This window comes from Bufo gargarizans, chromosome 3, assembly GCF_014858855.1.
Source record: "Bufo gargarizans isolate SCDJY-AF-19 chromosome 3, ASM1485885v1, whole genome shotgun sequence".
Lineage (NCBI taxonomy): Eukaryota > Metazoa > Chordata > Amphibia > Anura > Bufonidae > Bufo > Bufo gargarizans.
In genome coordinates this window covers 477,696,062-478,272,777 of record NC_058082.1, presented here as the reverse complement: position 1 = coordinate 478,272,777, position 576,716 = coordinate 477,696,062, and the positions used below count along the sequence as shown (strand labels likewise).

Here is a 576,716-nt window from a genome sequence, read left to right as displayed (position 1 = left end):
GGCGCATTATCGACTGCTGTCAATTCAATCTTCTCCTGAGTGAGGTTGGGCATTGAGGAGGATCAGGGAGCTCGGAAGCCCCGTTCTTGCGATCGGATGATCCAGGTTCCAGTGATATCACAGAACAATTATGAATTGATATTTGTAATAAGTCAAGAAAGCATGCTAGGTGGCCAGAGAGCAGACCACAAGCATTATTATATGCCTACATGTGCCATCTTAACAAATATGAGTAACGTGAAAGCCAGGTCTATCCTTTGGTGTATGCTCAGCAGATGCTTCTAGCTGATTTAGAAGAAGGCCAGCACGGTTATTCTCTGCCTTAGTTTTTGTATTTTGATATTTGCCTGGTATCAGCAATATAATTTGCTAAATGCTGCAGAATGCTGGCGTGTTCTTCCTAATGTAATATGACTCCGGTCTAAATCAGGTCTGGATAGTGTAAGATGTTTTCAAGTCTTGCAGTAGGAAACGGTTTTTAATTTCGCCGGTATAGTCAATACTTGCAGAGACTCTGAGAGATTAAAGGTCAGGACTTAAATGTCCAATTTTGAAAAGTAATACATTTTGTTTGAGGCCTCCTTGTAACTTAATAGCTGCCATCATCTGACTGTGACCCCAACGCAGGAACTTTCTTCGCTATTAGTCTTGGTATTCTGTACCACTTAAAGAACTTCACGGTTGGATTTGTTGAGCTTTCTGTGCATATCTTCTCCATGATATTAAAGGGATTCTGTCACCTCTTTTTACGCTATAGAGATGCGGACATGCACGGCTAGATCGCCGCTAGCATGTCCGCAATATACCTGTCCCATATCTCTGAGTGGTTTTATTGAGTGTAAAAAAATGATTTTATATACATGTAAATCAGCCTGGTAAGGAGCCCAAGGGGCTGCACTAACCGTTCTGGAGCCCAGCCATGCCCCCTGTGAAGGAGCCCAGCACCGCCTGTATCCAGCAATCTCCTCCTTGCTCACGAAGTCAGATCACCGTAATCTCACGATATGCCAGCTCGCGCATGCACAGTTCCTTCCCTGAGGCTGATGCCAGCACAGGGAGGGAACACTATGCCGGCACTGCGCATGCGCGAGCTGGCGTATGGTGAGATTACGGCGATCTGACTTTGTGAGCAAGGAGGAGATTTGTGGATACAGGCGGTGCTGGGCTCCTTCACAGGGGTGTGGCTGGGCTCCGGAACGGTTAGTACAGCCCCTTGGGCTCCTTCACAGGGGGGCATATATATAAAATCATTTTTTACACTCAATAAAACCACTCAGAGATATGGGACAAGTATGGTATATTGCGGACATGCTAACGGCGATCCGCATCTCTATAGGGTAAAAAGAGGTGACACAATCCCTTTAAGATATTATACCTCTTATTTTCAGAATTCCTCAAAGTTTCTCCGCTGCTCTTCCGGTCCACCGCCGAGTCTGTTTACCCCTTAACATGCTGGCATGCCATGTAAGGCTACTTTTACATCTACGGTGTTTATTCTGGCAGAGAACAACCGGCATGCACACCAGCCCCATTAAGTATAATGGGGTCCGGAGGAGATCTGGCCGCATTCTGGCAGTGTGCAGTGTTTTGTGTCCGGCCGATTCCCGGCATTCTCTGCTGGAACAGGCGGCTGGATCGCAGTGCCACACATGTGAAATTAGCCTAAATGGGCTTGATAACCATGGTCTGCTATACTGATGCCAACCATAGTAGTTTCATTTTAGCAAACAGTTAATGACTAGCGTAACAGGAATGTATATACTGAAATGCATTAGCATTAGCTTCAGGCTGCATGACTGCTGCTCCATGTAGCATAACCATAAGGGTAGGTTCACATCTGCAGCAGGTAGAGCCAGTAGTCTGTTCCAACAGAGGAGAAAACTACCCAAGTTACCATATCTGGCACAGACGGGCACTGCCAGATCCCCATTCAGTATAATGGGATCCAGTGGGTTTCTGGCATAAATGCTAGCATTCTGCAGAAAAAATACTGCTGCCTGCAGTGGTATTTTTCTGGTAGAAAGCTGACATTTATGCCAGATCTCATTATACTGAATGGGGATCAAGAGATGCGTGACTTTGCCGAGTACAGTAACTCTGGTAGTCTCCTCCTCTGCCGGCACAGCCTTCTGTATTTATCTGCCGCAAATGTGATCCTATCCTAGGGGTACGGCCACACGTTCAGGTGTCCTAATGCAGCTTCGCAAATAAAATCATCAGTGGATCATAAATGAGGGGCACAAATAGGCCTTTTTAATATATATATTGACTCAGTTTTGGCTTCCAAAACTGCATAAAGAGCCCTGACCGTGTGGTCGTACCAAAGTGTGAGCTTGTTGAAACTTCTACTTTAGTCTGATGTAGGGAAATCAAATGTAGTCTGCATTAGGGCTCATGCACATGAACATATTTTCTTTCTGTGTCAGTTCGGGATTTTTTTGCGGACTGTATGCAGAACCATTCATTACAATGGATCCGCAAAAAAAATGGAAGTTACTCTGTGTGCATTCAGTTTCCGTATGTCTGCATGTCCGTTCTGCAAAAAAATAGAACATGTCCTATTATTGTCCGCATTACGGACAAGGATAGTACTGTTCCATTAGCGGCCAGCTGTTCCGTTCTGCATAAGACGGGATGCACACGGATGTCATCAGTGTTTTGCAGACCTCAAAATACATATGGTCGTGTGCATGAGGCCTTAATGTTACTATTTTCTTATCAGGTTGTCACCCAATTTTTTCATATTTGTTGGCCACCACAAAAAAAAAAGAGGGATTGTATTAGATTTTTAAATTGTGAAAGAAAGATGTAATTGTGACCATGCACCGCCGGCACTGCACCCATTCACGTGAGTCTTGCAGACCAGATCGGACCTAAATGGTGTACGCTGTGATTTTCTTTACATGGCGCGATGGTCAGTGTGGAAATTTGCCCATGTGAGATGGCCCATTGGTTATAATGATTCTGTGTTCATTGTGGACGCTGATCGCTTCTGGATGTGAACATCACTCGTGTGAATGAGCCCTTACATTTAGAGACTTATCAGATGACTGCCCAGGGACTGGTTTTAGGCTGCAGAGCTGTAATTCCATGACTGTCGGTGTGAGATTATGTTTTGGCCCGTTTGACCCTGTTCTAGTTATCAAATAACCTTTGTGTTTGTTGCTCACAGGTTTAGGATTAGTGTCCATTCCCCGGAGTGGTATCCAAATGGTTAAGACATAAGGGGGAGAGCCTGGGCGAATGGGAGGAGTGCAGAGGGAGAAGGGGGCCGCCTTTGCATCCCCTTGCCTGTAAGACTGTGCACAGTTGTAGGAAGGCTTCAGGCTGCCTTGTGTTCCCGGCAGGTCTCTGAGCCTTTTCTGTTTGCAGCTGTGATTCCAGTACAGGCTGACCGAAATCCCTGATCACTGAAGTGTTCTTGTGCAAGAAAGGCTTACTGGGACTGTGCAGGAGGAATGAGGAGTGACGGTCACCTGGTGGGTGGGGGGCAGGAAGCTCTTCCCTTGTACAGGTGTCTGGGAGCCTGAAGAAAGGTGATAGTCAGCTCGGGATTCACAAGAGCAAGCCATGACGGAGGTGATCATGCACACGGACTGCAACCTCAACTCTGTGTGTGAGCACCTGGAGCACTGCTGCCTGGAGAGGCTACAGGACACAGGGGCCAAACGCCCATCCAACACAGGGGCCCGACTCTGGGGCCGAGTGCGTAACAAGCTGCTTAGACAAAAGGTAATCGACTTTGCGTAACATTTGACCGCTTTTAATCTGGCATCCCAGGTTTGTTTTGGAAATGATGAGGATACTTTCCATCAGTATTGATCCAGGTGCTGAAATGCACATAACTCGGGAGCTAAGCCATTGCGCTGTTTCCCAGTATAAACTATGGTTACCAGTATCTCGCCAATTCCTGCCTGTCTGGGATTTTACAGTTGTGGTTTGGAATCTCCTTCTCTCAGGAAGTTCAGACCAAAACATTAGACCTCATGTATGTATATACTGTGTACAGATGTTCCCGCTGCTCCGGTAGATTAAATAACGTGCGAGCCGCAGGCAGATGGCACGCTCAATGCTGTCCATTGTACAGTCTGATCAACCAGGCTGGGATTTATTCCTAGTCAGGCCGACCTCCCTAAATTGCATCGGTAAGTTGTTTTCTTAAAAAACATGGTCATTGTGCGTAATATATGGTGGAACTGAAATCTGAGGTCTGGATAAGACAGTGGTCTTCTCAGTTAGGTGTTTGGAGAGGTTTCACTGTGCAACACATGAAATAATTATGTATTTTGGCACATGGAGAACTTAAACATCAGTTCTGTTCTTGCATGGAGGCGGTAGAAGTCCCTGCACGTGTTGTATGGGGGTACCGGCAGTGCTGAGATCTTCCTTTCCTGCCCTGGTTGGTAACATCACATTCCTTATGGTGACATTGACCCTTCTGAGAAGTCTGTTTTCTGTTGCGCAGATTGCTACCATCTGCGTCCTGTGAGAGGGACTCGTACATCAAAGCACGAAAACCATGTTTAATGTACACAGACTTTAGTATCAGATCTCCGTGGTAGGGTCGGGGGGGGGGGGGGGGGTTCTGGGTTGGAGTTGTGTGGCATTAGCCGGTTCCCAGGTTTCATAAGAATACTTGGATGGAACGGCTTGACGTGACTAAATGGGAGCTTTATGCAATTCGGAAAATAAAATGATTTGTAAAACGCATTCGACATTTTACATGCGTCTCTAGATTTCAATGCCGGTAGTATGAGGGCTTTGTATGGGGACTCTGGTATCAGGCGTATATTCTGTAGCTCAACAGAGCAGAATCTGTGGCGTATACAGTGGTATCACATTGCATTCAGCCTGCAGTCAGATGGAAGAACAGAGCTGCACCATTGATGGACTGGCCAGAAGTAATCCTGGATCACTACGTGACTGTGGCCTTTGTGTCTGGAGATAAGTCAGCTCATTGCTGATGGTGGTAGCCACCAGCTGGGGCACCAGGCAGCTGCTACGAGAATGTGCGCTATGATCTGCTATGCGTGTCACCCCAGTGCCATAGACGCCAGGCGTGCACGGCATAGTTAGTGTTAGCACACGTTCGCTGTGGATAGCAGCTGGATATTGTAGCCTCCGCATATGACTTACATGAGCAAACTCAGGATGCCAGGTCAGACTGATGGCACAGGTAGGGTATCATAATAACATTATAATCAATGCACCTATGGACTGTTTTATCATGTCTAGTCCATCTGATCATATCTCACATTATCCGAACGTTTTCTTGTACGACTTCAATTCCGCTGCCGCCAGTGATTGTGAGTGTCGAGGGGAATAGGAAACGGAGAACAGTGGAGAGCAACAGGGCATCATTGGGGTCAATGATTTATTTTCTTCATGCTGTTCTGAGCCTTAAAGGGTTTGTGCAACAATAGGGGGGTGAAATGGACAAGTGCCCCCACCACCCAGCCTTGGCGAGACCTGTAAAGGGAAGCTTACTTACCTGATTCCTGGCACTGTCTTTTTCCCCGGAAGGAGAAGGGGCAGGGAGATGGCACCGGGAAGCAGGTAAGTAAGCTTCCCTTCACAGGTCCTGCCAAGTCTGATAGGGGGATTGCCAAAAACTCCCCCATTCTTGCTCAACCCCTTTAAAATAAAATGTTGGCCAGTGAACCCCTTTAAAAAGCAAATGTCCCAATTGCAATAAGAGCGCCTGCTTTTGCTGAAGGTAAAGCCTCATGCACATGACTGTATCCGTATTTCAGTCCGCAATCCACAAAATACGGACACCTTACATGTGCATTTATCTCTCTCCCATTAATAGAAATGGCTTATTTCGTCCACAATGCAATGTTCTATAATTTGCGGAATTGGGATATGGATGCACACAGCACATGGTTGACAATGAGAGTGTCCATGTGCTACCTGCAAGAAATGCGGATCAGACATGGATGCCTAATGCAGTCATGTGCGTGAAACCTGCCAGGGTTCGGAGGTTCCACCCTAGGGCTAGGTTCACACAGGAAGTGTTTGAGCCAAACACTGGAGTAACTTCTGGCTTTGGCTACATAAAGTACATCAAAAACCACCTAAAGGTCACTTTCAACAGCGGAGTAATGTAAAAATGTTTTCGCACGACTCATGCCACAAAAGTGGCGTATGTTTATGATAAATCTGACCAAAAACATAATTTAAAGAATTGATCATTTTCAGATGACACACTCCCTTCTTATTTCTACAGTTCCGGTAAACCATTATCTAATTATCTGTGTTTGTCATTGTCAGGATTCATTGAAACCCAGGGTCGATATACCTACCTTCCAGGCGTTTATGACCTGTTCAGATAATGACTGATGAACTCGGAGACGTCTGAGAGTCCCCACACACGTAGTGAGTCAGGACGCGGGTACACACAGGGAAAGTGATGCTATTAATGACCTTGCAGCGTCAAGGACTGGCCAGACTGGAGTGAATCACTGCCGCATTGAGTCGCACAACAGTCCAGGGACAGTCCATGGCCGTTCTTTAACCATCTGCTGGTTATTTGAGAAGTGGGATGACCTGGGGGAGCTGTCAGGAGACATGTCAGAATCGCCTGGGGTGTTTGCTGTGCTTTAATTGGTGTAATATGCATTGTATTTCCATTTGACTTCCTGACATCCTGAACTCAGTGAATACTGATTAACCCCTTATCTGGTGGTAATATGTTTGACTCATTGCTTCTTAAATAGCAGATGACAATAAGCATCCATCCTTGCTATGTACGGATTGCGGGGATATTATACCTTCGTAGCTCTAGGCAAGCTCTGCCTCTCAGGCCACCAGATGTAAGTAAGCTACTCTATAAGGGCTCATGCACACGAACATGTGTGCCCCATGCCTGTGCCGTGGACCGCAAATTGTGGTCCGACATGCACAGCCACCGTCCATGTGCAGACTATTTGCGGAGTGAATGTGTCCGCGATCCGCAGGAGACGGTCGGCACTGCAAAAAAATCCAGGTGGTAGGAGGATCCAGGTGGTAGGTTTAACCTACTGAGCATGTGTGACCACCAGCAGCATATTAGGTGGACATTCTGAGAGGGAATTAAAAAAAACAGCATGGGGCACAATGAAATTGAAAAAAAATAAACTTGCCTGAGCTAACTGTAAATTAGATGTACAACCCAATTAAGGCTGATTTATCACATAGTATATTTTTGCATATTTTTATATGAGGTATCTGCACCAACAATCCAGTGAAGTACTGTGCAAGTGAATGGGGTTTTACAGAAGCCTTTTCCTTGCCATGAAGAAAATCCACATTATTTTTTAGGTATTCTGCAAATGTATTCTCCATTTTAATAAAAAAAAATCACAGATGGGGGTTATCTGAGATGCTGCGTGGTCTTGTGCGTTCGGCACTTCTGAGATCACATGCTGTACATTCGGCACGTGATCCCAGCCTGGGATTAGAATCGGCAGTGCGTGCATGAGTGTGAGTCTCTCACTAGCACCTCCGCAAGAGACACGCATGCACTGTAGGTTGTAATCCCAGGCTGGGATCATGTGCGGAATGTACAGCATGTACATGTACAGCATGCCACATGGGATTGTGAGGCATCTCAGATAATGAACACTTGCATGGTGCCCTCCTTTTCAGTTGCCGATCTGTCAATTCCAGGGCTCCTCTTCTGCCATCCAAGATGGCCTCATTGCTTCTTAGACTGCCTGAAGCACACTGAGCATCGGTAGTCCAACCGGAGGGTTGCTTTAATCTTTCACCATATGGCACATGGATTATTTTGGAACCACATAACTAACAAGGACTAGGCCCATTTATTTTTTATTTTTTTATCAATCCATTTTTATTGATATGTTTGCAATTAAATTAAAACGTACAGTACAATGACCCCCACAAAATCCCCTCCACCCTGCCTCCATTTTCCGTTCAGTGTCCTCATCTCCCTCAGCAAACCTCTACACCTCTATAGCTGTGGTGAAACTACGACTCCCAGCAGACTCTATTCATTTCTATAAGGTTCTGAGAGCAGCCAAGCAAGTGTACATCTTGGGAGTTGTAGTTTTACCACACCTGGAGTGCCAGAGGTTACCATCACAGACTTAGAAGGTATCCACTCTACTCTCGCCCATTACACCCAACAGTCATCTACTGGTGTTCCTTCCTCTCTGAGCAGAACTAGATATTCTCATAGTATCTACCAGCCATGTTCTCGTCAATTCATAGGAGGCTAAACCAGAATGAAGAATACAAGTCTCCCATTGCTTCTGGAGTTTAGTGAGTCTTCACCTTTTCAAATAGACCCCCTTTCTAACCGTACCATCTGATTTATAACCCCTATCAGTTCCTGCTTATTCGGACCAACAGGCTGAATCCAGTACTTTGCCAACCTTTGCCCCTCTGCAACTTAAGTATGACCTAACAAACGACTAGGCTCCTTTTAGGAGAATATTGTATGTGGCTCCTAGTGAGAAAGCATCATAGTCTATATATTCGGGGGTGGGCAGCCCGCGGCACTCCAGCTGTTGTGACACTACAACTCCCAGCATGGATACTTGCTCTGCTCCTCTCAGAACTGTCATAGAAATAAATGGTGCATGCTCAGAATTGTAGTTTCACAACAGCTGGAGTGCTGCAGGTTGCTCGCCCCTGCCTCTATTATCTCAAATCCTACCTCAAAGGAGCAAACTCTCCTCTCCTTCCAGTCATCTGTAAGAGAGCATGGTCTTCTCTAGCTGCCAGTCCGTAATGCTGCTATTTCCTGCACCTATAGATGTGGTTACGGTAATGGGCCTCTTCCACGGCCTGCTTGATATCTTATTAGAAGATGTGTGCGCCTTCACAATTACATTTAAATATCCAGTGTCGACTCATTTCCCCATATTTCCTTCATTGTGCTGACGACTGGCGTGGATAATTAGAAACATGCAGAGGGCACCAGCTTCCCGCTCAGGTTTCTGGTTGTAACGGTTTCCATGGATGGGACTTTATGACTATCATAACATTCGAGATTCAACAGCAAGGTCAATGGAAAATGAGCCGGTGCACCGTCCTGCAACACGTCACCCTTTCCTTTCCTGTTCAGTGTCGGTTTTTTTAGCACGTTTTTTCTCCAGAACAGACCATATACATTTTAATTGTTATTTTTGGTGTATTTGCACCCTGTGATTGTCTTCTTATAGTCTGGTAGAATTGTAGTAGAATACGGTGTTGTGTATGATCTTGGACATGGCCTCCAATTGGAACACTCTTGTCAGTTGACTTCTACGTAGTATGGACTGTTGCTAATGAATAGCACAATGGTCGTGGTGTTTTATGGATTCCATGAATGAAACACATTTCTTCAAGGTGACCATTAACATGTAACACTAGTACCAGATGACAAGGATTACATCCAGGCTCCGGCCTCCAGCTGACTGCACAATAGGGAATGTGTTTGCCAGGTGTAGTGCACCATGACGCCAGGATGTTCCTTGCACTATTACAGCTGCTGGTTAGCTATCTGATAAATGAATGGATGTCATCAGCTGGTCATAATCTTTGCCTCCCGTCTCCTGCACTTGAATGTCCTCATTGTGCTGCACGGTCTTGGAGATGGGGAGTCTGCTTGCGGTGCATTAAAAAATGGCTACCTGCTGCCTCGTGAGCGCTGCTCAGCTGAATTGCACTTACTTAGGCTTGTTAGTGGTGCCTGCATAATATTCTCTATCCAGTATCTTGCAAGCATCCCTTTGAAGTTGCTTTGGATGGGGGACTCTGGGCTATGTGCATTCACTGGATGGGCCCTGGAGAATACAGAGGAAATGTGAGAGGGGATAATCTTACTCAGGTCCGTTACTCCTTGTAATTACACCAGTAGGATGATGGGATCTCATCATTTTTGCTTGCAAAGAAAACTATTTGGTAATTTTACATCAAAAAGTTTTAGATATTGGCTCCAGTGAGCCAGGGTTCACACAGGGATATCGAGTAGGGCGAAAAAACTTCACAGGTCAGTGCGCAAGAAAGCCACAAAACCCGATGTGATCAGTATAGCACACAGTACTACTACTTGTATTCACAGACAACAGGCTCGATGTAATCTGCACATTACACAAAGATCCATAGCGCGCTCTCCAGTTTGTAAGTGTAAGGACTGCGGTATAATTCTGCATCCACTCATATATTTACATCTGGATATTACCTGTGTGAGTTCAGCTTAGGGCTCATTTGCGGACCGCGAATTGCGGATCCACAAAACACTGATACCGGCTGCCTATGATAGCAATGCCTATTCTTGTCCGCAAAAGCGGACAAGAATAGGACATGTCATATCTTCTTTGCGGCGCCATTGAAATGAATAGATCCGTATCCGATCAGCACAATTGCAGAATGGATGCAGACAAAAATACAGTTGTGTGAATGGGGCCTAACAGTGTTACTAGGGTTGCCTGGCCCATCTCGTTTTACGATGCTGTTGTAAAAGTGGAGAAAACACGTTTTTTCCTGAAGGTTTTTGCAAAGCCCTAAGCTGGCGGTGGTTCCGCCGAAGTTATGAAGAGGTGCCAGCTTCCTAGCTCTCTTACCTTTTAGACCGTTTTCTTCTCCTGAAACAGGCGTAGAAAATAATAAATGAGACGGGCCTACTGGCTTGTCCCCTTCCCTGCCTGCTCTAAGCCTACTTATTTAGAAGTTGCAGACTGCGGCGCCACTAACTGTTGCACCGCAATATGCGCCTGAAGTAAACCTAATATGTCTATTTAAAAAAATATATATAAATGCTACGTTGTTTTCCAACACTCAATCTTCAACAAGATTTTCCTACATTTGCCACTTGGCACATTCTGGTTGAATATGGCTCCAAATGACCAGATCATTGATTCTCATCTGCTCATTGGGAATTATGGGGAAACTACATGTTTAATATGAGAATCAGTGACCCGTGACTTCACCTAGTGCGGGCACACACCGCTTTAGATCCTGCAGCTAGTAGTAGTGAACAGTGTGAATTCAGGAACCTGAAGGCTCTAGAACAATGTTCCCAGCTCCCTGATGGGAGTTGTCATTTTGCAATAGCTAGCGAGCCACAGGTTGGAGATCACTTCTCTAGAAGTACACACTCAATTTATGGGTAGAATGGTTCCTTAAAAGTGTATCAAATATATGATTTGAAATATTTTTTAAAATTATTTTTTTGGGCGGGGGGGCGGCGGCTCGGAGATAATCTGTAGTACCAAGCACAGCTGCAAATATGGAGCCTCTGTTGGCGCAATGGAGGTAATTTTCCCTTCACTTTGCTGACTCGTGGGGGTACATGGGGACAGTTACTCCCTGAACCCACCCTGATGACCACTCTAGGATAGGGCATCCCTGTATGTTCGTACCTTAAAATAATTGTATTTTTCTATTGCCCATTTTAATGCTGTGTGTTTGGTCAAAATATAATGCATCTAGAAATCTGACTGTGACAGGTGGCTCCCAGGGTTTTTAGTACTTGCATGTCGGAATAGCAGTACTAAAGTAAGTGTCTGCCTGGGGTATGATGCCATTATCGTCCGTGTGGTCCTTGTATGAGGCCTCTGTTTTCCTGCGGCCACCCTTATATCTGCACAGACATCTGAAATCAGCTGCCCCATACATTGCACTGGACAGATGGATATACAGCAGAGTATATTCTCACATAGTGACATGAATTATGACTACATGCAGGGATTTTTTTTTTTTACTTAGAACCTTGGGCAAAATAAGTCAAGCAGGAAATGGCCGGCCGCCTTTCCCAGGGCTTATAAATAGATGAGAAATGTTTGGTAGACCCTGTTGAAATGGAAACTTGAACTTTCAGATCCTCGCCTGTTTATCCCATGGCTAATTGGATAGAAATAGATTTTCTCTTGAGTCGTTGGGAAATACTTGTGGTTTTCTGACAGGTGTAGAAATAGATCTGAGGCCATACAAGGTGCTTTGTCCTACCTTTTATTAAAGGGTTGTGGTTTCTGCCATTGTATTGTCGGCCTAAATGTCATTGTACGGTTGAGAAATGTCAAGGTATTGACAGCGCTAACGAGAGAGGAAGCTGTTGTGTTACGGTATTCTGCTTATTGCTGTATACCCGCACAGTGGGGCAGGGTGTAATGGAAGCTTTGGGCTCCTGAGTTTTGCATCTGACTAGGGGCAGCACAGGCATGGAGTATTTACAGTGTTCCTTCTTTCCCAGTACCCCTAAGTCCACCTCCATCTATCTACTGCCCCTTCCATTGAAATAAGTTAGCGTTATATAAATAATAGGAAATTAATGCCTACTAGATGAGTCTCTCTTGGTCTGAAGTTATTACGTATATCTGTGCTGCATAACGGGAATCTACTTGATGGAATATAGAACACCGTGTCTTACCTGGTTTCTTTTTTCTTTTTAATAGCTGGATCCTCAAGCCGTGCAAAGCAAGAACTGGCACGTGGATGTGATCGAGATGAATGGGGTACGTAACACATACAGTGAAATTCACATGCTTAATTGGTTGCAGGAGGATGGGAGAGCATCTACTGTTATCATGCATGGTGCAGAGACACCTAGGTCCAACATCAGGTGTCATGGTGTGGGGTGACATTAGCTACCATGGCTGTTCCCATCTGGTATTTGTGGAGGCAATATTGACCAGCCTTTGGTATGTCCAGGACATTGTGGAACCTGTGGTACTGCCTTCTTTGACTTAGGACATGTGGTGTTCCAACAAGATAACCCAGGGCCACACACTGTCCACGCTACACAATGCGCTCTTCAGGTTATCCAGCAGCTCCTCTGGCCAGCTCGATCACCAGATCTCTCCCCCATAGAGAATGTCTGGGACTGGATGGGGCGACGGATCTCCCATACACTGCAGCCAACAACCACCTTGGCTGAACTACAGATCTTAAATTGAAAGAGCTTGGAATGACAAACCACAGGAGGATATCCAGCATCTGTATGACCGTTACCAGAGGGGCAGTCTGTATCGTAGGAAGAGGAGATGCCACCCAGTATTAATGTGTTCCTGCCTCATACACCCTGCTAAAGAACCCAAAATAAAGGGTGCACCACCTTGGTTGTGTGATCATTCACAAAACACTACTAACAGTTTATACTTCATCAATCTGAGCTCAATCACAATAACTGGTACAGTATTTCTGTAGTATTTCTCCTGCATACATTGGGGAGCGCTGCACCAGTTTTCTGGCATGTGGAGGGTCAGAGATGTGCCACATTTATTTAGACCCTCTGCATATTCATATATTTTGCACACTTATTCGTCGTGACGTAGATCAAGACTGACATATATAACACCCGTCTTGATAAACTGACACCATTGTAAACTGCAAAACCTGCACGTTCCTTTTAGTTTTGCAATCCAGAGAACTTGTCACATTGTGTCAATAATTCACTAAACCATAATGCTATCAAGTATTTGTCTTAAAAATCCCCTTGACTTGATGAGTTTTTTTGCTTTAAAAACGATGTCAGAGTTTCATTTGGCTGCTGTCAGTCAAGTCTCTGGCAAATGGTGAAAATGTTCAGGTCCTCAAGTACACAGATGTCAATGAGACACCATCAAAAATACGTCCATCCTAAAACCAGTAGCGTTATATTTTGGCCATGTATCCCATTAATAAACCACAGTAATTGGGCTCAGTGACTTGTTCTGGTTGATATGCAAAGCTTTACCTACAAAGAGATTCATCATTAGTCTGCAATGTTTGGTTCTCTTTACATCTGCATTGGGGGGGTTAAGGAGGGTCCCAACAGGGTGTCCTATCGGGTTTTCATCAAGCGTTCTGGTATTTTCTGATGAGTTGTCTGTAGCGTCATTCTTGCCATCAATAATGGAACTTTAATGGACCCCATTAAAGTTGATGGGTTTAGTCTGTGCTGGGTCTATCGAGAAACTGATCTATTATGGTGTTACCGCGTCTTGGCTTCCATCATAAGCAGAAGACATGACGCTGGTGAGAACAGAGCCTTATCTGAATACCTGACATCTCCCTACATCAGTTCATTTTCATTCATGTTGTAGATTATGATCCATTTGCAGTACAACTCGTAAAACGATTTAGATGCATCAATTTCTGTGGAGATATTTATTATTATTTTTATTAGTTTTGTTTTAACTTTTTTTTTTATCACCAGATTAAAGTGGAGTTTTCCATGAAGTTTAGCAGCCGGGATATGAGCTTGAAAAGGACGCCCTCCAAAAAGCAGACTGGTGTTTTTGGAGTTAAAATCAGCGTGGTAACAAAGTAAGTAGACCCCGAACAACATCCTCCCCTCTCAGATTTGTGGAGCTCCCGTTAAATCTAAATGTGTCCATTTACTGTGACTTCACCAATTACTAGAACTGGTGTCGGAGTATGAGCTTCATCTTCTCCTGTACAGCTAGTAAGTAGTATTGAGCGAACTTGTGTTTTAAGTTCGGCGTCTAAAGTTCGAGTTCAGGTTATCGAAGTATCCCGTTATGGATTCTAAATTCCGTTATGGTCCGTGGTAGCGGAATCCATAACGGGATACTTCAATAACCCAAACCCAAACCCAAACTTTAGACGCCAAACTTAAAACACAAGTTCGCTCAACACTACTGGTAAGCCAAGCTTATTACCGGTCCTTTAATGAGCACATTCCTGTCTCTTCACCAGGCGGGAAAGATCCAAGGTGCCATATATAGTCCGTCAATGTATAGAGGAGGTGGAGAAACGTGGCATTGAGGAGGTTGGGATTTACAGAATATCTGGAGTGGCCACAGATATCCAGGCCTTGAAGGCTGCATTTGATGCCAGTAAGTTGAATTCATATGTAACATGTGGTAAAGTAGTTGTTTGTGACTTTTTATCTGATGGGTCTTCTCTTGGGTCTCTCTTAGATAATAAAGACATTCTGATGATGCTTAGTGACATGGACATCAATGCCATCGCTGGAACATTAAAACTTTACTTCCGGGAGCTCCCAGAACCTCTCCTTACAGACAAGCTGTATCTGGCATTTATGGAAGGGATCGGTATGTCCCTATTCTCAGTTGTAATAATTATTTTCTCTATAGCAAGTATTATAGGAAAGTCAGTTCCATTATATTTTTGTAGTTTTTCGTGAACTATTTAGTGGCTGCGACACAAGATCTATAGAAGTCGTTCAGCAACTGAGCCTGATGCAAAAATGTCATTTAATGTCATCTACTGCAGATACAGTATGTTAGACGAGTGTGGCATGAGCATAATACGAGTTCGTATTATGGCCGCAGATCTCGTCCTAACCATGGATCTGAACGTTCCAACAAATTGTTGCAGTGATCAGACCTGTGCTCAGTCTGGTATTGGTCTTATATGTGTAGTTTTTCTATATGGTCAAACAATGGAGGGCACTCAGATGGATGGGTATATATATATATATATATAAGGAGTCAGGTGTGGTGTATAACCATAAAATTTATTACATAATACACAGCCTTCAGCAAATCACTGAATGACTCAAACGTGCTAATTGGTCACAATTATATATGTCCTCCTATAGTTGGGAGGAGATACAAACTTGCACAGAGATTATAAAATAAAATGAAATAAGAACCTACTGTTGCAGGTGATCAGTCTGCATGTAGGTGCTGCATAAGTGTACACTGGGTGAACTTGAATTAAAAAAGATAAAGTTTGCACTGATGTGCAGTTGGTTATTTATCCCAAGGATCGGTGATTTTAAGAGGAGGTGGAGAAATCAAAATAGTCTTACCACGGGGTAAGACTATTTTGATTTTGATTTCTCCACCCCCTCTTAAAATCACCGATCCTTGGGATAAATAACCAACTGCACATCAGTGCAAACTTTATCTTTTATCTCCTCCCAACTATAGGAGGACATATATAATTGTGACCAATTAGCACGTTTGAGTCATTCAGTGATTTGCTGAAGGCTGTGTATTGTGTAATAAATTTTATGGTTATACACCACACCTGACTCCTTATATATATTTGGTATCCTATTGGTATGATGTATATTTATTGCTAATTACTGTTATGTATTTTATGAATTGTTGAACACACCCACTGGGTTGTGACCACATGTTCTGTATCTTCTATATAATCACTGTCATTTGAGTTGTTTCTTTGCTTGAGGAAGGCTCGTGATTAGAGCCGAAACGTTGCACCACCGGTGTGAATAAAGGGTTCACTGCTTTTATTCTTGGAGTGCCGCTCATTTTTCCTAGAATATTCATCAGGGAAACCAGTCCATTCCCTTTGGAACGTGCACCCGCCTTCTCCCTCGGGAGCCAGTGCCGCCATTTTTCTTTCTATATATATACCCATCCATCTGAGTGCCCTCCATTGTTTGACCATATATAATATACCCAATTTTTGGCAATTGGTACTGCCATATTGGAGAGAGCACCTATCCGTGATTTGCTGACAGTAGAGCCTCTGAAATTTGCTTCTCTTATATGTGTAGTAATGACAGAAAATTACTTAAATCTAATGGTTTACACTGGAGCTCTTCATTTCAACCATGACTGCCCCTTTGAGATTCTAGGTTTAGGGGGGTGGAAGCCACGCTATAGGCACGTTTAAAGGCTCAGGTGAGCAGCAGACTTCCAGGAAGGAATTGTTCTTCCCGACAGTCGGCTGCTCATTCAGTGGAGGTGAAGCACTGCATTTGCATGCAGTGGTCACCTCCACAGTATGAAAATGAGCAATGGCCATTGTGATCGCTCGTCCTTATACAGCTGCTTTGTTTCTGGGCAGCAGGTGGCTGAACAGAAACCAACATTTAGGTGCCTGCAAAAACGGCAGGATGTGCTGCACCTTTACATGGGCAGATTATCTGGACCAAGCGTTCAGGTGTCTCCCCGATTATCTACTCGTGTAGCTGGTTATCGTTGCAGTGAAGGGTCCACTATAATGAGTCGCCCTTTGTGGATCCAGGAGCTTCTCTGTACGGTTATCAATGTGCCTACTTACCATAATGTCTGTAGCATTTCCAGCTGGTGCCACCTTCCCAAATGCAGGGTGGAAACGTGCTAGTGGCAGTTCTACAGTATGGAGAGCAGTTCTTTGTAGTGGTTTATCATCTTTATTGTGGAGCTTCTATGTCAGATAGCAGCTGAGGGTGCTTTATACAGTTGTAGCTATGAGCAGCCATTCCTAGGCCAGGACCTAGACATGTATGCATCTTGATAGGCTCTGGTGCAGCTGTTTACAAAGCCCCATTGTGGATTTATCCTCTTTTTAATTGTGCGCCGCTTGTGACTTCTAATCCTCTTGAGTTTCCATGGTTACAGCTCTGTCTGATCCAGCTGCCAAGGAAAACTGCATGATGCACCTTCTGCGATCCCTGCCCGAGCCTAATCTTATGACCTTCCTCTTCTCGCTTCAGCACTTAAAAAGGTAAAAAGCAGAGTCTCTGGTAACCTGAAATGACAGTTCAATAATTGTGGGCTCCTACGTCAGACTGTTTTTAACGTCATCTGAGTGTTGTTTTTGTTGATTTGCTTCCTAAATACAAAATTAAGCAACTTTTTAAATAGTAGTCATTAAAACTTCCCTACCATTTTGTTGCTGTAGTGTGTGTGTAACGCTTTCACATAGCTGTTCATGCAGCTGCTTCATGGATTAGCACAGTGCTCCTGGATATGTTGTCTCTGCTCCCACCCTCCCTTCTCTGTGTTAGGGCTCATGCACACGACCAAATGTATTTTGCGGTCTGCAAAAAACGGATCCGCAAAAACCATGGCTGGTTGTCCATAATGTGGAAAATAGGACTTTTTATTCTTTTTGCGGAACGGACTTACGGAGACAGAATGCACACGGAGTAACTTCCATTCTTTATGTGGACCCATTGAAATAAATGGTTCCATCTACGGTCTGCAAAAAAACGGAATGGACACGGAAATCAAATACGTTTGTGTGCATGAGCCCTTAGGTAGATCTAAAACCAGAAAAACCTGGCTGGCTATGCACTGTCCGCATCTGTAGTTCCGTTCCGCAGTCCGAGAAATAATATAGAGCATGTCCTATTCTTGTCCGCAATCGCAGACAAAAATAGGCATTTCTATATAGCGCTGGCCCTGCGGACCGCAAAACACTTATGGCCGTCTGAATGAGCCCTTAGAGAGAGCAGCAAGAAGGGATGGATTCATAAACAAAAGATCAGTCTGGGGAGTGGGGAGCATGTGTGTTTTCAGGGAGGGCAGATAACGCAGAGTCTACATAGGGTTATATATCACATAGTCTATGTATCCGTGTACAGAGAAAGGGAAGAGCGCCTGGTAGACCTCTTGAGGGGAGATGGGGAAATTACACACTCCTCAGTCATCATCAGAGTTTGTCAGTACAATTGATAGGAGATCAGTACAGAAATGAAGTTGTGATGATACATGAGACCTAGTGACGGAAACAGCATCCTGGACAGACAGACCCCACATCTAGCATGCATCACTAGGAGGGACACATGTACATGGAGAAAGTCTGAAACTAGGAATCAGTTGTAAACTGAATATGTGGTTCGTCTGAACGTGCAGGTGCAACTTTTTAACTTAAGGTAACCACTAACGTATGTAAAAATATTTTTTTCCACGTCAAAGGTGTCCATAGTTTAAGTCAGTCAATTCATTTAGCATACCATTATGTAATCTACATTTCAGCAGTTTTCTGCTTTTCATCAGGCAGTTTTAGTTGTGGAACATGGAAGAGTCTCTGATTACTTTCTAGTACTTATGTGTTAGGCCTCATGCACGCGGCCGAGAGCGGACTGTGGAAAACCGGCCGGGATTCCTCCTGACAGCATGAGCGCACGGCGTCATTGGTTGCTATGATGCCGTACGCTTCATGCAGCCGTTCCTGTACAGTAATACACTATATAATATTTTTATTTTATTTTTTTAATTTGTGGGAAAAGATTCAGTAAAACATGTAATTTTTACATTTTAAATCTCTTATTTTATGACTTTATTGTACATGGGGGAGGTGTTATCGGTGATTGATGGTATTCTCTGTGTAAGTGTATATACAGGGATAGCTGTCAGTCACTGATACCTGTACATGGGGGAGGTGTTATCGGTGATGGTATTCTCTGTGTAAGTGTATATACAAGGATAGCTGTCAGTCACTGATGGGGAGGTGTTATCAGTGATTGATAGTATTCTCTACGTAATTGTGTATACAGACGTAGCTGTCAGTCACTGTTAGCTGTACATGGGAGAAGTGTAATTAGTGAGTGATAGCATTATCTGTGTAAATGTGTATACAGATAGCTGTCAGTCACTGATGGTTGTACACAGGGGAGGTGTTATTAGGGATTGATAGTATTCTCAGTGCAAGTGTGTATACAGACGTAGCGGTCACTTCAGAATTTCATCTGCCTTTGATAAATTGACTTTAGATTAAAATTAGCTGACACTCCGTCCAGGTAATGATCGTGACTAGAACACAGAACATTTGTTTCTTGGTTACAAATCTTCTTTAAGTTGCTCTTTCATGAGAACCAGGCCATGAGTTTAGAGAGAAAGTCAAGTTTTCCATCCAAGAGACGGGTACTCGCCAGCTCCCACATCTGCTGCCTTGGAGGGTGACCAGCTCAGGAGGGAACATGAGAGGAGGGGGAATTCAGCAGCTGTTTTTCTCATAGCAGCAGATCATGTGTGGCAGAACCTTAAGATGGGACAGTGCATTGGTGGGAAAGTGCAATGTGCTCTCTTGGCAGAACACAATTTTTTTATATCTGCAATATGCGTTAGTCATCCCAGAACACAGCACTAGCTGTACATCATACTGTAACTGTGCTGATGGTTTATAGCTCATAAATGATCAATGTCCATTTCCTCCAAACAAAATGGCATTGTGGTGCCAAGTCATACCAAATGCAAGTCTGATCCCTCCCATCCATGAGAGAAACGTTCATCCAGTGACATCACATTCTGTCTAGAAAGCAGGGTAGACTGCTATTTTTCACATTAGACCAACATCTAGTGTTGTCCACAGCACACCTGCTAGGAGATATGATACAATACTGGACGCTGCATAAGAGTTCCTGCTCTACAGTAGATGGCAATGATTGTATCCTGCCTGCAATAAGCTGACCGTCTGAGCAGCCTGAAGATGAAGGCAGGCTCCAGAGTATAGTGTGTAGTGAGGGCCCAACCCAAAACAGTTCTGCAATGGGTCGCAACCTGTCCTTTTTACGTTCCAGGATGGATTGCTGGCAGCCATTGTGAAGAATTCCTGGAGATCCCCTTTAAGATTGCAAAAAAATATTACTACTGTGCTACATGTATAATAGAATCATATTGACAGAAAATAGGGATGGGCAAGAAGGTACAGAGATGTGATAAAAAAGGGTGGATTTGGGGGAATTTCATACTATTATTTATTACCCGTTTATGAGAGCCTTGTTAACTGAGCAAACGTGTTGGTGGAGATCCCCAACCAACAGTGCCAGAGCCAGCCTGGAGTAAGCGGGAGGAAGGATCATTTGTGCCAATATTAAGCATTGATAAAGGGGCATGCACACAACTTCATCCGTTTTGCAGTTCGCAAATCACGGATCCTCAAAATATTAATGCAGCCTGTGTGCATCACACACTTTTTTGTGGGCCCAATTGAAAAAATGCCTATTTCAGAATAGGACATGTTCTGTCAATCGCGGCACGGATGCTGACAGCACACAAATAATATCCATGTGCTATCCATATTTTTTGCGACACCATAGAAATTGAAAGATCTGCATGCGATTGATGGTTATAGCAAAGAGAATATACAAACCACTGGTTGGACAATAAGTCATCTTCTGCTTACCTCATCTACATGTGCTTCCAAGAAAAAAGTATTGAACTGCCAGTATGGACACGTAGGAGAATAACTGGGTTTCATATTTTACTTTTGCGACCAGACACTTACCGCGCCAACCTCTTTCTTTTCTTGCAGAGTTGCAGAGAAAGAGCCAATTAACAAGATGTCACTCCATAACTTGGCCACTGTCTTTGGCCCCACATTGCTTAGACCCTCTGAGGTGGAAATTAAAGGTCATCCAAACCTGGCATCCGATATCTGGTCACATGATGTTATGGCACAGGTAAGTATCCACTCATCTGCCTCTTGATTGTTTCCTTTGGACCTGCTCACTTCTGACACAGCACCATAGATGTGGCCTTAGCACTTGTACCAGTCCATAGCTGAAACCTTCTGCTTCTTGCCTTGAAATATGACTATTAGGCCTCTTTCACACTTGCGTTGTCCGGATCCGACGTGTACTCCACTTGCCGGAATTACACGCCGGATCCGGAAAAACGCAAGTGTACTGAAAGCATTTGAAGACGGATCCGTCTTCAAAATGCTTTCAGTGTTACTATGGCACCCAGGACGCTATTAAAGTCCTGGTTGCCATAGTAGTAGTGGGGAGCGGGGGAGCGGCATACTTACCATCCGTGCGGCTCCCGGGGCGCTCCAGAGTGACGTCAGAGCGCCCCATGCGCATGGATCATGTGATCCATGCGATCACGTGATCCATGCGCTTGGGGCGCCCTGACATCACTCTGGAGCGCCCCGGGAGCCGCACGGACGGTAAGTATACTGCTCCCCGCTCCCCACTACACTTTACCATGGCTGCCAGGACTTTAGCGTCCCGGCAGCCATGGTAACCATTGAGAAAAAGCTAAACGTCGCATCCGGCAATGCGCCGAAACGACGTTTAGCTTAAGGCCGGATCTGGATCAATGCCTTTCAATGGGCATTCATTCCGGATCCGGCCTTGCGGCAAGTGTTCCGAATTTTTGGCCGGAGCAAAAAGCGCAGCATGCTGCGCTATTTGCTGCGGCCAAAAAACGTTCCGTTCCAGAACGTAAGACATCCTGATGCATCCTGAAGGACGGACTGTCCATTCAGAATGCATTAGGATAATCCTGATCAGTATTCTTCCGGCATAGAGCCCCGACGACGGAACTCTATGCCGGAAGAAAAGAACGCAGGTGTGAAAGAGCCCTAAGTTATTCTCCATGTAAATGTGATCATTGCAGAAAATATGATTTCAGTCCTGAAGACTGTAGAATTATGGATTTTAGCTCTGGAGGAGTACAGCCTAAAAATTACAATTATATTTACAAAGTTACTTAATGTTTTATGTAGATGAATTCTATATGTATACTATAAGATGATTAAAGGGCAGATTTGTCCCTATGACACTGGCTGACCTGTTACATGTGCACTTGGCAGCTGAAGGCATCTGTGTTGGTCCCATGTTCATATGTGTCCGCATTGCTGGGAAATATGATGTTTTAATATATGCAAATGAGCTTCTAGGGGCAACGGGGGCGTTGCCATTACACCTAGAGGCTCTGCTCTCTCTGTACCTGCCGCGTCCTCTCTACTTTGATTGTCAGGATCAGGTGTGATGATGTTTACACTGCCTGGCCCTGTCAATCAAAGTGCAGAGGGGGCATCAGTTTCAGAGAGAGCTGAGCCTCTAGGAGTAACAGCAACGCTCCCATTGCTCCTAGGGGTTCATTTGCATATATTTAAATATTTTTCTCAGCAATGCGGGCACATATGAACATGGGACCAGTACAGAGGCCTTCAGCTGAGGCGCACATGCTACAGGTCAGCCAGTTTCGTAGGTACAAATCCGCTGATAGATGCCCTTTAAAGTTTACATTTCCCAACCGTATTGATCCATTGCTGTTGTGTTTCTTCCCTAGGTCCAGGTTCTCCTTTATTACTTGCAGCATCCTCCAATTAGTTTTTCGGAGCTGAAGAGGAACACTCTGTACTATTCTACAGACGTGTGAGCCTGAACCTTCACCTTACAGGAGAAGAGCAAGCAAGCAAAAGACGTTCGGAGGAAAGAGTAGGATCCCACAACCCAGAGCACCCCCCAACTTGCTCCTGTGCATTTCTCTAATCCTTTTGTACAGAAAAGTGGAAACAAAAAAGTAAACGAGCCAGCACTGTGCTCCCCTTGTTACAAGCTGTATTTTGTATATTGGTTTTCAGGCATTATTCTCTGTAGGAGCACATGGCCCAGGCGGAGCAGAGCTTTGGAGAACTTTGTCTTCTTGTTATCCACATTCCTTGATGTGAGTGAATGGTTTGAGAAATTCTTTACAACTCTGCTGACCCAAAGGGTCTTTTAACCTGCCCTATTTCCCAATACCTTGTGCCGGAGACTGCAAACTGCACTGTAACCTCCCTCCCCTTGGGGACCACAGGGGCCCAAAATGGATTGTTTGATGAGTGCCCACCCCCCCTCCACATGGAGAGTGGAGGTTGAGAAACATTTGGATGCTCAGTTCTGCGGTATTTTCCTTCATAGACTTGGCAGAATATGAGCAGACTGTCTGTCCTAACATTTTTAAACCTAAACCGTTGTCATGAAGTTCTCTTCTACGCTCGTCTTCTATCGTGAATGAAAAGTGCTTTTGGTCCTTTTAAATTTTCTTTTCCTGGTGGATACGTCACTTGTGATTTTGCTGCTTTCAGAAGGTGGTACGTTTCTTGTTACTCCACTGGGCATGAGGAACTATACAGCAACCGGCGAGGTGGCACATCTGACCTGGAATCATATACATTAGATGCAGAGAAGTCATCTGTCCCACAATAAAGCCAAGCACACATGGTCCCTGCAAAAATTAGATTTAACTATTGAGAAATGTTGTGTTTTCCATCCTTTCTTACTCCACTATACAAACAAATCTATACTGCCAGTATACTGCACGCCCAGTGTGGTCTTCACAATCTCCACTTGGGCATCATATTGTCCTGGGGCATGAAGGTCTCAATACTCTTCATGCTTGAAATGATTACAAACTCTACTCTAAGGTACATGAAAACCTTTCTAAGGTGTAGATTGGAGACAGTGGAGGGGGTAAATACATTCAAGTGTGATGGTAAATCTGTATACTAGGACTGGATAATTGTGATATAAAAAATGAATATTCCATTTTTGAGTCCATATAACACAAGCCCTTCTCTGCTTTGGACAAGAGCTTCTGTTAGGTTCCTCAACAATAGGCTGATCAGAGGGTGTCCTGCTGTAAGGACCTCCAGCAAGGGATCTTAGCAGTAAGTGTTCAGTTCTCCTGTAGCGCCAGGGGTTGTCTAGAATTGGAAAAACACGCCTGCGCCATATCTGTCCATGCGTTGTGTCTCATATTAACAGCTCAGCTCCATTGCAGTAATAGAGGCTGAGCTGCAGTATCATCCAAAACGTGTGGGTAGATGTGGTGCTGATTCTTCAAGAAAGCGGTCATGTTTTTCTAGTCCTGGACAACCCCATGTCCGTGTAAATGCTTAAACAGAGCGTGTTCTCCTCCATTCAGACGTTCATGTGATAATCTATGGCAGCTTGTTGTGCAGTACATTGGTTTCATGATTGTTTCCTCTTTTGCTATTTATTTGTATCACAGGTTTAAAAAATAAAAGTCAAGCAGAAAACTATATTTAAAGAAAAAGCAGTGTGGGTTTGAGGTAAAATACATTGAGCTCTGCTTCTCCATCCATTGCAAGGAGATTGAAGTGTTCCACTGACAGTATATACTGTATCTGCTCTCCTCTTTTTCCATTGAGGGAACCTTACATGACCCTTAACACATCAGGGATCTCTTCTGTCCACGGACTATTTTTTCCTGTGGGTTAGTGGATAACTAGTCCATATCTTTAGAGGAAAGCATGTGTGACTGCAGGTGAGAGGATCCAGAGCTGCAGGAATCATGAGGATCATTTGCTCCCTCCCTTAGAATGCAATTCACCTTTTGTATAATGAGACCAAGTGAGCGTCAACTCTCAGCATGTTCCGTTCACTTCTGTGGGTATTTTAAGTACAGTCAAGCAGGTATGCATAATGGGAGTCGTAGTTTCACCACAGCCAGAGGTTGCTGATCCCTGCACAAAGAGGCTGTAACCACTATCCTACGGTTTATATCACTGTTAGGGTGCATTCACACGACCGTATTTTCGGTCGGCATCCAATCCCCATTTTTTGCACATTGCACGCACACCCATTAATTTTCTATGGGGCCACAAAAATGTACATGGATGTCATCTGTGTGCTGTCCACATCTGTGCGGGCCCAGCCGCAACTGATAGAACATGTCCTATTCTTGTCCGTTTTGCAGTTAAGAATACGCACTTTTTTCAATAGGGCCCACGAAAGGTGTGGGATGCACACAGACCGCATCTGTATTTTGCAGATCTGCAATACGTGGACCACAAAACAGATACGGTCGTATGAATGTCCCCTTCGTCCAGTGTCAAACATAATATTGAACGAAATCCCGGATCGATCCCGGGTCCAGTATCGCATCCATATGATACCGTTAGTATGGCTCAGTATACCTGCAATTGGATTGGGATTTGTGCCCATATTACACTTGAGTGATAACAGCCTCAGGCCTGGTTCACATGATCAGTGTTTTGTCAGTGATCTCCATCAGTGATTTTGAGCAAAAACATGGAAATCACTGACCAACATGTGCATTAGGCTTTTGGCTGGTAAACTCAGCCTATCCATACTGTAGTGGTTACTCCCTCCTTTAATGTGGCGGAAAGGTTTCCAAATGCACAAGATCAAAATGGTCCAAATCATGGAACCTCAGACTAGAACCCCGCAGGTAATGTTTTCTGCACTCTGGATGTTCTGATCAGACACTGCTCAGAGTTTAGCGGCGCTTTCTCTGTTCTGGACTAATGGAATTTTTTTGGCTAAATATTGTGAATTTCTTCCTTAAATCACTTCCACCACCAGTTGTGTGTTGTATATTTTTGGCAGATTACATAGAATATATACTTTTGTACTTCGGCTCTAAATCCTCCCTCCACTAATACCAGGGGAGTGTTACTGTCTCTGATGAGGGCCACAAATACAGTTTAGTTTTTTTTAGAAAGTTCTGTAACCGCAGGATAAAATCCTAGTCCTCGTTCCAACACTATTAGGGTATGTTTTTTGCAGGCTAGAAAAAAAAAACGGAGGCAGAATCTGCTTCAGGAATCAGCACTTTTTTTTGCTACTACACTAGCGTTAAAGTTTTCCGGTATTGAGTTTTATCCTAGAGGCTCAATACTGGAAAAAAAAAAAAGCATCAGTTTTGTCCTAATACATTCTAAATGGAGAGCAATCCATTCAGTATGCATCAGGATGTCTTCCGTTCCGTCTCTTTTACAGTATTTGGCCGGAAATAATACCGCAGCATGCTGCAGTATTTTCTCCAGCCAAAATTCCGGAACACTTGCCGGCATTAATTTCGGCATTAATTTCCATTGAAATGTATTAATTCCGGATCTGGTACCAAGTGTTCAGGAAATTGCCGCATTGACGAATCCGGTTTTCCGGTCTGCGCATTCCTTGTGAAAAGATTAAATATTGGATCCTTTTTTCTGGATGGCACTGGAGAGACGGATCCGGTATTTCAATGCATTTGTCAGACGGATCCGGAAACAAATGATATCCGTTTGCACACTGATTTCCGGTTCCGGCAACGACTGCCTGCCGGATTCTTCTAACGCTAGTGTGAAAGTACCCTAACCTGATGTGGTTTTTGATGCAGTTTTTCATGCTGCCCATTTTTTTATGCTGCCCATGGGAATTCTGGACGCGGACTACATACAACATCGGCATCGTGAATGGACAGGTCCCTTATTTCCACTGTGCAGTTTTATAAACCCGCACAGTGGAAAAAAGCACTGTATGAATTAACATGTTGATTTCCCATTGTAATCCATGTGGAAGATCAGTGTGTCTTTAGCACGTTTTTTTTTTTTTTAACATAGCCTTAAGCTCAACAACATTGCACTTAGGCAGCATTTACACTAATGTTTGTCTACAGCCATGCTTTATTACTGCATCCTGAAAACCAGACCTATAAAACAGATATTTTATGCATCTCGACCCTCAGGTGAGTTTCGGATGACTGCAATAGGGCAACATTTTAGTATCTATTTTACAACCCTTCCCTCCCAGTTATACAACACTACGGTGATCCAAGTTCTGTTCAGTAGAAGTGGAGGTCCGGATATTGCATGAAGAAAAACATATCCTCCAAAAACTTCATGGAAAGTCTTGTCTTTATTTTAGGATGTTACACTTAGGCTAGGGTTAAAAAAAAATTGTAATGATAGACATTTGTGTCGCACTGCGGCAGTCACAAAAAATCCATCCAAGTTGGATTTTTGTGTGACTGTCTTGTTGCAGCATATCGCAGTGCGACACCATTGACTATGAAAAATGTTACACGACATGTTGCAGTGTAGTTGTACCCGGCATGTCCCCGTGTAACCCTAACCTTACAGTATATGTGGTGGATATGCTGTCTGTTTACCGCAGCAGAATTGCAAAGCAGAAAAACGGCAGCGTATACAGTAGAAGCAAAGTGGGTGTTAAAAAAAAAAAATAATAATAATAAATTCTCATTCACGCTGCAGAAAATGTCCACAACGGGGTCTGCACATAACTCGACCTGTGGTGTGGCTTCTAAATCTTCATCATGTCAACTCATTTCGGACATGGATGTCACACTTTGCAATGCAGAGGGTGAAAGCCAACGCCAAACCTGCATGTAACATGTATGGATTTTCCACATCAAAATGCGTCCCGTGTGGTTGTATCCATATAAATCCCACCTGAAGTAAGCCCTAAAACCTAACTTTTAGCAAGTCGTAGTGTATAGAGAGATCAAAAGGTGAAGTTATAAAGCTCCATTCCAGTCGTGCATAGACCTAAAAATGACATGTGCTGGACCTTGCAAGATCCGTAGAAAGCTGGCTGAGAAGACTGGTCCATCTTCCCCTGGTCCCATACTCTCCTTCCTGGGGGATAGTATTTATTTCAGAGATAGAGCAGGGATCAGCAACCTTCGGCACTCCAGCTGTTGTGAAACTACAACTCCCAGCATGCTCTTTCCACTTGTGTGGGAGTTCAGAGAGCAGCCAAGCAAGGCTGCATGATGGGAGATGTAGTTTCACAACACCTGGAGTGCCGGAGGTTGCTGACCCCTGGCATAGAGATTGGCTTGCCTGGTTTCTATTGGAGCAGGGCAGTGTACCAGTCCCAAACCCTTCCGTTTTCACAAACTTTCAGATCCACTAGCACGGAAGGGGGGGGGGAGAAAAGAATATGGAACATGTTTTACTCTAAATACTTATCACATTATGAGACAGAACATGATCAGTTATTAATGTAAAAATGAAAATCAGACATCATATAGTACATGACAATCTATATCTAACAAATCTAGAACCAGCCCTGTACCTCACATGGATCCAGAGCTCTCCCCATTCATTGCTCTGCTAGATTTATATCAGGCTGGCAGCTCAGGGGGAGTGTCTTTTCTGCTGCAGCTCAGGAGGTGTGTCTCAGCTCTGCCTATCACAGCTCAGGAGGCGTGTCTCAGCGCTGCCTATCACAGCTCAGGAGGCTGTTGAAGGATGAAACTGAGCATGTGCGTCCACCCCAGCGAGGTGGACAGAGAATTAAGATTAACAACAAACAGCAGGTGGCGCCATACAGATAATTTAATTGAATAACTCAGTAGCTATAATACATTTTTAATGACACTCAATTATAAAAAAGTATTTAGATCCTGGGGCTGGTTTAAAAACTGCAGACTATTTTCTGTGGGACAACCCCTTTAAAAAGAATATCAAGTGCTGCTTTGATCCCCTTTGTAACTTTATTTTTATGTTAGTGTCCCTTTAAATGTAATGTTATTTGCCTGTGTATGAGGGTGGTTGTTGGATTTGCTGTCTCACACTCCAGTACAGATGAAGGTTTGGGTGTAAGGGAATATGTCTTGATTTAGCAGTGTTTCTTCCAATAAGCAGTGGTTCTGTGCTTTGATCAGTTCCTTTACTTCTACAGTCCTTTTCCGTTTTCCCATGGTGCCGCGCAGTCTTAGAAGTCTGTTAATGACCTTCATAAATGTTAACGTCGTCTTGAGAACATAATGAACTGCAAACAATTCTGGGTCATCTGGCAGAACTAAAATGTGTCCTGTTACTGGTTCTAATGCTTTATGTATTCTGGTAAATTCATCAGCCGTTCCAGCTGTAGCCTTCAGCTGAAATTATGGGTAGTATTGAGTTTACCATTTACAGTGTCTGTGTAGTCATTCAGGTCCCATACATGGAGGGTCTCCTACATTTACAGTCCTCGTTCCACACATTCTAGTTTACCTATAATATTACACTACTTATACTGCTGAAAGATAGGTGGTGGACCTGGTAATTATCTTATACAGATCTGGACTTCTGTAGATCTCAGAGCTCAAATTAGTTAGCATCCCTTGCTGGCCCCGTGTCTGCACAGAACTTGCTCTGGTGATTTTATATTCTAGGTTGTATCATCTTTACATTATGCTCTCTGTTAATTTGATCGACCCCAGGGTTAGATCAGCTCAGATGTTTGGGATATGTCAGACACCAACCTTGTCGACTGTTTCCAATGACAACCAGCAAACTGCACCATAATAATAATACAGGTTATGAGTTAGGATCAGTGCAAGATAAGTTACTGTATGTAAATTATCTCTGTAAAAAGAAACCGTAAAATTGTGTGCAAGTGGATATACTCTTATTGACATATACCCCATGTATAAGGAAAGGTACCGCAACCTATGGTCACCACTAAGGGTAGTTTAATTGGGGGGTGTTTTTTTTTTGCAACTTTTGCTGTGGTCGACTCCTCCAGGAGTTGGCTGGAAGTCTATAGGAATTATGAAACAGTGCAAACATGCCTTTTTGTGCTATTCTTTACCTGTGTTTTTCGGTCAATGGCATGTTTTATTTCAAGCATGCTGTGTGTATGGTAGTTTGTGCCATAAACATCCACAGTTTTGTTTTGTTTTTGGCCCTGCTCGAAAAAAATGCAAGTGGCGATATCAGTTTTTTATGCCATTTTTGCAGTTACGAATTTTGCAATAACTTTTTTTTTTTAATACTGATTTGTGTGAATGGAACTGATTTTAGGTCCCAGAAATTTTGTGCAACACAATCTGCTGTGTGTGAATGTACCCCTAACACAGCTCAATGGGATAATAGGAGATCACATGCTGCAGGATTCTGAACTGGCCACATGAGCGATCAATAAATCCTCTGTGGTTCACATACATTGAAACACATTTCCAGAAGCTCCTGTGTGATGTGGCTAAAATAAAGACCCCTCCTCGCAGGTAGAGCCCTACAAAGTAGTAGACTCTAGACGTCATGGGGAACCCCACTAACTATATCGAAGCAGTTCAGTGTGGGGACAGGAAAATCATTCAGTGCAGATTTGTTGTCCGCGTTTTCCGCCTTCACACTGAGCACGCTCATACTACTTCTAGTGAGGTTCCAACACATTATTCCACAGAACCCGGCTTGGGAAACACTTGTTTAAAGGGACATCTGTTTTTGTATCTTACATTATCTACTGTAAAATCTAATTTGTGTCTGATCTTGCTTTTGTCTTTGCTTGTGTCTGTGTTTTTTTTAGAACTGTGCAAAAGATCTCACAACTGTATCTGTTCTGTACAAACATGCTGTATGTCCACCTGCAGTATCCCATACATCCTGATACAACCCGGTCATCCATCCATGTGACTTGGTCACTGAAACTGCACAATGAACTTTATCATTTTCTAGGGGACAAAGAGAAACAAGAACATGTGCCCCTTGCACTCCACATTTCACATAGCAGCAGCTGCTGCTGAAAGAAAATACATAGATTTTTTTTTTTTAAAGATTTGTCAAGGTTTTTTTGCATCATTATTGTATTTATAAAGCCCAAGTAAAAAAAAAAAAATCTCAAGGGTTGAAAAGAAAGATGCCTTGTATATTTTTATTTGTGTCCGTACTGTTGCCTTGTATGTATATTATTATGATGCTAGAATCGGAACAGAAATAGTAATGATAACATTAGTTAATAAAAGATTTACAAAGCAGAATTTTGCTTTCGTCTTTAATAAAGGTCAATTCCTACAGCAAACATGGAGGCGAGCTCAGACCTGCACTCAAGCGGTTCGTGTACAGATGTAGCAGGGGTATTACACAGGCTAATTGAGCAAGCGATTGTCGGGAGGGAAGTGTTCCTTCCCGACAATCGCTAGCTATTATTACATGCAGAGGTCTCCACCGCAGCACGGGGAGGAGCAATTGTTCTGCCATCACTCGTCCCCATACTGTCTAGTGCAGGCATCCTCAAACTGCGGCCCTCCAGCTGTTGTAAAACTACAACTCCCACAAGGCCTTGCTGTAGGCTGATACCCGTAGGCTGTTCGGGCATGCTGGGAGTTGTAGTTTTGCAACAGCTGGAGGGCCGCCGTTTGAGGATGCCTGGTCTAGTGGTTTACCGCTGGCAGATCACTGTTAGACAGCACGATCTGCTGCCAGCAAGCATTGATTTTTTTTTTAAGCATGCTTAAAAATCTGAATTGTCCAATGAACTTCTGGCTTTAACAGAAAAAAAAAATACCACAAAAGGCTGTGTGTGATACCACCCTATAAAAAGAAAGTATGATGTTGCATGGAATCGCATGAGCCTTTCAATGGGCACCTTTGTGCATTTTGCCAGGTGAACATACCCGCCGCTTACGGTATATCTGACAGCTTGTAGGTTGCTTGTACATAGAAGCAGTTCTCCGTGATGCCTCTGGCCGGCTGCAGGTGTTCCCTGTAATATGTGGTTATTGGAGCCTGGTTTGTGTCCAGTGTAAGCTGAAGCTTTCAGAACCCACACAATTTACTCTGAGGTTAGAGAACATGTGGTTAAAGAGATTCACTATTTGGAGAAACATTCCTAAAGTGCATCTATAATACAAACAGGAACTCTACGGCTGGAGGCACATTACAGGCAAGACCCTCTCCAGAGGACATTCATGGTCTGAGAAATGGGACAATTGTGCGTCATTTGCACAAAGCGGCTTAGAACGTGTTGTAAGATCTAATCTTATCTATGAACAGAATAGGTGATAAGTGTCTGACTGCTGGGACCCCCAAGAATCACCAAAATGGGGAGTTCTCCATCTCCCACCCTCATAAATTGAATGGAGTCTGCGCACTGCCACTCCATTCAACTGTACAGTCCCACTGAGATTCAGTGCTCTTTTCATACAGTGTACACTGTACCCGGTGATGGGTGAGGGCCCCAGCAATAAGACCCCACCAATCCGATTCGGCTGTTCTGGAGTACAGCGCACAGTATTGGTTGGCAGCATGAAATGCTTTAGTAGACACAGTTCGGAAAGGGGGGGAGGGATAGGGTTTTTCACTGAAGAGAGACAGCGGTATAAGGCCTCTTGCACACAAACATTGTGCATCCGTTCCGTGCATTGGGGACCGCAATTTGCGGTCCCCAATGCACAGGCACCGTCCGTGCAGCGGCCGGGACAGATCGAGACCCATTCAACTTGAATGGGTTCATGATTTGTCCACACCGCAAAAAAATAGAGCAAAGTTCTTTTTTTTGCAGTACAAAGGCACAGACAGAAACACCATGGAAGCACTCCGTAGTGTATTCTGTGGGGTTCCGATCTGTGCTTCCGTTCCACATCTCCATGATTGCAGACCCATTCAAGTGAATGGGTCCGCATTTGAGATGCGGAGTGCACACGGGCTGGTGCCTGTGTATTGTGGACCCGCCGGGCACACAATGTTCATGTGCAAAAGGCCTAAGGCTGGTTTCACACAAACGAGTTCAATGCGTTATGTCAGTGTTATCCAATACATTCCAGAACGCTAAGGCCCCTTTCACACGGGCGAGATTTCCGCGCGGGTGCAATGCGTGAAGTGAACGCATTGCACCCACACTGAATCCGGACTTATTCATTTCTATGGGGCTGTGCACATGAGCGGTGATTTTCACGCATCACTTGTGCGTTGCGTGAAAATCGCAGTAAGCTCTATATTGTGCATTTTCCACGCAACGCAGACCCCACAGAAGTGAATGGGGCTGCGTGAAAATCGCAAGCATCCGCAAGCAAGTGCGGATGCGGTGCGATTTTCATGCACGGTTGCTAGGAGACGATCGGGATGGAGACCCGATCATTATTATTTTCCCTTATAACATGGTTATAAGGGAAAATAATAGCATTCTGAATACAGAATGCATAGTACAATAGCGCTGGAGGGGTTAAAAAACTAAATAAATAAATAATTTAACTCGCCTTAATCCACTTGCTCGCACAGCCGGCATCTCTTCTGTCTTCTTCTTTGCAGTGTACAGGAAAAGGACCTGTGGTGACATCACTCCGGTCATCACATGATCCATCACCATGGTAAAAGATCATGTGATGGACCATGTGATGACCGGAGAGACGTCACCACAGGTCCTTTTCCTGCACACAGCACAGAAGACATGCCGGGCTGAGCGAGCAAGTGGATTAAGGTGAGTTAAATTATTTTTTATTTTTTTTAACCCCTTCGGCATTCAGAATGCTATTATTTTCCCTTATAACCATGTTACAAGGGAAAATAATAGAATCTACAGAACACAGATCCTAAGCCCGAACTTCTGTGAAGAAGTTCGGGTACCAAACATGCGGATTTTTCTCACGCTCGTGCAAAACGCATGACAATGTTTTGCACTCGCACGGAAAAATCGCGCATGTTCCCGCAACGCACCCGCACCTTTTCCCGCAACACGCCCGTCTAAAAGAGGCCTAAGGCCTCATTCACACAGAAATGGATTTTCACGGACCACTGTCCGTGAAAACCCATCCTGCTAAGTGCACGGGCGGAAACTGGACTGGTCTGTTTAGCAGCCCATAGACTTCTATTATGACGGAATGCCTTTAGAGGCATTCAGTTATGCATTCCATCACAGAATTGAATTATGGTCTGTGGTAACGGAACCCATAATGCAATTTACCTTTTACCAGTAAACGAAGCGTGAACGAATTTCATAACCTGAAATTCGCTCATCTCTAATCCTAACAGTGCTAGGTAGGTCAGGACTGGAGCACTCGCAGACATACGCTGCGAGTTCAACGCATTGAACTTGCTTATGTGAAAGCAGCCTAAGAATCACTTTTTCAGGCAGCACTACATAAGAGCATGCTTTTTGCCATGGAGGGCTCATGCACACAACCGTATGTATTTTGCGGTCCGCAAAAAAATACGGACGACGTCCATGTGCTATTTTGCGGAACGGAACAGCTGACCCCTAATAGAACAGTACTATCCTTGTCAGTAATGCAGACAATAATAGGACATGTTCTATTTTTTTGCGGAAGGGAAATACGGAAACTGAATGCACATGGAGCAATTTCTGTTTTTTTAGCAGAGCCATTGAAGTGATGGTTCCGCATACGGTTCCGCAAAAAAACGGAATGGACACGGTAAGAAAATACATTTGTGTGCATGAGCCCTAAGGCGGAGTTCACATCAGCGTTCAGCCTTTCCGTTCTCCAACTCCGTTATAGGCTTTCCACTGGCAGAGATCAGTTAAATATATAAATGCAAAAAAACCAAGGTCAGAGCAGGTAGGTTCCCTATATAATGAAAAAAAGGGGGGTGGTCACTAAAGATAAGGAAAAGTTACTGTATGGGTTTTTTAGCTCTGTATATACAAAAGAAGAGAAAGGAGCGGATATCGATGGTACCAGGGCTGTTAGTACATCCAGTAATTGGCTAACTGTAGATATGGTCCAAGCCAAATTCAGGCTACTTTCACACTAGCGTTTCTATTTTTTTCTATTACCCTATGACGGATCACAATACCGGAGAAAAACGCTTCCGTTTTTTCCCCATTCACTGTCAATGGGGACATAACTGAACAGAACGAAATGCTCCAAAAAGCATTCTGTTCCGTTTGTTTGCGTTCCCATACCGGAGAGCAAGCTGCAGTTTTCTTTCCGTCATGACTAGGGATGACCAAATCGACTTCGGATGAAACATCAGAAGTCGATTCGCATTCGCAGTTAAAATACTGTACGGAGCGAGCTCCAATGAGCCGAAGTTACCACTTGGAACCGAACCAGAGTTCGGGAAATGTTTTTTTACAGTATAAATCGATTTCTGAAGTCTTGCGATACTTCGCGAAGCAATAATTTCGGCCATCAGAGCCAATACATTCTAATACTGTGCGCAGCGCTCGCTCCGTACAGTATTGAAACAAAGTTTTACGCTAATCGACCGGATGTTTCATCCCTAGTCATGACCAACAATGCAAGTCAATGGGACGGATCTGTTTAACTATGACACAATAGAAAACTTCTGTCTCCTATTGACTTTCAGTGAAGTTCATGACGGATCCGTCTTGGGTATGTTAAAGGGAACCTGTCACCAGGATTTTGTGTATAGAGCTGAGGACATGGGTTGCTAGATGGCTACTAGCACATCCGCAATATCCAGTCCCCATAGCTCTGTGTGCTTTTATTGTGTAAAAAAAAAACCAATTTGATACATATGCAAATTAACCCAAGATGAGTCCTGTACAGGACTCATCTCACGTACAGGACTCATCTCAGGTTAATTTGCATATGTATCAAATCGTTTTTTTTACACAATAAAAGCACACAGAGCTATAGGGGCTGGATATTGCGGATGTGCTAGCAGCTATCTAGCAACCCATGTCCTCAGCTCTATACACAAAATCCCGGTGACAGGTTCCCTTTAAAGATAATACAACCGGATCCGTTCATAACGGATGTAGAGGGTTGTATTATCAGTAATGGAAGTGTTTTTGCTGAACCCTGACTGATCCAGCAAAAACACTAGTGTGAAAGTAGCCTCAATAAGGTAGATGTGAACAAGGCTCTGGGTCCAGATGGATTACACCCAAGAGTTCTTAAAGGGAACCTGTCACCGGGATTTTGTGTATAGAGCTGAGGACATGGGTTGCTAGATGGCCGCTAGCACATCCGCAATACCCAGTCCCCATAGCTCTGTGTGCTTTTATTGTGTAAAAAAAGATTTGATACATATGCAAATTAACCTGAGATGAGTCCTGTAGTGAGATGAGTCAGGGACAGGACTCATCTCAGGTTAATTTGCATATGTATCAAATCAGTTTTTTTACACAATAAAAGCACACAGAGCTATAGGGACTGGGTATTGCGGATGTGCTAGCGGCCATCTAGCAACCCATGTCCTCAGCTCTATACCCCAAATCCCGGGGACAGGTTCCCTTTAAAGAGCTCAGTTCAGTCATTGCTGTGCCCTTGTTTATAATTTTTAGATATTCTTTAGGGACTAGTACAGTGGCAAGTGACTGGCGCAAGGCAAATGTGGTGCCCGTATTCAAAAAAGAATCTAGGTCCCCTACATGTAATTATAGACCTATAGGCTTGGAAAGTAGTTTGCAATTGGATTGAAAACTGGCTGAAGGGCAGTGTCCAGAGAGTTGTGGTCAATGATTTCTTTGCTATCAGTTGTGTACACCACGGTTCAGTGCTGGGTCCCCTAATATTTATTTAGTAATGATATTGAGGATGGAATTAATAGCATTGTTTCTATTTTTGCAGATGGCACTAAGCTGTGTAGTACAGTGCAGTCTATGGAACATGTCCATAAACTACAAGGTGACTTGGACTCTGAGTGTTTGGGCATTACATGGCAAATGAGGCTCAATGTGGAAAAATGTAAAGTTATGCATCTCGGTAGTAATAATCTCTGTGCTTCTTATGTCCTAGGGCTGTGATGGTTAACCTCCGGCCCTTCAACTGTGGTAAGAACTACAACTCCCAAGAACTACACTTGCTTGGCTGTTCTTACAACTCCGCAGAAATGAATAGTGCATGCTGGGAGTCAGTTTTACAACAGCTGGAGTGCCAGAGGTTAGCCATCACTGTCCTAGGGGAGGTAACACTGGGATAATCACTTGTAGAGAAGGATTTGGGTGTCCTTGTAGATCGTAGGCTAAGGCTACCAGGATATTGTCATGCATTAAACGAGGCATGGACTGGGGGGCAGGGGTGTAATATTACCACTTTATAAAGCTTTGGTGAGGCCTCATCTGGAATATGCAGTTCAGTTATGGGCACCAGTCCATAGAAAGGATGCTCTGCAGCTGGAAAAAGTACAGAGGAGAGCGACTAAACTGATAAGGGGCATGGAGGGTCTTAGTTATGAAAAAATACTAAATTGATTTAGTCTTGAGAAGAGACGTCTAAGGGGGGGACATGATTAACCTATACAAATATATGAATGGGCCGTACAGAAAATATGGTGAAAAGCTGTTCCATGTAAAATGCCCTCAAAAGACAAGGGGGCACTGCCTCCGACTAGAGAAGAAAAAGTTCAGTCTACAGAAGCGTCAAAGCTTCTTTAGGCCTCATGCACATGACCGTTGATTTGGTCCGCATCCGAGCTGCAGTTTTTGCGGCTTGGATGCGGACCTATTCACTTCAATGGGGCCGCAAAAGATGCAGATAGCACTTCGTGTGCTGTCCGCATCCGTTGCTCCGTTCCATGGTCTGCAAAAAAAATATAACCTGTCCTATTCTTGCCCATTTTGCGGACAAGAATAGGCAGTTATATCAATGGCTGTCCGTGCCGTTCGGCAAATTGCGGAACGCACACGGATGCCATCCGGACTGCAAAACACACAACGGTCGTGTGCATGAGGCCTTACTGTAAGAACTGAATCTGTGGAATAGACCTACTCTGGACATGGTCACAGCAGGAAGAGTGGACAGTTTTAAAAAGGGTTTAGATGAATTTTTAAAAGTATATGACATTAATGCTTATGAAAATGTGTAGAAATCTCTCCCCTTTTTCTAAATTTTGAGTCCCCTCTTTTGGTTGAACTTGATGGACTTATGTCTCTTTCAACCGCATTAATAAATTTTGAAAGACACTGGGCCAGATTTATCATGACTCTGACAGCTCACTCCACTTTCACATATGGCTAAAGTCAGTTTTAGCCAAGTCAGATTTATGATCAGCCCTTTAAGACTGTAATAAATGTGGTTTGACGGTAGCAGTTTATCCGTCAGTAAGCAGCTTTTACAAAAGTCGCACGTCTTTACGAAAAAGTCGCATGTTCTATTAAAAAGTCTCATAAGATAAGCATGGTCCTCACTAAAGTGAAATTGCGACTTTTTAAATAGTCCCAATAGTAAATCTGTCTAGAGATTCATTTACATAAGAAAACACGCCCACTTTCAGAAAACTGGCGAGCATAGTGCAGAGCAGAAAAAAGTTGCAAATTTGTGCGCAGTTTTAGCGTTTGCGCATTTTTGGAGAAGAAAGGAAGACCCTCTTCTTTACTATTAACCAGGATTTATGTGACAAACATCCACTGTATAGATATTATTGTTGCAACCTTATCCATGTGAGATGATCCTTAGACCTGAGCTTTTTTTATTCTGCGAAAATTGGACGAGTTGGTCACTTCCTGAATGCATTTCTGAAATGGTCCATGGTTACCGTGTGTAGATACTGGGCTGGGGCCATAGCTCTCAACATGGTGGTTTACACACGTGACCACCTCCCAGGCAGCACACTCTTCTGGCAGAATTGCAGTTTTTTTTTTCTTCCAATTCCACCCAATTAAAGGGGTTTTATCATCTGAGACATTGGTGGCATATTGCTAGAATATGCCACCAATGTCATATACGTGCAGATCCCAGAGGTGGAACCCACACCTAACTCCAGAACAGAATCACTACTATGGGAGTTCCGAAACTAGCTAAAGGGGGTGTGTGCTAGGCTCACTGTGCAAGTGCGGCCACCACTTCATTCACTGCTATGAGATTGCTGGAAACAGCAAAAAAAAAAAAAAAAAAAGCCTATGTGAACAAAAAAGTTATGGCCTCTGGGAGGCCAGGAGGAAAAGATAAGTACATGAAAATGAGCTGCTTCTGTAACATTCCCTGAAGCGGCAAAGCACGACACAATAGATTTCCTGCATCGCTCTGTGCATGCTTTTTTTCCTGCAGCGTTCCTTTAATTCCACTGCAATATGTACAGATGAATAAATAAGTATCCAAGTAAAACCTACAATAATAGATCTCTTTACAGAAGAAGTAGACACATTGTTTCCTTCAAGGATTTCTGTCCAGCTCACGGAGACTCTTGATGTGTAAAAGAACATACTTCAAGTCAAGTACAAAATCAGGAGAGACAGACGTGCCGACGTCCTCAGCCCCATGTGTTTCTATTACATAATGATGTCCATGGTGAAGCAGCGCCACCTGGCTGCAGAGAGTTCCTACCGCAGGTAATAGTCTATGACTGCAGAAAAAGCGGCAAATCCTCCACAGCCAATCACTCCAGCTTTAAGTCCGGCTGCAAGAGAACACAAACTGGATTACGGAGAGCCAAATCAATGATCCTACATGGGCAAGTATAACGGAAAGTCATCTGGACTGGGTTTTATCTTCACCGTGTCCACCCACCTCTCAGGGTACAGTAAGTGAGAGGACCGGAGAATTACATGACCTAATCTCTACAACTACACCCATATAGTAATGGAGCAACATGGGCATGTCATCCTTAGGCCTCATGCACACAACTGTGGTGTGTTTTGTGTATCCAGAAAACACGGATTGCGTCGGCGCGCGTTCCTCAGTTTGCGGAGTGGCACGGACAGCCTTCAATATAAATGCCTATTCTTCTCTGCAAAGCGCGGACAAGAATAGGACAGGTTATATATTTTTTTTTTTTGCGGGGCCACGGAACATTGAAGTGAATGGGTCCGCAGCCGTGTGCATGAGGCCTTACAAGAATGATTCTGTGTCACACAGTGTTAGGCCAGTTTCACATTACAGTATTCAGTGCAGGAAATGCAAGCCTTGCAACAGCTGTGTTTCCCGGATTGTACTGTACTCACACAACGCGGTCAGTACAATTCAGTATGACCGAGGCCAGGCAGGAACGCTCAGCAAGTTTATGTGACAGGAGCACAGTTCAGTCTGGGAGATACTGCTGTTACACTAGGCATATTTCCCACACTGAAAACGTTTATGTGAAAGTGTCCTTAAAGGGGTTATCCAAGACTATAAAATGCACCCCCATATACCAGGCCCCTCACAATGAATATACTTACCTGGCTCCCCACACCGCCGCTTCTTCCCGTGCACGAGTGACGCTAGAGAGGCTCGTTCCCGTCCCGCCTGCCATTGGCTGCTCTCCCCCGACACCGGATGTTTTCCTCCGCGCACGGGGAAAAGCAGCAGAGGAGCTGTGGGGAGCCAGGTAAGTATATTCATTGTGAGGGGCCCAGCATATGTGGGGGCATTTTGTAGTCTTGTATAACCCATTTTAAGGTAGATAGAGGTCTACAACCTGCTGTTGTGGAACTATAACTCCCAACATTGTCTCACAGCCTGCACTACTCATCTATTTTCTGCTTCATTCCATGGACTTGAATACGGATGCTGCCACACATTCAGGTTTCCTGCTGCACAAGTGAATTCAAAAAAAGAGGAGACGTATCTGTCCTTAATACTTTCTCTCCTTTTCTGACCCACTCCTGATTTTTAACTTCAAAAACTGCATCAGGAAACCCAATTGTGTGGCTGAAAAGAAAAAAATATGAAAAATAAGTCACGTAATTACCAATTATCTACTTACCTCGGAATCCAATAGCGCCCCCTGTAATACATCCGCTCATTACACTGTTCTTCCAGTCTGACTTTCCTCGATACTAAAAATACAAAAGACAGAAAGTAGTGTTAGAAATAGGTGTCTATTACCAATCTGGGGTGTAGCAGGAGGCCTTTATACTGGGCGCACGCTCTAGATTGGAGTATGACACCCATCATTCCCAGTTATTGAGCAGGATTATGAGATTCATGCTCTTCTGCAGAATAATTAGACAAGTCTTGCTAAAGTGCAGCGTTACATACAGTAGATCAGGGGATTACGAGCCATTTAAGAGGGAGCATGTCTGACAACAGCCAATATGGGAGGCCTCTGACCACACTGTTGGTGTCGGCAGAACAATGCATCATGCCACAAATCTAATAATCTAGAATATCACCGCTGCTTCGCCTCTGGCACACGGACCCTCTCTAGATTAGGCTCTAATTTGTAGTTCAGGGAGCACATTGGAAAACGCTCCCGTTACCGCATGTTCTCAGAGGCCTGGTACACGGAACACACTTTCATCTGTGAGATTGTCACCTGTGTGTAGGCAGAGCACAGAACATTTCTATGCACAAACCATGGATCTCATGGCGTTCTTCTCTGCAATTTAACAATTACTTGCTAAAAATAACGGTAACACAAAAAGCAGCCCCCACACTGCAGCAGGATGAAACCTGTGAATGTACGGCTGTATTCAGCCAGCAGGGAACGTTCCCTAGACTTTGCTGGAATTCATATCCCCTGCAGCCTGACCCGCGACGCCAAATCTGACGACAGAGTACTAAGGGCCCTCTTACACCAGCCTGGACTGATTGCTGACAACTGCCCTGTGTATAAAGTCCACCGATCGCCCAACAAATGAGCAGAATAATCTGTGGGGTGATCTCATCTTTCATGCGGTACGAGTGGCAGTTGGCGCTCATCATTGGCCTGACATCGGCCCAAGTAACAGAATTACTTGGCTCAGTGGTTAGCACTGGTGCCGTGCAGCTCTGGGGTCCTAGGTTCAAATCCAACTCAAGGACATCTGCATGGGATTAGTATGTCCTCCCTGTGTTTGCGCGGGTTTCCCCGGGTACTCCGGTTTCCTCCCACACTTCAAAGCCCTACTGATAGGGAACTCATATTGTGTGGAAAGCGCCGTGGAATATGTCAGCGCTATAAAAGTGCATAAAATAAATGTACTCCAACCATTACTGCATGGCCTCACGTAGTATAAAATGTTGGACCTCTGCCCTTTGCTGTATTTTATCTTCTTGTTGACAACTAATACGCTTGCCCATTACAGTTCCCTTATTATATGTTATTTATGATGGGTTAGAAACCACTGGTTATTAACAAATGGATCCAGCTTAGGCCTCTTTCACACTTGCGTTGTCCGGATCCGGCGTGTACTCCACTTGCCAGAGGTACACGCCGGATCCGGAAAAACACAAGTGTACTAAAAGGAATTTGAAGACGGATCCGTCTTCAAAATGCTTTCAGTGTTACTATGGCAGCCAGGACGCTATTAAAGTCCTGGTTGCCATAGTAGGAGCGGGGAGCGGCATACTTACAGTCCGCGCGGCTCCCGGGGAGCTCCAGACTGACGTCAGAGCGCCCCATGCACATGGATGACGTGCCATGCGATCACGTCATCCATGCGCTTGGGGCGCCCTGACGTCACTCTGGAGCTCCCCGGGAGCCGCACGGACGGTAAGTATGCTGCTCCCCCGCTCCCCACTACACTTTACTATGGCTGCCAGGACTTTAGCGTCCCGGCAGCCATGGTAACCATTCAGAAAAAGCTAAACGTCGTATCCAGCAATGCGCCGAAACGACGTTTAGCTTTTAAGGCCGGATCCGGATCAATGCCTTTCAATGGGCATTAATTCCGGATGCGGCCTTGCGGCAAGTGTTCAGGATTTTTGGCCGGAGCAAAAAGCGCAGCATGCTGCGGTATTTTCTCCGGCCAAAAAACATTCCGTTCCGGAACTGAAGACATCCTGATGCATCCTGAACGGATTTCACTCCATTCAGAATGCATTAGGATAAAACTGATCAGGATTCTTCCGGCATAGAGCCCCGACGACGGAACTCTATGCCGGAAGAAAAGAACGCAAGTGTGAAAGAGCCCTTAGAAATGAATAGCTTTTCTGAAAGGTCACAAGGCAGTTGCCAACGTATTATTCATGACTATAGGCCAAGTTGACACTAGAGGAGCGTCTGCTACAGGCTCCGAGAGCACAGGTCATGCCAACAACTGGGCATTATTATTTACAATGCCATTCAAGAGCTGCGGACAGAGAGGTAAGAGATCAACAGTCTTAGGCCTCATGCACACAACCGTTTTTCGGGTCCGCATCGGAGACGCAGTTTTTGCCGCTCAGGTGCAGACCCATTCACCACAATGGGCCACAAAAGAAGCGGTCCGCATCCGTTGCTCCATTCCGTGACCCCGCCAAAAAAAATAACATGTCCTATTTTTGTCCGTTTTGCGGACAAGAATAGGCATTTCTGCAATGGCCCGCCCGTTCCGTTCATTGAGGACCGCAAAAAACGGAACGGTCGTGTGCATTAAGCCTTAGGCTACATGCACACGGCAGTGATTTTTTGCAGATCGAATGGTTTCCCATTTATTTCTATGGATCTGTTAAAAATGCGGTTGACTCATTCATTTCTTGTCCGCGTCCGCTGTCCGTGTTTCCCATCCGCAAAAAAAGTATTACATGTCCTATTCTTGTCCGCAATAAAAGTTTTGCGGACCTATTAAAGTCAATGGGTCCGCAAAAAAACAACTGTCGTGTGCATGACGTTCCTTATGGCATCTGATTTTTTTGCGGATCCATTGTAATAATGCCTATCCTTGTCCGCAAACTAGAAAAAAATAAATTACACTTTTTGTGAGGCAAGGTAACAAGAAATAGCAGTTTTTTTTTATTTTTTGTTATTTACAATATTATTGATCCGACAGGTTAGACTAGGGCTGCAACAATTAATCGATAATAATCGATAACTGGATTCGTTGCCGACGAATACAGTTATCGAATAATCGTCTGATTCGTTGCTATGCGGGCGGTTTACTTTAAGTCACTGCCTCTTTATTTTACCTTACAATCGTGACGCTCCAGTAACAGGCAGAGCGGACGGCAGCGTAACGTCACTTACTCATGTGACGCGCCTGCTCCGCCTCCTTCATTCATAAAGTGGGCGGAGCAGGTGCGTCACGTGAGTAAGTGACGTTACGCTGCCGTCCGCTCTGCCTGTTACTGGAGCGTCACGATTGTAAGGTAAAATAAAGAGGCAGTGAGTGATTAGTCTGCTGTGAGCAGCAGGGCCGGGGCTGTTATGGGGAGAGGGGAGGATCTGTCTATGGCACTGCTATGGGGAGGGGGGGGGGGGTCTGTGTATGGAACTGTTATGGGGAAAGGGATCTGTGTACTGTTATGCCCATAACAATGCACATATGCCCCTCCCCACAACGGCGCCACCCACAGATCCCCCCTCCCCACAACGGCGCCACCCACAGATCCCCCCTCCCCACAACGGCGCCACCCACAGATGCCCCTCCCCACAACGGTGCCACCCACAGATGCCCCTCCCCACAACGGCGCCACCCACAGATCCCCCCTCCCCACAACGGCGCCACCCACAGATCCCCCCTCCCCACAACGGCGCCACCCACAGATCCCCCCTCCCCACAACGACGCCACCCACAGATCCCCCCTCCCCACAACGGCGCCACCCACAGATCCCCCTCCCCACAACGGCGCCACCCACAGATCCCCCTCTCCACAACGGCGCCACCCACAGATCCCCCCCTCCCCACAACGGCGCCACCCACAGATCTCCCCATAATAGTGTCGTCCACAGATCCCCCCCCATAACAGTGCCATCCACAATTTGTTTTAATATGGCCTTTGAACATAATTTTTCAAGTAAAATCATATAAGCCGCTTTGTTTTGTAATTTTGTTGTTTTTCCCGATTAATCGGTTTGATTGGCAACATTTTGGGGTGCATATGACTTTTTGATCGCTTGCTATAACACTTTTTGTGATGTAAGGTGCCAAATTATTATTTTTCTTACACCGTTTTTATTTTATTTTTTTACGGTGTTCACCTGAGGGGTTAGGTCATGTGACATTTTTTATAGAGCAGGTTCTTACGGACGCGGCGATACCCAATATGTCTACCTTTTTGTTTTATTTATGTAAGTTTTACACAATGATTTAATTTTTGAAACAAAAAAAAATAATCATGTTTTAGTGTCTCCATAGTCTGAGAGCCATTGTTTTTTCAGTTTTTGGGCGATTATCTTAGGTAGGGTACCATTTTTGCGGGATGAGATGACGTTTTGATTGGCACTATTTTGGGGTGCATATGACTTTTTGATCACTTGCTATTACACTTTTTCTTTTCTTTTTGTCCCTATTTTTTTCTTTATTTGGGGAAACTTTTTTTTTTTTTTTCTTGAAACTTTTTTTTTCTTTATTCATTTTTTGTCCCACTATGGGACAGGGTCTGATCCCCGTTTTAGTACAGCACAATACATCTGTATTCTGCTGTATTGAACTGTCAGTGTCTTACACTGTAAGACCTTAACAGTTGCCTTGGAGACCCAGCCCTGGGGCTGGATCTCCTGGGCTTCCGTAGCTGGCAGTCCTGATGCCTGCACGGGGACTCGATGGGGATGTACAAGCTGTCGCAAACCTCCTGTATGCTGCGGTCAGCGTGACCGCGGCATACAGGGGGTTAATCCACCGGCATCAGTGTTTTCACCAATGCTGGAGGATACAGCAGGAGCCTGGCTGTCAGTACCTGCAAGTTAGGACGAGCATTCTCGTCCAAGGTCCTGAACGTGTTAAAGATCCAAGTATCCCTGCTCTAGGAGACGTACCATGACCATGCATTACATGAATGGCCGCCATGCAATGCCACATTTCCAAATGCACCATCTCCTGACAATGGTAGCTGATCGCAGGGAGTGAGGAACGACGACCAATTAATCAGCTAATTATTTTTAAAAAAGGGGTTGACTTTGTGAGATAATGATGGTCATTTATTATGAACTCCAGTTTCTGGCATTAAAAAAAAGGCACAAACCCCCAGTCTGTGACTTTTTGAACGCCCATACACCTAAATTTAGGTACATACGGCGTTTCTACACTGCCCTCGCCACTGGGGAATGGGGGGCTGGCATAAATGACAATGGAAATCTACTCCAGCTACCCCTAAAAATAGGGGCACAGACTGCCAGAGGAAGTGCCTTACTTGTAACGAGGTCTGCGCCTCATCAGGAATTAAAGGGAACCTGTCACCTGGATTTTGGGTATAGAGCTGAGGACATGGGTTGCTAGATGGCCGCTAGCACATCTGCAATACCCAGTCCCCATAGCTCTGTGTGCTTTTATTGTGTCAAAAAATCGATTTGATACATATGCAAATTACCCTGAGATGAGTCCTGTGTGTGAGATGAGTCAGGGACAGGACTCATCTCTGGGTAATTTGCATATGTATCAAATCGATTTTTTGATACAATAAAAGCACACAGAGTTATGGGGACTGGGTATTGCGGATGTGCTAGCGGCCATCTAGCAGCCCATGTCCTCAGCTCTGCAAAGAAAAAGGGGGTCAGTCAGCACATCCCAATGCGCAGGGGCACGGTGCTATGGCTGAGAACAACACTGTAAAACAAAACATGCAATGCAACAGCTCTCTGCAAACCAAATAAAGTACAAAATTGCATAATAATTGCAAGTGCTATACTAATAAATTAGAGATGCTTGACAAATCATTTTGTACAAAATTATTTGAGCCCGTCTTCCGCACGTCAAGGCGCTCTCTAGTTAGACGGGTTCCTAACACTAAATTCTACCTGTTATGTGCCATGACGGCTACCATATAATTCAGGGAGTGTAGGTTCCACATGCATGCTGGGCCTGCTTTGATTTCTGTCATTTTTGGTGCCAAAATGGCCTCCATTATTTCCAAGGAATGCAGGTTCCAACATGCATGCCGGGCCCACTCCACACCACTTCCATTTTATTTGGTTTGCAGTGAGCTGTTGCATTGCATGCGTTGTTTTACAATGTCCTCAGCTCTATACCCAAAATCCAGGTGACAGGTTCCCTTTAAGAGCATATAAGAGACGGCATAAAATAAATGATAAGTGATAAATAACCCCAATCTCTTAAAAAAAAAAAAAAGGGGAAGTTATTTTCCTCTCTGTAAAACAGTAGATCAGACAAGCCAAACCCTGCTCTGCTCTACCCAACCCCCCATCAACCATCTGATGACCTAATAACAGAAGAGATCAGGATAAAAAAATTAAAGGGGTATTCTAGCCCAAAACATTTCCACTAGTTGAATGATAGATAGTGGAACGGTGGATATCTGACTGCTGGGACCCCAACGACTGCTAAAATGTGGGTCGGGGCAAAAAAACCTGAGGCAAGCTGGAGTCCTGCCAAGTCTGTGGGACTGATGGAAAGCATTTCTTTAACTCTTGCCTCAATGCATCTTTATTTGCCCCCCACCCCCACCCCTTTAACCCTTTCAGGACCAAGCCATTTTTCACGTTAAGGACCAGGCTATTTCTTGCAAATCTGACCAGTGTCAGTTTATGTGTGAATAACTTTATAACGCTTTTACTTATCCAGGCCGTTCTGAGATAGTTTTTTCGTCCCAAAAATTAATATTTTTGCACAAAAAAATACCTAATTTACCAAAAATCTGGAAAAATTAGCAAATTTCAAAGTTTCAGTTTCTCTACTGCTGTAATACATAGTAATACCCCCAAAAATTGTGATGACTTTACATTCCCCATATGTCTACTTCATGTTTGGATCATTTTGGGAATTACATTTTATTTTTTGGGGACGTTACAAGGCTTAGAAGTTTAGAAGCATTTTTCGGAAAATTTCCAAAACCCATGTTTTAAAGGACCAGTTCAGGTCTGAAGTCACTTTGTGAGGCTTACATAATTGAAACCACCCAAAAATGACCCCATTTTGGAAACTACACCCCTCAAGGTATTCAACACTGTGGTCGTAAACTGCTGTACGGGCACACGGCAGGGCACAGAAAGAAAAGGTGCGCCATATGGTTTCTGGAAGGCAGATTTTGCTGGACTGGTTTTTAGACACCATGTCCCATTTGAAGCCCCTGATGCACCCCTAGAGTAGAAACTCCATAAAAGTGACCCCATCTAAGAAACTACACCCCTCAAGGTATTCAAAACTGATTTTACAAACGTCGTTAACCCTTTAGGTGTTCCACAAGAGTTATTGGCAAATAGAGATGAAATGTCAGAATTTCAATTTTTTGGCAAATTTTCCATTTTACAATTTTATTTTTCCAGTTACAAAGCAAAGGTTAACAGCCAAACAAAACTCATTATTTATGGCCCCGATTCTGTAGTTTACAGAAACACCCCATATGTGGTCGCAAACTGCTGTACGGGCACACGGCAGGGCGCAGAAGGAAAGGAATGCCATACGGTTTTTGAAAGGCAGATTTTGCTAGACAGTTTTTTTGGACACCATGTCCCATTTGAAGCCCCCCTGATGCACCCCTAGGTTAGAAATTCCAAAAGAGTGACCCCATTTTGAAAACTACGGGATAAGGTGGCAGTTTTGTTGGTACTATGTTAGGGTGCATATGATTTTTGGTTGCTCTATATTACACTTTTTGTGAGGCAAAGTAACAAAAAATAGAAATTCTGAAATTTCATCTCCATTTGCAACTAACTCTTGTGGAACACTTAAAGGGTTAACAAAGTTAGTAAAATCAGTTTTGAATACCTTGAGGGGTGTAGTTTCCAAAATGGGGTCACCGCCCGCAACACCCCCCCTGCACCTCCCACCGCCATGAAATCATTCAGGGGTGCAGGGGGTAAAAAAAACTTTATTTTGGTCATTTTAAAGTTTCTGATCCCCGCGGTCAGGGACCGCAGGGATCAGAAACTACAGAAAGCGCTGCGAACCGCAGGTCTGAATTGACCTGCGGTTTGCAGCGATCACCGATACGGGGGGGGGGGGGGTGTCACAGGACCCCCCCTCGGCATTGACCCTGGGTGCCTGGCTGTGTGTAACAGCCGGCACTCAGCGCTGTCACCATAGCCGTATTTTCAGTGCCCCCTGGAGCACCCCAAGCCGCAGGTCGCTGCTCAGGACCAATACAGCAACAGATGAGTATTGATTTAATTCATCTTATCCTTATTTTGGACCTGTTGTGATTTATTATAGTGCACCATTGTTGTGAAATCCGTGGCAGCTATATACTGCCATGGGGGTGCTCCAGTTATTTTCTTTGTTTTGATTTTGGTTTATGTCTGTTAAACCGTTGGTGTGTGGCCACTAAGCATTGATCGTGGCTTACTGTATTATCTTCTTTGTCGAGACCAGAACTATATTACCAACAGTATTATATCTAGCGCATTGAATGACCCAGGCATCCATATGGGCCAACCTGTGTGGTAAGGGCACTTCAATGACAGATAGCTTTAGGCACGGGGACAGAGTGCCTCTACCATCTGGGGGCATCTCTGGGCAGAGAATAGACCAGGGATATCCTAGGGATATACCAGGGACCCTATATGGTTGCTCAGTACCCATTGCCAGTACTGCAACATCTATACCTGATCCTTGTTGGCTACTTACGGTTTTTGTTTGTCTGTGTTGTACGTGTATCAGTCCCCAAGTGGGGGACCTCTTGATTTTATTGTATTGAGAATAAAAGCTATGTTTTAGGTAGTTGGTTTCTGTGACAGTGACCATGTCTGTAGACATGGTGACAGTTTAATGCCATGACGTGTATACTCGTCATAGGTCGGGAAGGGGTTAACCAATACTGACATAACATTAGGGTTGGGAATGCGGCTGGGTTTAGGCTGCTTTGGTTTTGGTTGGGAGGAAAGGAAAACCTTTTTCTCCAACATACACTTGCTTCTCCTCATCTCTGGCCTTCCATACGACTACAACCTCTCAGACGTCCAAGGCGTGCTAGCAGTCACAGCGAACATGCACACCGTATATTGGAGAAGGGACATGGTGGATAGAACTACTTACAGATTCCACTAAACACTCTGTACAGGAGAACATGGCACCGACGATGGCAAAGTTTTTGGCGTAAGACATTCCTCTCTGACCCATATCCTTCAGTACTTCTTTGGCAGTGGGGGTACGATACGGATCTTTAGGGTCAAAGCCGACATTGCTATCAATACCTGCCGTAAAAACACCAAAGGCTCCACCGAGGACAAAACCTGAAAGAGAACGCAGAGACCATTAGATGGAACAACTATGCCACATCTGGCTGTCAGGACATGCTGGGAGTTGTACTTCTAGACCTGAAGAGGTCTGCTGTAGTCATTGCTGCCCAAGTGTCTCTGGGCGGCTAAGCTGTGCCACTATAAGGACTGTAGTAGTGCCCACCATGCTACACAGGAGCACCTAATTCAGATCAGGGGCTCCCATGTAGCCAGTAACACACAATACAGAAGACATGCCTAAGAAATGTGGTAACCCTAACCCCCCCCCCCATGCTGTGGAGGAACTGCAGATGGTGGCATTCACCGGCCTCGGGGGGTCTTTGATGTTTGATTGGTTTTGACTGTACAGGATCGGGTTACCAGACTAATAAATGAATGAAAATGACACATAATAGAGGATCATTAATGCTGGCCCCACGTGAAATAACATACCGATACTTCAAACAATGCAGCTCAATGGGTGAAGTATGAGGTTGAGGGATACAGAGCTGGTCGCGGGTGACTTGGCATGTAATGATAGCAGACATGGTGTCCTGGGGTTCTATACTGCTGGGTACATATAGGGCATGTCTGATGGTCGGTGGGATCCTGCACAGGGCTCTTTTGATCATACGGTCGTATGAATCAGCCCCACAGTCTTCAGTCTACCCCGTACATTGCAGAAATCAGTTTACAGAAACCTATTATTGATCTGGGCCAAAAAGAACAGATGTCTACGCCTCACTAGACACTTCTGTAAAGCATCAGACACGGGGCCAGGGGCAGATTCGCAAAATACACCAGATTTATTAATGGCGTGCGGCAGTAACATTAGACCAGCTGTAAACAGCTGATCGGAGGAGTGCGGGGAATCAGACCCCACCGACATTATATTGATGACCTATCCTAAGGATTAAGCCACTGCACAACCTCTTCATGGGGCTCAGCTCTGAACCCAGGACATACCCACATTTTCACCCAGGCAGTCCCCCTGATATGAGCCATTTCATGCTCCGATGCTCTCCACGGCTTCTTTATGTTTTTACGCTGCTATGTGGAGGCTTCCCGCCTAGCAGAGAACACGGTGACGTCACTGGCTCTGATGGGTGGGCTTTAGTGCTGCCCCAGCAGTTTTGCAGGCTAGGGCAGCGCTAAAGCCCGCCCATTAGTGCCGATGACATCACCAGGCTCACTGCTGGGCGGAAGCCTCCAACTAGCAGTCCCTATGGAGAGCCCAGTACGTCACCAGAACTCCAAAAAATGACTTTTTATTGCGCGATTCAGCACGGGGCAAAGGAGAACATCGGAGCATGAACTGGCTCATATTAGGGGGTATGTCTGGGTCCTTTAATTACTATTCACAGGACAGGGTTAAGTGTCTAATTGGTGGGAGTCCAACCGCGTTGGCCCCTGTCAATCACAAGAATGGGGGCCCATGCTCCCCAGTTTAAATTAAGTGGTGGTCACTAAGCATTATGTGTCTGCTGGACAGTCAAGCCGTTATCTCCAGCAGGTCCATAGAGTTGAATTAAGGCCTCTTTCACACTTGCGTTGTCCGGATCCGGCGTGTACTCCACTTGCCAGAATTACACGCCGGATCCGGAAAAACGCAAGTGTACTGAAAGCATTTGAAGACGGATCCGTCTTCAAAATGCTTTTAGTGTTACTATGGCAGCCAGGACGCTATTAAAGTCCTGGTTGCCATAGTAGGAGCGGGGAAGCGGTATACTTACAGTCCGCGCGGCTCCCGGGGCGCTTCAGAATGACGTCAGAGCGCCCCATGCGCATGGATGACGTGCTATGCGATCAAGTCATCCATGCACGTGGGGCGCCCTGACGTCACTCTGGAGCGTCCCGGGAGCCGCACGGACGGCAAGTATGGTGCTCCCCCGCTCCCCACTACACTTTACCATGGCTGCCAGGACTTTAGCGTCCCGGCAGCCATGGTAACCATTCAGAAAAAGCTAAACGTCGGATCCGGCAATGCGCCGAAACGACGTTTAGCTTAAGGCCGGATCCGGATCAATGCCTTTCAATGGGCATTAATTCCGGATCCGGCCTTGTGGCAAGTCTTCAGGATTTTTGGCCGGAGCAAAAAGTGCAGCATGCTGCGGTATTTTCTCCAGCCAAAAAACGTTCCATTCCGGAACTGAAGACATCCTGAACGGATTTCACTCCATTCAGAATGCATTAGGATAAAACTGGATTCTTCCGGCATAGAGCCCCGACGACGGAACTCTATGCTGGAACAAAAGAACGCAAGTGTGAAAGAGCCCTAAGGCTACTTTCACATTAGCGTTTTTTCTTTTCCAGCACTGAGTTCCGTCACAGGGGCTCAATACCAGAAAAGAACTGATCAGGCATATCCCCATGCAGCATGCTACGGTTTTATCTCCGGTGAAAAAAACTGAAGACTTGTCGAAATGCCGGATCCGGCATTTTTCCCCATAGGAATGTATTAGTGCCGGGTCCGGCATTGCAGACCGGTAAGGCCTCTTTCACACTTGCGTTCTCCGGATCCGGCGTGTACTCCACTTGCCGGAATTACACGTCGGATCCGGAAAAACGCAAGTGTACTGAAAGCATTTGAAGACGGACCCGTCTTCAAAATGCTTTCAGTGTTACTATGGCAGCCAGGACGCTATTAAAGTGTAGTAGTAGTAGTGGGGAGCGGGTGAGCGGTATACTTACAGTCCATGCGGCTCCCGGGGCGCTCCAGAGTGACGCCAGAGCGCCCCATGCGCATGGATGACGTGCCATGCGAGCACGTCATCCATGTGCGTGGGGCGCCCTGACATCACTCTGGAGCCGCACGGACGGAAAGTATGCTGCTCCCCCGCTACACTTTACCATGGCTGCCAGGACTTTAGCGTCCCGGCAGCCATGGTAACCACTCTAAAAAAGCTAAACGTCGGATCCGGCAATGCGCCGAAACGACGTTTAGCTTAAGGCCGGATCCGGATCAATGCCTTTCAATGGGCATTAATTCCGGATCCGGCCTTGCGGCAAGTGTTCAGGATTTTTGGCCGGAGCAAAAAGCGCAGCATGCTGCGGTATTTTCTCCGGCCAAAAAACGTTCCGTTCCGAAACTAAAGACATCCTGATGCATCCTGAACGGATTTCACTCCATTCAGAATGCATTAGGATAAAACTGATCAGGATTCTTCCGGCATAGAGCCCCGACGACGGAACTCTATGCCGGAAGACAAGAACGCAGGTGTGAAAGAGCCCTTAAAATGTGAAAAAAAGATACAAGACAGATCCAGATGCGTCTCACAAATGCTTTCAGTCACATCCAGATTGGCGGATCCGGCGGGCAGTTCCGCAAGTGTGAAAGTAGCCTAAGCGTCAACCACTCCATTCATACAGGGAGCACTGGCCCCAGTGCTCGTGATCAGCAGGGTAATAGGACAACCCCTTTATATAGTCCCTGGAGGTCGGGGGGCCCAGCATGCACGTCAGATCGGACAAGACTGTATGAATGGGAGATAATGAAAATACCAAGCAGCACCTTTGGGCCTTCTATTAACCATTTAGCCGCCAGTGACCTGTGACGTCCAATGGCCGCAGCACTGTCTGACCAGAGACTGGAGCCATTTTGGATGACAGGGTGCTGCTGACCAGTGTGAGGCGCCCTCCCTCCATCCCTGGTGACCGGGCACTTACCGCCCACACAGGCTAGGGCCGCCTTGAAGCCGCAGCTCTCCATCACCCGCTCCATCGTCTTCTGCTCCTCGGATTTTAGGGGTGTGGGGATCCCCCCGAGCCCCCCTGGAATCACATCCTTCGGTCTCCTCTTATCTCCAACCAAGTGTTCCAGAATCAGGCTGTACTGCAGCGTGCCGTCCCCGGGAGAGGACGGAGCCCCGGGGGTCATCACTGCGCTTCCACCGGGCGCCGCCATGACAGTCAGGCACGTGATAGATTCCGCGGCGCACTTTCCACACGGGACATAAAAATAAGTTTAGCATAAATAAAACGTTAGTGATAAGCTGCGACACTGCCTTATTACTACAGCATATATTCTGTGATTAATGAGAAAAAGGAGAGCAGCCGGGACACCAGAGCCACCGCAGCGGCAGATTCGTCACAAGGCCAGGGAATCACGTGACCGCCGCGTCCTCCCACTGCTGTCAAACCTCCCCGGAGAGTAGAGCAGTGTATGGCGGAGGCCAGCCTGCAGGGGGCGCTCATAGGTGGGCGGGGATTCAGCAAATGGCATTTATCATTTAGATAGTAAATACAAGGCACTTACTAATGTATTGTGATTGTCCATATTGATTTATTTGCTGGCTTGATCTGTTTTAGCATCACATTATACACTGCTTGTTTCCATGGTTACGACCATCCTACAATCCACCAGCGGTGGTCGAAGCTTTAGCTTCTATAGTGGCCAAGACCGTGGGAGCTCACATAGGCTGGAGCATTTTCCTATAATCTACAAGCACGGCCACCAGTGCAGGATTGCGGAGTGATCTGTAACCATGGAAACGAGCAGTGTATAATGTGATGGAAAAATGAATCCAGCCAGCAAAGGAGGCAACATGGACAATCACAATACATTAGTAAGTGCCCTGTATTAACTTTCTCTACAGGATAAATGCTATTTGCTGAAGTGAGACAACCCCTTTAAGGGATCATGCACACAAATTTATTTTTTGTTTTTTTACAGGTCAGTATTCGGTACCATTCACTTCAATGGGTCCGCAAAAAAACTGCGGACCCATTTACTCCATGTGTATTCCCCTTCCGTATGTCCATTCTGCCCAAAAAAAATAGAAGATGCCCTATTCTTGTCCGTTTTGCGGAAAAGGACAGGCATTGTTACAATGGATCTGCAAACAAAAAACGGATGCAATACGGATCGGATGTCACACTGATGTCATCCTTTTTTTTGCTGATCTGTGTTTTGCGGATGGCGAAATACGTCCAGTCGTATGCATGAGCCCTAAGGAGGACCTGTCACCTCTCTTCTTTTAGTGAGTATCTACTGTACATTCCCCATGTAATAACAATTCTGGAGCCTCTGTTCTTATGACTCCATGTTGTGCCATTACTCTATTATTCCTAGTAGAAAACTATGAATGAATTGCCATCAGTTGCCAATAGAGGTCCAGATGGGTGTCACCAGTAGGATCTGTGTCCGTGTACAGTCAGACATTATCCAATCAGCGTTCCCTGTGACAGGGACGCACAGTTTGGCCATTATTGCAAACTGCTAGCAAGTCATTAATAAACTTCTAGATGGAATAATAGAGGAATGGCACAACAGAGTTATATGACAACATGCTATAGAATTGTTAGCACATGGGGAATGCAAATAGTTACTAAAAAGTCCTGTCAGGGGAGGTGAGGGGCCCTCTTTAACCTAGTTTTCCGTTTCAGATACAGCGCCAGTATACTCAGGGATGGTCATCAGTCCATGTGGCTCACAATCTAATTTCCTTCTCTCTGACCCACTTTCTTACGTATTCTTAAAGGTTATTCCCATCTGGGACATTTATGGTGTTCTCGTAACACCTCTGGGACCCGCTCATACAGTATCCCAAGAACAGGATCCCGCAGTGAAGGAGAGCACACAGCGCTTGCTCAGCGTCCTCTCCATTCACTGCTATAGCAGGCACACAGCTATTTTCGGAACTCCCATAGCAATGAATGAAAAGCAGGCCACGTAAGCGCAGCCACCCCTCCATTCACCACTATGGGACTTCCTGAAACAGCCAGCACTTGTCAATTTACGGAAGTCCCATGGTGGTGAATGGAACGTGGCTGCACATACAAGGCTTGCTCTCTGTTCACTTGAAGGACCCATTCTGGAGGTGAGACCTGCACCTCACCTCTGCAGCCAGTCATTGGCTGCAGCAGAGCATGTGACCATGTCCATGCTGCACTAGATGTTAACTCTAAAACATGGACACAGCAGAGGTAAGTATAAATCTATTAAGAGGCAGGCTGCGGGTGCTTGCTGAAAACGGATTGTTCCCATCTGAGAAAATGGGGGCATAACGCTAGGATATGTCCCCATTGTCTGATAGGTGCGGGTCCCAGAGAACGGAGCAGGGAAGGTGGTGGCCGGAAACATGTTCTATTTTTTTTGTGGTGCGGAGGCACAGAGAGAAACCCCGCAGAAGCACTCCGCAGTGATTCCTTGGGGTTCCGTGGCTCTGTTCCACACCGCAGCTCCGGATTGCGGACCCATTCAAGTGAATGAGTCCACATCCGTGATGCGGGGAGCACACGGGCACCAGCACACGTCCAGTGCCCGCATATTGCGGACCCTTAGGGATTCTCTTTTACTGTACAAAGCATGGTGGAATAATAGAGCATGGCACTGCTATTTGGGCACATACAAAGGTATTGTTTTTTATGTATTAGCACTCTGCACCAGTGAACCATAACATCAAAGCCTAATACCGACTGTCCTGCTCAGCCAATTGGCAGCGCATAACCACGTAACCACATCCACGACACCATATAAAGTAGGCCGGGAATTAGGGGGCTATGTGACAACATGGCATGATCATAGATCTGCTAGAACAGAAGTTTGCTGAATCAGTTCTGGGCTCCTGACGGCTTGTACTTTTTAAGGCATCTAGTAAATTAAAGGGATATCCCCATCTCAGACAATGGAGAAATATCACTAGGATATGCTCCCATTGTCTGATGGTCCGAGTGGTGGGACCTACACCGAGAGCAGGGCCACGAAAGTTGTGGAGGGCGCACTGACCATGCGCAGCCGCCCTCCATTCCTTTTATGGGGCTGCCAAAAATAGCTGTGCGCTGGCTCGGCTATTTCCATCGGTCCCATAGAAATGAATGGGAGCTGTGGCCGTGAAAGCATGGTGCGCTCCTATGGGGAGAGCGCTTGGTGGTGATATGCCCCCATTGTCTCAAATGGGAATACCCCTTTCAAGGTCTGTCCTGGTGACAGATTTTCTTCAAATTGTTACAAGCATCTGCATCCAATGCCGGGTGAGACCAGACCATAGGGGTTATTTAGTTTCTGTTCAGTTTCCATGCCTGCCTGTCATGGGCATTTCTCGGGGGTGGACTACTGGGGTCCGGTTCTTCTTTCTCCTTGAACCTGGCTGTTCCATCATTGGGATCCAAAACCTACTTTGACCTCCAGGGGTGCTGAGAGGCACCCAGCACAGGAGGCCCTAGGCTTCATCAAGGGGAGGCCACTTTCTCATGATTTCTCGAGGGCGTTGGGGAACAAGTTTGGGGTCTGTAGTCTGTCCCCCCATTTTTCATGGTATCAGCACACCTCCTATTCAACCCAGGAGATTATAATTAGCAGCAGACTGCCCAAACCTGGTGTCAGTCTGGTTTCTGAGACCACATAGAGAGGTGAGCTTTTGAGATCTGTCCGTACGGTGCAGTGCTGTGGGGGCTTAGCCTGACAGCAGGGTGGGGCTGCCATACGGCACTGTGCCAGTTCATAGCAGGGAGGCCACCTTGACGTGGTGAGTGGGCCTATGCGTTCTGATTGAAGTGTATGGTAAGTGCCTCCTGTACAGCAATGGCCAGTGGATGTGCGATCCACAGCTTCTTCTACACCATCCAGAATAGACCCACGGGTCATAGCTAGGTCAGGCGGGGAATATCCAGGGGGACACATTTATTATGACCGGCGTTTTAGACGCCGGTCCTAATACCCCCTATAGCTGGCGGAGGATCCGCCGCAGTTATGAAGAGGTGCCGGCCTCTCCATAACTTTTGCGCTTCCAGCGCAAGTTCTAAATATAGGACAGCTTCCTTGCTGTCTTACATTTAGACCAGGGATGCTCAACCTGCGGCCCTCCAGCTGTTGTAAAACTACAACTCCCACCATGCCCTTCTGTAAGATGATAGCTGTTGTAGTTTTGCAACAGCTGGAGGGCCGCAGGTTGAGCATGCCTCATTTAGACCATTTTCTACGCCTAAGGTTACTTTCACACCTGTGTGTGTCTGGATCCGTCATGATAATACAACCGTCTGCATCCGTTATGAACAGATCCGGTTGTATTATCTCTAAAAACGCCATGATGGATCCATCTCTAAAACCATTGTAAGTCATAAGGGGACGGATCCGTTTTCTTTTGTGTCAGAGAAAACGGATCCGTCTCCATTGACTTACATTGCGAGTTTCGACGGATCCGTCTTACTCCGTATACCAGGACGCACAAAAAAACGCTGCTAGCTGCGCCTTTGTGTCTGGCATGGCAACGTAATGAAACTGAACAGAATGCATTCTGGTGCACTCCGTTTCGTTCAGTTTTGTTACCGCTGACAATGAATGAGGACAAAACGGAAGTGTTTTCCTCCAGTATTGAGATCCTGTGACGGATCTCAATAGCGGAAAGGGAAAGCGCAGATGTGAAAGTAGCCTAAACCAGGCATAGAGGATGGCGAATGAGACAAGGCTGCCGGCAGTGGCGTACATACAGGGGTCGCAGTTGCGACCCGGCCCGGCACTCCAGGGGGGATGCATCGCATCGCTGCTAAGGAGGTAAGTATAAGGCCTCGTTCACACTTCAGTGTTTGGTCAGTGATTTCCATCAGTGATTTGTGAGACAAAACCAGGTGCAGCTCTAAACATAGAACAGGAGCAGATCTTTCCCTTCTACCTAATGTCTATGGAGGCTCCACTTCTGGTTTTGGCTCACAAATCACTGATGGAAATCACTGACCAAACACTGAAGTGTGAACTAGGCCTTAGGGTTTATTTTTTTATACCGGACTTTACTGGGACATGAGGAGGCACTTCATATTGGCAAATGAGGGGGAGGGGGTTGGCACTTCTTACTGGCAAATAGGGGGGTTGGCACTTCTTACTGGCAAATGGGGGGGTTGGCAACTTGGCACTTACTGGCAAATAGAGGGGGGTTGGCACTTCATACTGGCAAATGAGGGGGGGTTTGGCACTTGATACTGGTAAATGAAGGGGGGGTTGGCACTTGATACTGGTAAATGAAGGGGGGGTTGGCACTTGATACTGGCACATGGGGGGGTTTGGCACTTGATACTGGCACATGGGAGGTTTGGCACTTGATACTGGCACATGGGAGGTTTGGCACTTGATACTGGCACACGGGGGTTTTGGCACTTGATACTGGCACACGGGGGTTTTGGCACTTGATACTGTCACTACCAGAGCTTTGAGACGTTCTCACAGCTCTGTGTCTCCACCCCTGTGATGATGTCACTTAGAGTTTGGAGGTGTTCTCACTGTTCTGTTTCTCCGCCCCTGTGATGAGGTCTTTACTCCCAGCTGTTCCTCCTGCCTTTGATTTCCCTGCCTTTAAATCACCCCTCCTCCTATTGCAGGGCGTGGATTATATTTCTCTTTTCAGTTGTAGCTCTGCCTTGAGTATCTTCACTTGTTAAGCTATTAGCTCTCTGGACCTGTGTTCTGTTGCTGCAAGCACTCCGGATATTGCCAGCGGCCCTTGGATCCGTCTTCTCTGCGGCTGCAGCTCCATCAGCTAAGTGTGCAGACATTGTTGTGTACCTGGTGATTTTCTGACTGGATCTGAGGTGGCCACGGTTCCCTCCATATTCTGAGCAGGGCATCGGTGGCCGTGCCCCTTCCACTAGTGTAGGGGTTACAGGGCTCATCAGTCTTAGGCACGCGGGCATGCCTCGTTCCACCACATGGATCCGGGCATGTGCTTTAGCAGCATAGGGAGAGTGTTGAGGGTCTGACAGGGGTCACCCTTTCTCTTACCTAGTTTGGGTCCGGTCAGTAGCTCTTTTTACTGTGTATGCTCTTGTTACCCTTAAACAGCCGTGACAGATACTGGCACACGGGGGTTTTGGCACTTGATACTGGCACACGGGGGTTTTGGCACTTGATACTGGCCCACGGGGGTTTTGGCACTTGATACTGGCACACGGGGGTTTTGGCACTTGATACTGGCACACGGGGGTTTTGGCACTTGATACTGGCACATGGGGGGGGGGGGAGAGAGGCACTTGTTACTGGCACACAATTGGGGGCACTATTAGGGACCACAGGGCACAGTATTGGGGTAGTAGGATGTTTTGTCCAGAAGATGGTAGGATGATGGAAAAGTAGTAAACTAAGATTTTATTTTTTTGTCAAACTGCAGAGATTAAAAAACGGTGGTCTGGTCTGAAAGGAGAAGACGAGGACAGAGAACATCTACATCGAAGGAGACATCACTGGATGTAAGAGGTACGGGCGCGATTTATGTGTGGGGCTGTGGTTTGAGGGCGGTTGGGGACACAGGTGCCCCATAATCTCCTATTGCCCGGGGAAATGCCCCTCCCGAGACCGGGGGGGCCATGGATCAGTTTCGCACCGGGGCCCCATGGATTGTGTGTACGCCACTGCCTGCCGGCCTGTCCACTTCTCCACCCACAACTGTACACCTAGCGTGAGCGGGGAGAAGTCGCAGAAATCGGCACAGCTAACCGTTGCACCTGAAATACGCCTAATTTAGACACATTTTAGATTAGTAAATAAGCCCCTTTATATTCTGCCATTGGATTAGATACATCGCTGGGGCAGAAAACGTAATCTTTGTCCCGATGGACTCACTGCACTTCCGCACAGACCGCCTCCTCCTGCACTTTTTAGCAGCACTGGGGTGACCGAAAACACTAAAAAAGGGGAAAAAAAATTGGGAGGGGAGCTATCTAAAAAGTACAAAGATGGCGGCGTCTACCCGAATAACAATACAGTAACCAGGGGTGATTACTAAGGCGTCCCATCAGATCAGCCGTAGACGGCGCAGTGATTACTAAGGCGTCCCATCAGATCAGCCGTAGACGGCGCAGGGATTACTAAGGCGTCCCATCAGATCAGCCGTAGACGGCGCAGGGATTACTAAGGCGTCCCATCAGATCAGCCGTAGACGGCGCAGGGATTACTAAGGCATCCCATCAGATCAGCCGTAGACGGCGCAGGGATTACTAAGGCATCCCATCAGATCAGCCGTAGACGGCGCAGTGATTACTAAGGCGTCCCATCAGATCAGCCGTAGACGGCGCAGGGATTACTAAGGCGTCCCATCAGATCAGCCGTAGACGGCGCAGGGATTACTAAGGCGTCCCATCAGATCAGCCGTAGACGGCGCAGGGATTGCCCATCTGGGCTCAGTATTACAGCACAGCGGTCAGCAGCTGTATGAGCCCACATTACAATGGCTGATCCATTACACCTCCCACACATTCCAGTCTATCCCTTCTGCCTCCATCTCCCTGCACATCTTAGTGACACTGACATCTGCTATGATCAGGCTGCACATCACAGGGCCACCACGAAGGAGTTAAAGCTGCATTGTAGCTCTGCAAGGACATGTGGGGGCGCAGGTCGTCGTCATGGAAAAGACTACAGCCCCCAAAATAAGCTTCTGCTGATCCAAAAGACTCTTGGGTAATGTAGTTCTTAGAGCGGCTAACGGCTTGTCCCGCGTACGCCGACGAAACCACGTTTCCCAGGATGCTGTGCGGCGCCGTGTGCGGAGGAGGGGGAGGAGGCTCGGGACGTGTCCCTGACGCCCTCTAGTGCTCGCCTGTGAGTATTACAACTGGTACCTGTCAGCTGCAGTAGAGATCGGGGCAGAGAGAGAGAGGTAAGAGCCAGCAATTAGTGGGCGCTGGAGTTGGGAAGACACATCAGTGAGGAAGCAGGGGTTATTAGGGGGGAGCTTAAATAGAGTGGGGGGCAAAGCTTTTCGTTACCTCCCTATAGGTCCTGTAATTATCACCTGTTAATTACCATGGCATGAGTCATAGTGTGTGTCCAGCCTGGATGCTGCAGTGTCTTCATGTGCAGGCTCCCCAGGCTGACCCCAGTGCTGACTACTGCTGCACCTACTGGATGGGCTGCACAATGGGACATGTTGCTGGTGACTACCACATATGTGCACTGTGTACAGTCATGATATAAGGAAATGTAAAATGTAGCAGAAATAACCTACAATCGGGTACGGCATTATCTACAAAAGTTGCACCGTGGATGGCTTTAGTTACATTTATCCTACTGCTCAAAATGTAATTCCAGCTTTACACAGAGCCATGGGCTGTATACAGTACCTGGGCCCTGCTGTGGGGTCCATAAAGAAGTGGTCCCAGAATTTGCTGCATCCTCCAGTGTGTCCCATAGGCTAGTTTCCGAGAGTGTTCAGTGCGTGAAACGCGTTTCGTGTGGGAGCGTGAATTCCTGTCCTGAACCTGCTCCTTTGATCGGACTGCACAATGTTATAATGACCTAATGCAGTGTGTCTCTGCCCGACATCATATGTAACGATTTATAATGCTTCGTGTCTTTGCCCATCGTCACCCGTCATGATTTATAATTCTGTGTGTCCCTGTCTGACGTCATCTGTAATGATTTATAATGCTGTGTGTCTCTGCTGTAGGTCAACTGTAATGATTTACAATGCTGTGTGTCTCTGCCCGAGGTCATCTGTAATGATTTATAATGCTGTGTGTCTCTGCCCATCGTCACCCGTCATGATTTATAATTCTGTGTGTCCCTGTCTGACGTCATCCGTAATGATTTATAATGCTGTGTGTCTCTGCTTGAGGTCATCCGTCATGATTTATAATTCTGTGTGTCCCTGTCTGAGGTCATCCGTAATGATTTATAATGCTGTGCGTGTCGGCTCGACGTCATTCGTAATGATTTATACTGCTGTGTGTCTCTGCCCGAGTTCATCTGTAATGATTTATAATGCTGTGTCTCTGCCTTATTATAGATCGTTATAATTGAGGTTAGGCAGAGACACACAGCATTATAAATCATTATAAAGAAGGTCAGATGAGCAGCGTTCACTACGAGAATGAGAGACAAAACAGCGGCCTGAAATGAGACAGGAGGTGGGCATCAGACTAAGGCCTCTTGCACAGGAACGTATTTTCTTTCCGTGTATGTTCCATTTTTTTTTTTGTGGACTCTATATGGAACTATTCATTTCAATGGGTCCGCAAAAAACAAACAAAAAATAGACAGAAGTTTCTGTGCATTCCGTTTCCGTATGTCCGTATTTCTATTCCACAAAAAAATAGAACATGTCCTATTATTGTCCGCATTACAGACAAGGATAGGACTGTTCTATTAGGGGCCAGCTGTTCCGTTCCGCAAAATACGGAATGCACACGGACGTCATCCGTCTTTTTTTCAGATCTGTTTTTTGCGGACCGCAAAATACATACGTTCGTGTTCATGAGGCCTAAGGCCTCATATGGATTTTGTTGCAGAAAATTCCGTAACTGAAAATCCGTTCCATTCACCTGAATGGGTCTTGCAGAAATCCATGTGCTCACCGCCCTATTGAAATAAATGGAACTGATTTTCAGTCAGAAAATTTTTACCACAAAATCCGCAGCGTGTGAATGTGACCTAAGGGCTGATGCAAACAAACAATATATTTTTTTTCCTGTTCCATTTTTTTTTACAGGTCCGTATACGGAACCATTTACTTCAATGGGACTTGGGGGAAAAAAAAACGGAAATGACTTTGTGTGGATTCCATGTCCGCATATGCATTCCGCAAAAAATAGAACATGTCCTATTCTTGTCCGTTTTGCGGACAAGGACAGGCATTGTTATAATGGATCCGCCCAAAAAAAATATGCGATACAGATGTCACATGGATGTCATCCGTTTTTTTGCGGACCGCAGAATACATGCGGTCGTGTGCATGAGCCCTAACTGAGAATTTGTTCAGGGTATGTTCGTTCAATGGACTTTGCCCGTGTCCACATCTGGCCCGTATCTCACAGCAGAAACCGCAACCGTTTCTGCTGTGGTTTTTCATTATGAATGCTGCTGTCCTGCTCTAGTTTCAGCTCCATTGAATGGGACTAAGGCTCCTTTCACACCTGCGTTCAGGTGTCCGCTCGTGAGCTCCGTTTGAAGGGGCTCACAAGCGGCCCTGAACGCAGCCGTCTGGCTCTAATGCATTCTCAGTGGAGGCGGATCCACTGAGAATGCATCCGCCTGCCAGCGCTCAGCCTCCGCTCAGTGAGCGGACACCTGAATGCTGCAAGCAGCGTTCGGGTGTCCGCCTGGCCGTGCGGAGGCGAGCGGATCCGTTCCAACTTACAATGTAAGTCAATGGGGACGGATCCGCTTGAAGATGACACCATATGGCTCAATCTTCAAGCGGATCCGTCCCCCATTGACTTTCAATGTAAAGTCTGAACGGATCCGCTCAGGCTACTTTCACACTTAGAACATTTTTCTAAGTTATAATGCAGACGGATCCGTTCTGAACAGAGCCACCATCTGCATTAATATGAGCGGATCCGTTCAGAACGGATCCGATCGAACGCGGGTGTGAAAGTAGCCTTAACCGCGAGCAGGTTCCCATCATGGCTTTCCGAGGTGTCCGTGCGGTAACCGCCTCAAGAATGGACATGAAGATTCTTGACGTGGCCTGGAAAACTGCTCCTGAAAAATCCTCAGCTGCATGACATGCGGCACAGGTTCCCATTAAAACCAATGGGAGGCGCTTTCAGCACAGTTTTTGGCACCGAATCTGCAAAGCGCAGGACACTGGGTCAGTGGGGTTGCTATGCAGTGGGTCAGTTTTATATGTATATAAGTTCGTGACGCCAGTTGCAGCTTGCGCAGGTACTGTAGCAGGGCCCTTTAAGATGGTATAGCTCACATACCAGGTGAGGAATGCCAGAGGGGGATAATGTCTCTGTGTAATGTCAACGGTGTATCCTACCTTGGTACGGCTGGACTCCTGTATCCCGGCTCACAGGCAACAAGTGCTGTTTATAGGAGTTCTGATGGAATAATTAAGATCCAGACAGGGAATATCGTCCAACTCGTCTTTACTTAATGCAGCTTTGAATCCATACAAGTTACAGCTTTAGTCTTGGGTCCCAGCAGGTTTTGGCAATATGTGGCAGGAATTTATATCTATTCTGCTTCTGGTACATACGCCTATAGATCTGGCAGGTATTAGTCTTCTGCTCTGTCTGTATTCTGCTTGGTATGGGCCTGACTAGCTGAGGAGGTACTTATCTTCTCCTGGTCTAGGGATTTGTACTCACAGGACAGCTCGCAGGGTATGGTGTCTTCTTCCTGGAGATCTATCGTTCTGTGGATGCTGCTTCTCTGGTCGTCCAGCTGAGGTAGATGACTCAGGCTGGGAAGATGGATCTTGAACCTCAGCCGAGGTTGGATCCAGGGTTGGGATCCCTGTAACTGGGAGCTCCTACCAACACAACCTACCCCAACAGGTGTGGTTGGTACACTACCTAGACTTCCTGCTCCTCCTCATGATACAGGACTTGGGAACGTCCCACTTCTGTTCATACAGGGGAGCCTAGACTGGAATGGACTATTCCAGCCTAGATACTGTCCTATAGACTATCCATATATTGCCGCCTACTGGTGTACATAAATAATTACAGCAATTCACATGAATCAGTCATAGAAAATCCATATAATACAATTGTAATGTCAGATTACACCAGATGATAACACATTTACACTTTAACATAATGTAGCAGGGTGACAGAGTTCTAGTTACATACTCTGGGATGTTACAAATCCGCAGTGCCAAAAATCCGATGTGTGAACATGTCCTTACGCCTTTGACTTCACTGCCCCCCCCCCCCTTTGTTTAACCCTGAGGGGGTGAACACATGCCAGACAGTGTATCCGGGACAGGGCATCCACGTTTCCCTGTAACCGGCCTGCCCTGTGTTTCACCGAAAACTTAAAGTTTTGTAGGGAGAGAAACCATCAGGTGACCCGGGCATTTCTGTCCTTGGCCTGGCTCATCCACTTGAGAGGGGAGTGGTCGGTCACCAAGTGGAATTTTCTCCCCAATAAATAATAGCGGAGAGATTCTAGTGCCCACTTGATAGCCGGGAACTCTCTCTCCACCATACTATACCGGGTCTCGGCTGGGGTGAGCTTATGGCTGAGGAATACAGCGGTATGCTCCTCCCCGTTGACTTCCTGGGGCAGTACAGCACTGAGGCCTACTTCGGAGGCATCGGTCTGTACTATAAACTCCCTTTTGAAGTTTGGCGTCACCAAAATCGGTGACCCGCACAGGGCCATCTTCAAACCCGAGAAAGCCTCTTCCGCCCAATCATCCCAGCGAACCATCATTGACTTGTGTCCGTTCAAGAGTCCTGTCAATGGCGCGGCTAGAGTAGCAAAGTGGGGAACAAACCTCATGTAATAGCCCACCATTCCCAGGAATGACTTTATTTGCCTAGTGGTGACAGGTCGGGGCCAATTCCGTATCGCCTCTATTTTGTTCACTTGGGATTTGATGACTCCGCGCCCAATGACATAGCCCAGGTACTTAGTCTCTTCTAACCCTATCGCACATTTTTTTGATTTAGCAGTTAGGCCAGCTTTCTGAAGGGAGTCCAGCCTGCACTTTGGGTAGGTTACTTACCCAGTTGGTACTGTGGATTACAATATCGTCCAGGTAAGCCGAAGCGTACCGACGATGTGGACAAAGCACAATGTCCATTAGTCACTGAAAATTGGAGGGGGCACCATGCAGACCAAAGGGTAAGAACTTATATTGATACAGCCCCTCAGGTGTAATGAAGCCAGTTTTCTCTTTGGCAGCCTCCGTTAAGGGCACCTGCCAGTACCCTTTCGTGAAGTCCAAAACAGAAGAATACCGGGCTTGTCCTAACCTCTCGATGAGCTCATCCACCCGGGGCAGGGGATACACATCAAATTTGTAAACCTCGTTAAGTTTTCGAAAGTCATTACAAAACCGCAACGTCCCGTCCAGCTTGGGTATCAATACTGTAGGACTGGCCTACTCACTTTTTGACTCCTCAATGACATCTAGCTGCAACATTAGCTGCACCTCCTCTGATATGGCTTGTCGCCGATCCTTGCGTACCCGGTATGGTTTTAGACTTTTGCCTAAGGCTCAGTGACAATGTCATGCTGGATTACTGTAGTACGTCCAGGGACGTCCGAGAACACATCCGTGTTCCGACTAACAAACTCCCTTGCCTCCTGAGTCTGTTTAGAGGAGAGGCTGTCGGCAATTTTTACTGTGGCAGCCGCCTGTCTTGCATCAGACAGAGGGGCTGATACCTCTTCTAGAAAACCCAGCCGCAGGCTGTTTTCTGTACAGGTTTCCCTATCTTTCCACGGTTTGAGTAAATTCACATGGTAAACCTACTCCGGCTTTCGCCGCCCTGGCTGGTGTACCTTGTAGTTTACATCTCCAATTTTCTCAAGTACCAACTTACTGTCCACAGTCGGCACCAGAACCAAAACCCGATCACCCGGGTTAAAGATCCGGACCCGAGCCTGCCAATTATAGACCCGACTCTGGGCTCGCTGAGCTGCCTCCATATGCTCCCTAACAAGAGGCAACACTTTCTCTATCCAATTTTGCATCTGGGTAGCGTACTCAATGACACTTTTATGTGAAGTGGGTTGTTGTTCCCACGCCTCTTTGGCCACGTCAAAGAGACCGCGAGGGTGTCTGCCATATAGCAGTTCGAAGGGCGTGAACTCAGTAGAGGCCTGGTACCTCCTTCACTGCGAACATGAGATAGGGCAGAAGGAGGTCCCAGTCCTTCCCATCTTCAGACACCTACCTTTTTCAACATTTTTTAATGTTTGGTTAAACCGGTTTTACCAGACCGTCCGTTTGCGGATGGTAAACGGATCTCCGTAGTTTTATGTGCAGCAACTTACAGAGTTACCTCATCACCTTGGACATAAAAGGGGTCCCTTGGTCGGTCAGAACCTCTTTAGGTAGTCCTACTCGGGAAAGCATCTCCATTAACTCCTTAGCTATGAGTTTGGCCGAGGTATATCACAGTGGCACCGCCTCCAGGTACCGAGTGGCGTAGTCTAGAATGACTAAGATGTGTTTATGCCCTCTGGTGTATTTCGGTACTGGGCCTATCAGGTCCATAGCTAACGGTACTTCGATAATCGGGAGAGGTACTAGGGGACTACGGAAATGTGGCTGGGGGCTAGTTATTTGGCAGGTGGAGCAAGACTTACAAAACTCCTCCACTTCTTTGAATATGCTGGGCCAGTAAAACCGCTGTAGAATACGATCCTGAGTTTTCTGCAGCCCCAGGTGAACCCCGAGAACGTGTTGGTGGGCTAGATCTAACACAAGCTTGCGATAAGCCTTGGGGACCACCAACTGTTCAATAGGCTCACCCAGTAGTTGGTTTACCCGATACAACATATCCTGAGGAACCACAAAACGAGGAAACACTGACTCTGCCCCAGGTTGTTGTGGTTCACCAGCTACTATTAACACATTTTCCCAGGTGCAGGATAGGGTTGGGTTCCGACATTTGGCGGTACCAAAATTATCCCCGAAGACATTGAGGTCTGCCAATTCAGGACCCGTCGGCAAGTCCTCCACATCTCCCACCATCACACTTAGCGGGGTTGTCTCCCCCTCTTCCACCGAAGTGGCGGTCACCCCTACCGCTGGCCCTTCGGTCTCAGGTTCTGGTCTCCCCCCTGAGCCGGGCCACTCTGCTAGGGTTACCCCTGTCTCATGGGTATCAGTCACTCTTATAGCAGGCCACAGTGCCAGAAAGTCTTTCCCTATTATAAGTTCATAATGTAGATTTGTGGCGACAGCGACCTTGTGGGTCCATCTACCGGCCATCGTGGTTAGAGACATCAGCGCGGTGGGGTAGTCTTTTAAGTCTCCGTAGATGCACATCACCCCGACTTTCCGGCCAGTATACTCGGTGGGCCGCACCAGGGTAGCCCTTACTAGGGTCACCAGACTCCCTGAGTCCAGCAAAGCCTCCGCCGGAGTGTCTCTCACTTCCACCTGGCACAAGTGATCTAGAGACTCTGGGGTACCTGTTGCACACAGCCTCCTGGCATATAGCGACTGACGATAGCCATAGTTAGTGTCCATGGGCTTTACCCAATGGGGACAGTCAGCCCTTACATGGCCAGGCTCCTGACACCGCCAGCAGACTATCGGAGCCAGGTCCGCCGTGGGTACATCCCGGGCGGGTTTTATCGGCTCAAATCTCCGGACCTGGGGTGGAGATTTCTGGGGTTTGCCACCCGCCCTTCCAACAGAACCCTCCTTTAGATTCCTTGTAGCTTCATAGCGTTCCACCAGGTCCACCATCTCAAGGGCATTGCCAGGAGACACCTGACCGATCCAGTGCTGGATAGGGTATGGCAAAGCCTTCCAGAACATATCGGCTAATAGTCTATGCAACATAGCCGGGGCACATCAGGCTGTAGCCACTTTTGCAAGAGGTGGAGTAAGTCATAATACTGCGTCCTCGCAGGCTCAGATGACTTAAACCCCCACTGATGTACCAGCTGGGCCCGGACCAACACATTCACCCCCAGTCTTGCTAAAATCTCACCCTTTACTTTTTGGTAGTCGGCTGCTTGATCGTCTGAAAAGTCGAAATACACCCACTGGGAATCGGATGCCAGGAACGGAGCTACGACCTCAACCCACTGGTCACGGGGTAGCTTTTCCCTGATGGACACTTTATCGTACATCGCCAGGTAGGTTTTGATGTGGTCTGTGGGGGTCATCTTAGGAATCGCGGCACGGACTGCTTTCCGGGCATCGTGGACGCTTGGGGTTGCTCCTGCTGTCTGCAAAGCCATCATGTGTTGTAGCAGAAACTGCTAACGTTGCTGCAGGTTTGTGTCTCGCTGCTGCAGATTAGCCTTCATGAGGGCCTTCACAACAGCCTCCATTTTGTCGTGGGGCACTGTAATACAGCTAGTTTAATGTACGACATACAACCGTGCCTGAAACAATGCAGAAACCAAAAATATCGGCGTTCACTCCAGCCTCACTGCTCTTGCCCGCATTCTACACCAATTGTGGGGACTCGCTCTGGTAGACAGGATTAGCGGACGCAGTATAGAGGCAACAACAAGTTCTTTGGATCAAACAGTTCAGTGTTTTATTCACACTTTAGGCAAGTGACAAAACAAGCAGTCATATTCAAACGAAAAGTCACCTTGCGGTGTTGGTGGTAATTCACACCATGTGGCAATTCTGCTCATAGCAGCACCAACCTGTTTTCACGCCAAACATGTAGCAAGCCTTCATCCAGACACAAGGCTCCCAGATCCCAACACAGAGACATGGCTTCTGAGCCCAGCTGCCTATTTAAGGACAGCCAGGTGCTGCCAAAACCCAGACCGCCATTTAAAATCCGGTCCGGTATTTGACCTCACCTGGCTGTAAATCAGCCCAGCAGCACATGCTGGGAGGAAAATACCTGTTTTCCCAGACCAAACCTCTCACTGTGTCACTACGGACAGCAACTCCAGTAGTACAAATAAAAGATTATTTATTGGGCCACAGTGGCACAGTGAGGCGACGTTTCGGCTCAAAATCCAGAGCCTTTCTCGCTTGAGAAAGGCTCTGGATTTTGAGCCGAAACGTTGCCTCACTGTGCCACTGTGGCCCAATAAATAATCTTTTATTTGTACTACTAGAGTTGCTGTCCGTTTTCGTCTGTATACAAGGGTAAGCAGTGAATTCCCTGGACCTAGCACCCTCTCCTTTTTTTGGTGTGAATTGGTGCTGCCATACGTTTTTTCTTTATATATATATATATATATATATATATATATATATATATATATTGTATTTATTTTTTGCAAAAAAAAATCTTAGCAAACCCCTTTTAACCATTGATAACATATTTTCCGGTTGTCTTCAGCATATGATTGTTGTGATTTCCACCACCACTAAGGGACTTTGGCTCTTTTACAATTCATTGCCATCAGAGTTATTCTAAGCTATTAAAAGCAGTCTGTCAGCAATTTTGACCATGCTAAACTTCTGACAGGATGAGGATGGGTCTGGGGAGAGCAGAACTAACATACCATTTGTGGGTATTTTATTAACAGGAGTAGTTTGAATATGCGCTTCTATTCTGTTCCTACTTTGGAGGTGGCGCTTTACTATGAAGTGCTCTCTGCATTGAGCTGCTTCATAGCCCCCCCCCCCCCCTTTGTCCTGAGTGACAGCTGTACCATCCATCCCTAAGATCACTATACTTGCTGGTGCAGAAATTGGAAGAATAAAACTTCATATTCACACTATTCCTGATAATAAAAGCTCCATAATAGGTGTGTGTATCCTGCTCTCCATGGCTCCTACCTAGTGTTGTCAGTTTAGCATAGTCAGAACCACTGATAGACTCTTTTTAAAGACCTAGGGGGGTCATTTACTAATTGAAAATATATGCCTAAATTAGGCGTATTTCAGGTGCAGATGACGCTCCTATCTGAGGGAGGGGCGGGGAAGGGGACGAGACGGTAGGCCCGTCTCATTCATCATTTTTTCCGCCTTTTCATAGCTTCAGCGGCTCAACCACCAGCTATGGGCCTGCATCTAAAACACCGGTCTTAAAAAAAAAAAAAGTGCCCCCCTAGTGTATATGAAGAGGAAAACGTGCCATATTTGTAGCAGTGCTGTGTACCATGTTAAATATTTTTTGAAGGCCTCAACAACTGTATCAATAAATGTTTTCTAATATATCTAGTTTGTGTGAATTTTTAGTTTATTTTATGCAGTAGGTAATTCTGCTTTTCCAAACCACTGGGGGTTTCTATGTTAAGCCCCAGCACGCTGTGACAATAACATGTTGCAGTTACAGCCTTTACCTAAGACAGATTTTGCAGGATGCAAAGCTGCGATGGCGGTATTTTATCTGCATGATCCCCAACAGTTCTGAGCGGGGAGCACTTTATGCCAGTGAGCAATCCTCCCACTTCTTCTCCACAATCACATTTCTTCCCTAGCTGAAACACGTTTGTTCTTGTATAAGTGAATCTTACATGGGGACCTCTTACGAGACGTTCTAGCTATATACCCTTATATTATTCCAAGTTAGAAATGATGAAGCACATAATCCAAGAATATAGCGTTATTCCCATAAAGTCTTAGGCGGTGAGCAGGCCACATTTATTAACGGTTAGTGCCTCATGGGATACGTTGGTAAAGGGCCTAGAAAAGGAGAATTCAAAATATACGCAAGGTTTATTATTGGCATGTGCCAGTTTACGGACTCATGTACACAACCGTATGGTTCCCAAATTGTGGATCTGCAAAATACGGATACTGTATTGCATCTGCATTTTTTGCAGACCCATTGACTCCAGTGGGTCCGGGGTCTGCATAGGACATGTATCTTTTTGTGGAACATACATGGATCATCTGTGTACTTTCTGCATCCGTGTGTCCGTGTTTTGCAGAAAGGTAGAATACATCTTCAAATTGCAGACCACAGGCCCTTTTAAGTGAATGGATCTGCAAAAAAAAATACGGATGGCGTACCTTGGAACCGAACCTGAATTCGGAAAAAAAAATTACAGTAGAAATTGATAACTTTGGCTCATAGGAGCCAATAGAATTCTAAAGCTGTACGGAGCGCTCGCTCTGTACAGTATTCAAACGAAGTATTATACGAATCGACTTCGGATGTTTCATCTGAAGTCGATTCGCTCATCCCTAGTCTGGATCCGTCTGCGGAATCCGCACAGATGTTGCCCGTTCATTGGAGACTGATCAACAGCCGTGTGCATGACCCCTAAGACTGATAGAACGCCAAGAGGCACCAAAATGTTTGGCCTGGTATACAGGGGTTAAAGATTTTTTATAAATCCGAGAAAAAAAACAAAAAACTTTATAAGAAATGTAAATCTTGAAACTCCAGGTCTTCAGCATGAGGTACTGCCTGACCACATGAGGGAAATGGATATACTGATGGGTTTTGCTGGAATAGATGACATCTATAATTCTGCCGCAGGTTTACGAGCCATGCAGCGCTACAAACCTTCCTCTAAGTTTTCCTCTTATTTGAGGTCTAATTTTAGTAAATAAATGACTAATCTTACGCAGGGCTGTTTCTAGAGCCGGACCAGGGGTGCCACCGCACGGGGGGCATCACATCAACAAGCAAAAGGGGGTGCTGGTCACTGGTGTTTACAGCTGATCGGCAGCAGGGCCAGGACGCAACTAATGAGCGCTTCCATTGTGGAAGTGCTCAGAACAGTGAGTACAGCGCTCCCACACTATCTGTACTCACCGCTGGCCCTCTTCTCTATGGCTGTAGTATTTTCGGGGATAGAGCAGCCTGTGCGGTGTGTGTGTGAGGGAGGAGGCGGGGCCTGTGAGTGTGTCAGGCAAGGAGGCGGGGCCAGTGTGAGAAGAGGAAAAGGCACTGAGGGCTGTGTGGAGCTGCATGAGGGAGGAGGAGCTTATCTGGGGAGGAGTCAGGTGGCACTGACCTGTGAGGAACTTCACAGGGAGTACAAAGTATAATGTAAATGTGCTGGAGCCTGTGCAGGAGGGATATACAGTGTATGGGGGGGGGGGCTCAGTACATGAGGGGAAATCCGGGGGGTGCTCAGTACATGAGGGGAGATGCTGTGGAGGATGGGGGTGCTCAGTGTATGAGGGGAGATGCTGTGAAGGATGGGGGTGCTCAGTGTATGAGGGGAGATGCTGTGGAGGATGGGGGTGCTCAGTACATGAGGGGAGATACTGTGGAGGATGGGGGTGCTCAGTACATGAGGTGAGATACTGTGGAAGATGGGGGTGCTCAGTGTATGAGGGGAGATGCTGCGGAGGATGGGGGTGCTCAGTACATGAGGGGAGATGCTGCGGAGGATGGGGGTGCTCAGTACATGAGGGGAGATACTGTGGAGGATGGGGGTGCTCAGTGTATGAGGGGAGATGCTGCGGAGGATGGGGGTGCTCAGTGTACATGAGGGGAGATGCTGCGGAGGATGGGGGTGCTCAGTACATGAGGGGAGATACTGTGGAGGATGGGGGTGCTCAGTGTATGAGGGGAGATGCTGTGAAGGATGGGGTGCTCAGTACATGAGGGGAGATGCTGTGGAGGATGGGGGTGCTCAGTACATGAGGGGAGATACTGTGGAGGATGGGAGTGCTCAGTACATGAGGTGAGATACTGTGGAGGATGGGGGTGCTCAGTGTATGAGGGGAGATGCTGCTGGAGGATGGGGGTGCTCAGTACATGAGGGGAGATGCTGTGGAGGATGGGGGTGCTCAGTGTATGAGGGGAGATGCTGTGGAGGATGGGGGTGCTCAGTGTATGAGGGGAGATGCTGTGGAGGATGGGGGTGCTCAGTACATGAGGGGAGATGCTGTGGAGAATGGGGGTGCTCAGTGTATGAGGGGAGATGCTGTGGAGGATGGGGGTGCTCAGTACATGAGGGGAGATGCTGTGGAGGATGGGGGTGCTCAGTACATGAGGGGAGATGCTGTGGAGGATGGGGGTGCTCAGTGTATGAGGGGAGATGCTGTGGAGGATGGGGGTGCTCAGTAATGAGGGGAGCTGCTGTGGAGGATGGGGGTGCTCAGTTACATGAGGGGAGATGCTGTGGAGGATGGGGGTGCTCAGTGTATGAGGGGAGCTGCTGTGGAGGATGGGGGTGCTCAGTACATGAGGGGAGATACTGTGGAGGATGGGAGTGCTCAGTACATGAGGTGAGATACTGTGGAGGATGGGGGTGCTCAGTACATGAGGGGAGATGCTGTGGAGGATGGGGGTGCTCAGGTATGAGGGGAGATGCTGTGGAGGATGGGGGTGCTCAGTACATGAGGGGAGATACTGTGGAGGATGGGGGTGCTCAGTACATGAGGGGAGCTGCTGTGGAGGATGGGGGTGCTCAGTACATGAGGGGAGATGCTGTGGAGAATGGGGGTGCTCAGTGTATGAGGGGTGATGCTGTGGAGGATGGGGGTGCTCAGTACATGAGGGGAGCTGCTGTGGAGGATGGGGGTGCTCAGTACATGAGGGGAGATGCTGCGGAGAATGGGGGTGCTCAGTGTATGAGGGGAGATGCTGTGGAGGATGGGGGTGCTCAGTACATTAGGTGAGATGCTGTGGAGGATGGGGGTGGGTGCTCAGTGTATGAGGGGAGATGCTGTGGAGGATGGGGGTGCTCAGTGTATGAGGGGAGATACTGTGGAGGATGGGGGTGCTCAGTGTATGAGGGGAGATGCTGTGGAGGATGGGGAGTGCTCTGTGTATGAGGGGGAGAGGCTATGGAGGATGTGAGTGCTCTGTGTATGAGGGGAGATGCTGCGGAGGATGGGGGTGCTCAGTGTATGAGGGGAGATGCTGTGGAGGATGGGGGTGCTCAGTGTATGAGGGGAGATGCTGCGGAGGATGGGGGTGCTCAGTGTATGAGGGGAGATGCTGTGGAGGATGGGGGTGCTCAGTGTATGAGGGGGAGATGCTGCAGTGTATGAGGGGAGATGCTGGGAGGATGGGGGTGCTCAGTGTATGAGGGGAGATGCTGTGGAGGATGGGGGTGCTCAGTGTATGAGGGGAGATGCTGTGGTGGCACTACGTGCTGCACAGGACGTATTGCACATAGTAGCACACTAGGACCTGGCGCTGTGTGTTGTCAGGACATAGTGCAGCACTGACGCCAGGACACAGCGCTAAACCAAGAGCAGAGAGGGGAGTAAAGACCATATATATATATTTTCTAGTCTGATAGCTGCATTTAATGTACCAAGGAGTGAGGTGGAGGTTATAGGGGGCGACAGGGGTCTGAATACATTTTAGGCCTGTATACATTTGTGTGCTGATCTGTATGAATTTGGGGGTTGTTCTGGGGTCTGAATGGATTTGGGGCTGACTTGGGGTCTAATCTGGGGCCTGTATGAATTTGGGGGCTGATCTGGAATCTGGATACATTTTGAGATCTGGTCAGGAGGTCTGCATCATTAATTTTGGGATCTCATGTGGGCTCTGTGTTAAGAAGGGTTTATCCAGCCATGTAATATTCATTTTATAAAACTGATTTGAATGTGATAATAAAAGTAGTGATCCATCTCTGATCCCTGCCGCACTCCTTCCACTACTTCCCGTGTCTTCGCTGGTCTATGTACTTCTATGTCCCCCTCCACGGAGACATGACACCACTGCAGCCAGTGATTGAGAAGTGAGCGGTGGGATCAAAAAAGTTTCACTACTTTTATTATTTTATCATGTTCTCAGCAGTGTTAAAGTAAACTAATGTAGGTACATGGGGCAGCACCGGGCATAGCATTGGTGGACACTACAGGGTGGCAGTGTTAAAAGGGGCAACTATATAGAGAGGTTATTTGCTATAGAGGGTCGGGGTGGACTGCAGGGTGGGGGGGCGCTTTTGTATTGTTCGCCCTGTTGGCAAAATTCCCTAGAAACTGCCCTGATCTTACGTCCTCCATGCAGAATATTATTTCTGTAAGTAACAATAGGTGAGCGTAGAAGAAACATTCAGGGTTATCTGGACAAACAAGGGGAGCAGCAAATGACATTGTGTTCCTCTGTAGACTTCAGCACAGAATATATCAGCTGACAAAGCCTCAGGTCCTGGCCACAGCTGACATCTAAATGATCTCCTTGTGATCTTGGATGAGTCACCTTCATGCGTTTCAGTGGTGTGGATGTATTTTCTTAAAATGATGGGGTTAAGGCTGAATGCACACGGCCGTGTTACGCGGCCGAGAGCGGTCCGTGGTATGCCGGGCTGGATTCCTGTTCAGAGCAGGAACGCACGGCGTCATTGGTTGCTATGACGCCATGCGCTTCATGCCGCCACTGCACTACAGTAATACACTCGTATAGTGTATTACTGTAGTGCAGCGGCGGCATGAAGTGCACGGCGTCATAGCAACCAATGACGCCGTGCGCTCCTGCTCTGAACAGGAATCCAGCCCGGCATACACGGACCGCTCTCGGCCGCGTAACACGGCCGTGTGCATTCGGCCTAATGATGAAGCAGTATCAAGGTCCATCTCAATAAATTAGAAAAGTTACCGTAATATTATTTCATTAGAGATTCATTGCACACAGAGTGATTGATTTCAAGCGTTTATTTCTTTTAATGTTGATTATTATGGTTCACAGCTAATGAAAACCCCAAAATTAAATATTGGAGACTTATGATGTGACACTCTAATCAGGTAATAAACACAAAGCACCTGCAAAGGTTTCCTAGGCTTTTAAGTTATTGTCCTGCCATATATATTGAGGACCTATCTATCGTGAGGATAGGGCATCAATACAGCTGTTTAAAGAGGAGACAGCGTCGCGTATGGAGCGGGCCGCTGCAGTAAGCCCGTACAGGTAGGTCACAGTGGCTGACGGGGTTAAATGGTCCCTCATTCTGGTTCAGTATGCTACACAATCATGGGGAAGACTGCTGACTTGACAGTTGTCCAGAAGACATTGACACCCTCCACAAGGAGGGAAAGCCACAAAAAGGTCATTGCTAAAGGAGCTGGCTGTTCACAGAGTGCTGTATCCAAGCATATTAATTGAAAGTTGAGTGGAAGGAAAAAGTGTGGTGTGGGTAAAGGTAGCCTAGTGTGGATTGTCAAGAAAATCCCATTCAAGAATTTGGATGAGATTCACATGGAGTGGACTGCGGCCCGAGTCAGCTTTATGGAGATGGTGATTTAATTTTCCACTAGGACTTTTCACCTGCCCACACTGCCAAAAGTACCAATGCCTGGTTTAATGACCACAGTATCGCTGTGTTTGAATGGCCAGCAAACGCACCTGACCTAAGCCTCATAGATCAGGGATCAGCAACATTCGGCACTCCAGCTGCTGTAAAACTACAACTCCGAGCATGCACACTTACACAGGTGTTTTTGTAACTCTCAGAGAAGTGAAAGGAGGATTCTGGGAGTTGTAGTTTCAGAACAGCTGGAGTGCCGGAGGTTGCTGATCTCTGCCATAGAGAATTTATGAGAGATTGTCGAGGAAGATGAGACGCCAGACCCATTATAGCAGACGAGCTGAAACAAAGCAACCTGGCCTTCTATAACACCTCAGCAGGACCCCCGACCAAGTATTGAGTGCATACACAGTACATACTTTTACAGTAGGCCAACATTTCTATATTAACATTTTTTTAATTGGTCCTATACAATATTCAAATTTTCCGATGCTGACTTTTGGGTTTTTATTAGCAGTAAGCCATAATCATCAACATTAAAAGAAATAAACACTTGAAATAGATCACTCTGTGTGTAATAAATCTATAGAATGAGTTTCATTATTTGAGTTGAATTACTGAAATTAACTTTTCAATGATATTCTAATTCATTGAGATGCACCTGTAAGTCATATGTTAAAAGAACATAATGAACACAACGTCATTGCTGCATGATCATTGGGGACCACTGAAGTGGAAACGCTGCACCAGCAGGGAATTGAGTGGGACAGTAATGGTTATTTGCTTATTTTATACCATAAAAGAACTGCTAAAATTCTCTGCTGCAGCCAATCGCTGGACTTATTGGTGATGCCACTAATTACAGCACATGATCTGTGAGGCCAGTGTTTGGCTGAAGCAGTCACCTGCCAGTATGAAACATCACTGCTGCCAAGTAACTAAAGGACGCTGGGAGAACACAGAATCATCGGTGGTGCTGGTAGGGGTTGCCCCATTAAGACAACTTATCTCTTATCCACTGGGCCTCCTCCTTTCATGAGAATTATACTTTAGATTAAAGGGGTTATCTTATTCTAAAAATGGCCCCCACAATGCCCGGGCCCCTCCCATACATCATACTTGCCCCACTACCTAGTGCCCGCTTCACTCCTGATCCAGCCAATAGCAGGCCATGACGGTGAGCAGCCCCCTATTGGCTGCATAACCCCCAACCACCTGCCGGGGAGCTGCAGCGGCTGCCATTTAGGGTTCCGGAGTGGCACGGTGCCAGGGAGTGGGGTAAGTATGATCTATAGGAGGGGCCAGGGCATTATGCGGGCCATTTTTAGAATTGGATAACCTCTTTAAGACTGGCAATCTTATGATCCATCAGTCGTGCATAGGACGGCTTCTACAAACAATCCAACCACAACATGGCGACTGAACTGACAGGGAACAACTTTTTTAAAAAATTTTTTTAAGTATGGTGATCTACCCATGGTAATAATCACGTCATGCCACATAAGTGAAGCCCATGACTGCCCAAAATCCCAAGCATGACCTACCACCTTTTTTGAGAGATGTTGGTGGTCTGTCACTGGCCATCACAAAGATCCTTTGTATAAAAGTGTTTAAAAACATGTTTAATAGCACCATTTCTGCCAACTTTCCTCTGATGTGTGTGACTGACGTAGGGATGTTCTGCAGGCTGTGGTACTAGACTTGGTGTTCTTATATGGCAACCAACATTTCATTGCTTGTATTAATACTGTCTATTGAAAAATTACAGTGTCATTATTGAGGAAATATTTTAATGTATTTATAGCGTTCGGGCCAATCCCTGTATATATGAAGCCCCTGCTGTACTTTGTCCAACACATAAGAATGTGCCAGAAACAAGTCATTTACCAAGGTTTTGGACTATGCACACAAACATTATTATTTTTTTCCGTGTTCATTAAATTTTTTTGCGTCCCGTATGCAGAACCATTCACTTCAATGGGTCCGCAAAAAGAACAGAAATGACTCCATGTGCATTCCATTTCAGTATGTCCACATGTCCGTTCCGCAGAAAAGATAAAACATGTCCTATTCTTTTCCGTTTTGCGGTCAAGGATAGACATTATTACAATGGATCCACACAAAAAAAAAACTATGCAATACAGATGTCACACGGACATCATCCATATTTTTTGTGGATCCGTGTTTTGCGGACCGCAAAATACATACGGTCATGTGCATCAGCCCTGGGCATGTGCCCTGCTGAGGAATTTGCATGCTCTCTACACTGGGGGAGAGACTAGCACTCTGCTGGCACCATGCACCAGTATTACGCATAACACTTCTCCCCAATGTATATTTAAAAGGATTTTATTCTTAATGATTTGTGGATATAATTTTTTTATATATACATTTTTAGTTATTTTATAACTTTTTGTCTATTTTTTAATACTTGTACCCATATAAAATGTTTATTGTGGCTTCCGTGTAAAAGCATGACTATGTCCAAAGCTCCAGGAATTTATGTTTTCCAGCCTGAGTCATGTACTGATTGTTTTTATGGCAGTTTGGCCTCAGAGGACCTTTATCACAAGGCTTCTAAGATCATCGCTTGAGGAGCTGGCATTGTTGTTGCCATAAGCCGAATAACATTGTAAGAGATGCAGGATCCAGAGATGCCTCCTCACCTTGGAGAACACCAGGAGGGCAGGAACGCTAATTCAGTTTGTCCAGAGAATTATTTTTATTTTTCATTACATAACTTTTTTTTAGTAATGAAGTTAATACTCTACAACCTGACATTTGAGTCTGACTGCTTACTGAAAATTGCAGGAAGGATCGAAGACTTGCCTGCCTAGAGAGCAAAGTGCTTGACATATTGATTTCTAAGGAGAATCAGGCTCTATAGGAATCTTATTGCTTAAAGGGAATGTGTCTCTAAACTATTCGTCCTATATCCTTTTTTCTAATCTGATTGTATGAATGGTGGATCCTGTGTTATCTGTACACATAGGTGATATCTGTCAGTCTAATCCTGCCTGTAATGATAAGAAAATAACTGCTGGAGATCACCATATCTGACATAGTTAGATAGAGCTGTGCTCTGACAGATCCCCATTGACTATAAGTGCCGGGTTTCTGCCAGACAAAAAAAGGTGCATCCTAGTGATATGCCACCAATGCTTGAGATGAGTCAACCCCTTTTAATGTCCTGTATTCAGACCAGGTACAGTATAACAGGGGATATGTGAAGGGAAGCCTCTAAATGGTATGTATAGTTATTGCTTGGATGCAAATGAAATGAAAAATAAAGCAACTTTTCAAACCATTATTAAAAACCTCTACAATGTCTACAGTTCCTTTGCAGATATGTACGTTTTGGTGGTTGTAGACTACAAACAAACTCTGTGTAGTCTCATTTTACAGTTAAACTCATCTGGCCTGTAATGTCTGTCCATGTAAGGGCTCTTTCACACTTGCGTTCTTTTCTTCCGGCATAGAGTTCCGTCGTCAGGGCTCTATGCCGGAAGAATCCTGATCAGTTTTATCCTAATGCATTCTGAATGGAGTGAAATCCGTTCAGGATGCATCAGGATGTCTTCAGTTCCGGAACGGAACGTTTTTTGGCCGGAGAAAATACCGCAGCATGCTGCGCTTTTTGCTCCAGCCAAAAATCCTGAAGACTTGCCGCAAGGCCGGATCCGGAATAAATGCCCATTGAAAGGCATTGATCCGGATCCAGCCTTAAGCTAAACGTCGTTTCGGCGCATTGCCGGATCCGACGTTTAGCTTTTTCTGAATGGTTACCATGGCTGCCAAGACGCTAAAGTCCTGGCAGCCATTGTAAAGTGTAGTGGGGAGTGGGGGAGCAGTATACTTACCGTCCGTGCGGCTCCCGGGGCGCTCCAGAGTGACGTCAGGGCGCCCCACGCGCATGGATGACGTGATCGCATGGCACGTCTTCCATGCGCATGGGGCGCTCTGACGTCATTCTGGAGCGCCCCGGGAGCCGCGCGGACTGTAAGTATACCGCTCCCCGCTCCTACTATGGCAACCAGGACTTTAATAGCGTCCTGGCTGCCATAGTAACACTGAACGCATTTTGAAGACTGATCCGTCTTCAAATGCTTTCAGTACACTTGCGTTTTTCCGGATCCGGCGTGTAATTCCGGCAAGTGGAGTACACGCCGGATCCGGACAACGCAAGTGTGAAAGAGGCCTAAGGCTACTTTCACACTTGCTCTTTCCCTTTCTGCTATTAAGATCAGTCATAGGATCTCAATAGCGGGAAAAAACGCTTCAGTTTTGTCCCCATTCATTGTCAATGAGGGGCAAAACTGAACTGAATGAAACTGAGTGCGCTAGAATGCATTCCGTTCTATTTGGTTGCGTCCCCATCGCGGACCGAATAAAGCTTCAAGCAGTGTTTTTCTGTCCAAAATGTGGTGTGGAGCAAGACAGATCCGTCCTGACACACAATGTAAGTCAATGGGGACGGATCAGTTTTCTCTTCTTGCTCCCGTCTTGCTCCGCACCACATTGGGGACAGAAAAACACTGACACAATAGAAAACGGATCTGTCCCTCGTTGACTTTAAATGGAGTTCATAACGGATCCGTCTTGACTACATTAAAGATAATACAACCGGATCCGTTTATAACGGATGCAGGCAGTTGGGAACAGAAGCGTTTTTGCTGATCCATGAAGGATCCAGCAAAAATGCTGGTGTGAAAGTAGCCTAAGCAAAAAAATATGGATTCAATGGATGAGAGTATTAGTGCACATGGTTTGTTGGTAGTCCGTAAACCTGAAGACACAATGGTCTGTATAGGAGAGGTAGAGACAGAATGGTAGGATATTTTTAATGAAGACTGTTTGCAAAGTTGCTTCATTTGTCAATTTACATACATTTGACCAGTATAATAGCTATTTGGGATGGTTCACGTACCCTTTAAAAAGCAAACATACCATATACATATCTAAGACTTCGTTCACATCACCGTTCAGCTTTTCCATTCTGCTCCGTTTAGGAGCAGGAGATCGGAAAGGACGGAGAAGGCGCATAACTGTCACGATCTGTGTGTGTGTGTGTGTGTGTGTGGGGGGGGGAGTCCACACTGAACACAGGAGGGAAGGGGAACAGTAACGGGGCCTGGAAACTAGGGAAGAAACAGTTCACCTCCTAGACAACCCTAATCCGGGCCCTGACTACCTATCAATATGAATAGACCTTGAAGGTAAGAATATTCATAAGCAGTATACCTAGGCCCTGATTTCCCTATAAGGCCCTGGAATAAGTATAGGACCAGAGACCACCCAATCCTACCCAGATGGACTAATGGAAGTCTCTGTCTCAGGCCCAGATACAACAACAGGGAATATAACAAATACAAAACAAACGCAACACTTCTGTAGAGATGGAAGAACAGGAACACCAGAGAGGATCTCACACCAGCTCAGCCAAACCCAAATGAAGCTATCAACCGCATAGTCAGAAGGGTGGGGTGAGACTATAAAGGGTAGAAGCGATGGTGATTCAGCAACAGCTGAGAAAAGGGAAGTGGTCATTAACCCTATCAACACTGAATCAAGAGAAATCAAGGAGGCTGTTAGATTCCTCCATGCTCAGCCAATCTCCTTGATTTCCTGACATCAGTCACCTGAGTAACTGTGACTATAACGGAGCCCTTAGGACCCCATAGACTATAATGGGGTCCGTTATGTTTCCGCTCAGAAGATTTTGAAGCGGAGACAAAAGTCCTGCATGCACAACTTTTGTCTCCGCTCCAGAATCATCTTCTGAGCAGAAACATAACGGACCCCATTATAGTCTATGGGGTCTGTAGGCTCCGTTCGGCGCTGAATCCGTCCTTTCCATTCTCCTGCTCCTAAACAGAGCAGGAGAACGGAAAGGCTGAACGGTGATGTGAACGAAGCCTAAGCTAAATATGGTATCAAATATCTATTTTTCACACCAGTAGAGAATACTGAGGTACTGATTACTATATGATATTCTTCTGCATGGCATGGACAGAAGGTTAGCTAAGCAAACTCCATAATTGTTAGATTCACCTTTTTAGTCATAGGAGGCATTAATGAAACTGTAATTTGAAAGGGGAGCACAGACTGAGCTGTCTGCAAAAAACTGAACCAACATCTGAAACCAATTTCCGTTTCCTCACAATTTAGAATCAGGACTGTTTTGTCTAGAATAAGTGATTTTTCTGCATAGTACTGTAGTTTATGTTGTGGTATTATTCAGCAAGTTCTTCACCTTGAAATAATCAGCTTGCTTGGCTTTCATATAAATGCTGTAGTATCTATCTGTGGGCATCACCTACCCTTCAGGCTTTAGGAATCTCCTCTCTTAAAAGATTCAGCAGATTTGAGTTCAAATGGTCACCAAGGCTTTCGTTAGTAAGTAAAATGCAAACCCCCCCCCCCCCCCCCCCCGGCCCCTAGAAATGAATTTCCTGCTTACTCAGCTAGATAACTGCATAAGCAATGAAAAAGGCTGCCCTCAATGTATAGGAAGTCAAGAGATCTCTTTCTTGATATACGATAAATAATAAATTTACACCTATCTTGGCAGACCACCATGACAAGTTTCTGGACCCCTGGACTACTGGTTTTTTTTTGTCCTCTTCTCCCAGCAAAGGCCCCTTTCACACGGGCAAGTTTTCCGTGCGGGTGCAATGCATTGAAGTGAATGCATTGCACCCACACTGAATCCGGACCCATTTATTTCTATGGAGCTGTGCACATGAGCAGTGATTTTTAACGCATCTCTTGCGCATTGCGTGAAAATTGCAGCAAGCTCTATTTTGTGCGTTTTTCACACAACACAGGCCCCATAGAAGGAAATTGGGCTGCGTGAAAATCGCAAGCAAGTGCGGATGCGTTGCGATTTTCACGCACGGTTGCTAGAAGATGATCAGGATGGGGACCCGATCATTATTATTTTCCCTTATAATATGGTTATAAGGGAAAATAATACCATTCTGAATACAGAATGCATAGTACAATAGGGCTGGAGGGGTTAAAAAAATATAAAAAATGATTTAACTCACCTTAATCCACTTGTTCGCGCAGCCGGCATCTCTTCTGTCTTCTTCTGTGAGGAAAAGGACCTTTGATGACGTCACTGTGCTCATCACATGGTCCATCACACGATCCATCACCATGGTGATGAGCGTAGTGACCTCATCAAAGGTCATTTTCCTTTTTCCTCACAGATGAAGACAGAAAAGATGCCGGCTGCGCAAACAAGTGGATTAAGGTGAGTTACATTTTTTTATTTATTTTTTAACCCCTCCAACCCTATTGTACTATGCATTCTGTATTCAGAATGCTAATATTTTCCCATATAACCATGTTATAAGGGGAAATAATACAATCTACACAACCTTGAACCCAAACCTGAACTTCTGTGAAGAAGTTCGGGTCTGGGTACCACATTCAGTTTTTTTATCATGCGCGTGCAAAACACATTGCACCCCCGCTATAAAAACTGAACAAACGGAACGCAATCGCAGTCAAAACTGACTGCAATTGGGTACCTACTCGCGCGGGTTTGCCGCAACGCATCTGGACCTTATCCAGACACGCTCGTGTGAAAGAGGCCAAAGAGTCTAATTTCTTCAGTTTGCCCTTTTTCTCTGTTTGACCTGCCAGAGGTTTCTACCTAATTTAAACCACTCTACATTTTTGAGACCTCCTGCTTTAGGCCTCATGCACACAACCGTTGTTGTGGTCCGCATACGAGCCACATTTTTTGCGGCTCGGTTGCGGACCCATTCACTTTAATGGGGCCACAAAAGATGCGGACAGCACTCTGTGTGCTGTCCGCATCCGTTGCTCCGTTCCGTGACCCCGCAAAAAAAATATAGCATCTCCTATTCTTGTCTGTTTTGCGGACAAGAATCGTTAATTTCTAACGATAATTTGTTTTCCCTTAGTCCTAACAGCAGCACAGATGGGGTTAACTGCCCCTGTGGACTGGTAGGACCGGCGGAATTTTAATGAGCCCAAGAACCAATAAACGATCTTCAGCTCCCTGAAAGGGAGGAGATCACCCCCCAGCCCACCGTGTTTTTAACAAGCATAATGTATTTAGGGTGGGATATTTGTGTGCTGCTGTTAGGACTAAGGGAAAACAAATTATCGTTAGAAATTAACGATTCCCTTACGTCCTCAACAGCAGCACAGATGGGGAGATAGCAAGAAGAATCCCCTAGGGAGGGTCCTCATGCCTGGCAGAACTAAGAACAGTCTGCCCAAAAGCCGAAAACTCTGCCATCCTAGCATCTATCCTATAATGGGAGATGAAGGTTGACTCAGAGCTCCAGGAGGCCGCCTTACAGATCAACTCTAAGGGGAGGAGTCTTCTCTCCGCAACCGAGGTGGAGACCGCCCTAGTAGAATGGGCCCTCACAAACTCGGGAGGATCTAAGGATTGGGAGACGAAAGCTTCCAAAATGGCCTCCTTGATCCAGCGACTAATGGTGGCTTTAGACGCTTTACGGCCTTTAGACTTACCGGCAAACAGGATAAGAAGATTCTCATCTTTCCTGAACTCACTAGATCTATCCACATAGATCTGGAGGCATCTTGAAATATCCAGCGGGTCTCTAGCTGGAGTATCAGAGGAGGAGGCTGTAAACAAAACTGGTAAAGATATTACCTGATTGATGTTCTGGAAAGTAGGCACCTTAGGCCTGAAGTAAGGTAAAAACTTCAGGAGTACTCTATCCTGTAGAAAAATAATGTACGGGTGATTTGCGGAAAAAGCCTGCAATTCAGAAACTCTTTTGGCTGAAGCTATAGCCAGAAGAAAGACCATCTTTAAAGTCAGAAATTTAAAATTTACCTCCTCCAAGGGCTCGAAGGGGGGAGATGCTAGCCCCCTGAGCACTACTGAAAGATCCCACTGGGGGATAGGTTTCAGTATAGTAGGCTTTAGTCTTTCAGCTCCCTTCAGGAAGCGTTTGATGAGTGGGTCCCGAGAATGTGGCCTGTTGAGACAGGCCGAGATGGCATAAACCTGTACCTTCAAGGTAGCTGGAGATAGGCCTCTATCTAATCCATCCTGAAGAAATTGAAGTATCGCAGGAAGGGGCGGATCTGCAGACGCCACCTGTCTGGAATCACACCATGCCTCGAAGATTCTCATGATCCTGGAGTAGGCCTTCTTTGTAGACTCTGCTCGGGAATGCGACAAAGTTCTCAGGACCGACTCGGAAAGCCCTTCTATGTTGGGAAGGGACTGATCAACCTCCAGGCTGTCAGGTTGAACCTGTGCAGATCTGGGCAGAGGTGAGTGTCCCACGACACCAGGGTCTGCTCCGGGGGGAGTCTCCAGTATTGTCCCCGACTCATCTGAATGAGCTGGGTAAACCAGGATCTTCTGGGCCAAAACGGTATGATGGCTATTACCGAGGCCTGATCCTGACGGATTTTCTTCAATACCCTCGGTATCATGGAAAAGGGAGGGAAGATGTAAGCCAGCCTGAACCTCCACGGTATTGACAGAGCATCTATCGCCAGGGGGTTGTCTTCCCTGTAGAGGGAACAGAACCTCATCACCTTGGCGTTGAACCTGGTTGCCATGAGATCCACTTCTGGCATACCCCATCTGTGAACTAGCTGCCTGAAGATCTCCGGATGCAGAGACCACTCCATGGTCGGTAATCCTCGACTTAAGCGGTCCGCTATCATATTGAGGGAGCCTCGAATATGAACGGCAGATAGATGGGAAAGGTTCAGCTCTGCCCACCGAAGAATTACCCCGATCTCTGACAGAAGGGGCAATGATCTTGTGCCTCCCTGTTTGTTTATATAGAGGACAGCAGTCATATTGTCTGACTGGACTTTCACTGCTTTGCCCCGGATCTGAGGCGCAAAGTGAAGGAGGGCTAGCCGGATAGCTCGCATCTCGCGAAGATTGGAGGAAAGATGCCGCTCCAGAGGAGACCAAGATCCCTGAATTGGGGATCCGTCCAGGTGAGCGCCCCAGCCTACAAGGGACGCGTCTGTAGTCAATATGACCCAAGCTGGTTGGGTCATAGACTTCCCTGCTGGTAGCTGAAACCACCATCTGAGGGAATTTCGGGTTTGACCGGACAGGGAGCACAGGGAATCTAGCCCCGCAGGGCTGCCGTTCCATAGGTGTAAGACCTCCGACTGAAGAGGACGGAGGTGCCATAACGCCCAAGGGACCGCATCCGCAGCCGCTGACATGAGCCCCAGCATCTTCATGAGAGTCCGGATAGAGACTCGACGAGGGACATAAAGGACCTTTGCCAGGTCCTGAATCCGCTCTCTCCTTTCTGGAGTCAACCGGAGGGACATCTCCACAGAGTCGACCACGAATCCTAAGTAATGGATTGAAGTCGATGGGCTCACATTCGACTTCTGCCAGTTGATAATCCAGCCTAGGCGGAAGAGAAAGGAGACTGCGACCTGAAGATGGTGGGTAAGGATCGGAACTGAAGAGGCTATGAAAAGCCAATCGTCCAGATAAGGAATAATAGTCAGTCCTTGGAGTCTCAAAGCTGCCACCACCGAAACCACCACCTTGGTGAAGATGAGGGGGGCAGAAGAGATTCCGAAGGGAAGCACGGCGAACTGAAAGTGCCTGCAAACCCCTGAGATCTGGACCGCGATCCTGAGGAGTTTCCGGGAAGCGGAATGGATCGGAATGTGAAGGTACGCATCCTTGAGGTCCAGAGTAGCCATGACGTCCCCAGAATTGAGGATATGGCTGACTGACCTTATGGTTTCCATGCGAAACCTTGTTTTCCTTATAAATCGATTGAGGAATCTCAAATCGATGATCATCCGGAGATCTCCTGTCTTCTTGGGAACCAGGAACACTGGTGAATAAATCCCTAGGCCCCTCTCCCCTGCCGGTACCTCCTCCAGGGCTCCCTTGGAAATATAGTCCTGAATGTAAGATTCTAGGACCACCTGTTTGGCAGACCCGAAGCTTCGTGTGGCGATGAATCTCTCTGGGGGGAGAGAGATAAGATCTACCCGGTACCCGGCGGAAACTATGTCCTGGACCCAGGGGTCTGCAATCAACCGGCTCCAAGAGTCTTTGAAATGGGTAAGACGGCCCCCCACGGGAATCTGGGGGAGGGGTACGGGAAAATCTAGAGGAGACACTGCAGGGGCAGCAGGGCTTATCCAAGAGCCTCGAGGAGGCCCATAGTCAGGAGGGTTTTGCCTCCCTGGTGGGTTTGCGGGGGCGTCTCGGATATTTACGAGATGGCCCCCCCCAATCTCTGCGCCTAGACTGCTGCCCAGAACGACCTCCACCCTTCTTTTCCTGTCTGGGGCGTCCCCGAAAGGGCTGCTGGGGGAGGCTCTTCCCTTTTTTATCGGAGAGCCCCTCCATTATTTTGTCCAATTCGGACCCGAATAACCTATCTGGTTCGAAGGGGAGCCCACAAAGGTTAAACTTGGATGCGTTATCCGCAATCCACGGTTTCAGCCAGAGTGGTCTGCGGGCAGCTGGAACTAGGGCCATAGTTTTGGCGGCCAGCTTTAGCTGCATCTGGGAGGAATCAACTAAAAAGTCCATAGCCAGGTTGGCTGACTTGAAGGCTGCCAGGATGTCGTCTCTTGATACGCTCTGGTCCACATCCGTCTGGATTTGATTAAGCCTAGAGCGTAGATAGGTGGCTACCTCAGTGGCCGCAATGGAAGTAGATGCGGAGGCGGCGGCCGCCGCGTAACCCCTCCTAAGGGTGCACTCTGCCCTCCGGTCTAGGGGGTCCTGCAGGCTAGACCCATCGTCTGCAGGGACTAGAGTGCGCCGGGACAACTTGGCTATAGCCATGTCCACCTTGGGAACGGAACCCCACGATTCCACCAAGGGTTTAGCCATCGGGTACATGAGTCTGAATTTTCTGGTAAGCACTGGACCCTTCTCAGGCTTCTTCCACTCTGTGCGCATCACAGAGAGGAGGGTCTCATCCGCTCTAAAGACACGCTGTGTCCGACCGGCGGGATCGGAGGACTCCCCCATGTCAACATCCTGGTCCCCCGACCTGATGGACTTGAGTAACTTCTGCGTCTTTTCTGGAGGAAAAAAGCAAGAAGTAGATTCTTCTTCCTCAGAAGAAGAAGACCCCACTGAACAGGGGGTAGGTCTTTCGACCGGTGCGACCACCTCCATGGGAGTCTGAGAGGGACCTGGTAGCCTCTCATTAAGTAGCTGAACTACTCCCTTGATGGAATCATCCACGTATGTCTTGGTCCATTGGAACATCTCCTGCATCGTGGGTTCCGTGGATGCCGTGCGACAACTCTCACATCTGGAGTAAGGACAGCTGTCAACTAGGGGTGTGTTACATTCGTAACATGCCAAATGCTTCCTCTTGGCCCCAGCCTTCCGCTGATCCTCCTTAGGGGAAGCCATAGTCTGTAATGGAAGAAACAAAACAGGTCATAACACCTACAACATCAGGAGGTGGAGAAAACCAGACCTTAAGGGGGCCCACCAGCACTAGAAGAAATAGAGCTGAAAGAAGAGGAAGTACAAAACCCAAGCAAAGCAATACTGCAGGAATATCACAAAGCACAGGAGAGCTCTGGAGCTAACTTGTGAAAGCAACGCAACCAGAGCACTGACTGATGGGCTCTGGGCGCTTAAAAGGAGGAAACCCCGCCCAATGGGCGGGTTCCTGAAACGAGATCAGCACCACTCCCTTTTTTTTTTTTTGTATATGTGCTGCCAAAGCAAGCACTCAGAAAAACCAGAGCCTATACTGGCTCTACCTAAACGAAAAATTGTCTCCCCAGACTAATCCTAAGTCCAGGATGTCATTCTAGGGAGCCAGTTTAAGAAAAGGTGAGTTTTATACATCACCGCATCGCTTCGGAAAACCGGAAGTGACGTAGCGCACCTAAGGCGCGTCACTTCCGGGAAATGGCGGCGCCCATAGCGCCGCACACATGCGGTAACAGAGGAACGGAGCACCGTCTACAGATGATGAAAGAAGAGGGGAGGGGACGCCCCCCTCCCCAACGGTACCCCAGACCGAAATCGCCATGATCAGGCCTAAAATAAAGGCACTGAGATGCATAGAAAGCGAGCTAAGCTTTAAGGAGGGAAAAAAGAACCCCTAAGCAATCTTCAGCTCCCAAAGAGGGAGCGACACGCCAGTCCACCTGTCCAGAGGACAGAAAAAAACACGGTGGGCTGGGGGGTGATCTCCTCCCTTTCAGGGAGCTGAAGATCGTTTATTGGTTCTTGGGCTCATTAAAATTCCGCCGGTCCTACCAGTCCACAGGGGCAGTTAACCCCATCTGTGCTGCTGTTGAGGACGTAAGGGAATAGGCATTTCTACAATGGGCTTCCGTATTTGCGGACCGCAAAAAACTGAACGTTTATGTGCATGAGGCCTTAGGCTGAGTGGAGGAGTTCACGTACTTTAGACACTAGTTGCTGCTGATGGTGAAAACGGCGTTCCAGCATAGCAGGCAGCAGCTTCTTAATTGTTGCATACTTAATTGGTGCCTAGCTGTTACTTTCTAAGGGCTTGTTCACCGCGGATCGGCAAAACATGGATGCCGCCCATGTTACTTCCGCAATTTGCAGAACAGAACAGGAGTCCCATTATAGAAATACCTATTCTTGTCCGCAAAACCGACAAGAATAGGACATGCCTCATAATTTTTGCGGGGCCAAGAAACGGAGTGCTGCTCCGTTCAGTACGGATCCGTCTGCATTAATAACTTAGAAAAATTTCTAAGTGCGAAAGTAGCCTGAGCGGATCCGTTCAGACTTTCAATGTAAAGTCAATGGGGGACGGATCCGCTTGAAGATTGAGCCATATGGTGTCATCTTCAAGCGGATCCGTTCCCATTGACTTACATTGTAAGTCTGGACGGATCCGCACGCCTCCGCACGGCCAGGCGGACAGCTGAACGCTGCAAGCAGCGTTCAGCTGTCCGCCTGGCCGTGCGGAGGCGAGCGGAGCGGAGGCTGAATGCCGCCAGACTGATGCAGTCTGAGCGGATCCGCATCCATTCAGACTGCATCAGGGCTGGACGGAAGCGTTCTGCTCCGCTCGTGAGCTCCTTCAAACGGAGCTCACGAGCGGACAGCAGAACGCTAGTGGGAAAGTAGCCTAAAAGTCCTGCATGTCCGACTTTTTAGTCTGGCGGCCTCTGACCGCGAACTGCTGTACTGCACCGGAGCGCCGCCCCATCCCCATTATAGTCAATGGGGACGGAGCAGCGGTCCGGCGGCACGGCGAAACAGCGGAAGGACAGATCCGACAGGGTGAACAGCCTGTCGGATCCGTCCTGCCGCAAGTGTGAAAGTAGCCTTAGTTGAGATGTAGCCACTGATGTATTAACCATTCACATGTGTTTTTAAAAATTTTTTTTTTTTTTTTTTTACTGCTGCATTATTATATTAATACAATATCATTACCAGGGAAGAGAGGTCACCCATAACCCGGGATTGATTTTAAAGTTAAAAAAACTTAAGTTACAGCAGTAAGCGGCCTCCCAAGAAACACAATATTAAAGGGTTAAATGATGAAGGGAACCTGCTGGGTCGGGACCAGTGTAACCCGGCTTGGGAGAGGAGGCATATCACTTCCTTCTATTCCATTTCCTGCTCTGTGTATACACCAGACCCCCCATGTAATAACGCCACATGAAAAGAGCAAAATGTCTCCTGATGTACACTGAGGATGTGGTTACAGGGTTACTGTCAGTGTATGTTTGGATAAAGAGAGGAACAGGCTCCATGTGGTGCACACTGACAGCAAGGGGAACCGTGACGTCAGCGAACTGATAAAACCACTGGCTTCATGTAACTGTGTTCTGTATATTGTGAAACATATGGAAAGGAACTCGAAGGGGAAGTCTGTGTGTATATATATAGATTGATACTTTTAGTTTTAAAAATTTATACACGTTTTGTATACTTTTACATTTATACTAGACACACTTTTAAATACTTCTATACTTTTAATACTTTTTTTTATATTTTAAAGTGTTTGATTAGGGTACTTTCACACTTGTTTGATTCCGGTAGGCAGTTCTATTGCCTGAACTTGCCCGGCAAACTGTATGCAAACGCATGTCATTTTTTCAGACTGATCAGGATCCTGATCAGTCTGAAAAATACCCGATCAGTCAGAAAAATGCATTGCAATACCGGATCAGTTTTTCCGGTGTCATCAGGCAAAACGGATCCAGTATTTATTTTTTTCTAATTTTTAAAGGTCTGCGCATTCAGGCAAGTCTTCAGTTTTTTTCACCAAAGATAAAACTGTAGCATGCTGCGGTTTTATCTTTTGCCTGATCAGTCAAAATGACTGAACTGAAGACATCCTGATGCATCCTGAACGGATTTCTCTCCATTCAGAATGCATGGGGATATGCCTGATCAGTTCTTTTCCGGTATAGAGCCCCTGTGACGGAACTCTATGCCGGAAAAGAAAAACGCTAGTGTGAAAGTACCCTTAGGCCAAATGCACACGGCCGTGTTCCGCGGCCCGTGGTATGCCGGGCTGGATTCCTGTTCAGAGCAGGAGCGCACAGCGTCATTGGTTGCTATGACGCCGTGCGCTTCATGCCGCCGCTGCTGTACAGTAATACACTATACGAGTATTACTGTACAGCGGGTCGGCGGCATGAAGCGTACGGCGTCATAGCAACCAATGACGCCGTGCGCTCCTGCTCTGAACAGGAATCCAGCCCGGCATACCACGGACCGGTCTTGGCCGCGGAACACGGCCGTGTGCATTCGGCCTTAGGACTCATGCACACGACAGTATTTTTTCTGCGGTCCGCAAAAAGGGGTTCAGTTGTTCCGTGATCCGTGTCCGTTTTTGTTTCCGTGTGGAGGATCTCCAGACATGAAGGAAAGTAAAAAAAAAATCTAAGTCACGTTTGCGATGCAAATGATAGGAAAAAAACGGATGTGGACGCGCGGACGCGGATGACAATCTTGTGTGCCTCCGTGTTTTTAACGGACCCATTGACTTGAATGGGTTCTATTTTTTTTCATGGACTGGAAACACGGATCACGGACACGGATGACAAACGGTGCATTAGCCGAGTTTTCCACTGACCCATTGAAAGTCAATGGGTCCGCAGAAAATCACGGAAAACGGAACAACGGACACGGGACACAACAACGGTCGTGTGCATGAGGCCTTAGTCAGATGGAGGACAAAATTATTTACTTGGTTTTTTTTTTGCGAATTTCATACCACTAAAAACAAGAGGATGAAATTTCATAGAAGGCTATGTTAATCCTTTTTCTAATATGTTACCATATTGGTGATGAACGACAGTATATGGCATCTGTTTTTTTGTTTCTTTCTATGGCTTCCATTAACTATACATTAAACAGATGCCATTATAGCTATGGGTGATGGATGCGCTAAACATGTCAAACAGTGGCATCCGCCACCCATAATCTATTACTGTATCTGTTTAATGGATACGTCATGCAAAGGTGTTGAAAAGCTCATGATCTATAAGTTAAACCGATGCCATTATAGCCTGAGGGAAATTTATTAAGGTGACTTGCATCCCTATTTTCCTGGTAAAAAAAAATGCAAATGATGGCACACACCATATCTGCATTAAAATTCATAATCTTTCGTGCCACTCTTGGCTTCTGCAAAGTGCCAAGAACACTGGGTAGTGTTATACAGACAAAGCCAGAATCTTTCCAAAAGGTTTTACCAACCCTAAAAACAGCAACTGGCACAAAGTTTAACACAAACTTAGTTTTTATTTTTGTCTTTAGGACAGTCATGGATGCACCAAGGCTATTAAGAGGCATGCATCTCTTAAAAAATTTGGCATATTTTACTCCAACGTATTTCAGTATAAAGCCTCATTCACACGTCAGTGTTTGGTCAGTGATTTCCATCAGTGATTCTGAGCCAAAACCAGGAGTGGAGCTACACAGACATCAGGTATAAGGGAAAGATCTGCTCCTGTTCTGTGGTTAGAGACGCACCTGGTTTTGGCTCAAAATCACTGATGGAAATCACTGACCAAACACTGACTGTGTGAATGAGGCATAAGACTGACATGAAACGCCAGTCTTGGGGTGTGTTCACAATGGCAGTCGAGGTTCTGTTTTGTCCAGTAAAATGACACACCATGACAGAACTCGACAGACCCAATTATAGTCCAGTAGCCAGAAAGTGGACAACCCCTTTAACATGTCAGTCTTTTAAAGGAGTTGTCCAGGCTTTTGATATTGATGGCCCATCTGTGGCTTCTTCAAACAGCTGACTGGTGGGGTTACCTGGAGTCAGACCCCCACAGAACAGATATTGATCACCTATCCTGAGGATAGGCAATTCATATGGAACTACTGAAAAAACCCTTTGATGAGGTCATTTTGGGCTCCATCTGACTAACGGACATATCTAGGGGACATGTCATGATCTTTCCAGACACACATTAAATTTAGGGCAACAATGAACCCATCCCTACACTATTCTACCCAGTAAAGAAGATGGAAACTTGACGGACCCCGAACACTTCAGTGGGATCCTTTAAAAATAGATGCTTCACAGCTTTCGGTTCCTCTAACTATGGAACATGTATGATGACAGTGTGAACTGACCTTAAAGGGGTTGTCCCACAAGAAATATTCTACAGTTTCCAAACTAGCACCTGGATCTGAATCCTTTTTGTAATTGCACGTAATTAAAAATGTTTTATAGCCACTAAGCTATTCAATAAAATGTTTCTGTATAGCGCCACCTGCTGTTAGCTTTTCTTTTTCTTATTTCTTTGTCCTGCTCACTGAGATGGCCACACATGCTCAGTTCCATCCTTCAACTGCCTCCTGAGCTGTGATAGGGAGAGCTGAGACACGCCTCCTGAGCTGTGATAGGGAGAGCTGAGACACACCTCCTGAGCTGTGATAGGGAGAGCTGAAACACACCCCTTTAGCTGCAGCAGAAAGGACACTCCCCTTGAGCTGTTGGCTTGATTTAAATCTAGCAGAGCAATGAAGGAGAAGATCTCTGGATCCATGTGAGGTACAGGGCTGGTTCTAGCTTTGTTAGAAAGATGTTGTCATGTACTATATGATGTCTGATTTTCAGTTTTTACATTAGTCATGGGATAACCACTTTAAAAAAATGTTTCTTTGTATCGGTGAATATATCATAGAAGCTCTTGATCCCTGGTGCAAAGCTATAGGATCTATATACATTATAATAAAATTAGGTATTCATTTGTACAGGGGGATTGATGCTTTATATAGTGTGATTACTTTGTACATTGTACAGTTAGAATGATGTATTGGTAATTATAACTGGTGCTCGCTACCTCTGCTACCCTATAGCTACTGACGATAACCATTTATTTTGCTGGAAAAAAATGATAAAAATAATAATATAATCATATAGTTTTCATTTCCACTTTCTGATGGTCCAGTTTCGGAAGGGGTCTTCTGTGTGGGTGTCTTATAAAACATGTGCAATATTGTTTTGAAACATTTCCTTCTAAAACCATGAAGAAGCACACGTTCACCATGTGGAACAGCTGCTGGTCTGTGGGCCTCTTCCTGTTATCATTGGGGCTGGAAAACTGTAAATGGAGTTGGCCAGAACAGAAGCGGTGAACTAGGCGTGCCTCTGGTATTTCATCCTTGCTTTTGGATGTAATGCCTGTGTTGAAGTGCAGAACATAGAAGGCTAGGCTTGGGAAATAAGGCTGGGTGACATCTAGCAATTGTTGCTGCAGCCTGACCACGTATTGATGATTGCTTGCAGCACCTTCAGGGAAGACTAATGCTTCTAGATGTTATATGCATGTCATTAGGCTACTTTTACACTGGCGTTTTGGCTTTCCGTTTCTGAGAACCGTCATGGGCTCTCAGAAGCGGTCCAAAACGGATCAGTTTTGCCCTAATGCATTCTGAATAGATAAGGATCCGCTCAGAATGCATCAGTTTGCCTCCGTTCCGTCACCATTCCGCTCTGGAGGCGGACACCAAAACGCTGCCTGCAGCATTTTTCTGTCCGCCATGTGGTGCGGAGCAAGACAGATCCGTTCTGACACACAATGTAAGTAAATGGGGACGGATCCGTTTTCTCTGACGCTATAGAAGACATAATACAACCGGATCCGTTCATGACGGATGCATTTGGTTGTATTATTGTAACGGAAGCGATTTTGCAGATCCATGACGGATCCGCAAAAAACGCTAATGTGAAAGTTACTTAAACAATCAGCTACAAAAGATGGACGCTTGTCTATTTGGTTGTAACTAGTGTTGAGCAAATCAAAGTTAACAGAGTGGAATTCGATTCGAATTCCGGGAAAAATTTGATTTGCCACAAATCCAAATTTCTTGGTGCTTCGTGGTAATGAACCAATTTTTCCTGAAATGGCGGTTACACCAAAAAATAAAAAACACACTCACCCCATCTGTTTGATTGAGGAGAGGCCATTGCGCCCATCTTGATTGACGAAAATGCACGTGCTGATCTGTGACATTTATCAGTGATGATGTCACCACGCTTGCTCAGCGTGGTGACGTGATCACGTCTGTGCGTACGAGAATTGGCGGGTTTTCTTCAAGATGGCCACGACGGCTCCCCGCGATCAAATGGATCAGGTGAGTAGGCTTTTTTTTTTTTTAACCCCGATAGGCTGAATGTGACTTTCAGATGCTGAGATCAGCGTTGAACATGGTACCTGAGGGGTTAAATGACAGAGGATGACAAAATTACCGTTCCCAATCATTGCGCCCTCCCCATACAATGGAGTGCGATTCGTTACGAAGTAATTCGTAACAAATTAAATTTCTTGACGAAGTTTGGCAAAGCAGCCGAATCGAATTTTTGAAAACTTTGCTTATCACTAGTTGTGCGGGAGCCAGCTGTAAAAGATACAAGCCAGCAAAGTTCACATATGTGATGTGATGTGCGCTCTGGAAGCCTGCTGCAGCATAGGAACAGACTGCCGGAGTTCACCGTATAGGGCCGCGCATCGCCGGATCCTCATTGACTTTCATGGGATCCGGCTGCTTTCCAGCATAAATGCTGAACAAAGGCCTCATGCACACGACCGTTGTGTGTTTTGCGGAACGGCGCGGACAGCCATTGATATAACTGCCTATTCTTGTCCGCAAAACAGGCAAGAATAGGACAGGTTATTTATTTATTTATTTTGCGGACCACGGAACATGGAGTGCCGTCCGCATCTTTTGCGGCCCCATTGAAGTGAATGGGTCCGCATCCGAGCCGCAAAAACTGCAGTTCGGATGTGGACCAAAACAACGGTCGTGTGCATAAAGCCAAAAAGCCATGCTTACAGGACGTCGTACAACTGATAGCCATTATTTATGCTGGAAAGCAGCTGGATCCCTGTTGGATCCCTTTGTAGTCATTCGGGATCCAGTGGTGCACGGCCCTAAACAGGGATTGCACATATCAGCATTTAAATTAGGCTTCCCCTTGGTAGTTACTAGCAAATCTGCTGTTTACACCAGTCTTAAAGGGGTTGTCTCACTTCAGCAAATGGCATTTATCATGTAGATGCAGTTAATACAAGGCACTTACTAATGTATTGTGGTTTTCCTTATTGCTTCCTTTGCTGGCTAGATTCATTTTTCCATCACATGATACACTGCTAGTTTCCATGGTTACAAACTACCCTGCAGTCCAGCAGTGGTGGTCGTGCTTGTACATTATAGGAAAAAGCACCAACCTATGTGTGCTCCCACGGTCCCAGCCACCAAATAGACTGGTGCTTTTTCCTATAGTGTGCAAGCACGACCACCACTGATGGATTGCAGGGTGGTTGTAACCATGGAAATGAGCTGTGTATCATGTGATGGAAAAATGAAGTGATTTATCTTTTCGCCTGTGCACCAGAACTGAAATCTACTCCAGTCAAGAGATTGAGTAGATTTGTGGTGCAATGTGCACCAGCTTTCTGGCGTACATGTTGTTAATTGAGTCACCCACTGTTTGGAAAAGTGTTATAGGACGCGTTCTAACGTTTTGCGGAATGAACATACGGATGCGGGAAGAACATAGATCATCCGTGTGCTTTCCACATGCATATGTCCGTTCTGCAAAAAGATAGTGTATGTCCACAAAATGCAAACTCAGTGCTTAATAAGTTGCGAGAAGGCAGCTGATCAGAGGGGGTCCCGGGTGTTGGACCCCCACCGATCAGATACTGATGACCTATCCAGAGGATAGTTCATCAGTATAAAGATCCTGGAAAACCCTTTAAATGCATGCATAGACAAAGTGTGGCCCTGGGCAAAATTTTAAGTGGGGCCCCAAAAGAAATATTGCACAGACAGCACATTCACACATAGCCTGCCTGCACTGATTGCGGATTACACATGGTTTTTCCACGCAGATTCTCGTGCAGAGAAACTGCAGTGTAATACAGTACCAGCAAGGTGTATAAGATTATCTTTAGGATAGGTCATCAATATCTGATCGGCTGGCGTCCTTCTCCCGGGACACCTGCCGATCAACTGTTGGGAGGCCAGTGATGTCACTGTATATCAGTCACATGGCCTAGTTGCAGTTCAGTCCCATTCAAGTGAAGGGAGATGAGCTGCAATACCAAGCATCGCTGCTGTCTAATGTGCGGCGCTGTGCTTGGTAAACTATAAAGAGACCGCACTGCTCACCGGAGCTCTTGTGAGCGTCGTGGCCTCTTCAAACAGCTGATCAGCAGGGGTGTCAGGAGTCGGATCTCCACTGATCTGATACTGATGATCTATCCTGAGGATAGACCATCCATATCAAATTCCCAGGTAAACCTTTTAACTGAAAAAAAACAAGAAGCAGGTTGGAAAAACAAATATAACCTTTAAAGTGTAACTCTCCTTTGAAAACACTTTCTACATGTCATAGTGACCACATACCTCTTACATCCAGGGACATCTCGTGTCATGTAGACCTTCTCTTTCCTCTTCTCCTCCGTTTGACCCAGACCGCAATGACAAATTCTTTCAGCCACATGTCGTCTCTACAGAGTTTGTAACATACACACGTTAGACTTCTCAATTTTTCCATCAACCTCCTCATCCTGGTGTCCCCACAGTGTCATCCTGCTGCCACTCCCAATTTTGTGCCTGTTGTGCCCCCCAATGCCCCAGGTACTATACTGCGGAAAAAATTGTGACCCTAATAGATATAATTGGGGTCATTTATCAAACTGGTGTAAAGTAGAACTGGATTTACAAAAGAGCTGTCAAAAATGAAAGGTGTAATCTGATTAATTGCTATGGGTAACTAAGCAAGTTCTACTTTACACCAGTTTGATAAATTACCCCAAATGTCCCTATAGTGTCCACAGCAGCTATAATGTCCCCTAGAGTGCTCCCAGTAATAATAACACTCTATATTGTGCTCCAGGCAATAATCCCTGTATAGTGTCCCCAGAAATAATTGAATTGTTCCTACAGTGCCTCCCCAACAGCAAGGCCCCCCACGCTGCCCCCATATAGTAATTCCCCCATAGTAATTTCCCACACACTGCCCCCCATAGTAAATTTTCCCCACATAGTAATTTGCCCCACACAGTAGTTTCCCCCTCACTGCTCCCACACAGTAGTTTCCCCCTCACTGCTCCCACACAGTAGTTTCCCCCACACTGCCCCCACACAGTAGTTTCCCCCTCACTGCCCCCACATAGTAGTTTTCCCCACTGCCCCCACACAGTAGTTTCCCCCTCACTGCCCCCACACAGTAGTTTCCCCCACACTGCCCCCACACAGTAGTTTCCCCACACTGCCCCCACACAGTAGTTTCCCCACACTGCCCCCACATAGTAGTTTTCCCCACTGCCCCCACACAGTAGTTTCCCCCTCACTGCCCCCACATAGTAGTTTTCCCCACTGCCCCCACACAGTAGTTTCCCACACAGTAGTTCCCCCCCCCACTGCCCCCATACAGTAATTTCCCCCACACTGCCCCCATAGTAATCTGCCCCCACACACAGTAATTTCCCCCAAATAGTAATTTGCCCCCACACAGTGATTTCTACCACACTGCCCTCACACAGTAGTTTCCCCCACACTGCCCCCACACAGTAGTTTCCCTAACACTTCACCCACACAGTAATTTACCCCACACTGCCCCCACACAGTAGTTCCCCCCACATTGCCCTATATAGTAATTTGCCCCCACATAGCATTCCCTCCCATAATAATTTGCCCCCACACAGTAATCCCACCATAATATTTCCCCCCCACATATTAATTTGCCCCCATACTGCAATTTGCCCCCGATGTACTGTCCCTTCACATGTTCTTCTGTATGTCGCCCCCCCCATGTCCCCCAAAGTTGGCACATAAAATAAAAAAAAGTAAATAATAAAAAAACTTAAAGCTAAATACTCACCGATGTCCAGGCACGCACACTTCACTGTTCTGCATTCCGACACAGGCGTGCGCGATGACGTCATCACGCATGCTTGCATCGGGATTTCGCTACCGCATAGGCCTCAGGCCTACTAGGCCTGAATCCTATGGCGGGGATCAGCGGCGGGGCAGGGAACTATGCGCTCCTGTGCCCCGCCGTAGTATGTGGGTGTTCGGGTCGGTGCTGGGCCCTGGGCTGCCTACCCGAACGTCATCCGCCACTGACTGGAAGGGGGCCCCTTTGGTGATGGGGGGCCCAGGGCAATTGCCCAGTTTGCTCCCCCCTAACGCTGGCCCTGAATGCATGCAAAAGGAGTTGTCCACTTTTTACTATTGATCACCTAGCCTCAAGATAGGTCATGATTGTCAGATCAGCGCAGGTCCGACTCCCAGCACCCCCGGCGAACGCTGCCTTTTCTGCTCTGTTTATCTGCTTGATGCAGCAATTGTAACGGCGAGCAGTGTAATGTATGGCGTCCCCATTCACTTCTAAGGGACTATATCCAGGATTTATGAATTTATCTACAACTTGCTTTTGACACAAGGTTGAAACCAAAGTCCTGCTCTGTATATAGTGTACTGAACCGTTACTAACCTTAAAAAACCACTGTGACCTCTATCAGCCCCTTCCTGTATATTTCGTGGTTATGACATTGATATAGTGGTGTAATATGTAGACAGTTTCTTTGTATACTGCTTTATCTCATTGCTTATCTATTTTTTTTTTAGGGCTGTATTGCATATAGTAACAAAACTAAACAGTGTTCCCATTTCAGCTCTTAAAAACATCACATAGAAAACGTGCATTAACAATGAACAGTAAACAGAGAGTCAATCTTACGACATTTTGTAAGTGCTGCTTGGGCCTGGGTACCAGCCAGGTGGAACTCCCCCTCACCTTCTGTAGATCTTTAGGTTCACAGGGTGGAAGACCTCCGGAGAATGGAGGAGCTGACAAAAAAACTATAAACAGTAACATATTTACAGTAGTCCTCTGGGGTACTGCATAAGATGGACTTATGCATAGGGCTGCATGGCACAGGGTACAGCACTAACATAGGTTTAGAGCAGGGATGCCCAACCTGCGGCCCTCCAGCTGTTACAAAACTACAACTCCCAGCATGCCTGGACAGCCTACAGCTATTAGGACATGCGGGGAGTTTTTTTTTGCAACAGCTGGAGGGCCGCAGGTTGAGCATCCCTGGTATAGAGTATACTTACTGGCTTTATTTTTCTGCGTTCGTAATGAGCGGTACTTTAAATGTAATATTTATGGGTCACAGAGATGGGTGAATAGAGATGAGCAAGGAGCTGTCCCCACTGTTGAAGAGGCACCCCGCTTGATTGACAGGGCCTGGCCCTATCAATCCTGATTTGTGCCGCTGCTCCGAGTAGCAACGCAAGCGCAAAGGCTCTGCTGCTGCTACCGGAGCAGCAACTGTGACTGTGTCCCTACACTTCCTGGTAGCGGTACATGCACTGTCACTGCGCTTGCGAATCTATTTGGAGCAGTAGTACAGGCACAAGATTAACAGGGCAGGGTGAGATAAGGGCCCTATGCAAACAAGTACTTGACAGCAATCCTTGTGCAGCATGCCCAGGAGAGGATATGAGTGATAGTAGCAAGAATGGTGGTTGTAGTTGCTCACTCTGACACTCCCCTTGACAATGCAGTGATGGGAAAGGTACACCTTTCTTCCTTTTTGGGCACAACCTGCTCTTGGGTTTCTCCTGCTTTATATTGGATTTTGGCCCCTTGATGGTGATGAATTGTGAGGTGCAAGGCAGGTTCCCCTGCGACAGTGAAGGAAAGGATGAGGCAGTTTTGCAGTAGAACAATTCTTTATTGAAGAACCAAGTTCTCAGTCACAGTTCTCAGCATGCATGGGCTGGCAGTTCTTACACAGTGTGCACTTTCCACAGTTCTTACAGGTATACGGCTGCAAAGGTGATCCTTTAAAAGAAATTTGCCTCACACTGCACTTCTGTAGCTGAGTTTAGCATAAGCATCCAGAAATGGGGGTGCAACACTTCAAACAAGGCAACCACAGGGCAGACCCCAATGTCACTGTTCTGCACCTTTTGTACAGGTTGCCTTAGGGTACTTTCACACTACCAGTAGAAGAATCTTGCAGGCAGTTCCATTGCCGGAACTGCCTGCCGGATCCGGAAATCCATATGCAAATGGATATCATTTGTTTCCAGATCCGGATCCGTCTGACAAATGCATTGCAATACCGAATCCGTCTCTCCGGTGTCATCCAGAAAAACAGATCCGGTATTTATCTTTTTCACAGATTTAAAGGTCTGTGCATGCGCAGACCGGGAAACCAGATCAGTTTTTCCGGAACACTTGGTACTGGATCCTGCATTAATACATTTTAATCGAAGTTAATGCCGGATCCTGCAAGTGTTCCGGAATTTTGGCCGGAGAAAATACCGCAGCATGAAGACATCCTGATGCATACTGAACAGATTGCTTTCCATTCAGAATGCATTGGGATAAAACAAATGAGTTTTTTTCTGGTATTGAGCCCCTATGACTGAACTCAATACTGGAAAACTTTAAAGGTAGTGTGAAAGTACCCTAAGGCTACTTTCACACTTGCGGCAGGACGGATCCGACAGGCTGTTCACCATGTCGGATCCGTCCTGCGGCTATTTCGCCGTGCCGCCGCTCCGTCCCCATTGACTATAATGGGGACGGGGGCGGAGCTCTGGCGCAGCACGGCGGTGCACGGAGAAAGGGCACCTGACTAAAATTACTGAATGTCAGGCTTTTTAGTCCGGCGGCTTTCTCCGTGCACCGCCGTGCTTCGCCAGAGCTCCGCCCCGTCCCCATTATAGTCAATGGGGACGGAGCGGCGGTCCGCGGGCACGACAAAATAGCCGCAGCACGGATCAGACATGGTGAACAGCCTGTCGGATCCGTCCTGCCGCAAGTGTGAAAGTAGCCTTACTCAGTTATGCATTTTACAGTGTCTTCGGCAGGATGTGGTACTCTGTGATATAAGATTTAAATCTCCTGAACAAGTTGCAGTAGAGCCTGTAAAGTCTTTTCAGACCGCTTATCTGCACAGAGCAACACTCTTTGCTTCTGTTTAACTGGTCTTTGCATCTGCTCACATCGCCGTTTAGACCAGGGATGCCCAACCTGTGGCCCTCCAGCTGTTGCAGAACTACAACTCCCAGCATGCCGGACAGCGTACACCTTTCAGCTTCAAGCCGGGCATGATGGGAGTTGCAGTTTTACAACAGCTGGAGGGCCGCAGGTTGATCATCCCTGGTTTAGACACTGTCTCCTAACACTGAGTTCTAACGGCTCCCTATGGGGAAGGTGGCGACAGCGCCATCTAGTGGTGTCAATTAACGTCCTATTAACACCTTATGCGCCCAAAACACATTAAATACCTATCTGACATAAAAGCATATTTTAACCCTTTTGCAGTGTACCACAACCAGGCAGGCAGAGTGGTATAATACAAGGACTTTTACTGGTGATTTTATTTTTTTACTTTTTGCTTTTTCAGTTAACTTTTTGGGACCCTGCACTGTAATGCAGATGAGTAGCTGCCATAAAGAGCAGAAGTGAGTAAAATGAAGCGTTATATGTTGTCCATTGAAATCATAGACACTTTATACCCATGCATCAATGTGTTTCATTTTACTGTACTCTGTGGATCCCTGCTCCTTTGCTTCTTCTGCCAGCTTCTCTTTCATTGACAGGAAAAGGTAAGGTGACTATGCAGGAACCTGGACCTGCCAATCAAGAAGAAGCTGAAGGGGCTGGTCGTGGAAACAAGAGGAGCAGGGGTGCACAGAGTGTCTTGGGCCCGCCCTAAGTGCACTTAACTGCTATTTTTTATATGGATTAAAAGAACTTTTAACATCTAGAATGACGCAATGTATCGCTAAGTGAAATGTATCAATTCAGCTGAGATAGCTCTACGAGGCATTGTTTGATTTACCCTGCTTTCACACATGAGCGTTCCGAAAGGAGCGCTCTGTATGCGCGCTTGTACGGGCATTTACAAGCGCGCATACAGAGACAGGCGTGCACACATTGTCGCGCATTCCCGAAAGTCTATTGTACGGGAACGCGCGACAAACGCTCAAAAAAAGGGTCAGGTACTTGTTTGAGCGTCGGGCGTTTTACAGCGCGATCGTACGCGCTGTAAAACGCCCAGGTGAGAACCATGCCGATAGGGAAGCATTGGTTTCTCCTTGTTGTGCGTTTTACAGCGCGTAGGAACGCTCTGTAAAACGCTCAAGTGTGAACCCAGGGTCAACTGTGAATTTCCTGGTGACAAACTCCCATTAGAGACACCAATAAATTTAGCCACAAAAAAAAATATAAAGGTAGAAAATTGTATGGAGGCTGAACTGTCTTGAATGTCTTGCATTTTCGCACCAAAATCTGCATGTTATTTGCGGGTTTGGTTGCGAATTTTGATGTACTTTACCCAGATCTCACCCTTTGCATCGGAATGGGTGAAATCTATACAAGAAATCTACACATGCTGTGGATTTCTAAATTCGCTTGGCAGGTCAACTTCTGCACGAAAAAAAAAAAAGTCATATGTCATTTACTTTGCAGTTTATATATTATGCTGTGGTTGAAAATTATTGGAGGGCGGCTGCGCATTTGCAGTGCGCTCTCCTTCACTTTTGGGGTACCGTTCTCGACATCGCTGGGACTCGCACCTATGAGACAATGGGGGCATATCCTAGCGATATACCCCCATTGTCTGTCATGAGACAACCCCTTTAACCACTTAAGGACCACAGGTTTATACCCCCCTAGTGACCAGGCCCTTTTTTACAAATCGGCACTTCACAACTTTAACAGTTTATTGTTCGGTCATGCAACTTACCACCCAAATGAATTTTACCTCCTTTTCTTCTCACTAATAGAGCTTTCATTTGCTGGTATTTCATTGCTGCTGACATTTTAACTTTTTTTGTTATTAATCGAAATTTACCGAAATTTTTGCAAAAAAATGAAATTTTTCACTTTCAGTTGTAATTTTTTTTTTAAAAAAGCTACATTTCTATATACATTTTTCTCAAAATGTATTGTTCTACATGTCTTTGATAAAAACAAATGTTTGGATAAAAAAAAAAATGGTTTGGGTAAAAGTTATAGCGTTTACAAACTATGGTACAAAAATTTGATTTTCCGCTTTTTGAAGCAGCTCTGACTTTCTGAGCACCTGTAATGTTTCCTGAGGTTCTACGATGCCCAGACAGAAGAAAAAAACCACAAATGACCCCATTTCGGAAAGTAGATACCCTAAGGTATTAGCTGATGGGCATATTGAGTTCATAGAACTTTTTATTTTTTGTCACAAGTTAGCGGAAAATTATGATTTTTTTTATTTATTTTTTTCCTTACAAAGTCTCATATTCCACTAACTTGTGACAAAAAATAAAAACTTCCATGAACTCACTATGCCCATCACGAAATACCTTGGGGTGTCTTCTTTCTAAAATGGGGTCACTTGTGGGGTAGTTATACTGCCCTGGCATTTTAGGGGCCGTAATGCGTGAGAAGTAGTTTGAAATCAAAATGTGTAAAAAATGCCCTGTGAAATCCTAAAGGTGCTCTTTGGAATGTGGGCCCCTTTGCCCACCTAGGCTGCAAAAAAGTTTCACACATGTGGTATCGCCGTACTCAGGAGAAGTCGGGAAATGTGTGTTGGGGTGTCTTTTTACATATATCCATGCTGGGTGAGAGAAATATCTCTCTAAAAGTCAACTTTTCCCATTTTTTTTATACAAAGTTGGCATTTGACCGAGATATTTATCTCACCCAGCATGGGTATATGTAAAATGACACCCCAAAACACATTGCCCGACTTCTCCTGAGTACGGCAATACCACATGTGTGACACTTTTTTGCAGCCTAGGTGTGCAAAGGGGCCCACATTTCAAAGAGCACCTTTAGGATTTCACAGGGTATTTTTTTTACACATTTTGATTTCAAACTACTTCTCACGCATTAGGGCCCCTAAAATGCTAGGGCAGTATAACTACCCCACAAGTGACCCCATTTTGGAAAGAAGACACCCCAAGGTATTCAATGAGGGGCATGGCGAGTTCATAGAAGATTTATTTTTTTGGGCACAAGTTAGCGGAAATTGTTTTTTTTGTTTTTTTCTCACAAAGTCTCCCTTTCCGCTAACTTGGGACAAAAATTCCAATCTTTCATGGACTCAATATGCCCCTCAGCGAATACCTTGGGGTGTCTTCTTTCCAAAATGGGGTCATTTGTGGGGTGTTTGTACTGCCCTGGCATTTGAGGGTCTCCACAATCATTACATGTATGGCCAGCATTAGGAGTTTCTGCTATTCTCCTTATATTGAGCATACGGGTAATGAGATTTTTTTTTTTTTCGTTCAGCCTCTGGGCTGAAAGAAAAAATGAACGGCACAGATTTCTTCATTCGCATCGATCAATGTGGATGAAAAAATCTCTGCCAAAAAAAAAAAAAGGAGGGGAAAGGCGTCTGCCAGGACATAGGAGCTCCGCCCAACATCCATACCCACTTAGCTCGTATGCCCTGGCAAACCAGATTTCTCCATTCACATCAATTGATGTGGATGAATAAATCATTGCCGGGATTTTAGTTTTTTTTGTTTGCCAAAGCATATGAACACCGCCGCCCCCTCAGCTCATAAGCCTCGGCAAACGTATCTTTTTTACTGCAGAGGAGAAATCTCGTCTTGCAGCGCCGCATACACAGACTTTTGTGTAATCTGACAGCAGTGCAATGCTTCTGTCAGAATGCACATCAGTGCTGCAGCTGCTTGATTGCTTGGTCCACCTAGAAGGTAAAAAAAAACAAAAAACAGGCCGCAACGCAATAAATTTATTAACATTAACTTTAGATAACATTTGAACTGAACATTAACTTTTATAAACTTTTGAAACAGAACAATAACTTTTTTGCTTATCGTGATTTTTATTTATTTTTTACCTTTTTTATAGGACAAACCTCTCCTTTCCCATGGGACAATGTGCAAAGCGCAAATCGCCCAGAGATGTGGCGAAGTACATTATGCACTATGTCCCAAGTGAAAGGAGAGGTTTGTGGCAGCTCTGTGTGAATGTGCCCTAAGACCCCTGTGTGCCTGTCCTGTGTACGCAATCCCTACGCTAATAGTGTACCTGAGTGTGGAACTTGCGGAAACACTCCCCTATGCATAGGGCAGGCTGGTCAGGACAGTCAGGACAAAAAAAGGTGGTGTCACGCCTTATTCCACCCCTGCTACAGACACGACATCTTTTTCTTGGGGAACGTTGAATTGGGGTACCAGGATAGACAGACGGGAAGTGTCTGCCATGTAGCCGGCTCACTACATCAGGGACTTGGGGCACGGACCCTTCTGGATACAGGATTTCCGAAATGATCTCTTCCTGGAATTTTAGGAAGGATCCTGTTCTCCCAGCCTTACTGTAGAGAACAAAACTATTATATACAGCCAATTGAATCAAATATACAGACACCTTCTTATACCAGCGTCTGGTGCGTCGAGAAACTAAATAGGGAGCCAACATCTGGTCATTGAAGTCCACCCCTCCTATGTGAAGGTTATAGTTATGGACAGAGAGGGGTTTCACAATGACTCCAGTTGCCCTTTCAATTTGGACAGTCGTGTCTGCGTGAATGGTGGACAGAAGGTAAACGTCCCTCTTGTCCCTCCACTTCACCGCGAGCAGTTCTTGGTCACACAAGGCAGCCCTCTCCCCCCGTGCAAGTCGGGTACTAACGAGCCGATGGGGGAAGCCCCTGCGACTAGGTCGCGCGGTGCCACAGCATTGAATTCCGACTAGATGTAAGTGCCGAAAGAGGGCCACGCTTGAGTAAAAATTGTCCACGTATAAGTGGTACCCCTTGTGGAGTAATGGTGACACCAAGTCCCAGACAATCTTGCCACTGCTCCCCAGGTAGTCAGGACATCCAACCGGCTCCAGTTTTGAGTCTTTTCCCTCATAGACCCTAAAACGATATGTATAGCCTGTGGCCCTTTCACAGAGCTTATACAGTTTGACCCCATAACGAGCGCGCTTGCTGGGGATGTACCGTTTTATGCCAAGGCGCCCGGTAAAATGTACTAGGGACTCGTCTATGCAGATGTTTTGATTAGGGGTATACCCATCTGCAAATCTGGATGACAAATGGTCTATGAGGGGCCGAATTTTGTGGAGCCGGTCATAAGCAGGGTGGCCTCTTGGATGACAGGTGTTATCGTCAGCGAAATGCATAAAGCACATGATGACCTCAAAACGTGCCCTGGACATTGCAGCAGAGAACATGGGCATGTAATGTATTGGGTCCAATGGGCATGTAATGTATTGGGACCAATATGACCGCAATACATTTTTTTTAGTTAGACCCATGCTGAGGATAAGGCCCAAAAAAAAATTTAAACTCGGAAACTGTGACTGGTTTCCACCGGAAAGGCTGGGCATAGAAGCTTTCTGGATTGGCGGTAATAAACTGTGTGGCGTAGCGGTTGGTTTCTGCCACAACTAGGTCATAGAAATCCGCGGTGAAGAACAGCTAAAAAAACTGAAGGGCCAATCCTAAATGAGCCGTCTACACGCGAACTCCAGACTGGGCAGTAAAAGGGGGCAATACGGGTGCGGCGGAAGCAGGGGAGTGTCAATTAGGATTTGCCAGCACCTCTGGGAGACTAAGGGTTCTACGGGCCTGTGAACGCTGTGGCTGCGACGGGGGAGTTATTGCACGTGCCACCGTACCAGCTGGAACTGCCCTTCTGGTGCTCGCCACTTCACCAGGGAATACGGCAGTGCTGGTAGAAGGTCCAGGATGTGCTGCGCTGCTGGTGTATGCCGCACTATAGACAAGATCAGCGCTAGCACCACTCTGCTGCAAATGAGGCTCATCATGCGGGGTATGTAGAACCCTGACATGGGATCGGGTACGCCTGACCGTAGCAGGGACCTCAACCTCGTCATCTTCGCTAGCGGTTAGAGTGCCACTGCTGTCTACAGGTTCATATTCTGAACCACTGGATTCAGCGGGTGAGGCGTCCCCATCGCTTTCATCCATCACAGCCAGAATCCTGTAGGCCTCTTCAGCGGAATACCCCTTGTTTGACATTTTGGGCTCACTAAATTTAGGGGGTATTCCTCTGAGACTACCCAGGAAAAAGAGCAAACCTACCTAGTAAAAATGAGTGCTTGCGAAGTAAAGCTGCGATCGCTAATAAAGATCCAAAAAGCTCAAAAGTGATCTTTATAGCGGCGCAGCGATTTTACAGTGTTTTTGCAGTGATCAGGAAAAAAAAAATTCTGTCACTGCGGTGGGGCGGACTGAACGCAAGTGTGCGCACAAGATCAGGCCTGATCGTGCGAACACTGCGTTTTTTGTAGAGCCTAAGGTGACCCTAATGTACTTATATCGATCTGAATGCGATCAGTCTTGATCACTTACAGATACTATATACAGGTCCTTCTCAGAAAATTAGCATATTGTGATAAAGTTCATTATTTTCTGTAATGTACTGATAAACATTAGACTTTCATATATTTTAGATTCATTACACACCAACTGAAGTAGTTCAAGCCTTTTATTGTTTTAATATTGATGATTTTGGCATACAGCTCATGAAAACCCAAATTTCCTATCTCAAAAAATTTGCATATTTCATCCGACCAATAAAAGAAAAGTGTTTTTAATACAAAAAAAGTCAACCTTCAAATAATTATGTTCAGTTATGCACTCAATACTTGGTCGGGAATTCTTTTGCAGAAATGACTGCTTCAATGCGGCGTGGCATGGAGGCAATCAGCCTGTGGCACTGCTGAGGTGTTATGGAGGCCCAGGATGCTTCGATACCGGCCTTAAGCTCATCCAGAGTGTTGGGTCTTGCGTCTCTCAACTTTCTCTTCCCAATATCCCACAGATTCTCTATGGGGTTCAGGTCAGGAGAGTTGGCAGGCCAATTGAGCACAGTAATACCATGGTCAGTAAACCATTTACCAGTGGTTTTGGCACTGTGAGGAGGTGCCAGGTCGTGCTGAAAAATGAAATCTTCATCTCCATAAAGCTTTTCAGCAGATGGAAGCATGAAGTGCTCCAAAATCTCCTGATAGCTAGCTGCATTGACCCTGCCCTTGATAAAACACAGTGGACCAACACCAGCAGCTGACATGGCACCCCAGACCATCACTGACTGTGGGTACTTGACACTGGACTTCAGGCATTTTGGCATTTCTCTCTCCCCAGTCTTCCTCCAGACTCTGACACTTTGATTTCCGAATGACATGCAAAATTTGCTTTCATCCGAAAAAAGTACTTTGGACCACTGAGCAACAGTCCAGTGCTGCTTCTCTGTAGCCCAGGTCAGGCGCTTCTGCCGCTGTTTCTGGTTCAAAAGTGGCTTGACCTGGGGAATGCGGCACCTGTAGCCCATTTCCTGCACACGCCTGTACACGGTGGCTCTGGATGTTTCTACTCCAGACTCAGTCCACTGCTTCCGCAGATCCCCCAAGGTCTGGAATCTGTCCTTCTCCACAATCTTCCTCAGGGTCCGGTCACCTCTTCTCGTTGTGCAGCGTTTTCTGCCACACTTTTTCCTTCCCACAGACTTCCCACTGAGGTGCCTTGATACAGCACTCTGGGAACAGCCTATTCCTTCAGAAATTTCTTTCTGTGTCTTACCCTCTTGCCTGAGTGTGACAATGATGGCCTTCTGGACAGCAGTCAGGTCGGCAGTCTTACCCATGATTGCGGTTTTGAGTAATGAACCAGGCTGGGAGTTTTTAAAAGCCTCAGGAATCTTTTGCAGGTGTTTAGAGTTAATTAGTTGATTCAGATGATTAGGTTAATAGCTCATTTAGAGAACCTTTTCATGATATGCTAATTTTTTTAGATAGGAATTTTGGGTTTTCATGAGCTGTATGCCAAAATCATCAATATTAAAACAATAAAAGGCTTGAACTACTTCAGTTGTGTGTAATGAATCTAAAATATATGAAAGTCTAATGTTTATCAGTACATTACAGAAAATAATGAACGTTATCACAATATGCTAATTTTTTGAGAAGGACCTGTAGTACTAGTGCTGACAGCGATGACGCTAATCAGCAACTAATCAGTGACTGCGGTGGGCTGGGCGCTAAACTACCTAGCAAGTAGCTAACTACCTGGCGGTGATAAGGGACCCTTACAGGGTGGTGATCAATGACAGGGGGGTGATCAGGGAGTCTAATATGGGTGATCAGGTGCTAAATAAGGGGTTAATAAATGACAGGGTAATGTCTAATGTGTAGTGTGGTGATTTGGTGCTACTTACAGAGCTGCCTGTGTCCTCTGGTGGTCGATCCAAGCAAAAGGCACCACCAGAGAACCAGGTAGCAGGTATATCAGACGCTATTTTCAAAATAGAGTCTGACATACCGATTTCATTGGTCATTTCAAAAATCCGCAGCCTGCCAGCCAATAATCGCGGCCGGCAGGCTGCAGATGAACTTGTGAACTACGCGATCCTGTGAACGCGCGTTCACAGGAAATCTCGGCTCACGCGAGATGACGCCGATCGGCGTTAGTGTGACCTGGCAGCGCCGGAGCAATCACGCCTTTCGGTGTTAGCGACACGGGAGTTGGTTAAGGGCTACGCTGTATACGTTGTAATTGGATAAAATGAAGGGTCAGTTTTGGAAGATGCTCCATATGTTTTTGGCATTGGATCAGATATGTTCTCATATGAACTTTGTAGCCATTCAGATGACTGGACCTTTGCCAGAAAATATGAAATAAAGTTACAACAGTTAACTCTCCGTTCTTGTTAGATGACAGTTTCATAGAATTATCCACTTTATCTTACTCTAGAATTACAATTCTTTGAGGGTAGTAACCTTAAGAAAGTCTATAGAGCTTTTCTGTTTGAAACTGGATTCTGTGCTATTTTTGTAAAATGACATGAAAGGCAGTGCATGTGTGGCCGCAAATTGTTCCTTCTCCAAAACTCTCCCTCCATTAGAGCGCAGATGTGTTCTGCATGTTCAGCCAGTACTGAGTATTCTGAAATATCAGAAGCATAAAGTACACAGAATCTGGGCCGGAATCTAATCGGCCTGGTGGTCTCTTTCTAAAGTTTGTAAAGGGCACATTTTAGAAAGGTTATTTCACATGCACAGTCAACTTGTGTGTCATCGGATCTGTATGGCACGGTCGGTGAAGACTGACGGGCTGCTTGTATGAAAAGGCTGCCTGTCTATTGCAGTCTGGAAGAACACTGAAGGCTTTATTTCCATGATGTTGATGTTGTATCCAATAAAACCATCTGAAATGGGGAGTATTCATAAAAAAAATATAAGTTCATGTTTATAGAGGAGGACGGAAGATGATTGGGATGGCCAGAGCATAAATCTGCAGGAAACAGAAAACCCCTCAAAATAATCCCATCATGTGGGCATGAGAGAAAGCGCTTGTAGGAGCCATTAAATATAGGATGAGATGGGGCATATGGATCCAATGTAAGTAGTGATGACAGCAAAATAACTATAAAATGATAGAAAATGAAGGAAGTGATTCTTATATAAATTTTCACTAATATACTAAAATACCCAAATGTTGGCGCCCAAACCATTAAGGAGTTTTCAAAAGAAATGTGGACCCATGTTCCGAATGATGGCTTATAAGTCATAAGTAGCGATTCATTCTTGCCTTGATTACTGTAACTCATTACTAATCAGTTTCTTTCCTTTCCAGTCTATTCTGAATGCAGCAACCAGACTCCTCTATCTGTCCATCTGCTACTCCGATACTCCAGTCATTCCACTGGTTGTCCATACAGTATAGAATATAATTTAGTCTTCACACTTTCATCCACAAAGCTCTCCACAGTGCCTCTCCTATATCTTTGTCTAATCTTTAACTACTACGTTACCCATGCCCTACTACGTTCTGCCAACTATCTAAAGGTGGCCGTACTCATTAGTCTAAAGTTGATCAAAGCAGATGATATCAACCCAAAAAAAAAAGTTTGTCGATTAAAATTTAACAACAAATGATTGTTTTAGGTGAACGATGACAGCATCTTCGTCTGAAAAGAATTTGGCCATGTTCAATTAGCTGCTTGTTAAGGAGAGGTGGAGCTGCAGCGATCACCTCCACGTTATGAGGACAACCGATGGTCACTGTGATCGCTTGTCTTCCTACAGCTGCATTTTTTCTGTGCAACTAAATGCTGTTCAGATAGCATGATATGCTGCCCAGGAACGATGATTGAGGTGTCTGAACCTCAGGTTATTTCACCCAAAGAATGAGTGTTATGCTCGGTCATCGGGCAAATTATCGGGAAAGAGCGCTCATAGGGACATTCGTCCCCAATAATCGGCCTGAACTTTGGGCCGTGTAAATCCAGCTTTAGTCTGACATCCTCCAGAATCAAACCTTCTGCTCCCATCTCGAAGAATTTTCTTGTACTGTATCAAACAACAGAATTACCATATTTTTTACCCCATAAGACACACTTCCCTTCCCCCTTCAAAAGTATGGGAAAATGGAAGTGCATCTTGCAGGGCAAATACAAATGAGCGCTTCCATTATGGAAGCAATTATTAGTAGAGTAGGACCAGGGAGTGGTGAATACATGGCTCCCTGTGCTGGCTCTGTATTCACCGCTCTACACTGCACTGTTGGTCTTCTGCCTGTGCCATGCTGCGCTGTGACCTGTGCACAGCGTGAGGATGTAGATGTGCTCTGTGACTGTCACCACCAGACATCTGAGAAGCTCTGACAGACGTTCTTCAGAACCTGCTGCTTGAGGTTCTTTTGTTTTGCTTTGGTTTTGTCATCTCGTTAGCCTCTCTGAGCTGTCATGTAGTTGCACTGATTTCATCCCTTTAAATCCCTTCCCATACTGCATCACTTTGCGGTTTATACAACTTCCTGGAGTGTGTGCATGCTGGATGCTACTACTGAGTCTTCTACAGATAAGTTTTGTTCATTCATTTGTGTTTTCCTGTTTGCTGGATCCCAGGTGACCCTGGCTCCCTCTGTATCAAGTGTAGGGAGCCGGTGGTCGTGTCCCCTCACTATTATAGGGTGTTCAGGTGTTATACAGTCGAGGAACGAGGATATGCGATCATCTACCATTGAGATTTTTGCATAGGCTGAGCAGTTAGGGAGAGAGCCAGGTCTGATGCAGGGCTTTCCCTTTGGTTCCTTAGTTTTGGATCCAGTCAGTCGGATCTTCATTTTGTGTCTTCTAGTTTTCTGTACACCTTTCGTGACAGTGACCTGACGCTCTGCGTTGTCGGGTTACAGCACAGGAAGAGCGATGAATCTCAGGAGCAGCGCCGGTATCCGGAGCAGGAGAAGTTATCGGGGGTCTAAACTTGTGTCTAATTAACATTTCGGGTTCTGAGGTGTAATTAACATTGGTGGTCTGATCTGAGATCTGATTAACATTGGAGGCCTGAGCCGAGGTCTGATTCACACTGGGGGTCTGATAAATATTTTATTTTTCTTATTTTCCTCCCCTAAAATCTAGGTACGTCTCAATAACTCCACAGATGTAAGCACGTCCTAAAAACGCATCTTTTTATGCAGACCTACTGTATCGCATTCACTAATCTAACTCTTCTTTGCTTACCCTCCTTATTCTAAAGGCTGTATTAGACCTGCAGATTTGGCAGGCGATTGTCGGGAAGGAAGCGTTCCTTCAAGGCAATGATCTCCTCCACAGTATGGGGAGGAACGATCGCTAATGCCATTGCTCATCCCCATACAAGATCATTGTTTGCCAGGAGCAGACCGTGATTACACAGCACAATCTGCCGCCGGCAAGCAATGATTTTTAAACTGTTTAAAGATTGTGATTGCCCCACGAACGTTTGCTCATTCATCGGGTAATTGGCGGCAGTATTACACAGGGCAGTTCATCGCTAACGAGTGTTCCTACGTACACTTGTCAGCGATTATCTACCTGACAGGCTTACCTCTCCTCTGTCTACCCCTTTTGTACATTAAGGGTAACACGGCCACGGGGCACACACGTTCGTGTGCAAGAGGCCTAAAAGAGGTTTTCTCACTTCAGCAAATGGCATTTATCATGTAGAGAAAGTTAATACAAGGCACTTACTAATGTATTGTTATTATCCATATTGCTTCCTTTGCTGGCTTGATCCATTTTTCCATCAAATTTACATACTTCTCGTTTCCATGGTTCTGACCACCCTGCAATCCAGCAGCGGTGGACGTGCTTGCACACTATAGAAAAAAGCGCCGGCCTCTCTAGTGGCCGGTACCATAGGAGCGTGCATAGGCTGTCACTTTTTCCTATAGTGTGCTCACGGCCACCGATACTTGATTGCAGGGTGGTCGTAACCATGGAAACGAGCAATGTATAATGTGATGGGAAAATGAATCCAGCCAACAAAGGAGGCAATATGGACAATCACATTACATTAGTATGTGGTATTAACTTTCTCTACATGATGAATGACATTTACTGAAGTAAGAAACCCCCTTTAAGTGCCACGTCACTGCTGGGCCACGTGCTGCTTGAGGACATATAACTGCGGCCTGTCATTGGCTGCGAGGGTGCACGTGAGCCTGTCCAGGCTGGATGCTTACATGTAGGGACCGAAGCACAGTGAAGACAGTGGTGGATTCATGGAGCCAGAACCGAGTGACGGGGAGCAGGTAAGTATGGTTCCCTTGATAGGTCCCACTGGGTGGGGTATTTAAATAACTGTATGAAGTTGGACAATCCCTTTAGGAGTTATGTTCGTGTTTTGGTTCAACAATGAAAGCAACATTGTGATCTGTAGACGGCCATCTTCTCACACAATATGGATTCTCCCTACTTTGATAAAAGGTGCAATTACGTTTCCCACCAATTCCTAGCTACAGATATCATCAGTACATGAGGAAGAGTACATCTCCATGTATAGTAAAGGGGTTATCCAAACCCTATAATGCCCCCCTCTAATGTCCAGGCCCCTCACACAGCTTCTACTTGCCTTGCTCCCCGGCACCCGCGTCACTCCTGATGCCCGCACGGCCTCTGCCTGTATCTCCCCTTCACCTGGATCAAAACATCCTGCGGATGGGGGAGTAGGGGTCAGCCAATAGCAGGCCGCGAAGGGGACGAGCCTTCCTAGCATCACCCGCGATGCTAGGAAGGCTTGTCCCCGTCGCGGCCTGCTATTGGCTGCTCCCCCCCGTTGCCGGCTGTTTTGATCTGCGCAATGGGGAGATGCAGTAGCGGCTGTGTGGGTAGCAGGAGCGAGGCGGGTGCCGGAGAGCAACATAAGTACAACCTGTGTGAGGGGCCTGGACATTAGAGGGGGCATCATAGGGGTTGGATAACTCCTTTAACATACTATTGTGACATCACTGTGAGCCTTATTACTGTGCTGTAACTTCAGGGTGTACGTTATCACACCATTGTGACATCACTGTGTGCATTACCCTTGTGCATTAGGAAAATCAACATAATCCTGAGCTTCTCATAGTCACGTTACCGAAGGTGGTCTGGGACCCAGTTTTAAGTTTTGCTATGGAGCCCCATAAGTCCTTGTTATGCCCTGGTGTGGAGTTCTTCCTGTGAATTGACTGTATTCTGTAACGTCTGCGTTAACACAGTATTATTGTCACATCTGTGGTTTTTAACAATCTTCATGACCATTTTTGACAGGTATAAAGGAAAAAACGCATCATCAGGCGATCCACAGTAATCTGCCTGGCCACTAAAATGACTGTTCTGAGCTGGAAATGACCTCATTGTCTATGCACGTTCTGTAAAAAAATGGAGTTGTGTGTTTCTTCATGTGTTGTAGAAAGTGTATACTGATGTACAGGCTCTTTAGCCTTCGCAGCTTCTAGAGTAATCTTATGTAAGGAATACAGACCTCTGAATCCCTGAGGAATGCTATACATGGACAGTGATTGGATCCTAGGGACAAGGGGATGAGATGTACTTTGCCTATGGCAGTTTGACTACTGTACACCCTGGGCCTGGGAGTTCTCCATGTGTGCCTCAGGAGTGTGGGCAGGAACAATTGGGCTCATTTTATCAAACTGGTGTAAAGTAGAACTGGCTGAGTTGCCCATAGCAACCAATCAGATTCCACCTTTTATTTTTCACAGCTCCTTTGGAAAATGAAAGGTGGAATCTGATTGGTTGCTATGGGCAACTCAGCCTGTTCTACTTTACATCAGTTTGATAAATAACCCCAAATATGTTTTATCATTTATTGTGCTGGCCTGTATATATTAATTATGGATAGTAGCTCGCCGCATAGTTTTATCTTTGTTAAAGGGTATGCTCGGACGGGCAGGGCCCTCTCTCCTCTCTCACCAGTTTGTAACTCGTATTGTTCATGCTTAGTGAAATTGTTTGTATTATGTATGTGCACCGCTTATCGTATGTACGGCGCCATGGAATGAATGGTGTTTTAATAATAAATAATATAATAAAGGGAATCTGTCAACTCTGAAACACCTCTCCCCCCCCCCCCCCCCAAATTAGAGTAAGCCATGTATAGGTCAAGGACCCAGGGACGTAGCTAAAGGCTCATGGGTAGGGATGAGCGAACCCGAACTGTATAGTTCGGGTTCGTACCGAATTTTGGGGTGTCCGTGACACGGACCCGAACCCGGACATTTTCGTAAAAGTCCGGGTTTGGTGTTCGTCGCTTTCTTGGTGCTTTTTGAAAGGCTGCAAAGCAGCCAATCAACAAGCGTCATACTACTTGCCCCAAGAGGCCATCACAGCCATGCCTACTATTGGCATGGCTGTGATTGGCCAGAGCACCATGTGACCCAGCCTCTATTTAAGCTGGAGTCACATAGCGCCGCCCGTCACTCTGCTCTGATTACCGTAGGGAGAGGTTGCGGCTGCGACAGTAGGGCGAGATTAGGCAGATTAATTCCTCCAAAGGACTTGATTAATTGATCGATCTGCAGCTGTGGGTCATTGAGCTGCTGATACTCAATTGCTCACTGTTTTTAGGCTGCCCAGACCGTTTGTCAGTCACTTTTTTCTGGGGTAATCGGCGGCCATTTTGTGTCTTGTGGTGTGCCAGCACAAGCTGCGACCAAGTGCATTTAACCCTTAATGGTGTGGTTGTTTTTTGGCTAATTCCTACATCAGTGTGAAGCTGTCACACCAAGTGCATTTAACCAACAATAGTCTGGTTATTTTTTGGCCATATACTACATCAGGGGCAAGCTGCGCCTGTCACCAAGTGCATTTAACCCTCAATGGTGTGGTTGTTTTTTGGCTAAAGCCTACATCAGGGTGAAGCTGTCACACCAAGTGCATTTAACCAGCAATAGTCTGTTTATTTTTTGGCCATATACTACATCAGGGGCAAGCTGTCACCAAGTGCATTTAACCCTCAATGGTGTGGTTGTTTTTTTGGCTAAATCCTACATCAGGGTGAAGCTGTCACACCAAGTGCATTTAACCAGCAATAGTCTGTTTATTTTTTGGCCATATACTACATCAGGGGCAAGCTGCGCCTGTCACCAAGTGCATTTAACCCTCAGTAGTGTGGTTGGTCAAGCTGTCACACCAAGTGCATTTAACCATCAATAGTGTGGTTATTTTTTGGCCATATCCCAGTCTAATTCTGTCAGTAAACCTATACCTGTCACCCAGCGCCTAAATACTAGGCCTCAAATTTATATCCTGCTAAATCTGTCGTTACTGCTGTACTGTTGTGGCTGGGCAAGTTATTTAGTGTCCGCACATTTTTTGTTCTGGGTTGAAATACAATTCCCAATTTAGCAATTTCCTAATTTAGTGGTTTCTGCTGTATCAGGCCTACTTTAAATACATCCCTAAAAGGGTATATCAGAATCAAGGTGCTGATAGGGTCATTCTCAATAACTTCACACACACGCTACTGTGCATATCCCAGTCTAATTCTGTCCGTAAAACGTATACCTGTCACCCAGCGCCTAAATACTAGGCCTCAAATTCATAGTCAGCTAAATCTGTCGTTACTGCTGTACTGTTGTGGCTGGTCAAGTTATTTAGTGTCCGTCAAAGCACATTTTTTGTTCTGGGTTGAAATACAATTCCCAATTTAGCAATTTCCTCATTTAGTGGTTTCTGCTGTATCAGAGCTATTTGAAATCTATCCCTAAAAGGGTATATACTATTCAAGGTGCACATAGGGTCATTCTGAATAACTTCACACACACGCTACTGTGCATTTCCAAGTCTAATTCTGTCAGTAAACCTAAACCTGTCACCCAGCGCCTAAATAATAGGCCTCAAATTTATAGTCAGCTAAATCTGTGGTTACTGCTGTGCCTGTATTAGTGTAATACGGTACCTAAATAGATAGCCAGATAGTGTTAGTTGTCTTTAAAAAAAGGCCTGAATTTGAATTCAATACATTGGGTCAAATAATATTTTTGTTGTTGTGGTGAACGATAACGATGAGGAAAACATCTAGTAGCGGACGCGGACATGGTCGTGGTGGTGTTAGTGGACCCTCTGGTGCTGGGAGAGGACGTGGCCGTTCTGCCACAGCCACACGTCCTAGTGTACCAACTACCTCAGGTCCCAGTAGCCGCCATAATTTACAGCGATATTTGGTGGGGCCCAATGCCGTTCTAAGGATGGTAAGGCCTGAGCAGGTACAGGCATTAGTCAATTGGGTGGCCGACAGTGGATCCAGCACGTTCACATTATCTCCCACCCAGTCTTCTGCAGAAAGCGCACAGATGGCGCCTGAAAACCAAGCCCATCAGTCTGTCACATCACCCCCATGCATACCAGGGAAACTGTCTGAGCCTCAAGTTATGCAGCAGTCTCTTATGCTGTTTGAAGACTCCGCTGGCAGGGTTTCCCAAGGGCATCCACCCAGCCCTTCCCCAGCGGTGGAAGACATAGAATGCACTGACGCACAACCACTTATGTTTCCTGATTATGAGAACATGGGAATACCACCTCAGCATGTCTCTGATGATGACGAAACACAGGTGCCAACTGCTGCGTCTTTCTGCAGTGTGCAGACTGAACAGGAGGTCAGGGATCAAGACTGGGTGGAAGACGATGCAGGGGACGATGAGGTCCTAGACCCCACATGGAATGAAGGTCGTGCCACTGACTTTCACAGTTTGGAAGAAGAGGCAGTGGTGAGACCGAGCCAACAGCGTAGCAAAAGAGGGAGCAGTGGGCAAAAGCAGAACACCCGCCGCCAAGAGACTCCGCCTGCTACTGACCGCCGCCATCTGGGACCGAGCACCCCAAAGGCAGCTTCAAGGAGTTCCCTGGCATGGCACTTCTTCAAACAATGTGCTGACGACAAGACCCGAGTGGTTTGCACGCTGTGCCATCAGAGCTTGAAGCGAGGCATTAACGTTCTGAACCTTAGCACAACCTGCATGACAACCTGCATGACCAGTTCATGCTTTGCAGTTCATGCAAAGCATGAACTGCAGTGGAGTAAACACCTTAAAAACAAGGAAGTCACTCAGGCTCCCTCTGCTACCTCTTCTGCTGCTGCCGCCTCGGCCTCTTCTGCTGCTGCCGCCGCCTCGGCCTCTTCCTCCGCCTCTGGAGGAACGTTGGCACCTGCCGCCCAGCAAACAGGGGATGTACCACCAACACCACCACCACCTCCGTCACCAAGCATCTCAACCATGTCACACGGCAGCGTTCAGCTCTCCATCTCACAAACATTTGAGAGAAAGCGTAAATTCCCACCTAGCCACCCTCGATCCCTGGCCCTGAATGCCAGCATTTCTAAACTACTGGCCTATGAAATGCTGTCATTTAGGCTGGTGGACACAGACAGCTTCAAACAGCTCATGTCGCTTGCTGTCCCACAGTATGTTGTTCCTAGCCGGCACTACTTCTCCAAGAGAGCCGTGCCTTCCCTGCACAACCAAGTATCCGATAAAATCAAGTGTGCACTGCGCAACGCCATCTGTGGCAAGGTCCACCTAACCACAGATACGTGGACCAGTAAGCACGGCCAGGGACGCTATATCTCCCTAACTGCACACTGGGTAAATGTAGTGGCAGCTGGGCCCCAGGCGGAGAGCTGTTTGGCGCACGTCCTTCCGCCGCCAAGGATCGCAGGGCAACATTCTTTGCCTCCTGTTGCCACCTCCTCCTTCTCGGCCTCCTCCTCCTCTTCTTCCACCTGCTCATCCAGTCAGCCACACACCTTCACCACCAACTTCAGCACAGCCCACGGTAAACGTCAGCAGGCCATTCTGAAACTCATATGTTTGGGGGACAGGCCTCACACCGCACAGGAGTTGTGGCGGGGTATAGAACAACAGACCGACGAGTGGTTGCTGCCGGTGAGCCTCAAGCCCGGCCTGGTGGTGTGTGATAATGGGCGAAATCTCGTTGCAGCTCTGGGACTAGCCGGTTTGACGCACATCCCTTGCTTGGCGCATGTGCTGAATTTGGTGGTGCAGAAGTTCATTCACAACTACCCCGACATGTCAGAGCTGCTGCATAAAGTGCGGGCCGTCTGTTCGCGCTTCCGGCGTTCACATCCTGCCGCTGCTCGCCTGTCTGCGCTACAGCGTAACTTCGGCCTTCCCGCTCACCGCCTCATAAGCGACGTGCCCACCAGGTGGAACTCCACCTTGCACATGCTGGACAGACTGTGCGAGCAGCAGCAGGCCATAGTGGAGTTTCAGCTGCAGCACGCACGGGTCAGTCGCACTACAGAACAGCACCACTTCACCACCAATGACTGGGCCTCCATGCGAGACCTGTGTGCCCTGTTGCGCTGTTTCGAGTACTCCACCAACATGGCCAGTGGCGATGACTCAGTTATCAGCGTTACAATACCACTTCTATGTCTCCTTGAGAAAACACTTAGGGCGATGATGGAAGAGGAGGTGGCCCAGGAGGAGGAGGAGGAGGAGGAAGAGGGGTCATTTTTAGCACTTTCAGGCCAGTCTCTTCGAAGTGACTCAGAGGGAGGTTTTTTGCAACAGCAGAGGCCAGGTACAAATGTGGCCAGCCAGGGCCCACTACTGGAGGATGAGGAGGAGGTGGAGGAGGATGAGGATGAAGCATGGTGACAGCGGGGTGGCACCCAACGCAGCTCTGGCCCATCACTGGTGCGTGGCTGGGGGGAAAGGCAGGACGATGACGATACGCCTCCCACAGAGGACAGCTTGTCCTTACCCCTGGGCAGCCTGGCACACATGAGCGACTACATGCTGCAGTGCCTGCGCAACGACAGCAGAGTTGCCCACATTTTAACATGTGCGGACTACTGGGTTGCCACCCTGCTGGATCCACGGTACAAAGACAATGTGCCCACCTTACTTCCTGCACTGGAGCGTGATAGGAAGATGCGCGAGTACAAGCGCACGTTGGTAGACGCGCTACTGAGAGCATTCCCAAATGTCACAGGGGAACAAGTGGAAGCCCAAGGCCAAGGCAGAGGAGGAGCAAGAGGTCGCCAAGGCAGCTGTGTCACGGCCAGCTCCTCTGAGGGCAGGGTTAGCATGGCAGAGATGTGGAAAACTTTTGTAAACACGCCACAGCTAACTGCACCACCACCTGATACGCAACGTGTTAGCAGGAGGCAACATTTCACTAACATGGTGGAACAGTACGTGTGCACACCCCTCCACGTACTGACTGATGGTTCGGCCCCATTCAACTTCTGGGTCTCTAAATTGTCCACGTGGCCAGAGCTAGCCTTTTATGCCTTGGAGGTGCTGGCCTGCCCGGTTTTGTCTGAACGTGTATTCAGCAAGGCAGGGGGCGTCATTACAGACAAACGCAGCCGCCTGTCTACAGCCAATGTGGACAAGCTGACGTTCATAAAAATGAACCAGGCATGGATCCCACAGGACCTGTCCATCCCTTGTGCAGATTAGACATTAACTACCTCCCCTTAACCATATATTATTGGACTCCAGGGCACTTCCTCATTCAATCCTATTTTTATTTTCATTTTACCATTATATTGCGAGGCTACCCAAAGTTGAATGAACCTCTCCTCTGTCTGGGTGCCGGGGCCTAAATATATGCCAATGGACTGTTCCAATGTTGGGTGACGTGAAGCCTGATTCTCTGCTATGACATGCAGACTAATTCTCTGCTGACATGAAGCCAGATCCTCTGTTACGGGACCTCTCTCCTCTGCCTGGGTGCTGGGCCTAAATATATGCCAATGGACTGTTGCAGTGGTGGCTGACGTGAAGCCTGATTCTCTGCTATGACATGCAGACTGATTCTTTGCTGACATGAAGCCAGATTCTCTGTTACGGGACCTCTCTCCTCTGCCTGGGTGCTGGGCCTAAATATATGCCAATGGATTGTTGCAGTGGTGGCTGACATGAAGCCTGATTCTCTGCTATGACATGCAGACTGATTCTCTGCTGACATGAAGCCAGATTCTCTGTTACGGGACCTCTCTCCTCTGCCTGGGTGCTGGGCCTAAATATATGACAATGGACTGTTGCAGTGGTGGGTGACGTGAAGCCAGATTCTCTGCTATGGGACCTCTCTCCAATTGATATTGGTTAATTTTTATTTATTTTATTTTTATTTTTATTAATTTCCCTATCCACATTTGTTTGCATGGGATTTACCTACATGTTGCTGCCTTTTGCAGCCCTCTAGCCCTTTCCTGGGCTGTTTTACAGCCTTTTTAGTGCCGAAAAGTTTGGGTCCCCATTGACTTCAATGGGGTTCGGGACGAAGTTCGGATCGGGTTAGGATCCCGAACCCGAACATTTCCGGGAAGTTCGGCCGAAACTTCTCGAACCCGAACATCCAGGTGTCCGCTCAACTCTACTCATGGGCCCTGGTGCAAGAGCTCAGCTTGGGGCCCCCCTTCGCTCAGTGCTTTGTGGCCAGGGACAGGGAAGCACATAGGCTTCATGTTGTCTGAGGCAAAAAATTGAAACTTGCACCTAAACCCTTCCCTCCAGCCAGAGGTGTCACTTGAGCAGCATGCACTTTCTATAATACCGGTGTCTTCTTATGCAGCACAGGGGTCTTTGGGCCCCTCAGGCTCCTGGGTCCGGTAGCGACTGCTATCTCTGCAGCCCCTATAGCTACGCCCTTGCAAGGACCTGTTCTAATCTGGTTTTTGCTGTACATCAAGTAAATACGTTTAGACATACAGTAAAAAAAAAAAAAGTACACAAACTTATGCAATTTTGTGGTTCTCTCTCCTTTTTCTTTTTTACTTATACGTTTGGCAGATATGCATATAATTTAATGTTTGTGTCTTTTTTTTTAACAAACATGTTTTTGTAAAAACTTTCCATTTTTAAATAAAGATTTGAAGTGTATCAAGTAGGAATTATCTGGATAAAAACAGATACGTTTAATGGATGGAAACATATTGTCTTACGTTTCTATCCATCTCCCATTCACCATTATGTAAAAAATAAATAAATATATATATATATGTTCTATACGTTTTTTTGCAGCACGGAAAAGCGTGTTATGCTGCGTCATTCTATCCTGCAACAAAATAAAATACAGAAACGTAAAGAGTGACAAACTGAGTCAACTGTATGTATTTTGAACTATGTTGGCCCAATTATAAACTATGGGTACGTCAAACTGAGCTGTGAACGGCCCCTTAGTGACGCTGAGTCCGGTTATTTCATTTTTATGTTCATATTTACTTGCACTCCGAAGCTGTGCTCCCACAAACCAGCAATAAGGCTTGTTTCACACTAGCGGCATCCTTCTCCGGCAGGCTGGCCATACCAGTGCTGGTGCTGCTGCGCGATCCACGTGCAGTAAACGCCAATTCTCTCTACATGATGTATCTATGCCCGTGTATGCTCCTGATGATAAAATTGCTACAGACAGTTTAGAAACGCGTTGAGCAGAGCCAGTTGTGCTGTATTAGATCGCAATATAGCAGAGGGGGGTTCCTGGGGGGATCTAGGTACCATAGATCAGCCCAGATGCAGAAAGGACCCCTAATATACTTGGATGTGGTGAGGATATCAGGACTATCTCATATCAGAATCCCGGTTCTACCACTAACATCACATTTGTGGTGGTATCACTGTTCCGTGGACCATATGGTGCTCCCTGTATGTGTGTGACTGACACTACTGTAATATTGGTTCACCCCCGCATGTTACTTACCTGAAGTAGCCTTTTTTATTTTCACAAGGGGATAATTTTTAAATTGATACTCGAATAAAGTTTTGTTATTTTCATTTTAAGCCGTCCATTTACTTTCAGTTAATCGGTTGCTACTAGCGACGGCAAATACACTAATCAATTCTTTTCATCAGTGATTTGTCTAGTCCAGGCATCCTCAAACTGCGGCCCTCCAGCTGTTGTAAAACTACAACTCCCACAATGCCCTGCTGTAGGCTGATACCAGTAGGCTGTTCGGGCATGCTGGGAGTTGTAGTTTTGCAACAGCTGGAGGGCCGCAGTTTGAGGATGCCTGGTCTAGTCTGAAAGTAGCCTAAAATGTATTGAGAGGATTCCTGAGCTCCCACTCATAATGGAGAGGAATAAAGGAGGAGTCCTTTCAATGCATTTTACTGCTGGTTTGTGGGAGCGCAGCGTCGGAATGCAAGCGAGTATGAAGATAAAAATTACATAACAGACTCAGCGTCACTTGCACTATACACCGTTTACTGTCGTTAGGGGGGTGCTTTGGAGCTGAAAGAATCCCTTTAAGGATCATTAAAGGGGTTGTCTCACTTCAGCAAATGGCATTGATCATGTAGAGAAAGTTAATACAAGGCACTTACTAATGTATTATTGTCCATATTGCTTCCTTTGCTGGCTGGATTCATTTTTCCATCTCGTCATACACTGCTTGTATCTACGGATTACGACCACTCTGCAATCCACCAGTGGTGGCCGTGCTTGTGCACTATAGAAATAAAGGCCGGTCTCTCTGGTGGCTGGGACTGCAGGAGCGCACATATCCAACAAGCCTGATCCTTCTTTGCTCCAACATCATCCATCGGGGGAAGTGATGACGCCCCGATACACATTCGATGGTCAACCGGTTCAGCCTAAATCAGTGGGTTTCTCTGACATAAATCTAATGTGTATGGGCAACTTTCAAGAAGAGTTGTTGATTCTATGAGGGCACTGTGGCTGACAATGTTGTAGTGTCACAAAGCATTTAGGGGGTCATTTATTAAGACTGACATTTTAGACGCCAGCCTTAATAACCCCTGTGCTGGCGGTGGATCTGCCAAAGTTATGAAGAGGCAATGCCAGTCTAAATAGAAGCCAGCTTCTTTGCTGCCTTACACTTAGACCATTTTCTACGCTTAAGAGTCCATTCACACATCCGTGTGTGTTTTGCGGATCCACGGATCTGCAAAACACGGACAGCGGCAATATGCGTTCCGCATTTTGCAGACCGAACATTGCCGGCACTAAGAGAATATGCCTATTCTTGTCCGCTATTGTGGACAAGAACAGGACATGTTCTATTTTTTTCAGGATCGGAATTGCGGACCCGGAAGTGTGGGTCCGCAATTCCGGATCGTGGCCGCACGTCGTGCGGGCCCATAGAAATGTATGGGTCCGCAATTCCGTTCTGCAAAATGTGGAATGGAATTGCGGATGTGTGAATGGAGCCTAAAACAGGCGTGGAAAATTATGAATGAGACGGGTCCATCCCCTTCCCCATCCCCCATGGGGGAAAAGTCACAGATTGCGGTGCAAATAATCTTTGCACCGCAATCTGCAACAGAAATATGCCAAATATAGGAGTATTTCTGGATAGTAAATGACCCCCTTTCTGCATTCTGTAGCTGATGACTAAAATGATTATTTTTAATTATGTTTAAGGTGCAGATGTTGAGAAGTCGTCAGCCCCAGTCCCTTGTTAATGAATCTTACAGCTCCCGTGATCTGGATGCAACTTTTCCAGGTAGCTAAAAATTGTCGCGCGACATTGGTGCAACTAAATGTCGCGCGACAAATGTCGTCGTGTAGACCTAGCCTAACTCCTGGTTTCCAGAAAAAAACGACCTCATTTTACTGCTTTCTGCATTTCAAGTTACCGTAAATTGCTGGAGGCAGCGGTATCTTTTCCTCCATGTGCAGCGCTGTATATTCAGCTCATAGATGAGTTTTTGAATAGAATGAATGGCGTACACTTGCCATCTGTTACTCATTTGCACACATTGCGCTGGGCTAAGTGTTTGTTCTTGATCTATAAATTGCCTCTCCTTTATGGCTGTCTGTAATAAGTTACTTGTTAATGTAATATAGCATTTAAAATGTCATCTTCGATCAGCAGGTCAGGTTGTCGTGCCCGCTCCGGGTAAACCTTAACCTGTGAAATTTTTGTGATGTCTTATTTTGTGATCTCTTATATGTGACCTCAGTTAGCGCCATGCGCTGCTAGAACCAGTCTTCACTGGGTTGCTAGTGTTGAAAATATGATATTTCTGGGAGGATAAAGCAAGACTATGGTCTAATTAGCAGCTTTACGTAAATGTAATATTACTGGATTATGCGGATGCACATCATATCTGTAATGAGCATATAATAGACCGGGACTGCTGCTGAGTAGTCGCGGCCAGGTAAATATCCAGTGAGCCTCTGAGGAGCCGGTGAAAAGGATGGGAGTGGTAGTAGCCCTGATGAGATGTGTCACAGTGTACTCCCTGGGGATTGGTGCAGTGAAAAGGTGGAGTAAGGAATCAGGCCAGAAGTCTGGCTTTGTGTCTCTTTGTGAAGTGCAAATTAGGAGTTGTAGTGCATCCAGCAGTAGTTGTGTGCAGTACAATTTCTCTTCCAGGTGGAGAGGTATGGTGGCTGGTAAAGTGGCAGATAATGGCACCTCTGGTATGCTATCTTGCTGATGTCTTCCTAATTAACTTCTGGCTAACGGCTGAATGCTGATATTTGTGACTGTTGGTATCCACCGTGTGTGCATCAGCGGCCGTTGTTCCATTTTCCTTTTTTTTCAATGGGTCCGTGGAAAAATCGGAAACTGCTCCGTTTGGCATCCGCTTCCGTGATCCGTGTGTCCTATTTTTTTCACGGACAATGGTTCACGGACCCATTCAAGTCAATGGGTCTGTGAAAAATCACGGCTGCACACAAGATTGTCATCCGCGTCCGTGATCCGTCGTTTTTTCCTATCATTTCAAAGGCAAACTTGACTTAGATTTTATTGTTCATTTTTTATGTCTGTGGATCCTCCAAAAATCAAGACAGACCCACGGAAGAAAAAACGGACACAGATCACGGAACAACGGAAACCGTTTTTGCGGACCGCAAAAAAAAAACGTCCGTGTGCATGAGGCCTAATGCAGGATTTTTTAAATACGGATACGGGCCTGGATGTGATCTGAGGTGACGGGTGTCTGAGCCGTTGTCCCTCACCTGCAGAAAAGTCTGGATAGCTATGGTTGCTCGTCACTCTGCTGACTGTAATGCTGTAGCTTTTCAGGAGATCTGTAGTTTTGTTTTTGCTGTCTCTCTGGAATAGTGGTCTCACAGATGGGTGGTTTTTTTTGTATCTAAGGCCCTGGGAGCAGGAGTACCCCTCTCTAGTAGCCAGAGGCATAACTAGAACTGACTGGGCCCCATAGCAAATTTTTGTACGGGGCCCCCCACACACACTTCTTCACAAAGACTTTTTATTTACTGTCATTTTTAGCACGACTTTGTTTTTTGACATTTCCAGTTGCTGACGGAGTTTATATTCAACTCAACCCCTTTAAAACCTGCGCTGCAATTGTAGTAGACCTGTCTGATTTAGGCCTCATGCACACGACCGTTGTGTGCATCCGTGGCCGTTGTGCCGTTTTCCGTTTTTTTTCGCGGACCCATTGACTTTCAATGGGTCCGTGGAAAAATCGGAAAATGCACCGTTTTGCAGCCGAGGCCGTGATCCGTGTATCCTGTCCGTCAAAGAAATAAGACCTGTCCTATTTTTTTGACGGACAACGGTTCACGGACCCATTCAAGTCAATGGGTCCGTGAAAGAACACGGATGCACACAAGATTGGCATCCGTGTCCGTGATCCGTGGCCGTAGGTTGCTTTCATACAGACGGATCCGAAGATCCGTCTGCATAAAAGCTTTTTCTGATCTAAGTGTGCCAACCACCATCGCCCCCCCCCCCCCCCTCCCTCTATAGCAGTAACATTGGTGGCAGTGTGCGGTCTCAACAGTAGAAGATTCATACTTACCTGCTTGCTGCTGCGATGTCTGTGAACGGCCGGGAGCTCCTCCTACTGGTAAGTGACAGTTCTTTAGCAATGCGCCGCACAGACCTTTCACTTACCAGTAGGAGGAGCTCCCGGCCGGACACAGACATCGCAGCAGCAAGCAGGTAAGTATGAATCTTCTACTGTTGTACTATTGCTAAGTAACCATGGCAACCAGGGCTGCAGTAGCGTCCTGGTTGCCATGGTTACCGATCGGAGCCCCAGCGATTAAACTGGGACTCCGATCGGAACTCCGCTGCCACCAATGATGGGGGGGGGGAATGGGAGACCGCACACTGCCACCAATGTTACTGCTATAGAGGGAGGGGGGGGGGGGCGATGGTGGTTGGCACACTGTGCCACCAACGATTTAATACAATAGAGGGAGGGAGGGGGGCGATGGTGGGGGCACACTGTGCCACCAACGATATTCAAACTGGGGAGGGGGGGGGGCTGCCCCCTGCTGCCTGGCAGCCCTGATCTCTTACAGGGGAATATGATAGTACAATTAACCCCTTTAGGTGCCGCACCTAAAGGGGTTAATTGTGCTATCATATCCCCCAGTAAGAGATCGGGTGCTGCCAGGCAGCAGGGGGCAGTCTTGTACAAAGTTTGTAGTGTATTCTAACCTGAAGCGTCCCCATCACCATGGGAACGCCTCTGTGTTAGAATATACTGTCGGATCTGAGGTTCACGAAGTAGCTCATATCCGACAGTATATTCTAACATAGAGGCGTTCCCATGGTGATGGGGACGCTTCAAGTTAAAATATACCATCGGATTGGAGAAAACTCCAATCCGATGGTATAAAAGAACTCCAGACTTTACATTGAAAGTCAATGGGGACGAATCCGTTTGAAATGGCACCATATTGTGTCAACATCAAACGGATCCGTCCCCATTGACTTGCATTGTAATTCAGGACGGATCCGTTTGGCTCCGCACGGCCAGGCGGACACCAAAACGACTTTTTTTTTCATGTCCGTGGATCCTCCAAAAATCAAGGAAGACCCACGGACGAAAAAAACGGTCACGGACCCACGGACCCCGTTTTTGCGGACCGTGAAAAAAAACTGTCGTGTGCATGAGGCCTTACGTTTACATATCCACAGGTATTTTAGCCTCTGTACCTTTCATACTACAGCCATGGACGCAGTCTCCACATACATGGACGCACTCATACACGCACTCTCCACATACATGGACGCAGTCATACACGCGCTCACCACTTACATGGACGCAGTCATACACGCACTCTCCACATACATGGACGCAGTCATACACGCAGTCTCCACATACATGGACGCAGTCATACACGCACTCTCCACATACATGGACGCACTCATACACGCACTCTCCACATACATGGACGCACTCATACACGCACTCTCCACATACATGGACGCACTCATACACGCTCTCTCCACATACATGGACGCACTCATACACGCACTCTCCACATACATGGACGCACTCATACACGCACTCTCCACATACATGGACGCACTCTTACACACACTCTCCACATACATGGACGCACTCTTACACACACTCTCCACATACAGGGGCGCACTCTTACACACACTCTCCACATACATGGACGCACTCTTACACACACTCTCCACATACATGGACGCAGTCATACACACACTCTCCACATACATGGACGCACTCTTACACACAGTCACCACATACATGGACGCACACATATACAATACACATATATAGACATCATGTGCATGAGGCCTTACGTTTACATATCCACAGGTATTTTAGCCTCTGTACCTTTCATACTACAGCCATGGACGCAGTCTCCACATACATGGACGCACTCATACACGCACTCTCCACATACATGGACGCAGTCATACACGCGCTCACCACTTACATGGACGCAGTCATACACGCACTCTCCACATACATGGACGCAGTCATACACGCAGTCTCCACATACATGGACGCAGTCATACACGCACTCTCCACATACATGGACGCACTCATACACGCACTCTCCACATACATGGACGCACTCATACACGCACTCTCCACATACATGGACGCACTCATACACGCACTCTCCACATACATGGACGCACTCATACACGCACTCTCCACATACATGGACGCACTCATACACGCACTCTCCACATACATGGACGCACTCTTACACACACTCTCCACATACAGGGGCGCACTCTTACACACACTCTCCACATACATGGACGCACTCTTACACACACTCTCCACATACATGGACGCAGTCATACACACACTCTCCACATACATGGACGCACTCTTACACACAGTCACCACATACATGGACGCACACATATACAATACACATATATAGACACCCAGCTTTCCTGCTGTGCCTCTCCCCCATACTCTAATGCCTCTGCACTTGTGCCATGCAGGATAGCAGGGAAGCTGGATGACATCTCATGATATAATTCACCCAGCTTTCCTACTGTACTGCAGATCACATGTGCACAGTCTGAGAAAGCTGAATATAACCCCAGTTCCCCTGCCACTCACATCACTGGTGCAGTTGTGGCAATCCAACTGGTGTTCAGCATGCTGGGCAGGGAAGGTTCAACTTCAGGCAGCAGGAATCGCGGGCAGAAAAGGGGGCGGGGCTATTATAGCCCCGCCCACATCGGGCAGTCCTGTTGCTGGTCACTGTCCATCATAAGAAAGGAGGGGAGAGGCGGAGCAATGTCACTGATGTCAGGTCAGTGACAGAGCGACTCAGATAGAGATAGCGCTAATCTGACTGGCGCCAGTGCAGCAGCACTCCCTCTCCCTCCCTAGTCCCTCCACAACAGGTAACCCCTCCCTCCACGGCCTGGTTCGGCCCCTCCCCCTCCACGGTCTGGCCCCGCCCCCTCCACAACCCGGCCCCCGCCCCCTTCACCGCCTGAGTCCGCCTCCGCCTCCTCCTCCTCCTCCCTCTAGTTACCTATCTCTTCTGCTCGTGCAGCAGTGAGCCCCAGGCCCGCCTGCTTCAGCCTCCAGTCCTGACCTGACTACTCCTCCTACACTGGGCGGGCGGTCGGGCCTGGCTGCCTGTGTGTTTTTACTGTGCACTGTGACTGTTAATAAAAATAAAAATAAAAAAAAGAATGCGGTCCGGACGGGCCCCCAGTGGCGTAGGGCCCCATAGCCACTGCTATGGTTGCTATGGCGATCCCTACGCCACTGCTAGTAGCTATAGCCTGTAATATTATTATGCTCCAGAAATACATCCAGGCCCCTCTTGAATTCCTTTATTGTACTCACCATCACCACCTCCTCAGGCAGAGAGTTCCATAGTCTCACTGCTCTTACCGTAAAGAATCCTCTTCTATGTTTGTGTATAAACCTTCTTTCCTCCAGACACAGAGGATGTCCCCTCGTCACAGTCACAGTCCTGAGGATAAATAGATGATGGGATAAATCTCTGTACTGACCCCTGATATATTTATACATAGTAATTAGATCTCCCCTAAGTCGTTTTTCTTTCTAAAGTGAATAACCCTAATTTTGATAATCTTTCAGGGTACTGTAGTTGCCCCATTCCAGTTATTACTTTAGTTGCCCTCCTCTGGACCCTCTCCAGCTCTGCTATGTCTGCCTTGTTCACAGGAGCCCAGAACTGTACACAGTACTCCATGTGTGGTCTGACTAGCGATTTGTAAAGTGGCAGGACTATGTTCTTATCATGGGCATCTATGCCCCTTCTGATGCAACCCATTATCTTGTTGGCCTTGGCAGCAGCTGCCCGACACTGTTTTTTGCAGCTTAGTTTGCGGTTTATTAAAATTCCTAGATCCTTTTCCATGTCAGTGTTACCGAGTGTTTTACCATTTAGTATGTACAGGTGACTTGCATTATTCCGTCCCATGTGCATAACTTTACATTTGTCAGTGTTAAACCTCATCTGCCACTTATCTTCCCAAGCCTCCAATCTATCCAGACCCCTCTGTAGTAGTATACTGTCCTCTTCAGTGTTAATTACTTTACACAGTTTAGTGTCATCTGCGAAAATTGATACTTTACTATGCAAGCCTTCTACAAGATCATTAATAAATATATTGAAGAGAATAGGGCCCAATACTGACCCCTGAGGTACCCCACTAGTGACAGTGACCCAATCTGAGTGTGTACCGTTAATAACCACCCTCTGTTTTCTATCACTCAGCCAGTTACTTACCCACATTACAGACGTTTTCTCCCAGTCCGAGCATTCTCATTTTATATACTAACCTTTTATGTGGTACAGTGTCAAATGCTTTGGAGAAGTCCAGATATACAACATCCATTGGTACGCCGCTGTCAAGTCTAGAACTTACCTCCTCATAGAAACTGATTAAATTAGTTTGGCATGACCGATCCCTCATGAAGCCATGCTAATATGGCGTTATTTGCTTATTTCCGTTGAGATGCTCTAAGATAGCATCTCTTAGAAAACCTTCAAACAGTTTACCCACAACAGATGTTAAACTTACCAGCCTATAGTTTCCAAGCTCTGTTTTTGGACCCTTTTTGAATATTGGCACCACATTTGCTATGCGCCAATCCAGTGGGACATTCCCTGCCAGTATAGAGTCTGCAAATATCAGAAATAAGGGTCTGGCTATGACATTACTTAATTCCCTTAGGATACGGGGGTGTATGCCATCTGGTCCTGGCGATTTGTCTATTTTAATCTTTTTAAGTCGCTGTTGTACTTCAGACAGGACACTTTTAATGGGGAATTTATTTTTACATTCAGCATTTCATCTGACAGTTTATTTTCCTCAGTGAATACATTGGAGAAAAAAAATATTTAACAGCTTTGCTTTCTCCTCGTCGCTCTCAACGACTCCCCCCCCCCCCCCCCCATTACTCTTTAAAAGGGCCGACACCTTCAGATTTATACTTTTTAACATTTATATAATTGAAGGACATTTTAGGGTTAGTTTTAATCTCTTTGGCAATTAATCTCTCGGTCTCTAGTTTTTTACATGTTCTATTTTTTTCCTTATAGTTTTTCAGTGCTTCCGTGTTACCCTCCTGTTTTAGTAATTTATATGCTTTCTTTTTGTCATGTATTGCTTTCTTTACTTTGTCCCAGTTAGTTAGGACTATGGCCTCTCTTAGTTGGCTAAATTTAGCTTTTTTGAAGTTTGGTATTTTTGTTCCTCCCTGTAGAAATGCTCTTTTGAATGATAATTGGAAGGTTATTACTTTATGGTCACTATTTCCCAGGTGTCCCCCAACCTGCACATCTGTTGTTCTGTCAGGCCTATTGGTTAATACTAAGTCCAGTATGGCCGTCCCTCTAGTCGGGTCCTGAACCAGTTCGGAGAGGTAATTGTCTTTGGTTATTGCCAAGAACCTGTTTCCTTTATGAGATATACAAGTTTCAGTTTCCCAGTCTATATCTGGGTAGTTGAAGTCCCCCATAATAACCACCTCATTATGATTTGCCGCCTTGTCTATCTCGTCTAATAGTAGATTTTCTGTGGACTCTGGTATATTAGGTGGTTTATAGTAAACTCCTATTAGTAATTTATTATTGTTTTTGGCTCCCTGTATCTCTACCCACAGTGACTCCACATGTTCATATCTCTCACTTATATTTTCCCGGAGTGTGGGCTTTAGACAGGACTTTACATAAAGGCAGACCCCTCCCCCTCTCCGGTTTTGACGATCCTTTCTAAACAGACTGTAACCCTGTACATTAACCGCCCAGTCATAGCTATCATCCAGCCATGTCTCAGTTATTCCCACTATGTCATAGTCCTCCTCACACATCACTAATTCCAGTTACCCAGTTTTATTAGTCAGGCTTCTGGCATTAGTACACATACATTTGAGAGGTTTATGTATATTTTTTATCCTACACCTTTCCTTCTGAACTGTTCTAGTCCCTCCTTCCATTCCTCCCCAGTTCCATTACCTTGCCCCCGGACTCTATCTGCACTATCTTCCCCTCCTATAATGTAATTTCCCTCCCCCCCCAGTCCCTAGTTTAAATATCCCTCCAACCTTCTAGCCATCTTTCTCCCCAACACAGCTCCCCCTTCCCCATTGAGGTGCAGTTCGTCCCTACGATAGAGAAGTCTGTCCAGTTCTCCAGGAACCCAAACCCCTCCTTCCTACAACAGTTCTTGAGCCACTTGTTAATCTCCCTAATCTCCCGCTGCCTTTCTTGTGTGGCCCGTGGTACAGGCAGTATTTCGGAAAAACTGTACTGAACCTAACGCACAAGCTGGCCTTTCTCTAAGAGAAATGACGTCTGAATAAGGTCACCTAGGACAAATCCTGTATATCGCCTTAGTAGTTATACTGGATTGGGTATGGTTGGATGTCTGTAAGATCTTATGTCTTTTTTTGGATTTTCATCTTTGCCCTGTAAGCCACTAACGAAGATGATTGCTAGTTTTCAGAGACGCCACCCAAAAATATGATGGGTGAGCTATATAGAGAGGAAATTGCAGTGATAGGCCAGAGCCCCACAATATTCAACGATATAAAAAGTCTTGAGAAAGACCCCTCACACAGACACACATTGCATGTTCGATGAATAAAATGTTATCCTTTAATTGCACAGTGGATATGAATGCTGAGGTTTCTTCTTCTAGTATTGAGTCATATACACTTTAGAGCTAAAGTACAAGGAAAAGATCACTACCTATTTAATACTGTAGAAGAACGATGGGTATCTATAGATGTTAGTGGAATAGGGCATGGTCCTTTCCGTGACCATGCCTTTTAATTTTAATATTTCTTTTTTTTATTGGGAAGTGAGGTATTTATTTATTTATTTTTTTTGACTGTGTTCTCATCTGTGGCCCATAACATATACACATGTAACAGAATTTTACATCAGAATTGCCGGGCAGTTTTGCTACAAAATGGCACATTTTAGACCGTGCCCCGTTCATGTGAATGGGGCCAAAGAGTGTATTAAAGCTATAGGGTCACTGAGGTTTTAGCCAATTTTTTTTATGTGTCATAGTGACATATAATAAGTTTTGATTAGTAGGGGTCTGAGTTTGGGGATCCTCACCAGTTCTTAAAATGAGGAGAGAAGCGCTTAAATACTGTACTTTCTCTCCTTACTGCAGAGGATGGAATTTAGACGGGGCCCATATACTTTCTATTGAGCCAGTCTCCTGTAGTGAAGAAAGGGGTAGCCGAATATGTTAGCACTTCTCTCTCCTCGTTCTAGGGATCAGTGGGGGTCTTGGCACTCAGACCCCAACTAATGAAAACTTTTTATATGTCTCTAATCTGCTTGCTGAACGCTCAGTGACCATTTAACAAAGGATTACTAATTATCATGGATGCACACAGATTTGGGGAGATGACTCCCCAGAATTCTGACATTATGATTTTTTTTATTTAATGGGAGAAATTGTTAATAAGCCAAAAAATAAAAAAAAATCTGCACTCCTCCTCATCCACTTTATCAAGCTCCTATTTCGGAAAAATTTGAACAGATCTTTTATAAATATGGCACTCATTCTGAACACCAGTTAACATTACGCAACTGCCATAAATACATTGATAAATCTGCTTCCTTTCACATAACGTATTATAAAACTGTCTGCCTGAACTCATAGGAATTGATATACAGTAGTTACCATTGAATGCAAAGGAAGCTGAAAAAAAATCTCATCGCGTGAGCTTCCCCTAGTGGCAGCTGCCGGAAATGGCAGTGAATCTATTTCAGAAATAGGTGAAGCAGTTCGGCACTGGCCCCCCGTTCCCCCAGGATCCCATAGTAGTTGCATGTTCTACTTCCAGGGTAGGTTTGCCAGTGCTAGCTATACCTCTTGATATTTGCGTTTGAAGAGATTCCAAGAAATTTTGGAAAATATCTGAATTAGGTTGCTGATATTTAGTGCAGGTGTGTTTTACAACTAGACAAGATAGTAAATCTAATTGTATTACATAAGCTCTGGAGCGTCCTTTCTTAGAACTCTGCATTGTACTGTTCCTCTGTTATTCCTCCTAGAAATAAATTGACTACAGGCAGTGACCACTTCCCTTTTCAAAGGGGTCCATCCCTACAGTGTGACACACACAATCATTTGTAACACCCAGTTGTCAGTTGATTCATAAATATCTAGGAGGATTAACAGAGGAATGGCACAACACAGAGTTAGAATAAATACACATATTTGCTAAAACAGGTCAAGTACCCCCAAAAGGAGTGCTGTAAAGGGTTAATTGCTGTAATATGTTATTGAGTTAAATGTGATTTGTTTGTGTACTTAGTAGCACTGTATAGACAATTAAGGGTTAACACCATGGCTCACTGTTGGGTTGTCAGGGTGATGGACCTGGGTCTGCCCCCTGATTAGTCAGAGTCTGAGGAACATGAAGGCCTACTTGTGTAAGCGCCTCAGTGCTAGGCCCAAGTCCAGAGAATCTTCAACAGCCAAGGAAGCAATGTTGCTACCAGAGTAGTTCACTGAGAAGGAGATTAGAAGGTCTAGAACCCACAAGGCCACTTAGTGTCAGCCCACTGGGAATTTTCTCTGTAGGGTCCATGGCCAGTCCATCCCTGCCCATGGGTCGCTTCACGGGCAGGTCAGGAGTGGTGACGGGTCCTCTTTAAAACATATGGTTTCTATTGCAGACATCGCGGTGGTGGAAGGTTTCTGTTGTAGCAAAAGATTTTGGAAAATACCGTCCCCACCTCTCAGTACGTAATCCGATCCCTTCCTTGGCAATAAATAGGTCTCTACAATGAGCCACAATACGGTCATGTGTATGAACCATCAGGTCTAGTACAAGCAATGCATGCTCTGTATTATCACATAGCAGTCCAATCGTTGTGCCACTACAACTCCCAGCAATCTATAGCCTGCAATAATCACCCTGATACAGTATTTTCAGCAGCAATGTGTAGACATCACAGAATTCAGGTCTGAGATTGAGTAAAGGATGCATATTCTTTTCCCCCTGCATTAGCCTGTCTGCTGTGTACACCGCCGAGTGCCAGAGAACTAGTGAAGCCAGCTTGCTTCCGTATGTGAATCATTGCTCAAGCAGCCTGCTTCTTACTGAACTGTGGTTTTCCTCTCTACGAAGAGCAGAAAACACTGAATTACTCAGTCTGGTGTACACATGCTGACAGCCAGAGGAAGGGAGCAGTCCCCCTTTTTGAGAAAAATCTACTATCCTAGGAGAACTATCTGTAAGTATTCTCGCCTTGTCTCTGGCATCCTGATCTGTAGATACAGATTTGTCCTGAGTTTGGAGGTTTTCAGATGGTTGTCACATTCTGGAGGACGGGCTGTGGGTTCACATGTGGCACAGGACAAAATCTCCGTCCTTGCACAGAAGGATTAAATATAGCGGCACGTCTGGTAATTAATCTGTCATGTGTCGCCAGAATTTCCTCTTGAAGATACAGATGAGATTTTTCTTTGTTCGACAGGCTTTCATAATTTCACATTTGTAATATATAACTATTCAGGGCTGCACAATAGATCCTGCCATTCCTATGTATGTATATATCTATGTGTGTGTGTGTGTGTGTGTGTGTGTGTGTATGTTTATATATATATATATATATATATATATATATATATATATATATATATATATATATATAAAAAATGTGTGTGTATAATATATATTAAATATAGCACTGTTATGTTACTGTGTGTATGTGTGTGTATGTATGTATGTATATATATATATATATATATATGTGTGTGATATATATAGTTACTGTTGCCAGGCGCTTTTCCTCTTAGGTTTTATTCCATTAGATCTGTAGGTTGTGTTATTATGCTGCAATGTAGGAAAAAGAGTATATGTGCACACCGGCGTCATAATAGATGCCGTGATCTTGTAATGGATCCAAACTGAGCCTGAATGCCAGAACGCTAACAAACCCTTGTAACCTGAATGGGGCATTGAGGTTACAAGGGTTTGTTAGCGTTCTGGCATTTTTGGTAGCAAGAATCCCTGCAAACTGCACTATTCTTACTGTCAAAAATCCCAGAAAATCCACAAAGACACACAAGTGTGAACAGGGCCCTACTGCATTTTGCGCTGACCTCTTATTGTTGTAATGATCTTGCCTGAGTTAACCCTTTTAACATCCAACGACTTATATAACCATCATGAGTGGTTGCCAGTTCCTGCACTGTGACACACAAGAGTGCGGCTGAGTTTGACTGTAGTACTCAGTTTAACCCCTTAGATGCCACAGTCAATAGTGGCCACAGCATGTAAGGTGTTTGACAGAAGGAGGACTATGATCGTTGGACACCACTGTGTTACCATGGCAGCTGAAAGTCTAATAAAGGCCCTCTAGGCCTGCCATTAGTATCTGCCTTTTAGGCCATGCCAACTATGTATTATCCAAGGATCACTGTTTTAAGTCCCCTAGGGGGACAAAAAAAAAAGTAATTTTAATGTTCAGTAAAATTTTATTGAAATGTCCCCCCCCCCCCCCCCCAAGGAAAACATATTAAAATTAGTTTATTAAATAGTTCATATCTGGTACATATCTGGTTCATTTATATTTGGTACTGCCACAATCATAACAACCCATAGAATAAAGATATTAAAGAGCATCTGTCAGCATGATCAACACTATTAAACTGGGCATACTGCCTGGTAGTATTCTACAAATGGATGTACTGTTGCCGTATAATTAACTTTATTATAATGCAAATGAGTTGATCAGAGTACTGAGAGGCTGGCCTTCCCCATTGCCACTCTCCCTCATAGACTGTTTGGCCGGGTCGGGCATCATCATTATTCAGATGCCTGGACCTGAAATATCGCTCTTGCATCGATGAGACTTCTGCGCATTCTCAGTTGATCTCCGGAGTCCCTCCCCACTGAAATCTGCACTGAGCAAGTGCCAATGACGGTCTCCTCCTGGAAGAGAAGACGCTTAGTTTCACGGATCTAGGAGGCAAAGCTGAGAGTCTTCTCTTCTGGAGGAGACTGACCTGATCAGCACTTGCGCAGTGCAGATCTCCGCCTCCTGCAAGCATGAGAATTCAGGGCCATGTATCTGAATAGTGAGGATGCCTGGTCCTGTCAATCTGGCCATGTGGGGGTGGTGATGGTGAAGAGAAGGAGTTGAAGCAGAGCTCGGAGGAGCTAGGCAATACCCTCAGTGCTCCAATCACCTTATTTGCATAGAAAATATAGCTAATATATATGCTACAACAAAACATCAGTTTGCAGCAATGGAGGGCTCTTTTCATTCACCATGATGAACCCTACCAGGCAGTATGTCTGGTTTAATAGTGTTGATCTTGGTTGACAGATAATCTACTTTCAACTCATGATGCATTGCATTTAAAAAAATGGTGGATTTGCTATTGTTTTTCTATATCCCACCCTCCATAAAATATAAAAAATTGTCAACAATAAATTATATGTACCCCAAAGTGGTAATAAAAAAAAAATTCAACTTTCAAGAATAAGTACTCATGCACATATGTTGCAGGAAAAATTTTAAAGTTACGGCTCTTGGAATGCAATTATACAAAAATGAAATTTTTGCATAAAACCTGTTATTGTACAAAAATACTAAAACATAAAATATACTATACATATTTGGTATTGTCGCATTTGAACTTGCCTATAGGTAAAAAGCTAAGAAGTTGTTTTTTTTTGTGTTCTCTCCCCAAAAGAAGTTAATAAAAGCTAATCAATAAATTATATTTACCGCATAATGGTGAAAAATAAAACTTCCTTCATACAGCTAGGTCAAAAGAAAAATAAATAATGGTATTTAAAAAGTACTCATCAGATATTAACCAGACGGACACATGTCCATGTTTTTCAGGCCGTCCTTTTTAAAAGTAGTGTACAAACAACAGTGTGAACATAGCCTAGTGTGTAGTGTCCGTTTAGGGAGATGTGCAATGTAAAACTCGTCCTTGTTCTGTCCACTAAAAACTGACCATTTTCGTATTGAATTGGTTTGTCTCTCACTGCGTTCTGTTGTGTTTTACATCCATGTGGCATCAATAGGTCATCCATTCTTCATGTCTATATAAAAATTGAAAAAAGGGCCACACATGGATGATGCTGTCTGTTATTTTTCACTAAGTCTAGTGCAAAAAGTGGATCAAAACAGCACACAGCTGTGAAAACTGCTAGTCTATACAAGCCCTAAGGCTAAGTGCAAATTACTTTTAACACATACACATGGAAAAGCTTAACATGTGTCCATACGACCCCATTGGCTTGACGGGTGGAGAGACCAAAAAAGTGTCCTTTTACCCCTGTGTCCGGCCAGCATGTGCCAGAATAATGTTTTTGCTCTATGGGAAAGTGATGCAGAACGCCTTTTTGTACTCAGAAGGCAACCTTGAGAAAAGAATACCAGACAGTATACTTTTTATTTTTACAATGTGGCCCTATGGGTTACAGGTACAGGTGTGGCTTTTATCACAGTCCTCCTTCAAATGTATATGTCATGGCTTTATGTACAAAGGAAACCACAAATCCAAGGTATACAGAACCAGAACAGATGAGGGTGGTCTTGTGATCAAAGTTGCAGAACTTCACTTGAATGTGACTGAGCAGTGTCTAGACCATATGATCCCTGAACGTGATGTTACTTGGCTAGGAAGAGGCCATGGCGCTCACCTGAGCACCGTGGCCTCTTAGAATAGGTGATCGGCTGGGATGTCAGCAGGGCCACCAATCAGATATTGATGACCTATCCTGCGGATAGACCATGCATGTTGAGCTCCCAGAAAACCCCTTTATCTGTTGCAAGACTAGCAATTTAGTAGAAGGGCTGGTGGCTCATGCATGGCGCATATAGTGCCTTGAAAATTTTTTCATACCCTTGAACTTTTTCCATTACACCCACAAACCTAAAGGGGTTGTCTCATCATGGACAATGGGGACATATCACTAGGATATGCTACCATTGTCTTATAGGTGCGGGTCCCACCGCTTGGACCCGCACCTATATCGAGAAAGGAGCCCCGCAAGTGAAGGAGGGTGCACTGCGCAGCTGCCCTCCATTAATTTTCTATGGGGCCGGCAAAAATAGCCGAGCGCTTTTTCCATCGGCCCCATAGAAATTAATGGGAGCGGCATGCCATACAGCTTTCATAAAAGGACCAGACACACTGGTTTCATTGAAGCATCTTCTCATCCCCCTGAGCCAGAACAAGAGACCTTTATTCAAGTTACATTAACTTAAATAGCAGACATGACATCACAAAAGGGCTGTTCCTTAAGAAGAGACTATTGGCTCCTTAACCTGATAGGAGTGGTTTCAGCAACTTCAACTCTGAGTTCATACGTAGATTTTAAAACTCCAACCTAATCCCCCCTTCCCCCTCCCCCTCCCCCTCCCCTATTGACCATAAGACAAAAAATGCACACATGGCTAATACATATGGTTTGCGGCCATCTAGTGGACAAAAATGTGTACTACAGAATGTAAACATTATACACTGCCTGTCCAAAAAAAAAAATCACCACCTGGATTTAACTAAGCAAATAGGTATGAGCCTCCTATTGGGTAATTACTGCATGGGCGATTATCTTTCAGCTGGCAATAAGTTATTTAACCCCAACTGGTGCAATGCGTTGCTTCTCATTTCTTAAATAACCATTTCGAAAGACATATCTCGTGGTTGTGGAAAATATGTTAGTCTTTTTGAGAAGGGTCAAATCATTGGCATGCATCAAGCAGAGAAAACATCTAAGGAGATTGCAGAAACTACTAAAATTGGGTTAAGAACTGTCCAATGCATTATTAAAAACTGGAAGGATAGTGGGGACTCATCGTATTCGAGGAAGAAATGTGGCGGGAATAAAATCCTGAATGATCGTGATCAGAGAACACATTTGGTGAAATCAAATCGAAGAAAAACAACAGTAGAACTCAGGGCTATGTTTAATAGTGAAAGTAAGAGCATTTCCACATGCACAATGCAAAGGGAACTCAAAGGATTGGGACTGAACAGCTGTGCAGCCATAAGAAAACCACTAATCAGTGAGGCAAACCAGAAATAAAGGCTTCAATTTGCTAGAGAGCATAAAGATTGGACTCTGGAGCAATGGAAGAAGGTCATGTGGTCTGATGAGTCCAGATTTACCCTGTTCCAGAGTGATGGGCGCATCAGGGTAGGAAGAGAGGCAGATGAAGTGATGCACCCATCATGCCTAGTGCCTACTGTACCAGCCTGTGGGGGTAGTGCTATGATCTGGGGTTGCTGCAGTTGGTCAGGTCTAGGTTCAGCAACAGTATGTGCTCCAAGAATGAGGTCAGCTGACTACCTGAACATACTGAATAACCAGGTAATTCCATCAATGGATTTTTTCTTCCCTGATGGCACGGGCATATTCCAAGATGACAATGCCAGGATTCATCGGGCTCAAATTGTGAAAGAGTGGTTTAGGGAGCATGAGACATCATGAGCTACATATGCCCCCAGATGTTGCAGCTGGGCCTGAGGTCCTGCACACTTGTAGGTTGATGAAGCTGGCGTCCTAGCTGCTCGCATAAATGCTCGATTGGCAAAAAATCTGACCGGGCAGGCCAAGAAAGTGTTAGGGCACCTTCACATGCAGCAGATTTTGTGGCATAAATGAAGCATGTTCGGCTCATTTTTAGTCAGGGAGAGCTGCGCTTCGGAAGGGACAGAGAGATTGTAGGGAGTCTGATCGCAATCAATTCAGTAGAAAAATGTTTCAAAGACCCAAAAGTTCTTTTAAGGACTATTGTGTGTGGTGGCAGGCTGGCAGTATTTTATAGCTACAGTACAATTTTTATTTGTTTTTCAAGCATTTTCAATACTTTTTATAGAGAGGGTGTCTGCAGTGACTAGTGACATCTGTATTATACCTTCTGTGAGTCAGGGCCAGAGATTGGAGAAATATAACTGAAAAATACTATATTTTTCCCACCATTTTCAATAATATTTCCATGGAGTATGTCTGCAGTGACTAGAGACATCTGTCCAATACCTTGTGTGTGTCAGGGCCAGAGATTGGAAAAATATAACTGAAAAATACTATATTTTTTCAGCATTTTCAATAATATTTCTATAGAGTGTGTCTGCAGTGACTAGAGACATCTGTCCAATACCTTCTGTGTGTCAGGGCCAGAGATTGGAGAAATATAACTGAAAAATACTATATTTTTTTTAGCATTTTCAATAATATTTCTATAGAGTGTGTCTGCAGTGACTAGAGACATCTGTTCAATACCTTCTGTGTGTCAGGGCCAGAGATTGGAGAAATATAACTGAAATCTAACTTTTTCCATACTTTTACGTACTTTTCCATATACTGTGCTTGCTGTGAACTGTGACATCCATGCCACATCTTGTGTGTCAAGCGTGCATATAACATTTTAATATACGCAAGGCGAGCAGTAAGGGACAGGGAAGTGGCCGTGATGCTGATGGTTCACGCAGAGGCCAAGGCCCTGGGCGCATTGAAACAGTTTTTCTTGTGCTCTGGCAGCAGGCACAATCATCCACGATACCCAGCCTCATGTCCCAGTTTGCAGGGTGTTGCAGGACAAAACTCTTGAAGTCAGACCAGTGCGACCAGGTGGTCGGTTGGATTGCAGCAGATAATGCTTACAGTCGGTTAAGCATCACCCTGCCGTCCACCAAGTCCAGTCTCAGTAGCCAAGAGTCTGGTCAACAGAATCCTCTCCCTGATCTTACTTCCTCCCACCATGGAGAGAGTGGCCATACAAGTGATCCCACACTCGGAAATTCAGAGGATCTCTTTTTATCGCCATTACTTGATTTGGCCCTTTCGCCAAGCATGCTTGAAGAGCATTTCCCTAACTGCACACTGGGTGAACATTGTGGAGGCCTGGAGCGAGTACCCTGGGATGACACAGGTGCTACAGACGCCAATGATTGTGGGCCCTAATTCCATCAGGGTTAGTGGACCTTCCATCAGCACCTACGTTAGTGGCTCCAACCCCCACTTCTCCTCCGCCTCCACTTCCACCTCCGAATTATCTGTGTGCAGCACCAGTCAACAGTGATGGCCAGTTCGCATTGTTCGCCCGTGAACGCATGCGGGCTGCCATCTTTTCTCACAAGTCTGGCGAGGCACAGGTAAGCCCTTGTCATGCCCCACTCTGACGATGTGCGGAGGTCGGCCAGGATAGCAGCACGAGTTTAGTATTTGTTTTGGTGCCGTGCTGGATCCGCCTCTCATCAGGTGCACTGGGTGGAGTCATTAGTTTAAATGGCCTCCAGCTAAGTGCTCTGAGCGGATTATACTCATCATTGTGGTCTGGGAAGCTTGGAGAGAAGGTTGGCTGTCAGTTCCTGCTCTTAAAGATAAGTGTCATTTCTAGTTTGGTTGTTTGTGTCATCTATCTCATCCAGGTTCTGTGCGAGCAGGCTGCTCCTATTTCCCCACTTCACCATCTCAGGGAATTCAGGGTTTTGTTAGCCCAGACTGGAGGACACATCACACCTACCTTCAAGGTCTGCATGTGGACTGAGCAGTGCAGGGAAAGAGGTCAGGGATTAGCTAGGAGGCAACCCTTCCCCTGTCTGTCGTCCAGAGCTTGGTTGGTGCGTTATCTGTTATACTGAGTGCACGTCCGCCGTGACATTATAATCCGCCGTACTGTGACTGCCATTGCTCAGCACTTTTGTGATGGCGTCAATTGATGCACTGGTTGACCGCATGCAGGGTTTATTCCTAGAGGTTGCGGATCTGCGTAGTTAGATCACACAGTGTCAGAGGGTTCTGGCATCAGGTACAGGTCAAATTGTTGGGGAGCCTAAAGTCGCTCTTCCCGAGAAATTTACAGGGGGTACGGATGATTTTTTTCCGCTTCAAAGAGTCATGTAATTTGTACTTTCGATTGTGTCCATTTTCATCAGGTAATGAAGATCAGAGGGTGGGTATCATCATGTCTTTGCTTAAAGGGGATGCGCAATCCTGGGCTTTTTCTCTGCCGCCCTGTTCTCTGGCCCTCCGGTCGGTGGAGGAATTTCTCAAAGCCCTGGGATTGATTTACGATGATCCAGATCGAGTCTCGATGGCAGAATCGAAATTACGTAACTTACTACAGGGTAAACATACTGCTGAGGTTTACTGCACAGAGTTTAGGAGGTGGGCTACTGAGTCGGGGTGGAACGACCCCGCGTTACGTAGTCCGTTTTGTCAGGGGTTATCTGAAGGGTTGAAAGATGCCCTGGCTTTTCATGAGTACCCAGATACTTTGGAGAATGCAATGTCTCTGGCTATACGTTTGGATAGACGTATCGGAGAGAGGTGTAAGGGTCCCTCCGTGCAGGGGATTCCTCCCGCTTGTGGTTTTGTTTCACCAACTGCCCAGGGTGATATTACTTATTACTCTGGGGTAGGGGAGGAACCCATGCAGTTAGGTCAGATATCTTGCCATTCTGATAGTAGAGCCTTTCGAAAAGTGCACAATCTATGTTACTATTGTGGGAAGAGGGGTCATTTTATTTTTTCTTGTCCTTTTGTTAAACCATAGGTGGAAGAGAAAAAAGAAAAAAAAAAAAACTTCCCTCACACTTGGTAGTATGAATGGTGTGGTGGAGCAGACGGGTATGCAAGCTCCCTGCAATTCCCGTTTTCTCCTTTCAGCTATGGTGGCGCTAGAGTCTAGAAATGTGTTTGTTGAGGTTTTCCTTGATTGTTGTGCTGGGGTAAACCTAATTGACCTTCTTTTTCTTCAAGACCTAGGACTAAGTACTTGCACGTTAGAGAACGAGATTCGTGTTTTTGCAATTGATTCTTCCCCTCTTTCTCAAAGGAGCCTTACTCACATTGTTCATGGTATTCATTTAAGGGTGGGTGATTCACATGCTGAAATTATTTCTTGTTTTGTCATGAAGGATTTGCCAGCTCCTATAGTTTTGGGGTTGCCATGGTTGTCTAGACATAACCCAATTATAGACTGGCAAGCGAGACAAATCATTGGTTGGAGTTTTGTTCGGATAATTGTCTTGTCACATCTATCTCTGATGTGTCCATTACGGCCTTGCCTCAGTTTGTCGGATGTCTTTTCGGAGGGTGGGGCTCAGAATTGCCCCCTCATCGAGACTATGATTGTCCAGTGAATCTCATTCCGGGGGCTAAGTTGCCTAAGTCTCGGCTTTACAACCTCTCTCAACCCGAGAGAGAGGTCATGCGAAAGTATGTCGCCGAGAGTTTGGCAAAGGGTCATATTAGACCATCTAAGTCTCCAGTGGCAGTCGGTTTGTTCTTCGTGAAGAAAAAAGATGGATCACTAAGACCGTGTTTGGATTTCCGGGAGTTGAACCGTATTACAGTCCGGGATCCATATCCCCTGCCTTTGATCTCTGATCTTTTTGATCAGATTGTTGGAGCCAAGGTGTTCTCCAAGTTGGATTTGAGAGGAGCATACAATCTGATCAGGATCAAGGAGGGGGATGAGTGGAAAACGGCCTTCAATACGCACGAGGGTCATTTTGAGAACCTGGTAATGCCTTTTGGGTTGACGAATGCGCCAGCAGTATTTCAGCGATTCGTCAATGACATTTTTCATCACTTGGTGGGGAGGTTCGTAGTAGTTTACCTAGATTACATTTTAATTTATTCTCCTGATCTGAAGACCCATCAGGATCATGTGAGACAGGTTTTGACGATCCTTCGGGAGAATAAGTTATATGCCAAATTGGAGAAATGTTTGTTTGCGGTGCAAGAGCTTCCGTTCTTGGGATACATGCTTTCTGATTCCGGTTTTCGTATGGACCCCGAAAAGGTCCGGGCGGTTCTGGAGTGGGACCAACCGGAGAATCATAAAGCTTTGATGCGGTTCTTGGGGTTTACGAATTATTATAGAATTTTTTTTTCAAATTATTCCACCCTAGTCAAACCTCTTACTGATATGACCAAGAAGGGCACCGATGTCTCTGTCTGGTCGGATGAGGTATTGCAGGCCTTTTCGGCTATTAAGGAGCGTTTTGCGTCTGCCCCCATTCTGGTGCAGCCGGATGTGTCTCAGACATTCGTGGTGGAGGTTGATGCATCAGAGGTGGGGGTTGGGGCGGTGCTGTCACAGGGTTCTTCTCCTGGCAAGTGGGTTCCGTGTGCCTTCTTCTCCAAGAAGCTCTCGATCGCTGAGAGGAATTATGATGTTGGATATAGGGAGTTGTTGGCTATCAAGTTGGCCTTTGAGGAATGGCGTCACTGGTTAGAGGGGGGCATCTCACCCCGTTACGTTGTATACAGACCATAAGAATTTGGCTTACCTGCAATCCGCCAAGCGTCTGAACCCGAGGCAGGCCAGATGGTCACTGTTTTTTACCAGGTTCAATTTCGTGGTTACCTTTCGCCCAGGGGTCAAGAACGTCAAGGCAGATGCCTTGTCTCGCAGCTTCCCTGGGGGAGGTGATTCAGAAGATCCGGCGCCGATTTTGGCAGATGGGGTGGTGGTCTCCGCTCTGTACCCTGAATTGGAGATGGAGGTGTTGGGAGCTCAGGAGGGGGCTCCTGGTTCTTGTCCCCCAGGGAGGTTGTTTGTTCCTGAGGGCCTACCATACAAGGTGTTCAAAGAACATCGCGATACTGTTCTCGCTGGACATCCTGGTGGTAGGTCCACCTGTGATCTGGTGTCCCGGAGGTTCTGGTGGCCAGGGTTACGTAAGAGCATTGAGAATTACGTGACAGCTTGTGAAACCTGCGCTCGGTCAAAGGTTGCTCATACTCGACCGCCTGGTTCACTTCTTCCATTATCTATTCCACCTCGTCCTTGGACGCATTTGTCCATAGACTTTATTACGGACCTGCCGAGTTCCTCCGGGAGAACAGTGATTTTGGTGGTAGTCGACAGTTTCAGTAAAATGGCTCACTTTATACCATTAACGAGTCTGCCTAACGCTAAGACTCTTGCGCAGATTTTCGTGGATAATATTGTGAAATTGCACGGTATTCCTTTGGATGTGGTCTCTGATAGGGGCACACAGTTTGTCTCCAGGTTTTGGAGGGCGTTCTGCTCTTGGCTTGGCATTCAACTTTCATTCTCATTGGCTTTTCATCCGCAGTCGAACGGTCAGACGGAGCGTACCAATCAAAACCTGGAGACCTACTTGACGTGCTTTGTGGCTGAGAATCGGGAGGACTGGTCCTCATTCTTGTCCTTAGCAGATTTTGCGTTGAATAACCGTAGGCAGGAGTCCACGGGTAAGTCGCCATTTTTGGCGCATACGGTTTCCATCCTCAGTTTGGTACCTTTTCTGGGTCTGGTTCCTCCGGGATGCCAGAGGAGGAGAGATTCTCTTCTGCCTTGTCCTCTATCTGGCGGAGGATTCAAGGGAATTTGGAGAGGATGGGTATGAGGTATAAACTAATGGCTGACAGTAGACGTGTGAATGGTCCGGACCTGTGTGTGGGTGATCTGGTGTGGTTGTCCACTAAGAATATCAAGTTGAGAGTGCCATCTTGGAAACTGGGTCCAAGATTTGTTGGTCCGTATAAAATTTCTGCGGTGATCAATCCTGTGGCGTTTCGGCTGGATCTTCCGCAGACTTGGAGGATCCATGATGTTTTCCACAAGTCTTTACTAAAGAAATACGTGAAACCGGTGGTACCATCGCCATTGCCTCCTCCTCCTCCTCCTGTTCCAGTCGAGGGAAACTTGGAGTTCGAGATCTCCAGGATTCTCGACTCGAGAGTTCTTCAGGGTTCCCTCCAGTACCTGGTACACTGGAGGGGATACGGTCCTTAGGAGAGGATGTGGGTTCCGGCATCAGGTGTCAACGCCAGCCGACTGGTGAGGGCCTTTCATAGGTCCCATCCGGATAAGGTTGGTCCGGGGTGTCCGGAGGTCACCCGTAGAAGGGGGGGTACTGTCATGCCCCACTCTGACGATGTGCGGAGGTCGGCCAGAATAGCAGCATGAGTTTAGTATTTGTTTTGGTGCCGTGCTGGATCCGCCTCTCATCAGCTGCACTGGGTGGAGTCATTAGCTTAAATGGCTAAGTGCTCTGAGCGGATTATACTCATCATTGTGGTCTGGAAAGCTTGGAGGGAAGGTTGGCTGTCAGTTCCTGCTCTTAAAGATAAGTGTCATTTTTAGTTTGGTTGTTTGTGTCATCTATCCCATCCAGTTTCTGTGGGAGCAGGCTGCTCCTATTTCCCCACTTCACCATCTCAGGGAATTCAGGGTTTTGTCAGCCCAGGCTGGAGGACACATCACACCTACCTTCAAGGTCTGCATGTGGGCTGAGCAGTGCAGGGAAAGAGGTCAAGGATTAGCTAGGAGGTGACCCTTCCCCTGTCTCTCGTCCAGAGCCTGGTTGGTGCGTTATCTGTTATACTGAGTGCACGTCCGCCGTGACAGCCCTTACCTGTGCCTGTGCATGAGCCGGTCTGAAATCAAATGCGCTCACCGGGAGCAGGCAGTTCTGAGAACAGCCGCCGGGGGCCTTAATTGGTCTGTGCTAGGAACTGCCTGCTCCCGCTGACCACATATGTTTCAGATCGGCTCCCGGCACAGGCACAGGTAAGGGCTTACCTGTGCCTCGCCGGACTTGTGAGAAAAGATGGCAGCCCGCATGTGTTCGCGGGCGAACAATGCAAACAGGCCATCACTGCCAGGCAACCATCAGCCGGTAGCTGGAAGCAGTGTAGCACTGCATTGGGGAAGCGTCAACAGGCCGTGCTGAAGTTGATATGCTTAGGGGACATCGGCACACCGCCGCAGAGCTGTTGCAGGGGATAAGAGACCAGACTGAGCTGTGGCTCTCGCCACTCAACCTACAACCAGGCATGGTTGTGTGGGATAATGGCCGTAACTTGGTGGCTGCTTTGGAGCTCGGCAAGCTCAGACACATACCATGCCTAGCCCACGTCTTAAACTTAGTGGTTCAGCGGTTTCTGAAAACCTACCCCAATTTGCCTAAGCTACTGGTGAAGGTGCGCCGCGTGTGTTCACATTTCTGCAAGTCATCGACAGCTTCAGCCAGTCTGTCAACGCTGCAGCAGCGCTTGCAATTGCCAGCTCACCGGCTGTTGTGCGACGTGAGCACGCACTGGAACTCCGCGTTCCACATGTTGGCCAGGCTTTGTGAGCAGCAGAGGGCAGTAGTGGAATACCAGCTGCAACATAGTCGTCACCTTTCTAGTCAGCTTCCACTAATCAGAAGCGAGGAGTGGGCATGGATGTCGGACCCCTGTAAAATTTTAAGAAACTTTGAAGAATCAGCACAGATGGTGAACGGTGATAACGCTATTATCAGCGTAACCATCCCACTTCTGTGTCTACTCAAATGTTTGCTGCTCACAATTAAGGACGATGCTTTTCATGTGGAAGAGGGGGAAATGGGGGAAGACATTACACAGGGTGATAGCCAGACCACCCTCCGTCCGTCTTTTCAGCTTTAATTGGACGATGAAAAGGAGGAGCAGGAGATGATTGCCTTTGCTACAGTGGTTAGTACCCATGGAAGTTTAATTCTGTTCAGTGTGGGTGTGCAGAAGAGGAGGAAGAGGATAAGGAGATTGAGAGTGATCCTCCTGATGACGACAGCAAAGTTTTGCCTGTTGGTACTCTGGCACACATGGCTGACTTCATGTTAGGCTGCCTTTCCCGCAACCCACGCGTTATACGCATTTTAGACAACAGAGATTACTGGGTGTTCACCCTTAACGGTGCAATACCAGAAGGTCCTTGTTGAAAAAATAGCTCTAAAAATTTCCATCTGCTGGCGGCAGAGTCCGTACTTCCTTGGGCAACCGAGTAGGGGAGACGAGGGGAACACACAGCAGTTCCAACAGAGGCACGGCAACACTCTCTAAGGCCTGGGACACCAGCACCCTCACCTTGATGCGTGGCCTAGTGTCACAAAGAGGTAAAAGTTCTGAAAGATGGTGAAGGAGTACGTAGGAGACAGTGTCAGTGTCCTCAGTGATCCCCCAGTGCCTTACAACTACTGGCTGTCCAAGCTGGACACGTGGCACGAACTGGCGCTGTACGCCTTGGAGGTGCTGGCCTGCCCTGCCCCCAGCGTTTTGTTTGAGCCGTATTTAGTGCTGCTGGCGGCATTATAACAGATAAGCGTATCCGCCTGTCAACTGAAAATGCTGACAGGTTTACTGTTATAAAAATGAACAAGGCCTAGATTGCCCCAGACTTCTCGACTCCAACAGAGGAAAGCGGATGAACAAAGACACTTTAAACGTGTTTGTTTAATGTACTGAATACACTCTATTCCTATGCACCCCTTCCACCACAAAAAAGGGTATATGGTTAAATCTTCCTTCTCATCCTCCTTATCTTCCATCATATCAACATGCTTATTCATCGCATATAATGTCCTCGCATATAATGTTTTACAGGGTCAGCTCAACTGCAGGCCCTTGCATATAATGTTTTACAGGGTCAACTCAACTGCAGGCCCTTGCATATAATGTTTTACAGGGTCAGTTCAACTGCAGGCCCTCGCATATAATGTTTTACAGGGTCAGCTCAACTGCAGGCCCTCGCATATAATGTTTTACAGGGTCAGCTCACCTGCAGGCCCTCACCTACAATCTTTTACAGGGTCAGCTCACCTTCTGATGACGACAGCGAAGTCTTGCCTGTTGGTACTCTGGCACACACGGCTGACTTCATGTTAGGCTGCGTTTCCTACGATCCGTGTGGTATATGCATTTTAGACAACACGGATTACTGGGTGTTCACCCTTCTCGACCACCGCTACAAAGAGAACTTCTCATCTCTCATTCCTCTGGTGGAGAGGTCAAGCAAAACGGTGCTATACCAGAAGGTCCTTTAAAATTGCTTCAAAGTTGATAGGGCAGACATCCAGGGGGACATGCGATCGCCTAGAAGTTATCTAGAGCCAACAAGGCCCTCACCTACAAGTCCAGTCTCAGTAGCCAAGAGTCTGGTTAACACAATCCTCACCATGATGGCACACTGGGTGAACGTTGTGGAGGCTGTCAGCAAGTTGGCTGCTGGAACCAGACTTGCCATCCAATAGATACTTGTTAATTGAAAGTGTACTCATTCCATTAACAGGGCCGCTTAGGAGTGCTGTATTGTTATTTATCGTCACTACTTTCCCAAGTCAGGAGTGGGTAATTGCCATGCGCCTGCTGCCTTCCTTGGATGCTTGTGCTTTAATAACTTGACCCACCCTCTCTGGGTGGTTCACAATTAGGAAACAAAAGGGGCAAGGCAACAACAGCCAATCAGATTTCAGCCATTGACCTCTCTTTGATGTGGTATCCCTTTCTCAAGCTCCCTCTCCGGCATCGAACCCTGATTCCCTGTTACCCGTGATCACCATGGTAGGTGCAGAAAAGAACATCGAAAGTTGATAGGGCAGACATCCAAATGGATCGTCGCCGTTGCGGGAAGGTGCAATCGCCCAGAGTCACCAATGCGGCAGCAGGCCCTCGCCCCTAATGTTTTAGATGGTCAGATCAGCAGGCCCTTGCTCCAAATGTTTTTGAGGGTCACCAGCAGGCCATCAATCAGAATTTTTCAAGGGTGTGTATGATGCCCTCCTTTATGTGTAACAAAGGGTGTTTTGGAGTCCCACTACCTGAACAATTGTACCACAATGTGAATGAGGCCCTCCATTATGTGATATACAGGTTGTATCTGAGTACCTCTTCCTTGTAATTTTTGGCAGCACTTGCACTTTATATACAAGTAAATATACAGGAAAGAATGTTTCTTAACAATTTTTCATAATTATATTTTTTTTTCTGTTTTGTGCGTATTATTGTCAGTCTGTAAAAGTGGTGTACTATTTGGACAACATTGTTCCCAGCAGCGACCTGGGAGTCCAAGATGCATCGAGAAATCCTCCCCATGCTGTTCCCGAACCATTTTGGTGGTGTTTCCATTAATTTATTACCTTTTCCTGTGTACCAGACACCCTCCCCTCTTCAGAGCAGGGGGTGCCTGGTTTAATGCTCGGGTTCTCCCATTGACTTCTATTATACTCGGGTGCTCGGTAAAGCACCCGAGCATCCCGATGTGTTCGGCCCGAGCACTTTGGTGCTCGATCATCACTAGTAAAAACGTGTTAATTACTTTGGGAAATGAAAAGAGATTTGGCTTTAATGCATGTTGCCAGTGGTTAATCTGACTTTTTCTGATATTGTGCCTTGCCTGGTTTGGTCAACCAGGGGCCAGTTATTACTGGAAAAGATTCGGGAAAGGATCAATAGGGCAATGGAAAAGTTTCTTCCATTATTAGGTGGTTTTTCATACAGGCACTTAGATCTAGAGGGATCATTACCTGGTCTCTTTAGATCTGACAATGTCCATCTTTCAGAGATTGGACTAGATATTTACAATTTGCAATCTGCAATTGAGAAATGGCTGGAATGCTGGTGGGGGGGCCTCGCCTTGTTAATGCGGGGCTTGTGGGGTGGATTTAGTTCTCATTAATTAATTATGCTTATGGGTTTATTTAATTATTAATTTAATGTGGAATGAATTATATTTATTTTATTATTTATGATAATTTATTGTGGTGTTAATTTATTTAAGGTAACCCATAATAAAGCATTGCGGCCATTATTCATCCAATTCAGATTATAGTGTCTTTATTTATTATATATTAAGTTTATGATGTTTTGGGGAAGGTGAAATGTGCCTCCATGGAATAGATTTTCAGTATCGGAATTTTCTGCCACAAAATCTGCCCCATGTGAAGGCACCCTTACAACCTGGCGGACATTCCTGGGATCTCTTGCTGTGTCTGGGCGAGCATTAGGCTACTCTTACATTAGCGTTTTTTGTGGATCCGTCATGGATCTGCAAAAACGCTTCCATTACAATAATACAACCGCATGCATCCGTCATGAACAGATCCGGTTGTATTATGTCTTCTATAGCCAAGAAGGATACGTCATGAACCCCATTGAAAGTCAATGGGGGATGGATCAATTTTCTATTGTGTCAGAGAAAGCTTACATTGTCATGATGGATCCGTCTTGCTCCTCACCACATGGTGGACAGAAAAACGCTGCAGGCAGTGTTTTGGTTTCCGCCTCCAGAGCGGAATGGAGACTGATCGGAGGCAAACTGATGCATTCTGAGCGAAACCTTTTCCATTCAGAATGCATTAGGGCAAAACTGATCCGTTTTGGACCGCTTGTGAGAGCCCTGAACGGATCTCAAAAACGGAAACCAAAACGCTAGTGTGAAAGTAGCCTTATCCTCCTGGAAAATACTGGTTAGAAGTCCTGTCTGTCAATGGTAGGACACATAATGGAGGTAATGAAGGTGCCACTTGTGTCTAGACAGTAGCCAACAAAACTATGGGAGCTGCTCGTACTTGTTGGTGGATCAGATGATCATTTCTACTGGTGGTCTGTTTGGGCCTTACATAGACTGTTTGCTATGTGTGCATGCCTTCATGTAACCACTGCTACCTACACTCCTAACAACGAGGTCAGAACAGCCTAAATGGCTTGTCTCAATCCTCCCATTCAGAGTCTGTCAACTGGGCAAAATGGCTTTGCGTGCATAGTAGAGGCAAGTCTAACAGTCAACGATCTCCCAGTAAGAGGTACACTACCCAAAAGTAGCCTCTACGTATTTATTTATTTTTTCATTTAGTGTATACAACTTGTGCATGGAGTTTTAAGCAGATTTCATGAGCAACTTATAAACAACCTGCAAAAAACTGATTCAGTTCCGGTAAGGAATGAAATGCTCTTGAGTCCACTTCCCCATATACATGAGCCATTTCTTCAGTTTTACTTTTGTGTACACTTTGCAGCACATTACCTTTATGAGAAGTTATTGGGGTTTCAGGGAATGGTTACTTATTGTTCTCTAAAGAAAAATAAAAATGTTTTAGGTCCTTTTTGGTTGGGTGGAGCATAAACATCATTGATCCGGAAAACTCTCCATATGGTTTCTGTATGTCACCCGAGCCACCCTTATCCAAGATAAAATTAAAGACCCCTTTTGTCAGAAAAACATGGTACTTAGCCAGTAAGATACCCCCCTCCATCCATATAACTGCTGAAGGCATTTTAATGAATTAGATCCATGGGCAAAACCCCCAAACTGGTTACCCTTTTCTTGTTTAGTGAGGATCTAATATTCCACTATCTAGACTTCAGCTATCCATCTTTGTGATCATGCTTGAACTCGGAACCATCTTAAAGAGGACTTGCCACCTCTACTAACATGCCTGTTTAAGGGTACTTTCACACTTGCCGCAGGACGGATCCGACAGGCTGTTCACCCTGTCGGATCCGTCCTTCCGCTATTTCGCCGTACCGCCGCTCCGTCCCCATTGACTATAATGGGGACGAGGGCGGAGCTCCGGCACAGCACAGCAGTGCTGAATGTCCAACGGCCTCTCACCGTGAACTGCCATGCTGCGCCGGAGCTCCGCCCTGTCCCCATTATAGTCAATGGGGATGGAGCAGCGGTCGGTGCCACGGCGAAATACCCGAAGGACGGATCCAACGGGGTGAACAGCCTGTCGGATCCGTCCTGCCGCAAGTGTGAAAGTAGCCTTAGTGACTTCTTTCTTTCCCCATGTAATAACAGTTATGGATCATCTTTTCTTATAACTTTATGTTAAGTGATTCCTCTATTAGTCCCACGAGGCGTTTATGAATGAGTTGCCAGCAGTCGGCAATAGAGGTCCACCTGGGTGGTACCAGTTTAGAGTTTGTGCTTGCAGTCTGACACTAGCAGCACTGATTGGATAGTGTCAGACTATGCAGGGGCACATCCCCAACTGGTGCTGGCAATTCAGTCATAAACTTCAAGTTGGAATAATATGAGAATAGCATGCGAGTGGTAATGACTCCAGCTATGACTCCAGAGGCTGCAGCTATTCACATAAATCACAGTGGCAGTCCTCACACCGATACACCCTAGGGTCAGGGCAGTGACAGGAGGGCGCACCCTTTCTTCCCTCGGGGAACACCGTGATGATGGGGCTCCAGCCTGATCGTAGTTGGGGTGCTCTTGGTGATGTGATTTTGGTATGGGTGCAAGACAGGAGATGTACGTGCTGTGGTTGGCAAATGGTGCAGGAGTCTGTGACCAGGCCAAATGTAGAAACTAACCAAGTGCAAAATGGGAGCTGTAGTACATTGAACAGTATCAAAAGACAGTCCCAAACAGTTCCAAGTGCAAATCTACCCCACTAGCATTGTATGGATATTAGCAATGACGGGGTTGTAGTACTCCTCTCTCATTCCAAAGTCACTATCTGCAGAATCTAAGACTGGTAATAAGTACCTTGCAAAACTTATCTGTAATTCCCAGCTGAGGGGTACAGAATTAAGATACTACTGTGCCCTCCGCACCTTAAGGCCTCTTTCAGACGGGAGTTGTGGGAAAAGGTGCGAGAAAAGGGAACATGCGCGATTTTACCGCGCGAGTGCAAAACATTGTAATGCGTTTTGCACTCGCGTGAGAAAAATTGGCATGTTTGGTACCCAAACCTGAACTTCTTCACAGAAGTTCGGGCTTGGGATTGATGTTCTGAAGATTGTATTATTTTCCGTTATAACATGGTCATAAGGGAAAATAATAGCATTCTGAATACAGAATGCATAGTAAAATAGCGCTGAAGGGGTTAATTTTTTTTTTTTTTAACTCCCCTTAATCCACTTGATCGCGCAGCCGGCATCTCTTCTGTCTGTCTTCCTTTGCTGTGTGCAGGAACCGGACCTGTGGTCACATGATCTTTTACCATGGTGATGGATCATGTGATGACCGGAGTGACGTCACCACAGGTCCTGTTCCTGCACAGAAGACAGACAGAAGAGATGCCGGCTGCGCGATCAAGTGGATTAAGGTGAGTTACATTTTATTTTTATTTATTTTTAACCCCTCCAGCGCTATTTTACTATGCATTCTGTATTCAGAATGCTATTATTTTCCCTTATAACCATGTTATAAGGGAAAATAATAATGATCAGGTCTCCATCCCGATCGTCTCCTAGCAACCGTGCGTGAAAATCGCACCGCATCCGCACTTGCTTGTGATTTTCACCCAACCCCATTCATTTCTATGGGGCTTGCGTTACGTGAAAAATGCACAAAATAGAGCATGCTGCGATTTTCACGCAATGCACAAGTGATGCGTGAAAATCACCGCTCATGTGAACAGCCCCATAGAAATGAATGGGTCGGGATTCAGTGCGGGTGCAATACGTTCAACTCACGCATCGCATCTGCGCGTAATACTCGCCCGTGTGAAAGGGGCCAAATTGACAGGGCCAGGCAGTGGAAGCATCATCGTGCCTGTCCCTGTCAGAGTGGAGAGTTCTGGAGAGAGCAGAGCCTCTAGGTGTAACAGCAACGCCCCCATTGCTCCTAGAAGCTCATTTGCATATATTAAAACCTTATTTCTCTCAGCAATGCGGGCACATATGAACATGGGACCAACACAGATGTCTTCAGCTGCCAAGCGCACATGTAACAGGTCAGCCAGTTTCATAGGAACAAATCTGCTGACAGATGCCCTTTAACCCTTTAGTGACCACCCATACGCCTTTTTACGGCTGTCACTAAGGGGCCTTAGGCTGGGCCGCTGCTTTTTTAGGAGACCCGTGCAGCGGAGACCTGTTTCTTGCATGAGAGCCGCCGCCCTGCTCTAACAACCCGGACCGGCAGGAGTGCCGATCCGAGCTGTTTAACACTTGTAATGTGCTGACAGAGGGAGCGGATTCCCAGATTTCCCAAATGCAATTGCGGGGTGCCAATGTGTGTGAAGGCTGGCAGGGCTCTGATGTAGGCCCCAGACCAGCCTTCAGTAATTTACAGCAGGCTGCACCTAAAAAAGGCGTTTTATTGCAAAAAAGTAGTAAAACGTAAAAGAAACTATATGTATTTGGTATCACTGTAATCAGAGAATAAAGATATTATGTTATTTATACCGAAAAATGAACGCCATAAAATGTAAAACACAGTGGCAGTATTGCTATTTTTCCCCATCTCCCTCCCAGAAAGGGTTAATAAAAGTTAAATCAGAAAGTTATGTATACTCCAAATTGGCGCCATTAAAAACTACAACTTGTCCCGCAAAACACAAGCCCTCATAAAGCTATATAGACGGACAAATAAAAAAGTTATAGATCTTGGAACGCGACAATGAAAAAAAGAAGAAAAACACTTGGTCAGTAAGGCCCAAAACAGGCTGGTCACTAAGGGGTTAATCCTTTGGATACCGGAGGTTTTTTCAATTTAGCGTTTTCATTTTTCTTCCCTGTCTTCTAGGGGCCATAACTTTTTTTTATTTTTCCATTCATATAGCCGTATTTGGGCTTTTTAAGGACAAGTTGTACCTTCTAATGCCACCATTTAATATGGCATTTAATGTAGTGGGAAGCTGGAAAATAATTCCGCCACAGTTTTACAGGTTTTGACCCTACAGCGATTCCTATTCGGCAAAACTGACTTGTGTCCTTCATTCTTTGGGTGAGTATGATTACAACGATACCACATACACTACTCTCAAAAAGTTAGGGATATTTGGCTTTCGGGTGAAATTTATGGAAAATGTAAAGTTCTTGCTACAGTGATATAATATCATGAAAGTAGGGCATTTAAATACAAGCAGCAATGGTGATTTCCTCATCTCAAACAATTTATTGAAACAAAAGCCGACAACAATGGTGGTGGTACCCCCACAAAAACGTCAATGTCTCAAAAACTTGTCATGTGGCCTTGAGCAACAATTACAGCTTGACAATAACGTCTCATGCTGTTCACAAGTCGACTTATTGTCTGCTGAGGCATCCCACTTTTCTTGAAGCAAATAGTGGCCAATAGGATAGAGAAACGCGCCAATAGGGCAAGTATGTTCAGCAAGTATGTTTCTACTGTAAGAAATGGTTTGCTCACCTATTGCGGTTGCACCAATTGGGCGCAACCACAATAAAGGCCAAGTAAAGAAAAACATTGGTTGGTGCAGCCTAGATTCGTCCGATCGCCTTGGGCAGGATCCACCCTGCCACTCGGGTAACGGTACGAAAGAAGAAACGCTGAACTTTACGTTGAGCGTATGGACCTTAGAGGGCTCAAGCGTATGGACATTAGAGGGCTCACTAACACAACCGGTTGTAAGCAATATTTACGACCGGTTGTGTTAGTGCGCCTTCTAAGGTCCATACGCTCTACGTAAAGTTCAGCGTTTCTTCTTTCCTACTTTTCTTGAAGGGAAGCCCTCAGGTCATTGAGGTTCTGGGGTACAGAGTTACGAGCCTCTACACGGCGACTCAGCTGATCCCATAGGTTTTCAATGGGATTTAGGCCTGGAGAAAGTGCAAGCCACTCCATTTGAGGTACCACAGTCTCCAGCAGCCTTCCCTAATGATGTGATCTCGATGAGCTGGTTGTTGTCAATGAAGATGAAATTAGGCCTTTGTTGTTCATGCAGAGGCACAATGACTAGATTAAAGATGTCATTCAAGTAGTATGGGCTTGTCACTGTATCATTCACAAAGGGTAGGGCAGTTCTGTATTGACTAGACACCTGCCCACACTGTAACACCACCACCAGCAAAAGCTTGTCTGGTGACAACAGTTGCTGATCCATAGCTCTCTCAGTGATGTCCCCAACATCGTTGGCGGACATAATTTCTGCTGAGAGTGAATCGACTTTCATCAGTGAACAGCACTGAGGCCCACTGGTCCCACACTGACGATGACACCTGTGGTCAGGTACCCTTGCAGGTCGTTTAGCACGCAGACCTCGCTGATGTAAATGGTTTTGAATGGTCTGACGTGAAACTTGGGTGCCTCTCACCTCTCTTAAATGTGACTGGAGTTGTGTGGCATTCATTATCTGGTTCCACAGGGCATTGTTCACAATGAAGCAGTCATCGGTGTGGAATGTGGCCAAAGGACGTCCAACTCTATGCCTTTCTGTGACTCTTCCAGTCTCTCTGTATCTCTGTTGCAACCTGCTCATGACACTCTGTGTGACACTCTAAGCTCAGTGGCCACTTCCATCTGAGAACATCCTGCTTCAAGCCTCGCAATGGCACTGTACTGTTCATCAATTGTTAGGTGTTGTCTTGGTCTTGTGATGTAAAAATGTGAACAGCATGATGAGGAGGATTGTTTAAATACCAATTCTAATTGAACCAGGAAATTTATTGGATGATTCATGAATCAAACCCCTGTTGTGAATTTTGTAGTTAAGCTCCTTGTTAGAGAACAGCAAGTTGTGCAAAAAGTATTGAAACATTGAACAGTTGGACATGTGCATTCAAAAGTTTAGAGAAGGCACATTAAGTTCACCTGTATTTTAGGTTCATCCTGAAATTTCACACACAAGCCAAACATCCTTAACTTTTTGTGAATAGCGTATGTGTAGTTTTTTTGTGTGTTTTTACTACTGAAAAAAAGATGGAAACTTTGCAAAAAATATTTTTTACATCTCTATATTCTGACCCTTATAACTTTTTTTTATAGTGGTGTCTACCAGTTGCGTGGAACGATCTGTAGTTTTTATTGATACCATTTTGGAGGGTGTGTAACTATTTGGTCACATTTTATTCAATTTCTTTGGGTAAGCGAAACGAAAAAAAAAAAATGGCGAATTGGCAATTTTTTTCTGTTATGCCATTCACAGCATGGGATAAATGTTTTTAGATTTTAATAGTACAAGTGTTTTCAGCCCATGCGTCTCAGACAGTTATTAGGAGAGGGGCTCTATATCTTGACCCCCCTCTTCCCTCATAGCTAACCCGCCCACGTTGATCCATATCTGGATCGTGGTGAAATTTTCTCTTCCAGCGAAACGTGCATGTAGGGATCAGGTAAGCGAGGGCTTTCTAGGGCGCACAAATTCCAGGGTGAGGTTCCTGTAGGTGATTGGTGGCGGGTCACCGTTATCCGGTCACATAGGCCATTGTAGGGCTCTAGGGCATTACTAGGGCCAGCCAGCACTACATACCACCCTGCGTTACGCAATTGCCGCTAGCAACGGTGTGCACATCTATCAACATCAGCCGGACAATTGTGGATCCAGGAGCCTTTCATCTGAGCGGTAGGACCAACCGGTTATCATTCTGGTGCCACCGAGCATCTCTTTCAGTGTATGACTTGGTTCTGTGTACCAATACTTTCTGTTTGGCAACCCGGCGCGTTGCTTCTTGTTTATGTCAATTTATTTCTATTATCATGGGACCTATTTTCTAAAAATTCCAATTAAACGTTAAGTTTTAATTTTGACCACTTACTACACAATTCTTCTGTTTGACTCAGGTGGTCGTCCATAATTATCTAAATTCGTTATTTGTGTTTTCAGACGTGGCCATGACCATGATGTCTATATTCTTTTATTATTTATGTATTTATTTAAATTTTCATATTTTTTAATATATTTTTTTAATAGCCAGCATAGGAACTGCAGCTCTAATACACTGGGTCTCGTCAGAGAGACTCCACATATTAGATCAAAGGACAGGCTTCCCCGATACCCGCATGGGGGAGTTGGTCCAGGAAGCGCATGCTTACAGGGTTTTCCGCTCTTTAGATGCTGTGGTTGCGCTTGACCACGGCATCTAAAGGGTTAAATCAGGCATGCTCAACCTGCGGCCCTCCAGCTGTTGCAAAACTACAACTCCCATCATTCCCGGACAGCCTACAGCTATCAGCTTACAGCAGGGCATGGTAGGAGTTGCAGTTTTACAACAGCTGGAGGGCCGCAGGTTGAGCATCCCTGGGTTAAATGCTTGCAAATTATTACCTTTTGCAGACATTAGCCATAGGCTATGGCCCCAGCTGTTTTAAGACCGTAAGGGTTAAACAGCAAATACCCTACTGACTGACTCCAGTCCCCAGCCATGTGGCTTCTGGACTTTCTAGTTCTTTCTTTCCTATCTCTGGGATACTGTAGGGTAAGAATGGCTTTCTTGATGTAAACATCTCAGAGATAGTGATTCTCTGGGATTTAAGCCGAGTCTCCTGAGGAGTAAGCTCGGCTATCTCCGGAACTCCCATAGAAATGAATGTATACTCTGCCAGACTGCATGAGTGACCAGAAGAAGAGGGTGAGATGGGGATGCTGAGCCACAGACCCCGGGTTACCAGCCCGTTGACCAGGAAGCCAGCCAGACGACTGAGCCACAGACCCTGAGCAACTAGCCTTCTAAGAGAGAGGAACAGCCAGCTCAGGCCTTTCCTCAGCATGAACATTCTTCTGCCAGGGAGGAGACTCGAGAAGCCAGCTTAGTGCATTGCAATACAGAAGCAGGATAGGTCATCAGTATCTGATCGGTGGGGGCCGACAACTGGGAAATCCTGCAGTCAGCTGTTTGAGAAGACCTTCTCACAAATTTTCCTAGGCCAGTGACGACATGTCAGCCTCATTGAAGTGAATGAAGCTATACAATACCTCTATACAATGTATAACGCTGTGCTTGTTGGGCTGAGAGACGGCTGCGGCGCTCACAGGAGCGCTGCTTCCTTCTCTAACAGCTGATCGGCGGGGGTCCCTGGTGTTGGACCCCCCACTCATCAGATACTGATGACCTATAATGAGGATAGGTCATCAGTAGTAAAATCTTTGAAAACCTTAATGTCCAAATTGGCCATCGCGATACATTGTTACAGGATCGAGTGCAGTGATAGGTGGATGCATAACGAGGCAGATTCGTCATTCTGAACTCTAGGAAAGTGGAGTAATCTCTTGCTGAAGGTGTAATGTCAGCCATGTCCGTTGACTAGTTTATACTGTTGAATGCTCTATGATAGTAAATAGTCAGTCTTCTTGCTTATTTGAAGGACATTTGCTCATGAACTTAGAAGACATTGTTCTCGGATTCTGTGACTGACAGGACCTGTAACTTTTACATGTTAATTGGGGAGAGCTGTGCTCTGAAGAGGTCCCCGGAGGACAGAGGCTATGTACAAGACCTCAGCACAAATATAAAGCTTCTCTGAAAGTTTTTAAAAGCCTATTTGGTCCCTGGCAGTCATGTGGCCTTGTCCCTTTACTAACCCCTTTTGCTGCTGGTCACAATGCCGTCTGTGTCACCACCTATTGTGCTTTGTGCCATCTTGTGCATCAGTTGAACATTCTCTAGAAGAAATATTTCTTTCATTTCATGCAAATACTTAAAAGAATTTGGGCTCAGACGATTTTCCGCTTTACATCAGAATAATTCATTAAATGCACTTAGAAAGCATGACGTTGGGCAGTTCTCATTTGTACTGCAGCGTGCTATTTAGGCCTAAGGCCTCATGCACACGACCGTTGTGTGCATCCGTGGCCGTTGTGCCGTTTTCCGTTTTTTTTGCGGACCCATTGACTTTCAATGGGTCCGTGGAAAAATCGGAAACTGCACCGTTTGGCAGCCGCATCCGTGATCCGTTTTTCCTGGCCGTGAAAAAAATATGACCTGTCCTATTTTTTTCACGGCCAACGGTTCACGGACCCATTCAAGTCAATGGGTCCGTGAAAATCACGGATGCACACAAGATTGTCATCCGTGTCCGTGATCCGTGTCCGTGATCCGTGTCCGTGATCAGTGTCCGTTTTTTCCTATCATTTCAATGGCAAACTTGACTTAGATTTTTTTTTCATTTTTCATGTCCGTGGATCCTCCAAAAAACAAGGAAGACCCACGGACGAAAAAACGGTCACGGATCACGGACCAACGGAACCCCGTTTTGCGGACAGTGAAAAAATACTGTCGTGTGCATGAGGCCTAATTCAGACAGCAGTCATTTTCTTCCATGGACTTTACCTGTCTAGCACACACAACCATTAAAGTAAATAATAATAACGGTTGCTAGGAGACGATCGGGATGGGGACCCGATCTTTATTATTTTCCCTTATAACATGGTTATAAGGGAGAATAATATCATTCTGAATACCGAATGCATAGTACAATAGGGCTGGAGGGGGTTAAAAAAAATAAAAAAAAATTTAACTCACCTTAATCCACTTGTTCGCGCAGCCGGCATCTCTTCTGTCTTCCTTCTTCAGGACCTGGGTAAAGGACCTGTGGTGACGTCATCACAGGTCCTTTTCCTGTGCACAGCAAAGATGAAGACAGAAGAGAAGCCGGCTGCGCGAACAAGTGGATTAAGGGGAGTTAAATTTTTATTTTTATTTTTTTAACCCCTCCAGTCCTATTTTACTTAGCATTCTGAATACAGAATGCTATTATTTATGCTTATAACCATGTTATAAGGGAAAATAATACAATCTACACAACCTTGAATCCAAACCTGAACTTCTGTGAAGAAGTTCGGGTCTGGGTACCACATTCAGTTTTTTATCACGCGCGTGAAAAACGCATTGCACCCTTGCGATAAAAACTGAACAACGGAACGCGATCGCAATCGAAACTGACTGCAATTGCGTACCTACTCGCGCGGGTTTGCCGCAACGCATCCGGACCTTATCCGGACACGCTCGTGTGAAAGAGGCCTTAGTGATGGAAGCAATGGAGTTAATTACAGTTCAGTTTTTCATTTGAGCTGCACTAAAAACACAATCTGAACAATGGGCAGCACTTTTATATAATTGTCAATGTCATGCTTAACAGTTTCTTAGGCTACTTTCTCATCTGTGTATTCCCTTTCCACTAATGAGATCCATCATAGGATCCTAATAGCGGGGAAAAATGCTTCCATTTTGTCCCCATTCATTGTCAATGGGGACAAAACTGAACTGAACGAAACAGAATGCCCCATAATGTATTCTGTTCCGTTTGGTTGTGTTCCCATCGCTGACAGAAAAATGCTGCAAGCAGGGGCATGGATGTCAGTAACAGCTGATGGCTGTCAGTAACAGCTGATGGCTGTCAGTAACAGCTGATGGCTGTCAGTAACAGCTGATGCAGCTCCTGCAACTGCTCGATCAGTACACGTAGATGCAGAGCCGGCTCCAGGTAAATGTGGGCTCTTGGGCGATAAATCTAAGTAGGCCTCCTTGTGGCATTTTTTTACATTTACATGTCCCCCTGTGGCTCCCACACCGTATAGTGACAGCCAATGCCCCCCAACACAGTATAATGACTGCCTCAGTGGTCCCCCACACAGTATAATGACCTCCTGTGGCCTCCCATACAGTATAATGACCCCTGGTGCAAGGATCCAGATGGCGACCAAAATGGTCGCCAATGCAACTTAGAATTGCAAAATGGCGACAAGACTGTTGTCTTGTCGCCATTTGCGCCTAGACCCTCTGCTCTGCTTCTTTAAGACGTCTTCTTTAAGACGTCTGCTGGGTGAAGATCCGCCCTCCCACTGTGGCCAGCGATTGTCTTGATACCACTGCAGCCAAACGTTTTCATGGAGAAACCCAAGACAAGCAGCGGAGGCCTGGAAGCGAATGAGCCAGGATCCAGCACCTAGGGATTACCAACGCAAATCTGGCTAGTCTGACAGGTCATGGAAATGAGTGCACAACCCCTTTAACTGCGTGGGCTGTAGCTTAGAAAACCCCATGCTCCTAAGCATCCCTGCTATATTATATGTATTTTAAATTTGGCGACAAAAAATTTAATTTGGCTCCTAAATTTTTCAGGTTAGAAGCCAATGGCTCCTTGATATTTTTTTTTAGTCTGGAGCACTGCCCTAGTGGCCCCTTCACTGAGGGTCATAGTGTATGCAGGAAGCACTGAGTGTCATACTGTATGGGGGCTCTGGAAGTCATTATACTGTGTGGGGGCACTGGGGTTCATTATACTGTGTGGGGGCACTGGGGGTCATTATACTGTGTGGGGGCACTGGGGGTCATTATACTGTGTGGGGGCTCTTGAGGTAATTATACTGTGTGGGGGCACTGGGGTTCATTATACTGTGTAAGGGGCCCTCACATAGTATAATGACCTCCCAGTGGCCCCCTCACATACCTATCATTGCTGGAGCGCAGGGGAGCTGGCAGTCCTTTCATTCACTAACCGCAGCTCATCTCCCTGCGCTCCTTCTCTCCTTCAGCGCAGCGCAGCAGTGAGACACACAACATGACGTCACCGCTGGGCAGGGCCTGGAGGAGAGAAGGAGCTTCGGTTATTGAATGAAAGGACCGCCGGCTCCCCTGCGCTCCAGCAATGAGCACTTCCATCTGTATTGATGGAAGCACTCATAGCAGCACAGTGGCCCCCCCCCAGGAGCGGCGGGCCCCGGCACTTGCCCAGGTATGCGGGGTGCAGCAAAAGACCACATTCCCCCACGTACATGTACATGAAAATGCATGAAGGGGTTAAAGTCCCTACCACCCTCATTCTCTTCTATAGATGATCGGCAGCACGTATGTGATTGCACAGGGAGATGTCCTGCCAGTCAGCCGATGAACGAGTGATAGGAACAATTATCAGGAACAATCATTCGTATGCGTGCATGTTCCCAATAATTAAGCCAAAAATCGTACAGTCTAACAGGCCCTTTCAGGCCCAATCGTTTGACCATCGATAGCTTATGGATGGGATTCAAGGACCTACAGCCAATATTTTGATGAAAGGGAATAGATTAACTAGATCCGTGATCATACACAGTTATTTTTAGTATGTGTTATTGTGTAGTTGCTTTATCAACCTGATTTTTGTTTATGTGCCATTTTTTCCATGCCTGATGCATTTATTTTTATACACATTTTTTTATTAGAATTTTTTGATATTTTAATAAAATAGCAAAATATGTATACTTTTTTAGTTGTGATCCTCTGATTTTGTGACCTCTTCAGATTTGGACTCCTATTAGGCCTCATGCACACGGCCGTTGTCCAGCTGTGCCCGTACTGCGGTCTGCATTCATTCACTTGAATGGGTCCTGAATCCGGAAGGTGCGGTGCGGAACGGAGGCAAGGAACATGTTCTATTGTTTTTGCGGTGCAGACGGATCACAGACCCATTCAAGATGAATGGGTCTGGATCCGTCTGGGGCAGCCGCATGGATGGTGCCCGTGCAATTTTACGGTCCCCAATGCTCGGAACAGCCAAGCAGCGGCCGTATGCATGAGCCCTTATTAAGAAGTTTAACATGGAGTCTGATCTGTAGGCACCATGTTATAGAGAAGCATGAGCTGAGCAGATATATATCTTTTTGTGGGTAAAGATTCAGTAAAACTTTATCCATTTAATTTTCTGCTGATTCTGGGCTTTGAAGTCCAGGTCCTATCAGAGATCGACAGCTCTCACTGTATACACAGTCATATTGCTGAACATTTTCCCATTAAACTTTATAATCAATCTGCTCAGCTCCTCCTGCTCTATAACATGGTGGCTGTAGCTTACATTGCATTTTTATGGTAACCGTTTCCCTTTAAGAATTTTAATTTTAGGCTACTTTCACACTTGCGGCAGAGAGATCCGAAAAGCAGTTCCGTTGCCGGAACTGCCTGCCAGATCAGGCAAAATGTATGCTAACTGATGGCATTAGTAAGACTGATCAGTATCCTGATCAGTCTTAAAAATGCCTGATCAGTCGAAAAAATGCATTGAAATGCCTAATCCGTCTTTCTGGTGTCATCCGGCAAAACGGATCCGGCATTTATTTTTTTCACCTTTTTTTCAGTCTGCGCATGCGCAGACCGGAAGGACGGATCAGGCTTTCCGGTATTCTGAATACATTCCCATGGGAAAAAATGCCGGATCCGGCGTTCAGGCAAGACTTCAGTTTTTTTCCGCCGGAGATAAAACCGTAGCATGCTGCGGTTTATTATTTTGCCTGATTAGTCAAAACGACTGAACTGAAGGCATCCTGATGCAAACTGAACGGATTACTCTCCATTCAGAATGCATGGGGATATGCCTGATCAGTTATTTTCCGGTATAGAGCCCCTGTGACGGAACTCTATGCCGGAAAAGAAAAACGCAAGTGTGAAAGTAGCCTTATTCATAGCTTGTTACTAGCTTATTGCCAAAACTGGATGCTCCTGAAAAACTTGTAATATACCCTCTCTTGTCATGTGCCATTTAGACTACTGGTGGGATATGGCAAAGGGTCTTCGGGATCCCTTAGAAACTGCTACCTGTGCTCTCACTAGAGGTAGGCCCCTGCATAGCTATAGGGAGCGCATATCATATGCTATTCTGTTAATTTATACGATTTGATGTAATTAGAACGTGTTCATTTTCTTTTGTATTTTATATATTTTTATTTTTTTGCTGTCTGTGGATCCAATATTAAAGTATTGCCCTAAATATTGGAATAGACTAATCTAAAGGTCATGTTTGAACTGTAGGGTATGAAGAGCGCTGCACGTTCTTTGAATGCACAGAACAAACAAGCAAGCCATGGGACGGAGAGAGCAAAAGCCATTCCTACTATTGCCTTTGGGATGAGAACGTCTAGGTCAACTAATTCACTTGCATTTGAGTCCCGGCTAACTAAGGTAAGAGCAATCAGAACCTCATCACATCATATGGTCCTACTGTTCATGCCAAGCATGGACTTTACTTGAATAGGAGGTCAGAATAATAAGATTTAGGTAGTGGCACTCCTTTTCCTCGTTATTGTCAGTGCAGAGAAAAATATGTAATTAGTGTCGATCGAGCACCAAAGTTCTACCGAGCACAATGGAGATCAATGGGAGAACCCCAGGCACCCCCTGCTCGGAAGAGAAGAGGGTGTCTGGTTCACAAAAAAAAGGTTAGAAGTTGATGGAAACCCCATCAAAATAGTTTGGAAACAGCATTAAGAGGATAGCTGGATGCGTCTTGGACTCCTATTATCTATGACATACAATAGACAACCACACAAAGGCTATATGCCAAAAGCCACGTATGTGCAAGCCATCAATCTATCAATGAGACAGATAACAGTCTTAGTCAGCACACCTTACAATGGCAGCCTTGTGCACTATAAGACATTCCAAACCAGCTCTCATCTATCTGAGAGCCAGTAAGCCTCAAAGTTACTTCAGATTTGTTGGATGGCTTGGGTGGACCTGCGCACCTAGATCAATATCATTAGAGAGACAAAGTTTTATGATTGTCCTAACATATTATTCAAAAACCTTTCTATAGTCATGTAAAAACTCATTTGCATAAACATGGAAAAGACATGCAAATGAGCAGAATCTGCCTTGTTTTTCAGCTGAAAAATCATTTGCATGGAAAATGTGCGATCTACACTACTCATGAACAGCGCCATCTATTGGTTTCATAGTCTTATGACAAGAGTAATAGTCTTGTCATAAGAACAGCGCCTTACTGCCTCATTATATTCGCATACTTCTCCCCGACAAGCGTCCCTGTCACCATGGGAACGCCTGGGGGTTAGAATATACCATTGGATCTGAGTTTTCACGATCTCTCAGATCCGATGGTATATTCTAACCACCAGGCGTTCCCATGGTGACGGGACACTTGTCGGGGAGAAGTATGCCGGAACAACTGTACAGGATTAAAAAAAAGACCAATATTCTAAAAAACTAATATATTCGCTATAGTGCTATATATTCAGCATTTTTTTTCCCTCTAAAGTCATCATGATTCTTCCCTGCTTAAGTTGCTTGTGGGCCAATGACTCATTGCCCCACAAGCAAGAAGCAGGGAGGAATCATGTGTTCACTGTTCAGATGGGAAGAAATTACGAATATTCGCTATAACGAATATATAGCACAATATTCAAAATTTTTCACGAATTTTCGAAGTTGCGATATTCGCGAATAATATTCGCTATTCAAATATTTGCGCTCAACACTTTCAGTCAGTCAGATGATAGCTGGTTTGGAATGTCTCATAGTGCACAAGGCTGCCATTGTAAGGTATGCTGACTAAGCCTGTCATCTGTCTCATGGTTAGATTGATGGCTTGCACATACCTGGCTTTTGGCATATAGCCTTTGTGTGGTTGTCTATTGTATGTCATAGATAATAGGAGTCCAAGACGCATCCAGCTATCCTCTTAATGCGGTTTCCAAACCATTTTGATGGGGTTTCCATCAATTTCTAACATCTCTTCTTCAGAGCAGGGGGTGCCTGGTTTGATGCTCGGCTCTCCCATTGACTTTCATTGTATTAAATTGTACTCGAGCACCCGCAGTATTCGGCCGAGCACTCAGATGTGCCGAGCATAGTGATGCTTGAGCCAAACAGCAGTTCGGCCGAGCATGCTCGCTCAACACTAGTAATTAGTTTTTGTGGTAACATATCAAAGAAAAGCAATATGTATCAATTATACGCCACTTTGTTCTTTTTTTAGACAGTTGGGTAACCACAATGATCCTAAGAACTTCTGGGTAATATAGTCTCCAGCCTGCATGGCGGTCTACCAAAACATTATTTTGTTACTGAATTTATAGCTAAAATAGCCGAAATACAGAATAGGCAAAATATTTTTAAACTTGTGGGGCTCTGACTGCTGGGACCTCCTCCGATCACTAGAATGAGGGACTCCTATTTACTAGAGAGAAGCGAGGGGGAAGGAGTGAAAACTGTTCAAGTTGAGGTCCTCTCAGAAGAGGTATTGATGAGATATTGCTAGTGCTCATTGGCTACTATACAATCTGCGGAAAAACTTTGCAAAGAAAAAAATGGACGAAGTGAAGTTGCTGCTGATGCTAGTAACCATCAGGGGTAGGACCCCCAGCAACTGGAGATTGATGGCATGTTCTAGTGATATGCTATTAAAGGGTTAGATCAGCCAAATAAAAAATGTCTTCTAGAGGGTTCCTGTTCTCACTACCATTACAATGGTTAGAGGCCTTCGCTGCACTCTTCTTGACATGGCAGGAAATGGCTGGGAATACTCATCAGCTTTAAGTTTGTTCGCTTACTTTGAGTCATAGTCATAACTAACTGTCTGAATAGAGACAGCACGGGTCCTCTACATGCACGAGACCCCTCTGCTCAATATAAAATTCCCATGTCATGTTGGTGCATCTATCTATCCATCCTGTGCTTGTCTATCTATCTATCCACCCCACGTCTATCTATCCACCCTGTGTCTGTCTATCTGTCCATCGCGACTATCTGTCCATCGCGACTATCTGTCCATCTGCCCCCCCCCCGCGCCTGTCTATTCACCCTGCCTCTGTCCATCGCAGGGTGGATAGACCCCGCGTCTGTCTATCTATTCATAGTGTCTGTCTATCTATCCATCGTGTCTGTCTATCTATCCATCGTGTCTGTCTATCTATCCATCGTGTCTGTCTATCTATCAATCGTGTCTATCTCTCCATCGCATCTATCCATCCCATGTCTGTCCTTTCACCCCGCGTCTGTCTATCTATCCATCTAGTCTGTCTATCTAACTATTGCGTCTATCTATCCACCCCGCCTGTCTATCTATCCACCCCGCCTGTCTATCTATCCATCGTGTCTGTCTATCCATTCTGCGTCTTTCTATCTATCTATTGCATCGATCTATCCACCCCGTCTGTCTATCTATCCACCCCGCCTGTCTATCCACCCCGAGTCTGTCTAGCCATCCCACGTCTATCTATCTGAACACGTCACCAGAAGCATGCCACTAATAGAAGGACAATATCAAATTAAAATAGCTTTAAATAGTATGAGGTATAAAATAGGAAAACATTTAGCATATGAAATAGAACATGTGTTGCCTATACAACCGGTACTCAAAGATAAAAGTGATCTTAGCCAGTATGATGATTTCTAGCGGTTAACCTCAACAATCAACACAAGAGTGGTCATGGTGGGATCATGAGGCTGCCCCTAATTATCCCTAAGTATCCTGGTAGTCCAGTAGGTGGGATGCAGAGGTGGACTGAGTGGCCCTGGAAAAAATACTAAAAGTGACCCCGTTTTGTAGTCTGGTCCAAATTGATGGAAGGCAGGGCCAGCAATACCATATTGTGGCACATTATACCATCCCAACAGAGCCAAATACCACAGTCCATCACAAAATACTGCCAGCAGCACAAAATACATCCCCAAAAACTTCCACTGGCTGGCTGTTAGGAGGGCTTAGGAACCCCCCTGGGCATCGGCCCACTGGCAAATTTGCCTGTAAGGTCTATGGCTAATCTGCCCCTGGTGGGGTGACTGCCCTATAACCCCCTGGAAAGTCCCTACCAGCTAACTATAGCAGAGCCCTACTCTGGACCTAAGAGTTTTTGATAATCCCATCCACCCGCTTGTAGTCCAGTGGGCCCTTAAAGTAGCTGGGACTAATGGGTCCAGTATCTATCCTGTATGTATCTATCTTTCCCATATCTATCCATCCTGTACCTATCTATCCATCAATCCTCCCCATATCTATCTGTATTTTCAGGTTTGCTGAACTTTTTATGTAGCATTGAAGCAAATTTCATCTTTTATTATATTGCATATAATAATCACATTGGGCGATTCTATTCAGCATTCGTTTATTACATTATACCCCTTGGAGTTCTTTTGCCATGTCCTTGCTAATGTGTGCCTGTCATTGTGAAGAGCCGGAGGCATCATTCGGCTGATAAAGAGGAGATATAAAAGCATTCTCCTGAAATAATGAGGATGTTCTGTTTTCACCTCAGTTACAGTAATGACTTGTATAGGAATGACCAAGCAGACATTTTCTTGTCGATTCAGTTAAAAAGAGCAAGCAGCGATGACATGCTTACAAAGCCAGGGGGCAGCGCGGCCATCACCACATCCAGGCTGAAGAAGACTATTACAACGGGAGGCATTTCAGAGCTGTCAGAGAGCAGATTCAGGACCAGCACAGGTACCTAATACCTTTCTGTAGTTTCAGACAGCTGTATATTCGTACAGGGGGGTTACTGGTGTGTGCGGTCCTCTGGGTGGGATACGACAAAAGATGCTGTATTTGGATTTTGGAGCAGTGCAATCTTTTCTACACAGTATAATCCAGGGGTGGACACAGACAGTCCCCCAATTGTAATAAAGCCCACCATAATGCCCCCGGTAGTAATAATTCTCTTTATAATGTGTGACAACAGAAAAATGCCACCTTATAATGTGTGCCAGTACATAAAAATGCCCTGTTGTGTGGCAGTATAAAAAATACCTCCTCTTAGTGCCCCCAGTAGAGCCAATGTCCCTATAGTGCCCTCATAATGTGTGCCAATGTCTCCTACTGTGTGCCCAAAATGCCTCTTAGTGCCCCCAGTTAAGCTAAGGTCCCCATAATGCCCTATAATTTGAGCCAGTATAAAATACTCCTATATAGTGTCCCCATGGTGCTTAACATAATGTGTCAAGATATAAAATGCCCCCGTAATGCTCCTTTCCCCCATTCTCCATAGTTCCATCATAATGTGTGCCAGTATAATGCCCCAATAGTTCTCCTCTCCCCTACTTCTCCATAGTGCCCCCATGTGTGCCAATATATAATGCCCCCTAGTGCTCCTCTTCCCCACTTCTCCATAGTGCACCTAATGTGTGACAATATATAATGCCCCCCAGTAGATGCCCCATAGTGCTCCCTCCTTCTTCATAGTGCCCCAATGTGTGCCAGTATATTAGATAGGGCCCCCAGTAGATGCCCCCATAGTGTTCCTCTCCCCCACCCGCTCCATAGTGCCCCCCATGTGTGCCAGTATATAAGATAGGGCTCCCAGTAGATGCCCCCATACTGCTCCCCCCCATGAGTGCCAGTATATAACTTAGGACCCCTAGTATAGCGTAAATGAAATAATAAACATATATAGTTACATGCAGGCCTCTTTCGGCCTGTGTCCCGCGCTGGGCGGTTCAGGTGGCGCGATGACGTCATTGCGCCGCCTGCATCGGCCTCTGATAGGCTACACAGGCGGTATGTCCACCCCTGGTATAATCACAAAGTGTAAAATGCTGGGATGTATTAACCCAGAGCCGCTTCAATTAACAGCAACCTTTTGAGAATTCTGTGTACAAATCCCCTGTCCTATGATGAGAGGATGTCTGATGCAGTCAGAACACAGCCTGCTGGTACATAGCTTTTCTTATTGTGCTGTTGCTTCAGTTGGACTCTGTTCACACTTGTACTGAGTGCCTCCGCCTGGCATTGAGATCTTCATAGCAGTTGATGCCAGAGAGCACTGTTCTTCTCCTTTGTATAGGGGTGGTGCTGAAATTCCCTGAACAGCAGGTGGTCGGGGTACCACTGAGCATGGAAAACCGGTGAAGGGGATATAGTGCTAAACCAGTGCTGCAGCTGGATCAGAGGGTGTCCCAGACATTGGGCCCCACTGATCATAAAATGATGGCATATCCTAGCGCTATGTCAGCCCTCAGATGACAATATAATGCAGTCCACCGCAAATCTGCACCAACGTACAGTACTGTTAGATGTGGGGAAAATGATACACAGTAAGGGCTCACACACAAACTTTTTTTGTCCGTGTTCATTCCGTTTTTTGGGGGTTTTTTTGCAGCCCGTATACAGATCTATTCATTTCAATGGGGCCGCAAAAAAAACGGAAATGACTAGGTTTGCATTTCCTATCTGTATGTCCGCAAGTCCGTTCTCCAAAAAAATTAAAACATGTCCTATTCTTGTCTGTTTAACAGACAAGGATAGGTATTGTTACAATGGATAAAAAAACGGATCCGTGTGCTTGAGCCCCAAGAATGATTTTCGAAATTGAAGTGGTAATAGTTTATTTATCAGTTAACAAAATGCAAAGTGAACGAACAAAAGAGACATCTAAATCCCATCAGTATTTGAAGTGACCACCCTTTGCCTTCAGAACAGTATCAGTTCTTCTAGGAACACTGGCACATAGGTTTTGGAGGACCTCAGCAGGGGGAGTTGTTTGGGACATCTTGGAGAACTAATCACATATCTTCTGTGGATGTAGGCTTGCTCAGATCCTTCTGCCTCTTTATGTAATCCCAGACAGACTGGTTAATGTTGAGATCAGGTCTCTGTCGGGCCATATCATCACTTCTAGGTCTCTTTGTTCTTCTTTAAACCGAAGATAGTCCTTCATGACATTAACTGTATGATTGGGGTTGTTGTCCTGCTGCAGAATAAATGTGGAGCCCATCAGATGTCTCCCTGATGGTATTGCATGATGGATAAGTATCTGCCTGTACATCTCAGCATTGAGGACACCATTAATCCTGACCTAATCCACAACTCAATTTGCTGAAATGCAGCCCCAAACTTGCAAGGACCCTCCACCATGCTTCACTGTTACCTGCAGACACTCGATGTAGTACCGCTGTCCAGCAAACAAATTGCCTTCTGTTACAGCCAGTTGCTGCCATTTTCCTATGTGTTTCTGCATAGTTGAGTCGCCTGGCCTTGTTTCCACTCAACTATTTTTCTATTATTAAGAAGTATAAAGGGATCCTGTCATATTAAACATGGTGTCTGAGCTGCAGGCAGCATGTTATAGAACATGAGGAGCTGAGCAGATTGATGTATAGGTTTATGGGAAAAAAATTCAGTAAAGCTTGTAATTTATACATTTATATTCCTGCTCATTCTGGGCTTTGGAGTCAGGGAGGCGGTCCTATCAGTGATTGACAGCCTGCCCTCTATGACTGTGTATACAATTCCAATTTTTTTCCAGCTCCCCGCAACATCAAGTGCTATATTAAATAGTGCCATTAGAAAGTACAACTTGTCCTGCAAAAAATAAGCCCTCATAAGATTATGTGAACGGAAAAAAAAAAAAAAAAAAAAAAAATGGAATGAACAATGGAAAATTGCAAGGTCCTCTTAGGAGTAAATCTTCCTGTACATGTTTACATAGGCATATTTTTTTTCCTTCGGGGATTTTTGTGTAATAGAGTACCAGCAACGTGATTTTGACAAATTTCATGTACATTTTGCGTATATTTTGTGTGCCGATTTCAACCTTTGCAATGCACAAAAATCTACAAGTAACAAATGCAGATTTTGTTTAGGATTTGGTGCAGAAACTCAGAGAAATCCGTACGGAAATTCTGTTTGTAAACCCACGCCTGTGTGCAGCTGCCATTTTAAAACGACTTTGTCCCATTTGGACATTTTGGTAAAATAAAAATGTTGTTCTGAGGTAGAGATTCGAAAATTAATGTCTCCCATTAAGGCCTCTTTCACACGAGCGTGTCCGGATAAGGTCCGGATGCATTGCGGCAAACCCGCGCGAGTAGGTATGCAATTGCAGTCAGTTTTGACTGCGATTGCGTTCCGTTGTTCAGTTTTGATCGCGCGGGTGCAATGTGTTTTGCACGCTCGTGATAAAAAACTGAATGTGGTACCCAGACCCGAACTTCCTTACTGAAGTTCAGGTTTGGATTCAAGGTTGTGTAGATTGAATTATTTCCCCTTATAACATGGTTATATGGGAAAATAATAGCATTCTGAATACAGAATGCATAGTACAATAGCGCTGGAGGGGTTAAAAAAAAAAAAATACAAAATTTTACCTCGCCTTAATCCACTTGTTCGCGCAGCCCGGCATCTCTTCTGTCTTGTTCTGTTAGGAATAGGACCTTTGATGACGTCACTACGCTCATCACATGGTCTGTCACATGATCCATCACCATGAGTTAAATTATTTTTAACCCCTCCAGCCCTATTGTACTATGCATTCTGTATTCAGAATGCTATTATTTTCCCTTATAACCGTGTTATAAGGGAAAATAATAATGATCGGGTCCCCATCCCGATTGTCAACTCACGCATTTCACCCGCGCAGAAAATTTGCCCGTGTGAAAGGGGCCTAAGGCCTCTTTCACACAAACAATACGGATTAGGTCCGGATGCATTCAGGGAAACTCGCACCATTTTGCAAGCAAGTTCAGTCAGTTTTGTCTGTGATTGCGTTCAGTTTCTCAGTTTTTTCCATGCGGGTGCAATGCGCTTTGATGCGTTTTTCACGTGAGTGATAAAAACTTAAGGTTTACAAACAACATCTCTTAGCAACCATCAGTGAAAATCGCATCTGCACTTGCTTCCGGATGCAATACGTTTTTCACTAAAGCCCCATTCACTTCTATGGGGTGTAAGGGGTTACACTCTCAGGTAGGGCGGCGATGACAGATTCTCTTGCAGACCGCAGGGTTAAAGTCCAAATGTTGCTTTATTTATCACACTCCGGCAATACAGGCAACCCCAGTTATAATTCACTGGATAAGCTGAAGGTCCAGCACCACAAAACATAAACCAAAATATCACCTGCCCGTCTGGGCTCTGGCTAATACAGTGAAGTTCCTAACTCACCTATTGAGCACCGTTCACACAGAGAACTCGGCTTCTCTAGCCAGCAGGGCAGCCAGCTTCCCAGACTTTCTCAAGGCCTCACTCTCCTAGACTGACCGCCTGGACTGTGCTTTATTTCCCCTTGACGATCCCAGCTGGCTTCAGCTGGGGATCCCTCAAGCTAGGGGAAAACCTGTCCCGGAATGGGGTGGACTGGGGAGGTCCCTCTACCAATCCTACCTTCTCCCAGTCCAATAAAATCCAGCCCATAAACTTACTGTCTCAGCAACCTACACATTGCTGAGACCATTTTAACCTTCTGGATTGTATTTACCTCACCCAGTTGAGGAGGCTGGGTGGGATATACACCCCTTCCAGGACTCTACCGTACACTTTTCTGTTCTGTTCACCTTACCACAGGGGCCAGGGCTGCGTGAAAAACACAGAATATAGAACATGCTGCATTTTTCACGCAACGCAGAAGCGATGTGTACACATGTACACAGACCCATTGAAATGAATAGGTCCGGATTCAGTGCGGGTGCTATGCGTTCACGTCACGCATTGCACCCGCGTGGAAAACTCGCTCGTGTAAAAGGGGCCTAAACAAACCAGGTGGTATCTAGAAGCCCAAATTGGAGAAAAGCTAGGAAAATTGGTAGCTTAGGAGGACAGGAACTCTTCTGATAAGATAAGGCATAGGAAAAAATTTAACCCTTCGACATGGAACTAAGGGGGTAAGTTTGAGTTCAAGGGATGGGGGGAAGGGTAAGGGGAGAAATGTTAAAAATGGTAAAAGGATCAGGATGTATCTGTAACACGCATTATTACTTTTGACAATTTTATTGCGTGGATGTAATGAATGAATACTTTGTTATATTTCCTGATTGCAATAAAAATAATAAAAACAAATTTAAAATGTGGTTCTGTTCAGTATCTTCACCTTGAAGTAACGTCTCACATTATGCAGACGGTCTGTCTCTTCTGTTGAGTAACACAGCAATCATGGGCGTGCACACTGAACTATAAGACAAATAAGTTCTGTGAACTGCAATAATCTGAAGAATTACCTTCCACGTGTCCTCTGTTTAGCAGATGTCATTGACATCACCTCTGTGGCCTTTGAACAGATATTGGTGCTAATAGCAGTGACACATTGCTTAGCGGTGAGTCAGTAGAGGCGCTGTTCACCCATAGCCTCTATTATCCCACAAGAATTTTACCTGGATGTAGCTACCACTTTCTATATATATTATGTTTTATATTATTATATGGTTTGTTCCCTGAGTATTTTTTTTGTGACTACCTAGAACCCAAGAAAAGGAAATATTTGGTGCCTATGAAATCATGTACTGCAATACACTCGGCCTGTCCAGCAGATGGCAGTAAAGTACTAGTGAGTTGGGCTTCTCAGAATTCTTGTATAATAAAACTAAGGGCTCGTTCAGATCAGCAATATTCAAGTCCTGGTGCTGTCCCCGTGTAGAATGGACAGGACCAGACTGAACACTGGCCTATCACTGTAAATATAGTAGGGGCCAATTCACTTGTCCCGTTTTCTGCATTGGTGCATGCTGAGAAAATCGAAGCATGCACCATACAGCTCTGATTTTCAATGCATGATAAAAACAGACAGCACAAAAATTTACACTCAAAAACTAACATCTAGCAAAAAGCATGACGTTTGGCAGCAGTAATTTAGTAAATTTGAGCCAAGGGTATATGTGTATGGGGAAGTCAGGAGAGATGGTTCCCACTTAGGCCGTAAGCTATTGAAGGTGAACGGTCACTTTTAGAAACCCCCCTACTTGATGCTGTGTAAAGATCATGATGTTTAAAGAAACAGTCCCACAAAATTGTATGCGTTGACCTGTTAGAAAGATACATGATGTAAACTGTAGTGAAGGTCATTTTGTTACTGGTGACTGTATTTGTAACTAGGGATGAGCGAACTTCTGTTTTCAAGTTCGGCGTACAAGGTTCGGGTTATATAAGAATTCCATTATAGATTCCGCTACCACAAACCATAACTTATGGTCCGTGGTAGCGGAATCCATAAACGAATTCTTAAATAACCCGAATCTGAACCTTGTACGCCGAACTTGAAAAGAAGAGTTGTAACCTCCCTTCTGATCCTCAGTGGTGTCATGTGACCAACACCCTGTGTGGACAGGAAGCTACTTTTAATTTTTTTTGTATTCCGTAACTGACTTCCTGTCCTGTGTCAATTGGAGATCAGAGAGTTGGTCACATGATCAACAATAGAAACTACCGTATTTTTCGCTTTATAAGACGCACTTTTTCCCCCAAAAAGTGGGGGGAAAATGGCCGTGCGTCTTATAAAGCGAATACTTCGCTGGCCGCTATGCTGCACAGCGTGGCCAGCGAAGTATCAGTGTGAAGGGAGGAGGCGGGGACACTCATGGCGGGGCTCGGTGCAGTGACTCTACTCTAATACACCGGGCCCCGCAACTGTTAAACATTCAATCTGATCTCTATATCTAATTGTATACGCGCTGTACGGTACTTACTGTAGTACCGGAAGTATAACATTAAGACGGCGCAGCGCCTGCCGCAGCTCCCTCTGTCATGCGCCGCCTGCCCCAGCTCCCTCTGTCATGCGCCGCCTGCCCCAGCTCCCTCTGTCATGCGCCGCCTGCCTGTTCATTCATAAAGTGAGATAAGCAGGCAGGCGGCGCATGAGGAGGGAGCTGGGGCAGGCGGCGCATGAGGAGGGAGCTGCGACAGGCGGCGCATGACCGAGGGAGATGCCGGTCTGCGCCGTCTTAATGTTATTCTTCCGGTACTACAGTAAGTACCGTACAGTGCGTATACAAGCAATCCCTTCTCATATTCAAATCCTCACTCGCTGATGCAAAACAGGCCTACTTTTCATGTCTCATATCTTCCCTGTCACACAGCCCTAAACAACTTTTTAGCACTTTTAACTCCCTTCTCCGCCCCCTAGCCCCCACCCTCTCCTCTCTTCTCAGCTGAGGACTTTGCCAAATATTTCAAACAAATGATAGTCCACATCAGAGAAAGCTTTACTACACAGTCCCCACAGACCCTCTACACAACTGCTCGGTCCTCTCCCCCCCAAAACCCGCTTCTCCACCATTACAGAAGAAAATTTCTCCACTCTACTCTCCAAATCTCATCTGACCACCTGTGCACTTGACCCAATACCATCCCACCTCATCCCTAACCTCAATGCAGTGTTTATCCCAGCCCTAACTCATCTATTCAATCTATCACTAAACTCTGGTGTCTTCCCCTCTGCTTTTAAACATGCTACCATTACACCCATCCTCAAAAAGCCTTCACTTGACCCATCTTCCTTGTCCAGTTATCGCCCCATATCACTGTCACGGACGGTGTACAGGAAACAAGGCAAAACAACATGCATAAATGACTCGCTGGATCCAGAAGCTAAGGAACCAAGGGAGACCCCTGCAGAAGACCTGGCACTTTCCCTGGCTGCTCAGCCTATGCAAAGATCCAAATGGTGGAGGTTTGCATATCCACGAACCTTGACTATAAAGCCCTGAGCACCCTACAATAGTGAGGGGACACGACCACCGGCTCCCTACACAAGACACGGAGGGAGTCAGGGTCACCTGGGATCCAGCAAACAGATATTAACAGATAAAGGTACACTTAGCTTTGAGGCAAACAGGAGGACAGATCAGCGTGCACACACACTCCAGGAAGTAATATAAGCCGCCCAGAAAAGCATTCTGGGGAGGCATTTAAAGGGAAGCAATTAACACATGACAGCTGAGAGAGGCTGACGAGAGGAGGAGCTGAATACCACAACACAGAAATTCAAGGAGGAGGTTCTGAAAGGCCTCTGTCAGAGCTTCTCAGCTGTCTGGTTGTGACAGTACCCCTCCCTCTACGAGTGGACTCCGGACACTCAGAACCCACCTTCTCAGGATGGGACCTATGGAAAGCCCCGATGAGACGAGAGGCCTTAATGTCCGTCACTGGGACCCACATCCTCTCCTCAGGACCATACCCCTCCCACTGAACAAGGTAGTGAAGAGAACCGCGGACAAGACGAGAATCCACAATCCTAGATACCTGAAATTCAAGATTCCCATCAACCATAATCGGAGGAGGAGGCAAAGGCGAGGGTACAATGGGTTGAACATAAGGTTTCAATAAGGACTTATGAAAAACATTATGGATCTTCCAAGTCTGAGGAAGATCAAGACGGTATGCAACAGGATTGATGACAGACAGGATTTTGTAAGGCCCAATAAACCTAGGACCCAACTTCCAGGAGGGAACCTTCAATTTGATATTCTTGGTAGACAACCACACCAGATCACCAACATTCAGGTCCGGACCAAGCACACGTCTCTTATCAGCCACACGCTTATATCTCTCACTCATGCTCTTTAGATTATCTTGAATCTTTTGCCAAATAGATGACAAAGACGAGGAGAATCTGTCCTCATCAGGTAAACCAGAAGACCCCTCTCCCGAGAAAGTCCCAAACTGTGGATGAAACCCATATGCACCAAAAAATGGTGACTTATCAGAGGACTCCTGACGACGGTTATTTAAAGCAAACTCAGCAAGGGACAAAAAAGAACACCAATCCTCTTGATTCTCCGCCACAAAACAACGCAGATATGTCTCCAGATTCTGATTGACGCGCTCTGTCTGGCCATTCGACTGCGGGTGGAAAGCAGAAGAGAATGACAACCGAACCCCCAAGCGAGAACAGAAAGCCTTCCAGAATCTGGAAACAAACTGCGTGCCCCTATCAGAGACTATGTCTGAAGGAATACCGTGCAATTTGACAATGTGATCAACAAATGCCTGCGCCAGCGTCTTAGCATTGGGCAAACCAGGAAAAGGGATGAAATGCACCATTTTGCTAAAACGGTCCACCACCACCAGAATCACAGTCTTCCCCGAGGAACGAGGCAGGTCCGTGATAAAGTCCATGGACAGATGTGTCCAAGGACGGGAAGGAATGGGTAAGGGAAGGAGAGGACCTGATGGCCGTGAATGAGGGACTTTGGCACGAGCGCAAGTCTCGCAGGCTGCCACAAAACCCTCAACCGACTTACGAAGCGCAGGCCACCAGAATCTCCGAGCGATGAGATCCAGTGTGGCTCTTACCCCCGGGTGCCCAGCAAGGACCGTATCGTGGTGTTCTTTAAAAATCTTGTGTCTTAAAGCGAGAGGCACAAACAACCTCCCAGGAGGACAAAGATCAGGAGCCTCTGACTGGGCTGCCTGCACCTCTGCCTCCAATTCAGGAAAAAGAGCAGAGACCACCACACCTTCAGCCAAAATGGGACCCGGGTCTTCAAAATTCCCGCCTCCCGGAAAACAACGTGACAGGGCATCTGCCTTCACATTCTTAACTCCAGGGCGGAACGTGACAACAAAATTAAACCTAGAAAAGAACAACGACCATCTGGCCTGTCTCGGGTTCAGACGCTTGGCTGACTCCAAGTAGGCCAGATTTTTATGGTCAGTAAATACAGTAATAGGGTGTCTGGCTCCCTCTAGCCAATGGCGCCATTCCTCAAAAGCCAACTTGATGGCCAACAATTCCCTATCTCCCACATCGTAATTTCTCTCTGCGGAGGAGAGTTTTCTTGAGAAAAAGGCACACGGTCGCCAATTGGCAGGAGAGGAACCCTGAGACAAGACCGCCCCCACACCCACCTCAGAAGCATCAACCTCAACTATGAAGGGTAACGAAACATCAGGTTGCACCAAGATGGGAGCGGAAGCAAAACTCTCCTTGATATCAGAAAAAGCCTTACGCGCCTCTACTGACCAAGAAGAAAAATCTACCCCCTTTCTGGTCATATCAGTGAGTGGTTTAACAATAGAAGAATAAGTCAAAATGAACTTCCTGTAATAATTGGCAAAGCCCAAAAAACGCATCAGCGCCTTTTGATTCTCAGGAAGCTCCCACTCAAGCACAGCGCGGACCTTCTCGGGGTCCATGCGAAAACCAGAAGCGGAGAGGAGAAACCCCAGAAATTGAATTTCTGGAACCGCAAACACACATTTTTCCAGTTTCGCATATAATTTATTCTCCCGCAGGATGAGCAAGACCTGACGTAAATGTTCCTTATGAGTTTTGAAATCAGGAGAAAAAATCAAAATGTCATCCAAATACACCAATACAAATTTTCCCATCAAATGATAAAAAATGCTGTTCACGAAATGCTGAAAAACGGCTGGGGCATTCATCAAACCAAAAGGCATAACCAAATTCTCAAAATGGCCCTCAGGGGTATTGAAGGCCGTCTTCCATTCGTCCCCTTCTCTGACCCTGACCAGGTTGTATGCCCCTCTTAAATCTAATTTGGAAAAGACTTTAGCCCCAACAACCTGGTTAAATAGGTCCGGAATCAGAGGAAGCGGATAAGGGTCACGAATTGTGATATTGTTCAGCTCCCTGAAATCCAGACAAGGTCTTAAAGAACCATCTTTTTTCTTAACAAAGAAAAAACCAGCGGCAACAGGTGACTTTGAGGGTCGTATGTGTCCCTTTCTCAGACTCTCAGAGATATAAGCACGCATAGCGATCCTCTCAGGTTGGGAAAGATTGTATAAACGAGATTTAGGCAGCTTGGCGTCTGGGATGAGATTAATAGGGCAATCGTACTCCCTGTGCGGGGGCAAATCCTGAACTCCACTCTCAGAGAAGACATCCGAAAATTCAGAGAGAAAAGATGGTACAGTCTTAGTAGCAACCTCAGAAACAGATGTCATGAGGCAATTCTCTCTGCAAAAGTCACTCCAACCATTTATTTGCCTTGCTTGCCAATCAATGGTGGGGTTATGTTTAGTGAGCCAGGGTAGCCCCAACACTAGAGGAGTCGGCAAACCGCTAAGGACGAAACATGACACATCCTCAACATGAGCATCACTCACAATTAAACGGATATTGTGAACTATGCCCTTTAATGACTTCTGAGAAAGTGGAGCGGAATCGATAGCAAACACAGGAATATCCTTTCTCAAAGCGCACACCTGGAAACCATGAGTTATCGCAAAGTGATTATCAATGAGATTGACCGCTGCTCCACTATCCACAAAAATCTCACAAAAAATGTTCTTGCTCTCTAGCGCCACCCTAGCCGGCAGGACAAAACGGGAACTACAAGCAAACGGAAAACCTTCAATCTCCGCCTCAACCCTGCCAATAGTAACAGACGGAACATTTTTCAAGGATTTTTTCCTCTTTGTTTCTTTATTATACCCAGAGAACTGCCTGAATCTCCTAGAGGGACAAATATTTGCCAAATGATTAATACCTCCACAACAAAAACAAACCCTCCCATGCGGGCTGAATCTTCTATTGTCAGAAGCAATCAACCCCAGCTGCATGGGCTCCTGCTCAGAAGGGGCTGACAGCGACTGAGACCCCTGTGCAGAGAATGGGACCGCTGCACAGTCCTGGGACCGAGTATGACAGGAAGGAGAGATCTCTCCTCTCTCTCTAAGACGCCTGTCAATACGAACGGCCTGAGACATAGCAGAGTCCAAAGAAATAGGCCTTTCATGAAAGGCAAATGCATCTTTCAATCCCTCTGAAAGACCATGGCAAAATTGACTTCGGAGTGCAGCATCATTCCAACCAGTATCAGCTGCCCAACTCCGAAATTCTGAGCAGTATATTTCTGCGGATTGTTTACCCTGGCATAGGAGACGTAATCTAGACTCCGCCAGAGCAATACGATCCGGATCATCATATATCTGACCCAGGGCTAAAAAGAATTCATCCACTGAACGGAGGGGCCGTGCCCCCTCCGGCAGCGAAAAGGCCCAGGACTGAGCGTTACCCCTGAGCAGCGATATAATGATCCCCACCCTCCGTTCCTCATCACCAGAAGAATGGGGAAGAAGACGAAAATGGAGTTTGCAAGCCTCTCTAAAACGCACAAAATTCTCACTACCCCCGGAGAACGTATCCGGGAGCGAGATCTTAGGCTCAGAGCAAACTCCATGAACGCCAGCTGAACCGGTCACTTGAAGCTGAGAAAAAGTCCTGCGGAGATCAGCTACCTCCAATGAAAGACCCTGAAGGCGTTCAGCCAAAAGTGAAACCGGATCCATGCTTGAGACGGTTATGGCGGCTTATAATGTCACGGACGGTGTACAGGAAACAAGGCAAAACAACATGCATAAATGACTCGCTGGATCCAGAAGCTAAGGAACCAAGGGAGACCCCTGCAGAAGACCTGGCACTTTCCCTGGCTGCTCAGCCTATGCAAAGATCCAAATGGTGGAGGTTTGCATATCCACGAACCTTGACTATAAAGCCCTGAGCACCCTACAATAGTGAGGGGACACGACCACCGGCTCCCTACACAAGACACGGAGGGAGTCAGGGTCACCTGGGATCCAGCAAACAGATATTAACAGATAAAGGTACACTTAGCTTTGAGGCAAACAGGAGGACAGATCAGCGTGCACACACACTCCAGGAAGTAATATAAGCCGCCCAGAAAAGCATTCTGGGGAGGCATTTAAAGGGAAGCAATTAACACATGACAGCTGAGAGAGGCTGACGAGAGGAGGAGCTGAATACCACAACACAGAAATTCAAGGAGGAGGTTCTGAAAGGCCTCTGTCAGAGCTTCTCAGCTGTCTGGTTGTGACAATCACTTCTTCCATATGCCTCAAAGCTACTTGAACAACATGTCCATTCAGAACTGTCCTCCCACCTCTCCTCCTGCTCCCTCTTTGACCGCCTACAATCTGGCTTCCGAACCCACCACTCGACCGAGACTGCCCTTACCAAAGTCACCAATGACCTACTGACAGCCAAAACCAAGAAACAATACTCTGTCCTCCTTCTCCTTGACCTGTCCTCTGCCTTCGACACTGTTGACCACTCCCTTCTGTTGCAAACTCTCTCATCTCTTGGCATCACTGACCTGGCCCTCTCCTGGATCACAACATACCTCACAGACCGGATGTTTAGCGTCTCCCACTCCCGCACCACCTCCTCGTCTCATTCCCTCTCTGTTGGTGTCCCGCAAGGCTCTGTCCTAGGATCCCTGCTCTTCTCAATCTACACTTTTGGCCTGGGACAGCTCATAGAGTCCCATGGCTTTCAGTATCACTCCTACGCTGACGACACACAAATCCACCTCTCTGGTCCAGACATCACCACCTTACTATCAAGAGTCCCACAATGTCTATCTTCTATATCATCCTTCTTCGCCTCTCGCTTTCTTAAACTTAACATGGATAAGACAGAATTCATAATCTTTCCCCCATCTTGTTCAACCCCCCCCAACAGACCTATCTATCACGATCAATGGCTGCACACTCTCCCCAGTCAACAAAGCCCGCTGCCTTGGAGTGACCTTAGATTCTGCCCTTTCCTTCCGACCGCACATCCAAGCCCTTTCCACCACCTGACGCCTCCAACTCAAAAACATCTCCCGCATCCGTGCTTTCCTTAACTTTGAATCTGCGAAAATGCTTGTACATGCCCTCATTATCTCCCGCCTAGACTACTGCAACATTCTCCTCTGTGGCTTTCCATCTAGCACTCTCGCACCCCTCCAATCTATCCTCAACTCTGCTGCCCGACTAATCCACCTCTCACCTTATTACTCTCCCCTCTGCCAATCCCTTCACTGGCTCCCCATTGCCCAACGAATCCACTTCAAAGTACTAACAAACACATACAAGGCTGTCCATAACCTGTCCCCTCCCTACATCTCTGAGCTACTTTCCCGATACACCCCCACACGCACTCTCCGATCCTCATAAGACCTCCTTCTCTCCTCTCCTCTTATCGCCTCTTCCCACAATCGACTCCAAGATTTCTCCCGTGCATACCCCATACTCTGGAACTCGCTACCCCAACATATCAGACTCTCACCTACAGTAGAATCCTTCAAAAGAAACCTGAAAACCCCCCTCTTCAGACAAGCCTACAACCAATGACCCTACTGCCTCTATACCGCCATGACCAACTTAACCCGCACCTACTGTGTCCTTCTCCCATATCATGTAGATTGTAAGCCCTCACGGGCATGGCCCTCTCTCCTTCTGTACCAGTTTGTAACTCATCTTGTTTATGATTAGTGCAATTGTCTGTATTATGTATATGCACCCCTTATCATTTGTACAGCGCTATGGAATGAATGGTGCTTTAATAATAATAATTAATAATAATAATATAGAGCTCAGATTGAATGTTTAACAGTTGCGGGGCCCGGTGTATTAGAGTAGAGTCACTGCACCGGGCCCCGCCATGAGTGTCCCCCCCCCTCCTCCTTCCACACTGATCCATCTGATGGGGGATCTGTAGATGACACTTATGGGGATCTGTGGATGACATAAGTGTCATCCACAGAGCCCCATAAGTGTCATCCACAGAGCCCCATAAGTGTCATCCACAGAGCCCCATAAGTGTCATCCACAGAGCCCCATAAGTGTCATCCACAGATCCCCCCTCAGTGTCATCCACAGATCCCCCCTCAGTGTCATCCACAGTTCCCCCCTCAGTGTCATCCACAGATCCCCCCTCAGTGTCATCCACAGATCCCCCCTCAGTGTCATCCACAGATCCCCCCCTCAGTGTCATCCACAGATCCCCCCTCAGTGTCATCCACAGATCCCCCCTCAGTGTCATCCACAGATCCCCCCTCAGTGTCATTCACAGATCCCCCCATCAGTGTCATCCACAGAACCCCATAACTGTGCATCAGTACTAAATGCTGCCATAGCACATGGGTACCCTGGCTATGCCAGGATTAGCTGAGAGGAGCGGCTCCTGCCTGTGCCTGCTTCGCTAAGCTAAAAGTCCTGCATATCTGCTCATAGCTTTGTGAAGCCCCCATTCATAAACTATAGAGCCCGTACTCCGTACATCACTGAGAAGTCAATGGTGTACAGAAAAGTGGACTTTAAGTGCGCAGGAAAATCTGCCCTGGGGGGGGGGGTTGTATTAAAAATACAAAATACATTAATAAAGTAATTTAAAAAAAAGTTTAATTTAAGTTTAATTTAGGTTTAAGTTTAATTAGGGCATTAGGGACATTTTATCAAAAAGTTAATTAAAAGTTTAGGTACCCTTTAACATCTGAAGCTCTTGTGAAGCGACAAATCTTATAATAAGAATCATTTTTGGTTTTTCCAGGAAACCTATAAAGGTTTATAAAAAGAAATCTTGCAGCTTGTGGATTCTGGGAAGGTGTCTTATAATCACCCTAAGAACAAGCAAGCACTATTGTCTACAGTGCAGGGCTGGCTCTAGATCAAACCGGCAGGTTTCACGTACATGACAATTACAGTAGAATATACAGGTGCAGCCGAAAACACTAGTCATCCTGTGACTGGCGTCCGGCCTGGAGTTACCTAATTGCACCCAATAAGTCGTTAATGATTAGTCTTGAAGCCAGAGGTGTAACATATACTCACTATTACCAATCATCTTCCAGTCTAGCTTGCTTGTAATACCTCTTCCATTCTGATATGCGGAAAAATGGGGATGTTCCATAACATGCTGTATTTCTATTCTGAAATTTGTAATTAAAGCATATCTCCCATTTAAAGGGGTTATCCAAGAGTCAGACAGACCTCCGCGAGTGGCCAACCTGCAGTGGAGATCATACTTACCTGGTCCCCACTGCTCGGTTTGGTGTCTGATGCTCCCCAACTGGTCTCTCTCTACTGCGCTGAGATCAACATCCGTTAATGAGAGGGGGGGGGGGGGGTCAAGTTGTTATGGTGTATCGTAGGGATATGTTGTAACATGATTACATGGGATTATCCCTTTAACTAAATCCATAGCAGCCTACAGAAAATGTATCAATGGGAATACATTTAGATGAACAGGAAAAATAAATGATATGGTCTTTCTACTGGAATATGAATATTTTCCTGGCACCAAAGTGGAATATTCTTTTTCTGTGAATAGTTGAAGTTGGATGAAGTTCATTAAATTGGGAGCGGCCACTGGGAAGGTCTAGTGACCTGAGGACTGGTGTGTAAAAGAGAATCTTCTACCTCATAGAGATATTTGTGTATGGTTAAATTGGTTAAATTCTATGGACATCTTTGGGGTCCGTTTAACAATTTTACAGCCGTTTGTCTTCTGTAGCTTTCTTGTATTCCCATATACTGCATGTCGCTCAGTCCTGTTCAGTGTGACAAGCTTTCTAATGGCTTGGTCTGTAGCCACTCTCTCTGCTCTCCTCAACACAAGGGGTTGTGCAAGTTTGGGTGGGGGGATTGGCAAACCTCTTGTCTTGGCCTGACCTGTAAAAGGAAGCATACATGCCTGCTTCCCGATGCTGGTTCCCCACTCCTTCTCTTCTTGGCCTGGGCTGCTCCGCTGCTCTCCCTTGCTGTAAAAGATGCCGCCAGCACCAGGAAGCAGGTAAAGCTTCCCTTTACAGGTCTGGTCAAGAGAGGTTTGCCACCCCCCACCATACTTGCACAACCCCTTTTAAAGGGGTTCTCTGGGCTTTTAATATTGATCACCTATTCTCAGGATAGGTCATCAATATCAGATCGGTGGTTGTCCGGCACCCAGCACTTCCGCCGATCAGGTGTATGAAGAGAAGGTGCGCGCACTGCGCGTGTGCCGTCTCCCTTTCCTCTTCCTGTTTGCCATAGACATAGCAGCAGTGGGCAGGAAGACAGACAGGAGATGGCACGCACACACTGCTCACGCCTTCCCTTCCTACAGCTGATCGGCGGGGGGTGCCGGGTGTCAGACCCCCGCCAATCTGATATTGATGACTTATCCTGAGCATAGGTCATCAATACTAAAAGCCCGGAGAACCCCTTTAAATATGAGATTCCTTTTCTTTTATGTTTACTTTATTTAGTGGGCTAGACATTGCAATGATGTCGGCACCATTTGTCAAGCAGACAAACAGACTCAGAAGTCTGACAACCACTTGTATGAGTGTCAGATGCATTTTCTGGACAACAGAATGGCTAGGAACGTGGCCAGTGTTCCCCATGTGAATGGAGTGACATACACACTTGTCCACTACACCTCTATGGGACTGCCGGAGATGGCAGAGTATAGGTGCTTGGCTATCTCCGGCAGCCTCATAGAGCTGAGTGGAGCCGCTGTGCACATGCATGACCGCAGCTCCAAAAAAATTGAGGAGAAAAAAATCAAAAAGGATGAATGAAGGTGGAAAGAGAAGAATTTGAACAGATGATGGGGGTCATGATTCTTATGCACTTATGCAGTAGGACTTAGGGCAAGTGAAAGACTCTCATTAAAGCGTTCTTCGGGATTTTATTAGACACTGAATAAATATGTAAGGTCCCTACTGCGGTCGGACTGCAGATCAAGCAATGAGATAGCTGTTAGTCATAGAGTAAGAAATGAGAAGGAAGAAAGATGCAATATGAGCCAGAACAGAGACTCACGTTGTTGGGGAGACTTTTTCCAATAGCAGATTTCGGAAGAAAGCAGAATCTGGCCATTGAATTTCAACATGCCCAATCCTTTTGTTCTTAGGGGAGATAAGCTGCCTGCTGATGGCCAGGTGGGCTGCTCTCCCCATCCAGAACATATGATTACTCATAAAAGCCTGTTGCCAACAGCTGTCTAAAGTGTATGGCCACCTGAAGAGTGACTACTGATCTGATCGCCTTGTGTTCCCTATGCTTTACATGGACAGCTATTCCTCTGAGTGACTGCTATGTAGTACTACATTAAAGGGGTTGTCTCAACTCAGACAATGTGAGCATATATCTAGGATATGCCCCCATTGTCTTATAGCTTCGGGTCTCACCACTGGGACCCACACCTATATCGGGAACAGAGCCCCACAAAGTGGTGGCTGGAGGACTCCGGTCCGGCCACCACCAAGGGCTCTTCCCATAGAAGTGAATGAGAGCACACCACGCATGACCAGCCACTGCTCCCTTTCTGTTTCAATGTTACCCATTCAATATCTCTACTTGCTGTCAGTGAATAGGAATATTCTTGTGTACAGTCAAAAGCTGAAAATAGGTAAATAATGAAAAGCAATACCAGGCATTGGCCATGGAAAAAATGCCTCTGTGTCCAGGATTATTATATTTTTTGTTTCAAATTCTGGACAAACTCTTTCATTGGTACAATTGTGAATTTTTGAAGTCACTACTAGGGGAAGCTAAGGAGTTAGCTCAATGCTATGCATCACTTATGGCAAACTTTCGCCCAAGAAGTAGAAATCACACGACTTCTCATTCTTTCTACTAATGTCTCTATTGCCAACACTGAAAATTTTCCATCCTGATCTGAAGAATGAGTTTTGTAGGGCGATACAATCAGGTCATCAGGTAACTCTAAAGCATGTGCCTGCACAGAATTGTCATTGTCTGCTCATTTCTTGGCAGACTCGTACAGTCAGCTCTAAGGTCATGTATGTTATGTACCCAGAACTATACAAAAGAAAATTAAACAAAAAAACAAATCAAACTGTAAAATATTCATCTATTCGGATGAAACCACAGCCATACAAATGGTGCTCACTTGCTGCATACTTGTTGAGAAGCAGATGGCTCAGTGAGTATTATGGTATTTGTATCTCTTATCTCCTTTACGGTGCATTATAATTATGCAGTCTTACCAGTTTCAAAGAATCCAATTAGTTTAAAAAATGCTGCGCTTTTTCCATCCGGTCTTTACAAGAAGTTCCTGCAGCAGACGGACCAGATAAGGGTGGCATTCTGTCACAGTTCCTTGTACAGGATGTCACATGTCAGTGACGGGTTATTACTATGGACTAACTTCAAGACACTTAGTAAATATATATAGTATACGTCTACTAAGGGTCTATTACACAGTCCAATTTGTGCTGCCGATGATCAGTACAACTTAATGGGGTGGCGATCATTCCTCCCCATGTACTTGTCATTGCTCATTGTAATAGGCCTATGCAACGCATCCTTGATCAGCGCTCGTAATAGGCCGTTTACTTGTCATTAGAAAAGTCACAGCCAAAACTTCAGGCTTTGTATCAGTAGTATTACCACTGTTACCAGCACCATGTCCCCTGTTCTTACCAATGTAATACCTGGTGTTATATTGTATGAGTGCAGCATTGCTACCTACCACTTGTAGATAATCTCGTAGAAATGGAGTGATGTCTGTTATAGTGTGCCCTTTTTTATGCCTTAGAGATTCATGACATATTTCGGTGTTTGCAGCCTGGTGTGAAATGCTTTTGCTGTTGACGATCACTGAGTCTATAGGAAACAATGTCTACAATACTGTAGGCCACAGACCTGGCACAGAGGATGGCGTCGTAGTCTGACTATAGCCAAGAGGGCAGTGGCAGAACTGCCCTCTTGGTAATTGTGTAAAATCTGAAGCTTCTGGAAGTTCTGCTTACGTTCGAACTTGAACTTACAATTATCTTCTGACCCCCATGTATTAAACTCTAGGGAGGTCATTGTCAGCGATGCAAAGCAGCTCTTCTTCATGGACATCACTGCTGTATAGAGACTTTTACGATGGATAACACAGACATCTTTAGCTAAAAAAGAGTTAGCCCATTAAAAGGGGTCGTCCAACCAGAAATATTATATATTTTAAACCAGCATCTGGATCTGAATACTTTTGTAATTTTAATGTTATTAAAAATGGGTCCAGCCACTCAGCTATACAATAAAATGTATCTGTATCTGTAGCGCCACCTGCTGTTTGTTCTTTTCCTTATTTCTATGTCCGCCTCAGTAATATCATTGAGATGGTCACACATGCTCCGTTCCATCATTCAACTGCCACTAGCTATATCTGCTGTTAGATGCTGTGAAAGTTGCAGGGAGAGAGCTGCAGCAGAAAGGACACAACCCCTGAGCTGCCAGCCTGAAGAAAATCTAGCAGGGCAATGAATGGAGAGATCTCTGGATCCATGCGAGATACAGGGCTGTTAGAATCTAGAAGTTTATCTAGATTAGTGGTAGATGGGTAATCGTTCATATAATTGCTCCCTGTTGCCCCTTATTGCCCACTAATACTTAGTTTTATTTGTGTATTTATTTCCTTTTGGTTATACTGACCTGCACTGTGCGTTTATTGTCACCATTCACATCAGGCCCGAGCCACCCTGTGCTCCCTCACTCCCCCTGACACCTGCTCTCACTGCTTTTTGGTTGATAGGGCCAGATTCCTGCATAGTGACCTTATTATCTGTCCCTGTCAACCAAAAAGGAGAGGGATTGGCTGGCAGAGGAAGACAAGGAGTAAGAGTGCACAGAGTGCCTTGGGTCCATCCTTATTGCACTTAACTGCTAATTTGCATATGAGTTAAAAGTACTTTTTTCTCCAGACTAAAGCAATGGATCACTAAGTGAAAGGTAGCATTACATTCAACTGAGCTAGTTCTACAAGACCTACTATCTAATTCCATCCACTTATGTGCAGTTCTCTATGCAAGGATAGCCACTTCTATATGGGGAATATGTCAGGTTCTCTGGTTCTTTGCTTATCTTTGATATCCCCTTGGCGGCAAGAGCATGTGTTTAATTTATGACGAGGCACAGGCCTAGTCTTAAATTAGTCGCGTCCTCTAGCAGCTGATGGTGTAACAGAAAACAAGAAGTTACAAATAAAGATCCGACTGGCTTGATCCGAAACTAAGGAACAAAAGGGAGACCCCTATTTAAGCACTGAAACTCTCCCTGTCTTCTCAGCCCATGCAAAGATCTCTATGATAGATAATTGCATGCCCTCGTGCCTCGACTGTATGACACCTGAGCACCCTATAATAGGGAGGGGACACGACCATCGGCTCCCTACACTTAATACGGAGGGAGTCAGGGTCACCTAGGATCAAGCAAACAGGAAAACACAAATAAATGAACAGACTTATCTGTAGAAGCATCAGTAGTAGCATCCAGCATGTACACACTCCAGGAAGTTGTATAAACCGCAAAGTGATGCAGTATGGGAGGGGATTTAAAGGGATGCAATCAGTGCAACTAGATGACAGCTGAGAGAGGGAAACGAGATGAGAAAACGAAAGCAAAACAAAAAAACCTCAAGCAGGAGGTTCTGAAGAACGTCTGTCAGAGCTTCTCAGGTGTCTGGTGGTGACAGCAGCGCATGCACATAAACTGAAATCTGGCATAGATTTCAGCCATGATTGATGCCAAAAAGCTGGTTTAAATGATGATAAATGTGTTGGTGCCAATGGCCCTATCCAGACTCCTTCCTGTCATGCCCCTTCTTCTGAAAGTGGTGTAGGGAGAGCCTAAACAACCCTTGCACCTAGATTTAGGCACACTGGCGTATAAAAAGTCGCCAACCCGGGGTTTTGGGGGGTTTTTCACCCAGAAGATTGGCATGGTGGTGATAAGTTCCCCCTATGTATCTGTAGTGTCGTTCACCAACTCCTTCAGCTTCTCTCCCGCCTCCACCTCTCACGCCGCGTCTACAATATTATAGGGATCTGACCAAGGAGACAGTGGAGACTTTTTTTGTTTTCAAACATTTTTATTGAATTTTTCGAAAATGAATACTGAACAAACAAAACCAAGAAGGGGGGGTATGGATGGAGTGGGGGTGTAGATGTTGTGAAGACCAGGAAATTCATATTAATACGGTCCTCCTGAAAAGTCAGAAAATACGGTGGTAGACCATTTAAAAATTGGGTCAAATGGCCTTTAAAATAATTATAAAATGTAGCCTGAGCATGGCTGTGATGGATTTAGTTCTCTGGCTTTTTGCGGCAAAACCTGTAATAAACACAAAGACATTATTATAGTATACATATATAGAGAGAGCAGTTATGTGCAGTGTGTGATGTCAGAATGTGCGGCTAGGAAGGGGACATTATGTGTTTTATCTCAGATAGTAAGATCTATCACAAAATCTGTAATAATGACTTAGATCTAAGGAGTGGATTTCTAATGTCAGTGTTATAAGTAAAGTGAAATATTACATACGTGCAGTAGACGATGATAGCAAATAATACCAGGAACACGAAGAGGACGATGAATGGAATCGCCGCTATCACTCCGAAATGCATGTCCGGGAGCAGCTTAGTACTCTCGATGTCTAACATCCACGTGGTTCCTAAGAATAACAGTAACAATAATTCATATAACTAGGGATGCAGAATAGGACAAATTTATGAAATTGTCTTAAAGAAAAACTGCCTTTGCTGCCCGAACCAACCTTCATTTTTCACGAGCAGCGTAGAAACTGACAGCATAATGAGAGATTTCTGAGTGATCTACACTCTATATGATGTGCAAATTAAAATCAACAAAACTTCGCAGGTGAGCGACTTGTTCTCCTTCACCTTCCCTCACAATCACATCTACATCTCCTGAACATTTGTCTAGAACCCGGTGATGTCATAATAGTTATTACATCACTTCTCGGTGGCTTACAGCTTATCACCTAACCGATGAGTAGCAATTTCACAGTATTTATACATTTTTTTGTAGTGTGAGATCTTAAATACCCCGCAGATTTTTTAAGACTGGCAGTTCCTGTGCTGCTCTTAATAAGAATTGTTCTGGAATAAGATGTGCTGAATTTTAAGTGAAGGCCTCATAATACATTTGGTGTGTTTTCTGGTTGTCCATGTACCAGTAAGGTAAATGTACTGTCAGCTGGGATAGATGTCGTTTATAATTTCCTCCACTTTCTGGTTACAACTTACAAAAAAGTTGCACATTTTTATGCAAAATTTGGCTTGCAGAAAAAATACTTTTGTATATTAGAAAACTGGAGGACAGCCTTTACCAAATCCCCCTAGGTGTAGACCTAGCCTTAGGCCTCATGCACACGACCGTTGTGTGCATCCGTGGCCGTTGTGCCGTTTTCCGTTTTTTTTCACGGACCCATTGACTTTCAATGGGTCCGTGGAAAAATCGGAAAATGCACCGTTTGGCAGCCGCATCCGTGAGCCGTGTTTCCTGGCCGTGAAAAAAATATGACCTGTCCTATTTTTTTCACGGCCAACGGTTCACGGACCCATTCAAGTCAATGGGTCCGTGAAAGAACACGGATGCACACAAGATTGGCATCCGTGTCCGTGATCCGTGGCCGTAGGTTAGTTTCATACAGACGGATCCGAAGATCCGTCTGCATAAAAGCTTTTTCAGAGCTGAGTTTTCACTTCGTGAAAACTCAGATCCGACAGTATATTCTAACACAGAGGCGTTCCCATGGTGATGGGACGCTTCTAGTTAGAATACACTACAAACTGTGTACAAGACTGCCCCCTGCTGCCTGGCAGCACCCGATCTCTTACAGGGGGATATGATAGTACAATTAACCCCATCATATCCCCCTGTAAGAGATCAGGGCTGCCAGGCAGCAGGGGGCAGACCCCCCCCCTCCCCAGTTTGAATATCATTGTGCGGCCCCCCCCCTCCCCTGTTGTTAACTGTTGGTGGCACAGTGTGCGCACCCCCCTCCCTCCCTCCCTCTATTGTTTTAATACATTGGGGCCAGTGTGCGCGCGCCCCCCAACCCCCCCTCCCTCCCTCTATTGTTTTAATACATTGGGGCCAGTGTGCGCGCGCCCCCCCAACCCCCCCTCCCTCCCTCTATTGTTTTAATACATTGGGGCCAGTGTGCGCACCCCCCCCAACCCCCCCCCCCCTCCCTCCCTCTATTGTAATCATCATCGGTGGCAGCGGAGTAGAAGATTTTCATACTTACCTGGCTGCTGGCTGCTGCGATGTCTGCGTCCGGCCGGGAGCTCCTCCTACTGGTAAGTGACAGGTCTGTGCGGCGCATTGCTGTCACTTACCAGTAGGAGGAGCTCCCGGCCGGACGCAGACATCGCAGCAGCCAGCAGCCAGGTAAGTATGAAAATCTTCTACTCCGCTGCCACCGATGATGATTACAATGGGGGGAGGGAGGGGGGTGGGGGGGTGCGCACACTGGCCCCAATGTATTAAAACAATAGAGGGAGGGAGGGGGGGTTGGGGGGGCGCGCGCACACTGGCCCCAATGTATTAAAACAATAGAGGGAGGGAGGGGGGTTGGGGGGGCGCGCGCACACTGGCCCCAATGTATTAAAACAAGAGAGGGAGGGAGGGGGGGTTGGGGGGCGCGCGCACACTGGCCCCAATGTATTAAAACAATGGAGGGAGGGAGGGAGGGGGGTGCGCACACTGGCCACCAAGGAGTTAACAACAGGGGAGGGGGGGCCCACTGGCCACCAATGAGTTAAAAACAGGGGGGGGGTCTGCCCCCTGCTGCCTGGCAGCACCTGCCAGGCAGCAGGGGGCAGTCATGTACACAGTTTTTTTGTATATTCTAACCTGAAGCGTCTCCATCACCATGGGAACGCCTCTGTGTTAGAATATACTGTCGGAAATGAGTTTCACGATGTAGCTCATATCCGACAGTATATTCTAACATAGAGGCGTTCCCATGGTGATGGGGACGCTACAAGTTAAAATATACCATCGGATTGGAGAAAACTCCAATCCGATGGTATAACAGAACTCCAGACTTTACATTGAAAGTCAATGGGGACGGATCCGTTTGAAATGGCACCATATTGTGTCAACATCAAACGGATCTGTCCCCATTGACTTGCATTGTAATTCAGGACGGATCCGTTTGGCTCCGCACGGCCAGGCGGACACCAAAATGACTTTTTTTTCATGTCCGTGGATCCTCCAAAAATCAAGGAAGACCCACGGACGGAAAAACGGTCACGGATCACGGACCAACGGAACCCCGTTTTGCGGACCGTGAAAAAAAACGTCCGTGTGCATGAGGCCTAAGTCACACAATTGCTGATAATGCATGCATTACTCTCATCTTATAAACGCTATATTTTACACATGGTGGACACTTACTGGGTGACTCCTCCAGATTTTTCTCCATTCCTGAAGGTAGTTGACTCTTCAGACGAAGTAGAGGTAGTGAACGGCAGGATACATAGGATGCCCAAATAAATAGCAGCAGGAGGATCATCATTTTTTTGGCAGGAAACTGTAGTCACAGGAGAGTGATGTGTGCGCCTTCTCCTCTCTTCACAATCACACCTATGTCTCCTGAGCAGCCACCTTTTGTCTAGAACTCGGTGATGTCATAATAGCCCCTATGTCACCCCTCTGTGACTTCTGACCTTTCATACACTACTATGACATCACTATGTATATCTCCCCTCTGTGACTTCTGACCTTTCATCTAGCCCATTACTACACTATTAACCATTAATACCTGTGTGATAAATGTTACTCAGTGGGCACATTTACTGTAATATCGTGCTCCATATAAATGTGATGGTGGATTCAGTTTCTCTGAGATTACCAGTCTGCACTCTGGTGAACCTGGGCCACCCAAATATTAGGCCTCTTTCACACTTGCGTTGTCTGGATCCGGCGTGTACTCCACTTGCCGGAATTACACGCCGGATCCGGAAAAACGCAAGTGAACTGAAAGCATTTGAAGACGGATCCGTCTTCAAAATGCTTTCAGTGTTACTATGGCAGCCAGGACGCTATTAACCACCTCCGGACCGCCTAACGCACATGTGCGTTCCGGAGGTGGCAGGCTGGCGCACAGTCACGCATATATGCGTCATCTCGCGAGACGCGAGATTTCCTGTGAACGCGCGCACACAGGCGCGCGCGCTCACAGCAACGGAAGGTAAGCGAGTGGATCTCCAGCATGCCAGCGGCGATCGTTCGCTGGCAGGCTGGAGATCCGAATTTTTTAACCCCTAACAGGTATATTAGACGCTGTTTTCATAACAGCGTCTAATATACCTCCTACCTGGTCCTCTGGTGGTCCCTTTTGTTAGGATCGACCACCAGAGGACTCAGGTAGGTCAGTACAGTCGCACCAAATACCACACTACACTACACTACACCCCCCCCCCCCCGTCACTTATTAACCCCTTATAAACCCCTGATCACCCATGATCACCCCATATAAACTCCCTGATCACCCCCCTGTCATTGATCACCGCCCTGTCATTGATCACCCCCCTGTCAGGCTCCGTTCAGACGTCCGTATGATTTTTACGGATCCACGGATACATGGATCGGATCCGCAAAAAGCATATGGACGTCTGAATGGAGCCTTACAGGGGGGTGATCAATGACAGGCGGGTGATCACCCATATACACTCCCTGATCACCCCCTGTCATTGATCACCCCCCTGTCATTGATCACTCCCCTGTAAGGCTCCATTCAGACGTCCGCATGATTTTTACGGATCCATGGATACATAGATCGGATCCGCAAAACACATGCTGAGGTCTGAATGGAGCCTTACAGGGGGTGATCAATGACAGGCGGGTGATCACCCATATACACTCCCTGATCACCCCCCTGTCATTGATAACCCCCCTGTAAGGCTCCATTCAGACGTCCGCATGCGTTTTGTGGATCCGATCCATGTATCCATGGATCCGTAAAAAATCATGCGGATGTCTGAATGGAGCCTTACAGGGGGGGTGATCAGTGACAGGGGGGTGATCACCCTGATTACCCTGATCACCCCCTGTCATTGATAACCCCCCTGTAAGGCTCCATTCAGACGTCCGCATGCGTTTTGTGGATCCGATCCATGTATCCATGGATCCGTAAAAAATCATGCGGATGTCTGAATGGAGCCTTACAGGGGGGGTGATCAGTGACAGGGGGGTGATCACCCTGATTACCCTGATCACCCCCTGTCATTGATAACCCCCCTGTAAGGCTCCATTCAGACGTCCGCATGTGTTTTGTGGATCCGATCCATGTATCCATGGATCCGTAAAAAATCATGCGGATGTCTGAATGGAGCCTTACAGGGGGGGTGATCAATGACAGGGGGGTGATCAGGGAGTCTATATGGGTGATCACCCCCCTGTCATTGATCACCCCCCTGTCATTGATCAACCCCCCCCCCCCTGGTAAGGCTCCATTCAGACATTTTTTTTGGCACAAGTTAGCGGAAATTTTTTGTTTTGTTTTTGTTTTTTCTTACTAAGTCTCATATTCCACTAACCTGTGTCAAAAAATAAAATCTCACATGGACGCACCATACCCCTCACGGAATCCAAATGCGTAAACATTTTTAGACATTTATATTCCAGACTTCTTCTCACGCTTTAGGGCCCCTAAAAAGCCAGGGCAGTATAAATACCCCACATGTGACCCCATTTCAGAAAGAAGACACCCCAAGGTATTCCGTCAGGGGCATATTGAGTCCATGAAAGATTGAAATTTTTGTCCTAAGTTAGCGGAAAGTGAGACTTTGTGAGAAAAAAACAAAAAAAAATCAATATCCGCTAACTTATGCAAAAAAAAAAAAATTCTAGGAACTCGCCATGCCCCTCATTGAATACCTTGGGGTGTCTTCTTTCCAAAGTGGGGTCACATGTGGGGTATTTATACTGCCCTGGCTTTTTAGGGGCCCGAAAGTGTGAGAAGAAGTCTGGGATCCAAATGTCTAAAAATGCCCTCCTAAAAGGAATTTGGGCCCCTTTGCGCATCTAGGCTGCAAAAAAGTGTCACACATGTGGTATCGCCGTACTCAGGAGAAGTTGGGGAATGTGTTTTGGGGTGTCATTTTAGATATACCCATGCTGGGTGAGAAAAATATCTTGGTCAAATGCCAACTTTGTATAAAAAAATTGGAAAAGTTGTCTTTTGCCAAGATATTTCTCTCACCCAGCATGGGTATATGTAAAATGACACCCCAAAACACATTGCCCAACTTCTCCTGAGTACGGCGATACCAGATGTGTGACACTTTTTTGCAGCCAAGGTGGGCAAAGGGGCACATATTCCAAAGTGCACCTTTCGGATTTCGCAGGCCATTTTTTACACATTTTGATTGCAAGGTACTTCTTACACATTTGGGCCCCTAAATTGCCAGGGCAGTATAACTACGCCACAAGTGACCCCATTTTGGAAAGAAGACACCCCAAGGTATTCCGTGAGGGGCACGGCGAGTTCCTAGAATTTTTTATTTTTTGGCACAAGTTAGCGGAAAATGATGATTTTTCTTTTTTTTTTCTTTTTTCCTTACAAAGTCTCATATTCCACTAACTTGCGACAAAAAATAAAAAATTCTAGGAACTCGCCATGCCCCTCACGGAATACCTTGGGGTGTCTTCTTTCCAAAATGGGGTCACTTGTGGCGTAGTTATACTGCCCTGGCAATTTAGGGGCCCAAATGTGTGAGAAGAACTTTGCAATCAAAATGTGTAAAAAATGCCCTGCAAAATCCGAAAGGTGCACTTTGGAATATGTGCCCCTTTGCCCACCTTGGCAGCAAAAAAGTGTGACACATCTGGTATCGCCGTACTCAGGAGAAGTTGGGGAATGTGTTTTGGGGTGTCATTTTACATATACCCATGCTGGGTGAGAAAAATATCTTGGTCAAATGCCAACTTTGTATAAAAAAATGGGAAAAGTTGTCTTTTGCCAAGATATTTCTCTCACCCAGCATGGGTATATGTAAAATGACACCCCAAAACACATTCCCCAACTTCTCCTGAGTACGGTGATACCAGATGTGTGACACTTTTTTGATGCCAAGGTGGGCAAAGGGGCACATATTCCAAAGTGCACCTTTCGGATTTCACCAGTCATTTTTTTACAGATTTTGATTGCAAAGTACTTCTCACACATTTGGGCCCCTAAATTGCCAGGGCAGTATAACTACGCCACAAGTGACCCCATTTTGGAAAGAAGACACCCCAAGGTATTCCGTGAGGGGCATGGCGAGTTCCTAGAATTTTTTATTTTTTGTCGCAAGTTAGTGGAATATGAGACTTTGTAAGGAAAAAAGAGAAAAAAAAAAAAATCATCATTTTCCGCTAACTTGTGACAAAAAATAAAAAATTCTAGGAACTCGCCATGCCCCTCACGGAGTACCTTGGGGTGTCTTCTTTCCAAAATGGGGTCACTTGTGGCGTAGTTATACTGCCCTGGCAATTTAGGGGCCCAAATGTGTGAGAAGTACCTTGCAATCAAAATGTGTAAAAAATGGCCTGCAAAATCTGAAAGGTGCACTTTGGAATATGTGCCCCTTTGCCCACCTTGGCAGCAAAAAAGTGTGACACATCTGGTATCGCCGTACTCAGGAGAAGTTGGGGAATGTGTTTTGGGGTGTCATTTTACATATACCCATGCTGGGTGAGAGAAATATCTTGGTAAAAGACAACTTTTCCCATTTTTTTATACAAAGTTGGCATTTGACCAAGATATTTTTCTCACCCAGACATTTTGCCCAAACATTTTTTTTTTATCAAAGACATGTAGAACAATAAATTTGGCGAAAAATGTATATATGGATGTCGTTTTTTTTGCAAAATTTTACAGCTGAAAGTGAAAAATGTCATTTTTTTGCAAAAAAATCGTTACATTTTGATTAATAACAAAAAAAGTAAAAATGTCAGCAGCAATAAAATACCACCAAATGAAAGCTCTATTAGTGAGAAGAAAAGGAGGTAAAATTCATTTGGGTGGTAAGTTGCATGACCGAGCGATAAATGGTGAAAGGAGTGTAGTGCCGAAGTGTAAAAAGTGCTCTGGTCATGAAGGGGGTTTCACCTAGCGGGGCTGAAGTGGTTAAAGTCCTGGTTGCAATAGTAGTAGTGGGGAGCGGGGGAGCAGTATACTTAGGCCTATTGCACACGACCGTATGGCTTTTTTAGTGTTTTGCGGTCCGTTTTTCATGGATCCGTTGTTCCGTTTTTTGTTTCCGTTGTGTTTCCATTTCTGTTCCGTTTTTCCGTTCCGTTTTTCCGTATGGCATATACAGTATACAGTAATTACATAGATAAAATTGGGCTGGGCATAACATTTTCAATAGATGGTTCAGGAAAAAACGGAACGGAAACGGAAGACATACGGATGCATTTACTGCGTCGCACAAAGACACGGTGGTTGGAACCAAAGATCTCAAATTTGGACTCATCAGACCAAAGCACAGGTTTCTACTGGTCTAATGTCCTTTCCTTGTGTTCTTTAGCCCAAACAAGTCTCTTCTGCTTGTTGTCTGTCCTTAGCAGTGGTTTCCTAGCAGATATTCTACCATGAAGGCCTGATTCACACAGTCTCCTCTTAACAGTTGTTCTAGAGATGTGTCTGCTGCTAGAACTCTGTGTGGAATTGACCTGGTCTCTAATCTGAGCTGCTGTTAACCTGCGATTTCTGAGGCTGGTGACTCGGATGAACTTATCCTCCGCAGCAGAGGTGACTCGTGGTCTTCCTTTCCTGGGGCGGTCCGCATGTGAGCCAGTTTCTTTGTAGCGCTTGATGGTTTTTGTGACTGCACTTGGGGACACTTTCAAAGTTTTCCCAATTTTTCGGACTGACTGACCTTCATTTCCTAAAGTAATGATGGCCACTCGTTTTTCTTTACTTATCTGCTTTTTTCTTGCCATAATACAAATTCTAACAGTCTATTCAGTAGGACTATCAGCTGTGTATCCACCTGACTTCTCCACAACGCAACTGATGGTCCCAACCCCATTTATAAGGCAAGAAATCCCACTTATTAAACCTGACAGGGCACACCTGTGAAGTGAAAACTATTTCAGGTGACTACCTCTTGAAGCTCATCAAGAGAATTCCAAGAGTGTGCAAAGCAGTAATCAAAGCAAAAGGTGGCTACTTTGAAGAACCTAGAATATTACATATTTTCAGTTGTTTCACACTTGTTATGTATATAATTCCACATGTGTTTATTCATAGTTTGGATACCTTCAGTGTGAATCTACAATTTTCATAGTCCTGAAAATAAAGAAAACTCTTTGAATGGGAAGGTGTGTCCAAACTTTTGGTCTGTACTGTATAACATTCAAGAATAGGAGAGGGACATTGTAAATCACTTTCTATGTGTTACATTCCGGAGGACCGGGCAGACCAACTGAACTTTTTGCAAACAGGACAAGACAGGACTAGCAGGTAGGCAATAATGGTAGCACTGCCACTGAACCAGGTGCACCGTAAAGGCAGGAGGCCAAACCCAGAGGGCGGAGAGCCAGCAAGCCCTGTTCTTCACAGAGCCCCTGGTGGTAGGGATGAACTTGGACGAGGGCTCACTGGTCCCACCTCCAGGATGGTCCTGGTACACTTGGCTGCTACCTGCAGAAAACCACAACAACAGACACAGAACAGGTACAGAAAATCAGGCAACGCATGGACAAGGATACAACACTAACAATGCTTTACCGAGACCACTCTGTTCTCTGCCGTGTTTGGCGTTCCTTTCTTTGTCTTGAATTTTCGAGTGTTTGTTCTCTGGATCTGTGTTCTGAGTTTTTGTAATCTGTTCCGAGTCTGTGTTCTGTGTTTTGGCTTCCGGTCTTTGTCTTCAGCAGAGGGTGCCTGTATGTTTTGAATGCTCTTTTCTGGCGAAGGCACTGTCACAGTGCGATTCATTGTGACAGTTGTTGCTGTGTAGGCTGGCTGCATGCTCTCTCGCGTACTGGCTGCAGGCTGGTTCCAGTGTATGCGTTGCGTTGTTGTATGTGAACATATCCCTGTGGTTCCTGTCATTGGTGCTGTGCAGACTGGCTGCATGCGCTTTGTGTACTGGCTGTGGGTGTTCCCATGTATGCTGGTTCTGCGTGCGTGCTGGCTGCGGCCTTGTATGTGAACAGGGTCTGAGTATGGATGCATTGTGTTTGTGTCACAGTGCGGTTCTGTCACTCCTTGTTGTGTGGGCTGGCTGCCTGTACTGGCTACAGTTATCCTTTGTATGCTGGTTGTCGTTTTGGGCGTGCTTGCTGCAGCATTCTGCGATTGATGTGAAGTGACATTTGTATTTTATGTTTTATGCTTCTTGTTACTCCTGGTTCTGGTGGGGTTACCATTCCCTGGTCTGTTCCTGGGTGTAGCTTATCAGGTGCCCTCGTTATGCAGCTATTTCTATCTGTGTATGTCCTGCCTTCGTGAGAAGGCTCCTGGGTTCTCCGGAGGGAGGACATCTAGTCTGTGTGCAGCTCTGCCTGTGACCGCCATGCTTCCGTTCCGCATGGGGTCCAGGCATCTGCTTGTGCGCTAGTTCTCATTTGTCTTGTCTGATCCATGTCCTGAGTTTGTTTGGGTTCCAGTCCATCTGTTGTCTGTTTGTACCGCTGGTGCTTTCACCAGCGTGGTTCTCTGCAGGTAGTGGCCAAGTGTACCAGACCATCTTGGAGGTGCAAACAGTGAGCCCTTGGCCAAGGTTATCCCCACCATCAGGGGCTCTGTAAAGAACAGAGCTCACTGGCACATCGCCCTCTGGGGTTTGCCTCTGGTCTGCATTTGGTTCAGTGGTAGTGCTACCACTATTGCCTAACCTGCTTATCCTTTACTGTCATGTTCATTTATTACATGTATAATAAAGTATTCTGTTGGTTCTGTTCTGTAATCTGCCTGTGTCCTGTTTGCAAGACGTTCTGGAGGTCTGCCCGGCCCCCAGAATGTGACACTATGATGACGACAGGAGCTTCCTTAGGGTTATGTATAGCACACAGTGTACCAGAAAAATAGCAAGAAACTGCCCTGCCCTAGTGTACACAGGAGGAACTCAATCTGAGACAGGTGAAGAGCTGTACAGGGCATGTAGTACCGCACTGTACTGTAAACAGGAACCACTAGACAGTCAATACTGGTATTTGACCAGAGATAAGGCCATGTAGATTGTTTGATCTGAGGTTGAGGCACTGTATGTTGAGTCTAGTTTCAAAATACGTTGAACCAAGAGACAATTTTTTGTTGAAAATAGTATATATTGAAGTCATTGTATCTTGAGGGACCACTGTATTTTATAGCATATTTTCTGCTAAATCTTCCATGTTTGAATGTGGCCTTGCGGCTCTGTGCACAAGCCACATATTTATTATGAAGGACAGGGTCAGATCCCATCCTGGGGCATGTAGGAAGGCTTTTTTGATCTTGTAGAAAGGGATGTACACGTGGTTTTAGTCATGTATTTGCTCCGACGGACTTCCATCTTGCCAAAATCCAGCAAAAACATTACATCTGAGGCATATATTTGACGTGACGGAATCATACTGTCCTATGAAACACAATCACCAAAGGTGGTTTATACCTGGCCTTTGGTCATTACTACATGGGCTGATGCACAGGCAATTGTTTGAAGGATCCGTTCATTCCAATTATTTCCTATCGTTGAGCAGAAGGGAGAGCTGCGTTTACATGTGGCAATCATACCCTCTGTACGGGTATTTCGTTACCAAGGCCGCTCATCCCCTACTGATTCATTGATGTTCTGCTGGCAAATTATGCTATGGGTTTGCTTGCTAATGAAGTAATCAGGCACCTTTTTTGAGGAACATTTATGGGAACCAGTATTCATACGATTACAAATGTTTGTTCCAGTCATTAGCCCATGGAAAAAGATTTCTGAGCCTCTAGGAGCAGGGAACACTGCAGAAGTGAGCAATAATGGGTGACGGTGGGTACACTTATTTGTTATGGAATGCTTTTTTTATACACTAAAAATGTTTCCCGTATAAGTTCATGGGACTTAGAGAAAATGTGCCAGATTTAAACATGCTGTGGACTTCACATCATGCATTATCTTTTGCAGATTTTAGCGTTCAGTATGCCTAGGAATACAAGTATATATCATTGATTAAAAAAAACATCTAGAGGAAACCTTTTCTGATGCCATTATTTTTTCTGTTCTTTGGGTAAGATCTGCCATCTCCCTGCGCCTTAAAAGTGGCACTAAAAAGTCACGAGCTGCAGTTTTAGACTTTTTCGATGTGTTTTTTTCGAAAAGATAGTCAAAATTGCAGATTTTCACACCACCGTCACCACTTTTCAAAAAGGGGGCACAGGAAAGGGGTGTGGACAGTAGCAGTGACAAATTTATCTTCATTTATGCCGGTCAGTTCTCTGGCACAAATGAAGCCAGAAATGTATGGCAGCTCTGAGCTTAGATGTCTGTTTAGGTGCATACTGTAGATTGCAGGAGGATGTGCCTAACTTACAATGAGGCCTGCGCAGGGGATATTAAGGCCCCTTTCACACAAGCGAGTTTTCCGCGTGGGTGCGATGCATGAAGTGAACTAAATCCTGACCCAATTATTTCAATGGGTCTGTGTACCTGAGCGTTATTTTTCACGCATCATTTCTGAGTTGCGTGAGAATCGCACCATGTTCTATATTCTGCATTTTTCACTCAGCCCTGGCCCCATAGAAGTGAATGGGACTTCAGTGAAAAACGCATTTTTCCGGATGCAGTCCGGGTGCAATGCTTTTTTGACTGATGGTTGCTAGGAGATGTTATATGTAAACCTTCAGTTTTTTTTCACACGTGTGAAAAACGCATCAAAACTGATTGCACCCGCATGGAAAAAACTGAAACACTGAACGCAAATGCAGACAAAACTGACTGAATTTACTTGTGAAATGGTGCGAGTTTCACTGAATGCATCCTGAGCCAATCCGTATCATTCGCGTGAAAGAGGCCTAAGACCGGCGCAGAATCTCCCCCTTAGTGTGCAAAATGTGGCTGTGGTTACTGAATTCTTGTTTGGATCTTAGAAGTATCTAATAGGGGATTTACAAGAATGGGAGGGTTTTTGGCAAATTCCCCTTCCCCAGGGAAAATTACTTACCTGCTTCTTGGTGCTGGCTCCCCTCTACTTCTGCTCCAGGCCTGCAGTGCTCCACTGGGCTCACTCACTGTAAACATCCAGTTTGACGTTGCCTGCAGCCAATCACTGGTCAGGATGGTCAAACTGGATGTTTACAGTAAGGGAGTTGGAGTAGGCCAGGCCTGGAAGAGAAGGAGCTCGGAGCAAGCACCGAGAAGCAGGTAAGTAACCTTGCCTGTACACTTCTGGCCAAGTGTATGGGGAGGGGTGGCCAAAAACCACCTCATTTTTGCAGAAACCCTTTAATGTCTTCTATACCTAATTTAGTAAACTAGTAAATGCCTGACTGGAGGGATACCACTGCTGAGTCGTCCCATTTACAAGAATAGGTCTTGCATTGGCTTTAAGTGAGTGGTGGCTGCTGCTACAAAATGACAAACAATGACCACTTGTTGCACCAGCTTTGGTTGAAGTCTGTTGGAGTTAGGAATGACCTGAGCAAGCAGTGGTCATCTTTTTCCAGAACTCCTATAGACTTCAACTCTCCATTGAAACTGATGCTGCTAGCAGCTGGTTTTCATTATGTGGATATGCCATAGTTAAAGGGGTTGTCCGGGTTCAGAGCTGAACCCGGACATACGCTTATTTTCACCCAGGCAGCCGCCTGACGCTAGCATCGGAGCATCTCATGCTCCGATGCACTCCCTTGCCCTGCACTAAATCGCGCAGGGCAAGCAATCTTTCATTTACAATAACACACTGCCGGGCGGAAACTTCCGCCCAGCGGTGTGTTTGGTGACGTCACCGGCTCTGATGGATGGGCTTTAGCGCTGCCCTAGCCGTTTTACTGGCTAGGGCAGCGCTATATCCCGCCCATCAGTGCCGGTGACGTCACCGGGCTTCCTGGCAGCCCCATGGAGAGCCTCGAAACGTCACCGGATCTCCAAAAAATGCCTTTGCCCTGTGTGATTTAGCGCAGGGCAAAGGAGAGCATCAGAGCATGAACTGCTCCGATGCTCCTGTCAGTTGGGCTGCCTGGGTGAAAATTTAGGTATGTCCGGGTTCAGCTCTGAACCCGGACAACCCCTTTAAAGTGAATGTGAGAACTCCGTTAAGACATAACTCATTATTGGGGATCTGTAGTTAGACCTGTGCAAGAAGTCTAAGAAGATTGGATAGTGTAGTGTTTATTGTACTTGGTAAAATGAAAAGGGTGGTTCACCTTTTATAGATGGTAGATAGCACTGTCTGCTTCTGGTGCTGGAGGTATTGACAAACAGCTGATCGCTGAGTGTGGGTGTCAGATCTCCACCGATCAGCCAATGATGGCCTATCCTGAGGATAGGTCATCACTTAAAGGATGGCCAGCTCCTTGAATACGGTTGAATGAGATTAGTAAAATATGGTTGATTTCTTTCAGAAACAGCTCCACTTCTTCCTATGGGTTGAGTTTGATATGGCAGCTCACCCCCTTTAATGCTTGATATTTCAATAACCTGTAAAATCAGAGGGTTTATCTTGACTTATAGTCTACAGCGAGGTGGATCCATCCAGCCGATATCCTGTCAGCTTCATCTGATGCGGTTAGTTACTATGATTTCTATATATAGATATTGAAATGAAAGGGTTTGACCACAAATAGAATTAGAAGAGTCAGAAATCAATGGAAGTAGACAGAGCAGGAGGTTGTACAGCACAGTATGTAATTGTTAATGGCTACATTCCTTACTTAAATTGTCCCACAGGACGATTTGGTTATTATTCACGAAGGTGTAAAATATTAAAAAGCCTCATTGTAGACCCTGCTGGAAAAGTCCTAGTGCAGGTCAAACAACATACGCTCAGCTTTTCCTATTTTCTTTTTCCGCCTGGAAACTATGAACAGTTGTTTTATGGAGAGATTTATTGTTACATTTTTGCCAAAGCTTCTGTGCTTGATAAAAGGAGAGAATTCCAAATGAGACTCCTATGTAATAAACGCACTTCCTCTCTAATAAATATATCATATGCCATAGGCGTTTACCACATCTCCTGCTCTTACTAAAGGGGTGCCAATGAGCTTGATGGCTTGAGCACCCTGGATTTGCACCTTTGATCCCACACTTGGTGCTCAAACTTGATGCTTGGTGCTAAATGAACCTTAGCTAGTTCAATAATCAGGTATTGTTATTTAGTAAACTGACACATTACGGTTTTCTGTATCTTCAGATAACTATGAACTTTTATTCTCTGTCACCTGCTATGTCCCCTAAATGAGTTTACCTGTCAAGATGGACCATAATAGCACAAATGCATCTTCCAGTGACACAATAATAACAATAATTATTGACACAATAATGAGTCCCAAAGGTCTTGCAGAAATTGGCCCCATTTGAAGCTTGTGTGAAGCAAATCATTGGGCACCTGTTCAGCATACATTGTATGAGTCTGCAAAAATGCTTGTACATGCCCTCATCATCTCCCGCCTAGACTACTGCAACATCCTCTTCTGTGGCCTTCCATCTAGCACTCTTGCATCCCCAATCTATCCTCAACTCTGCTGCCCGACTAATACACCTCTCGCCCTATTACTTCTCTGCCTCTCCCCTCTGCCAATCCCTTCACTGGCTCCCCATTGCCCAGCGAATTCACTTCAAAGTACTAACAAATACATACAAGGCCGTCCACAACCTGTCCCCTCCCTACATCTCTGAGCTACTTTCCCGATACATTCCCACACGTAATCTCCAATTCTCACAAGACCTCCTTCTCTCCTCTCCTTTTATCACCTCTTCCCAAAATCGCCTCCAAGATTTCTCCCACGCATCGCCCATACTCTGGACCTCGCTACCCCAACATATCAGACTCTCACCTACAGTGGAATCCTTCAAAGGAAACCTGAAAACCCACCTCTTCAGACAAGCCTACAACCAGTGACCCTGCTGCCTCTATACCGTCATGACCAGCTTTACCCTCACCTATTGTGTCCTTCCTCCATACCATGTAGATTGTAAGCCCTCACGGGCAGGGCCCTCTCTCCTTCTGTACCAGTCTGTACCTTGTCTTGTTCATGCTTAGGGCTCTTTCACATCTGCGTTATTGTCTTCCGGCATAGAGTTCCGTCGTCGGGGCTCTATGCCGGAAGAATACTGATCAGGATTATCCTAATGCATTCTGAATGGACAGTCCGTCCTTCAGGATGCATCAGGATGTCTTCAGTTCCGGAACGGAACGTTTTTTGGCCGCAGCAAATAGCGCAGCATGCTGCGCTTTTTGCTCCGGCCAAAAATCCGGAACACTTGCCGCAAGGCCGGATCCGGAATGAATGCCCATTGAAAGGCATTGATCCGGATCCGGCCTTAAGCTAAACGTCGTTTCGGCGCATTGCCGGATGCGACGTTTAGCTTTTTCTCAATGGTTACCATAGCTGCCGGGACGCTAAAGTCCTGGCAGCCATGGTAAAGTGTAGTGGGGAGCGGGGGAGCAGTATACTTACCATCCGTGCGGCTCCCGGGGCGCTCCAGAGTGACGTCAGGGCGCCCCAGGCGCATGGATGACGTGATCGCATGGATCACATGATCCATGCGCATGGGGCGCTCTGACGTCATTCTGGAGCGCCCCAGGAGCCGCACGGACTGTAAGTATACCGCTCGCCCGCTCCCCACTACTACTATGGCAACCAGGACTTTAATAGCGTCCTGGCTGCCATAGTAACACTGAAAGCATTTTGAAGACGGATCCGTCTTCAAATGCTTTCAGTACACTTGCGTTTTTCCGGATCCGGCGTGTAATTCCGGCAAGTGGAGTACACGCCGGATCCGGACAACGCAAGTGTGAAAGAGGCCTTAGTGCAGTTGTCTGTATTATGTATGTATACCCCTTTTCATATGTACAGCGCTATAGAATGAATGGCGCTTTAATAATAAATAACAATAATAATGAAAATGATGTTACCAGATATCAAATTGAACCTATGGGAAACTATGGAATGATTTTGTCATCAGTTTTCTATTTGTGTGTTTGTACTAGACCGGAGAGAAAAGAAACCGGCCAGTCAGATATATGTGAACGAGCCCTTTACTGATATAACATCCATTTTGGAGGTCCTGACGAGGTGTTTAATCAGTTCCATTTGAAGAAAAATTTGAAAAGTGTGAGTGTGGCATACAAACCATCTTTGATATATTTACTTATATTAGAGGACATTAGCCATTAGGGCTTAAGGACTTTAACTTTTTGAAGCTGAGTTATGTAATTTATTTTTGAAGGCTAGCTGGACTTTAGGAACATCGCGTAAAAGAACTTTCAATATTTTAAACGCAAAAGCCAAAGAAAGGTCATATGATTGTTCTATAAGAATTCATGAGACGCCGGGTCTGGAAGGTCTGCACAACAGTAAAAACGTCTTTCTAGCCATGCAGGATTGCTGGGTGCAAATTAACAACACGTTGATAAATCGTCAGTGAAGTGGAGTTATTTCTGGAGAAAGATCCATGGTAGCAAGGTGGGAACAATACAAGATTGTGGTGGAGAAAGTCCAGGGAGACAATTGATGGGGAGGAGATAGTAGAAAAGGAGGAGAAGGTTAGACAGTATGAAAGGGCATAGTCAGGTCACAAATACAAATTTCACGGGTAGCAACCACCATCCTCCAATATTTGTATAATATGAAAATACAAACACATACTAATACTTTCTACAATATTTTTCTATTATTTTTAAGACTTATTCCAGGATGCCTACGTACAGGACAGAATTACTCCAGGATGTCTAGGTCCAGGACAGATTACATAAACAGATATACAGTAATATTAGAGAATAATTGTACAGTACTATAAAAGGGACCTAAAATTTTAAAATGTCAATGTATTAGGTCCAGCAATTAAAAGCGCAATATAAAAAATTCAGTCTGGGCAGGACTTATAGCACTTCATCCCGATTGTAAAAAGTAGTATCTTAGGCCATGTCTCATTTCCTGCTAAGCCATGCCCCTTGTCCAGCATAGCAAACAAACTTTCTAAAAAACAACAAATGAAAATTTTGCATCTAATTTTAGACCAAACCGATGCACAGTCATAATCATCTGATTAGTGAAGGTCTGACATCCAAGCTGTTTGAAGGAGCTGTGGCACTGGCCTCTTTATACAGTAGTATACAAAACACAGTACTGTACACTGTATAGCGGCTGTACTTAGTATTGCAGCTCATTCACAAGGCCACGTAACCAATAGACATAAAGTCACAGGTCAAGAAAGAGGCATTGCCGCCTCTTCAAATAGCTGATTAGTGGGGGTGAGCAGAGTTGGACCCCCATAGATCAGAAATTGTTTGGATAGGTCATCAATATTCAAATTCAGGAAAACTCATTTAACGTAAAATGTGGCCTTATAAAAAAAAACAAATGAAAAATGCAGTAAAAACACCATCACAAAAAAGTACAATAATCTCCATGTAGCTTTCTTGACATATGGACCAGCTGTGAGCATGGAAACCAGTAGTTGATCCACAAAGGTAGAAATATGAGCAAGCGTTTAAAGGGAAACCCTATCACAGATTTAAAAAAAAAAATATATAAAAAATGTATTATTGGATCAAAAACCCTCTGGAGCCTTTGCCAACCTTTTATAAACAAAGTGTTTAGATTGTAAAATGTTCACGAACATGGAATGAACGTAAATGAAAGGGAACCTGTCACCACAAGATGCAGTGCAATCTGCAGGCAGCATGTCATAGAGCAAGAAGAGATGAGCAGATTGATGTATATTTTTATGGGGAAAGATTCAGTAAAACTTGTAATTTATTCAGTTAAACCTCAGTTCTTTTTATGCTTAGGAGTCATGTGGGCGATTGACAGCAAACTGCTAAGCATTCATGGAAGGCTGTCAATCACTGAATAGTACCGCCCACATGACTCCTATGCATACAAAGATCAGATATTTAAATGCATAAACTGCAAGTTATACTGAATCAATCCCTATAACTATATATCAAATTGCTCAGCTCCTTCCGCTCTATAACATGCTGCCTGCAGATTGCTTTGCATTTCATGGTGACAGGTTCCCTTTAAGAGAGGTAAAAAAAAAATGCTGTATGTCCACCAGGGTCCAGAGGTGCTTTTGAGGCTTTTTTTCTCGGACTGTACAATATTATTTCACATGCTGAGGCAGAAGTGTAGTGTAACCTTATAGCTCAGTTAGAGTCTATAATGGTTTCCATACATTTACTTGTCATTGATTTTGTATTTGGTTACCAGGTCGTATTTCTGAGTGTGCGTTACACGTGGCGATCATGTGGACTATATATCAGCTGTTGTTGTGGACCTGATTGAAAAATTACCATTAGAAACATATTTCACATCTGACGTTCTGCTGCACAAGGTTGCATTTCATATCTAAAAGGCAACAGCTAAACAGAAAAACTAGAACTGATGTCTCAGATATTTTTTATAATGAATATATTTGTTTATTTAAAGATACTTTTCATACTTGCTCCTCTCTGATTAAGAATGGATTTTTCTTACACCTTTTGTAAGATCCTCAGGATCTCTCATGATATCAGTGTATCCCCTGCGTGGGATGTATCCTTGCTACGCTTCCTTGTCACATGCCTTATTTGATAAAATTCAATAAAACGAGTTTAAAAAAAAAAATATATCTTTTCATCTATGTGGAGTACTGCCGTCTGCCGGTAGACATCAATACCAGGAGCAGTAGCTTCCAATGTTAGGACACCAAACCATATGCCCCTAGTATTGCCATTTGCCATCCATGTTACTTGGTATATTGACCTGAATTGCAGCTTTATGTGCAGAATTAAAGGGAGTCTGTCACCACCATATGGCCATATACAGCGCTTACATTGTCCTATCACACACCTATACATCAATGTAACGGTATCTTTGTTATTTTCTTTACACTTGCAGAAGCAGGAAAAACGACGTTTAATTCATATGCAAACGAGCACTCGAAAGTGCCCAAGGGCTGGGTTTAGTGTGTAGGAGCCCAGGCAGCTCTGCATTTTTTAGCATTACTCTTCCCCAGCCTCTTCCTTTGCCTGCCCTCCTATTCCCTTGTATCATCCCTAGGTCCGGCCGAGATCCTGCGCACTGCTTCGCCGGGCTGGGGCGTGCACACTGCGATGCCCATTGTTGGCACAACATCGATTCAACTAGTGCGCATGCGCCGGTCCGGTGAAGCAGTGCGCAGGCACGGGATCTCTGCTGGACCTAGCGGTGACACAAGGGAATAGGAGGGCGGGCAAAGGATGAGGCTGGGGAGGAGTAACGCTGAAAGAAGGCAGAGCAGCCTGGGCACTTACCCAGTGAACCCCGCCCCTGGGCACTTGCGAGTGTTCATTTGCATATTAATTAAACCTCGTTATTCCAACTTCTGCAAGTCTAAAGAAAATAACAAAGGTACCGTTACATTTATGTATAGGTGTGCTACAGAGCCATGTAAGCTGTATATGGTCATATAGTGGTGACAAGCTCCCTTTAATTGCACCAGATGACCATACAGAATAAAGGAGCAATAAAGCCAGCTAAAGTATATTCCATATTTTACATGGCAGTGCTTCAGTTTTTAATGAAATGTTCACCTTTATTACCTAGAAGATCCTTGTCCAACCTCAGGTAAACCTTTATTCTGAAGATTTAAACTTCTGAGTTTTATCTATTCTGTTCTCAAATTCACTATAAGGCAGTGTTCCTCAATCCAGTCCTCAGGACCCACCTGCCGGTCATGATTTGAGAATATCCCACAGAATGAATACCTGTGGTAAGTCCTGATGCATGGACACTAATTATATCACCGGCTCAATACTAAGGAAATCCTGAAAACAAGACCGGCAGGTGGGCCCTGAGGAAAACTGCCAAAAGGCAAGAGCTGGAGTGTCGGGCAGAGCCTGTAATAAAGTCCCATCATGACTCTTGTTGAGGGACATAACACAATTAGGGGTTCATGGGGTTGGGTAAAGTAAGAGGAGGTTTACCAGCAGGGCAGCTTGGGAGCAAGGATGAGTGTAGGTACATTTATATGAGGAGACATCTTCTGCTTCCCCCTCTTTGACACTGAACCAGAAACAGCGCAGACCCTCCCTAAGTCTTTGTAGCACTATGGTCTTTTGGATGTGGGTATGTGTTATACTTGTCATGCAGTCTGGCAGATTCAGTGTCTTTAGGGGAGTTATACTGGAGGCCTGTGGAGAACCATCTGAACTATGATGCTGCCTTAGGTGCGGTATGGTGGAATTTATGGTAATAAGTGATATAGATGGTTCTTGCTGGGCTGGTGGTCCTGGTAAATCTATGGTGGTTAACAGTATCTCTGGCATATTTGTTAACACCACCAAAACGGTATGGCTAGGGATCTAATAACTGGGTGCTGTTTTATTGATGCACATCAAAGATCTTTTCCTGTGGTGTTTCACATGTCAATTAGTGGTTGCACTAGGTATGTTACTGTATGAAGTTATTAAATGGTCACTATACTCCCAAAGTTTACATAAATCACTAGTGCAGGTGAATATAAGAAACTTTGTATTATATGTTATAAGTGCCTCTTTCTCAAGTTATCAGTGTCCTTTCCTCTTCCACCTCCCTCCTAAACGGCTCACTCTGAATTCTCTGCTAAATCTGAGCAATCAGACAGACTTTTAGCTCACTAATAAGGAATCGGAATAAATCCATGGAGAGGGAGAAGGAGCCGAGTGAGAGACAAGCAGAGAGAAATAGGTACAGACATAGAGCCTGCTACAATGAACAGTTTTCTCACCCCAGAGGTTTATTTGCGTCACCGCTGCTCAATAGTTGTCTACAGTGTCCAACATGATGCTGTGTGAGCAAGAGAGATAGGGAGCAGAATCCGCTGTTTTCTCTATCCGCAGTGTAGAGGAGACATTATAACATCTGTTTTCTCTATCTGCAGTGTATAGGAGACATTTTAACAGCTGGTTTCGCTATCTGCAGTGTATAGGAGACATTATAACAGCTGGTTTCTCTACCCGCAGTGTAGAGGAGACATTATAACAGCTGGTTTCACTATCTGCAGTGTATAGGGGACATTATAACAGCTGGTTTCTCTATCTGCAGTGTATAGGAGACATTATAACAGCTGGTTTCGCTATCTGCAGTGTATAGGAGACATTATAACAGCTGGTTTCTCTATCTGCAGTGTATAGGAGACATTATAACAGCTGGTTTCGCTATCTGCAGTGTATAGGAGACATTATAACAGCTGGTTTCGCTATCTGCAGTGTATAGGAGACATTATAACAGCTGGTTTCGCTATCTGCAGTGCATAGGAGACATTATAACAGCTGGTTTCGCTATCTGCAGTGTATAGGAGACATTATAACAGCTGGTTTCTCTATCCGCAGTGTAGAGGAGACATTATAACAGCTGTTTTCTCTATCTGCAGTGTATAGGAGACATTATAACAGCTGGTTTCGCTATCTGCAGTGTATAGGAGACATTATAACAGCTGGTTTCTCTATCCGCAGTGTAGAGGAGACATTATAACAGCTGGTTTCACTATCTGCAGTGTATAGGGGACATTATAACAGCTGGTTTCACTATCTGCAGTGTATAGGAGACATTATAACAGCTGGTTTCACTATCTGCAGTGTATAGGGGACATTATAACAGCTGGTTTCTAGCCATCGTGTAGTGAAAAACTAAGGATAAGATATAGAGCTGCAGATGGGAACAGCATAGATTTAAAAAGTAACTAGGTAGGCAACAATTAAAAAATCAGCAGGTGAGTGCTACCTATACATATTGACTACTATATATAAGGGACACAATTGGACATCTAGTCTAAGTTGCCTGTGGAGGTTAGGAGATGGTAGTCGGGCTTGTGAATATCCCTTTTCTTATGAGTGTTCAGGCCATCTCAGTAATTCAGAATTCCAGCATGTTTTTATTGGGAAGGTTTTGTGACCGCTCAGGCGTATTTGTAGCAAGTGCATTTATATCCACTGAAGTCATTGTGACATAAAACATTCATTATTTTCATACTCTCATTATTAAATTATGGCATCATTCATGCTTGCACAAGCAAGCATACAGGAAGAAAACATCAGATTATTGAGTGGAGCAGTCCTAGAGAAGACATAGGCCAGATCTTGAAGTGACTTTTTCTTGTGTGTTTTCTCACATGAAATGGAGTAATTAAATGTATAATTTAACCCATAAGCACAATGGGTTGTGCACCATGTTAAAAAAAATTCAGTAGTACAAAGGTAAGAACAAATCCAAGGGTGAACTGATCCTATACAGTAGGTACCTGTATGGCTGCTATAGAGTCTCTGAAGAGAGAGAGGAATATTCCAGGCTGTAAATTTGTATGGGTAATGAAAACAAAGAAGTGGAAAATGTACTTGAGTCTTGAAAATCGGAAGGAGGGCACAAGGATTCTAATAATTGAATTAGTAGTATAAAATATTGACAGTACTTATTTCCTCCCCTTTCATTATATCTTCTCATTGGCTTCGGTTCAAGTAACCTACAATGCACGTGTTGTATCTAGTATTGCACATTCAAGTAAATTGGGCCGATCTGCAGTCCCAGACATTACATATGAACATGCATGGTGCTGTTTGTGGATCAAAAACAGACCCTATAAGGCTGCATTGGTTCTGTGAGCCGAATGGTGGTTGTGGTGCTGGGGGGGGAGAGCAGTGGTTCTTGAAGTGGAGGGGTATGAAATAGTGATTATAGCTGCTTTTATTTAATTTTTTTCACAATTCCTGGATTTAGGGATCTTTTGGATTTTCTTGGAGGACCTGTTTAATGTTGGTATTGCTATTACAAGAGTGTAGGGGAAATAAAAACTACTCTAGGTTACACAGAATGGAGCTCAGAGATATTCATTTGACTCTACGGACATTACTCATAGCTAGGAAACCTGTAAGAAGCATAAGAAGCTTAAAGCATACCTTACCTTTTAATTAAGCAATAGTATACTTGCGTACTTGACGTTTTTTTTTTTTTAGCAGTTTTCACCTATTAAGGCTCTAATTTGCAATTCTCCTTGTCTTGGTGTATGGAGACTAGCTGCCAACCCCAGCACACAGAAAGTAGAGGAGAATCTTCTTCCTAACGTTCTTTCACTCAGAAGCATCTCCAAGATCATATAGGACATTACAGAGAGCTACTGACCTGCATGGATGTGAATTTAGCACTTGGGTTGAGATAGAAACTGTCTATGCAGTCTCTTTGGCTTTTTGTTTCTCTCCTGTCTCTGACTTCCTGCTCACTACTCCCCCCCCCCCCCCATAGACTTGTAGTGACGTGTATGTTTCAGTGAGCTGCTCCGTCGTGGACAGTTTCAAGAGACAATTCAAAGAGAAAGGCATTTAGCAATGGGGTAGGTAAAGGTAAACAACTGATAGCAGGAGAACTAGACATTTTTCTCTGATAAGATATATTGCAAAGTTTCTTGTACTATTGATTTATGCAAAGTTGTGTGAAATGTTGGTGACCATGATTATTTAGGCAACAAGTCTCTATTTCTGTCAAAAGGGTTATATCACTTCCGTAAGTGGCATTTATCATGTAGAGAAAGCTAATACAAGCCACTTACTAATATATTGTTATTGTCCATATTACTTCCTTTGCTGGCTGGATTCATTTTTCCATCACATTATATACTGCTCCTTTCCATGGTTACAGACCACCCTGCAATCCATCAGTGGTGGTCATGCTTGCACACTATAGGAAAAAACTTCAGCCTCTCCGGTTGCTGGGACCATGGGAGCGCACATGGGCTAGTGCTTTTTCCTAAACTGTGCAAACACTGATGGATTGCAGGGTGGTCTGTAACCATGGAAACGAACAGTGTATAATGTGATGGAAAAATGAATCCAGCCAGCAAAGGAAGCAATATGGATAATAACAATACATTAGTAAGTGACTTGTATTAACTTTCTCTACATGATAAATGCCACTTACTGAAGTGAGACAATGCCTTTAAAGCAATTTTTTTTCATTGTCCTTAATAAGTAATGTTTTATACTTATACTATAGATCAAGTCGCATGGGCTTTGCTGATTCCATATGTTTCATTAATTGCAATGGAGTTTCACCATGGATGATTAACCTGCCTTCTCCATCTTCTCCTCTTTTTCTCTCTCATCCATTTTGATTGACACAATCGGGGTCAAAAGCCCCGTTCTCCTGATAAGTCCCAGAGACAGAACAATTAAAGTAATTTTCCTAGTCTAAAAATTTGCCTTAGGCTTGTATTAATTCTAAAATATTTAAACAACACATGCTGTTAAAGGGATTCTGTCACCTCCCCTAAGGCAAAAAACGATTTAAAACCAGCCATGCAGCACAGCTTACCTGGATTAGGCTGTGCTGTTCAATCTTGAAATCCGTCCAGCAGTTAGTTCAAAAAACGAGTTTGATCAATGAGGAAATGCGTCCTGAAGGTGCCCAGAGGGGCGTTTTTTTCTTCTGAGAGAGCCCAGTCCCGCCCCTTTTTCAGTGCCCAGCCCGCCTTCCTTGTATTTTCTAACTGCCGCCCCCAGCCTGCCACAGCCTCCCCTTCCTCTCCTCCCCCTCCCTCTTGCCGAACGAAGTCTCGCACAGGCGCAGTACCCACTGAGGGCTGCGCCTGTGCGATCATCAGGAGACTGAGGGCGGCAGCTTCATCTTCGTCACTGGGCATGCGCCGAGCCCAGTGACGTCCGATGCTCGCTCTTCCCTGCTGAGGGAAGAGCGAGCATCGGACGTCACTGGGCTCGGCGCATGCCCAGTGACGAAGATGAAGCTGCCGCCCTCAGTCTCCTGATGATCGCACAGGCGCAGCCCTCAGTGGGTACTGCGCCTGTGCGAGACTTCGTTCGGCAAGAGGGAGGGGGAGGAGAGGAAGGGGAGGCTGTGGCAGGCTGGGGGCGGCAGTTAGAAAATACAAGGAAGGCGGGCTGGGCACTGAAAAAGGGGCGGGACTGGGCTCTCTCAGAAGAAAAAAACGCCCCTCTGGGCACCTTCAGGACGCATTTCCTCATTGATCAAACTCGTTTTTTGAACTAACTGCTGGACGGATTTCAAGATTGAACAGCACAGCCTAATCCAGGTAAGCTGTGCTGCATGGCTGGTTTTAAATCGTTTTTTGCCTTAGGGGAGGTGACAGAATCCCTTTAAATCCCAGATGGTTCCAGCGCTGCCTCTCTAGTCCCCACCTCTGGTCTGTGTTTACTTGGCGCAGCGGTAATATAGCCATCCCAAGTGACAGGGCTGTACACTGCTGAAGCCAGTGAGTGACTGCAGTAGTCACATGGATTTTTAAAGCTGTAGGCAAGTAAACACTAAACATACCAGCAGCGCTAGAACCACCAGGTATTTAACCGGTAAGCATATGTTTTTTTTTTAATTATTATATAACATCTCCCCACTTGGGTACAAACTTAACTTGCAAATATCAGACATTAATGATGTATATTGCAGATATACATAAATGTCTATGGTCAAAAAACATAAAAATGTACTGAATTGAATATGTGAAAGTTTAAGCAAGTTCTTTGCATGTTAAAGGGATTCTCCCCTGGAATGACTTGCCTCCATTTGCGGAGCTGTCTAGTGGAGGGGGCAGGGGGGCCTCTGTACACATTACACTGCTCTACAATAGATGGTAATGATGTGATCCTGCCTATGCTATGCCATCATGGCTGAGCAGCCTGACAGGAGCGCTCACCAATATGTGGTATATGCAACTGCCAGAGCGTAGTGTATATTGAGGACTCCCCCCCACACCCAGGTAGCTTTGCAAGTGGAGGCAACCAGTCCTGCTCACATTCTAGGACAGGTTGCTTGCAGCCATTTTAAATTATTCCTGGAGAACCCCTAAAGTTACTTTTCTTTTAGGTTTCTGATATTTTAAAACTGGAATCCTTGATAGGAAATTCTGTGATATCCATGGGTTAATGATTTTGCCATTTGCTTAACTTGCTGAATTCAGCTCGGATTTTGGCCCTCGTGCTAATGGACTTTTGTCTCCCTTTGCTGAAGAACAATTCACAGTAAACATTCCCACCGATTCATTTGTTATTTCTGCCCCTTGCTCCCACGTAACAGAGCATTCCACCCTTGGAAATTGCCAAAAATATCCCAGATTAACTGATGTTAAGAAAGTTTTGATCACCAACATGTTGAAATTATAAACTGTATTACCTAAAAAGGTAACACAGACTGAAGAAAAAGCTCTTTTTGGTGCATTTTTTCTTTGTAATAACATGCCTGTTAATTCCATCTGCATGAGTAGAGTCTGCCAGCCTGATGCTTTCATATCTTGATCCTATCACTCCTCTACGCTCAGGCAGTGTGCAGCAGCATTTTAATGGGGCTCTGTTAGTACAGAAAGCAGCGAGGGTTAAATTCTCAGTTAGTCAATCTTAGTAAATTGTGTAATGAATGAAAAGTTTGAATGCATGCTACTGGATCTTGGCCATATATCAGCACTCTGAACATTGCTGAGCTTGTACAGGAAAAAATAAAGACCCTGGATAGAATAGGAACCACATATGCCTCATCGCCTTGTCTCTACATGTGCCATCATCAGTGCGCCTGCGCTGATGACGTCACATGTACACCCGGCGCAGGCGCACTGAGGATGGAGCGGCCCAGCGAGCGGCCTCCACTGAGTGTGCCTGCGCCAACTGAAGACCGGCGCGAGATTTAAAACGCAGACAGGGCCAGTCAGAGAACGAGCGCGTCCGCTGGCCCTGTCAATCAACATGAGGAGGGGGCGTCATTATGAATGGAGGATGCGGCTGCTAGCAGCAGGTAGCCGCCCTACCTGCTGCTAGAGAGGTAATTTGCATATTATAAAAGTCATTTTTTTTTATATAACTACTGAACCAAACGGAGTAATAGCCCTATATATTGAGAAATCGCAGCATAAGGATTTTAAGGAGACAAAAAAATATGAGTTTAGTGGAGTGACAGAAGCCCTTTAAATTGGCAGACTGACTGATTACAAGTTTGAAGACACCTGTGATGCTAAGTAGAGGACACGCCTTAGATCGGCGATGCCGAACCTTTTAGAGACAGAGTGCCCAAACTGAAACCCAAAGCCACTTATTTATTGCAAAGTGCCCACAATGCAATTTAACTTGAATACTACAGTCCAATATAGTATATCTTCCATCTACATTCAATCCAGAACTGCCCCCCAGGGGCTCAGAACCCCCAGGCAGACCCCTGTGCAAAATTATACATTTACTACACTTTTTGACACTCTTGATATGCATATCAAAAGTATTGATAGCGGGGGTCGCAGCTCTGAGACCCCTGCTGATCTCTCTAATGAGCAGTCTAATGAAGCGCTGCTTCTCCCCACTGCTGACCAGGATGGTGAAGACGTCCCGTAGACTTTATATTGAGACTGTCTTCACTACAGCACTCAGCAGTGAGGAGAAGCCCCACTCTGCTGAGCGCTTCAGGCTGCTCATTATAGAGATCAGTGGGGGTCTCAGAGCTGGGACCCCCGCTAAAGCCCACTGCCCACCACTGCAACACCAGGGAACCCACTGCCCTGCTGGGCGCCTCTGGGTGAAGATCGCTCACCACTGCAGGAACCTTACTCTCCACATCTTGAAACCAGTGCGCCTAATGTTCCGGCAGCCCGCTGAAAACAACCAATAACAAAGCTCCTTTCTGTAAGGAGCTTTGTTATTGGTTTTTTCAGGCAGTAGCAGCATCACTGCGCTGCCTGCGCTGTTTGCAGCACTTACTCACTGATGAATGGCAGGAAAAGTATAAGGCATATTGGTACACCATAGACTTTTTCCATGCTGTGCATGCCCACAGAGAGGGCACTGAGTTCCCCCCTCTGGCACACGTACCATATGGTCAAATTATTTTCAATCTTTTTCCAGGGATACCATCATTTATGTACAGGCCAGTTTCAGTAGTTTGTTTTCTTTTTTTCTTTTCTTTTTTGTTATTCAAAAGCAATGTCTGATTTTTATTAGCTGATTTTCAGTGCGTTTTCATTTATTATTACTTTTGTCAGTTTCAAGTTATTTCAATGACCATTGTGGGTTTTTCTTTCTTTAACGGAAGGAAAACAACAATTTTGTCCATGTGTGTATCTTCCTGTGGTGCCGCTACTTTAGTGTCCCAAGATAGATTATATATACGGTAACTTTTGACAGTATGATGCAAATCCATCCAAAGTAAGCCAAGTTAGGTGGTATAAATGTAGACGAGACAGTCTAAAGGGGCACCAAATTTATTATTCCTCCTCCGCAACTGTGATAAATTTGGCAGATGATTATACTGTCTAGTCTACGTTTATACTGTAAATGTTAGACAGTACTAGTAAATCTGCCCAGTGTTTTAATACATCTTTTGTGAATATATGTATTCACGTTTTAAAGGGCTTCTGTCACCCCCAAAACACTTCTTTTTTTTGGGGGGGGGGGGGGCTTGTTAAAATCGTTATTTAACGACTATTCCCTAGATAGGGCTCTTACCTTTGTCTGTGGCTTCATTTCCTTAAAAATCGATCTTTTAAAATATGCAAATCACTTCACTACCAACAAGTAGGGCGTCTACTTGCTGGTAGCCGCCACAAAAAACCGCCCCTCCTCCTGTTGATTGACAGGGCCAGCGAACGCTCTCCTCCTCTGGCTGGCCCTGTCAGCATTTCAAATTCTGCGCCTGTCTTCATTCGGCGCAGGTGCTCTGAGAGAAGGAGGCTCACCTCCTCAGCACTCCCTCAGTGCGCCTGCGCCGATGACGTCTTCTCTTTCGGTGATGTCATCGGCGCAGGCGCACTGAGGGAGTGCTGAGGAGGCGAGCCTCCTTCTCACAGAGTGCCTGCGCCGAATGAAGACGCTTTTCTTCTTTCTTCTTCTTTGCTGTGCAGGAGGAAAAGGACCTGTGGTGACATCACTGTGCTCATCACATGGTCCATCACATGATACATCACCATGGTGATGGACCATGTGATGAGCGCAGTGATGTCATCAAAGGTCCTATACCCAGGTCCTGAAGAAAGAAAAAAGAAGAGAAGACGGGCTGCGGGAAAAAGTGGATTAAGGGGAGTTAAAAATGTTTTATTTTTTTCTAACACCTTCCGCCCTATTTTACTAAGCATTCTGTATTAAGAATTCTATTATTTTCCCTTATAACCATGTTATAAGGGAAAATAATACAATCTACACAACACCTAACCCAAACCCTTGGGTACCAAACATGGAGATTTTTCTCACGCGCGTGCAAAACGCATTAAAATGTTTTGCACTCGTGTGGAAAAATCGCACATTTTCCCGCGACGACCCGCATCTTATCCAGCCCAAATCAAATGCATGACGCCAGTGTGAAAAAGGCCTTACCCTCCTTGGAATCTCTGGATGGTCTCTCCAGGGCAGTGAGTTCTACAGAATGGGTACAGCAGTGGAGAAGTCCTGCAGTCAATACTGAAAGGATGTAATAAGGGAGGATGAGAGTTGTAGTTCATTGGCACAAATGGTTTTTAGATGCAGATGAGCATGGATACATGATGGTGCAGAGTTCTGGATAGTTTGTAGACCAGCAGGAGAGTTTTGAATTTTTATAAGAAACGGGTAACCAACATAATGAACAGAGAGTATAACCGCCGCTTCACATAAAATCCGCCTTGCTGCTGTGTTTATGATCGATTAAACCAATTTGTGCAGTGGAATGCTAGTTTGTATTCCATATAGGTTATGGACACCCCGTTAGTGGTGTAGTTCAGAGGTATTCTCTTCACGGTCATTGCTTGGTGAGAATATCCTCGTAATATGGTGCTGTATGGAGTAGTACTGAGTTGTAGAGATCCTGCCGTACAGGCTCTGACGTATATAGTATAAATCTTTTTTATTGTGCAGTCATCAAAAGACATACATAGCCAACGTACATGTATTTTACACAGTGTTGCACATTAACATTGACCATGATTGAGACGTCAATTATCCATAAATTGCACATTAAATCCACAAAAAAGGAATTATTAGGATTACCAGCTAATTTCTATGACCTCTGCTGCAATACAGCAGGTAAAATTGTAATCCACACTAAATATAAACGTCTTAATGGTTCCAACAGTAACAAAGGCGAGAGCCTTTCATAGCTATATCATATGTTTAGATCCAAATCAAGCTTTAGGATCATCCATAATACTTATCAATTTTTCTATCTATTGACCTGCGGTATTTGACTATTTGACCTGTAATTTTTCCAAGGTGCCCCTAATTTGGAATAAGACTGGTGTGTGTTTTTTTTTTTTGTTCCCAGCTTACTAACTCTTCAAGTCTGCATATTAAGTCTACCTTTTCTATCCACATTTGTATTGTGGGTGGATCTTTGCTTAACCATTTCAATGGTATGAGCAGTCTTGCCACCTGTATGAGCAACGTATGTGAACTCTTAGGCCTCGTTCACACTTCAGTGTTTAGTCAGTGATTTCCATCAGTGATTTGTGAGCCAAAACCAGGTGCAACTCTAAACACAGAACAGGAGCAGATCTTTCCCTTCTACCTCATGTCTGTGGAGACTCCACTTCTGGTTTTGGCTCACAAATCATTGATGGAAATCACTGACCAAACACTGAAGTGTGAACGAGGCCTTAGGCCTCTTTCACATGGGCGTCATGTTTTTTGCCCGGATAAGATGCTGGTGCGTTGCGGGAAAATGTGCGATTTTTCCGTGCGAGTGCAAAACATTGTAATGCGTTTTGCACGCGCGTGAGAAAAACTGGCATGTTTGGTACCCAAACTTCTTCACAGAAGTTCGGGTTTTGGTTAGGTGTTCTGTAGATTGTATTATTTTCCCTTATAACATGGTTATAAGGGAAAATAATAGCATTCTGAATACAGAATGCATAGTACAATAGCGCTGGAGGGGTTAAAAAATTAAAATAAAATAAACTCGCCTTAATCCACTTGATCGCGCAGCCTTCATCTCTTCTGTCTTCTTCTTTGCTGTGCACAGGAATAAGACCTTTGATGACGTCACTGTGCTCATCACATGGTCCGATCACATGGTTCATCACCATGGTGAGGGACCATGTGATTGGATCATGTGATGTGACGTCACCACAGGTCCTTAGCCGGCTGCTCAACATTACAGAAGAAGACAGAAATCCGCAACTACGCGATCAAGTGGACTCTGTGAGTTAATTTTTATTTATTTTTAACCCCTCCATCACTATTTTACTTTGCATTCTGTATTCAGAATGCTATTATTTTCCGTTATAACGATGTTATAAGTGAAAATAATACAGATCAGGTCCCCAACCCGATCGTCACCTAGCAACCATGCATGAAAATCGCTCACTTCTATGGGCAGTGGCGCACCTACAGGGGGGGTCCAGCGGGTCTGGACCCCCCCCCCCCCCCCCCCTAGAACAACCAGGCAAATTTTTTTTTTTTTAATCCTTCAGGGCCGCACCGCCGATCACCACAGGCGGCGCGGCCCTGGATGTAATTGTAGCGGCGCGGGGGGGGGGGGGGGCAGTAGGAGATGAGCGCTTCCATTGTGGAAGCACTCATCTCCATATCTGTGCTGCGGCAGGGGAGGGAGAGGTGTGTCCCTCCCCAGTTCTTCTGATAGGCCGCAGGCACTAATGCCTGCAGCCTATCAGAGGCCGGCTCTGGCGGCGCGATGACGTCATCATCGCGCTGCCTGAGTCGGGCAGCACACAGCAGGGACACGGGCCGGAAGAGGCTGCATCGCTGCTGGTAAGTATCGGTGTATTTTTTTTTTTTTTTTTGAGGGGGGGGGGAGCTGGCACTATGGGGGCACAAAAAAAGGGGAGAACTGCACTTTGGGGGGCACTATAAAAGGGGAGAACTGCACTATGGGGGGCACTATAAAAGGGGAGAACTGCACTATGGGGGGCACTATAAAAGGGGAGAACTGCACTATGGGGGCACTATAAAAGGGGAGAACTGCACTATGGGGGCACTAAAAAAGGGGAGAACTGCACTATGGAGGCACAAAAAAGGGGAGAACTGCACTATGGGGCACAAAAAAAGGGGAGAACTGCACTATGGGGGCACAAAAAAAGGGGAGAACTGCACTATGGGGGCACAAAAAAAGGGGAGAACTGCACTATGGGGGCACTAAAGGGGAGAACGGCACTATGGGGGCACTAAAGGGGAGAACGGCACTATGGGGGAACTAAAGGGGAGAACGGCACTATGGGGGGCAGTAAAGGGGAGAACGGCACTATGGGGGCACTAAAGGGGAGAACGGCATTATGGGGGCATTATTTGGGGGGCATCATGGGGGAGAGGAGCACTATGGGGGCTCTAAAGGGGCTTTTTTTTTTTACACATTATGGGGGGCACTATAGGGGAGAATGGCACTATGGGGCATCTGGTGGCACTATAGGGGCATTATTTGGGGGCACTAAGGGGAAGTGGGGGCTCTAAAGGGTTCTTTATTCTTATTGGCACATTATGTGGGCATTATTGCATCTGGTGGCACTAAGGGGGCATTTTTTTTACTGGCACATTATGGTAGGCACTATGGGGGAAAGGAGCACTATTGGGGCATATGGTGGCACTTAGAAGGGGCATTTTTTACTGGCATATTATGGGTGACACTATGGGGAAGGGGAGAGGAGCACTATGAGGGCATTTACTGGGGCACTATATAGGGGTATTTTATACTGGCATACATTATGGGGACATTAGCTCAACAGCGGGTACTAAGCGGGGGTACAATCATTTTTGGGGGACTATACTATTAGTGTCTGGGCGCAGTTATTTTTTTAGAGCACTGTGTGCCAATAATTGTTGAAGGGGGCACTATCTGTGTGATAGCAGTATTTCCAGGGGGGCTGTTTCTGCAGTATAGTATTGGGGGCACAGTATTGGGGCACTATCTGTGTGGTAGCAGTATTTCCAGGGGGACTGTTTCTGCAGTATAGTATTGGGGGCACAGCGGGCACTATCTGTGTGGTAGTAGTATTCCCAGGGGTACTGTTTATGCAGTTTAGTATTGGGGGCACTATCTGTGTGGTAGTAGTATTTCCAGGGGGACTGTTTCAGCAGTATAGTATTAGGGGCACAGCGGGCACAGTATTGGGGGTGGCAGGAAAGGGGGTTCAGAAGATGTGATGATGGAAATGTGGGAAACCAATGTCTGTTTGTTAATGTCTGCAGAGACGGGAGATGGCTGAAAAATCATCATGGCGGTCTGGTCTGAATGGAGAAGATGAGGAAAGAGAACGTCTACAACAAAGGTGACATCACTGGATGTAAGAGGTAGGGGGCGCTATGTAGGAGAGAAGATGCTCCGGCTCCTCCCCTGCCATTTGCAGAAGGAGGATTCAGAGCTGGGTGAGGACAGCCAAAGGGGGCAGCAGGCAGATGGTGGGGGGAACCACAGGCCTTGAGCAGGATCGGGGGAGGGAGGAGAGCGGAGGAGGAGCTTCCTGGCTGCAGCCGGCTGTCTATTGTATGATGTGAAGCAGGCAGTGCAGCCAGGACAGACCCCCCTCTCTCCGTATGATGTGTAGAGACAGGCCGCAACTATAGAATGTCTGCTGTACAGTGTTTGTTGGGAGTGGCCTATTATATGTAGGAGGGGCTTTTAATAATGGGCGGGGCCAAACATCACGCGCCGCATTGTTCTTTTCATGCAGAGCTTTTAGAATCGCCAAGTAAAAGAATCAGCGCAACACGCTACACCCCCCCGTCCCTGCAGTTTTAAATATAAAGGGGGCTTTGAAAAATTGAATTAGCACAGCACACTACACATGCCACATTTTTTTGCCTTTCGGACCCCCCCTAGACAAAATTCCTGGGTGCTCCCCTGTCTATGGGTCCTGCGTTGCGTGAAAAACGCAGAATATAAAGCATGCTGCGATTTTCACGCAACGCACAAGTGATGCGTGAAAATCACTGCTTGTGTGCACAGCCCCATACAAATGAATGGGTCCGGATTCAGTGCGGGTGCAATGCGTTCAAATCACGCATTACACCCGCGCGTAATACTCGCCCGTGTGAAAGGGGCCTTGGGGCTCATTCAGACGGCCGTATGCTGTCCGCAACAATGCGGATCCGTTTTTTTTCCGGACAGTTCAGCATGTCCGCAAAAAAACGGATTGGATTTTGTTTTTTGCTGATCCATAGACTATAATAGGGCCATGTCCTGATTTTTACTGACAAGTATAGCACATGTTTCATTTTTTTGCTGAGCTGTGCAATGGAAGAAAAGGGCCCCATAGAACTGAATAGGACAGCATCTAATCTGCAAAAAAAAACAACAGATCCGCATGTTTGCGGACAGCATACGGATGTCTGAATGAGCCCTTAGTCATACATTTATTCAGTTAAAAAAGAAAAGAAAACACAACAGGAAGACTTTTATAGACAACATAAAGTACTGAAAGTTGATGGTATTATTTTCATTTTCTTCTAACCAGTTACTGGAAATTCATTGAACCAGGTTAAAAGTTTGGAAATCTCCCCCAGAGGAATGAACTAACAGGAAACCAGTGTGTAAAAAAAATCCCCGTTTACTGACTGCCCTAATAAATGAGGGAGGAGAGGTCACATTTGATAATAATTATCTTCATGTGTAGTTCAAGCACTGAGCAGAAACTATAGCCATATGGTTGCATCTTCATGATATTCTACCAGCTTGGAATCTGTAATGTACGTTATCCATGGTGTGGCCAGTGGGATTGTAGTATAGCTACTGGGGCACGCTTTTTTTTTTTTTTAATACTGTACATTAGATTCAATAGTGTTCGTAGTAAATGCCATATTTATCATGGATCTCCAACACTTTTCTTCACACAAATGGCAATTTTCATAAAAAAAATGTTATGGCCATAGGCCCCTTTCACGCGAGCATCTTTTTTGCGTGGGTGCAATGCGTGACGTGAACACATAGCACCCGCACTGAATCCTGACCCATTCATTTCAATGAATCTGTGTACATGAGCGCTTTTTTTCACGCATCAGTTCTGCGTTGCGTGAAAAACGCAGCATGTCCTATATTTAGCGTTTTTCACGTAGCCCTGGCCCCATAGAATTAAATGGGGCTTTAGTGAAAAACGCATTGCACCCGCAAGCAAGTGAGGATTCAGTGTGTTTTTCACTGATGGTTGCTAAGAGATGTTGTTTGTAAACCTTCAGGTTTTTATCACGCGCGTGAAAAATGCATCAAAAAGCATTGCATCCGTGCGGAAAAAACTGAACCCAATACAGACAAAACTGACTGAACTTGCTTGCAAAATGGTGCGCGTTTCCCTGAATGCATCCGAACCTAATTTGTCACGCTCATGTGAAAGAGGCCTTATTGTCAGACTATAGTTTTCATGGCCAGATGGACCCCATTGAAATCAATGTTTATGGCATCTAGACAGGAGTGCACACGTGTAATGGTCATTAAAAATAAGTAAAAGTGCCCTTCAGAGGTTAAAATAAAATAATACTCACCTTAAGGCTCCATTCACACGTCCGCAAAACACAGAAAGCGGCAATGTGCGTTCCGCATTTTGCGGACCGTACATTGCCGGCACTAATAGAATATGCCTGTTCTTGTCCGCAATTGCGGACAAGAATAGGACATGTTCTATTTTTTTGCGAAAACGGAAGCACGGATGCGGAGGTGCGGATCCGCAAATGTGGATGCGGACAGCACATTCCGGCCCCATTGAAAATGAATGGGTCTGCACCCGTTCCGCAAAATTGCGGAACGGATGCGGATCCATTTTGCGGACGTGTGAATGGACCCTTAGGCCTCATGTACACGACTGTTCCGTTTTTTGTGGTCTGGAAACCGCAAAAAACGGAAGTCGCCCGTGTGCTTTCCGCAATTTACGGAATGGGCGGCCCATTGTAGCAAACGGACAAGAATAGGACATATTATATTTTTTTCCAGGCCACAGAATGGGGCAAAGGATGTATCTTTTGTGGCCCCATTGAAGTGAATGGGTCCGCATCGGAGCCACAAAAATGGCTGCTCGGATGCGGACCCAAACAACGGCCGTGTGCATGAGGCCTAAATGCGAGGGAATACTTGCTCTGCATTTGTTAGAGCAGGACCTGACACTCCCAGCGTCGTGACGTCACATGTGGTAGCTATTAAAAATGGACTAACGGCCAGAGAAAGGATGCAGAATGGCCATGAAAAACTAACAGTGTGTCTGTTTTTAACGGCTGTTTTTTTTTTTTTTTTTATCTGTTGCGTGAATGTAGCCTAAGGCTAGGTCTACACGACGACATTTGTTGCGCGACAAAAAGTCGCGCGACAGATAGGGCGCAACAGTTGTCGCGCGACATTTTGTTGCACTATTGTCACGCAACAATTTTTATAAGGGCAGTCTATGGTGTCGCACTGCAACATGCGACATGCTGCGACTGCGACGCGACGGTCGCAGAAAAATCCACCTTGAATGGATTTTCTGCGACTGTCGCGTCGCAGCATGTTGCAGTGCGACACCATAGACTGCCATTATAAAAATTGTTGCGCGACATTGGTGCAACTAAATGTCGCGCAACAAATGTCGTCGTGTAGACCTAGCCTAATTGTGCATCTTTTTTCTGCTTTAGGCTAGCTTCTAACTAGTGTTCTAGGTCTCAGCAGGCTGTTACGGCAGAGAACAGCCTGCAGGAGCGCTCTGGATCTACTGTAACATAACATAGCCAGATGTTAGCGCAATGCCCACCAGACTATAACAGGGTCTAGCAGAATTGCGGCATATTTGCCAGGTAGCGGTCAAATCTCCACAGGTTCCCATTATAGTCAATGTGCGAGCCTGATCCAGAAAGCTTCAGCAGGCCGTTCTCTGCTGGAACAGCCTGCCAGAGGCCTAGTGCTGATGTAAAAGAAGCCTTATGGGGTCATGTATCAAACTGGTGTAAAGTAGAACTGGCTTAGTTGCCCATAGCAACCAATCAGATTCTACCTTTCCTTTTCCAAAGGAGCAGTCAAAAATAAAAGGTGGAATCTGATTGGTTGCTATTGGCAACTAAGACAGTTCTACTTTACACCAGTTTGATAAATAATCCCATTAGTTTTTAATTGCGATGTCAAGGTCTTCAGTTTGTTCACCTCCATTTATATACAATGACACCTACTTTTTTTTTTTTAGAAGTCCTATTTAGGGCTGATGCACATGACCAAGTTATGACCTCCTTTTGTACTAAGCCCTCTATGGAAGCTCTATTAAAGGGGTTTTGCCATCACAGACAATGCGGACATATCACTAGGATATGCCCCAATTTTCTGATAGGTGCTGATCCCACTTCTGGGACCCACACCTACAACGAGAATGGAACGGGTAGAGCTGTGGCTGAAGGACCCTGGGTTTTCCGGGGTCCGTCCTCCACCAAGTGCTGCTCCCTGCTGCTCGCATACAAGTGAATGGGAGCGCACCACGCAGTATGTGATGGGAATATCCCTTTAAGTCCATGAGGACTCTGGTCCATGCAGAGTTTTTTTTTCTGTCAGATTCCATGCAAATCCATCAGAAAAGAACCATGGCCTGCTCCTTTGAAGCTAATAGACAAAAATGATTTCGGTTTCAAGTTTTAAAGTGGTTTTCTACTTTCAAAATCAATCACTGAAGTTAAAGGGGTTCTGCACCTTCATTTAACTGATGATCTATCAGTTCTGCACCTTCATTTAACTGATGATCTCCATGGGCCCAAGCGGTATGACGTAGCGGAGCAGCTGCGTAGGCGTGCCGCGCGTCCGCATGGGTACCGCCCACCTCCTCGCCTCGTCTCGGCGTCTCGGCGCCCTGGCCCTCGCTGCTGCTCTGCGTCCCCCTGCCGAGATCTGACCGTGGCAGGAAAATGTTGAGACGCTGAATGGCCGGATGCTTGCCCTGCTGCCTTGCTGTGCCCTGCCGTATCTTGCTGCTTGCTGCTACGTCCTGGTATCGTGGACCGAGGTGAAGATCGGGCTGAGGCTTGAGGATCGGTGCCGGCGCTCACCTGACTCACCTGACTTTGTTGGCGGTGGATCTGGAGGTGTCTAGAGGCGTCGTCGGGCGCAGTTTCTTGTATGCTGTATGCCGGGATTGCCGACGCTGGGATCGCCGACGGTGGATGGCTGCGGTCTAAAGGGCTATGTGCACACTGATGCACTTGATGACTGGATGCTGGCTGTTGGCTGCTGCCGAAGACCGGTGAGATCACCTCTGTGTTGCGTGCGCCAAGTCGCTTATTGTCAACCCCCCTTACTAACCCAGGTTGTTTACATTAACTACGGGCGCAAGGATAGCCGCCGGCTGAATGGTACATTTTTCGGCCTATCTGCTAACTACCAGTTATTGGGTTAGTTAGGTGTAGGATCCCTGCATATATTTTCTGGAACGGTGTGTGGGATGCGGGAGGCCCTGTCATAACCCCTCAGGAAATTCGTGACGGCGGGGACGACACTCCATTTGATATGTGGGGACTTGCTAACTGCATGGCTGGTTGACACGTGGTTCCCCTGCAAGCTCCTGTCGTTGGTCATTTAATCTCTTGGCGGCAATAGCCCCCACAGTTTCCCCTATGATGGATTAACACTGAATCAGTACCGTGCTGAACAATACTGAATAAGTATTGAGCATTCCTACACCACAAGGAACGTATAACGATCTATGGGGGCCTATAGTTGATACTTTCCGTTAAAAAAAAAGAAGCGGGGGAAGGAGAAAACACACATAAAAAAAAAAAAAAAAAAAAAAGAAAGGAAAAGGAAGGGGAAAAAAAAAAAAAATCAATAGAGGTGATTGCGTCGAGTTTGGTCGGATTGGATGGACTACCTCCACATTATTATTGATCACTATTGAATTTGTCTGCACCACCAATCTTAATAGTGCTTTTGACTTATGTTTGATATTCGCCATTATAGCTTGATATCGTTTAAGGTCTTGATATTTTGTTGATTTTCTTTTTCCTTTTTTCCTTGCTACGTAAACAACTGACGTTCCATTATGTACGTATATGTTCATGTAGTTACACTTCTCCCCATATAGCTATAACGTCAAGTTTGTATACAAACTTCATTTTGTCAATATTGTCGTGTTGTAGCGCCAGATGCTGTGGTAGCGCTGGGATATCTTCACCATTGGGTGGCGTTGTGACAGCATCTGGGTTTGGAACCTTGTATATTGTACTTTCGTTTGATAGACTTCGAAAACATGCCTGCTAAATATAACAGGAGATCCGGGGGTACGGGATCTCCCAGGGCAGGTGGCAGTAGTAGTCCACAGACGAGAATGGATAAATACTTGAAATCGCCCCCACCGAGACAGAGGGGGGGAAAGAAAACACCTGAACTGGCTGAAACACAGATAGATCCATCTATTCAGACTGAGCAACACACGAGATTTGATAATATCGAGAACAAATTAACGGATATATTATCGGTGGTACAGACCACCAATCAATCAGTTTTAGATGTCTCCATCACCGTACAGACACTGCAGACGGATCTTACTCTTATTAGAGAAGATATGAACCAAATTAGGGCCAGCATCGCACTTGTTGAAACCGGGTTAACTAAGGTTCAAACAGAACAGTTACAGATGGGAAAAAAAATTGTAGAATTGGATAAGGAAAATAAACGTATTAATGCAAGACTAACTGATATGGAGGACAGGGCACGACGTAACAATCTGAGAATAGTCGGCCTCCCTGAGGGGGTAGAGGGGGGCAACCCCGTGGCGTTTATTCAAAAATGGTTAATTGAAATGCTTGGTTCTGGTGGAGATACTCCCGCACTATGTGTGGAGAGAGCCCATAGAATCCCTGTAAAAAAGATGCCGCCGGGTAGCCCCCCCCGAGCCATCCTAATTAGGATACTCTCCTCTAGTGATAGAGACTGGGTGCTCCGACGGAAGAGAGATCTAGCTGACACTACACTTGACGGACATTCGATACAGATATACCCCGACTTTTCTAGGGACACCCAAAGCAAGCGTAGGGATTATTTTGATATTAAGAAAAGATTACGTGAGGGGAATATTAAATATTCAATGCTTTACCCCGCTAAGTTAAGAGTGGTGTATAGAGACACCGTAATGTTTTTTCACTCCCCCAGAGAAACCGTTGAATGGCTTGACTCTGTCAGGGTTTAGACGCCGGACCTCGGTTGATGTGGCAGCAACGCCCCTCAACCTAGGGGTGGGGTAATAGCGGTGGGCGGCCCATGGACGGATGGGCGAAATGTAAGAGGTTGACAACGATGCTTCGCATCAGTGAACCAGTAAGGGGGTCGATGGGGGGTGGGTATCAATGGGTGTGGGTGGATAATGGGTGGGGGGGGACCCCGGCTTGGTTGCGGCTGCCTTTGGGGGGTGACGGACGCCTCCTCCATAATTCATGATGACTAGTAATAGAGTCATGATATGGAATGTGCGTGGACTGGCTGATAGAATGAAAAGGGTAGTGGTCTTTGATTTAATTACTCGACACCTCCCCGCAATAGTTGCTTTATTAGAAACGCATGCCACACCGAATATCCCTGAGTATTTAATAAAGAGATGGGCTGGACATCAATTTCACTCTGGTCTCTCGGCATATTCCCGAGGGATCAGTGTGTATATACACCATAGCATCGACTTTATCCTGCTAGACCAGTCGATCGATAGAGATGGGAGATATATCTTCCTCTTCGCCCAATGGAATGGTAGAAGGTGCGTCCTTGCTTTCTTGTATATTCCCCCACCGTTCACAATGACAGTTTTAAAGCAGCTGGCACTCTTTATACATAATAGAGAGCGCTCTCCGATATTAATATGTGGTGACTTTAACTGCGTGCTCGACCCGGCGCTGGATAGATTTTCAACCGCCCGGAAAAGTGCGCAGGATAAACATGTTCTACTTCGCGGGTTCTGTGAGGAGATGGGTTTAACCGACGTCTGGCGATGGCTTTACGGCAACAAACAGGTGTTCTCCTGCTTTAGCAAAGCGTATAGCGCTATGTCTAGGATCGATATGGCCTTGGCCAACGAGCAGATGCTTGAATCTATCTCAAAAATGACATACGAGACCCATGGCATATCCGACCATTCACCGATCTTACTGGTGATGAAGACCGGACAAAAAACCGGGATCAGCAGATCGTTCAGATTGAACGAACACTGGCTAACTATATTAAATGATTCCGCTGGGATAGATAAAGAACTCTCACAATTTTGGCAAGAGAATATCGGTACAGCTCACATTCATTTTGTTTGGGATGCCATGAAGGCATTTATGCGTGGGCTGTATTTTTCTAGAATAAAAACGAAAAAAAATGATTTCTCTGCCGAACAAAAAAAGCTGGAGGCAAATATTGCATATCTGGAGGGCTGTATCCGAGTACGAAATGATATGAATACGCGTACTAAGCTAAAATCTGCCAAAGATCATTACATTACCTTTATGAAGGAAAAAGCACAGAATCAACTATTTTTCATGGGCTATAAAGATTTCTGCGAGGCGGGTACCCCGAGTAAGCTATTGGTTTCTATTATAGCAAATCAAAAACCCCCCCAAAGAATTAGACAGATACTGACGGGGGATGGGCGTAGATTGGAAAGAGGAATGGAGATGGTAGCAGAGTTTTTTAATCACTTTGATAATTTATATCGATCTGAGGCGGTAGATATAGTGACCGAAATAGATGCCTTTTTGGAACAAGTCAGGATCCCGGCGCTCTCGGTCTCCGATTCCGCCTCTTTGTGTGCCCCCATCTTATTGGAGGAATTACAAACGGCCCTGCAGGGGACTCGGGGTTCTTCTGCGCCGGGTCCGGATGGACTTCCATTTGGCATCTATAAGCGCCATGCGGAGATACTCTTGCCCGGACTGTTGCTTGTTCTAAATGAGTCTAGTAAACGCGGAAAGCTGCCCCCGTCTCTGGCCGAAGCAACGGTTACATTGATCCTTAAAAAGGGGAAACTGGGAAATAAAGTTGAGGACTATCGCCCAATATCACTGCTCAATGCAGATTATAAAATAATTGCAAAAGTCCTTTCCAATCGCTTAAAAAAAGTAATAGCGCGCCTGATACATGTGGACCAGACAGGGTTCATTCCTGGGCGACAGATACAGACCAATATACGGCGGACCTTTCTTAATATCCAGATTGGCGGAGGGGAGGACCGCTCGATACTATCATTGGACGCCGCTAAAGCGTTCGATCGTGTCGAGTGGCCCTTCCTCTGGCGTGTTATGTATAGGATGAATCTGGGCCAGGAATTTATTGGATGGGTTAAACTGCTATATAGTGAAACAACTGCTAGAATTAAAGTCAATGAGGTGCTTACCCCTGCTGTTTCCCTAAAGCGGGGAACACGTCAGGGCTGCCCCCTTTCTCCTCTCCTCTTCGCAATCTTTATGGAACCCCTTGCCTGCAGGATACGGACTGAACCTGGCATATCCGGCTTCGGGGGGAGAGGGACGGACGATAAGATTTGCTTATATGCAGATGACGTCTTACTCTACCTGAATGATGGTTGGAGAAGCGTCCCCAATGTTATGCGGATAACAGAGGAATTCGGCAGAATTGCTGGGTATGAGATAAACTGGTCTAAGTCTGTACTCTTCCCCCTGAACCGGATGCCCCCCCCTAACGATCTTAGGATCAGAACTATTCCCCCGACAGATCATTTAGATTATCTCGGGATAAAAATCAGCAATAATATCAGGGAATATAATCAGTTAAATATTTCCCCTTTAGTGGGGAGAATAAAAGACAAAATAAGAGTGTGGCAGAAACTCCCACTTTCGCAGATCAATAGGATTGCGTTGATTAAAATGGTTTTGTTACCCTGGATATTGTATACGGTCAGCTCCTGCCCCACTTGGATTGAGGATAGCGTCTTCAATCTGATTGACCGCTTGATAAATGATCTGATATGGGGCAGAAAAAGGGTCCGCATCAAACTACAATACCTGCGAATGGCCGTAAGTAATGGGGGCCTAGGCCTGCCCCATTTTCAAATCTATTATCTCTGTGCACAATTACAATGGTGCGTCAATGTCGGGGATGGTGTATTAATATCACATATCCTAGGTCAACGCCCACTACACTCCAATAACATTTTTAGTATATTGGAATCCGGAATGTTTCAACGTACAGATTACTTTTGCCCCATCGGAGCCGCGCTACAGAAAGTTTGGAATAAAATTAAGATATTGATCCATGCCCCTCAAATTCTGGATTTCTCCCCCTTATGGGACAACCCTGCCCTAACTGAATTTTTGACACTTAACGAAAACGAATTCTGGACTCGAAAAGGTATTTCATTATTTTCACATATATACACAAAAGGGAATAGCAAATCAATACGGGAATTGATAAAACAAGCACCAATAACTGCACTAGAGCACTATAGATATTGTCAACTACAACATGCACTATCATACACTCTCAAAAAAACACCCTTGATAAAAGTTACTCCGGGGTTCTTATCCTTTTGTTATAACATAGTAGGGAATAAAGTTAAGATTTCACTAATATATAGGAGATTCATCGAGGAAATAAGCACTATCACTAAATTTAAAAGTGTGGATAAATGGAAGACAGATATTGGGGAATGTAACCCCTCACAATGGCAGGAAATATATCAAAATATAAAGAAGGCCTCTCTTTCACGACAACACCGATTGATACAATTCAAAATAATACATCGCTTATATGTTACTCCGAGCCTGTTGACTAAAATGTACACTAACAAGGGTCAAGAATTTAGCTGCCTTAAATGTTCTTGTGTAGCCGCAGGGCTTGTACATATGCTGTGGGACTGTCCAGCTATTAGGACTTTCTGGGGCTGTATATTTCAGACAATGGTGGCAAACAGCAGGAACAGTCCTCCCATGACTATTCAAGTAGCAGTTCTTGGATTGCTTCCTCCTGAGTATAAAAACAAAACCACTAAAAATGAACAGGTATACTGGTTAAAGGGGTTTCTTTTGGCCAAAGTGATAATCTTGAGACAGTGGGTGAAAGATAGACCCCCAACAATCAATGATTGGCAAAGTTTAATGACGCGAATAACACATTTTGAGGGCATGAAACGACGTGGATTAAACGACGCTTCCGGAATGGGCCCATAGAGAAGGGAAATAGCCAGCCGTAATACCCCAGAGCAGAATTGATGGCTAGTAACTGGGGAGACCACTGATATACCCCAACAAACCATTATATATTCCTAGATAAACTCTATCAACACAGCCCACGCCAGAATACGTGTGAAATTGTAAAGGCTCTAATGAAAATCCTTATGAGGGGGGCAGGAATACTCCGCCGCCCCTCGCGGCGGCCGCACCAAGCCGGGTGGAAACGGGTGGGGGGTGAGGGGGCGGGGCGGAGGGGGGTTGGGTTTATGGTTTTGTACTGGTATGCCTATGTACTGGTATTAGAGCTGACTCCTCTGGTCACAGATTGTTTTGTTGTATGTGTCCGATATATGGCATGGAGACGATACACTGTCTAATGTGCGCTATTATATTATATCTGATTGGAAATTTGCTTTTATATTGTCTGTAAAATAAAAATACAAATAAAAAAAAAAAAAAAAAAACTGATGATCTCCAGCAGCGGCGCGGCCTTCTCACTGTTTACCGCCGGGGCGCCCGCCCACTGACGTCACGACTTGTATCAACTAGAGTGGGCGCGGCTAAGCTCCATTCAAGTGAACAGAGCCTAGCCACGCCCACTCTAGTTGATACAAGTCGTGACGTCAGTGGGCGGGCGGCCCGGCGGTAAACAGTGAGAAGGCCGCGCCGCTGCTGGAGTGCCGCTGCCTTCTCAAACAGCTGATCGGCGGGGGTCCCGGGTGTCTGACCCCGGCCGATCAGAAGCTGATGATCTATCCAGAGGATAGATCATCAGTTAAATGAAGGTGCAGAACCCCTTTAATCGACAAAGTCATGCGCGACTTTGTGAATAACTAACTTCGGCTCACCGGAGCCCATACATTCTAATACGGTACAGAGACGGATCTCCGTACGGTATTAGGCCTCATGCACACGACCGTTCTGTTTTTTGCTGTCCGCAAAACACGGAAGCCGCCCGTGTGCCTTCCGCAATTTGCGGAACGGAATAAGCGGCCCATTGTAGAAATGCCTATTCTTGTCCGCAATAGGACATGTCCGCATCTTTTGCGGCCCCATTGAATTGAATGGGTCCGCACCCGAGCCACAAAAACTGCGGCTCGGATGCGGACCAGAACAACGGTCGTGTGCATGAGGCCTTATTCCGAAGTTTTGAACAAAGCGACTACGGATGAAGTATCCGAAGCTCGCTTCGCTCATCACTAGTCATCCCCTATCAGCGGTCAGTTAAAACCACAGGCAGAACATGGATGTGATTCTTTCACTGATCCACGGCCTGCGAAAAATCACCGATGTGTGACCAAATATAAAAATCGACGGATCCATGTGCTGGAGAACATGGACAGCACACATCCTTTGAAGTGTAAACAAGGCCTTAGGCCAGATTAGGTCCGGAAAACTCGCACCATTTCGCAAGCAAGTTCAGTCAGTTTTGTCTGCGATTGTGTTCAGTGTTTTTTGTGCAGGTGAAATGCGCATTTATGCGTTTTCCAAGTGCGTGATAAAAAACTGAAGGTTTACAAACAACATCTCTTAGCAACCATCAGTGAAAAACGCGTCGCACCCGCACTTGCTTGCGGATGCGATGAGTTTTTCACGCAGCCCCATACATTTCTATGGGGCCAGGGCTGCATGAAAAAGGCAGAATATATAACATGCTGCGATTTTCACAAAACGCACAAGTGATGTGTGAAAAACAACGCTCATGTACACAGACCCATTGAAATGAATGGGTCCGGATTCAGTGCGGGCGCAATGCGTTCACATCACGCATTGCGCCCGCGCGGAAAACTCGCTTGTGTGAAAGGGGCCTTAGGCTTAGTTCACACTTCAGTGACTTCCATCACTTATTATGAGCCAAAACTAGGTCCGGGTCAAAAACACAGAACAGGTACAAATTGTTCCGTTATTCCTTATCTCTGTGTAGGCTTCACGTCTGGTTTCGGCTCACAATGACTGATCAAATCACTGAAGTATGAAGTGGAATTTTCTTTCAATTGCAGTGCTGTTTTTTGCGTGTCCATAGTGTTTTTTTTTATTTTTATTGCAGCATGTTGTAGCAATGTTTTTTTTGTCCACAAACCCACACCAAAAATAACAGATTTTTTTGCTGTTTTTGCAAGAGCATAATAGACCAGTCCTATCCTTGTCCTATTATTGTCCGTATTATGGACATGTTCAGATTTTTTGCGGAACGGACATGCGGACACGGAATGCACACAGAGTAATTTCCACTCTTTTGGGGGAATGGTTGCGAATGGTTCCACATACTGTCCGCAAAAAACCCGGAAACGACACAGAAAAAAATACGTTTGTATGCATGAGCCCTTAGGCTACATTCACATGATCGTGTGAGGGCCCATTTTTTTAACGGCCGTCACATGACCGTTTTAAGAACAGTGATAGTCTATGTGGTTATTCACACGTCTGTGTTTTTTATCTTTGTTTTTATTTTTTTATGGCCAGTGAAAAATAGACATAAAAAAATTGATATTCTATTTTGACCATTTTTACAGACCGACAAACCCCATACAGTTGACTGGGAAGTTTTTAATGGACGTCGTGTAAATGTAGCCTAAAGGTGCCTTCACGCGCTGCGGATTTGGTTGCAGAATTTTCCGTGACTGAAAATCAGTTCCATTCATTTGAATAGGGCAGCCAGTACATGGATTTCCGCATGCCTCATTCAAATAAGGCTACGTCGTGCGACATTTTGTTGCACTAATGTCGCGCGACAATTTTTATAATGGCAGCCTATGGTGTCGCACTGCAACATGCAACATGCTGCGATTGCGACGCAACAGTTGCAGAAAATCCATTTGAGATGGATTTTTCTGCGACTGTTGCGTCGCAGCATGTTGCAGTGCGACACCATAGACTGCCATTATAAAAATTGTCGCGCGACATTGGTGCAACAAAATGTTGCGCTACAAATGTTGCAGTGTAGTTGTGCCCTATCTGTCACGTGACTTATTGTCGTCGTGTAGACCTAGCCTAGAGGCCTCATGCACACGACCGTTGTTTTGGTCCGCATCCTAGCCGCAGTTTTTGCGGCTAGGATACGGACTCATTCACTTCAATGGGGCTGCAAAAGATGCAGACAGCACTCTGTGTGCTGTCCGCATCCGTTGCTCCGTTCCGTAAAAAAAAATATAACCTGTCCTATTCTTGTTTGCAAAACGGACAAGAATAGGCAGTTATATAAAAGGCTGTCCGTGCCGTTCCGCAAATTGCGGAAAGCGCACGGACGCATCCGTGTTTTGCGGATCCGCAATTTGCGGACCGCAAAGCACACAACGGTCGTGTGCATCTAGCCTAAATGGAACAGATTTTTAGGCCATCTGCACACAAGTGTGGGTGAACGCACAGATCTGCATGAATTTCCGTGCGGATTTATGTGCGTTTCTGCAGCATATGCGGATTTTGGTGCAGATTAGATGCGCTTTTGCTGCAGATCTCATCCTTCCATTGAAAAGGGTAAAATCCGCAGCTAAAACCGCCAACCTAATTAACATTCTGCGGATTTGGAAATCTGCAGGTCAATTTCTGCACGTGTACATGAGATTTATGAAATCTCATACGCTTTGCCGGTACTGTAATACGCTGCGGTTTTTCCACGTGGAAAAACCGTGCATACTCTGCGACGTGTGCAGGTGGCTTGAAGGGCACGGCTACACAGTCAGGTTACTGAATCCATTTTTGGAAGCCAAAGCCATGGGTGAATTCATAAATGAAGAGAGGGAGGTCATTTAAGCCTCTTTCACATGACCGTTTTTTTCCATTTACGGGCTGTTTTTTGCGTTCTGTATACGGTCCGTATACGGAACCATTCATTTCAATGGTTCCGCAAAAAAACCTGAATGTACTCCGTATGCATTCTGTTTCCATATTTCCGTTTTGTTAAAAGATAGAACATGTCCTATTATTGCCCACAAATCACGTTCCGTGGCTCCATTCAAGTCAATGGGTCCCCCCAAAAAACCGAACACATATGGAAATGCATCCGTATGTTTTATGTATCCGTTCCGTTTTTGCAGAACCATCTATTGAAAGTTTTATGGCCAGCCCAATTTTTTCTATGTAATTACTGTATACTGTATACGGAGAAACGGAAACGCAGCGGAAACAAAAAATGGAACAACGGATCGGTGAAAAGCAGAACGCAAAACACTGAAAAAGCCAAACGGTCGTGTGAAAGAGGCCATAGGCTACTTTCACACTTGCGGTACAGTGATCCGGCAAGCAGTTCCGTCGCAATCTGCAAGCAAACGGACAGCATTTGTAGACGGATCAGTCTCTCCGTATTTCAGCCGGAGAAATGGATCAGTTATATATTCTTTTTCACATTTTTACCGGAAGGCCGGATCCATTTCAATGTAATACATTTCAATGTAAATTAATGCCGGATCCGGCAACTGATCTGGAATTTTGGACGGAGATAATACCTCAGCATGCTGCAGTATTTCCTCCGTCCAAAACGCCGTTCAGTGACTGAACTGCAGACATCCTGATGCATCCTGGACGGATTTCTCTCCATTCAGAATGCATGGGGGATGAAACTGAGTGTCGGAAAAGAAAGACGCTAGTGGGAAAGTACCCTTAGGCCTCATGCACACAACCGTTCCGTTTTTTGCAGTCCGCAAAACACGGAAGCCGCCCGTGTGCCTTCCGCAATTTGCAGAACGGAATGGGCGGCTCATTGTAGAAATGCCTATTCGGACAAGAATAGGACATCTTATATTTTTTTTTGCGGGGCTACGGAACGGATCAACGGATGCGGACAGCACACGGAGTGCTGTCCGCATCTTTTACGGCCCCATTGAAGTGAACAGGTCCGCATCCGAGCTGCAAAAACTGCGGATCGGATGTGGACAAAAATAAAAAAGAAATGGTCGTGTGCATGGGGCCTTAGACAGATCTTTTGATTTTCCCCTGCGCTGCTGGAAGATGCGCATAATTTGAGCAGGCGTGCTACTCATGATAAATTGGGTGCATGTACGGCATCCCGTGCACCTGGAGTGTATAACTCCCAAGTGGCAAAGACGGCGTAAAACCGCTTGTGCAGGAAAATATTCTTGCATCAGTGTTTAAAAAGTCACAAAAGGGGTTTTTCCAACCGTTTTTATATACCGGGTGTAAATAGCTACCTGCCCTTTATACTTTCTCTCATTTTATAATCCATTCCTGATTTTAGCTTCAGGAACCTGAGGCCGTTATAGTGTGAGGAGAATACGAGTATAGGACGTGCAGCCTGCAGCGCCCCCCAGTGGCCCCGGCGTGGCCTGCGTCACATGCTGAGTCACCTCTAGGCTTTCTTTCCTGAGGCAGCAGCCGGCTAATTAACTGCAGAGCCCTGCCTCTCTGTGCTGCACGGTATTGTAATGAGGAGGCGGGATGTCCAGCTCTGCCCTGACACACGGGCTCGGCTCCCAGTGCTGCTGCTGCTGCTGCTGCTGCTGGAGTCCTCCATGTAGAAGCATTACCACAAGTCACTTGGAATATGTCTGGAGCCAGAGCCCGGGCAGAGCGGCCAATGTCACCGGTCTGAGCACAGCCCTGCATCATGGGGAACCAGCCGGCCAAGCCTGAGGAGCAGGAGCAAGGTTTGTGGGTTCTCTGCCCATTGTGGATGGAGCTGTGACCTTGTGTGCAGCCCTGTCCTGGGAGCGCAGGGAGCCGGGTCCTGTCTCACCCCCTGCAGCGGGGAAGTTTACCCTGCCCTCCTGGCATAGGGGCTGCTGGGCAGGAGGATAGTTTGGCAGGATACAATGGATGGACACAATGTAGATTTATGGCAATTTGCATAGGGAGGCGGATGTGCCCAGGAGCCCTCTCTGGGGGCCGCCAGCTAATAAACTGAGGGCACCTGTTACATAATATGGGCCTGCAGTATTTGGATGGGTGTATTTGGCATTTCACCAATTATTAGGGTATATGTGTATATATACTGGTGTGTGTATATAGATATATTAGTGTGTGTGTATAACACTGTCCATTTGAGCTTAATACTGGTTTGGCACAAACAACGTGCACACGTCTAACGCCAGCCATGAACCATGTATTTATTGTTCTGGCTCCGTCCACACTTATAGTTTTTTTTTTTTTGTAAGAGGCAACAAGTGACAACAAATCAGGTCTGTGTCGAATATTTAACAAAAAATGTTCAACAAAAGTCTAAACTACAACTCCCAGCATGTAAACATGCTCAGGTACTCTTCTGACTCCCATAGACGTGAATGAAACATACTGGGAGTTGGAGTTGGAGGCTCCGGTTGGGACCCCCATCACAGATTCTGTCAAACAGAGCACGTGGGCAAGACTTTTTTTTTTTTCTGGTAAAAAGGAGGCATACTGAACAGATACTATTATAGCCAATGGGGTCTGTTTGGCGCCATTCGGTGCAGTTATGCGCAGAATCCGGCACATCCGTTATTTTCATTGTTCTGCTCCTCTAGCACTGGTGTGAACCCAGCCTCGGTTTTTAGTTCTGATTGTCAGATTAATTTCTTGTTCTGTTTCCTTTGTGTTTTTTGGGTTATAAAGATTATATATAACAAAGTCAGTAATCTTATAATGAGAATACTAGAATCACTCAATGAATGATAGAACTTTTAAATGGAGAACTACAAAAAAATTATGAGGGGCTGAAATCCCCATATAACAATTAAAGGGAGTTTGTTACCATCAATACACGTTTTATACTATTACTGTTGCCCTCTAGCTCACATACGCTCTATCTCAGATGTACTTTTGTGTTCCTTTTTAGTTTTTTATTCCCCCTGAAAATCATCTTTGTATTGGTATGCAAATGAGCATAAAAGTACCTATTCAAAACGGAGCCCCTGACCATCCCCTCGTCACTTCCTCTCCCATCATCAAGGGACTGCTGGAAAGCTCACAGGAACACCTCACTGCTGTATTTGTGCCTGCGCCATTGGGGCCCTTCTATTTGCAGTGTCTTCATCAACTGCGCTGCACAGTCTTTCAGCGCAGTTGAAGACACTGCCCATAGAAGGTCCCAGACGCCGCTTGCACAAACAAAGCGGAGAGGTGCTCCTGCGTGATATTTCCAGCAGTTGCTTCATGACATTGGGAGAGGCTGGGCTCCATTGTAAATAGATACTGCCCCTTGGACTCTTACGCTTATTTGCATACCAATATAAAGGTGGTTTTCAGGGGGCAATAAAAAACTAAAAAGGAACACAAAAGTAGGTCTGGGATAGGGGGTGTATGTGAGTTAGGCCTCCTGCACACGACTGTTTTTTTTTTTCCCCCCCCGTTTACTGGCTGTTTTTTGCGTTCCGTATATGGAACCATTCATTTCAATGGTTCCGCAAAAAAACCGGAATGTACTCCGTATGCATTCCGTTTCCGTATTTCCGTTTTTCCGTTCCGTTTTAATGATAGAACATGTCCTATTATTGCCCGCAAATCACGTTCCGTGGCTCCATTAAAGTCAATGGGTCTGCAAAAAAACTGAACACATACGGAAATGCATCCGTATGTCTTCCGTTTCCGTTCCGTTTTTTGCTGAACCATCTATTGAAAATGTTATGCCCAGCCCAATTTTATCTATGTAATTACTGTATATGCCAAACGGAACAGAATAATGGAACAGAAACGGAAACACAACGGAAACAAAAAACGGAACAACGGATCTGCGAAAAACGGATTGCAAAACACTGAAAAAGCCATACGGTCGTGTGCAATAGGCCTTAGAGGGCACCAGGAGCAGTACTGGTATTGGAGGTGACAGACTTCCTTTAAGGGAGGAAAGTAAAGTAATAAAGAATGGAAAGAGGAGAAAGAGGCGAAAAGAAAAAGTTGGAGATAACAGTATGATTAAAATTTTTTCTACAAGGTTCTACAATAAAAAAAATATAGAAGGGTTCAAAACTGTTAGAGATATTCATGAGTTAGGCTACTTTCACACTTGCGCTTTCCCTTTCCGCTGTTGAGATCCGTCATAGGCTCTCAATAGCGTGGGAAAACACTTCCGTTTTGTCCCCATTCATTGGGGACAAAACTGAACTATACAAAATGGAATGCACCAGAATGCATTCCGTTCCGTTTGGTTGTGTCCCCATCGCTGACAGAATAACGCTCCAAGCAGCTTTTTTTAGTGCGTCCTGGGATGCGAAGCAAGACAGATCCGTCCTGACACACAATGTAAGTCAATGGTGGCGGATCCGTTTTCTCTGACACAATAGAAAACGGATCCGTCCGCCATTGACTTTCGATAACGGATGCAGGTGGTTGTATTATCAGAACGGAAGCATTTTTGCTGATCCATGACGGATCCAGCAAAAACGCTGATGTGAAAGTAGCCTTACAATGGTAATGGAACTGCATATTTACAGGTCGTCCAGTAATACCAGTTTGAGATACATATATCATATCGCTGTTGCTCGAGGGTGAACATACATTCTTATGTGTTATAATTATTAATGTTAGCAATAATAATATTTAGCAAAGGGATATCAGAACATCTTCAAAATTGGGCCATAGATGTTAAGGTCATGGTTAGGATATGACATAACACAACCCTTTTAGTATATGGTTTTTTTATCCTCATTTCTTGATATTTAAAGGTAAAATACAGGGAGTGCAGAATTATTAGGCAAGTTGTATTTTTGAGGATTAATTTTATTATTGAACAACAACCATGTTCTCAATGAACCCAAAAAACTCATTAATATCAAAGCTGAATATTTTTGGAAGTAGTTTTTAGTTTTAGCTATTTTAGGGGGATATCTGTGTGTGCAGGTGACTATTACTGTGCATAATTATTAGGCAACTTAACAAAAAACAAATATATACCCATTTCAATTATTTATTTTTACCAGTGAAACCAATATAACATCTCAACATTCACAAATATACATTTCTGACATTCAAAAACAAAACAAAAACAAATCAGTGACCAATATAGCCACCTTTCTTTGCAAGGACACTCAAAAGCCTGCCATCCATGGATTCTGTCAGTGTTTTGATCTGTTCACCATCAACATTGCGTGCAGCAGCAACCACAGCCTCCCAGACACTGTTCAGAGAGGTGTACTGTTTTCCCTCCTTGTAAATCTCACATTTGATGATGGACCACAGGTTCTCAATGGGGTTCAGATCAGGTGAACAAGGAGGCCATGTCATTAGATTTTCTTCTTTTATACCCTTTCTTGCCAGCCACGTTGTGGAGTACTTGGACGCGTGTGATGGAGCATTGTCCTGCATGAAAATCATGTTTTTCTTACCTTGCAGACTTCTTCCTGTACCACTGCTTGAAGAAGGTGTCTTCCAGAAACTGGCAGTAGGACTGGGAGTTGAGCTTGACTCCATCCTCAACCCAAAAAGGCCCCACAAGCTCATCTTTGATGATACCAGCCCAAACCAGTACTCCACCTCCACCTTGCTGGCGTCTGAGTCGGACTGGAGCTCTCTGCCCTTTACCAATCCATCCATCTGGCCCATCAAGACTCACTCTCATTTAATCAGTCCATAAAACCTTAGAAAAATCAGTCTTGAGATATTTCTTGGCCCAGTATTGACTTTTTAGCTTGTGTGTCTTGTTCAGTGGTGGTCGTCTTTCAGCCTTTCTTACCTTGGCCATGTCTCTGAGTATTGCACACCTTGTGCTTTTGGGCACTCCAGTGATGTTGCAGCTCTGAAATATGGCCAAACTGGTGGCAAGTGGCATCTTGGCAGCTGCACACTTGACTTTTCTCAGTTCATGGGCAGTTATTTTGCGCCTTGGTTTTTCACACGCTTCTTGCGACCCTGTTGACTATTTTGAATGAAACGCTTGATTGTTCGATGATCACGCTTCAGAAGCTTTGCAATTTTAAGAGTGCTGCATCCCTCTGCAAGATATCTCACTATTTTTGACTTTTCTGAGCCTGTCAAGTCCTTCTTTTGACCCATTTTGCCGAAGGAAAGGAAGTTGCCTAATAATTATGCACACCTGATATAGGGTGTTGATGTCATTAGACCACACCCCTTCTCATTACAGAGATGCACATCACCTAATATGCTTAATTGGTAGTAGGCTTTCGAGCCTATACAGCTTGGAGTAAGACAACATGCATAAAGAGGATGATGTGGTCAAAATACTCATTTGCCTAATAATTCTGCACGTAGTGTAGTTGTAAAAAAACTGAGCTCTGCGACTAGAGAAGAAACCCTGTGTATAGTGACAGCTCCAGTTATACAGTATTACCGATGGAGCTTACATAGCATGATGGTGTAGGGTTGCAGTGTCTAAGTCTATAGGAATGTGTGACCCTCTGACGTGGAGCAGATGCTGAATATTGATCAGTCGTTTATTAGATCAAGTTCAATCTTACAAGATGTCAAACAAGATGTGACACATGATGCAGAGCTCTGCAGTCTGATGCTCCAGTGTAAGGTGCCCTGTAAAGCTGCCAGCCCGGATCGCTTTATGATCTCTGCCTGAAAGGTTTCACCAAGCAACGAACAGAGAAGGCATAGCTAGAAGAAGCAGAAATATATGTTCTCCATAGCTTGTCTGGATGACCAGTGGCTTGGATTTAGTACTACATGCCTTGGCAGCCATGGTCCGCATACTGGATGGACTTATCTCTGATCTACAGCATGCAGTGATGGGAGCTACCAGAAAACTGCGTAAATCTCAACCTGTAAAATAAGACAAAATCTCTAATTCAAGTGCATATACACTTTAGGCCTCTTGCACACAAACATTTATTTTTTTATTTTTTTGCGTTCCGTATACGGAACTATTCATTTCAATGGATCCGCAAAAAAAAAAGGAAGGTACTCCGTATGCCTTCCCTTTTTCCGTTCAAAGATTGAACATGTCCTATTATTGTCCGCATAACCATGGCCAGCTGTTCCGTTCCGCAAAATACGGAATGCACACGGACGTCATCCGTATTTTTTGCGATTCCTTTTTTTGCCGACCGCAAAATACTGAAAAAGCCATACGGTCGTGTGCAAGAGGCCTTAGAGTTTCTGATCTACTAATAAAGGGGCGGTTGGTTAGGCTCAAGATACTCGTTTATATTTTAAAATATATATATATTTAGAATATTTTTTTTATAACGTTTTTATGGAACATTTTTTCGCTCAGATTAGGAGAAGCTAGGCCTTCACATAACTTCTGGCCTCACTATTGACAGCTGTCTTATTTCCCAATCCTCCCATACATACCTACTCGGCTGAGTATTGCATATATGGTGAATGGAGAGGAGGAGAAAGCCACTGCTAGACACAAAAGCGTTGAGTAGTTGAAATACAACATGCCAGAGCCTTATTTTCCCCAACATCTGCCATCAGGGGAGAGTTTGGAGGTCCCAATGACCTTGGATGGTTGGCAGGTAGATTTGATGTGTATCACAAGCTAGAGTCTCTTGTTTTGTTTTTGAATCCTATGGAGAGAAGGGGTCCATTATCAGGTTTGTCTTGTCCCCATTTTATTGGTTGGTGAGAATCAGAACAGTGATGTAGGCTCTTCACAAGGAGATGGAAAAACTTGTTTTTTTGATACTAATGACCTATCCTCAGGATAGGTCATCAGTATCTGATCGGTGGGGGTCGGACCCCCAGGACCCCCACCAGTCAGCTTGTTTGAGAAGGCACTGGCCTTCTCCGTGCTCACAAAGCACGTCGCCGTACATTGTATACCAGCAGTGCTTGGTATTGCAGCTCAGACCCATCCACTTCTATGGGGCAGAGTGTACTAACAAGCACAGCCGCTATTCAATGTACGGTGCTGTGCTTGGTGAGCACTGAGAAGGCCATGGTGCTCACAGGTGCACCGGTGCCTTCTCAAAACAGCTGATCGGCAGGGGTTCTGGGTTTCGGCCCCCCACCGATCATATTCTGATGATGACCTATCCTTGGGATAAGGTGATCGGTGTCAAAATCTCTGAAAATCCGTTTAATATATAGGCCCCTTTCACACGGGTGAGTTTTCCGCGCGGGTGCAATGCGTGATTTGAATGCATTGCTCCCGCACTGAATCCAGACCCATTCATTTATTTGGGGCTGTGCACATGAGCGGTGATTTTCACGCATCACTTGTGCGTTGCGTGAAAATCGCAGCAAGCTCTATTTTGTGCGTTTTTTCACGCAACGCAGGCCCCATAGAAGTGAATGGGGCTGCGTGAAAATCGCAAGCATCCGCAAGCAAGTGCGGATACGGTGCGTTTTTTTTTTTTTTTTTTTTTTTTTTTTTTCTTCCACGCACGGTTGCTAGGAGACGCTCGGGATGGAGACCCGATCATTATTATTTTCCCTTATAACATGGTTATAAGGGAAAATAGCATTCTGAATACAGCATGCATAGTACTGTACAATTGGGCTTAATCCACTTGTTCGTGCAGCCCGGCATCTCTTCTGTCTTCATCTGTGAGGAAAAGGAGCTTTGACGTCACTGCGATCATCAAATGGTCCATCACATGATCTATCACCATGGTAAAAAGATCATGTGGTGGACCATGTGATGAGCGCAGTGACATCATCAAAGGTCTTATTCATCACATAAGACAGAAGAGATGCCGGCAAGTGGATTAAGGCGAGTTCAATTATTTTTTATTTATTAACCCCTCCAGCACTATTATACTATGCATTCTGTATTCAAAATGCTATTATTTCCCCTTGTAACCATGTTATAAGGGGAAATAATACAATCTACACAACCTTGAACCCAAACCTGAACTTCTGTGAAGAAGTTCGGGTCTGGGTACCACATTCAGTTTTTTATCACGCGCGTGCAAAACGCATTGCACGAACGCAATAAAAACTGACTGCAATTGTGTACCTACTCGCGCGGGTTTGCCGCAACGCATCCGGACATGCTCGTGTGAAAGAGGCCATAACGGGCCTAACTTTTTTCCATCCTGCATGCAAATTGGCAAACTGTTCAGTTCAGCACTATCTGGTGATTCTACATTTGCATTTCTCGGTCATAGAATTGCTCCGAGGGCTTGCCTGTTAGCTCAGATACCAATTTATTACAGCTTACATCTCTTCCTCCTGTATTCTGCTGATTTATTTCTTCATTTCTTTTACAACCCTAATATTTTACAGCGCTGTAACCCTTCACATGGGTTCTTTCCCCAGTGGAGCTTGTTGAGTTTAGAACATACAAACTATCGTATTCTGACTTTTCACCAGCCACAGATAAGGCAGGTCAGGAGTGGAGAGCAGTTGAAACAATTATTTTGAGAATTGTCCTCTATGATAAATAAGGCCAAAATCCAACTTGCTCTACAGGAACGCATAAAACAGCTGGATGCCTGAAGTTGATTTGGCAAGAGCAAAAAATAACGTTGGCCTGTTGCAGACTTTGTCATAGAAGTAAAAATGACAGAAAAGTCTTAATTTACTCCCAAATAAAGACAACCCCAGTTCGATAAATCGGTGTCACTGCCTTAGCTCTTCTATATCTAATTCCACTATGTGGGTTCTCCTTTATGATAGAGGTCTAACTCGGCTCTGCAGGTGGTGGTTGTGGGGCATTCTTGACTTTGCTACGGTGCCCTGCCCTATAAACTGTAGTTATACCATTGCTTTTGTAGTCATTACCTGCTCCAAAAACCTGTGTAACGAAGAACGCAACCCCCACCAGGTAGACTCCACTGACTTATAATGAGGTCTAGCGGGTTCCACAGTGGTGTATGTCATTATGAGGAAAAGGCATGAATTGAGCCTCTGATGACCATGTGAACAAGGCCTAATAGGTTAATGTTTACCTGTATTTATGCCTGAGATGGGGATAAATTGCATTCCGAGTCCATGTAGGCACAGACCAAAGTGACTGATTGCAATGTGTGATCTGTTCTTGTGTGTGTAAAAAAAATAAAAATAAAAAAATGAGAATAAAAAAAAAAAATTTAATTCTATAGTATGAACAACTCCTGTGAGCACCTCAACGTTCTCCGTGCTTACCAAAGATTGTAAGCTCTTGCAAACTGTGCCCTCACTCCTAGTGTTTCAGTTGTATATTAGCCGGTAACTTTGTCTTTTGTTATCTACATGAACTCTCTGAATTGTAAAGTGCTGTGGAATATGGTGGTGCTATATAAATATAGATTATTATAATTAAGTCAAGAATTCACCTTGCTATGGATTCCTTGAAGATAGTAAATACTTCTTAAGCATATAGTTTATTACTACGGTAGTTGTATAGAGGATGTCTTATGCTCATTTACAGAGGAATTGATCTACTCGACCATAAGTTATCACACGAGTCCTCCCATTATAAAGTACTTTACAATGTGGACTTTTAAAGGTTAATAAAAGACTGAGTAAAACTGGAGAAACACCATCCTTGGAAGTCAACTTGTTTCGGTCTTTTATTTCCATGACAAAATGATGGTATCAGGTTTAAATGCTTTTATGTTGTATTTTTTAACATGTGCTACATGGTGTTTTTGCATTGCTACTATATTTATGGTATTTTTTTAAGTGTGGTATGCAAAGTATTTAACACTGGTGACCAATCCTCAGAATAGGGGCTCATGCACACAACCATATGTGTTTTGCGGTTCGCAAAAAACATATCCACAAAAATACGGATGACATCCATGTGCATTTTGCGGAATGGAACAGCTGGCCCCTACTAGAACAGTTCTATCCTTGTCCATAATATGGACATACGGACAATAATAGGACATGTTCTATTTTTTTGTGGACCCATTGAAATCAATGGTTCCGTATACGGTCTGCAAAAAAAAAACGCAATGAACATAGAAAGAAAATATGTTCATGTGCACGAGCCTACATTCACACGACCGTATGCGCAAAAAAAAAAGGTTGACGTCCATATCGCTTTTTTTATTTTATTTATTTATTTTTTTCAGATCCATTTTAACAATGCCTATCCCTGTCCACAAAATGGACAAGAATAGGACATGTTCTATATTTCTTTTTATTTTATTTTTTGCGGGGCTACGGAATGGACATATGAGTGCGCGGATATCACACGGTGTGCTGTCCACGTTTTTTGCGGACCCATTGAAATTAATGAGTCTGCATCCTATCCGCAAAAACCAAAACAGAATGGACACTGAAACAAAATACGTTCGTGTGAATGTAGCCCAAGTTATCAGTATCTGATCAGTGGGGTTCTACACCTGGGACCCCCACTGTTCAGTTGTTTGAGGAGGCTGCGGAGCTCTGGTCTCGCAGCTTACAAAGCACAACCCTGTCCATTGGATATTGACTGTGATTGGTATTGCAGCCCAGCCCCATTCACTTAAATGGGACTGAGCTGCGCCTAGGCCACATGACTGAGTGTGATGTCACTAGCCTGGGGTAAACTGCAAGAGGCCTCTTCAAGCAGCTGATCAGTGGGGGTGTTGGGAGGTGGAAGCCCACCGATCAGATAGTGATGACCCCTTGGATAGGTCATCAGTATAAAACACTCAAAAAACTCCATTTAAGTGGCTTCTAATTTTACCATTACTAAAACGCTTTGTTTACTGTAGGTTGCCACATATTCCAAAAGAGGTTATCCTGTGATCTAGTAGTTACTAGAACATCCCCACCCTTATAATACTTCCCAGAATCATCCCCTCTAAGCCTCTTTTGTGTATCTGAATGTGTAATAGAGAACCACACACCCTCTCTAAATGTTTAGTCATTGGTGGCATTTAAAGGTTAGCTTTGAATTTAATGATTTAAGATATGTGCTTGAACCAAAAATGTAATTGTCATTCTTGGAGTATTTTGGTATGTAAATGATTAAAAAGGAAAAAAACTGGTTTTAAAATTAGATGTATCAGACTTTGAGAACTGGTTCTTCATGGTTTGTCACCATGCCTGATTAAGAGGTGACAAACATTTGTGTACCTTACTAGTAGTATGTACAGATGATGAGATGTTCTTGGCTTGGAAACTTGGAGTAGATATTATACAAAAGAACAAAACCACTCTCGGGCTTGATGATGGTTCCCTCGTATTCAAGACTTTCAGCAGAGGCTATGTATATGGTTATTTGGTGACTGGAAGGATCGAAGTAAATTTTGTTTACACAACCATGTCTGTTTTTGCTGACCACGAATTGGGGATCCGTGTGCGTTTCGCATTTTGCCGCTTGCAACGTCCTGTCCTTGTGTTAGAAATGCCTATTTTTGTCCACAAAACGGGCAAGAATAGGACATGTTCTATCTTTTTTGCGGGGCTGCGGAATGGATGTTTGGATGTGGACAGCACATGCATGTTTTGCGGCCGCATTGAAATGAATGGGTCCACATCCAATCCGCAAAATTGTGGAATGGACGCAGGAAGTAAAATACGATTGTGTGAATGAGCCCTTAACTTCAGTAATTTAGCTGTTGCTCCATGGTGACTTCTGATGAACCATGAGTGGCAGTATAAGACTTCAGAGCTTTGCTGTGTTGCCTCCTACAAGTATAGTAAGTAGCTTAATCATAAATTCTAATTGAAAAGCAATTGTCACCTGACTTGTCATTTTGTGAAGATTTACCCCAAGTTTACATGACTTTTGAGTGATTCAACAGTTCAGTTACAAAAGTGGTGTGTGTGTGTGGTCTCATCCCAATTGTCCTCCGTCCTCCAGGACTAGAAACTTGGAGATCCAGTCACTCAAATGGTGCTTGTAGATTCAGCAGCTAATACGTTTTTGTTTCCTGTAGTTGAGGGAGTCTGTCACCTACATAACATGTTTTAAACTGATGATATAGCTCTGTGAGAGGCAGATCCATAACACTGATGGTACCCATGTTTAGTTTTTCAGAACCTCCAAAGTACCTAAAATAAAGTTTAAAAAAATATGCAAATTACCTATGGCAAGTGCCCAGGGGCGGAGAGTGTGCTGCGAGTGCCCAGTGCTCCCCGCCTTACTTGCTCCTGACTCCTCCCCTCTGTATCGTCCGGCCAGCCCTGAATCCTTGCTGGGTCATTTTCGTCTCCATTCATAATCCAGAGCCTGTGCGCTTTACCGCCGGTGTACGTAACTGGCGCATACACACGGCATATCAGTATGCCTCTGCCCACAGTGGGCAATGTACTGCCCGGACCCGGCGGTGAAGCAAACAGGCAATAGATTATGAATGGAGATTAGAATGACGCCGCAAGGATACAGGGCTGGCCGTACGATACAGCGGGAGTAAGTAAGGCGGGGAGCACACTCTCCGCCCCTGGGCACTTGCGATGGGTAATTTGCATATTTTTAAAACTTAATTTTAGGTACTTTTTGGAGGCTCTGAAAAACGAAGCATGGGTACCATCAGTGTTATGGATCTGCCTCCCACAGAGCTATATCAGTTTAAAACATGTTATGTAGGTGACAGACTCCCTTTAACCTACAATCCTTCTACAAAATCCCACTCTGCCTCAGTGGCCAGGAATGTATTACTTTGTGGTTCATTTGCATTTCATTCACAAACCATAGCGCTAAGATATCCTCAGGTGGATTTTCCCTGTCAGTCGAAACTAAGAATTCTGAACAGCCTAAAGGAAATAATGATTTTCTACAGTAGTCGCATTTTAAAATATGAAGGAAATATAAAATAACATATTTTTTTTTAAAAGTAATATAAAATATAAACTAAGAATTAGTATAAAATACTAAATACAAAAGTAATTTAAAAAAGGAATTACCGTACCGGTAGTATAAAATACAACAGTGCTATAACTAATATAAAAAAGTAATACAAAGTAATATACAATAATGTAAAAAAAACAATTTGATAAAAATAATTCTTTATGATCTCCAACTGATTTGAAAGAACTTTCTCAATTTGTGAAATGGTCTGTGTACCTTTTTGGTACAGAAATTCTTCTGTGCGCATAAATTGGCCATTATGGGCTGTTATTCTATTTTTACTTTGACCGATCCATTCCAAGCATTGCTCAGATATCAGTGCGTTGGAACATAACTGAGGCTACTTTCACACCTGCGCTTTCCCTTTCCGCTATTGAGATCTGTCATAGGATCTCAAAACCGTAGGAAAATGCTTTAGTTTTGTCCCTATTCATTGTCAATGGGGACAAAACTGAACGGAGTGCACCAGAATGCATTCCGTTCCTGTGACACGCACAAAAGCTCTGCAAGCAGCGTTTTTGTGTGCATCATGGGATACTGATCATAGAAACATAGAATGTGTCGGCAGATAAGAACCATTTGGCCCATCTAGTCTGCCCAATATACTGAATACTATGAATAGCCCCTGGCCCTATCTTATATAAATTATGGCCTTATTATTATTATTATTATTATTATTATTATTATTATTAAAGCGCCATTCATTCCATAGCGCTGTACATATGATAAGGGGTGCACATACATAATACAGACAATTGCACTAATCGTAAACAAGATGAGTTACAAACTGGTACAGAAGGAGAGGGCCCTGCCCGTGAGGGCTTACAATCTACATGGTATGGGAGACGGACACAGTAGGTGCGGGTTAAGTTGGTCATGGCGGTATAGAGGCAGCAGGGTCACTGGTTGTAGGCTTGTCTGAAGAGGTGGGTTTTCAGGTTTCTTCTGAAGGATTCCACTGTAGGTGAGAGTCTGATATGTTGGGGTAGCGAGTTCCAGAGTATGGGGGATGCACGGGAGAAATCTTGGAGTCGATTGTGGGAAGAGGAGAGAAGGAGGTCTTGTGAGGATCGGAGAGTGCGTGTGGGGGTGTATCGGGAAAGTAGCTCAGAGATGTAGGGAGGGGACAGGTTATGGACGGCCTTGTATGTGTTTGTTAGTACTTTGAAGTGGATTCGTTGGGCAATGGGGAGCCAGTAAAGGGATTGGCAGAGGGGAGAGGCAGAGGAGTTATAAGGTGAGAGGTGGATTAGTCGGGCAGCAGAGTTGAGGATAGATTGGAGGGGTGCCAGAGTGCTAGATGGAAGGCCACAGAGGAGAATGTTGTAGTAGTTTAGGCGGGAGATAATGAGGGCATGTACAAGCATTTTCGCAAATTCAAAGTTAAGGAAAGCATGGATGAGGGAGATGTTTTTGAGTTGGAGGCGCCAGGTGGTGGAAAGGGCTTGGATGTGCGGTCGGAAGGAAAGGGCAGAATCTAAGGTCACTCCAAGGCAGCGGGCTTTGTTGACTGGGGAGAGTGTGCAGCCATTGATCGTGATAGATAGGTCTGTTGGGGGGGGGGGGGGTTGAACAAGATGGGGGAAAGATTATGAATTCTGTCTTATCCATGTTAAGTTTAAGAAAGCGAGAGGCGAAGAAGGATGATATAGAAGATAGACATTGTGGGATTCTTGATAGTAAGGTGGTGATGCCCGGACCAGAGAGGTAGATTTGTGTGTCGTCGGCGTAGGAGTGATACTGAAAGCCATGGGACTCTATGAGCTATCCCAGGCCAAAAGTGTAGATTGAGAAGAGCAGGGGTCCTAGGACAGAGCCTTGCGGGACACCAACAGAGAGGGAATGAGACGAGGAGGTGGTGCGGGAGTGGGAGACGCTAAACATCCAGTCTGTGAGGTATGATGTGATCCAGGAGAGGGCCAGGTCAGTGATGCCAAGAGATGAGAGTTTGCAACAGAAGGGAGTGGTCAACTGTGTCGAAGGCAGAGGACAGGTCAAGGAGAAGAAGGACAGAGTATTGTTTCTTGGTTTTGGCTGTCAGTAGGTCATTGGTGACTTTGGTAAGGGCAGTCTCGGTCGAGTGGTGGGTTCGGAAGCCAGATTGTAGGCGGTCAAAGAGGGAGCAGGAGGAGAGGTAAGAGGACAGTTCTGAATGGACATGTTGTTCAAGTAGCTTTGAGGCATATGGAAGAAGTGATATGGGGCGATAACTGGACAAGGAAGATGGGTCAAGTGAAGGCTTTTTGAGGATGGGTGTAATGGTAGCATGTTTAAAAGCAGAGGGGAAGACACCAGAGTTTAGTGATAGATTGAATAGATGAGTTAGGGCTGGGATAAACACTGCATTGAGGTTAGGGATGAGGTGGGATGGGATTGGGTCAAGTGCACAGGTGGTCAGATGAGATTTGGAGAGTAGAGTGGAGAGTTTTTCTTCTGTAATGGTGGAGAAGCGGGTTTTGGGGGGAGAGGACCGAGCAGTTGTGTAGAAGGTCTGTGGGGACTGTGTAGTAAAGGTTTCTCTGATGTGGACTATCTTTTGTTTGAAATATTTGGCAAAGTCCTCAGCTGAGAAGAGAAGAGAGGGTGGGGGCGCTGGGGGGGGGGGGGGGGGGGAGAAGGGAGTTAAAAGTGCTAAAAAGTTGTTTAGGGCTATGTGACAGGGAATATATGAGAGATGAGAAGTAGGCCTGTTTTGCATCAGCGAGTGAGGATTTGAATATGAGAAGGGATTGCTTGTATGCAGTGAAATGATCCCATGCATGCTTAAACTCCTCCACTGTATTTGCAGCTACCACTTCTGCAGGAAGGCTATTCCATGCCTCCACTACTCTCTCAGTAAAATAATACTTCCTGATGTTACTGGTAAACCTTTGCCCCTCTAATTTAAAACTATGTCCTCTTGTAGCAGTATTTCTTCTTTTAAATATTCTCTCCTCTTTTACCTAGTTGATTCCCTTTATGTATTTAAAAGTTTCTATCATATCCCCTCTGTCTCGTCTTTCTTCCAAGCTATACATGTTCAGGTCCTTTAACCTTTCCTGGTAAGTTTTATCCTGCAATCCATGTACCAGTTTAGTAGCTGTTCTCTGAACGCTCTCCAAAGTATCAATATCCTTCTGGAGATGGATCCGTCATGAAACACAATGAAAGTCAATAGTGACCGATTCGTTTTTTGGGACACGAAAAAAAACTGATCCGGCACCCATTGACTTGCAATGGATTTAGTGACTGATCCATCTTCTTCATTTGGGATATAATACAACGGGATCTATTCAGAACGGATGCAGTTGGTCGTATTATATACCGGATGCGTTTTTGCTGAATCCATGACGTAGATGTGAAAAACGTAGCTGTGAAAGTAGCTTTATTCTGATTGTTTTACCATTGAAAAGAACCATAATTTAAAATATTGATAATCACTATCATGGCCACACAGAAGTAAATACTCGAGACCTCCTACATAATGAGCAAATAGTAACACAAAGTAAAAATGGCTGACAAATCAGCATCTTGGATGAGTCGACAGCTTTTTGCCTGTACACATAACCTTTCTGTATAAACAAGCTGCACACTGATCAATACCCCATACTTATTCTAAGTATTGCATTTACTTAGTGTGTGAACATCTGCCCTCAGTGTATTAGCTGGCAAAGTTAGAGTAGCTTGTTTTTCTCGGGTCTGTGGATCATATGTTCTCAGTGTATAGGGTATATTAATATGTAGTGTGTTTCCTTCATATTACAGAACCATTCTTATACTGCCGATGTGCAGCACCCGTCATCTCTACATCGTAGATACACACAAGGAAAATCGAGCATCGTATGATTATTAATACTGTAGCTAGCTTAGCTTGAAACGCGTCAGAATTTCTATAAACCATAAACTTCACGTTTTAATAGGCGCCTGCAGTGCTGGACTTTTATTGCACCAGGTCCTGGAAGTCGGAGATTAGTGGTATGACCTTGTCGGAGATGGTGATGGCAGTCCAGCACTGCAGGTGGGCTCCTGCATGGTAGATCCACACTTGTGATGTTGTCTTCAGCATTGTTTTTATGTAGTGTAATCTGGCGTGTTCATCCATGTGCATGCTGCAACTTTCTCACTGGCTACTCTTGTAAGAAATGTTCTATATTTTGCAAAAAAGGCACATGGAGGCCGATAGCGGATGAGATCCCTGTGCTGTCCGTAATTTTTGTGGAGACATGGAAATTAATGGGACTGTATGCTAGCCACAAAAAAAGAATTGATGGGATGCAGCCATGTGCATGTAGCCTTAACAGCGCAAAAGTATGCACACCATGAAGGTATGCATATGATGATATAATGCAAGAATAATAAGGGAAAAAGTGTTACCGTAAAGACGGTCCAAGCACAGGAAAAAAAAACCCCCACAAAATGATGTACCTACAGTGGGCAGGTATGAGGCACAAAGGGAGGTCACAGTGCAGGCATAAGGGATAATGAGCAGAGATAATGCTCCTCCATTTCATAATCCTATCTACCTTGTGGACAGATAGTTTGGAAATGCTGTTTATCACAGTGGCTGATGCTAGATGATAAATCTGGTGAATCTTTAGACTGTCTGGTCTAACTTATACCACATTAAAGGGGTATTCCGGTTAGATTAAGGCTACTTTCAGACTTGCGTCGTTGTTTTCCAGTATTGAGACCCGGCAGAGGATCTCAATACCAGAAAAAATACGTTTCCGTTTAGTCCTCATGCATTCTGAATGGAAAGAGATCCGTTCAGGATTCATCAGGATGTCTTCTGTTCCATGACCGGACGCAAGACCGCTGCTAGCTGCGGTTTTGTGTCCAGTCCTAAAAATGGGGGGGGGGGAAGGAACCTAAGGAAACGCATCCGTCACCCATTGACTTCCAGTGTATTTAGTGACCTGTTTTTTTCCCCCTGTTTTTTGATTTCACACAACCGCAACCCAAAGGAACAGATGCATCCTGATGTGCATCAAAACGGATCCGTTTAATTCCGGTATCGAGATCCTCAGCCAGATCTCAATACCGGAATTGACATTGCAAGTGTTAAAGTAGCCTGTTATCCCCGATCCACAGGATAGGGGGATAACTGTTAGATCGGTGGGGGTCCTACTGATGATCATGAGAACGGGGGGCCCTATACCCCCTGCAGCCCCCCTGAAATGAACCAAGTGGCCAGCTGGACGATTTCATCCCAAACCCACCTCTTCTCTTAGAACTAATGTCTCCCCCTTGCACTCCCAAGTGCGGCCCCTCTGGCTGTGAGGTCACTGATCTCCTTCTCCTCTACCTACGATGTCACCGAGTCGCTACACCCAGATCTTGTGCACTGAAGATATCGGTGGCACGGCACATGCGCAGTACATACTGAGACCGATGCCGGCAGTAGTTGCTGTAAGACGTAGGCAGCTTGCCAGTCTATGCCTGTACGAGATTTGGAGGCAGTGGCTCGATAAGTTTACAAGCAGAGAAGAAGGGGAACTTAACACCCTGGGGACGATTTATCAAACTGTCTAAAAGAAAAATTCTTTGTTGCTTCCAGTTCATATTATCTTAAAAAATGAAAGCTGTGCTGTGATTGGTTGCCATGGATAGCAAAGACAGAGTTTTTCTTTAAGACCGTTCTATAAATCTACAACTTTTTGTCTTTAAAAAAAAAAAAAAAAAGTTTTTGTATACCACCCCCTACTGGAGTAAGATTTGTAATTTTTTTATTTTTTTTTAAAGTTTTGAAAAGTCACAGTTGATAAATCTGGAGTGCACCCAATTAGCATAGTTAACCACACCCAGTTTTAAATCTTTGCGCAAATATTCAAAATTCTGGGGCAAATGGCTTGATAAATGTTGTGAATTTCATAATTCACATTAGACTCCTAAAAGAACACAAAAAGAAAAGCTGCCAAAAAGATGCTAAAAATGGCAAAAACCCCAGCCTAGAACATGAGTACACTGGGAGCCCCCACATTATGTTGCTCCTCTAGAAGTAGTATTATGAAAATGTTTTGCTTTTTATTATTCTGGTTGTATTTTAGAGGTTTTGGTTCATGAATAGAATACCAAAAGGACAGTTAACGCTGACAGGCAGGGTAGAAGGGAGTACGGTTTCAGAGGGTTCTGCAGATATGTCTTTCAGGCTCAGCAAAAAACTGTATGACTAAGGCTACTTTCACACTAGCGTTCGTCGGTCCGCTCGTGAGCTCCGTTTGAAGGGGCTCACGAGCGGACCCGAACGCAGCCGTCCAGCCCTGATGCAGTCTGAATGGAGCGGATCTGCTCAGACTGCATCAGTCTGGCGGCGTTCAGCCTCCGCTCCGCTCGCCTCCACACGGACAGGCGGACAGCTGAACGCTGCTTGCAGCGTTCGGGTGTCCGCCTGGCCGTGCGGAGGCGTGCGGATCCGTACAGACTTACAATGTAAGTCAATGGGGACGGATCCGTTTGAAGATGCCACAATATGGCTCAATCTTCAGGCGGATCCGTCCCCCATTGACTTTACATTGAAAGTCTGGACGGATCCGTACGAGGCTATTTTCACACTTAGCTGTTATATGCTAACAATAATGCAGACGGATCCGTTCTGAACGGAGCCTCCGTCTGCATTATTATGATCGGATCCGTTCAGAACGGATCCGATCGAACGCTAGTGTGAAAGTAGCCTTAGGCTCTGTTCACATGTGCATCTGAAGGTCTGTCACAACACAAATTGTAAACACGGTCTTATGTTGTAGACCATGAAACTAAGAAAACAGATTATATTAAGGGGGTCTTCTGAAATCTTTTTACTAATGACCAATCCTCTGAATAGGTCATCAGTATCATCGGTGGGTGTCCAACACCTGGGACCTCTGCCGATCAGCTGATTGAGAAGGCACCGAAGCTCCGGTGAGTGCTGCGGTCTTCTCCAGCTTTCCCTAGACCAGTGACGTCACATTTGTGGCCTATTTTCTATAAAATATGTTAGGAATAGTGAGTTCACTGTGGGTTTTATCTTCTGCGCCCATTATTGACATGGATTCTGCGCTCAAAATCCCCGGATCTGCATGTCAATCTGCTGCAGAAATCTGAGCTTTAGATTATTCTTGAAATCCACTGCAATATTTCCCTAGTGCAAATCTGGAACATGTGAACATAGCCTTAGTTTAGTACTAGAAGGATCCATTGCAGCAGGTTTCTTTCTAGATGACTTGGTGAGAATGGTCACCCCTGATAATCCTTTGTGGTCGTATGTGAGGACGATGTTCCTGGAAATTTTGGATCTGAAGCAGTGTATTTCTTTGTCTCACATTATCTGAAGGAAGGAATGAAAAAAAGTTCACTAAGGTTGGTTTGAGAAGTATTTTTCTATCATTCATGATAACTTCCAGGGGTATTCTGTCAACAGGAAATTCAGTGATAAACCTGACATGCCTGGTAGGGCTAGCTCAGCTGAATGTAATGATACCTTTCACTTAGTGATCTGTTGCTTCATTCTGGAGAAAAAGTACTTTTAATCCATATGCAAATGAGCAGTTAAGTGCACTGAGGGTGGGACCTTGCTCCTCCTACTTGCTCTGCCTTCTCCTTGATTGTCAGGAAAAGGTGAGATAACTATGCATTAAACTGGCCCTGTCAATCAAGAAGGAGAGGGAAATGCTGGCAGAGGAAGCAGGAGGAGCAGGGGTGCACTGAGTGACTTGGGCCTGCAGTTAAAGGGCTTCTGTCACACCAATTTTCAGTTTTTGACTTAATATATTTGCTAATGTTTACAGATTCGATATATACCCCTCTTACCTCAGGCTGTGGTGTAATTTCAGTAAAAATCGGACTTTAGTGATATGTAAATTTCTTCACGATCAGCAAGTTGGGCGGACTTGCTGGTAGCTGCCGCATCCTCTGTCTGAAATAACGCCCCCTCCTCCACTTGATTGACAGGGCTAGCGAACACTCTCATCCTCCAGCTGGCCCTGCCTGCAGCTCAAATCCCGCGCCTGCGCCTTACCGGAGGACGCTCGCTTGGCTGCTTAAGGACGCTCGCTTGGCTGCTCCTTTCTCAGCGCGCCTGCGCCGAACGTCAGCCCTACACCCAGAAGAGAAGACTCTCCCTCCCCACACACACACTTTGTGCTCTTCAGGTTATTCTTTTCCCATAAAACTATATATCGATCTGCTCAGCTCCTCCTGCTCTACAACATGCAGCCAGCAGATTACACTGCATTTCATGGTGGCAGGTTCCCTTTAACATCCTGTAGATATGCCATGAATGTCTGGTAGATGTGAATCTCTCCTCTGGGACCCGCACCTATTCCAGGACAGGGGTCCTCCAACTCCGCTACCACTGGTCTCTGCATCCAGACAATGCATGAATGAATGGCAGGGTGCTTTTTATTAATTTCTGTGAGAGTTACAGAAAAAGTCCAACCTGGGGAACCCCCCCCATTCTGGAGGTAAATGTGGATCCCAGAGGTGGCACCTATATCTATCAGGATTTTATGTAATATCATGTAGATTTTCCTTTTTGCCAGGAAATGTTATCAGGGAAAGAAAAAAGAGCTGCTGCCTTCACTCTGCTTTGTAGATTGCCCTCAGTTCCTGCGTGACACCAGAGGGTGGTGGGTTACATATGTGGGAGCGTGAGACCCTTACGTTAATATCCATCAGGCTTGACCTGCCCTTTAAATGCATAACAGACATCAGTGACTTCTGAGTAACCCCTCTATTGAGGGGACAGGGTGGCTTTGATGTTAATCTATTCGGGTCATTTAGGACACTGAATTTGTATTTTTTCTTTTTAATAGTGTAGAAATTCTGAACAAATCCACAAATGCTTACAATACATATATTGAGTGTAAAACTGCTATTTCTGCTTATACTGCAGTTTAGGGTATTATAGAGGACTGTTGCCTCTCCCGGTATGTCTATTTTGGTAAATTTTGGTATACCCCACGAAGAGTTTTAAAACTCTACATTGTTCCATTCCCCTATTATTCCTCCTAGACAAACAGGCCTTATCCATTCCTTGTCAATGGGCCATCCCTACATACTGTGACCCTGCCCAATCAGCTATGAATGTTGGTGTATGTAGAGAGTTATCCGATTGTTATCAGTTTATTCATTTCCAGGAGAAATAACTGAGGAATGGCAGAATTCAGAGGTTTAAGACTTGGTAGTCCAGAATGTGTTATTGCATGGGGCTTACAATTATTAATAAGAGAGCAGACAAGTCCTGCTCAAAGGGGTTGTTGGTCTTCAGGGACCTAGTGGACCTGCGGAGGGAAGCATAGTTACCTGCTCCCTGCCACTGGGTTGCGTTTCCTTTGGTTCTGCCACCCTCCGGTCTCCCCGTGTCTGTATCCTATTTGACTCGTGTCATCTTGTCATAGCAGTGATGTGTCCCTGATGAGTTACGTGACCTGGTGACATCACAGGTGGGAGACACAGTGTGCTGATAAGGAGAACCCCTATCATTGGCTGAACTGAGGGGTGGGGGGGGGGGGAATACTTTTCTTACACACTTTTCCTCTACACTTTTGTGAACCAGTTTCTCACCATTTTCAAGATCTCTGTTTGCTGTCAGTGGATGAAATAATTTTTGTTTATAACTGGAGGTTGAATCCCTCCGCTAAAAAGTGAATTTACTAGAACCCAGTCTGGGCTTCTGGACTGAAACCTTTTCCTGACAGATACATTTTAGTGAATTGGCAAACCAGTCAGAAGAACAGTTTATGCTTCTGATGTATTCCGCTCAAACAGAATTGCTTAGGGCTACTTTCGCATCTGTGACATCGTGATCCGGCCGCCAGTTCCAGCAGGGAATTCCGCGGATTGGCCGGACACAGACCACAGTATGGAGCTGTTTCTGTCCAGCTAATTCTTGGCCTTTTTGCCAAATTGCGGTCGGATCTTTACCGGATCCCATTATAGTAATTTTCTCCGTTAAATTCAACAGCCCAAAAAAAAAAAAAAAAGGCATTAAAAATGACATGTCCACCTTTCTGTGACGTACAGTACTTTTTAAATGAAAATAAGTGTTATTTTTATTATATCTCTGTACCTGTTTCCCTTTCTTGTGTTTCTGTATTTCAAGGTCTATGTGTCTAGATGTACAGTCGTGGCCAAAAGTTTTGAGAATTGCATAAATATTGGAAATTGGAAAAGTTGCTGCTTAAGTTTTTATAATAGCAATTTGCATATACTCCAGAATGTTATGAAGAGTGATCAGATGAATTGCATAGTCCTTCTTTGCCATGAAAATGAACTTAATCCCCAAAAAACCTTTCCACTGCATTTCATTGCTATCATTAAATGACCTGCTGAGATCATTTCAGTAATCGTCTTAACTCAGGTGAGAATGTTGACGAGCACAAGGCTGGAGATCATTATGTCAGGCTGATTGGGTTAAAATGGCAGACTTAACCTGTTAAGAGGAGGGTGATGCTTGAAATCATTGTTCTTCAATTGTTAACCATGGTGACCTGCAAAGAAATGCGTGCAACCATCATTGCGTTGCATAAAAATGGCTTCACAGGCAAGGGTATTGTGGCTACTAAGATTGCACCTCAATCAACAATTTATAGGATCATCAAGAACTTCAAGGAAAGAGGTTCAATTCTTGTTAAGAAGGCTTCAGGGCGTCCAAGAAAGTTCAGCAAGCGCCAGGATCGTCTCCTAAAGAGGATTCGGCTGCGGTATCGGAGTACCACCAGTGCAGAGCTTGCTCAGGAATGGCAGCAGGCAGGTGTGAGCGCATCTGCACACACGCAGTGAGGCGAAGACTTTTGGAAGATGACCTGGTTTCAAGAAGGGCAGCAAAGAAGCCACTTCTCTCCAAATAAAACCTCAGGGACAGATTGATCTTCTGCAGAAAATATGGTGAATGGACTGCTGAGGGCTGGGGCGAAGTCATATTCTCCAATGTAGCCTCTTTCCGATTGTTTGGGGCATCAGGAAAAAGGCTTGTCCGGAGAAGAAAAGGTGAGCGCTACAATCAGTCCTGTGTCATGCCAACAGTAAAGCATCCTGAGACCATTCATGTGTGGGGTTGCTTCTCATCCAAGGGAGTGAGCTCACTCATAATTTTGCCCAAAAACACAGCCATGAATAAAGAATGGTACCAAAACACCCTCCAACAGCAACCTCTTCCAACAATCCAACAGTTTGGTGAAGAACAATGCATTTTCCAGCACGATGGAGCATCGTGCCATAAGGCAAATGTGATAACTAAGTGGCTTGGGGACCAAAACGTTGACATTTTGGGTCCATGGCCTGGAAACTCCCCAGATCTTAATCCCATTGAGAACTTGTTGTCAATCCTCAAGAGGCGGGTGGAGAAACAAAAACCCACTAATTCTGACAAACTCCAAGAAGTGATTATGAAAGAATGGGTTGCTATCAGTCAGGAATTGGCCCAGAAGTTGATTGAGAGCATGCCCAGTCGAATTGCAGAGGTCCTGGAAAAAAAAGGGCAAACACTGCAAATACTGACTCTTGGCATAAATGTCATGTAACTGTCGATAAAAGCCTTTTGAAACATATGAAGTGCGTGTAATTATATTTCACTACATCACAGAAACAACTGAAACAAAGATCTAAAAGCAGTTTAGCAGCAAACTTTGTGAAAACTAATATTTGTGTCATTCTCAAAACTTTTGGCCACGACTGTATGTTTTCATTCATTGACAACAACCAGAGATCTAGAATTCGATGAAGCTCTGACATGGTAGTATATTGGAAAGTTCTGTCGTTTTTTTTTTTTTTTTTTTAAGCATGCACTGATAGATGGTCTTCAATTTCCAAGAAATGCAGTACATTTTGTATCTGAAAAAAAATGGATTCGGTACCATTGACTTACATGGTTTTGCCAGATCCGGCTTCTTTAGGTTCCCAAGCCACACACAAAAACGCTGTGTCCGGCATGGGAATGCAGCAAACCAGAACAGAATGCATTCTGGTCCATTCCGTTCCAGTTTAATTTTTGTCCGTCATGTTACACACGCATGGTTTGCCTCTTTATTTTGTGTGTCTCTTCTCTCTTCCCCTCCTGCTGTTCTCTCTGTAGTCTCCTCCGCTCTCTCCCTTGCATTTTGGCTTCACTCTTGATCTCAGCCACATGTATTCTGTTAGCTGCTCACATCATGATTTTGTGACCTATCCATTTGTTCATCGGTGTATGATCTGCACAGTTTGGAATAAACTTTTTCACGATCTACAAGGTGTTGTTTGAATCGAGTCACTGTCAGCCAATTCAGCTAAGATTGATGGTTACCGCTATCTCGTCACAACTGTGTACGTTTCAGAGATCACACTTTCAATGCTTAGACTGGAGAGGCAGAACAGTCAAAAAATCAGTAAAAGGATCTTAGAAGATCAGCCAAATATCTTTTAAAGGATCCTTGCTAGCTATGCATGTATAGCGACATGTATATGGACACTGGAACATAGCAGCAAAGCACAGTGCAAGCCTGCATACTCCAGCCAGCAAGCAAATCTCAGCATATAATTCATCAGTTTTCAGCACAGATTGGTTGCAAGGACTGTTCATGCAGCTATTATATAATCAGCTTCTACACTGTCTGTATTGCCACATGCATTTCTACCTGCAAGTGAATCTAAGCTCTGTATGCAAACGAAAGTAACTTTGAAGCAGCCATTACTATACTTTTCCCTCTTGCTCCTCTCCCCACTGGTTGCCTAGGAAACCCAATCCTCTAGCCAGAACATTGATGCATTTCTATGCAAACACATACTTTGTAATTTAACCCTCTGCTTATCATCACAATACACCAGCAAGGCAATGTACAATCTGATGAACCTAATACACAGTAAGAGCATGAACTTCCTTCAGATCAGGAGTTAGATCCTATAAGCCACATTTAAAAAAAAAAAAAAAAAAAAAACCTTTAGCAAAACAAACTTGGAAAGTTCAACAGAACTATGAGGCTGACAAAGAGGAACTTCTGTGTAACATGAGTCACTTATGGTCTAACACTGTTGAATGCATGTCAGCTCTGTCTCAACCAACTCATGAGGTATTGCACCTAGAGAGCGCTGTTAAGCAATTGAATGCTGCTTATGAGAACTATCAAAGACTGTCTGCCAAATATGCTGATCTCTTAAAGCGGTACACAGAAGATTCCTTACAAGAATTAAAGAAATTAAATTAGCTCAATCTTGCAAGAGACGATTTTAGTAATGCAAACAAAGTCAAAAGTAGAAGTAAAAATCGCACATCTCCATGAATCCAGATTCCATCTCTCCACAACGTCTAGGTGCTCCACAAGATCTTCCAAATCCTTACTATCAACATCTACTACTTTGTCAACAAACCATCAAAGCCCGCGCTGATGCAGAAGCTTCTAAAATCCAGGCAACCTTCCCCCAAGAGAAAGCAGAGATGGAAGCTGAAGCTGCACGGAAGAAAGCAGAGATGGAAGCTGAAGCTGCACGGAAGAAAGCAGAGATGGAAGCTGAAGCTGCACGGAAGAAAGCAGAGATGGAAGCTGAAGCTGCACGGAAGAAAGCAGAGATGGAAGCTGAAGCTGCACGGAAGAAAGCAGAGATGGAAGCTGGAGCTGCACGGAAGAAAGCAGAGATGGAAGCTGAAGCTGCACGGAAGAAAGCAGAGATGGAAGCTGAAGCTGCACGGAAGAAAGCAGAGATGGAAGCTTTGGAAAAACAATGTGAGCGTAAGATTCTTGGAGCAGACCGCAAGTGATAATGAAAGAGGTATCAGTAGCAGTCACTCTGTTACATCTTATACATCAGATTCATCACGGACCTCTTCAGAACTCCATCACTCTGTCATAGCAGCTAAAGCACTCAACCAAGGTGTTTTCTTTGCACCTACTGCACTTTCTCAAGCGGCGGAAAATGGTACGGCTAGAAAAGACTTTCTACCTTACTTTGGCACTAACAAGATACTCCCTAACAAGCCCACTACTATACATCTGCAAACCAACACACCCTAGGGATGTACGCCAGATCCAGTGTTGAACGCCTTAGCACCATCCTATGTGCCCTAGTCACTCGACATCAGTTTACCAGCCACTGCAACTAACTCTGTCCCACCTACAACTGTATACCGAAAGTCTGAAACCACAGACATGTCAGTTAGCTAAAAACATGCTTCGCAGAGAACTCACTAGGACGGGGCCTCACCACATTTGATGACAAACCTAAAAATTGCAGACTGGAAATTCACCTTTAAATCAACAATCGGCGAGCTAGACATCACTGCTGCAGACGAACTGGACCTACTCCATCAGGTGGCTAGGTCCCCAGTCTGCCGAACGTATCAAGAGACTCTTTACACTTCCAATCCTGCTACAGGTCTCGACGCTGCTTAGGACAGATTTGAACGTAGCTTTGGCAGCTCTGAGGCCATCAAAGATGCATCATTCAAAAGGTTGCAAGCCTTCCCAAGGATTACAGCTAAAGACAATGCTTCAAGAACTCGGTGACCTTCTACTAGAGCTTCAACTAGTTAAGGCTGACACCTTCCTACCTGGACTTAGTTACCTCGACACCCCTCGTGGCATCAACCCTATTGTCCTTAAGCTACCATATGGCATTCAAGAAAAATGGGTTAGTCAGGGATCAACTTACAAGAAAAAATACGGAGTTGCCTTTCCTTTTTCTTACTTCTGTGACTTCATAAAGGAAATAGCGGACTCAAAGAATGACCCAAGTTTCTTCTGTGGTGACTGTAACCCTCTCAGTCCCCCTTCTCCAGGACTTGCAAACACACGTATAATGCACAGAGACCGCAGGGGCGCAGTATCAGTGAAGAGAACTGATGTTCAACCTGCTCCCGCTACCGTTCTTCATAGGACTGCGCAAAACAAGAAACTTAAGGATCCAAATTGCCAATGTCCCATACATAACAGGCCACTTAAGAAATAAATCCGCTTCAGAAAGAAACCTCTGCAAGAACGTAAGGAACTTTTAAAAGGATTTGGAGTTTTTCAGATGCTGTGCCTCCACAGAACACCTTGCAAAAGACTGTAAGGCTGTCATTAAATGCATGTAATGCGGTAGTGACAACCACATACAAGCCCTTCATCTGTACCAACACAGCTCTACTCCATCCACAGACATCTCTCCCGGGGCAAAGCATGGCGGGGAGCACACTGAACAAACAGCTGCCTCCACCCCAGTATTCCCAACATGCACTAAATTCTGTGGGGAAGGACTTTGTGAGAAATCCTGTGCAAAGATCTGCTTGGTTCGTGTATACACAAAGGGCCATAAGACTGTATACCATTCTTGACGATCAGAGTAACCTATCTCTTGCAAGTACAAGGTTCTTTGATATGTTAGGCATAGCAGGAGATGCTCTACCTTTATACCCTAGGTACTTGTGCAGGCATTACAGAAGTCTTGGGTCTCAATAGCAACATGGAAATACCCTTGCCTACTATCGAGTGTAATCAGATCCCAACTAACATTAATGAGATTCCCACTCCTGAAGCTGCCTTGCACCATTCTCACTTGAAGGACATAGCTAATCAGCCTTTGATGAAAATGCTGATATCCTGCTGTTACTCGGTAGAGACATTTTAAGGGTGCACAAGGTTCGCCATCAAATCAATGGCCCACATAATGCACTTTATGCCAGCGTCTGGATCTAGGCTGGGTCATCATAGGCAATGTCTGCCATAGCAACGCCAGGAAACCTTTTCTCAGTTTCTTACTTTTAAAACGCACATTCTGCCAAATAGACGCACTACTTGTTTTCCACGACGACAACAACACTACAGTGTGAAAGAAAAGCTGTGTGACAAAGGTACGCAAGAGGGCATCATACTAGATGATAGGAAAGCATTTATCTTCTGGGATGACAACATTGGAAACCGTGTTTGAGGTAACCACAAGAGACAACGAGTTAGCAGCCACGATGGAAGACGAAGAATTCTTGAGAACCATGAGTAAAGAGTTCTACCAAGATGATTCCAACAGCTGGGTGGCACCGCTACCATTTCGCACAACAAAGAGAATTCCAAATAATAGACAACATGCAGATTTATGGTTCATCTCTTTAGAGCGCAACCTGAACCGTAAACCGGAGATGAAGAAACATTTTGTCGACTTTATGCAGAAGGTGTTTGAGATAATGCTGAGCCTGCACCCCCTCTTACACAAGGAGAAGAATGCTGGTACCTCCCGTGTTTTGGTGTCTACCAACCATCCCTGAGCCTGGCCAGATTAGGGTGGTCTTCGACTCAAGTGCTCATCATGAAGGAGTTTCTCTCAATGACAATGTTCTCACTGGGCCTAACCTGAACAACATCCTAGGAGTCTTACTTTGCTTTAGACAAGAGCCAATTGCTATTATGGCCGATAGCCAACAAATGTTTAATTGTTTTATCGTCCTTGAAGACATCAGAAACTTCCTCAGGTTCTGATGGTACCGCAATAATGATGTCAACGACGAGGGTATAGACTGTCGGATGAATGTACACGTTTTTGCAAATAGCCCCCCCCCCCCCGCAGTTGCAATTTACGGTCTGAGAAAAACGGCCCAAGGAGGCGAACAAGAGTTTGGGTCTGAAACACGTCCGTTTGTTGAAAAGAACTTCTACGTAGACGATGGTCTAAAGTCTCTACCTACGGAAGAAGCAGCCATCGACCTTCTCACCAGAACTCGGAACGTGCTCGCTGCTGCCAACCTCAGACTACACAAAATTATCTCCAACAGCAATGAGGTAATGAGAGCATTTCCTTCTGATGATCATGCTGTCAGTGCTAAGGAATTCCAACTAGGGACTGACCTTTCCCTCACGCAACGCAGCCTTGGATTGCTGTGAGATGTTAAACAAGCCCTTCACAAAACGAGAAGTACTGTCTGCAGTAAACAGTATCTATGATCCCTTGGGATTTATAGCACCCTTTAACTATTTTTTAGGTTTAAGCTATTACTCGGACAACTTACTTCAGAGAACACTGACTGGGATACCCCTTTACCCAAAAAAGAAACAACAAAGGTGGGAATCCTTGAAGCTGTCACTCCAGGCATTGGAACAGTTTAAGATACCACGATCTTACACTCTTGCGTCCTTGAAGAATGCCACCAGACTAGAGATCCTTGTCTTCTCTGAAGCATCCATGGAAGACATAGCTGCGGTAGCCTATCTCCGGGTTGTACACCCGAACAGTGAAATGGGTGTAGGATTAGTCATGGGCAAGGCCAAGTTAACTCCTAGCCTTGGAATAGTATGTGCAGGCTTTGAACTCTGTGAGTTGCTTGAGAAAGACCATTACGGTCAAAACGTCGCATTATTGCTGGTGAAAAAAATTCCACAGAATTGAAGACAAGTGAGTGCTGCGGTTTCTTATATGATGCATCCAAGGGGGAACTTCAGACTGGCTCCCAACACGGCTGGCACCACCACAAGATAAGGTTTTTTGTTTATTTTTTTTGCTGTGCTGCTATACGCATTTTTTTTTCTAGAACTCTGTGCAGCCATGTTTGCTGGTGAAATTGCTGAGCTTATAAAGCATGAAACAGACTTCAACATTGACTCCTTTTGACTTTTACACAGACAGCAAAATCATGCTAGGATAAATGCACAATCAAACAAGACAGTTCCATGTGTATGTCGGCAATCGAGTGGAACGCATTAGGAAATTCTCCATTCCCGAGCAATGGCACTATGTACCCACTGATCTTAACCCTGCCGACCTAGGCAGTTGTGCAGTACCTGCTGCTGCTTTTCTGGATACATCATAGATATCTCCACCAGTACTCTTGAATGACATTCTTTTAAAGCCCTGTAGACTCTACCTTTGAACTTATCCATCCGGAGTTCGATAAGGAAATCAAGGCCATTGTAGTTACACTTAATACCTCCGTGGAGGCAAAAGTGAAACTAAGATCTCACCGTTTTGAATGTTTTTCCAAGTGGTCTTGTGCTGTAAGAGGGACTGCACGTCTTATTTACATTGCTCATCACTTTGCAAACAGCGGTGACGCTAATCAAGAGTGTCGCAAGTGGCACATCTGTGAAGGACCCCTCACAATTGCAGAGGTTGCTCAAGCAGAAAGGCTCATCATGAAGTATATTCGCAAGAGATTCACAATATGTCAAAGGGACTCAACCCTCTGAAGACAGCCCTTTTAAGTCAACTTAATTAAACGGAGGTAAGAAGGACTGATGCACGATGCTGCCTTCCCCTCTAAAGATGACTTGCGGATCTATCTTCCTCCTAACGCTGTCAACACTTTAAAGAGCATGTCTACAAGTATTGTAGTATTGTTTTCCTTGTTGAATTTTTGTTCCTTTTTCGTGTTGCAGATTTTCCAGAAGACGACAAATCTATTATTTATGGACTTATCTAAAGTTTATTATTATTAGAAATGATAGATTTCAACGGGGAGTTTCATGTTACACATGCATGGTTTGCCTTTTTATTCTGTGTGTCCCTTCTCTCTTCCCCCTCCTGCTGTGTTCTCTGTAAAGTCTCCTCCGCTCTCTCCCTTGCATTCAGGCTTCACTCTTCATCTCAGCCATATGTATCCTGTTAGCTGCTCATACCATTATTTTTTTTACCTATCCATTTGTTCATCGGTGTATTATCTGCACAGTTTGGAATAAACTTCTTCACGATCTACAAGGTGTCATTTGGATCGAGTCACTGTCAGCCAATTCGGCTAAGATTTGGTTACCGCTATCTCATCACAACACTAAGTTTCAGAGATCACACTTTTAGTGCTTAGACTGGAGAGGCAGAACAGTCCCCATTGACAAATGATGGGGACAAAACTGAAGCGTTTTTCTCCGGTTTTGTGAGCCTCTGCCTAGAGAGGTAGCTGTCATTGCACTGTGTTTTCCTAGTCACAAGTTTCCTTTAAAGGGTTATTCCTATTCTCATCCTCATTATTGGTGGTGGTCCAACCTCTGAGGCTGCAGCTGAAAATGAAGGGACTACGGTCCAGATTTTCCCCCTGCACAGTGACGCCACCTGCTGCGCAAGGGTTTGAAAGGGCCACATTCAAATGCATGCGGCAGATGTGTTGCTGCACAGGGGTGGCAGTGATGATATGCAGGGAAACACGGTGAAGGAGCCAAAGAGCATAACTATTGTGGCCCCATGGATCAGAGGGTTGGTCGCAGTCTGTCCCTATTGCATGTGATCGTCTCGCTTCAGCAAATGGCATTTATCATGTAGAGAAACTTAATACAATGAACTTACTAATGTATTGTGATTGTCCATATTGCCTCCTTTGCTGGCTGGATTCATTTTTCCCTCACATTATGCACTGGTCGTATGCAGGGATTACTGCCACCCTTCTTTCTAGCAGTGGATTACTGCCACCCTTCTTTCTGGGCAATGAGCGCTTCCATTGTGGCAAAGGGGGTTAGGTTAAGAAATTGGCATGCTTTTTCCTATATTGTGCAAGCACGACCACACTGCTGGGTTGAAGGATGGTTAAAACCGTGGAAAAAAGAAGTGTATAATGTGATGGAATAATTAATCAAGCCAGCAAAGGAAGCAATATGGAGAATCGCAATACATTAGTATAAGTGCCTTGTATTAACTTTCTCTACATGATAAATGCCATTTGCTGAAGTGAGACAAACCCCTTTAACCCCTTAAGGACTCAGCCCTATTTCACCTTAAGGACTTGGCCATTTTTTGCAAATCTGACCAGTGTCCCTTTAAGTGCTCATAACTTTAAAACGCTTTGACTTACCCAGGCCGTTCTGAGATTGTTTTTTCGTCACATATTGTACTTCATGACACTGCTAAAATTGGGTCAAAAAAGTTAATTTTTTTGCACCAAAAAATAAAATTTTTACAATTTTTTTTGAAAAATTAGCAAATTTCAAAGTTTCAGTTTCTCTACTTCTGTAATACATAGTAATACCCCCAAAAATTGTGATGGCTTTACATTCCCCATATGTCTACTTCATGTGTGTAGCATTTTGGGAATGATATTTTATTCTTTGGGGATGTTACAAGGCTTAGAAGTTTAGAAGCAAATTTTGAAATTTTTCAGAAATCTTCAAAATCCCACTTTTTATGGACCAGTTCAGGTTTGCAGTCATATTGTGAGGCTTAGATAATAGAAACCTCCCAAAAATGACCCCATTCTAGAAACTACACCCCTCAAGGTATTCAAAACTGTTTTTTCAAACTTTATTAACCCTTTAGGTCTTCCACAAGAGTTAATGGCAGATGGAGAAACAATTTAGAAATTTCTATTTTTGGGAAAATTTTCCAATATAATCAATTTTTTCCAGGAGTAAAACAAGGGTTAACTGCCAAACAAAACTCAAAATGGGTTGCCCTGATTCTGTAGTTTGCAGAAACACCCCATATGTGGTCGTAAACTACTGTTTGGCCAAACGGGAGGACATAGAAGGAGGGGAACACCATATGGGTTTTGGAAGGCAGATTTTGCAGGACTGGTTTTGTTTATACCATGTCCCATTTGAAGCCCCCTGTTGCACCCCTAGAATAGAAATTTCAAAAAAGTGACTCCATCTAAGAAAGTACACCCCTCAAGGTATTCAAAACTGGGTTTACAAACTTTGTTAACCCTTTAGGTGTTCCACAAGAGTTAATGGCAGATGGAGAAACAATTTAGAAATTTCTATTTTTGGGAAAATTTTCCAATATAATCAATTTTTTCCAGGAGTAAAACAAGGGTTAACTGCCAAACAAAACTCAAAATGGGTTGCCCTGATTCTGTAGTTTGCAGAAACACCCCATATGTGGTCGTAAACTACTGTTTGGCCAAACGGGAGGACATAGGAGGGGAACACCATATGGGTTTTGGAAGGCAGATTTTGCAGGACTGGTTTTGTTTATACCATGTCCCATTTGAAGCCCCCTGATGCACCCCTAGAGTAGAAACTCCATAAAAGTGACCCCATCTAGGAAACTACAGGATAAGGTGGTTGTTGTTTTGGGACTATTTTAGGGGTAAATATGATTTTTGGTTGCTCTATATTACTCTTTTTTGAGGCAATGTAACAAAAAAATTAAATTCTAAAAAATTTTCTACATTCGCTATTTAGTTTTGTGGAACACCTAAAGGGTTAACATAGTTTGTAAAGTAACTTTTGAATACCTTGAGGGGTGTAGTTTCTTAGATGGGGTCACTTTTTTGGAGTTTCTAGTCTAGGCTACATCAGGGGGGGCTTCTAATGGGACATGGTGTCAAAAAAAAAACTGTCCATCAAAATCTGCCTTCCAGAAACCGTATGGAGTTCCCTTCGTTCTATGCCCTGCCGTGCGGCTATATAGCCATTTACGACCACATATGGGGTGTTTCTGCAAACTACAGAATCAGGGCCATAAATATTGAGTTTTGTTTGGCTGTTAACCCTTGCTTTATTACCGGCAAAAGGGATTCAAATTGAAATTTTGCCCAAAAATGGGTGTTTTGGCACCGTTTTTGTTTTATATTTTTAACACCGTTCATTCGAGGCGTTTGGTCAAATGTTATTTTTATAGCGACGACTTTTACGCACGCGACGATGCCCAATATGTATGGCTCTCAGACTTTGGAGACACTAAGCAGGCATCCTAAAAACTGCAGCCCTCCAGATGTTGTAAAACTACAATTCCCACCATGCCCTGCTGATGGCTGTAGGTTGTCTGGGCATGCTGGGAGTTATAGTTTTACAACATCTGGAGGGCCGCAGTTTGAGGATGCCTGCTCTAAAACTAATATTTTTTTGGGGAAAAAAATTGTTTCTGTGTCTCCAAAGTCTAAGAGCCATAGTGTTTTATGTTCTCTAGTGGACTGTTGGGGATTATAAAAATTTAGTACTCCATGGAAGTGTGATACTCCCTGAAGCAATCGATAACGCAGAGGCCCGGATGATCGGGGCACGTGTCACATTGAGTGGTGGTGTCCTTCCGTATCCCCCTCTTGTGACACACTCTGCATCTTTTTTGGGTTCGTCCCTTCTTTCCAGTATGGGGGACCACACCTGGAAAGTGTTGGCCAGGGACGATCCGGGCGCCTCCAGTTCCCGAGGTACTCCGGCCTGCTCTTTCCCGGTCCGAAAAGATCAGGTCTTTGAGGACTGCCTCATAGAATTGGAGGAATGTCCCTGTGCTGCCAGCGCTTCGGGATAGTACAAAAGAGTTGTACATGGCAACCTGCACCATGTAGACCGTAACTTTTTTGTACCATGCCCGGGTTTTGTGCATGGCATTATATGGCGTGAGGACTTGATCAGAGAGATCAACTCCTCCCATATACCGATTGTAGTCGACGATACAATCGGGCTTGAGGACCGTTGCCGCGGTACCTCGCACAGGGACTGGGGTGGTGCTGTTACCGTGGATTGTGGACAGCATAAGGACATCCCTCTTGTCCTTATACCTGACCAGCAACAGGTTTCCACTGGTAAGGGCACGGGTCTCACCCCTGGGGATAGGTACCTGGAGGGGGTGGGCAGGGAGGCCGCGCTGATTTTTCCGCACGGTCCCACAAGCGAACGTGGATCTGGCGGCAAGGGACCTGAACAAGGGAATGCTGGTATAAAAGTTATCCACGTACAAGTGGTAACCCTTATCCAGCAGTGGGTGCATAAGGTCCCACACGAGTTTCCCGCTAACACCCAGAGTGGGGGGACATTCTGGGGGTTGAATACGGGAATCTCGCCCCTCGTACACACGAAATTTGTAAGTGTACCCTGAGGTACTCTCACAAATTTTGTATAGCTTCACGCCATACCTCGCCCGCTTTGTGGGAATGTATTGGCGGAAACTGAGTCTCCCCTTGAACGCAACGAGAGACTCATCAACCGCGACCTCCCTTCCAGGTACGTAGGCCTGCTGAAATGTGGCCCCAAAGTGATCGATGACCGGCCGTATCTTATACAGCCGGTCATAGGCAGGATCACCTCGGGGTGGACATGCTGCATTATCGGAATAATGCAGACATTTCCGGATGGCCTCAAACCGGGGACGTGTCATGACCATACTGTACAGTGGGGTCTGGTATAGGACGTCCCCACTCCAGTATTGCCTGACACTGGGTTTTTGGACTAGACCCATATGCAGCACGAGGCCCCAAAATGTCCTCATTTCGGCTGCACTGACCGGCGTCCAGCCACCGGGTCTAGCCAAAAATGAGCCTGGGTTTTGAGCGACGAACTGTTGGGCGTACAGATTCGTCTGCTCCACCATCAAATTCACCAGTGGGTTACTGAAAAAAAAACTAAAAAAGTCTATTTCAGTAAACCCCACTGTGGGAATCTGGATTCCAGGATTGCCAGCGAAATCCGGAATCTCAGGCTCAAAGTCCACTGGGGGACACCAGCTAAGTTCATCGGCAGGGGGCTCCGGTGAACTTATTTGGTGGGCCGGGAAACCAGTACGAACCCCAGGGCGGCTCGTACTAGGGTGGGCCACAGGATCCCTAGCATGTGTGGCCCCTGGCTCCGCCTGGCGGCGTCTCCGCCGCCTTGGTGGCTCATCGTCATCCGATGATGATGAGGAGGATGCGGATGACAGAAGGAATGTGGGGTCATCCTCATCCTCACTGGGGCTCTCGGAGTCGGAGGCAATCTGGGCGTATGCCTCCTCGGCCGAGAACACCCGGCGGGCCATGGGTGTGTGTGCGTGTAGGTGTGCGTGTGTGGAAACCTTTATTATATGTGCGTGTGTGTGGGGGCAACGGGTGTTCGCGTACTAAAAAAAGGAAAATAAAGGGGCAAGTGTTAGGAAAAAAAGTTCAAAGTTGCTGATCAGCGGTACAACGCTGATCAGCGGTGGGGCAGGCGATGCGCTAACAGTGGACGGACGCTAAAGTGCCGACCAGTCAGCGAACGCAGAAAAATAAAAAAAAGTGGTGGTAAGGGGGCTAGTGGTGAGGGGGGGGAGGCTGGGGGAGGGCTGGTGGGGGGATGGGTGGGGGGGGTGGGGGGGGCTGGTGGTGGTGGGGGGCTGGTAGGGGGGGGCAAGTGGCAGGGGGGGCTCTGGGGTCTGATAGATGGATCAAAAAAGTTTTGTGTAAAAGTTCTTTTTTTTTTTTTTTTTTTCCTAACTAACTTTTCCCTTCTTTCCCTTCCTAATGGTGCCTCTCCCTCACTGACCCTAACCTACCTGAGTGGCGATGGGTGCAGGAGGGTGATGGATGCCGATTAGGGGGACACAGGAGCTGGTGCTGGACGATGCTGCACGGTCAGGGTGCTGGACAGGAAGAGGAGGGGAGAGAGGAGCGCAGGAAGTTTGAATCTCGCGCCTCTCTCCCCTGCACCAATCAGCACCCTGGACAGCAGTGTTCAGCACCAGGGCCAGCACCGCCTCCTCAAATCCTCGGACTGCGATTGGTGGTGTAAAATTACGCCACCGATCGCAGTCTTTTTCCGGTTCATCGGGTCACAGCACACCCGAATGGACCGGAAACGCAGAAAACCGCAGGTCTGAATGGACCTGCGGTTTTCTGCGATCGTCTATACGGGGGGGTCAAATGACCCCCCCCTGCGTTGTTACGGGATGCCGGCTGAATGATTTCAGCCGGCATCCCGTTCCGATTAACCCCCGCGGCGCCGGAATCGCGAATTGAAGCCATGACGTACCGGTACGTCATGGGTCCTTAAGGATTCGGGAAACATGCCGTACCGATACGTCATGGGTCCCTAAGGGGTTAAAGTGAACCTGTCACCAGGATTTTGGGTATAGAACTGAGGACATGGGTTGCTAGATGGCCACTAGCACATCCACAATATTCAGTCCCCATAGCTCTGTGTGCTTTTATTGTGTAAAAAAAAAAGATTTGATACATATGCAAATTAACATAAGAGTCATATCTTACTTGTGTGACCAGAGAAGTCATATTTTCAAGCTCTGACTCATCTCAGGTTAATTTGCATATGTAACAAATCGGTTTTTATACACAATAAAAGCACACAGAGCCACGGGGACTGGGTATTGCGGATGTGCTAGCGGCCATCTAGCAACCCATGTCTTCAGCTCTATACCCAAAATTCTGGTGACAGGTTCCCTTTAAACACTAAAGCCTGTTGTACATGACTAGTATGGTTTCTGTTTCAGTTTTCGATCCAATCCATATACGTTTTTTGCATTTGAGTTACATCTGAGTGTATTCAGTTTTTCACTAATCCAAAACAGATAAACGGATCGACCCAACCTGTGGCCCTCTAGCTGTTGCAAAACTACAACTCCCAGCATGACTGGACAGTATACAGCTATCAGCCTATAGCAGGGCATGGTGGGAGTTGTAGGTTTACAACAGCTCGAGGGCCACAGGTCTGGCATCACTGGGTTAAAATAACTGTACTGTACTTTATGACATTGAAATGCATTAGTTCTTTGGCTATCCAAGTGACATCGGTTATAAAAACAGATGCGACTGGGAAAAAAAAAATTTGGTCGTGTGCAAGGGACTCAAGTGATAACTTACTATAGCGGGGAAGTCTCTCTTTTAAGCTTTATTTATAACTAGCTGAAGGACCCGGCTTCGCTCGGGTATATTTAATCTATTTAATTTAATGTTTGTATGTGTTGTTAAAATATATCAACACTATATCCACTATAACAGTGACATCTACATCACCCCACCCCCAAAACAGTGACCTCCACAGCCCCCCCACTTAACACTGATTCTCCTCCCCCCCCCCCCCCCCCACAGTGCCCTGTCCCTTAAAATTGGACCTCCACAGCAGCCCACCCCATCTGTCACCTGCTTTTACCATTTTAAGCTGTCACGATGTTCACTAAAGTACCTTATTTCCTGCAGTCTTCTTTTTACTTTATTTCGTTTTGTCCTTTTTGATATAAAAGCTTTTTATAATATGCTAATGAGGCTTCAAGGTGCCCAGAGGGGCGTTTTTTTTCCTTCTCCGGTGCCCACTGACGCCCCCCTGCAGTGCCCAAGAACGCCTCCTGATCCTCAAATAACCTCCCACAGCCCCGGCAAACGGTTCTGCCCCCTCCCCACGTCATAGTCTACCTTCTAGAAATGCCCCGTCCTTCTTCCTGTTGGCGGACAGAAAACTTGCGCAGGCGCAGTACCGCCTGCGCGATCATCAAGGTGACAGGTTCCCTTTTAACTTTCACCTTTACAGCATCCTTCCTATTTAACAGTGAGTTTCACAGAACACCACCCCCTTGACAGTGACCTCCCTTAACAGTGGCCTTTACAGCAATCTGCCCCTGAACACTGACCTCCACAGCAGACCGCACCTAGGGTGGCCAGAGGTACAGTTTTAGGCTGGAGAGTCCGGCTTTCAGACTCCCTGTCCTCCGTCTGGTGCAGCGCCTGGACGGACACAAGGATATCCTTTTGAACAGCTCACTCTCAGACAGCAGAACTGACAGTCGACAGGGATTGAAAAAAATTTAGTTAAAAATCTACTTCTGTCAGCTGAGTGGGATGGGGCGTGGCCTAACCAGATCAGGGTGTGGCTTAGCCAGATCTAGAAGTTGATTTTTAACCTTATTTTTACAATTCCTGTCGGCTGAGGAGTGGGAGGGGGCGTGGACTAACTGGATAGGGTGTGTGTCCTTTTGAACAGCTCACTCTAAGACAGCAGCACTGTTCTGTTTGTGTGAGCTGCAGGGAGAAAGTCACTAGAGAGCTGAGACCTGGTCTAAAACCTTCCCGGGCACCTGATGCACCTGTGTGCCAAATTTCGTGATTGTAAATGCGACAGTTCGGATTCCTTTAGCGGACATACACACACACACACATACATACACTCAGCTTTATATATTAGATAAAAAAAGAAAACCCCTTTTAGGTTCTGCAGTGTTGCAACTTAAAGTATAACTGTCATACATTTTTATTTTTTTTGGAGTATTGGATTGTGGTGATTAATATCACCTTGGTGGCCCTATTTCAACTCTTCACTGTGTATTCAATTACCCCTTAATTCCACAGTTTTGTTCCCTGTACTGCCTACTTTTACCTATGCTTAAAATAAGGTTGCTAGGCATGGTCCATCTATGTGTTGAAGGACGGAGCACACAGAAGCACGCAGCGTGCAAGGTAACATTACTGACAGCCAGGGACTGTAAGTAAATTATTAAAGCCAGGTCCTCCCCAGCAGCTGATAACAGTGCCTGGGCTGTGTGCACTTCTCCCTGTCCCTGCGCTTGGCAGACGCTCCCTCACTCAGCAGAGCTGGAGAATGCAGAGTTGAAGCAGCGCAGACCAGGGAAGGGAGATCTGCCATCTGCTCAGTATAAATGAAAGCAACATGTGGTAAGAGGACCCCTTTGTGCTGCAGGAGATTAACCCTTTAGGGGGGAGGGCTCTGGTTACTGACACTTTTGGGGGGCTATTGTTACTGGCTAGTGAGGGCAGGCGGGATTAGCCTCAGGGTGAGGGCAGTGGCGGCCATCTTAACTGAATAGTGAAATTGCAATTTTATGCAGACTGGTTGCTAAGGGCTGAATCTTATTAAATATGGGGTAAGTCAGTCTAATAGTAACTGATTCTGGAAGCTCATGTTATTAGTAACTACATATATGAAAATTGAAATTAGGGTCTAAGTGTGACCGTTATCCTTTAAGGTTCTGGTTATGACGGCTTTAATAGTATTTCCAAGCTCCACTTCAAGAGTTGGCTGAGAATTTAACGATGCACATAAATTGTGCGCTTTGTAAGGATCAGCATTCTTCCTAGCAACAGCTACAGTCTTGGAGGTGCATTGTCCGTGTAGTTTGTATAAGCTTTTTTTTCACATTGGCCCTGACATTTCAAGACCTGGTAGGAGAGCTGCCTGCCAGCTGAGAAAACGCTGTTGGTGGCATCAGATAACTACAGTGTTGTCTTACATGGCTGTAAATGTTAATACAAGATTATTATTGTCCCGTTATGTGTCTCCTACAGCAATTAAACCGCACAATGTTGCGCCACCTCCCTAAATATCATCCTGCGTAATAGCGAGTAGTCTTTTTTTTGTAAATTGCAATTTACACTTTGGCAAGTTTTCTTTTCTCCAACGTAATAAAATAAGAAATAAAGCAATTTGGCAAATAGTTTTGGTTTAAAAATATCCTAGCAATTTGTACGTAAAGTTCCCTATGCAGACCTCTGTATTTCCATGGTCAGACTACAAACAAACTCGGTGTAGTCTGATCCGGCACTTGTGGATTAGGCTTGGGCTGCCCTAAGACATTTTTTGTAGCGCAGCTGCTTGATTGTAACTGTGGTGCTGCATCTGCAATCCAAAGAAGTACATTCTCACATCCGCAAATTGCAGACCCGCAAAACAGTTACCAGCCGTGTGGCTTCCGCAATTGTGGACAGGAATAGGACATGTTCTATCTTTTTTTTTTTTAAATGAATGGTGTGATGAATACCGTACTCCGACCGACGTCAGACGTCAACTACGTAAAGCCAGCGAGATACGGTGTTGCCTCTCTGTGCCAGCGTGGACCATAAGCTGAGAGCCTTTTCACTGCTCCAGTGTAACAGCGCGTTCTCAGCCCGGGCATCATGGCTGCTGGTGCCCCAGTTGGAAAACTTTTGAGGAACTCTGATATAGACACTAGAAGTGAGGACATGGCCCATACAGAAGAATCAGACTATGCAGGTTTTCGTTATGGTTGGTTTCCATAGCGACACATCGGTCTGCGTAGTAGCGGTATACTGCATTTGCACATTAAAAGGTGGAATTGTATTGATCTGTCAGGGAAATATTTTTTTCTCCTTTTTAGCCAGCCTTGAGGGGGTTGATAAACTTTGTATAGTGGTGGCATCTGCTGGTACTTTCCTACTGTGCCTATATTTTTTGTATAGTTCTCCAGGAAATGTCCTTCACAAATAAAGTCTGTGGTTTTTACAAAGACGTGAATAAGTACTGTCTAAAAGATGAAGCAATGCGTTTTAGACTTCCTGGAAGGTTTGTCCTTCTGTCATCTTCACATTTAGTCCACATCTCTACAGGGACTGGAAAAGTTGAGCTGACTTCTGTTTCATGTTGGGTGATAAGGGTTTATCCTTTTTCCGTTCTCATTCAACACATGTTCCTTTGGTGGTTGGCGAGGGGAAATTCTTTCTTTGGCTGTCAAAAATTGTCAGGATCTTGTTTCCGACACAAAACAAATATGACTTTCAAGAACTTAATGACCGAAATTAAACTCGTCAGCTTTGACAACGTGTTGTAAAATGTTCAACTTTCCTGATTTAATTACATTCATAGCCCCCCGGGCCGGCTTATCATAGTTGCCTCCCTAGTGGAAACAGTGAGGTATGGTTAATGTTTCCAGTCTGTTTTCTGTTATGTAGCAGGCTGTGTATCCTGCAGGGGTGTAAGCGTTGGGGCCATGTATAAAAAAAAAAACTACTCAATGGATTTTCTGAGGAAATGTGACACGTGGATCACAATTGATTAGCTTAAAGGGAGTCTGTCACCACTATATGACCATATACAGCACTTACATGGCGCTGCAGCACACCTATACAGGATTCTAACGGTACCTTTGTTATTTTCTTTAGACATCCAGAAGCAGGAAAAACAACGTTTATTTCATATGCAAATGAGCACTCACAAGTGCCCAGGGGCGGGGTTCACTGTGTAGGTGCCCAGGCTGCTCTGCCTTTTTAACAGTTACTCCTCCCTCAGCCTCTTCCTTTGTCCGACCTTCTATTCCCTTGCAATTTCTCCGGCGATACGCGTTGGGCGCTTTCTCACTTTTCCAGGTCCACTGCACCAGCTGCTCATGTAGGTTTGGCCCTCTTATTCTAACCCCATTTTGGTCTGTCTGCATTGCTAGTGGTCTTACCTTATGTTACATTTGCTTTATGCTCTATATTGGATATCTATACGCTGGTTTATAATTTACATGCCTATGGTTGGGCAATTCAGTGGACCTGTATGTGCTGGTTACATATTATTTATTGCATACCGCACTTTGTTCTAATTGTATACAATTTTTTTATGTGTCTGTTGGTGTATCTTATAAACTTTATATAATTTTTGATACTGATTTTATTGTCGGATGTGCATTTATGGGGTGGTTCTGGTGACTCTCTCTTGGGTCAGGTGATAATGTTATATGCTGTTTTCACCGCCCCTTGCACTCCGTATATTATTTGGTGTGCCCCCTGACTGTGTTATTTTATAGCCCAAATACAGATGTCATTCCTAATCTTTTGTGCCAGGGGAGAAGCAGCTGCCATAGGTTTCTGGCAGCAGCTTGCCTCCGTCTCTCTCTTTATGCATGTTAATGGTAAGGAGGAGACAGGGATAGGGTTTGTATGATGACAAAATAGTTGGTTTCTAAATGTAGATGTTTGCGCCGATTCCAAGGTCCTAGAGCTTCCTATCCATCTGTGTGTTAGGGCCCTCTCTACTAGGCCAGTACACAGGGCAATCATTGGGAACAAACCGTTCATTCCCAATCATTGCCTGCTCATCAAAGCTGCATTTACATGCAACAATCATACCCTTTGTATGGGGATAAATAGTTGCCCCTACGATCATTCATCCCCATAGAGATTTAATGTTTGTCAGCAACGTATTCCTGTTTACATAGGATGATGTGCTGCCAGCAAACAATGTTGTGTCTCATAACGCAACTCATTTCGCTTGTTTGTTAGGCGATTAGTAGCACATTTAGATGGGTCCGTTATTGAGAGCAGACATTCACATAAATCTTTGTTTGCAATAATCTGCCCATGTTAATGGACCCTTAGGGTACATTCACATGACGGTGAGAAAAAAAAAAACGCCTTTAAAAACGGATGCACTTTTTCATGGTCATTTTGCATCCATGTGTGCATCCGTTTTCTGGACGCCTTTTAACTCCCATTTTGCATCATTTCCCAACGTTAAAAACTGATGTAGTTCATTGCTCGTTTTTTTTTTTTTTTTTTTTAAACCTAACCCCTACAGTGTTTTCAGTATATACATAATGGTCCCCATAGTCCCCCTTGGACATCCAATGATCCCTACATTGTGCCCCAGTATATATATAATGGCCCACCACCCTTGGCAGTGTGGATAGATCCTTAAAAAAATGTAATGCTATTTTTACCTCACCACTTGCACGTGCTGGAACACTCGCTTTGCACTGCAGGCGGCAGGACCGGACTCTCAACGTGATCATGTGACGTTACGTTTATGTATTTTAATCCCCGAAAGGCCTTTTTTTAATACTTAGTGTCTTAGCCAGGGAGAAGGTGAGCTTTTTTTTTTTTTCTCCCTGGCTGTAACGCTCTCCGCTGTGATTGGATCGCGGCACAGCCAGGGAGAAGGAGACTCCCTTTGTGAAACCCTGGCATCTCCTCCTCCCTGTACCAATGCTCAGTATTAACCTACTGAGCGGGAAAACTGCAGTGGGACGTAGGAGCGATATTTGAAAAATACAGGCAGGGTGTCCGCATGAGCGGGGTTACCCCGCAAGTGAAGGTATTTATCTTAACTTAAAAAAAACAAAAAACATAAAAGGTCCGCTTTAATAAATTGCATGAATTATGTGCTAGCGTTTGTACTGCAAGTCTTAGTATATGTGCCCCAATGTGTATGTCCCTTAGGCCCCATGCACACGGCTGTAGCCATTTTTGCGGTCTGCAAAACACAGATCCCGGACATGTGCGTTCTGCATCTTGCGGATCGCTTCGTCCTGCCCTTTGTTAGAACTGCCTATTCTTGTCTGCAACATGGACAATAATGGGATTTTTTTTTAAATGAACGGGTCCGCATCCAATCCTCAAAAAATACGGATTGGACCAAAACCACAGTCGCGTGCATGAGGTCTTAGTCGGGGTTTGACATTTTTAATTGCAGCAGGTTGGGAAACATATTGAATATTGTGAGTGCCCATTCTGCCACACAGGAGACATTGCCAGCTGCTGGGTGAGCAGGCACACTCTAGACCTGTTTTATTCATATGCTTGACCATTAATTCAAATTGTAGATAAAAATCTAATATTGATGACCTCTCCTTAAAGGGATTGTTACATCTCAGACAATGGGGGCCTATCGCTAGGATATGCCCCCATTGTCTTATAGGTGCGGTTCCCCCCGCTGGGACCCGCACCTATAATGAGGATGGGGAAATGAATGGAGGGTGCATGCGCAGTCTCCCTCCATTCATTTCAATGGGGCCACTAAAAAAAAAGCCGCGCGTCTGCCCCCTATAAATGAATGGGAGCAGGGGCCGTGCATGCGCGGTGCACTCCCATTCAGTTCTATAGGAGCAGCGCTTGGTGGTGGACGGACCCCTGGAAATCCGGGGTCCTCCAGCCACAGCTCTCTCCGTTCTCATTGTAGGGCCCGCACCTAGCAGACAATGGGGGCATATCCTAGCGATATGCCCCCATTGTCTGAGATGGTAATACCCCTTTAAGTGGACAAACCCTTTTAATCTTGGATTCACAGTACTCAGAAATGTTTCTTTCTGTCAGATACAATAGCAGAAAAAGCGTTGCACTTGTCCATGGGTTGTGCCTGATATTGCAGCTCTTCTCCATTGAAGTGAATAAAACTGAGCTGCATTACCATATGCAACTTGTAGAAAGGCATGGTGCTGTTTCTTCAAGATGGCAGCCATATTTTAAACTGGACAATCCTTTTATAGAGCTTTTTCAGTTGTGTAGAATATTGATGCTCTATCCTCAGAATAGTTAATCATTATCTGATCGGTTGGCGTCCGACACCCTGCACCGCCACCGATGATTGAAGAGGCCACAAAGCTCTGGTGAGTGCTTCTTCTTCCCTGCACCATGCCAAGCATAAAATTCAAAGCACAGCGCCAAGTATTGTATCGTGGCTGTGCTTGGTATTGCAGCCCAGGTCCGTGGGTTACAGTTTTATGCTTTTATATATTATTTATCAGTGCTCTCAGTTATGTCAGGACCTGGTGTTAACAGATTTATTGAAAGGTCGGAGTAAACAGTAACATTCTCCAAATTTAATAGATCACCTAAACGGAGCTCCAGTAAAGTAAGTTCCTTTTCTGTAGAACAATAAAATATTGTATATTGGTCATGGGATAAATGACATCTAACATGCTGCCTTTTCATATGAATGCAACTAATTAGTTCTGTTATTGCAATGGTTCGTGTACTTCCTTATAATGAAAATAGTTCCGGCTACTGTCCTGTTACTAGATCTGCTGTGGGATAAGCCTTAGGGATCATGCACACAAACTTTTTTTGCGTTCCGTATATGGGCCGTATTTTCATTCCGTATACGGAACCATTCATTTCAATGTGGCTGCAAAAGATGCGGACAGCACTCTGTGTGCTGTCCACATTCGTTGCTCTGTTCCGTGGCCCCGCAAAAATTATGAGGCATGTCCTATTCTTGTCTGTTTTGCAGACAAGAATAGGCATTTCTCTAATGGGTCTCCTGTTCCGTTCCGCAAGGCACACCGGCGGCATCAGTTTTTTGCGGATCCGCAATTAGCGAATCGCAAACAATGACACGGTCGTGTGCCTGAGCCCTTAGCAGTCTTTCACATTTCTGGTTTTCACTGACGTGTGCTACCTGCTTTTTTGCTGACAGCATACTTACTCATTGATTTTAGTGTTCACACATCAGTATGTTTTACAGCCTGTGGGTCATTAAAAAAGTTAGAGAAATGCGGATGAAACGCGCCCATTGAAATCTATGGGTCTGTGAAAATCATGGACACAACACGGATGGCATCCATATTTGCTCTGTGTTAGGTCCGTTATTCACTGACTACTGATAGGAGATGCCTTTGAAATTTTCAGCTGAGCAGTGAGACCATTGAATACGGCTTACACACGGAGAGCAAAAATCGGACACATAGACCAAACACGGATCCTTCATGGACGAAACATGGACTGGTGTTTTTGTTTTTTTACAGACCTGTACAGAAATGGGGCCTAATGGTTGATTTTTAGCAGTGTGATACTGTAACTGGCCGCTATCAATCCCTTATGTGAAAGTAACAGCGCTGTACTCTAAATATTAGCCAATTTATTCATCCTTTTCTATGTAATAGAAAAATTGAGTATATAGGTGAAACTTGAAAAATTAAAATATCGTGCAAAAGTCCATTTATTTCAGTAATGCAAATTAAAAGGAATTGCATTAATGCAGCTTAAAATTAGAATTTTGTGAAAAGGTTCAATATTCTAGGCTCAAAGTGTGACACTCTAGTCAGCCAATTAATCCATACCCCCTGAGCAAAGGGGACCTGAGATTGTGACTTTGGGGTTTCATAAGCTGTAAGCCATAATCATCCAAATTATACTAAATAAAGGCTTGTAATGTCTCGCTTTGCATGTAATGAGTCTATCTCATATGTTAGTTTCACCTTTTAAGTTGCATTACTGAAATAAATGAACTTTGTATTCTAATTTTTCGAGTTTCACCTGTAAGTTCATGAAACTTTGCGGTGATTTATCAAACTGGTATAAAGTAGAACTGGCTTAGTTGTCCATAGCAACCAATCAGATTCCACCTTTCATTTTGCAGAGGAGCTCTGAAAAATGCAAGGTGGAATCTGATTGGTTGCTATGGGCAACTTAACCAGTTTTCCTTTGCACCAGTTTTGATAAATCTCCCCCATTTGAGTCTGTCTATCTTTTATAATCCTGTGGTAAATCATCACAAATTAAAAAAAAGTAGTCTATAATAGCAGTATAAGACCTAGTGTCTGTGTGTTAAAGAGAAGACTACAGCTATATGCGATTAAGAAGTATATCTATATAAAAGAATCTCGGAGGAGCACTGGGGACAGCTGATCGCTTCCACCCATGTCCTTAGTGCCTCATATTTAATTTAGATGTTCTTCAGTGGACTGGAAGCAGATTGCAGCAAAATGCTCTTCCTTCTGACCTAATACATTTTGAGTGCATTACAAAGAAATGGTAGACAGAACGTGTTATACTTTTGTAATGCATTTGAAAAATTGTACAAATTAATTGCTATTTAAAAAAAATATATATTATTCAACCAGTGGTGACCCTTGTGTGTGCGTATTTCATCACAACTGAAAGCAACATTTTGTCATTAAGAGCAATTGACCTAGTAAAACTTGTTCTAACTCTTCAATCCCCAATCTGCAGTCCTCTGGATAGGTCATCAGTTTGTGAACCATGGTGGTCTGACACCCGGGCCCCCCACCAATCAGCTGTTTGAGAAGACAGCAGCGCTCCTGTGAGCCCGGCGGCTTTTCAGTGCTCACCAAGCACAGCGCCGTACATTGCATAGTGGCAGTGCTTGGTATCGCACTCAGCTCAATTCGCTTCAATGGGGCTGAGCTGCTCCTAGGCCATGTGACAGATGAATGTGACATCACTGGCCTAGGGTAGGAAAAGCTGAGAAAAGGCTGCAGCGTTACTTCGAGCGCCGCTGTTTTCTCGAACAGCTGATCAGCCGGGGTCCCAGGTGTCGGACCCCCACCGATGACCTATCCAGAGGTTAGGCCACCAGTATTAAAGACTCGGAAAACCCCTTTAAGTGGTACTTACAGACGTATTGAAAGACTATTCAAACAAATAATCCTGTGACTGGTTATGAAAGACTGCACAGACCCTGCAGCCTCAGCTATTTTTCCCAGAAGGTCCATTCATCAGATTGTTCCTGAAAATAACAAAAAGTTTCATGTGTGGCTAGAATTATTCCCAGCATGTGGGGATTAAAGCAGTGTTGTATTCTGGAGTCTTTTCTTTCATTTCCCGCTTGCAGTTTAGAGAATTATAATCTTTAGAAGCTGCAAAGCTCAGAATATTTGAGTTAAAGGGAACCTGTCATCTGGATTTTGTGCATAGAGCTGAGGACATGGGCTGCTAGATGGCCCCTAGCACATCTGCAATACCCAGTCCCCATAGCTCTGTGTGCTTTTATTGTGTATAAAAACCGATTTGATACATATGCAAATTACCCTGACATAAGTCCTGTCCCTGACTCATCTCAGGTTAATTTGCATATGTACCAAATCTTTCTTTTTACACAATAAAAGCACACAGAGCTATGGGGAATGGGTATTGCGGATGTGCTAGCGGCCATCTAGCAACCCATGTCCTCAGCTCTATACACAAAATCCAGGTGACAGGTTCCCTTTAAAGCTCCATATTCCATTACCCTAAGAAAACAACTTACCAGTACTTGTAGCCCTGAATGTACCATTTTGTGGGACGTTGACTTTATTTTTATTCCAGAGCTTTCATTTATAAACAGCGAATGTAAAGCAATGATAAATTGTGTCTTTTGTGGTTAATTTTTAAAAATGTATTTGTTTTACAGTAATTTGGCAGGTCCCATGTAAATGATTGATTGGTTGATGGTTCTTTGGTGATCTGGAGGTATTTCACTGTGGTAGTGACTAGAGACTGACTTGACTTCAATTTGCAGGGTCAAAAAGGTTATTGACTCTTCAAAAGGATTTTTTATATTTTATTTTTATTTTTATAAAGGGCATCAGTCAGATTTGTACCCATGACACTGGCTGACCTGTTACATGTGCACTTGGCAGCTGAAGGCATCTGTGTTGGTCCCATGTTCATATGTGCCCGCATTGCTGAGAAAAATGATGTTTTAATATATGCAAATGAACCTCTAGGAGCAACGAGGGCGTTGCCGTTACTCCAAGAGACTCTGCTCTCTCTGCAATTGCCGCACTCTCTCTTAACTTTGAATGACCGGACAGTGAAAACATAACGCCTGGCCCTGTCAATCACACTGAGTTGGGTGCAGCAGTTTCACAAAGAGCAGAGCTTCTAGGTGTAACGGTAACGCCCCCGTTGCTCCTAGAGGCTCATTTCCATATGTTAAAACTTTATTTTTCTCAGCAATGCGGGCACATATGAACATGGGGCCAACACAGATGCCTTCAGCTGCCAAGTGCACATGGAACAAGTCAGCCAGTGTCCAAGGTATGAATCTGCTGATAGAAGTCCTAAGTATTTGAAAAATATGAATGCTTTCTTCTAAAAGCAGCGCCATACCTGTCCATGGTATTTGTCTGGTATAGCTAAGCTCCATTTGATTGAATGGGGCTAATCTGCAGTACCACACAACCTGTGGAAAAGTGTGGTGCCAAACAACCCCTTTAAATCCGAAGAGTCAATTTTTGGTTAGCCTGGGAAAATCACTATTGACCAAGAACTATCCAATTGGAAGATTTTCTTTTAGTTTCTCAGCTTACCAGTTGGCCATGACGGTAAAATAAGGTACAGTGACACTTCACATTTTGGGGATCCGCTCCCCTGTCTGCCTTTTTAGATCAAAAGAAGGAACAGATTTTGGTACAAGGGAGAGCTGACACACTTCCCAGGTAAATATTTGCAGTGTGAGAGCAGATTGTTCAAACTGGATGTGCAAGGTTGCATAGCAGAATCTGCAGGATGTAAATGAGGTGTGAATCAAGGCAGCTCTCAGTCTTGCATGGAACAAGTTCAGTAAGGCCTCTTTCACACGGGTGAGAATTCCACACGGGTGCAATGCGTGAGGTGAACGCATTGCACCCGCACTGAATCCGGACCCATTCACTTCAATTGGGCTGTGCACATGAGCAGTGATTTTCACGCATCACTTGTGCGTTGTGTGAAAGTCGCAGCATGCACTTTCTTTTTCATGCAACGCAGGCCCCATAGAAGTGAATGGGGCTGTGTGAAAATCGCAAGCAAGCAAGTGTGGATGCGGTGCGATTTTGACGCATGGTTGCTAGGTGATGATCGGGATGGTGATCCGATCTTTATTATTTTCCCTTATAACATGGTTATAAGGGAAAATAATAGCATTCTTAATACAGAATGCATAGTAAATTAGGGATGGAGGGGTTAAAAAATAAATAATTAAACTCACTTCATCCACTTGTTTGCGCAGCCCGGCTCGTCTTCTTCTTTGAGGACCTGAGAGGAAAAGGACCTTTTGGTGACGTCATTGTGCTCATCACATGGTCCATCACCATAAAATCTACCCAACACCGATCCCAAACCCGAACTTCTGTGAAGAAGTCCGGGTTCGGGTCTGGGTACCAAACATGCCGATATTTCTCACGCGTGTGCAAAACACATTAAAACGCTATGCACTCACGCAGAAAAATCATGCATTTTCCCGCAACGCACCTGCATCTTTTCCCGCAACACACCCGCAACGCCCATGTGAACCTAGCCTAAGGCCTCTTTCACAGGGGCGTTGCGGGTAAGGGCCGGATGCGTTCAGGGTGCATTTCGGGAAACCCACACGAGCAGGCACGCAGTTTGTCAGTTTTGTCTGCGCAAGTGCAATGCATTTTGCACGCGCATGAGAAAAAACTGAATGTGGTACCCAGTCTCGAACCCAGACTTCTTCACTGAAGTTCGGGCTTGGGTTTGGTGTTCTGTAGATTTTATTATTTTCTATTATAACATGGTTATAATGGAAAATGATAGCATTCTTTAGTACAGAATGCAAAGTCCAATGTCAATTGAGGGTTAAAAAATAAAATAAAAACATTACTCATCTCATCCACTTGAATGCGTAGCCGGGATCCTCTTCTTTGTTCTTCTTGAAGGACCTGCAAAAGGACCTTCGCTGACGTCATTGCGCTCACCATGTGGTGAGTGCGGTGATGTTAGCGCAGGTCCTGCTGAATGAAGATAGGTCCTTTTGCTGGTCCTTCAAGAAGAACAAAGAGGAGGATCCCGACTACGCATTCAAGTGGATGAGGTGAGTAATGTGTTTTTTTTTGTTTTTTTTTTAACCCTCAATTGACATTGGACTTTGCATTCTGTATTAAAGAATGCTATCATTTTCTATATCCATGTTATAATGAAAAATAATAAAGTAAATGGGGTCCCGAGTTCCTCATCCCTGGTCTCTTTAACAACTATGCATGAAAATCGCACCGCATCCGCACTTGCTTGCGGATGCGATTTTCACGCAGCCCCATTAATTTCTATGGGGCCTGCGTTGCGTGAAACGCTGAATATAGAACATGCTGTAATTTTCACGCAACGCACAAGTGATGCGTAAAAACCCTTGCTCATGTACACAGCCCCATTGAAATGAATGGGTCAGGATTAATTTCGGGTGCAATGCATTCACGTCGCGCATTGCACCTGTGCGGAACACTCGCCCGTGTTAAAGGGGACATACAGCAGACCTCCAGAAATGTTGCTCATTGTCTTCCTCACTGCATCCCATAGGAAGGGTTAAGGGTTTTTCAGAATTTCCTCCCAACAGTTTTCTCGTGGCAAGAACTGTACATAGTTTGCCGGATGTGTGCCAAATGTATGGAATATGAGAATGCACGTATAGGAATTCAGTGCATGCCCACAGAGATGTGAAGCGTCACACAATTGTTGATATATGTGAAATGTTGCAAAATTCTTTTACAATGTATCACCGCCAGTTTGCCGTTAAAAACATTATCGGCTTTATAAGTTGGGCGCGCTTTTGGAACACATTAGACACTGAAACCAAAACTGTTGCACGTTGCAAATCGTTGCCGTCCTACACCTTTTGAAAGAGGCCACTGCCAATAGGGAATACTGTTGCCATGGAAGGGGTGTAGTTGGTCTGGAACAATGTTTTTAAGGAGGTGGTATGGACCAAAGTAACTTTTACATAAATGCCTGGACCCAGGGTTTCCCAGCAGAACACTACTCGGAGCATCACACTACCTTCTTCCCATAGTACCTCCTGGTGTCATCTCTTCTACCATCATTCTCCACACACAATGGCCATCCACATGAGGTAACACAAATTTCGATCCGTTAGACCAGACCACCTTCTTCCATTGCTTTATGATCCAGTTCTGATGCCCACTTGCTTATGCAGTGGTAGACGAGGGTCAGCACGGGCACTTTGCCTAAATGTTCTGACACCTTTCTATCATAGCCAGCATTAACTTTTTCATTGATTTTGTGCTACAGTAGCTCTTCAGACCAGACGGGCTAGACTTCACTCCCTGCATACATCAATGTGCCTTGTGAACCCATGGCCCCGTGACCAGTTCACCAGCTGTCCTCCTTTAGACCACTGCCTACTGGGACCATCACACAAGACCTACTGTCAAAGTTCCTCAGATCCTTGTGCGTGCCCATTTTCATACATTGACTTCCAGAACTTTCTGTTCACTTGCTGCCTATTATATGCGACACCTTGACAGTTGCTGCTGCCCCCTGCATCGAGTGACTTGTCTGTAGAGTGACTATTGTAGACCTGTGGTTCAGCTGTACAAACACTGCCAAGTCGCAGGTAGGTTGTGTGTCGGGCGCAACTTACATTAAAGTTAATGGAGTAAAAGTCATATATGCGACTTAAGAAACAAAATCCATCGGGTCTGGATTATTTGCATTTGTTGTGTCGCTGTTGCAGCAAGTCGTGTGTTGCAGCACCATCAACAATCGGTATGTGCAATGTCTGGTGACTTTGTCACAAAGTCAGTGGTAATTGGTAAGTACAGGCCCAGGACATTGAAGCTGCACCCACAGTGGGATAGATATGGACTATACATTTTAATTCTATAATGATGACAATTATTTCTGTATTATATGTCATAATAATCATTTTCAGTAATGAGGATGGTAGAAATAACTCTGTGTGGGATGGGGCTTTTCCTTTACACATTAGACTTCCTGTTTTGCTTGATTGAAGGACACAAAATTGTCCCTTTTTGTCAGGAAATGAAAGATAACAAGGACCAAGCTTCAAAGCTTCTGTAAGTTAGAACCATAATCGCCTCTCATTATAAACAGTTACAGAGATAATAAAAGAGCAGCGCACATCCTGCTGTAGGGATCAGCACAGTGTTGAGCAAAGGCCTGTTTACACTGGGCAGTTATCAGTAGGATTTTTTTTTTATGCAGTTTGCAAGTTTCCAATGTAGAGCCAACACCCCTCCCCCGTAAACATTAGTATGGTATAAGTGATTGAACAATCGTATGTTCAAGTCCCCTTAGGGACTTTAAAGTAAAAGAAAGTTAAAAAAAAAATAGTTTTAAGACATAAAAAATTCAAATAACTCCTTTTACAATTTTACATTTAAAAAAATTAAAAATTAAATTTAATGGCTATTGCTGTGTCAAAAATGTCTGAACTATTTATCATGCACAGTGAACACTGTAATGGGAAAAAAATCTAAATGCATGAATCGTTGAATAAAAGATGATCAAAAAAGTGTGAGTACCCCAAAATGATGCCAATAAAAACTACATCTGACAGCTCTATAGACAGAAATCTAAAAAAGTTATGGGTATCAAGATATATATATATATATATATATATATATATATATATATATATATATATATATATATATATATATTTTTTTTTTTTTTTTGCGGTCAAACAAAATAAAATCTATATCCAGTATTTTTTGGACTATAAAACTCACTTTTTAGCAGGAAAAAAATCTTGCTTAAAACCCCTTAAGGACCAGGCCATTTTTTGTTGCAAATCTGACCAGTGTCACTTTAAGGCCTCGTTCACACTTCAGTGTTTGGTCAGTGATTTCCATCAGTGATTTGTGAGCCAAAACCAGAAGTGGAGCCTCCACAGACATGAGGTAGAAGGGAAAGATCTGCTCCTGTTCTGTGTTTAGAGTTGCACCTGGTTTTGGCTCACAAATCACTGATGGAAATCACTGACCAAACACTGAAGTGTGAACAAGGCCTAAGTGCTGATAACTTTAAAACACTTTGACTTATCCAGGCCATTCTGAAATTGTTTTTTCGTCACATATTGTACTTCATGACACTGGTAAAATAAAGTAAAAAAAATTAATTTTTTTGCATAATAAAATACATAATTTACCAAAAATTTGGAAAAATTTGCAAATTTCAAAGTTTGTTTCTCTACTTCTGTAATACATAGTAATACCCCCAAAAATTGTGATTTACTTAACATTCCCCATATGTCTACTTCATGTTTGAATTATTTTGGGAATGATATTTTATTTTTTGGGGATGTTACAAGGCTTAGAAGTTTAGAAGCAAATCTTGACATTTTTCAGAAATTTACAAAAACCCAATTTTTAGGGACCACTACAGCTCTGAAGTCACTTTGCGAGGCTTACATAATAGAAACCGCCCAAAAATGACCCCATTCTATAAACTACACCCCTCAAGGTATTCAAAACTGATTTGACAAACTGTTAACCCTTTAAGTGTTGCACAAGAGTTATTGGCAAATGGGGATGAAATTTGAGAATTTCATTTTTTTGCCTAATTTTCCATTTTAACCCATTTTTTCCACTAACAAAGCAAGGGTTAACAGCCAAACAAGACTGTATCTTTATTGCCCTGACTCTGCTGTTTACAGAAACACCCCATATGTGGCCATAAACTACTGTACGGCCACACAGCGGGGCGTAGAGTGAAAGGTGCGCCGTATGGTTTTTGGAAGCCAGATTTTAGAAACTCCATAAAAGTGACCCCATCTAAGAAACTACACCCCTCAAGGTATTCAAAACTGATTTTACAAACTTTGTTAACCCTTTTAGGTGTTGCACAAGATTTAAGGGAAAATAGAGATACAATTTCACTTTTTTGGCAGATTTTCCATTTTAATATTTTTTTTCCAGTTACAAAGCAAGGGTTAACAGCCAAACAAAACTCATTATTTATGGCCCTGATTCTGTAGTTTACAGAAACACCCCATATGTGGTCGTAAACAGCTGTACGGGCACACGGCAGGGCGCAGAAGGAAAGGAATGCCATACGGTTTTTGGAAGGCAGATTTTGCTGGACTGGTTTTTTGACACCATGTCCCATTTTGAAGCCCCCCTGATGCACCCCTGGAGTAGAAACTCCCAAAAAGTGACCCCATTTTAGAAAGTACGGAATAGGGTGGCAGTATTGTTGGTACTAGTTCAGGGTACATATGATTTTTGGTTGCTCTATATTACACTTTTTGTGCGGCAAGGTAACAAGAAATAGCTTTTTTGGCACGTTTTTTTTTGTTATTTACAACATTCATCTGACAGTTTAGATCACGTGGTAATTTTATAGAGCAGGTTGTCACGGACGCGGCGATACCTAATATGTATACAATTGTTTTTTATTTATGTAAGTTTTATACAATAACTTCATTTTTAAAACCAAAAAATTGTTTAGTGTCTCCATAGTCTAAGAGCCATATTTTTTTCAGTTTTTGGGCGATTATCTTGAGTAGGGTCTAATTTTTTGCGGGATGAGATGACAGTTTGGCACTATTTTGGGGTGCATATGACTTATTGATCGCTTGCTATTACACTTTTTGTGACGTAAGATGGCAAAAAATTGCTTTTTTTTTTTTTTTTTACGGTGGTCACCTGAGGGGTTAGGTCATGTGATATTTATATAGAGCCGGTCGATACGGACGCGGCGATAACTAATATGTATACTTTATTTTTATTTATGTATGTTTTACACAATAATTTTATTTTTGAAACAAAAAAAAATGTTTTAGTGTTTCCATAGTCTAAGAGCCATAGTTTTTTCAGTTTTTGTGCGATTATCTTGCGTAGGGTCTCATTTTTTGCGGGATGAGATGACAGTTTGACTGGTACTATTTTGGCGTACATGCGACTTTTTTGATCACTTTTATTACCTTTTTTGGGAAGTAAGGTGGGCAAAATTTCAATTTTCTCAGTTTTTATTTTTATGGTGTTCACTGTGCGGGGAAAGTAACATGACCGTTTTATAGATCAGGTCGTTACGGACGCGGCGATACCTAATATGTGTAGTGTATTTTTTTTATATTTATTCAGTGATAAATGTTTTTGTTTTATCTTTTTTCACTATTTTTAAATTTTTTGACCCAGACCCACTTGGTTCTTGAAGATCCAGTGGGTCTGATGTCTGTAAAATACAGTACAGAACCTATATAGGTTTCTGTACTGTATTTTACTTACACTGAACAGATCTATGCTTTCAGCACAGATCTGTTCAGCACCATGGACAGCAGGACGCCTGAGCAGGCGTCCTGTTGCCATGGGAACCTTCCCCGTCTGCCACAACTTCGCAGACGGGGAAGGGTGAGGACGGGGCTTCGGGGGGCTGTCTGGGGGCTCTCCCCCTCTCCCATCGGGGGGTTGCAAAGGCACAGCAGCCTCCCGATCGGAGAGGGAGGGAGCTCCCTCTTATTGTTAACCTTTTCCATACAGCGGTCCATACGGACCGCTGTATGGAAAGGGTTAAACGGCTGAAATCGCATCAACGATGTCAGCCGTTTATACCAGGGTGCCAGCAATGTGCTGGCACCCTGGCATACCCACTGTACACCAACGATTATGCAATGGGAGGCGGGCGGGGGATCGCGATCTCGCCTGCCGCACCGCCCGCCTCCCGCAACGCCCCCACCGCCTGCGACACCCCCCCTGCACCCCCCTCCGCCATCAAATCGTGCAGGGGTGCAGGGGGGGTGTACAATATTGATTTTAGGCACTCTGAAGTTTCTGATCCCCGCGATCAGAAACTGCAAAAAGCGCAGCAAACCTGACCTGCGGTTTGCTGCGATCGCCGACACGGGGGGGGGGGGGGGTGTCACATGAATGAACGTCCTTGGTCCTTAAGGACTCGGGAAATAGGGCATACCGGTACATCCTATGTCCTTAAGGGGTTAATAGTGCTTGCATCTCATAGGCCACAGTCATGGTGCTCTACCTTAAAGGATAACTGTCACATTTAGACCCTAATTTCCATTTTCATATACGTAGTTACTAATAACATGATATTCCAGAATCCGTTACTATTAGACTGACTCACCCCATATTTAATAAGATTCAGCCCTTAGCAACCAGTCTGCATAAAACTGCAATTTCACTATTCAGTTAAGATGGCCGCCACTGCCCTCACCCTGAGGCTAATCCCGCCTGCCCTCACTAGCCAGTAACAATAGCCCCCCAAAAGTGTCAGTAACCAGAGCCCTCCCTCTAAAGGGTTAATCTCCTGCAGCACAAAGGGGTCCTCTTACCACATGTTGCTTTCATTTATACACTGAGCAGATGGCAGATCTCCCTTCCCTGGTCTGCGCTGCTTCAACTCTGAATTGTCCCAGTCTGCTGAGTGAGGGAGCGTCTGCCAAGCGCAGGGACAAGGAGAAGTGCAGACAGCCCAGGCACTGTTATCAGCTGCTGGGGAGGACCTGGCTGTAATCATTTACTTACAGTCCCTGGCTGTCAGTAATCTGACCTTGCACTCTGCGTGCTTCTGCGTCCTCCGTCCTTCAATACATAGACGGACCCTGCATAGCAACTCTATTTTAAGCACAGGTAAAAGTAGGCAGTACAGGGAACAAAATTGTGGAATTAAGGGGTAATTGAATACACAGTGAAAAGTTGAAATAGGGCCAACCAAGGTGATATTAATCACCACAATCCAATACGCAAAAAAATAAAAATACGACTGTTATACTTTAATGATTTGGCCCACACAGCGCTTTGCTAGATCAATGAAGGAACCAGTGAGGCTGGGTTCACACTTGAGCGTTGCGCAAACGCGCGTTTTACGCGCGTTTTTGACGCGCATTTTTATGCGCGTTTTTGTAATAGTAAACGCGCGTTTGACGCGCGTTTGTGTGATTCACTACAGTGTCCTATGGCCACAAACGCCCCAAAAGTCGCTCATGTACTTTTTGGAGCGTCGGGCGTTTTACAGCGCGATCGTACGCGCTGTAAAACGCCCAAGTGCGAACCATTCCCATAGGGAATCATTGGTTTCTCCTTGTTGAGCGTTTTACAGCGCGTAGGAACGCGCTGTAAAACGCTCAGGTGTGAACCCAGCCTGAATCTGCACACTGCAGTATTAAACAACTGGTGGTTCTGGACAGCCTTCTGGAATTGTACATGTCAAAATGCTGAACTGGAGGAGGAAGTCCATGACACAGGACCGGACTACTAGATCGGCAAGCTGGCTGTCCTCCTTCAGTTTCCTGATGGGCACTACATGAAGTACAGCATTGGAATGAAGTAGTTCTGACATCTAAGATGTGGTGCCTCAAGGTGTTGAGTCTGGATATATATATATATATATATATATATATAATGTCGGACTGGGGTACCTAGGGCCCTCCAGTAAAATTTTATTTTGGGTGCCCACTGTATGGTGGATACATTCAAATATATAAAAAAATCTAACAAGTTTTTTATATGAACATAGGCTGGTTGAGGTGCGGTACATTAAATCTATATATGTAGTGCAGTAAGTCTACTGTGTTATGTGCCACTTGTGCAGGGGGTGGGAGACTAGGGGCCCATCGGGGGATTCCCCTGTACCCCTGTGGGCCAGTCCAAGCCTGTGTGTGTGTGTGTGTGTGTGTGTGTGTGTATGTGTGTGTATATATATATATATATGTGTTAATTTGCTGAAATGAGCAGAAAGGCAATTGCCAACTTTTACCGCCATGCACAGTGATCACAGCCAGAACAGACTGGATTAATAAAACTGTGTCCACATGATATAATTTATTTTTCAGATGATCTCAAGTTGATATAATCTTGACTTTAAAAAAGAAATAACCCCTGCCCGTTGTCAGATAGCCAGAATATCCTGAGTGTAATATCCCAGAGGATTGTCACTCATTAACATGTCATATTAGCTGATGTAGGCTACAGATGAGACCATGCTCGGTATGCAAAATGAGTGTGATTAAGAATATGATTAATTAACAAGTTGTTTGAGCTTCAGGCTGCGAAATGCCATTTTAATGATGTAGTTATTAGGAAAAGGTTTCTAAATAGCTTGGATTTTGGCCGTCGCACAAGTTTGCTCGCCTGCTCACTGTGAATGAACCCTAGTCCACGGGTGCCAAGCACATTCAAATCCAGACTGCCGTCAAGAATGTAAATAAAATAGTATTACGGAGCAGACCATGTTCTCCAGTCTTCTGAAGGCCGGGTACTCTTCACGGCTTTATGATTACCCCCCATGCCCTGCCTTTATAGGTGGTTGCATTCATTCAGATTCACTTGGCTTTCATATGGGATTTGTTCATTCATTGTATTTTCCTTCTGAGCTTGAGAATCTAGAATTTAGGCCCTATTCACACGGCCGTATCCGTTTTTGTGGATCGCCTTGTGTGCTCAGCATTTTGTGGATCGGAATGTCCAGCCCTTGATAGAAGTCAATAAGTTCATTTATTAGACATCCATTTACAGTACATCAATAAAAAGTACAAAAAAGCAGCAGTCATGGGAACACAGGAGTGTTACAAAAATTGTAAAAAAAACAGAGTGAGCTCCAGACTTGAGCATATCAGATGAGTGGGGCTCATATGGCAAAGTGCACCCAGGGTATCAATAACAATGCACCGCAACCATGTATAGCATACACTCCTACAAAGCCATCCACAATCACACAATCATGCAAATCAGTCACTCACGATGAGGTGGAGGCAATGCGTGTCCTACAGTCCAATCAATTGTTGGTGAGAATGACATTTGATTGGACTGTAGGACACGCATTGCCTCCACCTCCTCGTGAGTGACTGATTTGCATGATTGTGTGATTGTGGACGGCTATGTAGGAGTGTATCCATTGGTTGAGGTCAAACTGAAGGAGCATGTAGGAGGGGATTGTGGGTGAGTGGAGTATGCCCTAAGAGGAAGCGTGAAGCAAAACGATTGTCGTGCGTCTGCTTCAGACTAGGGTCAGTAAGGCTGGGTTCACACCTGAGCGTTTTACAGCACGTTCCTACGCGCTGTAAAACGCCCAACAGGCAAGAACCAATGATTCCCTATGGGAATGGTTCTCACCTGAGCGTTTTACAGCGCGTACGATCGCGCTGTAAAACGCCCGACGCCCCAAGAAGTACATGAGCTTCTTTGGGGCGTCTTGTCGCGCGTTCCCGTACATAGACTTAGCGGGAACGCGTGACAATAGGCGTTCGCTTGTTCCGGAGCCGCGTATGTCAGACGCCCGTAGAATCGCACATACAGAGCGCGACATCCCGAACGCTCAGGTGTGAACCCAGCATAAGATATGTGATTTGTTGTACTTTGTGTACTTTTGTACTTTTTTCTCCCCTTGCAGTTTCTTTTGTGTAGTGGTGCACGAAGGCCTACACCGCTATACATGGTTGCGGTGTATTGTTATTGATACCCTGGGTGCACTTTGCCATATGAGCCCCACTCATCTGATACTGCTTAATTCTGGGGGGAATTTTTTTTATTTTTTAGAAGGCAAAAAGCGGGAATCTCCATTAACTTTAGGCTGCCCTCACTGAGTGCAGCATAACATGGGGACAGGTGAGCTGATTTCAGAGGTCTATCACTCATGAGCTAAAAGTAAGTGATGGCCAAGAACCAGAATCCTAACCATTGCAGCATAGACCTGGAAGAGAATCACAGCTGCCTGTGAAGAGTCAGCTGTTCATGAGATCCTGCTCTCTCCACCTACCTGCTGCTGACTGACCGTCATCAGCAGGTTGGCGGAGAGAGCAGGAGCTCATAAATAACCATGACTCTTCTCAGGCTGCCAAGACTCTTTTCCAGGTCTGGGCTGTAATAAATATGATGCTGATTCTTGGCAACCTCTTACTTTTAGCTCATGAAGGACACGCCGCTGAAATCAGATGTCTCACTACTTTATGCTGCTCTCAGTGAGGTCATCATAAATTTGACAAATGGTTCCCTTTAAACATGTTACACTTAACCTGCCTAGCGGTATCCCCGAGCGTGACTCGGGGTTAATTTTCGCTGCCAGAAGCGGTAACCCCGAGTCACGCTCGGGGTACATTGCAGAGGGATCAGCGGGTGTCCTTACCTAATCCCGGCGATCCAGCGATGTTCCCCGCTGTGATCGCCGGTGAGAGCCCCGGCGGATGTCTCATCTCTCTTCCTGGTTCCGTCTCTGTGAGCCGCAGCGCCTCACAGAGGCGGAACTGGGTTGGAGATTCAAAAAAGATACATTGTATAAAAGTCAAACACACACATAAAGTTAGGTGATACAGTGGAATCCTGTCAGATTACACTGTATCACCTCAGATTTGACATCTGATCATTCTACACTGCCCTGGCTGCCCTTTTAGCATTTTTTTCTAAGCAAAAAAATATATTTAAAAAAATATATTTTTTACCATGGCATCAAAGCGTCACTTTAGCATCACCAAAGCGGGTTTGGATCAGATAAGTGACAGCGACACAGAGCCCCTCGCAGAATTGAGCGACAGCGATAGCGATTCGTGGAAAGATTCGTCATCCGACTCTGACCAGAGAAGTGGCGACAGCGACGAATCTGCACTTGAGCTCAGTGAGGTGCGCTCTTGGTGCCCTATTGATTGCGGTATGGATGCAGTACCACCGCCAAGATTCCCGTTTACAGGATCGCCTGGGATGAAGGTAGACGTTGATCACAATGATCCTTTGGCATACCTAAAATTATTTCTGACGGATGACGTCATTGAAAAGATTGTCACAGAGACAAACCGCTACAAAGAGCAGCAATCCACTACTCTGCACAGCAAGTTTTCCAGAACCAGAAAATGGGAACCGGTGAGTAAGGAGGACATATGGAAATTTCTGGGGCTAATACTTCTTCAGGGGGTGGTGGGGAAACCCCTGCAGAAATGGTACTGGACTACCAATAATTGCTGGCAACCCCATTTTTTGGCACCATCATGTCCGAGTACCGATTTTTCCCTCATAATGAAGAATTTACACTTCACCAACAATGAGGAATTTGACGAAGCCACACATCCAGCGCCAAAACTGAAGAAGATCTGGGAAGTATTCCAAATGATCATAACCAATTTCCAGCAGGCCTATGTGCCAGACAGAGACATCAGCATTGATGAAAGTCTGATGGCCTACAAAGGACGCCTAAGCTGGATTCAATACATCGCATCCAAGAGAGCGCGGTTTGGAATAAAATCCTATATGCTCTGCGAGTCTACAACTGGCTATATATGGAACGCCATCATATACACCGGCAAAGGAACACAATTCAACCCCAGGTACAGCGGCTATGGGATGGCGACGTCATCAGTCCTTTCACTGCTTGAACCATTGCTCAATCAGGGGTATTGTGTGACAACAGACAACTTTTACACGTTGCCTGAGCTGTAAGAGTTTCTACTAAAAAACAAGACTGACTCATATGGAACCGTTAGGGCCAACCGACGTGACCTGCCATGTATGTTTTCCAAGAAAAAACTGAAAACAGGAGAAATGGTGGCCTGGCAGAAAGGAAAGATGATGGCAATGCGTTGGCGTGACAAAAAAGACGTGTGCCTAATGAGTACAGTACATAACACCTCCACTGCCACGGTCCACACAAGAGGTGGGAAAGATGTCATAAAGCCACAACTTGTGATCGACTATAATAACACCATGGGAGGAGTCGATAGAGCCGATCAGGCGATGACATTCTATCCAGCTATGCGGAAGCAACAAAAAAAATACTACAAAAAAATATTCAGGCATCTCCTGGAACAATGTCTGTGGAATGCCTATATACTGCACAGAGGAAAGAGTGACAAGCCTCTTGTTCACTCTGACTTCCTCTGGAAGGTGGCGGAGCAGATTTTTGTGAACTACCAAACGCCATCAGTGGCCGTGAACAGATCTGGACGTCGCGCTGTTGACGAGAGGCTGACTGGTCGTCACTTTATGGATTACATCCCGCCAAGCGTAAAAAAGGCAGCACCTACAAGGATGTGTGTAGTTTGCTGCTCAAAGCGAGATGGAAATGGGAAAAAAATCCGAAAGGAAACCAGGTTCCATTGCCCTGATTGTGACGTTGGTCTATGTGCAGTCCCATGTTTCAAAATTTACCACACCCAGGATGTTTACAGAATTTTCTTTTGTTTGACAAATTTCATTATTTATTACATTACTGAATAACATTATATTATTTATTAGATTATAACTCATGATTTTATTTTTTCGAACTTTATCACATCTGAGAGGTCTACTAGAGTCTTCTTTGGTCAGGTTTAAGTAAGTAATTACTAAGAATTGCAGGCCTACAATACATAACACCAAATTTCCATGCAAAAAAATGTTACCGCTTTTGGAACTAAATTCCTGACATAATCATACCGCCAGGGAGGTTAAAGGGATTCTGTCAGCCAGATTTTCGCTATAGAGCTTTTCATATCATCATAATAGTCTTCTTGATCTAGATAAAAATCTACTAGTCCTCCCCCACGTGTTTTTTTATTTTTGCTAAAAATCACTTTTATTTGTATGCTAATTACCTTCAAAAGGAGCCCAAGGGGCTTTCCCTCTGGCCGTTGGAGCCCAGCCACGCGCCTTATCTTGGAGCCCAGCGCTGCCCCGCTGTTAATTATTCTCTCCTCTCCTTGGCTCCCCCCCCCAGTGTGGCATAATCTTGCTCATGCACCCTTGATCCACACGTCCGTGCACGCGCGGTGTCTGGCAGCAGCCTCATCTAGGGGAATCGCACATGCACCAGCTGTCTGTGGACTCCGCTCTTCCTTTCCAGGTCGAGCAAAGTGCTCAGACAGCTGGCGCATGCGCGATTCCCCTGGATGAGGCTGCTGCCAGGACACTGCGCGGGCCCGGATGTGTGGATCAAGGGCACACTGGGAAAAAAAAAAAGCAGATGAGAGGAGTGAATAATTAACAGCTGGGCTCCAAGATAAGGGGCGCGGCTGGGCTCCAACGGCCGGAGGGAAAGCCCCTTGGGCTCCTTATGAAGGTAATTGGCATACGAATGAAGAAAAGACGTGGGGGTAAGACTAGTGTATATTTTATTTTGTATTTTTTTCAAATAAAAACATAGTAACAGGACACCAGCAATGGTGTAACATGGTACAGGATACAAATGGCAAAAAGAGTCATCGAGTGTATGTAGGATGGTGACACAAATCGACAGGCTTCAGTTAATTGTTTTATAAGCAGGCAAGAGACACGTATATATTTATATCTAGATTAAGGAGACTGATATGATGATATGAAAAGCTCTGTAGTGAAAATCTGGCTGACAGAGTCCCTTTAAGATTGTGTTGGCTTTTTCATGTTGCAGCTTGGCTGTTTTTAAGCAAATTCAGTAGGACTTCCTATCTGTGAGGGTTCTTATACACCGGCCAAGGATCGGTCTAATTATCAGGGACGAACCTTCATAAAAATACTCATTCCCAATAATTGGGCCGTGTAAATGTTCAACCGAGGACCTGACAAACACGAAAATGCTCATTTGTTGGGGGATTGCATCTTTTATGTGGCACCAAAGTACTTATTTTTTGGCAGCACATTGCTCAGTTTAATCAGGGCCTAGCTGCTGACAAACAGTGAAACTGTATAGGGATAAATGATCATAGTAATGATCATTCATCCCCATGCAAAAGTGATGATTGCTGCATGTAAATGCAGCTGAGGGGTGGACAATTATCGGAAATTACTGTGCCTTGTACTCGGTCATTGCTACTCTATCAGCCACTGTAAAATGGCTCATGCACACGACCATATTTTCTTTCCGCGTCCGTTCTGTTATTTTCTGCGGACCTGATGTGGAACCATTCATTTCAATTGGACTGCAAAAAAGCAGAAGTTACTCCGTGTGCAGTCCGTTTCCGTATGTCCGTTCCGCATTGTTCTGTTAGGAGCCTGCTGCTCCATTCCACAAAATGCGGACCGCAAAATACATATGGTCGTGAGCCCAAAGTTTATTTTTTTTTCCCCCAAGAACTTCTGAGTCTGTGTGCAGCCTTGAGTAAAGCCTTCTTGAATGTTTTTGAGTTTGCCCTCTGGGTGTGTGATCTATACAGTCCTGCGGGGCTTGCCAGGAGGTGTTACTGAAAGCAGTGCCGGGCAGTCAAGATTTGTAGCCATTACAGGTCTTAAAGGGAATCTATCACCAGGTTTATGCTGCAGGCAGCATAAAGTAGTGACAGAGGCCCTAATTATAGAGGTGCGGCACTTATTTTCTTGCAGTCGTTTTCATAAAATCAGTTTATTAAGTGCAGTGTGAGCTGAGCTCTGTGTGAGTCGGATGTCCTGATATTCATGAGCAGTGGACTTTCACCACTAATTGACAGCTTGCTTCTATGTACTTTGCATAGGGAGAAAGCTGTCAATCAGCGGTTGCCTCCAGAGCACATACATATCAATGAGAGGGCTCTGCTTCTACAGCTGATAAACCGTGCTTTTATGAAAACTACTAATTGAGACAGGGCAACATACTAAATGACTGATTCTTCTTAGAGGATGAGGACCTGCCACCTCTTCTAAGGCTCCGTCTACACGACAACATTTGTCGCACGACAATTTTTATAATGGCAGTGTATGGTGTCGCACTGCAACATGCAACATACTGCGACGCAACAGTCGCAGAAAATTCATTCGAGATGGATTTTTCTGCAACTGTTGCGTCGCAGTCGCAGCATGTTGCAGTGCGACACCATAGACTGCGATTATAAAAATTGGCTGGCGACATTGGTGCAACAAAATGTTGCGCTACAAATGTTGCAGTGTAGTTGTGCCCTATCTGTCGCGCGACAAATGTTGTCGCGTAGACGTAGCCTACTACTACTCGCATTCCCCATGTAATAACAATTCTGGAGCATCTGGACGTATGACTCTGTTGTGCCATTTTCTTTATTATACCTACTAGCAGTTTATAAATGAATTTTCAGCTCTGTAACTTGGTGGCTATAATAAATGTTCAATTATGTGTAAAGGTTTCAGTCAGAGCCCTGTGCTGGTTTAAAAACTAAAATAATTTTGCTAAGGACAAGCCCTTGAAGATAAACCTTTTGGCTCGATCACGGTGAAGCAAGCCACTGCACACAGACTGGGAGGGGTTCATATACAGAATTGAATGAATCTACAAACATTTCTGCTCGGTGATCAAATAATAGTGAATATTGGGTAGCACATTGGCTGGGGTCCGAGGTTTGAATCTGACAAAGGACAACATCTGCATGGAGTTTGTATGTTCTCCCTGTGCTTCCGTGGGTTTCCTCTGGGTTCTCCGGTTTCCTCCTACACTCCAAAGACATGCTGATAGCGAACTTAGATTGTGAGCTCCATTGGGGACAGCGAGTGATGATGATGTCTGAAGTGTTACAGAATATGGGCTCATGCATTTTGTGTAATGGAACGGACCAGCCCCTAATAGAATAATCCTACCCTTGTCCATAATGCGTTCGGACTGCAAAAAAACCTCGCAATGTAAGTGAGTAAAATAAATACATTTAATGGAAACAGACATAATTCCTATGTCGACCTATTTTAAGCTTATTTTACACTAGCGTTTCAGAGCTCTCTGGATCTGGCATTGCCGGATGCCGCCTTAACTATAATGGCAATCGGCAGAGATTGGCCGCAACCCAGCAAATATGCCTAGAATTGACCGGACAAATACCGCTGCAGGTACAGCCTGCTGGAGCCTGTTTTCTGAAATGTTTTGAAATTTGCCTTTTAAGAATCGTGTTCGGTTCTATAGACAAAGCTGTCCGCATAGGTTTGCCATATTTACCTTGAGATAAAAAGATTTTCTTGATGTAATAGAGTTAAGTGAGACTATTAATCATATGGCACTGTATATCAATATGTTCTTGTTGACATGCGAAAAGTCCAGCTCTCAAGGCCAAGAGGGTGTTGTCTGCATGACTAACGCTCGGCAAACACAATAATTGTCTCTTCCAGTGGGAATCACTGTGATATGAGGAGGAGATGAAATAAGCATTTGGCCAAAGTCTATGCTGCAGTAATTGTTATCCTGTTCTAGAATGTGTGAGTGACGTACTCTCTGCTAGAGGTTAGGAAGCTTCCAGTCCAGAGCATCGTATATAAATCACACCCTGCCACATTTTGCAGAAGAGCTTCTGACAGGGATCAGCAACCTTCAGCCCTCCAGCTGCTGTGAAACTACAAGTCCCAGCATGCACACATATGCAGCTGTTTTTGTAACTCCAAAAGAAGCGAAAAGAGGACTCGGGGAGTTTCAGAACAGCTGGAGTGCCGGAGGTTGCTGATCCCTGGCTTATGCTAATGAATTTCTGCATGCTGATTGTTAAAGGGACTCTGTCACCAGTTTCTAACCCCCACTTTTATAACTATGGTTCTCTCTATTGTCCCCTTCTCATTACAAAGCTGCTGTTAGAAGTAAAATCCGCCGTGTAGTTTTCATATAAATCACTTTTATCTAACCTGTCAATCTTCAGTATAAGGTGCCCAGGGCGTTTCTGTTGTTCTGAATGTGCCGGTTTTCGCCGCCGCCGTTGGTGCCCAGCTCCTCCCATGTTCTTTTCTGCGCCACCTCGATGTTATGCAATCCTCCTCCGGCTCTCGTCAGTGCCCCCTCCTCCTTTGCAAAGATCTCGCGCGTGCGCACAGGCCTGTGCCTGATGCGCCCGTGCGGACGTTTAGTTTCTGCCTCGTGGAGCGTACTGCGCATGCGCGCGATCCGGCCATTCATTCGCGCGATCGCGCGCTCGCTTAGTTCAGCCTCCTCATAAGACGAGCAGTGCCGCCAGCCACTCAGCTTCCGAATGAATGAATGGCCGGATCGCGCGCATGCGCAGTACGCTCCACGAGGCAGAAACTAAACGTCCGCACGGGCGCATCAGGCACAGGCCTGTGCGCACGCGCGAGATCTTTGCAAAGGAGGAGGGGGCACTGACGAGAGCCGGAGGAGGATTGCATAACATCGAGGTGGAGCAGAAAAGAACATGGGAGGAGCTGGGCACCAACGGCGGCGGCGAAAACCGGCACATTCAGAACAACAGAAACGCCCTGGGCACCTTATACTGAAGATTGACAGGTTAGATAAAAGTGATTTATATGAAAACTACACGGCGGATTTTACTTCTAACAGCAGCTTTGTAATGAGAAGGGGACAATAGAGAGAACCATAGTTATAAAAGTGGGGGTTAGAAACTGGTGACAGAGTCCCTTTAAATATTAGTCTTCTAGGCTGACTTTTCAAATAGGTTTCCAGTTTGCCTGGAAAAATAAGAAAATACGTAAGTGCGTAGCTCTGCCATAATTTTGTGCTGCAAATAAAAATCTTGTGTAAGGTTAATAGAAAGTGGTAAAATGCTGTATTAAAATATAGTAAAAGATTCCTCAGCTGCATCGACACAGTTACAAGGCTTTACAAACAACAGATTTGGCTGGATGTTACCTAGCCGCTTATTGGTACTTTAGATTGTGCTAGGATTCCCTGCTGTGTTAGTGGCAGAGAGAGCTGCTGTTTATGGAGAGATTGTTTCTACTATCCCTTTATTGAAAGAAAAAATTCTAAGGGCATCTAATATATTCTGTAGGAAGCTAGCTACTTATCTAGAAAGGCAAGGTATTGAAGGAACAAAAGGCTTTGAGCTATGTAAGCTGATGGGTCAGCTTGGGCTTTCAAGAAGGGTCCTGAGATTTTAGGCTATCAACTTTAGGTTGATGGCCTTTTTTATAGGATAGACCATCAATATTAGTTCGGTAGGGGTGTGACTGCTGACACTTGTGCAATCGGCTGCTGGAAGGGGACAAGTGCTGTGTTCCCTTCATTGTTTATCGGGCATAAGTTTTGGTAGTGACTTTGCCGGTTACTGCAGCAATGAAGTAGATCGTCTGAATGCCAGGAGTTGGAACCCACTGATCTGATATTGATGGGCTATGCTAAGTATCAACCATCCGTATCGGAGCTTTGGAAAACCTTATTTAGGCTTCCATCACACACTTACTTTGTTGTGTCCTATAGGGAAACCTATTGGAAAATGTATGAAAAAAGGTAACACCTGAACTTGCTGGGAAAAAACAACAATGACCTAAAAAAAAATGCACCAAAAGTAGTAAAAACGCCACAAATATTTACTGTCCCAGATTTACAAAGAAGGCAATAAGCTTACACAGGCTGTCTGGACCTCCACATTTATCAGAGGAGCTCGGGCTGGATGATAAATGTGGTGCAGGGATAGGCACTTTTCTCTTGACTCTATAAAACAACTATATTACGCATCTTAGGCTCACCCCTGTCTCATGAAGCTCCACTGCTTTCTTCTAACCCCTGCCCACATTGTTGATTATGTTGGAAAAAAGTGTACAAATAGTGATGAACGAACTTCATGTTTTCTGGCAATTACGTTATGGATTACGTTACCACGGGCCATAGCGGAATTCTATGATGGAATGCATCTTAAAGGCATTCCGTTTTGCATTCGGTCATAATAGAAGTCTATGTGGCCTAGAATTACGTTATGGCCCGTGGTAACTGAATCCTAAACAGAATTGCCAGAAAACCCAAACGCCGAAGTCTTACTTCAAAACATGAACTCCACTCATCACTATGTGCAAACCCTAAATGCACCAATTTGCGCCACCTTTTTAGACTGATCTGGGTCACTGTTTGTAATGAAAACCTACATACAGCTTTATGACATTTCAGTCCAGGGTCTTGAGGTCTTGCTGGAGGAGTGGATGCACGTGTTCATGCTACGTTGAAATAAATGGGAGTGACTAACAGTTCATACTTTAGGTTTTTGTAATTCATTTTAGTGGAGAGCGAAGGCACGTTCTCCAGATTGTTGGGGGTCCCAGCTGCCAGACCACCAGAAACTCTGTGACTTACATATCATAAAAATGCTTCCCCTGGAAATCCATTAAAAGGCCTGCCCTATTATTAAATGCTGTATTGTCCTCATTAATCTACCACCGCAAAAGAAACCACATGTGGTTTGGGTGTGTTTGAGGACCACCGAGAACTTTTATTTTATTTTTTTCCCCTTTTTTTTATTGAGGTGTGTTTCATTGGCTGAACTTAGCTTATTTATGTCTCTGATTAAGAAATAGGTTAGAATTTCCCAGGACCTTCTAATGCACTTTCTGGTCTCCTCTATGAATGCTTGACCACAATTTTGGCTCTTAAAACTGTAACAGGATCTCCTCAATGATTAAAATCTCTTTAATGAAGAATAACCTCATGTAAATCAAATATTGGTGTTCTATAAAAATTAAAGGAAGTAGTGTTCTGAAGAACTTGTCATCATTTTAACAATGGTAGCAAGGAATAACTTAATGATCCTGGGCCCCAATAAAAAAAATCTGTGACAGGTTCTGCCAATACTGGCAACAACATATTGATAACCTATGCTTAGGATTAGGTCATCAATATCAGATTCTTGGGGTTCTGACAGCCAGCATCTACTGCAGTTCTGGAACTATACAGAGCTGGAATACTATAGTACCATACGCTGTGTAGTGGCTGTTTTTGGGTCCCACTGCACCTTACAGTAGCTCTCAATTGCTTGAATAGGAGCATTAGCTGTAGCACCGGAGAACAGCCACTACACGGTATACTGCACTTCCCCCTTAAGCTGCCCTTACACATCCAATAGCTGTGGACCCTAGATCGTTCGGCCTACTGCTATCTCTCCTGACTCCCTCCCAGCTTCCCCATACAAATTTGGCTCGCACCTTGTTGTATATATAGCCTCTTAGTTCCCCCTGTATATATGTCCTCATAGTGGCAATAATAATGTCGCCCATTAATGTCCGATAACGCCCCCAGATCCCCGCTAGTGCCAACAAATTTAAAAAGCCAAAAACATACTTGTCTCATCCACTTTACATGTGGGAACACTCGCTTCTCACTGGAGGCACCTGATACTCTGAGTCATGACGTCACAGGCTTTTTAAATGGCCAAAAATAGGACATATCCTATTTTTTGACAGCCGCTGTTCTCTGGCTGTTAAAAGAACAGTTATGTGAATAGAGCCATAAAGAGGGACATGGTATAGACTTCTTTAATTATTGAATTGTACTCACTTTAAGATAAAAATCATTTTTTCAGTTGGTCTTTATTAAAAACGTGGAGCCCTTTTCTCTCTACAGGGATGAGATTCTGTATTAGTAGGATCTGAATTTTCACTCTGTTCCCCTGGTCTCTTATCTATGACCTTTTATAAACACTCTTACTGATAAGAATGTGGCTTAAATAAGTGTTTGTGACCTTTTTAGTAATTTAGAGATAACTATTATTAGATGACCAGCACAAAGTAAAAGTAAAAATTATTTTTAGCCCAAAATGAGAAAAATGCAATCATAAAAAATAATTGCCTCCGAAGGTGTACATTGCCTTTTAAATCAGTTTTGGGCTCCTGTGTTAAGCATTTAAAGGAAACCTGTCGCCTCCAAAACACATATAAAACCGACATTACCTTACAGTAGCCCCAAGTGTGTTCATAATCATGTGTTTCATTCCTCCATCGGTTGCTGCATACTTTATAAAAAACGCTGTTTTAATCTGTATTCGCGCTATCTTCAGAGCCAGCTTGAAGTCAAGGGGGCAGCGGCCTTCTTGCTTCAAGTCAAGCTAATGGAGATTAAAACAGAGTTTTTATGAAGTATGCAGCAACCGATGGAGGAATGGAACACATGATTGTGAACACACTGGGGGCTACTGTAAGGTAATGTCGGTTTTGGAGGTGACAGGTTCCCTTTAAGAGACACGTGAGCATAGTTATAGCTGTCCTTCATTATTAGAATCAGTTTGGTTAATTGATATTATGTTAATAATAGTACAATTAAAAAGGGTTGTTTTTTATTTTAACCCCTTAAAGAGGACCTTTCACCAGAATAAAACTTCTAACCTGCCGTCGGCTCATTCACCCATGCTGTAGCACTGGCCAATCACAGCGCTCAGCTCATAGCCTGAGAGAGAAAAAAGCCTCTCAGGCTATGAGCTGAGCGCTGTGATTGGCCAGCGCTGCAGCATGGGAGAAGGAGGCGCCGGCACGTTCCCCTGGGTGGAGCCTAACTATGAAGATACTGGAGGCAATAACGGGAGAACGGAGCGGCGCCCAGATATAACAGTAAGTGCAGGGGGGTCCCTGGGCGCCGCTCTACATGCCTGTATAGTTACTTTAGAAGTTTTATTCTGGTGAAAGGTCCTCTTTAAGGACTCAGCCCTATTTCACTTTAAAGGGAGTCTGTCACCAGATTGTGAGCTTATAGACCGCTTACATAGCGCTCTAGCATAGCAGTCTATGATTCTAATGGTACCTTTTGATGTTTGCTTGTGAAGTTCCCCCAAGGCAAAAACAGACTTTTATTCATATGTTAATTAGGGCTCGCAAGTGCCCAGGGAGAGGGGTTCACCTCGTTGGAGCCCAGGCTGTTCTGCCTCTTTTCGTCATATCCCCGTCCCAGCCTCTTCCTCTGCCCGCCCCGCTCTTCCTTTGCGTCCTCCTTCTCTGCAGCGAGATCCCGCGCCTGCGCTATCCATTGCTTGGCCGGGGCATGCGCACTACGATGCCCATTGTGGGTGTCTCTGGTCTGCCTCCCCTCCTCTGTTTCTCGCCGTTGGCCGGCGCATGCGTAGTAGCTACTGAGATGCCGCAGTGCGCATGCCCCGGCCAAGCAATGGATAGTGCAGGCGAGGGATCTCTCTGCAAAGGAGGAGGACGCAAAGGAAGAGCGGGGCGGGCAGAGGAAGAGGCTGGGGCGGGGATATGACGAAAAGAGGCAGAACAGCCTGGGCTCCAACGAGGTGAACCTCTCCCTGGGCACTTGCGAGCCCTAATTAACATATGAATAAAAGTCTGTTTTTGCCTTGGGGGAACTTCACAAGCAAACATCAAAGGTACCATTAGAATCATAGACTGCTATGCTAGAGCGCTATGTAAGCGGTCTATAAGCTCACAATCTGGTGACCGACTCCCTTTAAGGACTTGGCCATTTTTGGCAAATCTGACCAGTGTCACTTTAAGTGCTGAAAACTTTAAGGCTGGGTTCACACTTGAGCGTTGCGCAAACGCGCGTTTTTGACGCGCATTTTTATGCGCGTTTTTGTAATAGTAAACGCGCGTTTGACGCGCGTTTGTGTGATTCACTACAGTGTCCTATGGCCACAAACGCCCCAAAAGTCGCTCATGTACTTTTTGGAGCGTCAGGGCGTTTTACAGCGCGATCGTACGCGCTGTAAAACGCCCAAGTGTGAACCATTCCCATAGGGAATCATTGGTTTCTCCTTGTTGAGCGTTTTACAGCGCGTAGGAACGCGCTGTAAAACGCTCAGGTGTGAACCCAGCCTGAAACGCTTTGCCTTATCCAGGCCATTCTGAGATTAGTTTTTTCGTCACATATTGTACTTCATGACACAGGTAAAATGAAGTAAGAAAAAATCTTTATTTATAAAAAAAATACCAAATGTACCAAAAATTTGTAAAAAAAATTGCAAATATCCAAGTTTCAATTTCTCTACTTCTATATTACATAGTAATACCTCCTAAAATAGTTATTACTTTACATTCCCCATATGTCTACTTCATGTTTGGATCATTTTGGGAATGATATTTTATTTTCTGGGGATGTTACAACTACAAGGTTTAGAAGCAAATCTTGAAATTTTTCAGAAATTTTCAAAAACACAATTTTTAGGGACCAGTTCAGGTCTGAAGTCACTTTGCGAGGCTTACATGATAGAAACCACCCAAAAATGACCCCATTCTATAAACTACACCCCTCAATGTATTCAAAACATTTGGTGTTCCACAAGAATTAATGGAAAATAGAGATACAATTAAAAAATTTCACTTTTTAGGCAGATTTTCCATTTTAATAATTTTTTTCCAGTTACAAAGCAAGGGTTAACAGCCAAACCAAACTCAATATTTATGGCCCCGATTCTGTAATTTACAGAAACGCCCCATATGTGGTTGTAAACCGCTGTACGGGCACACGGCAGGGCGCAGAAGGAAAGGAATGCCATACGGTTTTTTGAAGGCAGGTTTTGCTGGACTGTGTTGTTGTTGTTTTTTTTTTTGTTTTTTTTTACACCATGTCCCATTTGAAGCCCCCCCCCTGATGCACCCCTACAGTAGAAACTCCAAAAAAGTGGCCCCATTTTAGAAACTACGGGCTAGGGTGGCAGTATTGTTTGTACTAGTTTAGGGTACATATGATTTTTGGTTGCTCTATATTACACTTTTTGTGCGGCAAGGTAACAAGAAATAGCTGTTTTGGCACCGTTTTTATTTTTTGTTATTTACAACATTCATCTGACAGGTTAGATCATGTGATATTTTTATAGACCAGGTTGTCACGGATGCGGCGATACCTAATATGTATACTTTTTTTATTTATGTAAGTTTTACACAATGATTTATTTTTTTAAACAAAAAAATAATGTTTTAGTGTTTCCATAGTCTGAGAGCCATAATTTTTTCAGTTTTTGGGCGATTACCTTGGCTAGGGTATGATTTTTGCGGTATGAGATGACTGTTTTTTATTGGCACTATTTTAGGGATTCATATGACTTTTTGATCGCTTGCTATTACACTTTTTGTGATGTAAGGTGACAAAAAATGGTTTATTTATCACAGTTTTTATTTTAATTTTTTTACGGTGTTTATCTGAGGGGTTAGGTCATGTGATATTTTTATAGAGCCTGTTGAGCTCTGCCGTGTGCGGCGATACCCAATATGTATACTTTTTTTTTTATTTATGTAAGTTTTACACTATCATTTTTGAAACCCAAAAAATGTTTGTGTCTCCACTATATTTTTGGGGCAATTGTCTCAGGTAGGGGCTCATTTTTTGCGGGATGAGGTGAAGGTTAGATTGGTACTATTTTGGTGGGCAAACGCCTTTTTGGTTGCTTGCTGTTGTACTTTTTGTGATCACTAGCCTAAGTTTGTCTTCTGACAATATTATTGGAATAAGTTAACTTGAGAGATTGCTATATGCGAGTGATCAGTCCTGTGAAATGTAACAGCATGATGTGAAAGTATCATAGCTATGCATAATATGCAGGGAGGGCCAGCAAGACACCCACTGACCACTTGTGCTGTAAGTGTTTGTTCAGACATGAAGACTGCGTTGTTGCAAGTAGAAAATTCTGCAGTGTTTTATCATAGCAGCAAAGTTGAAAGTACGAATGCTGTCTTGTCATTGAGGAGCTTGAATGCAGTTGGATACTGTCCTAGGAAACCAGGGCATTCTGAGAACATTTGATTTGAGTAAAAATGATTTGTACTGAAATTAAATCTGGACCCAAATCGAATTTCAGGAAATTTGTAGTACTTTGTTTTTGATACATAACAGTAGAAATGTGTGTATTATGTTTTCTCATTTCTCAATCTGCATAATACAGAAGTATAGGAGTTAAATGAGCGAGAGCTTTCTGTATTTACTCACTATAAATAAAAGAATTGCTGAGTCATCACTTTGTTTGACTACCGTCTGCACTTGCATATCGGTGTGCAGAGTGATTGGCTCTGTCCTCAGGAATATTGCCATCTCCTAAGCTACGAGCAGTTGCTGACTTGGCACAAAACTGCTCTTCCATTCATTTTTTTGTGAAAGGCAGGCATACGGTGTTTGAAAGTTTGTGAAGCCTTCAGAATTTTAGATATAGCTGCATAAATTTGACCAAAAACTACATCCAGCAAAACAGGCCCAAGCCATGATACTGCCACCACTGTGTTTCATAGAGGAGATGAGATTTGTATACTGGAATGCTTCTCATTTCAAACTAAAAATTTTATTTTGGACTCATCCGTTCACAAAACATTGTTCCAATACCCTTCTGGCTTGTCCAGGTGATTAGAAAACTGCAGACTGGCACCAAATTTACATTTTTTTTTTTTTTTTTTTTTTTTTTTCTCTAGAGCAGCAGCTTTCCCCTTTTCAATCCTGACATGCATTCCATTGTTGTTCAGTGTCCTTCTGTTGGTGAACTCATGAACATTTACATTATCTAATGTAAGAAAGGTCTTTAGTTGCTTAGAGTTTACCTTGGGCTCCTTGATCTTGGCATGCTGTTTGTTTCTCCACCACTCCTGGGGAGGGTAAACATGGTCTTGAATTTCTTCCAAGAGTCCAAACTCTTTACAGGTGGTTTTGCAACCTTTTCCAGCCTGATGAGCAACAACGCTTCTTTTGAGGTCCTCAGAAATCTCCTTTGTTCCTGCCATGATACATTTTCAGAAGATCAAACTTCAATAGATCCCAGTTCTTTAAATAAAACGCAGATATAACAAAAAGGTCAGTCCTGTGTCCCAACACGGACAATTACTCGCGCTGCTGCTGGTCCCGGAATAATGTGGTAGGTTTCACACTGGCAAAGTCAAGTCAATAGGTTTTGGAACTGCGCTGCTGGACACTGTGTTCCGGTCACAAGTGGATGGTACAAGGGTGTCAGCCCCTCTCCTCAATACCAAGGAATACGATCCTCCCAGATCTCCTCCTCTACAGGATTTAAGGGGATAGGCAGAATAGTGAAGCACCCTTGAGAATCTTATCTTAAAAGGTTTTATTCTACTTACAACAGATCAGTAGACAAAAGGCATAAAATACAAAATGATCGTCACATTCCTGCCCGACCCGGGTTTCGCTGCCTCGCTTCTTCAGGGGCAATGACTGAGCATGCTCACCATCGAGCCCTTTAAATAGCCCAGCTGTCTCATTATTCAAGTGGGTGTGGTTCCGATCAGTATAATATACTTTCAAAATTCACATTTTTAAATCATATACCATAAAATTACAATCATTGGTTCATTAGGTACAATCACCTTTAAAATATACACAAAGATAAAAGTAAAAACACACACGGGAGCAACTTCTTACTCCCTATTGTCAAGTCAAACCCTTTCGGGTTCCCGCTAATATCCGTATTCAATATATAAATTCAGCCTTCTTATAGGGATCAATCCCCCAAATAGTTTTCTCATATCCTGAAAATGTTCCAACTCTAACTATTATAATCCCATCATCCTATGTATTCCATCCCCTCCTAGAATATTCTACAGGTATTATCCATCTGCTCCCGGAGCATCACGCAGATGTTCCCCGCCCACTCTTGGAGCGTCCGTTCATTCCTGGGGCGTCACTCAGTTAGTCTCCACCCACTCTTGGAGCGTCACTAAGGCGGACACCGCCCACTCTGGTAGCGTCATTCAGGTGTTTTCGACCCCGCCTCCACCTCTGACGCTCCTTTCACGAGACGTCATGGACCAATGGAGCAGCCAGGAACCCTGACGTCACTCAAAGGTCCTTAGGAGGCCAGGTAGAGAACAGGCAATTGGTGCCACCAGTAGCTTCTTTTTACAGTAAGCATGGTTTTAGGTCAAACTCGATGTTGAGCCCACTGGGTTGTAGGGTCCCTAGCTGGTAAATCCACTCCACCTCTTTTTTATTGATTTGTGCCAGCGAGTCCCCTCCACGCCAGTGTGGCCCAACAGTTTCAACTCCAGCGAACTTTAGCCCATATGGATTTTTTCCGTGTAATAATTTAAAGTGTGCTGATACACTATGGGTCATTAGGCCTTTTCTGATGTTCCGTAGGTGTTCTTGTATCCTAACTTTCAGCTTCCTAATTGTCCGTCCCATGTACTGGAGCCTGCACGGGCATTCCAGTACGTAGATAATGCCCTCATTTTCACACAAGCAATTGTTCTTTATACGAAATTCGACCCCATTCTTTTTGGATACTATATGTTTAATGTTTAACATCAGAAAAGGCCTAATGACCCATAGTGTATCAGCACACTTTAAATTATTACACGGAAAAAATCCATATGGGCTAAAGTTCGCTGGAGTTGAAACTGTTGGGCCACACTGGCGTGGAGGGGACTCGCTGGCACAAATCAATAAAAAAGAGGTGGAGTGGATTTCCCAGCTAGGGACCCTACAACCCAGTGGGCTCAACATCGAGTTTGACCTAAAACCATGCTTACTGTAAAAAGAAGCTACTGGTGGCACCATTTGGCTGTTCTCTACCTGGCCTCCTAAGGACCTTTGAGTGACGTCAGGGTTCCTGGCTGCTCCATTGGTCCATGACGTCTCGTGATAGGAGCGTCAGAGGTGGAGGCGGGGTCGAAAACACCTGAATGACGCTACCAGAGTGGGCGATGTCCGCCTTAGTGACGCTCCAAGAGTGGGTGGAGACTAACTGAGTGACGCCCCAGGAATGAACGGACGCTCCAAGAGTGGGCGGGGAACATCTGCGTGATGCTCCGGGAGCAGATGGATAATACCTGTAGAATATTCTAGGAGGGGATGGAATACATAGGATGATGGGATTATAATAGTTAGAGTTGGAACATTTTCAGGATATGAGAAAACTATTTGCGGGATTGATCCCTATAAGAAGGCTGAATTTATATATTGAATACGGATATTAGCGGGAACCCGAAAGGGTTTGACTTGACAATAGGGAGTAAGAAGTTGCTCCCGTGTGTGTTTTTATTTTTATCTTTGTGTATATTTTAAAGGTGATTGTACCTAATGAACCAATGATTGTAATTTTATGGTATATGATTTAAAAATGTGAATTTTGAAAGTATATTATACTGATCGGAACCACACCCACTTGAATAATGAGACAGCTGGGCTATTTAAAGGGCTCGATGGTGAGCATGCTCAGTCATTGCCCCTGAAGAAGCGAGGCAGCGAAACCCGGGTCGGGCAGGAATGTGACGATCATTTTGTATTTTATGCCTTTTGTCTACTGATCTGTTGTAAGTAGAATAAAACCTTTTAAGATAAGATTCTCAAGGGTGCTTCACTATTCTGCCTATCCCCTTAAATCCTGTAGAGGAGGAGATCTGGGAGGATCGTATTCCTTGGTATTGAGGAGAGGGGCTGACACCCTTGTACCATCCACTTGTGACCGGAACACATAGTGTCCAGCAGCGCGGTTCTTTAAATAAAACGGGTCGCCCACTCACACCGGATTGTCATGTCATTGATTGAAAACATTACTGGATTATCCTCAATAAATAAATGGCCAAGAACTAATATTTTTGCCTAATTTGTTTGATGTGGTTATCGTTATCTACTTTTATGACTTGTGTGAAAATCTGATATAGTTTTAGGTCAAATTTATGCTGGAACATAGTCAAACACTTTCAAACACCACTGTAGAAATTGTGAAGAGACTATGATGCCTGAGGGAGCCTAAAAGCCCCTCTGCCACATAGGAAGAAGTCAGTTGTATAAATGGTACATGTGTAAGTTATCATTGGAAGAATGGTTCAGTATTGAACATTATTTGAAGGGCTATCAAGAATTTTGATAATGCAGAACTGCTGACAGTCCTAGGTAAGACATATTCATAAGGGGCTATACTCTAAGGTAGACCTATCGTTTCGGGCATGAACAGCCTCACGCATCAAGTTAGCACTTATGTCGACGCCATTCTCAGACCATTTGTGTTGTGACTGCCCTCTTGTGTGAGGGATTCAATGTAGATAGTCAACAAATTGGATGGCCTCTATGTCAAGGGAAATGCGCTACTTGCCAGCCTTGACATGGGGGCCTTCTACAGCTCCATCCCCACAGGCTGTGCGTTAATTTTTGTGGCATGAAGTTCTTACCCCACAATGATTTTGTCATCAATCTGTTAAAGTTCATCCTATGCCAGAATATTTTCCTCTTCAATTGCCGCTTCTACCACCAGCTTAGGGGAGTGGCCATGGGAAGTCCATGACAATGTGGTTAAGGTACATCGATGATGTCCTTATTTTTTGGACTGGAACTGGATGAATTCAGTAACTTTGTCAAGGCCCTTAATGTCAACTATTGTGGCCTTTTTTTCACATCCGAGATTAACCCGGTTCAAATGACCTTTCTTGACTTTAGCATCGTGAAGGCTGATGATAGTAAGATCTACACAAGCCTTTTTTGCAAAAAAAAACGGTGACTAACAGTTTTTTGCACTGGGAGAGCTGTCACCCTCTCACTCTCAAGAAGAGGATACCTAAGGGGCAATACCTTAGGGTTCGCCGCAATTGTTCCCTTATCTCTGATTTTAAAACCAATGCTAGGAACCTTGAAAACAGGTTTTTGCGACGTGGTTATCCTTGCAGGGTGCTCAAATCGGCATACCAACATTTGCTTGCCTGTACACGCGAGTCCCTTCTTAATCCGAGAATAAAACAAACTGATGAGAAACAGATTCGCCTGACAGCAACCTTTGATGCAGCCAATGAACAGTTCAAAAATATCCTTTACAAACATTAAGAAGTTTTAAAAATGGATGCCGACATTGAGCATCTGTTGGGTGATCGTCCAGCCATTACGTATCGCAGGGGGCATAATCTTAAGGATCGGTTGGTCCACAGCTTTTTTCAGACCCTGCGTTCAAGTACCTGGTTGGCGAATTTACCACAGGGAACCATCCGCTGTAGCTTGGGACTACTTTTACCAGCACAACCACCTCTAAGTCATTCTACATCAAATGCTTTAACTGCAGGTCATTTGGCCTAGTTTATCTGGGCACCTGTACATGTGGTTTACAATATGTCGGGAAGACTATCAGTGAATTCCGTTGCAGAATTGGCGAGCATTTAAATATTAGGAAAAAAGCAGATACACCAATTGCACATCACATTAATCTGCATCACTCAGGGGATGTCCGGTCCATCGTGTTTCAAGGGATTGAAATTGTGCAATGTTCTCCGAGGGCAGATGACTTTGATCAAAGGGTCCTCCGAAAAGAGGCACAGTGCACCTTTAGGTTGGGCACGGTCCGCCCCCTGGGTTTAAATGATCATGTTTCCTTTGCCTGTTTTATTGATTAGTCAACCTCCTTGGAGTATTAATTTGGTACCTTGTAGCATTGTTTCTTCTTTTTTCCTTGTTACAGTGCTGCAATATTGCATCTTCTTTTTATGTAATTGGTAAGCTGCAGCATTGTGCCTTACACCACACAACAACAAAAAAACTTTTCAACTGCTACTGGGCAAAAAACATTTGTCCTATACTAAATCGAGTGTGCGGATCACAAATCCGAAGTCAGAATTGTTGTAACACGTCACGAAATTTAGCTATGCATAAGTATGACTAAATGAATTAAGCACTTGGAAAGCATTGAATAATTTTGAACAGAACAAGTTTTACTCCAACAATTACCTGATCTACATCAGAGTTTGCATAGTAAATAGTGTATGAAAATGTTATGGAATAACAACATTTCATAAAGTCTCTTGTTTTTCAGTTTAAAAGTCTTACTTGAGCAAGGCCCAGTACTGTTAATTGTCTGGTACTGGTTTAAAAGCAGACTCAGTCAGGATACACAATTTGTGACTTGTCTCTTTGACTATCCGGCAATTTTAGTCATGCAAAAGTAAGTCTGAATGGTGATTTTTCTGCTCACGCCAAACCATTCCTTTCCTTTTACCATTCAACCACTGCGTTAGCCCAGAGTAACCCACAGTGCAACAAACATGAGGGGCCCAGCTTTTATCTTGATCTCCAATTTTACAGTCAAAGTAATACTTGTAAGCAAGACGCACTCGCTTTGTCGGAGTCTTGCGCTGATCATAAGTAGTGTATTTGCCACATATGTGACAGAAATTGTCTGGTTCGTTAACACATTTGCTTTTATCCATCTTAAGTTTTTAAAACTGATAGCACTATAACAGATCACTTTATCAAAATCTGTCCAGCTTGCCTTATATACTTACTGCTGACATCAGCCTGAGTGTGTCCGGACAGGTCTGGCCATGTCCATTGGAATATCTTCAATATGATGCATTAATATTATTACTGAATATGCTTTACATGTATAACGTGTCAGGCAAATTCTGAGTTCATATTCGGAATCGGCACCCTAATTTTTGTATAAATCACGTTTTTCTCTCAGTAGCTAAATCATTGTTGCGCTGTGTTATGTTTTTGACACAGTGCTGTATCAATTTACTTTTCCTGAGTTTTTTCTCTTCTTGAACTTTTTTCAATGGAGGACGCTCGGCTCATGTCAGGCTGCTGGCAGCTGGAGGGTTAACGAGCGGAAGATTCCGCCCTTCCGTGCTCCTATTGGCCACACACTGGTCTTGCCTCCACTGGGGGGGGGGGTTCTCCTCCTATTTATACCTGCTTTCTAGGCAGCAGCTTCACGGCCATCCTAGCGTCGGATACGCTGCCACACACTACCAGTGTGGCGGCATTCTCTATCATTCTCCACGTGCTTTATTTAGTGCTCCTGATGATTCATGTGATTAAAAACGCTACGTGCTGCAGTTCTAGCTAGATAAGGACGGGTAGTCAGGGGTTGAAGTTGGTTGACACACAGGGTTAGTCACAGTCTGTGTATGGCTGCTATTCCTGGACGCGATTTGTCAGTATCAGTGGTAGTGCCCTTTGAGCTGTAGTTACTTCAGCCATAGGCCTCATGCACACGACAGTTGTTTTTTTGTGTCCGCAAATTGTGCATCCGCTTAAAAAAAACGAATGCGGCATCCGTTTTTTTTTGGGGGGGAAGGATCCGTTTTTTCCACAGATCCCATGTAATAAATGCCTATTCTTGTCTGCAAATGTGAAAAAAGTAGGACATGCACTATTTTTTGGGCTGAAGGGAAACACGGACAACGCACGCGGAACACAAATGGATGAACTATCAGCATTTTTTTTGCTGACCCATTGAAATTAATGGGTCCCCATCCTATCCGCAAAAAAAAAAACGGAACAGAGGCCGAGAAAAACTGTTGTGTGCATGAGGCCTTAGCAGGACACTTACCAATCCTCCCCTGTTATATAGATACTACCCCTTCTTTTTTTGTTGTTTTTTTGTGCATGTCCGCACGAGGTTCACCTGTGATTGGGTGACTCCCACTTTGCCACCTCGGTGTATCGTCTAACAAATGACGTTCGCTGGGCATACTTGACGCTTGATTGGCTTTGATTTGACAAGGTGGCTTTTAAAGTCACTACAAAGATATGACCTATATGTTCTAGTCCTCTGTCTTATTTTTTTATGTCATTTAGCCATTAAGGGTTTGACTATTTCACCTTTTAAGGGTTTTTATACACACATCCCCTTTTTTTTATTTGGTTTCTGCTTTTATTCTGAACCTAATAAAGTATTTAGTTTTAACGCCTCTTTCTTCCGTGAGAATACTAGTTAGGGCTGTTTCACATGAGCGGATGCCGTGCGTCTCGTCCGCTGCGTGAAACACAGCCAAGCCCCGCTCTGGACAGCAGAGACCCGGAGCATTAACATGATTGATAATGCTCTGTGCCTCTGTGATCTCTTTACTACGAAATCACAGTGAGATAAAGTTGTCAGTGTGATTTTGTAGTAAAAAGATCAGAGAGGCACGGAGCATTATCAGTCATGTTCATGCTCCATGTCTCTGCTGTCTTTCACGCAGCGGACGACACGCACGGCATCCGCTCATGTGAAACAGCCCTTATAATATTTGAGATATATACCCTTACCATTCAGCAACAGTGAATTATAAGAGGTAAGACATAGCTCTCTCCCTGAGGCACTGTAGTTTATGCAGATTTTATTGTGGTTTTTGGTGCATTTCCATATCAAATCTGTACCAAAATCAGCAGATGCATATTTGCCCTGATTCTGCACTGAAATTCCTCACAAACAATTGACATGCTTTGGATTTCAAAAACCACACCACAGGTCAGTTTCTGCTGGAAAATGTCTCCACCCTGTAGATGAGATATTAAAAACCTGATCTGCTTAGCTGGTACTGTATTATGGCTCATACCGTAGGCCATCTGTGCCCGTATTGCGGACTGCAAACTGTGGGTCCACAATAAAGAGGCACCAGAGGTGTGAATCCCGTATCCCAGGTGCGGACCCATTGATTTAAATGGGTCCAGAATCCGCAAGATACGGCACGGATCGGAAGCCCACGGAAGCACTACAAAGCGCTTCCATAGGCATTTGGGCCCATGCCTCTGCACTGCAAAATATAGGACATGTTCTATCTTTTGCCATATATTGCGGATCCCAGACCCATTCAAGACAATGGGTCCGCATCTGTGATGAGCCGCTCCACAGCCTCTCCTCTCTGCTATAAGGGGGCTGAGACTAGCCACAAGGGAAACAGGTGAATCCATCAATGGGCTTATGACCAAGGTGGGCCCTTAGTCCCCCATCCCCTGCACAAGTGGCACATGGCACAGTAGCATGACTGCGCTACATACGGATTCCAGCCTATGCATGTATCAAACCTGCGGGTATTATTTAACAAACTACGCAGTTTATCATTATACACACATCGAGTGGTGGAGGAGACCTCTAGGTACAGAGGCAGGCTAGCCAGCATCCTCTTTCCCCATGGACCTGATCCACTGTGTGAGCAGGTGCATGTACGTAGCTTTACAGTGGGCCCCCAAAATGAATTTTACTGGTGGGCCCTAGGCACTCCAGTCCGACACTGGCTGTAAGTGATGCTGTAGTGTCCATCCTGCAGCCCACTACAGCCATCACTCACAGCAGACGGGAGCGTCCGTGGGATGGCTCATACTCTGAGCCTGAAGCACTGCACCCGTAGGCCCCTTCTAACACTGGCAAGTTTTCTGCACGGGTGCGATGCGTTAGGTGAACACATAGCACCCGCACGGAATCCTGACCCATTCATTTCAATGGGGCTGTGTACATGAGCGTTTTTTTCATGGATCACTTCTGCGTTGTGTGGAAAACGCAGCATGCTCTATATTCTGCGTTTTTCACGCAGCCCTGGCCTATAGAAATGAATGGGGCTTTAGTGAAAAACACATTGCATCCACAAGCAAATACGGACGCAATGCGTTTTTGACTGATGGTTGCTAAAAGATGTTCTTTGTAAGCCTTCATTTTTTTTTTTATCACACGCGTGAAAAACGCATCAAAACGCATTGGACCCGTGCGGAAAAAACTGAACGCATTCGCAGACAAAACTGACTGAACTTGAATGCAAAATGGTGCGAGTTTCCCAGATCGCATTCGGACCTAATCCGTCACACTTGTGTGGAAGGGTCCTAAGTGGAAATGTATTTCCAGCTTTAAAAACCCTGTGAGGGTCAATATAGTTACTTTCTGTACCGCCCTTCACCTCATTGTATGGATTATCACACATACGTATATTTGAGCTCTATATTAAATCACTTCCTGGGAAACTACATAGATAAATGTGACCGAGATTACTAAATCTTTCACAAAAAGCATGTATAACAAAATAAATGACCCAAACAACAAAATAAACGGTGTGTTGTAACTGTCAGCAGGAGTAATGTTGTGCCCCATACAATAAGCTCTCTTCAGGCAACTGTTAAATCAACCAGACAGGTGCTGTATATTCTTCAGCGATAAAACCAGGTTTCATTATCTACCATGAAGACCGATGAGACTTTTGGGGATTTGCGGTTTTCTTATTCACATGCATTACATGACTGTGGGTGCATCCTAGTTTCCCATTATTACATCTGCATCTGTAACACAGACCTAAAAATGTGCCTGTATTAGGTCTGTAAGGGCCTCAAAGGCTGACTTGATTACCTATTCTCAGGATCCCTCCGTATGTCATTGGTGGGGGTCTGATGCCTGCCACCCAAGCCGATCAACTGTTTGAATAGGCTGTGGCGCTCTGGTGAGCAGCTTACCCAGCACAGGACCATTGTATAGCGGCTGTGCTTTGTATTAAAGCTCAGCCCTGTTCACTGGGACTGAGCTGCGCCTAGGTCATGTCACCGACAAATATAACTTCACTGGCCTAGGAAGAGGGCGCAGCGCTCATGCAGCCTCCTAAAACAGCTGATCGGCAGGAGTGCCAGGAGTCAGGTCCTCTCCGATCAGGGTGAAGGCTACTGCAAATTCAGTTTCAAATTTGCACGCAACTCAAACAGATTTTGCTGCTGCAAATGCGGATATATTGTTTTAGTTCATTGCAGCTGTGGTCACTGTTCCTACCCTACTGATGCTCATCAGACTTGTTTATATTCATAAACCTAAAGCAAGGGGCGGGTTATATCATGTATGCAATCTGGGCAGCTGCATAGGGGCTCCATACTGATGGATGGTCAGAAGCTTGTGATGAGCTATTAAAGACCAAGACATCCATATGCTGTTCTTGCACAGGGGGAGACTGCGGTCTGCCTCCGCACCATATGTATTTTTATTCTTTAGTAACTATATAGACCAGCAATACCATACTTTATATATGGAAATATCTCAAACTATTTGCAGTTATTGAGCAATATATTATGAAAAAGAGCTCCCAATATTTGTCAGGTTAGGCTTTGTACAAACGTGTGTTAAAACTTTGTGGCAGCATATGTTTATTGTAGAGCCAAATAAAACATATTTTTTTAGAATGTTTCCCTACTTTTATTTCCACCTTAGCTATTTATGGCATGTTCACAAAATATGTCATAATTGTCTGATAGACACAGATCTCATCTGTCACCTAAAGGGGAGTCCTAAGCACGCTTGGCTGTTTACATGACTTCCAGAGAACTAAACTGATAGAGTGGGCCTGTACCTCACACCTAAAGAAGTTAGTGTGGTGCTACAATCAGAGCCACCCTAAGCCAAGTGTAATCCAAATATAGATGCATCTTTATTCGTACATCATAAGAATTACGCAAAAATTCATAAAATCTTGTGACCCTTTATACAGGCCATTTAATATTGTAATGATTGTATTTATTGAATTATTTATGCATGGAGGTGTAACAGATTGTATGGTACTTTGTCCTGTCCTGAAGGGGTTATTTTTTCTATGATTCTTATGGTGTACTAATAAAGATGTACCTAGATTTGGATTATATTTGGCTTAGTGTGGCTTTTTTGTCACTTTTGGGGCATTCATGACTCCCAGAAAGTAAATAAACAAAAGTGTGACATGACTGTCCACCTCTCCATTCGTTCTCTGGGTTGGGGGACTGTCGTTCTGTTGATTACTGCTGGTTCCAGTGGTAGGACTAGTTTCTATTAAACATTTATGACATATGCTGTGGGTATGACCTAAAAAGTCTAAAGTACTGTAGGTTCTGATCCTTTTTTTTTTTTTTTGGCTCTGTATGCAGCTGTCACACGGAGCCACTGCTCGCTAGTCTGAATGAAGATGTATAATTTAGTCATGATTCTAGAGAAATTATACCATCAGGATGAGTATTTTTTGGCAAGCAAAAAACAACAACAAAAAACTAAATAGGAGCAGTCACTCATCCATTAAGGGGCTGTATTATCTCAGTCATTGGGGAATATCTGATAGGTGCAGGTCCCACTTCTGGGTGCGCTCTCCTTCACTTTGCGGGCTCCGTTCTAAAGATAGGTGCAGGTCCCACCACTGGGATCCTAGCGATATGCCCCCAATGTCTGAGATGATACAACCCATTTTAATGACTACACCCCCACTTTCTATTAATATAACTATAGTCTTGACGGATGTTTAGTGTTGCATCAGCTTCACTATAGTAAACAACTGAACATGTACAAGTCTAGGGAAGTGCTTGGAAATGCTCTTAATAAAGCATGACAGGGATTAATAGTGCTAGGATTATAGCAGAATGCTGGACCATTTGTCTACTGTGTGACACCATCCTCCCTCGTTTTAATAATGGCTTAATTACCAGTGTATCTTGCTCTTTTCTCTGCTTTTTAGCTTTGAATTCTCCAGCTGTGGATGTCTAGCTCTTTGACCTGTATGAGTGGGCTGCCGGCTCTGTAGTCAGAATGTCCTTTGCTATCTTCCCTTTCTCTAAACACTGCTTGCTTTGTTTTTTAGTCTACCGGGTGTTTAACCCAAGACAGAGGCGCTCTGTGTACAGTTTTTTCCAGATCCTAGCTTTTTTCTAATATATGCAGATTTTTTTTTAATGTTTTTCTGTCATGAGTATTTAAGGCTATGGACCCCTTTGACGTGGAAAAAATGATTTTTACATATTTTAGTAGTGAGCAAAAAAATATTTTGCATGAAGCCTCAGCCTGCAATCTTCCCTTCATTAATTTTCAGACCCCCCCGATATTCAGTTTGCAGCTTGCTCCTTGTTTTAAACTTTTCTCATGTGGAAGTGTCTCTCCCAGTTATACACGCTGGATGTGAGGTCTGAGATGCTCTTGCCTTCACCCTGCAAACCACTTTGTGTGTGCTTTCCTCCCTATCTCCAGCCTGTGTGAGCTGTGGCTGCTCTCCTTGGATGCTTTTCTCCTTCGCCACACTCTGATCTGCCATGTGTATCATCCTGCTGTTTTCTCTAACCATTATAGAAAGGATGGCAAGTAGAAGCAAACAGATTTATATCCGATTCTGCAGTACCAGCAGCTAGGTGAAGGATTTACACTCGCTCTGCATAAGAAAAATCGTAGGGAGTTGTCTAATTTTACATTTAGGAAGCAAGTTAATAAAAACGGTGAAAAGACTTTAATTCTGAGCGGAAGGGTTTAAAGGTTTCGGTAGTTTTACATTCTGTTTAAAAAAAAATATACCGTATATTTTTTTTAATTCAAATACTTTGATATCCGTCTTTCCTTGAACTGCTTCTCCTTAGCTTACAAGTACAGTATACATATGTGTAGCCACATTTTAATGCAAGATAATAAGGCAGATTTACCAATGCTATTAGCCAACATAAACTGAGACCAGACAGTCAGAAGATCGCCTAATTTCTCATACTCGTGCATGCAGTATGATTAAATTTAGCACGTTATACTCTTTTGCCTTCTCAATACCATCTTTAGCTTAGGTTGCTTTAGATCCGTTTTATTGCTGTAAAAAAAAAAACTGTTGATCAGCAGAAGTTGGACCCCCGCTGATCTGATATTGATGACCAATCCTGAGGATAGGAAATCAATATTATTTCCATTGTAACTTCTTTAAGGAATGTTCAGAGGGGCAAATTCACATTATTACAATCTGTTTTAATATAAAACAATTGTAATAAAAAAAAGGGAAATTAGTTAATGATTTTTATTTTTATATTTTTTTTAACTATTTAAATTTAGATTTTTGCAACTTCATTTTTGGATCTACTCTTTGGTCTAGTGTATAGTGAAATCCCAGAGGAAATAATTCATGGGCAGCACGGTGGCTTAGTGGTTGGCACTGGTGCCTTGCAGCGCTGGGGTCCTAGGTTCCAATCCAACCAAGGACAAACATCTACATGGAGTTTGTATGTTCTCCCCTTGTTTGCGTGGGTTTTCTCTGGGTTCTCCGGTTTCCTCCAACACTCTAAAGACATACTGATAGGGAACTTAGATTGTGAGCCCCATTGGGGATAGTTGGAGGCTAATTTCTGTAAAGAGCTGTGGAATATAGTAGCGCTATATAAGTGCATAAAATAAATAGTTATAAAATTGGGCAGGTAAAGGTATAGAAGGTTGTAAACAAAAACGTTAACTCTGCTTTTGTTTGTGATAAAATATCCATTTTATATACAAAATATTCACATAATACTCTTCTTTTTTTATTCAGGGCTGTCAGCAACTAGAAAGACTGGTATACCAACTCCTCGAGAACTACCTACCCAAATAGCAAGAGACAGACCAAGTTTGCGTGCTCAGAACCCTGCAGCTAAAAAAACACTACCAAGTCCTACATCTCCCGGCACTCCTACACCTAAAAGTATACGCGCACCTTCAAAACCTAAACAAGAAAATGAGTCCCACAACAAATCTGCATTGGAACTGCAGGTTAAGGAGCTCTTGGCTGAAGCAAAATCAAAGGATTTTGAAATCAGCAAACTACAATGTGAGCTGCAGAAATGCAAAGACAAAGAAAGTTCTAGTCCTGAGATCATGAACCTGCTGGACACCTCAGTGGAAATGCATCTAATGCACGGTACTGACCCTGAATTATTGTTGAAAACTCTGCAGGACAAGACCGTAGCTTTCCAAAAGGAGCTCAGTTTCCTTAGGCAAGAAAACAAAGATCTAAAATACAAATTAAATTCTTTAGAAAAGTCACCCCTCTCTGATACTATTACCAGCAATGGGACAGATAGCAGCCTCATTTCTCCGTCCACAGAAGGTGCAAATGTTGGGATTAAGGCCAAGAGTCTGTTCGTTGATGGATCTGAGAGCTGTCACTTTCCTGGAGGAGAAAGTGGTTTTCACATTTCAGGTTCTTCAAGTAGTGATGTCACAAAAGCATCGTTATCACCTGATTCAGATTTTGAGCATATAGCTGATGTCCCTTCTAGACCTGGTTCCTCAGGAAGCATTCCATGCCAGGGCTCTAAATGTTCAACGAGTGGTAGTTCCCCAAATAATATAAGTGACCTTTCTGTAGCATCATTGACTGAAAAAATACACAAAATGGAAGAAAATCAACATAGTACTGCAGAAGAACTTCAGGCTACACTACAAGAACTAACTGATCAGAATCTCATGGTGCAAGAACTTACGATGGAAAGTGAGAAATTAGTGGAAGAGAAAGCTTTTCTGGAGAGTTCCCTACAGCAACAAAGACAGAGAGCAGAACAGCTCAGTCAGGAAAATGAGAAACTAATGGCTCTGTTACAAGAAAGGTCAAAGACAGAAGAAGCACAAGTTCCGAGCAAGTTAGCTGAGATGGAGAAGAAATATACAGAACTCGTTGAACAGTCTCAACTTGAAAGAGAAAAGCTGATCAACATTCAGCAGCAATTAACAAGTAGCCTGAGAAGCCTTGAGAAAGAGCACCAAGAGGCTCAGGTGATGATTAAACGACTGAAAGAAGAAATCACTAAACTACAAAATTTGTTGGACAGTCAGCGAAAAGAGAAATGTAATGCATCAATGACTGTGGAGGACCAAAAAGTCATAATTGAGGGTCTCAAAATTGAAATGAACGGTTTAAAAGCTCAGCTAGTTGGAGAGAGGCAGAAAGTACCTGAAATCGCAACAGTAGCAACAAACAATCCAGAGAACTTGACAGCTCAAGAGGTGCTAAAATCTGCCCATGTGGACAAAGAGGATCTAGAGCTAACATGCTTAGAACTTCGACAAGAGCTCTTGAAGGCCAACAGTGAAGTAAAACAGCTTCAATGTCTTCTGGCAAAGGTTAGGTGGTTAATAATGTTCTGCAAACTTTTTATTATATTCTCATACAGTCTCCCAAGGAAGCATTGCCAAAAGAATCTCAAGATATCCAATCTTTTAAAGGAGTCCACATTAGACAATTCTTAAAGGGGTTCTACAGTTCTTTTAAACTGATGATCTATCCTCTGGATAGATCATCAGCATCTGATTGGCGGATGTCCGACACCCGGGACCCGCACCAATCAACTGTGAAGGCAGTGGCGCTAGCAGTAGCTCCGCGGCCTTCTCACTGTTTACCGAAGGGCCCAGTGACGTCACGACTAGTATCACTGGCCTGGGCGGGGTTAAGCTCTGTTCACTTGAATGGAGCTTAGTCCCGCCCAGGCCAGTGATACTAGTCCCTGGTTCTGTGGTTAACAGCGAGAAAGCCACGGCACTACTGCCAGCGCCACTGTCTCCTCAAACAGCTGATCGGTGGGGGTCCCGGGTGTTGGACCCCCGCCGATCAGATGCTGATTATCTATCCAGCGGATAGATCATCAGTTTAAAATAACTGCATTTTAAAGGGAACCTGTCATCAACTTTATGCTGCCCATACTAACAGCAGAATAAAGTAGAGACAGACGAGTTGATTTCAGAGGTCTGTCATTTGAGTTAAAAGTAAGTGGTTGCCGAGAACCAACATCACAATCATTGCAGACTAGGCCTGGAAAAGAGTCACGACCACCTGAGAAGAGTCCTGGTTATTCGTAAGTTCCTGCTCTCCTGCCCACCTGCTGATGACTGACAGGCTTCTACCTAGTTTTCTCCCTTTCTCTCTAGGAGAGAACTGCCAATCATCAGCAGATGGGTGAGAGAGCAGGAGATTAGGAATAACCAGGACTCTTCTCGGGTAGATTTGACTCTTTTCAAGGCCTGGGCTGCGGTGCGCGCGCGATCACTGCAGGGGCCCGGCAGTTCCTAGTAGCCGGGCCCCTGCTGTATCCACCAACATCGCTTTAACACCAAGAGATCAAAAAGGCGTATGCCCCCCAAAATGGTATCGATAAAACCGTCACCACCTCCAACAAAAAATTAGCCCCTACCTAAGACAATCGCCCAAAAAAATAATAATATAGCTCTCAGAACATGGAGACACTAAAACAATTTTTTTAGTTTCAAAACTGCTATTATTGTGCTAAAGTGAAATACATAAAAAAATATATACATATTAGGCATCGCCACGTCCGTAACAAACAGCTCTATAAAAATATCGCATGGCCTAACCACTCAGGTGAATACCGTAAAAAAATAAATAAAAAAAATAAAAAAGCTATGCAACAGCAAGTAATAAAAAAGGTGTATGCCCCCCAAAATAGTACCAATCAGACCGTCGGCTCATCCCGCAAAAAATTAGACCGTACCTGAGAGAATCGGTCAAAAAATAAAAAAGCTATGGCTCTCAGACTATGGAGACACGAAAATATCATTATTTCGGTTTCAAAAATGCCATTATTGTGAAAAATGTAAATAAATAAGAAAAATTTGAGATATTAGGTATTGCCACGTGCGTAACGATCTGCTCTATAAAAAGAGTCACATGACCTAATCCCTCAGGTAAACGCTGTAAAAATAAAAACTGTGCCAAAACATCAATTTTTTTTTTGTTACCTTGCATCACAAAAAACTTTATATAGAGCAATTAAAAATCATATGTACCCCAAAATAGTACCAATAAAACTGGCACCTTATCCCGTAGTTTCCAAAATGTGGTCACTTTTTTGAGTTTCTACTGTAGGGGTGCATCAGGGGGGCTTAAAATGGGACATTGCATCTAAAAACCAGTTCAGCTAAATTTGCCTTCCAAAGACCATATGGCGTTCCTTTCCTTCTGCGCCCTGCAGTGCGCCCGTACAGCAGTTTATGATCACATGTGGGGTGTTTCTGTAAACCGCAGAATCAGGGTAATACATATTGAGTTTTATTTAGCTATTAACCCTTGCTTTGCTACTGGAAAAAATGATTAAAATGTAAAATCTGCCCAAAAAGTGAAATTCTGAAATTTCATCTCCATTTTCCATCAATTTTTGTGGAACACCTAAAAGGTTAACAAAGTTTGTAAAATCAGTTTTTTATACCTTGAGGGGTGTAGTTTCTAAAATAGGGTAATTTTGGGGTGGTTTCTATTATGTAAGCATCACAAAGTGACTTCAGACCTGAACTGGTCCTTAAAAAGTGGGTTTTGGAAATTTTCCAAAATGTTTCAAGATTTGATTCCAAACTACTAAGCCTCCTAACGTCCCCCAAAAATGTCATTTTCAAAATGATCCAAACATGAAGTAGACATATGGGGAAAGTAAAGTAATTACTATTTTTTTTTTTTTAACATTTATTGGATTTTCAAAGAAAATTGACAAAATAAATCAAGCATTACATATGATATCTGACATTGATTGTTATCGAATGTTATCATTGGTCAGTAAATGAATGTCCATGGTTACATGAATGCTTTGACAATGAATAACAATGACAGGCATTTAAATCAACAGTAATTCCTCAATAATCTCTTGGGACCCAAACAATCCCTCCTTCCCCCCAAATTACTATTTTTGAAGGTATTCCTATCTATTATAAAAGTAGAGAAATAAAAATTTGCAAATTTTCCCAATTTTTGGGTAAATTTGGGTATTTTTTTTTAATGAATAAAATGTTTTTTTTTTTAACTTAGTTTTACCACTGTCGTGAAGTACGATATGTGACGAGAAAACAATCTCAGAATGGCCTGTATAAGTAAAAGCGGTTTAAAGTTATCACCACATAAAGTGACACATGTCAGATTTGCAAAAAATGGCCTGGGCAGGAAGGTGAAAACAGGCCCGGGGTTGAAGGGGTTAAGCTCATGAGTGACATACTGCTGAAATTGGCATTTCTTCACTAATTTATGCTGCCCTCAGTGAGATCAGCATAATGCTGATGACAGGTTCCCTTTAATTATTAGAAGTGTCCCTTGATTGTAAGCTGATCACAATGTGTCCCCTTAGGGTCTATTCACACGTCCGTTTCAATGGGTCCTGAAAAAAAACGGACAGCACAATGTCATATTTTTTTTTTCAGGACCCTTTGAAAATGAATGGGTCCAGATCTGTTCAGCAAAAAACAGAACAGATCAGGAAAGAAACAACGGACGTGTGAATGGACCCTTACTGTGACTGCCAGCAGTCACTTAGCATTTATTTTCCATGGATCACCACTAGAAGAGAAACTAAACATTAAAGGGATATTCCCAACTGGGACATTAATGGCATATCCACGGTACCAACTTCTTACTCAAGAATGGGGTGCCAACTTGCAGACACCATGAATAGAGAGGTGGTGACGTATATATTTGGCTGTCTTTATTCACTTATATGGAAGTTCTTAAAATAGCCAAGCTAGCTTAAAAGGGTGTTTTTGGAACTCGGTGGCCCAGTTTTCAAGATAGGAGCAGCTCCCAGAGGTGGGACCTACACATTTTCTTCCCCCAGTTAGAGTACATGCACAGTTGTCGCAGCTTACCATGCATGTGTTCTATGGAGAGGAGAATAAGTTTCAGGTGGTCCTGTCGAAAATTGTTGGGGTGTAGAACCTGTGGCCCGTTGGTGGCGTGTGGCTTGCATAGCCATGATTTGCTGCCCCCCTGTTCTGTGGACAGAGACACAGCTGATTATCTGCCTGTGCGATCAGCTGTGTCTCTGACTGCAGCATTGTATATAGCTGGACTCCTCCTGCAGTCTAGTAGGAGCAGGGCAGGTCCCTGGCTGTCAGTGAAGACATAAGCAGTTTATTACCGCTGGTGCCTTTTTCCTTTCCTTGGTGATCGCCAGGTGTATCGGGCATAGCAGAGCTACAGGTCAGCTGCTGATCAGCTTTGTCTGTGTAGAATGCCCCCACAGGGGCTTGATTTAGTTACAGTGGAAAAGTGCAAAAAAAAGAAAATAAAAAAAGGGTCAGTGTCACATATTTATATTATGTCTCAAAATAAATATAAAAAATATAATAAAATAAAAACGCCAGCGCCAACTGAAACTGTCGCCTTTATCAGCCCATTCATGCATAGCTAAACATGTTATATCTGAAGACGACCAGCACAAAATAGGGAAATCCACTTTAGTATTAGCATTTTGGTTTCAGCTTGTATATTTGAAGAACAAGAAGCAGTAATATCAAAAAAATTACCTTTCCCCAAATAAATAACAAAAAATTGCTAAAACATATTAAAAAGCCCTATGTGTCATATAAAAAATGATTTTGGTAGTCCAACAAATAAATTGCAACTGTTAAGGATTAACCAGTGATTGTTTTCCCCGCTAATAAGGGAAAGTGCTTCCTGGTTATTTTAGGGCATCGGTCACACCGATCTAACTAGTCGCTGTGGGACAGGAGGTAATAACCAATGAGCCCGTCCTCTGCAGTGAAGGAAAGTGCTCAATAGGAGGCAGCATAGCAGGGATGGAAATGTCGCCACTTAAGCCGCCATTAGACTGCATAGTGGGGAACAAGTGTTCATAGGAATGCCCATTCCTGACGCTGCGGCCCGTATAATCCTGCCCTGCAGATAAGGCTAGGGCTACACGGCGACATGTCGCGCAACAAACGGTACAAGAACACTGCAACATGTGTCGAAGCGTTGTCGCGTGCCATTTTTTGGAATGATAGTCCATGGCGTTGCACTGTGACAAGTGACATACTGCGACAGTCACACAAAAATCCAACTTTGATGTATTCTTTGCAACTGTTGTGCCGCAGTGCGACACCATTGACTATCATTATGAAAAATGTTGCGTGATATTTCTGTGACAGATGTTGCGGTGTAGCTCTAGCCTAAATGAGCAAACGAGCATGCTGATTGGCATCTTTTATCAGGATGAAAGATGCCGATTATCGGCAGCACATCTCCCCGTGTAATCAGGATGTACTGCCGATCATCAGTAGAATTGAGTTAGAGAGGGATGTCTGCTGTAGCAATTATTCCTCCCCCAGTCACGTTCCATCAGCCTGTGTAATAGGCTTATGCAAACGCGCGCCAATCAAACATTTTTTTTTTTTGTTGTTGCAGCCCCTAGAAATGGAACCGTTTGACAATGCGGCCCTCAGACCAAAAAAAGCTTGTGCACTTGTGATGTAACATGTATGGCCACCTTCACATGGTGCCCGTTCAAATGACTGGGCAAGTCCTCCAACTATTATTACCACTTTCCACTCTGGTCCTGATGAGGGCCTCTTTTCATGTAGATTGCCCTAATGGTACGTCCACATGAGACATCCTTTGCAGTGGAAACATCTGTGACAAATCCACACGACTTGTATGCGACTTAGATTTTCCCCCAAAGTGGGAAATCGGCAGCATAAATTTACATGCTATGGGTTTCAAATCCTCGCCGTGGGTCAGTGTACACTGCAGATTCTTTTCAGCAGCGTGTGGATGAGATTTGCTAAAATCTCATCACTTTATTGGTACTATAATAGACTACAGATCTTCGCCGTGCAATTCCACAGCAAAATATCTGCAGTAAATCCGCCATGTGTGAAGTTGTGAACATACCCCAATATGCTAATGTAATTCCTAAATGTGACACCACCTTTTAAAGGGAACCTGTCACCAGGATTTTAGATATAGAGCTGAGGACATGGGTTGCTAGATGGCCACTAGCACATCCGCAATACCCAGTCCCCATAGCTCTGTGTGCTTTTATTGTGTATAAAAACCGATTTGATACATATGCAAATTAACCTGAGATGAATCAGAGCTTGAAAATATGACTCTTCTCTGGTCACACAAGTAAGATATGACTCTTTTATGTTAATTTGCATATGTATCAAAGCGTTTTTTTTTTCCACAATAAAAGCACAGAGAGCTATGGGAACTGGGTATTGTGGATGTGCTAGCGGCCATCTAGCAACCCATGTCCTCAGCTCTATACACAAAATCCCGGTGACAGGTTCCCTTTAAGGCTACTTTCACACTAGTGTTTTGGTTTCTGTTTGTGAGATCCGTTCAGGGCTCTCACAAGCGGTCCAAAACGGATCAGTTTTGCCCTAATGCATTCGAAATGGAAAAGTATCAGTTTGCCTTCGTTCAGTCACCATTTTGCTCTGGAGGAGGACACCAAAACTCTGCCTGCAGCGTTTTGCTGTCCGCCTGAGGAAGCGGAGCCAAACGGATCCGTCCTGGCACACAATGTAAGTCAATGCGGACCGATCCGTTTTCTCTGACACGATCTGGCACAGTAGAAAACGGACCTGTCCCCCATTGACTTTCAATGGTGTTCAAGACGGATCTGTCATGGCTATAGAAGACATAATACAACTGGATCCGTTCATGACAGATGCATGCGCTTGTATTATTGTAACGGAAGCGTTTTTTGCAGATTCATGACGGATCCTCAAAATACGCTAGTGTGAAAGTAGCCTAAGTCTAATGGTAAGCCATATTAAGTTACTCATGTTATTACTGGCTGTGCAATAAGTTACTGTACAATGCTTCTTGCTTGCAACCAGTCATGTTCAGAATGGGTATAATGCTGAATATCAGCTGATCCACAGCGTTTAGTCCACCCTACAATCACCTAGTTGATCTAGTCTGTTTTCTAGGAATGTTGCCACATACGCTAAACAGGGAATAGGTAGTACAACTGCCTCGAACTGGGACCGGGTAGGGATCGTTGTGACACTGATAGAAAGTAACTCTTTAGCAGTGATCCTCAGGGTCACTGCACAGCATCTATCCTTCTTCATAATCAGCAAGAAAATGCACGATGAAAAAGATAGTTGGGGCTACTGCTCGAGAGCCTATGTCACATGTCACGGGTATACACCTTGGCCCAGATTAAATGTCTAAAATCTGACTAAAAAAGTGGCAAAGATTGGTAGTAGGGACTTTTTCTGTCATACTCTAATAGAGGGTGGGGTTTAGTGAAAAGTGGGTGGGTCTTTGTTGGAAAGGGGTGGGGCCAATATATCGAATTATGCTCCTGAAAATTCTAGTGTAAAAAAACCTGTCTCGAAGTAAGCCAACCAATAGAGTCAGAGAAAAGTGTCTATCCCTGCAGCAGATTCGTCCTCCAGCCTGTGATAAATCTGGGGCAGGTCTAAGACAGCCTGTCTATGCTGACACCATCTTTATGATTAAAGGGGTTATGCAACCCCTAAAATGCCGCTATAAAAACGCCCAGGCCCCTCACAGAGGTTGTACTTAACAGAAGTGACGCGGGTGTCGGGGAGCCAGGTAAGTAGAACCTGTGTGAGGGGCCCGGGCGCATGGAGAGTCATTTTAGGGGTTGGATAACCCCTTTAATAAATCTGGGTACTTGTACTCTGCTCATGCAGTGTCTGGTCATAGCCATGGGGTGTTTTGTACGTCGTTTGAGTAGAGGTTACCTTGTTTAGGGCGTATTTTAAGTTCCTATGAATTACTATTTCTCATTCTCCAACGGATTGTATAATAGTTTGCACGCCTGCAAATTAATCTTCCTTGCTTTCCATGGATCCCATTTATAGAGGGGCAGATGCGGCAGCTGGTTCTGTTTTTTTCAAGTAACATTTTAATGGTGTGTAAGTGACGTCAGACTCTTCTTCCGCATGTATTTGATCACCAGCCATCAGCTTGTCATGTGTTACACACATGTGGTATTGTTCTGGCACATGGTTACATGGGTTAAAATAACACACATTTACCAAGCTAGTCCACAGGAGGGTATAAGCCGCCCTCCGCTTTCATGGTCCACTTTACGTAAATTGAGTTTTTGATGGTAAACTTCACTGGGTTAATTTATGTCTCACCCTAGGACATTCCTTAGCTTAAGACCTTTATCGGTTAAAACTATTGTTGAGCGAAGTGAACTATTCAAAGCGGAATTCGGTCTGAAGTTTAGAAAAAAACTTTGATTCGCAACGAAGCCAGATTTCCTCACGCTTCATGGGAACAAATGAAGTATTCCTAAAATGGCGGCTGCAAAACAAAGTGAAGGTAGGAAGCCCCAGAACGCGAGATAATGCCGTGCAGCCAGCCAATCCGCAGATAGCCATCCCCTGGGATGTCGCAGCCCCAAAACCCTCACTCCGCGCGGTCTCTGCTATTGTCAAGTGAGCTGAGAATAGGGAGAGACGTGACAAGCGCTCATGCACTAGGGACAGTGTTGCTGCAATAATCCAGCGGCCACATTTGGTCCATCAACCATGTTCCGAATTAAGTTTTTAACCCTAATAATTTTAAAAGCAAAATAGTCGTGTGGGAACCACATGGGATTATCGTCATCTCTGTTGTGAATCCCTAAATTTTATTGCTTTTGAGGAAGGTTTTCCCACCGAAACGCTGAGTTGCATTTCTGGTACCATCACACAGGAGGACAGGGGCTGCTGCATACACGCTCCGGCGTCCCTGATCCCCGTAGGCGGGAGCAGGAACACACCCGGATAACCACAGCATCTGAAGAGTTAAGTCTGTGACAGGCATTACCACTGGTCGCGGACATTAGTGCCAGGTGTCTGCTCTTTTAAAACAGCAGATACATGTTGGCCATGGCACCTGCTGCACGCGCCATTTTTAAAAGCCCGGCCAAGGGTTACCTTCCAAGCCTTCACACTGAGATTGGGCCACCAAGTGGGAAGAATATGATTGGGCAGCACATTGGCCTAGGTATACCTGGTTTATATTGATTTTATGACGAATCAATTCGGAACGAATTGAATTTCTTGGTGAACTTCGGCGAATTGGCCGAATCAAATTTTTCAAAACGTCGCTTATCTCTAGTTAAAAGGCATGTGATTGATTCTTCTACACCATCGTACACCAGGCCCTTTCATAACGTCGATCATCATAATGTCATTTTCCGTGTAGCAGAAGTTTTCTGCCACGATCTGCTTATGTTACTTAACCCCTTAGGGACCCATGACGTACCGGTACGGCATGGTTCCCGAGTCCTTAAGGACCCATGACGTACCGGTACGTCATGTATAGTTCCGGCGGGCGGTGATCGGAACCCGGTGCCTGCTCAAATCATTGAGCAGGCACCTCGACTAAATGTGCACGGGGGAGGTGGGAGGACCCCCCACCCCCGTGTTGGCGATCGCCGCAAACAGCAGGTCAATTCAGACGTGCGGTTTGCGGCTTTTACCTGGTGTGGCGGCGGTGGTGCCATCGGGTCCCCATGGGGCTGTTGGGGGGACCCGATGGCATGGAAGGCAGCGCGATGCCTTCCGGTGAAGAGCCAGTGAGATCCAGCCCCCTGGATCACACAGGCCGGAAGCTGTATGAGTAATACACACTGTATTACTCATACAGCCAATGCATTCCAATACAAAAGTATTGAAATGCATTGTAAAGGATTAGACCCCCAAAAGTTCAAGTCCCAAAGTGGGACAAAAAATTTAAAGTTTCAAGTAAAAATATAAAAATAAACAAAAACGTCATTTTCCTCAAATAAAGTAAAAAAAAATTGGTAAAAAATAGGGGGTAAAACACCATAAAAAATAAAAACTGTGCAAAATAAACAATTTTTTTGTCACCTTACATCACAAAAAGTACAACAGCAAGCGATTAAAAAGGCGTTTGCCCACCAAAATAGTACCAATCTAACCGCCACCTCATCCCGCAAAAAATTAGCCCCTACCTGAGACAATCGCACCCCAAAAAAAAAAAAAAGTATCGCTCAGAATATGGAGACACTAAAACATCATTTTTTTTTGTTTTAAAAAGTTATTGTGTAAAACTTACATAAATAAAAAAAAAAGTATACATATTTGGTATCGCCGAGTTCATATCAACCGGCTCTATAAAAATATGACATGACCTAACTCCTCAGATGAACACCATAAAATTTTTTAAATAAAAACTGTGCTAAATAAACCATTTTTTGTCACCTTACATCACAAAAAGTGTAATGGCCCCAATAAAACAGTCCTCATCCCGCAAAAATCATACCCTACCCAAGGTAATCGCCCAAAAACTGAAATAAATGGTGTCTCAGATTATAGAAACACTAAAACATGACTATTTTTGCTTCAAAAAAGAAATCATTGTGTTAAACTTACATAAATAAATAAAAAGTATACATATTAGGTATCGCCGCATCCGTGACAACCTGGTCTATAAAAATATCACATGATCTAACCTGTCAGATGAATGTTGTAAATAAAAAATAAAAACTGTGCCAAAACAGCTATTTCTTGTTATCTTGCCTCGCAAAAAGTGTAATATAGAGCAACCAAAAATCATATGTACCCTAAACTAGTACCAACAATACTGCCACCCTATCCCGTAGTTTCTAAAATGGGGCCACTTTTTAGGAGTTTCTACTATAGGGGTGCATCAGGGGGGCTTCAAATGGGACATGGTGTCAAAAAAACAGTCCAGCAAAATCTGCCTTCCAAAAAACGTATGGCATTCCTTTCCTTCTGCGCCCTGCCGTGTGCCCGTACAGCAGTTTACGACCACATATGGGGTGTTTCTGTAAACTACAGAATCAGGGCCATAAATATTGGGTTTGGTTTGGCTGTTAACCCTTGCTTTGTAACTGGAAAAAAATTATTAAAATGGAAAATCTGCCAAAATATAGAAATTTCATCTCCATTTGCCAATAACTCTTGTGGAACACCTAAAGGGTTAACTAAGTTTGTAAAATCTGTTTTGAATACCTTGAGGGGGTGTAGTTTCTTAGATGGGGTCACTTTTATGGTGTTTCTACTTTAGGGTTGCATCAGGGGGGCTTCAAATCGGGCATGGTGTCAAAAAAACAGTCCAGCAAAATCAGCCTTCCAAAAACTGTATGGCATTCCTTTCCTTCTGCTCCCTGCCGTGTGCCCGTACAGCTGTTTACAACCGCATATGGGGTGTTTCTGTAAACTACAGAATTAGGGCCATAAATATTGAGTTTGGTTTGGCTGTTAACCCTTGCTTTGTAACTTAAAAAAAATATTAAAATGGAAAATCTGCCAAAAAGGGAAATTTTGAAATTGTATCTCTATTTTCCATTAATTCTTGTGGAACACCTAAAGGGTTAGCAAAGTTAGTAAAATCAGTTTTGAATACCTTGAGGGGTGTATTTTATAGAATGGGGTCATTTTTGGTTGGATTATATTATGTAAGCCTGGCAAAGTGACTTCAGACCTGAACTAGTCCCTAAAAATTGGGTTTTTGAAAATTTCTGATAAATTTCAATATTTACTTCTAAGCCTAGTAACAGCCCCAAAAAATAAAATATCATTCCCAAAATGATCCAAACATGAAGTAGACAGACATATGGGGAATGTACAGTAATAACTAACTATTTTAGGAAGTATTACTATGTATTATAGAAGTAGAGAAATTGGAACTTGGAAATTTTCTATTTTTCAAAATATTTTGGTAAATTTGCTATTTTTTTTATAAATAAATTATTTTTTTACTTAATTTTACCAGTGTCCTAAAGTACAATATGTGACGAAAAAACTATCTCAGAATGGCCTGTATAAGTCAAAGCGTTTTAAAGTTATCAGCACTTAAAGTGACACTGGTCAGATTTGCAAAAAATGTCAAATTAAGTCCTTATGGTGAAATTGGGCCGAGTCATTAAGGGGTTAAGCATGCTGTAGATTTGAAAATCTGCAACATGCCCTAAATAGGGCTGGTATTTTTCTGCAGTGTGTAAAAGGGTTTTGTACATTTGTTTTAAGATTTGCTGTGCCTGATTCTGCACCAAAAACCTGCACCAAAACCTGCACCAATTATACCATGGTCACAGAGACTAATAGTGACCATAGGGGTTTCTCTGAAATGGTACTCCATGTCATGTAATAATACCGTAGTATTTTGCTCCATTTTGCCATTGCAAAAATTCCTGGTGTGTATTACGTGCAGATTTTCGTGTGGAAAATCCGCAGCATCATACAATGCCAGCTAAGTAGATGGGATTTTGAAGTTATTTTTGTGGGGATTTTCAGCTACGCAGAGGGTGCGATTGGGGAAATCCTGTGTCAAAATCTGCAGTAAAATCCACAAGTAACACAGCTGGATTTTGGTGCGGAAAGTCAGCGAACCCCATATGGAAAATCTGAATAAACTACACTGCCAAATCTGTAATGTTTGCAAATACAGTATTGTAGCTGCATGTACAGCTGTTACAGAAAAGATCTGCGATCCTCTTCTGGACGCGTATAACTTGTAGTCATAAAATGTATTGTGCGGAGTAAAAGCCACAAGACTGCTGAATGTTCAGTGTGGACTGGGGTTGCTTCATTTAGGGGTCCAGGTGTTTAAAATAAGGTTTTGCTGGTTCCAGAAAGAAATCAATGTGTGAGGCATCGCTGTGATTTGTTTTTTATTCTGTGTCCTGGGAGATGGGGTCACCGTGCATTGTGGATGGGAATCGGAAAGAGGAGAAGGAAGTGGTGGGCAGCTGGATTTAGTTGACTTGAATATCAATGCCAAACGGCACCCCCCCTGATGTGAAAAGGTCAGGGGTTTCCAGATGTGCATGGACGTTTATGAGGTGAGTGGAATACAGTAGACTCATTTGCCTGATGTTGCAGAGTCCTGTGGGAAATGGCAGAATTGTTCAATATTGAGATTTAATGGAATCCTGCTGTATGTTTTAGTATTTTTTATTTTTATTTATTTTTTTGTTTTGGAAATCTTTGTTAATTTTTTATTATGTTTGAAACTTCCTTTCCTTTTTGGAATTTTTGTTAGATGTAGACTTTTATACACCAAAAACATATATACGGTTTATTTTTATTTTTTACACATTGATTTTATTAGATAATTGCAGTATATTACACACATAAATGAAGTACATTTCTAGGATCACACAAGCAAAGCAAAACAGTATTAATTAAGGAACAGCAGGGTACGCCGGTCTTAAAGGGGTTGTCCCACTTTGCTTTTTTAATCTTACCAGCAGTAGATGTCCTGATAACTTCCTGGTTTGGCTCCTGTAGTTGAGTGAAGGCCGGCCACGCCTCCTCATGACTCACCCTGAGAGCTCAGTCCTTGCGTGCTCGTTCATGTGGATGAGTCATCCACATGGAGCCGACAATGTATGTGAGGTCCCGCCCCCCCCCCCCCCCCCAGTATAATATACATTGAGTGCGGCCCCCCCCCCCAGTATAATATACATTGAGTGCGGCCCCCCCCAGTATAATATACATTGAGTGCGGCCCCCCCCAGTATAATATACATTGAGTGCGCCCCCCCCAGTATAATATACATTGAGTGCGCCCCCCCCAGTATAATATACATTGAGTGCGCCCCCCCCAGTATAATATACATTGAGTGCGCCCCCCCCAGTATAATATACATTGAGTGCGGGCCCCCCACCCCAGTATAATATACATTGAGTGCGGCCACCCCACCCCCAGTATAATAAACATTGGTGGCGCAGTGGGAAGTGCCAATGAGGGTTAAAAAAATAAATACAAAATTAACTCTGCCGGTCTCCTGTTCTTGCTTCAGGACCTGTGGTGACGTCACTGAGCTAATCACATGGTCCATTACCATGGTGATGGATCATATGATGTACCATGTGATGACCACAGTGATGTCACCACAGGTCCTTTCACAGGTCCTAAAGAAAGAACAGGAGACCGGCAGCTGCGCGATCAATTGGTGGAGGTGAGTTAATTTTGTATTTTTTTTTTTTTAACCCTCATTGGCACTTCCCACTACGCCACTAATGTTTATTATACTGGGAGGGGGCCGCACTCAATGTATATTATACTGGGGGGGGGTGGGTGGCCGCACTCAATGTATATTATACTGGGGGGGGTGGCCGCACTCAATGTATATTATACTGGGGGGGGTGGCCGCACTCAATGTATATTATACTGGGGGGGGGGGGGCGGACTGCGCCACCAATGAGTGGGAAAACGTCTCAGATTGTGTAAATGACCACCATAGTTGTTAAATGAGGTGTGTACTATTTTAACCAGGTTAAGACCCTTCCTGACCAGACACATTGGCCCTGATTTATCAAGACCAACTCCGAAAGTCCCTGAGCCAGGGCGAAATCTAAATCTGCTCCGAGCTGTCCTAGATCTCAGCCATTATTTTTGCCTGTTTCTGGCGTAAATAATAAATGTGCTGGGGTCGAATGCCCCGCCCACATCGCACCCTCGCCAATTCCCCTTTTAGGAAACCTGGCAAGGGTGGCGTAAAAATACCAGATGGCGTTTTAAAAATGGCAAAAACAAGTCTTGCAACTTTTTAACAGCAAAAAAACTGCCTCCATTTTCAGTTTATTTATTTATTTTTTTAACATCAGCATTCATATATTTTTTTTACTTGTGCGGGTACTTAATTTTTCGTCTTTTTTTAGGCTACTTTCACACTTGCGTTCGGAGCGGATCCGTCTGGTGTCTGCACAGACGGATCCGCCCCTATAATGCAAACGCTTAGATCCGTTCAGAACGGATCCGTTTGCATTACCATCATGATAGTGCAAACGGATCCGTTTTGACTTTACATTGAAAGTCAATGGGGGACGGATCCGTTTGAAAATTGAGCCATACTGTGTCAACTTCAAACGGATCCGTCCCCATTGACTTACATTGTAAGTCTGGACGGATCCGTTTGCCTCCGCACGGCCAGGCGGACACCCGAACGCTGCAAGCAGTGTTCGGGTGTCCGCCTGCTGAGCGGAACGGAGGACAAACTGTGCAAGACTGATGCATTCTGAGCGGATCCGCATCCACTCAGAATGCATTAGGGCTGGACGGGTCCGTTCGGGGCTGCTTGTGAGAGCCTTCAAACGGAACTCACAAGCGGAGCCCCGAACGAAAGTGTGATAGTAGCCTTAGTGATACATAGTGTTTTATTTGATGTGTTTTATTTTTCATACTACTTTTCTATTTTTCATTAGTGGCACAAAGTGCAAAAAAAAAAAAAATATATATATATATAAATTTTCATTTTTTTATTATGTCTCCTCTGTTATGGTGAGTTTGATGTAGATGATACATAGTTAGTCACTAATGATCAGACTAGATGCTGAAGTTTGGGCTAATGGTGGCGTTGTTTACATTCCCCCCCACCCACCCAAAAAAAAAGGCCAAAACATTATCATTTAATAAAGACCATTAAAAAAAATCACACACCAGGAGTACAGTACTGCAGAATCGGTCTACACGTTTCGAACCTGATTTGTTCTTAAACATGGTTCAGGGGAGCACCTGATATTGGGGGAAAACCTGCATGAAGTTTACAGACAATTTTCTCAGTTTCACATCAACTACAGGTTTAGACTTTGAGTCTCAGGACTATAATATTTGTACTTCACAATACATTGATCCATGAATGTCTTAGATCATCTTACGCCAATGAAGGTAGAAGACTACGATATGTAGTTATTCTTAAAGGTGATGTGCCATAATCAAATTCATCACTATCTACAGGATAGGTGAAAAATGTCTGATTGGGATGGGGGTGATGTGGTCACTGAGACCTTCACCGGTTATGAGGACACAGGTCCCATGCCCCCCATTTGGATGGTGCAGCTCAGCTATCTCCATCTGTCCCAAAGAGACTAATGGAACTTCTGAATGAACACTTGACCACCACTCAATTCAAGTAGGGGACACGGGACCCCTGTTCTTGTGCATAGTTTGGGTTCCAGCAGTGGCACCTCCCGCAATCAGACACCTTTACCTATCCTGTGATGGTTAAGAACATCTATTATAGAGTTAAATATGCAGTATAACCACTCCTTTTTTTTTTTTTTTTTTTTTTTTAAATCATAGTTTATTGTTTTCATACACAAAATCACAACAATAACAAAACAAAACCATATTACTCCATAGACAAACAATGGTCATCAAGTTAAACACATACATGTGCACATTAGATACTGCAAATATCTTACTGTAAATTGCGTCGGATGTCAGTCATAGAAACCCGAAAAATACAGACATAAAAGGACAAGCCTTATAATGTTTAGCAACATATCCTGTAGCCGTATAAACAGCTGGCCCATGTGCCCAACCAGTCGCCTGCTGGCTGCCCCTCTACAATTAACCCACCGCCTGAAATATGTTCCTTCTCCCTCATGACTTTACCCTAACGCCCAGCATCGAATTCTACCGACCGTAGCGGTCCCTGTACCAATCTGCCCATTTACCCCAAGTCAATATAAATTTGTCATGTGATAGAGACTCCCAACTTGTCAACTCCTCCAATTGGCATATCTCCTGTACTTTATTTACCCACTCCCGTAGACTTGGAACATTCTTTGAGAGCCAATATTTGGGTATGAGCAATTTTGCTGCGGAAATAAGGTGCGCAGATAGCGAGTGTTTGGCAAGAGTGTAATTACAGTCAGGCAAATTCAGGAGAGCCACCAGTGGGGTGATAGGAGAACTGATCCTACAAATGTCTTGGACTATTTTAGATATCTCGTCCCAATATACTGAAATAATAGGGCAAGTCCACCATATGTGGTACATGGTGCCCTTGTCGACGCCACACCTCCAGCATTCCGCTGAATATGTAGGGGATATAGAGTGCATTACTGCTGGTGTTTTATACCACCTGGTTATTATCTTGTAGGAGTTTTCCTGCAGTTTAAGACATCTCGATTGTCCGTGTGAATGGGATAAAATTCTACTTACAATTCCTTCGCTTAAGGGTTGCCCCAGCTCCTCCCCCCATTTTTCTATAAACCCGGGTTTAGTATCCACGCCGAACTCTAGGATTTTCCCGTAAAGTAGTGATATCAAGCCCTTCTTACCCGCAGTCTGGTTCCACACCGCATCATACCAAGTGGGAGTATAATTGTTTTGCGTGGTGGACAAGTATAGCTTGCAATACCATTTGAACTGGTAGTATTGTGGTGTAGTCCAAGGAATATGCTTGAATCGAGCTTTTAAGGCCGGCACCTCCGGGACTTGTCGGCCCGCAATCACATCTCCAATGGCTGCATCACCCAAGGAGGCCCATAAACCCATATCGTCCCGGAATTCCATGTTCAACAAGTATGGTAGGTACTTAATAGGTGTTAAAGGTGACATGGCTGTGGAACTGCCCAATTGTCTACTCAAGGTGCGCCAACAATCCAACACCCCCTTTAATGATGTAGGTATCTTAGAGTGGTGCTGTGTAGAACCACCTGTGTCCCATAACAGCGCTAATGTCCTTGACCCTAGCACTATCCTAGCAATTAGGCATCCCAATTTATGAACCTTGGGGCTGATTAACTCCGAATGCAATCTCATTTGAATAGCCTTATAATAACAACTGATATCAGGTAAGCTAATGCCCCCTTTGGATCTAGGGAGAATCAGTCTCTGGTAGGCGAGTCTGGGTCTAGCTTGATTCCATATGAATGCTGAAAAAGTTTTCCTGATCTGTGTTAAAAAGTGATGGGGTAAATGCACTGGCAACGCCTGCATCAAATATAGTAATTTGGGGAGTACGTATGTTTTGAGAACGTTCTTCCTCCCCATCCAAGTCAGGAAAGGAATTTTCAGCTCTTTCAGTTGAATTCTAATATCAGCTAAGAGTTGGGGATAGTTCTGGGAGAAAAGTTTATCCGGGTCTTTGGTAATGTTTACCCCCAAATATTTGATGTGGTCACTTTCCCATTGGAAGGGATAACCCTTTTTGAGTTGGGCTATTGTCGTCTGAGGTGTGTTAATTCCCAGAGCCACACATTTGGCCAGGTTTATTTTAAAATTGGATACGAACCCAAAGTCATCTAATTGCTTCAACAAAGCAGGGAATGCTACTATCGGGTCTGGAAGTAAAAGGAGCATATCATCCGCGAATGCGGCTATAGTGTGAGACTGGGTCCCAATCTTTAGTCCCTGTATGTCCTTATCTTGCCTAATGGCCTGTAATAGGGTTTCCAAACAAAGAATGAAGAGGGTGGGGGAGAGTGGACAACCCTGTCGAGTCCCATTGCGTATGTCAAAATGAGACGTGAGAGCACCATTGATACGAATTCTGGCCGTGGGGCAGGAGTACAAGGACAGCACAGCGGTTACAAATAGAGGGGGAAACCCAAATTTGCGTAAGGTAGCTTCCATAAAGTGCCAATCAACTCTGTCGAATGCCTTTTCGGCATCAGTACTCAACAGTGTAAGCTTCTGACCATGACTCAAAGCATACTGCTGTGCTAGTATTACCCGAAATGTGCTGTCCCTGCACTCCCTCCCCCCCACAAACCCGGACTGTTCTGGTGAGACCAGGCCTCCCAACCAAGTTGCTATGCGATACGCCAAAATCTTTGCCCATAGCTTGATGTCTGCGTTGAGCAAGGATATCGGGCGATAACTAGATGGGAGAGTTAGGTCCTTCCCAGGTTTAGGCAGGACAGTAATGTGAGCCTCTAATGACTGTTTGGGGAGAGGAGACCCATTCATCAAGGAGTTGAACATAGAGACCAGGTGAGGGCCCAATATAGTGAAAAACTTTTTATAATAAGCAATAGTCAGGCCATCTGGTCCCGGACTCTTGCCTTTAGGGGTCGATTTTAGGGCTTTCTGAACCTCCTCCAAGGTCACCGGAGCCACTAGGGCCTCCTTGCCTGTGTCTGACAGAGCTGGTAAGTTAAGTTTTTGCAAGAATGAGGCCGTCTTGTCCTGTCGGTCCCTGTGTACTGCCCCAGAATCTCCCTTCCGTAAATCATATAAGTCCTGATAGTACTCAATGAATACCTTAGAAATAACATTGCTGTCCGTGGAAATATGGCCATCTACTGCCTTCATTTGTTTAATATAGGCCTGTTCTTCTCTCTTTTTTATCATCGCCGTCATAACCTTACTGCCTCTATTGCCATGTATATAATGTTTATGTTTGGCCCGTAAGTATGCTCTAGCCGCCCTAACGTTTAGTACCGACTTTAGTTCTTGCCGGAGTGAGACAAGCTGATCAAACTCTTTTTCCGCTAGTGATCTTTTATGTGTCTTTTCTATCTGAGATATTCGCGTTAAAAGTTCCACTATGCGTTTATTCCTTTCTTTCTTAATATGTGTGCCCAATGCAATGAATTCTCCCCGTATTACCGCCTTGTGTGCCTCCCAGGAGATAGCTGGTGACGTAGCCGTGCCGACATTTAACTCAAAATAATCTTGCAATTTTTTCGCAATCGACTCCACATGAGCTTGTGTGTCAAGTATTGTGTGATTAAGTCTCCAAGACCACTCTCTGCCAACTAGCTCAGGAAGCTGAATGGCACACAGCACCATTGCGTGATCCGACACTGTTATATTGTCTATTTTAGCGGATTTCACTAGTGGCAAACTAGTCTCAGGGAACATAAGATAATCCAATCTCTGATACGACTTGTGCGGATTAGAGTAGAATGTATAATCCCTATCAACCCCATGGATAGATCGCCAGACGTCTACTAATTGTAGCGCTTTCAACCGCACCTGTAAGGTTTTTAGGGCCCTAAAAGAGATTGCCGACCTCTGGGTTGAGGAATCCAATAGGGGGTTTAAAGTCACATTGAAATCACCGCCCATTAAAATCTTGCCAATTGCAAAAGCCGAGATTTTATCTAGTGTCTCCAGCAGCCACTGTACGGTACCAACGTTTGGGGCATATAAGTTGCAAAGTGTAAACTTAGAGTGGCCTATCTCACAATTTAGAAGTAAATAACGACCTGCTGGGTCAAGTAGCTGTGAGTGCAAGACAAAAGGGACGCTTTTCCGCACACCTATGCTGACCCCCTTGGACGCATTCCTATCTGAGCATGCGTGATACCAATAATGAAAGTTAGAATTACTTAGTTTAGGAATATAACTAGTAGTAAAATGGGTCTCTTGCAGCATAATAATATCAACCAGTGCTGACTTAATAGACCTAAAAACCCTACTTCTCTTCACTGGGCCTTTACAGCCGTGGACATTGAATGTCGCTATATTAACCTCCAACGGCGCCATTTATGCACTGCGTTGGATAAGACATCAAGCTTAGACTGAGCAAGACCAAGTATGGAGTGTGAAACATAATAAACTTCAAACTTATGATAACAAAACATAGTGAAAAAAAATACCAACGTTGGTATTAATGGATCAGAGTCCTGGGTAGGACTCAGTACCCGGGGGGTGGTAATATGTAACAAAAACATATCCTGATCGGCCTAGATCCTTCTGATATACCCGCTAACGTCAGTACTAGCCCCGGCATAGATAATTCCTAGCACCATATCTCAGTGACACTAGCAGTGCTATTGATATACATAAAATTAAACTGACCAGATTCTGTAGAGTACCAAAGCACGTCCCACATCATAATACCGCAGGAAAACCATATGCTAGAGAAGGATAGGGTAAAGAAAAATAAAACATCAAACAGTAAAGATAGTACTTCCCTGTTAAGCACATAAGGGAAGCAATCAGACCTCCAGTGTGTGTGAGCACATGTCCTAGGTAGCTGCCAGAGAATCACATGTCCATGCCTCTATCAGCTGCCCTCTTATTCCTTCCGCTCCTTTGCTGCTTTGGCTTCATCCATGGGGTGACCGCTGGCAGAGGTGGCAGCTCCTCTTCTGTAGGGACAGGCAACCAGGAGGGGATCTCCACAGGGGTGATGTCCACCATTTCCCAGAAGGGGACCAAGTCTGCCGGCGCTCTCACGGTAAATCGGCGGTTTCCAGCAGTGATTAAGATACCAAATGGAAAGAGCCACCGGTATGGGAATTTCGAAGCCCGCAGGAGATCCGTTAATGGCTTCATCAGTCTCCGCTTCTGAAGGGTAGACGCTGCCAGGTCTTGATAAATCTGTACATTTCTTCCTTGCAGTGTCACCTCCTTTGATTCCCTAGCTTTTTGCAGCAATTCTTCTGTGTCCCTGTAGCTCAATAAGCCACAGATGATGTCTCTAGGGTTCTCTGAGGTGCCTGGCTTGGGTCTCAATGCACGATGAACCCTTTCTACAATAATGGACTGAGCTCTCTCCTGCCCCAACAGTGAGGTGAATAATGCGTTCATTACAAGCTCCAAGTCCTCTTTGTCAGCAGCCTCAGGTAGGCCCCGAATCCTGATGTTACGGCGGCGGCTTCTATTTTCCTGATCCTCCATTTGAAACAACAGGGTGTTCATGGCTCTGGTGTGGGATCCCAGCGCGTCTTTGACCGCCGTATTAAAAGTGAGCATGGCGTCCTGCACTTGTTCTAAAGACTCCACTCTGTCCCCAATATGGCGGACATCTGTCTTTATGGCAGTTAGATCCGCTGCGATGGGTGCCAGAGCTCTTTGCAGCGCTTGCTCTATAAAGTCCCTAGTGAGCGCCGCACCGCCCGTCTCTGCTTGAGACCCGCTCACCTCGCTTGCTTCTTCCTGCAGGGTCTCGGGACTCGATGCTTCACAGGAGCCTCCTTCAGTTTGCCGCTTAGGCGCCATCTTAGGTGGTCGCGCCGGGACCTGAGGTGCCGATTTCTGAAGGTATCTCTCCATGTCTGACTGATGCGGTGAGTCCTTTCTTTGTTCTGCGGCGGCTCTAGTCTGTTCCTTCGACTGAATCTTCATTATTATGTGTCGGGTATCGCTATTACAGGGCTTAGTTAGGATCCAGTGGCGGGAGCTCCGCTCTCAAGCAGCCGCCATCTAGCTCGGTCAGGCCACGCCCCCCGCAGTATAACCACTCCTAATGATCAGGGTAAGTCAAGGATGAGACTGATGTTTGCACTTCATCTGAAGTATCTAATGTTTCCTTTATGTTAGAATCCAGCTAACCGTCTGGCACTTGATCGTAATGTGAAGAATATATCCTGCTGAATGACGTAATAGACTAGCCCCAGGGCTTGGAATATTTGAGTCTGTTCCATATGTGCTCATGGACACTCCTTTGTTGATGTGGTAAATGTCTGTACCCTGTGGTATTGTTAATCCTCACACAGTGAGTGTTCATCCTGTTCCTCAGTTCAATCGACCTTAGTGACTTATGAAATAAGGGATGATTCAGTGATTAGCGAGTCCTCTCTGCAGTTGATTTCCATAGTCTGAGCAGATGATACAAAGAAGCCGTGGAGCGGCATTCCTACACGAATGCTGTAGGTCAGGCCTTGACATCACTCCTGATTGATGGTTCAGGTATGTCTCCTCAGGACATATATCATAGTTGTGCAAAATTTAAAGGGCATGTCCATATTTGTAAAGCATTTTGCAAAGTGTGACACCCTGGATTTCTGTTTTTATTAAGACGAAGAAACTCATCTTTAAAAACAATTCGTAGTTAGAAAAAAAAAAAAATCGCTCTCCACCTCCACCCACTTTATCTGACTTATCTGAATATGGCGCTCGTTCTGAATGCCGTACTTCTCTATGTATTTACGACGGCCAAAAGGCATAAATACATTGATTGATAAATCTCTCTATGCAGCTCTATTATAAGACTGGCTGAAGCCACCACTTGCTGGAGCTCAGTGCACAGGAATTTATACAATCACCATTGACTCCAATGGAAGCTGTAAAAAATCTCTTTGCACTGAGCTCCCCTAGTGGTGTCTGCATAAAAATGCAGTGTTTTCATGTCTGGAACATAAGAGAGTTCAGCACCGGGCTCCTCTTCCCCCGGGCACCGTTGCGTGGTCTGCCTCCATGTTAGGTACACCACTAGAGATAAACAATAGTTGAGCCACTTTATAAATACATGATGTAACACAGAGTTAGTCTGTATTATAGTCCAGAGCTGGTTGCGGTGGGTCATCACAGAGTGGTATTACCAGCTATTTCCTGCCATGTCGAGAACAGGAGCAGAAAGTGGAGTGCATTGGGGGCCCGGAACCATCAGAATGGCAGTGGCAGGGGATCGTTGAGGTGAGTATGAGCTCCTTTAATGTTTTTAAACCACATCCAAACTTTTTTTTTTTTTTTTTGTGTTGGGATTCCTATTTAAATATATAACATCCCCTGAGACATCATGAGTTCTTTGCAAATAACTTCCACTGAACTTTTATTGAATGTGTCACGTAGAGGTTAGATACCTCCTGAACTCTGGAATCTGCCTCTACAATCCAATATTCGATGAACAATGATAGGATAAGCTTCATTACATTAACAGATTACGGTGCTTGCCTTTTGTAATGTTTGCATAATATACAGTATATGGAGGCCTTCTAACATTGAAATCTGTTTACCCCAGTGCTGTAGGTAGAATGGTGATATTTTATGCTTATGATGTGTCCACAGGTGGAAACGGAGTGCCATGACCTGAAGGAACTGGGTGACCAGAGGGAAGAGCAGTTGAAATCTGCAAACCTGAAGCTACTGGAGAAGAGCTCTGAGAGAGAGTCAGAGATAAAAGACATGAAGGACACTATATTTGAACTGGAGGACCAAGTAGAGCAACATCGCGCTGTGAAACTACATAACAACCAGCTCATCAGTGACCTGGAAAGTAAGTATTCAATGAATGGGAAAGCCTACCATGGAAGCTGTGATGAATCAGAAGCTTTGACTATTGAGATCACTGGTCTATACTGTTTAGGTTTATTTCAGGCCTTATTTAGGCTTGGTCTATCAAATCTGTGGTTTCAACAGAAAAGCCACAGTAATCTCAGCAAACCTTAGAGATGTTTTACTTGGGCGGTCACACAGGGCATACCAACTGCAACTAAAGAGAGAACCAACTGGCAACAAAGACTTATGACCCTGACCACCAGAAAACTCCAGGAGGATTTATTTTTTAAAGGACCCGACTGAGTTAAAATAAAAAATAAGCATTGCTCACCTCACCGATCCCCTGCCTGCTGCTGTTCTGACACTGCTTCCATCATCACTGTTTCTACTTCCTTGTCCCGGCCCGACAGAAATTGGCTGGAAATGTCTGTAACCAATCCTCGGCCACAGTGGTGACATCACTCAGTCTGAGTGTTTTTTCCAGCCATTTCCTGTCCTTGATCTGGGAAAAGGAAGTAGAGAGCAGCAGAATTCTTTATGTATAGAACTGTTATTTGGGCACTGTATGCTTGTATGATTTGGGCACTGTATGCTTGTATGATTTGGGCACTGTATGGTGGCATTTATGTTGTATGGCACTACTACCATATGAAAGTAAGGTACTGGTACCTGGTCCATGCACATGACCCATACATTTTTTACGCATTTTCCAGACTTCATAATTATATTCGATGCAAAATTTACCGCCCTACACATGGCTGCTTGTCATAGTTCCTATACCGTCCTTGAAGACATTCTGCGGTATTGTCTCCCTCCACCGCTCCCCATTAAGAGTGACTGAACAGAAAACTTCTCACTTGGTCTTGTTCCAGGCAGGAAGCTTGTTGTGATTAGATAATACAGCAATAGAACTAGGAGGTCATCATCTGTGTGCTGCATGACAGAGGATAAGGCGATCTCCAAGGAAACTTAGAAAATCCATTAAGACGGCAGTCAAGAGAGATTTATGGAAAAAAATGTGTCTTCATGTAAAATGACTGCAGAAAATATAGGGAAAACTGCACCTCATATATCACGGTGAGAGGTCACAGTCTGAAATTTGGAAGCATTGTGATCCGAGCAATGTTTGTCTCTGACGCATAGAATATGGATGATTTGCTGTCTGCAAGCCATACAATTTAATGGGGGTTGTCCAGATTTTACTAAGTGATGGTCTATCCTCACTAGCTGATTGGCGGAGGTCTGACACCCTGCAATACCACACACAACCCCTGGATAGACAAGGTGCCGTTTATGGAACCTAGGACCCATGTTTTTGTAACTTGTGCTGATCAGCAGGGGTTCAACACTCTGCACCCCCCACCGGTCAACTGTTTGGGTATAGCTCCGTCGGTGGAAGCTGGTGACAAAAGGTCTACCTTGTAATGGAGGGAACTCCTTACTACAGTGCTACTCCCTCCACTACAGGGTTTGCAGAGCTGTGTATTTCCAGCGCCGACTTCCGGCCATGGAGCTATACCCAAACACCTGATCAGTGGGGGTGCAGGGTGTAGGACCCTGACGATCACCTAGTGATGGCCCATCCTGAGGATAGGTCATCATTTAGTAAAGGCTGAACAACCCCTTTAAAGAGGTTGTCCAAGACTACAAAAACATGGCTGCTATGTTCCAGAAACAGCGCCTTGCCTATCTTGGGGTTGTGTGCGGTATTGCAGGTCAGCTTCACTGAAGTGAATGGAGCTGAGGTGAAGTACCACAACCTTGTGACAGGTGTGTCACTATTTTTGGAAGGAAGCAGCCATAAATCCTGTGAAGTCCCTTTAATTATAACAGCCTTCACCAATCTTTTATGATCAACATGGTGCAAACTGGATTATCAGATATAAAAGTATACATGATTGACTTGTAAGGAGAAGAAGCCTCCAGGAAGGCAGCTGATGGTAAAATCCGAACATAAAATATGGTATGTTCACTTTTTTTTTTTTTGTAAATTTGAGGATCCTCCTGGTTCTGTGCTCTGCCACCTGCCTTGGTTTTTATGAGAATCCAGATAATTGCTTTCCTGCTGGACTATTAGGCTATCATTTCTAGACAGCTGATTGCTGAATTAAAGGGGTTTTCTCAGGACAGACATTGATAGCATATCACTAGGACATGCCATCTGTTGCAGTCCACTGCTGTAATCCCCGCTGCTATAATCCTCGCTAGAACAAAGTAGCACCTGCACCAGGAAAGCCCAGAGCAACCTCATCCCTTGTCAGCTCGGCTCTGATTTATTTAGGGCCTATATTGTTGCCAGTTGATTAGAATGGACCGGCCATGGGGTCTCTGGAAAACTCTGATTAGATCTGACTTGGAGAAGTGGTACAGCGCTTTTCTAGAGCTACTGCCACTTTGTTCTAGTGACAGCAGTCATGTCCTAGCACCTCGCCTTGAGGTCTGTCATGAGACATTGTACTTTATCAAAATTGTTACTACTAATTCAGGTCTCTAGGTCAGCATAGGATAAATAACGGGACGGGGGTTGGGGGTCACATTAAGCTTGATAGTATGTAGCTTTCTATTCTTCAATTTACCTTTTTCTTGAAAAAAGCTGTTTAAGTCCTGCAGGACTCCTAAGAAAAGCCTGAGATTCCTGCCTCCCTCGTCCCCCACCCGACTCCTCTCCCTGTATACAAACCTATTCTAGACATGCTATCAATTTCTTTTTTTTTCCGGAAAAAGGTACCAGGACTCGGAGGTGTTCCCACCAGCAATTAAAGGGGTTTTAGAGATTATTTTTATTTATTTTTTATACTGATGACCTATCACACGTTCATTGATCACGTGGCCTAGGAGCAGCTCAGCCCTATTTAGGTGAATGGTGCTGAGCTGCAATACAGAGCACAGCCACTATACAATGTACGGCGCTGTGCTTGGTAAGCAGAAAGAAGCCAGTGGTGCTCACAAAAGCACTAGTGCCTTCTCAAAACAGCTGATCGGCGGGGGTCCTGGGTATCAGACCCCCACTGATCAGATACTGATGACCTACCCTTTTAAAGGGGTTATCCAAGATCAAGACAAAAAAATGACCAAGGAGAGTGGATGATGCATAAAAAAATAAAAAGTACAACAGTCTAAGGCCTCATGCACACGACAGTGTTTTTTCACTGTCAGTGATTTGGCTTCAGTGGTCCGTGTCCGATTTAGCTTCAGTTGTGTTTCCCTGTGTCTGCCTTTTTTTTTTGTCTGACGGGGGGAAAAAAAGGAAGGTTAATGAAAAGTGTAATTTTATTGCACCAAGGTCTTGTAGAAAAAAAACCTCACGTGGACACGGATGACATACTAGTTGTGCATCCGTTTATTTTTTTGATAGACCCTTTGATTTGAATAGGTCCGTCCTCTGTTTTCCACTGACAAGAAAGGACAGGTTATATTTTTTTGACGGACGAGAATCACGGACGCAGAGAAAAAAACAGAGGACTATCAGTTTTTTTTCACAGCTCCATAGAAATGAATGGGACCTCCACTAAACTGTGAAAAATGACGGAACGGACGCGGATGCACACAACGTCCATGATCCGTGATTCCAGTCCGTCAAAAAAATATAACCTGTCCTATTTTTTTTGTCAGTGAAAAACGGAGGACGGACCCATTCAAGTCAACGGGTCCATAAAAAAAAACCAGATGCACAACTGGTATGTCATCTGTGTCCGTGTCCGTTTCCGTTTTTTTTTCTACAAAACCTTGGTGTAATAAAATTACACTTTTCATTAACCTTCCTTTTTTTCCCTCTGTCAGACAAAAAAAAAAGGCAGACACAAGGAAACACAACTGAAGCAAAATTGGACACGGACCACTGAAGCCAAATCACTGACAGTGAAAAAACACTGTCGTGTGCATGAGGCCAGAGGTGGACTCCACTGATGAGGCTTTTTTTTTTCTTGCCAGGACTCAACAGAAGATGTGCACAGTAATAGCAGGGCATGTAAAATGACAGCCAGGTATAGGAAGAAGATAGGGGCTGATTTAATCAAAGCCTGGCTATAGGGAGATGGCAGGGACAATCTTTCTACAACAAAAACACTGCACTAACAGCAATAAGACAGTAAATCTACCATCAGACGTGGTGCACGGCGTCTGCCTCTCCATCCTATGCTGCCTTCGGGTAGGGAAGCACAAGAGACCTTCCAGAGCTGCTTTTACTTGGTCAGTGTGCCCAGTTCTTCAATGTGAGATTCAGCAGTAGATGCATCATATTTAACCCCCTGCACAAGGTCATAAGAACAGGAATACGGATCCAGGTGTCCCACAACATTGCTAGGATATACTAGTAACATATACTAGTAACTGTGGGGGTCCAATTGTTGAAATCCCGATAATCAGAATGGAAGGGGTGCGATGCTCTGTGGAGGCCTGCAGCTGCTTCTAGTTTTTAGCAGACACAGTGCTCAGATCACGTCTTATGGGATATGGGCAGCATGGTGGCTCAGTGGTTAGCACTGGTGCGGTGCAGCACCGGGGTCCTAGGTTTGAATCCGCACAAGAACAACATCTGTATGGAGTTTGTTAGGGTTTCCTCTGGGTTCTCCGGTTTCCTCCCACACACCAAAGACCTACTGATAGGGACCTTAGATTGTGAGATCCAAGCAGTGATGCTAATGCCTGTAAAGTGCTGCGGAGTATGTCAGTGTAAGTGCATAACATAAATACGGTAAGTATCCCAGTACTATACCAGCAGTGTTTAATAATGCTACAGAACCCCTTTAATTTAGTTGGAAGTTTTGCTACATAACCCCATGTACTTTATGATCTGGCACTGGTCATGTCCTGGAAGTGAAGGAAACGCGATAAGAGGGCAACTCCTCAGACATTGTAAGAGAAAAGAAAATCCAATAACATTAATTCTGTATCATGAAAGTTCAAGAAAAATGATGCCAATGTGATTTTTCACACTTTCAAGCAGAAACTTTAGAAGAGAAACGCGTGCTTGTATTTGTCATTTTTTGTATTTCTTTCTACTCTGAACATAAAGTTTGAATTATACAGTAATCGCTGGCGATGTCTTGGGGGCATAACTAGAAATGACTGGGCCCCATAGCACATTTTTGAATAGACTCTCATCTCCCAGCATAGTCTCCGCAACTCTCTTCTCCTATGCTTGTCATACACCCCCCCCCCCCCCCCCTCGGACATAAAACAAATATAAAAATGAAATGACCAGCATGGTTGGATTTTTGGTGATTGTGCTGTTGCAGTAACATAAGTTGCGCTGCGACCCCATTCATTGAAACTACAACTCCAAGCATGCACGCTTACTCAGTTGTTCTTGTAACCCCTATAGAAGTGGAGGATTCTGGGAGTTGTAGTTTCAAAACTGCTGGAGAGCCGGAGGTTCCTGATCCCTGTTGTAGGCCATCAGTACTGATCATGGGGGGTCTGAACTCTAGGTCCACACCATTCATCACATTGACAGGAGATCTACGTTCCTGCAAGTCATGCATCCCGTTTTTTTGTTTACATGGAGCCAGTGACTCCTCCATAAGACAACTTTTCTGAGCACTGTCTCCCGTCCTGTTAAATCGAGTTGGCCAGTTTCCTATATTGAGGACCTGTCCTCAGGGCACAGTTGCCAACTGTCCCGAATTTTGCAGGACTGTCCCTAATTTTCAGAGACCGTCCCGGCAAATTTGCACTGTCCTGGTTCAAAAATGGGTGGGGCGCACTTAGATGCCCTGATTTACCATGTACCATTTTGGTATGTATGCCTCAAAATAGGTCATCAATATCAGATCAATGGGGGTCCGACTCCAGGCACACCCGTCAATCAGCTGTTTGAAGAGAGCGCAGTGCTCGTACGAGAGCTGCCTTTTCTTCACCGTTTACCTGCTCGCTATCGACACTGCAGCAGCGACTAGGTATAGTTACAGCTCCGCCAATATTTATTTTAAAAAATTGTTGCAAAAAAACTTTGTTTAGATCAAGCACACAGTCTGGATCCTGAATATGTGTAATATAGACACAACCCCATTAATTCTGGCTGTCTAATGAATGTACACCATTGATGTTATGTCCCTCAGTTCTTCAGATGCCAATGATGATAATATGTATTATCTTATTTTCATTACTATGAATCCTATATGCAGAGAACATTATCAGATGTCACGTGTTGTTTGGTACCTATGCAGGTTGAAAGTCCAGCGTGGACACATAAGTGATGTCATATGTCCTTCCACTTACAGCAGTTACATTACATCACGCCTGTTCATCAGTATTGGTGGGAAAACAGCACCACACAGTGGCCAAAGTGTAGAATAGCATTATTCAGTCTGACAATTGTTTTTCCTATTTAGATAAAGTGGATAAGCTGGAGGAACAAAAACAAGATCTGGAAAGGCAACTGAAGCTTCTCACAAAACAAATGAAGGTAAAGATCTAGAAACATGGTTATTGACTGTAATTGGCGGGCAACGCTTTTTACTTGTTTCATTTTTTTGTTATTTCTGTATGTTCTCAGCTCGTTGTGAAATGCTGCAGAATAGGTTGGTGCATTATACTGTAAATGTCTGTATTGTTGTAATATGCAAGGATGTTCATAACAGGCCTCAGTATAACATTTCCTATAGCAAAGAGTCCTAAATTCTCAAGAACATGTAATGATTTTGTTTTTTGTTTTTGTGGATGAGTTCCAGACCATTTTTTGTGCTGCCCTCTAGTGTTGAGAAGTCAGTAGTGCCTATCCTGAAAGTGATCATCTGCGGTTTGTTCCATCATAGGAGGATGCTGAAGAATGGAAGCGCTTCCAAGCAGACCTGCAGACAGCGGTGGTGGTGGCGAATGACATTAAATGTGAAGCTCAGCAAGAGCTGCGTGCTGTGAAAAGGAGGTTACAGGAAGAGGAAGAAAGGAATGCCCATCTTTACCGGGAGCTGGAAGACATGCGAGGGAGCAGGTCAGCTTGCCATTGATTTACCATTCGGATCTTGACTGCTTATGTTGAAGGGTATTTACAATGAATTACTTTTATGGCGCATGCACTGAAAGTGGACAAGAATTTCTGCCCATTTCTAGATTGGTGAAGCTCCTATGCTTTCACTTTCCATGAAAGTCAGAGCTAGATTCTCAAATATGTTCTCTGGGTGGGTGTTCCAGTAGTAGTGCCATACGTGGTATATGCCATAAATGTAGTTTTGTAAGAAAACCCCAATAATGATTATGCACCCCCAAACCTGCAAATACACCTCCTGCAGCCGCAAAGGTCATATATGGAAATGAACTATTCAGGCAATTCTCTAACAGACTTTTATTGTCAGAATGACTTCCTTTAAATGGAATGTGTCGTCCACCTTTCATTAACCTAACTACCTGCAATGGCCGGCAGTAGATGTGCGATCATACCTGTAAGTCACCTGTGTGTGCAGTGAATGCCCAAAACTAGGACTTTTATTCGTATGCAAATTGAATCCAAAGTGCCCAAGCCGCCCTCTTTTCCCCGATGCCTGCTCCTCCCCGAACATCTCAAGCCTTTCCTTCCCTCTCCCCTGACATCAATGGACTTCGATACTAAATCTCGCAGAGTCGCCCTCTGATGCACTGCTCATCAAGAGCGTAGGACCCAACGCCTGCGCAGAACGTATTGCTGAGGCAGCAGCCAATGTAGTGCAGAAGAGAATCGGAGAGCGCCTGCGCAAGATTTTCTATCGAAGCGCTGTGACATCAAGGGAGAGGGAAGGGAAGTTAGGGGGAAGAGAAGAGGCATTGGAGAAAAGAGGAGGGCACATTGAAAAGGAACGCCCATCCAGCTTTTGGATCCAACTTGCATATGAATAAAAGTTCTTTCTCTGGAAATTCACTGCACGCACTGGTGACTTACAGATATGATCGGAATGGTGATAAACATGTACTGCTGGCCATTACAGGTAGTTTTAATAGTGAAACGTGGGGGACAAATTCCCTTTAAAAGGTTTGTCTAGACTAAAAGCTGACAACCCCAGGGGTCTTAACCTGCTGACAAAACAAACAAAACAAACATTAAAAAAAAAACGCTTTACAGCAAGTGCTTGGTCCCATGATCTCTGCGGCCAACCACTGGCCTCAGCAGTCACATATGATAGAATGAAACATCACTAGCAGTACCATGCCGTCCTAGCGACTGCTGAGGCCAGTGGTTGGCTACCGCAGTCAAGAGACCAAGCTACTTCTGGGAATGGGGCAGTGGCAGGCGAAAGGTCGGACTGTGGATAAGTGAGTTTTTTTTTTTGATTGGCTGCAGGTTTTAACTATTTGGGTTGTCATTAGTGTTGAGCGAACTTGTGTTTTAAGTTCGGCGTCTAAAGTTCGGGATCAGGTTATCGAAGAATCGCCTTATGGATTCCGCTACCCCGGACCATAACTTGGTCCGGGGTAGCGGAATCCGTAACGCGATTCTTCGATATTCTGATCCCGAACTTTAGACGCCGAACTTAATACACAAGTTCGCTCAACACTAGTTGTCATCTCTTAGGCCAGACAAGCCTTTTAACATTTTACTAGGGAATTCTTTCCATTGAGGAGGTTTTCAGAATGACAACATATCACCTATTCACAGAAAAGGTGAGAAGGTCTGATTGGTGGGGGTTTGACCTCTTGTACCCTAAACGACCATGGGTCCTGTGTGCCTTGTTTGAATGGAGGGGCAGTCAAGTAAGTGCACAGTCGCTCCATTCAAAGTCTGTGGGACTATTGGAGCAGTGTACTTGGCTATCTTCCACCATGTCTGTGAATGTAGGCTCACTGTGTATACTCGCTGGGACCCATGTTGTGATCAGAGGGGGTGCAAGCGGTCAAACACCACAGATCAGACACTTCGCCTATCCTGCAACTGATATGTTGTCATTCTGAAACAACACTTTTTAAGTTCTGTGTTGTATTCTAAAGTGATACGATTTAAAGTAAGTTTAAACTTTACGGAAAATCTTCAGCAATAACAACTCTTTCCTGCTAGTAACAATAAAAGAATTGCCTGTAACCCCCAGTCCAGTCCGGCACATGGCAGCCATCGTATTTGGGGGGTACAGGTAGTTTTGTAAGCACTATACTGTGCCAACACTTCTGTGAAATTCTTCGAAATTTGTTAGATTTATCATACGATTGCCATTTGTTGCCACATTTACAATGACCTCTATTTACGGTTCGTGACTTTTGTCCTTTTATTTGTGTGATAGTGATTTGCTTTTACTGAGGTGTTGTACCATCCTGTACTATGCATGGTATGGGTACATTATAATAGATGGGTTATAATCACACGCCTGTCTGTACTGGCTCCGTTACCTGCTCTATGTTTGCGCTTCCATTACATCACACTTGTTTTATGTTTTTCTGCAAGTACTTATTGTCTACTTTATAGTGTTTATGTATGTACATGGATTGTGTGCTCCTGTGTCTAGCAAAATGTCTTGAATGGGGTATTCCCATCATAGAAAGTATTGCTGGGATATACTGTCAGGACCACTTGGGGATCACCTGAATGAAGGGGCGCAGTTGTAGACTGCGCACCCTTATATCCATTCTCACCAGGACACGGTTTCTACATGTTTTCAGCCTGTGCTTGTAGACCTGAGTGTTTTCATTCAATGACGGCGACCAAATGACAACAGAATTGGCTCACAAAGTATACTAGATAGTTGTCTAAATTTTTATTACAGAGCGATTAGGCCTAATTTGCATAAGACTGGAAAACGTCTCAAAATTCTTTTCTACCTGGTCCATACTAATCAAGAGATCTAAGGCTGTATTCTACCCCATATTCCTAATGGCTGTTATGATCCATCCAGATTCCTAGATAGGAACTTTAGGCACCTCTTCCTCCAAATAATACAACTTAAATGTAATTTATCATGTAGAGAAAGTTAATGCAAGGCACTTACTAATGTACTGTGATTGTCCATATTGCTTCCTTTGCTTATTCATTTTTCTATCACATTATACACTGCTCATATCCAGGGGTTACAACCACCCTGCAATGTGCTTGCAAAAAGTGCTGGCCTCTCTGGTGTCCGGGACTAATGGAGTGCACATAGGCATGCATGCGCAGCAGCTCCTGTTCCGCCACCGCGTATCTGCGCTGCAGCGGTGGATGTAACCCTGGATACGAGCAGTGTATAATGTGATGGAAAAATTATGAAACCAGCAAAGGAGGCAATATGGACAATCAGAATACATTAGTAAGTGGCTTGTATTACCTATATCTACATGATGAATGCAATTTGCTAAAGTGAAACAACCCCTTTTAAATTTGCTCATGAATGTTCCTGTGGTTCTGTGCTTCAGGGCTGGGCTTATTGTCACTAAGGTCATAAAGTTGACATTGTCATTAATTTTGGAACAGTGTTTGGTCACCTGCTGTACCACCTACATATACTGTATATACACAGTCGAGTCACATTATTATAACCACTTCCTACTTTCGAGGTCGGCAGCACGTAGCTCATAAAGGAAGTCACGTGTGGTGAGCTGGCTTGGTGGGTATATAAGGTGTACCATAGGCTGTCTGCACACACATCCCTCATTGCTCTCATGGGTAAAAGGGGAAATTAATCATAGTTTCAAAAAGGATGGTTATTAGCTCCAAGGGTGGCAGTATTTCTGAAACTGTGCAATTTATTTATAAACTGTTGTTGTGCCGGTGTGGTGAAAGTGAATGATGAGTGGAAAAATGGCACCATTGTGAATAACCAGCATGGAAACTGTGGAGCACCATGTGCCATTGGTGTGAAAGGTGGAAATAGGCTACAAAGGTTCGTGAGAGCGGACCGACATGCTGCGGTGGGGCAGCTCACTGACAAAATGAACCAAGGGGCTACCAGACGTGTGTCTAAAACAACAGTTCAGTGAACCCTACTGCGTATGGGGCTCTGAAGCAGACGGATGGTCACTGCACCTCTGCTAATGAAATTGCATTGGCAGAAAAGGCTTCAATTTTCATGGCAGTATCGGAATTGGACCTCCATTGATTGGCAAAGGGCTGCCTGCTCCAATGAGTCACGTTTTCTGCTTTATTGAAGGGATGGGACGTTGGTGTGTTGAGCAGAGAACTAACACCCTGCAGCTATTGCTGGGGAAGCACAAGCTGGTGGAGGCACCATTATGGTCTGGGGAATGTTTTTGTTGCATTCTTTGGGCCACTTATCCACGTGGAAGAGACTCTCAACCGATTTGAGTATGAAGCTGTCCTTGCAGATCACATACACCCGTACATGCTGATTGTCTTCTCCGGGGCAGATGGGATCTTCCAGAAAGACAATGCCACATGTCACGACTCGCGTGGCTAGAAATGTCCAACATTGGGTTGAAGAGCATGACCACCTTGATCGTCGTGTTCGTTCTATGGATTCTCCTCGACACACGCTCCAGCAGCTGTAAGATGCACTGCAGTCAGCATGGCTCCAGATTGGCTCAACGTTCAACCATCTCTTCGATCCATGGCCGCTTTTTTTTTTTCTCTGTGTCTTTCAGTCTTATATACGGTATGTGAACTATTATAGTCAGTTGCAGCACTATATGGATGTAAGCTCATATTGCTGCAGGAAGCTTTCACCTCCAATGATCAAATGAATCGCAGACCATGTTAAAAATTAATGGAGTAAGTTCACCAGAGTGAGAGGCCCGCTTTGTGGATCTGCCTTCTTGTCCGTAAGTCTGGAGAGGACCTGTAGAAAGGGATTGTTGTCATGAGAAAGACTCTAAAAAATTTTCTCCATTTTTGGTGTTAAATGAACAGAAGTGTAATTTGTTGTCAGGATAGACCTCATACATTAAAGGGGTTTCCTGGTTCATTGTATACACAAGGCCGTATACCTGCACCCTGTCCGGTTAGTAGCGGGGGTGCAGGATATTGCAGCTTCTTCCTATCCAAGTGAACAGGGTGTAGCAGAAATAGTCTGCATTGAAGCTATAAAGTAGATGGTGTAAGTAGGTTCAGTGAAATATGCCATAGTTGGCAACTGTCCCAAATTTGTAGGGACTGTCACAGATTTTTAGAGACAAGTGATAAAATATTGAGGCACTCAGTCTGAAAGTTTTGCAATTCAAATGTATTTTTTATTTTTTCATTTTTCTGCATCTTCCATTTGCCCGTGGTATACTAAGGAATGACAGACTATTTCTGACCAGACGTTTCGGTCACGGTGGACCTTCATCGGTGGTCATGTTATCTGGAACAGTATCAAATGCATATTTAAGGTGTTTTTTTTATATAGATGGCAGAACATGAAGTCACATAAATACTAATATAACATAACAAGACCATAAATAATCTACAAGCAACATTTGATAAAGTTATAGCAGCAAAATGCTACTATAACTTTGCTGCTATAACTTTATCAAATGTTGCTTGTAGATTATTTATGGTCTTGTTATGTTATATTAGTATTTATGTGACTTCATGTTCTGCCATCTATATAAAAAAAACACCTTAAATATGTATTTGATACTGTTCCAGATAACCTGACCACTGATGAAGGACCACCGTGACTGAAACGTCTGGTCAGAAATAGTCTGTCATTCCTTAGTATACCACGGGCAAATGGATGATACAGAAAAATGAAAAAATAAAAAATACATTTTGAATTGCAAAACTTTCAGACTGAGTACCTCAATATTTTATCACTTGGATACGGCCGAATAAGCCCTTGATCGGCACCGGTGATACTACTTGAACAGGGTGCGGTTCCTCACTTTTCTACAGATTTTTAGAGACAGTCCTGGCAAATTTGGGCTGTCCTGGGCCAAGAAAATTGGGTGGGAATAACACAAACCCTGCCATAAGTGGGTCAGGCTAAAATGTTTGTAAGTATAATAGACTAAGATAAAAAAAAGCACTTTGTAGGTGCTGCAACCCCTTCAAACCTTCAAATAGGTGGTCAGTGAGGATGATGCGAGTTGGGCTGCCACCATTCTGATACTGATGACCTATTGGAGGGTATAGGCTTTCAATATCGTGAACCCAGAAAGCTCCTTTAAGTCTATACCGCCATGTATGTCCTGTTTGGCTTGGCATTTTAGTTCAGTGCAGTACATTATGTAATGCTTTGGATTAGTTTTCTCCCTCTGTCATAGGAGACAGGCAGGCCGACGTTCTGGGGACAGGATTTAGGAGACGCCAGGCGGTATAAACATGGTACATGGCCTGGTAATCTCAGCAGAGACGCACTTTCTGCCATGTGTTTGTCATGGTGGCGGTTGCGTGTTTTTTCTATCTTAAAATATGCAGCCTTGCATTCCTGCCTCCTCGTTGGTCTCACTAAGCAAGGCCATAAGCTGGCACTAATTGTTTTTCATTATAATTATTTTTTCTTCAGTATCCAAATCTCTATACAAATATATTGAGGTAAACTTTATCCAAAGCACAGATAAGTCTACAATTAGTCGTGCAAACAAGCAGGACTAAGCGAATACTCAGAAACCGGCGTCATTTATTACTTTGTTTTTTTAATTTCTTGATTATGCACTTTTTTATTGTTTAAATATTTCAGCACATTTCTGACCAGATCCTTTGGAATATTTTAATAGCCCTGTACTTGAGGTGATCAAAAACTAAAAAATATGACGCCCTGCGCATTAAAAGGGGTTTTCCAGGAGTAGAATATTAATGACTTCTCTTCAGGATAGGTCATCAATATCTGATTGGTGGAAGTCCGACTCCCCACTTCACCACGATCAGCTGTTTGAAAAGCCCATGAGACCCGGTGAGCACTGTGGCCTCCTCACGGCATGCCATGCACAGTGCCATGCATTGTATTGGTATTGCAGCCCAGACTCATTCATTTGAATGGGACTGAAGTGCACATAGGCCATGTACAGATGAACGAGACATCACACGGCCTAGGAAGAGGTTGCAGCGTTCACCATAGCACCGCGACCTCTTCAAACAGCTGATTGGCGGGGGTACCAGTGGTCAGACCCCCACCAATCTGATATTGATGATGTCATCAATATTCTACTCCTGCAAAACCCCTTTAATGGCACCTAGATAGATGCTGAATGTCCTCATGAATTATGGGGCTATAATGTAACTAACAATATTAAAAAATGTATATGAAAGATTAGCAAAATTTCCTGTAGACTAAACTAGAACCTCTACAATGGACCACATAATACTACAAAAATGCACTTTTGTGAAAGACTTCTTCATAATTTCTGAACCATCAGTACAAGGAACTTTTAGGGGAATCTGGGAAATCTAATGTATGATCAGTGGGGTCTGACCTCCAGGAGCCCTGTTGATTAGTGAATAGGTTGCTTTTGCTTACGTACTGTAGGCACATCCATTATCTATACGAGTGGCGTTGCTTGGTACTGCAGCATGTTCCGTACAAGCGGAGCTTGTTAATGTCCTGGAGAACCCCTTTGGGATTAACACAGTGGACCCCATTGAGGATTATGGGTGTTACAGCAAGTGGCCTCCTCTCTACTGTAGCCAATGTCAAAGCACTCATTGCAAAAAGCACGGTGGGACCCCTAACCTCCTATCGGGCATTTTATGGACTATTATTTGGATATGCGATAAAGCTTAGCTATTTTATTTTGGAGACCAATTTGTCATTTCTGTAGCATTACAGGGATCCTAAACGGACTGGGTACAGATGCGAATCTGTAACCTAACAAACATGCTGCAGAGCTATGTAAATGGAGTTTTGTAAACCCTATTCACATGTATTGTACAGTTCGTTATTGTGAAATCTTCACCAAAAATCCGGACAAATCCACCACGTTTGAACACGACCCAAGTGTGTTGTGCCGTACAATGTAAAAGCCGCACAGTAGTTGGGAGAATTGCTTGTGTCAGGGTTTCGGTATGGGTTCTGCCCAGGGACTCCAGCTTTTCTACACCTGGCCTCACTTTATGGTTTCATAGCATAGAACGGGGATCGGCAACCTCCGGCACTCCAGATGTTCTGAAACTACAACTCCCAGAATGCTCCATTCTCTTCTATGGGAGTTGTGAGAACAGCCAAGCATGTTTGCATGCTGGGAGTTGTAGTTTGACAGCAGCTGGAGTGCCAAGGGTTGCTGATCCCTGGCATATAACATACACAAGGTAGTTTGACCATTCGTTGTCTGGCACATCATGATATTCTTTCTAATAATTGTTGAAGGACATGGCGTTTTTCACCATGACTGTTGCTTTTTGGACAAGCGTTCTGTGTACACTCTCCACAGCTTAGATGCCTTGAATGTCACATAGGCCTCCTGTATAGGACACACTTCTTTTGGCTCGTCTTATCTGATGTGATCCTTCTGCTGTTAAGGGGGAAAAAGATGCTCATGGTTCAAGATCTCCAGCAGTCTGGAAAATTAGATTCTGATGCAAGCACCATGAAACAGAGGTAAGATACTGGAAAAAGGTGGCATAGATTCAGGTTATTTTACTTCTAGGGACCTGACTGACAGTCAATACAGTATGTCCAGGGTGTAGGAATAGGGGGAGCAGAGGTAGCTGAAGGGCTATGGTGGCTTTAGGCCAAACACTCCACCGCCACGTGATAGGTGGTGACATGCTTCCGATTTTGCTTTGAGGGCCAGAAATTTCAAGTTACCGTAGACCTATGAATATGGCTGCCATTGCCATTTCCAGAGGGGTTCCTACTTCTGAAGGCATATACATGTAATTATACAGACACTGAGGGATGCATGCCTGCACATTACGGAGACTTGCCATTCAGGAGTCCGAGGAGCCTGTGTGATGCCCCTGTGATTACTGTATATAGATGATCTAAGTCAGGGATCAGCATCCTCCGGCACTCCAGCTGTTCTGAAACTACAACTCCCAGAATCCTCTTTTCACTTCTACGGGAGTTACAAAATAGTAGTAGTTGTAGTTTCACAGCAGCTGGAGTGCTGAAGGTTGCTGACCACTGATCTAAGGGTTGATTTTTGGAGCAATTGCTCTTTAAAAAATGAATTTCACCTGAAACTTTAAATTCCCATACCTTAGTAAATCAGCAGCTGCCATCCACAAATTGTTTGGCTTACTTACAGAAAGATTAGATTGTTTTTTTATTTTCCGTTGTAGCTGCCATTTTTACAAAACCAGCCATGTTATCACTTAGAATTCTCTCCTGAACACGATGACATAAAGACAAGGCTCCTTAGAAGAGAGTGAAAGGTCTATCATCATTTGAGTTTTCTCGGAAGTGACAACAAATATGGCTGCACCTTCCTGTTGTCACTTTTGCAACAAAAAAAAAAAATGGCTGCCAGTCTTAACTACAACAATGGCAATATCTGTTACTTAGGGAAACCTAATCATCACGTACTGCTGTTCTGTTTTGATTTTGGATAGGAATGTCCCTGTGCCTCCTTATAGAACTAACAGACTTTAACTACAGTGACAAAAAAATAAAAAATGTTGTCCCGTCTTTTTGTCCATTTTGACACATTTGTCCTTATTTTTTGTCAATGTCCAGCTACCTGTTTGCTTATCGTTGCAAAACTCTGCACACCCTCACATAAACAGGGCTTCTCTATATACTGTTACTGATTGTAAATAGAAAGGAATCCTCATGTTACCAGAATTTACAAAACTGCCTTCTCTGCGCATGATCTCCCATGACACATGTGCTCTGTTTTTGCAGTTATGCTGCCTGTGCGAGCTAGCAATGGGATGAAAGTGGAGCCGTGGACCCAGAATGAACCGCTCACTGACCGCGTTGGACTTTAGCCAGTCATCCTAATCTCAAAGAGCCATATATTTAGTGTTCGGTTATGTAGTATTATTGTGCTGAAAGGGATAGCCATGACCAGCAGAGGGTCAACCCATGAGAAAGTATTGTGTTCTGCATATGTTACTGTATTTCCGGCAGTGCTGTTATTTTATTAACTTCAGTCTGTTCATCCTTATATTGACAGTTGTGCTTATGCAATGCTTTTGTAGTAGTTTCTTTGGGCCAAACACGTTTTTTTTTTTTTTTAAATGTATATGCAGTATAAATTCTATACTGTATACATGTAGCAGACACTCTGTAATGCTATTTGCAGCCACTAGATGTCAGTATTAGAAGGTCATCGGATGGCTTCTGATACATTGCCCCTATTTGCTCTACTATGGTCAGTAGTACAGGGCGTCTGTCTTAGTAATTAGGGTATACTGGATAATAGATGAATGAATGTATAACAATCTCATTGTGTTCATAACTGAATTGGAAATCTTTCATAGTCTCCGTATTCGCCATCCTTATATGAAAATCTACCCATAATATATTTTTACATCTATAAATATTAGAAAATTGTAATATTTTCAGGGGATTTTCTTGTTTACAAAGGTGTGTTTAGATATTAATGATGTGCCCTTACATTTTACTGGGCTGTGATCACATTAGCGGTTGTCCGGGATATCATTTTTCTTTCAAATGGCAGGGAATGCTTAAAAATAAAACCTGCAATCCCCTGCTGCTCCATCCCCACTGATCCTATGGTCTGTGTACTATTCTATGCCTTCTAACCACAGGACCACTACAGAAAATCACTAACCTCTGTGGTCTAGTACTGTACATATAGCCTACATCACTGCCGCCAGTGACTGGCTGCAGTAGAGACATGGTCAGGTGGCGCATAATCAGCTGCACGAAAGTATGCAGAAATCGACTCTAGTGGAGCAGCAGGGGATTAAAGAAAGGAGTATTTGTTTTTTTACTTTTGTTTTGTTTTTTTCTTTTAAAGTATTCCCTGGAGAACAGTGGTGTACATAGAGAAATAAGGGCCCCATAGCAAGGATCAAACCATGCCCCCCATACAGGACAGACTGGTTTCTGCCTAAACCCCTTTCAATGACCCTTGGGCCATTTTTTCCACTGCCTCATTTGCTAAAAGTTGTTCCTTTTAGAGCAGGGGTGCACAACCTTTTTTGGTCTCGGGGCCACATTGTCACATTGGTCTATTTCATGGGGCTGCAAAAAAATAGTTAATTAGCACTTGTTTGCATCAGGCTATTATACAGGCTGATGCAAAGTTAATGAGGATTAATGATCGCTACCACAGTCACTGCTCCCTCAATTAGTTCTGTTGATTATTAGCAGCACACTGATTACACAGTGAGATGTGCTGACAATAATTGTAATCTTTCATCCTGATATAACTTGAAAAATCAGCCGACAAACGAGTGATCGCTTGTTTATCAGCTGATCAGCGGCAGTGGTGTGCCTAGGTTGTTTAGCACCCGGGGCGGGTCCTTTCTCTGGCACATTTCACCCCCCCCCATACTTAAAAAAAAAAAAATTGTACCCACTCACAGTAGTATTGCCCTCATTGTACAACCTTCACAGTAGTTTTGTACAGATATGTGCCCCGTAACAGTAGTTATGCCCACATTGTGCCCCCTGAAGTACTTATCCCTTCATTGTTCCCCTTCATAGTAGTTATGCCCTCATTGTGCCGCTCTCACAGTAGTAGTGCCCTATCTGTGCCCCTTTCACAGTAGGAGTGCCCTATCTGTGCCCCTTTCACAGTAGTAGTGCCCTATCTGTGCCCCTTCACAGTTGTAATTCCCTCTTTGTGGCCCCCTCACAGTAATAATCCCCATTGTGCCTCCTGCACAGTAATGCCTCTTAATAGTAGTAATGCCCATTGTCCCCCTTCACAGTAATAATGCCCATTGTGCCCCCTTAATAGTAATAATGCCCCTTGTGCCCCCTTCACAGTAATAATCCCCTCTGTGTCCCCTCCATAGTAGAAATCCTCATTGTGCCCCAATAATAGTAATGCCCTCTGTGCTAGTAATGCTCATTGTTCCCCCTTCACAGTAAAAATTCCCTCTGTGCCCCCTTCATATTAGGGGACACAACGATGGTGCACTGTGCCCCCTCCATAATAGAAATGCCCATTGTGCCCCCTTCACATTAGCAATGCCCATTGTGTCCTTTTCACATTAGCCATGCCCTCTGTGTCCCCTCCATAGTAGAAATGCCCATTATTGCCCCCTCCAGAGTAGAAATGCCCATTGTGTCCCCTTCACATTAGCAATGCCCTCTGTGCCCCTCCATTGTAGAAATGCCCTCTGTGCCCCTCCATTGTAGAAATGCCCATTGTGCCCCTTCACATTAGCAATGCCCATTGTGCCTCCTCCATCGTAGAAATACCCATTGTGCCCCCTTCACATTAGCAATGACCATTGTGCCCCCTCTGTGTGAAAAACAAAACACAGTACCTATTCACCTTGTCCCATTCATGAAGCTCACAGTCCTCTCTCCCTGCAGGCACAGATCGTTCTGCAGCTCTGTGTAGGCGCAGCTTATGCAGATTCCCGGACTGCAGGCTCTGCCCACACCGCCTGGCAGCGTGATCCGTGTCTGCAGGCTGAATGGTGGAGCGGGGAGAAGTCTTCCTGCTCTACCATTCAGAGCGCCGCTGGCCTGAAAGAGGGGAGGAGTGCGGGGAGCTGAGCGGTGAGTCACATGACCCAGCGCCCTGCTCTCCAGCAATGAGCGCCCCCCACCCCGCTTAGTATGTCACTGCTGCAGAGCGCTCCTTGAGAAGAAGGCAGAAGTGCTGATAAACTGTGCCTACCTTCTCCTCGGCTCCCCCACACTCACCAATAGCCAGGGACCCGTCCTGCTACAGTACAGGGGCAGGAGCTGTCATCCTTCCCTGTGCGGCGATCGAGGATGAAACACAGCTGATCGCACGATCAGCTTTGTTTCTGTCCAGCAGGACGGGGGCCGCAAACCTTGGCTTTGGGGGCCGCACCCCTGCTTTAGAGGGTGGAGTCCTGACCAATGTTTCACCCCCAGTAGAGGAGGGGATGATGCCAACTGGGCCCCCTCTTGCCCTGGACCCCATAGCAGTCGCATGGTCTGCCACTATGCTAGTTACGCCCCTGCTGGAGAACCACATTAAAAGGCTTGGCTGAGACATTTAAAGGCTATTGACACCTTCAGGGACATATTTTATTGTGATTGCATTTTACTCATTTTGGGCTAAAATAATTTTTTCAATAGTTTTTTCTTAAAAACATTGAGCCTTCTGTCACAAAGGGTTAACTGTTTTTCTAGCTATGTAATTTGTACTTTCAGTTTGTACTTTTATCTCTAAATTACTATAAGGTCATAAACGCTTATTTAAGCTACATTCTTATCAGTAAGATAAGAATTGAGCTTTAATGAGTGTTTATAAGGTCCAGATCAGAGCTAAGGAGCCCATCAGCTCCCTGCCTGAGCAGAGAGAAAATACAGATCCTGCTAGTAGATAAACTCAAAGCTGTGCAGGGAAAACTGCTCATCATCTTTAATAAAGACCAATTGAAAATATATTTTTTTAGCCCAAAATAAGTAAAACGCAATAATAAAATAATTGCTACCAAAAGTGTACATAGACTTTAAAAACTAAATATAATATTTATAAACTAAAATGGTTTAAAATGTAATAAAAAAAAGGGATACTAACAATTTTTCTCCTGGGCCATTCTCTGCAACGCGTGTCCGATTCTCCTGCCTGCGATTCTGAATTATCTTGGACAACCTCTTTAACTGAGTATGTCCGGGTTTCCTGTATCTTTTATGGCTATAGTCACTATCAACACTGTTATTGACGCAATGGACAACGGGGCCCTTATGGACACCTTTAAAATCCATAGTGTTAGGTTTTACCAGTGTATCTTTGAAAACTGATCCAGCATAGCTGTTAGGGCTCCATTATAAACTGAAGCCATGACCCTAGTGCGACCAGAACCTTAGCTGTACTAATCAGAGCATATTTTTCAGGATCTTCTACTTTCATATGATAATCAGACCCAGCCAATCTCAGCTGGACTACCCTGGGCTTATCAGATGAAATAATATTGAGCTCCCATCCCTCCACCATTAATTTATGCAGAAAATGTACATATCTGCTTTTACAAATCCTATTTTCTTTGCACTGACAGGTCATACCATTAATAAAGTCTTGTAAGTCATATGTGAATAAACCGGATTGGACTGGCCCACAAGAGAACAGGCGAATCCCCCGGTGGCACCTGAGCAGGGGTGGGCCCCAAGCCCACGCCCCCCCCCCCTTGCACCTGTGCCAAATGGCATAGACTGACTGCACTACATATAAATAGGTAGCTTACAGAATCTCAACCAATCTATGCGCCCATATAAAAAACGGTAGATTATTTTAGAGAAGACCCAGGTTTATTATTATTGACTCGTGGGGTGGCTGAGATGACTTGTAGGTCCAGAGGCAGGTCAGTCAGTATCCTCTTTCCCCAGGGACCTGGCTTCTTGAAGTCTCTGCAGGGACCCCCATAATCAATCATCTAGAGCGTCTTACTGCTGTCTGCCTTTGTGTGAGAAAGTAATACTTGCATGTACGATAGCTGTACATTTGGCCCCTAGAATGAATTTTAGTGGTGGGCCTTGGGCACCCCAGTTTGACACTGTGAATAAGTGCATAAAAAGTAGTATTTAGCATAAAGCACCAAATCTGCTTCAACTGGGGCTGACAGTTTGAGGTCCTGATATTTTTGGGGACCCATTGTTTTGACAGAACTTGGGCCACCAGAAGATTCTCAAATAATCTGTTGGGCCAGTCCTACAGTCACATGTAGCATGTATTTTTTTTATGTAATCTGTGTAGCTGGAAAATAGGCCCCTTTTGGTCGCACACTGACTAGTATGTGATTCATGCTAGTGGCAATCACGGTCTTCTACTTTTTGCAAATGTTATTTGTCATAAAACATAGTGACTGTATATTTCAGTACTGTAACCCATCTGGTCTATAGTGTTCTATAGTAAAGGCGCCCATACACTTTCAGTAGCTGTCTGCCGAAACGCTATTCTTCCCGATTCCCCCATACACATGACTTCACCATTATTTGTATGGGAACCTTAAAAGGGTTATCCTACCAAACCGATTTATCACCTGTCCACAGGAAATAGGTCCATCTCTCGATTCTCTTCTATGATACTGTATGAACCCTCCATTCAGAGTGGGGACTCAGAGACCTCTCATTCTTGCGATCGCTGGGGGTCCCAGTGATTAGACAGCAGATCGTGGTGTCTACTCACAATCTGCCATCAGCAAACCACTATACAGCATGGGGATGAGCGATGGCATAGCGATCACCCCTCCCCATGCCGCGGAGGAGATTGCTGCATGTAATAGAAGTGGTCTCCTCGGCAAGCGATTGCCGGGAGGGAATATTTCCCTTCAGACCATCGTCTGCCGCATCGGGCTGTGTAATACAGCCTTAAAGCCTTAGGCCTCATGCACACGACAGTATTTTTTCACTGTCCGTAATACGGGGTTCCGTTGTTCCGTGATCAGTGTCAGTTTTTTCTTCCGTGCGTCTTCCTTAATTTTTGGAGGATCACCAGACCAGAAAAGTGAAAAAAAATTCAAGTCAAGTTTGCCTTGAAAATTATAGGAAAAAAAACTGACACGGATCATGGACGCGGATGACAATCTTGTGTGCCTCCATGTTTTTTCACGGACCCATTGACATGAATGGGTCCGCGAACCGTTGTCCGTCAAAAAAAAAATAGGACGGGTCATGGATCACGGACGCGGATGACAAATGGTGAAAGTCAATGGGTCTGTAGAAAATCACGTAAAACGGAACAACGGACACAGATGCACACAACGGCCGTGTGCATGAGGCCTAATTCACATAGTGTTCAGTCAGTGATTTTGAGACCTAACGAGGTGCGTCTCTAAATAAAGAACAGGGCTCATGCGCACAAACATATTTTTTGTCCACATCTGATACTCCTTTTTCTTCAGGTTGGATGCGGACCCATTCACTTCAATGAGTCCGCAAAAGATGTGGAGAGCACACTGTGTGCTGGCCGCATCCACATGTCTGTTCAGTGGCACCTTGCTTTGGGCAAAGATAGGAATGTTCTATAGAGGCCAGGACGTTCCCTTCTGCAAAATGTGAAACGCACATGGCCGATATCCGTGCTTTACGGATCCACAATTTGCGGACCTCAAAACAGGCTACAGTCGTGTGCATGAGCCCTGATAAACTGAGGGGGTCATTTATCAAGCTGGTGTAAAGTAGAACTGGCTTAGTTGCCCATAGCAACCAATCAGATTTCACCTTTCATTTTAGACAGCTCCTTTGGAAAATGAAAGGTGGACTCTGGTTGCTATGGGCAACCAAGCCAGTTCTACTTTACAGCTTGATAAATGACCCCCTGAATGTTTACAGAAATGATGCAGAGGGAAGAAAAAGACCCAACGTGTAGGTTACACGCAGCATTCCTGGGTGTTCTACATCTAAAATACATCTACAACTGTTTGAGGAGGGATTGTGGTTCTGTTTATACTTGTAATAACTAGCAGAAGGACCCGGCTTTGCACTGATATTTCATCTATTTCATTTAATGTTTGTGTATGTCGTTAAAAGATATCGACAGTATTCCCTAGAACGGTGACATCTACAGCACCCCGCCCCTTTAACAGTGAACTCCACAGTCCTCCACCCCTTAACACTGCCCCCCCCCCCCCAGTGCCCCGCCACTTTAAAATAGGACCTCTGCCGCAGCCCATCCCCTTAACTTTGAGCTTCATAGCAGCCCACCCATTTAACAGTGAGCTTCAGAGCACTCCACTCCCTTGACAGTGACCTCCTCAGGGGCCCGTCCCCCTAACAGTGACTGCCACAGTACCCCGCTGCCTTAACAGTGACCTCACAGTACCCTGCTGCCTTAACAGTGACCTCCACAGCGCTCTGCCCCTTTTAATGCTAGGGCAACATTTTGTCTCAACAATTTTTATAATGATAGGCTATGGTGTCGCAGTGCGACATGTGACATACTGCGACACGACAGTTGCAAGAAATCCATCCAAGGTGGATTTTTCTGCGACTGTCGCAGTGCAAGACCATAGACTATCGTTATAAAAATTGTTGCGCGACATTGATTTGACATCAATGTCGCGCGACACATGTAGCAGTGTAGTTGTGCCCTATGTGTCGTACAGCCCTAGCCTCGGTTGTTATGGAAACCTGGAGTAAAACAGTGTATATGTGGAGACTAAGGGCCTGCAAGCTTCTATTGGCTGATAAGGGACACGTGACCGTGTGTATGGCAGTTGGGATATGAAGAGAAAGACTTGCAGGCTTGTATTGGCTAATGCAGGTAATTTTTTGGGAATATCTCAGGAAAGGTATGTCCTAGAGAGCTGTGACCCCCACAAGATTTCTTTCCAGGTAGCAAGGGATTTGTATACCAAGTTTCGTTGGAATCGATGGTTGCGTTTTTGAATGATTCCGGAACATACATACATACTTATGTCCTTCTTTATATACCGTATTTTTTGCCCTATAAGACGCACTTTTTCCCCCAGTGCGTCTTATGGGGCGAATGCTGCCATTTAACACTGATACATCGCCGGCTGCGATGCTGCACAGCGCGGCCGGGGATGTATCAGCAGGGATGGAGGAGGTGCTGGGGGCCGGCAACTGATATTGGAATGGCAGCGGGGCCCGGTGGAGTCACTGTATTCTATTACAACGGGCCTCGTTCACTGTAGTATTTATATGTAACCTGTAGGCATGGGAGCTTTGTTGAACTATAGAAATCCTCTGAAGCAGTATCGCAATCCACATAGTACTCACTTGAAACTCCAGTAGCAGGCAGGCTGGGTGGCAGTGTAACGTCACGCGCCTGCTTCATTCATAAAGTGGGAGGAGCAGGAGCGTGACTTAGTGAGTGACGTTACGCTGCCGCCTTGCCTGCCTGCTACTGGAGTTTCGAGTGAGTACTACGTGAATTGCGATACTGCTGCAGAGGATTTCTATAGTTTAACAAAGCTCCCATGCCTACAGGTTGCATATGAATACTACAGTGAGCGGTGCCCGGTGTAATGGATTACAGTGACTGAACCGGGCCCCGCTGCCATTCCAATATCAGTTGCCGGCCTCCGCCCCCTGTATTGGAGGTCATTCACTATTTACACAGATTCATCCACAGATCCCCATAACAGTGTAATCCACAGATCCCCTCCATAATAGTGTCTTCCACAGACCACCATTAGTTCAAAACCCACCAAAAGCACACCTTTTGGTTCAAAATATTTATTTATTTTCCTCCTCAAAAATCTAGGTGCGTCTTATAGGGCGAAAAATATGGGTATATAGATTGGTATGCTTTAATGCATTTGGCAAATGTCCAGTGAGTCTATAATGTTTCTCATCAGTGTGAACATGAACTCAATGGGTGCAGGGTTGAGCTGGTCCACCAGTGTACCAGAGAACCCTCCGGTGGGCCCAAGCACTAACACGCTAATGGAACCCTGATAAAACTGGGTCTAGCAGAATTCAATTTGGACTTGACCTTTGAACCAAAAAACAATTCAGGGTTGGACATCACAGGGGCCCAGCAGGAAAAAGGGCCCACCACCATCTTTTCAAAATAACTTTAATGGATTACTATCTGCAAGAGAAGTTGCTAGACCATTAAACAAATTGCTTGAAATTAACTCTATGGTGAACGCCTCATGCTCAACAAACTAGAGGGAGCCCACATACTTTTTTTTAAGCACAAGGGCCATTTGCAGCATATATCTGCCTCCTAAACTATAGATGTGCACACGTTCTGTATACATGGAGGGTGGGCCCTCAGAATTATTTCCTCTGGGGGGCCCATAGAATATCAGTCTGATGTTGAATAGGTGTCTCATCTAACTGTATAACAGGGACCACCGGCAGCCACTTTTCTATTTCCCTCTTGCTAAAATAACACATTCAGTTGTGTCAAACATATATGTTTAAGGGGGTTGTCAGAGATGATGGCCTTCAGCTGAACAATTGTTTGGTGTAGCACTATTTAGTGTCTGTTGCCATCTTTAGTCAAGTAGGTTTGGTTACTGTACACTGATTGCAATGGTGATGATTCTGTAGTCTCATCTGCATGAAATTATAAGAACTCCTATAGTACCCAAAAGTCTGCTGGGGTTTGGATAGCACAGTACCAGAGAAAGAATCAGTACAATGAATAATTGCTTAAAGGGCTTCTCTCACCCCACTAAGCTCATTTTATTTTTTTGGTGTACTTATAATCCCTATCCTGCGATATTGCCATACATTATGTTATTAATAATTTTAGTTTAGTAGATTTAGCAAAAAACGTACTTTTAAGATATACTAGTTACCAGCCGCAGAAAACCGCCCCCTCCTTCTGTTGATTGACAGGGCCAGCCGCGATCTCCTCCGGCCGGCCGGCCCTGTCAGCATTTCAAAAATTGCGCGCCTGTGTTGATTCGGTGCAGGCGCTCTGAGATAAGGAGGCCCGCCTCCTCAGCACTCCCTCAGTGTGCCTGTGCCGATGACGTCTTCTCTTTTGGTGATTTTATCGGTGCAGGCGCACTGAGGGAGTTCTTAGGAGGCGAGTTCTCTCCCCATCTCAGAGCGCCTGCGCCGAATCAACACAGGCGTGCGATTTTTTTAAATGCTGACAGGCCCTGTCAATCAACAGAAGGAGGGGGTGGTTTTCTGCGGCTGCTATCAGCAAGTAGACGCCCTACTTGCTGGTAGACGGGTAATTAGCATGTCTTAAAAGTAAGTTTTTTTGATAAATCTACTGAACGAAAATTATTAATAACAATGTATGGCAATATCGCAGGATAGGGATTATAAGTACACCAACAAAAATAATGAGTTTAGTGGGGGTGACAGAAGCCCTTAAAGGCTAGAGCTACATGGCAACTTGTGGCCCATCAACATTAGGGGTACAAATTCACACCTAATGATTGTGTATGTGGTCAGGCAGAAATCCAGCAGGTTTGGACTTCTGCCGTCGTCATGTTGCGAACGGGGTAACTTGCGGGTCATAACACAAAAATGTTCACGATCATTAGGTGCAATGTAGTAGCGCAACCTTGTGATCTTATGTTGCGTGACTACAAGTTGTCGTGTAGCCACAGCCTTAGGCCTCTTGCACACAGCCGTACTGTGTTTTGCAGTCCACAAATCGCAGAACAGAAGGTCTTGCCCTCAATAGACCAGTCCTATCCTTGTCTGTGATACGGACAAGAAAAAGACATGTTCTGTTTGTGTTTTTTTTGCTGAAGTGAATGGGTCCGCATCCGAGCCGCAAAAAAAAAAATGTATAACTTGCAGTAACAGAGGAAGCAGAGGATTTAGAGCTCCATATAGGGAAAACTAGGTTCTGGCCCATTTGTGGCTCTGGCCCTCCCTTTTGTTCTGGACTCTTGGACACTTATTAATAGGTTTATATTTATAAAAATGTACATTGTCAAACAGTAAACTTTTTTTTTGTAAAATCTTAAATTTTAGTAAAAAGATTTTAGAGTTCCTATAAAGCCAATATTTTGTGAGGGACACTCATGAGGTATAAGTTAAAGAAGAAAAGGTGGTGCCCAGGCATCTTCAAAATGAAAAGCACATGCCTTTAATGGAGCTGTCGCCTTTTCCTTTTACACTTGGCCCTCCTAAATGTATCCCAGATATGTTTATGTGAAACTAACGTATTTTTATGAAGTGCTTAAATACTGAGATTGTGATTAAACGCTGCCAATTTTCTGTTTTGTTGGCAGTAAGACCATTGTTATGCAAATGACATATTTTCCTACACAAATAAAGCATCTTATGCATATTATTCCCTTTGTGGTTGTTTTTATTACCATGCATGCTGTTAATGGAGCAGAGTGGATTTAGTGATCTTTCCAAGTCTGTTTTATGTGAAAACATATGGACTTTTAGCTGGTATGGTGGTGAGATTTCCACTGGAAGATCTGTTAGCAGGCTGTGAATTTTGCAAGAGAGAACAGTTTAATTCTTTTTTTCTAGGACAACTCCAAATGGTACAGAGTATCTTGGGATGAGATCAAACATTCTGTTAAGTAAGGAGACATTTATAGCATCTTATGCCTGGAAATCATAATTTTAATTATTTTCTGATTTAGCAAATAGAATCATCTTGGGCCCCGTCCACATAGAGTTTTTTTGCTGTCAGAATTTGGAGTGGATTCCACTCCAAAAATCTGCCTGGAGACGCACTTGATCTGCCTCCCATGGTTTTCCATAGAAGGCCATGCTGCACTTCTAGGTGGCCGTGGTTTATAGCTGTGACCGTGCAAAGAAAGCACATGTCCTTTCTTGGTGTAGAGTCCACATAGATGCCGCTGGAAACTGTGGCTGGTGTCTGCTTACAGTTTAGTTCCATTCAATGTGGCTTAACTGTGAATGAGTCCACGTTCCTGCCACAGAATATAGAGTGGATTGAATGAATGGGGCCTTAGACTAGTTTTCCATTTTATATAGGACACAGGTCCTTGTTACATAGTTAATACAGTTGAAAAAAGACACAAGTCCATCAAGTTCAACCAAGTGATAGATGGGGACGCGAATCCCAGAAGGAATTGAGATTCAAATTTCTACATGTTTTCGTAAGCATTAATGTTGTTTACTTTTAAGAATTACTCTAAACCCTTTTTAAATCTGTCCACTCTTCCTGCTGTGACCACGTCCTGAGGAAGTCTATTCCACAGCTTTACAGTTCTTACAGTAAAGGAGCTTTGACGCTCCGGAGACTGAACTTTTTTTTCTCCAGTCGGAGGCAGTGCCCCCTTGTCTTTTGAGCGCATTTTACATAGAACATTTTCTCACCGTATTTTTTTTGTATGGCCCATTTATATATTTGTATAGGTTAATCATGTCCCACCCTTGGACGTCTCTTCTCAAGACTAAATAAATTAAATTCTTTTAATCTTTCTTCATAACTAAGGCCCTCCATGCCCCTTATCAGTTTAGTCGCTCTCCTCTGTACTTTTTCCAGCTGCAGTGCATCCTTTCTATGGACTGGTGCCCAGAACTGAGCTGCATATTCCAGATGAGGCTGCAACAACGCTTTGTAAAGTGGCGATATCACATCCCTGCCCCGTGAGTCCATGCCTCGTTTAATGCATGACAATATACTGGTGGCCTTAGAAGCAGCTGATTGACATTGCATGCTGTAATTTAATCTACGATCTGCAAGGACACCTATAAGTGACTCTCCCAGTGTTACATCACTAGGACATATGAAGCACAGAGATTATTACTACCAAGATGCATAACTTTACATTTCTCCACATTGAACCTCATTTGCCAAGTTGATGCCCAATCACTCAGTGTTCAAGTCAGCTTGTAGTATATGGACATCTTCCATAGACCGTACAGTTCTACACAGCTTAGTGTCATCTGCAAAAATAGAAATGGTGCTATTAATACCGTCATTAATATAATATCATTAATACATAAATTAAATGATAAAGGACCCAGCACTGAACCTTGGGATACACCACTTATAACCTGGGAACATTCTGAATAGGAATCATTGACCACAACTCTCTGGACACGGTCCTTCAGCCAGTTTTCAATACAATTGCAAGCTATACTTTCTAAGCCTATAGGTCAATAATTACCTGTGAAGGACCTAGATCCTTTTTTGAATATGGGCACCACGTTTTCCTTGTGCCAATCACTTGGCACTGTACCAGTACCTAGAGAACCTTTAAAGGGAACCTGTCAGCGGCAAAAGCCATCCCAAAATCGCCAGCAGTACCTTCAAGTAGCCGGCAGTGAGTTTCTAATGATATTCTTACTGCATTCTGATGAAGCAGAAGTATAAAAAACGTTCTTTTATCCTCCGTCTGCGCTATTTTCCAGTCAGGCTTGAAGTCCAGGGGGCAGCAGCCTCCTTGCTTCAAGTAAAGGTAACCGGACCCCCTTCCCTGCCCCTTCGATGTGACTGACCGTGCTTATGCCCGACAGTCGGCTGGCTTTGCCGAACAGCTAGTTGTCCGTCACAGGAGAAGGGGCCGTGGTTGCCTTGACTTGAAGCAATGAGGCCGCTGCCCCCTTGACTTTAAGCCTGACTGGAAAATAGCGCGGACAGAGGATAAAATAACGTTTTTCAAACTTCTGCCTCATCAGAATGCAGTAAGAAAATCATCATTAGAAACTCGCTGCCGGCTACTTGAAGGTACTGCTGTCGGTTTGGGATGGCTTTTGCCGCTGACAGGTTCCCTTTAAAAAATTATAAACAGGGGCACAGCAATGACTGAACTGAACTCCTTTAAGCACTCTTGGGTGTAATCCATCTGGACCCGGAGCCTTGTTCACATTTACCCTATTTAACTTGTCTTGGACCAGATCTACAGTTAGCCAATTGAGTATATCACTGGATGTACCCAGCACCACAGATATCAGCTCCTTGCTCTTCTTTTGTATGTACAGAGCTAAAAAAAAACTATTTAGTAACTCTGCCTTATCTTCAGTGACTACCCTCCCCGCCCCCCCCCCCTTTTCCATTATTTTGTGAACTTACCTGCTCAGACCTAGGTTTTTTAGCATTTACATATTTTTAAAAAAATTGGGGATTTGTTTTACTCTCTTTTACTACCTGCTGTTCGTTTTGTATTTTTGTTAATTTTATCTCCTTTTTACAGATTTTATTAAGCCCTTTGTATTCTTCAAATGCTACAGCTGACCCCTCAGATTAGTTTAGTTTATTTTTCAAATGCCCTTTTTTATGTCTTTTATTGCCCTTTTTATAGTAGCTGTCAGCCATGGGGTGGGGTTACTTTTAGCCATTTATACCTGTTACCTAAACGAATACATTTTTTTGTGCAATTACTCAATGTGGATTTAAAGCTCTCCCTTTTATCCTCAGTAGTATTATGTGACAGTAGCTGCACCCAGTCTATGCCCTGAAATGCTGCCCTCAACACAGGGAAATTAGCCTTTTTTTGAAATTTATTGTCTTTGCTCTGCCTGACAGAGTTTGCTTCTAAGGCTGAGTTCACACGGGCGAGATTTCCGCGCGGGTGCAATGCAGTAGGTGAACGCATTGCACCTGCACTGAATCCTGACCCATTCATTTCAATGGGGCTGTGTACATGAGCGTTTTTTTTCATGCATCACTTCTGCAATGCTTTAAAATTGCAGCATGTTCTATATTCTGCGTTTTTCACGCAGCCCTGGCTCCATAGAAGTGAATGGGGCTGCGTTAATAACGCATTGCATCTGCAAGCAAGTGCGGATGCAATGCGCTTTTCACTGATGGTTGCTAGGAGATGTTTGGAAACCTTCAGTTTTTTATCACGCGCGTGAAAAACGCATCAAAACGCACTGCACCCGCGCGGAAAAAACTGAACAACTAAACGCAATTGCAGCCAAAACTGACTGAACTTGCTTGCAAAATGGTGCGAGTTTAACTGAACGCACCCTGAACGCATCCGGACCTAATCTGTCACGCTCGTGTGAACTCAGCCTTATAGTTTAGGGGGAATATAATTATATTGTGGTCACTATTACCTAGTGTTTCTCGAACAATAACCTTTCCAACAAGCTCTGCATCATTAGAAATTACCAGATCCAACAGAGCATTGCCCCTAGTGGGAGCCTCTACAAACTGGCCCATAAAGTGGTCCTGCAGCAAGTTGATGAATTTTCTCCCCTTTGCGGTTGAGGCAGAACCATGACCCCAGTCAATATCTGGGAAGTTAAAATCTCCCATTATGACCACTGTACCAGCCTGTGCAGCCCGCTCTATTTGGTTATACAGTTGTGTTTCTATTTCTTCTGTGATGTTGGCGGGGTCTATAGATTACACAAGTATAATTTTTTTCCAGTGTTTTTATCCCTTTGAAACTTCCACCCATAAGGTTTCAACAACCTCACCACCCTCACCCACAATTGCCTCTTTCACACTTGTCCTCAGATCACTCCCCACATACAGGCACATGCCACCGTCTTTTCTATTGATCCTGTTTTTCCTAAATGGTGTAAAACCCTCAATATTTACAGCCCAGTCATGCGAAGAGTCCAACCATGTCTCAGCCCATTGTGCCCATATGAAATGGGTTGTCTAGGGAAGAGAAAATAGTTAAAACCACTTAGCATGATATAAACACATAAGAAAACTCAACTCAATGATCCTTTGCCACTCCTGTCAAGTCCACTGCCATTCTCAACTTCCTGCTGCAATCACTGGCTGTAGCAGTGACTCACTAAACCAGTGACTGACTGCAGTGGTCACATGTCCCAGTGTCAGGGCATCAATGCTGCTGCAGGAAGTGGAGAATGGCAGGAGAAGAGGCAGCCACCAAGCTTGTTCTTTATAGTAGCCATAAAGCTTGTTCTTTATAGGAGCCACCAAGAAGCAGTCCAGGTTTATAGAAAAAGTTGCTGTGAGCAACAAGTATAAATTTAGCCCTTTCTTTTTGCCTTTTTAAGAAAGTTTTTTTTTTCTCATAATCACAAAGTATAGATACATATGCGCCATTTCTGTTCATCCTTACGGAGAATTTCCCACCAGGTTTCACAATGCAGCCTGCTTACATGAATAAATACATCTTAGACCTGATGAGGCTAAGGTACGTACTTTGAAATACCTTGTTGACCTTAAAAGCAGCAGTGTATAAGTTCAACAAGAGAGTGAGAGAGAGCTCACAAGTCCACTGTATTCCCGAACTAGACTCAATCTCTGCTCACCTACAGCCTAAGGGCTTGTTCACACCAACATGCCGTGTTTTGAGGTCCGCAAATTCCGTTCTGCAAAACGGAAAGGAACAGACGGCCCTTTATAGAAATGCCTATTCTTGTCTGCAAAACGGATAAGAACAGGACATGACTCATAACTTTTGCACTTTTGCATTGAAGTAAATGGGTTTGCACCCAAGCCGCAAAAAATGCGGCTTGGATGTGGAACCAAACCACAGTCGTGTGAATGAGCCCTAACTGACAAGCTCCTTTCAGTGTACCTCTACTGCTGCTTCTGCAGAAGCGCAGATCTGGGTTGTTTAATCTAGTAGATGCTGCATTTCATAACGACCACGGCATCTAAGTGGTTTAGAGAGAGGGGTTTCCCATTACCGCCCCATCAAATGAGATTTCGGGGTGCCAATGTCTTCTCCTGGCAACCTGGCGCCTAATGAAGGCCCCAGGACTGCCTTCAGTGTATGCCCATCAGGCTGCGTCTCTCTGGCAGTGACAGTATGATGCATTTCTATAATGCACTATACTGCTTATGCAGTACAATGTATTATAGAAGCGATCAAAAGATCACACATCAAAGTCTTCTTGTGGGACTTGTATATGGTTAAAAAAATGTTTTATCGAAATTTATTTATTGAAAATTAACAAATTCTGTTACAAATGCCCCCTTTTCCACAAAAAATAAGCTTTTCAATGGACAAAATTGCAGAAATAAAATCTTCTCCACCTATTTGGTATTGCAGCATCCGTAACCACTACATAATTATCATATAATTTATCCTGTACACTGAACGCCATAAAAAATGCCAGAATTGCTGTTTTTGCCACAAATAAACGGACTAAACAGCGATCAAGTCTTATGTACTCCAAAATTATACCAATGTAAAGTACAAGTTGTCCCACAAAAATCAAGCCCTCACTCAAACCGTAGAATGAAAAATAAAAAAAATGATGGGTCTTGGCACGCAGCGATACAAAACCATTTTCTTTTTTTCTTTTTCTTTTTTTTTTTTTTTTTTTTTACTTTTTTTTTTTTGAAAAAGCAGTAAAACATAACACTATATGTACTTGGTGTCGCTCTAATCATACTGGCCCAGAGAATAAAGTTATGGCAAAAAATGAATGCTAATAATAATAATTATTCAGTAAGTTGTGTACCTCAAAATGGTGCCATTAAAAACTAAAACTTCGATGGAAAAATAAGAGTTATAGCTATTGGAATGAAATTAAGAATTTTTTTTTATTACAGTGTAGTGTATTTTGTACTGTGAATTTATTCTCCACGTGCAGGACTTTTTCTCCAGTAAAAAAATATCTAATGTCTGGACGTAACTGATCACAACTGATGCTCAAAATAAGGCTAGTTTCACACCACCGTTAGAGCTGTACGGCAGGCTGTTCTGGCAGAGAACAACCTGCCGGAGCTCTCTGGATCCAGCATAGCCAGATGTTATGGCATGCCCGCTAGCCTCCCTTGACCATAATGGGATGCGACAAAGATCCAGCCCCTACCCAGCAAATATGCTGGAATTCAGCCGGACAAATCGTTGTTTGCATATTTGCTGGACAACAGTCAGATCCCATTTCAGTCAATGGGGCCGGTGGTCATGCAGCACTGTCCAGCAGTGGCGGATCTGGAGAACTCCGACAGGTTGTTCTCTGCTGGAGAGCTCTGCTGCAGATGTGAAAAAGACAGATGACTTATGTTTAATTTTTCTTTTTTAAACAGATGTGACCTTTAGTCACAATTAACTAAACTAACAACATAAAAAAGCTGTACCGTTCACATCTTTTGTTGAGCACATTGAGGAATCGTCCACAGTGCAGGGAGAAAATTAATAACTCCTCCTAGAGCTTATTGGCAAAAGGCGTTTCACTTAAAGTGCATCTGTCAGCAGATTTGTACCTATGAAACTGGCTGTCCTGTTACATGTGCACTTGGCAGCTGAAGGCATCTGTGTTTGTCCCATGTTCATATGTGCCCGCATTGCTGAGAAAAATTTAAATGAGCCTTTTGGAGAAACGGGGGCGTTGCCATTACACCCAGAGGCTGTTGTGGAATACACACGGGTTTTCCGTGCAGATTCTCGTGAGGAAAAACCTCAATGTAGCAAGTGTATGAGAATAAACAAATCTCATGTACACTTTGTAGATTTTTTTTTTCCATGCTTAAATTAACCTGATAATTCAGTTTGTGGTTTTAGCTGTGGATTTAACACTTTTCCAATGAAGGGTGAGATCTGTTGAAAATCCATGCCAAAACCCCACTATTAGAAACGCACATTAAACTGCACTGAAATTTGTGTGGATCTTATGTGCGTCCACCCGAACTTGTGCAGGTGCCCTTAAAGTAATTTTCTTGCAAACTCATCTTAATCATTCATACCTTGCCTGTGAAGGAAAGATCCTGATATACTTACCATCATGAAGTTGCATGGATCTTCCACTTGGGAACCTGATCATGTAAATGCTCCTTTTCTGGAAATCCTGCTTTTGTCAATGCTGCATCCTTCACCAGGTGTCCGGTCGATGGATGTGGCCAGAACTATCCCTCTCACTGGTGCATTCGCAGGTGACGTGCATTCAGGTATTGTATGTGCGTCACATGATTGGGATCTTTGAGACGGTAACTATTTTAGAAACGTCCACATGCAAGATATGAGTACTTAAGGTTGGTTTGCTGTGCCCACTGGGTCCTGGAAAACTCTTAAGATCACTCCAAGAGCACATTGGGAAATTCTGAAAGAGGTCAGAAAGAACCTAAGCGCAGTAGCAAAGGACCTAAGGAAGACTCTACAAACTGCAAAAACCTCTGTTCATGTGTTCACTATCAGAAATACACTGAACAACAATATTCTGAGAAGGACACCACATTGGAAACCGTTGCTGTCCATGAAGACATCTTTTTGTTTGCCGAGACCCCATAGGTGTTCTAAAATGCTTCTGGGAAAAATGCTCTGTGGACAGATAAGACAAAAGCACGCTATGCTTGAAGGAACAAGAACACTGTACACCAACACCAACACCAACCATAATGGCCTGCCTTTTTGGTGCTTTTCTGTCCAACAAAAAAAAAAACAGAAACCAACAGGAAGCTAGTGAAAGAGAGCATAAAGATTAATAATTTGGGCTCTGATTGTCTCTAAAGTAAATGCGCCAGTCATGGTAAATGTTTGAATACCATTTTTAGGTATTCAAAGGTATACCCTTGATAGAAAGTCCAATGGGGCTAAAGCACAGAAGTGAACCCAGCCGAAGGGCTCCTGCACACAATTGGGGCCAATTTTGCGGTCCGCAAATTGCAGATCCACAAAATACAGATACCGGCCACGTGCATTCCACATTTTACGGAACGTCCAGGCCATAACAGAACAGTCCTATCCTTGTCCGTAATGCTGTCGCATCTTTTGCAGTCCCATTGAAGTGAATGGGTCTGCATACGACCCACAAAAAATGTCAATCGAATGCTGTCCAAAAATACGTTAGCCCTGACTCAACTAAAAAATAATTGAAATAGAAAATTTGTGTTTAGAAATGTTCAAATCAGAGTCCAAATCATAACCCTATTAACAGCTTGACCTCACCTGAAGAAGGCACCGAAGCACTGATGAGGTGAAACACATTTGTGGAGAGGAATGATCTAAAATTCCCCCTCAACATTGTGCAAATCGTGTTTGCAGCTGCGTAAAATGTTTGGTAAAGGATTGGTAAATGTTATCTATTAAATCCAAGGGTTCACTTACTTTTTCTCCCTATAATGTGAATTTTTAATGAATGTGCTCAATAAAAGACATGAACGGTACAACTATTTGTTAGTTATTAGTTTAGTTTGTGATGGTCTACAATTCTGATAATAATCAGACCACATTATTATGCCTCATTCACACATCAGTGTTCGGTCAGTGATTTCCATCAGTGATTTTGAGCCAAAACCAGGTGCAGCTCTAAACTCGGAATAGGTGCAGATCTTTCCCTTATACCTGATGTCTGTGTAGCTCCAATCCTGGTTTTGGATCAGAATCACTGATGGAACTCACTGACCAAAACACTGAAGTATGAATGAGGCTTTATTAGTAACCAACTGAGAAATCCAGGTAATTCAAAAGGGTTCACTTACTTTTTCTTGCATCTGCTATTTCTTGATATCGGCACTTTAATAGACATCTTTACTACAATATTGTATTCTTATTTATTTATAACTTGCTTTTCTAAAATTAAATTTGATGCCATCCAGGAATACTTGGCATGTATTGGATCTTAATGACATTAGGCGATTATTTAGATTTGTATAATGTTTGTTGAAGCTGCAACAATTCTGCACAGGGACCGATATGAGGTTATTTGTATTTTGAAATATATAAAAATGGCTTCTTGCTGGAGGATCTCAACATGTAGTTGCTGTCATTTAGTATCAACGTATCTCATATTTATATGCATGGTGTAAACCCCTAGGCACCATTCTAGTTTTATCAGGGGTATGGAGAGCTGCAGGGTATTCTTGACCCTAGAAGGACTGACTATTTAGATGCTAAGGCTGTGCCCAAGGACCCTGACCTCATGGTCAATGGAAGTACTTCAGAAAAATCTAATTGAGTGCATCATGGCTTTAGTCGATGCTTAAAGGGCCCACTAAGGGGTTATGTCTTAATGACAAGACCACCCCAGAAAGGGAATCCAGGGCAGCTATCAGCTAATCGGCACAGGTCTGATTTTAAAAATTAAAGGGGTTATCCCTTGTTTAATGTAAAAAATAAAAATCTGATATCATATAGTGCATGACGGCCTCTTTCTAACAAACTTAGAACCAGCCCCGTACCTCACTTGGATCCAGAGACCTCCCCATTCATTGCTCCATTTCGTCTGCTAGATTTATTTTAGGCTGGCAGCTTAGGGAGTGTGTCCTTTCTCAGGGGGCATGTCCGTTCTACTGCAGCTGGCGGCAGATGAAGGATAGAACTGAGCATGTGCTTCCATCTCAGTGAGCAGGACAGATAAATTATAAAAAGCAGAAAACAGCAGGTGGCGCTATGCAGATAGGTTTCAGTGAATAACTCACTGGTTATACAAAAATTTTAATTATATGCAATTACAAAAGTATTCAGGTGCTGGTTTGAAAAATGCTGAATATTTTTGGTGAGACAATCCCTTTAAGGCAAATATTATTTTTTACCGCAAGGAAAATGTAGAATTACATGGTGGCATGCAGAGTCGGAAATACTCAGAAGCTCTTTGACCCGGCTCATAGATTTATCCTGAGTGTACTACACCACCCTGTGACATCCATATGCCCTAATGTGGTAAATGGCCACGAGCCCAGATTCCTAGATTTAATTCCTGGAGCCCAGATCATTCAGTCCACCCTCCCCAGCCTCAAAGTACAGTAATAAGATTAGTTATTGTGCAGTTATACGGCACTCACAAGCTGGTAAGGGATGAATGGCACAGATGGTCACACACAATGCTCCACACTTCTGTCCTGATAAATTATATCATATTTTATTATAAATTATATTTTTGTGATTGGTTTTTTCCAAGCGTTCTTTAAGAGTCCATTATTACAGCATCTCTGCTGTGTACAGTACTAATTAGACACATTATACCCTCATTGCTTCTTCTGTAGGCTAATGATAGGCAGGAAATGGTCTCCATCTCTCCCGGCCCTCTCCTTTTCTTCTGCATTGCTACATTTCCTGCAGACTGGGATCAGTTGCAGATGGATAAAAGCATTCTGTAGAGAAGATTTTATGCTTTCATTCCAGTTTTACATAGTGTAATACAGTTTAATAACTTGCTGTATCACTTTATGATGCTGGCTAATAGAAGTGGAATAGCTAAACAGAAGGTAATTGGCATGCCTATATTTTCCGCTAACGTCACTGATGCAGAAACGCTTCCAATCCCAAGAACAAGTCTACTTGGATATCATTATGTCTCAAAGTTTTTGTGCTGTAGAGCCAAATATTACACCGGAAATGTGTCTTGCATTTATACCTGCCAAGTATTCATAGCCTAGGTTTGTCTTGCTTGGTGCCAACTTTGTACTAGTAAAATATTAGACGTATGATTGTTACCATAACTGATCAATTTGTCAATTCACAGAAAGTTATTGGGTGAAGACCAAGTGGATGGAGTTAATGGTATCAGATGGCAGAGCCATGGTATGGGTCAAGTGTCAACAACTTCCAATGAAAATAATGCTACAGTCAAGTCCTTAATCAAATCATTTGATGTGGGTCCCCAAGGTAAGACTGTCTATATAAGAAAACATCATTCCCTGTGTCCAGTGGCACTGATGTAGAAGTTTAAGATCGGAAACCAATCGTTAGGGGGCAGGCATAGTGTAAACTTTAAAAATAAATTACTCTCCTGTTCAGAACATTCTAGGTCCAGCATCAAGCTGCCTCGTCTCCTGCTACTAATGTGAGGTGCTATCTACATGCATGTCATCATTGCCAGCCAGTCCATGGCCTCAGTGGTGACCTGTGCAGGAACGGAAAATGACCAAGGTCCACGCTGAGGGCCAGCATTGGTGACGTGGATGTAGGTGGCATGTCACACTTCTAGGTAGGGAAGCGATAGGCACTTAACGCTAGACCCACAATGCTCTTAACGCTATACCTACAATGCACTTTCATTTTCACTTTATTTCCACCGCATGTATTTCGCCACTGCCAGTCAATCCAAAGCCTCAGTAGTGACCTGTGCAGGAATAGAATATAATCAAGGTCACCACTGAGGACATTGATTGGCTTGCAGCAGTGACGTGGATGTAGATGGCATATTGTGCTTTGAGTGGTAAATATGGGAGCTCAACACTAGAATCGGAAAGCTCTTGCATTTAATTTTTTATACCATATCCGCCCCCTGACCATTGGTCTCAGAGAACCCTTTTATGTTTCCTATGTCCCTTACACGCTATTCCTACATTTTCAAAAAATTGTTTACCTAAGCACATGTTTTTAATGTGTGGGTAGAAACAAAAGTACTTGGAAGAAAGTAAGACAAAGGGCTCATGCACACGAACGTATTTTCTTTCCGTGTCCATTCCATTTTTTTTGTAGGCTGTATGTGAAACCATTCATTTCAATGGGTCCACAAAAAAAACCTGAAGTTACTCCATGTGCATTCCGTTTCCATATGTCCGTTCCGCAAAAAAAAGAACATGTCCTATTATTGTCCACATTACTGTTCTAATAGGGGCCAGCTGTTCCGTTCCACAAAATACAGAATACACACGGACGTCATCTGTATTTTTTGAAGAGGTGTTTTTGCCGACCGCAAAATACATACGGTCATGTGCATGAGCCCAATGAGGGGAAAAATATCCATTCTGATGTTCTTACGGTTGATTTTATTTAAACTGTTAAAGGGCTATTACCATCAAAGGCGGTTATTACATATTCACAGGACAGGCCATAAAGCTTCAAAAACTTTCGGCCAACAGCTCTCTTTATAAATTCCTACATACCAGGGCCGGCTCCAGGTTCATGTGGGGCCTTGGACGATAAAGTCTCAGTGGGCCCCCTTGTGGCATTTTTCACGGCTATTACAGCAATGAAACTGCATGTATTATAGATTAAATACCTTACACAGAGCTTGCTACAGAGCGGATATGTGAATCAGTCCTTATCTGCCTACTTTTATTTTCTACCCAGTGTTTCAGTCCCTCAGGTCTACTCACAGATATATGCCCCCTTCATGGTAGATATGCCAAGATATGTGTCCCCTTCACAGTAGATATCCCAAAATATGAGCCCCCTCACAGTTTATATGCCAATATATGTGGCCCCACACAGTAGATATCCCAAAATATGTGCCCCTTCACAGTAGATATGCCAAGATATGTGCCCTCTTACGGTGCATATGCCAAGATATGTGCACAGTGTCCCCTTCACAGTGGTTATGCCCAGATGTGCCCTCTTCACAGGAAGTGAAAAAAACAAACAATAAATACTCCTCGCCTGAATCACCTGGTTCCTCCCATGATCTGCGCTCCCCTATCAGCAGCAGCAGGATACTGTGAGACATCGTGCTGCTGTGTAGGAGGAGCAGAGGCTGATTCCCAGTAATAAAGACCTCTGTGCCCCCCCATAGTAATAAAGTCCTCTGTGACCCCTTTGTATTTGAAACAAAAGAACATAGTAACTACTCGCCTTGTCCCGTTCCTGAAGCTCACAGTCCTCGCTTCCCTGCAGGCACAGATCGCTCTGCAACACTGTGTGGGTGGGGCTTATGCAGATTACCGGGCTGCAGGCTCCTCCCACACAGGCCAGCACCACAATCCATGCCTGCAGGCTGAATGGACCAGGGAGAAGTCTTCCTGCTTCACCATTCAGAGCGCCAACAGCCTGAAGGAGGGGAAGAGCGCTTGGAGCTGAGGGGTGAGTGACATCTGTATTGATGGAAGCGATCATTGCTTCTGGCCTCTAACAGCTGTGCTGTGGGCCCCGGCACTTGCCCTGGTATGCCGGGTGCTGACCCCGGCCTTGCTACATACACATATACGCTCAGTCTTTCAGTGGAGAGAAGAGCAAGTCTCTGCAAGACACATCTGGCAATGGCTTATCTCCCGGCAAAATGAAAGCATTGGGTATTGAAATTCAACACTTCGGAACCTTTTCTCTTCAACATCTATCGGGAGAGAGAGGAACATACACATACACAGCAGAATGTTGGTCAGTCTTGCCGAAAATGGTGTGGTCGACCAACAATACTCTGTGTATGACGGCCTTAAAGGGAATCTGTCAACAGAAAATGACCTATTATTTAAATCCCGTTTTTGTTAAGATTTTTAAAGAATTTTTGGTGGTTATTTTTAATTTTCCTTGTCAATATATTTTAACAAAAAACAGTCTTTACACTGGCCACTAATCCTAATACTAGGTGCCACTGTACAGATCACTTTTAGGCTGTATTACACAGCCTGATGAGGCAGACAAATGTTTCCTTCCGGCAATCGCCTGCTGTCTAGCTAGAGGAGACCACTACTTTTACATGCCGCGATCACCTCCGTAGCATTCAAGAGCGATCGCTATGCCATCGCTCGTCCCCATACATTCATTGGGCAATTAGCAGCAGTATTACAATGCCAGATGATTGCTAACAATCATTCATGCAAATGGTCGTTAGCGATTATCTGCCGAATAAGGCCGTGTAATACAGGCTTTACTGCAGTTACCTGCTTATCGGTCATTCTAATCCTGCCTGTAATAATATCACCTCTGTGTAAAGATAAGATAGTATCCACTGTTCACAATAGGTGATTGTCAGAGCTTATCTCCAGATCCCGCGCGTGCGCACTAGGCATAACCTGAGGGACCGGATGATTGCGGAGGCGGCGCTGAGGTGAGGAAGGCGGCACTATAGACAGGGAGGGAGGCGATTTCTAGTGGGAAGGCGGCGCTGGGCACCAGACGGAGATGGCTGCAGCCGGGCACACTGTATGAAGCGACGTCCCCTTGGGCACCTTAGGTAGGTGAATCACAGGTTATAAAAACCTGGTTTATGTGCTAATAGAGCCACAGGAACATTTAATAAGTACAGTTTCGGATTCATGCTATTTGGACGGACCTGGCCATATGTTTAGGTTATAGGCCTAAAATGTCATGACAGAATCCCTTTAAGGCTTTCTAAATGCTGTTAAAAACAGCTCAGGCAAGATGGCCGCCCCCATAATCATGTTCAGCAAATAAAAATTTAAAATTCTGTAATCACAAAATAAAAACAGATTAGAAAACATGAACATGTGTTGCTATCTGGTTTTTACTGGCAGATCCAAGTTTGGTGACACATTTCCTTTAGGTGTCTGATAGATGTAAAACCAACCTCTGGGACTCAACTATATAACAACTAGGATCCTCTTTGCAAATTTAAAGTAGCCCCTCAATCGAGAGGAAGTTTTGCTTTCATCTGGCTCTCCCAATTAAAGCCTGCAGGAAGAGCCTAGATGACGACTAAACTAGGAATACACCATTTTTCTAGGACACCAGCACTATAGTGCTGTAAGAAAACAATGCCAACGCTAACGTGTTGCCCAAAAATTGTCTCTGTAATTATCCTTATTTTTTTATCTCAACCTCATTTATGACCTAGTTTATAGGGTTTCATTAAGTTCATGAAATATGTGCAGCATATTCTTTACAAAGTCATTAGTCGTGATCTTAGTAATCATTTTCCTTCCTAGGTGCAATCATATCTCCAACCTCAAATATTTGGAGGTTTAAACCCAACCCCCAACAATGCCCCCAAAATAGGCAAGAAAACCCACAGAACTAGCTTTTTCAGTCTGCTTTGTGGGATTGTCCTGGCAAAATACAGACTGTTGGCAAACAACTTATGGCTGCCTTAACATAAGAAGTAAAATGAGGATGCTTCAAAATGCTATGTTAAGCCTCATTCACATGTCAGTGATTCACGGACGTGTGCTGTACGTGTTCTCCACGGACAGCACACGTCCCAATTCATTTTAATGTGTGTATTCAGACATCAGTGTTTTTGCACGGTCCGTGGGTCTGCGTTTTTAGCACGGAAGCGTGCTCTATTTTGTCTATGTTCACGGATCTATCACGTCTATTATAGTCTATGGGTCTGTGAAAACCACGGATGCCATCCGTGTTGCATCCGTGTTTCACGGATCATTAAGAAGAGATTCTTTGAAAATTATTTTTCAGCTGTTCAGTGTCCGTGAAACACGGACAAAAAAGGACACACGGACCCAACACAGATCCTTCACTGATGTATCGCTGACCTCCTCCTCATGGATTTGAACACGGACATGTGAATGAGGCTTTATCCTGAGTAGTGGGGGTAGAATCTCATGGAAAACATTATTGGGAACAATTGTTGGAACCAGACCTTGGCCACCAATTCTCCCCTAATCATGACTTTAAAGACAATGACAAGGGTGTTTTTCAGGACAACTCGCCAATATTTTGAAGATATAACTAAGGCCGAAAGCACACGGCTGCGTTCCGCGGCTGAGAGCGGTCCGTGGTATGCCGGGCTGGATTCCTGTTCAGAGCAGGAGCGCACGGCGTCATTGGTTGTTATGACGCAGTGCGCTTCATGCCGCCGCTGCTGTACAGTAATACACTCGTATAGATCATACGAGTGTATTACTGTAGTGCAGCGGCGGCATGAAGGGCACGGCGTCATAACAACCAATGACGCCGTGCGCTCCTGCTCTGAACAGGAATCCAGTCCGGCATACCACGGACCGCTCTCAGCCGCGGAACGCAGCCGTGTGCATTTGGCCTAAGTAACATAGAAGTCACCCTTCTACACTTCTACTGTCATTGTCCCTTGGCCAATTTATCATTTTCCTAAATCTGCTGGAAACAGCAATACAAGTAACTTACTAATATAATGCTATTTGGAGATCAGTTCCAATGGCTTCATTTGTGAAGTGTTGTCCCCTTGCTAAAGGGGTTGTCTCAGCTCAAACATTGGTAGCGTATCTTTAGGAGAGGACTGGCCAACCTGCGGCTCTCCAGCTGTTGCAAAACTACAACTCCCAGCATGCCTAGACTGCTTACAGCTATCAGCCTACAGCAGGGCATGGTGGGAAATGTAGTTTAACAACAGCTGGAGAGCCGCAGGTTGGCCAGCCCTGCTTTAGGATATACCATCGGTGTCAAATAGGTGAGCAGCCCACCTCTGGTACCTGCTCCTATCTCCAGAACGTGCCTCCTGAAGTGAAGGAGAGTGCACTGCGCAAGCGTGGCCACCCTCCACTCACCACTCTGGGAGTTCTGAAAATAGCCAAGCGCTGGTTTGGCTCGTTGGCTATCTAGAGTTGAATGCAGCGCTGGAAGCCATGTTTGAGCAGTGCGCCTCCTTCATTTTGGGGACCTATTCTATAGATAGGTAAGGTTCCAAGAAGTGGGACCTGCCCCTATATGACATTGATGTTATGTCCTCGCGATAGGTCATCAGTGTCTCAGATGGGACAACCCTTTTAGGTCCAGTCGTCTTCACTGACTGATATTACATGGATTATATTGTTGAGATGAGGATTGGTAACATTGCTCGTTTTACATAATCCGTACAAAATTATTATCCAGACATGGATTCTTCTACATTATGTACATTGTGGAAGAAGTAAGGGTTTGCAGATCATTTCACCTGCATAGTGATGCTGACATCTCAGTGTTAGACATAAAATCTGTTCTTTTCACAGGTGGTGGAAGTCAGAATATCTCAGTGCATTCTGTCCCCCGCAGTCCACTGAGTGGGATTCCTGTGAGGACAGCTCCGGCGGCAGCGGTATCACCTATGCAGGTATATACATTACTAGAAGACACAAGTAACTACTCTGAAGATAACATTGATCGAGGGCTGAGAGGAGACTGTCCATGCACTCTGATGCTGACGCAGAAGTGCTGTAAGCACGGAACAATACATGCCACCAGCACTTCACCTGAATACCCAGATACAGATCCCCCAGGGACATCCACGTGCTGTAGTTTAATAAGGCAACGGCCGAACGCTAGTTTCACACTAGCAGTAAACTGCCTACCAGAAGACATTGCATCCGGCATAGCCAGATAATGCCGGAGCACCGCCATGCCCCATTGACTATAATGAGATTTAGCGGGGATCCGGTCTGTTTTCGGCATTACTGCCGAGATTCGGCTAGAAAAATGCAGCTGCAAGCAGCAATTTTTGTCCAGCCGTATCCTGGCACTAATGCCGGAAAAACACACCAGATACCTGCCGAATATCATTATAGTCAATGGGCTCCGGTGGGGTCAGGTAGTATCTGGCTATGCTACTGTATATACGATGTCTTCCGGCAGGCTGTTCCTCTGCTGGAGGAACTTACTGCTAGTATGAAACTAGCCTAACATACAGTATTCAAGTCACTTATAGTAAAGTGCTTAAATTATTAGAGAATCTAAAGTACTTTCTAGCTAATAAAAAAAAAAATAATATACAAAAAAGAAAATAAATGAATTGCACATCCAGCTGCTATGCTATGATGTCATCGCTGCTAATTTGGCAGAAAACAGCACTAAATAGCGCATGTGTTCCACCTCCTATGCTACATGCTGAATGAGGTATTAGTGTACATTTTGATCAAAAGGCATAAGCCCACTCACCACGCCAAGGTTGCCTCTATGAGTGGATCCTACTCTAAAATTGGTGCGGCGCTGCGCGGCGACCACCGACGCTGTGGCGCCAATCCGGCAGGCGGCAGGACCCAGCAGTCAAACCGCAACCCTGCTGCCCAACTGTGCCAAACCTAGCACTGTGCCCCACCAACCCGCTAGAAAAACAGCACAGTGGCCCCCCGTGCAGCACCCCACCATGTGAACAGTTGCCAAAGCTCACCTTTCCTGAAGCCCACAGGAACTCCAACTGCGGGCATGGTAGGTTGATTTAAACACTCATACAAAATACCTTGCTAAGTAAAATCACCTGGCCGAGTAGGGAGAAAATGTGTCATCTGAATATGAACTATTGTTTTTATTTTCCATGTTAATATCTATATTAAACAAAAAAAAAAACACAATCCTGCAGTTTTTCACACCGGCCACTAAGTCTAATAGGTGTCACATCTTGGTTTGTACAGATCACTTTACTGCAGTTACCTGCTTATATGTCATTGTAATCCTGCTTATACTGATATCACCTCTGTGTATAGATAAGACAGGATCCACCATTCACAATAGGTGATATCACTGCCTCTCTATTCTTTCCTTGACCTCTGCACAGGTCAATATGGTCAGCTCTTGACCATTGTGTCTATGGCTCATGTGGCTGTCACTTTCTAAATGCTGTTAAAAACAGCTCAGGCAAGATGGCCGCCCCCATAATCATGTTTAGTATCTAGAATAAAAAAATCTGTAATCCTAAAACAGATTAGAAAAAAGGATATATGTAACTATCTAGATTCAACTGACAAATAATCTATTTTAGTGACAAATTTCCTTTCAGGTGAAATTCGGGTCCCTATCCTGCTGGGCCCCTGTGCAACTGCAAGGTTGCAGATATAAGTCTGCCTCAGCCCCATTGCGTTCTTGAGAACACGTATGTCTGAGAACGGTGACGTAGTAGTGTCAATTGGATGACAAGTAAGAGGATAATCTAAAAATTGTGTCCATGCAGTGTAAGCAGATTGTTACAATCTATTTCTATCTCCTTATATATGATCTTCAGGATCTTTAAAGGAATTATCCATGATTTAACAATTGATGACCTATCCCTAGGATAAGTCATGAATAGGAGATTGGCAAGAGTCCGACACCTGGCACCCTAGCCGATTATCTGTTAAGTAGTAGTAGATGTTTCCATTTAATTCAATGGGAGCAGCTCTGCAGGAACCAGCTGGATCCACTACACAATGGACGGACGTGTAGGGCATGCACTGGATCTACTTCCAAGCAGCTGATTGAGGGGGGGGGGGGGGGGTTGCTGGGTGTCTGATCCAAGCCAATCTGATATTGATGATATATCCTAGCAATAGATTATCAGTTGTTACGGTAATTCCTGGAGAACCCCTTTACATTTTCTGAACAGTTGGTCTCAAGAACACAGTCATGCAAAGGCAGACATGTCATGCGTGCAACACAGAGTCCCAGTAGACTAGGAGGCCCAATTTCACCTTAAAATAGTTTCCTATTTGGAATTGGATTCCATGTAAGGAATTTCATGGCTTACAAATGCTGGTAGATTCTTAAAGTTAAGTGGGGGGTAGCTTTAGTTTAGCTAATTAGGTACTAGGAGCCCATGTTGTATTCTTGAAGCTTTTTGCCATCTGTGTTTGCACTTGCAATGGGCTCCATTATTAAGTAGTATAATCTCAATATCAAATTTGGAAATAAAATAAAAAAAATCTAAAATTGATCCAACTATGAAATGTGCAAGTGATACTGCTATGTCAGGGATTTGATGTATCTGAAAACCCATCACGTCATTGTTCATACATTATACTATGATACGTGCCACCTTCATGTAACTGTTCCGCTTTTATACAACCCATTTTGAGAGGTTTAGCAAAATGTAAAAATAATGTCCTTGGCCTTTGGCTTCACACACCCAAAAACTGTCTTTATACTAGAAGCTACATCACTCCACGAACAATAGATGGTACGCAGAAGCCGTGAATCACAGTGTGACGGTTGGGACTGATGTACAAAGTAGAACATGCGTTTATTCCAGTAAAACATCCATTCTTCCCACATGCTAATCTACCAGAGAGATTCATTTATTTTCCATTGTAATTATTATCAGTGCTTATTATACAGTGCCAACCTATTACATATATTCTTCACGATTGTTCCTGCCTCAGTGAAGACTATGATCTCATTTCCCCACTAGTTACCCAAAATAGTCACTATGATCTCTGCATGGAAAGTGACCCACCCAGGACAAACTTTGTGTAACCGTGTATCACTACACAAAATGCATAAGCAAAGCCCTTAACCCTTTTAGGGTGCCTATACACCTGGTGGTATCGTGCTACATAGCAAAACCTCATGCGGCAAGTGGCGATAACATGCACGTTGACGAACAGGAGGCATTACACAAACACAGGGGTGTAACTACCATAGTGGCAGACCATGCGACTGCTATGGAGCCCAGGGCAAGAGGGGGCCCAGTCTTAGTTGGGATTATCTCCTCTTCTACTGGAGGTGAAAACTTGGTCAGGACTCTACCCTCTAAAGGAACAACTTTTAGCAAATGAGGCAGTGGAAAAATGGCCCAAGGGTCATTGAAAAGGGTTTAGACAGAAACGCTTCTGTCCTGTGTGGGGGGCCTGGTTTGATCCTTGCTATGGGGCCCTTACTTCTTTATGTACTCCACTGCACAAACATCTCCAATTTTTGAGGTTCCATGTGGTTAAAAAAACCTTGCTTTCAATTTGGCTTTTATGCCGCTCGTACATGCCACAGTTGGGAGCTAGATGCTTGAAAATGTGATCATTTGCAGATCTCAGTGACACCTGCTACTTCCTTGATTTGCATAACCTTTTGGCTTGTCCTCTTTGGTGTTGCAATTTCAATATTGAGGTGTGTTACACTTAATGCTGGTAATGAGTTCATATCACTATTCTGAGCTATAGCCCTAGACCATTTATAATCTTAAATCTTAATTATAGTTTTCCAATTTGTCCATAAAAACTGTTGGCTTTCTGTGATTTTTGAATAAGTTGTCCAGAAAAAAAATGTTGGCAGCAGTGACTAAGACCTGGCTGTCTTCGCAGTGTGATGGTGCCACTACATTGCTTCACTGTAGGAATGGTATTCTTGGGGTGATGTGAAGTGTTGACCATAAATAGCATAGTGTTTGCCAAACATATGGCCAGATAGCTCTAGTCTAGTCTCAGAGAATTTGGGGAGTTTGCCGCATGCTATTAGGCGAACATCAAAGTTGTTGTATTATATATTTCTTTAAGCAATGTCTTTTTTTATGGCCACTCTTCCATAAAACTACACTCTGTAGAGGGCTTGGCTTATAGTGGTCCAATGGACATTTACCTGTACTTCCATCTCCACTCTGGATCTTTGGTGTCTTTGGTGTTTCTCTGATGAATGGCATCCTTACCCATTCTGGGAGTTTTGGTTGGTGGCCTTCTCTTGTTGGGTTTGTAGTTGGGTCATAGTCTTTCTATTTTGGTATAATGGATGACTTTTCTTTGAAGCAAATGTGTCACCAACATTTTATCTGCTAGTTAAAACCAGATAGTAACACATTCTTTTCTTCTAATCTGTTTTTATCTTCTGATTGCAGATTTCTTTATTCTCTTTCCTAAACATGATTATAGGGGCGGCCATGTTGCCTGAGCTGTTCTTAACAACATTTAGAAACCATTAAGAAAATTGCTTTATGACAGCCACATGGTCCATAGACACAATGGTCAGGAGGAAACCTCATTGACTTTTATGGAAGAGTTTTCTAGGCATGCTCTGTGATCAAGTTTTGATATTATTCACCTATTGTAAATGGTGGATCCAGTCTTATCTATACACAGAGATGATATTATTACAAGGGAAGAAAAGGGGAGTTAGTCAGCACATCCCAGTGCAGCTAGAAGCACAAAAGCAAAAACAAACAATGCAACCATACTCTGCAAAAGCAAATAATAAAGTAAATACAATCATGCGATAATCACTATAGAAAATGTGCTAATGCTACATTATAAATGTGATTCTTGGCAAACAAATTTTGTACAAAATTATTTGTGCCTGTCCGCCACTGGCGAGGCCTCCATTAAATTCAGGGAGTGAAGATTCCACATGCATTCTGAGCCTAAACTATATTGTACAAATTTTGGTGCCACAATGGCCTCTATTAAATTCTTGGAATGCAGGCTCCACATATATGCTGAGCCCACTCTGTATTTTACCTCTCCTGGTGCCAAACGGCCTCCAATAAATAAATGCAGGGAGAGCAGGCTACAGCTTTAGGCCTCGTTCACACTTCAGTGTTTGGTCAGTGATTTCCATCAGTGATTTGTGAGATCTTTGCATTATACCTTTTAGGCTTCACTTCTGGTTTTGGCTCACAAATCACTGATGGAAATCACTGATCAAGTGTAAACGAGGACTTATACTTGCACTAGTTAAAATCAGCCTATGGGACAGACAGGTTAATTAGGAGTACACGAAATATGGAGTCAACCACACCTCCAGTGCAGGCTGCAAAGAAGGAAATTGGGGCTAGTCAGCACATCCCAGTGTGCAGGCGCACGTCGCCATGGCTGGCAGCGCAAATGCAAAAACAGACAATGCAACAGCACTCGTTATGAATGTGAGATTCTTGGCAAGTATGTTTTGTACAAAATTGGGGCATAAAAAGAGGTATAATATAGTGTGGGCTCAGCATGCCTGTGGAACCTGCATTCCCTGAATTTAATAAAGGCCATTATGGCACCAGCGGAGGTAGTATTTAGTGTAGGTTCCTGTCCTAAAGAGATCGCCTTGCTGGTGGTGGACAGGCACAAATCATTTTGTACAAAATGTATTTGCCAAGAATCTCACATTTATAACGTAGCATTAGTACATTTTCTACAGTGAGTATGGCACTATTGTATTTTCTTTATTATTTGCTTTTGCAGAGTACGGTTGCATTGTTTGTTTTTGCTATTATGATATCATTACAGGCAGGATTAGAATGACAGATAAGCAGGTAAAGGTCCCTTTATACAGGACAATACTACACTAGATTGTCAGGAAGGAAGCACTCCTTCCCGACAATCTACTGATTGCTAGCGGAGGAGACCGCTACATTTACAGTATAGGGAGGAGCTATCGCTAATGCCATCACTCTTCCCCATAAGGACTTGTTGTTTGCCAACAGGAGATCGTGTTTACATGGCACGATCTGCTGCCGGTAAACGATCACTTTTGCGTGCGCACAAACGATTGGAGTACTCAAACATTATGTGCGTTCATCAGGTAAATGGCAGTACATTTACACCGCCCGATCATCGCTAACGAGCGTTACTATGAATGCTCGTTAGTGCGATTCTCTACCTGTGTAAAGGGTCATAACTCTAGTAAAGTGATCTGTATAGACCAAGAAGTGGTGCCTAAGGGTCCTATTACACCTGCAGAGGAAGCAGGCGATTGTTGGGAAGGAAGCGTTCCTTTCCGACAATTGCCTACTCGCTAGTGGAGGAGATCACTGCTATTACATGCAGCGATCTCCTCTTCGCCCCCATACCGAATCACTGTTTGCCGGCAGCAGATCGTGGTTACACGGCACGATCTGCCACCGACAAACGAGTATTTTTAAACCTGCTAAAAGATTCTGATTACCCGATAAACGGGTAATTGGTGGCAGTATTATGCTGCCAGATCATCATTAATGAGCGCTATATTAAGCACAGCCGCGATACAATGTATAGCGCTGTGCTTGGTAAACCACGAGAAGGCCGCAATGCTTTCTCAAACAGGTGATCAGCGGGGATCCCGGCTGATGGACTCCCACCGATCAGTAGAAAAATCCTGTCCTCTGAGATCATAGTTGTGGGTAATTTCATTCTTCTATATTGTCCTCACTGTAAGGGTCCATTCACACGTCCGTAGAATGGGTCCGCAATTGCGGAACGGGTGCGGATCTTCCAGTCCGCGGCTCCGTAAAAAAATAGAACATGTCCTATTCTTGCCCGCAATTGCGGACAAGAATAGGCAGTTCTATGGGGGTTCTGGCCGGGTGTATTGCGGATCCGCAATACACTACGGACGTGTGAATGGACCCTAAGGTTCTTCTATTAAAAATATACAAGGACTATTTGGAAAATAAACCACCTTCAGCTGGTGTCTCTAGAAAAACAAATGGGAACTATGCAATCCTCAGTTTAGATTCACCAAAACATCTTAACGTTTCACATACATAATTAAGCTATTTACAATACACAAAGGAAGGAAAATGTAGCTCTTTTAAGTTGCACCCTTTTTATGGATGCAATTTTGAGTGAGAATTGTTGAAGTAGGAAAATGGGTTGTCCTGTCACTGTTGAACACTTCCAGTGCCAGAAAGGAAAGCGAGCTGACCATTTTCACAGCTATCAGATAATGAATCCTCTCAGCTCATTAAGAAGAGAAATAATGGAAGGAGATTCGGGTGGAGAGACGTGCAGGCATTGATTGTGTCTCACCATGTGAATGAAGTGAGATGATGTCATGTTTTGGATGCCTTTGTGACAAATTCCAGCTTTGTGGGAGAGGACTTAAATCACCAAACTGCAATGGAGTGAGGGGAATGGTCTGGGTATTTTTAAGATGTTTTGTCAAGTTCTTAGGAAAACATTAGCTAAAAAGACGATGAAAAAAAGCCTTTTTGTTTTTACTCATCCAACACGAGCATCAAGTTGAAATGTTTTAGATATTTAAACGAGTTGTGCAAGAATGGGAAGTATTTGTCAAGCCCTCCCCCATTCTGCCGGACCTGCAAAGGAAAGATTACTTACCGGCTTCCCGAAGCTGGTTCCACGCTCCTTCTGCTGCAGGACTGGACTCCTCTGCTGGGCTCCATTGATGTCAACATCTGGTTTGACATCCCCGCAGCCAATCACAGGGTGTGATATCAAACCGGCTATTAGCATCAATGGAGCCCAGACCTGCAGCAGAAAGAGTGAGGAGCCGGCACCATGAAGCAGGTAAGTCATTTTCCTTTTGCAGGTCTGGCAGAAAAGAGGAGGAAGGGGGGTTGCCAAAAAGCCTCCACTCTTACACAACCCCTTTTAAGGAGTGACATATAAGTACTTTGAAATGGATGCAGCCAAATCTCTATTTCATGCGACTGTGAACTTAAAGGGGTTATCCCATGACTAATAAAAAAAAAAAATGCATTAGCCAATAGAAGCTTGGTCACATGACCCTTATCAGCCAATAGAAGCTCGCAGGTCCTCCAGCCTCCACATACAGTTTTACTCCAGGTTTCCATAACAACCCAGCCATTTATCTTCACTGCTGTAGGAGAGCTTTAAAGGAAATCTGTCACAAGGGTAATTGCTATTGAAATAAAGCCATGGCCTAATAGCACTTATAGTACCTTATTTCAAGATGTTGATTGTTCCAGCAATAGATGTTTTTATCCTCTGAAAATCCAGTTTATTTGAAATGCAAATGAGCCAGTAAGGTGCCCAGAGGGGCGTCACTCTTGCAGGAAGGAGCCCAGACGCGCCCCCTGCCACAATGTGCCCACCCTCAAAAGACAAACTTAAAACCCCGCCCCCAGGTCCTGCTAAGCCACGCCCCTGATCTGGTTAGGTCACGCACCCTTCCACTCCTCAGCCGACAGGGATTAAAAACATTAGGTTAAAAATCAACTTCTAGGTCACGCGAAGCCACGTCCCGATCTGTCTTAGAGTAAGCTGTTCAAAAGAACACCCCTCCGATCCAGTAAAGGCCACTGATAAGGGGGCGGGTCCCTGTGGAGGTCACTGTCAAGGGAGTGGTATGCTGTGAAAGTCACTGTTAAAGGGGAAGGCTGCTTTAAAGGTCAAAGTTAAGGGTCTGGGCTGCTGTGGAGGTCCAATTTTAAGGGACGGGGCACTGTGGGGGGGGGGGGGGTCGGTGTTAAGGGGTGGGGGGCTGTGGAGGACACTGTTTTGTGGGGGGGGGGGGTGCTGAGGATGTCACTGTTATAGTGGATAGTGTTGATATCTTTTAACGACACACACAAACATTAAATGAAATAGATTAAATATAACTGAGCGAAGCCGGGTCCTTCAGCTAGTCATTATATATAAATCAGTCAGGCACACCCCCTTCTGATATCGCAGGAACAACAATCCACAGGGAACCAAATATATTAAATAGATAAAAATAATTTGATAAAAAATTTTTTCTAGTACATATATTCTAAAACAAACTAAAAATAAATCCATCTAAAAACAAGCTTTATACTGTGTGGGTATACTCCAATGTAGGACTTAAAACGCCTCAACTGAGGCTCTTACCGCACATCAAAACGTGGTGTGGCTCATGTAAAGTAGCCGCCAGCCGGCTGTACTGTATGCGGGCATCTGCGATCACGTGACCCACTAAGATAGCGCACAGAAAACAAGAGACGCCCGCATACAGCACAGTATAAAGCTTTGGAATAAATATCATTTGCACATGCAGAGGGATTCACTCTGCCATATTGATAACAGATATGTCATGACAGAAAAGACTTATGCTCACTATTAATCTATATGATCACCAACTGTTCTAACAACATCTACTAATATCTACCATTAGTTTAGACTACTACTAACTGCTTCAACTAACGCTGTGTAGCCTGCGTGTCTATCCTTCATTGAGAAGTACAGATTATTCTGGACATTTGCTTCTTGTCACTTATATGTGGATTGTTAAGCACGGAATACTCTGGACACTTGGTTATTTGTTACTTATATCTGGAGGGAATATATTTGGCCACATTGATATTGTGCACTCAACCACAGAGGATTTGTATGGGGCAATATCCAAACTCGGCATTAGAAACCAACTACTTTGGACAATAGTCCGCATAGTGTGTACTACGTACTAATTGCCGTATACCCAATAAGTAATACTCATAACTACTACTTCATGGTTGTCTGTTATGTACAAATTTATTTTTATCATTTGAGTGATACTAATTGAGTGGTATACTATCGCAATTTGGGCATTTTTTGAAAAAGGGGGCATTTCGTTATCCATGTTTTTAGATGGATTAATTTTTAGTTTGTTTTAAAATATATGTACTAGACCAAATTTTTTATTAAAGTATTTTTATCTATTTAATATATTTGGTTCCTGTGGATTGTTGTTCCTGCGATGTCAGAAGGGGGTGTGCCTGCCTGATTTATATATATTCTCTGGCTCTTTAGCCCCCTTTTTTTGGACAGCGGGTGGTCCAAACAGGTGGAGAACCCCACGTTGTCCATTTTTTTTCTATTGTGAGCCTTTTCTATTAAACTGTTTTCACTTTTATCATCATTAGATTTCGTTTTTCCATGTCCTATTCCAAGTGTATTTTTTTTATAAAGAAATTCTGGAACTAGATCAGACTCCATCCAAGAACCCAAATATTACCCTAGTAGTATTTAATTAGGCTTAGAGCAGATATTTTTCTGTAAGTTATTTGTTAAGTTCATGTTGCAGCAGTGATTAATATTTATTGGACCTGATTAGCTATGACATATGTTGTATGGTTCCGCAGGACCATATCCAGCATCACAGGCTTCGATATCCTGGCTCAGGAAATTAGCTTATAGTGTCGACAGCTATGTCTGGACATTGTTCCCATCATCCCATGATTATGTATGTTGCCAAATAAATATATCAATGTCATCTTTTTGTGTAACACAGAATTGGACCAGAATACAAACCTTCAAAAGTGTCTCCAATGTTTGATAAACTATAGACATACGATGATTTAAAATGTTATTTTTCTTCATACCGTATATCAGTAGTGGATGTGTATATATGCAACTTTGTAATACTGTATATCTTATTAGGGGACAGTGTCATCTTTCCAGCAGCCTGCATGTTCCCTTTCTCTGTCTACAGGTTCTCTGTATAGGTTTAGAAACTTTCCTACTCCTCAGAAAATCTGTCTGAAGATGGTCATGCACATTAGTCCCAAAATACACAATTTTAACCAAAATGATTGTTCGTCAGGTGAAATTTAACAACGAACATTTGTTTTTGCTGAATGATGATTGTCTCAAAATAAGTCATCTGTGTCTAGAAATTTTTATCCAATAGACGAATGATCTTTCATTCAAAGAAAGGTCGTCCATGGATGAACAATCTTTCTTCGAAAGAGTGTTCCCAGAAAGACGTTTTGTCCATCGCCCATTTTCATTGAACGAGTAGGGCCAGTTTGGACTAAAATGTGTATGACCAGGTCCGTGAAATGAACGTTCATGTTTTTTAAATAAAGATTGTGACATGGAAAACCTTTAAAACTCATTATTTTGTTCGGCGGGCCGAACATGTATATGTATAGACACTTCTAGAGGTGGCTTATCTTCTGGGAGAATAAAATGATCAGGCGAAAATATTCACTTCACCCTATCCTTCTCTCACCCAACATCAGCTGTCAGGGGAGAGTCGGAAGCTCCCCATACACATGATACTGTCTGCTGAACCCGTCGTTCTCGGCAGGTTCAGCCGGCAATACACTAATGTGTATGGGGGTCTTAAGGGCATGTTCAGTTGTCATAGTGTGGCTTTCACAGAAATTTACAGTACACAGTGTAGAAAATCACCATGGAATATAGGGCATACTGTGGATTTTAAAATATTTCTTGTTTATAGACCTCCAGTACTCTTGTGTGGTACAGTATGCAGACAAGGGAGCTGATTTACCAATCCTGTCTAAAAGTAGACTGTGTAAAGTTAAAGGGGTATTCTGGTTGTTAGAAGTTATCCCCTATCCATGGGATACGAGAGAAAAGATTGGTGGGAGTCCTACCACTGGGACCCCCACCGATCACTGTGGGGCACTGTCTTCTCTGCAGCCCCCCTGAAATGAATGGAAATGAATGGAGCGGCCAGTCGCACATGGTGTGGCGCTCCATTCATTTCTATGGGAGTTCCGGAGATAGAGTACAGCGCTCCGCTATCTACGCAATTCCCATAGAGCTAAATGCAGTGGCCACAATCATTTCTGACTTCAGGGGTACGGGGCCCTCGTTCATAAGTTATCATTAGGGGATAACTTATAGTAACTGGAATACCACTTTAAAAAGTTTGAAGATGTTCCAAATTTATCTTAACTTAGGTTGGATGATAAATTTGGTTCAGGGCTAGACACATTGGTCCAACTTTATAGCATCTATTGCTTGGCTTACTTTGCGACAGAATTTTGTACCAAAATCTTGATGCAATTTTGGTGTAGATTGTTGCCTTTCAGACCACGCCCTTTCCCCAAAAAGCCACACCTCTTCTCACTAAGCCACACACCCTCATTGAGCAAGGCAAGTTTATGCTTTTTGCTACATTTGCTTCATAAATATTTTAAAACGATGCATCATTTTGTTCCAGAAATATGCCAAATGTTGGCACATTTAGTCCCACATTGTAGGCGCAATCACATTATTAAATGTGAGGCAAAGAGGCTGTTCCAGTTAGCCTACGAAATCTGTCCTTGGGGACTGACTTCTAGCATAGCACGCATAAGCAATACAAAGCACTTAATATCTTTGTATTATTTCCCTATTTATATAAATTATTTAGTTCTTTTTGTATTATTGAGATGTATATACATTATGCTGGAAGTACATGAAACGTAAAATGTGAACAGATTGAATACAGATGAGAAGTTTTGCTATGGATATTTAGCTTTGTCATTTTTGGAAATTCAGAGTGTATTATATTTATGTGAATTGCATTTTTATGTAATTTGTTTGGCTACGTTTTAGTAATATGCTGCATATATAATTTGCTTGCATTACAGAGACTCTCGGCCTCCAGCATCGCAAAGCTTTCGAGCAAAGACACAGAGAAGCAATTAGATTTTTCAGGTAACGCGCTGCCAATGTGTCTGTTTAGTAATCATAGAAGGGAACACTCCATGCTTTACAATGACTTGAACTGTGTCCAAATGGTCGTCCTTTTCTGGAGCTGTCAAGATGTGCGTGCCTGGGACGCTGTCCAGATTCTATTTTTAAAACTGGCTCAATAAGAGAAAATCTGAAAGTATTTGTGAAGTCCGGATGTGTCTATTCTGAGAGAGCATTCATACAGCTCAATAGGAATTATTGTCAGTAGGCTGGGGTGCATTGTTGCAGTATCCCATAGCTATGTATTTTGCCGGGCTTCCTCTTATGTATTTTGCGTTATCTTAAATCTTTTTCCATGTCAGTAAGCGATCTGGATGCAGCTTCTATAGAGTCAGGGTATGTCACTTGGTTGTACATGTGCTTTCCCACGTACAGTATAATATAGAGCATATAATTAGACGTATAGCTCAGTCATTTTTCAAGGGAAATGTTAGTAAATAGTATACAACAGCAATGCTCTGACTTTGCAATGTATTAATTCTACTGTTACAAATTGGTCCCCAAAAATTGAACTTTGTTGCTGCAACTGCCATAACAGTGTGATATATACATAGATCTCTGACTGTATTTAGCATAGTTTAACACATGGGTGGGCCCAGTGCACATAAAAATGGGCCTCCCGCTTTCCTTTCATATACTTTACAGTAGAGAGATGCTCCTTTGGTTTCCCCCCACAGTAGTTATGCTGATGTAGTGTCCCACTAGGTAAATGTGGGCACTACACAAGGGTCAATTGGGCCACGTTGTTCCCCACCTTTTGTGGAACAGGGTCATTGTATTTTATATGATGTTTTTATGTGTTTTTCCTGTTATCTCCTGTATCAGGCCTGTTAGGGGTAGTTCCTCCTCCTAGACAGTAGAGGGAGTTAGGGAACCCCTAGTATATATTGTCAGGTTCAGGACAGGAAAGGGTCAGTCTAGAAGGGAGTTAAGCTAGCACTTTAGCTAAAGAGAAGGGAAAGATGATCAGTTCCAACATGCAGCTAGATAGCCCAGGTTCCTAGTTTGCATCCAGGGGAAGAGTTTGCCTCCTGAGAAATCAAGTTTCTATGAAAGTACAGAGCAGAGCCAAGTTTATCCCCTGCCAAACAGAGAGCTGAAGGGCAGAAGGATATTCTACAGCAAGGAGACATATACCAGAGGAAGGTTTCCCTACCCAAGGATAACGCCAGCAATAGGGCATACAGACCTTGGAGAAAGCCAGACAGGAACTGAGGAAAAATACAGCCTGATCTGTAAGTGTTATTTCCTCTGAGTATCTTGCAAGGATTTTGCCTGCCATTTTATATAAAGCCTGCCTGTTACAACCTTTTACATGTGGAACTGACTAAAGACTGTAAATAGTAAAACTGTTCAGTAAAAGGAAGTTCTGGTTCACTGCAACTCGTGTTCCTCAATTATTACTACAATAAATCGGTGTGCCAGCGTTACCGGCACTGGCGTCACGAACTTAAAGGGACCTTGCCACCGGCACATTAAACCTGCAACACCCAGGGCACCTCACCTACCACCCGGCCTGGTCCCAATACATAGAGAGTGCCCCAGTGGATCCCTGTGCCAGCCTGTCCATCACAGCTGTACGCCTGCCCAGGGTATATAAAAACTGTGAGTACCAAAATCACCCTCGGTTAGTAACTACCCCTGTGACCTCACCATTCGCCTCACCCTGCAGGGCTGCGTACTGCACTGATAGGGGCAAAACTAATGAGGGGGCACCTAAGTGCCTCCTCACAATAGTGCTGCCCCTTTAGTGTAACCCCCCCACAATAGTGCTGCCCACTTGGTGCTCCCCCACAATAGTGCTGCCCACTTAGTGCTCCCTCACAGACAGTGCTTCCTCCTTAGTGCAACCCCTTACAACAGTGCTGCCACCTTAGTGCAACCCTTCACAATAGTGCTGCCCCTTAGTGCCTCCTCTCAAAACAGTTACACATTCGGACATATTTACTAATATTTTTTTACGCCATTTTTCTAGCACAGGGGGCTGCATAAATTGCCTCTAGTGTGGTTCATGGGTGTAACTACCAGGGTAACGGGCACGGCAGCTGCTGTGGGTTGCAACAACTGAGAGTCCATATCCACTCAAACATAAGGTACAGTTAGTTGTAAAATGTATATATTGTGCCATAGAAATTTTGATATGGCCCCATTCTAAATTTTTCAATGGCGTCATGTTTATTTTTGCTGTTTGTATTTTTCTTCTGTTCACCAATAATTTTAGCATTTTTTTTGTTTTGTGACATGACTACATTACTCCTGTACTGTGACATCATATGTGCATCATACTTGCATGTGTCAACACTGTTTAATTTCAGGGTTGTAACATCCCTGTACTGTGACACCACTTATTATTCCACTATTAATACATCACTGTGTATTAGTCCTGTGCATTAGGGAGATCAAATATAAGGCTACTTTCACACTGGCGTTTTGAATTCCGTTTGTGAGATCCGTTCAGGGTTCTCACAAACGGTCCAAAACGGATCAGTTTGTCCCTAATGCATTCTGAATGGAAAAGGATCCGCTCAGAATGCATCAGTTTGCCTCCGTTCCGCCTCCATTCCGCGCAAGCAGCGTTTTGGTGTCCATCTGACAAAACTGAGCCAAACGGATCTGTCCTGACACACAATGTAAGTCAATGGGGACGGACCCGTTTTCACTGACACAATATGGCACAATACTCAATGGTGTTCAAGATGGATCCGTCTTGGCTATGTTAAAGATAATACAAATGGATCCGTTCTGAACGGATGCGTTTGTGCAGATCCATGAGGGATCCGCACCAAACGCGAGTGTGAAAGTAGACTAAGCTTTTCCGAAAAAGCTGTTGAAAGAAGTCATTGTGGAATGGAGTCCAATTCCAACTTTTGCTATGGGGCCCCATGGTTACCCACTAAGCAGGCCATACCTTAAAGGAGCTTGTCTAGTCCTGTAATCCAGTTTTCATATACCCTCTTAGGAAGTTCAGAGTTACTAGAAGGAGGGGAAGGGGTAATTTGTATTATATAGCTGGCAACCAGCTTTCACTGCTATTATTGGAGATAACTCCTGTCCCAGAAGTTTAACCTTGTAAATGACCATTGTTAATGTTTACCTCGGCATATAAGTTGTTAAAGATGCAACTGCCTGGTCCTGAGGGGTTGCTATGGTCATCTGCCTAACAATTGAAGTTCGACCTGCCATGTACAGCCCCTTGGCAGGGTTAAATACGCATTGTCGATTTTTACAGTAACTGACATAATGCACAATAATAGAGTAGTATTGGAATCTCCACATCCATAATGACCCATACAATAAAATTATAATTTTTTTTTTATCCCCTAGAATGAACAACATGTTTTTATGATGATTCTACTGCTGAAAAACACATTAAAAAGCAATCGCCCAGGTGTATGTACACCAAAATTGCACCAATGAAAGCTGCAACTCGTCCCACTTACAGTGGGTCTGGTCGTCCTAGCGGGGAGCAAGGATTAGGCTCAGCAACAGCGTCATATGCTTCCCAAGGGCGGGTTATTTAAAAAGGCAGCTGCTGGCCACAGTCACCTGTGATTCATATTCCTGCCTCATTAGCTAGTTTTGTGTATGTTAGGGCTCATGCACATGGCACATGCCCAGTTGTGGCCGTATGGTGGCCTGCATACAGCGGGTCCGCAATACACGGGCACTGGCCGTGTGCACCCTGCGTCACGGATGCAGACCCCATTCACTTGAATGGGTCCACAATCTGGGAGGTGCGGTGCGGAATGGAGGCATGGATCGGAAGCGCTACGGAGTGCTTCCGTGGGCTTTCTGTCCATGCCTCTGCACCACAAAAAAGTAGTGCATGCCTTAAACAATATAGAAAATGGGGCAAAATGTCATTAGTGTCATACAGTCATCTTACAAGCACATTGGTTAACAGTAACCAGAAAGTAGCCAAACTCTTTAAATATAAATATATTTTATTTTCTATAAGGTCCTTACTTATAAAAATCTGTGATAAGCAAAGTGTTCTAGTGGTGATAGGAAATCAGTTCTCACCTCTCTGTGTTCTCCACTGTCCCTTACACTATAAACAGTGATAAGCAGAGTGTCCTAGTGGTGATAGATAATCAGTTTTCACCTCTCCTGTGCTCTCTCCTGCCTCTTATACTATACATAGCGATAAGCAGGGGATTCTAGTAGTGATAGATAATCAGTTCTCACCTCTCCTGTCTCTAATACTGTGAATAGTGATAAGCATGATGTTCTAGTAGTGATAATCGGTGCTCACCTCTCCTGCGTTCCCTCCTGCCTCTTATACTATAAACAGTGATAAGCAAGGGATTCTAGTGGTGATAGATAATCAGTTCTCCCCTCTCATGTGTTCTCCTCTGACCCTTATACTATAAACGGCAATAAGCAGGGGGTTCTAGAAGTGATAGATAATCATTTCTCACCTCTCCTGTGTTTCCTCCTGCCCCTTACATTATAAACAGCGATAAGCAGGGGGTTCTAGTGGTGATAGATCAGTTCTCACCTCTCCTGTGTTCTCCTCTATCACTGTGTGATAACAGTGATAAGTAATTATTCCCAGACAACCCTTTTATGGAAGTAATGAATATCGCAGCTCCACTTTTTTACATGTTTCTTTACATGTTTATTCCCATTTAGATTTCACTTCTAAATTCTCTGCTTTTCCAGGACATACATTTGTAGCTTTTCTGACTTTTTCTGAGGACAAATTTATAAATTTCTTAAAATTATGAAGTGTATAACAGTGTTTTCCAGTTAATACATGCATACTGCCCTGCATATTTACTTACAGGGATTTAGAAATTGTATTCCAATATATATGGTTTAAGTTCCATTTAAAGGGGTTGTCCCACTTTGCTGTTTCAATCTTACCAGCAGTAAATGTCCTGATAACTTCCTGGTTCTCAGGCAGTTGAGTGAAGGCCACGCCCCCTCATGACTCACCCTCAGAGCTCAGTCCTTGCTCGTTCATGTGGATGAGTCATCCACATGGAGCCTGCAGAGTATGTAAAGCCCATCCCCCTGCTGGGGAATCACTCAGTGACCACTGACCAATGCTAGTGAACTAATGGAGTAACTTGTGGCTGTCCTGCATTCTAATACACTTTTACACATAAAACCTGTGTTACAAACCCATTCTGTGCAGCAAAAACAATAAATCACTACAGCCCAAATGCATGTTAGCTAGTAGCCATATGATCTGTGCTAGATATAGATAGATATATTCACTGACTTATTACCCAGCTTTCCCGGTGTACAATATTATTACAGACTTATTACCCAGCTTTCCCGGTGTACAATATTATCACTGACTTATTACCCAGCTTTCCCGGTATCAGATATTATCACTGACTTATTACCCAGCTTTCCCGGTGTACAATATTATCACTGACTTATTACCCAGCTTTCCCGGTGTACAATATTATTGTACACCGGGAAAGCTGGGTAATAAGTCAGTGATAATATTGTACACCGGGAAAGCTGGGTAATAAGTCAGTGATAATATCTGATACCGGGAAAGCTGGGTAATAAGTCAGTGATAATATCTGATACCGGGAAAGCTGGGTAATAAGTCTTATAGACTTATTACCCAGCTTTCCCGGTGTCTGATATTATCACTAACCTATTACCCAGCTTATATGGAACTCGGCCACATATCAGTGTATTACCCTATCTCTTCACCATTCTTTATATGACATATATTGATAATCCCCACCTCACCAATCACTGAGAATGTACCAGCGCATACCTAGCTCTGCTACATATCCCTGTTATGTCAGTCCTACACCTGTAATATCTCTCCACCATTCTTTATATGACATATATTGATAATCCCCACCTCACCAATCACTGAGAATGTACCAGCGCATACCTAGCTCTGCTACATATCCATTTTATTTCAGTCCTACACCTGTAATATCTCTCCACCATTCTTTATATGACATATATTGATCATATAGTTGCCCCCAGTGTCACAAAAATTCCGATATTGTTGCCCCCAGTGTCCCTAGAATTCATATAGTTGCCCCCTGTGTCCCTAAAATTCAGATAGTTGCCCCCCAGTGTCACTAAAAACCCTATATTGTTGCCCCCAGTGTCCCTAGAATTCAGAGTTGCCCCCTGTGTTCCTAAAATTCAGATAGTTGCCCCCAGTGTCACTAAAAACCCTATATTGTTGCCCCCAGTGTCCCTAGAATTCATAGAGTTGCCCCCTGTGTCCCTAAAATTCTGATAGTTGCCCCCAGTGTCACTAAAAACCCTATATTGTTGCCCACAGTGTCACTAAAAATGCCCCCTTTATTGTCCAATACTCAATATTCGGTGGTGAGTGGGCCACTAGATCTTATACTTACCTTTTATGAAATATCCAGAGCCTCCGACGTCCGTCCTCTCGCTCCGCAGACTCGCCCGAACTGTTCGGATGTTCGCGCATGCGCTGCGCTATCTCCGACACACGGGATAAACAGCGCATGCGCGAACGTGCGAGTACTCAGAGGAAGGGAGAGGCGGCACGATAATTTGTAGGGCCGTTGTGCGCAGGCGCGGCACAGCGATTCGGCCGGAGGAAAGTGGCCGTATCCCAGGGAGACAGAAAACAACAAAGGAATCGCTTTTCATGATTTTTTGCAGGAAAGGTAGCTTTTGGTTTATAACATGAATAGGAAGATTTGTTGTTTGGGGGTAAATAGATTAGATAAAAGCTATTTTATGAAGTGGGACAACCCCTTTAAGTAGCTCAATTACTTACATAATGGTAAGAAAAAGCCTGATGTTACCATTGTTTCTACAGTAAATTTATTACTAAATGATTGGCCATTTATGAAGCAGCAGGAGTCTGGGTTGGTGTCAAAACATAGGCTTACCAACTACACAGCCCTGGATCAGAGTACAACACTACAAGTAAACCTGCCCCAATATATAATGTCACATATATAGGAAGTACATAATTAGACAGCAGCAACACTTAATAAAAATCAGTCATCATAATTATCTGTGAAATCAATATTTACAAACAGAATAAAATGTCAAGTGCATATATATATCATAAAATTCCAATAAAGTGCATATCATTTCAAAGGATCATATCACAGTGCATCCAAAGGTTATTAAATATTTGAAAGCGGCTGTGTCAATATTTTGGGGGTAAAGGGAACATTTTCAATAACATTGTCATATAAGAGAAATTTATGTAGGGCAATAAAATACAGTACTTTACAGCAGCCACAAATTTGCAGCTTCATTTAAAGGGGTTATCCCTTGAATTGAATATAAATTTGGTGTAATATTATTTTAACTATTTCATTGTAAAAAGCATTGCTCTCCAGTGTAAACAAATAAATAGCACAACGGTATGTAGTCCCCCAATTTTTTTTTTTTAGAGGGAGATATCGCTATTTTTTTTATAAATATTTGCGTGTCCATGTTTTAGCAGCCATAACTTTTTTTTTCATGGACACGACCTAGTTTTATGCAGGAGAAATTGCATTTTATTTGGCTAGGCAGGGTGCGAGACCAGCTACGTATGGGGACTTTTTTAGCAATACTCCATGGGGAAAAAAATAATATGCAAAGAGTTGTCTCCCAGGGAAAAATAATCATCTCATCACCACCTTCTGGAAGTGGCTCCCTATGAGTCAAAGGCTGACTTTTTACCAGGCCTTGGAATATGACAAGTGAAAATAGTAAAGTTTAAATATGGTCTTTCCCTTGGAAATAACTCTTTGTGTATATTTTACTTTGTAGTTTACGGTATATACATTTTTGCATTGCAGATATAGAAGAAGCAATTTTTGACATTGCTTTTGTTATCGTTTACACTGTACATATTTTCACACTGAATAACCTGTTACATGAGATATTTTGGGTTATTTTGGTTGTGTGTATACCTAATGGATTTACAAAATTATTTTATGCTTATAAAATATGGCACAGGCTATCATTAGGGCAAAAATAGCGCGCTCTAACAGCAGGATTACTGTACTTGCAGTCCTGGAGTCCTTTCTAGGTCCTGGAGACGTCTTACCCAACCTCTGATCAGATCACTGGGGCACAATTCAGGGGGAAAATACCCTTTGATCATGACGTGGTCACAGACTGGGGCAATCAAAAGGTTAACATTTGGGATTAGAGCCACCTCCGATCCTGGCTGTAGAGCAAAAGGCCTCGATTAGAATTGGCGCTATTAGATACAGTTAATTTGTAGAGCAGGAACGGTCACAGAAGTGGTCTGCTCCCTCTCCAACAGTGCCAACAAAAGACAGTAGGTGATTATTAAGGGGCTAATATATTTGATTCTTGACAATTTTTATTAGCTTTTATTTAATTTTATCAAGATATAGTATTATGTTACTCTATCCACTATCAGCAGTTTAATTTCCACAGTATACTCAAATACATTTGAAGGTCTGCTGGGCGATGTGTGTTTTCTTTATAAATGTCAGCCAATAATATGTGTCCAGCATTTACTGCCAACTGTAGGACATAATAATAGAAACCACTGGAGTCCCAATAATGTTTGGCCTGGAATACAAGGGCTGCTTTGTATGCCTCCCATTTAACACAGCAGTGATGTAATACACTGAACAGAGGCTGCAGTGTTCATCCAGAACTAAGGGATGGGAAGATTGCCTGGAGCTTCGGGAAAGTCACCCTGAATATAGCTCAAAGTGGCTTGGTCAAAGCTACAGAGTGCGAGCCATCTCCCCCGTTTGTAGATATCTTCTGTCCTTCTATAAGTCTCCACATTACTATGTGATTGTAAAACAGGTTTAATAGGGTACTGCAGTTTAAAAAAAATTAAGATTAATTATAGCAGAATTGTAGTTCGGCTTTCCTTCATCTGGGTAAAAGATTGATTTTGCTGCTGTAGACCTGTATGTAAATACCCCAACAGAGTCAGAGTTGACGCGTCCCCTGGGATCTAGTACCTGGGACACATGTCCCCCCTTCCTCCCTCGGCAATGCCCCTATATTTGTAGTATAATGAAAAGATGGGTAGATTTCCATTTTACTTAAAGTTCTTTTTCCATGATATATGTAAAAGAGAAAATCAGACCTCCTATAGTACATAAGAAAAATCTTTCTAACAAAGCTAGAACCAGCCCTGTACCTCACATGGTTCCAGAGGATCTCCCCAATTATTTGTTCTAGTTGCCCTGCTAGATTTTTTTTTCCTACTAGGCATCTTAGGGTGTGTGTCCTGTAACTCACTGCTTCTACAGTTAAAATATGGAAATAAGCATTGCTCCCTCTTCAGTGAGGTGGACAGAAGGAAGTGGAAAATTGAAAACAGCAGGTGGCGCTTTAAAGACAGATTTCAGTCAATAACTCAGTAGCTATGCTAACTTTTTAATTCCATGCAATTACAAAAGTATTCATATCCAGGTGCTGGTTTGAATGTAAATGTATTAGCTATTGTTTTTGTGGGATGACTACTTTAATGTTTAAATGCCCCAAAGGTTTCAGGATTGAGTTACAGATTTTTTAAATGTTATTTGTAACCATGTCAGCCCTTAAAAGTTGCTACTAGGGATCGTGGTTAAAGTGGGTCTATGTCACTTTTCCAATATATTGGTGTTTAGCATCTCCATTATTTGTGTATCTGATAAAGGAATAATTTCCTCCTTATCCTGTCGCTGACACCAGTCTGGGTTTTTATATATCTTGTTCGCTTACCAGGGAAAAAAACATTCAGATGTGTCAAAATCCGCATGCTTGATCCTAGTAAATGACTCTTTCCTGTCCATCTTATTTATTAATATGTAATCATCTATTTAAAGGAGATAGATTTTTGAAGGATATTGGAGGATGTCATGGAGTGAGGCACAGACTTGTATTCATGTTTGGCCATTGTGATAATCCTCTTTTTCTTTGTTAGGATTTTAGTATTTTTGGTTTGGGGGGAGTCAGAAAATAATCAGCTAAAAGAGTGTCCCATTTGTAGACAGCTGTTTCAAGTGATTTGCTCTTTACTAGTGCAGAGCAGAGCGCTGGTTGGCTGTATAATGTACCTTAAAGGCTATGTACACCTTAGGAGGCAACTATATGATTGCATGTTACTCATTTTTGCCTAAAATTCATTTATTCAATTGGCCTTTATTAAATGGCTTCTGTCACCCCACTAAAGTCATATTTTTTTTTGGGGCTAGTTACATTACTTATAGTGCGATATATGAGAATATAATGGTGTTACTTACTTTCATTCGGCCGTTTCTTATAAAAACGAAGTTTTATAATATGCAAATCAGGTCTCTACCAGCAAGTAGGGCGTCTACTTGCTGGTAGCCGCCGGGAAAAACCGCCCCCTCGTCATATTGATTGACAGGACCAGCCACGATCTCCTCCTCCTGCCGGCCCTGTCAGCATTTTAAAAATCGCGCGCCTCTGTTCATTAGGCGCAGGCGCTCAGAGATGAGGAGGCTCGTCTGCTCAGAACTCCCTCAGTGCGCCTGCGCCAATGACGTCTTCTCTTTCGGTGATGTCATCGGCGCAGGCGGACTGAGGGAGTTCTCAGAGCGCCTGCGCCGAATGAACAGAGGCGCGTGATTTTTTAAATGCTGACAGGGCCGGCCGGAGGAGATCGCGGCTGGCCCTGTCAATCAACACGACGAGGGGGCGGTTTTTTGCGGTGGCTACCAGCAAGTAGACGCCCTACTTGCTGGTAGAGACCTGATTTGCATATTATAAAACTTCGTTTTTATAAGAAAAGGCCGAATGAAAGTAAGTAACACCATTATATTCTCATATATCGCACTATAAGTAATGTAACTAGCCCAATAAAAAATATGACTTTAGTGGGGTGACAGAAGCCCTTTAAAATTATTGAGCTGTTCTGTCACAAAGGGTTAACAGTTTTTCTAGCTGTGTGACTGGTACTTTCACATTGTGCTGGTCATCTAATAAACCTTAAACTACTGAGAGGTCATAAACACTTATTTAAGCCACATTCTTATCAGTAAGATGAGAACTGAGCTATTATGAGTGTTTATAAGATCAGAGAGCAGAGATAAGGAGTCTGTCAGCTCCTGGTCTGACGAAAAAGTCAGAAAATCTAAAGGGGGCTACTAGAGCATGTCAGCTCTGTACAGAAAAAATAATGCCATATTTTTAATAAAGACCAATTTAAAAAATATATTTTTAGCTCAAAATGAGTACAATGCAATAATAAAAAAAAAAATGTACATAGTCTTTAAATGCAGCTCAGCATCAGAAGGGTACTGGGTACTGGTTCTCATTGGAGAAACCCAGCAGTGCATGGAGAGGTATTTTCAAAGCAGTGCTCCATTGGGAAAAACTATGGAAATTAGCTTATGTCATCCAAACCAGAGACTCTTCCGAGTGGCACATCTTTAGACCCCTTCAGATGTGTCTAAGGCAACTCATGCAGGCAATCAGCACTATGCTGATGTACCTTGAAATAGCTGTCTACAGATGAGTCGTTCTTCCTTTTTTAAGGGTCTCTAATTTAGCTGACACAAGCTGATTTTCATACTTTTCCCCATGGAGCATTGTCTTTAAATTACATCACCATACACCCACTGGGGTCTCTTCAGTGAGAAACTGTACCCCTTGGACCTGCATGTAAGGCACCTCATTGAGCAAATCAGCACCCTGCTGATGAGTTCTGATGATGGGCAAGAACTCCTAAACAGCTGTCTATGGGCCGGTCATGCTTCCTTTCGGAGTCTTTGGTTTGGCTGACTTGAGCTAATTTACAATATTTTTTCATTGTTATGCGGTTATTATTTTTTTGTTCGGATAGTACTTGTCTTCCTTTTGCTCCTAGGAAGATCTTATATGGTTACTCCATATAAGTCTCCAGTTTTGACTCTTTTGATGTTGATGCAATAGTGTTTTGCAGTCCAATATAATGAATCTGTTGGGTACTTTAGATGTTCTGCTGTGATTTGGCACTGTATAACCTCACTGCATTGCTTTCATCTATGGTTTATTTCTCCTAATTGAGCAATAAAAGGATTTTATGGATAAGAATGTGAATGTTGACTTCTCATCCTGACATTCTACTCCATCAAGAGAACACGGTTTGGATTTTATTACAACGTGTCTTTTATTCCTACTCTCTGCTTCTTCTGTATTATTCAGCTGTAAAATGTAGTTGTCATAATCGATCAACTTTCAATCTTATATGTCTCCATTGCCTTATTTTAACCAATAAGTAATTTTTATTTGTACCTACAGACAAACTAAAAGGTCAAAGAGAGGACCTGACTCCAGATCGAATCCCCCGAAAGAGCCCCTCTCTGGAATCACTTAATACTCACACATCATTCGGTTTTGGATCAAGAAATTCTTCACCCTTTTCATTGGATTCTCTGTCGCCTCAGAGTAAACTCAGGTAGGACCACATATATTAAGCTCTAAGAAAAATGGGCACCCTATCCACCTCTTTTAGAGTATATTTGCCCAGGCAGTAGTTGGCCCCTGAGTCCGGTGGTGCCTGATATGTGCCCAGGATTGCTGGGTGCTATTGCCAGCCCTGTATACATGCCTATAATCGGGGGGCGGACTGAGAACTTAAAGCAGCCCTGAAAACAATAAAACTGGCCTCATGTTGTAGGTGGTTTCAAACTGACAGAAGGCGGGGCAACAGAAGTAGGCAGGGCCTGCAATACCTTAGGAGCACAAAACACCTCCCCAGCAGAGCCAAATACCACAGTACAGCACAAAATACTGCCCCAGTAGAACCACAGTGCTGTAGAAAATACTGCTACCCTCCGCCACAGTTTTTTACTGTATCACTGTCCTGAGGATGGCAATACCGTAGAATTCAAGAGGGCACCTGCGGTGCCTTTCAAGAACATAAGTACCTGATGCTTCTAGAATTAATTAATGCTGAGAGGATGTTTGTGTCTTGCCAGCGGCTATGAAAAGTGCTCAGATGACCCCCCCTTTGGTTCCTACCATGTGTTTAGACTATATGCAATTGCCTAACTGTTTCAAATAATAGAATATGCCTAACTTTCAGAAGTCTATTAGGTTTAACTGGTTAAAAGGAATTTTGACATTGATGGCCTGTCCTCGGGACAGGTATCAATATTTACTTAGGGGTTCGGCACCCCTTCAATCAGCTGTTTTGGCATAGTTCTAGCACCGTAAGTCGGACTGGAACTACACAATTCTGTCTGTTGGTGGACTGAGCTGGCATCTGCAGCACTGCTCCCATTCACTCCTGCCGGCAGTGTGAAAGTAGCCTTCTAACTCAATGGGGTCAATAGGGCAGTGGTGTCCATCATAGGACAGGTCCTATAATACAGCAGAAAAATGTAACTTTTAATGAAAGTGTAAAACAATGCCAACTACATTAAAATGTATTATTCCCTGTATTATTTATTTATATTGAGAAGCACGCAAATATATTGACTGCAAAAAGCTAAAAATGTATCCGTTGCTAAACATGTTGGCTCAAAGAAAGGGTGAAATGAGTGTCATTAGCATGCTGGAACACCTCATTTTTCACAGCAACAACCATTAGGAGCAATAACATTGATATAATACAAGAGGCTCCTGGGATCTTGCACATTGTTTTCCAGATCAGCTAACATGGCTTGTCATTCATTCATTAATTTCAATTAACTTTACGTCTTACACATCATCTTCAATTCTCAGAGGCCCGTGTAATAAATTAGCGAAATTACAAAAGAGCAGATATTGACCCCTTTCCTTAATGAATCCCTTTCATGTTGCCCTGATGCTTGCTTGCCACTCTGGATTATACTTCGCATTGCTCATTTCTTGTAGACATTGAATTGATTTCTTAGGTGGTTATTCATTGCCATGGTTTCAGGTGAAGCGCAGCAATTAGCAGCAATCAGCGTGCGGTTACCGCTGCTCACTTGCATCATCACATGCGGTTCATGTACCTCTTTTTCTAAAATAGTCCAGATCTACACGGTTCTGAAAAATAATCTTAGAAATGGAGACATGGCAATGCAAAAAAAAATAAAAATGAAAATGTACAGCATACCTGTAGTTTTCATCATGATGCGGTAGGGCTCAGGTTTCCTGCTGATTTATTGTATAACAGATCTTTATAAGGATGGCAGACCATTTTTTTAAATACAAAGCTCAGAATGCCTTGTTTCCGTTCCATTAGTCATAAAGAGTCTGTCAGCACTTTTCACTATGCTAAATTACTGACCGCACTAGGTAGGGGCTGTGGAGGGCCAGATAAACAAACCCTTTTTTTGGAGCTTTTCTCTTCAGGTGTAGTGTGAATATGAAGTTTTATTCTGCCAGATTCTGCTTTCTCAAGTGCCCAGGTTGGGGCTTTATTGCCAGATGCTCTCTGCATTGAGCTGCTTCACAGTTGGGATGTGTAGATCAAGCCGATGTGCCAATGAGCTCTGTGATTGGGACTAAGCCGCTTCCTGGTCCTGCGAGGACTAGAAGTGGCCAGGAACGGAGCTGCAGCAGGACCACAGAAGGGAGTGTTTTTTTTTTTATGATAAAGGGCACAGGTTAGGACCCCAGCGGTTGTCCGCTCCATGGCTGGACAACTGCTTTAAATCAGAATTCCCTTATACTCTAACTTATTCTATAATGGACAACCCCTTTCAAAGTGGCACTGTACTTTCAGTAAACTTTTGATATGTCATAGGGACATATGAAAAGTTTAAATCGTTGGGGGTCTGGGTACCAAGACCCCCATGGATCTCTAGAACAAGGGGAGAGAGGCCCTGGGTTAGCGTGCTCTCCCTCCTCGCTGCATGAGACGGAAGCAAGACTGTAGACTTTCTATAGAGTCCATCTCACTTCCTGTCCTGCAGTGAGGCGAGAGAACGCGCTAAGCAAGTTCTACAGATCGTTCTACAGATTGGTGGAGGTCTCGGAGCTCAGACCACCACTGATCTAAACTTTTGATATGTCCCTATGATATAAGAAAAGTTTACTGAAAGCACAGTGCCACTTTCAGTAAAAGCATGTAAGTGCTGTATGATTGAGAGGTTTTACAAAATAACTTTTCAAGCTCAAGTTTACTTCTCAGGTGAAAACCCTGACTAGCCAGTTATAATTATAGATCACCCAGAAGGCCCAAGTAGACATTACATTTTTATAATAACACCCTTTATGTATTTCACAGCCTGCACAAGTGTTTTATTGCTCAGTCCTTGGTTTTTATTATACACATGTTCTTCAAAGCAAATAAGGAGATGTGATTGAAACCATGTCTAGCCAGAGTGAAAAAGCATTCCAGAAATGTGTATTGTACCAGGAACAAGTAGAGATATCGACCTGGGAGAGCCCTTCATAGGGTGATACTCATACCACAAAAATGGGAGTCAAATTTTTAAGGGGTGTGGATTACATTACCATGTGTACCTATGATACTCGCTGACCTGTTGCATGTGTGCTTGGCAGCGGAAGGCATCTTCATAAGTGCCCGCAATGCTGAGATTTTTTTTATATATATGTAAATGAGCCTCTAGGAGCAATGGGGGCATTGCTGTTACACCTAGAGATTCAGCTCTCTCTGCAGCTGCTGCCCCTCTGCACTTTGATTGACAGGGATCATAATTACACTACCTGGCCATGTCAATCAATGTGCAGAGGACGTGTCAGTTGCAGAGTGAGCAGAGCCTCTAGGGGTAAAGGTAACACCACTGTTGCTCCTATGAACATGGGACCAACACAGATGCCTTCAGCAGATATATTAGTAGCCTAGATGTGGTTCCGTACCAAGCAGGTACAGCTCGCAATATGGCCTGAACAGTTGTGAGGGTATGCTGAAAATTGCTGTTTCACAGAAGAGTCTGCAACCACCTATCATCGTGTTGTAGGCCACACAAGTGACTACAGCACTCATAAGATGCAGTCAGTGACAGAATAAACATTTACATTTAGTGATTCACAGGTGACATCTCCTGTGGAATTGTTCTTTCTTTTTCTTTTCATCCGCTTCAGACCACCATGATGACTTCTCCCTGCCACAAGTTGTCTCTGCAGAGTTTGCTGCCCAGATGTCTTCAGCTTCTCGCTTTTCAAACATGCCTGCACCCTATATGCTATCACAAACTGCTTTTAGTGCCACATGCTTTGTGCCTGGATATAATAGCACCATACACTGAGCCCCTGAATACAATCACACTACATGTAGTGTCCCCTGAAAATAAGTTCCCACAAACACAGAGCCCCTAAAGGTAGTGCCACACAATCTGTGCTCACTGTAGATAGTGCCAAAGCCTCTGTGCCCACTATAGATAGTGCCAAACACTCTGTGCTCCTGTATATAGTGCCACATGCTCTGTGCCCCTACAGGTAGTGCCACACACTCTGTAACCCCTGTATATAGTGCCATGTTCTCTGCCTCCTTAATATTGTGTCTGTTGCTCTATGCCCCTTTATATAGTGCATGTTACTCTGTGACCCTTGTGTACAGTACACACCCATTCAGCATACTTGCCTATCCTCTGTCCCACCATGTCACCAAGCGGTGTAGGCCTGGTCTCCTCTAGCCAGACCTGCTCCTGTGGAACGTGGTAGGCCTCTCTTAATCACAAAAGAAACACTGAATGGTGGGACAGGGAAGTAAAGGTTCTTTTGTTCTGCCTGTGCTGAGACAAATGCTCACTTATATGGAGTGCAAGGGGCCTGGAAATTAGATGAATCAACGAGAGTTCCAAAACCTGGTTGACTGCTGGCAAAACTGAGTGTTGACCGGTCTGACAAAGTGACTTAGTAACATAGTTTATAAGGCCGAAAAAAGACATCTGTCCATCCAGTTCAGTATGTTATACTGCAAGTTGATCCAGAGGAAGGCACAAAAACCCCTGTGAGGTAGAAGCCAATTTTCCTAACTTAAGAGGAAAACAATTCCTTCCCAAATCCAATCAGGCAATCAGAATAACTCCAGGACCCCTCTCTAGTAGCTATAGCCTGTAACATTATTACACTCCAGAAATACATCCAGGCCCCTCTTGAACTCTTTTAGTGAATTCACCACCTCCTCGGGCAGAGAGTTCCATAGTCTCACTGCTCTTACCGTAAAGAATCCTCTTCTATGTTTGTGTACAAACCTTCTTTCCTCCAGATGCAGAAGCTGTCGCCTCGTCACAGTCACAGTCCTCGGGATGATGGGAGAGATCTCTGTACTGACCCCTGATATATTTATACATAGTTATTAGGTCTCCCCTCAGTCCTCTTTTTGTTTAAAGTGAATAACCCTAAATTTTGATAATCTTTCAGGGTACTGTAGACCACCCTTTCCAGTTATTACTTTAGTTGCCCTCCTCTGAACCCTTCTCCAGCTCTGCTATGTCTGCCTTGTTTACAGGAGCCAGAACTGTACACAGTACTCCATGTGTGGTCTGACTAGTGATTTGTAAAGTACACTGCTCAAAAAAATAAAGGGAACACAAAAATAACACATCCTAGATCTGAATTAATTAAATATTCTTCTGAAATACTTTGTTCTTTACATAGTTGAATGTGCTAACAACAAAATCACACAAAAATAAAAAAATGGAAATTAAATTTTTTAACCTATGGAGGTCTGGATTTGGAGTCACACTCAAAATTAAAGTGGAAAAACACACTACAGGCTGATCCAACTTTGATGTAATGTCCTTAAAACAAGTCAAAATGAGGCTCAGTAGTGTGTGTGGCCTCCAAGTGCCTGTATGACCTCCCTACAACGCCTGTGCATGCTCCTGATGAGGTGGCGGACGGTCTCCTGAGGGATCTCCTCCCAGACCTGGACTAAAGCATCTGCCAACTCCTGGACAGTCTGTGGTGCAACGTGACGTTGGTGGATAGAGCAAGACATGATGTCCCAGATGTGCTCAATTGGATTCAGGTCTGGGGAACGGGCGGGCCAGTCCAAAGCATCAATGCCTTCGTCTTGCAGGAACTGGTGACACACTCCAGCCACATGAGGTCTAGCATTGTCTTGCATTAGGAGGAACCCAGGGCCAACCGCACCAGCATATGGTCTCACAAGGGGTCTGAGGATCTCATCTCGGTACCTAATGGCAGTCAGGCTACCTGGCGAGCACATGGAGGGCTGTGCGGCCCTCCAAAGAAATGCCACCCCACACCATTACAGACCCAATGCCAAACCAGTCATGCTGGAGGATGTTGCAGGCAGCAGAACGTTCTCCACGGCGTCTCCAGACTCTGTCACGTCTGTCATGTGCTCAGTGTGAACCTGCTTTCATCTGTGAAGAGCACAGGGCGCCAGTGGCGAATTTGCCATTCTTGGTGTTCTCTGGCAAATGCCAAACGTCCTGCATGGTGTTGGGCTGTAAGCACAACCCCCACCTGTGAACGTCCGGCCCTCATATCACCTTCATGGAGTCTGTTTCTGACCGTTTGAGCAGACACATGCACATTTGTGGCCTGCTGGAGGTCATTTTGCAGGGCTCTGTCACTGCTCCTCCTGTTCCTCCTTGCACAAAGGCGGAGGTAGCGGTCCTGATGCTGGGTTGTTGCCCTCCTACGGCCTCCTCCACGTCTCCTGATGTACTGGCCTGTCTCCTGGTAGCGCCTCCATGCTCTGGACACTACGCTGACAGACACAGCAAACCTTCTTGCCACAGCTCGCATTGATGTGCCATCCTAGATAAGCTGCACTACCTGAGCCACTTGTATGGGTTCTAGACTCTGTCTCATGCTACCACTAGAGTGAAAGCATCGCCAGCATTCAAAAGTGACCAAAACATCCGCCAGGAGGCATAGGAACTGAAAAGTGGTCTGTGGTCACCACCTGTGGAACCACTCCTTTATTGGGGGTGTCTTGCTAATTGCCTATAATTTCCACCTGTTGTCTATCCCATTTGCACAACAGCATGTGAAATTGATTGTCACTCAGTGTTGCTTCCTAAGTGGACAGTTTGATTTCACAGAAGTGTGATTGACTTGGAGTTACATTGTGTTGTTTAAGTGTTCCCTTTATTTTTTTGAGCAGTGTAGTAGGACTATGTTCTCATCATGGGCATCCATGCCCCTTTTGATGCAACCCATTATCTTATTGGCCTTGGCAGCAGCTCCCTGACACTGGTTTCTACAGCTTAGTTTGCTGGTCACTAAAATTCCTAGGTCCTTTTCCATGTCAGTGTTACCAAGTGTTTTACCATTTAGTATGGACAGGTGACTTGCATTATTCCTTCCCATGTGTATAACTTTACATTTGTCAGTGTTAAACCTTATCTGCCACTTCTCGGCCCAAGCCTCCAATCTATCCAGATCCATCTGTAGGCGTATACTATCCTCTTTCGTGTCAATTACTTTACACAGTTTTGTGTCATTGGCAAAAATTTATATTTTACTGTGCAAGCCTTCTAAAAGATCATTATTAAATATATTGAAGAGAATAGGGCCCAATACGGACCCCTGAGGTACCCAACTAGAGACAGAGACCCAATCTGAGTGTATACCATTAATTACCACCCTCTGTTTTCTATTACTGAGCCAGTTACTTATCCACATACAGACATTTTCCCCCCGTCCAAGCATTCTCATTTTATATACTAACGTTTTATGCGGTACAGTGTCAAATGCTTTAGAGAAGTCAAGATATACAAAATCCATTGATTCGCCGCTATCAAGTCTAGAACTTACCTCCTCATAGAAACTGATTAAATTAGTTTGACATGACTGACCCCTCATGAAGCCATGCTGATATGTCATTATTTGCTTTTTTTCATTGAGGTACTCCAATATAGCATCTCTTAGAAAACCTTCAAACTGTTTACCCACGGCCGATGTTAAACTTATCGGCCTCTGTTTTTGGACCCTTTTTGAATATTGGCACCACATTTACTGTGCGCCAATCCTCTGGAACACTCCCTGTCAGTATAGAGTCCTTAAATATCAGAAATAAGGATCTGGCTATGACATTACTTAATTATCTTAGGCTACGGGGGTGTATGCCATCTGGTCCTGGCGATTTGTGTATTTTAATCTTTTTAAGACGCTGCTGTACTTCTTACTGGGTCAGACAGGGCACTTTTAATGGGCAATTTACTTTTACATTCTGCATTTCATCTGACAGTTTATTTTCCTCAGTAAATACAGTGGATAAAAATATATTTAATAGCTTTACTTTCTCCTCATTGCTGTCTGCAACTACCTCCTTACATATTTATACTTTTTACCATTTTTATATAATTGAAGAACATTTTAGGGTTAGTTTTGATCTCTTTGGCAATTAATCTCTCGGTCTCTAGTTTGGCTGCTTTTATTTGTTTTTTACATATTCAGTTTTTTCCTTATAGTTTTTTAGTGCTCCCTTGCTACCCTTCTGTTTTAGTGATTAAAATGTTTTCTTTTTGTCATTTATTGCTTTCTTTACAGTTCTATTTATTCACTTTTTTTTTTTCTTGTTCCTTAGGCCTCTTTCACACGAGCGTGACGGATTAGGTCCGGATGCGTTCAGTGAAACTTGCACTATTTTCAGTCAGTTTTCGTCTGCAATTGCGTTCATTTTTTTGATGCGTTTTTCACGCGTGTGATAAAAAAAACTGAAGGTTTACAAACAACATCTCCTAGCAACCATCAGTGAAAAAAACACATTTTATCCGCACTTGCTTCCGGATGCGTTTTTTTACTGAAGCCCCCCGACAAGCCCCATTCACTTCTATGGGGACCAGGACTGCTTGAAAAACGCAGAATATAGAACATGCTGCGTTTTTTTCACGCAACGCAGAACTGACGCGTGAAAAAAATGCTCATGTCACAGACCCATTGAAATGAATGGGTCAGGATTCAGTGTGGGTGCTATGCGTTCACGTCACGCATTCCACTGGCGTGGAAAACTCGCTCGTGTGAAAGAGGCCTTAACCTTTTATTCACAGTCCTTTTTTTCTTGTTTCTAACATGTATACTTTCATTTATTTTGGGTGATAAATTACATAAATTAGTGCTTGGTGGGGGTTCTGAAGGTCAATCCCCACTGATCAAATATTGATGGCCTATCCTTAGAATAGTCAATGTTTTACTCTTGGAAAATCACTTTAACCCTCATCAAAGTTTAAATGCTTTTCATGGTACTAGGCAGACTGCTAAAGTAAATTCATGATCCATTATATCTGATTTTATTTTGTCAAGGCTCACAGAAAAGCCTTTTCCCTACAAAAAGGCAAAGACTTCTCATCTGTGAATCACTTCACGCATTTACTCTGTCACATTGGAAATTTTGTTTTTATAGCAAGTTTAAGGTTTAGCACAACCACGCTGTATAAATATGGGAATCATCAGATATTACAGGGCCAGAGGCAGGATTAGGGGGCGTTTCCTAGTACTCTCTGCAGAGAGGGAGAATATCCTCTCTGCTAGTCTCTGCTTATTCTATAGCTGAGCTTAACCTGACCAATAGAGATGGAGCCTATAGAGGGTGAAAATGCAAGTTACAAGGCCTACAGTGTCCGGTGTAATTCCTCATGTTACACAAGCACAACTTAAAGCTTTAAAATCTAAATTTATTTTTGCAGCCACTAGGGAGAACTCGCTGTAGTGTGCGCCCCATAGTGGTCTCTGGAGATGGCCAGAATGTTATTGTACAACCTTATGGCACGATGGATGAGGGAGCCACAGGGGTTTTCCCTCTAAACCCCATTGCAACACTAGATATTTGATGCAGGTGCTTTGTATGAAAACTATGGCAGAGCCCCACCATTTGCTCATTTGGTAGGCCACTGGCTGATTTAAACCTGGGAGCTCTAAAACATTACGCACATGCTGATAATGGGGCAGGCAGGTGGATGCAGTGGCGTCATTGCATTTTGCGCCAGGCCCGCTGATATAGAGGAAGGAGTCTCAAGTCATCCTGGGAACTGGGTTAGGTGAGTGTATGGGGACAATCTTACGGCACGGAACATACTAGTGGACGTTATTCCTGAGAGGGTCATATAAGGCGGCAATATTACTGAGTGAGGCATAAAGGAGGCATTATTACTGAGTGGGGGCATAAACGGGGCATTATTACTGTTGGAGACATATTACAGATTGGGGCTGCAAAGAGGACATTATTACAGATTGGGGGCAAGAAAATGAAAATGATTACTAAATTGGGACATAAAATTGAACATTAGTACTGGGTGGGGGCGTTAGTATGGAGTAGGTGCATACAGTGGAGCATTATTATTGAGTAAGACCACCTTATGGGGCTCAGTTCTTAGCGATATGCCCCCAATGTCCATGATGAGACAACCCCTTAATGTGTGGGGCACTACAAGTGGTACTTACTGTGTAGAGCCTTTAGAAAGCCCAAAGGGGGTATTGTTACCGTGTGGGCACCAAGAATGGCATGATTACCATATTCGGCACTATGGATAGGGAGTTTCGTAGCGTGTGGGGAGGGTGCTGGAAAAATGAAACTAAGATGGCTGTGCCAGATTCTGCAAAGACAGATTATGGTTGAGAGAAGGCTTCATGGCGGTCTGAAAGAGATGGAAAAGAAAAAGGGGAAAGCTAAGACTACAGAAGAAAAATAGTTTTAGTGTGTGTAGAGAGGCCCCCTTCTCTGGATTTTGAGACTGTTTTTTAAACGCATATTATTGTACATATGTTATATACATGTAGTGATGCCCCTTCGGTTCGTTATATCAGCATGTTATGAGGAATACAAGCATTTAGTAAAAGACATACCCGGCGACAGATCCTCTAAATTGTTATATATTCTGATCAGTGCTGTATTCTCTTTTACAGTCTGCAGAGTGATAATACACCTGTATGGACCAGGTGTTATATGGTCACTGTATGGCAGTATTATTGGTTATAATGGCACTTGTGTAGCGATAGTGTTTCTATAATCCTGTTTTATTTTCCCTCTTCTCTTAATTGTATGATATACTTATCACAGGTAGTGATAAGGGGGTGTGACCAAATGTTAAAAAAAAATTGCTGCAGCACACTTTGCAGCCCCCCGGTTACAATCCTGGATCCTACCCCGGTGAAGAGCAACATAGCTCAAGTCTCAAATACCTATAAAGAGTATTGACCTATTTACAGTATGATATAAGTAATGTAGAACATTGTTCATATAAGTTAGGGATTTTTGCCATCTCCATTGTGGTCACCAACACACTTGGAAACTTGCCTTGAAAAAAATCCTGATTAATTGGTGTTATTTAGCTGTATTACATTACATTCTAATGTGAAAAGTTAGTATGGAATTAGTAAGAGCCCTTGGTAAATATCCTGATATTTTGAGGACTCGAAGTCTTTATTACGAGACATTTAGTATGGACTATGTGAATGAATAGCCTACTAGGCAGTACACTCTGCTCCTTGACATTGATGCTACTTTTACTCTGGACTACATCCTTCCTAGAAGGAAATACAGGATCACTTCATCCATATGGATAGCGGTCAATGGCACCCCAGAGGTCTGAAAGAATTTTAGAATGCCTGCATTCCACTTCCTTCAATTTTGATGGTGTCTTAAACACTGTAGTTATGGTAGATGTGAAACTCGTATTCTCTTCTGCACAAACTTCTGACCCTGTTAGATAAATAATAGCATTTGTTATGTGCTGGGCCATTTCCTCCCCTGGGATTATTGGACTTGGAGCACCTTTATCAATGAGTTGTGCTTGAACTTCCCTCTATCCTGAAAGGAGCTCACTTCCCAAAAAACTTGACGTCAGGGAAACGTTATTCAAAATCCTTCCTTCTGTTCCCTCGTCTTCTATTATCTTCAGTGGAAACACTTTGAATGATTTACAGTTATTTCTACAGGGCTAGTTTTTATGTAGAAAAAATTAATTATATACAGTACTGTGCAAATGTTTTTGGCACATGTGGAAAAATGCAGCCAAGTAAGAATGCTTTAAGAAATAGGCGTGATGGTAGTTTATCATTTAACAAAATGCAAAATGAACGAACAAAAAAGAAATCTAAATTCAATCAATATTTGAAGTGATCACCTTGCCTTCAAAACAGCATAAGTTCTAGCTACTGTACACTTTTACACAACTTTTGAAGGAACTCGGCAGGGAGCTTTTTCCAGACATCTTGGAGAACTAACTAAAACAAAGAGGTATTGCAGAGGCGGCACCACTATAAGCCCAGTCAGTCAATGTACCAACAACACCTCAAACCGGGATAGGCGCACCTCTTCAGTCTCCACTGCACAGCGGCGGTGCACAAGCCAAAGACACGAGAGCACTGTGGTAAAAGATAAAAAAAAGGCGGCACTCACCCATGCAGTTCAGTAAAAGTAATCCTTTATTTCATCCGGAATACATTTAGAATATTAGCAGAGGTGACTAGGGCGGATAGCATACTTATCCACACATAGCAGTGACGGACGTTTCGTGCAGGATCGCGCTTCCTCAGGCCACTGACGTCAGCGCATAACAAAGCGCTGTCTTTTAAAACTTCCAGAGCGAGGTTGTCATGACAATATACAGTTGTGGCCAAAAGTTTTGAGAATGACACAAATATTAGTTTTTACTAAGTTTGCTGCTAAACTGCTTTTAGATCTTTGTTTCAGTTGTTTCTGTGATGTAGTGAAATATAATTACACGCACTTCATAAGTTTCAAAGGCTTTTATCGACAATTACATGACATTTATGCAAAGAGTCAGTATTTGCAGTGTTGGCCCTTCTTTTTCAGGACCTCTGCAATTCGACTGGGCATGCTCTCAATCAACTTCTGGGCCAATTCCTGACTGATAGCAACCCATTCTTTCATAATCACTTCTTGGAGTTTGTCAGAATTAGTGGGTTTTTGTTTGTCCACCCGCCTCTTGAGGATTGACCACAAGTTCTCAATAGGAATAAGATCTGGGGAGTTTCCAGGCCATGGGCCCAAAATGTCAACGTTTTGGTCCCCGAGCCACTTAGTTATCACTTTTGCCTTATGGCACGGTGCTCCATCGTGCTGGAAAATGCATTGTTCTTCACCAAACTGTTGTTGGATTGTTGGAAGAAGTTGCTGTTGGAGGGTGTTTTGGTACCATTCTTTATTCATGGCTGTGTTTTGGGGCAAAATTGTGAGTGAGCCCACTCCCTTGGATGAGAAGCAACCCCACACATGAATGGTCTCAGGATGCTTTACTGTTGGCATGACACAGGACTGATGCCTTTTTCCAGATGCCCCAAACAATCGGAAAGAGGCTTCATCGGAGAATATGACTTTGCCCCAGTCCTCAGTAGTCCATTCACCATATTTTCTGCAGAAGATCAATCTGTCCCTGGTGGGTTTTTTTTGAGAGAAGTGGTTTCTTTGCTGCCGTTCTTGACACCAGGCCATCTTCCAAAAGTCTTCGCCTCACTGTGCGTGCAGATGCGCTCACACCTGCCTGCTGCCATTCTTGAGCAAGCTCTGCACTGGTGGCACTTCGATCCCGCAGCTGAATCCTCTTTAGGAGACTATCCTGGTGCTTGCTGGACTTTCTTGGATGCCCTGAAGCCGCCTTAACAAGAATTGAACCTCTTTCCTTGAAGTCCTTGATGATCCTATAAGTTGTTGATTGAGGTGTAATCTTAGTAGCCACAATATCCTTGCCTGTCAAGCCATTTTTATGCAATGCAATGATGGCTGCACGCGTTTCTTTGCAGGTCACCATGGTTAACAATGGAAGAACATTGATTTCAAGCATCACCCTCCTTTTAACAGGTCAAGTCTGACATTTTAACCCAATCAGCCTGACATAATGATCTCCAGCCTTGTGCTCGTCAACATTCTCACCTGAGTTAACAAGACGATTACTGAAAGGATCTCAGCAGGTCCTTTAATGACAGCAATGAAATGCAGTGGAAAGGTTTTCTTGGGATTAAGTTAATTTTCATGGCAAAGAAGGACTATGCAATTCATCTGATCACTCTTCATAACATTCTGGAGTATATGCAAATTGCTATTATAAAAACTTAAGCAGCAACTTTTCCAATTTCCAATATTTATGTAATTCTCAAAACTTTTGGCCACGACTGTATAACAACTGACAAGCTCCATATGAAATGCGTACAAAAAAGTATATAAATATAAGAACAAGCGTGCAACCCTAATAGCCATTACAGAAAAACACTTAAATTGTTGCGGTCATTAAGTCCTAATTGACCCAAAGCTCCTGTGTGCATAATCCACCTGGCTTCTCTTTGGAGTAGCATTTTTTGCCTATCTCCACCCAAAGGGGGGTTAGGAACCAATTCAATACCAGAAAACCTGAGGGTGCTGCAATTATAATTGTGTGTTTCCCTCATATGTTTGATAAACCTGGGACAGCCCTTTCATGACTGTACAGAGTTAGTGTTCCCTCACTCTTTCAAACCTATAACCTCTAAAGCTTTAGTGCTTAAATTCTGTAACGCATCTTTGCCCTTGTGCAGACTAGGTGCGGCATCGTCCGACATCATCATAAGAAAGTATTGTTATCAGAGGTGTCCTTTTTGCAACAACAGCGTGCTCTGCCTCCAGAGAACTTACCACAAATATTCTGTGAATGTAGACTTGCTCAGATCCTTTTATTTCTTCATGTCATCCCAGACAACCTCGATGTTGTTGAGATCAGGGCTTTGTGGAGGCCATATCTTCACTTTGAGTTCTAAAGGGGTTGTCCCACCTGAGACATTGGGAGCATATCCCTAGAATATGTCCCCAATGTCTGATAGATATGGTTCCCACCTCTGGGGGAGGAGATCGAGATAACAACATTTATTTTTTTTATTTTTTATCATCATGGCTTTCAACGTATGGGATATTTTAACAGTATTTTCAACTTTTTGAATGTGGCGATACAATCTTTTTTTTATGTAGTAAAGGATTTTTTATTTGTTAATATTTGGCAATTTTTTTAAATTATTTTTATTGGAGACTTGAACATACATTTGTTTGATTATGTATAAAATACACTACAGTGCTACTGAATTGCAGTGTATTGGGATTTTACCTTTATTCCTCTGCCAGGGCATAATGGAAGTAAGATTTTGCTGGAATAATTTTCATGCACTATGTTGCATTTGAAGAGAATCTGAGGTACCCCTCCAGTGGAAACTCCCCAAAAGTGACCCTACTTCGGTAGCCACACCCTCCCAAGGAAGACGTGTAGTAAGCACTTTGACCCAACAGGCGTTTTATAGAATTTTGAAACACTTAGCTGTGAAAATGTCATTTCTTCCAATAAAATGTTGTATTAGCCCCAGATTTTTCATTTTCAAAAGGGGTAAAAGGAGAAAATCACAGCACAATTCATTACCGATTTTCTGCTACATACGGCATAACTCCATATGTGGTTGTAAACTGCTCTATGGGCACACTGTATGAATTTATCGAGGTCTGTAGTGAGTGTTTTGACCATACAGGTGTTTCAAAGAATTTAGAAACACTTGGCTGGGAAAATGCTAAATTAATTTTTTTTTTCCAGTAAAATGTTGCTTTAGCCCCAGTAGTAGTAACAGGAAGACAAGCACCCCAAATTGAATTACATAATTATTTTTTACAATAATATGTGGTCATAAACTGCTTTTTGGACACACTGCAGGGTTCAGAAGAGAAAGAGTTCCATGCTCATTTGAAGTCCAGTTTGGTGATTTATTCAACACTGACTGACAGCTGCAGAGGCTCTGAGGTGATGTGTAAAAAAAAAAAAACCCTGAAGAAGTGACCCTATTTATAAAACCATACCCATCACAGAATTTACTCAGCTCATGCTGCTGTGAGGGGAAGATGTTATCTGCGGTGTACTCTTTATGATAATAAGTGCAGAATTGGGCTAACAATATGACATCTCTATTGTTCTTTTGATAGACCTAGATAAACGTGTGATGCCCTAAATGAGTCACTACATGGTGGCTCTGGTCACAGTGATGGTCTGACTCAGAGAGTTAGCCGTGACGCCAGGGCAAATCGAATACGTGGAGTGACTTCATAAAAGTATATACAGATCACCATCCACCCGTTTTTAAATTAAATAAATTCATAGAATATTTACATATAGGCTGTTAATATGTAATAAAAACATTTTTGATGAAAGTTTCCCTTTAAAGTGGTATTTGGTTAAAATATTCCTTTTTTTTTCTTGCTCCTCACATCTCCTTCTGTTACTGTATCTCTTACTTCTGAACACTTGCAGAAGACAAGATAATGCTCTGTGAAAAGATCATTTTATCTATGTCTTCCTCTAATTAGATCAGTCGGTGTCTTGTTTAGGCCAATATCTAATCAAATCTTTATTATTGCCTGTCCAAGGAAAATGCTACTTTTCGTACACTTGGAGGAAACAAATATTTATTAGAACAATATAAAACTTTGCAATAAATTTCTAACACCTTAAGTAAAAATGAGGTTTGTAAGCAATAGAATTTTTTTATGTTCCTGTGATTCATGATATATTATATATATATATATGTCGCAGGGAAAAGATGAAAATGGAGATTTGATCAAATCCCTAAGGGAAATGATGAAAATGGAGATTTGATCAAATCCCTAAGGGAATTGATGAAAATAGAGATTTGATCAAATCCCTAAGGGAATTGATGAAAATGGAGATTTGATCAAATCCCTAAAGGGAGATGATGAAAATGGAGATTTGATCAAATCCCTAAAGGGAGATGATCAATTCACGGAAGATGTTTAAAATAACATCTCTGTGGGGTGATTTCCCTAAATAAAGTCAGTGATTTGGTTCAAATCCCTCAACTGTTTTAGTGAAAAGATGAAATAAACAAGGAGTCCTGGAAAAAAATGAAAAGCAGTTGAAGGACCTTTGATTACCTCATAGACATGTGACTGGTCACATGGTGATGATGTCATCAAAGGTCCTTTATCCCATAGCTCTCACAGTTCGCTGATAAAAGGCCATAGCGACACCCCTTATATACTATTAGTATATACTATTAGTATATACTATTCTGGCAGGGGGAACACAGCCAGGCATATTTCTGTGGGGGCACACTCCTGGCCATGGGTTCAGATATAGAAAAAAAAAAATCAAACTCTGACCGAAGTTGTATCTGAAGAACAGTTTAATGAAACTATCAGGACATTTTTGAACAAGCGGCATGATGAAGAAAAACCTTTGTGGATTCACGAAGGGATAGAAGAGGCTATTAGTCATTGAGCAATTTAAATTGGCACCACTACTTAAACTACAACGGACACATAAACCGTACTATTATAAAAAAAATACAATTAAATCCCCATTTTCATCTTAGGGATTTGATCAAATCTACTTTAAAAAAAACTTTGTTCTTTTTCACATTTCTATGTCCACTTAAGTAACATTGCTGAGGTGGACATACATACTGAGAGATATCCTTCAACTGCACCAGCCCTATCTGTTAAAAGTTGGGACAGTTACGGAGAGTGCTGCAGCAGAAAGGACTTGCCCCTTGAGTTGGTAGATTGAAGAACAAGTAGCAGAGCAATGAATGGGGAGATCTCTGGATCTATGTAAGGTGCAGGGCTGGTTCTATTTTTGTTGGAAAAAGATTGTCATGTACTATATGTTTTTTTATTTTCATTTTTTTAAACTAATCATGGGATAACCCTTTATCCTTCCACACAATGTTTCAGCTTAAAAGAAAGAGCCTCTTTCAGACAGAAATTTTTGTAACCCCATTTATTAAAAGTCTGGGAAAAAGCTTTAAAAGGGTTGTCTGTGTGACCCTGATTTATCATACCTTCACTCCAGAATTCTGGCATCAAAAAGTCTCAAAAGAGGGCTTTTGCAACTTTTTTGCACTCGCTTGCGCAAAATTTAAGTGCTTGTGCAAAAATTTGCAACTTTTTACACTCACTTGCACAAAATTTAGCGACTTTTTGCATTTTTTTACACCACTCACTCCAATTTGGTGGAAAAGTGGGTATGGTTAGCTATGTTAATGAGTTTGACTCCAAATTTATAATTGCGACTTCAGGAGGAGGGTGGCGTAAGAAAACTGGAGTAGATTTTCTAGACAGAAGTGTTAGGTTTAAGGATGAGTCAAATTTATCAAACAAACTGAGACGTTTGATAATTGTGCCACAAAGTCCTCCAACATAGACTCAAGCAAAACTAACTTTTAATATTCTCCTCATGATAAATTCCCCCCTATGTGTCTCTTGTGGTCACATCACCACTGAAGCCAGCGGTTGGCTGAAGAGGGTGATCATGCCCATGTCAGGCAGGGAAAAAACAAACACCGGACCAGAAGATGGAGACACAGGAGCCAGGCCTAAGGACCGGAGCGGCGGGGAGCAGGTAAGTATGATCCTTTCAATAGAACATGCAGGCTGCCGACACCTATTAGAAATTAGGTATGTGGACAACCCCTTTTAAGAGTGGGAAACTGCAACATGTATGTGTAGATATATATATATATATATATATATATATATATATATATATATCGGACAGGAATGTGTCAATATATTACATTTTATTGTTACGATTTAAATATATTTCTCATTTTCTTTGTTCAGTGTGGAAAGAAAAGACCCGTTAGCTGCCTTAGCCAGAGAATACGGAGGCTCCAAAAGGAATGCTTTGCTGAGATGGTGCCAAAAGAAAACAGAGGGTTATTCGGTGAGTGCCACAGAATTTTATATCATTTTATGCAGTTTCTTAAAATAGTACCCATTCAGGACTTGACTGGTGGAGTACTAGAGGATCTGCTGTTGGGCATCAGTCTGAGACCCGAAGGAGCAGCAGAAGACCATCTCATTTAGGCTAGTTTCACACATGCGTAAAATTTATCTGGCAGAGGAACATCCTGCCAGAGTTTGCTATATCTGGCATAGCCGGATACTGCCTTGCACCACAGGACCCCATTGACTATAATAGGATCCAGTGAGGATCTGGCTCTTTGGCATGAGCGCCGCGTTTTGGCTGGACAAAAACTGTTCCATGCGCAAATTTTTGTCCTGCTGAAACCCACACTCATACCGGAAACCATCCAAATCCCTGCCAGATCCCATTGTAATCAGTGGGATCCGGCGGTGCACAGCAGTGTTTGGCTTAACTGGATATGGCTAACTCCAGCAAGCTGTTCCTCTGCTAGAACAGCCTGTCGGATAGCTTTAGCGCATGTGTTAAACTAGCCCAAGAGAATATTTTGAAGCCAATTAATTGCCACTAGTGTCTGTCTCTAATGGGTTGATTATTAGATCTTATTGATATGTCCTGTATGTACAATGATAACAGCAAAGTTTACTTTTCACTTAAAAGTGAACGTGACATGTTCTCTATAGATGAAGGATTTCATCTAGTGGCTCCGGGCATTGATTACGAGCAAAAAGAAAATAATCAAATAAAGTACAGTTTTGTACGACTTCTAGAGAATTGTTACCAGATTTATTTTCACTTTTATAGATCAACAAACCATGAATTATTATCCTGCATAGACTGGAATATTGTGTCTGCTGTAATGCCCTGCATGAAATACTGACTTCAGTCAGAACACCCACATCGGACGTATCTTGTGCACATGCACATACTTTCTTTAAGGCCTTCACAATTTATTTTTGGCGTATATTCTGTGCATCGGCCACCCACTAGTATTACCAGGAGTATTACGCAGACAAGAGATCTTGAATATCCTTACAAATCTATCATGAAATACTATTTCAATCTGTGGTTTGTGTAGGCCATGAGTCATAAGATTCTTTTAAAATATGAGTAGCGATGTAATCTATTGTTCATTGGGTAAAATTATACTAAATCACATATGTGTAAACCACAGACCCCTGGCCACTTTTCACCTTCTGGCATCCCTCTTAGGTTATGATAGATGTCAGAAGAGCAAGTGTGCTGCATAAAGCAAAATAATAGATTATTGGTACGTTCACCTAAATTGTTTGTGGACTACCGAGCGTGCTATCCAAACATGCTCTGCTGCAGCCAAACACTTCTGTATAAGGATGAGCAATGGCATTCGTGATCATACTGTGGAGGAGATTGCTGCATGTAAATACAGGTGTCACCTCCACTGATGTGCAGGCGATTGTCAGGAAGAAACACTTCCTTACCAACAATCGTTGAGCAGTGTAAAGGAGGCTTTAGATATGGGTTGGGAGAGGTTGGTATGGGATTTGAACCCCGGACCTTCTGTATATTAATTATATATTGAGACAGGTTTGTTTTGTGCCAGAATATTGTACATGCATGATTTTTATTTGGTGTCAAATTTATTTGAATTGTTAAAGAGGTTGTCCCTTCCCAAAATCAAAATTGTGCTCCTAACACCCCGCACAATGCATATATATGCACCCAATGCCTATTTTTCATGTCTGCTTTCTTTCACCCTGTCTGGGCAGCAGAGTATCCTGGCAGATCTGTTTACAGTCAGTGCTTCCTGTTTTGTTCACTACCTAACTTTATTTATAAACAAGCCTGGCTGCTCTACAGAGCTGACCCCGCCCCACGCTGTCTGCAGCAGCTACGTCCACTACACCTCCAATGGCCATGTTACTACACCCACACATGGATTTCTTGTTTGTTTCTTGCTGCATCAGGTCACTAACAGTCCACCGGCTCTGCCCTCACCATCTCCAGATTGCAATAAACAGCTTTAATAAACAAGTACATCAAAATACATCAGCGATCAATACTGTTTGCTGTGCCAAGTTCAAAGGGACAAGGAAAGTTTCTAACATATTTAGTGAGTTTTAGCATTCTGTGTCAGTTTCTGGCTGTTTAGTCTAGTTTCATGACAACATCAATAAATCTGCCCCATATTTTTGTACATAATTGTTTTTAGACAATGTTGAAGTTTGGAGACATTGATATTTAGCAGATATAACACGCTGACGTATGCTTCAGAATGCATTCAGCCCACACAATCGCTCACATTTTAGTTTTTAGATGCCATGTGAGCAATTTCTTAAAAAGACAGTTAAAGACTACCTCTACCTCAGTCCATTCTAGTGTGGGCTCTATCTGAACAGAGAAGCCTTAAAGGGCACCTGTCCCCTCCCCTAATATGTCTGTCTGTGTAAATACTTGGATAATGCATGAAATGACAGTTTTGGGAGCCCCTATTTTTCTAACTCTATGTTGTGTCATTCCTCTGTTGATTGGACCATGTCAGATTGTGCAGGGACCCCCCCCCCCCCCAAACCGGTAACACCCAGTTGTTAATTTAATTATTAACTTCTAGTAGGAATAACAAAGGAACATCACAACATAGAATACTATAGATGCCCCCATTTCATGTGAAAAGCCAGTATTTACTAAAACAGACATGTCAGGAGTGGTGACAGGGCCTCTTTAAGGCTCCTCTCTTCAGATGGATCCCAAACAAGAATGTACAGATGCATTTAAACAGATGTTCTTTGTTTGGATGGCCATTGGTGGTGTTAAAAAAACAAAAACAAAGAACATAAAAATATTACAATGCCATGTGCATTTTTTTAGTTGATTGAGCATGCTACATCATTTAGTGCCTTAATTTAAAAAACATATAAGTGACATTAAGTAACTTTTTACCTACTTTTTACTTTATATCTCTCTATACGTGACCTGGATAAAATGAATAGCAAAGCCAAGTTGTCAGCTGAGCCTTATCTAAGCTTGTTTCTGAAGTGTGCTAGGAAACGTAAATGAACATGAAGTGAATGAGCCTCTAGGAGCAACGGGGGCGTTGTAGTTATACCTACAGGTTCTACTCTCTCTGCAGCTGCCACGTCCTATCCACTTTGATTGACGGGGCCAGACAAACATGATCACTTTTACACTGTCTGCCCTGTCAATCAAAGTGTAAAGGGTGTGCCAGTTGTAGAGACGGCAAAGCCTCTAGGTGTAATGGTAACGCCCCCATTGCTCCTAGAGGCTAATTTGCATATATTAAAACATAATTTTTCTCAGCAATGCAGACACACATATGAACATGGGACCAACACAGATGCCTTCAGCTGCCAAGCACACATGTAACAGGTCAGCCGGTGTCATAGGCACAGATCTGCTGACAGATGCCATTTATGGTGCATATCAAAATCTGTACAAATTATATCACTCTCTGGCAATTTCTTACAGACGTGGACAAAATTGTTGGTACCCTTTGGTCAATGAAAGAAAAAGTCACAATGGTCACAGAAATAACTTTAATCTGACAAAAGTAATAATAAATTAAAATTCTATAAATGTTAACCAATGAAAGTCAGACATTGTTTTTCAACCATGCTTCAACAGAATTATGTAAAAAAATAAACTCATGAAACAGGCATGGACAAAAATGATGGTACCCCTAACTTAATATTTTGTTGCGCAACCTTTTGAGGCAATCACTGCAATCAAACGCTTCCTGTAACTGTCAATGAGACATCTGCACCTCTCAGCAGGTATTTTGGCCCACTCCTCATGAGCAAACTGCTCCAGTTGTGTCCGGTTTGAAGGGTGCCTTTTCCAGACTGCATGTTTCAGCTCCTTCCAAAGATGCTCAATAGGATTGAGGTCAGGGCTCATAGAAGGCCACTTTAGAATAGTCCAATTTTTTCCTCTTAGCCATTCTTGGGTGTTTTTAGCGGTGTGTTTTGGGTCATTGTCCTGTTGCAAGACCCATGACCTGCGACTGAGACCAAGCTTTCTGACACTGGCTAGTACATTTCTCTCTAGAATTCCTTGATAGTCTTGAGATTTCATTGTACCCTGCACAGATTCAAGACACCCTGTGCCAGACGCAGCAAAGCAGCCCCAGAACATAACAGAGCCTCCTCCATGTTTCACAGTAGGGACAGTGTTCTTTTCTTGATATGCTTCATTTTTTCGTCTGTGAACATACAGCTGATGTGCCTTGGCAAAAACTTCGATTTTTGTCTCATCTGTCCACAGGACATTCTCCCAGAAGCTTTGTGGCTTGTCAACATGTAGTTTGGCATATTCCAGTCTTGCTTTTTTATGATTCGTTTTCAACAATGGTGTCCTCCTTGGTCGTCTCCCATGTAGTCCACTTTGGCTCAAACAACGACGGATGGTGCGATCTGACACTGATGTTCCTTGAGCATGAAGTTCACCTTGAATCTCTTTAGAAGTCTTTCTAGGCTCTTTTGTTACCATTCGGATTATCCGTCTCTTAGATTTGTCATCAATTTTCCTCCTGCGGCCACGTCCAGGGAGGTTGGCTACAGTCCCATGGATCTTAAACTTATGAATAATATGTGCAACTGTACTCACAGGAACATCTAGTTGCTTGGAGATGGTCTTATAGCCTTTACCTTTAACATGCTTGTCTATAATTTTCTTTCTGATCTCTTGAGACAGCTCTTTCCTTTGCTTCCTCTGGTCCATGTCGAGTGTGGTACACACCATATCACCAAACAACACAGTGATTACCTGGAGCCATATATATAGGCCCAATGGCTGATTACAAGGTTGTAGACACCTGTGATGCTAATTAGTGGACACACCTTGAATTAACATGTCCCTTTGGTCACATTATGTTCTGTGTTTTCTAGGGGTACCATCATTTTTGTCCATGCCTGTTTCATGAGTTTATTTTTTTACATAATTCTGTTGAAGCATGGTTGAAAAACAATGTCTGACTTTCATTGGTTAACATTTATAGAATTTTAATTTATTATTACTTTTGTCAGATTAAAGTTATTTCTGTGACCATTGTGACTTTTTCTTTCATTGACCAAAGGGTACCAACAATTTTGTCCACGTCTGTATTACTGGTCTCTTCTTGTAAACAATGTAATAGAAGAAAAACAGAGTCTGAAGTGTATTACATTATTTTCTATTAGGACTTTAAATAAATAGTTTTCTAGTTTACGGTCATATTTAAGATCATGTTTAGTTAAACAAGCCCAAAAATGGCATTATCACCAAATACAGTGGTACATGGAAAACGTGCTCTCCGGTGTAAGCGTTCTACCTAATCAATGTTGTCAGAAAGGAAGGAGATAATAGAAATATTTTGCATAGTGACTGCCTTTCCAACAGCGATGGCATGAATTTTCACACGTTCTGCTCCAGCATATATATTATATGCAGGAAGCATACAGGAACATATGGAAAAGGACGCTGCTGGGACTGGTGGACACAGCCCACGTACAGAAGCTTCATTAGAACAAACAGGACGCATGGGATGTACTCCATAAGGGCTATTAACATCACTGGCTGTGTGTAGGGAGTGGAAAACAGCAGCACAGTCTTATGTCATATCCCAAGGGAAAGTTCCCTGATACAGACGTGTATCTCGTCAGGGGCTGCCTTTGCTGTACTTCTTCTGTAGGCATTGAAGGGAGCATACATTAAATAGATAAATATATTACAGGAGGTATGTTATGTTTTATGAGTTGTTAAGTTGGTTATAGTTTCATTCTTAAAGAGGACCTTTCATGGGTCCAGACATTATGAAATAACTAGCAGGATATGTAGGGCACTGTGCAGGGATGTAATATCGCTTACTAGTTTGTCTGGGTGCTGCTCTGTTCGCCCGCTGTGCCCCCCTGCAGTTTTTCCTGCCTGGTATGCTAATGAATAGGATGGGTACAGGGAGGAGGAGACTGCCCTGTTTCTCAGTGGGTGTCTCCGTCTCCCTGGCGGTAGCCCCGTCCAATCAAAGCAGAGAGCGTCACAGCCAGGGAGAAGTGTTTTTTTTTTTTCCTCTGCTGTGATTGGACAGCGCTGCAGCCAGGGAGAAGGAGACGCCCATTGTACATTACTCACCCCTCTGCAGTTCTTGTCTCTTTAGTATTTGTGGGCAGGCATTGTTACAGTCAAGCACCTGCATCTCTCAGGAGTGCATGCAGTCAGCTATTGCTAACCGCTTATTCCCTTGCCTAGAAAATAGTCCCTCACACACAGCCCCATTGGACTCATGCACAAGAACGTATTATTATTTTTTTAACAGGTCCGTATGCGGGACAATTCACTTCAATAGATACGCAAAAAAAAACGGAAATGACCCTGTGTGCAATCCGTTTCCATATGTCTGCATGTTCGTTCCACAACAAAAATAGAACATGTCCTATTCTTGTCAATATGCGGACAAGGAAAGGCATTGTTACAATGGATCCACCAAAAAAATGGATGTCACATGGATGTCATCCATTATTATTTTTTCGGATTCGTGTTTTGCAAGCCGCAAAATACATACCGTTGTGTGCATGAGCCCTAAATAGTAGAATGCCATGAAATATGCCCATCCTCAATTTCCTTCTCCACCAACTAAAGCTGTATGTGTCTAGGAATTTAGAAGGGACACCTGAGTTACTGAATGAAAGATGTCTGGGCCTCTTCACTATGGGATAATTACACCAGCAGTGACAGGAGAGCAGGAAAGCTACCAAGCATGTCAAGGTCAGCATTGAATGGAGGAGAAAGTGGACCAGAATATCAACTACAGAAGAAACAGCAGGGGGAGCTATCAGAGAGGAAATGGAATGTACATGAAAAATATAAATATTTTCATTGCATGCATATTGCTACAATAGTTTATTTGAAATGCCTGATTCATTGCATAGTAATACTTTTCATTGGATAACCGTTTAAGGCTACTTTCACACTAGCCGTCATGGATCAGCAAAAACACTTCCTTTATGATGATACAACTGTCTGCATCCGTTATGAATGGATCGGGTTGTATTAATTTAAAATAGTCATGACCGATCCGTCATGAACACCACTGAAAGTCAATGGGGGACGGATCAGTTTTCTATTGTGTCCGAGAAAACTGATCCGTCCCTATTGACTTACATTGTGAGTCAGGACGGATCTATCTTGTTCTACACCACATCACGGACAGAATAACACTGCTTGCAGCGTTCTTCTGTCTGCGATGGGGACGCAACAAAACGGAATGGAATACATTCTGCTGCACTCCGTTTCGTTCAGTTTTGTCCCCATTGACAACAAATGGGGACAAAACGGAAGTGTTTTCCCCCGCTATTGAGATCCTATGACGGATCATAGTAGTGGAAAGGGAAAGTGCAGATGAGAAAGTAACTAAATGCTGATCAGTTGCTAAATAATATCATTTAAATGATCAAAGATATGTTGAATGTAGAAGCTGTGATATTAAAAGGATTGGCCTCTTTGAATAACTACATTTTGTTAGAAAGGTCAGCTACAAATAAACTGATCACCGATTGTCCTACTGGTGAGACCCCCACCAATTAGCTTTTATCGATGGGAGAACCTGGGAGCAGTCATTTCTCCTGCAGCGCCTCCACAGGAGAAGTGAAGCATTGAAGAGTTTTCAACTTGCTAAGTCCTCCAGGGCGAAAGAGACTGCCATGAACTGATAAGCGTACTGCATAGGTGACCTCTGCTGTTTACTCAGGTTTGTGAAATGGGTGTTTTAAACCAGACAACTTCCTAAAGTGATAGCCACGTCTTTGAGCACAATAACGGCGGACTTAGGACTTAGCTTTGTCGTGCTATCTGTATACAGTCTACATGACAAGGTACATTGTTCCTCATTGCGTGCATTGGTCATGTGGATGCTAAACATGCATTAAAGCTTCTAGATATACATTTAGTAATGGATGTTAGGCGCAGATTTCTTCTGCTTTCAATAACCCCCCCTCCCCCATTTATCTACTTATTATGTATTGTATTGAATACTCATTTCATATTGGATATATTGCAGAGGCAGAAAGATTACATGCATTGAATCCTCCATTATTTATGCAATTATATAACACACAGAAGTCTGGAATGAAAAGTCATTAAGACTCTCTTGTTGCCATGAACATATGGAATAATATATATTTTTTTTTTTTACAATTAAGAAGAATTAGATATAAAAAGTGAAGCATTTTCACTGCACCTTAGCCCATTCAGAATCACAAGGCAGTGACGAGTCAGGGACGAGAGTTTCTAACCCCAGTGTTGTTTACCGGCACGTTTTCTCAATTATAGCTTCCTAGAAAACAAAAGGAAATGTGTTTCCATTGAAGAGTTGAGTCTAAACCAATTAAGCAGGCCGCTATGGATTACAAGACTAACATCTCCTCTGTCATGCTGACTGCGGGTGTGGGAACAGCTTCCATGTGAAGGGGTTTCAAGGGCATTGTGTTTTCAGTATCAGTTAGTAAAGGCAAAGATTTACATTAAAAGCAAAATATAATGTGAAACAAGAGATGTCCACATGTGTTTGAAATCTGATATTCATGGGAAAATGACCACCCTGCTCACTGTTTTTGGACTAGGTTCGTACCCAGATATCATGGCTGAAAAAAAACACAATTTTTTTTTTTACTTTTCCTATAGTTCTAAGTTATATGTAGAGGCGTCACTGTGAAAAGTGTTTTTCTTTTTGTTTTGTTTAGTTTTTTCGTTTATATCTCTTACATAAAAGAAGAACTTGCCGGACAGGTCTCTAACCAAATCTTTCTTTTCTCTGTTCAACCTATCCAAAAGCCATGGACAGCCAGACTTTTTACAAACAAATTGGAAACCCATAATGAATGGTAAAGGTATTAAGTAATACATGTGTATAGCTCAATATACTGATAAGAACTCATTACCAGTATTCATTGGGAATTAAAATAATAACTACCATCCAACTACCTCCAAAATTATTTTTTCAAGCATGAAAAATTCACACATGGACATGTAGTTTTTTTTTTTATTTGTTTGTTTGTTTTTTATGGACACAGGAAAAAGTCCCCTGTTTTTCTAGACTATTTGGGAATTTCTGGATGGTTGGCAACTTTGTTTTTGAGAAACGTAGGTATTTCAGATATCGTGATTCCTGACTGATGCCTACCAACATCTATTCAGCACAAGATTCCAGTGCTTAACTACTAAGGTGCGTCAATATCATGCTAATCGGAAAAAAGGGTCATGATACCTTTCCCATTGTGGCCACAAGATGGCGTTGCATTTGTGCTCTGCCATCTGGCAACACATCATCATGCCAAAGACTATATCAACTGATAAATTGATGCCATCTACCAGGATGGCAGGCTAAATGATAGAATTAGAAAAAGGGGGCTTTAAAAGTCCACTCGGATTGTGGAGTCACAGTTTCTGCTGTGGTTTTAAGCATTGTATTATTTAAAAGGGGTTTTCTGAGATTTTTATACTGTTGGATAGGTGGATAGGTATTCAGTATCTGATTGGTGGGTCTGTACTTGGTATTGCCCCTCATCCCCAATGGGGCTGAGCTGCACCTAGGTCATGTGACTGATGAAAGAGACATCACATGACCTTCTCAAACAGCTGATCAGCAGGGGTCCTGGTTTTCGTACCCCAACAGATCAGATACTGATGACCCATCAGGCAAAACAATCTCTTTAAAGAAGAACTCTCGCAAAAATGTTTTATTCTCTGACCTGTTAAAAATGAACATGATGTAATCTGCAGTGACTGTCATTTTCTAACCAGTGTCTGTATCTCCCTTCTGCTTCTCCCTTCTGCTTCTGCTTCTCAGCTGTGTCATGTGACCAGGACTCAAACTTTCCAAATGATACAGCATCTTATGTGTGGACAGGAAGCCAGTTTCTCTATGTATTCCTATGGGAGCCTTACACTCCGTCTCATACGAATGAAAAGAGAAGTAACTGACTTCCTGTTCTGTGTCAATTGGAGATCAGAGAGTTGGTCACATGACACAGCTGAGGATCAGATGGGAGGTTATAACTCATAAATAGTCACTGATGAGAAGATTGCATTCACTACAGATTACATTTATGTACCTTTCTAGCAGGTCAGAGAATAAGATTTTTTGCTGGAGTTCTACTTTAGGTAATTTGATGTGTTGACTGTATGATAGAAAGTTGCACGTGACCTTATCTATGAAAAAAAGTCTCACATTAAAGATCACATTACATTTTTTGGTCCATAGGGAATAATGGAATTTGTATTTTGACCAAGATTTCTAAGCATCTCTCATGAGAATGTCTCTATTTCTATGGTGACTACTTGCTGATGTGCACTTGCAGTCCAGAAATAGAAATTTTCATGCAACTGTCACATGTCAAATATGGGGTGAAAAAAGTTGTAAGCAAATTAAGATAGTATCCTTCTACTACCCTGGATCTTAAAGCTAAGCGTTACTTTTTAATTAAAGAGGTGTAACTACCACCAGCAGACATTCTGCATAGCCAAGGTCTCTTGGTAAAACACCACTCATGGTAGGCACTTTTCTCATTGAAGAGACCCTTGCAGTCTATGAAGACTTATTTGTCAGTTGAATCTCCATTGGAAAGACATATGCAAATTAGCTCATACCAGCCAAATCATAGACCCCTATCTGTAGACAGCTGTTTTGGGATTTTTGCCTCTCATTAGTACAGAGCAGGGTTATGTTTGGCTGGATGGCTTGGAAAAGGCTCCAATGAGGGACTGAAATCTTGGCTGTGCCTTGGGTAAAAAAATCCACAATCAATTGGAAAATTGGAGCGCCTCTTCTTCTTATGGGAGTTGAGTTAGATTGATAAGATGCCTAAGATACAGGTCACGAGTGGACTGTTTTTTTTTCTTTAAAAGACCCTACAGTGTATGGAGAGGCAGTGCATGTACATGGCTTCATACTTCACACACTCATCTGTAGACAGCACTGTTTGGGGGTCTTGCCCCTCATGAGTACAGAGCAGGGTAACCCATAGGTATTGTGAAATAAATGAATATGCTTGCTTGCGATTGGTATTAATTGTTGTAGCACAATGATAACCCTTTTATAGCATCTGAAACGCATCCAAAAACCCACTAATTACACAGGGGAGACACGAGCTGCCAACAAATTTACTAATGGTCTGGCATCATGGATAGGAATCAACAGCATTTGTACAATAAGAGTGCTCCCACATCTAATGTCTATGATGGTTGTCCTGTCTCCCTCCCAGAGGGCAGATGTTGCGGAAATAATTCTGGCAGTGGTTTATTTCATTCTCCCTGCTGAAAACACATGCACTTTTGGCTGAACCAACCAAGCATGCATGTATATAGTGACGTCATCAGAAAAAGTGGTCGTCGAACTAGCTGTCAACTGAATGGACATTTTGCAGACGACTAGCTGAAGAGTACTGGATGAATTGTGTATGCAGCTCTGTGCAGAAGTAATGCAGTGTATTTAGAAACTTGTACTACTGTCCTGGAGATGGGTCTTCAGACGGGAACATACAGTTTAGACTAGGTGATTTGGCCGTGGTGGGTGTTTTTTGGCATATTTAATATTTTCCCCTTTTGTGTTTGTGATCACAATGTGATCTGTTTCAGTATAAGAATTTGCCTGAGGCATGCAATAGTAAAGTCCTTTAAATGAGAATGGCTGCACTGGAGAACATGCTGAACTAATGTAGGACATGCTGGCAAAGCTAAAGTTGGCAGGGGTCAGCAGCCAAGGAATGCACGGACTGCGCCTGTCCCTTCACAGACAAATAGCCTTGCAGAGGATGAGTTTCCCGATCTGTATTATCACAAGGAAGAAAGAATGTGGATTAAAGTTGTAAAAATCCAGAACGGAAATTATTCTTGTGTTACCAGTTGTTGGCTTTTCTGTGGTTTTTTTTTTTTTTTTTGGTCACAACATCCTGCCTTAAAATGCTGCTTCAAATCAATTTTTTGTACTTAAAGAGGTATTCGGGTTGTTAAAAGTCACCCCCTTTCCACAGACAGGGGATAACTATTAGGTGGGGGTCCTGCCGCTGAGATCCCACCGATCATGAGAACTGGAGCCCCCGAAATGAATGGATGCAAACTGCCGCTCCAGTCATCTCTATGGGAGTGCTGTCGGACCCCCACTGATCTAACATTTATCCCCTATCCTGTGGTTCGTCTGAGATAATAACAAATATCTGAGGACAGTGATTGGCTGACGCATTGACGTTCCATACTCCTGCACATGACTGCACAGTTCAGTGTCAGTGACTGGCTAAGATAACAGTTAATCACTGTTCGTAGCAGTAGACCACTGAGGACAGTGATTGGCTGCTGCGGTCAAATAATCGACCACAGAGAACGGCGCCAGAAAAAGTGGTATAAAAAGAGTAACTTTATTTTTTTTTATTTTTTTTTTTTTTAATCAAATTTGCACCTGTGAAACTGGCTGACCTGTTACATGTGTGTTTTTGGCGGATGAAAGCATCTGTGTTGGTCCCATGTACATATGTGCCCGCATTGCTGAGAAAAATGATGTTTTAATATATGCAAATGAGCCTCTAGGAGCAACGGGGGCGTAGCCATTACACCTAGAGGCTCTGCTCTCTCTGCAACTGCTGCGCCCTCTGCACTGTAAATATAATTATTTTATTATATCATAATTAACAGAGCCAGGCAGTGAAATCATCATCACACCTGGTCCTATCAATCAGAGTGGAAAGGACGTGGCAGTTGCAGAGAGAGCTGAGCCTCTAGGTGTAACAGCAACGCCCCCATTGCTTCTAGAGGCTCATTTGCTTATATTAAAACCTCATTTTTCTCAGCAATGCGGGCACATATGTACATGGGACCAACACAGATGCCTTCAGCTGCCAAGTGCACATGTAACAGGTCACCCAGTGTCATAGGGACAGACAGATGTCCTTTAAGCTTTTTTTACTATTTGTCTACAGTGGTTAATTATCTCGGACAACCCTTTTGATGTATTTATTATGTATTAACTTCTGGCATGTTTAGATCATTATAAATTATATAAAATTCCAGCCAATCATGGCTGCATGTGCGAATGAAGTCCGTCAGTTGGCTGTGAGCTACGGACATTGCTGAGGCACGGGATGCCTGGTGAATCATTGAGGTTATTAGCTCCTAGTGAAAAGAACATTGCTTTCTACTAAGTAATTGTGTGTGTGACATGTGAATCATGCAGGCACTGAGACTCTCAGCCGGGCCATCACATGTAGTGACGTGTGTGTTATTCTGCACTCTCTTGCCCTCATCTGTTTTAGCAATTATTTTAGCTCCATTACTGAGCCCAGACTGACCAGAGGAAACCCTGTGACTGGGACGGCAGGGGTGGGAGGAAGGGTAATGCATCCGAATAACAAAAACAACCATTTCCCAGTGTAAAGGACATGGTACATGCATTATACCATGTGTGCATTGTTGAGTTCAGACAAGTGTTCAGATTTCCATCCACAAAACATGGACGTAGGTGGGCGTCTGTAGGGCATCCGGGTGCATCAGGTTTTTTTTATTTTTTTCTCTAGACCCCTTTCACTTCAATAAATGAGCCTTGGATGGTAAAAATGGACAAAAATGGTGCATGCTTCGAGTTCGCCTGCCGTCCCGTCCGCAATTTTAGACCTGGTGTGAGTGGGGTGAAGATAGCGGCGGAACTAACCTAACGCTGGCATTTTACATGAAATTGGGCCTATAACAGTTGCTTCATTTTATAAAAGGGTTCTCAAAGACCAGAAATCAGGGGCTGAGCAGTATGCTAAAGTAAAAAAATGAAAAAAAAATCAACCGAACATCAGCACTCCAGGTCCAGCACCGGGAACCAGTCTCCTCCACCTCGGGGCCCTTACTGGTCCACAAGTATGACGTGCCATCTATCTATCTATCTATCTATCTATCTATCTATATATTATCTATTTCATATCTATCTATCCATCCTGTATATATAAAGTTGACAATTTAAAAAAATGAACCATATTTATTTTTGCTGGACATTTTTTTGCTATGTCCAAAGAGAGTGTATTTTTTGCTGATACCACAACAGCAGAAGGTATACAAGTGGATGTTATCTTGGGTTGAATACATAATTTAGGAATCTAAATCACACAGGTGATTGTCTTGTCCTAGACTCTAGGACCTAGAGGGCTTGCAGGCAATGTCCCATATTGGCCAGCATCAGCCGCCAGCATCTTTTGAAAAGATCCTTGCAAACTATGTGTGGTCATGTAAAAATCTAGAGTTTTGCAGTAAAAGCAGCACTGGCCATAGTCATTTTGGATACTGTTCAAAGTCAACAGGTACTGGCCAATTATAGTCAGTCCAGACCTGTTCCATGCATACGAATGGGGTTGTTTTAGTTGATGCATTAGTCCAGCTTTAAAGGTTTCACCAAAGCTTTGTGAACAAGGAGTTCCTTATGCCTTATACTACGCAGGGGTGCACCTAGCCTTTCTGCTGCCTGAGGCGAAAACTGAAATAGCGCCCCTCCTTCCCCAATGCCATTTTCTTAACCTAACCCCTTCCCTTCAGCCTATAGCCCTACCGCTGCCCCCCTCTCTTGCCCCTACCTGGTGCTGCCTGAGGTGATCGCCTCACCTGGCCTCATTGGTGGTGCACCACTGGTACTACGGTTCTGTAATTGTTAGAAATAGATTTTGGGACCCGAATGTGGTAACGTTAATGACCCATAGGTCATGTCTGGATTACAGTTTGTTTAACCACTTCTGTATTATTATACGAATGGAAAAACTCTGTGACCGCTCATTTGTCTTAACCCTTGGGAAAAGTGAATGAGATCATCACTTCCACAAACGTGCTAGCAAATTAACAATTAACATGGATCACGCTACCTGCAAGATTACTAACAAACGTCAGCCTTACACCCTGTCCAGCAAATCCTTCATGAAACCATGGTGATAGTGATGTGTCATGCATCTGTGCATGCATGTTAATGTTGTATACTGTGGGGTATATGAAGCAGAGCCGACTTAATCTTTTAACTGTTTATTTTGTGATAACTATAGTGTGAACATTTCCTCCATTTACCTGTGCAAAATATACAGAGTATAGTTAAAGGGATGGCCTCATCAAGGCAAGTCCAGCTCATATACTTTATTAGCGCATATAATGCCATAAAGAGAAGTCCTCTTATAAGGATCCATCTTTGTGAACCAGAATGGAGAGCTCTTGCATTACATGGACAGTAGGGCTGCACTATACTCCTTACGTCATACAGCATCAGGTCATACTGTGCGCTTACGTGCACTGCACCCTGACGATACGTCAGGAGGACTGTGCAGCGCCGTACGGGCCGGCGGGAGACCACAAAGCTGTGAGTAATAGCAAGCGCTTCACTCACGCTCTGTGGTCACATGGCACAAACGAATCCTCGTGTTGAGTTACTTAATTGATTTGAGTAGTCGTTTCAGCCCTTATGGACAGTAATGCATTTGAATAGTGGCTGCTGCAGGGAGAATGAGTTGTCAGATACTGGGGGTTAGAGAAGCCAAACTTGCACCACATTTATTTTAGTGGTGGTCTTGGTGACATAACTCCTTTAAAGGGGTTCTTTGGTTTCTACATATTGATGACCTACAGCCAGGGGCGTACATAGAAATTACTGGGCCCCATTGCAAGAATCTGAATTGGGCCCCCAACCCCGCCCACTACTCACCCCTGGCTCCTCCCCTGCCATACCCCTATTTGCCAATAAAGAAATGTATACATGTTCCACTGAAACCGTTAGAAGCCTATAAGAAATAGGTGCTGAATTCAGGTGCGTATACTTGATATGACAGTGCTGTATGGGAGTAGGGATCTCACTGGGGCTGCAGTGAGCCATGTACGGCACACATCACTGCTCCTGCCTGTCTGCTTTGGTAAAGCCGGGCATAGATGGGCGATGTCAGGCTTTTGCAGAGTGGGCACAGGACAGTGGACACAGGGCGCGATATGTATGCGAGCACAACTGAACGAGTGCAGGGCAAGGAGCTCGCCTACCCATCGCTGCTCCTGCCGGTGTCAACTGTGCTAAAGCCTGACATAGCCCACCCCCCACATCCTAATCCCTTTGCTACCAGCGCAATTTTTTCATCACTTCTCTTACCCCAAAAAATGTAATGAAATGTGTTAAAAAAAATTCACACACACACACACACCACACACACTTTAAAATGGTATCCATAGAAACTGCAGTTCATCCCGCATAAAATGAGCCCCTACACAGCTCAGTAGATATAACTATAAAAAAGTTATGGGGGTCAGAATATGGTGAAGTAAAAAAGTTAATAAAACATTTTTTTTCAACGTTTTTTTTTTTTTATACACTATTTAGACATAAAAAACCTATACATATGTGGTATCATTGTAATCATACTGACCCAGAGAATGAAGGGCACAGGTCAGTTTTGCCACAAAGGGACCTATTTGGAATTTTTTTGCCCACTTCACACTACATTTTATGCCATTTTAAAGTACAACTTCTCCTGCAAAAAATAAGCGCTCATACATCTATATGAACGGAAAAATAAAAAAGTTAAGGTAAGATGGGGAAGAAAAAACCTCTGGTATCCTAAGGCTGCTTTCACTCTGGCGTTTTTTGGGCGGATCCATCATGGATCTGCAAAAACGTATCCGTTACAATAATATAACATCCGTCATGATCTGTTTGTATTATCTGTAACATAGCCAAGACGGATCCGTCATGAACTCTATTGAAAGTCAATGGAGGACAGATCCATTTTCTATTGTGTCAGATAAAACTGATCCGTCCTGACACACAATGTAAGTCAATGGGGACGGATCCGTTTTATCTGACACAATAGAAAACGGAGTTTGGCTCAGTTTTGTCAAGTGGACAGCAAAAAGCTGCAGGCAGAGTTTTTGTTTCCACCTCCAGAGCGGAATGGAGACTGATCGGAGGCAAATGATGCATTCTGAGCAGATCCTTTTCCATTCAGAATGCATTAGGGCAAAACTGATCTGTTTAGGACCGCTTGTGAGAGCCCTGAATGGATCTTACAAACGGAAAGCCAAAATGCGAGTGTGAAAGTAGCCTTAGGGTTAAAGGGGCTATCTAACCCCTAATATGTCCCCCAAAATGCCCAGTCACCGCATACAGATAATACTTATGCCCAATAGCGTCACCCGCGGTGCTAGGGAGGCTCGTTCCCATTGTGGCGGGCTATTGACTGCCCCCCATGTCGCTGGATGTTTTTATCTGCGTAACGGGAGGGAGGCAGTGGCGGCATCAGGAGCAATGCGGGTGCCGGGGAATGAGGTAAGTAAGGTGCCCGGGCATTTTGGGGGGGCATTATAGGGTTTATCCTTTAACTCGCTGATTGTGCACATAGCCACCAATCATATTCCCCCCTTCCCCCCCCTGCAAGGTGACTGAAGCGCTGGGAGGGGGGGCCTGTAGGCTCATAGAGGACTCGGGAGTACAGTGTGCTTCACCCCACCCTCCCCCCGGAGTAGGCGTCCTCTATGAGGCTACAGGCTCAAAATACATACGGTCATGTGCAAGAGCCCTTAAGCACAGGGAAGCGCACACACACGTTTACTACACACATTAACACCATATACTCACACACAAAATAGCCTCTTTCCTAAAAGGAGGAGAGCAGGGATACAGTATGGGAAGTGGGTAGCATAGGAAAGGAGACACCAGTAAAGTCAGAGACTGCTTCAGTGCAGAGGCTTTTTGATCCTAGTTACAAGGTTTTGTAATACTGTGACCACCTTGGTGCTTCTAAAGTACAAAGGTACCTGCAGCTGCCAACAACTGGGGAGCCACATTTGACTCGCAAGCCATTGTTCTGCCCATTGACTTAATTGATACAAAATGATATAATTTCCAGCACCAGAAAGGGATGTTTATTATTTGGAGTCTCGCAATAATCTAAAAAATAAAATCTAAAATAAATAACATAAATATGCATCAATAAATAATATAAATACATAAATAAATGAATTAAAAAAAGATACTCCCAGATACAGCACCTCTCTTGTTTATAGGCTACGTCTAACTAATGCAACTGTGCCTCATTTAAATGAGCTGCAATAGCAGACAGTCTATGGGCAAGAGTGGTGCTTTCTTGGGAAAAATGAGCCCCCTTTTCATGTCTTACAAGCTATTTAAGAAGAAACCACATTACTCCTGCTCCAGGCAATAAGCATTTCATCGTCTTGTGTGAAAACAAATCTTTTATTGAAGACTTTCTACTGAGCCACATGAGACATTGGATATTAACCATTTCCCCCCAAAAGATACCCATAAAATGCTTTGCTTTGGTGTTGCTATTTCCTACGATTGTCGTGAACATTGTTCTTAATTTAGCTAATCGTAATTGAGCAATTGTGCGTTTTCTTGGCAGTAGATATAAATGCTGGCTCTTACTGGAAAATCCAGCTTCACAACATATGACCCCAGGCTTGTTCTTTTGGTTCTGCATTATCTCCAATAATCTTATCACAAAGTTTTTGCGTGTATTTACAGTTACTGTGCAACAGTGGTAAAAATGACTGAATTATCTAAAATTATTATGCTCTATATTATCTTATTATTAGTGATGCTTCCTACAAAAATTGTCATGAATCTGCTTTCCATATTTTCTTCTTCCCTGAATTAACTGGCTTAAATGGGTATTTCCATCTCAGACATTTATGGCTCGTCGATAGGATATGTCATACTGTAAATGTCTGATAGGTGGAGGTTTCACCTCTGGGACCAACTCTTATGTCCAGAATGGGGCACCACAGTGAATGTACAGAACGCTGTGCATGCTTGGTCATCTTTCATTCACTGCTGTCAGACTTTTAAAAATAGCCAAGCACGCATGCTCAGCTATTTTTGGGAGTGTCATAGCATAGAATGGAGAGTACACCGCTCATGCGTATTGTGCTCTACATTCACTTAGGGCCCTATTGTGTCAGTGCCAAATTAAGGTTAGGGAGGACTGTGGCCAAAAAATGTGGTGGGGGCTCCCACCAGCCCAGCCAAGCCAGCAAATGCTGTTGGCTAAATTCTTGACCAATAGCTAACTCTCCCGACTCCCCCATGCATACAGTGGATATAAAAAGTCTACACACCCCTGTTAAAATGTCAGGTTTCTGTGATGTAAACAAATTAGACAAAGATAAATCATTTCAGAACTTTTTCCACCTTTAATGTGACCTATGAACTGTACAACTCAATTTAAAAACAAACTGAAATATTTTAGGTGGAGGGAAGAAAAAATAAAAATTAATGTGGTTGCATAAGTGTGCACACCCTCTTATAACTGGGGATGTAGCTGTGTTCAGAAGTAAGCAATCACATTCAAAATCATGTTAAATAGGAGTCAGCATACACCTGCCATCATTTAAAGTGCCTCTGATTAACCCCAAATAAAGTTCAGCTGCTCTAGTTGGTCTTTGCTGAAATTTTCTTAGGCCGAATGCACACGGCCGTGAGCGGTCCGTGGTAACATGGGCTGGATTCCTGCTGAGAGCAGGAGCGCACGGCGTCATCGGTTGCTATGACGCTGTGCGCTTCCTTCTGCAGCCGCAGTACAGTAATACACTGGTACGATCTATACCAGTGTACTACTGTACTGCGGCGGCAGCAGGAAGTGCACAGCGTCATAGCAACCAATGACGCCGTGCGCTCCTGCTCTGAACAGGAATCCAGCCCAGCATACCACGGACAGCTCTCGGCCGCGGAACATGGCCGTGTGCATTCGGCCTTAGTCGCATCCCACAGCAAAAGCCATGGTCCACAGAGAGCTTCCTGCCATCATTTAAAGTGCCTCTGATTAACCCCAAATAAAGTTCAGCTGCTCTAGTTGGTCTTTCCTGAAAATTTCTTAGTCGCATCCCACAGCAAAAGCCGTGGTTAACAGAGAGCTTCCAAAGCATCAGAGGGATCTCATTGTTAAAAGCTATCAGTCAGGAGAAGGGTACAGAATAATTTCCAAGGCATTAGATATACCATGGAACACAGTGAAGACAGTCATCAAGTGGAGAAAATATGGCACAACAGTGACGTTACCAAGAACTGGACGTCCTGCTAAAATTGATGAAAAGATGAGAAAAAAAATGGTCTGGGAGGCTACCAAGAGGCCTACAGCAACATTAAAGGAGCTGCAGGAATATCTGGCAAGTACTGACTGTGTGGTACATGTGAGAGTGACGAAAGCCTTTTCTTACGAAGAAAAACATCCAAGCCAGGCTACATTTTGCAAAAACACATCTGAAGTCTCCCAAAAGCATGTGGGAAAAGGTGTTGTGGTCTGATGAAACCAAGGTTGAACTTTTTGGCCATAATTCCAAAAGATATGTTTGGCGCAAAAACAACACTGCACATTACCAAAAGAACACCATACCCACAGTGAAGCATGGTGGTGGCAGCATCATGCCAAGGGGCTGTTTTTCTTCAGCTGGAACTGGGGCCTTAGTTAAGTTGGAGAGAATTATGAACAGTTCCAAATACCAGTCAATATTGGCACAAAACCTTCAGGCTTCTGCTAGAAAGCTGAACATGAACAGGAACTTCATCTTTCAGCATGACAACGACCCAAAACATACATCCAAATCCACAAAGGAATGGCTTCACCAGAAGAAGATTAACGTTTTGGAATGGCCCAGCCAAAACCCAGACCTAAATAAGATTTAAAATCTGTGGGGTGATCTGAAGAGGGCTGTGCACAGGAGATGCCCTCTCAATCTGACAGATTTGGAGTGTTTTTGCAAAGGAGAGTGGGCAAATATTACCAAGTCAAAATGTGCCATGCTGATAGACCCATACCCAAAAAGACTGAGTGCTGTAATAAAATCAAAAGGTGCTTCAACAAAGTATTAGTTTAGGCGTGTGCACACTTATGCAACCATATTATTTTATTTGTATATTTTTTCCCTCCACCTAAAAGATTTCAGTTTGTTTTTTAATTGAGTTTATAGGTCACATTAAAGGTGGAAAAAGTTCTGAAATGATTTATCTTTGTCTCATTTTTCTACATCACAGAAACCTGACATTTTAACAGGGGTGTGTAGACTTTTTATATCCACTGTATATGTGTGTATGTGTGTGTATGTGTGTGTATATGTATATATGTGTATATATATATATATATATATATATATATGACTGAGCTGTGGTTGAGTACCAAACAGGTTTTCAAGTTGCAACTGGCTCCAGTTAAAGGGGTTGTCTCACTTTAGCAAATGCCGTTTATCATGTAGATAAAGTTAATACAAGCAACTTACTAATGTATTGTGATAGTACTTACTGCTAACTTTGCTGGCTGGATTCATTATTCCATTATTCCTCTGCTAAATAGATTGCAGGGTGATCATAAGTTGGAAACATCACAGCCGTGGCACGACAATCAGTGTGGTTGTACTGTATGTTCGCATGTCGATTTCTGCAGAGGCAAAATTCACTATGTATTCTGCCACGATTTTTCGCTTTAAAGCCTTCACTACATGTACAGCACTGGAGTTATAGGCAAACATGGCGCCCGCTTGCACGTGCCGCGGGCATCATGGCCGGCAGGTGCCGTGATCAAGTGAGATCATGATCAAGTGAGATCATGTGAATGAAATCGTGTAGGCTCCTCCATACAGAACATTACGTGGTCTATCAACATAGATAATTTAGTACGTCAAACACTAATGTCCCCCTATCAAAGAAAAGAATGCATGTTGAATCATTATTTGTCCATTTTAGGAGTCTAATGACTTTCCTTTCAACATAATAAACATGAACATGAATCTCTCTCTGCGCCATCTCTCACAGAAGACCTGCTACAGATTTTGAATGAATGGTAAAGGGGGTTTAGACAGCAATGTACCATGGAATAATGTCCTGGATCGAGGTTATCTCAGTCAGCATCCTGGCAGTGACACAAGCATCCTGGGAATTCATTTCATTTAAGTTGGATCAAATTGAAATGAAGAGGCAAAATCCTTAGCTAGGAATAAATTGGCAGCAGCCTATAACTCTTGGCATCCAGCTTTCATGTCTTGTTTGTTTAGCGCGCTCATAGTAATTCTATTTGCCAGCAATAAAACCCTGTGAAGGTAAGGGTGGATTTCATCTGGGAGAGGTCTACCCGAGTCATAATGAGCTTTCTATACTTTTATATCGGTTTAGGTACAACTGTTCCTCGCTTACAGAGAGAGGAGAAAAGTCCTACTCTTCTTGTATAACAATGCCATAAGACTTTTCCAATACCTGAGCTCAATGTAATCGGCTATCGAAGGCGCACGTGCCGTACTGAAAGTAGCATATTAGTTTACTTTGCAGCCTTTGTTACATGAGGATCAGTATTGTACATTCTTTGGATGCCATGTCAATGGCATATTACTGTTCACAGCCTACTTGATGGCAATATTGGAGTAAAGAATGTGAGCAGTAATGTGAATGCCTATGTTGGGCCAACACAGTGTAAAGTATTGTACTATATCCCTGTAGCTAAAAAGGTGTTACTGGAGTGTAGACACTTTGTATGAGACATTACTGACCAACATGGCATAAAGGATCTGAACCTATGTTCAAGTGACTTAGAGGGATTTTCCCCATGAACCCTATTTATTACCTCTCCACAGGATGGGTATGTGATTGTTGAGGGTCTGAAGGTGAGACACCCAGTGATCAAAAGCAAAGGTCCTCGAGGCCCTGTGCCAATAAAGCGGTAGAGTGCATGCATGACCATTGCTTTTGGCAGGGGCGTAGCTATGGGGGGTGCAGAGGTGGCAATCCCTACCAGGCCCAGGAGCCTAAAGGGGGCCCAAAGACCCTTGTGCCACATAAGAAGACACCTGTATTATAGAAAGTGCATTGCAGGTAATGCATGCTCTGGCTGGAGGGAAGGGGTTAGGTCAAGAATTTTGCATCGGGAGAGGGAGGTGTGCCATTTGAAGTTTTGCCTCAGGCAACATGAAGGCTATGTGCTTCCCTGCCGCTGGCCACAAAGCACTGAGAGAAGGGGGGCCCAAGCTGAGCTCTTGTACCAGGGCCCATGAGCCTGTAGCTATGCCCCTGTCTTTTGGTAAGGGAGTGTGGGAAATAGCCAAGTTAGGGTGTTTCATTTCTCCAAAGATGTGATTTTCATATGACTTTACTTACGCCTCAAGTCTCAGTGATGTAAAAGATATATATGCCACATTTCAAGAAGATTGGAACATATTTAAGAGATAAGAGAAGTGACAGGACAGAGTTTAGATTACAGGTTGAATTAACCCTTTAGGATCAAATTGGCTTCTCAAGGCTCGACAAATCCCAGGCGCCAAATCCCAGGCGCCAGGTAAGAGAGCATGCCAGCCCGGGCACCTAAAGGTGCCCCGGCAGGGAGGGGAGGGAGGAGTGTATTCTGATCCTAGAGTGGAAGCTGCTTCTGCCAGCCCCTCCCCTCCCCGCCCACCAACCAATCAGAGCTGAGGCAAGGCGAGCACTAGCAGCTCTGAGTCTGAGTCACTGACACAAGTGCAGGGAGTCTAAGAAATAATCAAATGAGTCACAGGTTAAAAGAATCTAAAGATCCGACTTAGTAAGAGACTCATTCGATTCTGTCAGTCACTAGAACAGTTTACACTGAGGCTGATGCTTTTGTTGCAGCAGTGATAAGATTAAGGGACAGGAGCAGAGAGATAAGAGAAGTGACAGGACAGAGTTTAGATTACAGGTTGCATTAACTCTTTAGGATCAAATTGGCTTCTCAAGGAGATATATATATATGTTAAAGGCATCCCTTGTTCTGTTTTATTCAGTAGCTATATAACTAAGCTATATAACTTTCACACTTGCGGCAGGACGGATCCGGCAGGCTGTTCACCCTGTCAGATCCATCCTTCCGCTGTTTCGCCGGACCACCGCTCCGTCCCCATTGACTATAATGGGGGCGGTGCTCCGGCGCAGCACGGCAGTGCATGGTGAAAGGCCGCCGGACTAAAAGTACTGCATGTCCAACTTTTTAGTCCGGCGGCCTCTTACCGCGAACTGCCGTGCTGCGCCGGGGCTCCACCCCTGTCCCCATTATAGTCAATAGGGTCCGGGGACGGAGCGGCGGTATATGTAACATGGTACACAGCATTATTGGGGGAGCGCTATGGGGGCACCAACTAGGGGCTTTATGACGCGGCTCCGCCTGGCTCCTAACTTTTTTAGCTGGCTCCTAGATTCCAAGGAAATTTGTCAAGCCCTGATTTAGGGGTTGCACACATTGATCACTTTTATTACTACACTCACTCCTGTACCGAGGAGGTTGGTCTAAAAACAACTTCAGTTTCCGGACCCCAGGGGCTCTGCATCTAGATAGGTGGATGGCAAAGGCAAAATATGCACTTAAAATTGTCCTCTTCACTAAACAGTTGAATATTCCTCAATGAGAATTGAAAGGAATGAAACGGGTTGCACGTTTTGTCAGCCTCATATATGTTCGCTTTTTGCACGAGGCAATTGTAAGTCGATGGGCTCCAAAGAATGATTTGGATATGCTACAGCTTCTGAGCACTTACCCAGATGCTGACGTAAAAAAAGTGCTCTCACAGTTGCTAAGAGACACCTTTGGTATCTGTCAGAAACAAACGTAGGATTGGCTTTTTTGGACGAAGGTATTATTCAGGCTGTTAAGGAAAATATGACTAAAAATTTAGAAACAAAACCTGCAATTAAAAAGGAAATGAAATGATTAGAGTGGAAAAACCTAGTTTTTAAAGGAAAAGACTTGAGGTATTTTCATCACTAATAAACCAAAGACGTTCTTTGAATTGTTTGGGTTCCACTACGTGACAGAATACTGCAGTGATTCTCTAAGAAGACATGTGAACGCTCTTAAGGTGGTTAATAATACCACAGAAAGAGGAATTGCTCTGATAAAAAAGTTTAACGAATCGGTCAGGGACGAACAACAAAAACAATTCTTGTTGAGGATAGTCGAGCATCACAGAAAAGTAATCACCAAACTAACAAAAGACGGGATTGCATCGTTCAAAGTTGATTAATATAACACATGTTTTGCCTATCATACTACCTATTAATCTTAGTGTCTAGTTTTAATATTATTTTAAGTTTCTGTTTTCCCAATAAAAGTAACATTGAAAAATCTTATTTTATGCCTACTTTTACAAAAAGTGATCAAGTGTGCAACCTCTAAATATTATCCAATCTTCTTGAAATTTGGCATATATATATTTTGCATTTTATTTATAAAGTCTGCATTTTATTATTTTCCATTACAAATTGAAACACCCTAAGCCAAGTGCTGTACTCAGCAGGCCCATAAAAGTGAATTGAGCGATGGTCATTCACTATGGGTAGGTGTTATCTAATGTATATGGGAAACCCCTTTAAGTAACAAATGCAGCATGCCATGTCACGCTGCACCATGATTTCATACATTTCCCTGTGTGATGCCTTCAATGATGTCTTTCAGTCAGCATCTTAGGCTACCTTCACATGTGCACTTCAGCCTTTCCGGCAGGCTGTTCCAGCAAAAAGCGCTACACGCATCGGTTTCGGTATGGCCAATTCTGTGCATTTTTGTCAGGTTGTGGCTGGATCAATGCTGGACCCCATTATAGTTAATGGGGGCTGAGGGCATTCTGGTAGCATCCCACAATGCCAGATCCAGAGAACTTTGGCAGGCTGTTCTCTGCCGTAACAGCCTTGCGGAATTTATGCTGCAGATGTGATACTAACCTTATAATCAAATGAGATTAATTTAGGTCTCAATGACCCATAAGGGTAGAACTGGTTATGGAGGCTGATCCCAGTCATGGGCCAAGATTGCCACGTGCTTAAAGGGAACCTGTCACCGTCATTTTGTGTATAAACAGATTTGATACATATGCAAATTAACCTGAGATGAGTCCTGTCCCTGACTCATCTCACGTACAGGACTCATATCAGGTTAATTTGCATATGTATCAAATTGATTTTTTTAAGCAATAAAAGCACACAGAGCTATGCGGACTGGGTATTGCAGATGTGCTAGCGGCCATCTAGCAACCCATGTCCTCAGCTCTATATCCAAAATCCCGGTGACAGGTTCCCTTTAACCCCTTAAGGACCGAGGACGTACCGGTACGCCCTATTTCCCGAGTCCTTAAGGACCGAGGACGTACCGGTACGTCCTGACTTAAAAATGTAATTCCGGCGCCGCGGGGGTTAATCGGAACGGGATTTCGGCTGAAATCATTCAGCCGGCATCCCGTAACAACGCAGGGGGGGGTCATTGGACCCCCCCGTATCCGCGATCGCAGAAAACCGCAGGTCAATTCAGACCTGCGGTTTTCTGCGTTTCCGGTCCATTCGGGTGTCCTGTGACCCGATGAATCGGAAAAAGACTGCGATCGGTGGCGTAATTTTACACCACCAATCGCAGTCCGAGGATTTGAGGAGGCGGTGCTGGCCCTGGTGCTGAACACTGCTGTCCAGGGTGCTGATTGGTGCAGGGGAGAGAGGCGCGAGATTCAAACTTCCTGCGCTCCTCTCTCCCCTCCTCCTTCTGTCCAGCACCCTGACCGTGCAGCATCGTCCAGCACCAGCTCCTGTGTCCCCCTAATCGGCATCCATCACCCTCCTGCACCCATCGCCACCCAGGTAGGTTAGGGTCAGTGAGGGAGAGGCACCGTTAGGCAGGGAAAGAAGGGAAAAGTAAGTTAGGAAAAAAAAAAAAAAAGTACTTTTATTCCAAACTTCCAAACTTCCATCTATCCATCTAACCCTAACCCCGACCCCCCCTGCCACTTGCCCCCCCCCACCACCACTTTTTTTTTTCTGCGTGCGCTGACTGGCCGGCACTTTTTAGCGTCCGTCCACTGTTAGCGCATCGCCCGCCCCACCGCTGATCAGCAAGTTTTAACTTTTTTTTTCCTAACACTTGCCCTTTTTTTTTTGCCTTTTTTAGTACGCGAACACCCGTTGCCCCCACACACACGCACATATAATAAAGTTTTCCACACACGCACACCTACACGCACACACACCCATGGCCCGCCGGGTGTTCTCGGCCGAGGAGGCATATGCCCAGATTGCCTCCGACTCTGAGAGCCCCAGTGAGGATGAGGATGACCCCACATTCCTTTTATCATCCGCATCCTCCTCATCATCATCGGATGACGATGAGCCACCAAGGCGGCGGAGACGCCGCCAGGCGGAGCCAGGGGCCGCACATGCTAGGGATCCTGTGGCCCACCCTAGTACGAGCCGCCCTGGGGTTCGTACTGGTTTCCCGGCCCACCAAATAAGTCCACCGGAGCCCCCTGCCGATGAACTTAGCTGGTGTTCCCCAGTGGACTTTGAGCCTGAGATTCCGGATTTCGCTGGCAATCCTGGAATCCAGATTCCCACAGTGGGGTTTACTGAAATAGACTATTTTAGTTTTTTTTTCAGTAACCCACTGGTGAATTTGATGGTGGAGCAGACGAATCAGTACGCCCAACAGTTCGTCGCTCAAAACCCAGGCTCAGTTTTGGCTAGACCCGGTGGCTGGACGCCGGTCAGTGCAGCCGGAATGAGGACATTTTGGGGCCTCGTGCTGCATATGGGTCTAGTCCAAAAACCCAGTGTCAGGCAATACTGGAGTGGGGACGTCCTGTACCAGACCATGGTCATGATACGTCACCGGTTTGAGGCCATCCGGAAATGTCTGCATTATTCCGATAATGCAGCATGTCCACCCCGAGGTGATCCTGCCTATGACCGGCTGTATAAGATACGGCCGGTCATCGATCACTTTGGGGCCACATTTCAGCAGGCCTACGTACCTGGAAGGGAGGTCGCGGTTGATGAGTCTCTCATTGCGTTCAAGGGGAGACTCAGTTTCCGCCAATATATTCCCACAAAGCGGGCGAGGTATGGCGTGAAGCTATACAAAATTTGTGAGAGTACCTCAGGGTACACTTACAAATTTCGTGTGTACGAGGGGCGAGATTCCCGTATTCAACCCCCAGAATGTCCCCCCACTCTGGGTGTTAGCGGGAAACTCGTGTGGGACCTTATGTACCCACTGCTGGATAGTGGTTACCACTTGTACGTGGATAACTTTTATACCAGCATTCCCTTGTTCAGGTCCCTTGCCGCCAGATCCACATTCGCTTGTGGGACCGTGCGGAAAAATCAACGCGGCCTCCCTGCCTACCCCCTCCAGGTACCTATCCCCAGGGGTGAGACCCGTGCACTTACCAGTGGAAACCTGTTGCTGGTCAGGTATAAGTACAAGAGGGATGTCCTTATGCTGTCCACAATCCACGGTAACAGCACCACCCCAGTCCCTGTGCGAGGTACCGCGGCAACGGTCCTCAAGCCCGATTGTATCGTCGACTACAATCGGTATATGGGAGGAGTTGATCTCTCTGATCAAGTCCTCACGCCATATAACGCCATGCGCAAAACCCGGGCATGGTACAAAAAAGTTGCGGTCTACTTGGTGCAGGTTGCCATGTACAACTCTTTTGTACTATCCCGAAGCGCTGGCAGCACAGGGACATTCCTCCAATTCTATGAGGCAGTCCTCAAGGACCTGATCTTTTCGGACCGGGAAAGAGCAGGCCGGAGTACCTCGGGAACTGGAGGCGCCCGGATCGTCCCTGGCCAGCACTTTCCAGGTGTGGTCCCCCATACTGGAAAGAAGGGACGAACCCAAAAAAAGTGCAGAGTGTGTCACAAGAGGGGGATACGGAAGGACACCACTACTCAATGTGACACGTGCCCCGATCATCCGGGCCTCTGCATTATCAATTGCTTCAGGGAGTATCACACTTCCATGGAGTACTAAATTTTTATAATCCCCAACAGTTCACTAGAGAACATAAAACACTATGGCTCTCAGACTTTGGAGACACGAAAACAATTATACTTTCCCCAAAAAATATTAGTTTTAGTGCAGGCATCCTCAAACTGCGGCCCTCCAGATGTTGTAAAACTATAACTCCCAGCATGCCCAGACAAACCTACAGCCATCATCAGGGCATGGTGGGAATTGTAGTTTTACAACATCTGGAGGGCTGCAGTTTTAGGATGCCTGCTTAGTGTCTCTAAAGTCTGAGAGCCATACATATTGGGCATCGTCGCGTGCGTAAAAGTCGTCGCTATAAAAATAACTTTTTACCAAACGCCTCGGATGAACGGTGTTAAAAATATAAAATAAAAACGGTGCCAAAATACCTATTTTTGGGCAAAATTTCAATTTAAATCCATTTTGCCGGTAATAAAGCAAGGGTTAACAGCCAAACAAAACTAAACATTTATTGCCCCAATTCTGTAGTTTGCAGAAACACCCCATATGTGGTCGTAAATGGCTATATAGCCGCACGGCAGGGCATAGAACAAAGGGAACTCCATACGGTTTCTGGAAGGCAGATTTTGATGGACATTTTTTTTTTTTACACCATGTCCCATTAGAAGCCCCCCCTGATGTAGCCTAGACTAGAAACTCCAAAAAAGTGACCCCATCTAAGAAACTACACCCCTCAAGGTATTCAAAAGTTACTTTACAAACTATGTTAACCCTTTAGGTGTTCCACAAAACTAAATAGCGAATGTAGAAACTATTTTAGAATTTAATTTTTTTGTTACATTGCCTCAAAAAAGAGTAATATAGAGCAACCAAAAATCTAATTTACCCCAAAAATAGTCCCAAAACAACAACCACCTTATCCCGTAGTTTCCTAGATGGGGTCACTTTTTTGAAATTTCTATTCTAGGGGTGCAACAGGGGGCTTCAAATGGGACATGGTATAAACAAAACCAGTCCTGCAAAATCTGCCTTCCAAAACCCATATGGTGTTCCCCTCCTTCTATGTGCTCCCGTTCGGCCAAACAGTAGTTTACGACCACATATGGGGTGTTTCTGCAAACTACAGAATCAGGGCAACCCATTTTGAGTGTTGTTTGGCAGTTAACCCTTGTTTTACTCCTGGAAAAAATTGATTATATTGGAAAATTTTCCAAAAAATTGAAATTTCAAAATTGTTTCTCCATCTGCCATTAACTCTTGTGGAAGACCTAAAGGGTTAATAAAGTTTGAAAAAACAGTTTTGAATACCTTGAGGGGTGTAGTTTCTAGAATGGGGTCATTTTTGGGAGGTTTCTATTATCTAAGCCTCACAATATGACTTCAAACCTGAACTGGTCCATAAAAAGTGGGATTTTGAAGATTTCTAAAAAATTTCAAAATTTGCTTCTAAACTTCTAAGCCTTGTAACATCCCCAAAAAATAAAATATCATTCCCAAAATGCTACAAACATGAAGTAGACATATGGGGAATGTAAAGTCATCACAATTTTTGGGGGTATTACTATGTATTACAGAAGTAGAGAAACTGAAACTTTGAAATTTGCTACTTTTTCAAAATTTTTGGTAAAAAATGTATTTTTTTATGCAAAAAAATTTACTTTTTTGACCCAATTTTAGCAGTGTCATGAAGTACAATATGTGACGAAAAAACAATCTCAGAACGGCCTGGGTAAGTCAAAGCATTTTAAAGTTATGAGCACTTAAAGTGACACTGGTCAGATTTGCAAAAAATGGCCTGGTCCTTAAGGTGAAAATGAGCCTGGTCCTTAAGGGGTTAAACTAAAGGCTTATGCACATTTTTTTTTTTTTACAGACACTGACCTATTTATTTCTATCAGGCCATGTACATCTCAATTTTTTATGCATCTGTGGTCCCCATCCTTTATCTCAGCACAGGTCCTATTTCTGTCCATATTTGGGGATTAGAATAACTCCTTCAATTAAAAGGAGTGAGAAGCAAACAGATTTCTCATGTATGCGGACTAAGATCGGATAGTCCGCATACAGGAAATCTAAGGGATAGAATACAGATAAGTAGAAAGTTAGGCAGCAATGTTCATAGAGTGCGTTGATTTGCTTGATTGGCAGTAAGTTGATTTAGAGGTGTAGATATGTTTTAAGGGCTTACATATGAGGAAAATTTCTATGAAAAAATGTTTTCAAGTTTGAATATTATAGTCCTGTAAAAAAAATATTTTACAATTGTTCCATATATATTTTGATGATACATTATGCCTGGGGGCTCATTTTGAATCCACTGTAGATGTTTCTATCCATGAGAAGACCAGTCAGAGTTAGGCTCTGTTCCTATCTTTTTATGTGGACAAGTTCAACGTATGCATCAGGATCCTTTCCAGTATGTTTGGTGAACATAGCCATGTATCCCCATTCACCCAATGGAGGTCAAAAGTGTGCCCTTTCTTTCCTCTGTCCAGGTGGTATGCACAAGCTACACAGTAGTATAACCTCAGGGCCTTCTTTAACGCAAATATGTTTTGTACAGAGCCTAAACATAATGTAATAGGATAATAAAAAACTAAGGGGAATTTAGTAATACTTTGATATCCCCTTTGCGCCCAGAGGATGAGCTTAATTTATGGTGAGGAGCAGGCCTCGTCATAAATTAAACACATCCTTTGGCAGTTCATGTGTCTAGACTGAAATCTGCTAGAGTTTTGAGCTGCCATAGATTTTAGTCGTCTTATACTCACCTGTCGGTCTTGATTTGAGCATTCCCACAGAACGAATACCTGGGGTAAGTCCTGATGCATTGACACTAATTAGATCAACTGCTCAATACTAAGGAAATCTTGAAAATATGACCGGCAGGTGGGCCCTGAGGATTGGAGTTGATGAACTGGTTTGAAAAAAGAAAAATGCGCCCGCTAGTTCTGCAACCTTCCCACTCACCACGTCTTCTTCTTAGAGAAATGCTACTTTTGCCTAGATTTCAGCACAATTGTGTTTAAAAAGTAATAAACACTGGGTTTGTGACTTTTGTACTGCAGAAAACTGGGCGTGTGGGGAATGATAATTTCTCCTCATAGTATATAATATATTGACCTTAGATTACTTCATATGTTTGGCTGTCTCCACTGGTACTGTACAACCATTTCTTATTGAACCTGTTTAGCTACTGACGTGGTGACAGTGGACTAATGTTGTATGTTGGCAGCGGCTGATAATGCAGGAAAGGAAACGCGGCTTCATTCCAATAACTGCAGGAAGCAGTGAAAGACTACACTCCGCCAACTTCAGTAATGAATTGTTCATTAGGCTTAAGCTTTGACATTACAACAAAAGAGTCATTAATCTGGGCTGGAGTCTAACCAGAGAGAGATGTTTTTGTAGCCCCTTGTGTTTTGTGGACACACGGTTAACTGTACTATTGTGCTTTTGTTTTTTACAGAATATCGATATAACTAACTTCAGTAGCAGTTGGAGCGATGGCCTGGCGTTCTGTGCCCTGCTTCACACCTATCTGCCAGCTCATATACCATACCATGAGCTCAACAGCCAAGACAAGGTACTTCCTTTTTCATTTTTGTGCTTTTATTCTTTTAGTCTTTTTATGTGAAGAAATATAATAGAGTAGACTAATCTACCAGTTTACCCTTTTCTCAGAGGGTAATTCATTGGTTACAATCGTTAATGGCCATCATTACAGTACACATATGGGGCGTCATTCTTTCTGTAGAATTTTGAAGGGGCTGTGTAAGACCTTAAGGGCTGTTTCAGACCAGCGTGTCCAGTTTGGGAATCACGCTCAGTGTTTGAGTGCGATTTCCCGTTATGGACACTGTTCTTTTCGCAGGAGCGCACGGCATTATACTGATTTATAATGCTCTGCGTCTCTGCATGACCTAACTGCCACAGAATCGTAGTGACATAATGCAGAGACACACAGCATTCTAAATCAGTATAATGCCATGCGCTCCTGTGAAAAGAGCAATGTCCATAACGGAGAATCACACTCGCACGCGGAGCGCGATTTCCACACAGGACACGTTCGTCTGAAATGGCCCTAAAGATTACTATAGTTTTAGCAGATATGCTCATGTACATGAGGTAAACATCTACATCTTTCCAATGCTTTTTTATTTTCAATTTGGATTCTCCTGACCCGTTTTCACCATGTAAGCCTATCACTCTGGTTTGTTTCCATCCTGTATGTAGCACTTCCTGTTGCTGTATCCAACCAAACCCATGATGCACGTCTCCTTTCTCTGCCACACCTCCAGCTCCGCCCCTAACAATGTACAGCTAGTTTATAGCTCCTCCCACCCAGCTAATTACATAGACACTTCCTTATCATTCTACAAAGAAGAAACAAGCCCAAAACAGTACCAATAAAATATAATAAAACTTTATTATTTATACAAATAACATAAAAAAAACCTTTTATTAAAAATCACATAATGCAATGATGGGTGGCAGAAAAAGCATCCTCCAGAGACCATATAATTTACAAATGGGGGTGAATATGGAAAGGTGTATCTATTATAATGTATGGTCTGGGCTACACCCACTGGGATAGTATCCTGTAAACCACCAGAGTATAAAAAACTGATACCAATATTCAAACTCGCTAATTTACAATTGTGGTCAATGGTGGCCGTTTCGAAGTATATTCGGCTGGGGGTAACGTCCTCATTGTGAATCATGCCTAATAAACCCATCAACACCAATCACAAAGTGGCGCCTCTTAACTGTAAAAAAGTATCACCTGAGTATAGGCGGCAACATGAGGGGACTCCCCCCCGGTCGACATCACTTCCAGGCCGAAGTATATGTAATATGTTTTTTCCTCACCAGTCTGCACTCAATACCCCATAACTAAGAATTAAAGGGGTTGTCCCGGTTCAGAGTGGAACTCGAACATATCCTCTTCTTCACCCATTAAGAGGGGTTATGTCTGGGTCCAGCTCTGAACCTGGACAACCCCTTTAATAAATTTGCAAACATTTCTAAAATTCTGTTTTCACTTTCTCATTATGAAGTATTGGGTTCAGAATGATGGGAAAAACTTTGTATTTTTATTTTAGCACAAGGCTGCAATATGACAAAATGTGAAGTGTGTGTGTGTGTCTATATATATATATATATATATATATATATATATATATATATATATATATAATTATATAATGTGTGTATTCAATCCACTTATGTAATATCCATTTTCCTGCTCAGACAGAAAAAAATTTCGATTTGAAGAAACAATGATTAAAATGTTAAGGAACAGATTTTGTACTTGCTAACAAAAACCTAGGAGGGATTTTTATATGATCCCTGCCCAAATGGCGAGACACCTTTTATATTTTTTAATAAAAGGCTGCCTCCAGGCTGGTACCAGTGTGATTAAATACCTAATGGAAATGAATATAATATTTGCCGTGAGGATGCATGCTCTACTAGTAATATTTTCTGGCCACACTCTGTGCACGATGCAGGCTCGTACTGTATTTAATATCATTTATAGTCTTTTGTATTAAATGGCACCTAAATAAAACATTCGGGGGATGTTAACTGGAAGATTGTGTGCAGAAGCAGGGTTTGCATAATAAATGCAAAGTCATGGATAGATATAGAAAGAAAATGTGATTCGCTGAAGACATATCCTCATGGGCAGGCAGAACACGGTCTGCTGAATGTGACTGCCGGATTGTAATCTGTACCTGTATCTGCCATAACCACAGCTGGCATGTGACATCATCCGTATGTACTCTTATACAAAAGAAGTGCACTAGGGCACCTTGAATAATGCCACGTTGCCACCTAGATGTCATTTACAACGGTTAAGCATGGTCATTTGCTTGGACATTGAAATCTCAGTGGCTGCCATATACACAATGCACAATAGGGTCAATTTCGTAGGAAGCCAATTTGCCTATTGGAGGAAACCCATGCAAAGTCCATGTAGATGTTGTCCCTGATTGGATTCAAACCCAGGACCCAAGCAAGGAACCAGTGCTAACCACTGAGCCACTGTGCTACCCAACAATACAGATAGACACTAATGTGGTACATAATGGATGCGTTTAGCAAAAAGTCAGATCAGGTGCAGGTCAGTTTCTGTACATGTACAGTAGTATCAACATTAGAAATGTAATATTGTTGAAATAGGTTTGGAGAAGAATATGAGGAGGCAGAATGTGCTTCTGCATTGCTTATGGCAAAAGGACACTCATAGAAGGAAGTTGGCAAATTATCTGTGTGTTGCAACATATGGTTTGATGATTTTATGAACGGTGGTCAGTTCCCAACACCGCATTTCATAATTAATGGCTAGGAACCGAACCAATATAATAAGAGGCATAATCCCCCCAACCACTTTAAGGCTAATTTCACACTAGCGTTTTCAATTCCACTATTGAGATCCGTCATAGGATCTCAATAGCGGAAGAAAACGCTTCAGTTTTGTCCCTATTAATTGTCAATGGGGACAAAACTGAACGGAATGCACCAAAATGCATTCCGTTCGGTTTGGTTGTTCTCCCATCGCAAACAGAATAACGCTGCAAACAGCATTTTTCTGTCCGCGATGCTGATGGTGCGGAGCAAGACGGATCCGTCCTGACACACAATGTAAGTTAATGGGGACGGATCGGTTTTCTCTGACACAATAGAAAACTGATCCGTCCCCCATTGACTTTGAATGGTGTTTATGACGAATCCGTCTTGGTTATATAAGACATAATACAACCGGATCCGTTCATGATGGATGCAGACGTTAGTGTGAAAGTAGCCTTAGATGCATTGCACCAGTTGGTTCCTGAACAAATGCAAAAAGAGAACATGGATCGCACATCCACATGCCATGCATTGATTTGTTGTTTCTCTGCATCATTTATAAACTGTACTTTGTATACCGTACCTTTTAACAAAATGGATAAGTCCCCTCACCACGACAAGGTGGCCTCCTTTGAGAGGGTCCTTACTCTAATTTTGGTGAAGCACCATGTGGTGACCATGGCCACCACCCAACAGTAAGACTTATTGGTCCAACAGCATCATTGCTAATAGGCTAAGCTTCCTTGACACTGCGTCCCACCAACCCACAGAGACGAAATGTATGCCATAAACATATAAAGCAAGCTTTACCAGAAGAGATCCTAAGCCAATTCCTGCCTAAAAAAAAAAAAAAAGTGCACAGTGCAAAAGCAAGTCACGTGAGTTATGGCTTTGTATCAAGGCAACGGGTTCATGAAAGTTCTCCCAGATAATGTTAAAACTGTTTGGCCGGTGGTGCATCAATAAGGTTCAGAGGGTGTTTCAATCGTTTGGGGTCTTTTAATCCTCTGGACTACAACCCGTTGTCTTTTGTATGTCTTTCATGTCCACGCAGAGCTCAACATTAACAGGATTACATCAAGACAACCCCTGTCCATGTGCCCTTTAGGGCATATGAACATCATAGAAGAATCCCGCCTCTATGAGTCAGGATGGAGAGCTGCTAACATGCAACCATTTATTTTTTGCCCAGTGGGTTGTGAGCTGGACCCCCTGATTGCTCAGAAAGGGGTCATCTGTGATATGACGGTGATATCTATAGTTGTGACTAGTGTGCTAAGCTCTATGAAACATTTTGACCATGTTCCTTGGGCTGGAAGAGATTTTATTTGTATAAATCAGGTCTTTATTTTTATAAAATGCTGACCTTGTGAGCGCAGATTTCATGGCTAACCTGTCACCGATTGCTGTGTTAGTCAATTCAGTTTTAATATTTAATCCACCATGAAAAATAGAAAGGTTTGAGAGCTCATTCATAATAAAATTATGAATATCTGCATTCAGGTTATCATATTGACAGCATGCTGTCCATAAAAAAGACAGATTATACATTTAAATTGAAAAAAAAAACAACAGATAATATGCTTAGACAAAATGTGTAGTAGCTCATAGCAACTGATCAAATTGAATCCATTTTCTATATTGCACTACAACTGTGACAGAGAGGACAGGTTTGGGTTCAGTACTATGGAGTACACCTTCACCCATTTCTTAGCCAAAATGTCTTAAACATCTGTAGACCAAGAGAGCAAATAACAACTTGACATTCAAAAACTGAAGGCCACATTATTATTATTCTTTTATTTGTATTTTTTTGTGAAAAGATGCATTATGTCACAAAAAATCCACTTCATATGTTACTTACCCCATAAAACCTCACTAACCCACCTGTACCCATCCGAAGAGGAGCCAAGGAGTAGGACAAAAAAAAGGAAATGTGTTGTTTCTTTAAAGTAAATCAAAATATATTTCAGTATATTCTACAATACACAACCAAAAATATGTGATCCCAAAAAGAACATCCACACATGTTCAATGACCATTCCAAAAATATGGAAGAAAGGCATCCATATTTAACAGTAGTGTAAGGATTTATATCGCTTGACTTACAAAACCATTATTGAGTGCAGTACTTATGTGTGGTAAATCCCATACACTTGGCTTTCTGATTCATCCCAAAGTTTAGGTCAGCGCTTCACGTCTCCACGAAAACTCAGTTACACAGTTGAAACAAGACACAAGTCTCAAGTCCAACCTATAATACAGAGGAAGGCAAAAGGCAGATGCCAGTTGCCCAATATTAAGAGCGAAAAATTCCTTCTTGACTCCAAATATGACATTCAGAATAAGTCTTCAAAGACGAATAAGAAATAAAACATTTTTTATCGAGCTCGCTTTGTTCATAGAGATTAAACACCACCTTTAAAAAAAGACCTTCTCCGAACCTCCACAAAAGAGCCCCAGACCATTTTATCTCCTACATCAACCTTTACATTGGACACTAAGCAGTCTTATGGCATCCACCAAACCCATTGAACCTGCTATACTTTTGGACATACCGTACAGTCTTTGTAAGTCTTATAATAGCTTAAAATAGACCACATTTTTCTTCTATTGTTTTCCAGTCCCTAAAATATTTGTCCCAAAATTTTGCCAGATATGTCATAAAAGAGACTGGTTGGACCCCCTAGCACTTCTGAGAATCAGTTGTTCCCAGTCTCGACCTTCAGTGGACAAGTGCATAGTGTCCCTCGTCATTGCAGTAAATGAGTTATAAAAGACTTATGGGTAATTTTTTAAGTTCTGCTCTTTGACTTTTCTAATTTACTACACTTCTGAAAAGAGGATGGGAAAGTGTACTTTTTAAACAACTGTGCAAAAACTAAAAAATCACTCCAGTGGTGGCATAAAAAACTGGAGCAGCATTTTTAGACAAGTGTTACATTTTCGGCAAATGCCTTTAAAGATATAATTTACATATGAAATATTATTCAGCACTCAGCAGACCTATCCAAATAAATAATTCAGGGTTTAAAGGGAACCTGTTGCAGTACCCGACAAAAACTACTACAAAGGGTTATTAATTGCTAAAAAAGTTAGTGATGGTATTAAGTGAAATGTTGCAATTTATTAGGTTTATGTACCTAATGGTACTGTTTGGACAACCTTATGGATAACATCTTGGCATGCTATGATAGCTTGCCACTGGTAAGTTAGTCAGTGTGGAGTCTAGCTGAGCTACAGTGAAGACCTATGTACATGTGCAAGCTCCTAAGAGTTAGGACCAAGTTCAGAGAACCTCAGTATCTGAGACCTCAACTGGACCCGACTACAAAACAAGGCCACTTTTAGTATTTTTTTTCAGGGCCACTTTAAGTTCCCAGTCCGCCCCTGAATGTATATGAGGGACCTTTAGATTCAGTACCTTGTGTGTGGTCATCCCTCTTTATCTACTGCACTATTGACGATGACCATGTACCATATACTGTATATGAGCAGAGAAAGTTGATGAAGCCATTGGATGTCATTAGACTATATAGAGTCTATTGTAATCATGCAGCACCCAAATAAGTATTTGCATAACAGTAAAATAAGTAGACAATAACGCTATGTAAAATATGAGCTGTAATAACCTATAGTGTAATATATGTGCCCTTTTATATACCCTCTCCACATTGTTATCTTGCTGGATATCTTTGTGAAAGTCACCTAGAGGATTCATTGCTGGTTCTTTATTACTTGACCTATTTTTTTCCATACTTTTAGTGATTTCTGCATTTTTTTTATCTAACATGCTTACTATTGCTGCATTGTTCATAATCCTGCTTGGAAGGAATTTATAACCCTTTAAGAGTCAAGGTTTGCAATACCGAACAGCAACTTGACCCTACTTAAAATGACAGGTTAGGGTTTCATGGTTATTCTTTTTGTAAAGACTCATACACCCTCGGGTGTAACTACCGCTATAGTAGCTGCTTCAGAGCCCAGGGGCTGAGAGAATCCACTTGTGTGCAGAAACGGTTCCTTTATTGGGAAACCACTCTTTTGCAGGTGTTTGAATTACAAATGATTTGTTTGCTGTCATAAAGGTAAGGGTTCATTTCTACTCTGGGACCCTATGAATTGCCGTTAGGCCCCAGAATACACCTTCATCCCACTTCTTGTAACTCGCAACACCCATACGATGCAAGTTAATGGTTGAGGAGCCAACCCGGAGGGAGGCCATTTTGGATTTGATATTCACAAATGGGGATTCGGTATATGATGTCATTGTAGGCGAAACCTTGGGATCTAGTGATCACCAGTCAGTGTGGTTTAATATAAGAACTGTGAAAGAGTCCCACCACACAAAAACAAAAGTTTTAGATTTTAGAAAAACAGACTTTTCAAAAATGAAATTAGTCATAAATGAGTCCTTATCAGACTGGAACGGATTACATGGAGTCCAGGAGAAATGGGACTACTTAAAAGGTGCATTATTGAAGGCAACAGAAAATTCAATTAGACTTGTCAGTAAAAGCAAAAAAAGGAAGAGACCACTGTGGTACTCGGCAGAAGTGGCCCAAATCATTAAAAATAAAAAGCTAGCATTTTGTAATTATAAAAAAACCCAGAGCAATGAAGATAAGGAAATCTACAAGATTAGGCAGAAAGAGGCCAAGCAAGTTATAAGAACTTCTAAAGCGCAGGCAGAAGAAAAACTAGCTCAGTCTATGAAAAAAGGGGATAAGACATTCTTCAGATATATAAATGAAAAAAGGAAATTAAAACAAGGAATAACTAAATTAAAAACAAAGGACGGAAGGTATGTAGAAGAGAATAAAGGGCTAGCCGACTGCCTTAATGAATACTTCTGTTCAGTTTTTACAAAAGAAAAAGGAGAAGGACCTCCACTAGAAAGGATGACTAATAAATCGTTTGATGCATGTGTCTTTACAGAGGAAGATGTTCTAAGTTTGCTGTCTAAAGTGAAGACAAATAAATCACAGGGGCCTGATGAGATACACCCAAAATTATTAAAAGAGCTTAGTGGTGAGCTGGCAAAACCGTTAACAGATTTATTTAACCAATCATTAGTAACAGGAGTCATCCCGGAAGATTGGAAATTGGCAAATGTCGTGCCCATTCACAAGAAAGGTAGTAGGGAGGAATCGAGCAACTATAGACCAGTGAGTCTGACATCAATAGTAGGCAAATTAATGGAAACCCTATTAAAGGATAGGATTGTGGAACATCTAAAATCCCATGGATTGCAAGATGAAAAACAGCATGGGTTTACTTCAGGGAGATCATGTCAAACAAATCTTATAGATTTTTTTGACTGGGTGACTAAAATAATAGACGGTGGAGGTGCAGTAGACATTGCATATCTAGATTTTAGTAAGGCTTTTGACACTGTCCCACATAGAAGACTTATCAATAAACTACAGTCATTGAGCATGGACTCCCATATTGTTGAGTGGATTAGGCAGTGGCTGAGGGACAGGCAACAGAGGGTTGTAGTCAATGGAGAACATTCAAAACAAGGTCATGTTACCAGTGGGGTTCCACAGGGATCTGTACTGGGACCAATTTTGTTTAATATCTTCATAAGTGATATTGCAAAAGGCCTCGATGGTAAGGTTTGTCTTTTTGCTGATGACACAAAGATATGTAACAGGGTTGATGTTCCTGGAGGGAAACGCCAAATGGAAAAGGACTTAGGAAAACTAGAAGAATGGTCAGAACTCTGGCAACTGAAATTTAATGTGGATAAGTGCAAGATAATGCACCTGGGGCGTAAAAACCCAAGGGCAGAATATAGAATATTCGACACAGTCCTGACCTCAGTATCTGAGGAAAGGGATTTAGGAGTAATTATTTCAGAAGACTTAAAGGTGGGAAGACAATGTAATAAAGCAGCACGAAATGCAAGCAGAATGCTTGGATGTATAGGGAGAGGTATAAGCAGTAGAAAGAGTGAAGTGCTTATGCCGCTGTACAGAACACTGGTGAGACCTCACTTGGAGTATTGTGCGCAGTACTGGAGGCCATATCTCCAGAAGGATATAGATACTCTAGAGAGAGTTCAGAGAAGAGCTACTAAACTAGTACATGGATTGCAGGATAAAACTTACCAGGAAAGGTTAAAAGACCTTAATATGTATAGCTTGGAAGAAAGAAGAGACCGAGGGGATATGATAGAAACTTTTAAATACATAAAGGGAATCAACTCGGTAAAGGAGGAGAGCATATTTAAAAGAAGAAAAACTACCACAAGAGGACACAGTTTTAAATTAGAGGGGCAAAGGTTTAAAAGTAATATAAGGAAGTATTACTTTACTGAGAGGGTAGTGGATGCATGGAATAGCCTTCCTGCAGAAGTGGTAGCTGCAAATACAGTGAAGGAGTTTAAGCATGCATGGGATAGGCATAAGGCCATCCTTCATATAAGATAGGGCCGGGGCTATTCATAGGATTCAGATATATTGGGCAGACTAGATGGGCCAAATGGTTCTTATCTGCCGACACATTCTATGTTTCTATGTTTCTATGTTAAAGGGGTTATCTGATATCTAAAATATATTCCCTAATGCCCGGACCCCTTGTAGGGATTATACTTACCTGCTCTCCGACACCTGTCTCTCTCCAGATCCCTGCACGGCCGCCACTGCATCTCCCTGTCGCTCAGATCAAAACATCCGGCGACGGGAGAAGCATCCAATAGCAGGCCGCGATGGTGACCAGCCTCAAGGAGGCTGTTATTGGCTGTCCCCCGCCCAACACCCCCCCTTCCCCTCCGTTGGTGAATGTTTTGATCTGAGCAACAGGGAGATGCAGCTGCGGCCATGCAGGGATCCAGAGGGATGTGGGTGTCAGGGAGCAGGTAAGTATAATCCATACAAGGGGCCCGGGTATTGGGGGGGATACTTTAGAGGTCGGATAATCCCTTTAAATATATAGTTTTAAAAAATGAACACGTAACAAATTAAAGGGCATCTGTATGCAGGAGCAGGGGACAGGAGGTCCTTGCTTTTCATTAATAGAGTGCTGTGAAAATGAATTTTGAATGCTGGAAGTGTAGTTGATGCAAATGCATCAGAAGTGCATTGGGGTGGAGCTGCAGGCCGCAGTGCTTCAACTCCATGTATGAGCAGCTTCACAGCCCCTCCGATCTGCTGTGATTGATGGCTGTAGCAGTCTTCGTTACACTTCTGTCAGCAGCACGTGTGGCAGTCAAGTTTAATCTTTTCTCCATTGATTAAAAGCAGGGATGTGTCTGTCAGCAGTTTTGCGTCAACAAAACTACTGACAGGCTCCCTTTATGTATCTCCTGATCTCCCCGCATGTCATCTCTCCAAATTATCTTTTTACTTAACTAAAGCACTTAACATATTGATTGTTAAATCATAAAGATATTCGCTATACTGACGATCTAATATATACGTTCCTTCCTGATAGTCCCTAATGGTCCCAGTCGAAGGAAACAAGGATTTGGATAGGCTGAATTGTAACTTTTCCAGTCCTGTGTTTTGTAAGATATCTGGAACCATCTATCTTCCTCCCCCAACAAATAATTTGTAGATTGAGTCTGGGAGTGTAGTTATCAATTGCTATTTTGTATTATGTGGGCAGCTTTTTTTGAATCATCTCTTTGCCTGCCTGCCTCCAAGGTTTGTCTTGTGTTGCGCCCATTCCTTATCTAAACATTCACAATCTCCAAATTTACAAATGTAAGTCTAATTTCCTGCGACAGAAACGTTCTTGATCACATTTTCCACATAGCTGTACATATTTCTTGACCTCCCTTGAAATACTTGATATCAGTTTAGCCCTGGAATCCAGAAAAGTTCTGAGAAATTTCATCTGAGCTTCTCCCCTGTGTAATGCTCGATATGCTTGCTAAATGTCAGACGAAACGTATTTGTCCTTTATGGAAACATAAATGTGGGTTATAGATGGGTTATGTTTTCCATTGTGGATTCCATTGGCATTGTGCTCTGTATAAACAACATTTATCATCAGTCTATTTAATGATATGTTAATGATGTGATTAAAGCTCTAATATTACAAATAGCATCCTTCTGAAGACCACTCCACCTCTGCGGGGGATTGCACATACAATGGGGTAAATCAGAGTTTACCTTTACAAGTAGCAACATGCCCTACGCCCAATGGGGCACACTGCCAATAACTCCTCATGTTTCAGAAATGTGTTGATTGCTGGTATAGAAATGTGTTGATTCTCATGAGTACAGACTGTATTATTTCATCTATATCCTGATTATTCTATTGTATAAAGTCTATACTGATTTTTGGTGACAACCGATATGGCAGCAAACATAAACCTAGAAACCTAGAATGGTTTACACAGAGAACACTATCAATCACTGATAACACCTCCCCTGTGTACAGCTATCAGTGGCTGACATCTATCTCTGTATACACACTTACACAGAGAATGCTATCAATCACTGATAATACCTCCTTGTGTACACCTATCAGTGACTGACCGCTATCTCTCTATACACATTTACACAGAGAACACTATCAGTCACTGATAACACCTCCCCTGTGTACAGCTATCCGTGACTGACAGCTATCTCTGTATACACACTTACACAGGGAATGCTATCAATCACTTATAACACCTCCCCGTGTACAGTATAACTGAAGTAAAAAAAAAAAAAAAAAGCAGAGATTTCATTTAAAGGGGTTTTCTGAGATTTTTATACTGATGACCTATCTGCAGGGTCGGTGGGACCCCTTGCTGGTCAGCTGTTCGAGAAGGCAGCGGCCATCTCTCTGCAATTTCTAGGCTGAGTGACGACACGTTCATGTGTTGCATGGCCTAGGCGCAGCTCAGCCATATTCACGTGAACGGGGCTGAGCATCATACCAAGCACAGCCACTATACAATGTACGACGATGTGCTTGGTGATCAGGGAGAAGCCCGCGGTGCTCACAGGAGCTCTGGTGCCTTCTCAAATAGGTGATTCAATGAGGTCCCAGTTGTCAGACCCCTACTGATCATATACTTATGGCCTATCCAGAGGATGCGTCATCAGTAAAAAATAATCTTGGAAAACTATTTTAATTACAAGTTTCACTGAATATTTTCCCAAAAAACTATACATCAATCTTCTCAGCTCCTCCTGCTCTATAACATGCTGTCTGTATATTACACTGCATTTTCTGGTGACAAGTCCTCTTTAAATGGCTGGTCCTTTTTTCCCAGAAACATCAAGTGAATGGGACTGAACTGCAATACCAGATGCAAAAGCAGACACATTCCATGAAACAGATGTGCCTCTGTTTCTGGAAAAGAAAAGCAAACCCCCTTTTTTTAATCCTGGACAATCCCTTATTGATGCTTTGGAAATGATGTCTCATTTTATTGTGAGACCTAATAGCTCTGCTCTGCCATCCGTGTCTCTACAAGTCACTTCTCTCTGGTACTTTGGTACTTTATGTAGTTATTATTGGGAATATATGTTTTATTTGCAGGAGGGTTATGATAATGCTCCTTGTGGTTGTCCTGTAGATCCATTAGCAAAGGCTATTTCAATTATAACCTGTATTTTGCTAATTAACTGCAAGTCACAGTCCTCTCACTTATATCCATTACATATTCTGTCAATTTGATAGCCCGTCCCATATCAGATATTTCTGTCAGGCGCCCCGGCAGTGTGTTTCTTGTAGGAAATGTAGTATTGGCTGACACCCATGAAAATGAGTGAACCAACCCTGTGATACATAACCATAGTGATAGTGCTAGACCAGATGATGCCCACGTGACACCCATAATAAATTATAGACGCAGCCCCTTTAATTGAGGCTTAATCCACTTTTAATATTTAATTCCTGGTTGTAATTAGTACAATTTTTAAGATTCTTAGGCAACCCGTCTGTCATCTTGTATGATTAAAACCTGATCTTTCTGTGCACATCCAGCCTCCACCTCCCAGGCGCCAAGATGGTTTATGAAGCTTATGTCATCTCTACAACGAAAGTATAAATATGAGGAAGCCGTCCACATACATATGAACTTATAAAAGATCTGAGGTCACTGCGGGCAATTAGAGCCGCTCTACAGCCGCCACCAGGGCTCTATAAATTCAGTGCTCTGTTTCTGAGAGAAAAGTGTTTTTTAGCTGGTATAATGATCATTTCCTGAAAGTCAAGGTGTTCATTTTTCACAGATTGTCTCATTCCCACGTTATAAAGCTGTGAAAGTCGGGGAGCTGACAAAGAGCAAGTAATCAAAAATGATGGGGCTAACTAGTACCATCTCCCTCCTGTCTCCATGTAACCCTGTATAACAAGAAATTGACTAAACTGATGGGGACATCTGGAAATCACAAATCCTGTATATTTGTCCAAGAACCACAATCCAACAAGAACGATCAGCATCCGTGTTTTATCGTTTTTGATCGATCATATAGCAAATCCATTCATTTCTTAACATTTCCAATGAGTCATAAAAGAGCAGATATATAAGGCTAATGTTTTAAAAATTTTCATGTTTTTGAAACCATGAATCAGCGGTGCACAACTTGAGACCTGGGGGCCACATGCAGCCCCTGATGCCATTCAGTGTGGCCCACGACCATCTGGACACAAACATGCTTGTCTGTATCGCGAGACTGCTTCCATGTAGTTTCCATGTTTGACTACATTAGGAGAATAAGACTCTCCTGAAACATGGTTATCACTCCAGAAAAGTGTAGGTTAAGTGTCAAGGTGGGTGTCCATGACTGAGGCCTTCTCGATCATAGTTTATTAGTTGTGAAATGCTGGGCTGTTTCTGGAACTCCCATATTCTACATTGGAGGGAGCTGAATGCAAGGTCTCTTCTTCTCAGCAGTGACAATTGGGGGAGAAGGGGGTCCCTGATCGGTGTGGATTCCATTGACTTCCACATCAGGCATTTATAACATATCATTTTAATATGCCATAAAGCTCTCTACATTTTTAGTGCCTCTTCAAGTTTTACTGCAGCCCTTAGGTGTGGCTTAATCTGACAATGTGGTTCTCAGAATGAAAAGTTGGGCAACCCCGAGGAAAGGATGATGTTAAACATTGGTATAACCAAATGTCCTAAAAAAATTTTTTTTTAATATACTTTATTAATTGAGTTTGACTTTTTAGTAAAGACATTTCCACCTTAAGTCCTGATTGCAACAGCGCTTTAAATGCACTATTCTGGGACTTGTCAGCAGTGTGCATTGTATCAATGGGGCCGCAGAGAACGGTGTACGGGCAGGAGCACACATTGCCTGTAACCATGTGCTGTGCCAGGATTAGCTGAGCACAGGCAGGAGCCACTCCACTAATCCGGACATAGCAGATTGTTACAGGATACTGATGTGCTATGTCAGCATTTAGCCAACCTCAGGGGGCACAGGCAGAAGCAGCAATGTGTGCTCCTACCCGTACACTGTTCTCTGCAGCCCCATTGATACAATGCAGTTCGTACTTCGTACACTGCTGACAAGTCACCAATGTGCTAGAATAGTAAAGTGCAGTGGAAATTTCTGAAAAAGTGAAAATCAATTAATAAAGTTTTAGAAAAATTATTTTTAGGGCATTTGGGACATAGTTAAAAAAGTTGAATAAAAGTTTAGTTACTCTTCAAAGAGGATCTGTTGGATCTACTGACATTTCTGTTTTTAGTAGATATCTGGGATTCCCATGAAATAACAATTCTGGAACTTTTTTCATTGAACTCTACATGGTAGCCTTTCTCAAGCAAATACCAAGTGATACTAACCATCCATATATAGTGAATATGGTCCCTCCCCCAATAGTATGAGACCAATCCAATGGGTGTCACCACGCCCAACAACACACCTAGATATAATCAGGGTGACCAATCCCTTACATAGCCTCCCATAGTGATGATCATACACATTAAAAAACACCTGTGTATACCTTCAGAAGAGGCGATGGCTGATCATGGTGTCCACATGGAGAAGGCCGGGCTGCATGCTGGCGTTCTTCGCTCCCCACTGGCGTTCTTCGCTCCCCACTGCGCTTGTCTGATAGCTCATCACTTGTGTGCGCCGTTCCACAGCCGCGCACCGCTCACCGCTCACCGCTCACATCACACTGCACACTAGCACAGCGATCATGTGAACATCACATGATCGCATTCCAACTCCCGCCCCTCTGCCGCAGTACCAGCGGCTCTCCAGCGTCCTCCTCACCATGGGAACCAGCTTCAGTGGGCGGAATGGATACAGCGGCGCTTGCTTAGTGTATGGGCTTACACCGTATATGGGGTTACTTAGTGTATGGGCACAATCTCATAGCTAAATTCAGCCATGGGGCCACCACCCATATATCTGAGCATATATGATGTATTAAAAACTATCATATACATAAAATATATATATGTATGTATATATATATATATATCATCTTCCCACCGCCTATATACTAATCAGCGGAGTCCAGATATCTTTGGGCAACCAAATGTCAGCCACCATCTATAAAAAGTGATATAAAAAAAGTGACATTAAAAATAGAATAAAATAAAGTTATATACTATACTGAATTGGACATCTAAAACACATGATTCTATTTCATTCAATACCACTCACATTGAATTCAATATTAAGGCCAAAGGGTTGTAATGACCTCAAAGTAAAGATCCATTTGAGCTCTTTTTTTCCCCCCTAAGGATACATCCTCTGTCTCCTCCTCTTCTCAAGAACCCCACCGAGTTGATCACACGGAATCTCAGTTGCTTGACAGAGTGACCACACTCAACAAAGTGTTTCGCCACCGGCTTATCCATAATTTTCTTACGGATTGTACTCTTTCCTCATGATAGGTCATCAATATCCGATCGGTGTGGGTCCAACTATTGGCACCCCCAACAATCCGCTTTTTGAAGGGGTAGCGCTGCTTCCAATTCAAAATTATGTGCACGTCATCTCACAGGTAGAGTCTTGACTCTTTAAATCAGATGGCTTACAGGTAATCATGAAGCGCACGAGCGGCACTACTTCTTCTAACAGCCAGTTGTTGGGGGTGCTGGGAGTCGGACCCCTGCTGATGTAATATTGATGATCTATCCTAAGGATAGGTCACCAGTATTATAGCACTGCACAACCTCTTTAAATGAAGCAATGGCTCCTTGTTGGCTGTGGAGATGTCACTGTTCGTTCTCACCCAGGGGTCCAAGGCGTCTCAGCTCACTCATAGTTATGTTATATGTATAGTCTCAGAATGGTTGACGGATGTAAAGACGAAATACTAATGTTAACTACAGCAACCAATCCAGGCTGGTTGACTTGATTTCCAGTGATGCTGTTTTCCGTTGTTGTCTGAACAGTTAACTTGGGGTCAAAAGTCGAATGATAGAAGTTTCCTTCTTTTTAGGTCCTTTCACATGAGCACTGTCTATTTCTTTTGTATGTGATCCGTGGCATTCTTTAAAAAGCAAACAGTTCAAGTAAAGAAAAAAATATAAATACAATTTTCCGCATTGTGGGAAATAGAACAAGAATCCTCTGTCCAATGTTCTCTCTGTGTCCATGGTTCATCTCTCAGCAGTAGAATCAGTCCTCCTGTTTGGAGTCTTGTTTAGAAAATGTTCTAATGTGTAGTGTCTAGTGGCCTATTTCTTGCAAAAGTTAGGCCTCTGCACACAAACGATACAGATTAGGTCCGGATGCGTTCAGGGTGCGTTCAGGAAAAGTCGCACTATTTTGCAAGCAAGTTCAGTCAGTTTTGGATGCAATTGCGTTAAGTGGTTCAGTTTTCATTGCGTGGGTGAAATTCGCATTGATGCTTTTTTCACGCTCGTGATGAAAAAATTAAGGGTTCCAAACAATCTCTTAGCAACCATCAGTGAAAAATGCATCGCACCCGCACTTGCGTGAAAAACAACGCTCATGTACACAGACCCATTGAAATGAATGGGTCCGGATTCAGTGCGGGCGCAATGCGTTCACATCACGCATTGCACCCTCGTGGAAAACTCACTCGTCTGAAAGGGGCCTTAGAATTGGTTTTCAGCAGAAGAAAGCATTGGGAACATTGGGAAATGTTTTTCCACTCTCCTGGATCCATGTGGTTTCCTGTTTTGGCAAGAAATTTGTGGATTACATAGGTTTTCCAGGTTTATTTTTGTAGTCATATAGTAGATCTTAAAAATTTGTATTTTTATTTTTATTCAGTCTATGAAAAATTCTATAAGACCCATTTCAGGATAAAGAGACCTTCAATGGAGGCAGTGGTGTACCGCCAAAATAGGCAGACCACGCCGTTGCTATGGGGCCCGCGGCACAGGGGGGCCCGGAGCACATGGAAGGTACATCTACATCTACTCTGCACAAGACAGTTTATTCATGTCATGGGATATTGATTTGGGACGTCCACTTGTGTTCTCCCAGCAGTATATCCCCCCTGGCTTTGGCTCGACTGCTCCTAGGCACTACATCTGCTCTCTATTCTGCTGCATTTCACATTTTGTGTATCGCTGGCAGGCAGCAGAAGCAGCAGGCTCAAGCACACACAGAGATGCATGCACCCGGCGTGCGCGCCCCTCTCAAGTCATCAGCGACAGCCAGTGAGCGCAGCGCAACCCCCCCGGCCCAGACTGGGTCACTGACTGTACACGGTGAACACAGAACCCGGCCAGAATAAACACACTCAGGTAGTGTGCCATGCCACAGTAAGAATGTCACTTTTAATAAAGAGTTCATACATGGTTCTGGTTGTATGGATATTGGTATTTTTGATGGGGCAGAGGGCAGCAACAAGCAGTGTTTTTTTGTTTTTTTTTTTGGGGGGGGGGGGCAGTAGGCTCATAGAGGACTCAGACTCAGAAGGACAGTGTGCATTCCTCCTACTCCTCCAAAGCACACTGTGGGCACCTTACTTACCTCATTCCCCGTTACCCACATGGCTGTGCGGGCATCCAAAGCAGCCACTGCCTCCCTCCCATCACGCAAATTAAATCCAGCGACATGGGGGGCAGTCAATAGCAGGCCACAATGGGAACGAGCCTCCCTAGCATCGCAGGTGATGCTAGGGAGGCTCATTTCTGACGCGGCCTGCTATTGGCTGCACCCCCCCACTGGGCATAAGTATTATTTGTATGCGTTGCCTGGGCATTTTGGGGGGCATAAATAGGGGTTATATAGCCCCTTTAACCCTTAGGATACCTGAGGTTTTTCATTTTTGCCTTTTCTTTTTTCTTCCCTTTCTTAGAAACATAGAATGTGTCGGCAGATAAGAACCATTTGGCCCATCTAGTCTGCCCAATATGCTGAATACTATGAATAGCCCCTGGCCCTATCTTATATGAAGGATGGCCTTATGCCTATCCCATGCATGCTTAAACTCCTCCACTGTATTTGCAGCTACCACTTCTGCAGGAAGGCTTTTCCATGCATCCGCTACTCTTCTTTGAGCCATAACTTTTTTATTTTTCCGTTCACATAGATGTATGAGGGCTTATTTTTTGCGGGAGAAGTTGTACTTTAATATGGCATACAATGTAGTGGGAAGCAGACAAAAAAATTCCAAATGGGGTGGAGTTTGAAAAAACTCAATTTCTCCACCGTTTTACGGGTTTTGTTCCTAAGGCATTCCCTTTGCGGCAAAACTTACTGTGCCCTTCATTCTCTGGGTCAGTAGGAATACAAGAGGTGGGGGTGGCAGGGGAGGGGCCCAGTCAGGTGGTGGGATGGGCCAGAGGTGGGTAGTGGGTGGAGTTAGGGGGCCCAACTCAGATTCTTGCCATGGGGTCCAATGATTTCTATGTACGCCCCTGAATGGAGGCTCACCATGCGACTGCTAAGGGGGGTTCCAGAGAGGGGATGGGTCTGGCGTTCACTAACTTCTAATGTGAAAACACTGCATTTTCATGTAGCCACCACTAGGGGGAGATCAGTACAAAGAGGTAACATAGTAACACTGTTTATAAGGTTGAAAGAAGACATGCGTCTATCCAGTTCAGCCGGTTATCATGCAATTTGATCCAGAGGAAAAAATTCCTCCCCAACTCCAATCAGGTAATCAGAATAACTCCCGTGATCAACAACCCTTCTCCAGAATTCTAGGAGCCTTAACCTGTAATATTTACAGCTTCCATTGATGAAAATGGTAACTGTATAAACTACCCATTCACTGAGCTTTCCCTAGTGGTGGCTGCAGGAGCTTTGTAAAAATGTGAAGTAAAGGAGCTTTGTAATATGTGAAGTGATGCAGGAGATTTAGCAGTGTAATTATACCAGTTATCTGCTGTAAATACATTGAGAAATATGGTGAAAGATTGAGCACCATATTTTTAAAGCACATTTTCAACATAGAAGTCAGATAACGTGGGTGAGGCCGCGGGTGACACTTTTATTATTTTTTTATTTCTTCGGCTTAATAAAAAAAACATTGTAATTTGTCAGCAACCCAGGCGGCACACTTTACATTTCGCATTGCCTTGTATTGTTTGACACATGTACTGGGATTTTGGTGGTGCAGGAGGTCCTATACAATTTTTTTTCTATGGGGTCCTGTGAGATCTGGGTATGCCTCTGCGGGGTATGGCAAACAGAAGACAAAATTTACTTTTCATAAAACTAAAATTTATTAGAGTGGGAGTCAATGTATCACTCTAAAGAGAGATCATCAGTCAACCGCCAACCAGAGATGGATATCTTTGTATCCTGATGCCATGTGGCTGTGCCATAAAGATCTGCAGAGAGTCTGTGTGCATAGGCTCTCCTGTGAGCATCGTCTTTGTTCGTACAAGCCTGGTCCAGTGTAAAAATAATTTCAATAGGCAGAGCAAGTTATACATGTGAATTACTCCGTAATGATGCTGAAAGAAGTTGTCTCTTTTTAGGAAATGGCATTTATCATGTAGAGAAAGTTAATACAAGGCACTTATTAATGTATTGTGATTGTCCATATTGCCTCCTTTGCTGGCTTGATTCATTTTTACATCACATTATACACTGCTCATATCCAGGGGTTACAACCACCCTACAATCCAGAAGCGGTGGCCGTGCTTGCACACTATAGGAAAAATTGCATGCTTATGCGCTATCCCGTGGTCTTTGCCACCAGAGAAGCCAGAGTCTTTTGCTATAGCGTGCAAGCACAGCCACCACTGCTGGATTGTAGGTTGGTCATAACCCCAGAATATGAGCAGTGTATAAGGTGATGGAAAAATAAATCAAGCCAGCAAAGGAGGAAATATAGGCAACCATGATGCATTAGTAAGTGCCTTGTATTAACGTTACATGATGAATGCCATTTGCTGTAGTGAGACAACCCTTTAAAGGCTATGTACACCTTTTGGGTGCATTTTTTAATGATTGCATTGTACTCATTTTGACCTACGAATAATTTTTTCAGTTGGTCTTTATTAAACGTGGTCAGCCGTTTCTGAGGTACAAGAATTAAAAATCGGTCTGTTTGCAGCCGTCACAGTCTGTTTTCTTTGAATCCCATCATTTGACAGCTCATGTGTACTTATGATATCAGATTTTCCAACCTCATTAACACTTATTTAAGCCATATTCTTAGCAGTTTGATGTCTGCTCTTATTAATATCTTTATTTTATTCTACAGAAGAGAAATCTAATGTTAGCGTTTCAAGCTGCTGAAAGCATAGGAATTAAAGCCAGTTTGGTGAGTAGAGAAAGTTGTATTGTCTATAAACAGGTGAAACTCAAAAAATTAGAATATCGTGCAAAGTTAATTTATTTCAGTAATGCAACTTAAAAGGTGAATCTAATATATGAGACTCATTACATGCATTACAAGCCTTTATTTGTTATAATTTGGATGATTATGGCTTATAGCTTATGAAACTCCAAAGTCACAATCTCAGGTCCCCTTTGCTCAGGGGGTATGGATTAATCAATGACTAGAGGGTGACACTTTGAGCCTAGAATATTGAACCTTTTCACAAAATTCTAATTTTAAGCTGCATTAATGCAATTCCTTTTAATTTGCATTACTGAAATAAATGGACTTTTGCATGATATTCAAATTTTTCGAGTTTCACCTGTAAATACTGCAAGCACTTTCCATAGACAAACACATACAATCCTATGTAAAGGACCCTGCAGCCAGACTCCCCGAATATAGAACCAGCAGTTAAATATGAAATAGCTTCTTTTTTTGTCAGTGTTTGATAGGTTAGTTACTTAGTATTTACTTCTTTATGAACCTAACAAGTCCACAGCTCCTAATGCAGAATCGGTATCCAAATCCACCAAATGTCATGTTGTCCCCAGGGCCAGTGCTGGTGTAACCTCTGCACCTCTATAGCTATGCCACTGTGCCTGAAGATATTAGATTTAGGTCTTGTAAGTGATTTTCATAGTGCAGAGGCCACATATCCTCTCTAATCATTTTTTCTTCTCACTGCAGGAGCTCAATGAGTTGATGTTCACAGATCGTCCAGACTGGCAGAGTGTGATGCATTACGTTTCTCAGATCTACAAGTACTTTGAGACATAAAGGATGGCTGCGAATGAGAAGACTGCTACGGAAGAAGCACACATTCACTTTATTGATCAGGTCTATCTTGAGAGCAGAACTTCACACTTGTACCATCAATGTGTGGAGGCAACTTGCACGTTGAGTTCTTGGATCCTGGTGGTGACTCTATGACGTATAACATCTCAGACCTTACATTATCATGTGAGGGGATTGTAATGCTGCCCTTGGTATACCTTACCACCTCAATCATCAGTCTCTGGCATGGATACACCGACACAGAAGGCCTACAATATGGCAACCATGATCCTTGTGAAAATGAACACCTTGCATTTCTGAGGTTCCTGATCCAATGAGTTCAAGCTTTGGGGAAGCTTCAGCAATATCAATGATGGACATTATTTTCTGCAGGTCACAGAAAAAAATGAGTCTGCATTACAAGGAATTGTGAATGTTTGCCATGTACACACTACTAGACAGATTGCTTATGTCTATTTCAAAGGATAGAAATATTTTGGATATTTTTAGAAGATTTGAGTATGTAGGTGAATTGACTTATTACAGATAGGACAATTCTTGGATAACGGTCACCTGTTCTGTCTTGCATGAGATGCACACGTTCATACTGTACAAGATAATCTCTGATCCAGTCTTAAGTGCCATGCTTTACATTTCCTAATGTATTAACCTGTTTACTACCAGCAGTCACAGCAGCAGATGCAATAGAGTTTACTTTCTTGAATAACATATGCAATTCCCATAAAGTAAAGGCTCAGTCACTGTCTTTTACATAACCGGTGCACCATAGGCGTAAGTCTGTGGTGATATATCCCACATTGGTACCTGTTGGTGGTAATGGACTATTGTAACTGAGAGGATGGTTATCCCTGAAATAAAATGTAACTAATATTAAATATTTAGCATTTTTTTCTTGTATTTTGGCCTTTATTTACATTAAAATAATCTTCCTCTGGATTAAATCTTCTGCTGCAAAATCTTATAGTTAAAGGTGTTTTGCCAAGTTATCCACAGGATAGAGGATAACTAACTGATCGGTGGAGTCCAACCCCTTGGGACCCCCACCCATCCTGAAAATGGAGGGGCGATGCTCTCATCTGGATGGAGCAGCAGGCCGACCGCTCCATTTATCCTCTATGGCAGGCATGCTCAACCTGCGGCCCTCCAGCTGTCGTGAAGCTACAATTCCCACAATGCCCTGCTGTAGACTGATAGCTGTAGGCTGTTCAAGCATCAATAGTAGGCAAATTAATGGAAACCCTACTAAAGGATAGGATTGTGGAACATCTAAAATCCCATGGATTGCAAGATGAAAAACAACATGGGTTTACTTCAGGGAGATCATGTCAAACAAATCTTATAGATTTTTTTGACTGGGTGACTAAAATAATAGACGGTGGAGGTGCAGTAGACATCGCATATCTAGATTTTAGTAAAGCTTTTGACACTGTCCCACATAGAAGGCTTATCAATAAACTGCAGTCATTGAGCATGGACTCCCATATTGTTGAGTGGATTAGGCAGTGGCTGAGTGACAGACAACAGAGGGTTGTAGTCAATGGAGAACATTCAAAACAAGGTCATGTTACCAGTGGGATTCCACAGGGATCTGTACTGGGACCAATTTTGTTTAATATCTTCATAAGTGATATTGCAAAAGGCCTCGATGGTAAGGTTTGTCTTTTTGCTGATGACACAAAGATATGTAACAGGGTTGATGTTCCTGGAGGGAAACGCCAAATGGAAAAGGATTTAGGAAAACTAGAAGAATGGTCAGAACTCTGGCAACTGAAATTTTATGTGGATAAGTGCAAGATAATGCACCTGGGGCGTAAAAACCCAAGGGCAGAATATAGAATATTTGACACAGTCCTGACCTCAGTATCTGAGGAAAGGGATTTAGGAGTAATTATTTCAGAAGACTTAAAGGTGGGAAGACAATGTAATAGAGCAGCACGAAATGCCAGCAGAATGCTTGGATGTATAGGGAGAGGTATAAGCAGTAGAAAGAGTGAAGTGCTTATGCCGCTGTACAGATCACTGGTGAGACCTCACTTGGAGTATTGTGCTCAGTACTGGAGGCCATATCTCCAGAAGGATATAGATACTCTAGAGAGAGTTCAGAGAAGAGCTACTAAACTAGTACATGGATTGCAGGATAAAACTTACCAGGAAAGGTTAAAGGACCTTAATATGTATAGCTTGGAAGAAAGAAGAGACAGAGGGGATATGATAGAAACTTTTAAATACATAAAAGGAATCAACTCGGTAAAGGAGGAGAGCATATTTAAAAGAAGAAAAACTACCACAAGAGGACACAGTTTTAAATTAGAGGGGCAAAGGTTTAAAAGTAATATAAGGAAGTATTACTTTACTGAGAGAGTAGTGGATGCATGGAATAGCCTTCCTGCAGAAGTGGTAGCTGCAAATACAGTGAAGGAGTTTAAGCATGCATGGGATAGGCATACGGCTATCCTTCATATAAGATAGAGCCAGGGACTATTCATAGGATTCAGATATATTGGGCAGACTAAATGGGCCAAATGGTTCTTATCTGCCGACACATTCTATGTTTCTATGTTAAGCATGCTGGGAGTTGTAGTTTTGCAACAGCTGGAGGGCCGCAGGTTGAGCATGCCTGCTCTATGGGAATGCATGGCCTGGCTATTTCCAACAGTCCCATAGAGAATGAAAGGAACGGGCCGACACATGGGTTGCTCATTCTCGGGATCAGTAGTCAACTCCCCAGGGATCAATTAGTTATCCCCTATCTTGTGGATAGGGGATACATTTCATACTTGGCACAACTATTTGTGCCAAGGCACAACCATACTTGTGTCATCTCAGACTTTGATGGCATATCTCTAGAATATGCCATCAAAATCAATTAGATGCTAATCCTACATCTGAGACCCACCCTATGTCCAGAATGGACCCCCAAAAGCGAAGCAAAGCGCACCTCGTATGTGGGGCTTGCTTTTCATTCATTTATATGAGAGATCGGAAAATAGCGCCATAGAAGTGAATGGAGAGCGCACAACATAATAGCGGTCACCACATTATTCATCTATGTGGGGCTGCCGGAGATGCCCGAGCCAATACTCTATTTTCGGCAGTTTGATAAAAATAAATGTAGGGCATATGCAGCTGCTCTCTTCAGGGGTCCCGTTATGGAGATATGTGCGGATCCCACATATGGGACCTGCCCCTGTCTGACATTGGTGGCATATCCTATGCCACCAATGTTTAAGACGAGACAGCTCCTTAAAGGGCTAATGCACATGTCCATACATACTCCAGGCCATAATATGACATCCATAGAGTTTTTGTGGAGACATATTGTACTTTACTTCTTCATGCCTTCGGAAACATATGGACTATGGATCATGGTATACTCCAGCACAGCGGCGGACACAGATGGCAGAGGGCCACTGTGTAAGAATCATATATGAGCCCCTTGATCTCCAATGGATTCTTCTTATGTCTTTCTAACAATCCACAAGTTATTATGAGCCATGAAATTTGTTAATTCAGTAAATCAATAAACAGTTGGAAAATACTTTTAGAGGGAAGGGCCCTCCTTACCTACTGGCCGATGGGCAGACGCACAGGTTGCACATATGGTTTGCCTTCAGCTGATACAATATTATGTATTTCTTTGCTTCACAGGGTGAATAATCTAAAATACTGTATTGCACAAAACTTCATATGCCAGCATCTGGATTGTCTGTGGCTCTGTAGTACAAAGACATGGGGTCTTCTCTTCATGTGCGCAAGGCTTATGATTCAGACCGTACAAATCCAACAGAAAAAAGGCATGCTCCTTCGGACTCTGTACAGAGGTGTTCTCTCTCATATGTATTTCTTCTAGGGAAGAATATCTCCATGCACATGGATTCTTACAGAGCCTTTGCATGGAGGCATGTTAGGGTCCATATACAGTGATCCCAGGAGGAGCCAGAGCAGGGGATGGCTCTGGCTAATACAGTCTATCTCAGTGAAAGGGCGTGGGCAGCCTTTCTTCTCCCGGGGCACACCCTGATTCTGGGGCTCTTGTCTGATGGTAGTTGGGGTACCAGTGATGTTAAGTGTTTGTATGAGTGCAAGGCAGGACATGTGGAGTTCAATGGCTGGAGTATGATGCAGTAGTCAGTAACCAGGCTAGAGGTAACAGAATAGACGTCTCATTTTACTGAAGTGCAAAATAAGAGTTGTAGCATATCAAACTATAGCAGTCATAGTTCCAACTGTACACAGTGCAATTCTTCCCAGATAACAATGTATGGATTTCGGCACTGGTGGGAGTTTGTCACGGAAGGTGTACAGAAAACTAGAAGACACAAAATGAAGATCCGACTGACTGGATCCAAAACTAAGGAACAAAAGGGAGAGCCCTGCATCAGACCTGGCTCTCTCCGTAACTGCTCAGCCTATGCGAAAATCCCAATGGTAGATGATCGTATATCATCGTACCTCGACTGTATAACACCTGAACACCCTATAATAGTGAGGGGACACGACCACCGGCTCCCTACACTTGATACGGAGGGAGTCAGGGTCACCTTGGATCCAGCAAACAGGAAAACACACATGAACTAACAAAACTTATCTGTAGAAGACTCAGTAGTAGGATCAGCATGCACACACTCCAGGAAGTAATATAAACCGCAAAGTGATGCAGTATGGGGAGGGATTTAAAGGGATGCAATCAGTGCAACTACATGACAGCTGAGAGAGGCTAACGAGATGAGAAAATGAAAGCAAAACAAAAGGAACCTCAAGGAGGAGGTTCTGAAGGACGTCTGTCAGAGCTTCTCAGATGTCTGGTGGTGACAGAGTTATGGCCCTCTTCCCCCTCTTTGTGTCTCAAGTTTCCAAGTATGGTGGACAATAGTACTCTTTCTATGGTGGCTGTGATGTCCACTGAGGGATACAGGATTTTAGAGATACAACTGGCCAGATCCAGGTGGAAGAGTGTCTTAACAGTGTCCCTCACTGTAGTAAAGTCTTGGCAGCTTTAGACAGCAGGTTACCTTACTGACTCCAATGCTTAGCCATGTAGACTCTAAGTTCTCTAGTTCTTTCCTTTGTTTTACTCCTCTCCTTCTGTAGATCATGCAGAGATCTGTTAGTCTCTTTAGCTTTCTTCCCTAAGAGGAGGAAGCATACAGTGAGGAACAGAAGTATTTGAACACCCTGCGATTTTGCAAGTTCTCCCACTTATAAATCACGGAGGGGTCTGAAATTCACATTGTAGGTGCATTCCCACTCTGAGAGACAGAATATAAAAAAAATCTGGAAATCACATTGTATGATTTTTAAAGAATTTATTTGTCTTGCACTGCTGAACATAGATATTTGAACACCTGAGAAACAGCGTCTAATATACCTGCTACCTGGTCCTCTGGTGGTCTCCTTTGCTTGGATCGACCACCAGAGGACACAGGCAGCTCTGTAAGTAGCACCAATCACTACACTACACCCCCCCTGTCACTAATTAACCCCTTATCACCCCTTATAGACTCCCCGATCACCCCCCTGTCATTGATCACCCCCCTGTAAGGCTCCATTCAGACGTCCATATGTGTTTTGCGGATCCACGGACACAGCGGATCCGCAAAACACGGACACCGGCAATGTGCTTTCCGCATTTTGCAGATCCGCACATTGCCAGAACTATATAGAGAATGCCTTTTCTTGTCCGCAATTGCGGACAAGAATAGGACATGTTCTATAGGCTCTACAAAAAACGCAGTGTTCGGCCGATCAAGCCTGATCTTGTGCGCACACTTGCGTTCAGTCCGCCCCACCGCAGTGACAGAATTGTTTTTTTCCTGATCACTGCAAAAACATCGTAAAATCGCTGCGGCGCTATAAAGATCACTTTTGAGGGGCATGGCGAGTTCATAGAAGATTTTTTTTTTTTTTGGCACAGTTAGCGGAAATTGATATTTTATTGAATTTTTTTTTTCTTACAAAGTCTCATATTCCACTAACTTGTGACAAAAAATAAAATCTCACATGAACTCACCATACTCCTCACGGAATACCTTGGGGTGTCTTTTTTCCAAAATGGGGTCACTTGTGGGGTATTTATACTTCCCTGGTATTTTAGGGGCCCTAAAGCGTGATAAGTAGTTTGGAATCCAAATGCGTAAAAAATGCCCTGTGAAATCCTAAAAGTACTCATTGGAATTTGGGCCCCTTTGCGCACCTAGGCTGCAAAAAAGGGTCACACGTGTGGTATCGCCGTACTCAGGAGAAGTAGGGCAATGTGTTTTGGGGTGTATTTTTACATGTACCCATACTGTGTGTGAGAAATATCTCTGTAAATGACAACTTTTTAAATGTTTTTATACAAAGTTGTCAATTTACAGAGATATTTCTCTCACCCAGCATGGGTATATGTAAAAATACACCCCAAAACAAATTGCCCTACTTCTCCTGAGTACAGCGATACCACATGTGTGACACTTTTTTGCAGCCTAGGTGCGTAAAGGGGCCAAAAGTCCAACGAGTACCTTTAGGCTTTACAGGGTTGCTCACAGTTTTGCCCCGCCCAAAATGCCAGAACAGTAAACACACCCCACAAATGACCCCATTTCGGAAAGTAGACACCCCAAGGTATTCGCTGAGGGGCATATTGAGTCCATGAAAGATTTAACTTTTTGTCACAAGTTAGCGAAAGGGGAGACTTTGTGAGAAAAAAAAAAAAAAAAAATCAATTTCCGCTAACTTGTGCCAAAAAAATAAAAACTTCTATGAACTCGCCATGCCCCTCATGGAATACCTTGGGGTGTCTTCTTTCCAAAATGGGGTCACATGTGGGGTATTTATATTGCCCTGGCATTTTAGGGCCCTAAAGCCTGAGAAGAAGTCTGGAATCCAAATGCCTAAAAATGCCCTCCTAAAAGGTACTCATTGGAATTTGGGCCCCTTTGCGCACCTAGGCTGCAAAAAAGTGTCACACATGTGGTATCGCCGTACTCAGGAGAAGTAGGGCAATGTGTTTTGGGGTGCCTTTTTACATATACCCATGCTGGGTGAGAGAAATATCTCTGTAAAATGCAAACTTTGGATAAAAAAATGGGAAAAGTTGTCTTTTACAGAGATCTTTATCTCACCCAGCATGGGTATATGTAAAAATACACCCCAAAACACATTGCCCTACTTCTTCTGAGTACGGTGATACCACATGTGTGACACTTTTTTGCAGCCTAGATACGCAAAGGGGCCCAAATTCCAATGAATACTTTTAGGATTTCACAGGGCATTTTTACGCATTTGGATTCCAAACTACTTCTCACGCTTTAGGGCCCCTAAAATGCAAGGGCAGTATAAATACCCCACATGTGACCCCATTTTGGAAAGAAGACACCCCAAGGTATTCCATGAGGGGTATGGTGAGTTCATGTAAAATTTTATTTTTTGTCACAAGTTAGTGGAATATGAGACTTTGTAAGAAAAAATAAATAAAAAAATAAAATCATTTGCCGCTAACTTGTGACAAAAAATAGAAACTTCCATGAACTCAGTATGCCCATCAGCGAATACCTTAGGGTGTCTACTTTCCGAAATGGAAAAGTATGGTCATTTGTGGGGTGTTTCTACTGTCTGGGCATTGTAGAACCTCAGGAAACATGACAGGTGCTCAGAAAGTCAAAGTGCGTAAATTAATTTTTTTTTGCACCATAGTTTGTACATAGTTTGTAAATGCTATAACTTTTACCCAAACCAATAAATATACACCTATTGCATTTTTATTTTTTATCAGACATGTAGGACAATAAATTTAGAGAAAAATGTATATAGAAATGTATTTTATTTGAAAAATTTTACAACAGAAAGTGAAAAATTTCATTTTTTTGCAAAAATTTCAGTCAATTTCGATTAATATAAAAAAAAAGTTAAAATGTCAGCAGCAATGAAATACCACCAAATGAAAGCTCTATTAGTGAGACGAAAAGGAGGTAAAATGAATTTGGGTGGTAAGTTGTATGACAGCAATAAACCGTGAAAGTAGTGTAGTGCAGAATTGTAAAAAGTGGTCTGGTCATTAAGGGGGTTTAAGCTAGGGGAGCTGAGGTGGTTAAATTAAATTTTCCTCCGTTGATCAAAACTATTGAATCCAGCCTCCGTAAATGGGAGTCCTTACAAATCTCCTCGTTTGGTAGAATCAATACCCTAAAAATGGATATTCTCCCTAGACTCTTGTATTTATTTCAAACAATTCTGTGCCAGATTCCCGTCTCATTTTTTACCCGCCTTAGGAGAATCACCACGCGATTTGTTTGGAAGGGCACGAGACCAAGACTTAGTTACGATCTGTTGACATGCTCCAGGTCTTCCCCGGGGGAGCAAGCCTACCAAATTTTCTGACTTATTACAGGGCATCCATCACAAATTGTGTCCTTTACCTGGTTCATAATTCTGCCTCGAAGCTCTGGGTGGAAATTGAAAGAGATGTGTCTCCTCACTTAGTGCCCGGACTCTTTTGGCTTCCGGCAGATTCGCGTAGCCAGATCTCACACTTACATTTATCTCCATTGCTGTCCTCCTTAGCCGCACTATGGGATAGATTTGCACCCAAGTGAAAATTGGTCACAATGCTAACGGTATTGAATGGGCATTCGGCACTTCCTGATTCCCTTAAAAACCAGCCGAGTTTCATAACCTCAGCTGCACACTCGATTACTGTCAAAGATCTTCACAACAACAGGGGCTTGCTCCCCCTAAATGATTTGTCTCATCTCCTTCCAAACGCGCCAGGTAGATGGTTTCTTTATTTTCAACTACAAAATTTCTTACGGTCCTTGACACCTGGGTCTCAGTATAACGTGCGATTGACCCCATTTGAGAAATTGTGTGTCACTGCGTCAGCCCCAGGTCATGCGGTCTCCTTGATTTATAGTATGATCAATGATGGAGAGATTGAGGAAAAGGAACATGGCATGCACCCCCAGGGACTAAAATTGGCTAGGACTTGGGAGGAAGAGTTGGGAGTTACTATTTCCCCAGATCAATGGAAAAGATCTTTATTATTCACACATAAGTCCTCTATATCCATTAGCCTCCAAGAGCTTAATTACAAAATTAGGACCAGGTGGTATAGGACTCCGTTAAAACTACATAAATTCTACCCATCAGTGATGCCAAGGGGACGTGGGTACGATGGCACATATATGGTGGGATTGTCCTGGAGTGGCTCCTCTGTGGAAAGATGTTTTCTCTCTTTATAACCATCTTTACCGGACTAATATATCACCTTCTCCTTTAATAGCATTGTTTTCCGTTTTCCCGAGGCGAATAAAAGGTACCCTAAGATTTTTTATACTTGCTATGAGGCAGATTATTCCTCGTGGGTGGAGGTCGACAGGGAGCTTGCAGAGGACTACTTGGGCAACTGCTCTAGATGCCCTGGCACGCTTAGAGGAGTTAAGTGCTGAGTCCAGACTCTCAGGTCCGGTCTGCACAGCAGCATGGGAGACTTGGCTCCAATTCCGAACCTCTTCGCGCTTCTCGGCTTGGTTAAGAAATGGCTCTATCTCCTGATCCTTTGGGCTTCTTGGACGTTGTTATCTTTGATATGGCGTATCTTGTCTCCCCGTATCCCCCCGGTATCCCTGTTTCTTACCTAGTGTCTTAGTTCTGTCTCTCCCTCTGTTCTTCCTGTTCTCTTACTTCTCTCTTTTTAGTTCTTATTATTATAATTAAATTTTCAGATGTTTCATATACGGATACTAGATGATGTCACACGTGTCTTTTTTTTTTTTTTTTTGTTATGCTGCATGTGTTTTTCATAATTACCTCTTACGATATTTGATTAAACCATAAATGTCAGATAGATGTGGAAGACCACCTATCTCCAGAACGGACTTCCGAAGTGGTGAAGGTAGAGCAAGCCTCGCATGCGTGGCCGCCCTCCATTTACCACTATGGAAGTTTTGAGAAAAGGTGAGCAAGCTTGCATGGCTATTTTCAGACATTCCATAGCAGTGAATGGAGTGGGCGCCCCAATGCGTAGTGCGCTCTCCATTCACTTCGGGGGCCTCATTCTGCAGATAGGAGAGGGTTCCAGAGGTGGGTCCCACATCAATCTGAAATGTATGGAGCATTCTAGCAATATGCCATAAATGTCCCAGATGGGACAACTCTATTAAGGCAAATTCCACAGCAGAATGTGAACACAGCCTTAAAGGTAAGGAAGGAAGCGGAATAAATCCCCAGATTAATTATCGCAGCAAAAGATAAATGCATCCTACATTTAGAATTTACATTCCGCTGAACCAACTAAACATATAGATATAAGCAGCCATATTGCTATACCATTGTATTTGGCTTAGGCTACATGCACATGAACGTATTTTGTTTCCGTGTCCGTTCCTTTTTTGTTTGCTGATCGGATGCAGACTTATTCATTTCAATGGGTCCCCAAAAAATGCGGACAGCACACCGTGTGCTATCTGCATCCGTATATACGTTCCGAGCCCCGCAAAAATAATATAACATGTCCTATTCTTGTCCGTTTTAGGCATTGTTACAAAACGGATGGCATACGGATTTGCGGACTGCAAAACACATACAGTTGTGTGCATGTAGCCTTAGACTGAAAAAAACAGGGGGTCATTTGTCATTCTGAAATACGCCTGTATTAGGCGTAGTTCAGGTGCAGATTGCGGCGCAGCAGCTAGTTGCACGACAATCTGCGACTTCGCCCGCTCACACTAGGTCTAAATATGTGGGTGTGACGTTGGGCGGGAAGGGGATGGCCGGCAGGCCGTCTCATTCACCATTTTCTACTCCTGTTTTCGGCATAGAAAATGGGCTAAATGTAAGACAGCAAGGAAGCTGTCTTACATTTAGAACTTGTAGTGGAAAAGAGGATCTGCTTAGGCGCAAGGACACTGGTGGAGGCGGTCATGTTCATCAAATAAAAATTCCTTCTTTATTTGAGAAAAGCACATGTGTACATTAAAACAATGCTTTTCGGGGATAGGTAGTTCCCCTTTATCAGGTAAATAGGGAGTATTACAAACATGCAGAAAAGGTGGGTAAAGCATAAAAACCGCCCAAAAATGCCAAAAACACACCTGTGGGCAGTCCCTGATGGGGGGAGACAGCATCAGGTGTCATTTCCAAGGCACGGTTCATAACAAGTATTCACAGTAGGGGTTATTAAAAATGGACATTTGTACATAATATTAGAAGTTTTTTTCTTTATAAAAACGAGTGATTCACAGAAAACAAGTTTAAAAGAAAGTTGGGTCCAGGTCACATGTTCATTAGTCATGTGATCGCATCCCCTGTGATCACATGGTATGTACACATGAATATTCATGTGAAGGCGGGAGGTGGGAGAGCACTCGTCTCTCCAGTGCTATTGTGGCGTGGTTTCAAATGGGCGGATTCAGAAATTTTGACCCATATTGTTGGGAGAGAGTCACATGATTGCTTGGTCTGCGTCCATGTGACCTGTCACCAGGGCAATCACATAATGTTGGGCAGGGCCGTCTTTAATATTGATTGGACCCTGGGCAAAAATTTACTTGGGCCCCCTGGATCCCGCCTTCCCACACCTTAGCAGGCAATCATGCCCTCCTCCACAACACACACAAAAAATCCACACATCTGGTAGAGTACAGTGAATGACTGTAAATACTTCCAGTTCTGAAGACTCCAGCGGCTCAGGATCAGTGCTCTGGGCAGCTGGGCTCAGGCTGGAAGTGGGCACCGCTCTGCAGGAAGGAGACCGGGGCTCGGCTCACCCTAGTTTTACAGTGCACCCCACAGTATGCAGTATAGCACCCTATAGTATACAGCACCACACAGTATGCAGTATAGCACCCCACACTATACAGTACCCCACAGTATATAGTATAGCAGCCCACAGTATACAGCACCCCACAGTATACAACAGTATACAGTAGAGCAGTATAGCACCTCACCGTATACAGAACCCCAAACTATACATGATACAGCACCCCACACTATACAGCCCCCACATTATACAGTACAGCAGTATAGCACTCCACACTATACATCACCCACAGTATACAGTATACAGCCCCCCACAGTATACAGTACAGCAGCATAGCACCACAATATATAGAACCCACAGTATACAGGCCCCACACACTATACAGGCCCACACACACTATACAGGCCCCACACACACTATACAGGCCCCCCACACACTATACAGGCCCCACAAAGTATACAGGCCCCACACAGTATACAGGCTCCACACAGTATACAGTCCCACACAGTATACAGGCCCCCCACAGTATACAGCCCCACACGTTATACAGCACCCCACTATACAGTAGTTTACAGTATATTAGCATAACAGCCCCTGAGTGTGACCTTTTTCTGATATAATCTTCACAAAAAAAAGCTCCACAGTTAAGGCAAACTTCACCTGCAACACTCCTGCTAGGACCTGTGATGACCTCATAGCCATGTGACCAGTAATATTGCTAGGTTACTGGTTACATGGTGATGATGTCATTAAGGTCCTAGATCACATTCACAGCTCTAACACTGTACACAGTACGATGCCGGCAGGCATGGCATGGCAGCACCCCCTGTGAAGCTGACAGCCTGACACCCGGGGCAGTGGCTAGCAGGGCTCAAGAGGCAGCTGCTTTGGGCCCCCCAGGAGCAACTGGGCCCGGGGCAGCTGCCCCTTTTGCCCCTTGGTAAAGACGGCCCTGATGTTGGGAGAGGGTTACATGATCGCTTGGTCTGCGTCCATCTGACCTGTCACCAGGGCAATCACATAATGTTGGGAGAGGGTTACATGATCGCTTGGTCTGCGTCCATCTGACCTGTCACCAGAGCAATCAGGACGCGCACATTATATCTTTCTTATGCCGGGAGATGCGGGCGTCGGGTAGCACTAGGTGGTAAACAGAGGGGGAGTCACGTGGGTGCAGGGAGCGCTGTGGTCAGGAAATGCCTTAGCATCAAAAAGGAGCATGAAGAAGTGGATCCTTGTATGGCTAATAGAGATATAGATCGCCCTGGGCTCTAAAACATTAGAAGGTAGAGTTAATAACAGGTATTTACAGTGGGGGTTATACAAAGTGGGCATTTGCCAATTATATTAGAAGGTCTTTTTATAAATCGAGTGTTTGATTCACAGAAAATTTGGTTTTCTAATTTTAATTGTAAAAGAAAGGTTCAGGTCACATGTTCATTAGTCATGCGATCGCATCTCCTGTGATTACATGGTGTGTACTCATGTGAGTGCTCGTTTCTCCAGTGCTGGATTGTTGGGAAAGGGTCACATGATCGCTAAGTCTGCGGTCATGTGACCTGTCACCAGGGCAACCAGGACTCGCACACTATATCGTTCTTATGCTGGGAGATGCGGGCGTCGGGTTGCACTAGGTGGTAAACAGAAGGGGAGTCACATGGGTATGGGGAGCGCTGCTGTCGGGAAATGCCTCAGGATAAAATAGGAGCATAAAGAAATGGATATTTGTTTGGCTGCTAGGGATATAGGTAGCCCTGGGCACTGAAGCATTAGAAGGTTTTTAAATGTAATCATAGGTAAAAACGCATAAAATGCATAGGATGGGCTGATTTAATCTGTTGGTCTATGCATTAAAACTTTAAAAGATTATTAGACATGGCCACAAGGAAATACGAAAATCCACATTAGAAAGCACTCATGGCTATATGGAGGACTGATTTAATTTATTCTATAGTTAGGGGAATAGGCAATATAAATGATTGAATAGATGAATAGGAAGCTCTATGAAATAATGGTTACAAAATGAAACATATTTTGGAGTGGTATAAAGACTGGGAGTGCAACTAAATTCGGGGGAAGGAGGGGTGGCGGAGGGAAAGGGAGGGTGAAGAAGTCTGAATTAATTCTATAGGTTGATCTCAAAGGCCTCGTTAAGGCCATAGGGATTTAAACTGTTCAGTTTAAAAGTCCAATACATCTCCCCACGTCTGATGTATTGTATCTCTTTTCTTAAAGGGACACTGACAGGCAAATTCAGCATATTGTGTTATATATCTGACATTACAGGTCTTATACAGTCTATTAAAAGCATGTAAGTATCCCCCCTGTCCACCTTCTAAATACCAAAATATAAAGTTTTATAACTTGCCTGTCTCCTCACCAATCTGCCCAAGGGGCGGCATTTCATCTGAAAATGCGCCCAGCCAGCTGCTCCCAACTGCCGTTCTGTAGCCCCGCCCAGCTCATCAATATTCACTTCGCTGGGCGGGGCTACAACTCTCCCCAGTCACGATCCTGCGTATGGTTGATAGAATCCTCTTGGCAGCGTCCGTCTAATCCTCTGCGCCTGCGCCCCGCCGTGGTTAGATCGCGCCTGCTGTACACACCCTGCCTGCGTTCCCAGAGGCAGCTGCAGCCTCTGCCTCATGCACATGCCCCAGGCACTGTTCAAAGCAGCGCTTCAGAGCGCTGCTCACTCACATCTCCAAAGGGGGTTAATGATAGTGCGGAGAGTTGTAGCCCCGCCCAGCGAAGTGAATATTGATGAGCTGGGCGGGGCTACAGAACGGCAGTTGGGAGCAGCTGGCTGGGCGCATTTTCAGATGAAACGCCGCCCCTTGGGCAGATTGGTGAGGAGACAGGCAAGTTATAAAACTTTATATTTCGGTATTTAGAAGGTGGACAGGGGGGATACTTACATGCTTTTAATAGACTGTATAAGACCTGTAATGTCAGATATATAACACAATATGCTGAATTTGCCTGTTAGTGTCCCTTTAAATATATTGCGATTTGTTCGATTGTGGTTACAATAAAACCAGATGGGCTTCTGTCGTGATGTTCCGCTGCGTGTCTTGAAACGCTGTGCTTGAAGTATTGTTTCCTGATATTGGACCGGTGTTTATTAAATCTGTTGTGCAATGTTTGGATGGTGCAGCCCACATATTGTAAATGGCATGGACACTCTAGTAAGTAAATAATGTGGGTGGAATTGCAGTCGAAGGAACTCACAATGGGAAAAACTTCACCGCTTTGACTGTGGAAGGTTGACCTTTGGCAAATGGTCGTGCAGCAGAGGCATCTTCGGTGGCCGCATTTGAAACTGCCTTTTAAAGAGGAAACATCTGGATCCTTGATGGGGCTCCCAACAGGTTTAAGTTTGCTGGGTGCTAGAATATTTTTCAGAGTTTGCGCTCTTCTGTATGTTAAACAGGGGGTCTCTGGGATTATTTGGGTGAGTATAGGATCTCTTTTTAGAATATGCCAATGTTTTTTCAAGATTGTTTTGATGGCGTCGTGATTTTGATTGTATATTGTAATAAAAATTGCAGCAATAAAGATTGTTACTGGTGTTTTCTTCCCGTTTTTTGTACGTGGATGAGGCATTCTGTTTGGGTAAGCCTGGCAGCTTTTTCTCTTGCGCCAGAAATAATGATTGCTGGGTACCCCTTTTGACTGAACCTAGAGACAAGTTTGTTACATTGTTGGGTGAAGTCTTCGTCCAATGTGCAATTTCACCTCAGGCGCTTGAACTGACTAAAGGGGATATTTGCTTTCCATTTTCTGTAATGTGTGCTGCTGAAATCGAGATAACTGTTATTATCCACATTTTTAAAAAAAAGTTTGTGTCCTGATTTTGCTGTCTCGGATGAAGATTTCAAGGTCCAGAAAATCTATTTTACTGTTGTATGTTCCTGTAAACGAAATACCCCAGTTGTTAGTATTCAGGTGAGTAATGACATTTTCTCTAGATGTTTGGTCTCCATTCCAAATGAAGATCAGGTCATCTATGTATCTACAGAAGAAGACGATGTTGGTGGACCAGAAGGTCGTCTGGTGGATGAAAATCTCCTCAAAGATCCCCATAAAAAGATTCGCAAAACTTGCCATAAAACGCGTCCCCATTGCGGTCCCCCGTATCTGTTTAAAGATAAAGGTATTATGAGTGAGAATAAACTCTATGCCTCTGATGATGAAGTCCTTCTGCTGGGCGGGCATCTCATGATCCTTCTCCAGAAATGTGGACATGCATTTCAGGCCTAGGTCATGGGATATATTTAAGTAAAGGGCAGAGACATCCAAGGTGACCCAGAAGTATTTGTTATTCTATTGGATGTTTTAATGAGAAGTGATTAAGGAGGTGGCGTCCTTTAGATCAGATTTCAGGCTAAAAACTTATTTTTGCAAATGGATATCTATATAGTGGGTTGCGAGTGAGAGAGAAGACCCCTGAAATAATTGGTTTAACAGGGCGGGGGGATTCCTTACCTCCTTGTGAATTTTGGGGAGGCGGTAGAAGGTGGCTAATACTGTATCTTTTACTAGGATATATTCTTTCTCTTTTTTTACTTAGCATCGACCCTGCTGACTTATTGCCCTGGTGACAGATCACATGGACGCAGACCAAGCGATCATGTGATCCTCTCCCAACAATATGTGTCAACATTTCTGAATCCGCCCATTTGAAACCACACCCCATCCACAATAGCACTGGACAGACGAGTGCTCTCCCACCTCCCTCCTTCACATGAATATTCATGAGTACACACCATGTGATCACAGGAGATGCGTTCACATGTGACCTGGACCTAACTTTCTTTTAAACTTGTTTTCTGTGAGTTAAACACTAGTTTTTATTTTAAAAAAAGTCTAATATTATGTACAAATGTCCATTTTGAATAACCCCTACTGTGAATACTTGTTATGAACCCTGCCTTGGAAATGACACCTAAAGCTGGCTCCCCCTATTAGGCACCGCCCACAGGTGTGTTTTTGGCATTTTTTGGTGTTTTTTATGCTTTAAATACCCACCTTTTCTGCATGTTTGTAATACTCCCTATTTAACCTGATGAAGGGGAACTCCCTATCCCCGAAACGCGTTGTTTTAATGTACACATGCGCTTTTGTCAAATAAAGAAGGAGTTTTTTATTTGATGATCATGACCGCCTCCACCAGTGTCCTTGCGCCTAAGCAGATCCTCTTTTCTGCTACAAGTATCCTTCGGGGGACTGGACATCCAATCCAAATGAAACTCTTTCTGAGGCTGCAGTCCTGGTGGTGAATAGGTCTAATTCACACAACCTATCCTATCATTTGCACAACCTTACAAAGTGAGCCCCCTTATTTCTCGATCCATTCTATTATTACCTGTTTGAACAAACTACCCTATTGTGCGCCCTTTCTCCTCTCTTTTTCCCCCCAACCTCCTGTGGTGGGAGTGGAATCTAGAGACGTCCATTTCCGAAAGATTAAATTTAAAACTGGCACTGGATGCGCCAAAATTATGTAGCGGCCGGTGCCTTTACATAACTCCAGCAGATTCACCTCCAGTGCAGGGCTTTATTAAGACTGGCGTCTAAAATGCCAGTCTTAATAAATGTGCCCCATAAGTGTTCAATATTGTGGGTTTTTTACATTTGTATTCAAAAGTGCAGTTCATTTAAGTTTTAAATACAGTTGGGGCTGTGGGGTCCCAATATATCCTTTTGATATCCATGGGCCCATTAAAGTCTGTGGGCACATTGACATGTACTGTATGTCTGGGGGGTTTCTGGTGTGTATGTCTACATTAACAGTACACCTTTTTCCTAACTTGTAATATTGCACCATACTGGAACCATATCCAAATCCTGAACAGAGAGCTGCATAGACTCACTATACTAGTATACTTGTGTGCATGTATTTTTTAGCATTGCTTGTGTACTACATGATATTTCTGCTTCTCACTGCAATGATAGCCCATGCAGCTAGTTCAGACAAAAAATGGATGTGTTACCAATAGTGACCAATCAGATTGCTGCGTTCGTGTTGTAGCCTGTGGTGAAGAAAATGACAATTGGAATGTGGCTCCTATAGGAAACTGCTGCAGTGTTTTACCTTAAAGGGGTTGTCCCATGAAAAATATTTAACCTTTTTCAAATCAGTACCTGGATTTGAATACTTTTGTAATCGCATGTAATTCTAAATTTAGCATAGCCAGTGAGTTATTCACTGAAACCTATCTGCATAGCGCCACCTGCTGTTTTCTCTTTTTCTAATTTCTCTGTCCTGTTCACTTAGATGGAAGCACGTGCTCATTTCCATCCTTCAACTGCCACCAGCTACAGTGGAAAGGACACAGCCCCTGAGAAAGTGTGCTTTCATTTGGCTGCCAGCTTGAAATAAATCTATCAGAGAACCAGATTTTTGTCCCTATAGGGCCCTCAGGAGATTGTAACAAAAATCAGACCACGGTCACCTGACCAAAAACTCCTTTTAGGGGTCCTATCTATATGTTAAAACTTTAACCTTTATTATTTATGTTTAAAACAAAAATACTCAGAGAAACCGATACTACAAGGTAATTTATAAATATCAGGTTGCAGTTACGGGCTAAGGCGGATGCACACAAGATTGCCATCTGCGTCCGTGATCCGTGTCCGTAGGCTACTTTAGCATAGACGGATCCGCAGATCCATCTGCATACAGCTTTTTCAGAGCTGAGTTTTCACATCGTGAAAACTCAGATCTGACAGTTTATTCTAACACAGAGGCGTTCCCATAGTGATGGGGATGCTTCAAGTTAGAATATACTACGAACTGTGTACATGACTGCCCCCTGCTTCCTGGCAGCATCCGATCTCTTACAGGGGGCTGTGATCCGCACAATTAACCCCTCAGGTGGCCAGTGCGGCGAACCCCCGGCCCCCCCTCCCCTGTATTAAATTCATTGGTGGCCAGTGCGGCCTCCCCTCTCCCCCCCCCCCCTAATTAAAATCACCCCCCCCCATCATTGGTGGCAGTGGAGAGTTCCGATCGAAGTCCAAGTTTAATCGCTGGGGCTCTGATCGGTAACCATGGCAACCAGGACGCTACTGCAGTCCTGGCTGCCATGGTTACTTAGCAATTTTAGAAGCATTATACTTACCTGCGCTGTCTGTGACCGGCCGGGCGCTCCTCCTACTGGTAAGTGACAGGTCTGTGCTATAAGCAATGCGCCGCACAGACCTTTCACTTACCAGTAGGAGGAGCGCCCGGCCGGTCACAGACAGTGCAGGTAAGTATAATGCTTCTAAAATTGCTAAGTAACCATGGCAGCCAGAACTGCAGCAGCGTCCTGGTTGCCATGGTTACAGATCGGAGCCCCAGCGATTAAACTGGGACTCCGATCGGAACTCTCCGCTGCCACCAATGATGGGGGGAGAGAGGGGAGGCCGCACTGGCCACCAATGAATTTAATACAGGGGAGGTAGGGAGGGGGGCCGGACTGGCCACCAATGAATTTAATACAGGGGAGGGGGGCCGCACTGGCCACCAATGAATTTAATACAGGGGAGGGGGGCCGGGGGGGCCGCACTGGCCACCAATGAACTTAATTCAGGGAAGGGAGGGAAGGGGGCCGCACTGGCCACCAATGAATTTAATACAGGGGAGGGAGGGAGGGGGGCCGCACTGGCCACCAATGAATTTAAAACTGGGGAGGGAGGGGGGTCTGCCAGCACCTGATCTCTTACAGGGGGCTATGATATGCACAATTAACCCCTCAGGTGCGTCAGCAGGGGGCAGTCATGTCCACAGTTCTTAGTATATTCTAACTTAAAGCGTCCCCATCACCATGGTAACGCCTCTGTGTTAGAATATACTGTCGGATCTGAGTTTTCACGGTGTAACTCAAATCCGATGGTATATTCTAACATAGAGGCGTTCCCATGGTGATGGGGATGCTTCAAGTTAAAATATACCATCGGATTGGAGAAAACTCCGATAGGGACTCCTGACTTTACATTGAAAGTCAATGGGGGACAGATCCGTTTGCAATTGCACCATATTGTGTCAACGTCAAACGGATCCGTCCCCATTGACTTGCATTGTAATTCAGGACGGATCCGTTTGGCTCCGCACGGCCAGGCGGACACCAAAACTACTTTTTTTTTACTTTCCTTCATGTCTGGTGATCCTCCAAAAATCACGGAAGAAAAAACGGACACGGAACAACGGAACCCCGTTTTGCGGACCGTGAAAAAATACTGTTGTGTGCATGAGGCCTAAGTCACTTCATTTATATCTTTTTTGGGCCACTGCCGCTCGCTCTACATACTATGAGGTGGTTAACCTGATGGATACTCTGTGGCCATGTATCACTGCCGCAGGTTAGCAGGTGTGTTTTCAATGGTGAATTGTTTGGTGTCCCTATAGGTCCTAAGTATAGGAGTTTCTATTGTAAATAGATGAGATGTATTCCTATATCCCTATGCGACAGACATCCATCATTCATTCACACATCTCACACGCTGGGAGATCAGGCAGTTTCCCTCCGAACATTTGCACAATATGTATTGAGCTGGACAATGATTGCGACCCTACTGGTTGTGGCTCTTGCCCTATACTGCAACCTGTCTAAAAATTGTAGATTGTCACTACCCTACCCGACATGTTTCGCCGCGATGCGGCTTCGTCTGGGGAGCGGAGCAATGAATGGGGAGATGTCTGGATCCATGTGAGGTACACAGTTCCAACTTTCTTCGAAAGAGACTATGTACTATATCGAATTTTCATTTTTTACATAAATCATGGGATAACCCCTTTAATAGTGTGTAGTAGAAATAGTTAGTACATTTTTTATAATTTTACAGTTTCCAATAACAATACAATGCTCTATAGGAGAGAATATTTTCACAGAAGGGCTTTACATCAAATCTGGTCTTCTGTCCCCTCACTGGTGCCTGAGGTGGGGCAAAGTTCCCCAGTCACAGCAGAGCACACCAGTACTATAAATTGCATACATTGAGGCGGATACCCGAACAAACCCCATTATAGCCAGTGGGGTGTGTTTGGCTCCATTGTTTTCAATTATGTGCCGAATTCAAATTCTGTTATTTTCGTTGTTCTGCTACTCTAAGGCCTCGTTCACATTTCCATGTCCATTTGATGTCCATGAAAAAAAATCAGTCTGTGTTTAATCCATAAAAATATCCATGAAGGCCCCTTGCAGATGAGCGTTTATCACGCTGCGAGTCCGCAGTGCAGCTCCTGGCCTGACCTCCCAGCACTGACCGGGTCACATAGCATTATATTGATTTATGATGCTATGTAACCCTCACAGTTCTGGAATGTATAGTACGGTATAACACTGACATAATGCTGCTGGTGTTATCCAATACATTCCAAAACTGTAAGGGTTACATAGCATCATAAATCAATATAACGCTATGTGACTCCGTCAGCGCTGGGAGGTCAGGCCAGGAGCTGCACTGCAGATTCGCAGCGTGACAAACGCTCGTCTGCAAGGGGCCTGAAAGATCCGTGTTTGTTCCATGTGTCATTTTTTTACCCTCCGTGTGTCTTCCGGACACTGCTCAGCTGAAAATTAAAGGGGTTATCCCATGACTACACTACGTGCAGAATTATTAGGCAAATTAGTATTTTGACCACATCATCCTCTTTATGCATGTTGTCTTACTCCAAGCTGTATAGGCTCGAAAGCCTACTACCAATTAAGCATATTAGGTGATGTGCATCTCTGTAATGAGAAGGGGTGTGGTCTAATGACATCAACACCCTATATCAGGTGTGCATAATTATTAGGCAACTTCCTTTCCTTTGGCAAAATGGGTCAAAAGAAGGACTTGACAGGCTCAGAAAAGTCAAAAATAGTGAGATATCTTGCAGAGGGATGCAGCACTCTTAAAATTGCAAAGCTTCTGAAGCGTGATCATCGAACAATCAAGTGTTTCATTCAAAATAGTCAACAGGGTCGCAAGAAGCGTGTGGAAAAACCAAGGCGCAAAATAACTGCCCATGAACTGAGAAAAGTCAAGCGTGCAGCTGCCAAGATGCCACTTGCCACCAGTTTGGCCATATTTCAGAGCTGCAACATCACTGGAGTGCCCAAAAGCACAAGGTGTGCAATACTCAGAGACATGGCCAAGGTAAGAAAGGCTGAAAGACGACCACCACTGAACAAGACACACAAGCTAAAAAGTCAAGACTGGGCCAAGAAATATCTCAAGACTGATTTTTCTAAGGTTTTATGGACTGATGAAATGAGAGCGAGTCTTGATGGGCCAGATGGCTGGATTGGTAAAGGGCAGAGAGCTCCAGTCCGACTCAGACGCCAGCAAGGTGGAGGTGGAGTACTGGTTTGGGCTGGTATCATCAAAGATGAGCTTGTGGGGCCTTTTTGGGTTGAGGATGGAGTCAAGCTCAACTCCCAGTCCTACTGCCAGTTTCTGGAAGACACCTTCTTCAAGCAGTGGTACAGGAAGAAGTCTGCAAGGTAAGAAAAACATGATTTTCATGCAGGACAATGCTCCATCACACGCGTCCAAGTACTCCACAACGTGGCTGGCAAGAAAGGGTATAAAAGAAGAAAATCTAATGACATGGCCTCCTTGTTCACCTGATCTGAACCCCATTGAGAACCTGTGGTCCATCATCAAATGTGAGATTTACAAGGAGGGAAAACAGTACACCTCTCTGAACAGTGTCTGGGAGGCTGTGGTTGCTGCTGCACGCAATGTTGATGGTGAACAGATCAAAACACTGACAGAATCCATGGAGGGCAGGCTTTTGAGTGTCCTTGCAAAGAAAGGTGGCTATATTGGTCACTGATTTGTTTTTGTTTTGTTTTTGAATGTCAGAAATGTATATTTGTGAATGTTGAGATGTTATATTGGTTTCACTGGTAAAAATAAATAATTGAAATGGGTATATATTTGTTTTTTGTTAAGTTGCCTAATAATTATGCACAGTAATAGTCACCTGCACACACAGATATCCCCCTAAAATAGCTAAAACTAAAAACAAACTAAAAGCTACTTCCAAAAATATTCAGCTTTGATATTAATGAGTTTTTTGGGTTCATTGAGAACATGGTTGTTGTTCAATAATAAAATTAATCCTCAAAAATACAACTTGCCTAATAATTCTGCACTCCCTGTAATGTAAAAAATGAAAATCATACATCATATAGTACATGACAATACCTTTCTAATCTCAAGGAGAGTGTCTTTTCTGCTGCAGGTAAGGGGGCGTGTCTCAGCTCTCCCTATCACAGCTCAGGAGGCGTGTCTCAGCTCTCCCTATCACAGCTAAGGGGGCGTGTCTCAGCTCTCCCTATCACAGCTCAGGAGGCGTGTCTCAGCTCTCCCTATGACAGCTCAGGAGGCAGTTTTAAGATGAAACTGAGCATGTGCGGCCTTCTCAGTTTGCAGGTCAAAGAAATAAGAAAAAGAACAAACAGCAGGGGGCGCTATGCAGATACTTTTTTTTAATAACTCAGCGGCTATGTTACATTTTTATTCCATGCAATTACAAAACTATTCAGATCCAGGTGCTGCTTTAAAAATTTTAGAATATTTTTTCGAGGGACAACCCCTTTCATTTTCAAAGCATCTCCTAACAGTCGTCAGTTAATAACAGACCAAACACAGAGGCCATCTGTGTTGTGTAAGTTATCTTTCGCAGAGCCACAGACTTCAATGGGCTCTTCTGGTCCAGTAGTACATGTCTCCATGATTTTTCCACTGACCCAAGTCAGTAAAAAGCTGTTAGGAGTTATACATGTTAACATGTTTACTGCTACCTGTAGGCTATATAGATATGACAGTTTATAACCTTTGTTATATTGTTTGTGTCTGAATAAAGTTGTTGTTGAAATACCTCACATCGCCTCAGGAAACATGGTGTCAGAAGTGGAGAGGGCTTTGGTGTTTTAGAAACCACTAAAGTCCTAATATCAGAACAAAACATCAACAAGAATTGTTTCTCTGGTAATTTATTGATAAGAGAAACACAGTGTTACAGAAAATGGCTGCAAACAACTTCCCTGTGTCGTCTCCCATGGACTGTAAAGGGGACCTGGCAGTTAACTGGACATATTTCAAATCCCAGTGGGAAGATTATGAGGTGGCAATTGAACTTGAGAAGAAAGACTCCAAGGTAAGGATAGCGACACTGCGCTCCGTGATGGGGAGAGACTGTCTACATATGTATCAGCACCTCTCACTCTCTGATGCCGACCAGCAGGACATAGAGAAAACTCTGGATGCATTACAGAGTCATTTTATGCCTTCACGTAACATCATTTATGAGAGGTACATATTCAATACCACAAACCAAGGCCCATTGGAAACTATAGATCAGTATGTGACTAGACTGAGGCAGCTAGCCGCTACATGCGAGTTTGGAGAATTACATGATGAACTTATCAGAGACAGAATAGTTCTGGGATCAAAAGACATTAATGCTGGAAAGAGAATGCTCAGAGTACCAGACCTGAACCTACAGAGAGCCATTGACATGTGTAGAAGCTATGAACTTACAGAAATGCAAATACAAGCAATGCAAGAAAGCAAAAGTGAAACTGAAGCTGTACATTATACTGCTAAAACATATAAAAAGCCCATGAAAGAAAGCAAAGTAAAAACAATCAGATGTAGATACTGTGGAAACAACCACCCCTATGGCAGAGACCACTGTCCTGCATATGGAGAAACGTAGTAAAAGCAAAAAGCAAAACCATTTTTCTAGAGTATGCAGGCAGAAAGCAAATGCCAGAATACATATGGCTGCACAGATCAAGAGCAGCAGCTCAGAAGAATCAGTATTCACTATTATTCATCAAATAGGAGCAGTAAGCAGTCCAGGAGCACAGTAGTTTGTACCACTAGAACTCAGCATTGACAGAGAAGCAGGGGAAAGGTTACACTGTCAGTTGTGGGGCCACCTGCAACCTTATGACATACAAAGACTATTGCAAAATTGTTAAAGAAGGAAAGCCAACATTACAGAAGAGTAATGTCAAATTAAAATGGTACAATGATACCTATATGATACCTATGGGCCAATGTAATCTAAATTGTACATATAAAGATAAAACATATACACTGCAATTCCAAGTTGTCCAAGGTAAACACAAACCACTTCTCTCAGCAGAAACATGTCAGAAAATGGGCCTCCTTACACTGAATGTAGAACATAATGTATTATTACATGATGACCAGCAAACAACTACAACTTCAGCCTTTTCTTATAAAATGATCACAACTGAATATAGAGACATTTTCAAAGGACTAGGGTGTCTACCTGGAGAGTATCACCTAGAAATAGATGAAGCAATACCGCCTGTTCAACACCAACCACGTAGAGTGCCGGCTCCACTTAAAGCAGACTTAAAGGCGAAAATAGAGAGATTAGAGACACTGGGAGTGATAAAAAAAGGTCATAGAACCTACGACATGGATAAGTAGTATGGTTGCTGTTAAGAAACCAGGCAAGCTGCGAATATGCATTGATCTCAAAGACTTAAATAAAGCACTAAAACGCTCACATTATCCAATGCCCACTATAGAGGAAATCCTGCCAAGTTTAACAAATGCAAAAGTATTTTCTGTCTTGGATGCTAAGGATGGCTTCTGGCAAGTAAAACTGGACATTCTGGACTCCCTTTGGGCGTTACCGATGGCTACGCATGCCTTTTGGGATTGCTACTGCACCAGAAGAATATCAACGTAGACAACATGAAGCAGTAGAAGACCTGCCGGGAGTGGAAGTTATTGCAGATGATATATTGGTGTATGGCTGTGGTGACACTACAGAGGAGGCCACAAAGGATCATGACAAGAATTTGATTGGACTCTTAGAGAGAGCACGAAAGCTGAACCTAAAATTCAATAAAAAGAAGCTGAGATTGAGGCTATCTTCAGTACCATACAGCAGAAGGCCTGCGTCCTGATCCAGAAAAAGTCAGAGCAATTTTAGAGGTACCAAAGCCTGACAATGTACAAGCAGTTCAGAGACTACTAGGGTTTGTAAATTACCATTCAAAATTCTTACCACATCTTTCGGATGTAAGTGAACCACTACGCAGACTGACAGACAAAGACAGCTTGAGGGCCTGGTAATCCAGCCACGATGAAGCCCTCAAGCAAATAAAAGATATTGTTACGAAACATCCAGTTTTGAGATTCTACAATGTCAATGAAGAAGTAACAGTCCAATGTGATGCCAGTGAAAAAGGTCTTGGAGCAACACTTTTGCAAGGAGGTCAGCCAGTGACGTTTGCATCACGTACACGGTCTTCAACAGAACAAAGATATGCCCAGATTGAAAAGGAATGTCTTGCCATTGTATATGCATGCCAGAAGTTTAATCAGTACTTACATGGAAAAAATATTATTAACATTGAGACTGATCATAAGCCACTAGAGAGCATTTAAAAAAAAACTCTCCTAGTAGCACCAAAACGTCTACAGCGCATGATTGTACAGTTGCAAAAATACAACCTGAATGTGGTTTACAAAAAAGGATCAGAAATGTATATTGCAGACTTCTTATCAAGAGCAGCATTACCTCACAAAACAATGGACAAGGACACCCCAGATTATGTGATTTTCTTGATGCAATCAGAGGATGCATTTTCTAAGGAACTGGAAGAGATAAACTTTGCAGAATATCTAAGAGCGTCTGATTTGCGCCTACAACAAATTCAGAAGTTCACAGAACAAGATGAAGTCTTGCAAGCATTAAAAACTACTGTTCTTACAGGATGGCCAGACCAGAAAGAAAAAATACTGATTTGTATCAGGGACTACTGGGGCTTTAGAGATGAGATAAGCATACAAAATGGAATTCTGTATAAAGGACATAGAGTCATCATACCAAAAAACATGCGCCCAGAAATGATCGTGAGGACTCATTCTAGCCACTTAGGAATAGAAGCATGCCTTCGCAAGGCCAAGGATGTCATCTTTTGGCCACACATGGGCCCAGAGATTATAGAGGCAATAAAGAACTGTAATACTTGCAATGAGTATATGCGTAAACAAACAAAAGAACCTCTGATGACTCACAAATTGCCCACTCTACCCTGACGCAAACTAGGCATGGACTTATTTTCCTTAACAGGACAAGATTACTTAATAATTGTTGATTATTATTCAGATTTCTGGGAAATTGATTTAGTTTCTGATACCACCTCTAAAACAATTATAGATTGTTGCAAAGCACATTTTAGCAGAAATGGAATCCCTGATTCTGTAATTACAGATAACGGACCACAGTTTGTCAGCTCAGAGTTTTCACGATTTTGTAGAGAGTGGGAATTTGAACATCTTACATCATCCCCCATATCACAGTCAGTCCAACGGTAAAGCTGAAGCTACTGTAAAAATAGCAAAAACACTCATAAAGTAAGCTAAACGAGATGACAAGGATATCTGGAAAGCGGTTCTTGACTGGAGAAATACCCCATCAGAAGGCACCAGCAGTAGTCCTGTACAACGGCTAATGTCAAGAAGGACCAGGACTTTACTTCCGACTGCTCAGAAACTGGTGTTTCCAAAGGTTATAAAAAGAGTGGTCGAGAACCTAACTGAAAGACGCAAAAAAGCAAAGGCATATTATGATAAAGGAGCCAAGGAACTTCCCGAACTAAGCATTGGTCAGCCAGTGCGAATACAACCATCGCCGTCGTCAACAGATGAAATTTGGCGACAAGGTATTTGTTTGGAGAAAGTTGCTCCACGATCTTATAAAGTGGAAGCAAATGGACAGTTGTACAGAAGGAATAGGAAGTTTCTGAGGACTGCGGATGACAAATCTGACATTGAAATAAGTGAAGTGATTACACCAGGTACATCTCCAGATGAATATGAAAACCTATATATAGCCCTAACAAAATTGCGGGCTTACCCCTAATTAGAATATATATAACCGATTGAAGGAGTAAGGTAAATAAGATATAATTTGATTTAAAGAACATATACTGCAATAGTACAAAAATACTCAATTTTATTAAGAAAATCACAAAAGACACATGATCAGCACTGGTCACAAATAAGACAATACATACAGGTTACAATACATGTTAAAAACCAAGTGAACCGATGGTAGGCTGCCAATACAGATATCTAAAGTAAAGTGCAAGTGCATAGTTATACCCAAAAGGTCATAAGTAGTGGACATATAGTATCCAAACGCTGTAGCTATTGGACACCACTAATATCCACATGTATATATGTGTCAAAATTTGCCACTAGCCGGTGTAAATATATACACCAAGGTTATCAAAATTAGGGCAATACCAATATCACAATTGTATTTGACACATGATGGAAGCTATTATATATACTGACCAATTGATTCAATTGTATCCTGCAGCAATACCACCGGTCCACTCCACTCCAGATGAGACAACTCCCAAAGAAACAGGGATGGATGATCTTATGCAACAATGTGAAGCTCCTGCCACACCAAGACGTACTAGAACTAGGGTTATTAGGACACCAACAAGATATAAGGATTTTGTATGCTAGATACATTATAAAAAACATTGTCACCTTTGGAATGTATTGTGGTATCCAATCATCTTATGTTATATATTACTTGATTTCACAAGAAAGGGAGGGTGTAAGGAGTTATACATGTTAACATGTTTACTGCCACCTGTAGGCTATATAGATAGGACAGTTTATAACCTTTGTTATATTGTTTGTGTCTGAATAAAGTTGTTGTTGAAATACCTCACATCGCCTCAGGAAACAAAAGCTACTAATGTGTGAACAGAGTAGTGTGCAGAAAATGTGAACAGCACACCTCAGTGAAAACCGGGGCCTAACAGCGCAGAACTTAGGAAACAACTAATGTCGATAGGAACGTGGCCATAATAGGGGGAGCGTGGTTCATTAAGACTGGTGCAAAGGGAAACTAGCTTAGTTGTCCAAAGCAACCAATCAGATTCCACCTTTAATTTTTCAGAGCTGCTTTGAAAAATAAAAGAATCAATCTGATTGGTTGCTATGGGCAACTAAGCCAGTTTTCCTTACCAGCAGTTTTAATAAACCTGCCCCAGTGTGTTTTGTGCCTCCATCCAGCTGCTATGCAGTAGTATATATAGGAAGATGTAGTCCTCTGCCCTTCTCCACACATACAGTAGCATACATTGGGGCTTTACATGGAGACCCGTGTATGGCCTGGGATAATCCACATGATAGGTTTATTCCAGGTTCTCAGGCATGAATGATGCTTTGAATAAATCTGGTGCAGATACCTGGGGCATGGAACCCGTCGTGCACACCAGAAAGATTTATAAGCGCTTCCTGGATAAATAAAAGCTGAAACAATATTTACTGCTTTTTCTGAAATCAAAGATTTCTTTGTAGCGCTGACTAAGTCAATATTTTTTCAGCTTGCCATCATGCCAGGTATTTTTTATGTCTTGTGCGTTTTTTTTTATCACTCTTTTGAGCTTTAGTGGGTATGCTTTCATCACATATTTCAGGTATATAGATTTATGCATTCAGACTGGCCCACCGGAGTATGGCCCCATTCACAGGACAGTATTTTTGATCCACATTCAGTCCACATTTTTTTGCTGCTTGGATGGGGATCCATTCATATCAATGGGGCCACATACTGTCCGCATCCATATGTCTGTTCTGCATAAGAAGTACAGTGTATTATTGAAGCGATCAGATGATAACCTGTCAAAGTCCCCTTTGGCACTAATAAACAGTAGGAATAAGAATTACGGTAAATAACGTTTTATTAAATAAAAAAAGTAATGAAAAAAATGCTTTTTCAAATGGAAAATTTTAAAAAATTTAAAAATCCCCATCACATATTAGACATCCATAACAACCTGCAGTATACATTTATGAAATAATTTATTCTGCACAGTGAATGCCATCCCAAAAAATGCAGAATTGCAGGTTTTTTTTCTTTTTCTTATTCGCCACCCAAAAACAGAATCAAAATTAATTATTAGGACAATAAATTAATAGAACCAAATCAATTAAAAAAATGTAATCAGTCCAGCCCAGCCCAGTTTAAAAAACTAGAAGAAGATGAACTAACCTGTGGGCCCAGCGGCTAATTGAAGTCACTTTAGAAACCTCCTGGTGTGGTATTAAGGCTTCCTGCCTAGTGGAAGCGGGATTTGCTCTGGTAGACAGGCTTGCAGACGCAGTACAGAGGCAATGACAACGTCTTTAACTTAAACAGTTCAGTGTTTATTCACACATAAGGATAAGCAAAACAAAAAGTCAGTTTCAAGGAAAACCCTGAGTCTGGTGTTTGTTCACACCATGCAGCAATGCAGAAATCCTTGGACATAGCCGAAACCCCCTGCTCTCACGCCAACAAAGTAGCAGGTCTTTACCCAGGCCCAAACTCCCAGGTCTCAACACAGAGACTGACAGAGCTTCACTGTCAGAGAGGAGTAAATTCTCACCACCTGACAGTGCTGCCTGTGTTTTCTAGCCCAAACCAAGACCCGGCCTGGAACGTGGGGAGAAGCCACCCACCCTGCACTTTGGCTGCTCCCAGTAAGAGCCGGCCCGGATCGGCTTTACAGCCATACTAAATAGCAAAACCATTTCAGCCAGCACTAGCTGCCGCTGACACATGAAATTACTGGCTCTTACCTCACCGAGGCCAGCAATCTTGGTGACACATACCTTCCGTCAATGACGAACCCTTGCGCCTTCCTAAGCTAAGTCTAATAGGCTATAGGCATATTATTACGTAACAAACTTCTACTACTAACATCTAAGCAAAATGTTTCTGCTCACGGGATAATAAATAAAAAATATAAGTAGATGTTGTAGATATAAGTAGATTTTTGCAAAACAATGTGAATTCTTCATGCCCAGCTCTTAGATATAGTCCTCTTTCAGGACTCATCTCAGTACAGTACCAGTTCAATGAGTATTACTATACTCTATGCTACTGAAAGGAGAATTGAGACATGTTGCCTGCAGGGACAGCTAGCTCACCCCTCCCCCGTCATACATAATCTGATTAGTACTGTATTCCTAAAGCTGTTAGTAGAACTGGGAAAGAGATTACACCAGCCAGCGGCAGGGAAGGGTGAACGTTGTCCCGAGGGCAAGAAGAAGTTCTGCTGAGAGCTGGTCATGTTCTTCACTCATCAGAGTGGACAGGGAGGGGGATTAAATGTGTTGATTGATGAACAGCACTTAGTAACCTGTCCATGGCTTCACGTGCCTACAAGCATGGTGTATTCTGTATGCCTGGAGGTCAAATGTACATGATGTCAGAAAAATCAAGGATCCTGGATTAATAATTTTTTGCCATTAAAAAGCCCTCTTCATACACTTGTAACATTCACATTTTTCATTATTTGCTCCAATGATCTCCCCTTTTCATCTGGGACTTTTTTTATTTTATATTTTGCATTAAAAAAAAATAATTTTATTCATTAATTATTTAACACCCCCCCCCCCCCCCCCCCCAAAAAAAAATAAAAATAAAAAATGAGGCCACACAGTCAATGTTTGATCAGTGATTTACATGAATGATTGTGAGCCAAAACCAGGAGTGGAGCCTCCACAGAGAGAAGATATGATTGGCAATCACTGATAGAAATCACTGTGTGTGTGGCAGACTGACTCCCTAGAGTGCACCCATTTCTTTTCTTTCATCCCACCTACTATATATCACCATAATACATGGCTACAGAGCCCTGAATCTGGAAGGAAAAAAGTTCCTTGTGCCTTCACATAGTCCATAGGATCTGTATGACCTATTTTCATACATTTTCAATAAATTGAACAAAACATCATATTTCCGTTGCTATTTGACGGATCAGTTTTCTATTGTGTCAGATTGTGCCAGAGAAAACAGATTCATCCCCATTGACTTGCATTGTGGGTGATGACTGATCCGTTTTGCTCCGCATCCCAGGATGGAAAACAAACTGCAGCATGCTGTGGTTTGCCCTCCGGTATGAGAATGGCTTTATAGCATCCTTGTTGCAGTGGACTAGTAACCAGATGGATGTTATTGGAACTTTCTATGTGTGTTGGCTGGTCCAATGAAAATGTAATTTCCCTATTGCCTAAACCAATGGGTAGGTAGCACGACTAAAATGACTTTTTCTATACAAGGAGTCGAGTTACTAATGCTTCAGAATCCTAACAATGCTCAATATGGGGCAAGTCAAATAATTCTGACCAACACGGTAATGAGGAAAGAAAAACACTGTGTTCTGTTCTTCAGTTAAACTGTGACTCAATGCAATAATCTCACATTCAAATCGTCTCCTCCTCAGGTGTTCTCGCTGTTACCTCTGGTTCACTGCCAGTATTAGAGCTGCTTTTGATGGATCTTTGACCTCATAATCTCAGTACTTAACTGGTCTACGTGTTGGGAGCAGCATCATTTGAAGATCCTGGTGTCCCTTGATGTGTCCACAGAAGCCTAATAAGATTACTAAACTATGTAGATACCTCAGCTAATACATCAGTCCTGAATATGTGAGGATGAAGCCATTCTGCTATATTAGGCTACATGCACACGACCGTGTTTCGCGGTCCGCAAAGTGCGTATCTGCAAAAAAAAAAAAGGATGACATCCTTATGCCATCCGTTTTTTTTGCAGATCCATTGTAACAATGCCTAAAATGGACAAGAATAGGACATGTTATATTTTTTTTTATGGGGCTACAGAACAGACATACGGATGTAGAATGCACACGGCGTGCTGTCCGCATTTTTTGCGGACCCATTGAAATGAATGGGTCTGCATCCCATCCGCAAAAAGAACCCGGAACGGACACGGAAACAAAATACGTTCATGTACATGAGGCCTTAGAAGAACTGGCACCCTCTCCCAATGCTAATGAATGCGCTTATTGCCTATGGCCCTTCCGCTGCCCCCCTCTTGCCCCTACCTGCTGCTGCCTGAGGCGATCGCCTCACCTGGCCTCATTGGTGGTGCACCCCTGTTTATATGCATACAGTAGCTCTACAGAGAAGCTGTAGACAAAATGGTTATATTTCAACAAAACTATTTTTTATTTTTCACATTAGCTCAATACAAAAAAATGGTTGTGCAAGTACATATACATACCCTTAAACATAGCTTATCCAGCCTTTGATGACTTTCCCAGTATGTATTTACACATATCTATACTTTTTTTTATAAAGACCCCGGACTACGATTTTTATTTTCTTACTGCTCCCTGTCCCCACTAGTCAATGCTGCACTGAAATGTTATTTTGCTCACTTATATAGCACAGACATATTCCACAGTGCTTTACAGACATTTGCTTCATGCTGTCCCCAATGGGGCTCACAATAAGTTCCCTATTCAAACCTAGTACCCCAGTGCTGCCAGGCTAACCATTGGGCCACTGTGCTCGCACAGTCAGGACTGCTGCGCCGTGCTAATATAATAGAGAGGACTCCTGTGTGCATGCACAGCAGTCCTGACAATGTATTTCAATGTATTTCTTTCTTGTCAAAGCTTTAAACCGCCAGCCCACAAACTGCAGCACTGCTTACCATTAAAGGCAAGCATGCTTGACAGGCATGGTGTGCAGGCAAAAATTCTGCGTGCCGGCAGAATTCACTATGTGAATAAATAGTCCCTAATAGGAGACTTAAACCACTTTTATCAATTACCCTATTAGAAAATATGGAGTCCAACAGAGTGAAGTCCTGTGGGTTAATAGAGTTAAAATGTAACCTGCCCAACCCTTTTCCCCCCCAACAATTGCCATCAGGGGCCCCCATTTGTATGCTTTTTAAGTCCCACCAAAATTGGAGGGTTTGGCCAACATATATCTAATGTATATGGACATCTTAAAGGGGTTGTCTCATCATGGACAATGGGGGCATATCGCTAGGTCCAGCGGTGGGACCTGCACCAATATTGAGAACGGAGCCCCACAAGTGAAGGAGGGCGCAGCCGCCCTCCATTAATTTTCTATGGGGCCAGCGAAAATAGCCGAGCGCTGGGTCAGACTATTTCCGTCGGCCCCATAGAAATTAATAGGAGCGGGGGCCGCGCATGCACGGTGCACTCCCATTCACTTCTATGGGGAGCCGGCTTGGTGGTGGCCGGACTGGAATCCTCCAGTCACCACCTTGCAGGGCTCCGTTTTCAATATAGGTGCGGGTCCCAGCGGTGGGACCCGCACCTATAAGACAATGGGGGCATATTCTAGTGATATGCCCTTATTGTCCGTGATGAGACAACCCCTTTAAGTGTCCTTCTTTCAGACAGTGCAGACAGCATGGTCAGGGGACCTCTCTAACAAAAACGGATTGTCCACACCTGACATGAAGAGTTTCCTCTTGTTAGGCCAGGTTCACATACTGTTGAACAACCTTGATGTGGAACCTAGTTAAATCAATGTGGAAATCCACATGTATTAACATGCAATTTATGTGTATGCAATTTTTGATATTGTTATGAATTTAATCCATTACAATCCCTCTTCTGTAAGGAATCTGTAACAGACAGGCCATATGGCGGTTCTGAATTTTGAGCATTTCCTACCATTTATTCTGCTGTGTCCTTCCCGCCAGTCCCAGATAGTTCAAGAGTGTCCCAAAAAGTGGAGACTATTTAGAGAAGAGTAAACACGTCTCCCAGGTCAAATTTCTTTCTAATAATCAAAGCAGTAAATCTTCCCTGAAGTCTTAAGAATTTAACAGATAAAAACAAAATGTGCAGTGGATATCTAATGTGAAAGTCTTCAAACCACAGAGTACAGCCGAATAGTAGAAGATGCATCTAAAGTCTTATCATTACAGTAAACTCTCAGTAGTCTGGAGGCTAAAGGTTGTTTCTGTCTTAAATATTACTAACAAACAAAATGCTTAAGTGATTTAGTTTTCTCTTCTTGATTATTCAGCTGTGGTTTTATGAGTGTTGGAAGATGAATGACACTAATCCTTGTTCTTCAGGGTGGTTGCTGGAATTTGATCTCCTAGTTTTGTTGGTTGATCGTGGTTTATTTTTGGTGTCTTTAGTATTTTGAGCTTTTCATTCGCTTAAGTCTAAAGGAAAACAAACGACTGAGCGTGTGCCCAGCGCCAGGCTGCTGCTGCTACAGCATTCTGCTTTTTTAGTATGTCAGACCACCATCATTAATGAAATCTGAAAAGCCTGCTGTTTTAGGGCTTGTCGTTTCATATAATTACTGTATTTCTGAAGCATATAATTATGGAAATTGCTAATCTGGTCAGGTATTGCTGTGTTATATGATGCATTCATTTATTGAAAAGGAAAAGTCTAGATATTACAGCAGTAGGGATTCGATCACCATCATGTTTAAAAGGGAATGCATCATTGTATAATTTTTTGACAGTTAAAACCAGATAGTGACACACATCCTTTTTTTCTGATCCGTTCTTATTTTCTGATTGTAGATTTTTTTTTATTCTATTTCCTGAACATGATTATGGCAGAGGCCATCTTGACCGAGCTGTTCTTAACAGCATTTAGAGATATGCTTTACAGGGGAGATAGACATAATGGTCAGGAGAGGACCTCATTGAACTCTATGGGAGAGTTTTCTGGACATGCTCTGTGCCCTGTGCAGAGGTCATTGTACAAGGAAAGAATAGATAAGCTCTGACAATCAGTCAACTATAGTAAATAGTTAATTCTATCTATCTATCTATCTATCTATCTATCTATCTGTCTATTTATATCAGGGAGGCAAAACCTTTTCTGGTTCAATGGCCATATTGTCAGATTAAACCAATTCTAAGGGCAACAATAAAACATAAAGTTGTATTACCATATGACACATATATGGCATATCAAAAGTATATGCCATCAGTGTCCGATAGTGTCACAGACGTTCCCGTGGCAGGTCCTAGGAGATCGGAGAGATTGGCAACTCGTGGGTTAAATTGACAAGTTCCCTGTGGATCTTATTGTGTCTGTGTTTTGGTGAATGCCACACGCCTTGCTTCAGGTGTTGCTTGTTGGTAATTTACCTTTCCCATAAGTAGCCGCTTCTCACTCTTGGAGGTCCGGTTTATAGATTTTCTTCCTGTCTTCTAACTAGCTGGTCGGTTGTACTCTGTGGTGCTTCTGGAGTTGCCCGTTTTCCACTTTCAGATAAGTCTTGTCTTTTCTTATCTGGGGAGGAATGGGTTGTCTCTGGTCCTAACCTCATTCCAGTGCCTTATAGGGATACAAGGGCCTAGGTATACTGCTTATGAATATTCCTACCTTCAAGGTCTATTCATATTGATAGGTAGTTATGGCCCGGATTAGGGTTGTTTAGGAGGTGACCTTTTCCCTCCCTAGTCTCCAGGCCCCGTTACTGTTACCCTTCCCTCCTGTGTTCAGTGTGGAGTCCCCCCCCCCCCCCCACACTGATCGTGACAGATAGGTGTTGATTCCACCTCGAGGACTGACACCTATTGGGAAAACAAGGGTACTTTTCTTATCCGTTCGCCCTCCAGAAAGTTGCCTTCAAGCTATAATGAAACTATAATGAATATAGTGACATGCATACATGACCACCTCTCTACCCTATCTACTTATTGTGACATGGAAACTTAAAAAGTTTTTATCATCTTGGACATTGGGGGCATTTTGCTAGGTTATGGCCCAAATGTGTAATAGGGACCTGCACCTATCTTTAGAATAGAGCCTGCAAAGGGCAGGAGGGTGTACCGCACATGCACGGCCGCCCTCCATTCATTTCTATGGAACTGCCAAAAATAGCCAAGTGGCAGGTCCTATTGAAATTATATATTACACGATGAACGAGTGTTTCACTCATTCATCAGGTAATTGGCGACACCTTTACTCCACCAGATAATCGATATTGAGCGTTCCTATAAACTTTACTTAGCGATTATCTGAAGAAGTCTTGGTAACTCTTATAAGGGGGTATTTATATTTTGTAGCACATACCTCAAAATCCTTGGCTTTCCCTTCGCACAGTGATACAGTTTAATAAGATAAATCTGGCTTCCTGCAGCCACGACTAGTGGGAGCTGAGAAGCTTAATCCATATACATTTATTTTAAGTACAAATGTAAAGTCCCCCTAGAGGTGACTGCAGGCTGCCTGAAGGGAATTCCAGAGAGGTAGAGAAACATAGGAGAAGTCTTGGAGATAAAACATAGCAGAAGACATAGCAGAAGAGATTAAAAAAAAACCTCTGTGTGCACAGTGGAGGGTGAGTTTTAGTAGCTTCTGAAGATATGTGCAGAGCATCCAAGTCCTAAAGACTTTGACAAACTGACAAAGCTATTCTTATAATGCAACTTGTAATATCTAAAATCACAGTCCACATATTGATAGAAAAAATTTAATAAAAAAAAACAATTATGAAGGCCATACGTAAAATGAAAACAGGTAAAGGGTATGTTCACACTGCAAATGTTTTGCAGATAACAGTATATCTGCAACTAAAATCCATTCATATTTGGATTTTATTATTAGTGATGGACCAACACCGGCCGGGACGATTCGCGATCAAATGTTTGCAAAGCGCGTTCGCGGTGAGCCCCATTCACTTTAAAGGCAGGCGAACCTAAAAACCTTCAGGTCATATTTGCAGCCAGCAAACACTTACTAGAAGTACACAAATAGTCCCACAACATGGACAGTGATATACCAGAGGGGGGTTATTGGCAAAAATTCCCACAAAAAATATGTATTTTAATTAGGGGGTCATTTTTATGCGTCTTAAAGGGAAACTCTCAAAAGTGTGCCCTGCTGGAGCCTATACAATTTTTATTTCCTATCGGTTTGATGTATACAAATGTGCAGCACTCCACGTTTTTGTATCTTGCAGAGTCCATTAAAAAAATGCATACGTTAACGTAATTTTTTTTTCTACCATGGAACTGTATGGTGAATGGATGCCATTGTACGGCATCAGTCTGAGGCATCTGGTAACTCATACATTTTTGGGTATGCATTAAATGGATGGCAAAAATAGGATGGTGGTCAGGGATGAGGACTGTGTTTCCCAAGGATCATTTTCTACTGGGAAATACAGGGCACAGTATAATACACAAGAATCTATATAATATAAAGATATTAGCCCTACCCACGAATAATAATACAATTAGGTGGTCATTTATTATATAGAAATACGTCTATGTTATGCCACAGATTGTGGCGCAAAGGTCCTTAGCACCGTAGTCTGCATATTTTCCCCGCTCATGTCAGGTCTAAAAAAGGATGGCATGGGCAGGGAAAGGCATATAGTTATGGCCATCCAGTTATTGGATACCACCGCCATACATTGACCAGATAACACCCTGTACAGTGACCGGATAACACCGCCATACTGTGACCTGATAAAAGGGTATAAGAGGGCACAGTACATGGAATGACTAGGGACACTGCACAGGGTGTGGTAAGAGGGCACAATGCAGGGTATAAGGGGGCACAGTAACATTACCCTGTGACATTAGAAGGTCCTTATGGTGAATGCGGTTCATATGCCAGCATAATCAGAGGCAGAGGAGTGAGACAAGGGTGTGCTCATGTGGCTAGAGATAAAAAAAAAATTAACTGTCGGCCAGTACAGGCCCCAAAAGTTAGGCAATAGGCATTCACCTGACAGCAAATAACTTTAGATTCTGTGGCTGGAGGTAAATTAGGCGGTCACAGGATAAATATGTAACTGTCGCACAGTACAGGCCCCAAAAATTAGGCAATAGGCATTCACCTGACAGCACAGAACTTTGGATTATGTGGCTGGAGATACACTCACCTAAAGAATTATTAGGAACACCATACTAATACGGTGTTGGACCCCCTTTTGCCTTCAGAACTGCTCAGGTAGCCCGTGGCATTTAAACGATGTCCAATTGGCACTAAGGGGCCTAAAGTGTGCCCAAAAAACATCCCCCACACCATTACACCACCACCAGCCTGCACAGTGGTAACAAGGCATGATGGATACATGTTCTCATTCTGTTTACGCCAAATTCGGACTCTACCATTTGAACGTCTCAACAGAAATCGAGACTCATCAGACCAGGCAACATTTTTTTAGTCTTCAACAGTCCAATTTTGGTGAGCTCGTGCAAATTGTAGCCTCTTTTTCCCATTTGTAGTGGAGATGAGTGGTACCCGGTGGGGTCTTCTGCTGTTGTAGCCCATCCGCCTCAACATTGCTCTTCTATCAACTTGAATCAGTCGGCCTATTCTCCTCTGACCTCTAGCATCAACAAGGCATTTTCGCCCACAGGACTGCCGCATACTGGATGTTTTTCCCTTTTCACACCATTCTTTGTAAACCCTAGAAATGGTTGTGCGTGAAAATCCCAGTAACTGAGCAGATTGTGAAATACTCAGACCGGCTCGTCTGGCACCAACAACCATGCCATGCTCAAAATTGCTTAAATCACCTTTCTTTCCCATTCTGACATTCAGTTTGGAGTTCAGGAGATTGTCTTGACCAGGACCACAACCCTACATGCATTGAAGCAACTGCCATGTGATTGGTTGACTAGATAATCGCGTTAATGAGAAATAGAACAGGTGTTCCTAATAATTCTTTAGGTGAGTGTACATTAGGCGGTCACAGCATAAAAATGTAACTGTTGGCCAGTACAGGCCCCAAAAATTAGGCACTAGGCATTCACCTGACAGCAAAGATTTTTGGATTCTGTGGCTGGAGGGATATTAGTAGGTCACAGGATAAATATGTAACTGTCGGCTAGTACAGGCCCCAGAAATTAGGCAATAGGCATTCACCTGACCGCAAAGAACTTTGTATTCTGTGGCTAGAGATACATTAGGCGGTCACAGGATAAATATGTAACTGTCGTCCGGTAAAGGCCCAAAAAATTAGGCATTCACCTGACATAAAATGCCTTTTATTCCACTGTATATACATAAGGCAAGGACCATCCTTTGTTCTGGGTGGTGGCGGATATGTGTGGGCTGGCATGAGGAAATTCAATTACACGTGGTCATCACAGGTGTTGAATTCCTCCGAGATCCATGCCTCATTCATTTTAAAAAAAATGTGAGGTAGTCCACACTGTCGTGAGCTAGGCGAGTGCGCTTATCGGTCACGATCCCCCTTGCTGCACTGAACGCTCGTCGAGGGGCAAGCCAAAAGTTCCATGGCAAATTGTGCCAGTTCTGGCCACAGGTCAAGCCTGCACACCCAGTAGTCAAGGGGTTACTCGCTTCTCAGAGGGTCCACATCGGCAGTTAACCCAATGTAGTCGGACACCTGTCGGTCTAGGCATTCCCTGAGGCTGGATCCAGAGGGCGGCTGTCGATGGGTTGGTTGCAAGAATGATCTCATATCCGAAGTGACCAACACATCATAAAACCGCCCTCTTCTTGCATGCGCTATAGGATTGGTACTCGCAACTGTTTCTCTGTGGGTGAAAATTCCTCTGCCAACGCCTGCAACAGCAGAATGCAGCAGTTCTCACAGCAAGGCCTGGAAATGCTGCATTCTGACAACCCTTTGTTATGCTGGTAACATGTCCGACATTTTGTGTTTGTACCGGGGGTCTAAGTACGCTGCCACCCAGTACTGGTCCTTGCCCTTTATGCTTTTTATACATGGGTCCCTCTTCAAACACTGGAGCATGAAGGCCCCTATTTGCACTAAATTGGAAGTGGTGGAGCGGCCTGGCTCCTGCTCATCACCCAGGAGAATGTCGTCCTCGGTCTCCTCCCCCCATCCACGGACAACACCAGGGATCCCAGAAAAGTTTAAAGGCTGCTCTTCTTGCTCCTCCTCCTCTGACTCCTCTTCAGACTCCCCTGGGAATTCATTCAGCATTGCGACTTCCTCATCTTCCTGCTCCTCGACGACTGGATCAATGACACAATGCATTGCACGCTCCAAAAAGAAGGCGTAAGGTACGATATCCCTGATGGCGCCCTGGCTGCGACTGACCAGTTTGGTGATCTCATCAAATGGCCGCAGAAGTCTGCATGCGTCGCGCACGAGCAGCCACTGGCGCAGTGGGAAAAAAAACAAGCTCCCCAGAACCTATCCTGCCGCAGAGTTCATACAGGTAGTCGTTAATAGCATGTTTCTGCTGGAGAAGCCTATCAAGCATATACAAGGTGCAGTTCCAGCGCATCGGGCCGCCACAAATCAGACGGGCAAGTGGTGTAGCCGCGAAACGTCAGCAAGGCGAGCCATAGCCATGTAAGATTTTCTAAAATGGCCGGAGATTTTCCTGGCCTGCCGCAAGACGTCCTGGACCCCGGGGTATTTGGCAACAAATCGCTGCACGACTAATTTCAGAACGTGTGCCATGCATGGCACGTGTGTCATTTTGCCCTGTTTCAGCGCGCTCAGCAGATTGGCACTGTTGTCGCACACCACTTTACCAACTGTCAAATTGAGTGGGGTTGGCCACTGATCGTCCTGTGACCGCAGAGCTGAAAGGAGTGCAGGACCGGTATGGCTCTTGGCTTCCAGGCACAACAGCCGCAGTACAGCATGGCAACCTCTCACCTGGCACGTTGAATAGGTTCTGGGGAGCTTAGGGGGCGCAGCAGAAGATGCTGTAGCAGTGGAAAAGGAGGAGTCAGCCGAGGAGGAGACGGAGGATGGAGAAGGAGGAGGAGGAGGAGAAGAAGAGGCAGGCCTGCATGCAATCCGTGGCAGTAACACCAAATCCACACGAGTGCCACGGGTTACATGCTTGACGGCAGTGGCGTAGCTAGAAATGACTGGGCCGCACAGCAAATGTTTGAATGGGGCCCTCCTCCCCCAGTAATTTTTTCGCAAGCCCTTCCTTTCATGCCGCCCCCACTCCTGTGGCTAGTAAAGATTGCTCTTTCAGACCAGGCCCGGCAGCTGTTTGGGGGGCAACTGATATATCATACCAGTTGCAATTAGTTGTTCCAATGGCGTTTGTCTGTCTGTATAGCTGCGGCATCTCAGCAGAACCGCACACAAATGCTGCACAATATAAATGCGCTATATAGAAATTATATTATATGTATATTGCACATCTGCCTCAATCAGATTTTTTGGGGGGAAACTGGTATATCACACCAGTTGCAATTAGTTGTTCCAATGACGTTTGTCCCTCTGTATAGCTGCGGTATCTCAGCAGAACCGCACACAAATGCTGCACAATACAAATGCACTGTATAGAAATTATATTATAGGTCTTTAACACCCTTGCCTCAATCAGATTTTTTGGGGGGCAACTGGTATATCACACCCGTTGCAATTAGTGGTTCCAATGGCGTTTGTTCCTCTGTATAGCTGCGGTATCTCAACAGAACCGCACACAAATGCTGCACAATGCAAATGCACTATATAGAAATTATATTATTGATATATCACACCCCTACCTCAATCAGAATTTTTTGGGGGCAACTGGTATATCACACCAGTTGCAATTAGTTGTTCCAATGGCGTTTGTCTGTCTGTATAGCTGCGGTATCTCAGCAGAACCGCACACAAATGCTGCACAATACAAAAGCACTATATAGAAATTATATTCTATGTATATCACACCCCTGCCTCAATCAGATTTTTTTGGGGGGCCACTGATATATCATACCAGTTGCAATTAGTTGTTCCAATGGCGTTTGTCTGTCTGTATAGCTGCGGTATCTCAGCAGAACCGTACACAAATGCTGCACAATACAAATGCACTATATAGAAATTATATTCTAGATATATCACACCCCTGCCTCAATCAGATTTTTGGGGGGCAACTGATTTATCACACCAGTTGAGATTAGTTGTTCCAATTAGTTGTTCCAAATGCACACCCCGCTAGCTCCCAGACACACTGCTGGTTCCTTGAGTGGTACATTGTCCTAGGATCAGGTTTGAGTGTTTGACGTCACACTCTCACCATATACTAGTGGGATCCTGGACGTAATTGGATTTTAGTTGAATTAGGGTCCATTCACACGTCCGCACTTCCGGGTCCGCAATTCCTATCCCCAAAAATATAGAACATGTCCTATTCTTGCCCGCAATTGCGGACAAGAAAAGGCATTTTCTATTAAGTACCGGCGATGTGCGTTCTGCAAAATGCAGAACGCACATCGCCGATGTCTGTGATTTGTGGATCCACAAAATGTACGGAATGGACGCGGATGCACACAACGGTCGTGTGCATGAGGCCTCAAGCGAACGTGCCCAGAAATATGGTTGTCACAATGTAGGATGTTATCTAGAGACGCACCTCCAGTGTTAATAATGTGAGGTGGTGCCCTCTAGTAGGAAGTGTGGGGCAAGCGGCGGTCATTGAAGCTAAATGCCGCCAGGACGTGCTGTCCTTCGAACCACACCTCCCTCCTCTATTGTGACGTGCTCCGGCACTGCTGCCCTGTATGTTAAGCTGATTGGTGGTGAGCACGGCGGGAACTGCTGCTCTGCCGCCTCCACCAATCAGTTTAGTCAGTTGCCCGACCGCTCGCCACTACCAACTGCTCATCACTACTGAACCTCCGGCACCCCGAGTCAGCACTGCCCTTGGATGAGGGAGTTATAGTCACATTTAATATTAACCCTGTCCAGGGATTGTACCATAATTGACCTGTGCATATTAAATGTGATCATAAGCCCCCTCATCTATAGGAACACACCCATGTACTGCAGTACATGGGTGCATTCCTATGGATGATGGGGGTTATAACATAGATGAATTATGGTACACTGGACAGTGTTTATATTATATGACTATAACCCCCTTCGTTTATAGGTATGCACCTATGTACTGCACATGTTTTAGCCCACCTTTTGGTTGAAAATATTTTTTTATTATTTTCCTCCCCTAAACCTGGGGTGCGTCTTACATTCAGGTGCGTCTTATAAAGCGAAAAATACGGTATGTATTTTAAATTTGGCAACTACTAATTTAATTTGGCTCCTAAATGTTTTAAGTTTAAGAACCAATGGCTCCTGGGTATTTTTGCAGTCCTATGTAAGACTACAGATAGCATAAGGTAAAAGGGTTTTCTGGGATTTATATATTGATGGCCTATCCTCAGGATAGGTCATCAATATGAGATTGGTGGGGGTCAGACTCCTGGTACCCTAGCCAATAAGCTGTTTAAGGAGACCGTGATGTTCCAGTAAGCGCCGCAGCCTCTTTGCTCAGCGCTGTCATTTGATAGCACTGTGCTTGGTATTGCAGCTCAGCCCAAATCATGGATGGAACTGAGCTGCACCTAGGCCATGTAATGATTAATGTGATGTCATATGGCCTAGGAAGAGACTGTGGCGCTCACGAAGCACCACAGCCTCTTCATATGGAAAAAAATAAAAATAAACTAAAATGGATGGACGGGCCCGAGTTGGGTAGACAGCCCCGGGCCCATCATGCACTTAATCCGCCCCTGGCTGGTGTATCACCATAAAACAGTAATTTTGTGGGCGCATGGAAACCCTCTATCACTATTTTATGGAAGCTGATATATGGCAGGCCTCAATCAGTTGTTAGTTGAAACAGGTATATCACTGTCAAACAGTAATTTTGTGGACGCAGGTATATGGAAAACCTCAATCACTATTTTCTGGAAGCATTCAAATGCACTATAATATACGTTCTATGTTAGAAAGTACATTATATCACATCCCTCTGTGTATCACACCTATCGATAGCACAATGTTACCAGTCCTTAAAAGGACTTTTGTGTTCCTATTAGTTTGCGTTTGGTGTCCCTAAGTTCCTAACAGCCTGTCCCTGCTCCAAAATGCAACCTCTCCCTACACTGGCAAAACACATAATCTAAAATGGCTGCCAGATCTGGTTCTGTTATAGGGTTGGGGGGGGGGGGGGGGGGGGTGTCCATGTGCTGAAACATCTCAATTGGTTGTCCTGTATCACCCGATGGATGTGTCATGGGCTAAGTTCGGCGCAATGCAAAAGAATATGGCGTGCACGGACATCGCCATATGTTCGTATGTTTGGCGGATCGTGAACGCGCAAAGTTCACCGCGAACCGCAAATACATCACTATTTATTATCCCTAGAAATTTCTGCAACAAATCTGCCACAAGTGAACATACCCTAAATGTCCATAAATGTCTTAAATGTCTATGTCCATAAATCTTGATTCTATCAACGTACAGTATGGAGTAATTATTATGCAATGGTTACTGTATTTTAGTAAGTTTTTTCCCGAGGAAGGTTTTAACTGGAAGTGACTCACAATCATAAGAGAAAGGACCAGATATGAAACCAGCTGCTCTGATCTGTTACTGGGAAATGTGGCGGAGGAAGAAAAAAGAAGCAGAGCAATAAATAACACGAGTATAACAGTACGGATTTTCCATGACTTCACTTGCTGGACGATAAGTGAATTCAGCCGGTTTTAGGCCTCATTTACACACACTTTTTTCATTGTGCAAAAAAATTTTTTTTTTTTCACTTTTGTTTTTCCACTGTATTTTCCAAGAGCCCAGACTTTTCTTACTTTACCTTTTCTGCTTGTTTCTTGAAGGACAAATTCTTCTTTTTTAATGGAATCATATAATATTTCATACAATGTATTGTAAAGCCATTTAAAAAAATGCTGGGTTGAATAGGGAAAAATACAACTCAGTTTTTTCAGTGTTCAATATGTGATAAATATGACATGACATACTTATTCTTACGGTGATACAAAATTTTCTTAGATTTATTGTGTTTTACTACTTTTTGAATTGCTCTGTGTTGCCATATTCTGATAACCATAGCTTTTTTTGTTTGTTTTGTATCTAGTTGTGTTAAGGCTCTTTGTTTTGGGAGGGGGGTTATAGTTTTTTTTTTGTCGGGTAATATTTTGGGGTACAAAAGACATTTTGATAATTTTTTATTCAAATTCTTAGTAGGATGTGAGCTGACCAAAAAAATGACAAATCTAGCATTTAAATTTTTTTCTTTAAGATTTGCACTGTGCAGGATAATCTGCCCAGATGTTGTCCACGTTGTGGAAAAAAATCAGTGACAAGTAAATTTGTTTATTTTTGCGGATTCTGCAGAGAAATTCAAACCTCTTTGGACCACTGTAGAGCTTTCTGTTTCTGGATACAAGTGTTACTTAGAATATTGGGTGAGATTGAATGTCATAATATACCAAACCTTATTGAAAATGTATGTTTAAAACACATAAAAAATGACAGCAAGGCTAACACACTAAACATTAGGGATAAATAATGTATACATTAGCTGTACAATGCACAATATACATTAAAGGCATATTTCCATCTCATAATTTTTCCCATATCACTAGGATATGCTAAAAATGTCAGATAATTGCAAGTCCCATCTCTGGGACCCCCTCCTGTATCCAGAAGTGAATGGAAAGCACACCACACATAGATGGCAACCCTCCATTCACTGCTATGGCAGTTCTGAATACAGCCGAGTGCTGGCTCAGCCATTTCCCAGCAGTCCCAAAGAGGTGAATGGAGAAAAGTGGCTGCGCTTGCATGGCTTGCTCTCCATTCAAAGCTAGGCGACTTCTGAAAGTAGCCCAAGGCAGTTTTCGGAACTCCTATAGCAGTGAATTGAGAGGACACCACACACGTGTGTTTTGCTCTCCTCCAATTTTGGAGCCCTGTTCTGGCAGTATGCCATAAATGTTGAGATGGCACAACCCCTTTAAGAGACTATATGATAATAAAATTGCATAATAAAGTGCACAAGGACATAAACAAGGAACAATTTACAGTTTGACATTGGGCTATTCCTGAGGGCATTGTCCTGGCGGTCTCCTGGTTTTCACCCTTTAACTCCTATACATGGATCTGGTCTTCGCTGCAGGAGAGCGACTATGCTATTACCTCTTGGTCCTTGTGAGGTAGACACACAGGAGTCAGAGACACTGGTGCAGAACATCAAGCAATACTTGTAGTCAGGAAACAGGCCAAGGTCAGGGCAGGAAGAGTACATGCAAATCTGAATACCTGAAATGGCACTGTACATGAGAATCTTCAGGTGACGCAGTCCTCCATGGCATGTCATGCACTATGTAATGTCGATACACTCTAGTGTTATAACGCATTGGCAACACAAAACAGGATATGATCTGACTTCAGAGGGAAGGGGTTTAGCCTTTACTACAGAGAGCCAGGTACACTGCACATGAAAGGACCACCATTATGATACTTGCATTCACCACACTGGGGTCATTAAAACTTATCAGTCATGCAATAAGCATGGGAACCCACAGAGGGATGTTTAAACAGCTTGACCACTCAACTATCTACCTGTTACGTACTTACCATTACATGCTTTCATGACGGGGCCAGTTACAGGGTGGTGGGGTTTCCATAACCAGGCAGGTTCTAAGGGCCTGGCGTCGCAGCAGGGTCACATGGTCCATGGACCAATCAGATCAAGAGCTAGTGACCTGGGAGTGCTGACGTCTGCGTCCGGTCACATAAGACGCAGAACCAATCGATTTCTGTGCTCAGGTGCCATGCGCAGGTAGCGGGCTATTTAAACAGGCTTCTGCCTTGCGCAGTTGCCTGTGATTGGTCATACTCTGACCCTCAGTAGCTACTGTTACCACTTATCTTCTTGATCCGGCTTGTTTTCTTGACTTCGCTTTTGGATTCTGATTTGGCCTCTGAATCGCTTTCCTGGTTTTGACCTTGGCTTGGTATTCATTCTGCTTCTCTGATCTGGTATTTCTGACCTCGCCCTGAACTTGACCTTGTTTTGCCCTACGTATTGGACCCTGATGTGACCTCTTGTGTTTGACTCGGCTAGTTGTTACTTCTACCCTAGGTATCCTATGCAGCATCCGTTTCTTCCCTCCTTGTTCTTACCCGGTCTGGTTCTCTCATTTTTTCCTCTGCCTTGTCATCTACTGTTTATTCCCTTGTCCCAAACTGTCATTGCATTTATTATTTTCTCCTTGGCTTGTTCCCTCTTAGGTAGCACTTAAGTAGGGACAGCCATCCACTTGTGGGCCACCGTCTAGGGCGGATTTTGCAAGTAGGTACGATCAGTGGATCGGGAGGTTTTTAGGGTTCACTGCTCCCTATTGCTGGTTCAATACTGCTGACAGAATCCCTTTAAATAATGTACCGTATTTAGGCCTCTTGCACACGAATGTATCCGGATGCGTTCAGGGTGTGTTTAGAAAAACTCGCACCATTTCGCAAGCAAGTTCAGTCAGTTTCGTCTGCGATTCAGTGGTTTAGTTTTTTCGCGCGGGTGAAATGCTCATTGATGCGTTTTTCACGCGCGTGATAAAAAACTGAAGATTTACAAACAACATCTCTTAGCAACCATCAGTGAAAAACGCATCGCACCCGCACTTGCTTGCTGATGTGATGCGTTATTCACACAGCCCCATTCACTTCTATGGGGCCAGGGCTGCGTGAAAAATGCAGAATATAGAACATGCTGCGATTTTCACGCAACGCACAAGTGATGCGTGAAAAGCAACGCTCATGTACACAGACCCATTGAAATTAATGGGTCTGGATTCAGTGCGGGCGCAATGCATTCACATCACGCACTGCGCCCGCGCGGAAAACTCACTCGTGTGAAAGGGGCCTTATAGTTTTATATTTGACATGTGTTAGAAGTTTATTGAAGACCAGTGCATCATCCCTGAAGCTCCATGAGATCTGTTTATACCAAATAAGTTTATTAACTGTTGTAATTCTTTATTTGATATGAATACTTTTCAGTGACTCATCTTCTCTTCCTTCAATTACAAGCTATTGAGAAAATAGTTCGTCATAATTAAGGCTTCATGTTGTAATGTGCTGATTTCCTGGATGTCATTACAAAATCCACAGTATTTCAAATCTAGCTCTTTGGCACATGCTTCTTTTACTGTAAATTTATATTCCAGATATAGCATCTCCATGGTATGATATTGCTATGCACTATGTTATGCCTCATGTACACAGAGTGTACTCTGCTGTACTCCACTGACTACAGAGATACCGCTCGTGGATCTGATGAAACATGCCACATACATATTATATTGAAGGCATATGAATGTACACTATGGGCGTATAGCTTTTTATAGGTGCCATACTTCAACGTGGAACTTGTGTAAAGCCATGATACAGTACTGTGCATAAGCTTCCATTGCATGTACAGCTTGATGCAGACTTTTGTAAGCTGTGGTTCAGATCCTGTCCAGCTATGGGTGCAACACACCAGACCTGCAGGGTATAGCGACAGTGAGGTCACGGTATGGGCAGTCGAGGGTTACTCACTTTTTGGAGGGCCCTGGGCAGGCATGTAGCAGTGAATGAGAGGCAGACACTAATTCCTCTGGGGCACACTCTGGGTGTAGAGACCTGGCCTGATGTTGGGTGAGGTGCCCTGGTTGTTGCAGGTGTTTAGAGTGCCCGAGGTAAGGTCCCTTTAAGGTTCGTGACGCCAGTGCCTGTAACGGTGGCACACTGGTTTTCAGTAGCAATAAGTGAGGTACACGGATAATATGGTGAACCAAACGTTGCTTTACTTATAACAGTCCAACTTTGTACATCAAGATGGTAATACAGTCCTTTACAGTCCCAAATGAACAGCAGGTTTATATCACAGCAGGTTTCAATCTTGCAAGATACTTGGAGGGTATATAGTTAATGCTTGGCAGTGCTATGCTGCTCTATCCCCACAGCTATTCTAGCTGGCTGGATCCCAAGGCCCGGATGCCTATTCGCTGGCTTAAATCGTTGGTATGAATTCCTTCCTCCAGTATTGGCACTTGCTTAAGGTTACAGTACCTTTGTTTCCTAGCTGTCTCTCTCTGCTTGAGGTGACAGGTGACTGCAGGTTGCTCCCAGGAGGTGCTGTCCTACTACTGGGGTATCTCAACTGAGCTATCCTTAGCCTCAGGAGCTTCAGGCTGACGAGGTAACTCCTCTAGTCCCCTGGAATACACTCAGTCTCCAAGCAGGCTGTACTCCATCTAGCTGTCATGGAACCATGAACCAGACGTACAACAGAGATAGGTGGAATAAGAAGGCTTTATTGAAAATCAAGCCGTAGCTAAAGTCCAAACGGATGGCTAAACTGAAGCAGGGTCTTGCGTAGACGGAGGTCAGGAACCAGGAGGGTAGTCAGACGTAGCCAGGATCAGGAACCAACGGGGTAGTCAGACGAAGCCAGGATCGGGAACCAACGGGGTAGTCAGACGAGGCCAGGATCAGGAACCAGAAGCAGCAGCAGTCTTGAAGCATGTGCACACAGGAGGACCAAGCAAGGAACTGAAGCCACAGACCTTCTATATATATGAGCTAGGCATCCAGCTCCTCCCAGTGGGAAGGAGGAGCCGCAGGGTGGGAGGCTACAAGAAACCCAGAAACCAAGATGGCCGCCAGCACATGTCAAACGAAGGAGAACAGTGAGAAGGTAAGACCATGACAGTACCTCCCCCTCAAGGGCCCCTCCTCCGCGGAGTAAGGAACGGTTTCAGAGGGAAGCGTGCGTGGAAGGCTCGGAGCAACGCAGGAGCATGGACATCTGTGGAGGGAACCCAGGAACGCTCCTCTGGACCATAACCACGCCAATGGACCAAAAACTGCAACCGACCGCGGACCAGGCGTGAGTCCAGGATATTGCTCACCTCATATTCCTCACGATTGCCCACTTGGACCGGACGGGGCCGAGGAACCGAGGAAGTGAAACGATTACACACCAATGGCTTCAACAGGGAGACATGAAACACGTTGGAGATCCGCATGCCAGGAGGAAGCGCAAGGGCATAGGCTACCGGGTTTACCCTGTGAAGCACTCGGAAGGGACCAACAAAGCGAGGCGCCAGCTTGGGAGTGGGCACTCGAAGGTTGAGGTTGCGGGTGGACAACCATACACGGTCTCCGACCTTGTAGGAAGGAGCGGGCGCTCGTCTGCGATTAGCCTGGAGTCTCTGGCGTTGCGCAGAGACCTCAAGGGACCTCTGGATCTGTACCCAAGAAGTACGTAGGACGGAAAGGTGATCCTCCACAGCCGGAGTATCCTGGGGAGAGAATACCTCCGGTAACACGGCAGGTTGGAACCCATAATTGGCCATGAAGGGAGACGTCCCAGAGGAAGAGTTCACCGCCGTGTTCCTGGCAAACTCAGCCCAAGGCAGGAGGTCAACCCAATTGTCTTGGTGATCGGAGACATAGCAACGAAGGAATTGCTCCAAGGCCTGATTGGATCGTTCTGCGGCCCCATTGGACTGAGGGTGGTAGGCCGAGGAGAAAGAGAGATGAATCCCCAACTGGGAGCAAAAGGCGCGCCAGAACCTGGACACAAACTGACTCCCCCGATCCGACACAATCTCCTTGGGCAAACCGTGCAACCGGAAGACCTCCCTGGCAAAAATCGAGGCCAACTCTTGTGCGGAGGGTAACTTCTTGAGAGGAACACAGTGGCACATTTTGGAAAACCGATCCACAATCATGAGAATGACCGTATGGCCTCGGGATGCAGGAAGGTCCACAATGAAATCCATCCCCAGGTGTGACCATGGACGCTCCCCGGTGGCTATGGGTTGCAAAAGACCCAACGGAAGGTGCCGAGGGGACTTACTCTGGGCACAAACGGAGCATGCCGCTACATATGCGGCGATGTCGGAACGTAGAGAAGGCCACCAGAACAGACGTGAAACCGCCCAGGACAGCTGATTCTTTCCAGGGTGCCCCGCGGCCTTGGAGTTATGGTAGGTTCGCAACAACCGAGTGCGCAACTCCTCAGGCACAAAACATCTGCCGTTGGGTCTCCCAGAGGGAGCACCAGATTGAGCCGCCAAAATCTGCTCACCCAGAGGAGAGGTCAGGCTGGTGCGAATAGCAGCCAGGATCTGATTCGGGGGTATGACCGTAGTCGGAATCGACTCCTCCCCGGACAGCTCGGAGTACTGCCGTGATAAGGCATCCGCTCTGATGTTCTTGGAGCCGGGTAGGTAGGAGACCACGTAATTAAAACGTGACAAGAACAGAGCCCATCTGGGCTGACGTGGTGTCAATCTCTTGGCCTCAGAGAGGTAGGTCAGATTCTTGTGGTCCGTCAGGATGAGAACCGGAACCACCGAGCCCTCGAGCAAGTGCCTCCATTCTTTAAGGGCCTGCACGATGGCCAATAACTCCCTGTCACCAATCTGATAGTTGCACTCCGCGGAAGACAGTTTCCGGGAGTAAAACCCACAAGGAAGCAGAGGACCCTCTGGTGTTCTACGCTGAGACAGGAGGGCGCCTACTCCCGTCTCAGACGCGTCCACCTCGAGGACAAAAGGCAACCCAGGGTTGGGATGCGACAGAATCGGAGCCGACACAAAGGCGGACTTTAGAGCCTCAAAAGCTCGGATGGCCTCGAGCGGCCAGACCTGAGGATTACTGCCCTTCCTGGTCAGATCCGTGAGAGGCTTGGCTAGCATGGAAAAGTCCCTGATGAACTTCCGATAATAATTGGCGAAGCCCAAAAAGCGCTGCAGGGCACGAAGCCCACTGGGCTGGGACCACTGTAAGACAGCCGAAACCTTCTCAGGATCCATGGAGAACCCCTCAGCGGAAATGATGTAACCTAAGAAGGTTACCTGGGATCGGTGAAATTCGCATTTCTCAAGCTTACCGAACAGCTTGTTCTCTCGTAAGCGTTGCAACACTCGTCTGACATCCAGAATGTGGGCCTCCATGGATGCAGAATATACCAAGATGTCATCCAAATAGACCACCACACACTGCTGCAACAGGTCACGGAAAACATCGTTGATGAATTCCTGGAAGACTGCGGGCGCATTGCACAACCCAAAGGGCATAACCAAGGATTCATAATGACCGGTCCTGGTGTTAAACGCGGTCTTCCACTCATCGCCCGCCTTGATCCTTACCAGGTTATATGCCGCCCTCAGGTCGAGTTTGGTAAAGACCGTGGCCCCTTTGAGGCGATCGAACAGCTCGGAAATCAAGGGTATCGGGTAAGCGTTCTTGATCGTGATGCGATTGAGACCCCTGTAGTCGATGCAAGGCCTCAACTCACCGCCCTTCTTTTTCACAAAGAAAAATCCAGCCCCTGCCGGGGACGAGGATTTGCGAATGTGTCCGCGTGAAAGCGCCTCCCTCACGTACTCCTCCATGGCCTCATTCTCCGCTACCGACAGTGGATAGACTTTGCCACGAGGAGGAACGGCACCAGATTGTAACTCTATGGCACAATCGTATGGGCGGTGCGGAGGTAGGGCAACCGCACGCACCTTATCGAATACATCCCGGTACTCCTCGTATTCAGGAGGCAACAGAGAGTCCGAGGAAGTACACAGCAACTTGACAGGCCCATGGATGCAACTAGCCCCACACTGCGGTGACCACGAGAGGATCTCGGCCGATCTCCAATCGAAAGTCGGATTATGCTTCTGGAGCCAGGGGTACCCCAAGACCACCGAGTAGTGTGGAGACGAAATAACCTGGAGACAGACCGACTCTCTGTGAACGGCACCAATGGCCATCCCCACTGGAAGGGTCTCCTGAGTCACGTGTGGCGGCAGAAGGGGTCTGCCGTCTATCGCCTCAAGAGCCAGTGGGGAACCTCGAGGCTGCAGAGGAATGGAATTGGCGGCGGCGAACACACTATCAATGAACAAGCCACCAGCACCAGAGTCCACCAACGCCTGGGTCGTCACCGAGCCCCCGACCCAGGAGAGGACAACAGTAATCAGTGGTTTGTCAACACGGGAAACCGGGGACGAGGAGACTCCACCCAAGATCTGCCCCCGACAGGATCTCAGGTGCGAGCGTTTCCCGGACGGTTCGGGCATGCCAACCGAAAATGCCCACCGAGACCACAGTACATGCATCGGCCCTCGCGTCTCCGGAGTACCCTCTCCCCCTCGGACAGGCGAGCAACCCCCAGCTGCATGGGTTGACCCCCAGACCAGTCATCCCCAGGAGGCGTGGGAGGAGAGGGAGGCACGGGTGGGACAGCAAACGTAGGCGCCAATCTGTTAGAAGGCCTCCGCAGGCTCTCCTTAAAGGAAGGTCTCTCCCTGAGTCTGGTGTCAATCAAAATCAGGAAAGAAATAAGGGACTCGAGCTCCACTGGTAGGTCCTTGGCTGCAATCTCATCCTTCAAGGCATCCGAGAGACCATGAGAGAAAGCAGCAACCAGAGCCTCATTATTCCAGCCCACCTCTGCTGCCAGGGTACGAAACTCAATGGCGTATTCAGCTACGGATCGTGAACCCTGTCTGATGGACATAAGGAGCTTCGCAGCAGAGGCAGCACGAGCCGGCACATCGAATACCTTCCGAAGAGAAGCAACAAAACCGGAAAACTCGGCAACCACCGGATTGTTGTTCTCCCATAAAGGGCTGGCCCAGGCCAAGGCCTTGTCCGAGAGCAGCGAGATCAAGAAGCCCACCTTTGATCTCTCAGTAGGAAAGGCATGTGGCAGCAACTCGAAATAAATGGCCACCTGGTTAAGGAAACCTCGGCACTGAGTTGGCTCTCCCCCAAAGCGCTGTGGAAGGGGGGCAGAACCGGTCATACCCCGAAACACCGCAGGTGCAGCAACAGGTGTCGGGGTAGACTCTGGCGCAACAACCGGAGCGGCAGTAGGAGCGGGCCCAGGAGCGACAACCGACCCATCGGCAACGGAAGCTAAATGAGCCGTGCGTTCAAGCAGGGTTTGTAACGCCACAGCGAACCGACCCAACAGGTGATCCTGCTGATCAAGTCTGGCAACCAGCGTAGGTAGCGAGGATGGCCCTGTACCGTCAGAATTCATGGCTTGGTCCTAATGTCATGGAACCATGAACCAGACGTACAACAGAGATAGGTGGAATAAGAAGGCTTTATTGAAAATCAAGCCGTAGCTAAAGTCCAAACGGATGGCTAAACTGAAGCAGGGTCTTGCGTAGACGGAGGTCAGGAACCAGGAGGGTAGTCAGACGTAGCCAGGATCAGGAACCAACGGGGTAGTCAGACGAAGCCAGGATCGGGAACCAACGGGGTAGTCAGACGAGGCCAGGATCAGGAACCAGAAGCAGCAGCAGTCTTGAAGCATGTGCACACAGGAGGACCAAGCAAGGAACTGAAGCCACAGACCTTCTATATATATGAGCTAGGCATCCAGCTCCTCCCAGTGGGAAGGAGGAGCCGCAGGGTGGGAGGCTACAAGAAACCCAGAAACCAAGATGGCCGCCAGCACATGTCAAACGAAGGAGAACAGTGAGAAGGTAAGACCATGACACTAGCCTCCTGGTGCAGCTAGAAACCAGGACTATCCAGCTGCATATCCTCAGCATATCTTGGGCTGGTGCCTTCTCACTTCTGTCTCCACAGACTCCTGACTATGACCTCCCCACTCCCTGTCTGGGCCTGGACATTTATACTAGGGGCTCCCTATCTCCCTCTAGTGTCTGGGAGGCTAAACTACACCCAACTAGGCCTGATAAACATATGACAGGGGGAACATAGCATGTAAAAACACACAGTAAATTACATTAAATGCGTAGACCAATACAATAGCACTGTCCCTGGTGAGTAGAAGTAACACGCTACCCAATTGACCCTTGTGTAGTGCCCACTCCTACCTAGTGGGACACTACATGGGCTGTATGGTTATGCTATAGCATCCAATGCTTTATCTTAAAATAAAGGGGTTTAATCACAATAAACATTTATGGCATTACAATCTGATATGGCATACATTCTTTATCTTTGCTGGGGCTCTTGCGGATACCAAGAACAGATATACCCACTCCACCATTCCTTGGAGAGAGTTGGCCTTCTGCATTGGATAACTGCTACAAATCAGCAATGTCGTCAGCTCTGATAGCTATTATTGCAGACGGTGGGCCGCTGGATTTTGCATGCTGTGAGATGTACGTTACACTGCCCGTATCTACAAGATAAGAGAGTAATATAATGTGTTCTAGGAATGATGCTTGGGCTAATTCTCAAGGAAATTACATCATTTTCCTCAGATCACAGAATGCTCTAAGTATAGACCAGTTGATGATGTGTTCTACAAGTACTGTACATGGGGCCACATTGGGTCAAGCTAAATAAAATTTGAAATTATTTCAATGGGTTATTTATTATGCAATAGGAAGTTCTACATTTTTAAATATACTTTCTATATAAATTCCTCCGTTTTTAAGATCTCTTCTTGCTATTATTTAATAGGAACATTCATGGATTAGTAAATTTTTTCTGTTCTGATCATATGATGGACACAGAGGTACAAGGATGGATTGCCCACCTGGCAATGTTGGCATATGCCAGATGGGCCGGTGTTTGCCATAGGCCACTCTCCTCTTCCACACCGACATTCTTCTGTTGCTGCCCCGTCTCCCCTATGACTTGTCTCTGCCTTGTGCACTCTCTTCCCTCCATGCAGGCTCCTGAATCAGGGGCAGACATATTGTCCCTGCCACACGCTCAAATTGGGTGTAGTGTAATCACGTAGTAGTGGGTGGGGCTTAAAATTGAATGGGTGGAGCTTATCAGACTGGGAATGTGGATTCTGTTTTGAGTCTACCAGGATTCAGAAATTTCTAAAAAAAAGACCTGGTAAGTGTGATTGATGTATAGTATAACTGCTTGATGTGTGGTTTGTGTCATACATGGGAGAGGTGTGTGAATAGCGCCTGTGCATAATGTACTCTGTCCAGAGGCGGAATGGGAACTGAAAGTGGCCCTGGAAAAAATGTAAAGGTCGTTGAATACTGCATGTGTTGGGTATGGGTCCAAACTGGCAGAAGTTAGGGCCAACAAAGTACAAATACTGCCCAAGCAGAACAATGTACCATAGAGCAGCACAAAATACTGCCCCAGCAGAACAAGATACCACAGTGGACCACACAATACTGTCCCAACAGAAACAAATTCAGCACAATATACTGGATAAACATTGCAAAATAGGAGCACAAAATATCTCCCCAAAAGCTGTTCCTTTGTGGTGGCTAGCACCAGCTCCCACATCCTGTTCTCCTCCTTTTCCAGTTGTATCTAGTTAAAATATGGAGAAGGGGGCTGAGGAGGTGGGATGTGGGCCACAGCACTGAGCCAGCTATTGTGCTTCCTTATCGTAGTAGTAATAAATCCCCCTATAGTGCCCCCAGTATTAATAACGTTCCCTATAGTGTCTCTAGCAATAATAATGCCCTCATAATGCACTCATTAGTATTAATAAAACGTTCTCCCAGTAGTAATAATGCCCCTTTATAGTGCCCTAATTATAAAATGGCCCCCATAGTACCCCAGTACTAATAACAGCCATATAGTGTCCCCAGTAGTAATAATGTCCCCTATAGTGCCCCCAGCAGTAATAATATTGCCCCTAATGTGTACCAGTAATAATAATGCCCCCAATAGTAATAAACTAAAGGCTTATTTTGCATATTCCAAAAAAGCCAATTTTATCTGCAAGGTAGCCAAGGATGGTGATAAGAATAATCCAGCCAAGTTTATCTGGCACTATGCTTGGTTGCATAGCAGTGTCCCTGATGACAGATTTCCTTTAAAGCCCATTAGTTCAGTATAAAGCCCACCACAGATGAAAATGGTGGTTTCTTCCAACATCCGGCAGTAACATCTAACTTACCATCACTGAGATTAGTGTGATATCATATAAGATAGCTGTATCAGTGGATGTTTGCTCTGTTTAAAGTGTTATAATTAGAGTTGAGTGGACACCTGGATGTTCAGGTTCGACGGGTTCGGCCAAACTTCACAAAAAAATTCGAGTTTGGGACCCGAACCCCATAGAAGTCAATAGGGACCCGACCTTTTGAGCACTAAAATGGCTCTAAAAAAGTCCTGGAAAGGGCTAGAGGGCTGCAAATGGCAGCAAAATGTGGTTAAGAGCATGGAAAGTGCTCTGCAAACAAATGTGTATAGGGAAATTACTTAAAATAACATAAAATACGTAAAAATAAAAAATAATAATCTTGATCTAGGAGGACGAGGTCCATATAGAGTAGGAGGTTGAGGAGGCGGTGGATATGGCGGTGTAAGTGGAAACAGCGGTGGAGGATGAGGAGGTAGCCTACACTGCTTTTTATTTTTATTTTTTGTGTTTAAATTAGGGTACACCCCAAAACATTGGGAAATATAACCTGTGATAACCCCCTCCAGCCGTGCTAAACACACGTTCAGACAATACACTGGCTGCAGGGCGTAAAGTGCAAGCTCAGGCCATATGCCCAATTTGGAGACCCAGAAGTTGAAGGGGGCAGACTCATCAGTCAGTACGTGAAGGCATGTGCACACATACTGCTCCACTATGTCGCAGGACTGTCACTGGGGTATTTTGGATTTGGAAACGTTAGACAGGAGAGGCCCTGCTGCCGCTTTGTTGGCTCTAGATAACTTCAGCCTGATCGCACGTCCCCGTGACGTCCACGATCCAATTGGATATCTGCTCTATCAGCTTTCTATGTTCTTTGCTGAGCCTACCATGTTGATCACAGTTAGCGGCAAATCAGGGTTCCACGGCGGAGAGGGAGCGTGAGAAAGAGATACCACATCCAAGGGAGGTCAATGGCTCCAATGTGATCGAGCGGAAATGTGGGACAAGTTAAAGAATCGAATGAAAGGAGGGGGCGCGTCAATTTAAAATGAATTTTAGAAATGTAATCCCCTGTCACATATGCAGAGCAGGGGTTTTTCATTGCCAGAAATGGGTTAATGTCACCCACCAATGGAACAGATGATTTTAAAAAATTTCGGACCCTGTCACCTATGCAAAGCAGGGGTTTATTCAAGGCAAAAATGTCACCCAAGAATGTAATAGACGAATTAGTGAAATGTATTTTCTTGTCCACTAGGTAGAGCAGGGGTATATCGCAGCCAAAAATTGGTGAATGTCACCCGACAATGTAACATAAAAATTAGTGAAATATATTAACCTGTCTACTAGGTAGAGCAGGGGTATATTCCAGCCAAAAATTGGTGAATGTCACCAGACTATGTAACAGACAAATTAGTAAAGTTTGTTTACCTGTCTACTAGGTAGAGCAGGGGTATATCACGGCCAAAAATTTGTGGATTTTACCCGAAAATGTAACAGACAAATTAGTGAAATGACATCAAATAAAATACGTACAAATTAAAAGGAGGTTGAGGAGGCGGTGGATGTAGCGGTGTAGGTGGAAGCGGCGGTGGAGGAGGGAAATATAACCTGTGATAACCCCCTCCAGCCGTGCTAAACAAAAGTTCAGACAATACACTGGCTGCAGGGCAGGCCAGCACCTCCAAGGTGTAAAGGGCAAGCTCAGGCCATGTGCCCAATTTGGAGACCCAAAAGTTGAAGGGGGCAGACCCGTCATTCAGAACGTGTAGGCCTGTGCACACATACTGCTCCACCATGTTGGTGAAATGCTGCCTCCTGCTAAGACTTTCCATATCAGCTGGTGGTGCTGGTTGTTGTGGCGTGCTGATAAAGCTTTTCCACATTTCGGCCATGCTAACCCTGCCTTCTGAGGTGCTGGTGGTGCCCCAGCTGCGTTGGCGACCTCTTCCTCCTCCTCTGCCTTCGCCTTGTGCTTCCACTGTGCCCCTGCTGTCAGGTGGGAATGCCACCAGCAGCGCGTCTATCAGCGTGTGCTTGTACTCGCGCATCTTACGATCACGCTCCAGTGACGGAATTAAGGACGGTACGTTGTCCTTGTAACGGGGATCCAGCAGCGTGGCCACCCAGTAATCAGCACAAGTTAGAATGTGGGCAACTCGGCGGTCATTGCTGAGACACTGCAGCATGTAATCGCTCATATGTGCAAGGCTGCCCAGAGGCAACGACAATCTGTGGCAGGTGTATTGTCTGTGTCCTCTGTATCCCCCCAGCCACGCACCAGTGATGGCCATGAGCTGGTTTGGGTGCCACCCTGCTGTGAACACGGTTCCTCCTCCACCATCTCCTCCTCATCCTCCACCTCGTCATCCTCCAGAACTGTGCCCTGGCTAGACAATTGTCTACCTGGTGTTTGTGGGTGCAGGAACCCACCCTCGGAGCCACTTGTGAATGACTGGCCTGAAACCACTTTGAAATGATCCCTCTTCCTCCTCCTGTGCCACATCCTCTTCCATCATCGCCAGAAGCGTTTTTCAAGTAGGCATAGAAGTGGGATAGTAACGCTGAGAACGGCGTTATCGGCACTGGCCATGTTGGTGGAGTACTCGAAACACAGGTCTCACATGGAGGCCCAGTCATTGGTGGTGAAGTGGTGCTGTTCCGCAGAGCGACTCACCCGTGCGTGCTGCAGCTGAAGCTCCACTATCGCCTGCTTCTGCTCGCACAGTCTGGCCAGCATGTGCAAGGTGGAGCTCCACCTTGTGGGAACGTCACATATGAGGCGGTAAGCGGGAAGGCCGGAATTACGCTGCAGCGCTAACAGGCGAGCAGCAGCAGGGTGAGAACGCCGAAAGCGCGCACAGACAGCCCATTCTTTCTGCAGCATCTCTGACATATCGCTGTAATTTTTAAGGAACCTTTGCACCACCAAATTCAGCACATGCGCCAGGCAAAGGATGTGCGTCAAACCGGCTTGGCCCAGAGCTGCTACGAGATTTCACCCATTATCGCACACCACCAGGCCGGGCTTGAGGCTGACTGGCACAAACCACTCATCGGTCTGTTGTTCAAGGCCCGTCCACAGCTCCTGCGTGGTGTGGGGTTTGCCCCCAAACAGATGAGTTTTAAAACTGCCTGCTGTCGTTTACCCCTGGCTGTGCTGAAGTTGGTGGTGAAGGTGTTACGCTGATCGGATGAGGAGCCGGTAGAGGATGAGGAAGCAGAGTAGAAGGAGGAAGCAACAGGAGGCAAAGAGAAGCGCCCTGCAATCCTCGGTGGTGGAAGGACATGCACCAAACTGCTATCCGCCACAGGCCCAGCCGCCACTGCATTTACCCAGTGTGCTGTTAGTGAGATATAACGTCCCTGACCGTGCTTACTGGTCCACGTATCCGGATTTAGGTGGACCTTGCCACAGATGCCGTTGCGCAGTGCACATCTGATTTTGCCCTCCACTTGGTTGTGCAGGGAAGGGATGGCTCGCCTGGAAAAGTAGTGGCGGCTGGGCACGACATACTGTGGGACAGCCACCGCCATAAGGCTTTTAAAACTCTCCATCTCCACTGGAATGCCAGCATTTCAAAGGCCAATAATTTTGAAATGCTGGCATTCAGGGCCAGGGATCGCGGGTGGGTAGGGGGGGGGACTTCCTCTTCCGCTCCAGTGTTTGGGAGATTGAGAGCTGAACGCTTCCGTGGGACATTGTGGAGATGCTTGATGACCCAGGTCGTTTGTGTTGCTGGCAGATCCTCTGTTTGCGGGGTGGCACTGCCACTCCAGAGGTGGATGAAGAGGCCGAGACTGCAGCAGAAGAGGAAGCAGGAGTAGCCAGAGACCTTTCTTTGTTTTTGAGGTGTCTACTACACTGCAGCTCGTGCTTTGCACTTAGATGCCTGGTCATGCAGGTTGTGCTCAGGTTGAGAACGTTTATGCCTTGCTTCAGGCTCTGATTGCACAGCGTGCAAACCACTCGTGTCTTGTCATCAGCACATTGTCTGAAGACCTGCCACGCCAGGGAACTCCTTGGAGCTGGTTTTGGTGTGCTCGGTCCCTTGCTGCGTTGGGCAGTAGCAGGTGTACTGTCTAGGGGACAGCCGCTCCGCTTTTGCACCCTGCTCCCTCTTCTGCTGTGCTGGTGGCTCTGTGCGACCACTGGCTCCTTCTCCGAACTACACAGGTCATTCGCATAACCTTGATTCCATGTGGGGTCGAGGACCATATCGTCCTCCACGTCATCTTCCACCCAGTCTTCACCCCTGCCCTCCTTATCGGTCTGCACACTGCAGAAAGCCACAGCAGTTGGCACCTGTGTTTTGTCATCATCCGAGACATGCTGCGGTGGTCCTCCCATGTACTCATCTTGAAACATAAGTGGTTGGGAATCGGTGCACTCAATCTCTTCTACTTCTGGGGCACAGCTAGGTGGATGGCCCACGGAAACCCTGCCAGCAGAATCATCAAAAAGCAGAAGAGACTGCTGCATGACTTGGGGCTCAGACTGCTTGGATGATTTGCAAGGGGGTGAGGTGAAAGACTCATGAACATAGGCTGCAGGTGGTAACTCTGATCTTTCAGCAGGAGACTGGGTGGGAGACAATGTGAAGGAACTGGAGGCACTGTCAGCAACCCAATCTACTATCGCCTGTACTTGTTCAGGCCTTACCATTCGTAGAGCCGCATTAGGCCCGACCAAATAACACTGAAGGTTCTGTCGCCTACTCGCACCTGAGTAAGGTGTTTCACTTGTGCGTGTAGCTGGCACAGATCAACCATGTCCTCTCCCTGCCACAGGAGCTTCACCAACAGCACTACGACCAGGGCCATGTCCCTTATACGACGCTCTCCTCATTTTCCGCAAATTTAGGATCTTGCCCAAAATGGGTGTTTTTTATAACAGAATATAACAGCAGTGTCTAACGCATGTATTTCACACGGACAGATGCAGCAAAGGCTGCAAATTTAGTATTTTGCCTAAAAAGGGTGTTTTTTAAAACCCAGAAAATTATTGCAGTATTTCAAGCTTATATTTCACACTGACAAATGCAGCAAAGGCCACAGATGTAGGGTCTTGCAAAAAATGGGTGATTTTTTTAAACCCAGAATATAATTGCAGTATTTCAAGCTTGTATTTGACTGTCACAAATGCACATATGCTGTGCTGGTGCACTGAACTTGCATAAAATGGCCGCCAACACCCACCTAACTAACAGACGGATAAAAGTTATTTTTCTGTGTCACTGGGCTCAGGGCAGGGTAAAAATATTGTGAAAATCTATGTAGATCGCTGAGTTAACAAGCACTTCTGATTAAAGATTCTGTCCTATTCTCTCCCTCACAGCAGCAGCATCCTATCCCTACACTAATCAGAGCAGAGTGTCGTGCAGCGCTACGTGACTCCAGCTTATATAGAGGCTGGGTCACATGCTGCACTGGCCAATCACAGCCATGCCATTAGTAGGCATGGCTGTGATGGCTTCTAAGGGCACCGAATTAAAAGCTTGTTGATTGGCTGCTGTGCAGCCTTTCAAAAAGAGCCATTAAATCGCTGAACACCGAACCCAAACTTTTACTGAAAAGTTCGGGTTTTGGTCCGGAGTCCAAAAATCCTAAAGTTCGGTACGAACCCGAACTTTACAGTTCAGGTTCGCTCAACCCTAGTTATAATACATTTAAAATTTAATAATTATAGGAATTTCCCCATTGCTTCGGAACTTACCTTTATGCAGCGTCCCAGGTGTAATTGCCTTCCTGACTTACATTCCAGCCCCTTCATGCTGGAGATGTAATGCTACACGCTATGCTAAACAGAGGCTTACTACTGAAAAAAACACAATGTCCTTGTTTCACCCAAGTCCAGAAAATAATTTTATTATCTAATTGAATTATTGCAGATATAATTTACAGTACATGCCCGGTGCCACATTAGTGAGATGAGAATAATATAATGGTTTTATAGAATTTGCTGGCTAATGTAAACTGCACGATGGACATTCAGTGGTGTATAGGGGACAGTGTGACTGGTTATGAGAGCCACCTGAAAACTGAATTGTGACTTATCATTATTGTCATCAACAAGTTGTTAAACCAGCAGTGACCTCCCCTGAAGCCCTTCCTTAAAGGGAATGTGTCGTCAAAAAATAACCTATTGTTTAAATCACACCTTTATGTTATTTTAATTTTCAATGTTGCTATCTGTATTTTAAAAAATCCTAAATTAATTTTCAAACTGGCCACTGGGCTTAATAATATACTGACAGTCTGTTCTTTACAGATCACTTTTCAGCAGTCATCTCATTATCATCACAGGCAGGATAATAAGGACACAACACCTATACATAGATACCATAGGATCCACCATTTACAGGTCCTTCTCAAAAAATTAGCATATTGTGATAAAGTTCATTATTTTCTGTAATGTACTGATAAACATTAGACTTTCATATATTTTAGATTCATTACACACTAACTGAAGTAGTTCAAGCCTTTTATTGTTTTAATATTGATGATTTTGGCATGCAGCTCATGAAAACCCAAAATTCCTATCTCAAAAAATTAGCATATCATGAAAAGGTTCTCTAAACGAGCTATTAACCTAATCATCTGAATCAACGAATTAACTCTAAACACCTGCAAAAGATTCCTGAGGCTTTTAAAAACTCCCAGCCTGGTTCATTACTCAAAACCGCAATCATGGGTTAGACTGCCGACCTGACTGCTGTCCAGAAGGCCATCATTGTCACCCTCAAGCAAGAGGGTAAGACACAGAAAGAAATTTCTGAACGAATAGGCTGTTCCCAGAGTGCTGTATCAAGGCACCTCCGTGGGAAGTCTGCGGGAAGGAAAAAGTGTGGCAGAAAACGCTGCACAACGAGAAGAGGTGACCGGACCCCGAGGAAGATTGTGGAGAAGGACCGATTCCAGACCTTGGGGGACCTGCGGAAGCAGTGGACTGAGTCTGGAGTAGAAACATCCACATGCGTGTGCAGGAAATGGGCTACAGGTGCCGCATTCCCCAGGTCAAGCCACTTTTGAACCAGAAACAGCGGCAGAAACGCCTGACCTGGGCTACAGAGAAGCAGCACTGGACTGTTGCTCAGTGGTCCAAAGTAATTTTTTCGGATGAAAGCTAATTTTGCATGTCATTCGGAAATCAAGGTGCCAGAGTCTGGAGGAAGACTGGGGAGAGGGAAATGCCAAAATGCCTGAAGTCCAGTGTCAAGTACCCACAGACAGTGATGGTCTGAGGTGCCATGTCAGCTGCTGGTGTTGGTCCACTGTGTTTTATCAAGGGCAGGGTCAATGCAGCTAGCTATCAGGAGATTTTGGAGCACTTCATGCTTCCATCTGCTGAAAAGCTTTATGGAGATGAAGATTTCATTTTTCAGCACGACCTGGGACCTGCTCACAGTGCCAAAACCACTGGTAAATGGTTTACCGACCATGGTATTACTGTGCTCTATTGGCCTGCCAACTCTCCTGACCTGAACCCCATAGAGAATCTGTGAGATATTGGGAAGAGAAAGTTGAGAGACGCAAGACCCAACACTCTGGATGAGCTTAAGGCCGCTATCGAAGCATCCTGGGCCTCCATAACACCTCAGCAGTGCCACAGGCTGATTGCCTCCATGCCACGCCGCATTGAAGCAGTCATTTCTGCAAAAGGATTCCCGACCAAGTATTGAGTGCAGAACTGAACATCATTATTTGAAGGTTGACTTTTTTTTTATTAAAAACCCTTTTCTTTTATTGGTCAGATGAAATATGCTAATTTTTTGAGATAGGAAATTTGGGTTTTCATGAGCTGTATGCCAAAGTCATCAATATTAAAACAATAAAAGGCTTGAACTACTTCAGTTGGTGTGTAATGAATCAAAAATATATAAAAGTCTAATGTTTATCAGTACATTACAGAAAATAATGAACTTTATCACAATATGCTAATTATTTGAGAAGGACCTGTACAGTAGGCGATGGTCACAGCTTATCTATTCCTCCTCCCTGCACAATGACATCTGCACAAGTCACAAATCATGTCTAGTGAACATCTTATGTTCTTTGTATCTATTGGTCATGGTGGCTGCTGTAAAGCATATCTCTAAATGCTGTTAAGAGCAGCTGAGGAAAGATCCCTGCCTCCAAAATTATGTAAAAATCTACAATCCAAAAATAAGAAGAGATTGGTAACAAGGACTATTTTTCCCTTGTAGATGATACATTAACTGTATGCGTTCTGTCAAGGTACATGTGCAGAAATCAGGTCCAATAACTGAACCAGAGGCGATAACTCTCTGGCACATTTTTGTGGGTTGGCTTTTGTGCCAGTGATCATCAAGTTCATAGGCAAATAATAGATTTTTGGGGGATTTTCGTGCAAACTAAAGAGGGAACTGTTATTAGAATTAGTGTAATTTATAGGCCTCCGGGGCAAAGTGACAATTATAATAACAAGTTGTGGGTGAAATGTCTTTAGTAGCAGAAAAGAGATATTGTAGTTATGGGTGACTTCATCGTGCCTGGTGTAGACTGGAATATCTCTAGTGCTCTTTCATACAAGAGATGCATCTCTGAAACAGCTAGTTACCAACCAACCAGAGGAGATAACATTCTAGATTTAGTCTTCTAGGCTTCACAAAGGGGATCTGGTGTCTGAGGTTAAAGGGGTTCTGCACCTTCATTTAACTGATGATCTATCCTCTGGATAGATCATCAGCTTCTGATCGGCGGGGGTCCGACACCCGGGACCCCCGCCGATCAGCTGTTTGAGAAGGCAGCGGCGCTCCAGCAGCGCCGCTGCCTTCTCACTGTTTACCGCCGGGCCGCCCGCCCACTGACGTCACGACCATTCAAGTGAACAGAGCTTAGCCGCGCCCACTCTAGTTGATACAAGTCGTGACGTCAGTGGGCGGGCGGCCCGGCGGTAAACAGTGAGAAGGCAGCGGCGCTGCTGGAGCGCCGCTGCCTTCTCAAACAGCTGATCGGCGGGGGTCCCGGGTGTCGGACCCCCGCCGATCAGAAGCTGATGATCTATCCAGAGGATAGATCATCAGTTAAATGAAGGTGCAGAACCCCTTTAAAAGGATTGTGTCACTTCAGTAAGTGGCATTTATCATGTAGAGAAAGTTAATACAAGGCACTTACTAATAAATTGTGATTGTACTTATTGCTTCCTTTGCTGGCTGGATTCATTTTTCCATCACATTATACACTGCTCATTTCCATGGTTACAGATCACCCTGCAATACATCAGTGGTGGCCGTGCTTGCACAATATAGGAGAAAGCACTAGCCTATGTGCGCTCCCATGGTCCCGGACACCAAAGAGGCTGATGCCTTTTACTATAGTGTGCAAGCACGAGCACCACTGATGGATTGCAGGGTGGTTATAACCATGGAAATGAGCCGTGTATAATGTGATGGAAAAATTCATCCACCCAGCAACAGGAGGCAACATGGATATGAACAATACATTAGTAAGTGCCTTGTATTAACTTTCTCTACATACATGATAAATGCCACTTACTAAAGTGAGACAACCCCTTTAACCTCCTTAGCGGTAATCCCGAGTGTGGCTCAGGATTACATTACACTGCAAGCAGAGGTAACCCCGAGCCACACTCGGGACCTCCATGAGTTGATTTGAACGGCGCAGGGATGGATGCGGACATCCACATTTCCGGAGCACGGCGCAAACTACCGCTCCGGGTACAAAATTAATGACGATATCATACCGCCAGGGCGGTTAAGGTGGAAGAAGATTTGGGTTCCAGTGACCACCAATGTTTATGGTTTGATATAAAAATGGAATGGGAACAATCTTACCCTACTACTGAGCGTGCATGCCCAGTGAACTCTATTAAAAATGGCCATCTTAAAGTCAACTAAACTATGTCAGACAGATCAGCAAGAGTAAAAGGAGTTAGAGACTATGGTTTACTAGGGAAGAAAGGAATATAGTAAAAGAAAAGAAGGCTGCTTTTAAGCGGTATAAGGCAACGGGAAGTGTACCTGGAACTGTATAAAATTAAACAGAAAAGAGCCAAAATATTGTTAATACTGCCATAGCATAAAAGGAAGAAGAAATGGCCAAATCTATTAAGGGAGATACAACTTTCTTCAGGTATATTAGTGATAGTAAGAAAAAGAAATTGTGGAATAACAAGAATTCAAAATGGCCAAAGTCACTATATTTATGGAGAGAAGGCCGTCACTGACCATTTCAATAGTTAGTTTTGTTCAGTATTTTCAGAGAAAGCCTTTGATGCACATAAATAGCTGGTAGATAAATTATTGAAGCTGCTGTGACGGGGACCCGATGGCAATAGCATCGTGGCTGCTTTTCTGGGAGAGCCTGTGAGATCCAACCCCCTGATACATTAACTGTATGCGTTCTGTCAAGGTACATGTGCAGAAATCAGATCCAATAACTGAACCAGAGGCGATAACTCTCTGGCACATTTTTGTGGGTTGGCTTTCGTGCCAGTGATCATCAAGTTCAAAGACAAATAATAGATTTTTTTGGGATTTGCATGCATTGGATTTGCATGCAAACTAAAGAGGGAACTGTTATTAGAATTGGTGTAATTTATAGGACTCCAGGGCAAAGTGTATTTCATCCGGCCCTCTGGTCTCATCTAATGTAACTGTCCAATTTCTCATGAATTAGTAGAAATATGAAAATAGGAGAACATTTAGATTGCTATGCAACATTTAGACAGAATATCATGAAGATAATATTGGTTGTCTCATATTTGGTGTTAAAGGGACCCTGTCACCTGGGTATAGAGCTGAGGACATGGGTTGCTAGATGGCCGCTAGCACATCCGCAATACTCAGTCCCCATAGCTCTGTGTGCTTTTATTGTGTAAAGGGTCAGGACTAGGGATGAGCGAACCCGAACTGTATAGTTCGGGTTCGTACCGAATTTTGGGGTGTCCGTGAAACGGACCCGAACCTCGACATTTTAGTAAAAGTCCGGGTTCAGGTTCGGTGTTCGTCGCTTTCTTGGCGCTTTTTGAAAGGCTGCAAAGCAGCCAATCAACAAGCGTCATACTACTTGCCCCAAGAGGCCGTCACAGCCATGCCTACTATTGGCATGGCTGTGATTGGCCAGAGCACCATGTGATCCAGCCTCTATTTAAGCTGGAGTCACATAGCGCCGCCCGTCACTCTGCTCTGATTAGCGTAGGGAGAGGTTGCAGCTGCGACAGTAGGGCGAGATTAGGCTGATTAACTCCTCCAAAAGACTCCATCCATTGATCGATCTGCAGCTGTGGATGATTGAACTGCTGCTATTGAATTGCTCACTGTTTTTAGGCTGCCCAGAGCGTTTTTCAGTCACTTTTTTCTGGGGTGATCGGCGGCCATTTTGTGTCTTGTGTTGTGCCAGCACAAGCTGCCACCAAGTGCATTTAACCCTCAATGGTGTGGTTGTTTTTTGGCTAAAGCCTACATCAGGGTCAAGCTGTCACACCAAGTGCATTTAACCAGCAATAGTCTGTTTATTTTTTGGCCATATACTACATCAGGGGCAAGCTGTGCCTGTCACCAAGTGCATTTAACCCTCAATGGTGTGGTTGTTTTTTGGCTAAATCCTACATCAGGGTGAAGCTGTCACACCAGCAATAGTCTGTTTATTTTTTGGCCATATACTACATCAGGGGCAAGCTGCGCCTGTCACCAAGTGCATTTAACCAGCAATAGTCTGTTTATTTTTTGGCCATATACTACATCAGGGGCAAGCTGTCACCAAGTGCATTTAACCCTCAATGGTGTGGTTGTTTTTTGGCTAAATCCTACATCAGGGTGAAGCTGTCACACCAAGTGCATTTAACCAGCAATAGTCTGTTTATTTTTTGGCCATATACTACATCAGGGGCAAGCTGCGCCTGTCACCAAGTGCATTTAACCCTCAGTAGTGTGGTTGGTCAAGCTGTCACACCAAGTGCATTTAACCAGCAATAGTCTGTTTATTTTTTGGCCATATACTACATCAAGGGCAAGCTGCGCCTGTCACCAAGTGCATTTAACCAGCAATAGTCTGTTTATTTTTTGGCCATATACTACATCAGGGGCAAGCTGTCACCAAGTGCATTTAACCCTCAATGGTGTGGTTGTTTTTTGGCTAAATCCTACATCAGGGTGAAGCTGTCACACCAAGTGCATTTAACCAGCAATAGTCTGTTTATTTTTTGGCCATATACTACATCAAGGGCAAGCTGCGCCTGTCACCAAGTGCATTTAACCAGCAATAGTCTGTTTATTTTTTGGCCATATACTACATCAGGGGCAAGCTGTCACCAAGTGCATTTAACCCTCAATGGTGTGGTTGTTTTTTGGCTAAATCCTACATCAGGGTCAAGCTGTCACACCAAGTGCATTTAACCAGCAATAGTCTGTTTATTTTTTGGCCATATACTACATCAGGGGCAAGCTGCGCCTGTCGCCAAGTGCATTTAACCCTCAGTAGTCTGGTTGGTGAAGCTGTCACACCAAGTGCATTTAACCAGCAATAGTCTGTTTATTTTTTGGCCATATACTACATCAGGGGCAAGCTGCGCCTGTCACCAAGTGCATTTAACCCTCAGTAGTGTGGTTGGTCAAGCTGTCACAACAAGTGCATTTAACCAGCAATAGTCTGTTTATTTTTTGGCCATATACTACATCAGGGGCAAGCTGCGCCTGTCACCAAGTGCATTTAACCCTCAGTAGTGTGGTTGGTCAAGCTGTCACTCCAAGTGCATTTAACCATCAATAGTGTGGTTATTTTTTGGCCATATCCCAGTCTAATTCTGTCAGTAAACGTATACCTGTCACCCAGCGCCTAAATACTAGGCCTCAAGTTTATATCCAGCTAAATCTGTCGTTACTGGTGTGGCTGGTCAAGTTATTTAGTGTCCGTCAAAGCACAGTTTTTGTTCTGGGTTGAAATACAATTCCCAATTTAGCAATTTCCTAATTTAGTGGTTTCTGCTGTATCAGAGCTATTTTAAATCTATCCCTAAAAGGGTATATAATATTCAAGGTGCACATAGGGTCATTTTGAATAACTTCACACACACGCTACTGTGCATTTCCAAGTCTGTCAGTAAATCTATACCTGTCACCCAGCGCCTAAATACTAGGCCTCAAATTTATATCCAGCTAAATCTGTCGTTACTGCTGTACTGTTGTGGCTGGGCAAGTTATTTAGTGTCCGTCAAAGCACATTTTTTGTTCTGGGTTGAAATACAATTCCAAATTTAGCAATTTCCTAATTTAGTGGTTTCTGCTGTATCGGGCCTACTTTAAATTTATCCCTAAAAGGGTATATCAGATTCAAGGTGCACATAGGGTCATTCTGAATAACTTCACACACACGCTACTGTGCATTTCCAAGTCTAATTCTGTCAGTAAATCTATACCTGTCACCCAGCGCCTAAATACTAGGCCTCAAATTTATATCCAGCTAAATCTGTCGTTACTGCTGTACTGTTGTGGCTGGGCAAGTTATTTAGTGTCCGTCAAAGCACATTTTTTGTTCTGGGTTGAAATACAATTCCCAATTTAGCAATTTCCTAATTTATTGGTTTCTGCTGTATCAGAGCTATTTGAAATCTATCCCTAAAAGGGTATATCAGATTCAAGGTGCACATAGGGTCATTCTGAATAACTTCACACACACGCTACTGTGCATTTCCAAGTCTAATTCTGTCAGTAAATCTATACCTGTCACCCAGCGCCTAAATACTAGGCCTCAAATTTATATCCAGCTAAATCTGTCGTTACTGCTGTGCTGTTGTGGCTGGGCAAGTTATTTAGTTTCCGTCAAAGCACATTTTTTGTTCTGAGTTGAAATACAATTCCCAATTTAGCAATTTCCTAATTTATTGGTTTCTGCTGTATCAGAGCTATTTGAAATCTATCCCTAAAAGGGTATATCAGATTCAAGGTGCACATAGGGTCATTCTGAATAACTTCACACACATGCTACTGTGCATTTCCAAGTCTAATTCTGTCAGTAAACCTATACCTGTCACCCAGCGCCTAAATACTAGGCCTCAAATTTATATCCAGCTAAATCTGTCGTTACTGCTGTACTGTTGTGGCTGGGCAAGTTATTTAGTGTCCGTCAAAGCACATTTTTTGTTCTGGGTTGAAATACAATTCCCAATTTAGAAATTTCCTAATTTAGTGGTTTCTGCTGTATCAGGCCTATTTTAAATACATCCCTAAAAGGGTATATCAGAATCAAGGTGCTGATAGGGTCATTCTCAATAACTTCACACACACGCTACTGTGCATATCCCAGTCTAATTCTGTCCGTAAAACGTATACCTGTCACCCAGCGCCTAAATACTAGGCCTCAAATTCATAGTCAGCTAAATCTATGGTTACTGCTGTGCCTGTATTAGTGTAATACGGTACCTAAATAGATAGCCAGATAGTGTTAGGTGTCTGTAAAAAAAAGGCCTGAATTTGAATTCAATACATTGGGCCAACATTGGGCCAAATAATATTTTTGTTGTTGTGGTGAACGATAACAATGAGGAAAACATCTAGTAAGGGACGCGGACGTGGACATGGTCGTGGTGGTGTTAGTGGACCCTCTTGTGCTGGGAGAGGACGTGGCCGTTCTGCCACATCCACACGTCCTAGTGTACCAACTACCTCAGGTCCCAGTAGCCGCCAGAATTTACAGCGATATATGGTGGGGCCCAATGCCGTTCTAAGGATAATAAGGCCTGAGCAGGTACAGGCATTAGTCAATTGGGTGGCCGACAGTGGATCCAGCATGTTCACATTATCTCCCACCCAGTCTTCTGCAAAAAGCGCCCAGATGGCGCCTGAAAACCAACCCCATCAGTCTGTCACATCACCCCCATGCATATCAGGGAAACTGTCTGAGCCTCAAGTTATGCAGCAGTCTCTTATGCTGTTTGAAGACTCTGCTGGCAGGGTTTCCCAAGGGCATCCACCTAGCCCTTCCCCAGCGGTGGAAGACATAGAATGCACTGACGCACAACCACTTATGTTTCCTGATGATGAGGACATGGGAATACCACCTCAGCAAGTCTCTGATGATGACGAAACACAGGTGCCAACTGCTGCGTCTTTCTGCAGTGTGCAGACTGAACAGGAGGTCAGGGATCAAGACTGGGTGGAAGACGATGAGGTCCTAGACCCCACATGGAATGAAGGTCGTGCCACTGACTTTCACAGTTCGGAGGAAGAGGCAGTGGTGAGACCGAGCCAACAGCGTAGCAAAAGAGGGAGCAGTGGGCAAAAGCAGAACACCCGCCGCCAAGAGACTCCGCCTGCTACTGACCGCCGCCATCTGGGACCGAGCACCCCAAAGGCAGCTTCAAGGAGTTCCCTGGCATGGCACTTCTTCAAACAATGTGCTGACGACAAGACCCGAGTGGTTTGCACGCTGTGCCATCAGAGCCTGAAGCGAGGCATTAACGTTCTGAACCTTAGCACAACCTGCATGACCAGGCACCTGCATGCAAAGCATGAACTGCAGTGGAGTAAACACCTTAAAAACAAGGAAGTCACTCAGGCTCCCCCTGCTACCTCTTCTGCTGCTGCCGCCTCAGCCTCTTCTGCTGCTGCCGCCTTGGCCTCTTCTGCTGCTGCCGCCTCAGCCTCTTCTGCTGCTGCCGCCTCGGCCTCTTCCTCCGCCTCTGGAGGAACGTTGGCACCTGCCGCCCAGCAAACAGGGGATGCACCACCAACACCACCACCACCTCCGTCACCAAGCATCTCAACCATGTCACACGGCAGCGTTCAGCTCTCCATCTCACAAACATTTGAGAGAAAACGTAAATTCCCACCTAGCCACCCTCGATCCCTGGCCCTGAATGCCAGCATTTCTAAACTACTGGCCTATGAAATGCTGTCATTTAGGCTGGTGGACACAGACAGCTTAAAACAGCTCATGTCGCTTGCTGTCCCACAGTATGTTGTTCCCAGCCGCCACTACTTCTCCAAGAGAGCCGTGCCTTCCCTGCACAACCAAGTATCCGATAAAATCAAGTGTGCACTGCGCAACGCCATCTGTAGCAAGGTCCACCTAACCACAGATACGTGGACCAGTAAGCACGGCCAGGGACGCTATATCTCCCTAACTGCACACTGGGTATATGTAGTGGCAGCTGGGCCCCAGGCGGAGAGCTGTTTGGCGCACGTCCTTCCGCCGCCAAGGATCGCAGGGCAACATTCTTTGCCTCCTGTTGCCACCTCCTCCTTCTCGACTTCCTCCTCCTCTTCTTCCACCTGCTCATCCAGTCAGCCACAGACCTTCACCACCAACTTCAGCACAGCCCGGGGTAAACGTCAGCAGGCCATTCTGAAACTCATATGTTTGGGGGACAGGCCCCACACCGCACAGGAGTTGTGGCGTGGTATAGAACAACAGACCGACGAGTGGTTGCTGCCGGTGAGCCTCAAGCCCGGCCTGGTGGTGTGCGATAATGGGCGAAATCTCGTTGCAGCTCTGGGACTAGCCGGTTTGACGCACATCCCTTGCCTGGCGCATGTGCTGAATTTGGTGGTGCAGAAGTTCATTCACAACTACCCCGACATGTCAGAGCTGCTGCATAAAGTGCGGGCCGTCTGTTCGCGCTTCCGGCGTTCACATCCTGCCGCTGCTCGCCTGTCTGCCCTTACAGCGTAACTTCGGCCTTCCCGCTCACCGCCTCATATGCGACGTGCCCACCAGGTGGAACTCCACCTTGCACATGCTGGACAGACTGTGCGAGCAGCAGCAGGCCATAGTGGAGTTTCAGCTGCAGCACGCACGGGTCAGTCGCACCGCGGAACAGCACCACTTCACCACCAATGACTGGGCCTCCATGCGAGACCTGTGTGCCCTGTTGTGCTGTTTCGAGTACTCCACCAATATGGCCAGTGGCGATGACGCCGTTATCAGCGTTACAATACCACTTCTATGTCTCCTTGAGAAAACACTTAGGGCGATGATGGAAGAGGAGGTGGCCCAGGAGGAGGAGGAGGAGGAAGAAGAGGGGTCATTTTTAGCACTTTCAGGCCAGTCTCTTCGAAGTGACTCAGAGGGAGGTTTTTTGCAACAGCACAGGCCAGGTACAAATGTGGCCAGCCAGGGCCACTACTGGAGGACGAGGAGGACGAGGATGAGGAGGAGGTGGAGGAGGATGAGGATGAAGCATGGTCACAGCGGGGTGGCACCCAACGCAGCTCGGGCCCATCACTGGTGCGTGGCTGGGGGGAAAGGCAGGACGATGACGATACGCCTCCCACAGAGGACAGCTTGTCCTTACCCCTGGGCAGCCTGGCACACATGAGCGACTACATGCTGCAGTGCCTGCGCAACGACAGCAGAGTTGCCCACATTTTAACGTGTGCGGACTACTGGGTTGCCACCCTGCTGGATCCACGGTACAAAGACAATGTGCCCACGTTACTTCCTGCACTGGAGCGTGATAGGAAGATGCGCGAGTACAAGCGCACGTTGGTAGACGCGCTATTGAGAGCATTCCCAAATGTCACAGGGGAACAAGTGGAAGCCCAAGGCCAAGGCAGAGGAGGAGCAAGAGGTCGCCAAGGCAGCTGTGTCACGGCCAGCTCCTCTGAGGGCAGGGTTAGCATGGCAGAGATGTGGAAAACTTTTGTCAACACGCCACAGCTAACTGCACCACCA

The 576,716-nt window shown here is 44.2% G+C and overlaps 3 protein-coding genes across 11 annotated transcripts in view; 2 read left to right on the top strand and 1 right to left on the bottom strand.

The window, feature by feature from the left end:
* ABR (ABR activator of RhoGEF and GTPase) overlaps positions 1–24,398 on the top strand; it is a 353,402-nt gene extending 329,004 nt beyond the window's left edge. For 4 of the 5 annotated variants that reach the window (XM_044283775.1, XM_044283776.1, XM_044283778.1 and 1 more), the window contains 7 exons: positions 12,384–12,443; positions 14,126–14,235; positions 14,629–14,768; positions 14,853–14,987; positions 17,253–17,358; positions 20,893–21,040; positions 22,659–24,398. In XM_044283775.1, coding sequence (XP_044139710.1) covers positions 12,384–12,443; positions 14,126–14,235; positions 14,629–14,768; positions 14,853–14,987; positions 17,253–17,358; positions 20,893–21,040; positions 22,659–22,748 — 789 coding nt within the window. In that variant the 3' untranslated portion in view covers positions 22,749–24,398. Of the gene's footprint in view, positions 1–3,319; positions 3,733–12,383; positions 12,444–14,125; positions 14,236–14,628; positions 14,769–14,852; positions 14,988–17,252; positions 17,359–20,892; positions 21,041–22,658 lie in introns of those variants that run through there. The other variant, XM_044283779.1, reaches the window with a different exon arrangement.
* A 14,380-nt stretch (positions 24,399–38,778) lies between these two features.
* Positions 38,779–53,627, bottom strand: TIMM22 (translocase of inner mitochondrial membrane 22). The gene is made up of 4 exons (XM_044286788.1): positions 53,356–53,627; positions 49,508–49,704; positions 40,444–40,516; positions 38,779–39,156 (listed from the first exon to the last, which is right to left on the bottom strand). The coding sequence occupies exons 1-4, from the start codon at positions 53,591–53,593 to the stop codon at positions 39,080–39,082; spliced, it is 585 nt and encodes a 194-aa protein (XP_044142723.1). The 5' UTR covers positions 53,594–53,627; the 3' UTR covers positions 38,779–39,079.
* Positions 53,628–127,304: 73,677 nt separating this feature from the next.
* SPECC1 (sperm antigen with calponin homology and coiled-coil domains 1) lies at positions 127,305–502,804 on the top strand. 5 transcript variants are annotated; one of them, XM_044283769.1, is made up of 15 exons: positions 127,305–127,383; positions 169,796–169,945; positions 174,092–174,227; positions 335,611–337,178; positions 360,276–360,483; positions 366,818–366,891; positions 367,241–367,416; positions 399,023–399,165; positions 405,102–405,202; positions 417,809–417,875; positions 430,110–430,266; positions 448,273–448,375; positions 480,545–480,661; positions 500,998–501,057; positions 501,805–502,804. In XM_044283769.1, exons 1-15 carry the CDS (start codon positions 127,342–127,344, stop codon positions 501,892–501,894), a joined length of 3,192 nt encoding a protein of 1,063 aa, XP_044139704.1. In that variant the 5' UTR covers positions 127,305–127,341; the 3' UTR covers positions 501,895–502,804. The 5 variants fall into 5 exon arrangements, with proteins under 5 accessions (XP_044139704.1, XP_044139708.1, XP_044139705.1 ...); XM_044283770.1 differs by lacking the exon at positions 127,305–127,383 and adding an exon at positions 138,760–138,854; XM_044283771.1 differs by lacking the exons at positions 127,305–127,383; positions 169,796–169,945; positions 174,092–174,227 and adding an exon at positions 246,498–246,766 and having other exon boundaries at positions 501,805–502,803.
* The last annotated feature ends 73,912 nt before the right edge of the window (positions 502,805–576,716 follow it).

Excerpts from the sequence above, each read along its gene's own strand:
- SPECC1 (XM_044283769.1), top strand. The coding sequence starts at position 127,342 with ATGAATCTTACAGCTCCCGTGATCTGGATGCAACTTTTCCAG. Across the intron at positions 366,892-367,240 it reads TTCTCACAAAACAAATGAAG|GAGGATGCTGAAGAATGGAA; the intron begins GTAAAGATCTAG and ends GTTCCATCATAG. Across the intron at positions 430,267-448,272 it reads TCGCCTCAGAGTAAACTCAG|TGTGGAAAGAAAAGACCCGT; the intron begins GTAGGACCACAT and ends TTCTTTGTTCAG.
- TIMM22 (XM_044286788.1), bottom strand. The coding sequence starts at position 53,593 with ATGGCGGCGCCCGGTGGAAGCGCAGTGATGACCCCCGGGGCTCCGTCC. Across the intron at positions 49,705-53,355 it reads GGCCCTAGCCTGTGTGGGCG|GTTTTGTCCTCGGTGGAGCC; the intron begins GTAAGTGCCCGG and ends GTTCTCTTTCAG. Across the intron at positions 39,157-40,443 it reads GGGCGCTATTGGATTCCGAG|CCGGACTTAAAGCTGGAGTG; the intron begins GTAAGTAGATAA and ends GTTCTCTTGCAG.